This window comes from Mustela putorius, unplaced genomic scaffold, assembly GCF_011764305.1.
Source record: "Mustela putorius furo isolate JIRA1106 unplaced genomic scaffold, ASM1176430v1.1 tig00000592_pilon_pilon_pilon, whole genome shotgun sequence".
Lineage (NCBI taxonomy): Eukaryota > Metazoa > Chordata > Mammalia > Carnivora > Mustelidae > Mustela > Mustela putorius.
Window position 1 is genome coordinate 7,100,849 of NW_025421426.1, and position 576,716 is coordinate 7,677,564.

General features: G+C 47.4%; 2 protein-coding genes and 5 long non-coding RNA genes across 17 annotated transcripts; 1 reads left to right on the top strand and 6 right to left on the bottom strand.

Annotated features, from left to right (window-relative positions):
- Nucleotides 1-12,898: 12,898 nt before the first annotated feature.
- On the bottom strand, nucleotides 12,899-28,049 carry LOC106005262. Of its 2 annotated transcripts, XR_006607356.1 has the most exons (4): nucleotides 27,790-28,049; nucleotides 16,065-18,016; nucleotides 14,111-14,216; nucleotides 12,899-13,834 (listed from the first exon to the last, which is right to left on the bottom strand). It is a non-coding gene; the product is annotated as an uncharacterized LOC106005262 (long non-coding RNA). The 2 variants fall into 2 exon arrangements; XR_001178500.2 differs by having other exon boundaries at nucleotides 12,899-14,216.
- An 11,992-nt stretch (nucleotides 28,050-40,041) lies between these two features.
- On the bottom strand, nucleotides 40,042-53,334 carry LOC101688246. The gene is made up of 3 exons (XR_199027.3): nucleotides 53,245-53,334; nucleotides 47,830-47,925; nucleotides 40,042-40,421 (listed from the first exon to the last, which is right to left on the bottom strand). It is a non-coding gene; the product is annotated as an uncharacterized LOC101688246 (long non-coding RNA).
- A 175,264-nt stretch (nucleotides 53,335-228,598) lies between these two features.
- SULF2 (sulfatase 2) lies at nucleotides 228,599-341,594 on the top strand. 4 transcript variants are annotated; one of them, XM_004746246.3, is made up of 21 exons: nucleotides 228,599-228,689; nucleotides 254,973-255,247; nucleotides 273,827-274,066; nucleotides 303,252-303,403; nucleotides 313,932-314,101; nucleotides 319,064-319,214; nucleotides 320,642-320,817; nucleotides 324,135-324,263; nucleotides 325,513-325,569; nucleotides 326,064-326,193; nucleotides 327,834-328,026; nucleotides 335,076-335,304; nucleotides 335,436-335,532; nucleotides 335,881-335,975; nucleotides 336,823-336,882; nucleotides 337,282-337,451; nucleotides 337,638-337,780; nucleotides 338,829-338,952; nucleotides 339,617-339,650; nucleotides 339,854-339,907; nucleotides 340,653-341,594. In XM_004746246.3, the coding sequence occupies exons 2-21, from the start codon at nucleotides 255,073-255,075 to the stop codon at nucleotides 340,681-340,683; spliced, it is 2,610 nt and encodes an 869-aa protein (XP_004746303.2). In that variant the 5' UTR covers nucleotides 228,599-228,689; nucleotides 254,973-255,072; the 3' UTR covers nucleotides 340,684-341,594. The 4 variants fall into 4 exon arrangements, with proteins under 4 accessions (XP_004746303.2, XP_044938065.1, XP_044938064.1 ...); XM_045082130.1 differs by lacking the exon at nucleotides 228,599-228,689 and adding an exon at nucleotides 228,715-228,895; XM_045082129.1 differs by lacking the exon at nucleotides 228,599-228,689 and adding an exon at nucleotides 229,324-229,439.
- Nucleotides 264,242-273,484, bottom strand: LOC106005263. The gene is made up of 2 exons (XR_001178501.2): nucleotides 268,722-273,484; nucleotides 264,242-268,354 (listed from the first exon to the last, which is right to left on the bottom strand). It is a non-coding gene; the product is annotated as an uncharacterized LOC106005263 (long non-coding RNA).
- A 494-nt stretch (nucleotides 341,595-342,088) lies between the features above and the next one.
- On the bottom strand, nucleotides 342,089-482,349 carry NCOA3 (nuclear receptor coactivator 3). Of its 7 annotated transcripts, XM_045082124.1 has the most exons (24): nucleotides 482,172-482,349; nucleotides 413,056-413,137; nucleotides 380,879-380,945; nucleotides 375,301-375,405; nucleotides 374,250-374,422; nucleotides 373,683-373,783; nucleotides 372,395-372,569; nucleotides 371,829-372,017; nucleotides 371,457-371,558; nucleotides 367,171-367,311; nucleotides 366,753-366,900; nucleotides 365,533-365,924; nucleotides 364,487-365,355; nucleotides 363,354-363,489; nucleotides 360,925-361,119; nucleotides 360,077-360,343; nucleotides 359,853-359,979; nucleotides 358,620-358,791; nucleotides 350,378-350,671; nucleotides 349,053-349,157; nucleotides 347,514-347,763; nucleotides 346,274-346,448; nucleotides 345,788-345,929; nucleotides 342,089-345,508 (listed from the first exon to the last, which is right to left on the bottom strand). In XM_045082124.1, the coding sequence occupies exons 4-24, from the start codon at nucleotides 375,384-375,386 to the stop codon at nucleotides 345,497-345,499; spliced, it is 4,251 nt and encodes a 1,416-aa protein (XP_044938059.1). In that variant the 5' UTR covers nucleotides 375,387-375,405; nucleotides 380,879-380,945; nucleotides 413,056-413,137; nucleotides 482,172-482,349; the 3' UTR covers nucleotides 342,089-345,496. The 7 variants fall into 7 exon arrangements, with proteins under 7 accessions (XP_044938059.1, XP_044938060.1, XP_044938062.1 ...); XM_045082125.1 differs by lacking the exon at nucleotides 413,056-413,137; XM_045082127.1 differs by lacking the exon at nucleotides 380,879-380,945 and having other exon boundaries at nucleotides 347,514-347,760.
- Nucleotides 482,350-528,512: 46,163 nt separating this feature from the next.
- Nucleotides 528,513-529,742, bottom strand: LOC106005264. Its single transcript, XR_001178502.2, has 2 exons — nucleotides 529,459-529,742; nucleotides 528,513-528,891 (listed from the first exon to the last, which is right to left on the bottom strand). It is a non-coding gene; the product is annotated as an uncharacterized LOC106005264 (long non-coding RNA).
- Nucleotides 529,743-539,461: 9,719 nt separating this feature from the next.
- LOC123392631 lies at nucleotides 539,462-540,427 on the bottom strand. Its single transcript, XR_006607383.1, has 2 exons — nucleotides 540,167-540,427; nucleotides 539,462-539,795 (listed from the first exon to the last, which is right to left on the bottom strand). It is a non-coding gene; the product is annotated as an uncharacterized LOC123392631 (long non-coding RNA).
- Nucleotides 540,428-576,716: the final 36,289 nt, after the last annotated feature.

Genomic DNA, 576,716 nt, shown 5'->3' on the forward strand with positions numbered 1-576,716 from the left:
AGTAACTTCAATAGTTTTATTCTGGAGGCAGGAAGATGAAGGCAGGGCTAGAGTTCTCAGTGGTAAAGAGGCAGCCATCACTCTTGCTAGCAGAGGAGGGGAACCATGTCTGTGCCCTATTTCTGCCTAGTTTCACGCATGGTCATGGTATGGCCTTTCCTGAATATATTTATATTCTGTGAGCATTGTTCCTGCTGATTTGGGAACATCATGACCTAACTGCCAGCTGCCAGCAGGGTTGTTTATCTCTTTCCCTGATCCCTTTCTGAGTTTAGCTGCAAACAGGACAGATTTTACTTTGTCAGAGTTCATATTGTGGAGGGCCTTGACTAATAGTGTGAGGAGGTTTATATCTAACTTGAAAGATAAGAACCAGCCACCAAAGACATTGGACGTTGGAGTGATAGAGTTAGAATTATACTTGAGGGGTAGGGTGTCAGTCTTTTGGGAGAGAGAAGATTGACCAAATGTGGTGTGTCTTTGTAGAGGCAAATATTATGATTGAAGTGACAGCCAGCGCCACGTAAGTCAAGGCACCGGCAATGAGCATGAAACAAAGATGACAGAGGCATTGGAGGGGAGAAAATGAGATAGGGTGTTGGGGGTGGAAGAAGAAAGTGTGGCAGGCACTGAAGTCCCCTAACCCAGGGAACAAATTTGGCAACAAATCCCTGATTGTTTTCTAGGAAAAATGGAAGAACTGTGGTTAGTCAAAACCAATCTTACTTCTTCCAAGCACCATGCCTGATACTTCCTGATGCTCCCTGCAGTCAGGGCTGCCCTTGGCCTCATTCTGGCCAAGGAGACCTGAGAGGTGTGTATTGGAGCTCCTAGGAAAGGTCTTATAAAAAGGACAAGTGCAAAGAAGATGCTCCATGATCTGTCCTTTTATTCCTTGTTCTCAGCACAAGTAGACTGTGTGATGCCCGAAGATGCCCTCCTCAATCTTTTGCTGAATACTCTTAGTTTTCACAAATCATGGTTTATTGGCATTGCTGTTAGCTGTGGCCCAAAGCATCCTAACTGACATCTGGGAGAGCCAAAGATGACTCAAATGTCTTGAGCCTGGGCGGCTGATCCATGGCTGAACAGAAGCAGGGGAGTCGGGGGGAGAAGTGAATTGGGGGTGGGTAGAAAGATGGTAATGCTGATTGAATCTTCTAGTTTGAACTGAAAGGGAATATCAAGGTCTGAGCACTGGAACAGAGGCTAGAAATTGAGAAGGAGGCTCCCAGTGCTGCTGCCATTTCTGGGAACCTGGTCATCAGCGAAACAGCCCACGAGGCATGATGGGTTCATTGCAGAGGAGGGAAGGGGATGTACGTAAGGGGGAGCAGACCCTCAGGCAGGGGTCCCGGGGGGTGGATCAGGAAGGACAGGTCTAGGTGGGGAGTCAGAGAAGGAATGCAGGAGAGTTGGGGGGAGCCGTTGACCCCTTGATCTCTTAAAATAGCCACTCTAACCATTTAACATGGGAGAAAGCTGCCCATTTTCTACCAAGAAAGGTGAAGCTGACCCCAGAGCCAGCTCTTGGTCCACTGCTTTCTTTTCCCTTTTCATTCTCAATGAGATGAGAAATCAATGAAGAGTTTTGAGCAGAGGACTCGCACGTCACTTGGACTGCTGTGACAGGGCAAGGAGGGTGGGGTGGGGATAGAGTTAATATCGATTGTATATTTACAGCCCCTTTTTTTCGGTCTATACAATAGGAAGCTCCACAAAGGTATCATGAGGGAAAGGGTCTAAAGTGAATTTGGAAAATTAAGTCATAAAAAATTTTTTTTGAAAAAAGAAATTATGGTATTAGCTCTACCAGGTACTCTCACACATCGAATTGTAGTAAGTGAAAGTGTGAGGCTGATTGGGAAAAGAACAGCAGAGCTCCATAGAAAGTTCCGGAAAAGACTGGCATCGATGTACGACTTTGCAATGTGACAAAGTTTGCATTTCCATTATTTGGAGGAAGATTATTCAATAAATGACATTCAAACCATTTCTGAAAGTGCCTAATGATCTAAATAAAAATATTAAATCCAAACCGTATCTCATTATGTACATCCAAATACACTCTGGATGCACGGATAAATTAAATGTAGAAAACTTCCATCTTGGAAGAAATAAGTGAATGTTTACATGATTTGGGGAGAATCTGTAAACGGGACAATAAATGCAGAAAATACAAACGAAAGATTTACTGAATGGGAAATGAAAACGAGACGTTTTCTTCCGCATCTCTCAAATTCATTTGTTTCTCAGGTCTGCGAACTTGGCCAAGATATCATTTCTTTTTTGTTTTTTTTTAAGATTTTATTTATTTACTTGACAGAGAGAAATCACAAGTAGATGGAGAGGCAGGCAGAGAGAGAGAGAGAGGGAAGCAGGCTCCCTGCCAAGCAGAGAGCCCGATACGGGACTCGATCCCAGGACCCTGAGATCATGACCTGAGCCGAAGGCAGTGGCTTAACCCACTGAGCCACCCAGGCGCCCCCAAGATATCATTTCTTGCCTCCATTCATTCATTCATTCATTCAGTTGCCGGTATGAGGAGTACAGTAGTTCTTCAGAAAGGACAAACTCCTGGCCCTCCAGAGCTTACACTGCAGCAGGCAGACAGACTATAAACAGAATAAATAGGTAACATCTATACTATGTTGGGCTGTGCTCGGTTTTCTGAAGCACGATGAAGGAAACAAATTATTTTGGGGAGGAGGAATGTTAGAAGAAGCACTCAAAGGGGCTTCTCTGAGAAGTGGACGTCTGGGCGCAGAGCTCTAGGAGGAAAGAGGGTGACCGTGAGGCTAAGAGCTAGGACCCTGAGCCAGATGTGCACCTGACCATGCTTTGGACCCTCTAAGAAGCCCGTGTGGGCGGGGAAAGGATTGCAAAAATGAAGACAGAGGAAATGTCCGCCCAGGGCTGGGGGCTGATCGAGTGAGTGCTTGTGTCTCCAGGGTCAGAGAACAAAATGGTCCTAGAACCACAGCTCAAAGGCAAGCCACGCGATTGCAGGCCTCCTTACGTGCTACCTGGCACAACTCTAGTCATCCGTCTCCACCCTCCTGCTGGAGGCTTGGGTCAACATGGGGAGGTGGGGCTCGACATCCCACGGTGACTGTGGGACTTATGCCCCAAGCTAGATTCTTGCTGAGCATGAGCAGGACACCATATCGATGATTCTAGGCGCACTGGGACTTGTAATGACCCCCCCAACACACACACACAATCAGACGCCACGTGTGCACAGTCTTGTACATCAGATCGAGGAAATGTCATCGTGGGCACAGATGACCATCTGTGGGCCAGTGATCCAAAGGGCTGGAACCCCGGCTTTCTCTCTGGACCTCAGTTTGCTCATTTGTCAAATGGTGGTGGCAATGACGATCCCTGCGTTTCAGGTTTCTTGAGAGATGCAGTAAGTGACGCACGACAAGCTCCTCAGGCTGACTGGGGTGTGCACGCGCTCTGCAAGGACGGGCTTCAGGGTCCTGGGTCCAGAGCAAGTCTGGAAGGTCTGAAACTGAAGGGTGGGCGGAGTTACGCTAAGAGAGACTGTTTCCTCAACTTTTCCACCTTCCTGAGGCCATCAGCCTCCAAGGAAGCCTGGTGGCCTCTTTTCTTCAAAGTCAGCAATATCAAGCTGTGTCCTCCTCCAGCCGCCATCTCTCTGGCTCCCCCTCTTCTCTCTCTTGTGTCTACTTAAAGGGACCCTTGTGATGATGACACTGGGCCCTCCCAGATAACCCTGTAGCTTCTCCCTCTTTTAGGGCCAGCTGATTAACAACTTAATTCCATCAGCAACTTCAATTTTCCTCTGCTGTGTAACCTAGCATATTCCGTTTGCAAGGATTAGGACACAGACATCGGGCAGGAGAACCATTATTCTTCCTATGACGGGGGTAACAAAAACTAAATTTCCTCCTCCCATTCCACAGAGGGGAGCACTGAGGCCCCAGGAGAGGCAGTGAACTGTCCAAGGCACTACCGCCAGTCAGTGCAGTGAGCAGACGCCTTCTGAATGTCCCCACTCCCAGGCCAGGGCTTCCCCGCGTAGAGAAAATTCCATGCGACACAATCTGCAACCAGGGTATTTGGGAAAAGATTTATGCACCACCACCGTGGGAAACACCTGCTGTGCCTCCTAAGCGGCCCAGCCTGGGGTCTTTCCTCTTGGTGACAGGAGGTGAAAGCAAACCCAGGGACAGTCAGTGACTTTCTCTGCTTCTGGAAGTCACTTCAAGTTCAACAGTAATAATTGTAGAAGCGCCCTTTCCAAATCGCAGATTCATTACAGAAAATATTTCAAAATAAATGTCCATTTTCCGCCCCTCGAATAGAAAATCGATACTGCCGTCGTGCTCAGGGCAGATGGCTGAGGCAGGAGTCGGTTTAGTCACACTCCCTCATCTCAAAGGTCACTCGGGAACCTTCATCACGAGAACACCCCCTCTCGCACCCGGGCTGGGGAGGGAGGAGGAGGCGGGTAATTTATACACGTAATTATCCTCATGGAGCGAACAGATGGGAGACTTTCTCCAGGGGACACAGTGTACAACGTCCCATTTCTCACCGGGGCAGCAGGGACAGTTCCAATTAACCAACTTCCCATGAACCGGCCCCCAGCAGAACTCAGGGGAGGGGAGAAGGAGAAAAATGTGCAATGTTTGCTTTCGCGTCTGGCGCAGCCTGGTGCCCACTTGAAAGCTCAATGGTCTCCCCACAGTTAGGAGCCACGTTCTCGAGTTCCTGCCCTCAGAGGCTCCCACAGGGGTCCCTCCTCTCCTCTGCCAGGAGGCCAGGGTCTCCAGAGGCACTGCTCCTGACCTGAGGGGCAGTGGGCGCTGTTGGGGGGAAGGGGATCAGACAGGCTGACAGGAGGGCCCTGGGACCCAGGCAGTGGGAGACAGCGTGCACCTGCACCGGAAACACACTGGGTTCCCATCCCTGCCAAGTGCCCTACCTAGCTTGGGCCCCTCATCACTACCCTCTAAGCCTCAGTTTCCCTGACCAACAAAGACATGCCATCCACATCGCCTGAGAGAGCTTGGGGGACTGGCCAAGAAGACACCCCTCGGGTATTTCATCCTATCCTTTTTCCTCTTCTTTTTCACTTTAGTGTCTCTGAATGGGGGTTGGGGGGGCAGCCCACTGACTTGGGGTAAGGAGGGAGGGATTTACAGTGGGGGTGCACGCTGAGCTGAGCTTGGAGAAAAGGCCGCAGCAGACACTGCTGGTTGCCTTCGAAATGTCCCCTGGTCCCTCCCACTCGTCAGTGCCCAGGGACTGCACCCAGCTGAGATACTCACTTTCCCAGACCTCTTTGCGGCTCTGGGGCCACGTGACCCCATTCTGGCCAATGAAACGTAAACAGAGTCTGCGTTCTCAGGACTGGCCTCTGGCTTCAGGAACTTGGGAGCCTTTGCAGCTCCTCCTCGCTCCTTCCTGCCTGGAGGAGAAGCCGCCCCTTGGGACTCCGAAGGCGATGAGCTGGTGGATGACAGCCAGCGCGCCGAGGTCACAAAGTGGAGAGACAGAGGCTGGCCCCTGGGCCGCGAGTGACTGATACACACTGGCTCTGCCCTGCCTGCCTCGGGGCTTCCTGGGCTGCGAGAAAAACGAACCCGTCTTCGTTTAAGTCCCTCTTGGTTGGGCTTCATGTGACTTGCAACTGAAACGAGTCCTAAATGATACAGATGGTTCATCAGGGTGGAAGTGAGGGATGCGACGGGCATTCGTGCCAGAGGAACAGCAGGAGCAAGGGAAGGGAAGCAGGGGAGCACGGCCTGTGCGGCGGCCACGGCTGCTGCTGCTTCTCCACCACCTGCGCCGCTCCAGGTGACCAGTCAGGGCGGCCTGATGGGAATCCTTCTGGAAGATTCCAGAGAATGATTTCAGAACTCTAACAAAACACCCGGGCATGGTCACCCTCTCCTGTCTCCCCTTTCAGACAGTCTTCACATCTGCAACTCTGGACAGCCAGCTCGTTGTCAAGAGGGGAGTCGGTCTGTGGACCAGGCTGACGTCCCCGAGATCCCAGAACAGAAAGTGGGAAAGACCCGATTCCTTCAGGCCGTCCCTGAGCCACCGTATTATGCATGTTTCGACGACCTGAACTCCCGTGTGAATAATAATTATCACTGAAGTCACCCTTGCTGAAGACAAGTGGAGTTGGGTCAACCAAAATCCTCTAAACTGATGCTCTGTGTTTGAAGGAAAAAAGATGCATCGATCAGCGTCCCTTAACGAGGCTGATAGCATCTGGTGGTTCTAAGTTACTGCAAGCACCACTTGCCATAGTAATCTAGAGTAGATCATAGCACTTGCTTCTGGGCAAGACTTTGCAGTCTTTGCTGGAGTCTGTGTCACTTGTCAGGCATCCAGCTTGATGCTAAGAACGTGGACCGTGGGCCAAACGGTCCAAGTTTGAATCCTGCTTCTGCCAACTTCTTGCTTTATGACCGTGAATGAGCCGTTCAAACTCTCCTTGCCTCACTCACCTTAACAGCGAGGTAACACTCCCAAACCCCTCAGGGGGTGGCCCTAAGGCTTACAGAACAGAAGTCACGAGAAGAACGGTCTCTGGCCCGTGGCAAGGGCTGCGTCAGAGTCAGCTGTCACTGTACTGACACACAGGCAAACAGCAGTGTTGATCCCAAATGCTTTTCTGCTGTTCCAGCGATAATAGTCCCATATCACAGATAAGGAAACCGAGGCACAGAGAACTAAAGGTATTTGCCAGGGGTTCGCACAAGTGGTAAATGGAGAAGCTGGGATTTGAGCCCAGGCCATGGGACCCCTGGGCCTGATCTCTGAACCACCGTGTTACTTTGGATCCTTTCCAAGGCGGTCAGACAGAAGGACGCAGAGAGCTGACCAGGTGGCTGTGATGCAGGCTGGGACCGTGAGTGTAGTCCAGCACCAGCAACAACGCCAGGCTTCTTCTCTGCCAAGCTCCTCACGGCTTTCCAGCTCCTGTCATTTCAGAGCATGGTTATAATTTCTCTGTTGCATTTTGAAGCCACTGGAAGGGTCAGCGGGCTCCCAGAGATGGAGGGAATCTAGCCAAATTACCACCATCTGGCACCTCCCAGGAAACAGCATATGCTGTGGGCCTCTGCATGAAGCATCCCTCCAAATGCCTGCAGAGGAGATCCTAAACGCCCCCCAGCCAAGCGCAGGTGGTCCCTGAGCCCCTGTAGAGGAGCACCAGCCCCCCACAGCTGACAGGCTCCCCCATGCCCTGGGTCTTCTGGAGCCTTCCCCAGCCAACAGCCCAAAGGGGACCAAGCTTGGAAGAAAGCACTCATTTTCTTCATCTGGCTGGAGCAGTGCTCCTCGGGCAGGAGGTATGGAAAAATAACTGACATGAGACCAGACTCACAAGCGTGGGGCAGGAATGTGGGGCCCAGCACGTCCAGGCACTGCACACGGGGCCAAGAACACAAAGGTAAATAAACCCTCATTCATGCCCTTAAGATGTTCACAGGGTAGAGAGAGAGTCAGCGAACAACGGAAAGGAGCTCTTGACCGAGTCCTCGCCGCAGGCCAGACACCTATTTTAAACATAAAGACATTGGGTCTCCACATCTGCTCCTCGAAGTGGGTCCTTTTATCATTGTCATTTCTCCCAGGAAACTGAGGCATACACAGAGAAGTTAGGTCACTTGCTCAAGGTCACACAGCTTATCAGTGGCTGGAGCCAAGTATGAGCCCAAGACATCTCAGAAGAAGCTTGAGATGTGCTCCAGATAGAGTTGGATGAGGGCGTCCTGGGGCCGCGAATGGGAAGCAATGAATTCTTCCTGCTGGGGAGGGGCTGCTCGAAGGGAGGAGGAATCATGAGAGGTGGACAGACGGACTTCCAGATGAGGGTAATGATGATGAGAATAATAGTAGCCAACACTTACTGGGTGCTTACTAAGCAACTCTGCTGGGTTTACTCAGTGGCTCCACACAACACACTTAAGAGGGTCACCAACCTTAGGCAAGGTTATAGATGTGACAGTCGAGGCACAGAGAGGCTGGATGACTTGCCTCATCTCAGGTGAATGGGGAGAGGCAGAGCCAGGATTTGAACCCAGGGAACTTGGCCTCAGTACCTGCGACCTCACCACTAGACCAAAGCGACAGGGGAGATGGTCGAGGGACAGGAAGCTCTCCGGGCAAAGGAGGGGAGGTAGGATGGTGCTTGGCCTGGTTAGGGAATGGGTCACTGTGCCCGGCATAGTGAGGGGGCAGACTGTGTGTGAAGGGACACGAGGGGAAAGGGGGTGTTAAGAAGGCCCTGAACTTGCTCTTAGAAGGGATGAGGTCTCAGCTGAACTTGGCTGAGCTATGTCAACAGTTTCTCTGCATCGGGGTCACGTCGAGCATTCGGTGGGGATTGAGTGCCAGTTGTGGCTGTGGCAAACATGTGACCCTGTCACTGAGACTCAGCGTTCTCTTCTGTGAAATGGGCACATCACAGCTTATAGTAACATAAAAACTCCAGTGCACAGAATAGTGTAAGGGAGTGAGAAGCGAGGAATCCATGCTGGTATAGCCTTGGAGCACAAAGGGTGAGATGGGGCACCAGACATGAAGCTGTAGAGGGACGTGGGGGGCAGGATGTGCAGGGAAACAATGAGAACCATACAGATGGGAGAGTGCTGTGCTTGCCATCAGGCAGCCTTCTTAACTGCAACCGACAAACCCCACTGTGGTTTATGCAAAACTAAAACTAAAACTGATTAAAAGATAGCAGGCAGCATAGAGACTTTTCCGAAGAATCAGAAAATCAAGATCAGAAAATACACAGCCAACAAGCTGTATCTGACTTCCGGGCACAGGAAACCAGAAAGTGCTCCGTGCTTCTCCAGAAGGACCAGACGCCTCCACGGCCTTGTTTAACAAAATCTCCATTCTCTTCCCTTCCAGATCACCTTCTCAAACGAGAGGATCTGATTGGAGAAATCAAAGTCACGTGACTGCCCCTGCAGCAAGGGAGGCTGGGAGGATCCATCTGGAGAGGTGGGAACTGCATTATGGGAAACTCTCCAAACACAGGGTAGGCATTCAGAAGGTGATGGGCATCCTCAAAAATTCTCAAATGCCCTTCTGTGGTCTTGTAGTGAGATTTCTCCTGAAGGAGCCTCAAGGTCAGGATTTTAGAAGGACAGGACTGGAGACCTGGGAGATCCCTGGGAATCAGCAAGAAGGAACAGGGACATAATTGTGGGCAGTGGTGGCCATGATGCCGAAAAAGGACAGACCTAAGAAATATTTAAGAGGGAGAATCCGTGGGACTTGAAAACAAAGAGTTATAACCATCAGGGGAGGGGGATGCCTGGGTGGCTCAGTTGTTAAGAATTGGCCTACTGCACAGGTCATGATCCCAGGGTCCTGGGATAGAGTCCTGCACTAGGTTCCCTGCTTGGCGGGAACCCTGCTTCTCCCTCTCCCCTTCCCCCTGCTTGTCCTCTCTGTGTCAAATAAATGAATAAAATCTGTAAATAAATAGATAGATAGATAGATATCAGGGGGACACAAATGGAGCTTAAGGGATCACCAACCCTTGAGGGCATTGCAAAAACCTCTGCAGGGAAGGATACAAAGTGTCAGGGTGGCTGACTTCAGGCCAGGAAGTTGGGGTGAGAAGCAGGCGGGGTGCAGGGGAGGGCTCTAACGGTTCTACTCGCTGTGCATCGGTCTCTTTGAACCCTCTGCAACAGGGTTGTGCTCCTCAGCCATCATTCTTTTACCCGCTCAGATATTGCTTTTCCAGGAAATACTAGCACAGACGCTCAGCAGGGATGGGCACCAAGATCCTCGAGGGAGCCAAGATCGGTGGTTCGTTCACCCTTTAATCCCAGGGTCCTGGTATAAGGGCAGACCCACCCCGGGCACTCAGTGACCATTCGTCATGGAATGACCATGTCTCTTGGAGCTTGGACTCCAAGAAGGTCACTTCTATTGGAAAGAAATAAGAAACAAGAAAAAAGTTCTATATTCCCAGCCCTCCTTTTAGGCAACACTGTTCCTGAAAGAAGGAGCAACCTTCTCTATATTCATCAGTGATGTTTTATTACGTCTTCCCAGTGAATTGGCCTCAGGATCGGGGGTGAGGTAGAGCCACAGACAAGGCCCTATCTTCACTAGCTTTGACCACATTTTCAACCCACTGAAATATTTAAGATTTGGCAGTAAAAAGAAAGTGCACAAGGGGAGGGAGAGAGAAAAGCGTTCATAGTCTGGCTCCATTCTTTACCGGCGGTGGGACCCAAGGCAAGTTTCTTTCACAGCTGGGTCCTGGTTCCATGCTTTGGAAAACAAAAGAGGGGATCCCCGAAGCAATGTCTGGCCTGGGGGTTAAGTGAGGTGATCCACTTGCACACTTAGCAGAGACCCTAACACAGTAAGCACACTATGTTAACACTTGTTAGTGCAAACTTTTCATTACCTGGGCCAAGTTGGTCATGCCTCTCGGATTTCGTGCCTACTGTTCCCCTTCACCTGAAAAGTGAAGAGTCCTTGTGACCCTTCCAGGTGTGTAGCTCCTTCTCAACACAGGTTTTGGCTCCAATGTCACCTGCTCCGACCACACAAACTAAAATACCACCCCCCCCCTCCAATGGAGTGTCTGTCTAATTTCTTCCAAGGACTTACCACCCTCAGAAAATACCATCTTTACTTTCATCACTTATTTATCATCTATCTTCCCACAGGAGGGCTGTCATGGCATGAGGGGAGGGGCTGTGACGGGTGGTCCCACTGCGTGATCCCAAGCTGGGGACAGTGCCTGGCCCAGAGTGCGCAAACCATTCGCATCTGGGGAAGGATGGGCACAGTCTAGACTCGATTCTTTCCTGCCCTGTGCTGCCTGGGGTCTGGTCTTCACTTCATTCTCCTGAAGGGCATTGGTGCAGTGGAGGGGACGTCTCTGGGTTCTTCTTTCTACTCATCCCATTTTAGCTACTGTAGATGTTTACCTGCAGAGACTGGAAACAAGACTAAACACAGGAAAAGTTGATTTCTCTCTCTCTCTCTCACCTGTGTAACAGGGAAGCTCCCTGCTGCAAAGCGGTCAGGACCCAGGCTCCTTTGTCTCCTGGTTCCCCCACCCATAGGGCATCAGCCTCACCCACATGGCCCCAATGGCCCCCTGTCCCATCTGGACTCCACACAAGGAAGGAACACATCAAAAGGCTCCAGAAGGAAATTATACCCACCACTTCTGCTCAGTCTGGTTGGCCAGAGACTGGTCCCCGGGACACACTGACACCAAGGAAGCTGGGAAAGGGAGTCCCCACTCTGCACAGCCAGGAAGCCAGTGAGAAGGAGGGACCGCTGTCACTGTGGTGCAGAAGGGGACGAGAGAGGATGGCCACCCTCTCTGACCCATGTCCCCCCCCTTCCCTGGGGCATCTGTCAAATCAATGCCCTGTGAGAGAGGAAAGGCAAGAATGGGCTGAGGAGGGGCGGCCAGGGGTCTGCCCCACTTGGGAGGAGTGGGGGTGGTTCGAGCTGCCCCTTTGGGCCTCTCCCTGCCCTCTCTTGCTCTCGCTGAGAGGGCTGTACGGGAGTTTCTTCTATTGATAGGGTCGAAGTAGAACTCATCGCCCTTCACCCAAGTCTGCCAAAGGCCCTTGCATGCCCCAGCCCCGGCCGTCTGGCTCTGCTTCTCCATCCCTGATGCTTCTCCACTCTTCTGGGTCCCGCCCCCTGGCACGGACAGACCCTCAGCAGCTCTCTGCAGCCAGCTCTGGGCTGTTCTGCCAGACGCCAACCTCTCGGCCAGAGAGAGGACAAGGCAGCCCCTCAGGCTCCCTGGGACGGAGTGGGCTGTTGGTCAGCGTGCGTGTGGACAGGCAACCATGTCATAGTGTATCTGAGGACAGCTTCTGGGGGCAGGGCCACGTTGCAGAGGGATCTGTCCATGGGTGTTCTGCCCCCTCAGCCTTCAGCTGCACATTCTGTCTGAGCCCAGGCACTTGTTGTCAATGGGTCAATGGGCCAATGGGTCTGAGGAGGAAGGAGACCATGGAACAGGCGTGGATATCTTTCCCCGCCCCGCATGCACCCTCCATTTGTGGGAGTGGCAGTCAGCTTCTCCCCTGGAGAACCACCCACCATTCCCCCATTCTTAGCCCCTGTAGTTGGCATTGGGCTGACCCCCACCCCTGACTCCACAGGCAAACACAAGACCAAGGTATGCCCAGTCAGAGAGTTCCATTCTCCTGGACATGCTGTGAATTAAAGCCAGTCACAGGGACCAGGTCAGACCAATGAGAGTTTGGGCTGAGAGGTTTGCCAGAAGCCTTCAAGCTTCCTCTTATTTTTCTGGGGTTGCTGACCTGTAAGATGTAACCTGAGGTTGCGGAGGCCATTTCTGCCATTAGGAAAGAAAAGGCTTCCTACAAACTGAGCCAAAAAAGATGAAAGAAGGGCAGAAAGAGGGAATGCAAAAGGCAGACTCCCCAGTCCAGCCGTACCTGAACTCCACCTATCCTTAGATGCTTTCATCACAAGACTCTTTGTTGTCTTACACCACTTAGAAATAGATTCTTGTCACCTGAAACTGAGAGCTTTCTGCTTATGGCTTTTCTTCCTGGATCCGTAGAGTAACCCAGAGGATGTGGGGCGAAGCTGGGGTTCCCATCAGTGTGGACGTCTGCTGTGGGTTCCACCTAGTGGGTCACCTGCCCTTTTATACCCCCTCCCCCCCAGCACTGCCCGCCCTCTTTCCCTCAGCCCCTGCTCAGCTCCTTCCAGCCTGTTTCTCACTCCCTTTCTTCCCCTTTGTGCACCTGAGCCTAAGACCCCTTCCCAACACCACGACAATTCCACAGCTGCCAAAGACAAGTATTGTGATACGTGACAGAGCACCAATTTCTTAAAGCTTTCTCTCTTTCTCTCAAGCCAAAACATTTTTCAATTCTAATTAAATTTTAAATCGTGGTAAAATATACATAACATAAAATTTACTATTGAACTATTTTTAAGCATACGGTTCAAAGGCATTAAGTACATTCACACTGTTATGGAAACATAACCCCTGTCCACCTGCAGAACACTCTTCATCTTGCAAAGAGGAAACTCTATTCCCATTAAACAACAACTCCCCATTCTCCCCTCCCAGACCCATGGCAACCATCGAGCCATTTTCTGTCCGTATGAGTTTGACGGCTCTGGGTACCTCATACAATATTTGTCCTATTGTGACTGGCTTATTTCACTTAACATCCTGTCCTCAAGGTTCATCTGCATGGTAGCTTGGGTCAGAATTTCCCTCCTTTTTAAGGCATAATTACAGTCCATTACATGGATAGACCACAGCTTGTTTATCCATTCATCTCCTGATGGTCACTTGTTGCCTCCACCTTTCGGCCATCTTGACCAGAGCTGCTATGAACATGGGCGTAAAAGTACCTTTTCCTGTCCCTGCTTTCCATTCTTCAGGGTTATAGCACCAGACGTGGGGTTATCGAGTCACGTAACAATTCTATTTTAATTTTTTGAAGAACCTCCATTCTGTCTTCCACAGTGGCTGCACCATTGTACTTTCCCACCAGTAACACGCACAGGTTCCAGTTTCTCCACAGCCCCGTCAACACTTGTTCTTTTCTGGGTTTTGTTTTTTGTTTTAATAGTGGCCATCTTGGTAGGTGTGCAGTGGTATCTCATGGTGGTCTTGATTAGCATTTCCCTAATGAGTGATGCTGAATCATTTCATGGGCATATTGGCCATTTGGAGATGTGTGTACTTAAGCCTTGGAGCCTCCCTTTCTCATTTCATTCATCCTTTAGTCATCCATCCATCAAATATTTCTTGGGCATCTACTACATGCCAGGTATTGTTCTATGTGTTATAGATACAACAACGACCAAGACAAAGCAAAAACAAAGTGAACAAAATAAAATAAAATAAAATTGAAAGCTGTTAATCTCTTTGTAACATAATTCTTATTTCAGAGGGCTTGTCTCCAGCATGAAATAAAATAATGTCTAAGGCCCCCATCAGAGGTGGGTCACCACGCAGCCCCTCCTGCACCTCTCCTCTCTCTCCCTGTGCCTTCACACTCCCTCCATCCCTTCTACCATCTTCTCCCACCTGGCACCATCCAGCCTCCCCTACCTCTTCCCTTCTCCGTGTGCATTTCAGGACCGGGGGAGTCTCAGAGCTGGAGCTACCTGCCTGTGGAGTCCTGCTGGGGATTTCCATCCCTCCTTCAGCTTTGCTCCTGCAATATAAGAAAACATCTTGAAAACACTCATCAAACATTACTTGTTAGCCCTGCCGTGGAGCTAAGCCCATGGAGAACATCCACGAAGAAATGCCGTCTTCTCGCAATAAAGTCCTTTGTCTGATACATTTATTGTCAATTTTCTGTGACCCAGCATATGGTGAGGCTGGGACAGACAATTCAAATATCTACAATGAAGACAGACGGATGGGAAAGCAGACACTACTGTTTCAGACTCATGCTGAGGAAGAGGCGACTTGGAGGTGGGAGATGTCTGGCTAATGAGTTCGGGGTTGACCCAAGCCTGGAGCAATGGGTGGAATTTAAACTGGAGATGAGTGGACAGGGAGTAAGAACTGGGGAATAAGGCTTATCAGTTGGCCTTCCCTTCTGATAACGAATGATGACTTCCTCCCTGCTATCTGTCACGTACCCTCTGAAGGGCTTTATCTAGATTAACTCGTTTGATCCTCGCAACGACTATTCTAGAAGGTGTTATTAGACCCGTTTTCTAAAGCATGAAACTGACATAACAGGAATCAAGTCATTTTCCCAAAGTCATCATACTGTTGAGTGAATGATGCCAAGTTCAAATCCAGGCCTGGTCTGACTCCATGAGCTAAAACAGTCCCCACTCAACTGAGTCCTCCATACTCAAGGGCAGACACACATACCACCTGTTGGATTCCTAGCCAGGCCTGTCTGGCATGCAGTCACTGTTCAATAAGCACGTGTTGTGTGTTAATAAACATTTGCAAGGAACTTTTCAGTTTATAAAACATTTCACCTCTGTTAGTTCATGTGTCCTCCCTGGAACCCTGGGAGGGAAAAATCAATATTCCATAGAGTAAGAAAATGAGGCATGTCACCAACCAACAAAGTAGCAGAATTGGAGCTTGAACCTCTGTTCAAGAAACTCTGACAATTCCTGATTTGGGGTTGTTGTCTCTACAGGCCAAAGCGTTAGCAGCCTTCTAGGCCAGAGTAGCCACAGCCCTCAGGTAAGAATACAATAAATTGAAAAGGAGACTAATGTTGGGAGAGAAGTTTATCAGGTTCTAGTGCCCAGTGAAAAAAATAAAGCAGAGAGGGAACTTAGAAAGGAAAATGACAGACATCCCCTTAAAGATCTGGGGGGGGAAATCTATCAAGGCAGCAAAAGTCACATGTGCAAAGGTCCTGAGGCAGGAATGAATAAATAAAGCAGAGAGGGAACTTAGAAAGGAAAATGGCAGACAACCCCTTAAAGATCTGGGGGGGGGGGGATCTATCCAAGGCAGCAAAAGTCACATGTGCAAAGGTCCTGAGGCAGGAATGAACTTGATGTGTTCAAGGGTCAGAGAGCATCCCAATTCATCCGGAGTGTTGCAAGCATTTTATGGGGTCCAGGAATATAGAGTTAATGCTAAGGAAGGAGGAGGAATTTTATTCTAGATGCAGTAACCCCTCTGGAGTTCTGATGAGTCTTTTTAAATCTTCCCTCTTGCAATATAGGGAGGATTCACAGGAGAGTACAAAATGGAAGCAACAAGGCTGAGGGACTCAGAGGTCCAGGTTAAAAAATGGTGATGGTTGGGACCAGCATGGACCTGATGGAGACTAAGAGAAGAGAACAATGCAGGACCTATTATGGAGGTAGAGCCATGGGATTTGCTGATGCCTTGGAAGGTGTCAGGAGGAAGGAATGGGAGCAGTCAGGCCTTGACCTTGCATCACGGTCAGCTGGCTAAAACACAGCTTCTGGAAGCTTCTGTCAGTGGAATGGGACGTTGTCTCAGTAGGAGCTGAACACAAGTTGTCTTGTGTCCTTAGGAAGAGATGAACAGGACCCTGATAAATGCCTACCTTCTTCTCCAAGCTTCTCCCTGGGGTTCATTCCATGCGTCATAGGAGGGCATGGGCCTCAGGAGCTGCCAGGTTTTCCACCTCTCTGGACGGGGGCATTCTGCCCTGTCTGCTGCTCTGGACAGAGAAAGGCGGGACAGGGAAAACATGCACAGCTGCCAGCCCCAGCACTTCGTCCATCGGCGGTCTGCTCAGGCCTGTGTGTTCTGGAGCCAAGCAGCCCGTACAGATGGGCTCTGTTAGCTCCAGGCACAGAGGCCCTGATACTGGATCCCTCACCAGCTGGTGATGGACGGTGATCGGAGGTGGGACTCTGCCAGCCTGAAGACTTAGAGGTTTCAGATGCAGCCAGGGGCAGGCATGAGTCCCCGCAGTGCACCTTTCTACTGGCACAGAAACATCTAGAAGGGTCTGGACATTTCTCTACAAGAATTGGGCAGGGGGCTGACCTTGGCTTCAGATACCCCTATCACTCTTCTCTGGGTGTCCACCTGCCAGGATTCCTATAGTCTAGCAGCCCACGCCCCCGTCCCCCACTTTCCTGGGGAGCCAGGCTTTCCCTCTTCATCTAGGCTCCTCACCCCAGCAGGGAAGTGTCCTGTGTCCCTCCCCTAAAATCTTCTGCGTTCTATTTTATCTCATCTCTGACGACACTGTTCTTAGAACTTAGCTAATCTGATAAGAGGATGTGCACGGAAGTGTTAAAAGCTGCATTGGCTGTGTCATCAGTGACTCGGATTCCTGTCCCAGCATCACCCCTAATTAGCTTGGGGAGATTAGAAAGCCCTGGAGAGACGGTAAGGCGTGCTCAGCACCCAACCAAACTCTCTCCTTGGCTCATGCAGAGGGCGGGGAAGAGAGAGGAAAGACCGCTGCTCCCCACCGTGGGATCCACCATGGTTCCGACTCTGTCCCTGTGCTCTGCAACAGTGGATGAAAGAGCATTCTGTGACCTGCCTGGGCAGGGGGATGGCCCTGGATGGGACGCTGGGCACGAGGCGTCCACACAAAGCTGTATGTAGTACAGCATCACAATCACAGCGTTCATCATCGTGGCTGCTGCTGCTGTGGATTACTGACAGGGGCACGGACTCTGGCTGAACACATCCTCTGTTTTCCCTGCAAAGCAGGTGTGTTTCTGACCCTCGATTCCCACGGGAGCACTTTTAGCCACTCTGCAAACTCAAGTGCCCGTTTGAAGCAGGGCCGTCCACACCCATCGTGATAACCATCTCTACCATTCACTGAACACCAGCCGTGGGTCACCCTCTGTGCTGGGCGCTTTAACGTGTATGTCCTGATTTCATCCTCTTTACAGATGGTTGACATTGGTATTTGTCCTTTATCAGGCAGGAAACTTGGGGGCTCGGGTGCTGACCTGAGCCTGCACAGTGGGAAGAGGCCCACGCGGGCAGGACCGCCTCACAGCGCCCTTGACCCCCGCATCAGCATTCTCTCTGTGACCCTTGCTCCTCCTGCTTTGTAGCAAGAATATAGGCCCCAGGAGGCCCAGATTGATTATCTTAAGTTTACAACCCTTCCCTTTAGGTTCTTTTGACTCCTGCTTTGCTGTGTTTGTAAAGGGCTTTTCTCTTGACTGTTTGCAGAGGCTGGAATTGTGGTGTCTCCGCCTCTCACTTCGCGGCCTGGCATGCCCTCCCTTCTCCTCTCCTTTGCTCTCTGTCCTCTCTTCTCTGACCGTCCAAATGATACTCTAAAATCTCCTTTATTCAAGCCACAAAACCTCCAATGCAAAGTGGCTGATGCGGGAAGGCGGCACACTGGCTTCTGTAACCGAGCCTGGCAGTGGAGAAGCCAGTTTCAGGAACAGCTTGACTATGGCGTTCAAAGGATGCGGTCGGGACCTGGTGTTTCTATCTCGTAGCCCTGCTCTCAGATCAATTTCCCCTTGTGGCTGCGGCATATTTCATCTGTTCTCAGATGCAAGGCTTCTGGAAAAAGAAAGAGCATCTCAGTGCCAACACAAGTGTATTCACTCAGCAGTATTTGGAAGCATCGCTTTGCTGCACGTGGTTTTCTAGGTGCGGAGGACACCTGAGAGAATGCAGAGGGACATCCCTGCCCTTCGGGAGCTCACCGGGCAGGCGGGGGACCGACAATACATGGATTTGCAAATAAGTACATGGAAGATGTCAGGGAGTGACTCATGTAATGAAGAAAAGCAGCACAAGGCCAGGAGGTGGAGGAATGGTGGGGTGGTTGCCAACTTAGAGCGGTCGGGAAGACCCCTGGAAGTCACTCTTCAGAGAGGCCTCCATGAAACAAGCTTTGTGTGTCTTGGAGAGAAGAATGTTCCAGGGAGAGGGAGCAACAAGGCAGAGTCCCAGCGAGGGACTGCTGGGTGTGTCCATGCAAGAACCGGAGGTAGAGATGCTGGAGACAAGGGGAAAGGGGGAGGGCTGTGGAGGGGGTAGGAGCCGCATCAGGATGTGGGAGGAGCTTGACTCTCCGTCTGCTGTGAACAGGCAGCCAGTAGAGGCCACAGAGCAGCGGGAGGAGCTCTGATCTGCACCCAAAGAACCCTCTGGCAGCAGGGAGACTCCCGGACTTGGCGGGCCGCATGCTCATTTGGGGATGAGACCCCGGAGCGCCGTGGTGTGAGCTGAGCAGGGGTCGGAAATAGTCCTCCAGAGAATCATCGCACCCTGCCAGCAGGAGGCAGACAAGTCCACTCCAGGCAGTAGAATCGCGTGGTGGGAGGAGCTCTGTGGAGCACGGAACCAACCCGGCGGCCCTCCCCTCTACAGCCCAGAAACATTCCCGGTGCCGGTCCTCCACGGGGTCTCTGAGGCGCACGCTTGGGGCCTATACAAGGGACATGAGGCTGTTCGTGTCCTCCGTGCACACGTCTATGCCTTGTCTTCTCTGATGGATCAGGGGTTGGTGCACAAGTTCCCTGGGCCAAATACAGCCCACACGACCTATTTTTATCCAGCTCTTGAACTATGTTTTTTTTACATTACACACACACACACACACACACACACACGATAAAGACCACACTTGGCCTGCAAAGCCTAAGAGAGTCACTACCGGGCCCCTAGGGAGGACCTTCTGTTCCCTTCATCCCTGCCTGTCTTTCTGGATTGGTTCCAATGGCAACATCTGATTGCATCGCGATGTAATCAGTCCTCTGTGATTATCAGTAAATGCACGATGTTTCAGAGCACTCAGAGAATCTAATCTTGCCATCCACATTTTCATATACAAGAGTCAGAGTAGACGGCTGGTACTGACAATTATGTGGGACATCTGCTGTCTGTCCCCTCACTGCATCTGCTCTGCTTCTTTGAACCACAGCCCCACTGTTTTCATTTGGGGACACCCCCCAACTCTTCTTAGTGCTTGAGTTTGCTGAGGCAACAGCCCAGGTTCCAGAAGGGAGTTTTAAACCCGCACTGGGCCAATAAGCTGAAAATCTGTGATTGCCTTTTAGAAACTTGGCAGAGTAGGGGGTGAGGGGTTGAGAAGATGCCTCTTCCCATTGCCCTTGGAAGGGGGAGGATCTCACCAGACCACTGGGGTGGTTGGGGTGAGCCCAAACAGAGGAAGGTGGAAATGAGAGATAGAGAGAGAGAGAGACTGGGTCTGCTGATGTCAACTGACCCCATTAATGACTATTTGTGTCCCAGCTTCTCTTCTTCCCAGCTCTATGACCTTGGTAGGATAACCATCAGGCCATTTCTGAGAATAAATGGGAATGCTCATAATTATTCTGGGGGTGTCTCAGGCAAGCCAGCATATATGGTCACTCTGGACCGGAGCAAATTTCTTTAGGTCTCATGGTCTCAGGTTCTCCATTGAGGAATATCCGTCCCCAAAGTGATGCTGTGAGGATTAGATTATGTGATATGCATCTTTATAAGACTGCCAGGCCCACCACCAATTACCCAGATGGGCTTGCTACTCTTGCTGTTATTGTTTTCTCATTAATTGTCTGTCCCCGAGCACCTTGAAATTACCTCCCATACTTAGAGAACTTCCTTGCTGGGCCAGTGGTGCTCACTGTGGTGCTGCTCTGCTCTGCAGCCAGAGGTCACTCCCGGTTTTGGAGCTACCAAACCCGATTCTTTTCTCTTCTCTGAGATTGTGTGAGCCATGTGATAGACTTTGATAAGTCCTTTTACACTTACACAAGCTAGATGGATTTTTCCTGTATATAACTAATTCATAACCAGTAAAAGCCCCTAGATCCAACCATGCTTATAATCCTCCCCCACACAGAATTTTCAGTTAAACAAGATAATCATCCTTCAAATTCCATTTAATTTGGATCCTTATCACTCACAGCCAAAGCCTACTAATTAATACACATACATACTTGCTATCAAAATTAGGGCAGGGGGGAGGAAATGTGGAAAAGTAAAAACCACAGTTCTTATATAAAACCTTTAAACTACAATTCCTTAAACATTTGCCTAGCTAGGAAAATGCAAACAAAGCTTCTGGTGTGTTGTGGTCCCTCTTGGCAGGGCTGCAGGAGTAAGCTGAATCCTTCCATGTGTTTTGAGAGGTGATTGTCTCTAGAAAAGACCATCTTTCTTCCCACTGTGAACTTGTGATTCTCCAAAATCTAGAGTACCTTGTGGCCATATAAAAAGGAAAAGAAAACCGCACATTCGGATTACTGTACAACACCCCCGACCCAACTCCCTATAAAAAAGTGAAACCCAAGAAGGTCAGGTTTTCTGAATACAGACCTTTGTGAAAACCCTTGAAAATTTATCTTCTTATCAACACCCTCAAATAATTTATTTGGATATGAATGAGGGTTTCAACCCAAGAGAAAAAAATTATAAACAGCTCTGGAAATAAAATTTCCATTCATGCTCCAAGTTCACGTTTCTGACATTATTTCTATATGCCTGTCAGGGCTGGGAGAAGGAAGAGGGGAAAAAATCTGAGCACTAAGACCAGGACTTTGCTTGTGCTATATTTCTATGGGTAGGCACAGCCACTGATGTCACCTCAGAAGGAGGGGTTCCTGGCACCTGGGATTTGGTTCTGGAATGTCAGCCCAAACCTGGATGAGAGTGGGACCTAGAGGAGTGTCTTGTTTTTAAGAGAAATCTAACTAATGCATTCAAAGACATCGGTTATGTGGGCATGATTTTAAATATCATTTTAAAACATTATACAGTAGAATTTAACTTCAGTGTACATTTCTGTGAATTTTAATGTATCTATGTGTTGCGTAACCACCTCTTGGTAATCAAGATAGAGAGCAGTTCTATCAGCTTTCCCCCACAAAAAAATCCAGCCTCCTGCTATTCCATTATAGTCGCTCCCCTCCCCCACCCCATACATAACTCCTGGCAGCCCCTGTCCTGTTCTCTATCAATATGGTTTTTCTGCTTTTTCAGGAAGTCATATAAATGGAAATGTACAGTATGTAGTTTTTGAGACTGCTTTCTTTCACTCAACATAATGCCTTCCAGATTCAAAGAAGGTGCCACGGATCTCTATAGTTCATTCTCTTATTGTTGAGTTGCCTCCATCACATGGATGAACCCCAGACGAGTCCACCATTTGCCCTCTAAAGGTCACTTCCATTGCTCTCGTGTTTTTGCAATCATGGATGGAGCTGTTATGAACATGTGTGTCCAGGTTTTGGTGTGAATATAAGTTTCCTTTCCTCTAGGGTGAATACCCAGCAATGCGAGCCTAGGGCCATCTGGTAAGAAACTGAAAAATAGTTTTCCAGAGTGACCATACCGTGTGGTGTTCCTAAAAGTCACGTGTGAGCTCTCATTCTGCCTCACACTCTCCTGCGCTGCTGCTGTCCAGGCTCTGTTACAGCCTTTCTTGGACATTTGCGACACTGTCTCACTGTCCCGTTGTGGTTGTCCTTGGCATTTCCCTGATGCCTAAAGACAGAGAAAAATCTCATCACGTGGGCATTTGCCTCCCCTAGATCCTCTTTACAAAGAGTCTGTTCAAGTCTTCGCTGATTCCTTAATTGGGCTTTTTGTTTTCTTACTGAGTTTCAAGAATCTGTTACATATTCTGGATAAGTGATTTGCAAATATATATTCTGATCTGCAATTTGCATATATTTTCTCCCAATAACAGATCCAATTTAGCAGTCTTTCCACAGCCTTTTAACTTTTAATTTTTATAGAGTCAATTTTATTCATCTTTTTCTTTTATGGGTTATGCTGTTGGTATCAAGTCTAGAAACTTTTCCCAACCTCAGGTCACAAAACTATTTTCCTATTCTTGGCTTTGATTCCATTTTTCCGTTTGTTTCATGTGTGTCCATGATTGTGTATTGGGGGATTTTTTTTATCATGGCTACTTTAAGGCCTTTGTCTGAAAATTTTAGTATCTGTGTTACTTCCTGTTGGTGTCTATGAACTGTCTCTTCCACAAGTGGTGACATTTCCCTGGCTCTTTATAGATCAAGCAATTTTAGATTTTATCCTGGACACTTTGTCTATTACGTCATGAGACTCAGAGTCTTGTTCAAATCCTGAGCACCACAATGTTGCTTAAGAGTTTGGGTATGAGAGGGGTGCCTGGGTGGCTCAGTCTGTTAAGGGTCTCTGTTCAGCTCAGGTCATGATCCAAAAATCCTGGGATCGAGTCCCTCATCAGACTTCTTGTTCAGCGGGGATCCTGCTTCTCTCTCTGCCTGCTGTTCCCCCTGCTTATGCTACCTTTCTCCTTTTCTCTCTGTCTGACAAATAAATAAATAAAATCTTAAAAAAAAAAAAAGTTTGGGTATGAAAGACTTGAGAAAAGAAGGCGAGGGGGATGGAGACATTCACACTCTCTCAGAGTGTTGGCATGTCCCTTTAGAGAACAAGGCTAGGAGGCTCCTCTGGGCTCCTCCTCTGGGCTCCTCTGGGCTCTCTCCAACTCTGTCCTAGCACCTGTGTCTGGGTTTGGGGATCGGGCCACTTGATACCAGAAGTGGAAATCTGCTCACCACCAGTTTGGAGACTTCAAATTCCAGTCTTCCCCAATCTATCTACAATGATTTCCTCGTCAGAGTCCTTCATTCACGGCTCTGTGCAATCTTCCCAGTCTCTATAGATTTATTCAGTGGGAAAGACAAAGAAAACTGCTTCTCTTACCTAGAGCCAGTAGGGCCAACATCATTTTTTTAAGACTGACCTACTGGGGCACCTGGGTGGCTCAGTCGGTTAAGCACTGACTCTTGACCTCAGCTCAGGTCTCGATCTCACGGTCAAGAGTTCAAGCCCCGTGTTGGGCTCCACACTGGGTGTGGAGTCTACTTTGAAAAAAAAGATGAAGAGCGATCCATCCATTCATTCCACATGTTTATTACAATTGTCCTTGTGTCACGGTCCCGTATATACTTGCCCCTGGTACCACGGATGTGAGCTTCTCCAGCTCCGGTTTCTGGTTTCATTCATCCCTGAGTCTGGCTTGGTTGTGGTTTGGTTTGGCTTGGGCTGGTGCCTTGACAGAAAAGGGCAGAGGGAGCATGCTTCATAGCAAGTCTAATACAGGATCTTAAGTGACTCCATTTCTCTGTTCGTCCGTGCTTCCTGTAACGTTGGCTTCATCTCTGGACGGCACCTTTTACCCATTCTGGCCTCTCATCTTGAGGACTACGGAATAGTTCCCAGGTGTCTAGGACACAGGTCTTCTTTAATTGTGAAGCACAAACTAGGGAGAGAGCAGGGGTCTCATAGTATCTCCTGTGTCTGCCTTAAGTTTTTTCTTTTCGCTAGCCCATATTGGGCTATATGTCTATTCCTAAGCCATCATCAAAGCCAGAATGGGGAGAGTGTGAAGCTTGACAGAAGCTTCCATGAGCTCCCCTATGTATCTGAGCGTGGAATCAGTCCCGCCCAATACTTGTGCCTGGGAATACAGGAGGCGTGATTTTCCCAAAGGAAAATCAGAGTGTAAACAATGGGGGAAAGGCCAGGTGGGTAGATAGATGCAATGGAGCTAAAACATGTAAATTAATTTTGAATGCAAACATCAGAAGTGGTAACTCATCCTTACATAATTATTTCAAATGGCTTGTTGTTCATGTAAGCAATTATGTCCAGAGGTTCAAACATCAGGAGTGGCTTGATTACGATCCCTCTACATTTATCTTTCATTTTCTGCGAGGCACCCTTCTCCTCCTCCTCCTCAGCCTCACTTCCCAAGATGGCCCAGCCATTCCAGGATTCAAATTACCAACGCCTCCACCTCCAGAGGACGGTTCCAAGGAAAACATGAGTTCCGCACTGAGTGGGCCAAGCCGTATCTAGGAAAACATTGCACATTGATGGGCTTACACCTGGTTTTTCAGAAACAATCGTGTGGCCCAAAAGATGGAATTACTTTGGTTTTCTTAGGATATTCAGGGCCTACCGCTGTAGTTGGGCATGAGGTCCGTTTTTCTGAGAGACATGAGGTAACTAGAAGGAGGGAGCGCGTCCCCTGAGGGCACTGCCGGAAGGAACATGGGCAGTTAGAGCCTGGATGGGCATGAAAAATACCTACACATACCAGGGCACCTGGGTGGCTCAGTAGGTTAAACACCTGACTCTTGATTTTGGCTCTGGTCATGGTGTCAGGGTCGTGGGATCGAGCCCCATGTCGGGCTCCCCACTCAGCTCTGAGTCTGCTTGAGATCCTCCCTCTCCCTCTCCCTCTACCCCTTACCCTGGCTCGTATGTACACAGTCTCTTTCTGTCTCTCTGAAATAAATAAATAAAACTTTAAAAAAAATGCTGAGAAAAACTACCAGACATAGAATCATGTCCTTTTAAAGCAGAGAATGGGTCTCCTTCATTTTGAATTTCCACAATATTCAGTCAATGGCACTGAGTAGGTACTCTTGATCAATTTCAGAGGACTGGACTAATGAGTTTAAACCACCAGGCTCTAGGAAATAAAATTCTAATCACATTTAAAAATAGGATTCACAGCCCTAGGGCTAATTCCCATTGTAGGCACTATAATGGAGAGACACGCTTTGTTATAGCTGTGTCTCTGAAAACCTGTCAAAATATTTTGAAGTTAGGTAATAATTTGGTATCTATTAAGATTCTATCTTCAAAAGTCTTTTTTCAGTGAACACAGAGCATTGAGGACAAGGCAAAACCAATGTCAAAACATTCATTTTATATCGTTTTATCTTGGCTTCTAGGCTAAAAGCTGTAATAAATTGACACATGTCACAAAACTCAAAACTCAGACAGTTCTTAGGAAGGGAACCATGATCACTGAACACCCAGGCATGGTGAGTAATTCTGAAAGTCAATCCTGGAGGAGCTCTAGGAAGATAAAAACTCTCCCACACTCCTGGGCAAGGTGAGATTTGGACAGAGTCCTGGGGGTCACTAAGCGGTTCCTAAAAGTCAGGGACGGTGTTGCGGGGCAGAGGGGGAAAGTGAAGCAACCACTGCAAAGGTTTAGAGCCAAGAAAAGGGAGGGGATGCCGTGCTAGGGGTCCCTGAGACCCCCTCCCCCGTCTTCTGGGAGGATCTACGGGACTCAGCATATGGTTGTGTTCATGGCTCTGATTTATTCCAACATAAAGAAACAAAACAAATCATTAGGGAGAAGGCACCTGGTTTTCCAGAGGAAACCAGAGCCACTTTCCAAGGGTCTCTCTCCCTGGAGTCACACAAGACTCCCTTCATTCCTCCAGCAACGAGTTGTGACAACACATGTGAAACATTATCCACCAGGGAAGCTCATCAGAGAGCTGGGGCCTGAAATTTTTACCGGTGGCTCGTCATGGGACAGCCTCTGCCTGGCACCTGCCAAGATGCCAGGCTCCCAGAAGGAGAGCAGGTGTTCAGCAGAAACTATATTGTTTTGTATAAACAGTTTAGGCTCAGGGAGCCTCTCTTATGAGTCAGGGTGTTGGGAACCCTCCACAGATCCCAGTTCCCAGATACCAGCCAAGGGCCAACACTCTCAGCCCAGCCTTTCAAACCCCCCCCCCCCACCTCAGGCCTGCTACGCTGACTCCCTTCTGCACAGACATTCCAAAACTCACCCTTCAGGTCAAGGCTCTTCACGCCTCTAATTGCGGGGACTTAGCATAATAATAAATGACAGCTGAGCGCCCCCCCCCCCCCAACCCTGTGCCAATGATTGGGTGAGCTCTTGCCTCAGTTTCTTTTTTCTGAAAAGTGGCTGATCTAAGTAACTCTGGCCAGAGGTGAGAACACCTGCTCCCCTCAGGGGAGATGATGAGTATCCCCTCCCTGCACCCCCCTCCTCCACAGCCTCTGATGGAATGCAGTGGGGGAGGGAGGCAGGGGAGCCTGTACAGGCACGGACAGGATTCCTCTCCACTCACCCCACCCCATTCTGGCCTCACAGAGCCTCAGGCCACTGAACAGAGCGGGAGAAATGGGCCAGGTAACAGGTGGATTTACACCCTGCCTTTCAAACACTTTGAGAATGAGCACCTGCATGACTTCATTTCTTTCATGAAGATCAGGAGACAGCCCAGACGCACAGGGATACAGGAGTCGCTCTAGAACCATGCTCGGTACCCAGGGTGACCGGAAAGCGTTTGCAGAAGAAACAAGTGCATCAGTAAGTGAATGCCAGGATGAATGAAACTTGATGGTGAGTGGAGAAATGTTTTGAAAATGACTTCCCTTGGGTTTAGCAGAGCAGAATTTACTAACTCAGTCAGTTGTCAGCTGTGGCCAGCTCAACTCTGTGGTTACAAGAAGCTCTTACTCCTGCACTCATGGGCCCACAGGGCCACAGCCCCATGGCTGATCTGGACTGGACTCCACCAGACTTGACGCCATCTGGGACTCATGTCGCCTCCACGCTTATCCTTCCCAGTGTGATCAGAAAGGGGCCACTCTTCCCGTGGCCGATCCCTGAGAACCAGAGCAGGATGAATTGTGGGAGCACATCGATGTCTTTGCTCTTGTCACTTCCACTGATGTGAAATTGATCATAGCAAATCACAGAGCCAAATCCCTGTCAAAGGGGTGTGAAGCCCTGTCCGTCCGCCCACAAAGAGAAGGAAAGAGGGTGACTATCTGCTGAACCATAATCCTAGCTTCCCATGAGCCACAGCCTTACACTTACTGATAAATATGTATACACACACACATAAATGCTAGAATCAAAACACCCTCCTGAAGGGAAAAATTAGAGTGGCCACTAATGCAAGCACAGTCCACTGCCACGTGCCAGCGATCTCAAATTCCAGAAGCACCAAGGATAACAGACAATGGCCCTCAGGGAGCTTCTCGCCAATTTTTGGGGTGGGGGAGGGGAGACCATCGCTCCTTTAACAGGTGGATCCAGCCCACACCTTAACCCCAATTCCAACTTACAGGACAGCTGCCGTCCTGGCCTGGGGACCCCGGATCTCTTTACATGTTATCATAGATCTGTTGCCTGCCACCACACTAAAGAACTCTCCATGGGTTGTCTGGAATTCCTAAATCAGCCCCGCAGAGAGCTTGGCAGATACACCGGGCAGGCTCCCCATTGGGGATGATTGATGCCAGACTCAAGGCAATCATAGGGTCCTGGCTTTGTGAATCTAGGTCCCACCATGTACATCAGCTCAAGAGAGACATCCGCTTCCCCCCAACAGGTGAGGCCAGTGGTGGATGTGTTTGGGCTGCAGCAAAGGATGGAAGGTGCTGGAAACACATCGGATTCTCCTGTATCACATGGCATTCATGAAAAAGCACCCGCCAGCCTTCTTTAATATCTATTTGGCCCCCAACCGTGTCCTTACCTTTCTAGAGTGGAGAGGACAGAGATGGACAGCCAGGTGCTAGATGGGCCTACATCCCATTGGGGTACCCAGACCCCTGGGGGACGGACGTGAAGATTTTCTAAGGTTTCATAAGCAGGGACACGATAAGAGCATCCATTTCCAGACCCTCCTCTGACATGTGACCTGTTTGGCATTTCCTCCTTCACACTCCTTCTTCCACTGTATAAAAAATGGGCTTCTCAGTCAAGGTACCAACATAAAACGGACAGCACGCTCAGAGTGCGTAACCCCAGGAGAGTTTAAGAGAGGAAATGTTTATAAAGGGGTGGGTGGGGCACAGGAAACAGCAAAGGGTAATGCAGCCTCTCTGGGCTCATGAGGGCTGAGCAGGGTGAGGGGACGGAGAAGTTTCTAGAACCTGACAGGGGAAGCTGTGTAAAATGGGAAGGAGCTACAGCCTTCTGGAGCAGGTACAGCCACCATGAGTCCCCCAGTCCCCCTCCATCCCACAGATGAGTCCTGGGAACACGTGCCCAGCATTACCCTCCTCTCTTCCCTGCCACCCCCAGCCAGGACCTCCCACAGGCCAAATCCAACCTGAAGCCATCCATAAGGAGAAGGGTGAACAACAAAAGCCGTCCCCCCTGAACAGGGATCCCCCATCCTGAACTTAGAAAGGTGCCCTCCCCTGCCGCTGAGAGTGCTTCAGGGCACCAAACAAAGGCATATTTGGAAATCTCACCTCAGCGATCAGAACACAAATGTGGCTGATAACTGGGTACTGCACCTGGTTTAGAACCAGGAACCATCCCCTTGCACGAGGCAGCGTGTGTTCAAGTCTCCATTGTCACTGAGGTGGAAGACGAGCCCAGTACCAATGTCAGCTTGTGAATTACCAAAAAGCGCTGTGTTGTTTCTGGCATAGAACTTGAAAGGAGCCCAAGCCATGGAACTGCACAGAGCAGAAGCCTTCCTTCCATTCCCATCTGTTTGTTTACAGACACAGTGTCTCAACGCTGACGCCCACAAAAACAAAATGGTGTGAACACGATTCCTGCTGACACCTGCCTCTTTCAAATCCCAAGACTTATTCATAAATGCAGTCACGGGGAAAAACAGTCCCGCCTAGCACAGTAAGTGAAGTATCTCTCAGAGTGTCTTACCTTTTTAGGATTAATCATTCTTTATCACGAGCTATGACGTATTTATACCGTTCTGATCAATGGCATTCTACAAAGACCCGTAATGATAATTGAATTAAAAATAACTTGTTTTAAAATTTAAAGACTTGTAGTCAACGAAAATGTTTAAAATTTAAATTTCAAATCACGAAACTTTTTGTCACAGTCAGTGATGTATAATAGTCATTAATAAAGCACTTCTACGAATAAAAATATGATACATTAAGACCAGATTTCTGCCAGGGAAGTAAACTTCAGCAAAAAAAAAAAAAGAACAACACGGAATTTCTCACAATGGAAGTGAAGCTTGTACATGATTTTCTTTCAAATCCACAATGACAGATAGCAAACACAATGGTTTTGGGCTTCAATGGCACATACTTTGAAAGTGGTATAACAGCTCCTTTTTAAAATATCAATATTTACAGCATGCCACAAATTATATCCCTATATTAATTTTACTTATTTATTATATTTATTCATATGTACAACATATAAAATGTATGTAAAATAAATACATATTCTATTTCAATAATGTATAATACATACTTATATATTAACATAAGATATAATTTCTATAATTATATCCAAATACATGTTGAAACCTATGATAAAACATTTAGCCAAGAGCTTAAAGAATTGCGAGTGCAGACATGATTTTCAAAGCCGGAGGAGACACAAGGATGTGAATCCGCAGAATACAGCAGGGGTCAGACATCTTGCAGGGGACTGGTCTACCCAATGTAATCTGGGAAACAAAGAGGGAAATGAGTTAAATCCCTACATGATGTCATGGGGCAGCTACATCCAGGACCCTACAACAAGGTGACAGTGAGGAAGACAGGTTGCTGTGGACCAAGATGATTACAGCAGCTGTTCCAGAGGAGCAGAGACTAACCCAGGCTTTGAGGGAGGGTTCAGGTTCACCTAGGTACATGGAGGAGACACATGGAAGTTTGGAAAAAGGCAATTGGTAGGCTTATGGCCCCGGATCTTCTCATCTGCGATCAGATCAACCTGTTGACACCAACCCCTCTCCACCATAACCACCCCACTGCAACAGCAGCAACAACAGTATTACTTGTGTATTTGTTGAACACTATTTCTAGGTACTGTCTGAGATACGAAGACACAGGGACATACGTGGTAGGATTCTGGCACCTGTTCTTAGCCACAATCCCATGCTGCTTCTCTTCTGTCTGTCTGGGTATGATTCACACAGCCATTCCTTCGTTTATTTCATTCAGCACCTAACTGTTGCGAGTGAACTGTGTGCTGTGTACTCTACATCTATGTGTCAAGATACCTGAACCGTGGGTAAGCTCTCCCTGCACTGATTGCCTTGGAGAATCTCACTCTGGTGTGGTTCAGTTCTCTGATGGAAGGACAACACCCCTTTCCAAGCCTTGGAGGAGAACCCTGCTTTCTCTGCTCTCCTTCCCCTGATTCCCCAGCCTCGGTGTCCAGTTTGAAATCCCACCTGTCCCAGCCAGTCTCTGAGGGCCCATCTCTCTCTGAACCCCAACGTTTCATACAGCCCATCCCACCACCTGCCCCACAGCCCACAGAGCTTCACATCATGCTTCCGATCAGAGCATACACTAGGCCACCCCCGACCCTCTGACTCTGTCCAAGACTTCTGGATCAGTGGCCCTGCTAAGATGAGAGTTGAGATTTCATCCAGCTATGCATTTCTCCCCAATGGACAGTACCTGAAACAAGAGAAAAATGTTTTTCTCATATAGATATGGATGATCTAGGGCCAGCACAGTAGCTCTGAGGACATCAAGGCCCCAGGGCCCTCTGTTGTGCTCCTCAGCCTACATCTTCTCACTCGTGAACCCAGGTCCTGCTCTGGGCTGGACCTCCAAGTCCCAGCAGAAGCAGGGCAGAGGGACGGAGGGAGGGAATGCTCTCTCTCTTTAAGATCATTCTCAGAACTGGAACACAGCACTGAGGCTTTTATTCCACGAACTAGAACTTCATGGCCACACCTCCCAGCAAGCCTGAATGGGAAATCTAGTTCTTATTCCCCATGATCATGTGCCAGGCAGAACATCTGGGCTTCCAAAAATAAAGGAAGCACAGATAGTGGAGAAGAGCCACCAAAGAGCCATAGCCTCTTTGCCTGACCTTGACCCATTTCTCCAGCCCAGCCTCCACCCTCCGGTCCCACAGATCTCAAGGACCAGGGCACAGTTTCTCTGTCTGTAACCTACCCCTCCTCCCACCCCCCACCCCAGGAAAATTTTTATTATTAAGTAATATCAATTATCATTTCCCAGGGACATGTTCCTCTGACTCATAATGTTTAGCATTTGGGAACACATGTTCATAGATGGCTTTCCATTGATTTACAATACAATTCTCCCATTTTGAAGCAAGAAATGTTTTCTGCTTATAGCCAACAATACTGAATGACACGCTTAAACATTTGTTAGGAGCATAGGTCTCATGTTCCATGTTCTTCCAGCAAAGAAAAAGGGAGACATGAAAACTTTGGTGGGGGGGGTTCTGTTTATTACCTCAACCCCAAGGTTGAGATGGTTTCACAGATTTGCTTTCCTATGTTCAGCCACATCAAATTGTACACATTAAGTATATGCATTTGTTTGTATATCAATGGCACCTCGACAAAGCTGCTTAATGATAAATAAATGAGAATCTTTTCCTGCTGGTTAGTTTGTTGGCCATCTGTGGAAGTGAGCAGGAGCCCCTGGGGAGTGGTTACACGGCAGCCAAGGGCTGTGCAGACATGGACAGGGTGTGCCCTTCCAATGGACCAGCACGTCTTCCGGGGCTCTCATTTCCTAGCACTGGAATCCCCTCCAGCTCTTTAACTGGAAAAGGAATTTGGTAAAGGGTATCGGGAGCCCACAGACCCTCTGGGAGGAGCACAGATCAGGCATCAGGTGCCATCCCATGGCGAAACGACAATTCCCCTAAAGGCAGAAAAGCAATGCCTTGGAGGCAACCAAAGAAATGTTGAATTTAAAGAAAAAACTATTTAAAGGAAATAAAAGGAGTCCAGTGGGTGGCCTCTGAGTTAGCTCAAATGTCACTCCTGGAGTCCATTTGGGGGTGCCAGGAAGCTCAAGGTATCCATGATCCCAAATGTTTAGTTAAAGAAATAGCTTCAGTATCCAAACTGCCCGACTGTTAGGTCAACCATGCTTTTATTCTGATCACAAGTTCCTTCCAACTTTCTAAAGCTTGTTAAGCTGATCTGTAAGAAGGAGCCAAGAAATTATCATGACCTGGGGTTAGTATATTCCTTCAAGTCACCACATATCTTGTTTACTCTTAGCTTATGTACATTTTGCCTTCCAAGGAAAACTAACATGGGTTCCTTGGGGGCATTTTTTTTTTCCCTTTTCTCGACTGTGTTTAAATAAACTATTGATTTAGTTTTCAACGTAATTTAAGGGGTGATACAGCTCCGATTTGATAACTACCACCTTAATACATTCAGAGTAAACAAATTTTAGGGTTTCAATAGTTATTTTTGTCATCCGAATCGACTCCATGATGACTGGCCCCCAGGAGAGGACTGTGGAGGCTGTACGGTTATGAAGCTGAGGTGACATTAATGACTCAGAGACCAATGACCCAGAGAAAAATTGGTATCAAAGGCTGGAAAGGCTCTTTCCGGAGACGTGTGTTCTTCAAGTGTAAATTAACACTGAATTTGTTGGGGGCAAAGCCAAATGGGAATACGATTTTGAGAATGCAAAGGAATTGATTCTAATTAGGTCAAAAGTGTCTGTCAAGTGTCTTTGCAGAGTGGAGAGCGTTCATTGCAAAGAAAAGTAACACTCATCTTCAAAGAGGCACATTCTATCTCTAGGAGACATTGAGTTGCAAGTGACAGAAAACCACATCTATGTGATTTGCGCAAAGGGAAGGAAAGAAATTAGTGGCTCAAGCCAAGATAAGGCCAGTGATGAGCTGGCTCTGGGCATACTAAAACCAGGGACTTTGACTCTCTTTAGCTGTCCGCGCTGGCATGGTTTCATTTGACTTGATAGTCAGGGAGATTCCCTCCCGGTGAGGAACCTCCAGTCTTTTGACTTTTACCTCCTTCTGTCCCAGGACCGTCTGCATTGGCCTCCCACGCAGGCCCAGGGTGAGCTCTGATTGGCTGTCACTGCAGTCACATGCTATTCCTCAGCCAATCGCCGTGGTGAGAAGTGCGCCATGCCTGGTTGGCCAGCCTGGGGTCCCATGGCCACCCCTGGAGCTGGCCCTACCCTGGCAGAGCCTCGGTCCCCCCAGCGAGCTCCCGCACGGAGACAGCTACCCCCCCTCATGTCCACCAGATAGTTTGTCCTCCAGAGTCAGCCCAGAGCCCTCGTGCTCCTGGGCCTGTCTCGGTCATTGGTCCCCGGACCTCAATCCTCAGGACCTCTGCCCCCCACCACGGCCACCTGCCTCCTGCCCGAGCCTCTGCTTCCAGAACGCAGCTTCGGCCCAGACGCCTCCCTTTCTCCGCTCTTCCTCCGCTCCTGCCCCCCCAGGAGTGTCCCGCGGGCCCTCTTACCACCCCCACTCGCCCTCCTTTGTCCGTCCGTCCCTTGCGTCTGGGTCCCCCCGGCTCCTCGTGCACGTGTCCCCCCCGACGTCAGACGCCACAGGACAGCGGGCGGCTGGGCCAGAACCGCGCGTGCAGCACAGCCTCGTCTCCTGCTCTGGGGAGGAAATGCCAAGCTGGCCCCCGCTCCATAAATCACGCTGCCGCCTCGGGCGGAAAGCAGTAAAGCTCTGACCCAATCAAAGACTTTATGGGAATGGAACAAAATGGTGACTCACATATATTGATGTATTGTGTATGTGTAATTACGGAATAAAATGGAAGGTTACTGTTTCAGCCGGCTCACAGATTTCTACCAGCGCTGAAAGGATCATCCCATGATGCTACTTAACGTGAAACCGACACAGCACACACAAATAAGGCTTTATATTTTCTAAGGGTAAATGACATCATCGTCATTATAGCTAACATTTTTTTGTTTACTGTCACATTTAATTCTCTTAACAATGCGGTGAGCAAAGCAGGGTGTCTGGGTTTGTCTCACAAACCAGGAAACGGAGATGAGGTGAAATTGACTGACTTGCCCACAGTCACAGGAAGTCAGTGGTGAAGTCAGGCATCCGGGAGAACTGAAGTTAGGGACAGTCACTTGGCTGACTCTGGCCAGAGACCTGGGAGAAGCATCGGTGTCACCTTGGGGTTGATGCCCAAAAGATCCAGGGCTGCTTTCTCTGGTTTTCTTCCCTTTTCTGAATTCTAGGCTGTAGAAGAACTACCATGATAGGCATGTAAGTGAGAGCACTGTGAGGTGGAGCCCTCCAACACCTTGAGATGGGCCCGGATTTGAGCAAGAAGTAAATGTGTTGCTGTAAAGCCACAGAGATTTGGGCTAGTAAACTAAGGCATTAACCCAAACAAACAAACTAAGGCTTTTTAGATATCTGTGTGTTCTTAATGGCTAGTGGCTAAGGGTTAAGACTTTATTTTACATCTAAAGAAATTTGGTTGCAAATCATTGTTTGAAAGGGTATACAGATTGATGATCATGGTTCTAATCTTTTAATTCTTGTGGTACTTTTTTAAGACAAAATACACAGCCATGACTCCGTAGATAGAAGTAGTTACTATAAGTTAATTTCTTGGTTGTTCATTTCAAAAATAGTATTCTTTTATTATCAAAGGCTCTTATAGTACTTACTCTGTGCCAAGCCCTATTCTAATATTAGCTCCCTTAAACTTGACAGTAGCCCTCTGACTAAAGTAATACTATTTTCCCTGAAGTTTCCCATAGCTCATAAGTAGGGGAGCTGGATTGACCTCAGGTGGTCTGGTTCCAGACATGGACCTTTGACATCTGTGTTCTTAGTTCTGTCCCTACTGCGGGGACCTAGAGCAGGGTGTGGCACAACAGACCTTCAGTAAACTTGTTGACTGTATGAGTGACCGATGAATGCACAAATGAGTTCCACTTCACAGACTCCCATTATTTATATTATTTCATTTGAAAACCACAGCAATCCATCACCAGATTAGTTTCTCCATGTCACAGGAAGGAAACAGCCTGGCAAAGTGAAGGTCAAGGTTACCCAGGCAGGAGATGCAGCAATGCTGTTCCACGCTTCAAAACGAAGAAAACAAAGAGAAGCTTCCTTTCCTCTCCTTCCGAGGGACAGGTGATTCTCCTCCTTCGTCTCCGGTGGCATCATCTTGGAGGTTTGCATTTTGAGCGTGCGTGGCCCTCTCTCCTGTCTTGGGGACTGCTCTCTGCTCTCCCTGCCACGTGAGAGATCACAGGGAGGCCTTGAACTGCCCCTTCCAGGGACCCTGCCTGCTTCAGAAACAGAATGTTCCTTCCAGAATAGCATCCTTGTCTTGGTCTGTTTGAGGCTGCCATCCCAGAAAATCCCAGACTAGGGGGCTTGAACAAAGGATAATTATTTTCTCTCAGTCCTGGAGGCTGAAGTCCAAAAGCAGGGTGTCAGCAGGGTGGGTTTCTTGTGACACCTCTCTTCTTGGTTTGTAGACAGCCAGTTCTTCTCTGTGCCCTCACGTGGTCTGTCTTCTGCGTGCACATTCCTGGTGTCCCCTCCTCTTCTTAGAAGGACATCAGTCCTATTGGATTATGCCCCCACACTTAGCACCTCATTGAAGCTTAATTACCTTCTAAAAGCCCTATCTTAAACACAGTCCCAGGGGTTAGGACTTCAACATATGAATTTGAGGGAGGACAGACTCCAGGCCATGATGAACTTCTTGAGCTGGAAGCCAGGGCTCAGCAGAGCCCTCAGCCCTTGCTGAGGAAGACCTTGACTCTTGTGACACAGAGGGACCAGAGAGGGCATGACTTTTGCTGCTGGCTTCCTGAGCAGAATTTATATCTGACTGTGCGTGCACTTGTGCCCTTCTGCAGTGGGGCATGGGTGGGGGAGGGGAGCTTCCTTCCTTTGTTATTCATCCCTCCCTCCCCCCCTCCGTCCATCCCTCCATTCCTATTGCCTCTTCTTTTTCTCTTCCTCCAAACTTCCAGTTCTTTCAAGCCTCTGCGTTTCTACTACAAACACTGGTTTAAGCACAAGGGGTTGCAATGCTAAACAGAGGCAGCCCATGTACCCACGAGGGAGACGGAACATAAAAAGTGAACAAATAAATAAGACAATATCAGATGGTGTCAAGTGCTTTGAAAGATATGGCAGTGAGTGTGACTGGGCAGAGCAGGAGCTATTTCAGGGAGCATTCTAGAGCAAGTGCGAGAGAACCAAGTACTGAGAAAGAGAGCCAGGCCAGAGAGAAGAACATTCCAGGCCGGTGGGGGGGGGGGTACTGCTGTGCAAAGGCCCTGAGGTAGGAGTGATTGCACATGTGCAGTCATTGGCTAGGCAGCACATGACCTGTGAAGAATGGGGGAGGAGACAGAGGCAGGAGGGGGTGCGGCACGGTCTTGCTGTGGGTGCCCCATCCTGGGGGGCTTCTTCTCCACCCTTCCTCTTACCTTCTCTCCCTCTTTGGGGGTTTCTTTGTGCCTCTCCTGTCTCTGTGACCTCCCCATCTCTTCTTGCACCTCTCTATGACTCTCTTCCTTGGTCTTCATCTGTCCACTTCCCTCTGGTCCTTTGAGCAGCACATATGAACACTCATGCAGGCTAGCACTCAGGAAGTGCCTAAGATGCTCACAGAAATGACCAAAGTCAACCCAGGCATCCCCTCGCACACAGACATCGGAGAAGTTCCCAGAGTGGCCAGTCCCTAGGAATGCACAGCCAGTCTGTCTTCTCAGGGAGCCCACAGCCTATTGGGGAGATTAATGTGCAAATAGAAATTATAGAGCCATGTGACCTGTGCCCAAACACAGGAATAAGGGATTCCTGGGAAGCCCCTGAGAAGGTCCTGAACTCTGTCAGAGATGTCAACAGGCAGGTGGTGACATCTGACCTGGAGTGGAGAGTGACACTAGGAGTGGGGGCTCAGGAGTGAGGCAGCCTCATCCAAAAGGGGGCCTAGAGGTGTCACTGGTGAGTTCATCTCTCTGTGCCTCAGTTTTCTCTGTGCATCACCTCTAAAATGGGAAGATTCTAACTCTGGTGCCCACCTATCAAAAAAGAGTTGCTATAAAAGTTGTCTTATGGAGGGCACCTGGGTGATTCAGTGGGTTAAAACCTCTGCCTTTGGCTCAGGTCATGTTCCCAGGGTCCTGGGATTGAGCATCGCATCAGCTCTCTGCTCAGTTGGGAGCCTGCTTTCTCCTCTCTCTCTGCTTACCTCTCTGCCTACTTGTGATGTCTGTCTGTCAAATAAATAAATAAAATCTTTAAAAAAAAAAGTTGTCTTATGTATAGAAGAATGAAACTTAACCACTCTCTTGCACCATACACAAAAATACACTCAAAATGGATAGAAGACCTCAACGTGAGGCAGGAATCTATCAAAATCCTAGAGGAGAACATAGCAATAACCTCTTCAACATCTACCACAGCAACTTCTTTCAAGACATGTCTCCAAAGGCAAAGGAAACAAAAGCAAAACTGAACTTTTGGGATTTCATCAAAATCAAAAGCTTCTGTACAGCAAAGGAAACAGTCAGCAAAACAAACAGGCAACCCATGGAATGGGATATATTTGCAAATGACACTACAGACAAAGGGCTGCTATCCAAGATCTATAAAGAACTCCTCAAACTCAACACTCAAAAAACAGATAATCATGTCAAGAAATGGGCAGAAGACATGAACAGACACTTCTCCAAAGAAGACATACAAATGGCTAACAGACACATGAAAAAATGTTCATCATCATTAGCCAGCCATCAGGGAGATTCAAATCAAAGCCACATTGAGATAGACCTTACACCAGTTAGAATGGCCAAAATTAACAAGACAGTAAGCAAAAGTGTTGGAGAGGCTGTGGAGAAAGGGGAACCCTCTTATACTGTTGGTGGAATGCAAGTTGGTGTAGCCACTTTGGAGAACAGTGTGGAGATTCCTTAAGAAATTAAAAATAGAGCTTCCCTATGACCCTGCAATTGCACTACTGGGTATTTACCACAAAGATACAGATGTAGTGAAATGAAGGGCCATCTGTACCCCAACGTTCATAGCAGCAATGGTCACAATCGCCAAACTGTGGAAAGAGCCAAGATGCCTTCAATGGACGAATGGATAAAAAAGATATGGCCCATAGATACTATAGAATATTATGCCTCCTTTAGAAAAGACGAATACCCAACTTTTGTATCAACGTGGATGGGACTGGAGGAGATTATGCTGAGTGAAATAAGTCAAGCAGAAAGAGTCAATTATCATATGGTTTCACTTACTTGTGGAGCATAAGGAATAACATGGAGGACTTTAGGAGAAGGAAAGGAAAAGTGAATTTGGGGAAATCAGAGGGGGGAGATGAACCATAAGACACTGTGGACTCCGAGAAACTAACTGAGGGTTTTAGGACAGTAGGGGAATGGGTGAGCCTGGTGGTGGATATTAAGGAGGGCTCGGATTGCATGGAGCACTGGGTGTGGTGCATAAACAGTGAATCTTGGAACACGGAAAATATAAAATAAATTTTTTTTAAAAAAGATGTCCTATGAACTAAATGCTTATATTCCCCTGAAATTCCTGCATTGAAGCCCTGCCCCCCAAAGTGATGGCAGGTGCAGTGGGACCTTTGGGAGGTGCTCGGTCTCAAAGGCAGAGCCCTGTGAATGAGCTCAGCACCCATACAAGAGACCCCAGGGAGCTTCCTAACCCCTTCCACTGAGTAAGGACCCAACAATCTAGGAAGGGGGACCTCCCTAGACACCCAATCTGCCTGCACCATCTTCTTGGCCTTCCCTGGCCCCCAAATGGTGAGAAATAAACATGGTGTTTATAAGCCCTCCGGTTCCGTGTTTCCTTCTAGTGGCCCAACAGACTAAGTCAGTTGCTTGAGGTAACACACATAAAAAACTTCCAGCAGTGCCTGACACACAGGAAGTCCTCGATAAATTTTGCTCAGGGGAGAATAAATAAATAAAAGAATAAAAATATAGTACAAAATGTCTTCAAGCGAGGGGATAAAACTAGACTGAGACAAAACTCAGATATCTTTCCTTCAACAACCTCCATATAGAGATCATTCCGTCTGACAAATTCCAGCCCCCCCTCCGGGGGTAAATGACGAATCCCAGCCTCTGGCATCACCCAAAGTGTTTTATTTCACTTTCTTCCGGCCCCAGGCTGCAGAGTTACGTGTGCGGCCTCCAGATCCTTATACCTGGGTTTGAAATTATAGACACTGGCTCTGCCACTAACTCTATAACCTGGGGCCAAATACTTCATTTCCCTGCCTCAGTTTCCTCACTGTGAAATGAGGACAGTCTTGCCCTGAGGCTTGAAGTAAAAAACCATAAGGTATTTAGACTGTGCCCGGAATATCCGTCCAATGGAATGTAATGGAATTGATTTCATATTTTAAAGGGCCTTGCAAAATGTAGGATCCCGTGCACAGGCGTGTTGTTGCTACTTTTTGTACCCGGTGCATGCGAGCTTGTGCAGGCGGGATGGTCAAAACCAAGCCACTCTTCCTGGCTGGTTTCCAGGTATTTGCACACAGTTATATTTGTGTAATCCAGGTTTCCCCATGAGATGACCCGCCAGACCCTTGCTTCTTCCTACTTCCCTAATGGGAAGTTCAATCTCTTCTGGGTTCCTAACTCCAGTTCATTTCCAGGTGCTTCCCTCTGTGCTGCGCGCCCCCACCTGCCCGTGGCTGCACAGCACGCATGCGCCTTCACGCCCTGGAGCTGCCCGCAGAGACAGGGCCGGGAGTGCCTCCTCCATCCTCCCAGGGCGGTTCTCTGCAAAACACCATGTCCACGCGGAGCGCTGGTACAGCGGTAGAGGCGTTACAAAGCCCTCATTTATACACTCGGCCCATCATGGATTCGTTAATTCCTTCAGCAAATATCTATGATGCCAGTTATGTGCCAGGCACCGTTCTAGGTGCGAGGTCATGGGGCCTGCCCTACGTAAGAGAAAAAGGAAAAAAAAAAATTGCTTGTTTCTTTTGGAAAATGTTTATTTTGTATCATGAGGAGCATCTGTGGCTCCAAAATTTTGTTCACAGGAGGGTCTTAGAAGCAGCGATTTTTTTGTGGAAGGGGGAACAATGGAAACCTTGATGGTTTCTGCAGGTCCTGATCGCCCCTCCTTAGGAAAGGGCAGAAAGCGGCTTCTTCCTGTCCCCTCGAAGCTCAGTGGTGCCGGGGGAGGCACTCTAGACAATTGCTGTGCACGGAAGAGGCATCACGGGTCACATCACAGAAGCATTTCCCCCAAGTGCAGCCACATTAGGGCTCTCTGTCCTGCACGGTGATGGTGACAGCGGGTGCTGTGAGGTCTGCCCCGCCGGATGGGAGCCGCCTGGACAGCTGAGCCTAGGACTCCACCCTCGAGGTCACCTCCATTCTACATGAGAAAGAAAAATAAATCCTGGTATGTTCAACAATGGCCATTTGGGGGTTATTCTACTGAAGCACATCCCAGCCGTTCCTGACTAATGCGCAGCTAGGGGCGAGAGGAGAGGAAGCTTGGGATACTGGCTCGAGGCCGTTGGCAGAGCCTCACACCGGCTGCCTGGAGCGTGTGTCCTGCATAAATCCTAGTAAAATGCTTCCTAGAGACCTTACTTGACTTCGTGTATATTCTTCTTAGCATTATATTACGTGGGATGGCATTGAGCGCACACTGATGGATATTACCAGATGATTCCTTTCCAAACCATTCCCTGGAACCACGATTAATTAAAAAATAATAAATAATAATAGAATAATGAAACACTTTCCCCTTTAAATGAAAGAATATTAAATATTAATTAATGGACTCAGGAATGCAAGTGTTTAAGGGTTTCTCAAGGGCTAACTCTTATTGCGACTTAATTAAGGAGCTGGGCTGAGAAGCGCCGGGCTATTTAACAGAGGTTGACAGGGCCTGGGTGACTCTGGCTGCACAGAGACGCGGCCTGTATTAGTCTTCCTCGCTTCTATGAAAGCAAAGTAGGTTTGTGTTCCACGTGGGGACAAATCCATTTGTCACTGTGAAACCTCTAAGGACAGGGATGTCCATTTCAAACCTAATTTGCAGCCATCTCTTCATGGTGGTGGTCTGGGACTGGAATTCATCGGCCCGGCCCAGGCTTTGTTCGGTTCCTCTATGCAAATATGTAGTGTCTGCAGTGAAATTTCCATAACACGCTAACAATTTGTTTTCCCTGAGATCTCCTCTATTTGTCACAGGCTTGGACCCAGGCCCATAAAGATATGTCACTCTTGCCCCTTTTATAATGGTTTTATGCAAATAATATCCAAGCCTTGGTTCTATGGTGATGATTTGCAGGAGAAAGAATCCTGGAGGACAGAAGACAACAGAGGAGAGAGACGGGGAGGAGTAGGGGGTGGGAGGGTGGGGGGTGCTAGGGTTGGGGAGGGGAGTGATGGAGAGATGGGGTCTTAGAGGGCATGGAGGGAGAATGGAAGGGAAGTGTGAGGCCTCCATGAGCAAACAAAAATTTATCTAATACTCCACCCCATGGCGGGATGGTGACGGAGATGTTGCTGCTGAGTACCTCCCAGCGTCGTTGTGAAGGACAAAGGACATCATGAAAAATACCGTGGAAAGAGCCCAGGGTTCCCTCCCCAATATTCGCTATTCCTGTATGAGCTCAGAGAGAGAAGCCAGGCCAGCTAGTGAGGGAACAGAGGATTTTTAAATTGAAGCCAGCTTACTCCTGGGGGCACATTTCCCAAGAGGACATGGGCACAGAAAGTCAGACTCGGTAGGCTAGTGTTCCCACTACTGACCTACTTGAGAACAGGCAGGATCTTCCCCCATCCAGAGCCTTCCCACAGTGCCTTGCTTGGAGCTCTGCAAACCTCCTACACGTGAAAAAAGGGGGCAGCTTCCCATACTGGGGTCTGGGACAAGTGCCCTCTAATTAAGACTCCCTGATTCCCTCCACCCACGTCCCTATGATATGCATTCCGTGGAAAATGTTGTTGGATGTCTCGTAATTATTTATCCAAATTTACTATAGGTTTATGTTGTTCTCATCAGGTGGGTGTTACTAATCATTCCAATAAGAACTCAATCCAGGTGGAATGTTGAACATGCTTAATTTATAAGTAAGGCAATTGATAGGAAAAGAATATATTGAAATAAAGTATTGGGGCAAGTGGAAGAGATAGTTCCAAGGAGAAACAGGGGATGATACACATTATTAATGGTTAAGAAAACTCAATATATTTTTTTAAAGGACAGTGGATATTACAGAGAGATCATATTTAGCCTTTACTGGACTTAAAAGAATGGTGCAACACTTTTATTGCAAAATATCAACATTTACACTACTCTGTCATTTACACAACTTTGTCATGTTCGTCCTTTGCATTTGACTCAATTTTTTCCCCAGAAGAGCTGTTTGCTGAGAACACAATTCCTTTAAACCTCTCCTCTTGTGCCTTCCTTCCATGACTGGCTTTTCCTTTCAGGGCTCATTTTTCACAAAGAATATGCATTTGTATTAATTCATGAGAATGAGACCATGTGGATGAGAGTGAAGCCTGGGTCTTTGTGGGAGTCAAGATCCCGGGTGGAGAATGGGCTGGCCTCTCCCAGGAGCTAGGAGGCCCTCGCCCACCAGCAGCTCTGCCGAACGAGAGAGGGATTATGGCCTCACAAGCTGCAACATCACTGCCCCTCCTGGGATGTGGTGGTTTTGAGGGCTGATCTCCGAATATCTCCTGTTTCCACCCAGACTCTTCCCCGCCTCCTTGGAAGGTGGGTACAGTCGTGTGACTAACTTCTACCCTGACATGGGGGAGGAAGTGACTGCGTCCCGCTTTGGGCAAATCTTTTCTAAGCCACTCTCCCTTAAGCCATGGGATCTTCTTCCTCCGTGAGCCCGGGTCCCAGTGTTCGCAAGTCCTAGCTGGCCCTGAGGCAGAAATGCAGCCTTTGCCAGAATGAACTACCTCCTCTTGGGAACCACTGAGATCTGGGTCATGTTTGTTACCGCAGTGGAACTTCCCTGTCCTGGTTGCACTCAAGAGTCGTCTCGCAAAATTAGAAACTCCAGATGTGAAGTCTGGGAAGCACCCTTGTTTTCTCTCCAGCTCATGTCTATAACGGCTTCTTTTTCATCTCCAAAACCCGCAGGCTTTGATCAAGTCAAATCTGTGTACCTGGGTTTTTTTGGAATAAATGTTACAAACTGGAAAAAAAAAATTGCATTTCTCCTCTGCCTTGCCTTCAGCAAGGACCCAGAAATTCATTACTGTGATGGTTCATTTTATGGGGCAACTTGACTAGTCAGGGAGTGTCCAGATATTTAATTAAATGTTATTTCTGAGTGTGCCTTTGAGTGTTTCCGGATGAGATTAGCATTTGAATCAGTGGATGGAGGAAAGCAGATTGATTGCAAATGTGGATGGACATCGTCTAACCCCAGGGAGGGCCTGAGTAGAACAAAAAGGTGGAAGAAGGGAGAGTTTGTTGTTTGTGCCTGTTTGAGCTTGGACATCAGTCTTCTCCTGCCCCTGGACTGGGACTTGCACCATTGGCCCCCCTGGTTCTCAGGCTTTTGGACTCAGACTAGACTTTCACCACCAGCTTTCCTGGGCCTCCAGCTTGCTGACAGCAGATCATGGGACTTCTCAGTCTCCATAACCATGTGGGTCAATTCCTTACAATAAATTGTACACACACGCACGCATGCTGCCATCTCCCACTAGTTCTGTGTATCTGGAGAGCCCTGACCAATGCAACACCCCCGCGGGCTCTTGCTGCTTCTCGTGGATATTTCAATATTGCGTCGGCAATGACTTCTTTATTCCTGCCTTCTCTGACCTTTGTGACATTGCTTGAAAATCCCATTTCCTGCTCTGACCCAGGGTCAGGGGGTCTCATCAATAAGCAGGCCTGGTGTCCATCAAAGCTCTCTATTAAATAAGAATGTAAACATGAAGGTCATTCCAACAGAAACACTATGTGCAGCTAATGGAGACCAGAGAAAGTGATTCATTAGCCCAGAAAACTCGGGGAAACTGATTAGTGAGTTCAAAAGGACATGACCCGTTATTCCACGAAAGCACACACAGACTCAGACGCCGGCCTGGATGCGCTGGTTCACTTGATGAATGGCCAGCCCTGAAGGCTGGTGGGAACCTTTGCTCCTTTAAGTCAACCGAACAGCCCATTTACACATCTTTTTGAAATCTCCATTTTAGACAATGAGTTTCTGGCTCAATGGTGGTAAACTAACTGAAAATCTCACTTTGGGACTAGAAAGCTATCTTCCTACCATCATATAAATGTTTCCCCATCTATCTGGGGTCTTGACCGATCAGGAACCCAACATTAAAAAAGTTGAGGGAAACCAGACCACCTGATCCAGCATCAAATTCCTGAATGATGTCAGTGCCACTGCGGGGACCCTTTGGCCATGCATCATCACATTCCGAAGGTTCTAGTTTTAAGTCATTCTCATTTTCTCCACTGTTGGACTAATTAAAGCTATCCTAAGCTATGCGCATGCTGTCTTAAAGGGACAGGACACCTTCTGGCAGAGTGAAGGGAGACCATGATAGCTTGATGACTTCTCACAGAACCAGCTAAATCTGGAGACTGATATTAACCAGCTAACCTGTGTAACATCTGAGACCTTCCACAAATCGTCACCTTCCTCCCCAACAGCCATGTATCTGTAATCCTACCTGACTGCTCCTTCCAGGCTGAGACACTAAATACTCTTTTTTAAATTCAAACATCATATAACTCAAAGATTTTATCAGTCAGGACTCCTAGTTGCGCACAATAACAACAAAGAACCTCAATTAAATAGCTTTGAATTAAAGGAATCTATACGATCAGGTAACTACGAAGCACAAGGAGTACTTAGTCTTGGGCACAACTGGATCCCGCAGTTCAGATGACGTCACCAGGTCCCAACTAGTGTCCCCTGGTCTCTGGGCTCCTCCTTCCCCTCTCAGGTTCACCCCTAGAATCTCCGGTCCTTGACTGCAGGACAGACAAGAGTCTGCCATGCCCCCGGAAGCCACTACAGCCGCCTCATGGCATCTCATTGGTCCCGAGTGCGTCACATGCCGATCCCTGCACCAATCACAGTTGCCAGGAAAGGAAACCCAGATGAGCCTGTTCCACGCTACATCGAGGGCTGGTCAAACCATGTAGGCAAGAGCATGGGCGTGGGGGGTGGGGGGGGTAGGGGGAGTGTTCCCAGGGGTTTGGTTACCAAAAGTACAATGGATTCTGATTAGCCCAAAAAATTAATATATATTACAAAAACCATATTCATTAACTAAACACACAAGAAACTAAACGCACAGAAACAAGATTTTACTATCCTTCTGTCTGAAGGTGAACCCCATGGACATCTTCACAGAGTTGACTTCTCAGATTAGGTACCTGTGACCTTGGAAAGAGAAATCCCCTACTGTTGGGACACGGAACAGGAAAGTTTGGACTATAAAAAGGAAGAAAAAGGTCTCAAGATACAGTCCTGACCGAGACAGCACGGCGCTAAGCAATGGTGGCGACCAGCAAGAAAGGAAGGAGAGGTTTAGACAGGGATCATCACTATCAATTACAATGTAATGGCAAGGAGAACTACCACTGGCAAAGGGCTTCTTCTGTGCCACCAGTGCAGTCACTCGACAGATATTACCACATTCACATCTCACGATTCTCTGAGGGTCTGCTATTTTTACCTCCATGTTATAGGGAAGACAACGGAGACACAGGGGGCTTAAGTAAATTACCCAAAGTCACAGCAACTAGCGATGACATTGAGACTTGAAACTAGGCCCTCTGCACCAAGTTCACATACTCGAAAAAAAACACATAGTGAAGAATAGCCCAGAACCAGAGAAACAGAACAGCGCTGCTTGGAAGAGGATGCTGAACTCCTTAGATCAAATCCTCTTACTCTAGATGGGGAAACGGAGGCCTCCATACTTTGGCTGCTCTACTACCCTGGAGTGTTCCGGAGATCTCTTCTCTCTATAGTAGTGTGTGGCAGGAAATGCAAACCAAACTTGTTTCAGCAAGAAGAGAGTTTGTTAGCTTCCCAAACTAAACATCGAAGTGTTGTGCTGGTTTCAGGCATGGCTAGATTCTGGACTCAAGGACAACAAGGCTCGGTTTCCCTGGTGCTTTGGCGCTCTCGGCCGCTGTGTTTGCTTCCTTCTCAGGTTCTGGGTGGCGAGGGTTGTGCGGCCCCTCCTGCCCCTTCCTCTGAGTTCAACTCAGCAGAAAAGAGCTAGGAGTACCCAGGTAAAGTCCTGAGACTCATTCCGATTGGGTCACCTTAGGTCACGTGCTCACCCTTGATGAAACACTGTGGCCAGGGCGCACCACGCAATGATTGGCTTAGCTCTAGAAATGCTGTGTGTTGATTGGCTTAGCCCTGACAAAAAAACGCTACACGCGATTGGCTTAGTTCTCGGTCTTGGGCTTCTCGGACTTCCCAGATCAAATGGATTAAAGGAGCTGGAGGGAACAGTCTCCAAAGGAAAGTGGAAGGGAGGGGTGCAGGGTGGGTGGTATAAGAAGGTTCTGTTTTCCAAAACACTGAGAGAGAGAGATGCAGGAGTTTAAAAACAGCTATTCACAATGCCCAGTCTCCTATGTAAGAAAAGTTCGATTCTTTTCTAATATTATTTGGAAGCAATCAAAATACATATGACCCACAGTGACCTCCTCCAGAAAGTCATCTGTATCTTTCAGACTCATCTGTTTGTGTTTGGAAAAAATGGATTTGAAATCACTGACCTATTGTTTATGGGGGTCTGTTGAGGCAGCAGTGACCGGTGAGTTCACGTGTTGGCATGCATTTATGAAACACCTTTTCTGCCTTAGAAGATGGGACTGTTCCTTCTCCTCAGTCCCTGGGACATGCCGGAACACAGAATAATCCTTCAATGGAAACTGAGTGTGGTACAAGACCTCTGCAGAAGAAGGAATTGAGACACGCCCTAGATAGACCTTGCCTTCCCCAGGGAAAATGTCCACATAAGGGAGCTTTCTCAGTGTGATGATCTGTGATCCCTCATGAGAATTCAGTTCAAGCTTTTATAGGGGCCCCTCCAAGGGTGAAGAATACATCTTCCATGTCAACACAGTGCCTAGTTCAACACCCATGCTGGATAAATGGGAGTTGATGGCTGGGAATGAATTTTCCTACTTTGGGATTAGCTACCTAACAAAGGGGTCATGCCCAACCCCCTCTTCAAGATCGAATTGTTCAAGGTAGGGCTGGGTACACGGTGGGAGGAAGACACCCTCCACCTTTGGTATATTCCCCGGATGGCTGTATCAGTCAGGGATCTTTGGCTGCGGCCCACAGACACTGGGTCCAGCCAGCTTAAGCAAAGAAAGGAGTTCCTGGAAGGAAGTGGGTTAGCTCAAAAAAGGAAGCTAAAAGGCGAGCATTGAGTCATGTCTGAGGTTCCACAAAGAGGAAACAAAGATGATTTTTTCAGAACAGCACAGCGAGTCTAGTCATTTTCAGACTGCATTTTCCCCTTCAGATTCTATCACCTATCACCTGACCCAGCTAGGATCATATCCCCACTCTGGCTTGTGGGGACAGGAAGGCCATCTTCATCAAATAGTCCCACCAGGGCTACACCTAATGGGGAAGGGTCTCTCTCCAAAAGAAAATCCAGAGGTTTTACCAAAAGTGGGGATGGCCCAAAAGGTCAAACACGATGGCCTGCCTGTCCTCTGGGTCCCTACCTCCATTCTACCTCTTCCTTTATTTGCCCAGAAAAGCAAGTTCCTTTCTCTCCCCGATAAATACCTGAGTGAGTCTTGGGCAAATGCCCAGGGACCAGCTGTTCATTGCAGCTTTGTCTGTGATAGTGAAACACATAGCGTCTGCTTGACTATCCATCGACTGAAGACAACAGCACAGGGACAGAGATGAAAATAAACGAGAAAAAATAGGTATCAACAAGAGTCCAGCTCAAAAGACATTATAGTAAATAAAACTAAGTAGATTGCAGAATACAAATAATAATAGCATTTATGCCAAGTAACATACATAACATTTGGGAGTATAAACAAATTATTAAAAGTATAAATCCCATGGATTTCCCTCCCTCTCCCCAAGAAGTAGCCACTCCCCTAATTTTGTTAGTAATAGGAAGGTTCAAGTGCAGTCAGATTTCTGATCATAGAGCAGTGAGTACCCAGAGGCTTTGTGACCTAACAATTTTCCAGATGTATAAAATAATGCTTTTAAAAAACCTCAGGCTGCAAGTGTACAACCCCTGGCTAGGGCATTGTCTGCTTTGCTCTGAGATGATTTCTGTCCCCTGCGTCTGCGTGTCTTTCTTAGATACCCCTGACTGTGAACAGCTTCGCTCATTCCACCAGCAGCCGACTCACCCCTGCTCCCCTTCTCAGGATCCCTGTGGTTATTTGTGCTGTGCTGCTGGGGACTGAAGATGCCCTCCCCGCCACAGCCCTGGGTTGCATTGTAATTTGTCTATTGATCGTCAGTCAGAATTCAGGAAGGAGCTGCAGGCACGGCCGTCTCCCCACGGGGACCTGGACATCATCCAGCCACACAGAACAAGAGATCAATGGCCAGATCCCGTCTGTGCTGGGATCTGCGAAGGGCCCCCAGGTCTGTGCAGGAGGACACAGGAGCTCTGATGCTCACAGAGAGAACTGCATTAGGACCCAGTGTCCCTGCCCTATCTCTATCTCGGGGCCAGAGTGGCAGAACCCTGAGTTCCCCTCACTCCTACAGGCTGAGGGTTCCATTCACAGATTTCTGCCCTCGAGGCTCTCTCCCAGCTGGGATGGCTGAGCCTGCCCCGTAGCAGGGGCTTCTCTGGACAGCCATGTGGGTCTGTCTCTGGGGGTGCAGCAGAGCTCAGAATTGGGGAACCGGGAAGGAAGAGAAAGGCTAGTAGACACCACACAAGCTCCCATCCTCCCCGCGTCTCCTGGAGCCATACACGGATCTATACTAAGAGGAGAGAGAAGGGGAGAGAGAATGAATGCCACCTCCTATCACGGAGCATTCCTGGTTGTGTTGGGGCTGGCCTGACCAATAAAAGATTCTGAAGACTTTTAAGTCTAGAATGGCTGTTAATAACCAGAAGCTCCTGCAGTACTTAACAGAACAAAGACACCTACCCCCAGGCAGAAGTGGAAGATCAATTGCAATGTTGGGAAAGGTTTATACAGCCTCTGAGTCAACAAGAAAAACTCCAGTGAAAATCAAAGTGTCAATATATGTGTTGAATATTCCCTTGGAGCTCTGCTCTATATTAGATGAATCTGAAGTGAGAAAATATATTCACTCAACTGTGCTTGGATATCAGTAACCACATATCTGATTAACACAAACTTAAAGAAGCATATTTATTGTCCCCTGTGACAGAAGTGATGATTGATTTAGCTTAACTACATTTGTCTTTTTGCTCTGCCCCGCCGGCAGGCTTGGCTTGGTTCTTAAGCACATCTCCTCATGATCGCAGAATGGCTCCTTCTGTGCTAGCCATCTTGTCCTCAACCAATTCTTTTCAAAGCCAGGAAATAAAAGAGTTTCTTCTTGTGCGTCCATTTTATTGAAGATGAAAACCTTCCTAGAAGGTTCTTCAGACCCCAGAATAAATGAACTCTCCTGTTACATTAGTCAGACTTGTGTCCCATGGACACCGTTGGCGACAGTGGAGGCTGGACAAGATGTTCCTGGCCTGCAGTTCGCTAAAGTGGGAGGAGCGCCATGCTCCTCCCAACAGGGAAACTGAGGCTAAAGCTGGGTAGGTGATGCTTCACTCCCACCCCTGAAAGGCAGGGAAGACCTATAGTTCCATCTCCTTTCACAAGGGCTGTGTGGATATTTGGGCAGGACAATTCTTTACTACGAGGGTTTGTCTCTTCCATGGAAAGTCATACGGTAGCGTTCTGATCCCACACACTAAATGGGAGAAAGGACATCAGCCATCAATCATTGTGACACTCCAGAACTCCCCTAGAAACATCCAAATGCTCTCTGATGCACTCTGCCCTCAGTCTGTACCAAGGATTCTTAAAATGTGTGAACTGTGTCTCCAGGATTCAGAGACAATGGCCAGGGTGGGTGCGGGGGCAGGACTCACCCCCAGGGAACTCTTGTTTCTGGTTTATTTCACAAATTGAGTTTTTATAATGGGTTTTTCTTTGATGAAAATGTTTACACCTAGAAATAGTTGTGAAGGACTACATGAATCTAGAGCAGAGTCATGTGACCAGTGAATTCGAAACTGCCTTTTACAAAGTAAGAAGAATTGGTCAACATGGTTATTTTACTGAGCAAATATTCTGATTAAATTTGTGATGGTTGGTGGAATAAATTTGGGCTGGTTGATAGGCTGCATTTTCTTTTATTTGCCACTTTTAGGAGGCCTCCGTCTCCCAGATTCATCCCTCATTCACACCAGAGATGGGTCTTAGAAACCTGTGTGTGCTGACCTCAACGTTATAGAAAACTGAAACATTTCAGGCAAAGGAATTCTGGCTGCCTAGCCAAATTGGTTTTGTTTTGGGGTTTGTGTTTGTTTGTTTGTTTGTTTGTTTTCTTTCCTTCTTCTTCCTTTAATTCCTAAATTTATGGAATGCTGTAGAGAGTGGAGAGCTCAGGGTTGCACTGTTTCTTTCTTCCTTGAAAATAGGAAAAATAAAACTTGGCTAGAGTTGAGTGCCTCTTAATCCCCAATAGAAATCTGACATTTTCATTTCGCTTTTTCTGCCTCTCGAATCTTCACGTAGCCTGAGGTGGGGGTGGGGTCCACGCAGCAGAGTATTACAGTAATCCCACCAGATAATAACCAAGGCATGCCTGAGGGTTTCGGGGAGACTGAAAGGTCCCAAGCCCATCCCTTTTCCAAAGTGATGAAAAGTTGATCTGGGCAGGGTACCAAGTGTCACTTATCAGATTCCAAGTGGCATTGTCCTTGGCGCCTGGCCCTGGGGGGGGGGGGGGGGGGGGGGGGGGGGGGGGGGGCTTTGTAGAGGGTAGGCTCCATCACCCAAGCAGGAGGGGTGACCCAGCACCAGGCTCTGGGGGATTTAGGATCCCTGGCGCAGTTCCTGGCTGGGATTGCTATTTGGTTCTGGCAAGGACCAGGGCTCCATGGAGATGAGGAAACAGACAAAATGACTCATCTTGGCTCCGAGCCCAGAATATGTATGCTAATGCCTTCGTGCAGACAAAAATAAGATTATAGAGATAGTGAGTGCACAAAAATGCCCAACCTCAAATAATACCTCCCTTTAGTCCATCAACACGGAGACGCAACAATTTGCTGAGATCCAGAGTCAAAGAGAAAATCATCACATGAGTAAAGTTGTCTATGAAGTCAGTTTTCCCCTCCGCACACCCCACACTCCTCTGGACCGACGTTGCCAGGGCTCACCAATATCCCCGCCTCCCCACTTCTTCTCCACCCACTGGAGGCTCCGACTCCCAGACCCGCCTCGGGACACGTGACCGCTCCCGGCCAATGAAATCCTAGAGAAAGTGACAAGCGCCTTGTCCCAGCAGAATCTGGAAGAGCAGGATTGTGATTTGCTCTGCTCCCTTCTTGTGCCACAGGGGCGCTCACGGGGCTGTGTATGAGATGGCGCAGCCTCCATCCGACTGAGCTACTGAGTGACTGAGATCAGAGCCCCCCAAAGAGCCCACCTTAAACGCACCGTGGGAGTGAGAAGACTTGTGTTGTGTTAAGCCAATGGAGAGTTCAGTGTTGTTGCTGCAACATCTCCTCGCCCAGCCTGATTACTACGCCCAGTATCTTCCCCCACCATCCCCTATAGATGGATACATTGAAAGTCCATGAATCCCTCTAAACTTCGGTTCAAAAGATGATTGCTGTTCAACTTTCCTCCAGGCAAAAAAAAAAAAAAAAAAAAAAAATTAGAAGTGTCACAGAGGTGATAACTGCTGACTTGGGCAAATCAGTAGTACTTCCCCAATATTGAATCTGATGCACAGGAAAGAAGCATTTAGAAGTGCTGGCATCAGGGATGGACACTTTAATGGCTGTGTCAAAAGAGAGCTAAATTGGGTCACCTAGGTGGCTCAGTTGTTAAGTGTCTGCCTTTGGCTCAGGTCATGATCCCAGGGCCCCGGGATGGGAAGCCTGCTTCTCCTCCCACTCCCCCAGCTTGTGTTCCCTCTCCCACTGTGTCTCTCTTTCTGTCAAATAAATAAAATAAAATCTTTTAAAAGAGAGAAAGAGACCTAAATTTAGCAATAGTGTCTAGTGACAGGTAGGAATGAACCAGTGAGGCTTGGATGCATGGCGCCATGTGGGGGATTATCTGAGCTCCATAGCTGTCACCCACGCTGCAACTGTATTTCATCTTAAATCCATTAAGAAGCGGGAGGAGAAAACATAGAGAAAACATGTTCTACATGGAGGCTGGTCAACATGTTTTAACCACAACTGTAGAAATCAAAAGAACTCCCATTGCTTTTGTTCTCATAACGAATGAGCTATAAAGAGATGTGAGAGTTGGTGAACTGTAAGGATAAACCACCCAAACTGACTTTATTCTATTAAAAAACAACAACACCAACACTTGGCTCAGTGTAGAAGACGTGTTGATTTTGCTCCCTCCCAACCACACGCACTCACACTATTTTTAGTAACAAAACATTCCCCATATATTTTCCAGTCGCAAGTCACAACAAGTGAAAACACATGTCCGTGCAAACATGTGGACATCAGTGTTCATGGGGTTATTCATATGAATCAAGCAGTGGGAAAGATCCCAATAGGAGTGGGGGGGTTACAGAAACACACCCAAATTGCCATGTGTCCATATCATGGAATACTATTCAGCAATTAAAAGGGGGGGGGGCTGTTGATGCATACTTTGGAGGGATCTCACAGAATTCTGCTAAGGAAGAAGAGTTTGGCTTAAAAAGTCACATGCACGATTCACAGACCTGTACCCCCGGGGCTAATAATACAATATATGTTTATAAAAGAATCTTAAAAATTTAATTTAAAAAAAATGAAAAAAAAGTCACATGACATAGAATGCCATTTATAGGACATTCTTGTGATGGAAGCTCCAGAGTTTGGAGATCAGACCTATGGTTGCCAGCAGCTGGGGGGATGGAAGAAGGGTGGACAACAAAGGGGCCACACAAAGAGATTTCCAGGCTGATGAACCCGTATTGTATCCTGAGGATGGCAAGGATACTCACTTTACTTCCTGATGTGATAGCGTGTACATTTCTTCTTTTGCAAAGTGGCTCCTCCTTTGAACTGAAATGACAGATATTTTCTGCTCCTTTTCCATCTGCACAGAAAACATCATATTATAATGCATTGTTTTCATTTTGCCATAATAACAAATCTTTCTTTGAATCAATAACAAGAAAGCTCATCTCAGGAGTAATTTCCTGATCATCAAATTTTTGAATCTATATATTTTTAATTTGCCAACCCCTGCTGGCACGCCAGGTGGCGGGTATGCTAATCCCCGGAGATTTCACTGTGACTCTTCTAAGACTGATGCAAGTCGAACTTCAGATAACCTTCAATCGCATGCACTTGTTAAGAAGCATCATAGAATCCGGAAGTCAAAGAACTGGAGGGAATTTTAAGAATAATTAGAGTTGAGATACTGCTTAAATCACAGGGTAAAAGTTTAGAGGCTTTGTTAACAAAGTAAGCTGTTGGCAATGCAAAGCTTCACTCAGTCCTATGAAAAACTCCAGCTCTTCTAGAACTCATCCAGGAGAGTGAGCTTCCTGTCCCTCTCCCCAGCTATCTTTGATCTGGCACCTCTGATGTCCTCACTCCCCAATTATTTAGTTTGGATCAGGCATGGGTCTGAATTGCAAACAGCAGAATCCACTCCAGCTAACATGGGGGAAGCAAAACTTCCTTCTACCCTCTTTAGATTCTGTGGCCGGGCCTGAGAATTAAGCTGACCTAAGACCGATTAGCAAGGGAGAGCTTACACATTTTATTTAATATTTTTACGTGCACATGGGAGTCTTCAAAAAAAAATAATAATTACAGTCAAGACTCTAAGACGCCACTGGGCCCCATAGCTTATACCCCTTTTTAAACAAAGAATGATAAATAGTAAGGATGTGACAAGACAAAGTGGCTTGGACTAGGGGCAATGAATTGTGGGACAGTGACTAGGAGGTATATCGGGAAAACTAATGGAAGATGTAGGCTATGTTAGTAGGTTTGTTTGGACAGATCAATTTCGGCATTGACTCCCAGTCTCTGGCGATAAGAACGCTCTTCTCCCTGCAGGGAGGCCCATCTTTCTCATGGGAAATTTTATGACCTGCTTTTAGGCAGAAATGGGCAGTCGGAGAGCCCTTCCTGTCTCTGTGCTTTCTCAAATGCCTTCAGCTCAGAATCCTCAATAGGTCAAAGTGATGTATTAAGAGACGGCGTATTTCGAACCCCTTTCCTTGTTTAGGCCAGAAAGGAATTTATTTAGTGGCTGCCAGGATCTCCCCAAAGCCAGAGAATCAAACTCGGAGGAAGTAACCAGGAACAAGGCACGCTCCTTGACCTTGGCGTTGGGCATGGAGCCTGCGGTTCATGTCATTGGCGCTAAGGATGGGGTACAAGGGGGCAGCCTTCTGCCTCCTGGGTAGCTTCTGAGAACCCCAGATCTCTCGGCCACCCTCTCTGGAATGCACTCTGCCCACTGCCACCCCTCACCCGCTTCTCTCCTTGGCACTCAAGTCTTTGTCTTCAACTCATCGGTGGGATCCCCATCACACGTCCGCTTTCCGGCCGTGGGGGAGACTGGGAAGGTGGGTTCCTGGCTTCTCCTTTCAGGATGTGCAGACACAGAAATATCCCCCCCGAATGGAGAAGGGCTTTCTAAAGGTTCTGGAAGATCACACAGCATGGCAAATGTCCCCTCCCCGGCTACTCTCTGAGCCCAGCGTCCCAGCTCTGCTCTTGACCACAGCTACAACACTTTCAAAAATTGGCACAGGGGGGATGACAAATGCAGTGTTAAATTCCCAACTCCCTGCTGCCGAGATCGGGAGGCCAGAGCTAATGTTTGGTCGAGGAAAGTCACAGTATAAATTCCAGATGTTATTCCAGGAAAAGGTGTTTCTTGCATGAATGTGTGATTTTCATGTAATGAAAGCCGTTCTGTTTTAGAAGAGAAAGAGTCTAGTTTCCCCAGGGGAAAAAGAGAGAGAGAGAGAGAGAGATTGAGAGAGAGAGAATGTGTATGTGTGTGCACGTGCATGTGTCAAAGTCTAATCCTCAAAATGTTAAAAACATCATTTTGATGAATTGTATTATGTGATGATCATTTGTCAAATCTATTTAACGTCTCAGTGACATTATTACTGGGATGGCATAGCTGATTCGCAGTGGGATCTGCAAGCAAGTGTTCTGGGCAGGGACACAGGGATGGTGCAGTGCAACGTTAAGTGAGATACAACTACTGCAGGTTTTCCCGGGGCTACTACCACTATGGGGTTACCTTTAGTACTGTCGGGAAAGAAAAGGACATTTTGTATGTTACCATTTTTCTGTCTGTTATTCTCTACCTCTCCAGTATTGTGAAACATCGGGGCTGTGTCAATAGTCATGGGAAACCGAAAGTCCCATTTCGTTAGTGTCAGGTATCCTTTGCCATGGGCATGCGACAGTGCCCTCAACCCTGACATGAAAAGATCTCACAATCATCTTTACGCCTTATTCTCGAGTTTGGAATATTTTTTTCGGAACACCTGTGAAATTTTCTCCCGTCCCTCAAAGATAAGTATGTTGGTCTGACGGGAGCTTTCTCCCCTCGAATAGAGGCATCTAATCATTCATCTGTTCAACAAACACGTATTGGGCTCCATTCTGTATCCAGAACTCAGCTGGCCACTGAAGAAACAGAAATAAATGAGACCCGATTCCAACTCAGAGGGAGAAGCAAGTTGGGCACAGTCAACACTTTCTGAAGACCTACCAAGTGCCAGGCACATCCAAGGCTGCGAGGATCTCTAGACGGGTAATGTAGAAATTGGCTGGAGGGAGGGGGGGTTTGCTGCTGACGGCTGGCCAGCCTCAGTTTCCCACTCTTCCACCCGGGACCTCAATTTTCCCTTAAGGTTTCCACACACATTCTGCTGTTGCTCTGGCCAGAGGGTGGACGTGAGGCCGAAGCTTAAATTTCCCTCCCGTGAAATTGTATCTTGGGATGACTGACCCAAGAAATAAGAATGACTTGGGGTCATCACCCCAAAACACAAGCCCAAAAGAAATTACCCAGGAGTTCCGGACCCCTGTGCCCCAGGACCGACCCAGTTCTTGTCCTGCAGAGCCCATCCTCCAGTCCTTCCTGTTCTTTCCAAAGCCACCCACATCCTTCCATAGGTTGTTTTGATACCGCTGGCCAAAGCCTGCTTCTGTTGCTTGCAACCACAAGACCCTGACTGATGGATACAACTGTTCACGGATTGTGCCAAGGACAGGTGTGTGTGTGTGGGGGGGGGTACAGCAGATCCAATTCACCTTCTCAGCTACAAGGTCACATTTTCCAGCCCCTTCTGGGTGCCAGGCACTGTGCAAGGAATAGAGTGATGTCATCCCTGCCCTCGAAGAGCTTCTAGTAAGCAGTTCAGCTGAACTCCCAGGAGGAACCAGAGTTCATTATTAGCTCAAACGAGAAAATCCTCCAGCGTGTGCGGTTCACAGGGAAGGCTATGAGACACCAGCTTCCTGGGAGTTCTTTCCTGCCCCGCAACCTAATTTGACCAGAAGAGGGACCATCCTCCTGTAAACAGCGCTTGTAAACATCACTGGGGTTGCTGTAAACACGGCCGGGGAGAGTCCAGTGCTTGAGATGTGGGTAGGGGCTGTGCCATCGGTGTCTGAGAGAACCACGTGGGCCACGGGTCAGCGGTTTCAAATGTTTTTCCCACACCGAAGGATGATTACCGTGGGGAAGGTCACTGTGTTTACCTTTATTTCAAGGCCGCTTCATGGGGCATTTGTTGCAATGGAGTGTTTCATATTTTATACAAGAGGCTGCATTGAGAGGACTTGCAATTTGTCTTCTCGGTGTTTATTCATTCAATAGCTATTTAAAGAACTTCTACTATAAATGAGTACTATTCTAGACGTTCAAAGTAGAACACTGAACAAAATGAACAGAAATCCCTGTCTCAAAAGGGCCCCTATTCTGTTGGGGGCAGTTTATAACAACAACTTGATTTTCACTTAGAAGACTCTTCCCCGCAGTCAATATCCAGTCGATGTGGTGTGCAGGAAAGGGCACCCCAGTCTTGGGAGGTGGGGCCAATGAGCCAGGTTAAACCGAACAGCACCAGCGTTGCCCTGGCAACAGGAATTCATTACGGGATGGGCACGTGAGCTAAGCTGATCCAATCAATTTCATCTTGGGCTTTTGTGAAAGCTACTAGAAAACGGGCCCACCGTATTCCATTGTTTCAAACCAACCCCCCCCCCACCAAAAAAGAAAGGTCCCCAGGACCATTCTACCTCACCTGGTCCTGAAGAGTGAAGCCAAGACCTGTATTTCCTGATGACCATTGAATTTGATGTCTAAACGCAGTGGTACCCGATAAGCATCTAAGCTGACCACATAATGTACTGTCCATGGGACACATGTGAGAGCAAAAGGGTCACTCTGGACAATGACACCAGAACAAGTAGGCATAAACAGGGACCATACTGGGCAAACCTGACTTAGACCCCAACCCCCTACTTGTGAATGACTTTTTCATCACCCGAGGCAAGACATTACCTCTTGATAAAGGCACTCCATATCCTTACAGCGAATGCCTTCTGCTTAATTTAGCAAGAGGGCAGTTCTGAGGCAGAATAATTGGCGGAATTGGAAGGAAATGAGCAGGCACACTCTGGGACCTCCCCATTCAGACCAGACCACCAGCTCGCCCCAAGTCCTGAGTGTCCGAGGAGCCCAGCTCTGCTCTGGGCATGGAGAACTCCAGGATGAATAAGGCACTAGGGCACGGGTTCCTTCCTCCAGGCACTCACTGTCTTCGTAGGAGACATAAACACCTAAAACCAAATTCAGCACAAGACACCGAAGCGCACCCACTCCGCGGCCTCTCGGAATTGTGCTCACATTCGGGGTTTGCCTTTGTTCAGTTAACACTTAGGGATGATGGTCTGCGGAGCCAGCGGACTTGACCTCTTCCCTCCTCTGGCATCGACTGAAAAATTCCAGCCCTTCAAGTAAAAATGACAGGCCAGCCGTGGTTTAATATTTGAGCTACTTTCTGTCCCTCTACTATTAGAATTTCAGCCCAGGAGCCTTGGAGTTGGAAACCCCTCATCTTCTTGTCAGGGAGACACCGCGGATAGAACAAAGAGCTCTGTCCCCTGCCCTCTGCCCACTGCAGGCTTCTCTGAGGGAGGGAGGAGGCTCTGGTAGCATCCACTTTTGATAAGACATGTTCCCGATGTGCACTGGATCGCCAGGTGCATCCTTAACAAAGTCGTATCTGAAATGAACACAGCAGCAGCATTTTGCAAAGAGAAGAAAGACAGGTAGCAAAGGCACCATTTCGTCTGCCAGGAAACATCTCATAGTCATGGGAGGAAGTCGTGTGCGCCAGAGCCCAGCGTGGTGGTGTTGACTTAGCCATCTGTCTTTTGTACTTGGAAAAACCCAGAACGTTGTGCCGACGTCTTGCCTATACCGAATGGCCACACGCCCCGTGGTCAGCCCGCCAAGCTGGCCCCTTTTCCCTAATGTGCTGTGAGGAAAAGCTATCATTCCTCTGTCTTCCTGAGTGGGGGAAGCCATGTGTCAAGTTCATGAGTGGATCTGATGAAGTGTAAGACAGCTCACCATCCAACCGCCAGTGGCCATGTTGCCTTTCCCTCGGATAATATTGGATTTTGAAGCAATAACATCAATGAGAGAAAGGCACGTAGCTAACAGCTAATTTCTGAAGAACATATGTTTCTGCTCAATTTTTGTACCTTTATTGCTCCGTGTGACGTTGTGATACTTTGGGCTGCATAACAGACCTGATTCAACTCATCTGTCTTCCATCTAATTCAAGTCAAAACCAGTAAAGCAAGCTAATTCCTGGTCTGTTTGTAGCTCTTCCCTGAATTATTGTCACTGATTGTCTTGTACTGCAATTTTTTCAGGAACCAAGAGGTGGGGGAAAAAGGGGAACAGCTCCTGATGAAGTTGAAGGCAATCTCATTTTCTTTTCTATACTGTTTTCCTGAAAGATGAAAACGGCTGTTTGGGACCCTAATGACACACGTTCCATCTGCATAGATAACATATTGCTATTTTTATGAAGAAATCGCAAAGCAGGAGAAAATGTCTGCCTTGAGTTCCACGAGCACAAAACTAACCCTTTGGAAACCTGTAGACTTCTTGATAAATTCGATAAGCTGTCATAGATTAAAATTTGAGTTTTTCAGACCACATTAGCTTGGAGCCATCCCCAAAACCCGTATCAGGCTTCTATTTTTCTTAATCAATCCATTTTACAAAAATATCCAATCCATTCCATAACCTCTACAGCAAATCTTTGGCCATTTCTGTCACCCCATGCCTACAGCCTTGGTCAAAGCCACTGTTACATGTCTCCTCCCTCACGGACCTCTTGGATCTGCCCTGGCCCCCTGCCCCGGGCCTTCCACCAGTTTGCTCTTAACACGATGGTCAGAGTGACCCTGTAATTTATAAGTCAAATTGCTCACTCTGTAACAGGAAGCTTCTAAGATGGCCCCAAATTCCTGCCTCCCTGGTGTGTAATCCCTTCCCCCAGAGTGTGACAGAAACTGGGAAGATGTGGGGTATCACCCTTACGATTAGGTGACTAATCCATTGACTTCGAATTAATCAAAATGGTGAGAATTCGGGTGGGCCTCACTTAATCAGGTGAGCCCTTTAAAGGAGCTAGGATCTCCCTGAAGAAGACATGAGCTATGATGGAGGAGGGACAGGGGACCGGGACCTGAGGTTGATCTCCAAGAGCTCGTGTCTGGCTAACACTTAGCAAGACAATAGGGACCCCAGTCCTTCAACCATGAGGAAATTAATTCTGTCAACCATCTGAGGGAGTTTAGAAGCAGACCTTTTCCTAGTGCAGGCTCTAGATGAGGTTGTAACCAGCTGACATTCGGACTTTATCTTTGTGAAACCCTTTTATCTTTGTGAGCAGAGGATCAGGCTGAAAGTGTTTGACTCCCAGGCCACAGAAACTGAGAAAATGAATTTGTGTTGTTTTAAGCCACTAAATATGTGTTCATTTGCTATAAAGTAATGAATTACACAATAATAGCAAACTAATACACTCTCCTCTGTTCAAAGTCCTCCTCACTCAGAAAAAATCCAAATCCTCACGATGTCCTACAATGCCTGCTGTGGTCTGGTTTACCCACCCTTCTGGCTTTTTCTGTGTGCCTGCCTCCCTCCTTCTCTCTGTTGCAGCCACTGTTCAGTCTCTGCTGCTCAGACATGCCAGACAGTCTCCTGCCCCAGGGCCTTTGCACTTGCTGTTCCCACTGCCCAGAATTCACTCTCTTCCCAGACATTAATTAGCCTGTCTTCTTCCTTCCCAGCTTGCAGGTCTCTGTTCCATGTCAGCTTCCTCTAAGGAGCCCCCACTGGTACCCCAGTCCCACCATTCCCTGCTACACTTTCCTTCTTAGCACCAGCCACCTCCTGATTTGTACTAGATACATGTCATCTTTTTACTGATGGTCTTTGACAAGAAGGTGAGCTCCAGAGTGCCAAGACTTTCATCAATCTTCCACTTTATACAATAAGCCTAGAACAGTGACTGAAACCTAACAGATGGTCACAACTCAATCTTGAATGAATGAATGATTCAGGGTTTAATTGGGAAACCAGGCATAACAGAACCATCATGGGAGCCTCAGAAGCCAAGTGAAATGTGCCACATGAACTTTGGAGAAGAGCCAAACCACAGAGTTCCATGAAAACTTTTTTTTAAGTTTCTCCCAACTTTATGTTTTTTGAAGAAACCAAGTAAATCTAGAGTTTTAGCCCTGACTTTTCTTTTTTTTTTTTTTGTAAGTTTTTCTTTGCCTGCCCCGCAGCCATTAAAAAGAGCTCCTGGGCCCCCCACACACCCATCTGGTCATGGAGTCATTTGCACTTTGAAGAAAATGAGGCCGACGTGAGAAATCACTAGCTGTGTCAGTCAAGGCCAAGATACACAGCAGCAAATGTCAGCCGAAGACGGGGCCCCAGTAACAAGGGGCTGCCGTGCCTGATCATTTTGCATAATTGGAAGGCGAGGTTAACAGCAACAAGGAAAATTAACATGGGCGTCCAACGGTTTATGAAGCAGATGCTGGAAAATAAATAGAGCAGAGGGCGTCCAGCTACCCAGCGCGACTCTGTTCTTTATTTTTTTAGAGTGACGGAATTACGTCTGGGCGGGGGCAGGAGGGAAGCACATTCGGGGAGTCACGGCTGTGGAGTTGGGTCCAGGACTCAGCCTGGCATCCAGCTGCCGGCACCCCATCTGTGTGGCCCTTGGCGGGGACCCCATCTGCCCTCTCCCTGGGTTGAAGAAGGGAAACAACACTGATGAGAATTCTTTCTACTTTAGGGGCCATTGTGGGGGGTGTCAATAACACACAGGAGACAAAACGACTTGGGCGTTTTCTTGACAAACCTTCTATGGTATGTCCCCTCTTGCCAGCCTGCTTCTCAGAAGTATCTCGCTGAAGCCACTTATCAGGCCCATGGGGTAGATACTATTATTCTCCTACTTTGCAGACAAGGGCCTGCGGCATCTGGGGGGAGGGTGGGTTCTCTTGTCCCAGCTCCCATAGCGAAGCAGCAGAATCTGGATTCAAACCCAAGATGCCTGTCCCCATAGTCACAAGCTCCATAGCCTGACGTCTCAGTAGTACGTCTGCTTCTATGTGCTCTGTCCCCTGATTGTTGGCTTACTGTATCAATGACTCAGATCTGGGACATTTAACAACAGCAGGACCCCAAGCCCTAAATCTGGGGGGTCTGAAAGATTGATGCCATGGCAGCTTGGAGGGACTTGGATACCAGGTATCCTGTGAGAGTCCCAGCCCAGAGCCAGGCAGGAGGGAACCATCTGCCAAGGTCCCAGGATCAGGCAGGACACGGCCGCCATCGCTCAAGGGAGGACATAGCTAGCAGTCATCATCCGAGCCTGATGTGCAACAGATGACATGAGGCAGTGGAAAAGGAATTCTTTGCAGGTCCTGAGATGGGGGCTCTTCTCCAGAGCCCAAATGCCATGGAGGCAGGGGGCTGGGCCGGGGGCAAAGCACTTGATTTCTTTTAAAAAGAAGAAGAAAGAGGAGGTAGCTGGGTGGCTCAGTCTGTGAAGCAGCCAACTCCTGATTTCTGCTCAGGTCCTGATCTCAGGGTTGTGAGATCCAGTCCCATGTTGGGTCCCGCACTGTTGGGGGGTCCCTGCTTGAGGTTTTCCTTCTCTCTCTGCCCCTCCCCCCACATGTATCTTTTCTCTCTCTCTCAAATAAATAAATTTTTCTTAAAAATTAAAAACAAAAGAGGAAGAAAGAGGATGATCACATTTATATTAGTTGTCTCCTGAGGGTTAATGAAATTGTAGAAACTCTAATCAGCAAGCTTCTCTTCAAAGGATCCCAGAACTTAACAGAAATATTGAGGGTGTGAATCGTCTCACATTTCTAAATCAGCCTCTTCTTTAACTTTTAACACTTAGCTGAGTTCATTTTTATCTGTTCAAAATATTTCAAAATTAAAAAAACACTTTTAAAATGACGGCTGGGGCATACATAATCCTTCTAACTGGGTGTCATCACCCCGCTGGTCTGTGCTTTTTAGTCATGAGCTTTGACACCTCCCCTAGCTTTGCCCCATACTTGGAGGGCCCACTCTGACATCACAGCTGTGGAAAGCCACTTCTAACCCGAGAGGTGGCTCCCTCCAATGCCCTTGGTGCTGGGCAGGTCCTGGGTAGAGAGAAGCCAGGTGGGCTAGGGGCGAGGGGCTGAGCACAGGAGACACAGGCCCTATCTGCTTTGGCAGCTGTCCCTCCAGCAGCCAGGGTGCCACACAGGACCCAGACTCCATGCGCCCAGATGCCGCCCCTGGGATTCAGGGACGTTATTCAGAATCAAGGAGAAGGTGCATCGGCTCACCGGCAACCCCACCCCGTGTGAAATAAGAAAAAAAAAGAAGAAGAAGAAGAAGAAGAAGGGGGGTAGATGGAGAGGGACTGAGGGTGATGAAATTAGGTAGCGTTCCATTGTGCCCCCTTTTTATCTCCAAGCCCAAGGAGATCTGAGGCAGCTGCGGCCCTAAGGTGTTTCCTCCCAGGATCAGGGCGGGGGGGGGGGGGGGGGGGGGGAACTCCCCGTTACAACGCCAGGCTCAGCCGTTCCTAGGTGAGGCCCACAAGGGTTCTCAGGATATCACCTTTGTGCAGAGTCTCAGCTGCGTCTACCTGTGCAAACACAAGAAGCTCACAGAATGTTCCTGGCCAGGGCAGTGGATCCTTGGGCAAATGCACTTGCATTCAGAGAGTCTAGACTGACAGTAGCTGAGTTTACAGACAAGGTGGTTTGTCCCAGAGAGGTCAATGTTCTCGACCTGAACTTTATTCCAGTTATCCACTTTTATCATGCTTTTAGATATGCTAATAATAATTATCAATAATGTTAGTAATGCAATTGGATGATTAAGGATAGCAGTCATCTATTATTATTAACACTTAGATTCCAATGTATTACTTAATAATAAAATAATGCCTGCAGTGCTTTATACAAAATTGTGCAAAATGCTTTCATATGTGACATCTAGTTCGATCCTTGAAAGAGGACAGGGAAGGGCAATGGAACATGCTGGAGAACTCTGACCACCTTATCTTATTTCATAGGTGAAAAAATAAACTGGGGCACAGAGAGGACAACCACTTGCCCAAGGACACAGAGCAAGAAAGTGGCTGGGACGAGTCTTGACACTCCTGCCCCAGGCTGGGGCTTTGGGTGCTGGGTGCAGCCCTAGGATAGGAGTCAGGGTCTCTGTGTTCTCCGTGGGCTCAGAAAAATCAAGTTAAAATTAATTCTTATTTAAATAAGAAATACTAAACTTGTTCTCCTTTTTAGAAAATAAAAACCTTATAAATACGGGCAGCTTCCCTCCCTACCCTGGGCTTGGCCCCTTCTCCTTAGAGGTGGTCACTGTGCTGCTCTCACTGGGCTAGTCCCAGAACAGATTCCCAGGTACCACAGATATGACTCTCTATAGAGACAAGATGGTATTTTTGTGGGTACATGTTTATAGAGACCTTCCTTCCCGTCACATGAGTTCCTGCCCCTTGATTTCTCTCCCTCGGGTACATGCATTAAAGGTCTATCCACCTGGTGGCATGTAGGTCCCTCCCCCCCATGTCTGCTGAATGGTACACACGGTGCAGAAAAACCCCACGTCACCCTGCCTCCTCAGAGGGATGCACATGTAGGTTGTGAGATGGCCACGCCTTTGTTTCAGATGGTTTCCAGCCTCCTGCTCTAGGCAGCTGGCGCCACTGCCCTTGTCAGCGCTGTTCTGCAGGCAGTCATGGTCACCTGACTTACTCTGACCAATGAAATGTGAGCACAAGCCCCACATCTCACTTCAAGGCCAATGCTAAAAACCTGCCTGATTCGCCACCCTCAGTTGGTCCCTGAGGGAGATGACATAAAACAGAGCTCCTCCCTGATGTGGAGGAGGCATGTGGAGTATGAGTGAGAATCGACCATCACTGTTGAAGGCCCCGGGGTTTGAGAGCTGTTTGGTACTGGGGCGGCATCTTGTCTGTCTTAGTCGATGCAGATTCTTCTGTGGCCAGCTGAGTTAACATCCCCCCGAAGCTGTCCACACCTGAACCCCCATACGCTACCTTACATGGCAAAAGGGCCTTTGTACCTGTGATTAACTCAAAGGTCTTGAGATAGGAAGAGTAACCTGGAAGGTTCAGGTGGGCCCAGTGTCATCGCAAAGGTCCTCATAAGAGCTAGGGGGAGTCAGAGTCCGGACAAGGGGATGTGACCTCAGCAGTGCAGAGAAACGGGAAGATGCTGCTGGGCGTCAGCATGGGGGACGGGCCACCAGCCACGGAACGCAGGCAGTTTCTGGAAACCAGAAAAGGGAGGGAAATGGATTCTCCCCGAGAGCAGCCCTGCCAGCCCACTTCAGACTTCTGACCTCCACAACTGTGGGAGAATAAATTTGTGTTTTAAGACACCAACTTCACGGTAATCTGTTACACATACGGGAATAAGAAACCGGCACCTGACATTTGTTGTAAAACAAACATTGTTCGATGAACATCTTCATGCCTCTTTGACGTATGTGGGTGTTTCTCAAATTGAGATTTTTTGCTTTGTTCTGCTTTGGATTTTTTTTTTTTGGTGGGGGGGACAAAGGGAGCAGAAGAGAGAGGGTCTTACGTAGGCTCCACAACTATCATGGAGCCTGACACAGGGCTTGATCTCACAACCCTTAGATCACCACCTGAGCTGAAAGTCAGAGCCTTCACCGACCTGGGCACTCCTCAAATTTAGATTTTTCAACAAGGGATACTTTCCACAAAATTGTGCTTTCATTTTAAAGCATGAAAACGAACATTCTGCTAAACAAAAGTTCATCTAAATTACCCAATATGCCTGAGGTTAAATATACCACTTATTAATCCATTCCTCTTGGTTTAATATAAAGTTCCAGAAACTGCTGTCCACTCTCCCTATGACATTGCTGTTGAATCAGTCACAGTTAGTGGCTGGCCTGGGGAAGAGAACTCCTCAGACCTGGCCTGAAGGAGCTCACAGACATGGGACCTCTCACGGAGAAGAGATGAGCTAAGAGGGCCCTTCCCCGGTTCCTGCCACCACACACGTGCTCCTCTGTTGCGCTGAGCTCTGTAGCGGCGGGAGACAGTGGGACAGGCACCTGGCATCATGTTCCCTGGTCTCCGAGCCCCAATGTCACTTTGCATTTTGAGCCCTTGTATTTAACCCAGGAGGGGGTTAGGGAAAGTCACAGATCACCAGTGCAATAAACAGTCCTCAATACCGCCAACCTTTGTCCAGCCGGATTGCACGGCCCCTGCATTTACAGCTAAACCTCCTTCCTTTTCATTTTTCTCCCCAGGAATCCCGAGGTATAGCAGGCCTGGGAATGAGGCAGGATTCTAAAGGGCTACTTGGATGGCTCCGGTCTGAGCCGTTCTCTCAATTTTATCACAAAGATTACCGAGCTCCAGAAACAATCAAAGGATCCCTAACATATGCGGCATGTTTTCACCTCCTTTCAGACCACAGAACATTTTATAAACAGACTGCCAAGTCATTTTAAAGCTGTGGACATTCAAATTGCTTGTGTCACTGAGCCCATGCTAGAACACACCAATTTCGAGCATTCGTGCAGCTCTGACTCTTCAAAAGCTGCTAATAGGCAGGGAGGGAGAATAAGGCAACATTGGATGTCTTCCATTTAGGACACCAAAAATAGAACTTCTGATAGAAGATGGAAGATGTCATTAACCTTCACACTGACACCTACCTCTCCAGAGGCCCCGCGGTGGCACAGGCTGGAAGTGAGGTCTTTAAAGATATTTGTGGCTATAATGGGCACTCAACTTGGCCAAAAGTGACACTGAATTCGCTCCTGACAAAGGGACATTTGGCACAGGTGTGAGAGGGTGAGAACAAGGGAAATACAGAGGAAAAGGAAAAGAGCTCATTAACAAGTCTTTCCACGGTTCACTCCGAGAGGATGACAGAGTGGAGAGGGAGTGGGGAAACTCACCAGAAACTCACTCTCAAAAATTGACAGTATTCTCAACAGTGATTATTATCTCTTCGTGCAGCTTCTCTCCTGTTTGCAATTTCCAGCACAAGTCCCCCCTCCACCTTCCGGTAACCCACCCCGATAGTCACTCTCCCACTCTCCACTCAGCCCACTCACCGAGCTCAGGATGAGCTGCTGGGTTTTAGGGTGGTCATGTGACCTGGCCTGGCCAATCCGCTGGCGAATCCCCCAGATCGGGAAGTGGTTCTGGATGCACCCATGACAAGAGTCCAAGCAGAGTGAATCCCATCTCTGGAGCAGGTGTGGCTGGGAGAGATGATTCCCGGGGGCAGGTGCTGCTGGATGTCGACCCAACAGCGTCCTGCCCCTTGTTGCTGCCAGCACAGCACAGCCCCCAGTCTAGAGGGAGCCATTTACTTGCTTTCCCATCGTCCTTTGCAGTGAGTCATGGGCACGTGACTAGCTCTAGCCAATGGAATCTGAGGGAGCACCTGTTGGTGCACGGGAGGGGGAGGTGGTCCTAGGAAAGATTGGCCAGAGCTGGTGAAAGGGAGGTGTGCTGTGGGAGAGGTTTCCTTGCCCGCTTCATTGTGGGCTGTGTACGACCGCAACGCTCTTAGAGATGCAGCAGTCATGGGAGGGCTACCCCTGAGAGGCTGACGGAATTACATATATATCCCGACGAACCTCACATTTTGTGTTACTCTCAAAGCTAACCACCTTTAGCTTGCTTGTTATGTGTTGGGGGAGGGGAGAGCAGGAGAAAACATGTATTTAAACTACCTTCCAGACAGAGGTTTCATTATTCTAGTGAAAAAAAAATTTTTTTTTAAGTGGACAAGAAATGTATCTGGCTTGGGAACTTCTGGAAGCCCCTTTATCACTCCAAAGAGCCCCAAAATGACACTATCATGAACAGAGCTCAAGTAACAGGATCCTGAATACACTGTTTGAACCCCTGAATCCATCAGGACCTGGAGACTGACCTCTAACTTTTTCAGTTATATGAACTGCTCAGATCGGTTCAAGGTGAGTTTCTCTGACAGTATACTGCATTAAACTTTAAAACTTCTGCATGTCAAAGGATGCCATTAAATCTTTAAAAATATATGCCCAAAGATGTTTTCTATGATAATATTAATAACAGCAAAACCGAATGAATGAATGAATGAATGAATGAATGAATACACAAATAATTGGAAAATATCCATGTATCTACAACACAATGATTAATTGTCCATCCCTACTACACATTACTACGTCATCACTTAAAGGAACAAGGTGAGCCAGTATGTGTTTATGGAGAATTACAACCAAAGCATCTATTTTGTGGAGAATAAGAATAATTATATGTATGCATATCTTACACGTGTGTATTGGCATGCTCACATTTCTAGAGGTATGTGCATGCAAAATAGGCTAGAAGAATTCATATTGAAATAATAATAGCATTCAATATGAGAAAGGCAATGGAATTGTAGAAGACAGGGGTATTTTTACCCTATATACTTCCAAGCTATTTCCATTTTAATAAAATATATTTTTATATTACTTGTGAAATTAAAGTTGAAACCTGAAAAAAGCCTAAAATACCCATATTGCTCTAAGTAGGCTCTAATCATTATATAATATTCCCTAAGAAAGAACGAAAACCAGACAAAAAGCATCCTGGCCCCCTGGGCATGCCTCATGAAAGCTGAAAAGCCCTACTGGGCTTTCTGTCCTCTGTCCTCAGTCTCCGTGACAGAAGCATGGAACCAACTAGCAATACTGCTCCAGCCGGCCTGTCAGGAGCTCTCTACCTTGTCCTCAGGCCTGGATCTGGTCCTATACAGGTGGGACCCTGTCCCTGCTCCTGGCCAGCTGAGCTCCAAGTGTGTAGAACAGGGCTCTGTGCCCTCCAGTGTGGATAAGCATTGCTTCGAAGACCCTCTTGGCCTCATGATAGCTCCTCCAGTCTGGACTGTCACCCCAGAGGCTATCTTTAAGGCAATCAAGTCCACTTCTGTTCCACCTTCCCGGTGACCATGGGGAGGGAGCTTCCAACATTTTGTGTTTCCATCACACTTGGGAGACAAGTGTGTAATGCTACGACTTGAAACAGTATAATCATTAAGTCAAAACACGAAATGAGCCAGAAATAGCCCTAATACACCCACTATTCTAGAATAATGATGTTTGCAGTGATCACAAGAGGGATCTCCCCACGCCCTTGGTCACTGTTTAAGGAAAAGAATGTTCTGTTGTAGCTGTTTTGGGTTGAAGAGGAAAGCTTCTCTCGTGTTCCAGTCAACAAACTCTCTCTCTCTGTCTCTCTTTGGTGCTGACCCAGCATCACACTCCAAGACAGAAAACATGGAGGAAAGAGTAAGATCCTACGGGCCTTTGAGGATCCTTGCATGTTGGTCAGTTGGAGGTGTTCCAGAAAGCACTGTAGATGGCGCGGCTTCTCAACGTCAGAAATGTATTGCTCACAGCTCCAGAGGCTGGAAATCTGAGATTGTGGTGCGGCATGGGAGGGTTCCAGGCCTCTCCCAGCGGCCAAACTGTAGACGTGGCGGGTGGGAGAGAAGAGGAGCAAGCTCTCTTGTGACTCTCTTGTGACTCTTACAAGGGCATGAATCGCATTCATGAGGGCTGCACCCTCATGACCCAGTCCCCTCCCAAGGGCCCCTTCTCCTCATACCATCATGTTGAGGGGGTAGGCTTTCAACATATGAGTTCGGGCGTGGGGGGCACAGACATTCAGCTCATAGCCCCCTCTAGTGTCACTAGTTTTTACTCTACTGGCCACCTTGAGCTGAGGGGTGGCAGCTGTGACTCACCTATGGGTTGACCCCTCAGGGGCCCTGTAGGGAGCAGATAGTCTGGAAGAAGCAGGCAGAGGCCAAAAGATGCCTGAGGAGGAGTGTCTGCTGCCAGACGAGGGTTGGGAGGACAGAGAGAGAGGAAGGAGGGTTGTCTCTGGTTCAGAGGCTTCTGGACAGAGCTGCTGGAGGGAGGGGGCAGAGAAGCCCTGAGAAGGGGGCCAGGCGGTCACTCAGGCCTGTGATCCCACAGCTGTGCTTTCTCTCGCCATGACCTTCCTTGTCTGTCCCCTAATCACCTCTTCGCACGTCTCTTTCCCAGCCTTGGGTTCTCAAAGACAGGGCCTGTGCCCTCTGTCACCATGTGGCCGGTGTCACAGCTAGGGCCTGGAAAATAGAGCAATCAGTCAGAGTTTGTGGAAGAAATAAATAGAGGGTACAGAGAGGTTGAGGAGACATATGGTGGAAGCAGCCAACCGTAGAATTTTCAGTAAAAGAAGAAAAAAGAAAAGAAAATCTAGGTTGATTCAGATAGATTTTTTTTTTTTAACATGTTCTGTTATTTTGGCTCTTTAGGCAAGTGCTTGGGAACTTGGCATTATCCATGACACCTCTGATCCAGCATGGATGGTTATAAGAATTGAACTTGGGGAAAACACAAACACCGACATGTTCGCTGAGGGCTTGTCCGTAAGAGGGAACACTCGGGAAGATCCCAAATGTCTATCAGGTGAATGGAGCAAGAACAGTGGCGGTGATGTCACAAAGGAATACGGGACAGTGAACAAAAGAAAGTTTGGGCTGCGTGCGTCATGTGAGATCCAAAACCATATCCTGGAGGAAGAAAAGCAGTTAGGACCATGACACGACCCATTTTTATTTATATGTAAAATCTACACCCCAAAATACCTATTCTTTTTAATTTAATTTAATTAAAATTTTTATCAAAGTCGAAGAGGATTATTGGATTACAAGGCTGAGAGTAAAAATCTACAGGCCCTGGTCTTGCCCCTTGCTACTGATTTCTGTTCTCCAGAAACGACCATTTTCAGCAATTTCAATGTTTCCAGGAGTATCCACTTCTGTATTCCTGAGTAATATGTTTACATAGGTGCCTGTTTATTTTGCTAGTTCGTTACCTCCTGCCTTCCTGCTGTGAAACAGAATTATGAGGATTTAGTCCACAGAGAAGCCCCACTCACACCTTCGCCCTCCCCCTGGCATCCTGCCAATCCAATCGAGACTCTATGGTACCTGAGGGACATGCACTGTTCATGTGACCATTGTCCAGCCCACAGATGAGCTGTGTGATGTGGAATTTATTGTCCCCTTTACAAATTTGTGTTTTGTTTTGTTTCTCTAAAATGAGCAATGACCTTGACTTTCTCCTACGTCCTGTGTTTTCTACATTGCTGTCCCTAATGCTTCCCTGTGTTCTCTGCCCTGCATGGTACCCTCCCCTCAGCAAGCTCACACAGTCGGGGAAGGAGGCAAGGTGATGGTGTTTTTGACATCTCCCTCCAAGGAAGGGCTGCTCTCCAGATCTAATTCAGAGCAATGATCCGATTGCCGCCCTGGTGCTCTGATTCGTCCTGGAGACTCTGCCTCTCTCGCTGGGGAAGGATCTTCCCATGTCCCTGTCTGGGACCCACGGGGGCTACTTTCTTGACCCACTCCTTGCTGGCACAGCCCTTCCTCCTCCCATGGCTCCCTGAGAAAGGGCACAAAGGAGATGATTCTCTGTGATCAGTGTCTTTATTCTGACCTTGCCCTTGATCTGTAACATGGCTGTGGTTCACACTCTACACTGGAAGTGAATTTCCCAAGAAGTCTAAAGGCACTGTTCTCTTCCAGCCCCAGGGTTGCATTCTGAGTCCTGGTCTTGAATTTGAGAGCAATTCCTTCCGTCCAGAGACTTCTAGAGTTTTTTCTTCCCCCCAGATTTTTGTGAATTCATGATTAAGTCTCCAGTGCTGGGTCTTCTAAAATTAATCTCTCTGAGCACTATCAGGGGCCATAGAAATTAATGTTAAAGTCTGAAAAAGACAAAAGAGCCTTTGGGAGACAGTTTGGTGGTTGCTTACAACACTAAACATGCTCTCACCATATGACCCAGCAATTGTGCTTTTTGCATCCACGTAATGGAACTGAAGACTTGAGTCCAGACAAAGCCCTGGACACAGATGTTTACAGCAGCTCTGTTCATAATTGCCAAACCTTGAAATAAACCAAAGATATCCCTCAATAGGTAAATGGATAAGAAACAGTGATATATCCAGACAATGGAATATTATCAAACCATGAGAAGATGTGGAGAAAATGTAAATGTACATTGCTAAATAAAAGAACCCAATCTGAAAAGGCTACAGATTGTATGATTCCAACTATATGACATTCTGGAAGAGGGAAAACTATGGCAACTGTAGATCAGGGAATCTGTGGTTGCTGAGGGTTCTGGGGGAGGGGGGCGATGAATAGGAAGAGCTTGGAGGATTTTTAGGGCAATGAAGCTCTTCTGTAAGACACTGCAGTGGGGGGCCATGACCCTCATACATTTGTCAGAGCCCGTAGAATCAACAACACAAAGAGTGAACCCTGGTTTAAACTATGATGTAGTTAGTAATCGTGCAGTAATATTGGTCATCAATTGCAACAAATGCTCCCTGTTAACACAAGGCGTTAATAATAAGAGAAAAGAGGGGAGGTAGGCGATTGAGGGGGTGTTTGAGAACTCTGTATATTTTGCTCCATTTTTTTTCCTATGAACCTAAATCTGCTCAGGGGTGAAGGGTCTTGCCAAACAGGTGAAGGGTAGAGGGAGATACAGGCCTCCAGTTATGGAATGAATATGTCACAGAAGAAAAGGCATAGCATAGGGAATAGTCAATGGTACTGTCCTAGTGCTGTATGGGACAGACGGCAGCTACACTCCTAGTGAGCACAGCATCATGTATGAACTTGTCCAATCATGATATACATCTGAAACTAATGTAACACTGTTGAACAGTGTTTAAAAAAATGGTATTGAAATGGGAAAAAAAACTAAAACTGCAGAAAAGGAGAAAAACTTTATCAGTGTAAAACTGAAAAGAAACAAAGGAGAAAGTCACTCATATTCTACCCACTTTTTCTTTCCTTTCTTGCTTTTTTTATTTTAGTAGAATTAGGCAAATTAACGTGGTCAGATTCACTGCCACTGATACCTCCCTGGTCAGACTTAGGACGTTGGGCCGTGGTGCCTAGAATTCTGGAGCTGCCCCTCCAAACCCAGCATGCTTGCCAGGAGAAACTCACAGCTGTGGACATGTGCCCTGGGCAGCCTGAGGCAGGACAGGACTTCCCCCCATGTCCCACATGGCTTCTGCCTCAATGGACCACTTTCAGGTCGAGTTTTGTGGATCCGGAAGCCCAGCCTGCATGTCGGGGCAGTCATGGAATGAACTTCCCAACCCGTCAGGGCTGGTGTGACCCCTCCTGCCCTAGGATGAAATCCCTATTTCACCTTCACTTGCCAAGGACTGGGACCCTGGGGGAGACCAGGAGCCAGTGACCAGGCCAGTTGCTATTGGCCTTGACCCTCCCTATCTGGGTTCTGTCCCCAGTAGGACCTTGGCCAGGTGCACAGATGGCCTCAGGGGAGCCGGTGTCCTGAATGAGATGGAGCCAGGTGTCCCCATGGTGTCAGGTGCCTTCTCCAGCCCTGGGTTAACTTCCTGTGCTTGAGCTCCCTCAGTCAATAGGCGAGTACAGGGATGGGTCCCTGCCCACTTTGGATTCTGATCACAGCTGCTCTGTGCCCAGTGGTCAAGACCTGAGCAGGCGAGATGGCGGAAGATCTTGGACTCTGGGTCATTTGCATAAGGACAAAGGTCCCTCGCTGAAGACGGTTCTTTTATGATTTCCTGCATTTACTTATGTGCTTGCATTATCCCTTTGCTAAACTCTAAGCTCAGCAAGATCTAACTACGTGCATTCGATTTATCCTCATTCCTGTCCCCTCTCATTCCCTCAAAGACAGGTCTGTGCTTATCCTAAATACAGCTTCTCAAGTCCCACCCAAAATATTGAACTTGGGCCTGGAGGGCAGTGGCGGTGGGGTGGGGGGTCCCACATATCCATTAGCTCCTCAAGTGACGCACAAGCACATCAACCTTTGAAACACTACAGTGGGTAGAGAAAAAGATCCATGTTTCTCTACAGATGAAAAAACAAGACAAACCTTTCAGCCTTCTGTTTACATTTAATGTAATCATTCCTATGATTTAAGTCTATTTTCTTACTCTTTGTTTTCTGTGTGTATCACCTTTTTCTCCTTTCCTGCCCTGTTTTCTATGGTCAATTATTTTTATTATTTTATTTTGTAAACATCAATTAAACTGTTTGTTTTGATGGCTTTGTTATTATTTTAACACATGCACTGGGATTACCCCCCCACTGGTTAGAGTCGGCTCTAACCTAACCACTCCCTGAACAACCAAGAGCCATAGGACACTGACCCAACACTTAGCATCCTTCTGGATGTTTCTATTGTCATAATTTAATTCCACATGGATTATAAACCCAGAAGGACATTATCATTATTAATACTGTTTTGTGAACCCATGAAACATGCCCATATTTTACCCATACTATGACTTTTCATTCTTCCATGTGTTTCTGAATTTTCATCTGAAATCATTGCCCCTCTACCTCAATACCTCCCTAATTGTTTATTTGAGTGCCGACCTGCTGGCAATAAATTATCTAACAAGTGCCCTATTTCATCTTCAAAGTATATTTCTGATGTTCATTAAAGTGTGAATTGCCAGGTTTTTCTTCTTTCAGCTGCATTCCATTATCCCCCTCACTCCATTACCCTCATTGAGAAGTCAGCTGTTTATCATCATTTCTCCTTCCAAGACGATGTGCGTTTCTCAATTCAGCTGAGTTCAAGATTTCCTCTTCATCTTCATTGCTGGCAATGCCACTATAATGTAATCGAGTGTGTATTTCCTGGTTTTTATCATCGTAGGAGTTATTCAGTCTGCAACTTCATCATCAGCTTTGGGAAAAGCCTCAAAATCTCTTTAAGTTGTGCTTCTGCAACATAGTCCTTCTTTTTTTTTTTTTTTTAAACTTTCAATTACACATATCTTAGAACTTTTCACAATATTTTCCAGGTTTTTTATTTTCCAGGTTTTTTATTCCATGCTCCAGTGTGGATATGTTCAACAAACTTACTTTCTTCTTTGACTAAACTGTTGATGTATTGATCTTTTGTGATTTTTTAAATCTTATTTTATTTTTCAGTTTCAGACTGTTCATCTGACTTTGTGTATAAATTGTCTTTCTCTGATAAAATGTTCCCACTGTTGACACATGGATAGTAATTATTTCAAAGTTCTTCTCTGGTATATTCCAACACCTGTCATTCCAACACACGAGTCCTTAGGTCTTTTCCTGTCTTCTGTTTTTTCACAGCTTGGTTTTGGTCATTGGCCCCTGCTTGTGTTATGTTTGGTTACTTTTTATGAATTCTCGATGCCTCATTTGAAAAATTTAGTGTCCCTTAATGATGTTGTCTTCCCCTAGAGAGAGAAGTCTTCCACCAACCACAATAGTAGGGGCAGAAATCCCTAATCAAATCTGGTTGACAGCCTTTACAAGGTCTAATTTACCTTAGTTGAACTTGCTTCTAGAGAAAATCCTTCTAGGGTCTCAACTGTAAGACTTGCACATTTCTCAGGATTCCTGTTTTTCAAGTTTTGAACCCTAATATGTGTTCTTAGGGTCATGTGGTATCAGTGAACATGAAGCTAAGTTTCTCAGCTTCTCTGATACCCACTTTTGGCTTGATTTCCTAGGCATCTTGTTCTATAAGCTTAGAAATCAGCAAATACCTTCTTGAAAGTGCTACAGAAGGTCAGACATACCGTTGAGGGGCCCATTTTCCCTGATGTCTTGGGACCCCAGTGCTGAATTTCTTGGCAGCCTTGAATGCTAACTCTTATCTCAACAGATCTGTAAACTTAGCATAGAGCTCACTGCTGCCACGTTCTGCTCTCAGGATCCCTCTGCACTTACAAATGGACAACTAGTGTGAGAAGAGAAAGGGTGAAGAAGGTGGGGCTCACTGTGTGTATGTCACTTCTCTCTGGAGTTGTAGACCCTCAAGTCCTAACTGCCTGGCTTGCTTTCTGATGCCTTCAAGCACTTTTTTCCTTCCCTTTTTTTCTTTTGGTTTACTAAGCTTTGCTAGGTACTCCCTTTGTCTTCTCTATATTATTCCATCATACCTAAATAGAGAGGGGTCCCTTCTTGTATATTAAACATTAGACATAAATACCTAGAAAGCTAGGACTGAAGAGTATCTGCATATCCCTTAACTAGATAAATGGTAAATGGGTTTTGTTACTATTTTCTCATGAAACCAAACTTTCCAACAATAGGCAAAGACAAAGAGAGCATTGAGCTCAGAGGTAACAAACACAAATGACTACCAGCACCAGGTGGGTAAGACAAAGAGTATAGCAATCCAAGCACCATTAAAAGGGAAAATCCAGTAAGCAAAAGATACTCAGCTATGGTGATAGGAGGCTTGGGACTGGCGGTTTGGCAGACTCAGAGAAGAATGTTCCATCCTAAGGGGATGTTGGTTATAGCAAGGAGGAAATCCAGACTGAGTGTTGAAAGAGCTCCATTATTTTAACATATAAGCTATGTTACTTGCTTTTTGTGTTTTTCTAAAGATTTATTTACTTATTTATTTTAGAGAGAGAGCATGGGGGGAGGGACAGAAGAAGAGGGAAAGAAAGAATATTTAAGCAGATTCCCCACTGAGCATGGAGCCTCACATGAGATTTCAATCCCAAGACCCTGAGATCATGACCTGAGTGGAAATCAAGAGTCAGACACTTAACTAACAGAGCCACACAAGTGCCCCTATAAAATACATACTATTAAATTATGAAAATTATTTTTGCCAGTGTGCTTCCAAAAATGATAATTCTAAAAACAACAGTTTCATCCAGACATATAATGTTTGTAGCACTGGCTCTGAAGGTCAGACAGTCTGGGTTCAAATCCTGCCTTTCCTCCTGCCCCACAGGTGACCCAGGGAAAGTCGTTTAAGCCATCTAGACCAGCATTTCCCTATTAGTAAAGTGGGAATAATTGTGTCTATCTCATGGGTGGGAGATTAGACAAGGTAACATACACAAAACACACAGAACCTGAGATCGCAAGTCTGGGAAAGTTCTCATCCATCAACAAAACAGTGTGCAGGACAGATTCCCTCCTTAAGCTGATTTCAGCCCACACGCCACCACTTGTAAGCATCTGCCCTGGTCCAGCCTCCTTTCTCTACAGACAGGACATGTGTGAGTCACAGACAGGGGAAGGGAACTGCTCAGGCAAACAGATAGCTCGTTAGCCCTAAGACGGCGTCCAGGACTGGAATTTCCTTTTGATGCATTTTGTCAATTAAATCTGTGTGTCCTGGAAGCCAAGCAGCTCATTTCTGTGGAAGGCAGAGGGGTCGAATCTTCCTCAAACTATAGATAATTCTCTAATTGCCACGGCTGCCCCGAATTCATTGCAATCATTAGCAGAGCCCCTTGTGCTCCGGCTGAGAGAGGAGAGGGAGGTCCAGACATATCATTGCTCATCTAAATTTTTAATAATGCTCCAATCTTCAGATCATCGGGGTAATCAAACCCAAATTAGCCTGGTACTCAAAGAGCAGAATGACAAGGAGAGTGGAAGGGATAATGTTTCTTTAATGAAAATTTCATCAGTGCAGATTTCTCATTGAATATTAAGGGACTTGGCCTGAAGCCAACATCAGAGCTGAAAGCTATGATCTTGACCTTTGTCCCACAGAGTCTGGCAGGCTTTGACACAGGTGGCTATGTGGACAGGTCGAAGGAAGGAAGCTCTGGAGCCTGGGGCAAGTGGGCTCAGGCCCCATCCTCTCCAGAAGACATCTCTGGGTGGCTCCATACCAGCCTCCTGTCCCCGCATCTCAGCCCCTCCCTGCCCCGCCTGCTGCTCCCGAGACCCCACCCCTGACTCCCTAGCTCCTCGGTTCTCCGGCTGCTCAGCCCGAGTCCTTAGGTCATCCTTAGCTCTTACTGCCTCTGCCCCTCGGGCAGCAGATGCACCAGCCCGACCTTCCCATGTGGGGCCCGGGCTGGTCCCTGGGGACCCTGCCCTGGACATGACTGCCCCATCCCTCGAGCTCCTCAGGGGCCCCAAAGACTGTCCGCTCACAGGTCCCAGGGTCCTTGTGACACACTCTCTATGGCTCAGATCTTCCCGGTGGCTTCTGTGAGGCTCAGGGAAAGCCAGCATCTTCTCAGTGGCCGACGGGATCATCCAGGGGACTGGTCCCAGCATCTCTCTGTCTTCGACCCTCTCCCCTTTCCCATGTCCCTGCAGCCCCTCTGGCTCTCACTGCTCTGCACCCACACCCAGGCCTAGCACCACGGTGCCCTCTGCCTAGGCAGCTCCCAGCACTCACATGGCAGGCTCCTGCCTTCCAGGCCCTGGCTCCCTGTCACCATGGCCACCAGACCCTGCCCGAAGGGCCTATGGGGCCTGCGTTGCAGCTGTCGCTCCCTTACTGTGCCTGCCGCGCCTGCCTCTGGTTGACCATCACCAACTGGGGTCATAGCCCCGCTCCTTTTCCTGTCCTTTGTCTCCCAGCCAGTAGGGGACCCCTCAGGGCAGGGACCGCTCTGCTCGTCCCCTCGCTGCCTGCCAGAGTGCCGTGTGCAAGCAGGTGTCCAGCGCGGCTGGCTGGACGGAGCTCACCTGAGGAGCGAGGCCCGGCAGGACCCTCAGAACCAGTTCACCGGGGTGACTGAGCCCCTCTGACGGGTCAGGAGGCCCGACACACCCCAGAGAATACGAGAGAAAGAGTCCTTGTCCTCCTGGCTGGCCTGGGAGGCGAGGGGCGGACGCCCCCTCGGAGCCGCCAGAGGAACCCGCTCACCGACCCCATAATTCCAGACTCGGGGCCTCCCGAACCGCAAGAGGACAAGTTTGCCTGATTTCAAGCCCCCGGTCTGCGGGGCTTTGTGAAGGCCCTGGAAGCCGAGAGAGAAGCCGGCAGAAGCCGACTGACCTTCTGAAGGACCTTCTGGCCGGGCCGAGTGGTCAGCGGTGCCTCAGTCCGTGAGGTAAATTCTCCAGGGATGGGCCTCCCCCGTCCTTGCCGAAGACCCTCGCATGGGGTGACCATCAGACTCGGGGTTCACCTCCTCTTCGAGCCACTCGGCCTCCTCATGCTCGGGGAGCCTTCCCGGGCCACCGTCCACCCACCAGCAGCTCCGTCTCCCCCGAACCCCCTGCTTTCAGTCCCTCAGCCTCCGTGTGTCTGTGCCTTCTGTCCCTGCTTCCCTCAGCCACACGTCCAGGGGAGAAGCAGCCCGACAGCCGCTCATCACCCGACACACAGCAGGTCCCTGTCCTGACCGAGCGGCAGCCCAGGGGCCGCAGGTGTGGAGACTCGGTTTACCCAGTTGCCAAACGAATGGGCGTGATTACATGCTTCCCGAGGGCTCCTTCTGACTCAAATATTCTATGATTTAAGTATTTTTGAATTCTTAAGATTCCATTCTATTGTTCTTCTCACGCCTTCAGTTCCTCAACAAATGCAGATCAAGAACGGACTCTGCCTTGGTCCTGTTCCCAGAGCAGGAATCCAACAGCCAAAAGACAGGGTTCCCACTCTCACGTGGTCGCCATTCCTGTGGGCACAAAAGACAATAGAAGGCCATAAAATGGGTAAATCCATTTCAGATGGTGACAGAATCTCTGCAGGAAATGGGGACAAGACATAATGTACAGGTGGTCAGGGCTGCTCTCTGAGGAGGTGACACCTGAGTAGCAAATGGATGGATGGGCTTGAGAAAGCAGGTCTTGGGGAAAGGGGGGATGGCATGTGCAAAGGCCCTGAGGTGGGAAGACTTGGGGTTTGCAGGAAGCAGGAGGCTGGTTGACTGTGATGGAGGGAGTGAGAGGCAGGTGGTGGGAGGTGATTTGGGGGAACCTGTGGGAATGGTGCTGGGCCTCGTGGGAGCCATGAGGAGGTAGGCCCGCTTTCTCCACTGACACACTGATTCAGGGTGACAGGCCTCACTTATGTAACGGAGCTCGCTCTCGCTCTGGGGCTGTGTGGAGTGTCGATCCGGGCGTGGGGCCAGGAGGGCAGCAGGAGGACCTGTCAGGGGCCGAGGCAGTGACCAGTGAGGACGTGTGTAACCGCAGGGGGATGGAACCAGCAGGGAGACAGAGGCTAGTTTGGGTTTTGCAGACCGGACATCTGCTGGAAGAAGAGGGAGGCCCACAGGGTGACACAGGGTGACACTGGGTGACGGGCATGTGGTGGCACCACTTGCCAAGGAAGGGAACATGGGGTCTTCCACAGCTCTGTTGAAAACTCGCCATCTGAAAGCAGGAGCGGCTCTGCCTTCAGAGCAGCTGGGATGCCTGCCTCAGGGCCCAGAGGACCCGGAGGCCGTGAACATCAGGGACCCGCGTGCGGTCACCATGCACCAGGCCTCGGCCTGAGGACCGACCCGGATCTGGACATGGGAGCAGCACAGAGCCCCATGTTGGGAGGCTGCCTGGGCAGAGCCAAGCCCCAGATTCATGGGGGAAACTGAGGGGCCGGCGATCCTTCCAGGAGCCCCTCCACCCCCCCCCACTATCCTCCGTGACGCCCGAACCGCTGGGGGTGGGGTCCTCCGACGGCGGCTTTGCCCTGAACGCCTCCCGCCCCCGCCGCCGCCGTGGACGCACCTGGCTGCTCTCTCGGCCCCGCCGCGGACACGGGGGATAACTTTACTGCAGAAAACTGTCAGCATCTCAGCGACTCGTCTTAATCAAGGACACATTCTCCCTTAGACAGGCTGCTCTGCTTCCCCGAGAACCCTGGCCTTTTTTAGCCACTGAGGCACTTTGAGGCGCAGGTGAACAAATAGCAGGAAGAGGAAGAAAAGGAGGGAAAGAGAGCGGACAGAGGAGGAAGCGGAGTCCCGGCATCCACACGAGAAACTAGGGTGTCGGGTCGGTTCCGACGGGCCGTGAACGGGCCCCAGCCAGCCAGCTTTGCTTGTTTAAGTTTTTGAGACATTAGTCCTGCTTGATGTTGGATGTGGGGCCAGCATCCTCCAGAGAAACAGAGCCCTTGCCTACACTTCGCCTTGGGGGACGAGGGTAACTTCTCAAATCGGCACCGGAAACCCCCGCTCTGGCTGCAAGGCTTACCTGCACAGTAATGGCTCAGACCGGGAGCCCCACTGTGCCCCCGACGGAAATGCTCGGCCGCATCTGCCAAGGTAGGCCCCAGGAGCCTGGGAAGGGAAGAACTGGGGACAGTGGCCCAGGGAGCAGGGATGGGAACCCAAGACCTCCCATCCGTCAGGCCCTCTCCCTTCCGGAAAGCAGCCTGAGCGGCAGGTATTCTGCATTCTGGGCAAATAGATGGCTTGCTCCTGGCTGAACTTGGTCTTCAGGGGACATAACTAGGGGGTTCACGGGAGGGCAGGACCAGCTTTCTGTTGCAAGTCCAACTTCTGCATGGAGCGAGAGCAGGGACCTGGCCCTGCAGGTGAGGTCACCGCCCCCCCCACTCCCCCACCCCACCCCACCCCACCCCCGGCTGCAGCCACCTGCCCTGCCACCTCCTGGGCAGAGAGGAGCAGAGGACGGGCTCTGCCTGCAGTGGGGCCTCCCTTATCACCCGTCCCAAGTCAAGAGCCCCTCCACGTGCCTCGGGACAGCATCTGGGAACGAAAGGCAGCCCTCATGGGAAGAGCTCGGGCCTCCCAGCTGTGGAGTCATTGAACATTTTCCCCGGGGCAGAAAGGAAGGAAAACCAAGCAGGTGCCCAGGGACCCTCGCAGGAGGGCTTCTTATCACACACAGTAAGCGGCACAAAGGGGGAGTCATTGTTATTCAGGTTAAGGAAAGTTGCAGGTTCAGTGAAGAAGTGATTTTACATTCTTGGCCAAGGCTCTGCCTTATCTTTCTCTCAAGACAATCCTGGTCCCTGTGGCTTCAGCTTCTGAAAACCACTGCTTAGAAAGATATGAATGTTTGAAGGTCTTTTTTTCCCCTAAGATACACACGTTGTGATAGGTATTGCAAAGATTCATTTGTGTGCCTCTGGATAAAAGCAGATTTTGTACACTAATAACAGATATATCAACCGCTGGAAAATACTTACTTAGGGGCCATTGGGGAAGCAGATACGAATTATTCTTTCTTTTTAAACAAATTTTTGTGTCGCAGCAGCAAGCTATGAGGCAAATAAGGAAAGGCATGAACATAACTCTAAGACAGAAGGAAAATCACTGTTTTTTAAAGAAATATGTAAACACCAAGTGCGAGAATGCATACCAGAATGTGTTTATGGATTCTGAATCTTGCCAAAGCAAAACAGGTTTTGAGAAATATTTAAAACATCATCAGTAACCTTGAATGTGTCGTATTAAAATGCCTTCAGTAGACAATAGGGCCACCCGGGAAAGAAAAACAGTATTTCAGAAGGAATAAAAAGTTAAACAAGAGAGAACATTTTGAGCTCATAACGAGAGGAGAAAATGTGGACCCAGAAAAGGTCCAGATCAAATAACATCCATTTGAAATTTCTAAAAAGTTAAATGCCTTAATTTCAATTATATATCTTTCTCTGCCAAACATTAACAATTACGCACACTGTATTTCTTTGTCTTTCAGGGAAAGATACATGATAAAGAGGCAATGAATTTCAGGCAATGAATTTTGTTTGGTTCATTCAGTAAATTTTTATGGAGTGCCTCGTACAAGCCAGGCACTTACCTGGGAGCCAAAGATAACGTGTGGAGCAAAGTGACAAACATTATTGTCCTTGTGGAGTCTATATTCTAATTAGGGGAAGAAAGCGGTAACCCAAATAAAGATTGTTGGAGGGCATTAGGTGCCATGGGGATAAATAAAGCCAGAAGGAGAGAGACATGCCAAGCGGATGCAATTTAGCAAGGACGGGCAGGAAAAGCCTCCCTTAGAAGGCAGTCTTTGTGCAAAGATCTGATGGCATGAAAGATCTAGTTGTGAATTATCTAGAGAAAATGTCCAGGTGGAGTATGAGATAAATATAAACAGCACTAGTTCGGAGATGAGAGTCTGTAGCTAAACGTTCCCCACCCTCAGAGTCTGCAGACAGCTAGAAGGCACACTCTGCATGGTTCCAGAGAAGGTCTCCAGTGGGATGGAACCCACTTACCCACCTGCATGTCCCAGTTATCTACTGCTGTGTAGCCAATCCCTCCAAAACCGAGGGGCATAAAGCAATAGCTGGTGTGTTATGCTCCTTGGTGCTGTGGATCAGGAATTCGGGCGGGACACAGCCCCTGATGTCTGAAGGTCTCCGCAAGGAAGAGCTGCAGCCTCGGGGTGGGGAGGGTGACTCAGACCCTTGGGGAACCAAATCAAATGGATGCTTCTTCCTTCCCATGTTTGATTTCTGCCTGGGAAGACTCAAAGATGAATCTCAGCTGGAACTGTCCACGAGTGGGCCAGCAGCATGACAGCCTCGGGGGAGGGGGACTGCTTGCCTTGCATGGGGGCTTGTGATTCCAACAGCGAGGGTTCTAGCAAACAGGTAGAAGATGAATGACCTTTTCCAATCTAGTGTTGGGGGGTTCTCATAGCATAGCTTCCGCTGCTGGGAGAGTCACAAGCCGGGAGAGGGGACACAGATCCCACCTCTTGATGGGAAGAGTGTCAAAATTGTGTGGCCGTATTGTAAAACCAGCACACACAGTAACTAACTCAAGTTACTGGGCTGGCTTCTCTTCCTTCTCTGTGTTACTCTCCCCAGCACCTCTGCTTCAGTTCCTGGAACCACTGCCCTCTTGTACCTGACTCCAGCCCTCGTCCCCAGCTCTGCTCTGGGAGCATCCGAGAGAAGACACTGTTCAGAGTTTCAACCTTTCAAAAAAAAAAAAAAAAAATTTTTGGAGACCCTCCAGGCTCATTGGATGGGATTGGGTAGAGGTAGAAATGAACTCTGAATTGAGCCCACTTCAAATGAAATTTGTGATGGTCTCTGGGACCAAAGGAAACTCACCCGAGGATATAGTCTGACATCATTACACACTCTGCTTTCTTTCATAGGACCTCTCCGGTCTTCTAGTTTTATTTCTCTTTCTCTTCATGGCTATCAGCTTTTCCTAGACAGCATAATACATGGGAGAGCTTTAGAATAGCCCTCAAATTCTCTATTTCATGAAGAGAAAGAATAATGATACATGCTTGAGTATTAACAACGGCGAAAACAGCCCCCTCTTTTGATTTGGTTTCCCCAACCCCGTGACAGCATGGCAGGATGTGGATTAACTCAAATTATACCACATCTGAGTGGCCCCATTTAAAAAAAAAAAAAAAATATTCTGGGAAATTATATTTTTCTCTCTGATGGCGATTCACTTTTCTCTCATCCACTTTGAACATACAAAATTCAGGACTATGTCAACCATAGCACCAATTCATTTCAAAGAATTCACCATTAACAAGGGCTATTTCTGGGCCTCCATGTCTCTGCCCTTTATAAGTAGCCCACAGTATTTTCATAGCAACAAGCAGTTAGCCTGCTCTAAATCTTCACTGGTTTAGAAATTGTTTCCAAGAAATACACCAGTTGATTTGTGACTGGTATTTTTTTTTTCCCCATTTGCACTCTGCTTTACCAAAGCATTTTCCTGCAGATTCCAATTCATGTGGAATAGTTGCTGATACAGACTGCGGCTGAAATGATGATGATGAAGATGACGGTGATGACGGAGGTGCTGCTGGTGGTGCTGGGGGTGGTCGTGATCGTTCCCCGTGTGCTGGGGAGCACTGGTTGGAGATAGAAGGTATTAGCTGTACATGGTTTCCCAACACATAATAGTCCATTCACATTCTAATTCCCCAGTGTGCCTGGTTATAATTTTAACTTCACTGAGGTCTTCACAGGTAATCACTTAAGAAGCTAATTTGAGGAACTTAACCAGCCAGAAACACCAGAACCCAGATGAGTCTTGCCAACCCAACATGGAGGTCACATTACTGGGCCGGGGTCTCCCTGAATGTTCTCTCGGACCATGGAGGTCTCTAGGGGGAGCATTGCCATAGCATTGCCATTGCCTTTTAAGGAATCATTAGGGATTCCCGAGTTGTGTCAACTGTGGAGCTTTTAGAGAATGAAGTCCTTGCCTAAAGACACAGAATCCCCTTCTTTAAAAATGAGTCTTTCTTTATCTGCTCTCAGAGGGGACCCTAGGGAGCCCTAGGGAGCCCACCGCATCACAAATAGACATCAGTTTTCACAAAACCATCTCATGATGGGCTCACCAGGTACAGGTTTGCTCTTGGCCTCCGTGGGAAGGGCCACAGCCCCTCTTGGACTGTCGGGCTTTCATCTAAGGTAGAGCGGCCAAGTTCACAAGCCATCGCCAAGAGCCGGACCAGTAGGCAGTGACCTGGTTCCACATGGATGACCAGGAGGAGAACAGATGAAGAGCCAGTTCGGCTGGGGACAACTGCACCCCATTTTCCTTTTCTTTTCTTCCAAAATAAATAAAGAACTCATGCAACATTTTCCCGCATCATCTAAAGCGGGAACGAGATGGGAATAGAAATAAATGCATTGATCAAGCTCCACCTGCTCACTTCTTTTATTGGAGACGATAATGTAGGGGCTGTGGTTTTCAAAGTCAGTGTAGGATAGAAGCATGTCAGCTGGTATCAAATAGATCCCCGAAATAACCTTGCTGGAAATGGATCATTTGATAAAATATTCCTAAAGAGTTTCAAGATACATAATGAGTTTTTTTTTTTTATAACAAACTTGGCAGAATTTTCCTCCAGTTTCCAGTTTTCCAAGTCTGATTATTTTATTCCAAAATGCTTTTAAGTTTGCAAAATGAGCTCACTGCTTACCTTCCCCCTATGCTGAATAGTCTCTTTTACATTTTGCAGTTAATTTTAAACCTGAGATTGATGACTTCTTGAGTGCTGAGTCACTAGAACAAGAATGGCTAGATTTTCAATTACATGTGGGCAAAATGGGAAGTCTTGAACTAGTATACAGGCAACATTCGGCATTTCCTTTAAGGGACTAGAAATGGCAAACATTGCTGACTAGAAGAATGTCTGATGCTCCAGAGGAAGGGTCTTCCTCTTGTGGTTTTTCCTGGCAGCGGGAAAAGAACATTGGGGTATTTTTTTAATAAAATATTTTCATCTCTCCAGCTGAACCAAATGTGCTGTACATTCAATGTCTCATTCTTAAGATCTTAGCACCATCCATTATTCCTTGAACCTGAAAGCAAGGAGTCCTAAGTAAATTCTTGCTGACAGCTTGATTAATGACTCTGAGAATCAGGAGATGACAGATCTGAGTGTGGGCTTGGAGAGCTGAAAAAGAAAGAAGAGCCTTGCTTTCGTGAAAAATAGCCTTGGTGGGCTGGATCACATCCCCCCGAAATGTGTATGTTGAAGTCCTAATCTCTAGTATTTTGGAACACGGCTCTATTTGGATACAGAGACTTTGGAGAGGTAACTGAGGTTAAATGAGGTCATTAGGGTGGGCTCTACTCCAGTGGGACTGTTGTCCTTATAAGACATGCCCAGAGGAAAGACCGTGTGAAGACGCACGGAGAAGACGACCATCTACTTCTACTGGGAGAAGAAACACCCCCGCTGACCTCTTGACCGTGGGCCTCCAGCCCCCAGAACTGTGAAAAAATAAATGTCTGATGTTTCTAGTCGTTGGTACGAGGCTCTCTGCTACAGCAGCCGGAGCGGATGAGTACAGGGTGATCTCGCCTTTAGCTGGGGCTCCGTGCTCTGAAAGCGGGCACTGCTCACAGGTGTGCGGCTCAAGTGGGTGACCTCCTGGCCCACTGCCCAGGGCGGCACCTGCAAGTGCTAGGATGTGGTGTTACATCAAAGTCAAGGACGAGGGACATTTGAACTTGAACTTGAGCAATTCAATTTGCAGCTGATCAGACAGAGCTTCCGTGAAATGTGTTGTCCCCAAAGAGTTCCAGATGATTTATAATCTCCGAGTGAAAAACTAAGTGACCTTCTGGTACTACTATTTGATATACCTCTACTCCCGCTCCCACCAAAAACGCAAAAGGCACCTGGATCGAATCTCAAACACTAAGTGATCTGAGCAGAAGTCTTAAGGCCCAAGGGATCCTCTGTGACCCTGCATATCTATGAGGCAGTGTTCCCACAGGAGCCGGGAACTGCCCGCTCCCCTCCTGCCGTATAAACCCACAAGGAGAGACTGGAAGCAGACCACAGACTCTGACCCACGAGAAGCAGACTAGTAGCAGGACAGCCCGTGTCGAGTCCCCACGGACCCCGGTGCCTCCGTGACACCCCAGCTCTCTGCATTCCTCTCCCCAAAACTCTGTCCGCCAACCCCCAGATCTCCTCCAGGCTCCTTCTCGGACCCCCACCCACTTACTTAGCTCCCCGAAGTGAGCCACAGAGCAGGGGTGAGGGCTGCGGGCTGGGGCTTCCATTCCATGACCCCAGGGATATCACCACCCTCTAAGGACTCAGTCTCCTCCTCTGTCACATGGATGTCATGCTGGGCAGAGGGAGACTTCTCTGGGCTGCTCCAGGCCCAGTGCTCCATTCTGGGCCTGTGTCAGGACCAGCTCAGTCAACCCGAGCACTGGTCACTTCCTCCAGGCTCCCCTGCCGGGCTTTCCTCATTCCCAGTGCGGTGGCTCCTGCATATCTGCGGACTCGGCCCCACTCCGTCACCACTGCCATCACCCTCCTAGTTTGGGCGACCGCCTCCCCCCACCAAGTGACCACCAGCCCCTCTGGATCACCCTGGCCCTGGGCACATGCTCCCACCCACCCCCCCCATACAGTGGACACGGCTGCTGCACCGTATCCCTGCTAAAGCTCACCCCACTGCTCCGGAGGACCCTCTGTGCTCCCAGTGTGACCCCCAGACCCCACATTCTCCCCCCTCCAGCGCCTCTCCAGCCCCTTTGCCTGCCCTCTGCCCTCAGCATCCCCATGCGTTGCCATGGCCGCGACGCACTGCTTTCTGTCCTGAACCCGCCGCACCCCTGCGGCCTGCAGCCTTCCCGGCCTCTGCCCCTGCTGCAGCGGCTCCCCTGCTCTTTCCAGCAGGCGGGAGCCTCGCTGTCCCACCAAGCCCCGGGGCGGCTGCCCCTCTCCCTGGAAGCCCTTCTGGGGTGATGGTCTCCTCCCTCCTGTCCCCCACACACTGACCACCCCCGACGTGGCCCTGCTGGCCACTCCCTTTGTTCCCACAAGCAAAGGACGGCGACCTCCTGGCCTGCTGCCCAGGGCAGCGCCTGGCACGTGCTGGGGGCTCAGCAAGTGTCTGTTGACTGAACGAAGACGCTATTTCCCACATCTCCTCTCCCCAGCTGGATCGTGGCTTCCGGGAAGAGAGCCGGGACTCCCGCTCTCTGGGTCCCCCGCGTCCCCCGGCTCGCGGGTCCCACACAGCTGTCGGGGGATTGATCAGCTCAGCCCGCGGTGTCCGCAGTGACCGTTTCCTGCTACTTGTGCGGCCGGCAAACCCCCGGGGGTGGCACCAGGACCAGGATGGAAGAGAAATGCACGAGGGGCGCAGGGGGCCCACAGCGGAGTGGATGTGAGCATAGCCTTGGCGACTCCTGTCTGAGTTAGTAGACATGATTAACAGGCCGGGGGCCTCTGCGCAAAAGTGGGAACCTGTGGCTGTCTCTCACTCCAGAAAGGGCGACAGGCCGTCCTTCTGAGGTGGGGCCTGCCAGTGAAGCCCGACAGACAGAAACAGGCTCGGGGCCTCTCTACACCTTTTGGGTCTTGACTGGGTCACCCAGAGATGACTGTGCCGTGAGAAGCTCAGGAGAGGCCCAGACGTCAGCCGAGTCCTCAGCTGCTCACAAATTACTGGGCTCTTCAGTCCTGGAGACCGTGGTGTTCTTTTCTCCTCTGGCTGATGCTCCGCAACATGGGGTTCTAACTCCCTGAGCATTAACAGCCGTCGTCTTTAGTGACTAGTGTGCCTCTGACTGCTCCATAGACCTGCTGAATCTGGGCCTGGGGTCCTCCTCAGCCTGTCAGGGGTCCTCCCCATAGATGGGGCAGGGATTAGTCCAGTGGCCAAGCAGCCATGGAAGCCACCAATGACTGCAGGTGTCCTGGTGATCAGTACATCCCCATGGCTGCCCGTCTCCCTGGCCTGGAGGAAGGGGCTCCGGGGTCAGCACCTGCAGTTTAGTCCCCACTTCTCCCTCCTGCTCTGCTTGGGGTCAGCTCAAGCCTTCCCCTTTGTAGCTCAGTCTTCCCATCAGCCAAATGGGTAGATTCGTTATGGCCGAGAGGATGGAGACACGAGAACCCAGCAGTGGGATCCGTCCGTGGTGGAGGGTCGTGAGGAAGAAATGAAGGGCCCCGCCCCAGGGCCCCGGCTGAATCCTACAGCACTGTGTGGTGAGATTGCTTTTATTCACTCAAAAATTAAGCTCATTTATCATAGTAAATTGTTGAAGGAGCCACTGTTGTTTCTGCCTGTCCATCCTCCAGCCACCGCTTTCTCCCTATAACATTCCAATTTTTTCCTTGGGGAATTGTCTCTCCCTATTCCCAAACATCGTGGTACTTCCCAGGGTTGATTCCTCTCCCAGCGGGCATGTGGTCCGGGTCTGGCCCATTAAGGCCAGACTATAGCCACTAGCTTAGGATGGAGTGTGACGCAGCCTGGTCTGTTGACTGTCATGCTTCAGAGCAGCTGGGAAGAAGACCCTCTTTCTTGCAGGGCGATGACGCTGATAGGAGATAATTCTGGCCTTCCACTTACTATTAGCACACAACAACTTACTCCAAAATGGAAAGGCTTAAAATAACCATTTCATTACCGCATAGATTCTGTCGGTCAGGAAGGCAGATAACGCAGAGCAGGATGCTTTGCCTGTGTACCCCAACATCTGATGCCTCAGCTAGGAGGTATCCACAACTGGAGATGTCTTGACAGCTAGGGGCTGGAACTATTCAGAATTAGCTTCCTTCAGTCTCAACCTCGTGCTTGCTGCTGGCTATCGGCTGGGACCCAGATGAGGCTGTGGCCTCGAGCAGGGCAGCCACAGGACAGCAGGAATTCTTACTAGCTCAGAGCTCCAGAGGAAAGTGTCCCTGAGAACAAAGAAATAGCTGCACACTCTTTTCCGACCTGGTCTCTGAAGCCACAGGACTGCCCAGATTCGTGGAGAGCAGATCTAGAGCCACCTCTCAGTGGCAGGAATGTCAAGGTCATAGTACAGATGAGCATGGGAAATAGGAATATGGTTGTGGCCTTCAATGGGATATATAGTGCCACAGTTGTGCTTGCAGAAGGAAAGAGCCTTCCTACCCATGAAGCCAGCAGAGGGGAAAGCAGAACCAAGAGATGAAGAGCAAGACTTGATCCTAATAATATCATGCCAGCACCTGGATCCATCCATGCCTGAAGCCAGATACTCTTGGATATTTAAGTTACACAAGCCAACAAATTCCCTATTTATCTTAAGAACCAGATTCCAGTCACCTGCAATGAAGGAATCCTGATGGCAGAAAGGCAATACAGCTAACGCTTACCAACATATGTGCTTTGGAGCCAGAAGACCCCACTGGATTTTTTTGCTTCCTCTTCAAGCTATTTAAACTTGGGGACAGATTCTCAGTGAGTTGCTTTGGCTGCCTAATTAACAGAAACTATCAAACGGCACCCAAGGGAGGGCAAAGATTTCTTAATCTCACAGTAAAAGAAAAGATGGATAAACCAAGCTTCAGTACAATTCACAACTCCCATTCATCAAAAACACCATTAACAGAGAGAAAGGAAGTGACAAGACAAGTCTCAGGCCATAAGAAGACATTTGCAATATGTATACCCGGCAATGGGCTATATCCAAAATATATAGAAAATTCCTACAAATCAGTAAGGAAAAGCTAACAGATTAAGTAATAGACCAGGGATTTGAACAGACTTTAACAAAAGAAAAGATCCAAATACCCAACAAACATGTAAAAATCATCTTCACATCATGATCATAAAGGAGGTGTGAATTAAAGCCAAGAAAGACCACCACACAACCACCAAATAACTAAAATTTTTAAAGACAGACACCAAGTGGGGAATCTGGGTGGCTCTGTCATTAAGCATCTGCCTTCAGCTCAGGTCATGATCCCAGGGTCTTGGGATGGAGCCCCACATCAGGATCCTTGGGGACAAGGAGTGGGGAGCCTGCTTCTCCCTCTCCCTTGCTTGTGTTCCCTCTCTCGCTGTATCTCTCTCTGTCAAATAAATAAATAAAATCTTTAAAAAAAAAAAAAAAAAGACAGATACCAAGTGTCAGCCAAGATGTGGGACAACTAGAATTCTTCTATGCTGTTGATGGGAGAGAAAATTGCTACAACCACTTTGGAAAATGTCTGGCGACATCTGAGCTGAACTTCCACCTCCCCTATACCAGTCCTCCTACCTGGGAAATCTGCCCCAGCGGAAGGAGCATGCGCATCCACCAATGGACACATACGTGCGTGTTCATAGCCGTTGTATCCCTACATGGAAAAAAAAAAAGGCACTTTAAAACCAATGTCCATTCGCAGTAGAATGGGGCCTATTCATACATACAGTGGGATGCTATGTGTGAAAAACAAGATGCAATCAGGGGGCCTAGGTGGCGCGGTCAGTTAGGAATCCAACTCTTGGTTTCAGCTCAGCTGGTGATCTCAGCAGCCTGGCATTGAGCCCCACGTAGGGGGTTCCCACTCAGCAGGGAGTCTGCTTATGTTTCTTTCTCCCTCTGTCCCTCCTGCCAAATAAAATAAATAAACCTTAAAAAAAAAAGAAGGAACCGCCACTACAGGAATAGCATGGACACGTTTACAGGTGTATTGAGGAGAAAAGAAAAAAAGAGAGAGAAGATTGAATATAGTAGGACCTCCTTTATATGAAATTCAAGAGAAAGCAAAACTAATTTCAAAATTAATTTATGATAACAGAAATCAGAATGGTAGTTAATTCTGGATGGGTGTCAAATCAGAAGGCATTTGGGGGAGCCTCCTGTTTGTTGGAAATGGTCTATATCTTTGCTTGAAACTGTCACATAGGTACGTGTATACATGAAAAATAGAGCTGTGTTTACACATAAGAATAGTTCATAGCCCTGAATGTAGGTGATAATTCAATCAAACAGAAGACCCCCCACAGTGGGGGCATACCTGCTCTGAGAATCCTGGGATGGAGGCTGCTGGGCAGGTGAAAACCACAGAGGGCCCTGACTCACACCCAGCCCCACGAGGCACCACAGCTCCTGACAAGACCAACACTGTCACCCTCATTCACTACATGAAAAAGAGTTGAAACCTTACATCCACACAAAAATCTGCAAATGGGGGCGCCTGGGTGGCTCAGTGGGTTAAAGCCTCTGCCTTCGGCTCAGGTCATGATCCCAGGGTCCTAGGATCGAGCCCCACATCAGACTCTCTGCTCAGGAGGGAGCCTGCTTCCTCCCTTCTCTCTCTCTGCCTGCCTCTCTGCCTACTTGTGATCTGTCAAATAAATAAGTAAAATCTTTAAAAAGAAAAGAAAAATCTGCAGATGGATGTTTATAGCAGTTTTATTTAAAATGCCAAAACTTGGAAGCAACCAAGATGTCCTTCCGTAGGTAAGTGGATAAATGAATTATGATACATTGAGACAGAGGAATATTACTCAGTATACTAAAAAGATGAGTTATCGGTCCATAAAAACACATGGAGGAAACCTCAGTGCTAAGTTACTAAGTGAAAGAAGCCAATCTGAAAAGGCAGCAAACTACATAGATCCAATCATATGACATTCCAGAAAAAGCAAAACTCCGAAGGCAGGGCAAAGACCAGTGGTTGCCACGGATCGGGGAAGGAGGGAAGAATAGGCAGAGTGCAGAGGATTCGGGGGGCAGTGAAAATCCGCTGTATGATGGATACATGTTCCTATATATATACCCAAACCTACAGAACGTGCGACTCTAAGAGGGAACCCTGATGCACACTAGGTAGGGATTCTGGGGGATCATCATGTGTCAATGCAAGTTCATCAATAGCAACAATGCCCCACCATGCTGGCGGATGTGGATAGTGGGGAAGGCTGTGCATGGCACCGGACTGATCGCTGAACCTTCCGCCCATGCTGTGAAAGAAAATTCTCCCAAAACCTGAAGTCTGTTAAAAAAAAAAAAAAAAAAGTCCTATCTTTACTCTGATTGGCCCAACATGGTCACGTGCTCAATTCTGACCCAACTGGAGTAGGTGGGGGAATGCCAACCGTTCATTGGCTTAGCCCTGTGTTACTGATGCACCCTAGCCAATCAGAGTGGTGAGCGGAAGGTGATCCTCCTGTGGATCCTGCTACATCTCCTAAATTACGAAAGGTTTTCATTGATGAAATATTTATTCTTTTCTCAGCTGGTTTGGGAGCTAATAGAACTCAAGGAGGACATGGGTGCAGAGGGCAGAGGACTGGACCCCAGGATCTTCGTGTTAATGCAGGAGGCAAAATGCACACATACACACCCATGCGTACACAGGCGCGCGCGCGCGCGCGCACACACACACACACACACACACACACACAGCAGGACACAAACGCACTTGCATACACACAATGAAATACACACGTGCAAACACACATAATCCCTGTACACACGCCCACATGAGCACACACACACCTGAATGAGGGGGCTCTGGGTAATACTCCTCCACTTCCGGGAAACTCCAGCCCCACTGTCCACCCACCAACCACACCTTGTAGTGGCTCTGCCTCTGGTTCAGCTAGCCTGTGGATTAGTCCACTTCTGCAAACGAAAATGTTTTAAAGAAGGTGGGATTTCTAAACTGTCAGACAAAAACTGGAGGTTGACATGGTGCCCAGTGAGAATGTCATCTACAAAAGAAGATTCTCTGGCACGACAGGGCCCAGAGGTCTGTGAAATGCACAGTAACTCCCCATTCTGATGGCAGGGGATGAGGCCTACTGCTGAGAGCTTTGGCCCCACCCAACGTCCAGCCTCCTTGCACAATCTCACGCCGCTGTGCCCTACCCCAACTACAGAGTCATTTCCAGGTCCTTCTCAGCTGGGTTTCGGCACTAACTATGGGGATTTTCTCTCCTGGAGCCTGCAGAAAGTATTGTGTTCCTTCTCCACTCTGCCCTCCCAGTTTTATTTTTGTTTTTGTGTTGTTGTTGAGTAAATATTAGTATGGAATGAGAAAAAAATACTTTCAAAAGTTCATGACCCAAGGGTGCCTGGGTGGCTCAATGGGTTAAGCATCCGACTCTTGATTTCCGCTCAGGTCATGATCTCAGGGTTGTGAGACTGAGCCCAATGTCTGTGCTGAGCATGGAGCTTGCTTAAGATTCTCTCTCCCAGAGGTGCGTGGGTGGCTCAGTGGGTTCAAGCCTCTGCCTTGGACTTAGGTCATGATCCCAGTGTCCTGGGATCAAGCCCCGCATCGGGCTCTCTGCTCAGCAGGGAGCCTGCTTCCTCCTCTCTCTCTGCCTGCATCTCTGCCTACTTGTGATCTCTGTCAAATAAAAAATAAATAAAATATTTTTTAAAAAAAAAAGATTCTCTTTCCCACTCTCCCTCTGCCCATCCCCACTCCACTCATGCACACTCTCTATCTCAAAAAAAAAAAAATGGGGGGCCCATATATCACTAAAATCACCTTGTCTCTAAATTCGAGACTTCCCTTTACAAAGAAAGTGACTAAGCTCACTCATTAACAGCTTTCCAAGCCCCAGATTAACTCACCCTTGCAGAGCCAGCCGCCCGTGAACTTGAGGATGGCTTTAGAGTATGGCTAATACCTGGCACAGAACGAGACAGTGACAAACACTTGTCCATGCTGACCGAGCTCTCTGGTGCAGAGGTGAGCCTCCTGAAAGGGAGTTTGCCCGTGATATGGGCATGACCTTCAGTCTCACATTCAAAAACCGTTCTTGAGTTTGTGTTGCCCGCGTGAAGTCATAGCTGATACTGCTCTATGGGTCCTCTCCCTCCTCACCCAGAAGTGATGTAGGTGTATTTGCACTCTCAGGAAAGGCGGCCCCTGGCAAAGCATCTCAGCTCCAGGAACCAAGCTGTCCCACACTTGATTCACTCTGAGAATCACCGCAGCCTCTAGCATGAACAGCACCCACAGAGCACCAGCGCTGAACATGCCTGCAACTCTCCCGGCCCTCAACTGCCCTCCTCCAGAGAGCAGTGATTCTTCCAGCATTTTCACCTTGCAAGCAGCAGAGCCAACAGCTGGTTCTAACCCAGGTGCAGTAGACCTCAGTGTGGACCACACAGAGCCACTAACCTCTGACCCCTTCAGAGAGAGTCTCACGGGCTGACCCCTCTTCCTACAATTGCATATTTCAATGGTACTGAAATGCATTCATCGTCTTAACACCACTCATGTCAACATGATACTTCAATAAGATTATTGAGGCAAAGGTACCCTTTTTGGAGAACATGTCCAGGGTAGAACTACTCCCTGGCCTCTCTTCCCCCTGCCTCCCAGCTCTATTTCCCGTCTAGACTGGTCACAGCCCTTAGTGGAGCCTGGTGAAAAACCCAAGGATCTCACCACTGATGAATCCCAAAGGGTCACTTAGAAGCAAGAGAGGATGGAAGTCAAGAGGACAATTGTCTCATCCTCTAAGGGCTGAAGACAATTTTCCTCCTTGTCCCACAACACATTTGTAGCTAACAGATAGAGTTGCCGATTGTCGGAAAATAAGCGGCCCCCTTGGGACGGGCTCTCAGCACTTGCCGAGCTCAGCGTTATTCATCATGTCCTGTTTTGTCTCCCAGGGATGTCACATCCACGCTAGCTTCTCGGCTTACTGCTCCTCGGTTATCTCCCTGAAACAAATTTCCTTAAATTGATTCTGCAGAATCCCATTCTAGAACTCGCCATCATTTCTAATGAATATAAATTTCCATAAGAATTTTTTAAATTGGCCCCCAGCATTAGTTTCCCAGCATCCATATTATAAATTTCACAGGTTTCCAAACCTGCATATATCAAAACCGAATAGACCAGAGCTTCAAATGAGAAGTACTGAATCATTGGGCTCTCCGATGCTTCGGGGAAAGCTTTTAATTGGAGTAATCAACACATAGTAATAAAAGCATTTTTATAGTCATTTATGATATTCACTTGTAAGGACACTCAGTTGAAAACCTATTGATTGACCATTTAACCATTTGACAACTATTTTCAAACAACTCGTCTGTGCCGGGCACTGTTAGGTGTGATGAACTGTACGAAGCAATGTATTACAGTTCCATCAAATGAGGCAAATGACAAGTTCCCGCCATGCACCGAGGACTCTGCTAGATGCTGAGACACAGCAGTGAACAGCACACAGATCTGCCCACAGCAGGGATGACAGAATAGACTGGGATGTCCAGCGGGCACCTCTAATGTCCTAGAGGCTCCATGCTAATAGGACCCGAGCTAGCGTCAGATACAGGCAGAGGTGGACCGTGCCTCCACTTCTGCCAAGTGCTCGCATGGAGCACTGGCCCAGGATGCAGGCCCCTCGGGACAAAGCAGGCTCTGCCCCACTCACTCAGAACATGCGCAGGACATTGAAACGCCCTGTGCCTCAGTTGCCCAATCACTGATAATGAGGCCTGTGTACCCATTCATTGTAAATGAGACAGCACATAGACAGAGCTGCCGTGAGCTGTGCCTAGAGATGGAGGGGGACAGGGTTGACTGTCCCTGCGGCAAGGCGGCAGGAGGTTCAGGTTTCCACTGCCGTGCACCACAGGCAGCAAGGGGGGCCCGAGTAGGTAAGGCCCATCCTGGGTCAGGAACCTGCAGGTGTGGAACCAAACTGGGAGCTCCTGGGCTAGCAGTGGCTTCAAAGCCACCAAACCAAAACAGGACTACAGTGTCCCCTCTTCTCTGAGCCTTCGCCACATGGCATGGGGGTGGTCCTACATGCGGAGTTGGGGTCAGAGTGGGGCCCTCCTCGCTGGCCACAGTGTGTTTGTTAAGGCAATAAGGAGACACAAAAAGTTAAATAAATGTGACAACAGACCTAAATGCCGCAGTGGGAAATCTGAGTGACTCGGCCCAGACACGGCAGAGGCTCTCAGCCAGGGACGATTTTGTACACACACACACCCCCAAACAGGGGCCACTGGGCAATGTCCAGAGATATTCCAGGTTGTCACAGGCCGGGCAGGGGCTGCTGCCGGTATCTGCCGGGAACGGACCAGGGAGGCAGCTAAGCACCAACCAGCACCTGGGTCTCCCTTCCACAGACTCTGAACGAATGAGTCTGCCGTCCAGCTTGTGCGTCAGGAATGTTCACACCTTCCCAGGAGTTACACTAACGTGCAGCCCAGGTGGGGAGCCACGGCCAGACCCAATTCTGCAAACAAGAAACCTAGCTCCCACCATCGTCAGGGACTCAGCCCCCTGCAGGATCCAAGGGCTCCCACTGCAGATGTGCGGACCTCCAGCCACCCTCTGCCCCCCGGCCACCTGCCCTAGGCATCGGGAACATGACCTCTCTCTGTCCTTCAGGAATCTTCTCCCTTCCTTGCTCTCTCTGCCCTGCTCCGACCCACCCTAAACTCTCAGTGAGCTGAGTCCTTCCCAGACTGGAAAGGCTGTTGTCCCCAAGTAGCTCCCACCTCTGCCCTGGGAAAGTACCTGTGACAAGGTAGCCACAGCTGGTTCCGTCCTGGGGACAGACAGACAGGGGGGACATAGGCAGAGAGACACATGCACCCCAGTCTCCAAGGTGACCCTGCCTCCACAAAGCACCAGACACGGGACCAGCACTCAGCAACTGGGAGCCACGGTGATGAGTCTGGGGATCCTGAGAAGGTCTGAGAAGCAAAGGCCACCCAGCCCAGAGAACTGCTTCCCACCATGGAAACCCTAAAGGAGATTTCCAGAACATGCTCGGGGCCAGGCCCCTATGTGAACATTTTCCTGCGAAGCTCCTTCTGACTGTGACCCTCAGCCCTTCTGGCATTTCCCTACCTAATTTCTGTGGTTTCTCAGGTGAAGGTCAAAGCCGGGAGTCCAGTACTCCTCACTGTTCTCAACCCCCTGCCAGCACCAGGACCAGCCAGCGGGCTACTAATAATTCTGCTGCCCTGGGCCCACATCAGAAGTTCCAGATCAGCGGGGCTGGACTGGACGTGATATCCAGCATTTCTAACAAGGCTCTAGGGGACACTACTGCTGCTAACCTTGGAATGACACCCCAAGAGCCACTCGATTCAAGCCTGTCTACCCAAAGACAGTGACCACTGGGTCATGGGCCACCTACCTCCTGTGTTGCTCTGTGCCCTTCCCTGGACTGCTGGGTCCTGTGGTGTGGCAAACGGGATGCCCCAACTCCACCAACCTCCGCTGTCCTTCACACGGCTCCAGCTGCTCTGGCCTCCTAACGACTCTTCACCAACGATCACCAAGGGCTGTCCTGCCTCAGGGCCTTTGCACCTGCTCTTCCCTCTGCTTACTGTGCTCTTCCCATGACCGGCTCACCTCCTTGCATACAGGACCCTCCCTGACCATGTATGGAACCTCCTCCAGCAGCTCTGTTGGCCCTTCTACCAATTATCACCTCCCTACAAGTCATAAAATGATTGGTTCAATAGCTATTTCTTATCCTCAGACTAGAAGGTAGTGTCTGTGAGAGTAGAGACTTTGTTTTGTTCCCTGCCCCTGTCCCAGCATCCAGAGCAGTGTCCCCAGTAACACCTGTTAGTGAATGACTCAGAAGCAAGAACTTCTCCCTCTAATCTCATGGATCCATCTTTCTTCTGCTGATTTTGGATGCCTTTCAGACATCATGCCCTCTCTTTATTGATCATAGAGCCTCAGAGCACCCTGGTGACCAGCACCCGTTTTCAAACAGGAAACTGGAAGTTGACTTCACCTTGTGTTGGCTCAGACAGGAAAGTCTCCCTGCCCCCTGAGAAGGGCCCCTGGTCCTGCAGGTGCATGGGATTGGGCTCCACACGGGGACCCTGCATGCCGGCTGTCATTCACGGAGTCCTGTCTCCTCGGCCGGCTCTCAGCAAGCCAACAGCTCTCTCCTGGCTTCCGCGTCCATCCATCGAAGCAGCAGAAAAACTAAAAACAAATGAAACGCACTTAAGAGAATGCCTTCAGGAGTTAGTAGGCCGCCCTGGTGAAGTGAATGGGCTCCTTTTGGGGTCTTTGTGACATTCAATTATTTATGGAGCCCTAATTATGTTCCTGGCGCCACCAAGACAGAAAGGAGACAGGGTCCCTGCCCTGGGAGCTTCCCGGGGGGAGAAAGGAGAGTTTGTGAAGCTGAAAAAGTGTTCCAGCTGAGAAGACAGTGGCGTGTCATGGCTGGGGGCCTCTCGGTGCCTTTTACTGTAGTTCGCTTTTAATGATGTTCATTTATTTTTCTGATCTGAAAGGTAGAGCACAATTTATGAAATATTCCTACAGAAGGGAGAAAAAATAAAATCCAACTCCAGGATTTTACTGCACATATAAAAAGTCTCCTTAGTTTATAAAATAAGGTTCAGTCGAAATATGTTCTCGTCAGATCCTGCCTGGATTTGTACCTCACATCGTGTCACAGACATGCGTGCGGCCACAGATGACAGAAGCGTGACTGTGAACCGCTGGGAACACCCCACACCCCTTTGAATGACTCTACAATGGTTTCTCTATTTTTTGTTGTTGCTTGTTAAACAAACAAACAAACACCCTCAGTTAGGAATCTGGAATAATTCTTGTGATGTTTGAAGTTCCTGATGAAAAAGAGGGGAAACCAAAGCCTAATTTGGAAGTAAATCCCACACTCTCCCAGGGTTCTGTTTGCAGAGGTGAAAGTGGGCAGGCAGTGTGCGTGGAGCCGGAGAAGCTACCGAGAGGCCACACTTGTGCACCACGAGCTGTCACCCGGAGGGGCCTGCCCCCCAGGAGGGCAAACCCAGGGCAGGCGCGCGCACCTGCTCCCTCCGGGGGCTCTAAGCACCTCCAAGAACAGAGGCTCCGCTGAGGCAGAGACCGGTCCTTGCATCTCTGCCGTGAGTGGGGGGAGGAGCCGCGGGGCGTCCTCGGGGTTGCCTGGCAGGAAGCCATCACACCCAGGTCATGCCTCTCGTGTGCTTTCCCGAAGCAGACAGAAGATTTGTGGGAAATTGGACACCTCCAGTCTAAAACTGGCCTTTCGCCAAGGCTCTCTCTGCTAAGAAACCAGCTCACGTATTCCTAAACTCATTTCACTTCATATAAAAGCTCAAAATTTCAGCCTGAGCGCTTACTACTCAACTGTCCTTTCACAGAATTACCCGTGGATGATTGTCCACACGTGTCTCTTCCTAGTACAACCAGCCGCTCTGGCCCTGGGTCTGCCTCTAAGGGGACAAACGCACTGTCACTCTTGCCTTCTTCCAGAAGAAAAGCCTCTGTATGGCTTCACGGTCTTTACACCCCTTGTCATGGATCCTAAGGGGATGAGCCATTTTAATTGGACATGACACCCTTTTCGTTAATCCACGACTCCTGACAATTCAGGTGAGGAATTGCATGTACTAGGAAGACAACTCAACCTAGATTTCAGGGGGAAAAAAAAAAAATGAAAAGAAATGCGTTGGTTTCATGAGCAGAGAACTCCAGGAGGAGTGTGGGTTGCAGGCATGGGTGGATCCAGGACCCACACTCTCTCCATCACTGGCTCTGACTTCACGGGTTTGGGCTTCTTTCTTAGATGTTTTCACGTTGTGGCAGAATGGCTGCTGGCAGCTCTAGGGTCTCACCCTCACAGCTCCGGATCCAAAACAAAGAGCGATTCATCCCTGCTGCTGATCTCCAGAAGTGCCCCTACCTTTCCTGAACCTGAGGCTTTTCTTTATTCCTCCTGAAAGCCTATATTTATACTTAAAACGAGGCAATACTAAAATGACTACATAATTGCCCAGTGCTCCAGTGTGCAGACAAGTGTTTTTATACAGAGATGATTCTAGAAACTCCTTGAACTATAGCTTGATTTTACTGAGCAACCACAGAGCTGTAGAGCTGCAGGATTTTCTCAGAATTTTTACAATTATCAACAATCTCACAACAACTGTCTTCAGGCTTCTCGCCCATTCACGCTCCCCTTCTCAGACGGTTTGGAGGAACATTTCTTTTCTCCCTCCAGAAATTTCCACACATGTAGCACAGGGATAACATGTCACATCAAATTATATCACACACGTTTATTTAAAGTTAATACAAGCAAAGTCCAGAAGAGTGCTCTGAGCCGGGCCGGGCACAGTGCGGGCAGAAGCCAGCGTTAGTTATGAGCACTCCTGTTAATAATGCCCGACTTGTACACATTCCCTAGAGTGTCTCATTGGAGTGTCACTCCCCCGACAATTTACACTTTCTTGTCTTTTACTGTGAGGACAGCGAATGGTCATGGGGCAGAAGATCTTGTCTGAGGAACGGAGAGCAGAGAAGTTAGGGCTGGAGTCCCAGGCCTGCTACCTACCTAACTCCTACGGGACCGCCAGCAAGTCACAGGCTCCCTCCTCATCTGCAGAATGGGTAGAATCCCAGTGTCCTGCCTGTGATTTAGTCCCAGTGTCGGGACTAAATGGGCTGATGTCGCCAAGTGCTCAGCACGGTCTGACCCAGGAGGGGCTGGGAGAGAGAGCACTGAGGCAGGAGTCAGGAGCTGGGACCTCAGCCTTGGTCCTGCCACCCCATACCTGGGGGTCCCGGGACATCCCTGTGCCCCCTGGGCCTCGCCGGTCCCCTATGCCCAGGTGGTGGCTGCAGCTCTCAGGCCACCAAGGTCTCTGCAGCTCTCTGGGCCTGTGGTCTGCACACATGTCCCCATACCCTTTGCCTGCCAGGCTCCCCCACAGCCCAGGTGCCCTGTTAGCTCAGGGCGGGGAATGCATTTCTGCCACCAAGACTGTGCTTCACAGACAAGATTTCCAAGCGTTTTCTCTCTTCCTTGCAGGCTTCTCTCCCTCAACCTGCGGGCGATTATTTACACGTGTCCCGCCTGCAGGGGCCTCTCAGAGAACAAACAGGAGCTCATCTTCCGCTGAGACACGGAGCTATTCTCCCGCTCTTGCCTGGCCTGGGGCAGACCTCCCCTGCGTGATGTCCCCCACAAACCCCCCATCCTGGGGGGAGTCAGGAGGCAGCCAGGAGCTGGACCGGCTCATCCCAGGCAGGTGATGGGTTCCTGGCCACCCCAGGTCTCTGTCCCTGTCCCCGCAGCAAGGTTAGTTTCCACAAAACTCCTGTTCCCAGATCTCACCATTCCATGGTGGGAAAACCACAAACAATAAACATCACTACTGATCACACAAGTGAGGCTCATAAGATCGTGGCGTAACCAAGTGTGACTTTTAAAAAGTCTGTGCTGGGACATGTGGACCATAGTGAATCTCGCCCCCCTGCTTGGGGTTCAGAACCCTGAGAAACAGGTTCAGGGGCCCCAGGGGCGGTGGACGAACCTCACTCTGCTACTCATGAGGCTGCTCGGCAGCAAGCAGCTCGGCCTGGGGCCACAAACCAACCTCATGCTGCGACCCCCAGGGCCGAATTCCCTCCTCAAAACCCAGCAGAGAGGGACTGGAAGGTCCTTTGCTGACCCACGGGCCTGATGAGCTCTGACTGGTCTGCAGAGAGGACAGCAGTGTCCCAACCTCAAACCCTGGAGCCCAGAAGGAAAGGATGTCAGACCTGGGGTCCCCTGGACGGCTCACGGCTCACCCGCCTGCCAGCCGGGTCCTGGGACGCGTCACCGCACACCAGGCCCTGAGCGGTCCCCGTGGACGTGATGGCCGGGAAGCAGCAGGAGTGTCTGGGTCAGTGCGGGCCCAGGTGGGGGCAGCTCCTGCCGAGACTCCTGCTAATGCAGACCCTGTGAGTCGCTTATCCCGGCTCAGACGGACAGGGGACGTGCGGCTCCCAGAATTATCGTGGGGACAAAGGCATGGCATTACATGAAGTGCGCAGCCACCACCTCGCCCCCTGACGCCTCCCTCTAGAACCCGAGACACTGAGGTGACCCCCATTCTAAAAGGGCCATCAAATCCTGCTCTGAGCACAGAACTGCGGAGGGAGAACGACAAACTCACGACCACCACGCAGGCGACCCCCAGACGCGGCCTGAGCTCCGAGCGCCTCTCTGCGCATGCGCCGCGCTGCGGGTCTCTGGGCGCTCCAGCCGCGCGGAGCAGTCGGGCTCAGCCACCAGGGTGAGCGGCCTGCGACGCCAGAGGGTCCCCAAGGTGGATTCCCGCCCGGGTCAGCGGCCCCCCGGGAACCGTTTCTGGGACCGACCAGTGAGGTGGGAAGGCGGGTGTGGGGGCCTGGGAGGCAGGTCTGGGAAGGGCGAATGGAACAAACATCCTGGATCCTCCATAAGCCGCCCTGTGACATTCTGTCACTTCTGCCTCCCCCGCCACAGACCGCTCTGCTGGCGGAGATGCAGTCACGAGCCTCAGGGAACTGGCCTGTCTGGCCAGTGTCAAGGGCACAGACCTGGCGGCTCTGGCCCGGAAAGCCTGCATGTCCGGGGCTGCTGGCTGCTCCATCCCGTCGCCACCGGTGGGGACAGACCTGCTCTGAAACCCGGGACAGTCACCATGTTGTTGTACCTCCCTCCTGCCCCCTCTGGTAGGAATTCCAGGAAACGTTAGACCCACCGCTGTGACTTGGGTTTCCTCTTAGAGAGTGACACATCCTGGCCACCGGATTGTCTGTGGTCCCCGTGTCCACTGCAGCTTCGGTCCCTGTTCCCCACAGACGGAATCACGGACATCGATGCTGAAACACAGGCGGTGACAGGTCCCCAGTGCCCCATTCCAATAACAGCTTTAGAATCCCCAGATTATGTTTTACCGGGATTTGCCCATGAGCCCATCAGGGAGAGGCAGAGTCAGCTCTGGGGCATCCGTGATGTCAGTTTGTAGGGAGTCAGAGGAGGCAGCGATCCCCCCAGCAGGAGCACTGAGTCCAGGCAGACGTGACCCGGGATGGACCCTGAGCCTGCCGCTATGCATGAGCCCGGGTTTTGTCCCTCACTTCACCAAGACGGTAGATTACACACCTCAGCCAGTTCCACCCAGCGGGGCTGCCGGCAGCTGCACTCGGCCAAGTTCAAGCTCCACTGGGCCGGTCATCCATCAGCTGCAAGGCTGCTCAGAGCTGCACATATAGGCTCCACCCAAGCCTAAAAGCAGTAGTTCCAGCCAGGGATGACTTTGTACCCAGGACATATCAGGCAATGTCTGGGGACATTTTGGTTGTCACAACGGTGGAGGAATGCAACTGGCATCTAGTGGGCGAAGGCCAGAGATCCTGCTACACATCCCCGGATGCACGGCACGCCCCACAACAAAGGCTGATCCAGCCCAGAATGTCAAGAGAACCAAAAGTGAAAGCCCTGGTGTAAAGCCACAGGCAAACTTTCACACCATCGTCTGGATGTTGCTGGGAATGATACGTAGCAGGAGGTCTAGCTCCTCCTCTGGGTATCCCTGGGTTCATGCACAACCAAACTGTGCATAAATCAGTTCTGTTTGCTCTCTGGCTTTTTCCTCTGATCACCCTCTCTTTCCCACTTTTATTTCTTCTTACTGGAGAAATGGTGAAAAAATAAAAAAGCCTGAAGAGTTGAGAAAAAAATTTGTTTTCCTCAGTAAAAAAGAAGTAAATTGGAAACAATTTCATGGGAACCTAAAATTAGTGAAGAAAGAAGACACAGGGCTCATCAAACAGAGCATCATCCCAGAGAGGAGCACGGAAAAGTCTCCAGGAGCGTTGGTCAGTCACAGGAGTCACCACACCTGAGTGCGGCGGGGACAGGAGCTTCAGGAGGACCCAGGGGAAGCAGGGGCGTGTGAGGCTAGTCCGAGCCCCCCAAAATGCAGAAGTGACGTGAATTTATTTAAGAAAACTGGAAGCTGGTTTGGCATAAAGGAAACATTAAATAAGATAATGGCACGGGTGTTAGATGGTTGGTTAATGATGCCGAAGGTGATGCTCGCGTGACCAAAGCTGGGGAACTCTGCCCGACAGGGCCTGTCTTCCGTTCCGTGGCTCCGTGGACAGTCGGTCCCTTGCATCCACGTCCACTTGGGAAAGGTGACATGAGGGACATAGGAGAGGCAAAGCAACCAGGGTCGGGGTCAGAGGCGCAGACTTCCTCTCAGGAAAGTGCAAACAAACAAGGATCCGGGAAACTCGGAGGCCTCTGCAGCCGGTCACCCTCCCATCTGCACTGGGGGCCTCACCACTGAGGCCCCCAGGTGCCTGGCTGGCCCCCGGCTCCCTGACTCACAGCCCTGATTATCTGCCACATTATGTAGCTCCGGATTTCAGCGCCCTCGTTGCCGGGCCGTGGCCTGACCTCCAAAGGTCACTCTCTGAGTTTGTTCACTAAGGCCTGGGTTACTGACCCTGCAGCTCAAGCCCCTAATCTCCCCTCTTCTCCTCCCCCATCCTCCAGGAGCGTGCACACAAAAGGCCTCATTGTCCCATAGCCTCAGACCCAGACGTACACTGGCCTTCCATTTCCACAAACGTCCACTGCCTGCCTTGGGTCAGAGGTCACCCCCAGCACCCACGGCCTCTGGCGTGGCTGGTGTGCTCACGGCAATCCTGAATTCTGTGTGGCACCAGCTGGCCAGTCGGGAGCCTGGGCTTTGCAGAAGCAGAGTCCTGGGTGGAAGCGATGGAACAGAGCCCATGGGATGGTCACATCGACATCTCAGGACAGTGGGGACGATGAGATGGCCCCTTTTTTGAATAATGTTCTCTTTCCCCACTCTTGAGGGAACACACATATCTTTACTATGTCTGACATTTTCTGGGGAGCAGAGGGGATCTTCCCAAGAGATAGCAATGTGACCTTCACGTTGGCTCGAGATTTGAAATTCCCTTAATATACCTCCTCAGATCTGCGTATGCCGAAGTGTGTTAGAGCCAGCCATCCCCGTGACCTCGGCAAGTTCCTTAACTTGTGTCTCCTCTCCTGAAAAGTGGGGACGCTGATTGCACCAAGCTGGTGTGCTCGTCAGAACCGAAGGGGACCGGGCAGGAAAACCCACCGGCACAAGAGGGCCCAAGTGTGGAGCCACGCGGACACTGGCATGGGTGCCCGGGGAGGAGAGGTTCTAGTCAGGGAGGAAGGGCAAGCCCGTCGGAGCCTGAAGAAGAACACAGACCGGACCCCCACGTCCTGCCAGAAATGGGCACGAGGGAGATTATGGAGACTCTGCGGACAAGGGTAGAGCCCACCACCCTCTGCCCAGTCACGCACTGGCCCCGCCTCGGCCACCCCTCGTCACTGGCCAAAGCCCATCTGCTGAGCGGCCGAACCACCATCCAAAGAAGCCCGGTCACGGGCATTAATGTGCTGAAAGGCCAATTTGCTTAAAACACTCCGACAAATGCCTGATGTGGGGTCTGGAAGGATTCCGGGAAGGTGACGACGGTCAGAACAGCTGGGACAGGGACGAGGCAGGCCCAGCCACACACGGGGAAAGGCAGGAGGCTGCCTGGATCCCGCATTCTCAAACTCGTTTTTAAGGCACAGGCATGTTCGCCCTGTACCAGCCGTCTCTGTCCTCTGCACCCTGGGACGGTCTCCAGGGCGGTCGGCCCCTCGCCCAGCCCGCACCTGAGCAAGACCTCAGTGAGGCCAGGACGTCAGGAGCCCTGTGGCCGCTGGGGTGCCCCCGGTTCTGGTTTGTGTAAAGTAACACATCTCAGCTGTACTCGGTGAAGAGTACACCTCAGGCTTCTCTGTGGACAGACATAGGTTCTGTTGTAAAAGTCACATCCCCACCTCCTTTGTGCCTTGTGGACACCTAGAGGTGTTTTCAGTCTACCTCCATGAGTTCTGGAACTCATGAGTATCGAGTATCAAGAACTGAGTATCGAGTATTGAGAACTTAGAAAATGTTTTTTTCCCATTTTCTGAGATTCTGTTTGTGAAGTCAGGCAGCTTGTCAGCATGCTGCCGCTTAAGCTATTTCAAAAGGAAGGTTCCAGAGGGCGCTGTGTTGTTCCTCTGTCCCTTTGTCACAAGAAGCCTGGGACTCAGCAGGACCTGAGTGCTCCCTGAAGGGTCAGCTGGAACCTGAGAGTTCTGGGGTTTGGTCAGCAGCTTGGGTGAGCTGATGGACAGAGGGAGGAAAGAGGTTCTCAGGGGACTTCCTGGTGCCCCAAACCTCCCAGGGGCAGAGGCACAAGCCTGTTCTGCCTTTCCCTGGGGCTCGTCCAAAGCCCTCCTTGAAGTTCCTCTACTGGGTGAGTCCAGGGAGCAGGGGCAGTCTGCTGAGCTCGGCATGGACGAGATCCTAGAAGCCTGGCCTGCATCCCCCATCCAGGTCCCCATTCACCCAAACACAGAGACTAGAAGGGGCATCCAGTCGCTCTGCTCATCTCCGCAGCCCTGCAAGGGGTGGTTTCCATGGTTCCCTGTCTGCGAGGGGCTCCCAGGAAACTGGTCCCAGGAGCCCCGGGGCGCAGGGTGACAGAAGCTGCCCCGGATCCCGTGTGCGATGCACAGTGTGACATTAATGGATGAAATTAACAGTCTCAGCAGCATTAACGAATTTCCTTGTGGAGACTGTGACGTTTGTTTGGCAAAAGGGATCATTAGATGTGTGCAAACATTCCACGTGCCGTGGAAGGGCCTCGGGCGCTGACAAATGATAAATGAGGAAATTAGGGGCTTCAGGAAAATGTAAATATCATCCTTTGTAAGCCTGTCCCTTGGCAGGAAAAACGTTTCCCCGAAGTTCCAAGCCACTCCTCCCACGATCTCCCCACGTGGAAAACACCTGTGATTGGCGTCCACAGCGCGGTCCATCCTGAGGGGTCCTCTGCTGTGGAAAAGGCTGCGGGTCCCTCTGGGTTTCCTTTGATTCTGTTCTCAACCTTCGTTTCATTATCGTCCCCTATGGAGCCATTTTCGAGTTTTTTTTTTTTCTGGATTGGTCCTCGTGAAATTTTAATACCACAGAAGTGCCGCTCAGTCTTTATGTGCTAAACGTCCATTTGTGTTCTTATATAAAAAGAGCAGGATCTCTTCACCCAGCAATCGCCGCCACCACCCCCCCGGAAAGCAGTGTCACCCTGCCGAGATGCATGTTCTCATTCATGAGTACATGTACTCACACACGCAGCCAGTATGCAGCTGGTGCCAACTCTGGGCACTGGTGATGCAGCTGTGAGCATGGCAAGGGACCCTCGTCCTCATGGGGCTGACATTGTACAGGGACAACAAAGAGCGACAGAGCGGAGTGATGACAGGCACCCCAGCCAGTGCAGACGGATGGCTGCTGGAGGCGGCCAGGAAGGGGGTTCCAGGGTGACCAGGAGTCTCATTTATGGGGTGAAGCTGGAAGGAGGGACGGGTCGGGACCCAACCTGTTGCAGGCAGAGGGAACAGTGAAGGCGATGTCATGAGAAGGGGGGAGAAGCTTGAGTTTGCCGAGCAGCGAGGAGGCCAGTGTGGTCGGAGCCAAGTCGGGGAAGGAGAGCATGGCGGGGACGTAAGGCCAGAGAGATGACAGGTGATGACAGATCTTCTCAGTCTTGTGGACCCCTGAGAGGACTTCGGCTTTTACTCCAAGGGAAGCGAGAGCCGCTGGGACAAGATCTGGTTCCCATGTGAGCAGGATCAGCCGGCAGGTGCGGGTGCAGGTGGGGTGTGGGGCCCGGGCTGGAGCAGGGAGACCCGGGAGACCAGCAGGAGGGGAAGGTGGCCTGAGCCGGCCGGTCACGGTGCCGGAGGTGAGAGGGAGTCAGGCCGAGCTGGCAGGACGGGCTGCTGGGGCGAAGCGGAGCGTGGAAAGGAGGGAGGACGGGGCCCAGGGGTTGGCCGCAGGGTTGCGAGCGCTGCCACGAATGGAGAAGGGCAAGGTCGTGGGGTGACCTGAGCTTTCAGAGCTCCTCCGGCCGGCTGGGAAACACGGGCGAGAGGATCAGGGTGAGCCCGGCTGACATCCAGGAGATTTATTACAGGTTTCCAGGCAGCTCCAACTACAGAATTTGTGGAGCCCGAGCAAAATGAAAATGTGGTCAAAAGCAGGAACAAAATGCTATTAGAAGCTCGAAAATAAGAAAGCTTTTTCTTTTCTTCTGTGGTCTCTTTTGTTATTCACTATTTAATGGGTATGGAGGCATTCACAGGGCAGCCAGACACTCACAGATCAAGCCTCCAAGTGGATCAGAGTGGAGAAGCAATCCCTGGGCAAGTTTATCCTCCTGAGCAAATTCTCCAAAATGACACCTTATCACTAGTTCTTTTTTAAAAAACATGTTGGCGTGACCGTGAAGACTCTAATGAAAACTGTTAGCAGAAGCAGTGAGAAATGTGGGACTGAAGCATCAGCAGAGTTAATGTGAGGCACTTGGAAAGGATTCTAGAGTAACAGACTTTGTGTGGGCTTCGACCTTCACCAACCTACAGCAAGGCCCCTCCCCTGCCATGGCCCCGCCCAGGATCTGGCCCCGCCCCCAGCTTGTCCCCACTCCGGGGCTGGCCCCCCCCCCAGGTTAGCCCCACCCCTTCCCCCAGCCGCACCTCTTCAGCCGGCCCCTCCTTCCAGCCTGGCCCCACCTGTCCTGATGCCGCCCAGGGGACTGGGCTCATGCCCTGCTCCTTCAGCATCCTGATGCATATATGTATGTACTTTAAAACCCCACAATACAGGGCGCCTGGGTGGCTCAGTGGGTTAAAGCCTCTGCCTTTGGCTCAGGTCATGATACCAGGGTCTTGAGATCATGATACCAGGGTCCTGGGATTGAGTCCCGCATCAGTCTCTCTGCTCAGCAGGGAGCCTGCTTCCTCCTCTCTCTCTCTCTACCTGCCTCTCTGCCTACTTGTGATCTCTGTCTGTCAAATAAATAAATTAAATCTTTTAAAAAAAAAAATCCACAATACAAACAGCCGCATGGGAAAAGCCCAAGCAAGGGCTTGTCATCCCACCTCACCGGTCCCGGTAGGTCATATGTGGGCAGGGAGCATCCAGGTGAGGTCAACAGAGACTGGAGCTCATCTCTCATGTTTTGGTTTTCTTACAGGGGGGAAAATCCTTATGTGCTGTTTGCGTAATGAAAATTAATCTCAGTTAAGAAATCAATTTCATGCAATATCGATTTTACAATAAAGAAACAGAATTTTCAGTGTCCCTGATTGAGATATCTGACACCAAGTACTCCGTCATCCTGAAAGAACCAGGTTCACAGTAAACAATCAAATTTTGGTTGCATTAATAATAATAACAGTATTAACCACAGCATCTGCTCCTGCTAACCGTTATTCAAGGATTTGCTGATTCCAAAGCACCTGCCTCTTCCTTTGATTCTTATGACAATGTTGCCAGGTTGGAGGAGATGTTTATGATTATCCACGTTATCATAGTCCTTGTTCCAGTTTTGCCAAAGAAGAAAATCCAGTGATGTTCTCTATGCCATGGGGACCTATTGGAAGATCATAGGCAACTGTTTGCCACCCCCTTTCTCACGTAACTCTGAAACTCCTAGCCCAGTAGCCTAGTGGGCCTGGCCAGCCCCAGCTCCAAGAGCACGTGGGCCATGACTGTCCTCACCAGTCAGCTCTTCCCACCCCTTGGGATGTGAGATATGAACCTCCATTGGTTCAGGGATGGGCACCTGGCCCAGGTGGGCACTGAGATATAAGGAGACTTTTGCCTGGGCTCCCCGGCACTTCTGAGGTTTTCTCTGGAGAAGGTGGCTGTGGATGCCGTTCTTAAACACTAGAGCCTTTTCTTGTTGCTCTGAGAGAAGATACCCAAAATCAGCACTGACCCTTGAAAGAGAGAGGCACCAAGAGAAGTTCAGGGGAACTGAATCATTGCTTGATCAAATCATTCCTGAAGCTTTTTATCTCCAGGAATTTTTCAGGCTTGAGCGCATCAATCTCCTATTGTTCAAACCCGTTTGCTTTGAGTTCTCTGTTCCTCATGACCACAGCCAGGGTCACATAAGAGTAAGAGGCAGATGAGTAAAGCAAAGCCTTCCCTTTGCTGATCCCTTGTGTGTGATACATGCCTTCTCAAAAACAGCCTGAATCTCAAAATCTACACGTTGGAGTTAGATAAGAAGCTCTCTAGGTCACCATGCTCAGCCTCATGGACAAAATGAGGCCGTCAAGACCAGACAGGTCCCTATCCCAGAGGACAGGGCAGGGCTGGCCATTCTGTGGCGGGCGGCTCCTATTTCTAGGTTCACCCAGAGCAAGAGTCCAATTGGGACAAAACAATCAGGGCTTCATCCATGGATGTAGAGTTCACGTCCACACACCCAAAATCAAGCAGCAAATGTGTGCTGTCATAGACCGTGCAGCGAGAAAATCCCTTCTGCTCCAGAAACCTGAACGGTCCCAATTATAAAATGGGGAGGAATTCTGGCATTGTGTCTATGTGGAATTTTGCTTTTCTCTGCTTAATCAGATGACAATTTTTTTTACTTGATACTGCTGCTTGGGTATAAACCTGAGGTGTGTTTCTAAGTACATGTTCCCATTCAAAAAAAAAAAAAAATCTTAAAGGGGATATACATGCAGAATACATTATTAACATATATTTTATCCTGTCCCACTACTTTGGACTCTCCTATTTGAGGATTTTGCTTGCATCACTCTTGTCTGTTTGTTGGTTGGTCTCTTCTCACCCACTTTTCTCCTAAGACAAGGAGATAAGGAATGATGTACTCCCAGCCCCGCCCCCTGGTTACCTAAAGCAGGGCCCTGAGAGGCGGACCCTGAATGGGATTTGGCCCACCATGGGCACAGTGGAGTACTCGGGAGCAACGAAGCAGGGAACCAGATGGGAGACTGTAGCTTTGTCAAGGTTAGCGTCCCGATGAGAATTCTCCCTCTCCGGGCTTCACCCGGTTGAAAATATTCATCAAGGTAACAGCAGCCTCTTCAAGTCTGACCGTTCTCACAGTAGAGATTCTGTGTTGAAACGTTACAGTGAAAGCGGCTGCAAATTTCAGTCCTTGTAAAATGCCGTTGGTTTCTGCGGAGCTACTGACAGGGAGAGCTTAGTGACAGGGTTTCGGCGTGTGTCCTCCTTCCGAGGTGACTCGCACATTCACTCACTTCTCCCAGTCTGATAAGAGCGCTTTAACATGAGAGCAATTTTCGTAGTGCGGTGACTTTGAGGAGAAGTCATCTTATAACTTTTAATTAGTAGAACCATCATGCAAGACAGATTTTAAGGAAAAATTATAGGGAAATCACCCATGTAACTGCAGTTACGGGTGTGTGTAGGTTAAGACGGGGGCTTTGGGATTGAGGAGATCCATATTCAAATCCTGACTCCATTGTATACCTGCCACATGACCCCAGGGAAGACACTAACCCAAAGATATTACTTACCAGACAATGTCACTTCCCTAAGGAGCCCACTTACCTTGAGAGCTCACTTACCTGAGGAGCCCACTTACCTGGGTGTTACCAACCTGAGAGGACATTTACCTGAGAAGATCATCTACCTGAGATGTCACTTACCTAAGGAGCTCACTTACCTAAGAAGTCATTTACCTGAGGACATCCTGTACCCGAAAGTTCACTTACCTGATGAGTCACCTACCTGAGAGGGCACTTACCTGAGGAGATCACTTACCTGTGGAGATCACTTACGGAAGGAGGTCACCTACCTAAGAGATCAATTACCTGAGGAGGTCATCTACCTGAGAGGTCACCTACCTGAGGAGGTCACCTCTCTTCTCTGAACCAGTTTCTCTCAGTTCAAGGATGGTCATGAAGGTTCAAAGTCAAAACATAAGACCTTGCTTCTCAAAGTGTGGTCCACAGCCCAGCAACATCTTCCTTGCCTAGAAGCGTCCAGAAAATGCAGAATGTCAGGTCCTATCCAGGTCCCACTGAAGGGACACAAGCTTTGGCCAGAACCCCAGGTGGCTCGAGTGCGCACTGGAGGCAAAGCACTGTCTCACGGCACTGAGCAGGCCACCAGGTGCGCCGCCAGGACCCCGGACGGGCTGGGCATTGACGCAGCTGCCTCAGGGTTTGACTGATCTCTCGATTAACAAACTGCTGGTTCACGTCACTTCACAGTTACGTGTGGCCCACTGAGTGGCTGCCCCAGGCCCCTTGCCCTGTCCCCCCATCCCAACTGTTGCCCACATCGTGCCATCAGGAGAAAGCCCTCGGGGAGGACCCTTCTCTGTAGACCTTCCCTTCAGGGAAGATAAAACCCAAACTACCTCAAACAGGAAAGAGAAAGAAGGAAGAAGAGAAAGGTGTGTGTCTGTTCCTTCAGAGCCAGGGAGTACTGGAAGTCCGCGGGGGAAGGCAGCAAGCCATCCCCGGGCTGTGTCTCCTGGGCAGTCTGGGGACGCGGGGACAAGCCCCACCGAGTGAACAGAGTGACCAGGGCGCAGGACGCAGCAGGGGTGGCAGCCACACCCTCAGGGCACTGGGGCCTTGTCACCAGCTCAGACCTCGAGGCAGCCTGGTCTCAGCGGCTCGGGGACCAAATCCAGGACAACACAGATTCCTGCAGCTCGTGTCTCACAGCCCCTGTGACAGGGCTGAGGCCACAATTACCCTCCCTTCAGGTGTGGAGCCCTGTCGGGGCTCCTGGAGCTGATAACAGTTGTGTGGTCACAGACAACCTGACCGCAGGGAACCCTGGTGTCCGGTGACTTCCTTGCTCCCTCAGAGCAGGAGCCTGTCCCATGGCCTGTCCAGAAGCAACGGGCCAGTGGTGCTCCAGGCCGTGACTCCTGTGTCCCCTCACTTACCCTGTTCCGGGCCAGCAGGGACATGCAGAGCTCAGGGGACACAGAGCCCCAGTCCGACCCCAGCAGACAGCCTCACCCCACGCGGCCCTTCCACGTGGGCCTCCGGCCGCTCTGAACCCCGTTTGTAAACTGGGCTTGGGGGGCTAGTCCCTCTCCTAGAGCTGCTGGTGGCTTTTCATGAGATAAAAATCTCTGGACAAACGCTCTGACTGCAAGAGCTTACGTTCTAGAACTCAGCCAGGTAGAGGAGCAGGACATTGGGTGTGTGCAAGGTGGATGTGCTCTGGGAAGGAGAAAGGGGCTCTGGGAGAATGGGGGGTCCCACCTGGGGAGGCTCGCCTAGGGAGCAGGGAGGACCAGGATCCCGGGTGGCCTTCACCGACCGAGTTGAACAGGACGCAGGGGAAACCGAACCAGCCTGGTGGTCTGCGGGGAGGTGATGGCAGAGCGGCTGTGAGCGGACAGGGAGGGAGCTGGGAGTCGTGTCAGGGACTTCTTCCCTCCTGCCTACACGGAGGAAACGTGCTCTACAGAATATTCTGTGCCGTTGCTGCCTCCGTGGAGTCTGAGGAACACGGGGCTGCCTGATGGGTCAAAGCATCTGCTGTGAGTTTCCCCTATACTCAGCAGAGGGAGAACCTGGGGCCAGCTCCTTTTGGAACATTCCATCCAGAGGCCGTTGCCAGTGAAGTCTCAGCTCACAGGAGACAGCATCACTCAGAGCTCCCCGAAAGGCCATCGATTAAGCGCCACCGAGGGCAGCGGCGACACAGTCTGCAGGAGGCAGCTTGGCCAGCGTGATTGATGGCCCCTGCTTTTACAAACACCCCACCGCCTCGGCTCCCTGCCCTTGGGCAAGTCACTCTGGAGTTTAAGAGTAATTAAGAGAAATGATTCCTTTTTATAGCTAGTTCCCCCTTTCTCTCAGGTGCAGAGGTGATTGTGGAATAAAAACATGATGAAAGTCACCGTGAGGCCACTCAGACAAAGCAGCAGGTGTATCTGCTCCAGAGGAGGGAGGCGTGAGTGAAGCAGGAAGAAAAGGCCGCCTCCATCAGGCTTGAAACGAAGGGAAGGAAGGTAAAGAAAATACTTCCCGGGCCCTGATGTGTTCTCCTTCTGTCCAGGGCCACTCAGAGCCCTTATCAGTGTCCCTTTAACATAATTAAGGCTGAGGACATGCCCTCAGGAAGCCGGGGGCAAGGAAGATCCTTGGATAGAGAGGCAAAAACAAACCAAGCATTTCCTTACATCCCTATGGAATTTAATGAAGACATCAAACAGCCAAGGGTCCAGATGGCCCTTGAGGGACAGAGAACAGACCTCCCAGCTCCCACAGGGCAGGAAAGGTCCTGTCCTTTGTAACGTGGCCTGCAGCTCCAGTGACCAGATGAAAAGTGGAGACTGTGTACAGATGCTCTTTCCACTAAAGCCCCCAGGGCGCTGATTTCCTGTTCCCCGGGAAGGACGGCAGTCTGGCCAAACAGCTCACATTTCTGCAGGTGGGACGAGCTCTTGCCTTTTCTTTCTTTTATCCATAACAATATGACTTCTTGGGAAGATCATTTATATTTACCTTAGATTTTATTCATTCATTCAGACCGGTTTCCATCACTGATTCACCATTTTCTGAGCAAATACTTAGGAATTCCCTTCTCTGACCTATGAATGGGCCTACCCGCCTAGGCCTCAGAGGGTGAATCTTTTAGTCAAGGAGACACAATGAATGACCACAGGAAAAAACAAGGTTGATAAAGAGGACAGAACCGTCTACAGAAAGTAAGCAGAGAGTTGAAAAAAGCAGGGAATTAAGACAGGAAGGTCAGGGACAGTCTCTGTGCAGCTGAGATGAACAGAGACGTGTCCAGCCAGATCAGAGGCTGTCAGGAGAGAATTCCGGGCAAAGGGCAGAGCACGTGCAAAGGCCTGGAGGCAGGTCTGGGCCGGACAAGGAACAGAGAGGAGGCCCAAGACTAGGGCGGCAGGGGATAGTGAGGTTCAGGAAGGCAGGGAGTGGGGGCTGGGCCTCTGGGACCAAGGCAAGACCCTGGGGTTCACAAGAAGAACAGTGGGAAGCAACCAGAGGGGTTTATACAGGGCAGGATGCATCAGAGCTGACTAGCCCAGCTGGAGTGCTGGGGAGGCAACCCACCGTGGGGCCCTCTTGGAAACAGGGTCAGGTCTACGAGATGAGTGACCTTGAGCGAACTGATCTTCCCTGAGCCTCAGTCCTCACCCGCAGAATGAAGAAACAGAGAGGACACCAAATGAGGTCGTAACACTTGGGAGCAAACGCCGACTTCGCTAGCCAGCAATAACCCGGGAAATGTTGGAAGGACACTTTCCGCAGCGACTGCCCGAGGCTGGCTCCGGGGAGCTCCGGCGCCCCAGGCTGGGCTGATCGGAGACCACGGCCTTTGCCAAGGCTGCTCTGCGGCCTCCCCTTCGCCTTCCAGGTGCAGGAATTGTAAGGTGACACCGAGGGGCAGCAGACCAACAGGCCCAGACTGCAGGGCCCCTCAGGGCCACCGATCCTGCGAATTCCGCACGGCAGCGACACGAGCTACAGCAGAAACGGGGGAGCCGATCACGTTCCACCGAGAGTCTGTAGAGACTTAACCAGATGCCGGGCGGCTCTTGTCTGAGTCCTGACCCTGGGTAAGCAACGAGAGAGAAACGTGTGTGAGCAGAGAAATCCGCCCAGGATCAGCGATAAGGACATTGCAGTTATGTTAATAAAAACCCACGTGCAGTCTGGGATTTGCTTTAAAATACTGTGGCGGAAAGAGGGGAGGCAGCTGGAGGGAGTGGGGCGAATCCCGGTCACTGCGGAGTCTGGGTGACGCGCGCATGGCACATCTGCAGCCATGTTCTGGGGGAACATCGCAGTAATAATTGTTTAAATGTGCTCAGGGGACGCCTGGGTGGCTCAGTGGGTTAAGCAGCTGCCTTCAGCTCAGGTCATGATCCCAGCGCCCTGGGATCGAGTCCCACATCGGGCTCCTTGCTCAGCAGGGAGCCTGCTTCTCCCTCTGCCTCTGCCTGCCTCTCTGTCTGCCTGTGCTCGCTCTCTCCCCCTCTCTCTCTCTGATAAATAAATAAAATCTTTAAAAAAAAATAAAAAAAAATAAATGTGCTCAGTTTATTTTTTTGAGATTGCTGTTTACTTGAGGAGGTATCGCAAAAAGCAGACCAGCGATTGCCACTCGGTCGTTCTGGCTCATCCCCACATTAAGCCGGCGACAACAGGGCGTTTCACTGGCCCGCGCCTGTGACCGTGCATATTCCTGTGTCTTCTGCAGACAAGGCTCTGAAACGTCTGCCAGGCCCCGCGTGCACGGGAAGGGTTTATTTACCCCGGTCGGAAGCTACCAGCTGGCTCATTCTAGAAGTCAAGCGGCTGATGGCGATTTTATGCAGAGCTGAGCACAACAGCCGGGGCCTGTCACCCCTGCTCTCTAGTGAAGATCCAGGGGTATTTTCGAGCAGAAATAATGGGCCGCTGTGGCTTTTTAAAGAGGTATGATTTATCTCTGGGACCGCATCCAGGCTGGAGCTGTTGGAGGACGATCCCAGGCTCCCTGGCCGTCAAGGAGGTTCTCGTACCTCGCCGGCTGGTCTGCAGATGGAGGACAGCTGAGCCTTCGTGTGCACAGGCGACCAGGGCTTGGGCTGATCCGTTCCGGGCACCGAGAGGCAGCCGACCCAGGCCGCTGCAGAGCGCCTGCCTGCGCAGCCCCAGGAGGCAGCCCCTCTGGGGACGGCTGTTGGATCTGAGCCACATGATGGTTCGCTGGGGCAGCTCGGGGCCCGCTGGAATATTTGCAGGCAGAACCATGCAGTCTGGTCGCCTTCATTACTCAAAAGCAGGAATTTGTGTCTGTGAAGATGTGAATTATGTACCTCTGATTGAGAACAGCTGCGCGTGTCCTCTGCACACAAACGCAATCCTTTGAGCCAGTTCTTTGGACGGTGACGCGCACTGCCAGGTGTCCACCCAGGGCAGGGCCTTCCTTCTCGCTCACGGGACCCAACGCTCATGAGTGCCCTAAACCTTATCCAGCCCCCACCGCAGTGCCCCTGGGACACTGTCTGGCCCTGAGGGGCAGCAGGCGGCTGCTGGGGGTCCTGGGAAAGCACTGTTTCCCGCTTCCAGCCTCACTCTCCTCTTCCCCCTCCCCCTCCCCCTCCTCCATCCTGGTGGGAAGGAGCAGCAGCATCTGCAGCCATGAAAGAGGCCAGAGGGAGGGCCCAAGCAGAGAACGGAGGGCCACAGGGCAGAAGGAGTGGCCCCTGGGGACATCTTGCGGCCCCCCCACACCGGCCCAGGACCTGTTCACCAGGAACAAGGCCAAAGCCCCATGGCGGGGCTCCCCGAGCTGGTTTCCGTGGCTCAGAGCCAAGCACGGTCCTGGCTGGGAGGGGCGAGCACGACGGGTCCCCAGTGACCTCGGGGCCACCTCCCCTCCCTGTGGGCTGGTGTCACAGAAGGTGGGGTCCCCAAACTCCCTTGGTCTCTGATGCAGACAGAATGTCACCGTCACCTACATTCAGGGACCATGCTCACAGTTATCAGTTCCCGGGGGGCTGGAGCGTTCGAGACTGACTCCGGAATTTGTGGATTTCTGTGCACCATTCCTCGGATGGCCTCAAGGGGCTCCGGTGGTGTGGTGCGTGACCCTACACGTTCCCTTCCCAATGGCCTCTGCTTCCCCTTCTGCTGCAAACAGAACCTGAGCGGCATTTGAGAATTCACCTTCCTAGGTCAATCCATGTGTTTGGGGTAAGCTGACCCCAAACCCTAGTCCACGGGGTGGGGGGGCAGGGGACCACACCATCCACTGCTGCCTAGCAACTGGTTCCATGACAGGAGGGTCCTGAGCTGGCTCATCCATGACTCTGGGGCTCCCATGGCATCATGCTCTTGTCCCTGGACTTGGACCTTAGCGAGTGTGGGGCTGGAGCTGGAACCGTGGGTCAGCCTTGCTCAGGGCACCCACAGCTGTCCGGCCCTGAGTAGAGCCTGCAGGAGACTCAGCACCATAGGGGCCAGAGGTGGGGGCAAGGGAGACCAGCTGAACCCGGGTATGGCATCAGAGCACCCGGACCCAGCCCTGCCTGAAGACCAGGCACGAGGCATGAGCCACCTGCAGGAGGCCCGGCGTCCGTTCCCCGGAGAATCAGGAGGACAGGGTTCAGCCTGGGGCACACCCCCACGGCCCCTTGGGAAACCTCCAGCCTGCCCAGAAATCAAGCAAGCATGAAACCTGCTCAGTTGTTTCTTGTGATTACGCCGTGTGGGCCTTGCCCCCGGCCCTGTGGGGTCACTGTCTTTGGTTGAATTCATCGACCTGTCAGGAACTGTGATGGAGGTTGGTTTCCTCACTTCTGGCAGGAGAACACATTTTGTTCGGTCTGTGCTAAAGCCTAAATGACATCGTGGTGCCCCCATATGCCGAAATGGAAAGTTCTGGTTGCAGAGGGAACTGGGGCACCTTTTTTCCCGAGGTCTTGTTCCAGGAACACAACCCTGCAGGACATGCCTTGCCGGACGTCACGCTCAACTGTCCGGGCGGCTCCGGGTTCCCTTCCTGCCTCCCGGCGTCCAGGTCCACGCGGTGGGGGCCCTGTCCCTGTCCAGCCTCCGGCCCTCCCTGTGCCCTTGGAGGGGCCACGGCACCCCGTCCCAAGCTCTGGCCTCCCACGAGCTTTGTCCCCAGAATGAAGATGACAGTGATGGCCTCAGGGCTCTGTGCAGGGAGCTCCCAGGAGCAGGGCTCACTGGGCCTCTGCTGAACAGGAACCAGTGGTCTCCTGGGCAGGGCAGGGAACCCAAAAGCCCAGGCGCTGAGGGGGAGGGAGGCTAAGGTTTCTGGAGCTGGAAACAAGAGCAGCCCCCACCCGGCAAGGGTCGGATCAAGACCCAGGCACTGACAGCCTCTCTGATGTATCCTCAGAAAAATCTCCGCGTACAACAGGGACCACTGCTGCATTTCACGTCTCTCTGGTTTCTGGGGATCCCGGTGCACGCCCAGACCCTAGGGTTGGGGGCACATACTAAATCCCAGATCTCAGGGATGTCCTGGCCCCAGGTCCTCCCCGCCTTTCAAGTGATGGGTCCTGGAATATCTCACTCCTGCCCTTTCCAGAGTCTGACATCACCCCCGGCCTATAATCTCAGGTTGCGCAGAGATGATCTGTTTCCCTAAACCAAGCCCCGGCCTCCCCCTGCAGACACTGAGTCCCGAGGATGCGACCCCACCCTGATATTTGCTGTTTTCTGGAATTGTCTTGCTTGCTGATTTATTCACCGCCTTCTCTCTTGTCTGCCTCCCCGGACTAGACCATAAGCTCCCCGAAGTCAGGGGCTGCGTCTGCCTAATTCTCTTTTGTCTCCCTGGGGCCATCCCAATGGTCAGTCCCTGGAAGGAGCTCGATAGATGTGACATGGATTTTGAGAGTGAAGAAAGGACCGAGTGAATGAGGCAGCGAGGACCTTCTGGTCAAAGCTCCCTTTTTGTCTCATTTCCTTCCTGCCTGGTGCCTCCTTCTACCCAATGACTCCTTAGAGTCTTGTCTGTCGGCCAGTGCCGTCCAAGAGAACGTTCTAGGATGATGAAACAGTTCTGCGTCTGTATTGCCCCGGATGGTAACCGTCCACTCCGTCCAGTCCAGGGCCCCCGACATGGGGCTGGTGTGACTCCGGGAAGGGACACAGGAACCCCTAGACTCCTCGGGGTCTCTCCGGCCACGAGCTGCGGGCTGGTCACCCCGTGGAGCAGGGACTGTGGCTGGTTGGAGGACAGGCCGGGAGCGGGGCCTTTCAACCCTGGGGCCAGTGACAGAGGAGGTCGTGTGGGAGGAGGGAGAGATGAGCCTCAACTGCTGATGGATGGACACGGTACAGAAACCAAACGACACAGGAAAGCATGACTTAAGCTAAGGTCTAATGAGAGAGTTAGGGCACCGCCCTCAGAAGGACCTGGGCCAGGGGTGCCCGCACTCTTGGGAGTCGGAGCGCCAGCCCCTGTGGTGAGGCCTCTATCTTCATGAGTCAGGATGCTGCGCCAGCAGGAGCTCCTTTCTCTCTCTGGAACCATCGGAGGGGGCAGCCCAGCCTGGCGCGGCAGCTCAAGGTCCAGGCTCCTTCTGTCTTGTCCATTCACCACCCCCGGGGCTCGCTGTCCTCTCCGCGGTCCGTCGTGTCTCGGCGCCTTGCTTGGACCCAGCCAGCAGGACGTGGGTAAAAAGGAGGAAGAGGAGAGAGACCGTCCCCTGGAAGGGCGTCACCTGCACGGATTGCTGTTCTTTAGGATCTCCTGGAAGGGCCGAGCCACGCGGCCACCCCGGAGCCACGCCTCGCTGCAAGGGAGGCTGGGAAATGTCGGCTTTCTTCTGGGGGGCGCCATGCCCGCTTCCAAAAGTCAGAATCCATTCCTCCTAAGGATTGGGGGTGGATATTAGGGAACAGTCAGCAGTTGTTGGAACAGAAGCTCCTGGTTGGTTGAACCATCATTCTCATGCAGAATATCAATCTGGAACATTCTGTGCCTCATGTTAAATATGTGGTGAAATCTTTTTGAACACACCCTTACTCGTTGCAAACTCAAAAGATTTCCCTTGGAGAACTTACAAAAACCGCTGCTACAGAGAATTCACGGCGTCCCAGAGACCCCGGGGCCTCTGCGGGCAGACACAACGATGGAGTGCGTTCCCCTCTGCCTGGGTTTTCCTAGGGCTGCTCTGCCCATAGTCCTGCGGGGGGTCGGGGCAGGGGTGGCCGTGACAGTGACGGGACCGCTCCTGTCTCCTCGGCTCCGGGTGGGCAGAGCTCCGATGTCAGTCATCTCTGTCCCTGTGCTTCCCAGCAGTCGTGTGAGACGAGTGTTCCGGTATCAGCTCTGCTTCTCAGAGGAGGAAGCCTGTTCCCAGACAGCAGGTGTCCCTGCCCCAGAGTCAGGGGGTCAGTGAACAGCCTGCGGGACCTGAGCCCAGGATTCCGATGTCAGGCTCAGCCACCGAGCCGTCCCCTGGCCATGTACTGGGCAGCGTCTCTGGGCCAGACGCCGCTGTAGATGCCGGGTACATGGGGCTTCACGGGACAGGCGGGTCCCTGAGTCCTTGGAGCTCACACTTAAGAAGGGAGGCGAGGGAGAGGACGCCAGGGAAACGTGCCCCTGGGGTCACTTCTGATGGTGGTGAGTGGTACCCAGAAGAGAAAACCGGGCGGCGCGCTGGGAAGGGCCTGGGTGGAGGGGCTGACTGTGGGCAGGTGGTCGGGAGCCCTCTGTGGACGTGACACCTGGCAGAGCCCTGGAAGGTGAGCAGGGGCAGCTATGGGGGGGGGGGGGGGGGGGCGGTGTCAGCCTGGAGGAGGACGCACGGCCCAGAAAAGGGCCCTGGGTTGGGACACCCCAGGCACGCATGTGGCACAGAAGGAAGGTCCGTGAGTCCAGGGGAAGGGGGAAGAGGGAGAGGAGTGCCCAGGCCTCCACGTGCCCCCAGGGCCTGTGAGTCAGGGAACATTTCTGAGTCTTCAAGCATGTTCTCAGGGCAGAGAGAGCCCCCACTCTGGGCAGGCAGTGTGGGCTCGGGGGTGGGAGGCGTGGGAGGCAAGCCCCTGCCATCCGGGCTAGAAGCCTGGGGGGGCTCAGCCAGCAGCCTCAGCCCAGCCTGTTTCCTTCCTCATTAGGGCCTCTGCCATCTGGCTGGGGCACGTCTGAACGAGGAGCGGGAAGTATGACTGTACAGGTGAACACCTGCTTCCCAATTTCCAGACACAGGTAGCATCCTGCGACAGGCTTCCCTGTGCCCTTGAGGTGACCCTGATGGCAGGGGGTGTGAAGGGAGGCTGTCCCTCCATTGTAATTCCCTTCCGGTTCTGCCCAGGGGACATCAGCCTGCCTGAGCCCCTTTTTCTTTCTGTTTGGGTTTCAGATTCTCCAAACAAGATGTAAAGGCAGAACATATGCAGAACACATAATTATCACACTCGGGTTTGTTTAACTTTATCCCTGCAATTTCTCAAGTGTTGTTGCAATTAAGGAACCCTATTGTATAATAACACGTGCTTTGGGGAAAATGATCTAACTACCACTGACAGGAATAGAAGGCAGTTTTAACCCAGCTCTCCATGTGTGCCTGTGTGTGCACCTGAGGGTCCTGTCGTGTCTCTGTCTGGAGATGCATTAATCATGCCTTTATTTGGGGGGGTTCTGATGCTTTGACATCCCAACCTTGCTGCTCTGCAGGATTCCCCCTCCCAGAGTTAGCCAGTTTTGAGAGATTTCAAACCACTCACCTTGGAGTGCTTTCCCCCGCCTTTTTAAAAGATTTTATTTATTTGACAGAGAGAGAGCACAGGTGCACGCGCAAGCACAAACGGGGGGGAAAGGAGGTGGCAGACAGAGGAAGAGGGAGCAGCAGCCCCCTCTCTCCTCCCCCACCCCAAGCAGGGTCCCTGAGACGGGGCTGCATCCCAGGACCTAGACCGTGGCCTGAGCCAAAGGCAGCCCCTTAATGGCTGAGCCGCCCAGGTGTCCCTGGAGTGCTGCTCTTTTCAAACACAAACCAGTCCAGAGGTCACACCACCCAGCCACTTCCGTTTCCAGGTTCTCACACTCCCAGCCTCTATCTGCCTGTTTTCATCATTCCCGTACCAGGTCCCGGGCAGCTTTGGACAAAACGGGTACCAAGATTCCCCTGCAATCCTTCAAACTAGCCAATCGGAAGGCTTCTCCCCGTGCCTTACCTGCTGCCCCTGCCCAGGAAAGCCTCTTGCTCACAACTCCCCAGCTTTCCCTCTACCTCCTGGTAGACCCCAGTGCTTTTCCCCTTGGCCTTGTGTGGCATATGCCACGCCTCCCGTTCTTATAGGTCTAGAAGTCTAATAAACTCCCTCCATGACTGTCATTTCTATGTCTACATGTCTTACTGTACACATAGGGGAAAAAAGTCCTCACTACCTGATTAAAACCGTGTGTCTGTGAGTCCCATTTTGTGGGCGTGCACAGGACAAGGACACCCAGATTCCGGGGTCCCCCCAGTGTGTTTAGACAACTCAGAACTTTGCATCACAAAAGCACCGGTGATGTCAGAGGCTCCATGAATCATAATGACGGCTCCAAGGTCCCGGTATCCAGGAGACCTCAACTTGCCACTGAGTCACTGGCCCCCCGCTGTGAGAACCGGGTGGCTTTATTGGAGCCTGGAGCAGAAGGGAACCAAATTACATCCAGTATGACCCATATTGTGGCACGGCTAATGACCCAGTTAACCTCCGGATCATTTTCTGCTTCTTGGTGTCCTGGGAACGGGTGGTGTTTACTCCGCTTGGGACAAACTTTTATTAATGTGCATTAATGTGCCCGGGGATTTGCAGCTCTGGGCCTAGAGTTTTCAGAGAGAGCGGCCCCGTGGGCCAGGGCCCCAGGAGCTGCTGCATGCAAATGAGGCTCTTTTCTTTACCCTCTGCTCGCCCTGATTTGCATGACTAAGCGTTTCTGCCTTTTTAAAAAATGTGTTTGTTTGTTTCTTGATTGTTGTTGTGTCTCCTATGGAGGAAAGCAATCACTTGCTCACTGGACAGAGACCTAAATCTGGCAAAAGCCCAGGTCTGCTGGCCTGGCAAAGGGGAGCCAGCCAGCCACACTCCATTGGTAGGGACCATTCCAGAACACACAGCCCTGAGGAGGTGGGGTAAAAATCACTCACGTCTTCCGCAGACTCCCTAATAGTGCAACAAAGGAGAATTAGATTGGACCAAAAGGCAGAAAGGACTCTGTCCTTGTAAAATCCAGCTCAAGCTCACAAGGAGCTCTAAAGGCGGCTGTGGGTCCCCTGAGGAAAGAGAAGACGTTGCTAATTCTGTTCAGACTTTTAGTTCTCAACTCTTACCAGAGCCAATGCCTGGTTTTTAAAGCAAAGATTTTATGACTTCTCTTCAACTGAAATGAAATTCCTCGTCAGTGTAACTTACCTCCATACCTATTTTTTAATCAATGTCCTATCCTGAGTATAAGATAAAGGGGAAAGGAAAGGAATTTATAATAAAATAAAACACTTTCAACGTGCCAGAACTCTGGCACAGCTCAATGGGAGGCTACCCATCACCTGATGCCCACACTTGGAGGGAGAATTCCAGGGAATGAAGCTACAGGCGCAGACCAGCGACAGCTGTGTCATGGGGGGTCCCCTCAGACGCCACGAGAGGCTTTGCCATTGGTCATACAAGTTTTCAACCTGGCGAACAGACCTCGGGAAAGTCCTGAACAAATCAGAGTATGATCTTCCCTCAGCTGATGCCATAGTTTTGTCCCTGAAGACCTGGTATACTTTAAAACAATGAAAAAAAAAATTGTGTTTGTGTCTATGTGAAACGGAATTCGGTTCTGGGCTCAGGTCATCTTAAACAGTTTTTTAATCTGTGGGAATGACCAGAAGGTCATTCGAAATTAGTGCCGATGCATGACGAACACAGAGGAGCTGTGGGCTGGGAGACCAGGCCCAGAATCGGGCCTGAGGGCAGGGGTCAGGCCCCATTCACAGACAGGAAATGAATCCAGAGAGAAGAAGCAGTTCACCCAAGGTCACAGACAGAGAGCATGGTAAGTTTGGGGCTTAAACAGGACGCTGTTGGAACAAAGGGTTTAAATCCAACTCCATCGTGACTTCCTCCCCTTTTCGGCCACCTACAGGAGCCCAGTGACCTTGTGGTCCCCACAGAAGATGCATGGATTCCGTCTCTGATTTTCTCCTGAACCAGAAGAGGGCCACCGGGTCCCCCCATCTATCATCAGAATGTTGGGAAGCGATGGTGGTGGGGTTAGTGTCCTGCCTGAACCCCCTTTCCTGACCTCGTGACCCAGCTGCTTTGAGTCACAGCTGAGAGGTCCACAGGTGTTCCCTCCCCAGAGGGAGAACAGCCTTAAGGCCAAATGAGGAGGCCATCATCCCCACGCACGCCCCGGAGCAGCCGATGGCCAGTGACGGAGTGACATGGAGATAAAATCGCCAGCCCCCTTGCCTCAAGGTGGGACCTGCTCTGGGATACAGTTCACGCTCCAGGACTCTCCATGGGCCTGGGCTGACCGTGCTTGCTTAGCATTTTGCCCCATTCTGCGCCTCACTCCCTTCTCTTAGGAGCACCGCTTCCATAGATCACGTGCGTAAGGAGCTCCGTCACAGGCTCTGCTTCAAAAACGGACCTGATCTAGGGTCAAAATCAAGAGACCAGTGAGGCGACCGTGGCAATAATCAGGTGAGAGATGACGGTGGCTTGGACCAGGATGGCAACAGGGGTGGGTGGAGAGGCGAGCCGGTGAATATTTGGAACGTTGAGTCTTCATTAGGTGCTACCGCACTCTGGCTCCAGCGAGGTAACCCTGGGGCCAGCAAACCACCTCCCACAAAGAGATCTGAACCCCAGCCTTGGGAAGGGGCCCCCTTCCAAGTCTATCCTTCCTGGGGGACTGTCCCTTCCCTCTAGGAAACCAGCTAGTCTTTTCTTACATCGCATGGTGACTCTTATCAGAGCTGAATAATTCTTTATATAACATATCCCGTTTAAATCACCCCATGGCTCTGCCTCTCTTTGGGGCCCAGGCTGCTGCAATCCGCAGAGGCGGGACCCAGCGAAAAGCCGCCTGGTAAAGGCCAAAGAGACTCGGTAGAGCCCCGGGATTACGGAAGAGTCTGGAAGGGTGGGTTGGAGGCTGAGAAACCAGCTTGGTAACCAGCGCGCTGTCATTCCCTGCCTTAACATTCCGTCACTCCCGATATTTCTAGTCATCCTCAAAAGGGCCTACGGGAAGAGCACTTACTTGGGAATCAGAGAGTAGACATTCTAGTCTCCTGTCAACGACTCGCTCGCTGGATAACCCTTCTCCAGCCTTGGTTGACTCACCTGCCAAAGGAAGCGGTCATCCCAGGTGCTCTAAGACCCTCCTCATTGTCCTGCTGTGTGGTGAGCTGTGTGGTGTCCTGCTGCTGTGACTAAGTGAGAGAGACACCTGCAGCCGTGGTCTTCGAACTCTAAGTGCCCTGTGATGGTAATGGATTCTCCGTCCCATGTTGCCCGGAGGCTGACACCTCCCTTTCTCACGCCCTCCCCCACCCAAACCGTCAGTATTTCCCGACAGCTTGACCCCCCCACCCCAAGTAGATTCCGAATCCATGCATTTCCCTCCCCATTTACCCAGGACGGATGAACAGTCGTTCATTCTTAGCACCAGCTTCCCTTCTGCCTCTCTGAACCTGAGCTAGATAGAGGGTGCCCCCAGCAAAAGCCCTGGTCTACTGAGCTTCCTGGTAGACAACACACACGTGTTGCGTCCCCCCCCCCCAACCCCCACCGCTCCCTATCACCTGCACAGGCTCACATGCCATTTCTATACTGCAAGTCACACCATGTCACTCCTTTGCATGAATCTCTCCAATGATTTCCCATCAAATACAATCCAGACTCCCTACGGTGACCCAGGAAGCCCTGCACGATCTGCTCCCTGAGCCCTTCTGTCACAGGCCACGTCCTTTCCTGCTCGGAGACATATTGCTGCTCACCACCCCGCACCCAGAACCCGTGTTCCCGAACATTCAGTCTGGCTGGCTCCTTCTTATCCATAAATTCACCCGTCCAAGAACAAGTCCCTGCCGGCCTTGTAGAAAGCAGACCTCCATGGTCGTCACCTTCCATCTGGTCATCCTGCATGAGCCTTTCTTGCACGATTTCAATGTATCTCATTTATTCATGGGTTGATTACCTCTTGCTGTCTCCCCAGTCAGAATGGAAGCCCCAGGACGCCAGGGACTTTGTCTGCCCTGTTCAGTATTGTACTCCCAGCAGCAAGCACAGTGCCTGGTAGAGTCAGTACTTAATAAATATTTATGAATGACTAAATAAGAGAACGTTAAGTGGGATCGGCTGTAGACAGCCCGTGGGTGTTTACCCGCTTCCTGTTTCTAGGAGTCTGGCAAAGTGCTTACACGCACCTTCCTCATTCGCCACCCACTTCTCTGGCTCCGAGCGCTCGCCCCATGTGTGAGTCAGAGCAGTTCGCTGAAAACAACAGAACTCATACCAGTCAATTTAAGCAGAAAAGGAATTTACAACAACATAGTGGGGGGCTGGGTGATTTCCCAGAGGGACCAGATAATCACACCTAAAGGCCACATAGCTAAGAACTTGGTCCGCAATCGTCGCACAGAGCTATGCCCAGGAAGATGCCTCCAGTAGCCTTGGACACAGACCCTGAGGCCCCCACTGCTCAAAGCGTTGACGCGTCGCCCCTCTCACTCGCTGGCCGTCCCCAGAACGCATTTCATGAGGTTCCTCTTTCTCCACATGACAAGACTCCCATTCGAAGTTTACGTACGGGGGTGCCGTGAGGAACACAACCAGAGTCCCCCGCCCTTGGCCTAGCCCTCGCTGCAAGGGAGACTGGCGTGCAGAGCCGCTGGACCACTTATACTGTGTCAAGTTTGCCCAGTTTGCTGCGCACAGGAAAGGAGATCGGAGTTTCTGTGCCGCTCAATGAAGTCCCGATGCCCCCTCCACATCCCAGGCGGGTGGCCACAGAAGAGCCGTTTTCTCGTTAAGCCACCGGCTCTTCCCACACCAGAAGGCTGCCATAAATCATCCCCCAGTTACATCGCTCCTCAGGGGTGACACACAGCGCCGGAACCGCTTCCCCAAAGGCCTCTCTGCCTCTCCAGCCGCTTTGCTTCAAGGCAAGGAAGAGACGGTTGAGCTGCTGTCAAAGTAGCTCGAGTCATTACTTATTCTCCCTCAGCATGGAGTCAACCTCAAGATCAATGCGGTTGCTCCTGATAGATTTTTATATGCTAAACCTCGGATGTCGACACGGCCTGCGAGATGATGGAGCCAGCCCGGCCGGGATTTACACATAGGACACAGGGAAAACGGGCAGAGAGAAGGCTGCCCACCCCCCCACCACCGTCTACCCCAAACATTCTCTCTCTTTCTTCTCTCTTGCCTTAGTAAATATGTATTGGCTGTCTGCTGTATGCCCAGCGGTGTGCTAGAAGCAGTACAGACGCTGCTAAATAAAAAAGGAAGACACGGCCCCTGCCTTCCTGGATGGTTGGTTTGGGGTAGAGGGCAGAAGCTAACCAACCGTTCAGAGCAACGTCATACGCAGACTAAGACAAGCCCATCCTTTCAAAGCCAGCGCAGTCCTATTCCTCGCCTGCCCGGAAGCCTCTGGCTTCTTCCCCCCACCCAGAGTGAAGTCTACACCCTACCCAGCCCACGGATGTGACTTGTCGCTGCCTCCCTGACGGCCTCCTGATTCTCTTCCCAGACTTCCTGGGCCCAGACACATGAGCCTTTCCTCTGTTTCTTCTACTTTATTTAGACCACTGTCATTCTGAGTCTTCGCTACACTCGATCAAGCCAGCCCCAACCAAAATAGCACACTGGGGAGTTGTCTATTTTTAGGGCAAGGTGAAGCCATGGAAGTATTTAGAAAACTGGGTGATGTGGGCTTGGTGTATCCAGTAATCAGTCTGGTTGCTTCGAGGAGACTGGGTGGGTATTGGGTGAGGAGGAGGTGGGTGAGCCCTTCTGTCCTCCCACTGCGTAGGGGACCCTGAGACAGAGGCAGGGGAGAGATTATGTCGAGACAAGCCAAGACCTGGAAGATCTTGGTCCCTAAGTGGATCCCCTGGGCAACTGCAAGGTTTGAGGTAGGTTAAGTTTCTGGACCCCAACTTTGCTATCTGCTACCCCACGCAAACCCACTTGTCTTGTCAGAAATGAACAGAAGAGGGAAGCCTGGGTGGCTCAGTCAGGTAAGTGTCTATCTTCAGCTCAGGTGATGATCTTGGGGTCCTGCGATCGAGCCCCGCACTGGGCTCCTCAGTGGGGAGTCTGCTTCTCCCCCTGCCTGTCCCTCCCCCTGCTTGTGCACACTCTTGTTCTCTCTCTCTCTCTGACAAATAAATCTTAACCAAAAAAAAAAAAAAAAAGGAAAGAAACAAACAGAAAAGGAGGCAGAGTCTGTGGCCTCTGCAATCATGGTAACAGAAGGAGACAGTGCGTGAGCACGAAGTCGCCAAACACAGATCCAGGGGAGGACAATCCAACCGACACTTAGGACCCCGAGTGCACCTAGAGCTCATTTAATCCCAATAAAGATCCAAAGGAGGAAGAGTGATTGTTGGCCCATTTGCCAGAGGAGGAAAGCAAGGTACAAGGAGGTGAAGCCCCCAGCCCAGGATCACCCCCTCGCTCAGGACAGGAGCTGTCCCCGGGGAGCGGGGTTCAGGCCGCCTGCACGACAGAGTCGGGGGGACGACGAACAGCAGTAAGCACGGCTGAGTTCCCCCAGCACCCACCCCGCATCGGGCTCCCATCGAAACCTCACAGGGACGAACCCGCCTAGCCCTCACACCAACGCTCTGAGTGGGGGCTGACTGTCACCGTGGGACAGAGGAGGATACTGAGGCACAGAGGGTGTAAGCAACATTCCCAAGGTTGTTCCTAGATTCAAGCCCAGGCTCTCTGACTCCAGACACGCCGCTCCTAACGGCCACACACAGGCACCCATGCACGCGCACACACACGCACACACACGTGCACACAGACACCAGACGACATTTACCGGAAGCATGTGAACCCCTCCATGGAGTGTCATGGGCAGTTCCGGGGGCTGTTTTCCACAAATCGGGAGCGCCTGAGTGGCAGCCCAGCCATGTGGTACATGAGCGTGTATTAGGAGGGGCTGGGGAGGGGCATCTGGCTGGCTCAGTCGGTTCAGCGTCTGCCTTCAGCTTAGGTCAGGATCCCAGAATCCTGGGATCAAGCCCCACGTCGAGCCCCACATCAGGCTCTCTGCTCAGCAGGAAGCCTGCTTCTCCCTCTCCCACTCCCCCTGCGTGTGTTCCCTCTCTCTTGCTGTGCCTCTCCCTGTCTAATAAATAAAATCTTCTTTAAAAAAAAAAAAAGGGGGCGGGGGGAGGCTGGGGAGCACGGAATCCTGATTTCTTCCACCAGCGCTGGGCTTGTCAAATACAGCATGTGCCGTTAAACCCAGGGTCCCTCTCTCACTAGCTGTGGGACAAGTAGAGCAAGCCCTTCACCATCCTGGGTCTCAGTTTCCCTCCTACCCTGAGACACAACGCGGCTAACACCAGTGCCCTTCTCCAAGGGCCACTGTCAGGATTCAATGAGCACCTGTGCATGCTTAGAACATACCCAGCATACTGTAAATGCTCCATAAATGTTGGCCAATACACTTAAGCCTGTAGCTAAGCGGTCCGCTCTCAGGCTCCCCAGAGCAGGACAGCCCCCGTGAGCCTCAGGGGATGAGAGCCTCCGCACGGTGTCATAGTTTCAAAACGTCCTTGTGTCAAGAGCCCGGTGAACTGTCCCACACCAGCCGGAGACTCATCCAGCCTTCGTCTTCCTGGGCTGGGCCAATAGGATCCCACGCTGCAGGGTCGTATTTTCTTTTTATCTCTGCCTGTTTCTTTTCTCTGTGGCTCAACCAGAAAGATAACAGCTGTGCTTGGTTTTTGTGGTTTATTAATTGTAGTAATGCCCAGGAAATTGGGTGGCTTAGGGACTCGGCACCAGAGGGGAGCTGTCACTGTGTGGACAGATCGGGGGGCAGGGGAAGAGGGAAAGTCAAGGGCAGGGAAGACGAGGACTCTCAGGGAGCGCAAGAGAATAGCTTGACAGGCGTCTACGGCCCAAATTAAATTAAATTAAATGTCGTGAGGTCTTCCCCTATGTCAGAAGTCCCAGGAAGAGAGACAAGGGCAACTGCAGGCAGCTTCTGTCCCTTGTCCTCCCACGGAGACTAGACCCGTCCCCTCACTGGGGCTATGGCGCTGACCCCCTGCCCTGCCCACCTCACCCACCTCGACTCTGTGCTCCCCACCCCCCGCGGCCACACTGGCCCTGCTGTTCCCCGAAACTCACCCCGCACGGTCCCACCACCTCGCAGCCTCCGTTACTTACCCCTTCCAGCATCTTCATTTACTGCCTCCTCCTCCGCCCTCGGGCCTTGGCGCTCAGGGCGATGAGAAGGGCTTTCTCCTGGACCCTGGAGCTGAGGGGGGACCCCTGCTCCCCACTCGCACCCCCGCTCATAACCCTGTGGCATTTCCTTCATAGCACTGCCGCCGTCTGGAAGGGTCTTATTCACTCATCTGTTTATGCTCCGTTGGGATGAATTTTCGGCACGAGCTTCAGAAACACGGGATCTCCTCTTTCCTGTTTGCCTCTGTCTCCCGAACACCTCAGATGTGCCAAGTACACAAGCCAAGTGCCAAGAAATAGTTGTGAACAAATGAATCAATGAATGACTTGGCCATTATCTAATGAGTTTTGCTACTCTAGCCTTACCAAGTGAATCAGGCACAAATCCACATTGTGTGCTCAGGGATCATCTAATGATGCCTTGAACACGAATCCGATCTGTCACTCTCGCTTCTCTTTACATGCCTGCCGCCTGCCTGCTTAGACAGAGCTCCAAGAGGACAGGGAACGTGCTTTGTGCATCTCTCCAGCCTCCACCATGCCCTGCACTTGGACAACTCTCAAAAGATAACTCAGGATTAGACTGGATTGGGCCATAAGAAGTAGAGTTGTCATTTAGAAAATTTGGCCACATTCTTCGGTCAGCAGCCACTCTTTGGCCTCTGTTCCTTTGCGTACACTGTTCCCTCTGCCTAAATGCCTTTCCCTCCATCCCACTTCTCTAGGTGAACTCCTGCTCATCCTTCTGCATGTCACCTCTTCTGTGAAGCCTTCCCTGATTTCTCCCTGGTTGCTCTGCTGCCATCCTTAGTCCGAAATTTGACCCCACCATCTCTGCTCCAGTCCATGCCTCCCATCGCTGCTGTTGTGTTGGTCCTATGTGCCTCATGACTTCTCTGCTCAGCACACTGTGAGTCCTTTAAAGTTAATTTTGATAATTTATTCACTTTTCAGATCGCCCATGCCTGGCTCAGTCTCTGCCAAAGGGTAAGCCCTTCCTCCACAAAAAGAAAAAAAAATGTTTTTTGAACAAATGATCAGGGTAACTATACGATGAGGTACAGGGGCATCTAAGAACGGGACAGAGTTACCAGTAACAGGTTTATGCCCATTTTCCGCTGTGGGAATGGCAGCACTGTGAGTCAGGGATTCTGTTGTCTTCCCCTGGTGGGAAGCCCCCCTAGCAAAGCTGAAAGCTCACACCCAGAGGCTCAAAAAGCATGTCAGATGCAAGAATATAATGAGGCCATTGAGCAAAGAGGCACTGACTCTCACAGGCACCCCAAAAGGCTCAAGAGGGAGGTGAGTCTAAATGGGTGCTTTGAGGAATGGTGGAGGCACATTCGTTCAGCAAATACTGGTTGAGGACCTACGATGCGCCAAGGTTGGCCTGAGGCGCTGGACGAAACTAAGTCCCTGCTCTCTGGGACCTGCTTTTTCTTAATGGAAAGAATGACAATGACCAATTTAAAAAAAAAAAAAATGTGTGCAGGGCACCTGGGTGGCGCAGTCAGTTGAGCATCTGACTCTTGGTTTCTGCTTAGGTCAGGATCTCAAGGTCGTGAGATCGAGTCCCTCATCAGGCTCCACACTCTGCATGGAGTCTGCTTAAGAGTCTTTTCCTCTCCCTCTGCCCCTCCGCACACCTTCACGCTCTCTCTCCCATTCTCTCTCCCTCACATAAACAATTAAAATATTTTTTAAAAAATAGAAACACACACACACAAAAACTGAAACACAACATAACGTCCAGAAGTGAAAAGCGTTGCGGAAGAAATAAGGTGCAAAATGAGGGGGAGAAGATGAAGGCATTATTTTAGATGGATGGCCAGGGATGGTGTCACGAGGGAGAAGATGTTAGAGAAGTGGGCAGGGGCTCACATGGGGTGAACGAGGCAGGATGAAGAGAGGTGCAACCTACGCAGCATATGGGAGCTGACGCGTTACTCATACGCTGTCGTGCATGTGAATTACACTTTGGCGAATTTTGTAGTATTTGAGTATTTGACAGCAGTTACTATGATAGTATCATCAAATTCCTCAGAAAAGCACTTTAAGCAGACCCTCTTCTCTATATTAGTAATATGTCCCATCTTGACTGGGGTATAAGGATTTTAAGAAAGAAATCTCCTCCTCCCCACCCTGACCTCCTGATCTGTTGGCACGACCCTAATTTGTCAGGATGATCACTTTAAACAGCAGGGCACAGAAATGGTCAAGCCCCTTCCATGTTCTGCGGCAAGCCTTTGGTGATGATTTCTGTCCCTCGCTCTTAAAAGGACTGGGGTTATGAAAATGAGCCCTGACCCCAGAGATCAAAGCATGGTCCCTTCCATTCCATGCAGCCAGACCAGAATATCTGGAAAATGGGAACCCCTCCCTACCCCCCTGTCACCCAGATGGAAGGAACCGGGATTACAAAGGAACCCACAGAATCTCACCACTACGACTCTGCCCTTTTCTGCTTCATAAGCTTATTTCGTCAAGCCCTGGTGGGTTTGGTTTTGTTGGAGGTTTAACAGGATTTCAGACTTGGGGGGTGGTCTCTGCGGATTTTCTCTTCCATTTTCCTTTTGATGCTTAAAAAATAGCCCCATGACACCAAAGAAACAACCGTGGCTGAGAAGATTAGAATTACACAGGGTGTAATTCCCTTTCGAGTAAGTGCCGGAGGGTGGTGGGTCATCTCAAGTTGTGATCTTCCTTAGACAGGGGCCAGAAAGCTGAGGATTTGGGTTAAATCAAAATAGCTATGAACAAAGTGTGAGCTCCAGGACTTCACCCTGAGGTGGTGCCTCCAAACCCTAAGAACCCAAAGAGGAACATTCGTAAAGCAGAAGCCGTAGAGTATTTTATTATAGGTAGGTTCACACATCACGTGACCACAGGGTAGCAATCAGAGAATACGTTAGGCTTCCCTAGGTTTGGCGTGTGTGTGTGTGTGTGTGTGTGTGTGTGTGTGTGTCTGTGCAGTCACTCAATGTGTACGCTATTATCCTATGGGGAGTCTGAAAAGCTGAGGGGTTAATTTGGGGTTGCAAAAATATGGGGATTGTTAAAGTATAATTTTTTTTAAAAAAAGGTAAAATCACCATGGTGAGTGCTGTGAAGTGTGTAAACCTGGCGATTCACAGACCTGTGCCCTGGGGATAAAAATACATTTTATGTTTATAAAAAAATAAAAAATTTAATAAATAAAGGAAAGAAAAAAAATAAATAAAAGTAAAAAAGGTAAAATCATGACTGTCAAACATTCAAAGACTGAGTCAAAGGTTATATTTAACTCAGAAATGAAAGAAGGATCCAGAGAAGTTTTAAAAACAAGTCAAAGAGGGGTGCCTGGGTGGCCCAGTGGGTTAAAGCCTCTGCCTTCGGCCCAGATCATGATCTCAGGGTCCTGGGATCGAGCCCAGCATCAGGCTCTGTTCAGCGGGGAGTCGGCTTCCCCCTTTCTCCATTTCAAATAAATAAATAAAATCTTTAAAAAAAAAAAAAAAACAAGTCAAAGAAAAAACCAAAGGGCAAATACATTTACAGGCCACTGGGAATGTTGAAATGAATTTCATTAATACATATAAAACTGGCTTCTTCCATAACAGGGCAAGAAAGTCAGTTAAGCCCTCCCAGGACATCACATGGTTTTCTATGGACAGGAATTATTTGCAATCCTGTCAGTTTGCTACAAATTAACTTTTGTCCTTCTAGAATTGAAGATAGCCTAGTCAAAGACAAGGAAAGGGGAAGATCACCTAGGTTGATGAGCTAGTTAAGACACCCACTAAATCTCAAAATCTTCCCTAAGCTTTCCTTACAGGGGATACTAACATTTCGTGGACAGGAGCCCAGGGATGCTACAACTCCTACCACAGGCGAGATAGCCCTCCTCTGTCCCCCCGTGGCTTTTAAATGTCTTTCTGGATCTTCTCGTAATAGCCTTGTTTATAATTAACAGCCTCAAATCTAGGAACACAAAGGATTTGCACCTGTTAATACACATAAGCTAGGTTTTACTATACTGTACGCTCCACATCTGTTCTTTCATTTCGAATATTTCTTGTACAGGCTGGCTTCTGATTGTCTTGCTGCCTTTTTAGGGGGTGGCACCGTGAGGGGTGCAGTGGAGGGACAGAGAGAGAGAGAATCTTAAGGAGGCTCCACGTCCAGCACAGAGCCCAACCCAGGGCTCAACCCTGAGATCATGACCTGTGCTGAAATCAAGAGTTGGGCACTTAACATCTCACAGATTCTTTAAATCTTGGAGTAGAGCGGCTCCTGAGTGCGTACTTATTATCTATCAATTTTGTATAGCTCTACTGTTCTATTATTTTTATTATAAGCTATATTCTACAAGTTAGGTTCCTTTCATTTCTCCTTGATATTATGGCTAGGGCAATATTCAATTTTTTTTAAATTATGTGTAGGGTAGGTCATATTATCCGTGAATTTCATTTCAGGAGTAGGGACAGAATTATACAATGTTTGTATAAAGGCAGGTGTTGAGTTAGTCAGGAGGATTGACTGTTTCCATGGAATATGGCCATCAGATTTTTCTCCTTCTCCAATAACAGCCTTCCAGTTCTTTGTGGGGAACAAACTTTTCACCATCGGATCCAGGCTGGGATACCTGCCAATCAAGGTACCCGGTCCCCTCAAGGGGTGGGCACTGACCCAAGCCTGGACAATCTGTTCTCTCTCTCAGAAGCTGTGTCTTAAAGCCACATCTTAAGCAGGGTGACCAAAACTTCAAAAACACTTGAAGCATGTCTATTCTGACAACCGGAGTAGGTTCCTGCTGCTTGAAGAGTTCTAGCCCCAAAACAAAAGAAAAAAAAAAGTCAACTGACAACAAACAGAAAACCATAAAACATTATCCATGTCTGGGATGCCTGGGTGGCTCAGGCAGTTAAGCGTTTGCCTTCGGCTCAGGTCATGATCCCAGGGTTCTGGGATCGAGTCCCGGTATTAGGGCCCCTGCTCAGCAGGGAGCCTGCTTCTCCCCTGCCCCTCCCCTCCACCAGTTATGCTCGCTCTTGTGCTCGCTTTCTCTCTCTCTCTCTCCCCCCACTTCATAAAAGTAAATAAATAAATAAACTTTTTTTAAAAAGACATTACCCAAGTCTTACTGGAGTATCTACCTCAAATATTAATAATATAGCCCTTGAAGACCAGATGGAAGGAAGCTAATTTGGGACAAAGAAACCTTTCATTCCCCCTTTCCCCCAAGAAGCATCTCCTGGATGCCTAACACGGGGCAGGTGTGACACTACGCAGTGGGGACCCATCCCCCCTGGAGAGTGAGCACAGGCAGGGTGGGCAGGACCCAGACAAGGGGCCAGCTAACAACTGCAGACAGGTCTGAGAATACTTACAGGAAGAGATCTCCAAATAGAATTTCTATAAAACAAATCACATTCCAAGTTCTGCTTCTTTGAACATGATAAATACTTATGCAATGTGAGGGGCAAACCTCTAATTTTTTTTTTGTCTCTTATTTTTTAAGTTCTGGATTCACTGTCCAGAGCATTCCAGAAGCAGGGATCCCTGGTTCAACAAATGTTGTTTTCATTTGTATTTTGAATTCCTCCAGAGGCTGCACTGCCAATCAGCATGAGAGACTATTTTCTCAGAGAATCTTTAATTTACGTAAAACAGCAGACCTTCCTTTACTCAACTTTTCTAGTTCATTTACGGGCTCCTGGCTGGGGCTCTGTCGGGGCTGGTGATGGCATCCCTCAGGGGCACACATGACCTGTGGGTGTAAGGGCTTCCCCTTCAAGGCCATTCTCATATGAGATACCCCCACCTTGTTCTCCCCACCTGGGGAATGAGCCACCTCTGCTGAACCACACCCAGGCCAGAGCCACCGAGTCCTGGTCCCTGAGATGATTAATTTCCTTGGCTTTGGACTGAGTTGCACAGTTCTATGTATTTGATCTCTCTTGTCTCCAAATTGGACTCTAACTACCCAAGCTGAACTTGAATGAGTGGGGATTCTAGTTATTTACCCGAAGTATTAACAGGGGGGTCCATGGGCAGAGAGAAGAAACAGGCCCTTTAAGTTTTATTGAATTAAACACTACCTGATTTTTCAAATTACTGAGAGTACAGAGCTAGGCTGAGACTCTGGTATCTGTCTTTGGTCTCTGCCTCCTGACCTTCAGTCCACATTCAGAATCAACCCTTTTTGGTGGCTTCTGAACTTGGATATTTCTGAAAGCAACACACTTAACCAGTGATAACCTTTACCTCTGCAGCAGCATGCCTCAGAAGTGGGTCTCTTTTCACTGCTGAGTTGCCTTCCACTGTATGGATAGTAATGCTGCATGTTTATTAATTTATTAATTATCCTGTTGATGGACGCTTGGGTTATTTGCAGTTAGGGCCGTGATGGATAGAGCTGCTGTGAACACTCTTGTTCCTATCTCCCTGTGGATGTGTTTTCCTCTTGCTTACACACCCAGGGGTGGAGTTACTGGGTCAGGGAACGGATGTACATTTTAATTTTCTAAAACCGCCAAACAGTTTTTCGAAGGGGTGGTACTATTTTACACCCCACCACCAATGTAGGGGAGATGCATTTGTTCCGCATCTACTTCCAACAGTTTGAGACATCGGTTGCCGTAACGTATGACAATTCAGGCCTCAGTTTCCGAGCAGGGTACCTGTTGCCTCCCACCACAGAGGAGGGACAAGGCCACAAGAGCAGCTGCACAGAATTGAAGCTCGGCTCTGCCACTCACCGGCTGTGGGGACTTGGATGAGTTATTGCCTTTCTCTGTGTCTGTATTTCCACACCTGTGAGATTACGTTTGAGTCTCAGGCACCAACCCTTAGGGAAGAAGGGGTATTTGGAGAGGTTCTCCCTGGTTTGTCCTAATACTTGGCCTTTGGTCTTGTTTCTGACACAGAGCTCCTAAATCCCTTGGAGTTTCCTGGGTGATAGACGTGGCTTGTGTTCTAATGAGGTGGCTCTTGGTGGCTTCCTGGATGGCAGCTGGCCACCAGGAAGACCAAGCCGAGATTAGAAGTCTGGAACTTTCAGGCTGAGCTAATAATGGATCCCGCCTGCGTGATAAAAATCCCTAACCAAGGGGGTTTGAAGAGCATCAGGGCTAGTGAACCCATCCACATGCTAGGGGGTGGTGTCCCCCAGGTCCGCAGTGACAGAAGACTTAGGACCTTCCAAACCACTCCCTATGTGTCTCTTCATCTCGCTGTCCATCTATAGTATCCTTTACTATGTCCTTTATAATAAACCAGTAAGCAAAAGGAAGGATTCTCCCAAGTTCTGTGAGCCATTCTAGCAAATTCTCAAATTCAAGGAGAAGGTCGTGGGAACCCCAAACTATAGCCTCTCAGCCAGAAGTACAGGTGACAGCCTGGGACTTGTGATTGACATCTGAAGTGGGCGTGGTCTTGTGAGACTGAGCCCTTACCCTAGGGGGTCTGATGCTGACTCCAGGTAGACAGACCTGAATTGAATGACAGGACATCAAGCTGGTGTCACAAAATTGGTGGGGATTTCTCGGGAACCTTCTACTCCCCTCGCATCCCATGGGACTCAGAGGAGTGGACCACACCCCACCCCAACAAGAGCGCTGGTCTGAGGGTAACCCCATCCATTTGCTTTGGCAGTGATTTGGCCAAGAGCACACAAACGATGCAGCTGGGGCCAAGGAGATTCCAGAAAGGGTTTGCTGGACTTTTCTAGAAAACTTCCCGCTTGCTCCTCTGAGAAAGCTTCCAAAGCTTTCTTTGCCTTGTTCTTTCTTCCAAACCCAGTGACCTTCCATACAGGAGGGTCTCCAGCCTCAGGCAGGAGCCCACCCAGAAGACCACAGCTCGAGATGGAAAGGATACGGTCCTTGGAACCCTCTTTGGATTGCAGACTCACCTGCTGAGTGATGGGAAACAACATACTTTGTAACTGTTGAAGCCAATATCAGTACGAGTCTGCTACAGCGTGTGTGGGAGGGCTGGGAGCCAATTCTTAGCACTATCTCAACTTTTCCATGAGACCGTTCAAAGTTCACACCGTATCTGGGAGGTGCCAACCACCTGCCAACAGCAAGGAGGCCATACAAGGAAGACTGCATGTGAAAGGGAAGTGATTTGTTAATGATTGATATTGGATTGTGTTTAGAAAATACAACCTCCCAAAAGTTAATCAATGAAACAGTCAAAAGTGCTTCCAAAGCTGCCAAAATGACTCAGATTTTCTCCTGAGACAATTGTTTTCTCCGGTTATTGGAGTAACTGAATCCTGGAGCCTGCTGGCGGAGTTCAAGAAAAACCCCTTCATCGGGCGCCAAGCTCAGTTCAGCCCACCTAACCGCGACAAGGTCAGAATGTGACCAGCAATAATCTCGTGTGTGTTCGGTCGCTGTGTAAAAGCACCTGGATGAACCCAAGCCAGGAAGAAACTCGGGAAAACCCCTCCTCCCATTGACTGTTTCCCGAGGCTTCTCTTTTCTATTCCACCACTCCAAGTCAAGTCCCCAGACCGTTGAGTGGTGTGACAGGGACGTCACCATCAATCGCTCCAGACCCAAAACTCAGACTCAGAATTCCTGGTTGCCCCTGGAGATATTTTAAGGTTTAACGTTTTTAACCATACTCCTATTTTATATACATTTTCCCAACAATTTCCCACAAATGTAATCCATATGGATGGAGTTTTTCCCAAAAGAGAAAATAGGATTTTGGTGAGAATGCTAGTCTCACGACGTGTCCCCCCCCCCCCCCACCCAGGCCACTCCACTCATGGGCTAGCCTCACGCCCACGGAAGGAGGCTGCATTCAATATAAATGCAAAACGCTCCAGACACCCGGGATTATCTGTGCTTTGTATGAATAGCGACAGCAGCTTGCAAGTGGGCAGGACTTGGCGGGGAGGCCCCTGTCGCAAATCCGCCGCCACACCGCCACGCTCCCGCAAAGTGCCTGTGAAATCCGCCTCAGTCACTAATTTCACACTCCGGGGACAGAGCTGTGACAAGCCCAGAGCGCAGCATTCCCATTTTCCTAGCTGTTTCCTGAACCTGTAGACACCCTTCTACGGCATTTTCTCCACCTTTAAAAAAAATTAAAACGATAGATTCTGTTAAGGTTAAATCCCAGGTTTGTTTTTGCTTAATCACCTCATTACTGCCTTGACTTTGCAAACAGCAGAGATCTTATTTTGTCTTTAGATCTTTTGTGAGGCTTTTCCCTGGCTCCGTTGCATTCTGTAAAAAACAAAATGGATCGTTCGCATATTCCACACTTATTATTCGCTCTCCTGTGGCTTTCTAGATGATGGAGGCACTTGGATGCTTCTGTGATGAGCCTGGAGTACGTTTGAAATGCGCTGTTAAAATACGCTTTTCATCTCCCTTCAGATCATAAAATGAGTTTTCTTCTCTGGGGTTCCGCAGACCCGAGAAATACGCCTCATTTCACTCAGGGAGGGTCCTTTGGGACAGACGGAGTGACGATCCTGAGTTGACTGCAAGAATTTTGGTGGCTGGACTTAGAAACCCTAACTGCTTTGCCATCTAGATTAGGGTTTCATTGTTTTGATTGTTCCTGTTGTCAGCTGACTTGCCTGGTCATTTCTATCAATGAATGACTCAAACATCATATCCATTGGGATCATAAAATACTGTGAAAATCTGATTCAGCTGTTTCAGGGGGAAAAAAAAAGTCACGATTTGTTTCTGATATAAATTGGCTGGTTAGGGCTTTTATTTATGTAATAAGTCGTGGGTCTCATCGTGAGAGTTACAAATAGGATTACTTTAGTCAACCAGGAAGTTAGAGGTATACATCTCAAATTTTAATTCCTAAAAGAACAATAAATTCTGTCTTTATTTTTAAATTTGATATTTTGTTTATTGCAGATTTTTACATTCATTTTGATTTTTAAAATATTGCATTAATATCATATTTATCTTGATTACTAAGATTTGGGGGCACCCCCTAAATTTTTGTGCCCCAGGCGAGTGCCTGACCTGCCTCAATGTAGTCCCGGTCCTGAATTTACTTCAAGATCAAGGAAGTGCTGAAACTTGGGGGTCCCCAGCCAAGGACAGGAGCCTGAGGACCCTCGACCTTTCCCTCATCAGAGATCAGAGATGGCATGAATTTGGGCCTTCCTGGAAGAAAGAAAAACTTAAAATTCTGAAGTGGGTCCCAGATTCTCAGCTCTCCTCCATCTTCCCAAAGCCCAGGAATGAGCTCCTGCCTCAATGTCCTGGCTCTCACTTTCCCTTCTCACTCTTGGGTTCTCTGGACCAAAGACAAGACCAGTGTCACACCTCCAGCATCATCTCAAGTGAGAACAATGGAGTGCCAGAACATTCCTTAGGGGACAGTCTCTCAGATGAAACATCAAAGCGCCAGGAACCCCACATCATTGTTGTGTACACATCGGGATCCCCATGGGTCCTGGGGAAAAGGGCCAGGATTTCCAAGGAAGAGTTACAAGGCGGCTGTGACCAGGGCAGCCGTCCGACCCCCAGCCCAGCACTGCACTGAGACAGACGTGAAAGTCAGCTTTGTAACTCACAGTGTTCTCAGATCTGCTCTAGCTACGGAAATTAACAACCAAAAGTCTTGGATGTTTGGCCTCGAATATGTCAACTGTTTAGAAATTGGAAATATCTACTTGAGTCAGTGATGTTTTCCCCTGGTTTTTTTTTTGTACAGATGATGGAAGCCCTCCTGCCCCACCCCCATATGTGTTTGGGACTGGTTATTGTAGTGGCTAAATGTTGTTTTAATCACCGCACAGACATGACCCTGTTTTCACAGTAACTGCAGGGAGCAAACGCACTGCGACAACCTGGGAGGTCTTGCGTGGACCTACAGCTTGGAACTACAGCTTGTCTGAGTTTTGGCAAAATGTCTATGATCCTTCTGGAACACAAGATAATGGCAGGTTGAAAGGAGGGCCCCCACCTCTGTCTCCCTGGGAGGTGGTCATGAGACAATTTCTCATTACCAACCAGGTGAGTTCAGGGGCTCTCTGTCTCACCCCGAAAGCTATAGATGCAGACCATGAAACCGCTTAGCTGCAGTCAGAATTGACTTTTTGGTAGCAGGGCATCTGGTCCCTTGCAGCAGCCGTCCAGAGCCTCTTCCTTAGGTGCCGTCCCACATCGTCAAGGTAACGTTTCCCCTTGGAGACAAGCATGGAAACTCAACTCAAACAGATATAAGCCAGAAAGGACATTTATAGACTTACCTAACTGTGGACAGTCTAAGGTAGTGATTCTTAATGGAGGGAAATTTACATACACGCCCCCCAGGGCTATTTGGCAATGTCTGGAGACATCTGGGTTTGTCGCTTGGGGGGGGGGCAGGAGAGTGAGTGAGGGAGAATGTGCAGCACACTGTCTGGTGGGTAGAGGCCGAAGATGATGTTAAATGTCTTACAATGTACAGGACAACCCCCCACAGAAAGAAAGATGCAATCGGGAACTGTAAAATCATTCTGAGGCTGAGAAAAAACCTGCTCAGGGGTAACGGCTTCAGGCATGGCTGGATCCAGGGGTGCTAATAATGTTTACAAGGCTCCATTTCTCTCCAATTCTTGGCTGCTTTCCTCTGCATTGACCTCACACACAAACAGCACCTTTCTGTTCTTTGGCCTGGCTCACCGCCTCACAGAAACAAGTCCGGAGAAAAGAGAGCAATTCTATCCAATAAATCAAACTGAGTCTGGCATGGAGTTCCATTCGCCACCCAGGAACCACTTTGACCTAAGAGAGTGTGAGTGGAGGCGGAGAGAGAGAACTTTCTGATTGTCGAGGCCTGGGGCACCGGGCCAAATCTAGAACTGGAGGCTAGTGGATTCAAGAGGGGAGGGATCGTTTGCCCAAAATAAAATCAGAGCACAGCTGCCAGAAGGAGAAGGAGTGGATGCTGGGTGGACAAAAATCACAGATGCCCCCGCCACATGCTCATGAATGAAAGGGGTGGGAGCGTGAGTTTGTAGTGTTAGATATACACTACGGAGAAAGGAAGGGATGAAACGGGAGATGAGGAAAAAATGCAAAAGTGAGTCATTGTGCTTACTAGAAAGTATGTACAACTGAGGATTTGCAGGCATTTTCCCTGTTTTTTATTTGATCTGGAAAAGAATGATAAATATGTGCGACATGTAACCACCTTTCACACATTTCAATGAGCACAGATGAACTTGTGCATCAGAAAGTATTTTTGCAAAGTCTAACCCTTGATGCAAACAAAAGGGAGTGTGGAAATATTGCCCCAAAGGCCGGAACTGTGAAACATGTTATTTCCCTCGGGGTCCTCTTTTGGTAGAGAGATCAAGTTTTATTTACCTGTTTTTGAAGATTGAAGTCTTGTGTCTAATTCCTTAACAAAGGGAAAGCAGGCGTATCTTAGGGTAACGATGATCAGCAGCTCCTTTTGATTCGAAGCTCTCTATTCCTCCATCTGCCTGGGGCCGGGTTGATAATGTTTTAATGCGCCTGCAAGAGCCTTTGATAAACGGAGAATGGGTAGCAGCCCGCAGAGGCAACCTGCGGCCTCTGATGGAGATTTAGGGCGGAAGGTTAGGGCTCTTTATGAGCTAAAATGATGGGAAGGTCCTCCCAGTCTCTGAGCAGAGGGCTGGATGCAAAAACCCTCTGTCACCAGAGTAGGAATGATACCCCTATTCCCTCTGTTTCTACCCCACTTGATGCTTTGCGAAGTCTTCCCACGTCCTCATCTCCAACCAGTCTTATCCTGTATGCCTCATGCACACCGGCCTCATTCCTGGTCCTTTAATTCTCAGGCCTTTTCCCCCTCTGGGCCTTTGCAGTTGCTGTTCCCTCCACCTGGCACACTGTTCCCTCTGATCTCCCACGGCAGCCCCTTCTCATCCTTCAGGACTCAGCCTGCATGGCATGTCCTCAGAAAGGCCCTCCAGGCCACCCAGGATGAGACAGTGGCCCCAACCCCATTATCGTCTCATCCCCTGTTCTGTTTCCTGTCCTGCCTTTTTCACAATCTGAAATGTTCTGTGTCTTTATTTGTTTAGCTGCATACTGTCTAGCCTCGTGAACCGGAGCTTCACGGGAACACATGGATCCCATCACTGCTCACTGCTGTGTCCTGGAAACCAGAGGGGGGTTACGAGCAAAGGGACACGGCCAGTACTTGCTAAACGAGTGAGCAGACCCGGAAGGAGATGATTGTGTTGATAGTTTTCACATGGGGGATGTGCTGCTTTGCATTTGGTTTGTTCCATTTTCCCGGGGTACTAGGGATCTTACCAGGGCGTCCTGGTGCTCAGACTCTACGAAGAACTTTCGCGTACTCAGATGGGACAGAAAAATAATAAATAGCTCTTCTCTACCCCCATTATACTAGACCTTCGAGTATAAATCGCTATGCCTCACATGGGCCTAGGAATCTTGAAATACATTTTTTAAACAAATTGGTTATGGAGACGGAGACCCTGGGGGGAGAACCGTGTGTGTGTGTGTATGTGTGTGCGTGTGTGCATGTGTGTGCATGCGCACGCGTCAACGCATTTACCTATGCCCCCACACACTCTCGGTGTGACCCCACAGTCAGTCGGATGAGGTCTGGAGCTGAGATGACCCCTCACAGCTGCCCTGAAGTGAGTCAAGGGGGCTGAGTCTTTATAACCCTGTACTTACCAGTCTGGGGAAAGGGAGGGAGAGTGACCCCGGGCAAAGCAGCTCCCCTAGGCCAGGGCCATTCCCTGGGGAGGGACTCCCCAGGATCTCTCAGCACCAGCTCGCTCGGTAGCCAGGAGCACATCTCTGGTTCCGAAGGCAAATCAGGGAACATATTTCAGCCTCTGGCCCAGGCCTCCAGCCTCTCAGCCCGGCTACTGCAAAAGCCCCCCAGAGGGTCTCCATTCTTCCACTCTTTTCCCAGACAGAGGATCCCCACCCCCATACCCTGGCAGCCCAAACGCTTGTGAAAACCTGAGTCAGAGCCTGTTCCTCCTCTGCTCAGAAGCCCCCAGGTTCCCACTGACTCAGGTTAAAAACCCCAGGTCCTTGCCACGGCCTCTGGGACTTCATGTCCCACAGCTGTCCCCCTCGCCACCCAGCCGAGCTGCACGGGCCTCTCTGGGGTTGTTGGACCGTGCCGGGCACACACCCGCTGCAGGCTTTGAGCTCACTCTTCTGCTGAAGGTGCCGCCCCCATGGCCTCCATTCCTTCACATCGGCCCAGCAGCATCTTCCCCCACCACCCTCTGGAGTCCGCTGAGTAAAGCACACACGCGCCCCCGCCCCCATAAATGTCCACATCCTCATCCCCAGACCCTGCGCATTTCTACCTCCCGGGACAAAAGGGACTTTGCAGGTGCGGTAAGTGAAGGATCTTGAGATAGGAAGATTATTCTGATTCTCCGCCTGGGCCCAGGTAACCACACAGGTCTTCAGAAGGTCCTTACCAGAGGGAGCCAGGGGGCTCAGAGTCCGAAAGTATGAGGTCAGAAGCAGGGGCGGGGGTGGAGGAGGGGCGCCCTGAAGGTGGCAAGAGGAGCCGCGAGAAAGGGAAAGCAAGAACACGGGATACTAGAAGCCAAAGGCAAGGGACCGGATTCTCCCCTCTGCCCCCAGAGAGACCCAGCCTTGTTGACACCTTGACTTTAGCCCAGTGAAACTGATGGTAGACTCTGGCCTCCAGAACATTACGAGAAGAAAATCTATGCTGTTTTAATCAGCCAAGTCTGTGATCATTTGTTACAGCAGACCTAGGAAACGAGTCACCCCCCTACCCGACTCCCTGCACGCCTGGAGCTCCCTGTCCCCGCGCCGGCATCTATCACTGTTACTGGAGATTTGTCTCTCTCCGTCTCTTGATCCTGAGACTTCTAGAACCTCAGCCCCAAGACTGCTAACGTTCCGTCCAACCCAGGATACACAGAAGCCAAGCATGGCGGGGAAGCACCAAGATCTAAATTCAGTCTGCACAGGGTCAAGTCCCTGCCGGACACTGACATTGGGCAAGTCACTTTACTCCCCGGGGACTCTATTTGATTATCTAGGCTGGGGTCGCCTCTCTCGTGGAATGAGGATAGAATTGAAGGAGTTTGGCACATAAAAGGCTCACAAGGGTATCGGCATGTCGTATGCCTCCTAGATACATTCCGATTATTATTCCTAGTCGTTCACCAAATGTCAACTGACCCCTGTTTGAGGTACACAGGTTACAGTTGTGAATAAGGCACAGTCCCTATCCTCACAGAGTTGGCATTTCATTGGGGTGACAGACAGACATGACAATTACAGGCAATTATCTGCGCTATGAAAAGGATAAAATAGGACAGTGTGATACACAGTGAAGAGGGGATAGAGACCTCTGCAAATAAGGTAATCCTGGAAGGCCTCATAGAGGAGGTGTCTTATCAGCTGAGCCCCAAAGGATGAGTAAGAGCTGGAAGTGCCCAGAAGCAAGCAAGGAGCATCTCGAATGGGGTCAATGCAGCAAATACAAAAGCCCTGAGTGGCTAAGGGACCTGGGTGTTCAAGAAAGAGCAAGGCCTTTGTGACCTGAGGAGAGTAAGTTTACAGAGGCAGGGAGAGATCTGAGTGAACAATTTTAGCGTACACGTGATGGGAGCCATTGAAGGGATCTGAGCAGCAGAGAAACATGGACTGATTTTCTCTCTTCCAAGGTCCCCCTGACTGCTATGTGGGGCTAGAGTAGAAGGTGGGAAACTACTAGGGAAGCAAGGCAAGGGTGACTGGTGCTTGGGAGAGGCAGGGAGATGGACCCGACAGACCCGGGCAAGGTGCCTTCTGGAAGAAGATCCATGGAGACAGCTGTGCTGATGGGCTGGTGATGGGGAGAGAACGGGTCCAGGAAGACCCAGGGCATTTGCCTGAGCCCCTGGGCCCCCAGTGCCTGCAGGACAGACATCTGGGGAGGAGCAGATGGTCCCACTCCCAGAGACCCAGGACAGTGATTAGAAAGGCGTGCCAGGGTGTGACTACAGACGATTTACCCAAGAGCATGGACCCCTCTCATTGTGGTAAATAGAGCATGCAGTGCCTTCCATCAACGGAGGACCCGGGGAGCCTGGATCTGTCAGGACTCACCACTCTCACAACCTAACCTGGCTGTCCAGGGCCAGGCGGTTCTCTGAAATGTGCCCACCAGTTGTCCCAGGAATGGCCTCCTCTAGTATAACGCTTACTGACTAATATTTGCAAAGATGGAAAGCCCATGGGGCGAAACGGACATTCCCATCACCCTATTTCCCATCTCAGTCCGATCCTGGCAAAGCAACTAGATAGGGGACGTCACTGGCATTTTGTGCAAGACAATTCATTACAAGGGACGGTCCCAGGCATGGAAGGACATTTATCTTTACCCCAATCACTGTGACAACTGAAAACACCCCGCTCATTTCCAGGCTCTAGGTTTGCATGTAAATCTAAATCTTAAAATGCCTCAGTGCGGGGAGCACCCCTCCCTCATGCACCGCTGCCTGGGCAAAACTCTTTACAAGCTGCCAGACTGGTTAGTTCTGAGCTCTGGTGCCTCCAAGTATGCCATTACGGACCGGCCACATCTCCAAAGTAGACACTCCTTGGTTGAGCTTCTAACCCTGCAAAAATAGTTATGACAAAATGCGAGAGAATAGTAAAAAAAGTCCCTCTGCCCTGAGCCGTCCTGGGGCTGGACGTTTACAGAGCACGCACAGGAGGGACAGTGCCCAGTGTCAGCCTCCAAGGAAAGATAAAGATGTTTTCCCACAGAGCAAAGAGCTCCCAGTGGGTCAAGGAGATAAACAGAATTGTTACACGCTGTGGCAAAAGCAATGAGGGAACATTCTTATGCAAGATGGGTTTTTAAATGCAGGTGCTGAGTGATCTCCTTGTGGGTTCAACTTATCACATCTTGAAGAGTATTTTTATGTTGGAATAGGAAAGGACAGGATGGGTAGCAGAGATACAAGGAATGAAATGGAAAGGAATAGAATAGACCAGAGTATATCCCCGCTGCTAAAAGTTAAGTATTGTGTTTCTGTTTACATAAAGGGGCATATTGTCTAGTGATGTAAAATGCATTTTTAAATTTGGTTCACGTTCCAAAAAGCTTGTGGCACACAGTGTTTATACTACGATGTTCTGAATGAGCTTGTAGAGCAGAGAAAAGATACTCGTGAAAACTAGTGAAATCTGAACAAAGTGAGGTTAGTGAAAAGAATGTTCTGGTGTGGACTACCTTTGGTCCACCTATAGCAAAGCTACCTTTGCTCTATGGGATCGAAGACTTGACATCGGACTTGTGGAATAATGCACGGGTGGAGAGCAGCTCCACACTCTGCAAGCGTGTCCTGGTGTCCCTCCGTTCAGGGAATTCCCCAACAACCCCAGCAACTGTTCTTCTCGTTGCAAAGATGAGGAAAGTGGAGACTGAGCAAGGTCCAAAGACCCTCCAGAGACACCACACACACACCCACCCCCGCACTGAGAGAGCTGAGCACTGGGTCTGGGTCCCGCAGGTGTCCCCCCCAGACTCTGACCCGGGAGGTCCTGCTGCCCCTGCTGCCCCAGAATGAGGCTTCCCCACGGCCCACCGTCTCCAGGCGGCTCTGCAAGGAGAGCCACAGGTAGTTGAGAAAACTCAGCTTGGGTGTTTGGAAGAGACTCCCCGACCAAGACTGCACGGGCACAGACTCCCTCGCTCCTCTCTTGCCAGAAAATCTTGCTGCTGGAACTGCCCACGCTTTTCTCTAGCGCCGTCGACTCTCAGCTCCCAAGGATGCTGCCTGGTTTGGGCTCAGGATGTGGCAAGGGAAGCGAGTCTTCCGGGGGTTTACGCCACTGCCTCCTGGGCCCACCGCCCCTCAGAGCAAAAGAGCCAGAAAAAGAGGGAGGAAGAGGACGGAGAAGATGAAGAGAGAAGTGTCAGGATTTCTTCCAGAAGAGAAGAGCCAAATGAAACAGGGAAGGATGGAGACCCCGTCCTGGCTGGGGATGGGCGAGCATCCCCCCACCCCCGGTCTATGTTCCACCCCCCCACCATGCAGGGGTGTGTAGGAGGGGGTCTTTCCCACAAGACCCCTCCCCCTCTGTGTCCCATGGTCTGTGGCTTTGGGGGACCCTCACGGAGTGGGTTCTGGAGGCTGAGCGGAGACAGGGACAGGTGGCTTCCCCCTTGCTGGAAGGTCAACGACACCTGTCAGGTGTGTCCATGGCGTGTGCCTGTGTGGCTGTGCAGCCGCATGGTCAGGGCCCTGACTGGGAGGGCTCCCCCGTGCCCCATTTCCTCTGTCGAGAGAGCAGGTTGGATGAGACAATGCTATGTTGGATGGGGCGATGAGAACCGGCACATGGTACTCATCCAACAGGCATCCTTGAGCACCTGCTCTAGGCCAGGCCCAGCTCCAGGCTCTGAGGGTGCAGCCGTGATCCCAGTCCTGCTCCCACAGACCTGGCACTCCTGGCAGGAGACAGACAATGAGCAGCACAGCACGGCCGACAATTTCAGAGACTGAAACGTGCAAAGAAGGAATTGAACCAGGCTGAGGCTCTGGAGGGACGGGCAGGCGGACTTGGATGGGGACTCAGGGAGTGAGGAAGGGACATGTGACCTCTGTCCTAAAGAAGGAGAAGGAGCCGATCTTGGGAGGAGTCAGGAAGGGGGCTCTGGGCACAGACCAAAGCAGAGTGGAATCCGAGTTACAGCCAACCCCGCCCTTCCCAATGGGCTCCATGGGACCCATGAAGAAGCATTGTTCTTCACGCCCCCATACTAAAAATTTCTTGAAATTGCATAAGAGTATTCAGAGCCCCTCTAATGAATGGTTAAGAACATAGACTCTGGTTCCAGGCTACCTTGATCAAATCCAAGCTCTACTGCTCACCAGCTGATGATCTTGGGCAAGTTAATTAACTTCTCTGTGCCTATTTCTTCATCTCTAGAATGGAAATAACAATGGCATCCACTTCATAGGGCTCTTATGAGATGAAACAAGATATTGCAGTTATCACAGTGCCTGACCTTTGCTGTTGGGGTGGAAACGCCCAGCGTGTTGCAAGGGACTCCAAAAAAAAAAAAAAAAAAAAAAAAAGCGATGTGAGTAGACCAGATGTCCAGACTGATGTGCAAAGGGTATCCTTAAAAGACAGGCATGGTTGGCAGTGGAACATCAGTTTTCCCAGAGCCTGTGCCTATACTTTTATATAGACCAGGCATTGAACAGCAGCCTGGAACTCTTTAAGAAAAATTAACACCCCTGCTGCCTGCCTCTCCCTACACTCCGTGTTTAACCTGCTCCCCGCCCCCACTCACCCACCCACTAGAGATTTCCTGGAGTTGACGATTCCACACATGTAGGGGAGGGATGTCACGTGGGGGCCTCCAACCATGAGACACGGGAGTCCCTGGGCCTCGGCAGGGAAGCTCTGAGACAGGAGCCCATGGGAGACGGGGAAGCAGGAGAGACAAATACCCCCACAAGGTGCTTTCTGCAGGAGGGAGAATGCAGCCCTGGGAGCAAGCCTGGGCTGTCGCTGCTGCGCAGACACCAAGCACGTGGGGCAGGGCACCGGGAGAGGGCTGTGAGCAGGAGACACCGACAGGCCACCAGCAGGGCCTAGAGCCTCCATCCTTGCAAGAAACAAAGGGACACAAAGTGACACAGACTGGTGCATTCCCGGGCGTGGGTCCTGTCTGGCGAGATGTCCGCGGACAGGGGGCTTGGCATGCAGGATGTCCAGGGCTGGCTCCACGTAGCCACTTCGTGACGTGTAGTCTCAGCAGTCTGCCACTGGGCTGCCCCAGACTACGAGTCTCAGGGCCTGCACGAGGGCTCTGGCCTCCCCTGCTCTCTGACTCCTGTGACTGGGGTGAGCACCAGGTCTCCATCTGGGCTTCTGGCCCCCTGCCCACAACCCGTGCCTGGTGACCGGACACCCTTCATCCATACCCCGCAGCACTGCCCGCCTCGTGTCCGTGCCCAGCCTCAGACGGGCGTCCCTCAGGACAGGGAGGGCCCGGGACACACCTGGGGCCCCCTCCCAGCGGAAGCTGTCCCTCCTGACACCCCGTCTCCTGGTGATGCGCCAGAGGGGGTTTGGCGCCAGGCCTCCTGGCCATAACCACCTTCTCCCAAGGCGATGGGAAGGAGCAGAGAAGGCACCTGGCTGATCAGGGCGGCTACAGTTTCCACAGCATCCCCCGCCCACGGATGAGCAGCTTGCCCTCAGATGTGTCCAGGCGGCTGAACACCAGCAGATTACAGACGCCCGTGAACTTGCGCGGTCCTGCCCGGATTTCAGCCTTAAGAAGTAATTTGCAAGAAATAATTTGCCGGATTGAGCGGTTGCCAGGAATCTTGGCTGGTTGGCGTTTTCTCCTGGAGGCTGTTCTCAGGCTCGGGAGCCAGGTCGGGACTAGGGGCTGCATGGCCTCCGCGGCCCCTGGCCGGCTGCGGAGAGCCACGGGGCGCACAGGCAGGTTTAATGGACGTTACGGAGCCCTGTGGGAGGCTGTCGCTGAGCACGCTCCCTGCTCATTAAACGACAGCGGCCAGTTGTTCCCCATCAGAGCTTACAAAGGATGATTGCTTTGCTCCCAGGGAGCAAACAGGCGACGTCAGAGGCCGAAATCTGGGGCCCGCCACCTGCCATTCTCCGGAAGTGACCCTTTAGGAAGGGAGGGCCGTCGTGAGGGAGACAGTTATTGTGGGGCCTCCATCGGGCTCTGGAGGGGTCCCTCTGCCCACGCGGCACCGGGAGGACAGTGTCCAGGCCGGCCTCTGCCCTGGCCCAGCAGGATTCAGGGCTCAGCATGGGCGAGGAGGGGAGCTCTATAGATGCAAGTGGCTGCAGGCGTGGGGGACAAGGGCCTCGTGCAGGGGTGGGGGGGTAGGGGTATTGGCTCACAGGACCAGCCCTGTCTCCAGCCAATGGAGGCCACAAAACTGGGGTCTTTTGCTTCCTGACCTTTCAGCAGCCAGGGCAAGCCCGGGAAAGTAGGGGTCACTGTCCACTCTGGGACCGTGAGCTTGTCGGGACAGCTCCCGTCACATCCCTGTAACTGTGTCCTAACCCCACACCGCCCAGCGCACCCTTGATGATCACAACGTTTCTCCCCACGGTCCAGAGGTCACGCTGGCCCAATAGCAGCTGCAGACGAGTCTGGTCTGTCCCCCTTTGTGTTTCTGAGAAACGTGAATCCGGTGTCAGTGTGTGGAACCTGGAGATTTCCCCTCGAGCCTCCGACAGCTTGATTCTCCTGAGGTCGCGGGAGAAGGGGTGGCCCTGGGCCCACACCGCCTTGGGTGGTGATCGGTGGGTGAGTCCCGCTGTCCCTGTGGACAGGCCTGTGCCCACAGTGTGGACGGTCTCCACCGCACCCCATCGTCTCCCAGCACGAGGCCCAGGACCTGCCCCCAGACTCCTGTGCAGAGTCGTCCATGGGCCCTGGCTGGCCGTGTGACCTGGGCGGGCCCATCGGCCTCCCTGGGTGCCGCCCCTTCGTGACCACAGCAGTGACGGGACCCACTACTCAGGCTGGGGACGGGCCAAGTCTGTATCCACACCAGTCGGGCCCGGGCCTGGCAGGCGGGAATCCCCCGGAAGGTGCTGGCTGCTGGGGTGGGGTCCTGCCTCCTTTTACCACTTGCCAAGCCCGTCAGGGCCTTGGGGTCTGAGACCCTGCTGGAGATGGAGGGTCTTTCTCTCCAGCCCTTCCTGCCTCCACCTTTTACCCCAGACCCCCATGCACCAGGCCCCATACCCCGAGGGGGGCCGTGCAGAGTCTGGAGTCCTGCCATGTGGGGCCCTGGGGTTTCCACAGTCCTCGTCACCCCCGGTCCCTAGGCACACCCTAGACAGACACATTCAGATTTTCTCCCACATTTCGTGCCCCGATGCCAACCCCCCAGCGTTCCCACAGCGATTCCAGGACTGCGTGGGGGGTGGGATGGAACTTGCCAGGTTCTCACTGCTCCCCGCACCCCACTTCACCAGGGAGACCCTTCAGAACCCACCAGACCTGATGGATTCTTTGGGATTAATACACACGCCATACCGTGCACTTGGAAAGCAATCGGCAGCTGTACCCCAATGACTATTGGTGTATTTTTCATGCTGATCGGAGCCCAACCCCGTCCTAACTGCAGGCCACAGACACCCCCCACACAGAGCAGACCCAGGTTTGTGCCTCGCTGCCCCACATCACCGTGGGGGCCCCGCATAGCGAGCAGCAGACGTGCACAGGCAAACAGGCGAGATCAGTCAGCCCCGGAGCTTTCACACGGACAGGCCGGTACGAGGCCGGGTTGCCATGGAGAGCAAGTGGCCCGGCACCAGGGCTCACCCGCGGGACACTGGGCTCTGGTCCGCAGGGCCACACGGGGCCAAGCCTGGCATTCTAATGACATGGGACGTGCTACGTCTGAGTGCCCAAGTGTGTGTGGCTGTGAGGCATGTGTGCACATGTACAGGTGTGTGCGCGTGTGTATGTGTGTCAGTCTGCACACACACAGGTCCGGGCCCCACCTGTCTGGCCTGGAAACTGGCCCCAGAGACCTGACGGACACATCTCATGTCCTCGCAGAGCTCGTCAGCTCTGAGGGGCCAGCGAGGGACCCTCGTGTCTCCCAGTCGTCAGGCGGCTCCTGCGCCCCCAACCCCAGGAACATCCACATCATCCCCTCCCTCCCTCTCCCATGGCCCGTCCCTCCCTCTCCTCCTTCCCCTGCCCCTCCCTCGCCTGCCCTCCCCCTCCCCTTCCCTCTGCTGCCCTTTGCACAGCTTCTGTCCTGCACTACCGCCCCGCGAGGGAGATGCGATGAGAGGACCGCAGCCTCCCCGCCTCGCACAGAGGTGCCTCGACACAGGCGTGTAGCCATGTCTCAGTCTTGCAAATCCCCCCACTCAGGGAAAACCCGTATGTCACGCGTGCACACGCACACACACACCTCCATCACGTGTGCAGAATGTAAACCCAGATCTCCACTCCGCGTCTTGGTGTGGGTTTCCCCGGAAGCAGGCCCTCACCCCCGGAACCTGAGGTGAGGTTTCAAGATCCAGCCGTTCATCTGGGAGGTGAGCCCAGACCACACTGGTCAAGGGGTTGGGGCAAGGAGACTGGGAAGGGGTGGAGCCAGTCAGCAAGCATTCTGCCTGTTTCTCTGGGAAACAACCAGGTATCCTCTGGAAGACTCCAATCCCGACCCCAGGGCACCTCTCAGAAGATGGGCCTGAGGGGTGCCTGGGTGGCTCAGTGGGTTAAGCCGCTGCCTTCGGCTCAGGTCATGATCTCAGGGTCCTGAGATCGAGTCCCACATCGGGCTCTCTGCTCAGTAGGAGGCCTGCTTCCCTTCCTCTCTCTCTGCCTACTTCTCTGCCTACTTGTAATCTCGATCCGTCAAATAAATAAATAAAATCTTTAAAAAAAAAAGAAGATGGGCCTGAGGCTCCTGGGAAGGGTTGTGTCCTCTCTAGCAAGTTCCTGGACGAATGGAGCTTCGCCCTTTTGCCCCCAGCTCTCTGGAGCATTAGTTTCACAGCTCTGTAAGGAGGGGCAGCAGGGGCTTGGAGTAGGGAGAGAATGACACCGGACGGCGATGGAGGACAGTTCCCCAGACTCACGGCTCTGCCAGTCTTGGGGCTGGCTCTCTGTGACCCACCCTTCCGCTCTGTCTCGCTTTTATTTCCCGGGGTGTCTCCCCCAGATCAACAGAGTCCACATCTGCTGGGTGCCCCGACTGACCTCCCAGCTGGGCCATGTGACATGAAACTTGTTAGACAGTTTTTCAAACTTTTTAAATTCAACACACACACACACACGTCTATTTATAGAAGAACGAAGCAGAGTCTTCCCCAAACACTGCCTACCCTCAGCACCTGCCATGTACTCATCTAGTCTCTTCTGTCTTAAACGTCGGGCTCGGCCCTCTCCATTGATTGCAACACCCACTAATGACCACAATCTGTAATTCGGTAAACCGCACGAGTAAACAGCGGGTGTAAACAGTGTTTGACCAGACATCATTCATTCTGCTGTCGTTGGGGGTGGGGGGTAACCCACTTTCTCCTTCAGTCAGGGAGGGGCAGGATGAGGGCTATGCCCACCAGACTCTGAGAGGTCATGACTCCCAGGGTTTGCCCAGCAGCCTGCAAAGCAGGGTGTTGGGGCTGGAGGCACAGGCCAGGTGACAGAACCCTGGCCTACAGCCACTCAGTCCTGGGGTGTCCCCTGGGGCAAGTGTGGGGGCTGGGCCCCCAGTGGAGCAGCTGGCTCAATCTGGACCCAGCCCCCTTCCCAAGGGCCCTAGAACCAACCCCTGAGCCGCCCTCGGGAGCGAGTTCTCAGGGAATTGCAGACAACCCCAACCCCCGGGTCCAGAAGAAACATTTCATATGCTAACATTAATTATTATAATTGATATTATAAATAAATATAGTATTTTGTATTTTAATATTTTATTTTGTATTGACTATTTATAATAACGAAAATTATAATATTATACATAAAATACAATAAATAAAAGATGCATAGTAAATCCTGTTCATCTGCTAGCGGGAGTTACTCCTTCTGTCCCCGGGGGCTGCCAAAAGCGTCCGGGAGTGGGGCCAGCAACCCACGTCCGCCGCGTACTACCTCACTTGATGCTTACGCTGGCCCCAGAGGCAGACCAATGGCTTAGGTCACAGTGTTCATGGTGGCGGCACCAGTTAGGAGGACCGTAAGCAGTGACACAACCCCCTCTCCGTTCGCGGACCACCCACCTCACCACCCCTCGGCGCTGAATCCCCGGGGGAGGGGGTCCTTGTCCCCCTCGCAGACCAGCTCTGCAGGCTGATGCTGCTGCCGTGCTCCTTCCGTCGTCCACAACGTCCTCCTCGCCATGTTCGTCTTTCATCAGACACTGTTTCTCTGGTCTCCTTCATGTACATGCCGCTGACGGGGACAGCCTTCCCGGCCATCCTTGTGACATGGCCTTGTGCATTCTGATAGGCTAATCTGCAACCAGATCTCACCTGATTTCCCATACAAAGGTAGGTTTTCCTTCCCAGTCCTTCTTGGAGCAGGGGTAACAGGTCTCATGGTGTTCATGAGGCCACAGAGCCAGGCTATTGGCTGGGGGACCCAAGGGGACTGATGGAGGGGGACAAAACAGCAAAGGACACAACCCTCACTCCAAGCAGAAGGGGTAGGGCAGAGCCGGTCCCATCCCCAAGTCCCCCAGGGATGCTTCAGCCACCACAGTCCTGCCACCTGAGCCCGGTGTGCACAGCACCAAGAATGGGGCTCCAGAACTCCACACGTTAGACCTCCAAGTCTTGCTCTATCCTCCTGCTTCCCAGAGAAATCTCTGTTCTCCCAAGACGGACATTCTTAATCCCGCTTTGAGGCCCCGGACATGGCAGAGCTGAGTGGGGAACAGCGTGGGTTCTGGAGTCATCTCCCTGCTCAACTCCAGCTCTGCCACTTCCTGCTGGGTGACCTTGTGCAAACTGCTTCAGCTCTCTGTGCCCATTTCCTCATCCAAAGGACATCTTGGGGGTCAGGGCGCAGGACAGCAGTCTCTGCTGCCCACCTCCCCCACCGGGCACTGAGGTTTGAGACGTCGTTCCTCTTATAAAAATTCTTAAGAGAGATCCATCTTCGCATAGTTTTCTAATGATTTCCCTGGGAAAAATTCCCGTCCATGGAATTTGGAGCCTGAAGTTATGCACCCTTCATCACAGCTGCTCTGGGTTGCCAAATTGCCCTCCAGAAAGGTTGTAGCAATAAACTCTCCCAAGAGGTGTGGTTTTATTCACTGAAACCTTCCTCCCCCCACATTTCCTTTAATCTACCCATTGCCTTTATTAGGCTTATACCGCTCTTCAGAATCCTTGCTTCCTCGTACATAATCTCAGAATTTAATACCCCTTCTCCTTTTGGGTCATTATTAATATAAAATCTACCAGGCTGTGCGAGAGCGCCGCCAGATCCATGGGAAGGAGATGCTCCATTCAGAGCTGCAAAGAATAAAAAGTCCTAATCCTCAGAGATTTTTGAAACTGAGAGTGGTTGGGGCGGGGTGGGGGAGCGGTTGGGGAGGAAGAAGTCCTCTCCAGGCTCCAGCCTCACTGGAGGGGCTCCTCTGACCCAGGACCCAGTCGTGGGGCTGCCTGCTCCCAGCACCCCCAAACCTTCCCCTGAGCTAGGAACTAACTGAAAACCCTCCTCCAGGAGACCAATGTTCTCCGCAATCCTGACATTTCCCAGCCACCCCAGATGCCTTCTTCTGCCACATTCAGCCCCACTGACCTCCCCACGGGCCTCAAACAGCCTGGCCCAGGTTGGCCTCTGCGCCTCAGCACTGCTGTTCCCTCTGTCTGGAAACCTCTTGTCCCTGAAGATTCCCAGGCCTACTCCTTCCCTCCCTGTCCCTGCTGAGTGTCACCAGAGCAGCCCCCGACCACTTATGTAAAACTGAGTGTCCCCTCCTTCTCCAGCCCCTTGTCTTCCTTTAAGGTCTTCACATTCACCGCCAATCACCAACTGACATCAGAGCAAACATTCGTGTTGTTTATCCGTTTACGGTCTCCCCCGCCGCGAGAACGGGGATCCCATGAGGCCAGAACCTCATCTGTCTGTTCACAGTGGGTCTCCAGTGCCTGGCACGGGGTCTGCTCAGGAAACACAGTGCGTGCTGGGTGAATAAGTAACCCATTCCTGGTGTCTGCAGCGGCCCATCTCCCCACATGCGACTGGCCACCTGCTTACCAACCCCATTCACTCTTCCTGGATACACAGGACCATGATTTCCCAGCCTCCCTGCCGTGACTCTGGGGACATGTACCTGAGTTCTAACCAAGGAACATAAGACAAGGCCAGACAGAGCCCTAAACCCTCTGAGCCTCTTGTCTTCCATCCCCTGACACGGTGACCTTGAACACCCAAGTTGAGCATGGTGACGTCATGAGATGGAAGGACCCTGAATCCCTGAGCTGTGGCTTGGAGGAGATCTTGCCAGAAGAGCTTCTCCACCCCGGGAGACTGAGACTAGAGCCCTGTGCATGTCCGCCTCGAGGCTTGGAGGCACCTGTTACAGCCGCTGCGGACACTCATCCCGACTAAGGCACAGACACTGCGTGCGGCAATGTCGCCTAGAAACGTCGTCCAAGCTCCGCGAGGCGCGGCCAAGAGCGCACTCAGGCTCCTTTCTCTTCTTGTCCTGGGGCCACCGAGCGGGGCCCATTGTCTGAGATGGACCCCACACCTGCACACCTGCCGCGCCAGAGCAAGTGCCGAACCCCACACACTGTGAATCTGAGGATGAACCTCATTCCTGCCCTCTCCGAAGTTATTGGCCCAAGCGTGGTCCCTCCAGCACGGTCTGGGCTCCCGTGGGCGGAGCCGGTGGCAGGGCTGATACCCCTGGCCTACTCCCCACCCCCCAACCCGGGAGCCGCTTCCTGCGCGCGGGGCTGACAGTCCCAGCCTCCAAGACACCCCGAGGCCTCCCCGGCTACTTGGTAATCAGACCAGGTACCTGCAAGGAGGCGTGGCTCTCATTTGACTTAATTGAAAATCAAAGAGAGCATCCAGGCTCGGTGGCCCTTTCTTCCCGCGCCAGTGACCATTAACCTTTAAAAAGATGCTTTATGAGCCATTTGCTGAGCCTCATTCTCTGTGCCAAGGTGTAATGAGGCTCCTAAACGGGCCAGGCTCAGGAGGCAGTGAACGTGAGAAATGCCGCAAATGAGAGGCCTGGGCAGAGCAGGCCCTGGGCCACCCAGCCACGCAGGTGCCGGGAGCGGATGTGTCAGCAGCCACGGGACCCGGAGCCGGCCGAGGCCAAGTCCTGTTCAAGAAGTGAGTTCACCCAAACCAACTGTGGAATGAGTTCCTGTTGCTCATCTGATCAGAACCCACTACTGCTCCCATCTGACTCAGAGTAGAAGCCAAGTTCTTACCATGACCTGGAGGCCTACCTGACTCAGCCCCTCCTCATTGCTCTGATTCCCCCTGGCCCCTGTTCCTCTCTCCCTCCACTCTGGTTTCCCTGCCCTCCTGGTCACACCTGGAAATACCAGGTGTAGGCCTACCCCAGGGCCTTTGCATGGCCATTCTCTCTGCTAGGAAAGCCTCCCCCAGAGAGTCTCAGGGTTGCTCCCTCTCCATCACTTTCTATGGGAAAGCTCCAAGAGAATTATATCCCCTCACCACATCCTGCACACTCACTGCCCCTTTCCTGCTTTATTTCCCACCGAAGCACTGGCCAGGACCTACAGACCCTTCCTTCCGATAATTTACATTCATGGCAGAGTTCGTCTTTCTTCATCAGGACCTACGCCCCACAAGGGCAGGGATCTTTCTGTTCGTGCGTCTGGTTTTCTCACTGCTTTGTGCCCAGTACCCGGAACGGTGTCTGACACGTAGTAGACACTTCCTAAATCTTCGTGGAATGCATGAGTGAATGCATCCAGGCATAAAATTACACTGATGGGCAAACCCCTGCGATGTGGAAGGACTTGTTCCTTCTAAAATAAAGCAGGCGGAGTGGTAGAATCTGTGTTGCTCCATTTGCTGGAGGGAAAGACTGAGAAATGCAGATTACCCGGTGGAACATCCTCAGGCCGGGGGCAAGTTGGCAGCGAACTGGCCGCTGCAGCCTGTGTTCGAAGATGCAGAGACAGGAGAGGGTAAGAGGACCATCGAGAGGGCGCTGCTCCCCCAGAAGCGACACGTGATGAACATGATGAACACAGAGTTTATGCGCGCGCCTTGCTGGTCGTGTACACTCTGCCCGGAGTCCTCCCCCCGCACACCTCCCCAGGGCAGCTCCTCCCATCCCCCGGGTCTCAGCTCCCAGGCCCCCTCCTCGGGGCACTCCCGATCTAACGGGATCTAACAGGACACCCCCCCCATCACGCCCCCCTGTCACTTTCCTCGATGCACCGGTGACCCTGAACATCTCCGGGTTCCACGTCTGTGTACCTGCTTCTTGTCTGTCAGCCCCCCATGTGGACAGCAGCTCCCCACCTGTCTCGTCCTCGGAACCCCCGCCCCCACTCCGGGTCCCACACACACTGGGTGCTCCGTGAACACCTGTGGCATGCATGGTCACATGTACCTACGTACCCTCCGGGGACTTGTAAAGTCACACTGGACAATTTCCAGTTCTGAAAAGACCTGCAAGCAGAATTTGCTGTTGTCTCAGGGCGTGAGGCGGTGCCTGATTCGAAACAGGAGCACGATCTCTCCGGCTCTGCCAGATCCCACAGCTGAACAGACTGTTCCCATGCCGTAAATCCGTTCACACGCACCGATCATCCGAGCTTCTCTTTTCTCCTCCTGACCCCTCCCCACTCTGTCGTTAGTGCACATGCAGTTTCCCAAGAAAACCACCTCACCCAAGCCTCAGCCCCGGTGGTTTCAGGGGGCCGACCTCCCTCCCAGCCCCTGGCATGTGACCCAGGCCGAGCCAATCGGCACACCGCACCCATGGCCCACAGTGGTTTGTGTGGGGGGCCAGCTCATGGTCCACGGTAGTCCAGCGCTCGTCCCTCGGCTTTCTCTCCGCTCTCTCTGCTCGACAGTGAATGCCAACTGTGGCGTCTCTTTGCTGTGCTGTGTGGCCTCAGTTACTCTGCAAGGAGCATTCTCGTGGAGCTCCCAGCTTGGGAGCCAGGGCAATTTTTGTGCAGAAAAGTTATCCGGATGCTGGAGTTCAATGCAATGGGAAGCCAGCTGTGACCTTCCTGAAAGCAGGGGCTGGAGCCTCCGGCAGGAGCCCCTGATGGGCATCCGGGGCTCTCTCCCCACGCCTGTGTTGGGATGACTGTCCCCACCCTGTGGCTTTCTCCTCCATCAAGTCCACGAACCGGTGATGGGCAGTGAGGACACGGGACACTTGGAGTTGGGTCCATCTGAGTTTGGGTCCTATCAGGGCCACGCACGAGCCACACAGGCTGACACAGATCGCTTAGCCCATCCACGCTTCTGTATCCTCATTTGTAAACTCAACCTCAAAACACCCACCTCGCGAAGGAAGCGGCAGTGTGGTCTCAAGAGCACCCATCTGGGAGTAAGACAGACCTGGACTCTGGACGCTGGTTCTGCCATTCACTAAAGGTCTGAAGCTGTGTGAGCAGTTACCCTCTCTGATCCTCACTGGCTTATAAAGTGAAGACAAAAATACTGACTTCACTGGGGTTTTGTGAGTAGTAAGGGAGCCATATCTGTCAAGCTCCTCATACGGTTTCGGGGTCCTTACGAGAAGGCAGAAGATGCTCAGCACCTCAGATGCCCTGAAGAGACGTGTCCCAGACTCAGCAGCCCCGACCCCCTGATTTTCAGGATCGCTCACATTATCCGACAAACTAACAGAGGCTTTCCTTAGGTGGATGCCAGTATATTAGAACCAGAAGTTTCCACACATACAGCCACCAAGACTAATACCCAGACCACATGGAGAATCCCCTCAGGAAAAAGAAAGTCGAAAATGCCAATGATCCTGTAGAAAATGGGCAGAGTTTTGAGCCAGCTCTCCGCACAAGGGGAAACATATGAGAATGGCCAAGAAAAACACAAAAACATTCCTAACCTCCACGGCACTCAGGAAAGGCAAATTAAAACATAATGAGACACCACGTCACACCCACCAGATTGGCGAACATCTCACAACCCCACCAAGTCAGGCGCTGGGGATCACAGAGCAGGAAACCTCTCACCCGCTGCGGGTGAGAGAGAAGTTGTTACAACCGATTTCAGACACACTTCTGGTTTTTTCTAGTTACTATGGTGCCGTGGGCACGTGACGATCTAGCACTCCTACTCCCAGGAATATAAGCAAGGGCACGGCTTCTGTCAGCGACTCTACAAAACACCAGCATTTTTTAAGTAAATAAAACGGATCCAAGCACTGTCACTCATTACAAGGATAGGAATAGGCCGTGATATCTCTTTGTTGTACATGCATATGAAAGAGTGTGTGTGTGTGTGTGTGTGTGTGTGTGTGTGTGTGTTTGGGTTATGATGCAAATCACGTTTCTTATCTAGGGTGAAATCAAAAAATGAAAAGCCACTGGCGAGAAGAACCTTGCATTCACGCACGGGAGAAATGGGTAAAGACGTCCAAGTGTTCATCAGAGGGAGAATGGATGCGTGTCTCCTGTCCCCATCATACATTGAAAAGCCAGGGGCGCCTGGGTGGCTCAGTGGGTTAAGCCTCTGCCTTCAGCTCAGGTCTTGATCTCAGAGTCCTGGGATCGAGCCCCACATCGGGCTCTCTGCTCAGCAGGGAGCCTGCTTCCCCCTCTCTCTCTGCCTGCCTCTCTGCCTACTTGTGATCTGTCTGTCAAATAAATAAATAAAATCTTTAAAAAAAAAAAGAAAAGAAAAGCCAAGCAGCTGTGACAAATGAACAAAATCAGATGATGACTAGGTCAACATGGAAAAGGATGGTTCACAAAAAAGAGGCACCTCGTAAATGCCCACAGCGAGCAGACACACAGAAACCCCCACATGGTAGAGTCCGAACATCAAAGCTCTCTAACTGCACTTGCCTTCGGTCTGTTTGGGCCGCTGTAGCAAACCGCCATACACCGCGGGGCTTAAGCCACAAACATTTGTTTCGCACAGTTCTAGAGGCGGGAGGGGTCCAAGCCAAGGCACCGGCAGACTCTGTCTGGTGAGAGCTCGCTTGCCGGCTCGTTCCCCGCCGTCCTGTCCCTGTGTCCCCACAGGGCAGGAAGAACAAGAGAGCTCTCCCGTGTCTCTTCCTATAAAGGCACTAATCCCACTCACGAGGGCCTCACCCTCATGCCTGAGTCACCCAAAAGCCCCCAACTCCTAATACCGTTTTGGGGGTTAGGATTCAACCCTAAGTTTGGGGGGGACACAAACTTTCGGTCTATAACAGCTGTATTATACATATCTGCAATGCACACACACATGGATGGAACTATGGAGAAAAGCACATGAATAATAAAGACCAAATCAGGAAAGTGGGTCCCTCTATGGGGGGAGGGGAGGGGCTGGGATTTCTGAGGGGCCCCCCCAGGAACATCAGAAGTTCTATTTCTTCAGTCTCTGTTTTAAACTCGGGAGAGGGTCACGTGTGTTCATTGCATCCGTGTTCTCTACATCTTACCCACATTGTATAAATGCTCTTTTAACTATTTAATATTTAGTAAAGCAATTACAAATAAAATACAGGAAATGGCAGGAACGTGGATGAACATCAGGGGGACCATGGATGCTCTTCCTGCTCAAGGGACTGTCCCCTTCTCAAGGCACAGGTGTTTGTCAGGGAGCAGACCTCCCCCTAACCAGGCAGAGGCGGGACTAGCTGGGGTGCAGTGGGGTACAGCCGTGACACCTGCTGTGACACCCGTCATATCACCAGGCTGGGCCACCAAGGCTCATGGGAAATTGCCTGCCTGCCCCCACGTCCTGCCCCACTGTAGTAAGGTACATGCTAAATTCCAAACTTCCCTGAGAACAGAAGTTCTCAAATCAATCTCTGCTCTTCCTTTCTTTTCCATGAGACAACTTCCTCAAGTTTGGCTTGGGTCTGTTTTTTCTATATATCTTGTATTTTAATATCAGAGTGAAAAGATAATCACAATTATATATAATTTTGTCTCTGCCAGTCCTCATAATCATGGCTTCATTCCTCTTATTATTATTATCTAGGTTTTTTAAGCTCTGCAATTCCTGGGGATATTAATCAGGATCTTTGGTTTCTGAATCATAAGACGGAAACGGAATGTGAACTATGGAAGTGAAGAAAGAATGCACTGGCCACCACAGCTGAGAAGTCCATGTCTTCTTCTTGCTCGAGGTATAGCTGTATCCAGAGCTTCGAGTGGTTCCTGTGGGTGCCCCCAATTACCCTCTCTCTCTCCCTCTCTCTTAACTGTGACTTCCTCTGTGTTTACTTCATTCTCAAGACGGCTCTTCAGATAAAGCAGAGAACAATGGTACCAGTGGCTTTACAACTTGGCCTTCCAAAGCTCCGGGACTCCCACAGAAAGGAAAGCCTTTTCTCCACATCTTCAGCGAAGTCCCAGTTATCTCTCCCACTGTCCCACCTTGAGTCATAGGCCCATCTCTGGGGCTATCACAGTGGCCAGGGAAATCGGAATATGGAGCCCCTTGGCCCAAGCATGAAGGCATGGTGGTTCCTGAGATGGGGATCTCAGGAGACATGGACTGGAAGAAACGATAGGGGACCATGATTCTGGGGAACAGAAAATGGACATCCTACCCCTGTTCGACATTCAGAAACCAGAAGGTTGAAAATCCAAACCCATGCATGGTGGTCAATTTTGTGCCAACATGGCTTGGCCACAGTGACCAGATATGTGCTTAGACGTTATTCCGGATGCTTCCATGAGGGTGTTTTGGGATGAGGACCTCATTTATTTATTTTATTTAGGATTTTATTTATTTATTTATTTATTTGAGAGAGACAGAGAGAGAGTGTGTGTGTGTGTGTGTATGTGTGAGCTGGGGGAGGGACAGAGGGAGAGGAGAGGAACAAGCAGACTCTGCATTGAACTTGGGGCCCAAGAAGACGCCAGGGTCAAGGAGGAGGCATTGGGCTGGAGACAGGTCCCGGAGTGGACATTGGTGCTGGCGCCCTGCCACCTCTGGTGGGTGAGGGCCCATCGGTTCTCCCTGGAAGGTTTAGTTCACCCTGAACCCCACCCCTCTGCCCTGACAGCGAACTTCCCGTGCGCTCCTGCTGCGCACACCCCAAGGACGCCCTGGTCCCCACCCTCCAAGCCAGGTGCCCTGCTCCCCCATGTCCTTCGGGTCACGTCCTTTCGTCCTTGCTTCAGAGCTCAGTGTAGATCCTGCCGCCTGCAGCCCCAGAGCCCCGATGGTGCGGCCACCGCCTTTGTTCCCCGGGACAAGCTTTCAGAGTTTGCGGTCTCAGGAGGGTCCCTCCTGGCATGTGGTGGGAGGACGGGGCTTCTGCAAGGACCTGTGGGACCTCGAGGCCCCAGGGAGCACCGAGAGCTGCAGGAGGGAGCCCCTGCTGGGAGCCACCACGGAGACCTACAGGGACCTGGGGACAGCCCAGCAAGGGCATCAAGCAGGCCTCCGCATGTCCCTGCAGACCGTGGCTTGTGTCACCCCTCCCTGAAACCAAGCTCCTGCTCCCCCACTCATGCCCTGTTTTGAGGGCCCTGCTTTGAGGGCTGGCCATGATGTCCCCATGGGTCTCCACCAAGAACAGCCAGGCCGGCGGGAAGGGAGGGGTGGTGGGTGTGCACAGAAACACAGGCGTGAATAAGGTCAGGCGCCTGATGTCCTCTGGGGCTAACAACTGCCCCAGGAACGATGTCCCTGTTAAATTCAGTTAAACATTTCCCAGATGCATTTGCACGGGAACGGCTGTCTTCAGGGGCACCTGGATTCCCATCATTGGCAGGTATCCCCGCCTCCACGGCCTGATGTGAGTGAGACACACTCTGCTGCCCTCCCCGTCCGAGCCTCCTTCACGGTGACCAGATGTCCCCTAGGGCCCAGCGATGCCACCTCTGTTGGGGCCCAATGCAGAGTGTGATGGGGTTGGGGTGATTTTAATCAGAATGGCGAATTGCCAGCGGTCCGGGCACCGGGCTGTGCTGGGACCGCTGCTGAGCGAGTCCCTCGGGAATGAAACCATTACTAGATGTCACAGGGAAGTCCTTCTCATCTTCCTTTTGAATGAGCCGTGAAATAGGCTCTGGGACCAGCCTCCGGGATGAAGTGGTTGCCGGGCCTGGTATCCAGATCGTCAGGGGAGATGTCAGAAGACAGGGCGCCGGCAGGACACGGAGCGTGGGGACACCCTCTCACGATGTATCGTAGATGAGCCTGTGTCCCCAGGGTCCCCGAACCAGAGAGGCTGGAAGGAACGGGTCTGGAGCATCTACATCTACAGGGTGCCCAAGAACTCCACATTAACAGGGCGGCCCCACTGGGGGGACCAAGGACCAGAGCCTGGTTCCCAGGCCTCCCACTGGGGAGCGGGTGTGGATTCTGGTACAGAACAGTCCTGTCTACACTCTGGGCTACTGACGGTTCTTCTCCAGGTGAGGGGGGGGGGGTCCTTGTCAGATGGGCTGCCAGGGCCCAGATGACCCTCAAGCATCTGGGGACTCAGTTCTTCTTGGCTTGAAGCTGGGTTTCAGTCCCCCTGACAGGGAAAGTAGAACCAGGCCTAGCCAATCAATCAACCAGGCAACAAATTCTCAGCAAATTAAAGGAACAAAGCACATCAAATCAGATTGGCACAAACACTCTTCAACACATACTACTCTGTGCCTGAGAGGACATGGTGACAGGGACACAGAACGCCCACAGTGCAGGTTTCAGGGGGAGTGCCACTTCCCAGCACAGGGTCAGAGAGACTAAGCCAGAGAGCTTTGCTATGGGATGACAGACGTGCCCCTTCCTGACCCGCTCCTCTGTGGTTTCCAAGAACCTCCACAAACAGACACAGAATGCCTACTGGTGGGGATGTCAGTCCCGGTGTTTCCAAAAGCAATTTGGTGGCCCCTGTCAAGAGCTTCGGAAAAAAAGTACTAATTCCCAATGCAGCCATTGTACACAGAAGACTTTATCTTGAGCAGTTATTCATAAATATGAACTGAAGTTATGTAGGGAGATATCCATTGCAACATAATTTTTAACAGCAAAAATTGAAAACAAATGTCCAACAACCATAGGAAGGGAGAAGATTGCATAAATTGTTCAGAGCACATTGAAGGATAATTTTATAATAGGTTTACATGAAGTTTTTAATGGTGTGGAAAGTGTTCACAATATCATGTGAAGTGAGAAAAAAACAGTAGATACAATGTGTGCACTGTGCTCTCATCAGACCTACAACCATATTCAGGAAAAATCCTCAAGAGATAAACCAACACGCCCCCAGTGTAGTGTATGAGTAGTATACTCAGAATTGGCTTCCATTTTCGGCAGTATTTTTCCAAATTTTCGAGAAGGAACAAATCTTTTTAAATCAGAAGAAAAAAAGTTACTTAGAGTTGCCGACACTTACCAGGTAAACAGCTCAATATTCTCGGATAATTTCTGCAAAATATAGACCCTTTCGTAAAATATACAGGCCTTTTAATAATTAGTAGTTAATGTTCAATTAAAATTCCGATATCGGGGCGCCTGGGTGGCTCAGTGGGTTGGAGCCTCTGCCTTCAGCTCAGGCCATGGTCTCAGGATCCTGGGATCAAGCCCCGCATTGGGCTCTCTGCTCAGCAAGCAGCCTGCTTCCTCTCTCTCTCTCTCTCTCTCTCTCTCTCTCTCTCTCTCTGCCTGACTCTCTGCCTACTTGTGATCTGTCTGTCAAATGGATAAATAAAATCTTAAAAAAAAAATTCCAATATCAAAGCTTATAAGATAATTCGAGGAAAGAAGTGTTCAGAGCATTCATTAATATTCCTTGCTTGCATTGGACAGAGAAACGCAGGAGTCAGGTTACTTTGGAGAGTATAAAAAGTGGTGATTTGGTTTTAAATAGATATCTTTAACATTTTTGTGCCCAGCGAGTAAACTTTTCTGCTCTGGTGATCTTTTTTTCTTTTAAGTTTATTTAAGTAAGCTCCACACCCAATGTGGGGCTTGAACTCATGACCCCAAGATCAACAGTCACATGCTCTTCCAACAGAGCCAGCCAGAACCCCCTCTGCTCTGTCAATCTTAAAACACATAACTATCAAAAATGAACTATTGGGATTTCATCAAGATAAAAAGCTTTTGCACAGCAAAGGAAACAGTCGACAAAAACCAAAAGACAACTGACAGAATGGGAAAAGATATTTGCAAATGTCTTATCAGATAAAGGGCTAGTATCCCAAATCTATAAAGAACTTAACAAACTCAACACCCAACGAACAAAGAATCCAATCAAGAAATGGGCAGAAGACATAACAGACATTTCTCCCAAGAAAACATACAAATGGCCAACAGACACATGAAAAAGTGCTCCTTATCACTCAGCATCAGGGAAATACAAATCAAAGCCACAATGAGATACCACCTCACACCAGTCAGAACGGCTAAAATTAACAAGTCAGGAAACGACAGATGCTGGTGAGGATGCGGAGAAAGGGGAACCCTCCTGCACTGTTGGTAGGAATGCAAGCTGGTGCAACCACTCTGGAAAACAGCATGGAGGGTCCTCAAAAAATTGACAAAAGAGCTACCCTATGACCTAGCAATCACACTACTGGGTATTTACCCTAAAGATAAAAACACAGTGATCCGAAGGGGCACGTGCACCTGAATGTTTATAGCAGCAATGTCCACAATAACCAAACTATGGAAAGAACCTAGATGTCCATCAGCAGATGAATGGATACAGAAGACATGGTATATAGATACAATGGAATATTATGCAGCCATCAGGGGGGAAAAAACCCTGAAATCTTGGTATTTACAATGACATGGATGGGACTAGAGGGTATTATGCTAAGCGAATTAAGTCAGTCGGAGAAAGACAATTATCAAATGATTTCACTCATATGTGGAATTTAAGAAACACAGAGGATCAGGGACGCCTGGGTGGCTCAGTTGGTTAAGCGGCTGCCTTCAGCTCAGGTCATGATCCCAGCGTCCTGGGATCGAGTGCCACATCGGGCTCCTTGCTCAGCAGGAAGCCTGCTTCTCCCTCTGCCTCTGCCTGCCACTCTGTGTGCCTGTGCTCACTCTCTCAAAAAAAAAAAAAAAAAAAAATAAAAAAAAAAAGAAACACAGAGGATCATAGGGAAGGGAGGAAAAAATAAAACAAGATGAAATCAGAGAGGGAGACAAACCGTAAAATACTCTTAATCATAGGAAACGATCTGAGGGAGGCTGGGGGATACTGGGAGATAGGGTAATGGGGTAAATGGGTGATGGACATTAAGGAGAGCATGTGATGAAATGAGCATTGGGTGTTATGTAAGACTGATGAATCATTGACCTCTGAAACTAGTAATACCCTAATGTTAATAAATTGAATTTAAAATTTAAAAATACAGAACTGTCATGAATTTAAAAAATAAATCTATCATTCTGGATAATCTTTTAAAAAATCAGTGTTGAGTACCTTCTATATGATTTTATCACAGTTATAATACCTGTACCCTTTGTCTCTATACATACAAGTATCTTCTTAACATACAAACTATGACTCTATTGAGATTCCCAGAATATGCAGTGTCCCCAAATGTTATTCCCATCCCTAAAATCTTTTAAAACCTTCCCATTGCCGTAGGACATCCTGACTTGCCCCCGCCTACCGTGCCCAGGCCTGCCAAGTTCTGCCCACTGGCCTTATCACAGTTCCTCAAATAGAACGGACTCAGTCCAGTTCAGAACTTTGCACTCACTGTACTTTGCAGAGCTCCCTACTTAGGAGTCCCAGTTAATGCAATAAAACAAGAAAGTAAAATAAGTGTACAGATTTTTAAAAGGAAATAAAATTGTCAGGGCACCTGAGTGACTCCGTCGGTTAAGGGTCTGCCTTCAGTTCAGGTCATGGTCCCGGGGTCCTGGGATCGAGCCCCACATGGGGCTCCTTATTCAGCAGAGGGTCTGCTTCTCCTTCTCCCTCTGTCCCCTCCCCTGCTTGTGGTCTCTCTCTCTTGCTTGCTTTCTTGCTCTCGCTCTCTCTCAAGTAAATGAATAAAATCTTAAGATAAAAAAGGAAGAAAGAAAAAAACTGTCTTTATTGACAAATGACATGATTGTCTATGCAGATAATCTGAAAGAATCCACAACAACAATAAAAAAATACCATCTTGGAACTAATAAACAATCATAGCAAGGTTTTAGGATATGAGACTGATATTAAAAAGTCAGTCGTGGGGGACACCTGGGTGGCTCAGTGGGTTAAGCCACTGCCTTCAGCTCAGGTCATGATCTCAGAAGTTCTGGGATTGAGCCCCACATCAGGCTCTCTGCTCAGTAGGGAGCCTGCTTCCCTTCCTCTCTGCCTGCTGCTCTGCCTATCTGTGATATCTCTCTCTCTCTCTCTCTCTCTCTCTGTCAAATAAATAAAAATCTTTTTTAAAGTATTTTTTAAAAAAGTCAGTCATGGGCCACCTGGGTGGCTCAGTCAGTTAAGCATCCAATTCCTGATTTGGGCTCAGGTTATGATCTCAAGGTTGTGAGATGGAACCCCTCATCGGACCTCACGCTCAGCAGTGAACTGCCCCTCCCCCAGTCACAACTCTGGCGCTCTCACATTAATAAATAAACAAATCTTTTTTTACAAAGTCAATTGTGTTTCTACAGATCCGCCATAAACAAGCAGGATTTAAAATTAAACGTTCAATTTCATTTACCTCTGCACCCCAAAAAATGAAATAATTAGGTATAAATCTTACAAAAGATCTCTAAGTCTATATGAGGAAAAACTACCATCCTGATGGACGAAATCAAAGAAATAATGGCTGGAGAGAGAGTCCATGTTCATGGAGGGGAAGACTCAATATTGTCAAGATGTCAGTTCTTTTCTAACCTGACCTACGGAGTCCAGGCAAACCCAATCAAAATCCCAGCAAGTTCGCTTGTAAATATCAACCAACTGATTCCAAAGTTCTTACGGGGAGGTACCTAGACCCGGCCTAGCCAGTACAGCACTGAAGGAGAAGAACACACGGAAGGGCTGCCCTTACCCAACATTAAGCTGGGTTTTAAGTTGATTTAAAGCTACTATAATCAACATAGTGTGGGACTGGCAGAAGAAACAAAGAGACCAATGGAAGAGAGCGCCTCATTCTTCCTCACCCCACTCACCTCCAGCCTGCGGGATGGTCCTTTGTTCCAGGAACCCATGGTATCGTCCTCACCTCCAGGTTTTGGCACATGCTGTTCCCTTTGCCTGGACAGCTCTTCCCCTCCCCCCACCTGCAGTCGTGGTCTAATGCTACTTTCCCTTGGTGTTTTTCCTTCCATACACTTTCCCTCCATTCCCCACCCCTAAGCCCTAGGCCTTGTCCCCTGACCCCAGGAAAAGTGCTAGACTTTCCCAGACCCCAATATTCCCCTCAAGGCCTTTTGCATACTCTCGGGTTATTGTATGATCATTCATTTTTATTCTTTGAACAGATGTCTCCCCTTCTAGAATAGAATCTCCATGAAGGCCAGGAATGAACACATGCCTGTTCCCCAGGATGTTGTCTGTTAACAAATACTGGTTGACTGACAAATGGATTTGCAAACAATTTTGGGCTCCATGTCCCTGTGCTGGAATCCATCTGTGCAGGTAGGTTAAGCCACGTGACCTGAGCTCATTTTCCTTTGTCAAAGTGCCTGCAGGTTTAGTTCATAGACGGTCCCTGTGGAGGCCCGAGATGCCTCTAGCCGCCTTTCACTGCTGAGAAGAACAACAAATTCACCTGAAAATACCATCACAAGCCCTCGGCAGCCTGCAGTTAGTGAGTCATGAACGCTGCAGAGAATTATATGGGTTCAAGGGATCCTGCACACCAAACCTCCATTACCTTTCTCCATAGCACTTCAAACCCTCTAAGGTACTAAATAATGTACATAGACATTTGGCTTCTGCTTGCCTGTCTTGATGGAAAATATACGCTTCATGTGAGCAGGCGTTGTGTCTTCTCCATGGCTGTATCCTGAGGACAGGCCAAGAACAGTGCCTGCCATTCCCGTGCTTGGTAAATATTTATTCAATGAATGAATGATAAATTAATGAAGGTTTTGTACCACACAAAGTGCGAGCATTTGCTTACCACTACACATCAGTCATCACTGACATGAAAAAGGCAAAGACTCTTTCTTCTGTACCATGCCTCCACATTCCTGTTGCTATCCCAAACTGGGAGGCACTGGAGGGAGCAGAGGAGTTGGGAGGGTGAAGAAGGAACAGCTGGTGCCCTCCCCACAAAGGGACCCCAAACATTAATGAGACCTGAGTCGGGGGAAAGGAGTAGACTTGAGATATGCAGAGCAACTGAGTCCTGGTGACTTTTTTTTTAAGCACCTGGATACAGCCATACCTGAAGTCAGAATGTTTCTTGCATTTGTTTTCTATTGCTATGTCAGATTACTACACACTCTATACCACACAACACCTGTTTTTTAGGTCACAATTCTGCAGGTCAGAAGTTCAGCTCAGCATGAGTAATCTCTCAGCTCAGGACACCACAAGACTGAAAGCAAGGTGCTACGTTCTTCCCTGGAGGCTCTAAGGAAAAAATATGCCTCTAACCCAGTTCATGTGGTTGGCATAATTCAGTTCCATGTGTCCCTCAGCCTCAGCTGTCCCATTCTTGCTGGAAGTCCACCTGGGCCATCCACAGCTCCTAGAGGACTCCCACCATCTCTGTCACCTGGGTCCCTCCTTCCTCAAGCCAAAAACAGCACTTTGAATCCCTCACACACTCTGAATCTCCACCATCCTCTGTCTCTGATCTCTAGACCTGGATCAAAAGGGCTAGGGTCATTCAGCCGTAGGCACCTGCATGATCTCTCTTTTGATTAACTCAACTAAATAATGATCAGAGCTAGGTTTGCACCATCCTTTTTGTCACATAACATCACATAACCACAGGATTAATATCTCATCATATTTACAGACTGTACCCCATAAGAAGAAGAGATTACACGAGGGTCGTTGGGGATCCCCTCAGAATCCTGCTCATCGCACCTCTGGAATCTTCCGTGATATGAGATCTTCCATTGCTTTCTTTGTTTGCTTGCTTGTTTGCTGAAATTTGAATTGTTCTACACATAAAACTATTGCATGGACTACTATGCAGCCATAAAAACAAAAGACGCATGCCCCCATGTGGATAAATCTTGAAAACATTAGGTTAAGTGAAAAAAGCCAGGCACAAGTGATGCCACTTATAAGAAATGCCCAGAATAGGCACATCCATAGAAACAGAAAATAGATTCTGTGATCACCTAAGACGGTTGTGGAAAGTGGTTGTTCATGACTGTGGGGTCTTTTTGAAGGGATGAAAATGTTCTGGCATTACTAGTGATGATCACACGAGCTTGTGGATAGTAAAAACCATTGAATTGTACCCTTTAAAGGGGCAAGCATCATGGTATGCAATTTATATTTCAACACAATAAAACCAAAAAAAAAAAAAGTCCTGATTAAAAAGAAGACCAACTAAATCAAAGCTCGGCACGGCCAGGGAAGGCCGGCTTGTCACGCGCTGTCTGTGGACATGGAGCCTTCGCACACGGATCACCTTCCTTGACGCTTTCCCACACATTATAGCTCACCAGGGAGGAGAGATGGAGGGAGATAATCTAATTATTTTTGAGACTTCACATATTATTGACGGTTAGCCAGACACGCTGCTTATGAAAACTCTTGCTCAAAACCGCCTATAATTTGATAGGCTTGCGAAATAGAAATTCTTCTGGAGTTCATCCCACAGAAGTAAAATTAATGGTTTATGATGAGTGTTACAAATCAGTCCTTATCTCAAAGGGAAACCGACTTGGGCTGTAAGAACCAGAGATCATCTTTCTCCCTGGAGCATTTTCCAAAGAGGCCATTTATTAAAAAGTAATTTGTAGATCCCTCTGATAGGTGGGCGGGTTAATCCATTCTGACACTTGGCGAGGGAGGTGTGTGTTGATGACCTGCACAGTGTCGCTGAGACAGACACCGTCCCCAGGGCTCCGAGGTGGACAAGCTTTGTGGCCCGTATTTACCTGTGGTCCTTCTCCCATGCCAGCCCCATACACATGCCCAGGTGGCCTCCAGCAGCCACGTTTGACCTGACTGTGGCCCGTAAGAATGTGCCAAATATCACTGAACTAAGGAGACGTACACAGAGTGAGTAGGGGACCACCATTTCCAGCCATGTCATCAGAGAGGCAGGAAGACGAGAGAGAGAGAGAGAGAGAGAGAGAGAGAGAGAATGAATGGCCGAGGAGGACAGGAGGCCTCAGGGAAAGGGGCAGAACAGCTGCCTGGTATGGGGACAGCCTATCCTTGCAAGTCTGGGCCCCACCTCCTGCTCGCCACTTCCTGCTCATGTCCTGCATCCGCCTGCCTGTCCTGGGTGGGGTCCAGCTGTCTCCCCGGGTGTCTTACATGACCAGAACATTCCTTACACAGACCCTGTTTTTCTCACCTGAGACAACATCTCTAAGTTCCAGAACAGCTAAGAGCTGGCCCCAGAAGTTACTGTGTCCTCGGGCAGCAGGAGGGCGGGTGCTGAACTATGTCCTACCCTAGACCGCCAAGCCAGCCATGGCACAGTCAAGGTCTTGGCCGCGAGTAATGGACACCCACCTGGGTGATGGGAGCACCATGGACTTTCTCTGCAGCATCTCAGACCCCACACACTGGAGGAACTGGGGAACCAGGTGGGAACCACAGGAGCCGTTGGGCCCAGAGACGGCATCTCACACCCGGAACCAGCTGACCCCGATGCTGCCCCGGGACGTGCAACCTCCCTGTGCTCAACCTTCTTTCCTTCACTTGCTCAAAACCAAGTCCCAGGAAAGGGCATGTGACAGGCCAGCCTTAGACCAGCGCCCACTGCCAGGAAAGCGGGCTGGGAGGGGGAGGGTCTCGCCCCTCAGCTTTCACGTGGAAGGGGAAGGGGAGGACCCTGCAATACCCCCCCACAGGACCAGAGGTTCCCAAAAGGAGGGCAGGTAGTCCCAGGGAAGGGGCGTGGCTTGTGGGAAGCCAGAAATGCCCCTGTCCCCTGCGTGTCCCATGGGATGGACCACCGCGAGCCTTGAATGCCAGACTAATGACTCTCAGCTTCTCCCCACAGGCAGGCGGGCTCAGGAGACACAGGACGGCTCTTTACGGAAAAGGCACCGCTTCTTTTCCAGCATTTCCAGCAGAAAGACTGCGGGTCTGTGCTCATGGGATTATTTATTTTTACAATGAGTATTTACAACTTTAATAATAAAGATGATTTTTCACGTAGGGGAAACAAAGCCGCAGTTTCTGGCAGTCGCACACCAGAAGCTGAGGCTCATGGGTACGAACGGCTCCGGTCAGGTCATCTGCACACTCTCTGTCCCCTGGGTACTGTCCCCAGTTGGGGTGGACAGGAGGTATGATGCCTCCATCGGCCTCCAAGGAAGGATTTGCTGCCCAGGGTACAGAGTGTGCTCAGCAAACAACACGCTGCTTCTTTAACACAACTCCCAGAGCGCACCGAAGGACGAAGGACGGGTAACCACATACTTACCTCGTGACAGTTTCAGGCTGTGTGTCCTTGTTCCTGCTGTAAAACTCTGGCCTGGGGTTGCTGGCAGAAACGGGATGTGCCCGGGATGTGCCCCTATCAAAGGTAGCAGCTGGGAAAGCCTCTCCGCAAGGGGAGGGAATTGGCTGGGAGTAGAAGGGACAGGGAGAGGAGCAAGGGGGAGCCAGACCTCCCCATCCCCCTGTCCTCTCCACCTCCACCCTGGAGGCAAGACATGGAGGAGGTGGGAGGCGGCAGCTGGGGAACACCTGCAGGTTCCGCCTCCACATCCGCGTCAAGAACCACAATGTCGTCCTTTCCCAGCCAAGCTGGCTTTTAGACGGACATGGTGTGTGCGTTTGTTCATTCCTTACATAGCTGTTGAAGGCTTAACTGTGTGCTAGACACTCTTGCAAGTGCTTGGGATATAACAGGAGGAAAAATCTAATTTCTTCCCTGGGGAGCTGATTTTTTGGAGGAGTGAAGTGGGGACATAAACAAATAGGGGGTAAGGGACACCTGTCAGACGAAGAGTGCACACCCCGTCTGATTTTTGTCAGCCCCACCAGTCTTCCAGTCCAGAAACTGACTCGCTGCAGGACCACAGAAGCCACTGTGCTCTGCCCGCCACCTACGCCCCCCATCGGTGAGCGAGGGATCTCCCGCCCCAAACAGGACCTTCAGGTAAGTTGAGGGTTTGCTGTTGCATCAGAGGCTGTGATTCCTGCACAATTTGCCACTTCAAGGCGTCATTCTCCCCAGGACACGCCTCAGGATGTCCTCAGACCGAGACTCTCTCCTGGGAGCCCCAGCAGAAGCAGGTTCTCCTCCATCTCTCAGGCTGCTGGATCCTGCCCTGGGCACCTCCAAGCAGTGTCGGAGGGAGGGAGCAGTGGACCAAGGAGGGAGGGCGGCCGGCCCAGCTCTCCCGCGGTGGCAGAGCTGGGACCCCGACACCTGCCTTCGGCTCAAGGAATCTCCGAGATGCTTTGACACATCCTCTAGATGTTGGCACAAGTATTCAGGCTCATTGACAAGCCACAGGATGCACAACCTGCAGCCGAATCCACAAGCTGCTCCTGGACGACAGTGATGCTGCTAATGAAAATCTTTTCCACGCACGTTACCTGGGACGTCAGCCCCGCTTTCCCTTCCTCAGCCTGTGCTGGTTCTCCCGAGTACTTGCTCGTGAATTCACACTGGCGTCTCGGCTCCTGTTTCTTTCTTCCCCCTGCTGGGAGGAGAGTGGACCAGGGGACATAGAATAACCTGTGTCCACTCCCTGCTCCTATGATACTAATGTGACTACACTGTGGACGAGGGGACATAGAATAACCTGTTTCCACTCTCTGCTCCCATGATACTAATTTGCCTACACTGGGTCTTTCAGGCTTCGCCGTTACAAAGACGCAATTTCATCCATGAATGAGTCAATGTCGAGTGGGAGGAGGAGGAAGGAGCGAGGCTACGTTTTCCTGACTCCACTCAAATGCCTTCTTGTTTCATATTGATACAGATCAGGGGCTGTGAATTACGCTGACGAGCTCATAAAGTATCTGCTTCTCTCCAACGGTGTCAAGGTCTTGTTTTCCTGATGAGTCGGTGATGCTGATTGCGGAGGACGTCCCTGAACTTGAAATGGTGTTGTTTCCCCACCAGGGACCTTGAACTTGAGCCTTTCCTACCACACACAGAGGTACAGAGGACACGCATGGTGTGCATGTTAACGCGGGACACCAAGTACAGCTGTTAGACTGAGTCGTAGGAGAGGGAAGGACACGTCGCCAATTGGAGCACATTACAGGCTTCCGAGAAGCTGACACGGTGTCAACAGCGACACCCCCCACACACACATGACAGGCAGAGATGACCGTATTTGGAGCCAGAGGTCATTAACCCGGGCAACTGACAGGCTCTATGACTCAGAGAGGCAGGGACATGCACTCCGCCGTGCCACAGTATGTAAACATGGACTCGTCTTCTTTCTCACCAGCCATCGTCGTCCGACGATGACATCAGGGATCCTTTAAGGGGAGAATGGATGGCCAGAGCGAGAACTTGTAGCATTTCCCCCTCACAATGGGACAGGGAACCACCGACAAGCCAGCTCTGCTGAGCAGAAAAAGAGCATTTTTCAGAGGAAACACTGCAAAGTTCACAACAATGGGAGCCGAGGGAAACACAAACACATCTCGCCTTCCTGACAAATAAGATTTAATTAGAAGATTCCTCACGCTGCAGAACAATGGCTAGCCCGTGCCAGGCAGGGAGAAGCGACAGGCCGAGCCCGTGTCTCATTGAAATACAGCCGTGTGTTGGTCCCTTAATTATTCATAAATGTCCCTATGACGGACTTTACTGCTCCCCCGACTTTTAGTTAATTCTCTATATTTTACCCCAAATGCCTCTTGTGTTATTTAATGAAGTCATGCATTCACTATGCAATGAGCATAGACGAGCCAGAGAGGCCCGGTGTACCCCCTGGAGGAACACTATTAATTTTCATGTCTCACAGGGGTATAAACTGTGAGCACGGAGGGTGTTTGCAGAGATGAACCTGTGTCTCCCGGGGCCCCGCACACACAGCTGCGCAGGTGTGATCTGAACTCCCGGCTACAGTGCTTGCCGGTCGATGCCCCCAAGGCTGGTCCTTCCATTCGGAGCCCGTCCCCACTGTGACTCTCGACCTGTCCCGAGGCTTCTGCGCAAAGCCCTGCATCCAACTTGGCACCAGAACAAGACACCATTGCTGACTGACTCCAGACCCTGCTGCCCATGCCAGAGTTCCCTGCTCAGGATCCCTGGCCCTCGGCACTGATTTTCTCTGAGATGCAACCAAGGCCATAAAGCAGAGCTCCACCATCCCTCCCAGGCCCATCACTGTGAAACAGGCTATGCCGGGGCATGCAGAGGAAAACAAGACCCCAAACCAGGAAAGCATCCCAGTATAACTGGGAACATACAAAGAAGCTAATCTGATCCCAGTCATACCCCTGCTTCAAGCCTTCCAGACGGCCCTCAGCCCTTGAGACGGAGCCCAAACTCCCCCAGGTCCCTGCCCCTCACCAGACCCACTGCCCAACACTCACAGTGTCTACGGGGTCTCGGCCATGCTGGTCTCCACTCTGGCCTTGGACACAACTAGCACCTCAGGGCCTTTGCACATGCTGTTCTCTCCTCTTGGAGTATCTACCCCACCCCTGATCCCTCACCTACTTACCTGCAGCCCACCTGTCAGGTCTCAGCTGAAAACGTCACCTCCTTGGGGGAGAACTCTCCTGTGTCTCTTATCAACCCATACCCCGGCCCAGAGCCCAGGTCTGGTCCCCAAAGTCCCTCTCATGATGCCACCTGCCTCTCCTTCCCAGCAAGGACCATGCATGTTGACATGAGGTCTTTATTACATGAGGATGATCCAAACAGGTAAAACAGCTATTTTAGGCAAGTCCAGTTAATTTGGGGACTGAAGTTTCACAGCAAATATTTGTGATGTATTTAACCAACATTTACCTGGGATTAACTTCAAGCCAGTACAGTTCTCAGCACTCTATGTACAGTAAAGCCTTCGGTCCTCCACACCAGATACTGTTATTATCATCCCATTTCACAGATGAGGACACTGAGGCACAGGAAGCTAGTAACTGGCAGGGGAGTTCCTATTCTCGACCATCTCTTCTGAACAAAGGCTTTATCTAGAAAAACAAAACTAAATTTGATGGAAAAATAAGTTTGTATCTCCTATTTAACAACTTCTAGGGGGTAGTAGCACATGGGTCCTAATTCTCAGACTAATCAAAAAGAATCAAGCATTCATGTTTTGCATAATCTTTCTGGTAGAATTGTAGCACATTCACGACCTTCCCTCCAGGTTTGGCTTCCACAGGCTGATGGCAGGAGAGTCCTTCCCAAACAGTCTCAGGGTCCTGGAGCCTCCCCGGGTCCTCTCCAAGCCCCTTAGGGTGGGTTCTCTCCCGGAGAGCCTGCCCGGCCTCTGCCCGCGGGTTTCTCTCCTCCACTGTTAACTGGCCTGGAATGTTCCAGACCCTCTTCCTCAGGGACTCTGAGGGGGAGGATCACTTGCTGTTTTGTGTTGAGTGTACAAGCCCACCACGGCCCCATGGTGCCCCCCATCTGACATCTGCCGGGAGACCCCCCCCCCGAGGGGCCCCGCCTGGTCCCTTGCAGCCACCGCGTGCAGAGGACAGCAGCTCTGAGAGCCGACTGAGAGCGGAATGTTCAGGAAGTTCACTCCCAGGCTGGGCATCGGCCTGGCAGGAGGATTTACCCCACAGAAACCAGCAATGGCTACAAATCAGGGCCGTTTGCTCCTACAGCACCAGGTGACCGACTCACCCCCTTGGTCACAGCTCCAGCACAGGCATGACTTCTGGGTGGAAACCCTGTGACCAGATTTGGGCTCCGCCCCAAGGGTCCAGACCCCACTTCCCTGGATGGGGCTCATGAACCCCGAACTGACTGTGCCGAGACCACTTCTCTCCTTGGCACCTTCCAGAAGGAGTGACAGCAAGCGGTCGGGGAAGGGCCGCCAGCTTTCGACCTTGGAGGGAGCATCATTTCAGATGCTTCATCAAGATATCTTCACTTAACTTGTTCATCAAAGATATTTTTCCTTCCTGCGATGTTGATTTGGTTCCTTTTTTAGTCTCTTTGTCCACGTGGGAAGCAAAGAGGCAACAGCCGGAATGTGGAAGGTGGTGGGCGGAGCTGCCCTAATTGGCTAATTGGCTTCTGTCTCTACCCAGCCTGGTCAGAAAGTGTCTTAGCAAAGTGTCCTTCCCTTCCCGGGCTGCAGGGCATGGGAGGGGGCAGCCTGGGCAGAGGGGATAGACCCACCCATTCACCCTAAATCAAATATCCTGATTTTCCCACCCCCTCCCCCGCGTCATGGGGCAAAAGGCAGAAGCCTGCCTGCCTCGGGAGCTCTTCAAATGGAGGAGGAAGCCCCTGGTGTCTGCCCGCAGAGCTGACACTCCCACGGATCGCAGGCCAGGGGTCCCGAGGCTGCACCCTGACCCGCCCCACCGCCCCCTCACGGCTCACCCCCAGGCCACGTCCCCTGGGGCCTCCCTCCCTGCTGTGAAGACAGGGCTGGGCCACCTGCTGGGGAAGGGGCACTGGGGCTTCCTGGGAACAGGTACCAGGCAGAGGGGGGTCCTACCTGCTCTCCCAGACTCTCCTTCTGAGCCAAGGTGCCACTGAGGGGAGAGTCCAGGTGGCTTTTCCAGGTTCAGCCAGAAGGACACAGCCTCTCCTGCTACAAAGCCCTCTCTAAAGAACGGGTGAGCCACGGTCAGGGCAGTGTCTCTCCAGAATGGATGAGGGCCCCAAATATGGGGAAGGACCGGGGTGCAGAGTTTGCCTGAGGCGGGGATAGCCACTTCCTGAACACGGTACAAGGGAGCAGTGGGCAGGACAGCGAAGCAGAGACCGTCTGCCCCGAGGTGGAGCCTGAGCGCTGTATGTCAAGGGGCAAGATGGGGAGGTATGGGGACATTCGGAACTTTCTCTTTTCTGATAACTCTGCCTGGTTGTTAAGTAGCCCGTGGGTCATTTCCAGCCTATGGATATTCTGAGACGGGTCCCCCAGTGGGCCCGTCTAGATTCTGGGCAGGGGGTGGCCGTGGGGCCCTTCTACCCTCCCTCCGTCCCACCGGCCGCTTCAGAGTGGCCTCTACAGTCGGGCTACGGGCCATCTCTGGGTGCAGGGAGCTCTGGCCTCTCTCGGTCTAATGGATTTAATGCTATTTCTCCCCTGGACATTATTATCCGAGATGACCAGCTTGTCTGTTACATCCACGAGACGGGTTTTTGACTCCTCTAAACCGCAATTTTCTTGTCTCTTAAAGGTTATTGTTAGAAATAGATGAAGAATGTACAAAAAGAATGTGTCTCTAACACAGCGTCTGGCTCAGACGTCCCGAGCCTTCGCGCCTTCCTCCATTCATCCTCCTGTGTTTCCTTAGTATCTTTCTCCTGAATGACAGAGAGACAATGGCTCTTCAAATCTGTCTAGAGTTAACCTTTCGTTGCTAAAAGCAAACGGTGTGTAGATTCCTCCTGTCACACGGAGACAGCAGGGACGGGAGCTCTTTTACAGGGCAGGCAAAGGGCGGGAGGCTGGTCTCTGTCCGCAATTCCTGTTCTGTCTGATTTATTTGGTTTTATTTTGTTTCCCCGAACTGACTATTTTGAAAAATGTCAAAGCTCCCGGAACGTTTTAAAGCATAGTACGGTGAGCAGCCCCGGACCACAACCCCTTTATCTCCATCCACAGCTGCTAACACCGTGCCATGCCTGCTTCTGTCTCTGTGTGCATTATTTATGAAATGGGTCTGGATTCCCCCCCCCCTTTTTTTTTTACCAAATCACTTGAGACAATGATGCAAACATCGTATTCTCTGCCTAAACCCTTCAGAGTATCCGTCATTAAACAATGATCTCCTGCACCGTGTCCAAACCCTTTCATAACATTTAATGTGGACACAGAAATACAGTTTAATGTACAGTCCAAATTTAGAGCCTTTTTTCCTTAATTCTAAATGATCGTGTATTGTCTTTGGTTGACTCGGCTCCTGCAACCATGTACCTTCCTTTTTCTCTTTCATGGTTTTGTTTTTGTTTTGTTTTGTTTTGTTTTAAGATTTTTATCTTGAACCAGAAAGCCAAGAAATGCTCCAAGGATGGTGGGACAAATCCAGGAAACAGAAACTGGAATAAAGGGGCTCCCACTGCGAAATCTAGTAATATTTGCACATAAAATAATTATGGTAATGAATGTGAACACATCCACGTCGGGAACAGTCATGCTCATCCCAACTGTAGAATGTCCTACAGGCCAGCAGGCTGTCCCTCTGTCCTCACCTGAGTGCTGGGTCAGAGACACCCCTTGTCTTGAGCTCTACCTCATGTCCAGCCGGCCCTTTACTGGTATCAGAGAAGCAGAGAAGGAACCTTGGCCTTCAAGCATGAAGGCAGAGCTCAGGAGTCTGTGTCTTTGGGGTCTTGGGCGTTTGGACCACCCCCAAATGATTTCCAGATGATTACAACTTCTCCACCAAAGGGAGAAAAGAGAAATATGTGTATTTGTTGTTTTCTTCTCCTGAACAACTCAGGTGGTCTTCTCTCAAAAAAACAATCTCTCCTTAAAGAGGTGCATTCAGGAGCCATCTGTGGGCTCCTGGCCATCCCACCAGCAGGGACGGTCATGGTCACAGGGATGGTCACTGCCGTGGCTGCCATTAGGCTCCATGGCTGTGACCACACCCAAGGGCATCTCTTTGGGAGCATCGGCCCAGCACCGAGGGACAAGGAGGATCAGCAGTTCCGTCGGAGCCCTGCTAACCCTGAGACCCAGCCAGGTGGCCACAGCACAGCCGCTTCCGATCCAGCAGGACAGCAGCGGCCATCTGCGGGTAGGGGAGTCAGAGCATTTGGTGCAGGGTCCTGGCCAGCAGCCCCAGAGGGGTGTCTCTAAGGCTTTGTTCATTCCTTCCGCTCACATCTCCGGAGGGCCAGGCACATGCCAGGCACAGCAGAGGCCCCTGGGGATGCAGTGGAGACCTGGCTCCGGGAGCTCCCAGTCTGCAGAGAGAGATGCATGACAAGCAGTGACAGCCTAGGACAGGGAGCGCAGCCCACCGCCAGGGCCACTTGTCCCCACTTTCCTTGCACTTTCCCCTCGCTGGCTTCTTTCTGCCCCTGAGGCTTTCCCTTGGAGGGATTCTTCCTTGGAGGCCGCTGGGGGCAGGAGCCCACGTGGCTGGGGGCTAACATCCTGGAAAGCAGCCCTCCTCAAGGGCCAGACGGGAACGGGGACATCTCCGCCTGAGGCCTGTCCCACACCATCTCCCATAGGAACCTAAAGGGACTGAGCCCTGCGTCCCACCGTGGCCACCTGCTCACCACCCTCCAGGGCTGATGGGCTAGCCCTTCTCCTTCCCGTCTCCCTTCCCCCCCCCCTCCTGGAAAGCTCCCTGCGTCTCCTCCAGATGCTCTGCTCTTCTCACACCCAGTCTCGGGGTCGGCTTCTGGAAGATTCCAGCGTAAGGCCCTATGTCAGGCACAAAGTCATCACAAGGTAGTGAGTGGCCTGAGAAAGGTGGTGGCAGGCAGGGGGTGGGGTGGGGGGTCGTGGAGGGAGAGGACAGTCAGAAGGAGCCCATGGAGAAGGGGACATCGGAGCAGGTGCCCCAGAGGTGAGGGAGCAGCGGTGGACATCTGGGCGGAGAACGGAGAAGAACAAAGCAAAGGTGAAGATCTGAGGCAGGGAGAGCTGGTCCTTTCCCGGGAAGAGCTAGTGTGACAGGAGTGAGGGGAGCCCCAAGAATAGACTAGGGGGCAGAAGAGCCTAGAGGAAACAGGTCCCTACCACCATGTAAAGCGTTCTGCACAGAGCAAGGTTGGGGAATGGCAGTCTCTGGGCATTTGTTTAAGCTGTTCCTTTCAGCTAGGATGCCCGTCCTGCATCTCTGCACGTCCAACTCCAACTTACCCTTCAGGGACCATTCAGCCTGCTCTCGCCACCCCAAAAAGCCCTCATCACCACTTCCTCATGAGCTTTCCCAACTGTACAAGAATCTCCCTTCTTGGGACAACCAGATCATTTCACCGAAATTTCTCATAGATTATAGCCGCTGACAGAAAAAAGTCCTCATTGACATAATCTTTTGGAACTGAATCCCCAGAGTTACCATGAAGTTGTAAAGAGTAACGAGATCATCACAGTCCAAAAGCGTCCGCTTATTAACGGACCACCGATAAAATTAATCTCCAAAATCAAGTTCCCGCCAGCACCTGGCCCCCTCTATCAACCACCCCATAGCCTCACAGACTGTCCCCTGCAGGGGACACAAGGCATCTGCCCACGTAATGCAAGTAAATGAAAACCAATTGCAAAGTGAGAAAGCACATTTTGCAACAGCTTCAGCCTTTAATTAATTTCCTTAAAGCTCACAAAGCCAGTCGACCCCCGAAGACAGGCAGTTAGGCCAGTGAACGGGAGACTGGCTTTTAAAGAGAAACTATTTGTGTATGAAAGAATGAAGAATCCCTTGGGGAAATCGATGAGCCCCGAGGTATTTTGCAGTCACAAAAATTCCTTTGTTCGAACTATGAACAATTTTGTGTCAGGTGCAGGAGGGTTACAGGAAAACAACACCCCCAAATCAATATTTTCTTTGTTCTCGGTTCTAAGTATCAAGGTATGGTTGTAATGAGGGCATGACTTTTGTTAAATATAAGATAACACACTTCCCTTGGAACTTTTCACTTGACTTTTGAAGTTAGAGCCACAAACACTTTTCCACCAGACCTTGTCCCCTTTGTTTGGAGCATTGGTGTCCCTGTCTTCGGTATATCTGCTTGAAGGACCTCTTTCCCCTGATTGACAAGGACCTCTGGTGTTTTCTTTTTTGTTTGGTTGGGGTTTTTTCCTTACTTTAAAAATTACTTTTATTAATGTTTTCCCAGATTTTTACTTAAATTCTAGTTAGCTAACATAGAGTGTAATATTGGTTTCAGGAGTAGAATTCAGTGATTCATCAGGGACACAGGACTGCCATCACATCACGTGCCTTCCTTAATGCCTATTCCCAGTTACCCCGCCTCCCCATGCCCCCTCCAACTCCCCTCAGTTTTTTCTCTATCATTAAGTCTCCACTGGTTTCCCTCTCCCTTTCTCCTTTCTCTTTTCCCGCCCCACAAGTTCATCTGTTTTGTTTCCTGAATTCCAAAAATGACTGAAACCCCATGATATTTGTCTTTCTCGGACTGACTTATTTCACTTCGCATAATACCCTCTAGCTCCTTCCACGTCACTGCAAATGGCAAGACTTCATTCTTTTTGGAATAATACTGCTTCCGTGCTTGTCTTGCATCTCCTATTTGACCCAAAGAAAAACAGGGAATAAAGAATGGACATTCTTCTTCAGCCTAGAACATAACAGATGCCAACTAACATTAAGCGAACAGATGACCAAACCAAGAAGGGACTCCCCAGTTTGACCCGTGTGCTCAAGCTCGTTAAAGAGAAAAGAAAAGTTCGCACCCAAGATTTACCATCTTGTGCACAAAGCTGAATTCAGGGCACTGCAAGGCCTGGCTTTCCTGGCAGAGCCCCCAAGAAACCACTGAGTAATGTAAGATAAAAGGCTGGTTCGATATACTTGGTCGAGAATGAGCTGTTCAACACAACATGCCAATGCAAATGGTTTCCCCTTTGCAGGAAAATTAGAGTTAAAATAGAACCCATCCCATGCCTTATGTAAAATTAAATTTTAGTGCCTTATTAAGACTTAATTATAAAAAATAAAATAAAAAGCTTACAAGAAAATCTAGGGTAATTCAAACATAATACAGTAGTAGTTGGAGAGAGCTTGCAAATCAAGGATGGGAATTCTAAGAAATCAGAGAAAAAATAGACATATTTGAAAATTACAATTTTGCATGTCATAAGATTACATAAATAAAATCTACATGTAAACCACAAATCTGTAGAATTATTTTAAAGCAAATCATAAACAAAGGGCTAATTCTAAAGTATATAGGGCGCTCTTACAAAGTAACCAGGAAAAGGAGCAAAAGTTCTAAAGAGACCACTCCCAAAAGAGCAAATCCCAATATTAGAATAAGGAAAGGAACAGAAGAAAGGAAGAAAAACATCCAAGAGAGGGGGAAGAAGTAAAGAAAAGATGTTTGAATTCACCAGGAGTCAGAAAATTTCATACTCAACTCTTGAGTTGTGACTATCCTTGTAAGACTGACAAAAATTTAAAAGGACCATAAATCCTACCTGGGCAAGTGACCCCTGCTATCCTCTAGTAGAAATGGGGACCAGTACAGTCTTCTCTGAACATAATCTGACAACATTTAATAAAATTTAAGAAGTGCAAACACCTTGGGTTTACATCCGGCTCTTGAGCTGCTGGGAAATCCATCCTATTTGCACCAGTGTGGACATCCAGCAGCATTCTTCGAACGGCACAGAACCAGAAGCAACACAAATTCCCGTTTCTGGAGAAGCAGCTAAGAACTTCGCAAAGTTATCCAATACGTGGTGTATTGCACCGTCCCATAAAGAAAGAACTTAAATGTAGAGGTATACAAGGTGACTCGCAAGTGTTTCTACAAGGTATTGAGTGAGAACATCAAGATGCAGATAAAAGTCTATTATGTAAGACCATATTCATAAAACAATGACTTTCCTTCCCCACAAAAAAAAAAAAAAAGTGCCCTATACTTGTATGCGTGCTTGTGTGTGTGACGCACTTTGTAGGATTATGGGATTATACGAGTAGAAAGAAAAACATGGAAGGACACACACTGGTTGTGTTTTGTCTTGTTATTGGGTGCAGGCTATCTGTGCTGATGGAGATGGCAAATGTGAAGGGGAGAGAGAAGAAGAGACGAAAATATCCACAGTAGACAAGCATGTATCCTATGACCCATTCCAGTAAATGGGACCAAGACCAAACTATCTGGACTCAGAGAGAGGAAGGTGAACCCAAACCTTTATTTCCCCGAGCCCTTAAGAAGGTTGTGAATGAGAAGGGAATCTGAGCCAGGTCTCCAAGGTCTCCAAGGATAAAGAAGACTTCGACAAACAAAGATGGCAGCAGGAGGGAAAGATGGAAAGAATTCTCAGCAAAGAAATCCTTTTAAAGAAAGAGTGTATGTAGTAGGCAAAATTCCAAGATGGCACCAGAGATTTCTGCCCCCTACCCCCACCCCAGGGTGTACGCATATCTTAGTGTATACTTAGTGTATACTGTCCTCCCCCTTGAGTGTTGGTAGGACTTGTGATTACTGTGGGATTTCACTCCCATGATTACATTATGTTATACAGAAAAGATAAAGGAATTTTCCAAATATCATCAAAGTCCCTAATCATTTGAGTCTGAGTTAATCAAAAGGGAGATTATCCTACCTGCGCCTGACCTAATCCAGGGAGACATTTAAAAGAGAGCCCTGGACCTCCCTGAAGGGAGAAATTCAAAGCCAGAGATGCTCTCCTGTTGATGTTGAAGAAGTAAGCTTCCATGAATTTTGCAACTACAAGGAAATTGACTCTGCCAATAACTACTTGAGCTTAGAAGACCATGTGCCTCAGATGACCAATACTTTGCAACCTTTTGAGACTCCAAGCAGAGGGTCTCAAAGTTGGCATCTCTGTTTTCTTTTTACATGCTTTTTAAATATATGTGTTTCTTTTCACGATTGCCTGCTCTTCTGACAAGTAACACTGATTTTCCATGAACAGTAATGATATAAAGTTGCTTTTAAAAGTCAGCTTTAGGGATGCCTGAATGGCTCAGTTGGTTAAGCCTTCGGCTCGGGTCATGATCCCGGCTTCCTGGGATTGAGTCCCACATCAGACTCTTTGCTTGGCAGGGAGTCTGCTCCTCCCTCTGCCTCTGCCTGTGTTTGCTCTCTCTCCCTCTCTCTCTCTCTGACAAATGAATAAAAAATCTTAAAAAAAAAAAAAAAAAAAGAGTCAGCTTTAAGGACGCCTGGGTGGTGCAGTCAGTTAAACACCTAACTCTTGGTTTCAGCTCGTGTTGTGATCTCAGGGTCATGAGATCAAGCCCGGCATCAGCTCGATGCTAAGCACAGAGTCTACTTAAGATGATCTCTCCCTCTCTTTCTGTCCCTCCACCTCCATTCTCATGAGCTTTCTCTGTCTCTCTCTCTCTCTCTCAAATAAATAAATAAATCTTAAAATAAAGTAAAAATCCATTTTATTGAGATAGAATTTGCATATGTGAAAGTCACCAATTTTAAGTGAACAATTTGATGAGTTTCGACAAGCAAATACAGTCATGTAACCATCACATCAGTCATGATAAAGAACTTCATATTACCCCACAAAGCTCCCCCCATCTCTTTCCAGTCCATTTCCCAATCCCCCCCCCCCCACTATCAGCCCCTGGCAACCATTACTTTTTGTCTCCTGAGTTTTGAATTTTATGGAACTGCATGTAAATGGAATCATTCAGTACCTGGTTTTGTGTCTGGTTTCTTCACTTAAGCATGTGTTGACCAGCATTTGCCTTGTTTCAGTTTGGAGCTATTATGAATAAAGCTGCTATAAACATCTGAGTGCTGGTCATTAATAGAACAGAGGTTTTCATCTCTTTGGGATAAATACTGAGGAGTGAGATCATTAGGTCCAATGGTAAGTGTATGTTTAGCTTTATAAGAAACTGTAAAACTACTTTAACAAAGCAGCTGTATTATTTGAATGATTACCAGCAACAGAGGAGTGCTTCACTATTCCAAATACTTGCCAACACTTGGTCTTGTCAACCTTTCTAATTTTAGTAGTACTGTTGGGTTTATTGCAGTATCACTTGGTGAGGTTGTGTCACATCAACAAAGACGTCTTTTCATGTGCTTAGTTGCCATTCATATACCTTTTTGGTGAAATGTCTGTTGCTCTTTTGTGCCAAGTTATTGATCATCTCAATATTGGATTGGACCCCAGAATTTTCACCATCTGATGTGACTTCCATGATCACATCCCACTGCATGGAAAAGGGCCTTCAGCATTATAGTTAAGATTACTAACCAGGGATGCCTGGGTGGCTCAGTGGGTTAAAGCCTTTGCCTTCAGCTCAGGTCATGGTCCCAGGGTCCTGGGATGAAGCTCTGCATCGGGCTCTCTGCTCAGCAGAGAGCCTGCTTCCCTCTCTCTCTCTGCCTGCCTCTCTGCCTACTTGTGATCTCCGTCTGTCAAATAAATAAATAAAATCTTTAAAAAAAAAAAAAGAAAAGATTACTAACCAGTTGACATTATAATAGGGAGATAGTCCCAGATTATCCAGGTAACCCGCCCCCATGATTATGAGCCTTGACAAGTAGAAGACTAAGACATAGAGATTCAAAGAGGATTTGACCACCATTGTCTTTGAAGATGCCAAAGTCTCCATGGAATGCACAAAAAGGAAAGGAGCTCTACCAACAACCAGCAAACTTGAAGGAGAACCCTAAGTGACCTACGAGAACCACAGGCCCCGCAGATACCTAGATTTTCGCTGGTACGACTCTTCATAGAGAACCCCACAACATCATGCCAGACTTCTGACTTACAGAACTGTGAGATAATAAATGGATATTGTTTTAAGCTACTTAATTAGTGGCGATTTGTTATGCTGCAGTAGAAAGTAATTTACCATCTCTGTATTAAAAGCAAAAAAAAAAAAAAAAAGTGTTAATTTAAGAGATCCATATGGTTCGGGAAAAACGTGAATGCACTTTTTTGTGTGAGTGGAACTGAAGTACGTTTGCATGTATTTACTGTGCAAACAAATGCGCTGGTGTGAAAAAAACACAGCCCACCCGCCACCCCCACACATACCCTCCCACCTGGCCCTGGAGGTACGTGAATTTTCGTCCCCAGTTTCCAGAGCTTCTGGACACTATCTGAATTGTCCTCTTCACGACTCCCCAAATGGGACCGGGAACCTGGCAGCTCTTCATTCCGGGGGATGGTCTCCGCTCACATTTTCCAGACGACGTCATCCCTGAGGGAGCCAAGTCTCTATTGAGAGATGTTTTCTCCCTTTCTTTGTTGTCGTTGTTTATTTTCCTCCTTGGACCCAGGAAGCAGCCCGAGCCACGTTTGCTTCCCCAACGCGTTAACGCGAACAGCCCACCCAGCAAACCAGAGAGAGGCACGTGCTACCTTAATTACCCGGTTGCTACTGCAACACCCGAGTGACAGACAAAACCCTCCATTTGGGAGGGAAATTAGTCGTACACAAACAAGAACACATTTCAACTGGAATTAAAATCTCCGACACTCCCTCGGCAGGGAACTCTCTGGCAGGTTCTCTTCCTTTCTTTGCTGTGTTACCTCCTTTCCTCCACGGGAGATTTTCTTGGCAAAGGGCCAGGCTTTGAGGCCCAGAGGCCTCTCCTGTAATCCCCCTTCTGGTTCATTCTCTGGCTTTGCTTGAGACCCCGGCGGCTCCAGCCCACCTTGAGTCCACACCCTCCCCCCCAGCCCCGGCCCTTCCTGCGCGGTTTCTGTCCTCCAGCCCCGAGCAGGAAAAGATGGCAAGTCAGGGAGGCGCTGCCCAACTCACCCCCTTCATCCGACACCCCCATCCGGGCCAGGGTTCCCCGAAGGTGAAGGAGCGATTGGACGAGTGATTGGACGTGATGAATAACACTCAGCAAAGACACAATGCAGAGAAAGTGCTCACTTTAGCCGAAACTCTCAGATTTATTGCCGAGTGCCACAAATAATGAAATCATCAGTCTTCCACCGACTTAAAAAGGGAATCCGCGGTGGCAAGTTTAAACTGGGCAGTGGGGAAAAGCCCAGTGATGAGGGCTCTGGGATCTCCCCCAAACCCCACACCACGTCTCACACCCTGGGGAGTGTGCCCAGTGAATACACAAGCCTCAGGGTCTGCCCTGGAGTGGGGGTGGGGGTCACCAACACCATGACTCCCCCGGCGCAGGGAACTGGTTGGTCCCTGATCCCTAAACTCAATAACTCACTTATGGGAGGGAAGCATCCTGAGTCCCTGGAACGCAGGAACCTTGAGTATCTGTGATAAAGCCAAGTCAAGCAGGAGCGCTCCGTCTGCCTTGGCTCTGAGAATGGGCCTTCATGACTGACCACACAGGACTAGGTAAAAATCACAGCCCACAAAATACGCCCAGACCCAAACCCCTCTCTCCACCTCCATGAACGCTCTCTGGTTCGGGCCAGCATTAGCTTCCCAGACTCCCTTCCTGCGCCTTTGACCCTACAGTCTATCCTACCCACTGCTTCAGGAGGGATCCCGCCAGGACCTCGGTCAGATCACAAACCCCCTACCCCTTTATCCAAACTCCCAGGGCTCCCAACTCCCTCAGAGGAAAAGCCCTCCCCATGCAGCCCCCTCCCCAGCCTGCCCCCACCTCATCATTCCCCCAGCTCCCCCTCACTCACCTGTTCCAGCTACTCTGGACTCGGTTTATTTGCTTTTCTTCAAACAAAGAACTCTTGTTCCACAGAACAAACACGCAGTCTGCCTGAGCCTCCTGTGAGAAAAATACTGGGTTATGATACAGGGTTTACATCCCTCCAGAGACAATTTGGATCCTTCTCAGATGAATGTTGCTTATTTCCACAGCAAAGAGTATCTGATGTGTCAGACCAAAATAAAACTAGCCAGACACTTTTGAATAAAAAGTTCAACAGATTTTTTTAAAAAGTAATAATAAGAGAGAGAGTATAATGTAAATGATAATGGTCATGAAGGTAGCTCCAGGATGCCTGAAGGGAGGGAGACTCTGTTACAGTAGGAAAATCCTAAGTTTGGCTGTCCATGGGCTTGGAGCACACCCATCCTCTGCCACTTTGCTAATCTGTGACCTTGGTCTCCGGATCCTCAGGTGTGGTGACATCGTGAGGTTGCAATGGCTCCGAATGGCTCTGTGGTTCTGTGTCCTTCAAGTTCAAAGACAGGTTGTGTCGTGGATTCCAGAGGCAGTGCCTAGACCAGACCGCCCCACAGTTCCTGCTGCTGAGACCTCCTGCGTGGCCCCGGAAGTGTCCTTTCCGTGCTCGGTCCCTGCCCTCCCTGAGCCCAGGAATGCCCCGCAGGGCTGCCTCCTACGTGTCTGCGTTGAGTTACGCTGCTGTCACTGCAGCCAAGGGGCCCTAATGGTGCTAGACCCTCAAGTCTTCCTGGACCTTTGTCCAAGATCCTCTCCCTCAATTTCCTGCCTTCCCCGCCCGGCCCAGCTTACCTGTCAGCTCCCCTCAAGCCACACCGTGGGCTCTCTTCTCTCTGCTTCGTGACACCTGCTCCCCTGGACGGGCTCACCTGAGCCACTCTGCTCAACCTGGCCTGCTTCCCCATGGAACCTACCACTACCATAATGGTGGTCTGGATGCTGTCTTTGCACCCGGCACCAGCTGGTGGGACCCAGGACCCCTCCTCCTATTGTTTATCTGGGGTTACATACCCACCGTGGTTCACTCAGCCCGGTGCTCTCCACCTTCCTGTATTAACATCCTGTTTCTCCCGATGACACAGACAGTCTTCAGGTTTGCAGCAGATAGCTTGGCCACTTTCCAGTATACCAGTAGCCCTGGGACAGCTTTAATGATACCCGTTGGATATTAACACATGCATGTTATGTGTCAAGGGGTGAGTATCAGAGCTCGCCCATTGCTGAGCCTTATTTTCCACCATTTGTACGTTCTAAAGAATACCTGGCCACGTACAGTATCCACCAATTGGCTCTTAATCATAGTTAATAAATTCTAACATTCTGAGCACACCTCCTGAACACACAGGATCTGAGCACACAAAGTCTATATAACATGACCTTGGATTTGTGCTTGACTCCTCTCCCTTTCACACCATTTTCAATTAATCAACAAAGTCAATTGGCTCTCCTTTCAAAATACATCCTCAACCTGACCACTTCTCCCACTTCCACGGTCCAGCCCTGGACCCCAAGCCATCCTGTCTCCCCTGGATTCTGTGGACCCTCCTCCCTGGTCCTCTGTCTCCATCTCGCCCCCTACAGGCCACTTGACACATGACAGCCACAGGCATCTGTTCAAACCTCTGGACCATGTCCTTCCTCCGCTCAGAATCTCCAGTGGCTCCAGCCACACCTGAGACAAACCCAAGCTCCTCCCCATAGCCCCCAAGGCCCTTCATCCGATTCAGAATCTTCCTAACTTTCAACTTTATCCCTGGCCTTGCTTCTCACACTCACTCTGGCCAAGAGCGCCTGCTCCCGTGTGACTGTCCCCTGTCCACACTCACACCCACTCAGGTGACCTCTTGAGACACTCCCTAGATGTCCCTGTTACCTGTGTCTTCACTTGGCTGTGACTTCACAGAGTGGCTTTTTCTGATTGCCCTCCCGGGGTGTCCCCTCTCTCATTCACTTTCATCCCACAGGCGGATCCCGTTTTTGCTTCACCACACCTGTTCTCCACTCTTCTCCATTTGCTCTGTGCCCCAGGAGGCTGATTCCCAGAGACTGTCTCACCCAGAGCCCCCGCCTTCAGCTCCTGGATTCTGCTGCGTGAGCCCTGGCCAGAGACTGCGGACAGGGTCAGAGATAGTCAGGATGTGGATATCTCGCCTCCTCTGTGCCGGACCGTGGCCATCCTCACCACCCACCGCTCCTGCCGGCCCCTCCCCTGGCTGAAGTTCATCCCTGCTCCAGGTACACGGTACACGGCCGCCTCCCCTCTTGCCCCGAAAGCCACAGACACCCAGGACTCATCCCTGTGGACGGCACAGCCCTCCCCTGGTTCCCACCCCCCAGCCCCACTGTGAATGGTCATTTGATGTCCCCTTCCTAAAACTCATCTTCTTAACAAGACATTCGTGCCCTTCCCTGGAGAGGAGAAAATAAACCGTCAAATATACTCTGATGTAGCATCGACTTACATGTGTCAATTTCAGAGATGTTAAAGATGTGGAAAAAATGTACATCTCATGAAACATATTGTGTATTTGTTTATATCTTGTCCGCCTCTCTGCTCAAATGCAAACCCCCTTGAGGCAGAGACCTGGTCTGCTCTGTTTCCTGTTGAAACTCCAGAGACCACAGTGCTGCTTGGCTCCTGGCAGGGGCTTCACAAATTCTTCCCGAATAAAAGGGAGACATCCAGCCTGTGGTTACTGGCCTCCCCTGGTCTCCGCTCCTGGCACTCTGCTGTCCCCTCCCATATTTGGGGTGTTTGACCGGCAACACACAGCAGAAGAGATGGCATGTCGCTTCCAACATTAGGTTATTAAAGGCAGCATCTTCTCTCTCCATCTCTGTCTCCCTGTCTGTCTCCGTCTCTCCACCTGTCTCTCTCTGAAGTCATGTGGCAGAGAAGCCCACATGGTGATGGTGTAAGCCCATGTCCGTGAGTCCTCTCCAGCTCCTCCTCCAGAACCTGCAGCTCCAGGGAACAACATCACTGTAACCTCCCAGAGATACTGAGCCACAAACACCAGCTGGCTGTTCCCAGAAATCTGACCCTCAAGGGAGGGAATAAATGGGTATTGTTTGAAGCCACTACATTTGGGATGTGGGGAAAGGGGCTATTTGTTCCGCAGCAGTAGGTGACCAATACACGGCCCTAACTTAGTTCTCATTCCTGTATCTCCAAGCACAACCCTTGCGCTAAGCATGCTGAGCCTGTGGTCGAGCATGTTGCCCCAGCTGCAACAATCTAGAAATGTCCAGCCCTCTCCCCCACTGAGCCTTTCAAGACAGATTCCATCTTCTTTCTCAGACTTGCCCCAGGCCTGACCGAGGTAAGGGGCTTTTCAGAGATGGATCCCAAGGTCACTTGGAGCACCTCCCTTCCCCTGTCCTAGTGCTGCTGGTGGTTTATTTTCCTGTGGACTTGGATACACAGGGGCCAAAGACTCAGGGAAACAAAACAGACATTCACATGAGACAGTCTCTAGAGGTTTGAGGAGCAAAATGACCCACCATATGGAATTCTTTATACAGAATTTTGTCATCACTTTGATGTGAACAAACACCTTTCTTTATTTGAATTTTCCAGACTGCTAAGGGGATGTGTGTACTTCTCTCCAGCATCGCACGTAATCTGGGGTCATTGGAAGAAATGAAAGGTCCCTTTCTTCCTCATTTGTTTCTGCAAAGAAAGTGGTTGAGTATCATTATTTCAAAGGCATAGGTCAAGCCCACCATTCCTTGCCGCCTGCCGGTCCCATGCCGCCACATGTAAACCATCAGGCAATGACTTTCAGTAAAAACATAGTAGTGATCATCATCATTTCAGTTTGTTTTTTCTAAACAAGGATGACTAGGTGGAATGTTTAGGCAGAGCAGAAAACATGGGCATCCAATGAGCAAAGACGTGCAGAGAGAACGGAAGATAAGGCAAGAGATTCGGGAAGTTGGAAGCCAGAACAGGGCCAAGGACAGGGTCAGGGAGGAGATGAAGCCTGGGAGACGGGGGCCGAGGCCAAGGAAACGTAGAAATGCCAACAGATCGGAGATTGCCGGTGCAGGGAGACACACGCAGCCTTTTTCCAGGATGTGAATAATGAGAGATCATTAAGCCAAGTTACCAGGGGTTCCAAGAGACAGTGGGAGTAATTCAATGAGAGAGGCCCCGACATTGCAAAACTCCAAATGAATTCTTTGCTCAGCTGTTCACAGGGGAGGAAGAGAAAGCAGAAACCATAATGTATTTCCTTATTGAGGCAAAATACAGAGAAAGGGCGGGGTGGGGGGGAGCAGGGAGAAGCTGAGACAAGACGACATGGACCTTATTTGTTCTTGGTGTCGCGGTGAGAGTTTCTCTGACAGGTTAACTGTAGAACCAGCTCAGACCTGCTCCTGGAGCCCTCAGGACACCTCCCCATGAGTCCTAGCTGGTTCAGGGCTTCCAAGAAGCAGCTCCCAGGCCTCGGATGCCGTGCGGGGACATGCGTGTCCTTCATTCCCACTGTTGGCGGACGGGTGGGCTGAGCTCCTGCCTCCACTGGCCAACTTCCTGGGTGGATTTCTTCTGGCAGTTAAAACAAGCACATCCATCTCTTCCAGATTTCTGGCCCCACATTCTGTGATCTGGAGAATCGGTTGTCCAGCAAGATAGAATCGGGATGAAGTTAAAACCTGAAAACCCAGGAAGTCTGGGACGTAAAATGGCACTTGGGACACTCAAGTAGAACGGCGGGGCGGACGGAAGCTCCCTCGGGCGGAGGAGGAAGTTGTGCCCCTCAGAGAGTGTATGCAGATGACCTCTCTTAACTGGCAGTGCCACTTCCTCCCCTCCAGGGGCGGGGGTGCACAGGTGCACGGTCCTCGCTTTGCACTGATTCATCATGTTTGCATTTGTAACCTGGACACTCTTCTGATGGAGGTTATACTCCAGTGTATTTTCACTCCTGGCGGGATTTTGACCGAGGAAGAAAAAGACATTTTTAAAGGTGGGCCACCACCTGCCAAGGGTGTTTGGGCCCATCACCCAGGAACCACTCTTGGTCCTTTCTCTAGGGGATTTGCTCTGGCCTGTGCTGCTCCAAGTTCCCATTCTGGGTTCACCTCCTGCCTTCCCCGTGTCCCCATGAGGGCAGCTGGACAAGCAGGGTCTTCCCAGGACCTGACGGGGCTGGCCCCTGCTGTGCCCCATTTCGCCGGGAACCCTCCCTGTCCTTGCTCCTTCCCCTGCTGGGGAATCCAGACAGGCTGGCCCCATCCACTCCAGCCAGGGTACCCGTTCATCCCAGACCGCACCAGACCTCCAGTGTCTTTGGTTATGATGCAACTTTAAGCAGATGTATCTACCCTCTTGAAGTTTACATCTCTGGCCTGTGACACCCAGAAGCCGGGCAGACCTAGCGTCCCAACCCTCTAGAACGGTTTGGAAGAGTTGAGGAAATGCTCAGGGTCTGGGAGGAGGAGGAGAGAGGGGCCATGCAAGCCCTCTGCTTCAGCCTCTGGCTGCCCTGCCTCTAGCTGCTCTCCAGCCTGAGCTCAGGGCCATTCTCCTGGGTCCAGCTCCCCGAATGCCACTCTCCTGCCTAAGAACCTTCCAGCTCCTAAAACAGAAAACTACCTTTCCCAGCCTGCATTCTTACTTCCCCAGCTCCTCTGAAATTTCTAGATGTGACCACACGCATATTCCATTTGAGCCCTTATCCTTATCCGTTCCTTTTCCCCACTTTATCTTGGTTGATTTTGTTTCTTTTTCTCCCCCCCCCCCCCATTTTATTAAGAATTTTTTTTTTTTTTTTTTTTAAGAAAACTGCCTATACCATTGCTCCTTCCTCTGGAATAGCACAGGCTTTCAAGACACACATTTTCTTCCATATCCAGCTTAGCCACACCCCCGGTTTAGATGTGAACTCTTCTCCCTTTCACTGTTTTCTAGACTTACCGCTTTAGTCTTGATTTCTGCTTTGATCAGGAGTTATTTAGGAGAGGACGACTTCCAGCAGAACGCACCCGTTTTAAGTGGTCAAGTCAGTGAGCTTTGACCAATGGGTCCACCAGGCTAAGCCTGGCCACAATCAAGACCCAGAATCTTTCCAGCGTGGATATCTTTTTATTATTTGTTTGAATGTCATTTGGTTATGATCAGCGTGTAGCCTGCACAAGTCGTAATGTTTTAAATTTTGCCAAGGTTTCCTTTGTACCTAAAGAAACAACAGCAAAGAAACAAGGGGTGATTTTTGTTTGTTTGTTTTTAATTTTATTTTATTTAAATTCAATTAATGAACATGCAACTATTATTCGTTTCCGCGGTGCAGCTCAGTGATTCGTCAGTGGATAGAACACCAGTGCACCTTACATCACACGCCCTCCTTAACCGCCCATCACCCACTTAACCCACCCTCTACCCCCCTCCCTTCTAGCAGCCCTCCAGCAAACCCCAGTTTGTTCCCTAGAGTTAAGCATCTCTTATGGTGTGTCTCCCTCTCAGATTTTGTCTTATTTCATTTTTCCTTCCCTTCCCCTATGATCCTCTGTTTTGTTTCTTAAATTCCATGTATGAGTGAGATCATATAATCGTCTTTCTCTGATGGACTTATTTCACTTTGCATGATCCCCTCTAGTTCCATCCACGTCACTGCAAATGGCAAGATTTCATTTGTTTTTTGTTTTGTTTTGTTTTTTAATTTGTTAAAGATTTTATTTATTTATTTGACAGACAGCACAAGTAGGCAGAGAGGCAGGCAGAGAAAGAGGAGGAAACAGGCTCCTGGCTGAGCAGAGAGCCCAATGCAGGACTCCATCCCAGGACCCTGGGATCATGACCTGAGCCGAAGGCAGAGGCTTTAACCCAACTGAGCCACCCAGGCGCCCCAAGATTTCATTTGTTTTTGATGGCTGAGTCCCCAGATGTCCATCGACCGATGAATGGACAAGGAGTGATTTGTGACAAATACTTAAACATCAGATATCCTTTCTGTGGTGCCCGTTCCCCAGCTCGCTTCAACTCTGCTCCTAACATGATCTAGTTCTCTTTCTGTGAAGCCGCAACTGTGCTGCAGGGCTGGCCGGCCTTTCTGGGCCCACCCTAGCCCCTGTCCCTAGACTGTCGGCTCCCGGAAGGTCAGGGCCACGTCGTTATCCAAATGACTCCACACGGTGAAGATGCTCCCTCAGTGCTCACTGCCCACATCTGAAGCCAGGACCCCCCTCCTGCGCCACGTGGGTGAGCAGGTGGTTTAGAGACCCAGTCCTCTGCCTCGGGCCTCATCTCTATGGGGGCTCAATTCATGTTAAGGTATTTCCATTGTTCTTTTGAGAGCCTGAATGATGAAGGGAAATCATTTCTAACACAGGCCTATTGACTTCTCTGCCAGGACCGTGTGGCTTGAAATGAGTAAATCATTGAGACGATCCCATGTTTCAAGTTTCAGGGAAGGCGCTGAGAGACAGGGAGTCAATGGATTCGATCAGGCAGCAGCAGGTCAGCGGAGAAGGTCCCTGGCCCAGGCAGCAGGGTGGACCTCAGGGCCGGCAGGGCTGCAGAAATCCAATCTAGGGCCTGTCACCGAGGACAGGCGGGCTGTGGTTGCTGACTGTCATTGAGACCCTTTCCCTGCTGTCCCAGGGGTCGCTGCAGAGAGCCTGACAGGTGCGTTCAACAAATGGAGATTCAAAGTCTCCATTCATGCCTCAAGCTCCGCCTCAGAGAGATGCACTGGGCACCTGCTGGGCAGGGTGTCTGGGAGTCCCGAGGGAAGGGCAGGGGACAAACCAGGGGTGGCCCACGGGTCTGATGCTGTCTCATCCTTTTCCTCCCTCAAGGCCGCCTGGACTCCAACAGCACTTATCTGGGCCCCCTACTGCTGGCTTTGCCGCTCTCCCAAGGCTTCCTATTGCCACCCGAGGAAGCCCTGACCATGGCCCCAGGCCCCTCTTCTGTGCTCTCTCGCCGCTGCCTTCTCTCTGCTCATTTGGCCTCCTCTCTTCTCAGGCCGGGGCCATGCTGCAACCCCCGCCAACCAGAAGGCTCTTCTCCCACCTCACCCCCGGCCTCTCCGCCCTGCCAAGTCCTCCCAGACAGCAAACTTGAGGGGGTTTGGCAGAGCAGGTGGCTGTGGCGTCCAGTGACACTGAATCTTAGACCGATTCTTCTCCACTTCCCATGACCACAAAGACAGCATCTTGATCCACTGCTAATACGCTTTTAGCCCCTCCCTGAGCCTTGCTTGTCATCCTTTGGAACTAAGAGAGAAGAGGCCCCCCTCTCGGAGCAGAAGGCAGCCCCCCTCTGTTCAGATTTGCTGTTTTTATTCCTATGGTTACCATCCTCTTCCAGCAAGATGCGCCGCATTTCCGTCAACTTTGCTGACATAGTTCTCTTCCAAATGAAAGTTTTTTAGTGAAAACAAGAGTGTGTTTAAAGAGAAAATATTCAATAAAGGATCACCCTGGTGATGGGCGAATGGGGGAAAACAGAGACAAAAGCAGGCAGCGAGTGGTAAAAAAATCAGATAAACAGTGTTGGGGGCAGGGGGTGAAATGGGTGAAGGGAGTTGAAAGGTACAAACTCGCAGTTATGGGAAAAATAAGTCGGAGGGGTGAAATGTACAGCATGGTGACCATAGTTAACGATACAGTATCGTATTTTGGAAAGTTGCTAACAGAGTAGATCTTAAAAATTCTCATCACAAGAAGAAAACATTTTTGGTAACTATGTGTGCTGACGGACATTAAGGAAACTTCTTGTGCTGATTGTTTCACAATGTGCACATGTATCAAATCATTATGTTGGAACCCAAAGCTAATGCAATATTGTATTTCAATTACATCTTAAGAAAACAGAAAACAGTGAGCAGCATGGAGGGGCTTTGGTCCCGGGGATGAGACAGCACCCCACAAACCCCAACCCTGCCCCCATCGAGCCCCTTCTCCAGCCTCAGCCTCAGCTTCCTCATCCCTAAAATGGGGAAACAGGCTCCCCTCCTGCAGGAAAGTGAGCTCCTGCGGGAAAGGCACAGGCCCGATGCTAGTGGCACGCAGACAGGAGTGGCCCCAATCATTGCTAGGAGGGCAGTGGGGAGGGAACACACCTTTCACCAGCTGGGAGGTGAACGGCTCAGAGGAGAAGAACTTTCCGAGTGCAGAAAGTGATCGAGAAAAGCCACTTCGTGGGGACAGCATGGTCCCGAGGCTGGAGGAAGACCACAGAGCAGTAGCTGGGAAGCTATAGTCCGGTGATAGCAGCTGTTGAGGAGGAGCTGGTAGAAGAGACTTTGGGCGTCACTAAGAAGCACCCCCTGATGCTGAAGCTGGCAGACAAGGCCGGGAGGGGGGTGTCCAGAAAATCACCCACATCGCCAGCCTCTGTGCTGCTGCAGAGTCCCCAGTGAAACGTGCCCATGGCAGCTGCCCCTGCCACGGAACCTGGGGTAGGAGGGACCAGGAGGAGGAGGAGCCGAGTGCGCATGCGGGGCTCCCCAAGAGCCTGACAGGTGCAGAGAGGAGTCAGGCTGCAGAGGCGGGAAGTGGGGGCGGAGGGGCCACACAGACGTCACCCCCGAATCGCGGAGACCTTGCGCATAGACACAGTACTCGAGCAGCCTCCAGCCCCCGGCCCCGCTTGCTTCCCGCTGCTGTGGGCCTCGCAAGCCAGCACCGTGTGCTCCCAACAACCTTTCTGGGAGAACAACAGGCGCGGGTCTGTGGTGCCGGCCGGCCCCAAGACAGACGGACAGACGGACAGGGAGCGTTTCCTGCATTCCGTGAGTGTCCGCAGCCAGGACGCTCTGACCGCGCGGGGCATACCCCCACCAATCCCCGGTGTTCCTTGAGCTTTGCCGAGGGGGAGCCTGTCCCTCGCAGGGACATCACCGGTGGGACCACCTGCGCCCACCGCAAAACCCAGAGACGACTATTTGGAGCCCTGGATGCGGTAAATGTTGAAGAATTCCTCCCTTCGGTTCTCACTTCTTCCTAAATCAGTGCCTGAGGCAGCTCTTTCTGGAAACTTCCACTAGCCTGAGCCAATAAATTCCTTTTTGCCCTGGCCTGTGGGGGGGTTGTCCTTTGGCAGCTGAGAACATTCCTGATTTATAGATTTGTGACTTATAGAACCCAGCGGAGGCAGGCACAACTAGGGAAACTGAGGTTCCTTCTGCCACATGACCCTGCCCTCCTGTTCTGTCCCAGCCATTGGAAAGGGGATGTGTTCGCCTCCCATGGGCCACCTTCTGGTCACAAGAGAAACGTAGCCTTTACTCCAGGCACCCAGCTTCCCCATTACTATAAGACTTGGAGAGGGATCATCTCTGCCTCAGCTCAGCAACCCTGTCCTTTTCCCCAGCAGAGCAGCCGTGGGCGGGGGACAGGGGACCTGCGAGCCTGACACCGATGAGACAGCATGTTCATCACCCCAGCCTGGCCAGGCCATCCCCCTATGAGCACACTTACCTCCGGGCAAACAGCCCGACCAGGAGGAGGAAGGCATGAGCGGTGATGGGGACAAAACCCTCCCAGGCCCCTGCTGCCTTCCTGGGACTCCTGGGGAACCCCAGGGCCTCCCCGGGTGCAGCTGGCTCCTTCCCACCCCAAACAGCCGAGACAGACGCCGAGGTGAGGGGACCCCCAAGGCAGTCACCCTGCATTGGGTCGGAAACTTCACCCTTTGAGAAAAAGGCTAATTATAGCGCCCGTGTGTGTGTGTGTGTGTGTGTGTGTGTGTGTGTGCGCGCGCGTGCAGTCTGTCACCTGCTAAAAATGGGCCTCCTTGTGTTCTCGCCTCCGCAGGTGCAGCTGTGTTTGGGGAAATAATGCCATTTTTAACGCTGGTGCCAGTAGGAGATGACTGATGTCAAGCCTCTTGGGAACTAGGTCTGTATACACAGGAACCTGTTTGTAGGACGCGGCCCATGGGCAGCAGACCAGTCAGAGGTTCTGCAAGTCCATGCGCTCCACAGGGAGGGAGCTCCTGGAGGAGGAGAGTCTTCCTGGATCAGCCTTGCACTTGGAGGAGGCTGGAAGAGCTGGAGGGATCCGTGCTTGGCTGCCCAGAGCGTGAAGCCTCCTCGGTTCCCAAGACTGAGAGACATTTGTCACCCAGGCAGGGTCTCAAGGTAGGGTTTCAAGGGAGTGCTCAGGCAGGCCCCAAATCTCCCAGGAGAGGCCAGAAAAAGGAAGGGAGGAATGTGAAGACCTTGGAGAAGGCAGGTGTGGAGTGGGGAGGGACTGAGAGACCTGATTCATTCATCCACTCTTTCATTCATTCAGTACATATTTATTGAGTCCTACTGCAGGTCAGGCCCTCTGCTAGGTGCCAAGTTCAAAGGGACACCCAATGGCTACCTTCATTTATTTATTAATTGAATATTTCAACAAACACTTACTGAGCCAGCCACTGAAACAAACAAAATCTTTTTTTGTTTTTAGCAAAAATTCTAATGGGGCGAGGAGAGGATTCAATATGCTTTTTCTTAAAAGCAGACAAGGAAAGAAGTCATAATCCATGGGAGCCACGAGGACATTGAGGCCCTTGGTTCAGGCTTCCTGTGTCCAGTAAATGCAAGTCTTTCCTTGTCCCATTCCCCTCTGTGGGTCCCCTGATGTGCCCCCTCACTCCAGGGGGCAACACCACAACAGTCCAAATGAGGCAGACCTCCGGGGAGGCCCCAACCTCACTCTGTCTCCCAGAGAAGCAGAGCCACCCAGCGGAGCCAAGTTCACGTGCAAAACCCAAGCTGCAAGGGATTCTGGGACATGTCATTCTTCACGCCCATCCTCAAGTTATTCATCACCCATCACACCCTTCTACACACCGTGAACTTCCCAGCAGCTATACTGGCTCTAGCACATCCCTGCCCGGCACGATCCCATGATCCTCCACAAGGGAAAACACCCTCCTTCCCAGGAAGATGGGAGCCTACCAGCCATTAAGAAAGGGAGTGGGTTGGGACACCTGAGTGGCTTAGTTGGTTGAATGTCTGACTCTTGATCTTGGCTCAGGTCTTGATTTCAGGGTCATGAGTTCAAGTCCTATACCGGGCTCCATGCTGGACATGGACCCTACTTTAAAAAAGAAGAAAAGAAAGGAAGTGGGGTTTGTAAGAACAGGTGTGGCCTTTGCAAGAACACATCCTCCTGATCCCCAGGGGACCCCACTGTTGGCTGCAGCCAAGGAGGCACCCATGGCTCCAGGGCCCCCCCATGCCCCTCAGACGAGCCCCTCCCAGCATCTAAAGACATGCCCCCAATTAAGGACATCACCCCTGCCCCCAGCCCACCCTGCCCCTGTGTGCAAGGACCCTACAGACTGTCACATGTTAATAAGACCAAGTCCAGGAGAATTGACCTAAGCTTCTGAGGATCTGACCTAGGATATAGGAAATCACGAATGGGGGACAAGAGGCACCCAAAGTTATAAATTCCTCAGATCATCAAGGAGGACCCAGCTCTCCTGCAAGCTCAGTCTGGGGGTGCCACTGCTGGGCTCCATGTGGGCAGCAGGGTTTGCCATGCTGTGTAGACATACCGTGTAGACACCGCACCAGCAGCCCTCAGTGTCCAAACAGCAGGATTCTGTTCAGCAAAGAACAGCAAACTGCAGCCTTCGCGCGGTGTGAGGACTCACTCCCCCGATCCCTGGAAATCGTGTTTCCATCTTTATGACTCATGGATTGAATCACCGCCAAGCTCCTCGGGTCACTGGCATGCATTTCTGGAGAGCGGGTCAGGGACAACCCTGGATGGCTGTTCCAGCCCAGCTGCGGGCAGATCTGGCTCCACGGAGCAGAACGTCTGGCTCACGTTCAGCTACAGTCTGGCCCCCTGGGAAAGGCCATCTTTGCTATAATCTCGGGTTTATGGTCTCATGTGAGAGAGGAGAAATCTCTCCATCCAGGAATTATGGCTCAAAGCCTCTCATTTTCCCGCTGCAGGTGGATTCCCTTGTGTAACATGAACTTGACCAGAGTCCATCTCGGGGTGTGAGGCTACAGATTCTGCTCTTTCTCACCTGCACCCCGACACCTGCAGATTCTCTGGCCCTTCTTCTCCAGCTCTTGGGAAATGGGGCTTTGTCGGTCTTAGCAGGGATGGTGGCTCCGAGTCTGGAGCGGAGACTGGGAGGTCACCGGGGAAGGATGGAGTCTGGAAAAGAGGAAACACCTGGAGCAAATACTTTCATTTTGCATTTTTGGAAGCCGGATGTCGGAATGCTAGAAATCTCACCTAAGAAGGTCACAGAGGGAAACCATTCGTACGTGGTTACCTATGCAGGTAGACAGGACATCCTGTTAGCTGCCGGAGACACAGCCCTGGAGACAGATTCCCCAGGCTCAAATCCCAGCCCACAGCTGTGTGCCATCGGCAATCTATTTACCCTGTCCCTGCCTCAGTTTCCTCATCCGTAAAACAAGGATAATGACAGTCCCTGGTGCATAGGACTGCTGGACAGGTGAAAGCAGAAAGTATCAGAAAAGCACTCAGCGGCGTCTTCCCACAGGGTGTGTGAGTTTGAAATGTCACCATCATCATCACCATCACAGGAATGCATGTGACGACACTCTGGTGACCTTCACGTCTGGCCTTGTCCACTCCATGTGTTTTTATGCTGGGATCAGTTTCGTCAGGTCAGATCTTCTCTGCAGAGACCAGCCTGAGGAGGATGCTCTGAGGTCATCCGCCTCGTCCCAACAGCAGCCTGAGATGTTACCGAGCCCACGGCCGGTGCCAGCCCACATCCTTCAGATGGGCGGCCCTCTACAGATTGCAGAGCACATGCTGCCTCCCCAGCACCGGCTGAGCTGGACACTGGCCCGGCCTCGTCCTGACCTCCCTGCCCCCTCCTGCCTGTGAGCAACGCTTCCAGGACCTGTCACAGCACCTCTCTGCGGAAAACCGTCTAGTGCCCCTCTCATGGGGAAGGATGGGTCACACCCTGCTCCTCTCATGCTCCTTCTCTGCCCAAGCAGCCCATCATGTCGGCTACCCTGCCCAACGCTGCTGTGTCCCATGTCCCTCAAGCTTGTCCTCCTCCAGGTGCCTCCACCAGGAGTGACCTTCCCTAAATATGCCTGCCCTCGGCTGCCTCCTCTGCATCAAATGCTCCCTCCTCAAAAAGCCTCCCAGCTCCCCAGCCCAAAGGCCACCCCCCTCACGTGCATCATAATCAGCAGTTCCACAACAAAGGGAGAAAGCTTTCTGCAGACCACTAGGACTTCTTGCCATGGCTCTTTACTGACTATTTCGCTTTGGGGGAATTCTTGGGACCCTTTTTTTCACATCTATAAAATAAAATCCAAACTTAAGAGATCTAGCCTGCATTGCCTCCTGTCTGTCCTTCCAACCACAGCTATTTCCACTCCCCAACTGACGACTCACGTTGTTTCTAAAACGCTAGACCTTTTTCTGTTTCTCAAATGTGTCAATCTTACTCCTACCACAGGGCCTTTGCACTTGCTGCTCCCTAAGCCTGGAACTGTCTTCAGATCATTTTTTTTTATTCAGATCATTTTTTTAAATTACAGAAAAATAAACATAACTTAAATTTATCATCTGAAACACCTCTAGGTGTACAATTCAGTAGCATTAGCATTTTCACACTATCATGCTACCTTCATCACCAGTCATCAGCAGGATACTTCCTGTCTCGTAAAACCAAACCTCTGTCTCCATTGAACAACAACTGCTCATTCCCCTTCCCCCCAGCCCCTAACAACCACCATTCTACTTTCTGTCTCTATGAATTTGACTCCTTTGGGTACCCCCACATAGATGGAATGATCCAGTATTTGTTCTTTTATGATGGGATTATTTCACTTACATAATAAGATTCATCCATGTTATGGCATATATCAGATTTTCCTTCCTTTTTAAAACTGAGTAATATTCTGTCGCAGGGATATACCACATTTTTGTTTATGTATCCACTCCTCTTCCGCTAGTTTTTGTTTGGTGTGTTCCTTCATTCAGGTCTCAAATATCATCTCCTTATAGACAGCCATCCCTAATGGAAGCCAGACCCCGCCCCATCCCTCACTATAACATCAACATGCTTTATTTTACACTACTCAGTATGTTCTGAAATGACATCCTTTATTGGTTTCATTACCCATTTCCCCGCCTCCTAGATATGGTCTCCATGTGTACAGGGACCTTGTCCTTGTATACCAGGGCCTGAGATGAAGTCCAGTGCACAGAAATTCCATGATGTTCATTGACTAAATCCGTTAAAGATGGGACTAAGGAGCTGAACCGCTCAGGCCCCTTCCAGACATGCTTCTTTCTCTCTAGAACTCTCTTCTCTGCTTGTCTAGGAAAGACCTTCATCCAAACAGCTTGGTTCCATGCTGTCTTCTGTAAGCGTTCAAAGTAGCTGGAGTTGGTCATCTTAGAGGGGATGCGTTCTAGGGGCCCAGGATCGGGATGCGAAGGAGCATGCCTTCATCACTGGGGACGTGCTTCCTAACAGCCCCCACAGTATTTCAAACCTCCTTTACAACCACCAAGGAATTAAGCCTCCATCGCCCCAAAAGAGAAAGATAAACACTAGCTAAAAAGAGAGGGAGGAAAGAGGAAGGAAATTTGAGAATGAGCGAGGGCTGTGTTTTCCAGCACTGAGAGCAGGCATTTCTCCCTGGTCTCAAGATCAAAGAAGAGGAATCCTCAGAGAAGAGAAACACTTGAGAAGACTATGTTTTTTCTGAAAGCTTAGCCCACAGCAGAATGTCAAGGAATTCACAGTAACGGAGGCTTCGGGATTTTTTTTTTTTCTTTTCAATTAAGAAGCAGAAGTAGAAAAAGCAGCGGGCCCTGAGCGTAGAGCTTTGGAGCGTCTGTACATGTCTGGCCACCTGACAGCAGCCGGCACAGTGGACACATCTCAGGGAGTGAGGCCACGGCTTCTCCCCATGGCCCTTCTACTCTCGGTTTAAGGACAGTCAGCTTTGTCCCTTGAGGTCTATTGGAAGCAATGTTGCCATTACAGGCTAAATCTCACAGCGTTCCCACAGAAATCTCTCTTCTCAGCCCAAAGCCCTGATGCCAGGACAGTCTCTTGACTCAATCTGTCTGTGACCCCGACTGGCAACCCGCCGAGGACAATGGGCTGACACAGGGCCCTGCTCGCGTGCGGGGACGGGGTCCTGAGTGCGCCCGTGCATTACCGCGCTCACCCCTCCCCTGAATGCTGTCACTCAGCCCCATCAGGAGTCACATGTCCTAGAAGAGCAGACTCAGGTGGGGTGGGGTCCACACTCCCGGGCCGGTGACCACAGGACTGCAGAGCCCAGAGTCCAGGCCGCACCACAGACCGCTGGCCGCACGCGGACTGTGCCCTCGCTGGAGGAAGAGGAGCCTCGGTGACAGCCTCAGGCACCAATATTGCTCTTTCCAGAGACGAGTCCCACCCTTCTGAGGCAGGGAATCCAGGGCAATGGGACTGACCAAGGCTTTTCTAAGGGACTTGGGATTTTAGCTGAAGTCCTGAAGCTGGAGGTGTTGGACTCGAGTCATTCCAAAGAGAGTTCTGGAAACACCCACAAACCAGCAAGCACCACCCCCTCTTGAGAGGAGCGGGACGTCTGGAAGGAGAATCTGGGGGGAATTCATAATAGGAAACATTCGGCTTGGTTGTGAGAGTGGGTGTTGCTATATCCTGGAGCTCATCTCCTTCCTGAATGATTCACCTGTTCTTCAAGCTGAGTGGGTCCGAGTGCCTGCAAGATGCACCTATGTTGTCAGCCAGGGGAGGGAAGAACAGAGGGAGGGGCCAGGCAGTCCCAGTCAGGTCAAGCTGTTGGAGCAAGTTCTTTTCTCACAGTTCTGGAGGCTGGGAAGTCCAAGATCAAAGTGCTAGCCCATTCAGCTCCTGGCGAAAACACGCTTCCTGGCTTGCAAGCAACTGCCCCCTCACTGCAGAGTAGAGAGAGCAGAAGCACACTCTCCTCGCCTAGGGGTCTCTTCTTAGAAGGGCGCTAATCCCATCATAAGGGTTCCACCCTCATAAGTTAGTTGCTTCCCAAAGCCTCATCCACAAACACCGTCAGGCTGAGACTAGGACTTGGACATCTGAGTTGGGGAGACATAAACCTGCAGTCCCCTAAAACACGCACAGCTAAAGCCATCAAAAGAAGGCACTCAGTTTCCTGATCACTTCTGCTTCAAGACAACAACCTGGAGTCCTCCAGATTCAGTCCTAATAGCCTTAAAGCCTTCAGGGTAGAGAGACTGATGAAATCCCAAGCTAGCAGGATTCTGTTGTGTTCTGAGTTATAACTGGCTTATTCCGTGTGTAGCCAGAGTACAGTGTCCAGGACCCAGGCAGCTCAGGGGGCAGGAAGAAAGCAAGCCTGGAATGATGTCAGGTAGGTCAGGACTCATGTCCACCCTATCCCTTGACACCCTGTCTGTGGGATCCTCAGCACATTATTCTCCCTCTTGGGACCTCTGTTTATCCCATCTCTGAAGTGGGAAGCATGGGGTGCCGGGATGTCTCAGTTGGTTGAACGTCAGACTCTTGATCTCAGCTCAGGTCTTAATCTCAAGGTTGTGAGTTCAAGCTCCATGTTGGGCTCCACATTGGGTGTGGCGCCTACTTAAAAAATAAGATAAAATAAAATAGGAATCATCATACTTGTCTTAACCTCCGAGAGCTGCTCTAAAACCCAGGAGGACCCACCAGCAGTGAGTCCATTAATGAAAGTACACTGGGTAAATTGAGGAATAAAAAATTGCAGTCATGGGGCGCCTGGGTGGCTCAGTGGGTTAAAGCCTCTGCCTTAGGCTCAAATCATGAACCCAGGGTCCTGGGATTGAGCCCCACATCGGGCTCTCTGCTCAGCAGGGAGCCTGTTTCCCTTCCTCTCTCTCTTTCTCTGCCTACCTCTCTGCCTACTTGTGATCTCTATCTGTCAAATAAATAAATAAAATCTTTTTTAAAAATTGCAGTCACATCCCTACACAGGTCAACAAAAAACACATAAGTGCCCATTAATTGGTGAAGATTTTTATGACAGAGCCAAGACTTCTTTTTAATGTGAGTCTGCTATTGAAGTCTCTTATTGTCTCCTTCCTTTCCTATAATTATACAATGTTCAGTTTAAATTTATTTCACATGGAATGAGGAGTTACAAAGCTATCTGAATACAGAATCCTTCCAGACCAGCACTGCCCAATAGAAATGTAATGTGAACCATGCATGTCATTTTGAAGTTTTTAGTACTTATGTGAAAAAGAAACAGATAATATTTAAATGATATATCTCATTTCACTAAACATATCTGAGATATCATTTCAACATACAATAAATATGAAAATTAAGATAGTCAGGGCACCTGGGTGGCTCAGTGGGTTAATGCCTCTGCTTTCAGCTCAGGTCATGATCTTAGGGTCCTGAGATCGAGGCCCGCATCGGGCTCTCTGCTCAGCAGGGAGCCTGCTTCCCCCTCTCTCTCTGCCTGCCTCTCTGCCTCATTGTGATTTGTCTGTCAAATAAATAAATAAAATCTTTAAAAAAAATTAAGATAGTCTACATTTTTTTCATATAAACCTTCAAGATCTGGTGTACATTATACACTCACAATGCATCTCTACGTTTATCAGAAACATTTGATCTTCTTTAGAGTTCAAGAAATTTACGGTTAAAAGTAGATTCATATAAACAACTTGCCCCAAATATGTTTCTAAGTTTTCCAGTAACTGAATCACGTATTTGCCTTTAATAATTTAAATTAATTAACACTAAGAGAAATCAAACACTCAGTCATTCAGTCACATCAGCCACTTTGCAAGCACCCGAGAGCCACACAGAGTGAGCAGCTAATACTGCATGAGTCAGTACATTTTTGGATATTTTCCTAGTCTCTTTAAGTTCTTTGCTCTTATCAGACCTTTCTCTCTTTTTAGAATTTCTTTATTTATTTGAGAGAGAGAGAAAGCGGGGAGAGGGGCAGAGGGGGAAGGATAGAGAGAATCCAAAGCCAGCTCCCCACTCAGTTGGAGCCCGACGTGCGGGAGTCCCAGGTCCCTGAGATCACCGCCTGAGCCGAAAATCAAAAGTCAGACACGTAACTGACTGAGCCACCCAGACGCCCCTCAACTCTTCTTAATAATTCATCAAAGCAGCAGCTTGCTCTCTTTTTTGTGTTCTTAGTTATCCATTGGCTACATTTCTTAAACTTCTGTAATTACAATATCAAGTACATGTATCGAGATGTATCAAGTTTAGCTGCAGTAAAGAGTTTGGGGAACAAAACCACTGACTTTCAGGGATGCCTGGGGGAGCTTAGTCAGCATCTGCCTTCAGCTCAGGTCATGATCCTAGGGTCCTGGGATTGAGTCCCACATGGGGTTCCTTGCTCAGCGGGGAGCCTGCTTCTCCCTCTGCCTGCCACTCCCCTGCTTGTGCTCTCTTTCATTCTCTCTTGCAAATAAATAAATAAAATCTAAAAACAAAACAAAACACTAACATTCAGTAAATAGACATTTAGGAGGAACCAACTCCAAGCTGTAGGTTTCTCTGTCCATGTGTTTACAGAGCGATGGAGAGCTGCAGGTAAGCAGGTGAGTCAAATAAGGGGCTTTGAACAGGAGAGATCTTACTCTGCATTGAAAGCCCTAAGTGCAACAAACGGATTGTAAAAAGCACTCATTAATATTAAATTCTGGTGGTGGTATTGTTTTCTTTGCTAGTCTTAAAGCCCACCAACCCACCAGTGCCCTGCCCAGATGGCTAACCAAATCCTTTCCCACATCCCTCTTTCCAGACAGAAGCTTGACTTCACCCTGCTGGCCAGCCATGTGCCACACAGCCCCTAGTCTCGGGGGGCGCTGTCCTGAGCCTCAGCTCCCTGGTCATCCTGACCAGTCAATCGTTACTACTGGACAGCCACCCGTGGGCATCATTAGTGGTCGGGAGTGGGCTCTGGGCTAAGATGCTCAATTGTATAGGAGATGGTACATCCCCCACTTGAAGGTTTCTCTCCCAGCACCACCTGGACCGGGAGATATGGGGCACAGTTGCTGCTGGCAGCTATGTTGTGACCAAGAGGGGACCTGACAACAGCAGATGGCAAACAGAGAGGCTGGCATAGGGCCACTGAGTCAGCCCACCCTGGAGTCCACCTCACCCCTGGACTCTGTCATGGGAAATAACCTTAGAGCATAAGCCACATTCATTAGGAGTTTCAGTTACACGCCCGCAAACACAAGCTAACAGACACACCATCCCCTCCAGAAAGCCTTCTCTTTTCCCCCAGCGCCCAGCAACCCCACCCTTCTCTGAACCTTAGGACCTTTCTCACTGTGCTAACCCACACTGGACCTTGTGTGCGAATTTATGTCCCTGTTCACGTCCCCCATCAGCCACGCGTCGGAGAACAAGATCTGACCCATCTCTCTCCTCCTTAGCCCAGGGCCCTGCCCTTAGTAGGTGCTTTGTAGATTTCATGGCACCACTAAATAGATATATTTTCATTTTAGCTGTTCTAGAAAGCCAACTAGACGGGTGAAAGCACTGTTTTGTCTTTTGTTTTTAAGAGACTCATCACTGAGATGTAAACTGCTCTGTTAGACAACACCGCAGCACTTTGAGGCCAGTGAAGACAGGTTTTAAGATGTTTTATTTTATTGGGACAAACTACACGTCCATAAAAGCCCTATCTGTCTCTTTCCAAGTTGATGGTATTTGAAGACTCAAGGTAATTTCCTTCCCGCAATTGATATCCCTCTTTAACATTCAAAATCCCTTTAACAGATGTGGCACTCTCTGACAAACCCATCTGGGCCAGAGTCAGCCGTGCTAAATCTCCTCTGTGTGCCCGGGGGCACTCTGTGTGCCGATGGAATGTTCATCCATTCATTCTTTAACTGCGGGACTACCCTTCCTTAGGGGCAGTGAACCCCAGCTAGCAGAATAAAATACAGGCTGGGTTGTTAAAAGAGAAAGTCAAAACTGCCCTGGAAACTTCAGAGATGGGATTTCAGGGAGGAAGAGCTGGTTCTTGATTAAATCAATTGGTGTTGGCTTTACCCATAACCATGGCCACCTCCACCATGAATGGTCCAAGCACCCACCATCTCCCATTGGACGATTGCTGCTGCTTCCTCACTGGTCTCTGGCACTGACTCTTGCCACCGCACAGTTCATCCTCCCCAGGGAACCAGAGGAATCCTTTCAAATATCAAGTCAAAATCTATAAAGTCCTCTGGGAAAGTCTCAAATCACAGGCCATCTCCCTCAGAATGTGACCCAGATGTCTTTGTCATGGCCTGAAAAGCCTTACCTAATAACTCTGGCTACTCTCCCGCTCACCCACTCCACTCTGATCTTCCTAGAACATGCTGGGTATGCTCCCACCACAGGGCCTTTGCATATGCTATTTCATCTCTCTGGAACATTCTTCCTCCAGATATGCACATGCAAGACACCTTTAATTCCCTCAGGTCTGGGCTCAAAGGGCACACCTCAGAGGACTTTCAATCCCCTCAAACTAAAGTAGCACCCCAGAAGTCTCTATCTCAATACTTTGCCTGATTTGTATAGCATCTATTACTACCTAGAATACACACAGTAATATGTATATGTATGTTGTGTATGAGCATACATGCATTTATATGTCACTGTGCACACATACAAGTATGTATATCTATGTGATTGTACTCGGGAGGTGTGCCTTGATGTTCACTGCCCCCTCCCCCTCTGCTGGAAGGCCAGCTTCCTGAGGACCGGGCCTCAGGCTACAGCTGTAGCCTCAGTGCCTACAACGGTGCCTGGCACAGAGGAGTTGTTCTGTAGAGAACTGCTGAATGAATGCATTGAATGAGTAAATGATTCTGTTCTGAGCCTGCTGCCTCAAAGGAGAACAGAAGCTGGCCCAGAGTGCCCAAACCTAGGGGCTGGACACCTTGTCCAGTGTTCCCAGGACGACCCTCTACAAGCCCAAGTTCCACTAGGCTTGGTGTCTCTCAGCACAAAGGCCACAGGGGTCACCGCAGAGCCAGAGCCAGGCTTGGTCCCGAGTGCACTTTCCTAGAACAAGGCTGAGACTCTCGGCTGTGCCATCTCCAGTGGCCCAGTTCCTGGCTGGTCGGCACAGGCAGCCCCGGTGTCCATCAAGACAGAACCAGACGGTCAGAGACACACGGAGCTTGATGAGTCTGGGAGCTCATCCCAGGCCACCCACGCTCCAGGTGGGGAAATGCAGGGGACGAGGGGACTTGCACCACCACAGGCACTCGGGGCACTGGAGCAGAGCTGGCCAAGACCAGCTTCCTCCCAGGCCAGGGTGACTCCATGATGGAAGTTTCTGGGAGCCTTGGCCCTGATCCCTTTCTCTCACCACACCTTGTGAGTCAGTAGGGCAGGATTACTAGAGCCCGACTTGGCAAATGAGGAAACTGAGGCACATCCAAGGTAAGTGACTCACCCTTTTTCAAAGGGCTCATTACTATGGGCCCATAGCCAAGGTGGTTACAGTGTGGGCCTGAGCCTGCAGGCTGGGCTGGGTCCTGGCTCAGCCACTTTCAAGCTGAGAAATTGCTAACCCTTGTGTGCCCCTGTTTTTCCATCTGTAAAATGGGTAATGTGCATAATTGACCCTCCGCCTTTTATCAGTGTGATGAAACCCGGGCATCGTGGGGAGGAGCCTGACTCTGGAACCTGATGGCTGGTCACCCCACCAGCCCTCCCCTCTGCTCCCTCCAGGACGGTGGGCCCACCTGCAATTGCAAGCAAGGACAGTGCCTCCCCACGAGGTTCTTGTGGGGATTGGAGAGTTTCATGCTTAAAGGCTTTATTTAGTTGTTTTTGTGTTTGCAAACAATGAGAGAACAAGCTGCAGAGAGCAAGCCCAAGTATTTGTGAAATAAAAGTACTAACCTAAAATGCATATAAAGGGCTCAGACCACTCTCTGGTGCCTGGGAGTACTTGGTGAATTTTGGCTGCCGTAGTATTTACTGATAAAATAAAACCAGGACTGGTTGTCCTAACCCATCTGAGGCCCTCCTGTTCGCCTCAGCCCCCCTCGGGCCCTACTCTCAGGCTCAGAGGCCCGCGGGCATATCTTCCCTCCTCTTGAGAGCACTGCGCCCGGTGTTCCAATCTCCCCGCCAGCCTCCCCCAGACTATCTGCCTGTCCATCTCTTTCTCTCTCATGCTCTCTCTATCTCATGCACACACACAGACACACACTGGCACGTGTACACACTTGGTCTCATCACATACACGCGTGCACACACACAGCCTCTGCTCTGGCAGGGAGGGTCGGCAGGCTCTGCCGCCGCCCCCCTCCAGACCCACCCTGCCCACGTGCTCAGCTTGGAGCCACCCAGGGAACCTCCTGGGCCTCTCTCCTCTGCTGGAAGGACAAAAGGGGCTGGACGGGGCCACACCGTGCAGCCTGAGAAGGGGAGGTCTGAGCTGCGCGGGCAGGCCTTGGTCCCGCCCTGGTTATCCTTCCCTTGGCTGCGCGTCCTGGTTGTCCAATCACCCAAGGAGGTTGCAGGGATACCCAGGGAGGAGCCATGGTCCCTCCTTCTCTCGTACAACCCCTGGGTTCAAAGGGAGATGATCAGAACTTTAGAAAGGAGGTAGGCCCTTATTAGCACCAACTGAGACTTTCCTCTTTAAGGGAAAGGAAAATTCAAATGGACAGGCTTTCAAACCGCATGTCTCTATGTTCTGTCCTGAGGGTCGAGTCACTTAATGAGCGTCATTTGTCATCCACCACCACCACCCCCACTGGGGAGCAGGCACTGGCCGTGTCCTCCACAGAGTCCTGGGAGCCTCCGATGGAACTGCCAATATCTGCTACTCTTTGCCCGAGGGCTTTTGACCAAGCAGACCGCTTGGCCTGCACGAGGCAGGCAGAAAGTGCCAGAGAATTAACGCCGCCTGTAGCAGCCCCCCAAGAGTGACTTGTCAGGGTTGGTGTCCCTGGCTCCTGAGGCAATTCATCCACATTTGACTGGCTGCGCCGCCCAGACTTTCTCCGTCGGGGTGAACTCCAGCTGTCCTCCCAACCAGCAGGCTTTGTAACACGCCCCGAACTGCTTTCCTGCCTTCCCGCTCTCGCCCCCTGCTCCCGGCCAGTGTTTCCTGGAATCACCTCCCCTAGTAAACCACTTGCTCTCAAACTCATGTCTCCGAGTCTACACCCGGGACATCCCAATTGAAGACACTGATCATCGGGTACATTTGTCCCACCCGCAGCCTCCGGTGTCACCCCAAAATCTGAGAGGCTCGGTCAGCTGGCTCATGTAATAGATGTGAAATCAACTCAGGAGAGCCTGCATGGCCACCGCCTCTGGGAGGGGCTGGATTCTTCTGTGAAATCTTTTCATATGGCATTGATTACTGCGAGGGAGCTCAAATGGAATCAATCAGATCCGTAGTTGGAAAAACTCACTCTGGCTCATGCCCTGAAGCGTGGGTCTGGGTGGAGACACGACATGCCCAGGGCGCCCCATCAGGCCCCGCTGCTGTCCTCAGAGGCGATACTGGAGGAGACTGGACGGGATGGAGGCCCTTGGCTGGTATTCAAGAAGGGTGATGACCGGGAATTTACAACAGATTCGGATAAGGGAGGAGGCTGAAGAAGAGGCTGACTTCTGACTTAGAATGGAAGTGTCAGGCACCCCAAAGGCAAACACAGCAAGAAGAACAGGTTTGGGGAGGGAGGTCATGAGTTCAGGCTTAGGTGCCTTGAACTTTGATCTGCCTTCAAAAGATCCAGGTGGCAATGTCAAGAAGCTGCTGGGATGTATGGGACCAGAACTCAGAGCGGAGGCAAGAGTTATAGAGACCATCTGGGGGCAGCTGTAAGTAAGGAAAGAGATGTGGGTTTTAAGAGGTGTGTGTGTGTGTGTGTGTCTTGTTTGGTTTTGTTATCCTTGTTTTTTATTATGGTAAAACACACATACAATTTACCATCTTAGCCATCCATCATCAGTAGACGCTTGGATGGCTTTCACCGTTAGACCGTTACAAATAATGCTTCTCTGAGCGTGGGTGTACATAGATCTCTTTGAGAACCCGTTTTCAATTCTTTTGTGCATAGACCCAGAAGCAGAATGGCTGGATCCTACACTGGCCGTAATTCTATTTTTAATTTTTCGAGGAACTGCCATGCCATTATCTGTGGCGGCTACACCATTTTACGCACCCCACCCCCCCAACCAGGGCACAAGGGTTCCAATGTCTCCACATCTTCACCAACACTTGTTATTTCCTGGAGTTTTTGCTACTAGCCTTTCTATCAGACGTGAGGTAGTTAAGCAGTTCTAAATCACCCATGCGGAAAGGGTACAGAGGAAGAAAAAGACCTTTATGACATTATAATAAGGTCGGGATACATTAATGTCAGTATTTGGCTCATTGTCACTCCCATGAGCCTGGGTCTGTGGGGACACTCTGGTAGCAACGCTGTGAAGGCATTTACTATTTTCTTAATACAAGGTCCCCGAGTGTTCGGGCGGTCATGGCTCTTTTCTGTTGTCCTCAGCCCTTCAGTGACACCGCTGCGTCCTGGCCATATGATGTTTCTTTCCAACCAGCACCAGGCAGGTGTGCGCCCAAGTCCATGTCCAGAGCAGCTGGAAGGGGCCCCAGAGGCCGAACCTCCACCTTCTAAGAAGAAAATGATTTCCCCAAAGCCCCCAGCAGATACCCGCTCACATCTCACAGGAAGAACTGGCCATGTGCCCACACATACGACTGGGGGGGGGGGGCAGAGAGCAGGGGGAAATTTAGGCAGATTGCCGGCCCCGCCCTCAGAATCGGGATCAGCTGGTATGGGGTGGACCCGAGAGTCTGCATTTCTAACAAGTTCCCAGGTGAGGCCAATACTGCTGGTCCAATGTCCACCCTCTGAGAAACCCTGGCTCAAAAGGTCAAGCCACCCCTTCAATGGGGTACATTGTCCCCCAAGAAAATCCAGTTTCTGTTGGCAAAGGAAAGGAAGTAGCAGATATTGGTAAGAACAAAGGTATCGGCCACAGACCCTCTGTTGAGCCCGATCAAGGTATCTTTTTCTCCTACTACACTCTACGCCTCTGGAAGCAGGGTCATCACAGTCACCTTTGCGGCCCAAGGCTCTGAGGCTGAGCTACTGAGACTTGGTCCCAACTTTAAACAGATCTGTCAAATGAATGAATAACTGAGCATCTCACCCCAGATGTGCAAGGCTGCTGGGATCACTGATTACCCTTCCACAGGCACCTTCCACAGCAGCTCCAAGGCCAGGCCAGCCCGCCCTAGTGGGCTCCCCAAAAGCAGTCCATGGGGCTTCCCTCTCCATGTCTTCCCCCAAGGGAGGCCTGGCTTCCTGCTCTGAAACGCCTGCAGGACCAGCACTCTGCCTGTGGATAATTCAAGAGCTGTGCTGGTTTGGAGGGTCTCTGCTGCTGCCCGGACCCAGGCGGACACAGACAGACTGTGGCCATCCGTCCCTAGTACTGTCTGTTAATGGCCCTTGGGGTGTGGTCCCATTCAAGGCAAAGAAACAAGCTCTCAATCCACGTCTTATCTAAGCAAACAACAGGGAGAGCTCTTACAGGCCCACTCATGGTTTCTCATGAAGCTGAGAGAGGGCACCTGTCAACAGGCATTCACCTTTATCCACAGGGGAACCTTTTAGGTTGCTGGTGGGGACTAAGGTCAATGAAGAAGAGAGCCATCCCGCGGCTGACCCTCTCATTCTGCACTCACATTCACATTTGATCCAAAGGGCAGTTCTGGAGTGAGGGATATGGGGTAAGATTTATGTGCCCATTTTACAGATGAGGCTCAGAGAGTGAACGAGGCCCAAAGCCAAGCAATAGGAAGCTGCACCAGAGCCCTAGCCCTCTGACCACGAGCGCATGATGAATTTTATAAGGTCCGGCTGTGAATGGATGGATGAACCATACGTGGTTTCCTGCTTTAATCAAAGGATTAAGTGAGCAAGAGATCAGAGCCCATCCTGTGACTGCACATGCCACATAAAATGGCTCACCTGTGGTTGGGGCCCCAGGCCGGCATTGGGGCGTCCAGATGGCTGGCGATCTGGGACATTTTCCATCAAGCCCTGAGTTTGGTAGTTTGATGAAGGTTCTGGAGTCTGAGCTCCCCGCAACCTGCGACTCGCCACTTCCCCTTGCTGATCGTTGGTTCCCTAACTATAAGGATGAAGGTAACAATGAGAGACGTGGGGTGCCCGGCCCGCCCTCCAGCAGGCTGCTAGTGGAGCCACTGTTTTTCCTTTGTGTGTCTGTGGCCACCCAGCTCCCTCTCTACACGTTGTCAAGGAGCCCTGTCCTCCCAAGCCAATTCCAGAAACTGGAATCCCCGTGCTTCTTTGCAGCCGGGATGCAATCATGTGGCCCAGGTTCTGCCAGTCTGACACACCCACGTGCACCTGAGATTCAGAGTGGAGCTTTGTGTGGTGGTGGCTGTGTCCAAGGATCCGACCTTCTGGAAAACACTGTGGCAAACTTTTTGGTTCTTCCTGGGGCTCAGCCAGACCAGTTTCATCAGGAGAGACCCAGTGGCAGCCCTGTGTGGCCAGAACGGCCCCCGTGGTGTAGTTGAAGTCTTTCCTGGCTGCCCAGGTTCACAGCCTGCATTCTGACCCTCCCACAGAGCGGAGGCTACTTAAGATCTAACAAATCCCTTTCTTGCCTTAACCGGCCGAAGCGTGTCTTCAGTTGCGACCACGTTCCCATAGGACATAGGCAGTTGGCATTCGCTATGAAGGTAGGTGTTCTAGTCCTAAGTCCTCTCTCCAAGGTGAAGGGGACAGACCGGGATAAATCCAGCTCGCAGCAGAGGCTTCTGCTGCAGTCTTGGTCGGCAGCCCGGCTCTCATGGGCACAGCACCTGCCGGAGCCACAGACGACCAGATACAAGCACAAATGGATGAGTCACCAGGAACAACCACAGGACGATGATAAGCCTGGGTGCCAAGTAACAGAGAAGTTGCCACGCGAGGCAGGGGACGGCACTGTGACCTATGAAGGGAGGCACTTCATAGGACAGAATGGTGGGGCGAGGCAAGGTCTCACCAGAAGGAAGGTAATTGGACACTTTGGGCTGCAAGAAGGGGCCATCCCTGGACGCTGGGCAGGACAGAGCTGACCGATGGGCAGCCGCCATCCCTATCTCCACCCACCTCACCCTTCCCATCCTCCCCATAACCACTGCCCCTATGGGGCTTGATGGACGTTCTTTCAAATGACCTACACTCACTCAGTGTCAGCGGGGGACCTCAGCACCGTCCGGGCAAACTTATGCCACTATCCTGTCTTTCCTGAGGCCCCCACCCCCGAGCAGGGCTCTCAGCCCAGCTGCAGGCTAGAATCACCTCAGGAGCTTTAAAATGATCCATGCCCATGAGGGACCTTAAGGTGGGGGGGGGGGTTATGAGAAAGTTCTAGAACGGAATTATGGTGATGGTTGCACAACTTGAAAATTTTAAAAATCAATCCGTGGTACCCTTAAAGTGGGTGGATTTTATGGTATGTAAATTACACCTCAATAACACTGGTTTTAAGAAAATACTCACATCTAGAATCATCACTTACCACATTAAATCAGAATCTCTGGTTTGGGCCCTGGGCTGAGACCCGAACCCTGGTGTTACAGTAACAGGCCTTTCATTCCACCACCACCATCATTCCCACACTCACCCAAGGGAGGAGGAATCACCCCCGTTCATCTTCTGGGGCTGCCGTAACAACCAGCACCAAACCAGGCGGCTCCCAATGACAGAAATGGATTCCGTCCTGGAGTTCTGACACTCCAAGTCTGAAATCAAGGTGTCCAAAGGGTCACGCTCCCTCCTGAGGTTCCAGGGAGGATCCTTCTCTGCATCTCCCAGCTTCTGGCGGTTGCCCATGGTCCTCGGTGTCCCTGGGCTCCCAGCTGTAGCCCCTCCCCACCCCATGCCTGCCTTCCTCTTCATGGGGCCTCCTTCTCTGTGCCTGTGTTGCTGTGTGCTCTTCTTCCAGATACCAGTCATTGGACTGTGCCCACCCTTACCCAGTATGACCTCATCTTAACTATTTCCAGCTGCAAAGACCCTTTCTCCAAATAAGGTCACATTCTGAGGTTCTGGACGGACATGAGTCCAGAGGGACACTATTCAAGTACAGTGGGAAGGGGAGCCCAGCAAAACTCCTTAGGACCAGATGACCCAGGGACAAGTGTGGCCCCCTTCTGCTTCACTTCCTCTAGTAACTGTGTCTCCATCATGACCCCAGGCCACCTCTAAGAAACAGGGACTGAGCAGGTGTGACACAGTGGGGTCTACATCTCTGGATGTTCCCCAGGGGCTCCTGGGCCTGGGGAGATGGGAAGGAGGAAGGAGAGGAGAAAGAAAGACCAAGACGGTACACGCCCCACAAAGCCTAAACTCTTTCCTCTGCGCTTTTACATGAAAAGGCCACCAGCTCTGGCCCTCAACCCTGTTGCCTCCCACACCCTCCATAGCTACTAGGAGAGGATCAAAAAACACACAGAGGTTGCCGACAGAAATCTATATCCTCGGGGTCAGGGTGTAAGATCCGCATGAAGTGTCGGCAAATCACACAAGCACGGAGCTCCCAACTCAGGTCCATGACCCAGACTGGGCCAATCGCAGAGCCACGCGTCATGTCCCCAGGCTTAACGACTGATTCAGGCAGAAGTGTGGGAAATAAGCCAGGTCAGTGGGAGGGAGTCCTGGGATTCTGCTAAAAAGCCGGCTTGAGAGATAAAGAGGAGGAGGGAAGGATTTATGGGCTCCCGTAATTGAAAGTTCCAGGGTTATCATTCCAGCTTCAGGCACAGCTTGACCCAGGCTTTCGCACATGTACTTGTTTCCTGCTGCCGCAGGGCAAATTACCACAAACTTGGCAGCTTAAGCTAATCTGGATTTATTATTGTGCAGTTCCCATGGGTTGGCAATCTGGCCATGGGTTAACTGGGCCTTCTGCTCAGGGTCACAGCATACTGAGATCAGAGTCTGACTTCAGTAAACTTAGCTGTGATGTCATTTCACGCTTGGGGTCCTCTTCCACACCCCATGGCCATGGGAGAATTCAGTTCAACTTTCAGTTATAGGACAATGATCCCCGTGTTTTTGCTGTCATGCAAAAGCCACGCCCTGCCAAGTGTTCCTCTCCATAGGATGGCATTTTGCCCTTTCAAGGCCTTCTGGAGTATCTCTGATTCCAGGAAAGGCTCGGTCCCTTTTAAGCATTTACACCTGATCGGGTCAGACTCACCCAAGATGTCCCCCCCTTTTTGATTCATTCCAGTTCAACTGAATGACGTCTTCCCCCTAACCTAACCATCAGTATGAAATCCATCAGGTCTGCTGTCCTGCCCACACACAAGGGGAGGGAATTCTACAGGGGCTGTAGAAGGAACCAAAGAGGCAGGAATGTTGGGTGCTGCCTTAAAATCACAGTGCAACTCATCAACCTCATGACTATGCTTCAGATTCAGTTCCAGGCCCGCATGTGACATCTGGTGATTTCTTAATGATCACCCAGTTCAAGCCCAGGAGTAAGAAAGCCCCGTCACTCAATAGAGTGAACGAAAATAGGCCATTGATTCCCAATGGCTCCAAATGGATCATGTGTCCATGTCTGAACCACTCATTAGTCACAGCATGGAATACACAGATTGGCCAGGTCTGAGTCTGCTGCCCAAGTCTGGAGCATGGGGCCAAAGACCATCCACCAGAGGCTTGGGGATGGAAAATAGAATAGGAACCAGTTTCCCCAAAGGAAAGTAGAGTTCCTGTTCTAAAAACTGGACAAGTGGACCCTGGAAGAACCCCCTTCCTCCCCCACAAAGGTGAATATCTATGTATTCCATTCGCACTCTCCTGGATAAACAGCCTTACTTTGATCTCTGGTTAGATGCAATTTTTATTGTTCCAATTTCCAACACTTTCCTGGATTCCTAACTCATACGTTATCGCAACGTTATCGCAACTTTAGCTTAAAAACTTGTATTTCTCGGGCGCCTGGGTGGCTCAGTGGGTTGGGCCGCTGCCTTCGGCTCAGGTCATGATCTCAGGGTCCTGGGATCGAGTCCCGCATGGGGCTCTCTGCTCAGCAGGGATCCTGCTTCCTTCTCTCTCTCTCTCTCTGCCTGCCTCTCAGTGTACTTGTAATTTCTCTCTGTCAAATAAATAAATAAAATCTAAAAAAAAAACTTGTATTTCTCTACACGCCCCTGAATAGGGACATCCACATTAAATACCCTTTTTTTTTTTTTTTAAGATTTTACTTATTTATTTGTCAGAGTGAGCACAGGCAGACAGAGTGGCAGGCAGAGGCAAACGGAGAAGCAGGCTCCCGCCGAGCAAGGAGCCCGATGCGGAACTCGATCCCAGGACGCTGGGATCATGACCTGAGCCGAAGGCATCGGCCTAACCAACTAAGCCACCCAGGCGTCCCTGAATGTCCTTTTAAAAAAATTCACAGGCCAGTAACAAGGTAAAATTCCTAACAGTCTACCTACCGAGGGCAGGGGGAGGGGGCCTGCTGAGTCAAAGCCCATGGCACTGGGTTCACTCTCCTCTACCGGGGACAGGAGGCTCCTTTGTCTCCATCTTCCCAGGTTCCCAGGCCTTGGCTCCTAGGTGAGCCTCCAAGGGCTGGTCTCAGGCATGTGAGTCAAAACATTCAGCAAAGGGCCCTGACCTATCAGCTCACATGTCTGCTGTAAACAAACAGAGCCTTCTCCCGGCCTGACTGGCCTCTCACAGGGCAGCGTGGGGCCAACAGTGTGGCCACATCAGCACTTCCAAGAAGTTTTCCCCAGGGCATTATGCTTGGAGACCATTTCTGTGGGAACCTGTGAGTGGCCAATGGTGCTTAAAATCACAGGGCTCTGGCTAGCGGACTCAACAGTAATCATAAGTGCACAAGGAAGGCGGGTTGCCGTATGCCAGGCCCTATTCTAAGCACTTCGTATATAATCCATCACAAACTCACAACCACCCCAGGAAGTAGAGACGATGGTCATTCTTCCCATTTGGCAGAGTCCCTGAAGGGACGGAGGCCCATGGTGACCCACAACAGGTGAGCAGTAGCTCTGGGATGGAGCCTCCATGGCTTTGCCGCTGGGCGCTGGAGTCCCGATCTCTCCATCTCACCACTTCGGTTTGAAAACATCACACATAAGTATGTCCATTCATTCTTCTCCATCTCTAAATACCTATGGAGTCCCGACTGTGTGCCGAACACTGTAATGGGCACGGAGCCTACAACAACAAGCAAACCAGACGTAGCCCCAGTCTCCTGCAGCTGGTGTGGGGCGCAGGTGGGGCGGCGGCGGTGGGGGACGGCGCGGTGAGCTGTTAAATGGACTGTGGTCACAGACCCAGAATAAAAACAGAATTGTCTCTACCGTGGCAGACTCCAGGAAGGCAATAAAACAAAGAGGGGGGATAGAGCGTGAAGGAGACCAGGAAACGTCTTTAGGTAAAACAGACAGCAGAGGACTCTCAGGGACGTGACATCTGAACTGAGATCTGAATGACGACAAGGAGCAAACGCAGAGAGAGGGCACTGCAAGAGCAAAGGCCCTGAGGCAGGAAAAAGCTTGAGGAATAAAGAGAAAGACTTCTTTGTGGTTCTGTTAATGAAAGCAAGCTGGGGAATGATTATGGAATCACTGGTCATTTCCTTAGGGGTGATGATAAAGGGGCAGTCACCTGGGAGGCCAGCTTATCCTCAAGAGATGCACACTGAGGTCGCAAGGCTGATGGGCCGTTAGGGCCGCGACTTTTTTTTTCAAACAGCGCAGCCACGTCTAAGGCACACATGGCAAGATATTAACAACTGTTGATTCCAGGTGGAAGGAACAGCCTACCCACTGTACTATTCCTTCCACTCCTTGGTTTGAGATTTTTAGAGTAAAAACAGAAGACAGAGCTCTACCTTGTCCACAGATTTGCAGCTGTGCTGCCCGGGGCCACGTTACTCATTTTAATACTCAATTACCTGTGCACTAATGCTTGTGTGCCCCGTTTCAGCACACCACAAATTACACAAAATTCACGTATTCAATCCTTTTTTGCCTACTTATCCCGACAGAAACGAGTGGTGTATTGTTAAGCGACTAGACAAATTGTCACTGTTATCTCTTTACTGGAGGCAGCGCAACTGTCTTTCATGGGTAAGAATTCAGAATAAACATCATGGCTCTTTGAGATCACTCGTAAGCAGCCCCCAGGAGACTGCAATTACGCCCATTTATAATTCTCCTACCTCCCAATCTAACCCTTGATTCATGAATGTGCACTTTTAGGCGTCGGGCGTTGGAATAAATTAGACTATACAATTACGTGTAATTAAGGGGGGGACGTGGGTACCATGCTGCAAAAGATTAGCCGTGTTTTGCTGAAGTAAAGTACGTCTGTGTCAGCGAGCCAGCCAGGGAGGCAGCATGAAATACAATTAATGTTCTTCTGATTTAATGCGGGTTTATGATGCTGTTTTTCATTATCACAGTATCGCAAGAAATGTAAACAGTTTCTCTCTAATGCAACTGCATTTCTACTGACGGGACAGCTTGGGTCTTAAGCGCAAACTCAGCAGAATTAGCCACAAATGTGTAACATTATGGATGGATACTAGGGTTTGTATTTTAAAACCTGTGCAAAACTGTCCCCACTCTGGATCAGAGAAGTTGGATCCCAAACCCCTAGGGGTGACCCAGCGACCTCTCCTGCTTTGTGCCAAGCCGGTGCGGCTTATTAAAGCCACCTGTGCCCCAGTGCGGTGACGTGCTCGCATTCCCAGGCCTCCCGTCTGCGGCCACGCTTCTACTTTTAACGTTTCTCCTTCACACGCCAATTTGTTTGAGACATGTTAAAAGCTTGACTTTTACAACCTCATAAAATCCCATCTACTCCAACCCAAATACAGTCAGAAGTGCTCGGACAATCAGGTTGAGTTTCAGCCTCTTGACTGTGAAAACACACAGCAGGAGTGATTCTCGCTCGCTCGCTCTCTTTTTTTAATTATTGTATAGGAGTTCTGGAAATAAAACAGCATTCTGGCTTTGCAAGGGGGATAGAAGGAGCCAGGCGCTTCGCACAGAGGGCCGCCAAGGAACTCACAGAAGGATGAAATGAGGCGTGGGGGTGTCCACAGAAAGGTCCCTTCGAGGTTAAACCAGCAAGGGGGTGGGGAGTCAGGACCGGCATGAGGAACCTGAAAAGCCCGATCATCCAGCCAGGACGCTCAGGGACAGAGGTGCCATCAGGGTGACGAGGGACAGGAGGGGAGAAAGGCTATCCCAGGTGGGGGTGGTTGGAGACGGGCAGGAGCTGGAGTGTCGAGGCCAGGGGACACCAGGAATCACACTGGGGTCCCACCCAGGCCCCTGGCTCCATGGCTGAGTGACTCCCCAGACTGAGGGGACATCGGAGCCCCTGAGTCCCTTCAAGTCTCCCAGGCAGACCCTGAGCTCCCGGATGGGGCCAGGAGCCCCTCCCATGAGGAGGGAAGCTGGAAAAGTCAGGCTGAGGCCTCAGACCCAGAGGACCAGGGAGTCTGCTGTGAACTATGGGACGGAGACAGAGACGGGGCCAGAGGGCGCTTTGCAGCCCCTTTGACTCCCTGAGCCCCTGAGCTGGTGAGTGAAGTCCTCGCCTGAAACCAGATCCACAGTGCCTACTCACAGTGAGCACACACACGTGTGCCTGCACACGCATGTGCACACAATGCAAACACACACATGTACACACAGAGGCGTGCATGCATACACACAGGTGCACAGACACAAAGAGGCACTTACACACAAGCTCTGCCTCCTTCCTCAGGAAGGATAAAAAGAAAAACACAGATGTTCAGTCTTCTAACCACAGCCATGGAAAAAATAAATATCTAAAAATGATAATCGGATGACATCACCTCAGCCCTGCCTACAGCCCCACGTAGGGAACTTCCACTACTGGGGGTCCCTTATGAGGAGGGCAGGATGGAGAAATTTGTGGGCACAGCCCATTTAAAAGGAGAGCTATGTTCATGAACTTGTGACCTAAAGGAAGGCAGTGTATTTTTTTAATTTTTCTGCAAATTAATTTTTCTCTCCCCACCTCTGAAATATTCTCCAACATAAAAACAAAACAAAAAACAAAAAAAAAAAAAAAAAAAAAACAGGCAAAAGACAGATCTCACCTTCCTCTCCACCCCAAGCCCAGGAGTCACCCTGTGGGGCTCTGAGGACCCAGGAAGAAAAACACTGTCCCAGGAGATAGATGTCCCAAAGCCAGACACAGTCTCAAATAGGTTAAAATCCCAATTGCCAACCCCTTTGTAAGCATAAGTTTTCTTGAAAAATGGTCACAAAGATTACACAAGATAACCTGGACCACAGAACCTACTAGAAATGTACTTTCTGTCTTCTATGGTAATCTCAGCCCCACACAGCCAGTTCGAATGGTTAGACATTGTAAGTGTAAAATACACATCGGATTCCAAAGACTCCCTAAGAAAAAAAGAATGTAAAATATCTCATTAATAATGTTTACATTGATTGCGTGTTGGAGTGATATTTTGAATAGACTAGGTTAAATATATTATTAAATTTAATTTCCCCTGTGTGTTTTTTTGTGGGGGTTTGTTTTATTTTGTTTTGACTTTTTCATGCAGCTACTAAAAAATTTTAAATTACAACCAGGGCGTGCTTGATAATCTACAGGGACAGCGTTGGCCTAGAAGCCTTGCAGTCTCCCACAGAGATGAAGCAGAAAGGAAGGGAGTCTCCATTATTTTTTGGTCCGTGGTGGTAAAGAAGCAAGCCTGACGTTTTGTTCTAAGGCAAAAGAAGGGCAGAAGATCAGCAACCTCGGTGGTGCCAAAAGCGAGGCCAGAATCTGATTTAGGAAAAGAAGTTCCAGGTTTTCCTGATTCATTTAGACTACAGATTGATCTGGCCCGGCTAAGAGGAGAGAACAAAGTGGGGGACTCGAGCGCCTCCAACTGGGTTAGGACATCCCATTTGAATTTCAAATAAACAAAGAATGTTTTAGTACACCTCCAGACCCCCTGTATTTTTATTTGCTAAATACGACACCCCTAGCTGGCATGAAGGAGAGAAAGGAGATGATGGACTAAAAAGTAAATGGCCTGGGACTTAGCAGAACTCTGGACCCAAACTCCTCAGGTTCAAATCCTGGGTCCATCATTGAACAAGTGTCTGACCTACGTACGGGGCAGTTTCTTAACCTCTCTGTGACTTGGTGTCCCTATCTGTATTACGGGCATAATAATACTTTCCTTGTGCGACACTAAGTCACGGTCGCCTACAAGAGCACTTCTCTACAGCACGGTCTGTCCGCCCTTAGCAACCCAGCGCCGTTTCTCCTGCTGCTGGTTGGTTGTCTGCCCGCTCACCCTGTCAGCCTCGTCCCCCTCCGGCCTCCGCTGTGGCACTGGGGACAGTGGAAACCGCGGTGGACAGCACCACCTTGAGTCGAATTCCTCCCGTTTCGGAGGAGGAAGCCGGCTTCTTTCTTTCCTATTCCCGGACCATTTCTAAGAAACGGCAGCTCTTTTCACTTGAGCTCAAGTTAGTATCTCGGGAAGGTTCCCCGGGCGCGTGGGCAGTCCACCCCACGATCTAGCTGGGGGCTCCGGCTCCAGCCGGCCGCCCCAAAGGCAGATGTGCGTGGTTAGAGGCGAGCGCCGGGCTTTCAGCAAAGGCGGTCGGGTGTTTGCAGACCGGGGCGAGCTCTTGTGAAAGCAGATAAAAGAAAACATTTATTAACGTGTCATTACGAGGGGAGCGCCCGGCCGCGGCTGTCACACGCCCCGCGGAACACTGGCTCCTTCCAGCTCCGAGGAAGGAGAGAAAGCGGAAAAGAGGCAAGGATTCTCTTCGTTTCCAGCCAAGTGGACCTGATCAATGGTCCTCCTCACTTTATTGCAGTATTTGATTTATTAGCGATGCCCCCCCCCGTTTGTGTGTTACACACACACACACACACACACACACACACTCACAGCTCTGGCTCGCGTCCCTCCCTCATTTCCAGCTCCTGGGCGAATCCCACAGCTGTTTCAACTCTCCGCCGAGGGCGAGCGGGAGCGAGTGTGTGTCGGGTGAGTGTGCGTCTGTGTCCCGGCGAGGGTGCGCGCTCGGCGCCGGGAGCGCGGCCAGCCGGGTCCCGAGGCATCGGGAGGCCGAGAGCTGCCCGGACCCCCGCTCTCCGCTGCTGCCCCGTCCGGGGCCGCACTTCGGAGCCAAGGCCGTGCGCGGGGGGTCAGCAGGACCGGGCCGGCCGGGCCACGCGTCCATCGAGCCAGAGGTAAAGCGCTGGCGCGCGGGGGGCGCGGGGAGGGCGCCGCGTGGGGTCCCCCGGCCCCGGGCCCCCGGCCGCCCGCGTCTCCCGGTCCGGCGCCCCCGCCCCGGCGCACGCTCGCCTTCCCCGCGCACGGAGGCCGGCCGGCGGGCGGGCTGGCGGGCGGAGAGCCGGGCCGCGCCGTGCCAAGGGGCTGGTTCGGGCAGCGCGGCCGGCCGGGCTGGGGCGATGTAAGAACCGCCCGGGCGGGGCGCGGAGCCGGACTTTGGCGAGGGCGGTGCGGCGGGGCGGGGGCCGGGGGGGGGGGGGGCGGCGGCGGCGGCGGCGGCGGCGGCGGCGGCGGGGCCGGGGGGGCGGAGAGGCGGGAGGAGGCGGAGGGAGGGGAGGCGGAGGGAGGGGAGGCGGAGCGGCGGCGGCACTCGCCGGGGATGCGGCGGCGGCGGCGGCGGTAGCAGCGGCGCGGAGTCCCCTGCGCCCCGCGGCCCGGCCGGGCTGCGGCAAAGGCGGCGGCGCCCCGCGCGGGGTGAGGCCGCCGGGGCCGTGCGCGCGGGTGAGTGGGGCGCGCGGGGCCCAGGTGGGCGGGGCGGGGGCGCCCAGCGGCCGCAGCGCCGCCCAGGTGAGCGGGGGCCGGTCCCGACCGCCCCGCTCCGGCCCCAGCGCGGCGCGCGGAGGTGGGACCCGGCGGGCGGGCGGGAGGCTCCGGCGCCGGCGGGCGGCGGGGGGATGACCCGTTTGACCCCGCCGGCGGGCCGGGCGAGCCGGGGAAGACTTCCCATCGCGCCCCTGACCCGCGGAAGCCACGCGGAGCCCTAGAGGACCGCGGGGGAAGCGCGCCCGCGCCCGCCGGCCGCGGGGGGTGGCCTCCTTGACCCCTTTGAGTTTAGACCCAGCGGACCGGCTAGAAGCCAGGCCACGTGGGGCTTGTCCAGGCAGGACACGGGAAAGCGGTGGACCGGATCTTCAGGGTGACTGGGAACTCGCAGATACCGAAAGGGCAAATAGGATTGAAAAGACAAACTTCCTCCAGGCCAGGTCAGAACCAGTTCTCATCGCCTGTGGAGAGATGCTCCCCTCCGCGGGCTCCCGAGGGGCTCAGAAGTGTGCCAGTGAGGCGATTTCTAGGAGTGCACTTTTCTTTCTTTTGTGTGTGTGTGTTTTAATTTAATTCTTTCTAGTAGTTCATTCATTCGTTCTACGAGTATCTGTGGAGCATGTCCTCGTACCCGGTACCGCGTTAGTTCCAGGGAACCGCGACGATCAGTATCTTCCTGAGCCAGAGGCTCACTCGGTTCGCTTTCAGAGCAGCCTCATGAAGAGATACGGTCTTTGATACGGAGAGTGTAAAGAGACACCCGCAAATCCTAGTTTTGCACAGTGACCTCTGTCCGCGGTTTCCTACCTGCCTTAAGACTGAAGACCACGTTCCTTGCACGCAGTAGAGCAATCTTCCTCCTTCCTGAAAGTTCAGCTTCCTTCCCTGCCCCCTCTCCTCTCTTTCCGGCAGCTTATTTTAATCACTTTTTGAGTTAAAAGTCAATATTTAATTAACCAAGTAATTACATTCAGCTTACCTTTGAATCTGGGTATTTGCACATCTGTGCCTGCCAGGATGCTTACCCCGGCCTCTCCACCTGCCCCTGCCTCTGTCCCACAGCGACACCCTCCCTTCCTTCTGGGCAGAGAAGGGGAGGCTGCTCTAGAGCCCGTTCTCTGGGGACAGGGAAGAGGGTAGGATGGGCTTTCCCTGGAGGACAGCAGTGTCTCTCCCCAGAGCAGTAAGAGCCGTTCTCATCTCGTAGTTAATAGTGAAGGGGATTTCTTCTCTGCGCTTCCCAATACAGAGCCACTGGAGGGTTTTAATTAAATTAAAGCCATTCATACATGGGACCGACTGGAGACCACTCACCCTGTAAGAGAGGGTCTCCCAGCTTTCCTTGTCCTACATCATGGAGGGGAGAACACACATCAAAACAGTTGGTCTGGGGTGTGATTTAGCGCTCTAATAAGCAGCTTGAAGGGCGATGCGACAGGCTTGGCTGGTGGCTGCTTGGACTTTTGCTCATGAAGGATCTGCTTCCCTCGGGCCAAGTGTATATACATAAATGCCCAGTGTTGACATAACGGCCATGGCTGAGAGTCAGTGTGGGTTTGGTGTTTGGGCTTTGCGTACAGTTTTGGGGGGTTTTTTAATTTGAATTTATGGCTTTTTAAAAACCCTAATAACATGTTAAGTTTTCAAACTTAAGGGTTGAATAACGAGTTAATTGTAAAAAGCCTGGGCTTGGAGGAGGACTGTGTGGCTGTGTGGGAGAGTGAGTGTGTGTGTGTGTGTACACGCGCGTGTGTGCCTGAGCTCACGTGTGTTCATGAACACACATCCCCTGCCTGACAGCTGTGTTCAGTCGCCATCCGGAGGACCTAGTTGTAGTGTAGTTGCATACTCTGACACGTGTGCCTGTTGATTTAGGAATGACATTTCCCTCTTCCTTTCCCTGGATAGGTTTAATTAATCTGTTTGGACATGCCTCAAGGGGACAGCTTCTGGTCTCCAAAGTTAGCCAGACTTGGAATATCACCCAGCGCAGCCAAGTCTGTTCTTTGATTGAGTCCCCCAGGGAAAAAAAAAAAAAGAATATCAGAATTCCTGACCAGCTTGCCGTTTGAGGAAAGAGCTTTATCTAGACTTATGATGATGGTGTTTTATGAGCAAAACACTGATCTAACCCTGTGTACGTACTAACTTGTTTAATCCATCCCAAAACCCTGTGAGATAGATCTTGTGATTTTCATCATGTTAAAGATGAGGAAAGTGGAGGTGCAAAGGGGATCGTAACTTACTGAAAATTGGTCAGTGGTAGAGCCTGGATGCGAGAGGCCATGAGGGTCCGGGGTCCACTCTGACCCACTGCACTCTCCTCCCTCCATGACTTTGGTCTTTCTTCCAAGCACAGAGGAAGTACTTGCTCAATGGAAGAAAACACAGTAGACAATAAAGGTTAGAAAGACAGAAGCCCATCAATAATCCCCCAAATCTCCACGATTGGGGGGAGTCTCAGATTTGTTTTTGGTTTGCAGAAGGGGTGTTGCCCTAAGGAGAATGTGCAGTTGCCTCGCCACGTTTCCGACTCCCTCCCCCAACCCTCCACAAGTAGGCACACACTTTCCCTTCTCAGAATGCAAAGGCACCGACCAAATGTGGCTGATAGAGAAAAGCATGACATCGGAGGTGAAGGTCCAGGCCCACGGAAAGCACAAACGGTGGAAGGGTTTAAATTCGCCTACAGGTGAGGCCCTCTTGTGGTTGGTGATGGAGTCACATGGGCCTCTCCCTGGTGGCCCTGAGGTTCCCAGCTTTGTATCAGGCTTGGGCCCTGCATGGCTGGGGGACATGGAAGGTAGGGCTCCTCAGGCTTCCTTGTGATGACCGGGGTTTGGGGAGTCTGCAATGCCCCTGATCGGATCCAAGGCGCTACCTAGTTGGAAGATCATTAGGATCATTATAATTAATTGGCATCCCGATAAATGGTGTGATTGCCTAATTGGGATGGTTGCTAGGGAACTAGGCCTCACTTGGAGCTGAAAGGGGAAGTGGCAACTGGCCGCAGTGGGTGTTAGGGTTACACACCCAGCAGTGAAGGGGGGTGGGGAGGGCAGAAGAGCAGTCTCCGCTCGCATCTGGTGCTGTTTACTGAGCAGCTGCTGTGTGCAAGTCGCAAATGGAGTATGGGGGGTATTTTCATAAAAGGGTTGTAAAGTAATCAGGATCGTTTCTCTTGGAAGCAACAGAAAGAGAGGGAGAAAAATCTCAAAGCAGCAGAAGGAGAAAAGAAGGGACATGTTTGGCTTTTATAACCAAAAGCGCTCCGGTAACTCTAGCTTCAGGCCCGGCTACGCTCAGGGCTCAGATGCTGTCCGGAGGATCCGTCCCCCTGCATCTCTGCTCTTCCTTCCATTGGTTTCCCTCCAGCTCCAGGGGGTGGGCAGGCTCTGGCTCCGTGGTTAGGGGAACCAGACTGCCTGGCTGTCTGCGCAGCTGTGTGATCTGGGGAGCATTAGCTAACCTCTCTGAGCCGCGGTGTTGTCATCCAGTAAATGACGATGATCGTAGCACTTATCGCCTGGTTTGTGGTAAAGGGTGAAATGAGCTCGTCAATGTCAAGTGCTTAGCACGGCGCCTGAGCTCGGCAGGCCCTCAGTGAACACTGGCTGTTATCATAATTGAGGTGTCCGGGTTGGCCGCTGAAGAGTGGTCCTCTTGCCATCTCTGGTTCAAGCCCAACAGGAAAGAACATGGCTCTTTTCTGGAAACGCCTACCATCGCCCCAGGCATCCCTCTAATGGGACTGCTCTAAGTCATGCACTCACTTCAAACCAACGCTGGCCAAGGAAATGAATCGGCCAGGCCCTCAGGCCCCACCCTGGAGCTGGGGACAGAGCCACTGAGCCCCCGAAGCCCTGGAGAACATAAATTCAGAGGATCCCAGTGAAAGAAGCCTCATTGCTGGGGAGGCAAACAGCCAACACATGTGATGTGGTGGGGGGGACACTAATATGGTCCGAGGGGCCTGACCTTTTAGTCAAGGTGGACACCATGAAAACAGCTGTTGGGTGAGCAGCGTCCTCTCCCTCTCCACTGGGGTCAGCAGGCCTCGGAGGCCGTTTCTCTGTCTTAATGTCTGAAAGATACAGCCCGGCCTTGTTTCTGTTTTCTGGCAGCCGGGGCCACATGTTCTAGTTACATGAGAATCACCTGGAGATATTTGTTTTAAAAATGCCAAGTCCAGACCCAGCTGAGTCAAATTCCCACGGAGGGCCCTGGGAGCTGGGGAGTGAACCAGAGTACCACGTGTGTGTCCTACCTCGGCAGGGAGGCTGGGCAGAGGGAGCCCTTGGAGTATGCCTGTTTTGTCTTCCTGCCTGATGTAGGGGAAATGCTCTACGTGAGATTAGAGTATGAAGGTTTTAGGAAACTGCTATACAGAGCAAGAGAGCATTCCGGCTGCTTGTCAGGGCCCACGTGTTTATTGAGCAGCTACTGTGTGCCAGACACTGGTTACGCATTGGGATGAGCAAGAGAGAACCCTGTGCTTAGACAGCCTGTGGGGGTAGAGGGGACGATCCAGAATCAGTCATGGCAGTGTTGGGTTTGAGATGACCTGGGGTTCTGAGCGCTCAGGGGCTGCTGGATACACAAGTCTGGAGCTGGTTGGGGCTGGCTGCCTAAATCTGGGAGTCACCAGAGCACCGATGTTATTTGAGGCCATAGGACTGGACACGATCGTCTAGGGAAAATGTACTTTGTTCTCTGATATGTTCCCCTCCTCCCATCGTGCCTGTCCTGCATCTATTTGATGAATATTTTTAGCACACCCTACACGCTCCCCTCTTTATGACGCTTCTGAGAAATTCCCAAATTTCTGAGCCTCTGAGAAATTCCCAAAAAGCTGAGCCTCTGCTTGTCCAACTCCTCCTTGCTCAGTGATGAGCAAACAGAACTAAATATTCATCACGCTACAACAGATGCCCTTGGGAATTTAACATCAGGTAGCGTGATGCCTCCTTGGTAGAAGACCACCTGTGGACGTGGTCTTCAGAGCTTCTCCTCCAGCCCAGACCCACACTAAATAGAATTCTCTCTCACCAGAGACCACCACCATCTTGAATTCCACACAGTCTCTTAATAGGATACCAAAACATTAATTGTCCAGTGGTCCTGGCTTCTGACATGTAGCCTTGTCTTATAAAGGCCCATCCCACTGCTTTGCACACCTGGGCCCTACTTGAAATGTAGGTAAATTCGACACCAAACTCAGAGTTGTGAGTAGGTTTTGTATGAGTTGATGGACAGGGTCATTCCCTGGGACCATGAGCAAGATGTGTTTGGCCAGGTGGAAGCCAGATGTGTTAGGTGAAGAATGTTGCCAATAGACTTTCTTCTTGGCTCCTAGGCAGGCCCCAGTGGGTGACTTGACCCACCTCAGTGGCCAGAAGAGAGGAGCTTTTTGAAAGGAGAATGAAAAACAAGTTCAGGATATGTTCATGCTCTGTGGACAATCAGATCATCCAAAAGCTGCATTTCTTGCCTGTTCTAGAGACAGACACTTTCCATCTTTTTCTGGATGTCTCAGAGAAGAGGGAATCCTACTTCAGTTCCTAGTGACTTTGTGTCCTAATCCTTTGAATGTGAATCAAGATGTATTCACTGCAGGTAATGGAATTCCTGTCTGGGAGTGGTTTATGCAGTAGAAAGGTTAGTTCTCACTTAACAAGAGTCTGAGGCAGAGGATCCCTGGAGCCAGTTTGTTTGTAAAATAATGTCTTCAAAGACTCAGGATCTTCCTGTTCTCTGATCATCTGTCCTCCTCATGTCTTTGGTCTTGCTGCTTCGTTGTCTCAAGATGGCTGCTGCAGCTCCAGACATCACATCTTCATACAAAGTGGAAATAAAGAGCAGGACTCCATGCTGTTTTTCTTTTAATCAGAGAGCAAAATCCTTACCCCAGCAGACTTTGTGTCCTGTCTCATTGGTCCAGGGTTGGCTTTTGTACTCATGCCTAAGCCAATGACTGGCAAAGGGAAATGGGCTTTTCATTTGAATTAGCTCAGTGGGTCCCAAGATTAGCAGATCAGACACCCTCTTCTTAGAGCAAATATTTTTGCCAAGTTTTACCTGAAATAAATTCACAGATAAAAATAACTCATCTGTACATTTCTTAATTGATCAAATACCCTGACTATAATGTAAAGGAAAACCAAGAGGAAAGTGAGGTATAGATAAACATAGGTATGGCAGTATCTTAGACACGGCTACACTGGAAGACATAACGAAGCAGTCAGACGCCCGCACTAGTGTGGGGTCACTAAATCTGTTACTGACCCAGTGGGGTATGAACACGTGGTTTGGACAGCTCAAATACCGCAAGTGCTATGGCCATAAACAATGTGATTTTCCCAGATAGTGAACAATTACCCCAAATTTCTAAACAAAACAAACTACAGTCTTCCCTCAGTTTACTTAGTGGTTACATTTCCAGAAAATTCAGGGCAGAGGAGAACCAGGCAAAACATCTTTTGTGTTTGTATGTGAAATGGGGTTCATTTCTGAGATCAGGTAACCAGCTGTAAGAGCTGCTTCCCCCACTGTTTCCAGTGTGGGACACTGGAAAGTCATGCTAGAAATGGGGCTGTTCTTCACTGTGTGGAATGTGCAATTTATTCAGCATCCCTGCCCACTCCCCTCCCGCCCCGACCCAGGTGCCAGAAACATTTCCCAGTCACTGTGACAACCAAAAAGTCCTCACAGGTTCCTGCAGACACCCTTAAGGGCTGATTTCACCCTTCTGAGGACCATGCTGGTTTATTGCCAAGACGAGCATCTACCTCCTTAACAAAGTTGGGGTCCTGTAAACTGAGGAAGGACCTTGGGCGGGGGGCACCCACAGCTTCTGCCTCAGAGCTGTCCCAAAGCTCCTTTTCCTGTTCATCACCGTCCTTGGGTGCCTCTGGGTATCAGTGGCTTCCACTAGGGCAGGAGATGAAGAGGGTATAGAAGACTAGTCATAAAACACATCTCTGAGGATCAGTGTGTCCCAGGATTAAGAGGATGCATTCTAGAACCAGACCTCCTGATTCACACACCGGCTGTGTCCCTCTGAGCCTCAGATCCCTCCTCTGTAAAGTGGGGATAATCCTACTTAGCATTCTTGCAGCCCCCACCTCTGGCACGCACAGTGAGACATTAGTACCACGAATGGACACATGGAAATTCCTTCTAAAAGTCATTGCTTGTGCTTGTAGATCCTTTTTAGCTTCTTTTAATTCATTGAGACATAATTGACCCATAGGCACATATTGGTTTTAGGTGTGCAGCATAAAGATTTGATCCGCGGATATTTTGCAAAATGGTTGTCACAGGGAGTTTAGTTAATAGCCATCATCACCCAGTTAAATGTTTTTCTGTGTCTTGTGCTGAGAATTTTTAAGATCTGTTCTCTTAACCACTTGCAAATACATAGCATCATGAACTGTGGTCACCACGCTATATATTGTCCCTGCTCGTAACTGGCAGTTTGCACCTGTGGGCCACCTTGACCCATTTTGCTCACCCCTCGCCCCCCACCTCTGGCAGCCACCAGTCTTCTCTGTCGGAGTTCCGTGTTTTGTTTCGTTTTAAGATGCCACATCTAATTGAGCTCCTACAGTCTTTGTCTTTTTCTGTTCGACTTATTTCACGAAGCATAATGCCCTCCAGGTCCACCCACGTGGTCCCAAAGGGCGGGGTCTCCTTTCTCGCAGCTGAGCCACATTCCGTGGTGTGTGTCTACACACCACCTCGTCTCTGTGCACTCATCCATCCCTCAGCGGACACCAACGCTCCTTCCATGTCTGGGCCGTCGTGAGTAAGTCTCCAGCGGACATGGGGGTGCAGGTATCTTTTCCAGATAATGAGTTCATTTCCTTCTTACAAATACCAGAAGTGAAATTGCTAGATGCTAGGGTAGTTCTGCTGCTAATTTGGGGGGGAAACCACCCACTGCTTTCCACACTGCTTTCTTTTTAGCTTCTCGAAGGGGTTCTATACCACTCCTCTCAACCGCCCTACCTGTAAGGAAGGCTGTGGATTGCCCCCTCCCATCACCCCATGTCCCCCTCCCCACCCTGACCCCACCCAGCCCACTTTTAGACCTCAGGCCAGCTCAGGAAGGGAGCAGACCTTGGGGACCAACCTGTAGGGCTCCGAGCCCTATCTTGGGAGCCCAAGGTGGGCTTCTCACCACGGACTCAGGAGGTGCTCGTAAGCAGAACAGGGCAGCTTGTACAAATCCCAGTACCCAGGCCACACCCAGACCAATTAAATCAGTGCCCTGGAGGTGGGGCTGGGGCTGGGGCATCAGGATACTTGGGAGCTCGGGGAGGGGGGGGGCTCCAGTATACAGCTGAAATTTAATGCTGCTAATGCAGGAAGAGAAAGTGCTGGATGGGGTGGGTGTCTCCTGCTAGGCAGTTCTGCAAATAGGTTGTGGCAGCTCCTGTAATGAAACCCTCCTTCCAGTGGCCAATTGTACTTACAGTAAAGTCCAGACTCCCTGCTGGAGGCTACCCTGCCCTGCACTGCCTGGCCTCCGCCCCCACCTCACCCCACTCCTCCAAGCTTATTACACTGTCACACTGGCCACATCAAAGCTTGTTCCAGCCTCAGGGCCTTTGCACTTGCTCTCCGCTCTGCCTAGACCTCACAAGTCTGGCTCCTTCTGATCTGTCAGGTCTCAGCTCAAACATCACATCCTTAGATAATACTTAGAATGACACACCTGTTTTATAACACCTCCTACTCTCTGGAATTCTCTCAAGGTGCTTATTTGTTTATTTGTCCTTTGTCCTCTCTCCTCACTAAAATATAAGCCCCTGTGGCTACAGGAAGCAGGTCTGTCTCATTCCCTTCTGTATCCCCAACCCCCAGAACGATGTACGGCTGAGTCTGAATCTAGGGTTTGGGGATCCTTGCTCAAAGGCGATGCTCAAGGTAAAGGTGTCAAAACCAGTTTGTCGTTTGCAAAAAGCAAAGGTGGGAGTGGGAAGGGTTGCTTTTGCACTCACAGGTCCCTGAACCAGAGCTGGGGTTCATGCTGTCCTCACGCACAGAGGGGTGGCCATCACCCCCAGGCCACAGCAAGGACATGAGGCCCTGCCGAAGGCTCCACTTGGGATGTGAGTGTTAATGCGTGAGATCAGTGGCGTGACATTTCTGCAGGTGCCCTGAGAAAGTCTCCTCTCCCCACTTCTCCCCCTTAATGGCCCCTCCTGAAAAGAGCTATCACAGCTCAGGAGACCTGCCTCTCACCTCCTCTCCTGAACTCACGCTCCTGAAAGCTCACATTTCTACACACCAGGCAGCATTCTAAGTGCCCACTCAGGTGAACGCGTGACAAGTCCGTGATGCTGGTTGGCTTGTCTGCTCAGGCTGCTGTAGCAGAAGACCAGACACTAGAAGGCTGTTAAGCAACAGAAATTTCTCGTCAAGGTCAAGGTGCCAGCAGATTCAGAGTCTGGCGAGAGACCACCTCCTCAGTCACTGAGGACACTGTCTGGTGTCCTCATATGGCAGACGGGCAAGGGAGATCTATGGGGTCTATTTTAGAAGGACACTAATCCCATTCTTGAGAACTCTACCCTCCCCAAGACCCCACCTCCTAATCCTGTCCCACTGGGGATTAGGTTTCAACATACGATTTTGGGGAGACACACACATACCATCTATAGCCAGAGACCTCCTAATCCCCATTTTACAGACCAGGAAAGTGGGGCACAAAGAAGTCTCTCCTTGTTCTGTCCTATTAGAGTAGGACGTCACAGGCTGGCAAAGCGGGGCCTGTATTCAGCTCACAGAAATGTTTAACCTGCACACTGTTTTGAACATTTTCTTAAAGTCGTCAGATCTTTAAGAATTGTGAGATTTTACCTTTTAGAAATTTAGAGTTTCCAGGTTGTGGGGAAAAAAAGGGAGACGCGGGCCATATCTGGGCCTGAATTCCCATCCCCAGCGATCTCCACTCTGCCACAGTACCCCCCCATTCCCTATTGTCTGAGGCTGAAGTCAGGTTCACTTGCCATTGGCCATTGCACTTGCCCTGCTGTCCTCATCGTGGAGCAGTATTTCTTTGTACTTAGCCTCCACCGGAAGTGTAGAATGAGAGCTGGAGAGAAGGGAGCGTGTGGGCTTTTCTTACCCTGGGCCCCCTTCACTCATTCATGCCCCCCCCCGTGGTCCTTGGATTCATCCGCCTGCCCCCCCCCCCGCTATTTCTGAAGACCACGCATCCCAAGTTTGTTTATAACAACAGAAGTCTAATGTCTGTCGGGTGCTGGGTTGCCAAGCATTGCCACATCACAACACTTTCGATCAAGGCCTATTATCATTCCCATTTTGTAATCGAGGGAACTGAGGCACCACGTGCGGTGCCCCCACTGGAAACGGGCTCCTTACCATTGCTCGTCTTGGTACCCTCAGTGCTCAGCTAGCTGGCTGTTTGAAACAATGCTTGAGAGAATGAATGAATGAATGAGTTCTCCTCCCCGCCTTCACCCGATTCAAGCCATTGGCCGCTGGAGACCAAACATCTTGATTCATCGTCGGTCATTTGTGACAGTTCAGTCGGAGGAATGGGCTCGAATCAGGGTCATTCAAGGCTGTTTGGTTGTGTTTCTGCTTTGTAACCACAGATCAGCCCCAGCTTGAAGCAACAGTGAATTTGTAAAAAATTCTGTGGGTTGCTGGGTGGTTTCCTGCTTTTCCTGCTTCCTGTGATATCAGCTGGAAGATCCAAAATGCCTCCACTCGAATGGCCTGCAGCTCACTGGGACCATCAGCTGAATCCTCCGTGCTCTGCCCCACGGCCTTTTCCCACAGCTGGGAGCGTTTCCTCACAGTATTGTGGTCTCGAAGTAGCCCGACTCCTAGGAACACAAAAAGGACAGCCGCCAGGACTTCTAAGGATTTAGCCTAGGAAGCCCTAGGGCCCCCAGAGCAAGAGTTGCAGGAGGAGGGGTTCCAATGGGGACAAATGCACCCCAGATTTTTCCTTCTCTTGACATTCCTTTTAAGAGTCAGAAGCCTCATGAGAGGGTGTGATGGACTGACTTGGGTCACATGATCACCCCTGGGTCACACGGCAGGAGAGGGTGACACATCTTGGCAAAGGAGAGAAAATCCTCAGAAGGAAATTGGGTTTCCAGGATCAGAAAAAGGGGACCAGATGCTGGACGAGGTTAGGAACCACTACTCGGCCCCTGAATAAGTAACTCCCCCGGGGTCAGCAGTTAACATTTTTGAATGAATGGCTAGAAGATGGATGGATGGATGGATGGATGGATGAATGCATTTTCTAAAAATCTAGTATAAATAGAAAGCCCAAAGGGCACCTTGGGTGGCTCACTCAGTTAAGCGTCCAACACTTGATTTTGCTCGGGTCATGATCGCAGGGTGATGAGATTGAGCCCCACATCAGGCTCCATGCTGGGTACGGAGCCTGCTTAAGATTCTCTCTCCCCTCTCCCTCAACCCCTCCTCTCTCCCCCCAAAAAAGAGTAGAATGCCCAAATCTATGTAGCATCTCTTCCAGGTCAGGGGCCCTGTAACCCAGGCATTGCTGGGGGCCCGAGAGCCCTCTTTATGGGGCCAAATCAGCTCCCACAATTGCTGTCATGTCTCAGCATCCTAACCCCAAAGATGGGGCTCATTTGAGCTGGCTCCTGGAAGGGAGAGCATGTGCCGTAATGAGGAACCACCAGCACAGGAAGTGTGCTCCCACCTCCCTAGACCCCACGCCACCTGGACACTGGCAGCCAGCCCTCACGCCCTCTCCAGCCACAGTACACTAAGCACACCTGCTGATACCCAGTGAGGTCCCGCCCTGCGGCCCACAGTGAGACCCGCAGCAGGAGAAGTTGATCCGAGCCCAAGGAGCACCTCTAACCTGTGGCTTTGCTCCCTTGGCAGTCTATTTCCAGCTGCTGATTAGACTGCACAGCATGCCAGGGTTGGAGATGGACCTGTCATGCAAAATTCTCTCCACTTGCGTCTCTAAATTTAGTGAGTTACTTGGTAAAAGTTGCTTCAGACTCCTTCCCCCACCAAGGAGTACAAAGCTTCTCAAATAATTGTAAGTGCCAGGCTGTTACCAAGGTGAGCTAATGAGAAGCTCATCTGCTAATAGCAGGGGCGTGATGGGTGAGGATGGCGCTCACGGCGGTGGATTGGGTGGAAGGGGAAGAAATAATTGGATTATTAATATGGGGCCGCCAAAATAGGCCTTTATCCCTTTATGTTCCTCTCGAAGGGAACTGTGGTCTCTGGAACCATAAATACGTGTCCTGTGGGGGTAAACTCTGGGGTTAAAAAATAGAGGGGATTGGAATCCTCAGTCCCAGCCGAGGCAGTCTACACTGAGAGCCAGCCCACAATTCGGGGTGAATAATGACTCTGTTCAGGTCCAGCTTATTGCTTTTGGCCAAAGGCCTTTTGCAGAAATAACTTTGTAACTAGCTGCCAGGGAAGCTTTTGTCCACAGCTGAGACAAAAGAACAAAGAACAGAGGTGGGAATTTGTGTCTGATTCCCATTTCCCCTAAACACCTAGCAAGAACAACAGGTGTGGCCTACCTGGAAGGTGTGGGCTGGGGGAAGGTAATGTCCAACCTCCTCTGTGGCAGGCTGCCACTCCTGCTCCTGCCATACTGGTCTTTATTCTGTTCTTTAAACCAACCAAACTCATTCCTACCTCAGGGCCTTTGCACTTGCTTTTTCCTTTGGTTAGGAAGCATTTCCCCTACAAGTGACTTCTCACTACCTTCTAGTCTCAGCTCAAACATCACCCCTTCCTCGGGGCCTCCCCCGATTTACTCTTCATCCCGTTTCCTTAACAGTTTTCTTCAAAGCTCTTAAAACGACCTGAAATTTATCTTCCTTTATCATCTGTCTCCCGCACTGGGATGTTAGTTCCTTGAGGGCAGAGGCCTGACCTGCTCCATGTTCATGGCTGCTTCCAGCATCCTACATAGTACCTCGCACATAGTAGGTGCTCAGGAAAGCTCACATAGCTTTGAAGGGTTGCAAATAGGCCTCCAGGCAAGCTCCAGAGGAGCTTTGTTTGGTGTGCTCAGTGTCTAAAATGTATTGAATGTTTTCATTTTAGAAACGATGTCTCCATTGTGGTCCAGTCCTCACCCCCCAACCCGGGCCCCTAAATCCAGACCAGGTCACTCATTTCTCTTGCCAGACCCCTGCAGGCATTTGAGTTTGAGGCCCCACTTTAGACAAAGGCCACTGCATGCAGGTTTCTCTCTTCAGAGGTAACCAAACAACATCCAAGCTTCTGAGCCTAGGCCGAGGACCAGCCCGCTGGACTCCAGCCAACCCAGTCCCGTTGACTGGATGAAGGCATGGTTTCCGTAGGCAGGGCGCAGTGGTCCTCCTCTTAGGGGCCATAAATGACATGAATTTCACTGTGTGAACCTTCTGAGCCTTCTGAGTCATCAAGGAAGGAGTCCCTATAACTCCTCCTTAGTGGTCTTCAAGGAGTCCCACTCCCCTTGTTAGAAAAGTGCCCTTGGCAAGCAAGAATCCAAGAGCAATGTCATTACATTTGTTTCTTTATGCTGCTGTCCATTGATGGCAGGGGTTCTCCCATGGGGGCGATTTCATCCCCCAGGGGACATGAGGCAGTGTCTAGAGACACTTTTGCTCCCCACAGTTGGGGCAGGTGCTTCTCACATGGCACAGGGAGAGAGGCCAGGGAGGCTATCGACATCCTACAGTGCACCCCCCAATCCAAGGATGACCCAGCACCCACCCCCGACAAGCCAGCCAGCTGCCCAATGACACGGCACGGCGGCCTCCTCTCCTGGATGGCTTCCATGGGCCCGGTGGCGGGGGGCCCGGAAGATCAATGAGCCCGCCTCAGGAGTGTCATTCCCACGTTAGCAGGAGGGAAGTGAGGACAGTTAGGGGCCAGTTCCCCAAAACCAGGTCACACACTTCACTTGGGGTTTCTGGGTTTTTTAGTGGTTTCCTTTCTACTTAAAAATGAGGAGGCAGAAGTGTTTTTTTTTTTAAGGGGGAATTAATGGTTTCCATGCCACCAAAACAGGAGAAGCTTCATTCTCTGAAGTGTGTGGTGGGGTGGGGGGTGGGGTGCCTGCTTTCCACATCCAGGGAAAGCTTTTCTCTTTGCCTCTTCTGCTCCCTTCAGAACCTTCGGGACCTGACACCACTGACTGAACCCCTTTGGGTCATAGGAGATGGAGGTGTGGGGTCTGGGGAGCCTTTGGGTCACCCAGGGCTTCCTGAGGCTCAGGGATCTTTAAGCTGGGCATGGCCACAGACTCCAAAGCTTGCCAGATGCAGACACGGCATCTGACTTGGTTTAAGTTTCACTTCCTAGAAAGGGTGCTGCTTGCTGGGGAGAGGCCCCCGTGGCTCTATCTGCCGTGGTGCCCTGGCCTCTGGGACTTGGCAGGTGCCCCTGTGTTTTCACAAGCCACATGATAGCCAGCGTGCTAGTCTACACCGTGACCTTGACACTCCTCCATGGAAAGGTGGAGTGCTGTCCCCTCCTTTTGAATCTGGCCAGTCTTGTGAAACCAATAGAGAAACCAATAGAAGGTGGGGCGGAGGGGTGACGCTCGGGGAACAGCAGAGAGAAGACCGAGTTCAGTAGGAAAAACTGAGGCGGCACCGCCCATCGCTGGGACATGCACCTTCCGAGCCGGAAGCTGCCACTTAAGAAATCAGAGCCCACCCCTGAAGCCACCATACAGGGAGGAAGGAGAGGGCCCCTAGGTCCTAGCCAAGTGCCCGTAACAGCCACCCGATGAATCAAGTCCCCAGTCCTTCGGTCATTTCAGCTGTGGCCTCAGCCATTCCAAAACAGAGACCAGCCAGCCATGCATTTAAAAAAAAACGACTTTATTCTGCTGAAGTCAAAGATCACTTGTTATACAGAAATCATCATTGGAGCACTTGGCCTGTGCCCGTCTGTCCCCCATTCATTCATTCATTGGTTCATGCAACCATATCCAGAATCTCCCATCTCGCGCCCTCGCTGCCCCTGCCCTGGTCCAGGCACCGTCTAGGCAGCTTTCTCTCCGGCCCTCCCGCACCCACCCTCGTGCCCCTCATTCCGTTCTCCGCACGCCACCAGAAGGATCCTGTTAAGACCTACATCCAATCTCAACACTCCCAGGCTGGAACCTTCCAGATCCTCCGCTCACTCCAACTAGTACCCTTCCGATCACTCAACCCCACGCGAGCCATACGAGCCCCCGCTACGTGCCGCAGACTCCGAGGCACACTCCTCCCCCAGCATACCTGCACGTGTCTTTCCCCTAGACCTGGAACACCGTTCCCCTAAGTATCTGCAAGGCACATTCCTTCCTCTCCTTCAGGACTCTGCCCGACTGACAACCCCCACATTTAAAGATGCAATCCCCCCCCCCCGGCCAGCGCTTGTGACCTCCCTCTCCTGCCTCACCCCCTGAGGACTCATCACCTCATGCCTGTGATTTATTTTGGTGTCTGATTCATGAGAGACTATGTATTTCTGGATCCTCAGCACATAGACGAGCGCCTGCGCAGAGTAGGTGCCCAGGAAATATTTGTTGACTAATTACAAGAATTAGCAGCCAGGCTGTGCCGGGGGCTGGAACTCTTTAGAGAAGAGACAGCCCAGGGCGCCTGGGTGGCTCAGTTGGTTGAGGGTTCAGCTCGTGGTTTTGGCTCAGATCATGGTCTCGTGGCCTCAGGGTCCTAAGGTCGAGGCCTGCACCAGGCTCCCCACTCAGCTCAGTGTCTGCTTGAGGATTCTCTCTCTCTCCCCTCCCTCTGCCTGCTCGCTCGCTCTCAAATAAATAAATCTTTTTTTTTTTTTTTAATCTAAAAGTGTGGGGGGCGGGGGAAGAAAAGGAAAGAAAAGAAAAAGAAGAGACGAGACGAGACAGCCTTACCCCTGTGTAACTTCCAGTGAGAAAACAACCCCCACAAAATAAAGACCAGAAGAGGAGAGTGCCTGAAGGATCACATGTGTGATGAGTGTTCTGAAGAGAACTAACTTTCGATGAGGCCAAGCGTAACAGGGAGGCTTGCTCCCAAGAGGGCGGTCGGGGAAGGCCTTCTCTCCACCTGTCAGGCTCCACCCATCCCAAGCTTCAGGGCTGTGCCCAGGGAACAGTCTGTTTGGCTTGGCAGATGAAGAAACGGAGACCAAAGTGGGACAAGAATTCATGACTCCCACACCCACGCTCCGTCTGCTTTTCTACACCACCTTTTTCTTATCGGTTGACAAATAACGATGAGGAAAGTTTGCCTCCAGTAAAGCAGAGAGTTGGGCCTGGGCCCAGGCTGAGGGCTAGCAAGCCGCGTGGTCAGGCCCGTCTACACAGAGGCCAGAGGCGACTGGGAAGCCACCTGAGTCAACACTCTGTCTCCAGCTCGCTTTACCCTTTGGGCTCCTTCGGTGGCAAGTGACAGAGAAAGCAACTTGGAGCGACCTAAGAAATAATTCATGGTCCTAAGGAGTCAACATGTGAGAAAGTTGACCTAGGAAGAAAGGAAGACAACAACCCAAGCTATTTGTCGAAGGAGAAAAAGGAATCTCTTGGTGCCTGAAACAATCCAGGGTAAATCTTCTTCCTTCAGGTTTAGCTGGATCCAAGTCCCAAATGTTTCCAAACCCAAGTATGTTCCATTTCTCAGCTCTGTTTTCTTCTGTGTGTTGGCTTCAGTCCACCTCTACATGAGGCAAGATGGTGTCAGTCTTCCCTCACCTTCATGGTGGAAGGACATGGAACCAGCTAGCCAGTTGGAAAGGGTAGGCATCTCCTCCTAGTCAGGCCAAGGTGCCCGGATTACTCTGATTGGCCAATCACTGAGGAAGAGGGATTGGAAGGCCCTGATTGGCTCAGGTCTGGATTGCTTGGTCTAGCCAGGGAGCTCTGCCGTGGTGGCCTAATTTGAACCTTATGGACCAAGGATCAGGGAGAAGGTCCCCAAATGAAAACTGGATGCTGTTATAGAAATTACATTGGCCCAAACCCAGCAAATAACGCTAAGCAATATGTATTGGGCACTTAGTGTATACAGTCCCCTTCTAAAGGCTTCACAGGCATTAAGCCATTTCCTCCTCACAACTCTTTAAAAAGTGCTCTTATTGGCCCCACTTTACAGTTGAAGACACTGAGGCCACAAGAGGGTAAGTTACTTGCCCAACAACTAGTCCATAGTGGAACCAAGATTTGAACGCCGGCTGTCTGGCTGCAGACCCCATCTCCACCCCTTCTCCGCCTGTTCCCTGCTGCATTTTAGCACATATCTCTCTGCTTGGCTTCCTCCAATCTCTCTATCAGCTCCATGAGATTAGAAATTTGTGTCTTTTTTTTTTTCCACTGATCGTGAAACAGTACCTGACCGCAGATGCACAGATATTCGGGCATGTGAATTACATGGCCTCCCAAACACCCACTCACTTTACATACAAAACCTTGTGATGTTCATCTCTCTGGTACCTTAAATATATCGCTTCTAAACTTTCTTTGAGCTTTAACTATACTCCATGGTCCTGTCCTAAAGGCTCACTGTGGTTTGCCAGTACTTTGATTCCTGACACTTTTCACTTTTAGCTGGAGGTGTTCAGCTCTGGCTTTTGACCTCTTGACTCCTAAGAATGTCAGCTCCCTGAGGGCAGGGACTTTTTTTTCCCACTGCTTTATCTGCAGTGCCAAGAACTGTGCCTGACATGCAGTAGGTCTTTGAGGATTTCTTGTTGAATCAATAGTTCTGCAACTAATGGGGTTCCTAAACAAACCTTTCTCTTTATGTCCTAATTTCCTTTCCAGATCCTGAGCTCTTGTCTTGAAACCTGATCTTTGCCTCCTCCCTTTGAAAAACTCTTCTCTTGTCCCACGTCCTGCTTTGAGAGCTGGCTTGGTTCCCTGCCTCCAGCTGGAATTCCAGGCCCATGCACAGAAAGCCCCCAGATGCCCTGGCCCTAGGTAGGGAAGACAGGGAAGGTCTGTGCCCATAGGTTGCAGGAGTTCCTGTCCTTTCCTTGACAGCCCTGGAGAGGAAGAGAGAAGGCTGGAAAAAGTCTGTGACCAGGAAGAAGGGGAGACACCAGGGGAGTATAAGACTTAACAGATGTGCTTGTGTCATCCCCTGTCTAGACAACTGGGCTTGTAAGGTTCGGGACCACACATTTCTATCCCTCCCACTCTGCCTGCTATTTGCTCAGGCCATTTCCCGTGCCAGAAGCACCCTGTCCTCTACCCTCTCCTTCAGAAAAATCATGTGGATTCTGCAGAACTTTGTTCCTGTTAGGCTTCTTAAATTTTATAAGGCCTCCTCCAGGCAGCCCTCTCTGACTGCCCCCCAGGCCAGCAGTTCCCCCCTTCTTCTTCCTGTTTGTTCAGTACACTTAACCACAGCTTCTTGTATCATTCGTCAGTTTCCCAGTGAGCATAGGAGTCAGGATGGGCCTCTGAGGTCAGGACGTCTGGGTGCAAATCTCGACTGTGAGGTCTGCTTGCTTTACCCACCCAGGGCCCTGCGGGAAACAGAGGGTGTCCTCCAACAAAGGTGTGAGCAGAGTGTAAGAAAATGAGTCCTACAGATCCCTGGGGCTGGGGACAGTGGGGAACATTTGCTGGAACCAGAAGCGGGCCACCCACAGGAGATGTGGCCCCGAGCACAGCAAGAGAGGGATGTGCTCAGTTCCCAGCACCCGGGCAGGGGGGACGCCTGGCAAGTACCCAGGCCCCTCCTCACACGGTCCCGTCCCCTGGTGGTGTCCCCCTTGGCCAGACCCCACCAGGAGCAAGAGAGCACGGAGCCCATTGATGTGGTCCAACCACATGAACCTCCCAGGGTCCAGGGAAGCACAGAGAGAGGACGGGGAGGAAGCAGGCCAAGGGACAATATTCTGCGGTTCCTCCAAACTGCATGACCTTGGGCAAGTTCTCGAAACTCTCCATGCCTCAGCTTCCTCGCCTGCAAGTAGAACATCCAGCTTCATAAGTGTGTTGTAAGGGTGATGCGACCTAACAGGAGGAGGGCTGAGAAAGGGGCGGGGCCTGTGATAAGTACCCCATAAATATCAATTATTCTTCATCACTGTTCTGTAAGGGGGTTTACTGTGTTGATCCTGGTGCTTCCTGTTGCGAAAGACAGCTCCAGCTCAGATTAACTGAAGCGGCAAAGGCTACTTGTCTGAGCCTGTGACCAGGCACAAGGCTCAGCCCGGTGTCACCAGCACCCCTCTGAGCTTCCCCCTTGCTGGCGGGCATGGCGCTCCCGCTCCCTGCACCCAGCCACCAACCCCCTGCCCCAGTTTCTTCCCGCTGTCTGCCATTGGCTAAGCCCAGGTCACATGCCTGCCTCTGGGTCAATCTCTGGAGTTAGTGAGTCGGAACATGTTGATTGGCTCTACCTGGGTCACGTGTTCTGCTCTCCAGTCAGGCTGCCCCTACCTAGTGCAGTCAGGGGGCGGTAGGGACCCCAACCACAGCTGGGGGTTGTTGTCACGGGGAAGAAATTTCTCTCCTAAGACAGTAAATAGCTTAGGTACCTGCTACGTGCCAAGCACTGTTTCGGACATTGGGGATGCAGATATGAAACAAAGCTGACAAAAATCCATGCCCTCAGGGAGCGGACACTCTAGTGGGGGGTGGGCTGGAAGGGGGGACCCATAAAGAAAGAAGTAAAAGATGTAGTTTGTCAGAGGTGGTTGGTGCTAGTGGGAAGAGAAGAGATTTCTGCTAACCTACAAAGACAAAATGTAAGCAAAGAGCTAAAGGAGGGGAGGAAAAGGCCTTGAAGATATCTGGATGAGGACTCCAAAGCAGGTAAGTGCAAAGGCCCTGGGGTGGGGACATGCCTGGCATGTGCAAAGTACAGCACAGAGGCCAAGTGGCCAGAGCTGGGTGGGCAAGAGGAAAAATGGAAGGTGATGAGGTCAGAGAGGGGATGGGCAGACCATGTAGGATCTCGTTGGCCCTTTGGAATGTCTGGGGTTTTGTTCACCAGGAAGTAGAAGCCCTTGAAGGCTTTTCAGTGCAGGAAGACAGCCTCTTTGGTTTTAACAGGATCCTCTGGCTACTTGATAGAAGGAGGAGGAGGTAGAAGCAGGGAAACCAGTTAGAAGGCTGTTAGGTTCTGGGCGGGAATATCTTACCACCTAACACTGTGCCTCGCACATAGTAGGTCCTAAGTAAAAATTTGTAAAGTAAATGAAGGAGGACTAAGTGGTCGGGCTGTCTGGACCACCTGGCCCCAGCACATGGAGCATCTCGCCACAGCCTACAGTCCCCTTTCTTCCCTTCTTCCTGCGTTTTCTTCCATCTGGTAAGTGCCTTGCTCTGCCTCTAGCCACATCCTCCTCCCCCACCCCCTCAGCTGCTCCGTCATTCCCAGATTCTGCTTGGCTAATCTTGTTGGCAATTTGAGGATCCTCAGAGGAAGACTACCATCTGGGTTGTTCTGGGAAGGCCTGGGTGAGGTCCTGGGAGCTTCCCCAAAGCTGTGGTCTGTGGAGTGGGGAGGTCATTGGTCCCCCAGAGACATGTTCCACTCTGCAGGTTAATTTATCTTCTAGATAAATCTAGAAGCAGGAGTGATGTTTCTGAACACTTGGGATACTAGACATTTCTAGAGCTGTCTTCCTAGACTGGCAAGCCTTTGCCAAGACTTGTAGAAGATACAGGACAAAGAGAAGGACCCAGATGGACCTTGGAGCGAGCTGGTGGGAATGAGACGAGGTGTCCAGGGTATAGTGGGGACATCAGGCCACTGGTGCTGTACGGAGTCACCGCATACTCTCTGTTTAACCACTTTGAATTTTTTCCAAAAAGGAGAAAAAATGGAGGCAGAATCCCATGTGTCATTTTTAATTGATTTCTTTAGCATCCAGAGAGAGGCTGGCACAAGGCCAGGGGAAGTCAGAGCTGGGGGAATTCATCAAAAATCGACCTACCGATGACTTGATCTGATGAAATAATTAGCCCCTGTTATTCTCCAGTCTCCAGTCACAGAGCTTTGACTTCCATCCAGATGGGGAGCGTCCTGGCTGGTGGGGTGTAGTTGCCAGGGAGCAGGGACTGAAAGGGACTGTGGTTGTTGCGGGGAAGGAAGGGGACATGAGAAAACTAGCGTGGGTGCTAGGAACAGAATCCAGCTGACCACATCTCCCAGCTCTACCCACCATCTGGCCCAGAGCTTTCAGTACAGACTGCACCTCCCAGCTCCATAGCCCCTTCTACATCACAGGTACAGACCAAAGACCCTCAGGGGACACCTGGCCACCTGCTGCTCCATTTGGCAAATGAGGAGGGAAACTGAGGCTGGGAGCCTCAGGAACTTGCCCAGCAGGCTGCTTCCAGAGGCTTCTGTTTGAGCCAGAACTGGCTTTGAACCTGCCACTTAATCGCGTGATCATGGAAAAAGCACTTTTAACACTGTGTGCCTCTGCTTCCTCATCCGCAAGATGAGTATAATATGGATGAGTGGAAATGCGGATTAAACGTAAAATGTCGAGAGCAGGGGCTGGAGTATGGTACGCTCTCCACAAGCATTCGCTGTTACTGTTCCTGGCAGAAGAGAGTCGTGGGGCACCCCTTGGATAGTCTCTCAATGTTAGTGTTTGTTGTCTCTCTGAAGGCATGTGACTGTGCGTTTCACACATGAAGGCGGGCTGGTGGGCACATCAGTTCAAATGCAAAGCACAGAGCATCCTAGTGTGTTTCCAGGAACAGGTGGACACAGCCTGATAAACAACATGATTTGAGGACCACCCCCACCCCAGGGTTTGGGTTAATTCAGGGACCGATTTGATGGTGGAACATGTGTACTTTTCAACCCTCTTCCAGCCTCCCCCTCCCTCCAGCAGAAAGTCTGGGATGGTGCTAATGCATTTTGACTCCTTTCCACACTTAAAAAGAGAGCGTGTACAGGTGGGAAAGGAGGCGGGCATAGAGCTCAGCTTAGAGCCTTAGGAAGAAACGAGAAGCTCTGAGACTGAGTAGCAGTGTCCGCTTTCCTTCATTTCGTGTGAGTTCGTTTGGTGGCAAGGGGAATGCCAGTTTTCCCCTTTACCCTTGGATAGAAAGTTTGCTTTTTAAAAACACGGATTTGTGTTTTTGTTTTTAAATGAAGCCATGTCACAGCAGAAGGGCTGTGGAGATAGAGCGGCAACGGGGGGCTGTGGTGTCTGAATGGGGGAGGCTGGGAACGGTGCGTTTAGGGGAGGGGACCCGCAGGGGAGCAGAGGTCAGACCTTCTCTGCCGTTTCCTCCCCGGGGTGAGCTCCGGACCACGACTGAGCCGCCATGTCCTCCCCTGTAAAATGGGAACAGCGCTCGTGCCTGTGTGGGAGGTGGTTGGGAGTGGGGGAGACTCTGCAGGCAGAGTGCCCCTCACAGCCCACCCACGACTACAGCGACCATGATCTACCAATGGTTTACTCTGTGAATGACGTGTTCTGGGTCATTCCATGTGCCGGCCTGTGGTCTCAGCACTCTGTATGAACCTGGTTCATCCTCCACACCTGTTTTATAAATAAGGAAACTGAGGCACAGAGGTGTTGAGTTATTTGCCTTGGGTCAGCCAGCAAGTGACTCCAAAGTATGTGTCTTAACCATCCACAGTGTGGCACAGCAGGAGCTCAGGACACACTTGGTGCGGTGGCTCTGGCTGCTGAGAGGCCACAGGATGGAAGCCAGTGCTTGCCCTTGGAGCCTGTGAAAGTCATGGTTCCCAGGTCAGCTCCGCTTCGAATGTGGTCCCCATCTCCATCTCCCCTCCCTGCACAGCTGTCCTATTGGCGGTCCTTGGGGAGGGAGACAGAGCAAGAAGCCTGCTCCATCTCCTAGCCTGCCCCGGGGAGTGTCAGTTGAAGGCATGACTTCCAGAGGCATTTTGGGTTAAGGGAGCAAAGAAGGAATCTTACAACCCCTGGAGGGAACTGGCACGGGAGGGGAGTCATCACTCCCCATAGGCTTGAAGGGGCAAGAGGAGGCTGAGAGTGCCGCCAGGACTAAAGGAAAGCTAGAACCATGGCCAGCCTAGAGAGACAAAGGCCCTGGGTGCCTGGGATGCAAGAGAGGGAGCAGAGCTGGAGAAACTGATTTCCTGCTGATTTCCTGCTGATCTCCTGCCTCCACCTGCCCAGCAGAACTCCCAATGGCAGAACTAGCAGGAAGCCGGGGACTGCAGGTGCCACCTGTAGAGGCGAGACTGGCTTCCTGGGGCACAGAGGAGGGACAAAGAGCAGCCCGCCCCATGGACCCTTCCTGCGGGGGGATGACAGGGGATGGGGGTTGGTGATGCCTCGGAGCCTCCATACGGAGGTCATGACATGGCCCTGCCGAGCCCCGTGGCCCTCAGTCTGCAGAACTCAGAGGACCTTAACCAAATCTCCATTCCTTTAGCTTTCAGAATATGTATTGGGCTCCTACTACTACTACTACATGACAGGCATAGTACTAAGAGCTGGGGACCCAGCTGTGATTAACATAGGCCCACTTACTACCCTTGTGGGGCTGAGCCTTTAGTGGGGAGAACTGGACAACTAAGATAATTGCAGGTTGTAGTAGGGATTGTGGAGAATAAACACAGTTATAAAATACAGAGAGCGCCTCACGTGGAGGGCACCACCTTAGATAGGGGAGCAGCCCTTTCTGAGGAGGTGACGTTTGTGCCAAGACTTGACAGAGGAGAGTGAGCCCTGTATAGAAAATAAATCTGAGGGGTGCTTGGGTGGCTCAGTGGGTTAAGCCTCTGCCTTCGGCTCAGGTCATGATCTCAGGGTCCTGGGATGGAGCCCTGCATCAGGCTCTCTGCTCAGCAGGGAGCCTGCTTCCCCCCACCCCCCGCCTACTTGTGATCTTTCTCTCTGTCAAATAAATAAATAAAATCTTCCCAAAAAATTTAATTTAATTAAAAAAAAAAAGAAATCTGGGAAAAGAATCTTCTAGGTTTAAGGAAGAACATGTGCAAAGGCCCTGGGGCAGAAACACACTTGATTTGTTAACAGAAAGAAGCCTGTGGGGCTGGGGAGCAACTGGGAGGAAGGAGAAGAGGTAGGAAGGAGCTAGATCTGTTGAATCACATGGTGGGGAGTGTGCATTGTATTCCTTGGGCTGGGGAAGCCAAGGCAGGGGTCTGAGCAGGTGAGGGACAGGACTGGGGCTAAAGTGAGGTGAGCACCCCACGCTGGTGCCATCTGGGGTGAGTCCCTTCTATCTTATGCCCTGAATACCTTGCTGGTCTCAGGCTGGGCCAGGCCCACGGAGTGATCCTATGGGATTTACCTTTTAGGAAGATATTCCCGGTGCCCTGGAGAGGATGGAGAGTGAGGGCACAGTCGGGGGAAGTGGGGGACCTTTTAGGGGGCTGTTGCAGTGGCACATCTCCTCCCATGGACCAGAGCCCTTGATAAGTTCCCTGAGCTGCAACTTTAGTGAGGGGAGGTGGGCAGAGTCCTTCAAGGTCAAGCCGCCCCACCTCCAACAAACCTGGTTTCCTCCTGGCACGTCTGCTTGCTCACTGTCTCTCATTTTAAATAAATGAGACCTAAAGTCTATATCTGGAAAGACTTGAAGGCTCATTTCCTCAAGAAATAGAAAAATGACCACAGAGAGCAAAGAGCAGAACAAGATCAGACCTGCCCAAGCCAAGATGCGCCATCCTGCTGTCCCTCCCACCTTTGCTGGTGACCGCCTCAGACCTGGGGGGCCCAGGGGTGACCGAGGTCGCAACAGACTGTGACAGCTCTTCTCCTGTAGCTTTTTAGCCCTCAATTTTCTCTTGTGTCCTTTTGTTGATTCTACAAACTTAAAACTCACGTGAATAACTTGCCCAGCTATGGGGTCTGTCTGCAGGGCGCCTTCACACACATCCCGCTGGCTTGCGCTCCCTTAACACCGTGTCTCCCCATTTTATTCGCGGGAAAGCTGAGGTTCCCTGCTGGCTTGCTGGGGAGGATACCCGGCTGGCGAGCGACACAGCTGGGACTGGGACGCATACAGGGTCGCTCAGCCCTGCACATCCACACCGGGCCTCAGCCTCACGCTGCACTGCCCTAGAGCGGGGACTGTCCTGCTCACCTCTGCCTCTCTGCCCCACCACACCCCATCTCTCTCACCTCTGGGGAGGGTGGGGGGAGAAGGGAGACCCAGAAATCTCTCTTCCCATAGGCTGGGCTCCTTCTTTTTCCTTGCTCTGGGGCTGGTCTGTCTGTTGAATGGGTTGGCGGATTCAGAGACAGGCTGGTTATCTGACTTGGGCCCAGGGCTGCACCCAGCACATTCAGAAGACTGCTGGTCCGGGAGAGAAATCTGTCTGCAGAAGCAGTCACAGAAAGCTTTCCTGCCACTGTGTCGCGGGAGCACATTGCAAGTTCCTTCCTTCCCACTTTCTCACTGCTCTAGCTCCCCCTGATCAAAGGAACCCTCGGTGTCCATGCCAGAAATCATTATGCAAGCCCAAGCCGTCAGGCGGCCTTTACGTAAAGACTGACCTGATTCTTTTCCTCCTACTTTAGATCTGTGAGTAAAGTGGGAAGAAGCGACAAGAGACACAGCCACAACAGGCGACTTCAGACTCCTGGGTCCCGCAGGACGCCCAGATCGGCGGCCCGTAAAATGGCCCCGCCCAGCCTCCTGCTTTGCTTGCTGTCCGCCACCGTGTGCTCTCTGCTGGGGGGAAGTTCGGCGTTCCTGTCCCACCACCGCCTGAAAGGCAGGTTTCAGAGGGACCGCAGAAACATCCGGCCCAACATCATCCTCGTGCTGACGGATGACCAGGACGTGGAGCTGGGTAAGCAGCTGGCCCTCAGGGCGCACCTCCCTGGCCAGGGCCACCGTGCTGGGGCCGAGGCTCCTGACGCAGGGCGGCTGGAGGAGACCCCGGGGAGCTCGCTTGGGTTTCAACCAAGTCACACGGGTTGTCCCACACACGTGCCTTTGCAGCTGGGTCCACAAGGCCAGGGGTCTCCAACTCGTTCCTAAAGCAGAACCCTTTCTCGATTGCTCCAAAAGTCAAAAGAGATGTTTGGACCAATTTGTTATTTTCATGCAGTTTCTATCGAGTACATGCTATGTGCCAGTGTCGTAGGGCCTGGAACTTCAGTAATGAGTGAGAAAGGCCTAGACCTTACTGTCACAAAGTGAGGGACACAGGTAATAGCAGGGTCACAGGGACGATCATTGCAAGAAGGGAGAAAGGGGCTGTGCCAGATGGGGCCATCTCAGAGGGGGAGCCACTTCGGATTGGTAATCAGGGAGGGCCTCTCAGAGGGGGTGATGTTTGAGCTGACACTGAAACTGTGTGTGTGTGTGCGTGTACATGTACCTGTGTGTACACACATGCACGTGTGGGCCCTTCCTCTCCAATCACCACTTCAGGTGACCTCCTCCTTGGTGGCATCCAGGGACAGGGAGGGCGGACACAATTTCTAGTAATCTGACCCTGTTCACAAAGATGGTGCCTCAGGACGATAAGCGTGGCCGCCTCCTATCCAGAGCTTCCTCCACTTGTGGTGCTTTGGCTCTGGGGAAAGCGGGTGAGGACAGGGACTCTCGCCAGGGTTTAGCTCGCTGGTTCGGATGACAGACGTGTCAGGGACTTCTCCAGCTCGCAGTCTCAGTGCCTTCTTTACCCATGCACGCCACCCCGGCCGCCACCTCCTTAACCCAGCAAGAGGCCATCCTGGCTCACCCCTGGCTCCGCCCCTGCATTCCCACGCAAGACCACAAGGCCCTGCCCCAGCCGTGGGTGCTATACCTGCCAGAGGCTTTTCTCCCCACTTGTCCCCTTGCATGAGGACAAGCTGCCACACATGAGGCCACCAAGAGCAAGCCCTCCAGAGTCCATCTCAGCTGCACCTTCTGGTGCTCAGCTGTACCTTCTGGGGGCTGAGCTCCACTGGTAGTTCCAGCTCACCGTTGGGGTGGGGGGTCTCCCTCAGGAAACCTTCTTTCTCCCTAGCTTGTATCCGTTCCCCTGCCCCCACCTTGAAGTCACTGAGTTTACCAGTTCTCTTTCTCAACAGGACCCCATACACAGAACTGCCCTATAGGAATATAACGGGCGCCATAAATGCAAATGACATAAGCAATTTTAAATTTTCCAGTGGCTACATTTTTTAATGCTTAAAAAAACAGGTGAAATTAATAATGTATTTTTGTTTAACCCCATGTGTTCAGATGATTATCATCTCAACATGTAATCAATATAAAAAGTCCTTCAGGAGATAGTTTACATTTTTTATATTGTTTTTGAAATCTGGCCTGTAGTTTACACTTAGAACATAGTTCATTTAGGACTAGCCACCTTGCAGGTGCTTGGTAGTCACTTATGGCTACTGTATTGGACAGCAAACAGCCTTGTGTGGTTTTCCTCCTGCACATTTTCCCTTCTAATCACTAGTGTCACTGTGTACTGTGAAGATCTGAGAAAAGCCTTTTAAGCAAGGGGAAGTAGCATGTGCAAAGGCCCTGAGGCAGAAGCAAGGAAAGGGATTGGGCTGGAGCCTGGGAAAGGGGGCTGGAATAGGAGACTGGAAAGAGAGGATGGAGCCCTATCTTGGAGGCTTTCATGGGTAGAGAGTGCCAATAGTTGACTAGGTGAGGGGTGGGCTTTTAGCCTCTATCCACTGTCAAAGGACAATTGAATATTATAGATGGCAACAAATGTAAATATTTCCTGGCTAAGCCTTTGCTACCAAACCTGAGATTGTGGTGAAGATCCAACTTCAAGTCTACACTCTTTTTGCATCCATTATTAAAAGCATGCATCACTCTTTTTAATTACAAAAAAAAAAAAAAAAAGTGACTTATATACATCCCAGTTGCTCTTTATAATGATTTGTATTAATGATCACAAGTATAGATTTTTCTCCGGGAGCTCATCAAGTGCAAGAAGTCTTTGTAGGCAGGAAGCAATCAGAGCCCAGAACCTTTATTGACAGTTGAACACACAGAATACCTATCTGTCCAGCAGCATCTAGCTTGAACCGTGTTTGATGAACATGGGGAGTCTACAGTCATGGCCATAGGGACGCAAATTTTGTTTCTGGTAGACTTTTGCAGAGAGTACTTGCATGAGGCACCCGGATCTCTGAGCACAGGGGTCCTGCTTCACAGGGTCCCTCAACGGTGGTCATGCCTGAGAGTTCAAGGCTGCCCAGACACCCCCTCGTGCATTCAGCAGGTCTGTATTAAGCATCCAACCCTGTGCAGCACACTGTGCTGGGAGTTAGAGGATGAGGAAGGAGCATTCTGGGTCAAGAGAATGGCAAGGCAAAGACACTATGTTAGTTAGCAATGAACTTGGTGGGTCAGGACAGAAGGAAGGCTGTGGGCTGGAGAGAGATGAGACAGGAATGAACTGGGGCCAGGTCGTGAGGGGCCTTGTGGTCCTGATGAGGGTTTTGAGTTTTAGTAAAATGGACATAGGTTAGGGGGCCTTTAGCAGGGGCTATGAGGTGACTTGGGTTCCAGCAGGATCCCTCTGGCTGTTATGTTCAATTTGGGATCGCCAAGAGCAAGAGCAGAGACGGGGAGCCCCATTCAGAGGCTGCGGAAGTTGGGCAGGGGTTGACGGAGGCTTGGACCTGGGGCAGGAGCAGTCATAGGTGAGGCACCGACCAGTGGTTGGATGAGGGGGTTAAGGAAAAGAGGAAGATCTAGGGCAACTCCTAGACTTTTGGCCCAAACCAAGGTGAATGGTGGAACAGCCACCCCCAGGAACAACACATTTTTGCTGCAGCAACGTGATCCAGCTAAGCCTGGTGCCAGAATGTGATCACACGTTTACATCTGTGACTCTCGAATAAAACCAAAGAATGTGCAAATATAGAAAAAGGATCTATGGACGTGATAAGGACACAGGAGGGAAGAGAGCAGGGAGAACCACGGCTAACTTAAAATACAGAAATTCAGTCTCTTTGTTTTAAAAGAGGGAGAGATTAAGTCACAGGAAAATGAAGTTTCTTGTCCAAGGTCACACCCACATGGCCAGACCGTGGCCAAGCAAGACTGAAAACCAGATCCTGTGGTCTTAAACTCTGTTCTACTTAACCAGTCTCCTGGAGTAGCTGTTGAGTCGTTTCTAGAGTGTTCGTGTGTGTGTGAGTTGGTGTTCACGGTCACAAATACCATTGCCGGGAATGTCTTTATACATGCTTCTCAGCGTACACGAGCAAGTGCCGCAAAGGGAGAAATTCCAGGCAGTGAATTCGGCGCGTGGAGAGCCCTCGCGTTCTGGGGCGTCTGTCAGCTCCCACAGCGCAGCACCCCCTTGCATAGACACGCCAGTGCCTGCGAACCTTCCCTTCCACGCTCAAGCCGCCCCCTCCCCAGCAGAACTGGCTTTTGAAGGAGGTTGTGTAGCTTTCAGGAGGTGAGGGATGGCAAGGTGGTAGTTGGGGGTGGGGGGTGGGCTTTTTATAAACCACTAGACAGACCCAGATCAATAATGCATGTTCCAAAAAAGGCCAGCCCATTATCTCACAGTCTGCTACAACCGGCACACAGAGGGTGGTCCTAAAAAATTTATCATCTGCTATTTTCTGCTCATTCGTGCGGCAGTTCTGATGGTTCTCAGGGCTGAAGGCTTCTCGACTGAGCTAATTCCAGGCTTCCTTCCAGTCCCGGGTGGAGAACAGCCGTCCATCCTAATTAGGGTCTGGTTGAGAGAACGCGGATGGGACACACAGAGGGGCTCGTCCTGCGTCTTCATTGCGAGGTTGGGGCAGGGGGAGGAGGGCCACAGACTCGTGTGCTCTTTGCTCGCGTGCATCTGGCATCCTGCCCTGAGTTGCCACTCCCAAGTGTCACGTGCCCAGGGGAACTGGTTCCAGGGCACAGGGGTCAGTAAACAGCCTCCATTATCAATACATTGTCAAGGTGATTGGGAAAATCCCTGCTTTTCAGTGATCCTTGGAGACCGCCAGGGGCTTGGCTCACCACCTTTACCAGAAGGATAAGAGAAGGAGAAGCACACAGAGGCTGGCGTCTTGTTTGCATCTGATGACCTTGAGTCAGAGAGGCTGTGTCACTGGGGAGCTCTGCTGGGGTTTACTGGTTGGATTCGATCCGGCCAAACCTTTGGTGAGCCTCAGCGGCTCAGACAGGCTCGGAGACACTAAGAGGAGTTAGACACAGTCCTCGTGGAGTGTTGGCAGCATCCCAGGGCCATCTGTTCCATTATTTGAGATTTTATTGTACTGGACTTACTTTTTGAAGCTTACATCGTATTTGAGAAGGAAGTCTTAAATGATAACTGTAAATGAAAAACCAGTCTCCACTGCCTTTCGTAAAAGGTCACGGCAAAACCAAGTACAATGAGAGCAGCGGTGTTTTTGCATTCGGGCAAGAGGTTGTCTCCCACAAGGCTGGCGTGTCTTTGTTATACAGGCTGAGGGCAGCAGCACCTCCCTGGGACTTTCTCCTTGACCCGTTCAGCAGGATGGAAGCTGGGGAAAGGTTGGGAGCCATGGGCTTTTTGTATTGGAGCCCCACTAATACGGGGGCTCTTGTGTCTGAAGGTTAAGGACACAGATTCCCCAAACCCCAGAATATCAGGGCTTATCTCCTAAGGGTCCACATGGGGTAGAAACAAGCTGCCTTTTTGAGGCACCCTCAGATTGCCAGGTTCAGGTGTGCCCCCCAAGAGAGTCATGCCACTGTGGGCGATAAAAGGTCCCCCCAGCAGTGTTGGCAGGGGGACCACAGAAATGCCATAGAAACAAAGCATTGTTTCCATTCATTGGATATAAGAACCCATGTTTCACAAACTTTCTGTCAGTCTGAATTCTCTCAGTGACAAGTGACAGAAACCCAACTCAAACCAGACCAACATACACCAAAAAATGAGTTTATTCAACTCAGGTGAACAAAAAGTCCAAGTGTTTAAAAAAAAAAAAAAAAAAGTCCACGTGTATTCTGAGCTTCAGGTGTGGCTGGATCCAGGAGTTCTGTCTGGCTCTCATCTGTCTCTCCATCTCCCTATTCTCAGTTCTCCTCCAAAGCGGCTTCACCCTCAACCCAGCTTCCCACCTGGCATCACCAGACCCGTGTTGATGGTACAGTGAGCCATCCTTGTGGAAAGAGTATCTCTCTCCCATGCATACCAATAAATGGCCCCAAATGAAGTATCTTAGATCTGGTCCTCCCCGGGACAGCTGGTCAATCATGAACCATTCAGGGGAAGGGAATACAAGGATCAGCTGGCCTGGTCATATGCACAGCCCTGGAGTCAGGAATGGGGCCGACCTCACAGGAGCTGTGAGGACTCAGAAAGGGAGTAGGTGTGTTCCCTAAAGGGAAATTCAAGAGCTGGTGCCAGAAGAAGGCAGGTGCCAGGTGTGCAGTCAAGTCCAGGAGATGCTCAGGGCATGCTCACAGGGCTCTCTCCAAAGCAGGGTGCTCATGGGACAAATAATTCATTCAACGAGTATGTGCCAGAGGGGGTCCAGCAGCAAAAGAAATAGGCAAAATCTCTATTCTTACGGAGCTTACATACTAATGCAAGAGTTAATAAAAAATATTTATAAAGTATGTGGTGCCTACAGTAGTAAAAGGGGACAAGGAGGATAAAGCAAGGAAGGGAAGTCAGCAAGGAGAGGGAAAGGGAGAGCGATGCTATTATGGAGACATCTGGGCAAAGAAAGTAAAGGAGCCAGTCAAGGGAGTTCCCCTAGGAAGAGCAACCAGGCAGAGAGAACAGTAGGTGCAAAGGCCCTGAGGCAGAAAGCAGTCCTACCAGGCTCACAGAGCAGCAGAGAAGTTAGGACAGCAGAGCAGTATGAGCAAGGACAAGGTCTGAGAGGTAATGGATTGGTGCTGGAAGGGTAGATCATACAGGGTCTTTGGACCAGAGAGAGGATTTTGGCTTTCTGGGTGATACAGACACCAGTAGAGGACGCTGAGCTGAGGAAGAACATTATCTGACTTGTGTGTTAATACGGTCCCTCTGGCGATGCTATGGAGAATAAACTGGAGGGACGTAATAAGAGCAGGGAGCCCAGGAAGGGGTCTCCTGCTGGAGTCCAAGCACGAGATGATGGTGGCTCAGACCAGAGTTAGGGGGAAGCAGAGACTGCCCCTGGTCATCAGGTAGAGCTGATAAGATGCGCTGATGGACCTGATGTGGAGTAGGGGGGGAGAGGAGTCAGGAGTAACTCCCAGGTTTGGGCATGAATGACTACAAGGAGGGATTCTCTATTCACAGAGACGGGGAGAGCTCTGCTCAGGAGCTCCGTGCGGTTTCTGGACCTGGTCAGATGCGGGGGCTGGAAAAATCAGGAGGAGCTGTCCAAGGCTGTCAGCTCGGAGAGTCACAAGTTCAGGGAAGAGGTCCAGGCCTGGATGGGCTGGGACTGAGGGGAAGGGCCAGAGAAGGGGCAAGAAGTATATGCAGATTGTGTGCCTGTCTGCGCTTTACTGGGTCTAAGGACCTTCACCACATTCCCAGAGGGGTCTCTGACCTTGAAAGTTCCAGGCCCCCAGCCCAGAGGGCTGCCTCGTGGGAGAGGCTGGCTTTTTAGAAAAAGCCTGGGGAGGGCTCCTGGCCAGACGCTTGTTTTCTCCTTTCCGTCTGTGAACGCAAGGAAACCACACCCCGTGCCGCAGACTGATCTCCAGAAATCAGTTCTAAGTTTCAGGCTCGGGTACTCTGTAGGGGCCAAATGGCTGGAAGCCCAGGACAGCTTGCCCAGATTCCGGACACCAGATCAGTGTAACTTCCAACTCGGCCTCTCTAAGATACCAACTCCTGACATTCCTGCCATTTCTCACTGGAGTCACAAAAACATGTGGGGGCAGGTTATCTCAGGAGGAAGAAAGGCTCATCTAGACCCACCCTGGCGTTCAACTTCCAAGCACATTCCTGCAAGACTTTTTTTTTTTCTTTTCATTCAGCAACACTTGGGAGATCACTTAAATTCTGGAAGCTAAGTATATCGGGATTCAGTTTGGCTGCATATAAAAGAAAATATTAAATAACACTGGCTTAAGGTAGAATTTTGCTTCTCACTCACATAAAAATATCTGAAAATTGGCATTCCGGGGCTGGCATGGAGTCTTCAAGGTTATCAAGCACACGAGCTCCTCTGCCTTTCTGTTCTCCCACACTTGTTGTGTGGCTTCTCTCATTAAGGTCATCTCATGGTTCAGAATGGCTGCTGGAGCTCCAGCTATCAGAGCCACATTCCAGGCATCACAGAAGGAGGAAGCAAAAGGGTAAAAAGAATGGACTTCAAGTTAAGTCCGCTCCCTTTAAGGACCTCATTCCAGACATCACGTACAACACAGACAGAGCTTACTTAATTAGCCACACGATCTCAGCAAGAAATGTGGGGCACACTCAAATTTGGATTATTCAAGGACAGTTTAACTATATTTTGCCAAAGTGTGAGCAAGCAAGGGTGGGGAAATCTATTTAGTAACATTAGAGCCATTCCTACCCCAAGACCAAGGGGATGAGGGGAGCAAATGGTTACTGGGAGACCACGGGCCACGCAGTAGGAGCTGTCCCCCTCTGTTGATACCACAGGGAGAGAAAAGGAGGATTGCATACCCCAACGTCCTTTTTCTCTTCTACTGATCTCCCAGGACTTCCAGTGGCCAATTCCAGTCGAAAGCCAGAGAGTAAAGAGAGTTGTGGATACAGCCCATCTAGGTCAGCTCCCTGGGCTGGATCATTGGACAGAGAACAGATCTAGAAGGACACAGGGAGGACCACTTGCACATTTAGCTGCAAGGCAGTCTGGGAAATGGATTTCCTAGCTAAGTGCATTAAAGATTAAAATCAGGGCCTGTTAGGAAGGGGAACATGCACTGGCGGACATCCTGGGTCTCTCCCCACACCAGAGATCAGGAGCAAGGGTCCCAGTGAGAGGCAGCACCTCTGGAGGGGAATGGCGGGGGTGTTGTACGAAGGGCACTGGTGACACCTGCACCATGAGAAGGAGAGAGTCACATGGGAATTTGGGGGAGGACCATCCCAGGCACCAGGATAAGTGCAGGAGCCACGTGGCAGGAATGGGCTTGCCAGGAACTTTGAGGGGGACAGCAGGACCCGGGGAGTGAGGGGGACAATGATGGGGGGAAGGTCTGGATTTTATTCCAAAACCCGTGGAAAGTCACTGAGCTGCTCTAAGCAGGTCAATATTCATGATCCGTGTTTTCAGCGGCTCAGTCTGGCTGCAGGCACGAAATCAGAGTCAGGGAGACCGGGGGGGGGGGGGGGGGCCTCGAGGTGGGAGCCCAGGGGTGCTCTGCAGAGGTAGTGAGGGGACAGAGCCGGTTCTGTTTGGAAGGTCAGCAGGCAGGGCTTGTGGCTGGATTGCAAGGGGGAGGGAAGGAGAATCGAGAATCACTCGGAGTTTCAGCTGAGCGGATGGCAGATGGCAGTGGTGTTTACAGGGAAAGGGACATGGGGAGGAGGAGGAACAAGTTTTCAGGCTCTGGTCAGACATCCCCCTGCTTTGTACTCATCGCCACCAGGCCAGTGGCTAGGTGACTGGCCCTATGTAGCCCATGAGGACAGGTTGGCAGAACTCCCCTGGAGGCCTTGCCTCATCGAAGACACAGCCTCTGGCAAGGAGCAGGATGTGGGTGGAGCTCCTCAGAGAGGCAGTGACCGGTGACTGCCGAGCGCCATTGATGATTCCCACAGCCTGCCCTTTCCCAGGGCCTCTGGGCCACTTCCCTTCCATTCAGAAGTGCTGTAGCACAATTTGCTCCCAGAAGCTTCATGGCCAGAGCTAGCAGGAGGCAGAGGAGGAAAAATTAACTTGAGGATCTCTCTGACAGTCCAGTGTTTATTAATGAAATGCCAACACGCCTTTCCGACACCTGCTTCCTTGATACCGGGTTGACGCACCGATTTCGAGCCTCGGCTTCTTGGAGCTGAAACCAGCAACAGCATTTGCTTGTATTTGGTGACATCCCTGCCTCAGGAGCGGCTCCCCCTTTGCCCCACTGTGAGGACGAGTGGTCCGAGCAGAGGGTCCCCGGCATCCGTTGTGTTTCTTCTGGGTCGAGCTGGAGGCATGGTAGTCACCAACTGACAGCAGTGAGCCCATTCTGGTGCGAGGAGGGGCATCAGATTCCGGGAGACAATGGAGTCCCTCTGTCCAGGTGTGGCCTCTGTTTCTGATGCTCACCCCCAGCCCCTCCCCCACCCTGCTGGGCACAGAGCTGTTCCGGGCAGGGGGACGGAGGGGGCCCAGCCTCCCGCGGTTGTTAAACAGTCCGCGGGGGGCAGGCCACTCACAAGCTGATCCGGTACATTGCAGGCATTCCAGGGACACTCGAGGACCCTATGAGGACGGCCACAGGAATTCCAGCCTGGCCGGCAGTCACCAGTGGCAGGAGGACAGCACGGGACACAGGTGCTTTGCCACCTGTGGCCTGAGTGAATGGCCCTTCCCCCTCCCCCGACCTGCCAGTCTAGGTCAAGATTCTGTTCTAGCCTAGAGGCAGACCCACAGCTCTCCTCCTCCTCTTAAAGCCTGTTCTCTTGTGGGGCTCTGGGTCACAGTAAGTGTTACTTTGGAGGTTTACTTAGCTGGTCCCTTCAGCTGAAGTAGAAGCAGTACAGGTTGTAAACTCAGGGCCTCCAAGGGCCCGGCAGGTCCAGTAAATGTGGAGAGTGGGGAGCAGGAAGAAGCAGAGTGGACCTTCTAAACTGGGCCCTTGCTACTCCGGTCCACTCACCTTTGGACCCACCAAGGCCAGATCTCTGTCTTTTTCAAGCAAAGCCAGACAGCTGGATTGATATGAAATCTCCCTATTTAAAAAAAAAAAAGTTCTCAATTAATTTTTCAAACACCTTTTAAGCCCAACTAAGTCGAACACACAGGCCAGATTCTGTCCAGAGGCACTCTGTGAACTGTGTTACCCAGGACTTGGGAGCTATGATAACTAAAATTTGTAACAGCTAGCATGTATTAAATGCTTTTGGTATGCCTCGTACTGCAGTAAAGGTATTTTCCTTGGTTAAATTTTGGAACATCCCATGGGGAAGAGGCAGACAAGGACACTGAAGTATATGAGAGTTGAGTCATTTGCACAAGGTATGGGGTTCATAGGATGTGGCAAAGTCTGGATTCGAACTCGGGCCAGGTACCTTCTAGAGCCCTTCCCAGCATACTGCATAAGGTGACAGAGAGTAGTCTAGAATTGTCCTTGAATTTCACAGTCAAAAGAAATCTTCTACCTAAAGCTATTCATGTGCTGTATTTTTACAGATGGGAAATGAAGGCCCAGAGAAAGTCGGTGGTTTCATCAGACAGCTCACACTTTGTTTTGTGGGCTCTTTGATAGCCAGAGTGTACAGACAAGGGAGGGCCCCGTGTTCCATCCAGAACAGAAGCACACATGTGTGCGTTACACCCACAAACACATTCAGCGGTGGAACCTGTTTAACATACAGAGCTAAACAGGTGACAAAAGAATCATTCAGAGAAGGATGGTGCCTGGAGAGGACACAGGTCATGTCCCCTTCACCCTTCGCCGGTCCCCATGCCATGTGGCCCTTCAGCTCCTCATTTTCAACCCAGAGAGTAGGAGAGAGAACACAGCCGGGACTGTGAGCCACTCTAGCAAACTAAAGAACTAAGGAGGAGGTCATTGGAACCACTGATCTGTGGCCTTGGGGGTGGAGGGAGGCATACAACACCCCACATTGGAATTGGGTCTGTGAACCTGAAAAGAGTTGGGATGAGTAGAAATTTTTTAAATTTTTCACAGGGGAAGAGACCCGTGAAAACAAAAATGCCAAGAGCCCACAAAGCTCATTTAAAAAGCTATAGCATTCTTGATACACTGAAAAAAGTGTAACCAAGCATTTCTGTGGACAGGTCATGCCTCTGGCCTTCTGACTGTGGCCTCTTGTTTAGTATTCAGAGTTACTGTGGTCTCTACAGATATGAGGGGTCCTTGCCAAAAGACCTCTTCTAGAACATTCCAGGCTAGATTATTTTTTTCTCCAAATGAAAGGCACAGGTGGGAATGCAACGCATATCCTGGAGTATTCATAGAGTAGCCTGTTTCCAGTCAGTTCTCTTCTCCCTCCCACACCTCCAGGGTATTTCAAATTACATGACTGACACAGTCTCACGTTAAAATACTCAAGTAATTCAAAGCAAAGCTTCCCCATCCACCATTCACAGTGCTCATCTCAGAGGCAACCATTATCTACAGTTTATAAATCGGCTAAGAACATTTTCTCAAGGACCAGGAAGGAGGATGGATTCAGCACAGCACAGGGAAAACCTCCCGAGGAGGCAGTATTAGCAAAGACCTGGATGACACCTGGTGCTGGGCGGAGGGGAGGGGGGGCATCTAGGTTGCAAGAGCAGCAAGTGCAAAGGCCCTGAGGCAGGAGCATGTTTGGTGCCTTGGTGTATTCTAGTAGCAGTGAGGTCAGCACGACCAGAGGAGAGGGAGAGTGGGGGACAGAGGTACAAGTTGTAGCTGGGGAGAATCAGTATCCAAGTCACATGGGGTCTCCTGGGCCAAAGGGGGAGCTTTGGCTTTTATTCAGTGCAAGATGGTCCATTGGTGGAAAAGACTGAGCAGAGGAACACGTGCTATGGCTTCACCTTTCAAAGAAGCCCTCTGGCCACCAGTAGTTCAGGTGAGAGACAGGAAATGCTGATTTAAGTCAAGATTCTGGGTTTACTGAAGGGCTATCTTTCTTCCCTGTATCCCGTTTCCCTGCCAGGCTTTCCCAAGGAGGGATGACGTCACAGACTCTAATTATTTACCTATACCTTTAAGAAAACAAATGTCAGAAGGTATCATTTCCTTAGTTATCCATCATGATCAGTGACTCCCATGCCGCCCACTTGGGGGGCCTCCGGAGTCTGTCACAGAGGGGTGTGGGGGGCATCTGCTCCCGGCTGGCAGGGGCCCCCAGGCCAGAAAGTGGCTGGGAAACGCCTAAGCCCTGTGGGTGGCAAAAATTGGGTCATGGTTCGAATCTTGAAATTCCCCAGCACCTGCTTGTTCCCTCGAGGTAGTGGTTGCACTGACCCAGACCTTTAGAAGAACATGTTCGTTCAGTGTTTCCTGAAATGACTTTCTACGACAGGTAAGGCACAGGTATCTCATGCGATAGCTCAGCAAACCTCGATTTAACTGCTTACAAACTTACTTTGACGTTCATCCAAAAAAAAAAAAAAAAAAATCAGTGTATCAGGCACCGAAGTTCACATAGTTACTTGGGCTGAGACTAAGGTGTACTGTTTAAAGTCACTTTAAGAAAAGATATCAGATAATGAAAATAGCACAGTCCGAGTGCTGAGGAGGCCCCAAAAAGTGATCAGAAAGGGGTGGGCAGGGGAGTGTCACGGGGAGGGGGGGTTATGCCACATAGTCGGTGGGGGTGGGACCTTGAGAGGCGCAGAGACCTGTCGGGGGACCTGAGCCCTGGCCCGGCAAGGCAAGGCTGGAGGGTTCGATCATGGAAGGAAGCCGGCCTGGTTTTGTTTGCATGTCCCCAGGTTTATGTTGGACAATGCAGGTTTGGGTTGGCCGCTGGCATCACTTAAAATAATAAAAACTGGCCTTTCTGTCTGTGTGGCCACATCTTCCGGGTTCTCCCCTCCCATCAGAGCCATCTGTCCGTCCACATCAGAGCTGGGCAGGGCGAGCAGATCAGATCCTGTGGTTGGGTGTTCCACATGTGGATTTGTAGAGCCTTGTCGCTGTGGCCGTTTTAATACAGCAGGTTACTGTCCCACGGGGACGCTTCGCTTCTCGTGCTGTTTCTGCACGGGAGCCACCGTCCTTTTGGGGCTTTGGTAAGTCGTACTCGAGCAGCAGCGGACTGACACAGCTCTCCTGCAGCCGGCTGCTTGGGGCAGGGGTGAGTGCAGGGGGTGGCGAGAGCGGCCCATCAGCTCACCTCCTAGGGAGATGAGGAGGAGAGAGACGGAAGTGCTTTGAGACCCTGGTTCTGAGCCTGTTAAAAATACGCAAGGGAGGGAGCACCTGGGTGGCTCAGTGGGTTAAAGCCTCTGCCTTTGGCTCAGGTCATGATCTCGGGGTCCTGGGATCAAACCCCGCATCAGGCTCTCTGCTCAGCAGGGAGCCTGCTTCCCTTCCTCTCTCTCTGCCTGCCTCTCTGCCTACTTGTGATCTCTCTCTCTGTGTGTCAAATAAATAAATAAAATCTTTTTTAAAAAAAAGAAAAAAGAAAAAGAAACCGTTCCGCTGGCCGTTTGCGTTTTGCCAGCGTGACGTTCGGGGCGGCAGACTGCAGGTGAATTACTCACCAGGTGGCGGCCTCCTGCTTTCCAGAAGGGTCTGGCAGGCTGCGTGGGGAGCCAGCTTTGTCCTTCCTGCAGTCCCCGGAGACGCAGAAAGGTTGAGTTCTCATTACCAGCCGCTCCATCCTTTCTCCTCCTAGTGTGTCAGGAGCATGCAAAACGTTGGTTCTGCCTGGGATGCCCTAGATGCATTCCTATGAGTATTTACCGAGCACCTGCCCTGTGCCAGGCACCGCCCTGGGCCTCAGGGCTGGGAGGCACCGTGGGTTGTCCCAGCCCTCCCGCGCTGACACCAGGCTGCGGGCAGTCGACAAGCGGGATAAATATGTAAATATGGAGATGTCAGAAACTTACGGAAGGAGTCTGAACTGTCAGGGGCTGGGAGCAGAGACGAGAAGGGCGTGAGGGCACAGGCCATCGGGATGCTGCAGGAAGGGCATTCCAAACAAAAGGAACAGAGAGGCAAAGGCTTGGAGGTGGAAGCAGGCCTGGCAAGTCCAAGGGCAGAGACAAGGGCCCTGTGGCTGCAGCGAGTGGGCAGCGAAGGGGTCTGGATCCAGCAGGGCCTGTGGGTGACCCCAGGGACTCTGTTCTCTGCTGAGTGGGAGCCACAGAGGCTGCTTAGGAGAGAAGGCACTCTGCCTGCTCCTTGCAGAAGAAATGGTCAGGGTCCGTCCGGTCAGGAAGCAAAGCAGTTGACCTAGCTCGGAGGAGAGAGGATAACCAGGTGCCCCGGGAAGAGGCAACCAGACTGCAGGATGGATATACTTTGGAGGAGGAGCAACAGGCCTTGCTGCTCATTTGGATGTGGGACCGGAAAGGTGGAAGCAAGGCGTAGCAAGATTATTATCTAAGTCACTGGAGGGAAGCCGAGGAGGCAGGAGGGGGCCGGTGACCGCAGGAGCTCAGTTGAGGGTGTGTGGCTCTAAAGCTGTCCGCAACATGGTCCCATAACCTCACCGCGGGGGCCGCACTAGGTTCTACAAAGCCCGTGTGTGCCACACGCCAGCCAGGCCTTCCCCTTTCCAGAATTTTCTCACCTATGTGCTGCTTGTACTAGGATTGACCTCTTTTAATCAGCCGTGATTGTTCTGTTTTAAAGAACGAGAGTCCACTACCCTAACTGAGAGAAGGCAGGATCACTTGCCCTAAGTAGAGGACACTAAACCACGTGACTCGGCATAAGCCAATGATGTTGCCGGCTGAGAGCTCTGAGCAGGTGTCTGGCTCCCTCCCGGTGGAAACAGGAGTCGTGTGGGTATGAAGGACACGATGGCACCGGCTGACATTTTCTCCTGGAGCTCATCGGTAGTAAAGGGAGTCGCTTTCCCACCACTGGCATCCCCAATATTTGGCGAAGTGGTTCTGTGCTGCTCCCACAGCTGACGTGCCAGCTAAAGCCACCTCTGGGACGACGAGGGGACCCAACATCCAGCCCAGGACCCTTCTGAGCCTCCCTGAAACCAAGGATTGACCAAGTGCATAGGGAGCCCTGTGCATTCCCTGGGTGAATTATCACTACCTCAAGTGTGGTGTGAACCATACATTTCTGGAACATTTCTGAGACCGTACATTTCTGCAACATGATACCCAGCACCTACTGTTCCTGTCAGTCGGGCTTGGGTTTGAGTCTGCATATCCTACTTCCCAAGCTCTGTAGCTCTGACCGGTCATTTAATTCCCTGTCCTCAAAAGGGCTGTTGGGGGATTAAGTAAAATGATGCTTGACACATGCCCAGCGTGGTGCATACCACAAGCATGCAGCCAGCCAGACTCACTGCTCTCAATAATTATGATGATTATTATTGGCGTAGAACACTGCCCTCTGCCCCAGGAAAAGTTTGGACCTGTCTCATCAGCTAAATTATATTAGGAGGTTGCCAAGCTCCAAGGCCTTCAGGGACCTGGCTGGTAATACGAATGGGTGGAATGGGTGTAGACTGCAGGGCATGGTGGGGAGTGTGGCAAACTGGAGAACACGGGATCTCTCGGATGCTATTTCAAGTCAGATTTTTTTCAGATCCACCGCACAAAAGGCACATCTCTATGAATACAAACCAGCTGGGGCTCTCAAGGTCCATAGAAGCCCAAAGAAGAAGGTCCTATGTTTCTGAATTTAGCAGATATTTACTGAGCACCTGCTGTGTGCCAGGCACTGTGCTAGGTTTGGGAACATAACGGTAAATAGAGCCAGCCCAGATCCCTGCTGCCATGTGGCTGGACCAGGAGGGGCAACGGGCAGTGTGCAAACAGGGGAGCTAGAAGTGGGGTCCGAGGGCAAGAGGTGCTGTGGGGAAAAGTACAAGGGGAGGGGCCACGGTGAGTGCCAGAAGCAAGGGCAGCGGCATCCATTCCGGGCTCGGGAAGTCCCCTCAGATATTTGATGTTTGCTCCATCACCTGAGGGAGGCTGGAGGGAGCCCTGCAGGCAGAGGGCACAGCTCAGGCAAAGGCCATGAGGTCAGAATGTAGCCAGTGTGCAAGCTGGGGGCCAAGGGGCATGACCTTGCTATCTCAATTGGCAGTAAAAATTCCATGTAGGGAGAACGGATGGGCAAGCAGAAGGCCTGTCTGGATTCCTGCCCCTTCCCCAGGCAGGGCACCAGGCCTGGGAGGGGGGCATCCCACGGTTCTGCCTGACCCTGAGGCGGTGGCCTGCTCCCTCTGCAGACTCCAACGTGTGAGCACCAGATGGTCAGGCAGGCCTCGGAAAGCCCCCCTCATCCATCCCCTCCAGAGGGAAGTGTCACACCTGGTAGAAACCCTGTAATTGCCTCCAGTTACAGCTGTGTCCCCTGGGGCTTCTTGGGAGGGCGTGTGACCTTGAGAAAAGACGCTCACAGTCCCGAGGCCTGATGACTCCTGTTCAGTTCGTAACCCAAGAGCCAGTTCTCTGCTTGCAGCCTTGCTTTCCTCCACCCACCGCTGGGAGCCTTGGCCCAGAGGCTCAGGGAGCACACCTGGTTCTGGGAGGGTGTCCCTTTTAAAACCACATCAAGTGCTGGGCTGGAAAGGGCAGGCTTTGCTGTGTGTCCTTCCATCTCCCGGTGAGTTTTTATAGAGCACCGATTATATATTCCCCCAGGGGGGAATTGGCGGGGGAGTGGAGAGCGCCCTGAGTCACCCAGAACCCTCAGTCCAGGGAAAGTAGACCACAAACAAATGACCCAATAAAGGAAACCATTTCAGAAGGTGATAAATGTCAAGAAGAAATATACGGCTGGTGACATAGGGAGTAAACAGTGGGTGCTCCTTCAGATGGGGAGGCCAGCCGGGCTTCACTGAGGGGGTGACCTCGGGCTGAGTTCTCAATAACAGAACAAGCCAGCAAGGCCAAGTCTCCAGAAGAGCCCCACACAGAAGCAACAGCAAGTGCAAAGGTCCTGGGGCAAGGATGAGATTGGAGCATTTGAGAAGCCCTCAGGAGGCCAGTGTAGCCAGGTGAGCAAAGAGGAGGGGAGAGATGAGCTCAAAGGAACACAGGAGGTGGGTTGGCAGCAGGGGCAAGTCTAGAAGAGTCTTGGGCCATGGAAAGGAATTCAGTTTTTCTTCCGAGTGCCATGGGAAGCTATCCAGTAATTTTAAACAGTGAGGAGATATGATCTATGTTTGCCTCAGGGAAACTCTTAACTCTATTTCCATCCCTATTTGGCAGAAAGATGGGATTAAAAGAGCCATATAAATCTCCTTTTCATTCTTCCCGGTAGGAACAGAGGGCTGAGGTGGGTCTGATTAGTTGTCCTTGAGTCTCTGAAGGGCTGTTGGTGACTGGGATCGGCAGCTATCCCGCAGAAACTTCAGATGCCTATAGACCCCGTCACGGTCCTCATGTGACCATCCCCTCCGTGTCTGTGTGTCTGCTCCGTTCTCTCTTACGAAACACCTGTCACTGGATTTAGGGCCCACCCAGGTAATCCAGAACAAGATCACCCCTAGATCCTTAACTATATCTGCAAAGACCCTTTTTCCAAGTAAGATCACGTTCCCAGGTTCTGAGGGTTATGATGTGGACATGTCGGGGAGGGGAAGTGTTTGTACCCCTCAAGCCACAACAGACCCTGAGAACTTTAAGGAAAAGGAAAGCGCCTGAAGGTGGCCACAGAAAGGAAGAAGAAAATGACTTCCATTGACTATTTCCCTAAACCTGCTAAATATTCAGATACCAGCCGTAGTATTACTCATCTACTCTGCAAACATTTATTGAGTGCCTGCTGTGTACCACACACCATGGGGGCATTGAGGATTGAGCACTGAGCAAGGCACATAGCCTTTGCCCTCATGGGGCCCTCAGCAGGGCGGTGACCATGAAGACACCTGTGCACAGTACGGCTTCTAGAACACGGTAGTTTCCTTTCCTTCCTAAGCGCCTTTCGCTGCTGCGGCTTCATTGAGAAGCAAGAAAAGGCATGAATGAAGCCACACTACCTGGTGGTGTATAATTAAGTCCCAATAACACAGGCTGTGTGCATAATAAGGGCTCAAGGGAATCAAAAGCCAGAGTGAGCACTAGAAGAGGTGTGCCCTGGCTGGTGGGTCGAATCTGGGGAGAGAGGGGAAAGTGGATTCCAAAATAGGACCATGTGGACAAAGGAGCAGAGCACTTGGCCGAGGAGTGTGCGGGGAGGTGGTGAGCCCAGCAGGCTGGCATGACCGGATTTCAGTAAAAGTGAACAGTTCTTGGGAAAGTTCCAAACAAAACAAAGTATAATCTTCCCTGGGTTTACATAGTGGTTGCTTTCCAAAAAATAAAAAAAGGAATGCATTGCACATTAATAGCCTGCAAAAAAAAAAAAAAAAATATGTTCTGTTTCTACGTAAAACAAAGTTCCATTTTAGGCTTGGATCCTTGACAAACAGCTGTTCACCCGCTCCCCGCGGCCACCCAGTGGGGCTGCAGACCCAGGACATTTCTCGCCCAGAGGTCCCTTGCTGGCCCCAGCCCACACGTGACCGTGGCGCCTGCCCCCATCCGTCCCCAGAAATTTCCAAAATGTACCCCCTTCCCCAGGGATGGGAGAGCCGCCCTGTTGAGAACCACTCATGCCTTGTGGCCCCGCGGGGGCACTGGTTAGGAGCTGGCCGGCCGCACCTCACCTTGGCTCCTGTTTGCAGGGTCCATGCAGGTGATGAACAAGACGCGGCGCATCATGGGGCAGGGCGGGGCGCACTTCGTCAACGCCTTCGTGACCACGCCCATGTGCTGCCCCTCGCGCTCCTCCATCCTCACCGGCAAGTACGTCCACAACCACAACACCTACACCAACAACGAGAACTGCTCCTCGCCCTCCTGGCAGACGCAGCACGAGAGCCGCACCTTCGCCGTGTACCTCAACAGCACGGGCTACCGGACAGGTAAGGGGAGGCTGGAGGCCGTGGGCGGGCCGGCGGGCAGGGAGCATTGGAAGTGGTGCCGAGGGCCTTGACCTCGCGCCAGTTTGGGGTCCCGATCCTGCCGGGATTTTAGATGATTTGGGGTAGCCCACGGACAACTTCATTTTAACTTAAAAGTTGTGCATTTTGCATTTAAAAAGTGCAAAACGATTTGCCTATAGTAGGGAAAAACTGATTTTTCCAAAGGAATTTGAATTTTTTTATGAGTCCATTTAAAATATGAAATATAATACAGAGAGAGGCTAGAAGTACTCATGCATGATTTGCGTTCACCGTGGGTTATGTTGGGGACTGATTTGTTGACTTCGGACTGTCAGTATGGAAGAAGGTTCCAGAAGAACATTGGGGTGGGGATGAAAATGGGTGTGGAAAATGGAGAGGAGCATATGTGGGACTGTATGGCCACCCCGCAGACTGGCCCAGGTTGACAGGGATGGTTTGTCTACATGTGCTGTCTACACTACCCAGTAGGCTCCCATCTCTCCGGTGGTCAGTACTGCTGGATGCTATCCTGGCGTTTGGGGGGGTGTGGATACAGACAGAGCAAGTGGGGTTTCCTGTCTATCTTGAGGGAGGTGCCTTGATCGGTTCCCAAGGCTCACCTGCCAGGCCTGGGGCAAAGACATAATGAAAACCCTTCTCTCCAGCCCCACTGCAAAATCTTCCAAACTCAATTCGATTGAATTATTAAGAAGTGAATTCTCCACACCTTGGGTAAGGAACCAACGCAATCGTGAAATCAGACATCGTGCCTGAGATATTGCTACCCCAGGAAAGTTGTATCCAAGGGACAAGAGGCTTGTGTGATGGGAGTGACAGGAGGGAAGGATGGATGCCTCCCTCAACTCAGTTCAGAAATGAAGCAGCCTTCCAAGCTGGGGGTTGCTGGGGCGGGGGGTGGGGGGGCTTTCCCTCCGATACGCATGTGGCTGGTGGTGCACATTGGGGGTGGGGAGCAAGAGGAAGGTGTGTCTCCTTGCAGATCGATTCTCCTGCAACAGTCACCCAGACAGTGGCTGCTCCGGAGAGAACTAGGAAGGCCTCTATCCTATACACATAAGCCTCCTGGTTCCTGGGTCTCTGCAGAAAGCCACAGGTGTCAGAGTTAACCACGGGCACCCTCCCCCCCAGGTGGTTGTAGGAACCTGCAGGTAAATAAAAGAACCAAGATAGTGGTCCCACAGCAGACCAGAGGGCTCCTGCTGGAAGGGGCATCTGCCTCTCAGGTCCAGATAATTATGGCCATATGTGCTCGCAGGTAACCAACCTTCAAATATTTGTAACCTGAATTTTTAGCTGAAATCTGCTGATATTAAAAAAAAATAATAATAAAAGTTGCCAAACTCAATTTCTTTTTTTAAAAGAAAAAGAACATTGCCTTCTGTCTGAAGGCAGAGCATAGCTCATACTCCACCTTTAGAACATCTGATTACAAGATCTATGTAGAAAACTTTAGGTCTGATGTTGGAGGACAGGATTTCAGGGGGGTTTTGCTGCTGAGTGTGATGTCAGCTGTGGGTTTGTCTCATAGGGCCTCTGTTACGTTGAAGTACATTCCCTCTGTAACCACTTTGTTGAGAGGTTTTATCATAAACAGATGTTGGATTTTGCCAATATTTTTTCTGTGTCTATTGAGAGGATCGTATGGTTTTGAACCTTCACTGTGCTCACGTGGTGCATCACATAGACTAACTCGCAGATGTAAACCCATTCTTACATCCATGAGTCAGTCCCACCTGACCCTGGGGTGTAATCCTCTTCCTGTATTGTTGACTTCAGTTTGCTCATATGTTGTCAAGGGTTTTTTCATCTCTATTCATCAGGGATATTGGCCTATAATCTCCTTTTCTTGTGGTTTCCTTGTCTGGTTATGGTATCAGGGTAACGCTGGCCTCATAGAATGAGCCTAACAGTGTTTTCTCCTCTTTTTTGTAGGAACTTGAGAAGGGTGGATATTCTTTTTTTTTTTTTTTACTATTTTATTTATTTTTTTAAATATTTATTTATTTGACAGACAGAGACCACAAGTAGGCAAAGAGGTGAGCAGAGAGAGAGGAGGAAGCAGGCTCCCTGCCGAGCAGAGAGCCCAATGCAGGGCTCGATCCCAGGACTCTGGGATCACGACCTGAGCCGAAGGCAGAGGCTTAACTCACTGAGCCACCCAGGCACCCCTCGTTTATTTATTTAAGAGAGAGAGCACGGTCGGGGGGAGTGGCAGGCAGAGGGAGAGGGAGAAGCAGACTCCCTAATGATCAAGGAGCCCGATGCAGGACTCGATTCCAAGGCCCTGAGATCAAACCCAAGCCAAAGGCAGATGCTTAACCAACTGAGCCACCCAGGCACCCTTAATTCTTCTGTAAATGTTTGTACCAGTGAAGCCCTCTGGTCCTGGACTTTTGTTTTTTGAGAGGTTTTAGATTACTGGTTCAGTCTCCTTACTAGTAAATGGTCTATTTGTTTCCTAGTTGCTCCTGATTCAGTCTTGGTAGTTGTATGTTTCTAGGAATTTATCCATTTCTTCCATGCTGTCCAATTTGTGGATACATAATTCCTCATAGTAGCCTCATGATCCTTTGTTTGTAACAAAGGATTTGTTTTAGTTTCTTTGTAACACCTCTCATTTCTGGGTTTTTGGTTTTTTTGTTTTTGTTTTTGTTTTTTGTTTTTTTTTTTTTGAGTCCTCCCTATTTTTCTAAGTAAGTTAGCTAAAGATTTGTCAATTTGGCAGTTCTTTTCAAAGAACCAGCTCTTAGCTTCTTTGATCTTTCCTTTTTTTTTTAAGATTTTATTTATATTATTTATTTGAGAGAGAGACAGTGAGAGAGAGCATGAGCGAGGAGAAGGTCAGAGGGAGAAGCAGACTCCCCATGGAGCTGGGAGCCTGATGTGGGACTCGGTCCCGGGACTCCAGGATCATGACTTGAGCTGAAGGCAGTCGTCCAACCAACTGAGCCATCCAGGCACCCCTCTTTGATCTTTTCTATTGTTTTAGTCTCTATTTCATTTATTTTCATTATAATCTTTGTTATTTTCTCCCTTCTACTAACTTCTGGCTTTGTTCTTCTTTTCCTTGAGGTGTAAAGTTAGGTAGTGTATTTGAGATTTTTCTTGTCTCTTGATGCAGGCGTTTATCTCTATGAACTTCCCTCTTAGAACTGCTTTTGCTGCATCCTGTATGCTTTGGGATATATCCTTTCCATTTTCATTTGTCTCAGGGTATTTTTTTTTTAATATCTCTAGATTTCTTGTTTGGCCCAGTGCTTATTCAATAGCATGTTGTCGACTCTCCCCCATATTTGTGAATTTTCCAGTTTTCTTCTTGTGATTGATTTCTAGTTTCATACATTGTGGTTGGAAAATATGCTTGATATGATTTCGGTTTTCTTAAATGTATTAAGACTTGTTTTGTGGTCCCACATATGATCTGTCCTGGAGAATATTCCACATGCACTTGGGAAGAATGTGCGTTCTGTTGCTTGGGGATGGAATGTTCTGTAAATGTTAAGTCCATCTGGTTTACCATGTCATTTAAGGCCATCTGCCTAGATGATCTATCTGTTGATGAAAGTGGGGTATTAAAGTCCCCTGCTATCATTGTATTATTGTCTGTCTCTCCCTTTAGGTCTGTTAGTATATGCTTTATATATTTAGGTGTTCCAATTGATGAGAGATTCAGCCGCTTTCCATTTCTCCTTGTACTTCATTGATGAGAAATGAGTCACGGCAGAGGAACCTAAGAATGGAGTCTCCATTCTGGATGACCATTTTTCCAGCTAGAAATTCCTTTCTGTAGGAGAAGACAACAGATATTGAGGGAAGATTATCAAACTCTAGTAATGGTTCACAGCCACTTGTGTGTGTGACCCCCTCTTGAGTACAAGAGATCATCCTGAAATATATAAGACTGGAACCAGAAAAACATTCCTTAAGTGGACCAACGGTGGACCAGCATTTCATGTAAATAGTGCTTTTAGTGCATTTAGTTGGGCCTTTTATCTTGGGGAGAAAAAAAAAGGAAACTACAAAATTTTGAAAATAACCTTATTTGATGTCGTATCTCATGGCAACAAATGTTATGTTGCGATGGTGACTAATGGGTTCATTCTTTAACCTAATGGGTTGGTGAAGGGACAGTTAGAGGTGGGGTGTGACTTGTCCAACACATTGAAGCGACGGCCCAATGTGATGTCTTTTACTGAACGTGCAGTTCACACAGCAAAACCGTAACAGGTCATTTTTGCAGAAGCATTAGGGATTTGCTCCATCTCCCCAAGGGCCTCTCTGACTCCTCTGACTCCTGAATCTCCCCCCACCCCCGCCATGTAGTACTTACTACCTCCTCATCCTTTCCAGCGGCCTCTTTAGTTACCTCACAGAGCAGAATAGTGTTTGTCAATGGATTTGCATGTGCCTCGAGCTCTCCTTCAGCATCCCTTTAATTAATTTCCCCAAGCCTGGCATCTTTTACAAGATCTGCGTTTTCCTTTGGCAAACATCTTACTTTCTGCTACTCCGTGCTTGCAGTAGACACAGACAAAGGACGAAGTGTGAGATGTGACGTTGAAGAAATTCTGTTCTTGGGTATCTCTGTATGTTGGCTTCCTCTGTCTCTGGGGGCTGGGATCTCAATTCTAAACACCCTGAAAGGGATGAATTGTACCCTCAGGTTTTACAAAAGGTACCTTAAACGGTGCTCAGTCAACTCTTAGCACCTGTCAGCTGCCTGAGTGTGCTCACTCGCATTGCACACCCGCGGCGCAAAGTTCTGTAGTGTTCTGGCAGTGAGACTCCTTCCAGCTCTTTGTGTTCTCTGCCTGGGTTCAAATCCTGATGCTGCCACTTTCTAACTGAGTGGATTTGGACAAGTTATTTAAACTCTTCGTCTTGATTACCTCGAGGAGGGATAAGAATGTTGCTTAGCTGATACAGTTTTGTGGGGATGAAATGTTAGAACAGTGACACACCGTAAGCACTTACGCAATGTTCGCCCTGGTGTTGGTGACAATTTTCACAAGGGGCAGCACGTCGGACCACCCACCCCAGAGCAGTGTTCCCAGGAATGTCATGAGAGATCAGCTTGGATGGTGGAAATAAATTGTGCACACGGGTTAAAATTGGCAGCACATGCCCAACCTCTCTGGTCATCAGCAGAGCACAAATGAAGGCACCAGTGGCCACAGCAAATATTCAGAGGCGCCGTCACACCAAAGTTTGGAGGGGATGTGGGGAAGCAGGGAGTCCCACACATCAGCAGCGGGAACGCATGTGGGCACCTCTGTTGCCCGTGAGCGCTTTGGCGATTTCCGGCAAAGCGGAAATCAAGGACTGTGGGAATGAGAAGGAAGGAAAACACACCCAGATTTCTGGTACAATGCTTTGGTGGGGAGGGGGGGACACCTTTTCTGGCGCTTGCTGGTGAATTAGACAGAAGTGCCCATTGTCTTCTCGTTGGGGTCACACTTTTCTTGTTCCCCGCGACCCTCTGAATCTGGCAGTTCTGAGGTGGTTTCCGTACCCAGCTTCTGCCATCTGGTACAGATTTCTGTAGGGATGTGGGCACTGGTGGTGAGCTTTCAGCCCCTCCCTCATCGTCTTCTAGAATGTGCCAGAGGAGCCCCAGGGGTGAGGGGGTGGGGGCCTCTTATCACAAGCTCAGACTACCTCAGGGCCCCTGGTTGGAGCTGTTTAGGAATTTGGCCTTGAGCCCCCCCGATCACTTTCATTTTTCTGCTCCCACAAAGCTGCGGGGGAAGGTCAGCCGAGGATGGCCACCACTTGGCCGTCAACCTTGGGTGGCCGCCCTTGCTTGGGAGACAGGCTCCGGGCCATGACGCCGGCCCTGGCAGGGCCCATGAGGCATCGGTGGAGCCTGCTGCCTCTCGCACAAGAGGCCAGGAAGGCGGCCTCAGGCATCCCTGACCAGACTCACCGCCAGCGTGTGTGTGTGTGTGTGTGTGTGTGTGTGAAGGACTGCACAGACATGAGGACTGGTGCTCAGGTGACTTTCTCTGTGTTTCTGTGAAAGAATCCTCACCCCTCCCTCTTTTCACCACTCTGTTTGATCTGCCTTTAGCCTCTTGCCCTGAACACCACACTGGACCTGAACCCCAGCCTCCAGCCGCCTACTTAACATCTTCCCTTGGACGTGCGCCTGGCATTTCAAACCTGACGCATGCAGAACGGCCTCCTGATGGCATTCCCCACCTCCCCGAACATGTCCCACCATCTCCCCTGGCAGCTCCCAGATTCCAGAACCTTCGTGTCATCCCTGCTTTTCTTCCCTCCTGTCACTCCACATGTAGTCATCAGCAAACCCCGCCAGCTCTCTCTCCAGGATATTCCAGAGCCCACTGTGCACCTTCCTGGAGCTGCCGCCACGTCTCTCCGGGACAGCACAGCCCTCCCCTCCCTGTGCGCTACTCCCGTTCCCACTCGCTGCGCCCTGTTCACGCCTCAGCAGCTGGAGGGGTCCTGTCTCTCCTCTGCCTGCAGCCCCCCACGGTCACCTCGGGGTCCTGATGATCTGCCCTTCGCCCCTCGCCCCCGACCACCTTACCTCCTGTTGTCCCCCTCCGTTACGCTACTCCTTCCTGCTTCTCAGGCGGTTCACCTGGCACCCCTTCAAGGGACTTGGCTTACTCTTTCCTTTTCTAGAAACGTTTTCCCTACGCATCTACATGGCCCGTTCACTGACATCCCCCAGATCTTTGTTTAATGATCACCTCCTCAGAGAAGCCTTCCTCGACAAGCGCATCTGAAAGCGGGTTCCTGCCCCCTCTTCACCCCCGCGCCCTGCTTTACTTTCCTTCAGAGCTCTCATCACCACGTAACATATAGCTGCGTATTTATTGTCCAGCCCCCCAAGTTAAAGGATGTCCCCGTCCCCTGCTTCGGGACTCCCTAGGCTGCCTCCTGCTCTGTCCATCTCTCTGGCCCTCGCCAGCACTAACATGGGCTCTGCCACTGGTCGCCTCCCTTCTGACCCATCTGCTCCATGGAATCGGGGACGGCCTGGGCTGTGCCCTCGGCATCCCCGTGCCTGCAAGAGGGCGCTCCCCGTCTCAGGTGCAAGAGGACGCTCCCCATCTCAGGTGCTTAGGGAGTCACGGCAGGATGAACAGAGGAGTCTGCGTGTCCCATCCAGAGCCCGCTCCCCCGCCATCCCCCCCCCATTTTTCTATACCCCTCTCTCCTCCCCACCCCCACTCTCAGCCCCTCTTCCTTTCTTCTAGGCCCTTCTGCACACACACAGAAGAAAGGACTTGGATTCTTCCTGTGGGCGCCTCCTCGGGGGGCCCCGGGTGCAGCTGTCCTGCCTTCACAATGGCAGCCTTTTCTGTGCTTGGCCTCTCTCCTGTTTGTGCCCCCCGCTCCCTTCCTCTCCCTTCAGATGAGCACACACACGCATGCACACACAGCTCCGTTCTTCCCTGGGCCAGCTGCCCCCTCTCTCCGGCCTGGGGGTGTGACCACAGAGCATTTTCACCCGCCCTGCAAAGTAGACCCACCCTGAGAATGCTGACAGGAGTCAGGCAGCCCTCCAGGGCCCAGGCTGGCCCAGGGGGACACGTGGGTCACGTCCATGTGGGTTCATCTTCAAGCTGAATTTCTTTCAATTCTGATTTCATGGGCACTCCCCTTCTCCAAGATCTTGACATTTCAAAACAAGTAAAACCTTGGTGCAGGCGTCTAGAGAACTTGGTTCTGCTTCTGACTCTGTAATCATGAGCTGAGACCTGGCCCCCTCTGGCCTCAGTTTCCCCATCTGTGCCTCAGTTTCCAGTCTGTGTATAGGGGAGTTACAACATAGGTGAGTAAGTTACCCAGTGCCTTGGCTATGACTCCACCCTTGAGGGTCATGTGACCAGTGCCCACACATCAGGGCGAGGGGCTCCCTGGGGCTGGAAATGAAGGGGACCACTTGGAAAGACAGGAAGCTTGTGGTCGCACTTCCCAACTTTTCAGAAGCTGGGTGTCGGGCTAACGGGTGGACATTCCTCTTTGCTCCCAGGTGACACTTGAGCCCAGTCTTTCTGTCCCAGCCCAGTAGCTGGTAGCAGGTGTGTGGGTCTCCTGTAGCCGCTGGAACAAAGACCCCACACTGGGTAGCTTCAAACAGCACAACTATAATCCCCTGCAGTCCTTGTGTCCTCCAGCTTCTGGGGGCTGCTGGAAACCTCTGGTGTTCCTTGCCTTGCGGCTGCACTGCTCCCAGTTCCACCTCTCCAAGGGTCGCTCTCTCTCTCTCTGCACATGGCCTTCTCCTGTGGGTGTCCGTGTCCAAATTCCCCTCTTCTTCTAAGGACACCAGCCACCGCATGAGGCCCTGCCCTAATCCAGTATGACCTCTTCTTAACTTGACGACATCTAGAAAGACCCTATTTCCAAATAAAGTCACGTTTACATGACCTGGAATTAGAACTTGAACGTATATTTTGGGAGAGGAAATTCAACCCACCTCAGCGGGGTTCTTTCATGCGGACCACCCAATTTAATCCCCTCAGTGACACATTAACCTCCATTAAAAGCTGCAGAATCTTGTGTTAAACGAGAAGAACCTGCAGATACTCAGGGTCTCTCAGAAAAACCCGCTGCCTCTCCCTTCGCCATCCACTGTGGTCCTAAGAGTGGCTGCCCAGCCTGTGGGGAACTTGCTTTGGTTCCGTTCACAGGGTCTCTAACTTTTATTTTACTCAGGGAGCGTCTCACTTCAGTGGGCATTAAAATAATGGTGGAAGTCAAATGCAAGTGAGAAGCAGGAAGCTGTGTCGCGCGGATGCGTAAAGCCTGCCTGTGAACCCCCAAGGGTTTGAAGGGAGTTTTCAGGCTAAATGTGACCTTTCACAGTCTCTCCCTGGCATGAGCTGCAACTCCCTTGAACATTCTAGAAGGGTCTACACTGGAGCTGCTGGGCCCAACATGGTAGCTTCTGGCCACTGGGAACTATCTAACTTTAATTAAAAATTAGTCAAATTAAAAGTTCGGTTTTTTAGTCACCTTAAGCACGCTTCGAGTGCTCACTAGGCACAAGTGCGTGCCGGAGCATATGGTTCACATGTAGAATGTTTTCTATTGTCACAAAAAGTCCTCTCGGTCAGCCTTGGCGGAGAGCATAATTGAAGCAAAATTTTGGAGGGGGCACACAGAGCTTTCAGAAGATGAAAAGAATGCCAACAATTATTTTAGAATTACAAGTTGTTCCTATGGAGCCTGTATCGTGCCAGGCACTTTCCATGGTTCCTGTTCCTCAATCCTTAATGTGAGGTGGGCGCCTCCCCTCTTTCCGCTCAGGCCCAAGCTCCGTGAACTGGTTCCTTTGCCTCTCCAGGCCTTCTTGAGGCTAGACCACGGGTCAGGGCTTCAGGAGTACAGGGCAGCTACGGGGGGGGGGGGGGGGGCTCCAGCCTGGGGCCTGTAGGTCCCACCTGTCCACAGCCAGGTCCTCCTCTGAGCACCTGGCACGCACGCGTATGTGCATGCACACACACACACACACACACACCCCACACACCCCCACCTGTGGCCAGCAGGTCACTTCCAGCAGAATGGCATCTGTGCCATCATAGGGAGAGGGCTCTCAGCAAAGAAAGGGAAACCGGGTGCCCCTCTGTATCAGCCCGCCCAAGGCCACCTAGGGGTCCACTGTCTGCTGTGCCTGCGTGAGCCCCTTCCTCCCCAGAGAAACCAAACCCCAGCGCCCAGAGGGGCCAGGCGGGGAAGGGGGCAGCACCCTACAGCCCAGGCCGAGGTGCCCATTGGATGATAGATGGGCCCAGAGGTGCCAGATCTCCTCATCTGTCGGAAGTGTGACACCCAGACTTCCATGTCAGATTGTCCAGATTTCGAATGCGGCCTGTTTGCTCTGCTTTTAAAAAAGTAAATAAAAACACCAGGCCAACCCAAAGCAAACACACCTGTGGGATGGATTCAGCCCACAGACCACTGGGCAGCAAACTTTTTTCTAACCCGTGGTTCCCAAGGGAACATACTGCCCCCTAGGGGCCAAAATCTATGGAAGTGTTCCTGGTGGTTGTCCAGGTTGGGGATGCGGCTGGCGTCTGAGGGTAAGGAACCACAGACCTTCTGTGGCCTGTTGTGCGCAGCGGCTCCCCAGTTCTTTTGTTCCACGCAGCTTCCGAGTCTTCCACCAGATCATTATTTGAATGGATTCTTTGACATGTATTGTGATCTGAGCCTTGACCCTAAGTCCATTTTAAGCATAACCACCACGGGCATTCTGCACGGTGTTAGGACCCTCTGAACTTTCCAGGACTGTAAGTGATCATTAAGTGGAAGGAATATCATACTTGAGTGCCAAGTTTTGCCAGGAGTTATCCCACATTCCTGAAAGTCTCCGAGCTGAGGGCAGGGCCACTAGAAGCTCTTGGCTTGCGAGCACCGCCGGCCCCCCCAGCCGTGTCTAGGTGCCACCTGACTACTCCATCGTGTCTCCTTAATGGATGGGCTTGGAAGTTCATACGGAAATTTTTCTTTGTTATAAATTGCCTTCCTTTTCTTCTTCTTGTAGGCTGTAATTAGGGCATTGTATTGATTTCTTGGAGGAAAAAATGTGCCTAGGTAGTTTTCGTTACTCGCAGTTTTCTTTTAGGAAAATAAAGGAGCTTTACAAAATATTTGTCACAGAAATGGACATGGAAATGAGAGTTGCCCTTCAAAGGATCAGCTTAGTGTCGCCTTCCTCCAAGGTGATAATTAAATATCCAGTGACGACCGTCTCCCCAGGCCTTGTTCCAAGAGTCTGTTGTGGGTTTTCTCTTCACTCTCCCCAGCCCTCCCACCCATTCCATCCTTCTGAACAAAACCATGCTTAAAAGGAGACAGAAAGATTCTCAAATACCGCCCTTGCTGATGTTGACTCAGCAGGTGATAAAACTTGTCACTAGCGCTGGGAGAGCCTGCCATGCCCAGCGAGTCAAGTTTTCGGACATGGATGGGCCCCAGCTTCATTTACTGGAGATGCATGACCCTCCCAAGGAGTCGGGGACCAAGGGCAGCATGTAATTTGAGGCCCAAGCAGCCCGCCCTCCATACCTCCGACCGCTCAGCCTTCCTCGAGGGCAGTGAGCTTGCCACAAACAGGTAAGAGCAGTCCTAGGCCTTCACTCTGGTTATTTGCTCATCTTTGCTTCTCCCCGTGGTTAGCCATTCCTCTCCTCCACTGGGCACCAAGAGGAAGCTTTGAAAAATGCCATTCTAATCATGTCACTCCCGGCACGAGACCCTCTATCAGCTGCCTGATGCCCTATAAGCTCAGCTTCTTGCTAAAACTGCCAAGGCTTTGCTCAGCTCCCCTCTCTGTGCCCTTTTCCTACCTCTCTTCCTTTCTAACAGCACTCAGACTGCCTGGCCTCTTTGCTGTTCTTCAAATATCCCAAGCTCACACTTGCCCCAGGACCTTTGCACTTGTGGTTGCATCTGCTTAGAGCGCTATTCACATAGCTTGTTTTTTGTTATCATTCACCATCTGTCTCTAACATCCCCACTGCTTCCCTGACCTCCCTGCATGAATTAGCCTCCCCAACCAACGCTGTCACTCTCTACCACAATACCCTGCTCTATGTCCTTTGGTAGGATTTATCATCCCCTTGAAATTGTCTCAGGTGTTTTGAATTTATTTCTTACCTATTGTGATCACTGTTGTGTCCTCCTGTCTAAGAACAGTGCCAGGCAGGTATTGGGTGCCCGAAAAAGATCTGAATGAACAGAGGACTCTTTGGCCTTAGGCTTGAAGTAAGCAGAAAATGAGAACAAGGTGAAATTTGGATTACTGTCTCCCTTTTCCAGCACTGAGAAATATAATTGCAATTAGTTCAGGCAAATTTAGCTGAGTCCCAGTAGTCACACACTGTCACCACAACCCGTCATTCTGCTTCTTGGATTTTCTCTCATTTGGGTTAGCTTTATTCTCAGGAAGGTTCTGCCTTGTGATGTCAAGATGGCCCTCCCAGGTCCCCCCCCCCCCACCAGTGTAGTGACCCTGGTGGAAAGAGAGAGCCTCTTCCCTGTGCTCCAGCAAAAGTGTCAGGGGAGGCTTTCATTGGCTCAGTGAGGGTCATATGCCCCTGTCTTACCCAATCACAGAGGCCGGGGGAGGGGCAACACCCTGATTGGCCAACCTTAGTGGCCAGGGGAAGGAGGACACCGTGATTGGCCAACCCCAGATCACGTGCCTAGCCCAGGAGCTGGGAGCCAGAAACAGTCTCACTTGAATAGGTACTTCAGAAGGCAGTTACCAAAAACAGGAGCGTGGATGCTGGGCAGAAAAATAAAACAGATGTCTGCTATAGAAACCCAAATCCAGCTTCCCCCCCCCCCTCCGGGGGCAAGTGGGAGGAGGGCCTTTCTCCCAGCTTTCTCTGCTTCCAGCACGAGATGCCTCCTTCGTGTGTCATTATGCCCCCCACCTTCCTCATCTGCTTTCCCACAGTTCTCCGTTCAGCAAGATCCCATCTCCGCATCCAGAACTTTCACGGCATCGATTTGTCCCTCTGTGCAGCCATTTGCGTTTGGTGTCTTTTCAAAAGCAGAAGAAAGAGACTCATGTGGTAACCTTGCAAGCAGCCCAAAGTTAAAAGGATCCAGTTACAGAATATTAGAAATGCCCCAGCCCTAAGAGCTTTGGGGCTCGGGGTTTATTTAATGCCTTTCTTCCCGGCCCTGCTTCCTCAGCCAGTTTGTCTGCCAAAAATACAAAGACTTCAGTCCTGTGGCATTTTGCATCTAATATTTATAGTGTTCTGGAGTTTGCAAAAGCATTTCCTTCTCATTTATCACTTGTACCTCAAGAGACCTCAGCTCCACCCCCAGAAAATTAGCGGGATTGTTTTCCCCTGCCCGGATCAAGAGCCCCAAAAGCCAAAGGATGGATGGTGAAGGTCTCACAACCCAGGGCCCTCCTGTAGGCAGCGGGGGTGAGATTGTACCTTGGCCGGGACCAACTCAGCTTCTGTTCTGCACCCTTTGGGACCTCATGTGGGTCTTGAAAACTAGCAGCCAGCAGCCCAAGTTCACACTTCAACCCCACATGTGTTCTGCTTGACTTATAAGGTGTTTTTTAAAATCTGGAAACATCACCAAAAAGTTCAGTTTCCAAACTTTGTTTTAAAAAAAGGGGGAGGTGGGTGTCGCCTGGGTGGCTCAATCAGTTAAGCCTCTGACTCTTGATTTCATCTCAGGTAATGATCTCAGGGTCATGAGATCGAGCACGGAGTTGGGCTCTTCTCCCTCCCTCACTCTCTGCCCCTCCACCACACATTCGTGTGCTCGTGGACACTCTCTCTCAAAAAAAAAAAAAAAAAAAACAAGACAAAAACTGATCTTGCCAAATATTAGAAACATTTCTAGACAGTAGGGGTCAGGAGACTGCAGCCTACAGACATTTGTTATCTGTTTTTATAAATAAAGTTTTATTTATAAAATAAATAACGCCACATTTTCATTCATGTATTTCCTGCAGCTGCTTATGTTCTATTGTGGTGGAGCTGAATAATTGCAATAGAGACCATGTGGCTCAAAGGGAAGCGACTTATAGTCTGACCCTTGACAGAAAAATTTGCTGTCTCCTACTAGATGGCAGCCACCATCTGGATATGTGTCACAGCTCCCCCACCCCAGCCCCCAGTGTTTGCTAGAATATAGGTACAGTGAAGGGCACTTCTGTCCCCAAAGAACAGTGGTTTAGAGATGAAAGGTGCTTATTTTTCTCTCATTTGACAGTTTGGGCACTAACGGCCCAGGGCTGACCTGGCACGCCTGGTGTTGATGTCCAGGCTCCTTCTGTGGCATTACTGTGCCATCCTGGGCTACTGCCCTTGTCCAGAATGGCTCAGCATGTGCAGAGCCAGCCAGCGGGAAGTTGAAGATACAGGGGAGGCGCATCCGCTTTCTGTAGGCCCATTACCAGAACTCCCACCACAGCCACCCACATCTCCAAAAGTCGGTCATGGCCACTTCTGGCAGTGAGGGAGGCTGAGAAGGTCACCTCCGTTCTGCTAGCCTTGGACCTGGCTAGAAACCCTGCCTCTGGGGAGCAGCAGTGCCCGGGCACTGGGGCGACACAGCAGATTCTGTGAGACTTCCCAGGCATGGCTAGAATTGCCACTCCCCGCCCCGCACACCTCTCCTTCTTTTAGCCTTGGACCGTTCCATTCCTTGAAAAGAGCGCCTGGATCTCCTTGGAGTTTGTGCGCCTGGTTGTAAGTTGTGTACGCGGGAGGAAGGAAACTGCTGTGCCCCGGAGCAGAGGGAAGGTCGCAGGCATGGAGTCACACCACATGGGCCCCTTCTTACGCAGACGCGTGACTGGGAAATAACCCAGCTGAGTACAGTTGAATATGCTCCCAGCTTTAGTGCTCAAAGTGTTGGGCCGGGCAGAAGCTGAGCGGCACTTTGGAAGCTATCATGCCGGGAGGGGATTGCGGTCAGTAAGCTGGCTCATCCTGGGGAAAGACCCACCATCGTCCTCAGCAGCCGGAGCTGAGCTGATCCCACCAGACTCTTGGAAATGCTTCCTTTACCCGCCGCCCTGCTTGGTCCTCCTCTTCCCCCACCCGCAGTGCCTTTCCACCTGCTGGGCTGGTGTCCCATCTCCCTGACCCCTTCCTCGGGGGTCCAGGGCCTTCTTCTCTAGCAATACCCATTCCCTCCCTGGGGGATTTTACCCCTTGGAGAGCCACGTGTCCCCCTTGGCATCTGTGCGCATCCTTTTCAGAGTGGGTTCAAAATAAGTGCAAAGAAGGAAACACACAGGATTGCAAAAGAAGCCAGTGATACCAAAATACTTTATAAACTGTGCTGTGTGTGCTTCTTCACACGTTAAAGAACATGATGTCGTGGTTATGTAGGGGCTAACGGACGGGTCTGAGAACACGCGTGATTCCGTGGTGGTGCTGGCTTCAGTGCTACCTCGAGATGTCTGGTTAACGGACACATGATGTGGAAACATCCGTGACTTCTGTTGGCGACAGAGGCAGAGGTGTTGTTGCCTTCTTCCCTGACGGAAGGAGATACTAGTTAGGGGGTCATGAAAATCAATAAAGATGGAGCTTTCCCATCTCCGTTCAGGACCCACAGACTGAGAACCCGTTCCCTTGGTGATCTCATCCAGTTCCACAGATCTAAATGCCATCGAAATGCTGATGACTCCCACATTCCCCTCCCCCGCCCCCCCCCCCGCCGGCCCGCACCTCGCCCTTGACCCCGAACGCCTATCTCCAGGCTGCCCACTCTGCTTCCACCTTAACTACCCAGCTAACAGGAACCTCAAGGTTAACGTGTGTGACCTCGTGCTCTTTGTCATCGCACCACAGAACCTGCCCCTCCCACGGTGCCCCCTTGATGATGGGAGGGTGTCCTTGTCGCTCAGGACAGAAACCTCGGAATCATCCTTGAGTCCTGTCAGTTCTTCCCCGCACCGCGTCTAATCCATCCGCAAACCATGGCGCTTCCAACTCCAAAAATAGCCTGAAACCAACCCCGGCCCTTCTGCCCCCCCCTGCTTAGAACCATTCCAGCCTCTCTCCTGAATTACGGGGACAGCCTCCAGGGGTCCTGTGTTCCCCGCTTCAGGCTGTCCTCAGTCCTGGCACGTAATTCAACAAGGGTGCAGTTTTCATTGTTTGTTAATTTATTCTATTTTGTTCGGTGATGTCCCTAGGACCGGGCCTGGCACCTAAGCAGTAGTCTTCTAACTATTTACTGAGTGAGTGAATGCACACATGCCTGAATGAATGAATACGTGACATCTTGATTAATAATGTTATAACACAAACAGCGACCAGCATATTGGGGGCACTTGCCCTGTGTTTCCTCATCGAACTCTCCCAACACCTTTGTCAGGCAGACGTACGTTATCCCCATTTTACAGTTGGGAAAACTGAGCCAGTAGGTGGGAACAGCTGGATTCAAACCTGCGCTGTCAGCCCCAGAGCCCGCGCTCGACCTCACACCCGACGGCCTCCCAAGACGAAAACATCCCTTAAACCCCACCTGCACATCTGGAAGGAGTGACCAAGGTGCTGTCTGGCTCCTGCCTTGCTCCCGCCCTGGCTCTCTAGAAAGGCGAGGGGCTCAGGCTCTGGGATGGCCTTCCAGATAAACCTTGGAGGATGGAGCGTGCGGAATGACCTCGGTGTGGGATCTCTGTTCCTCCTGGAACTCCAGCAGGAGGTACGCTGGAGGGTAGTCGGACCCCATGGAGAAGGAGGGCCCGTGGGATCACAGGGTCCATCTGTCTTTGCCCCTGCCGCTAGCTATTGAGCAACCCACTTGCTGTTTCCTTTCTCCCTCACGAGTGTCCCCACCCTCCCCACCACAGCGGATGGCGCTCCCATCTGCAGGGACGGGGGGTGCCATCCTGCCGGGAGGCAGAGCAGGGAAGCGAGCGGAGATGGTCCCCCAAGTTCAAGTCTCAGCTCTGCCACTTACCAGCCACTGTGGGACGCTGGGCACAGAGGGACTTCACTTCTCTATGCCTCAGTTCCTCCAACTGTAAAATGGGGGGAAAAGGCGTGTCTGTCTCTTTGGGCTGTTGGGAAACATCATTCCCCTAGCGGTTCTCAAAGCCGGCCCCGGGAGCCCTGGGCCCAGCACTCTTCTCACGCTAATACTGAGACAGAATTTACCCTTTGCCTTTATTTGCATCAAGGGTGGAGTGTTTTCTGAGGGTGTATCATGCACCCCCAGTTATCTCAAAATTTTATGTTAAATACTCTTTTAAATACTCCTTGCCTCTCTGTTTGCGTATCTACAGAAGGCTGGATTTTTCTTGAAACATAACCAGAACAACGTATCTCACCAGGCTGAACACAGGAGTGGAGTCGTGAATCTAGCCGCCTTCTATTCAGCTGGACATTAGCGAGATTGCAAACATGGGGGACAGTACAGCTCTTCTCAACTGATTTTATTCTGCTTGAGGAAAATCTATCATTTTTTAAAAATACACCCTAGCAAGTAGGTTTATTGTTACTATTTTTAAATGAATTCATGTGTTTAAATTTCTCCATTTTCTTTTCTGACATGGTAGCTATCACTAGATAAAACCGACATAAACAAATCTATCTGGGGTCCTTAAGAATTGTTAAGAGTCTTGGAGCGCCTGGGTAGCTCAGTGGGTTAAGCTTCTGCCTTCAGCTCAGGTCGTGATCTCAGGGTCCTGGGATCGAGCCCCGCATCCCTGCTCAGCGGGGGACATACTCCCCCCACCCTGCCACTGCCTGCCTCTCTGACTACTTGTAATCTCTGTCTGTCAAATAAATAAATAAAATCTTTAAAAAAAAAAAAAAAGAATTTTTAAGACTCTAAAGGGACTTTGGTAGCAGAACGTTTTGGCGACACTGGCCTTGGGCCCCTCTTCAGTTTTGCAGAGCCCCCCGCGGTGAAGTCACTCCCCATGGGGATTAAGTAGATCCTGATTCAGTCAAACAGATGCCATGAAATCAAACAGAAAGACAAAAATGTAACGATTCTCCCTGCTTCACTCAAAGCTGAGGTACCCCGTGTCATGGGCAAAAGGAATGTGCTCTTCTCTCAGTGGGACCTGATTCCCCCCAGACCCCCCAGGACCTGGGTGTTCAGTGGGTCAGCCCTTTGCTCATCCACACCCCAAGTGTCTGTTGAGGCCTTACTGCTTCCCAACCTCTGTTCTAAATATAGGGACACGGGCAGAAACAAGGAACACAGAAAGCTCTGACCTCGAGGAGCTGACGTTCGCGTGCGGTAGGCAGATGATAAAACCCAAAAGATGAATGCATTAGATGGTGAGAAATACGGTGGAGAAACAAAATGAGAAGAGGGAGCGCCGGGGTAGGGAGAGCTCATTGTAACAGGCTGGTTAGGGGTATAACCCCGTAAGGTAGTAGCAAATGCCTGGAAAAGGTGAGGAAGTGAGCCATGCAGGGACCTGAGGAAGACCTTCCTTCAGAGGAAACAGCAAGAGCAAAGGCCCTGAGGCAGAGATGAGCTTCAGGTCTGGGAAGACGGGAGGAGGCTACTGGAACAGAACGGACCAAGACAAAGTGACAGAGTTGAGGTCAGGGAGGGGCTCGGCCATGCCGAGGACTCTGCATCTGACTCGGAGTGTGATGCGGAACCATCGAAGGGTTTTGAGCAGAACTGTGGACTTCCTCAGATCTGTGATGGAGTAGATTGCTTCTGGCTGCTGTAGGGAAAGACCAGGGAGGAGGCTCCAAAAAGGCCCAGGTGAGAGGAGGTTGTGGCTGGGACCCAGCCAGCCACAGGGACACGTGGGAAGCACTCAGTCCTGAGTCCCTTCTGAAGACAGAGTCACCATGACAAACGGTCGGTGGGTGTGAGTGGGGACAGAGGAGCTGAAGGCGCTCCCAGGTGTGTGGCCTGAGCAACCAGGATGGACCAGAGTGATGGGAGAGAAGCCGGTTTAGGGGACCGAGCGAGAGTCCAGCTCGAGACGCCTGCTTGGCACCAAACGAACTGACCTGAGGGAAAACAGGAAGTCTGTGCCCGTGCAAACAATACCTAAAAATGACAAAATGCTGGAAAGAGGCCCACAGACAACGGGAATTTAGAAGGTGTCACGAAGAGCGAAGACCCTTTTTTGTTTTCCCGAACTCCTGGCATGTGAAATGGAGTGGTTTCTTCCAGGAAAAGATGGACTTTCCAGAAGGTTCTGTTTCATTTTTCACTGACCTTTCCGAGTCGCTCTGGGAAGCGTTGTTTATTGTCATTGGCTCGGCTTGGCACTCAGGCTGTCATTGCTCACAGACGTGTGTCGCGCCCAGCTGATCCCTCTGCCGGATCGGTATCCTTCCCCAGGCTCATCACCGGAGTCTCAGAGGAGCCTTGTGATTTGCCAAGACGGTGTCACAGCTGGTTTCTGGAGCCCGTTTTCATTTCTCTGGAGACCTGCGTTTTCACATACACCCCCACCCCGAAAAAGGAAGCGAGTTATATTTTGAGAACTCCCACCGCTCCTTTTTTGGGAGTGCTTACTCTGGGCCAGACATGATCTCATGTGTTGCTGTTCCCATTTTATAGATGGAATCACCGAGGCTTAGGGAGGGGCACTCACTCACCCGAGGAGACAAGGCTCCAAGCCTGGCCCTCTGAGTCCGGAAACCAAGCCTTCAGAGCCACACTGCACCCCCTCTGCGTTGCTGGGATTCCCAGCCCAGGCACTACTGCCGCTGTGAAGTTGAACCCTCCTCTGTCATGGAAGCTGCCCTGTGCCCTGTAGGGTGGCTAGCACATCCCCAATCTCCATCCCCGAGAGGCCAGCAGCACTCTCTTCACTAGTTGGGACAACCAGAAATGCCTCCAGGCATGGCCCCCAATGTTCCCTGGAGATCACTCACCCCCATTGGCCTGATACGTGTGGGGCATACACTTCACGGGCTCTGGGGTGACCTCGGCCACCTGCACTGACCCCCTTCCCAACACCCAGCATTCTCATCTGCAGAAGCTGTAATAGAAATCCCTCTTTAAAAAAAAAAAAAGATTTAATTTTTTGACAGAGAGACAGACAGTAAGAAAGGGAACACAAGCAGGGGGAGTAGGAGAGGGAGAAGCAGGCTTCCCAGCAAGCAGGGAGCCCAGTGTGGGGCTCAACTCCAAGACCCCGGGATCATGACTGGAGCTGAAGGCAGCTGCTTAACGACTGAGCTGCTCAGGCGCTCCTAGAAATCCCTCTTAATAAAACATTTAGTTGCTGCCTCTCCAGTTCTCTTACCCTCCTAAGGGTGGGGGAGGCTTAAAACGCTGGTGAGGGGCAGCTTTGCCCTGTGCGGCCTGTGTGTCTCACCCAAAACCATCAACCCGGTCACCCTGTCAGAGCTATGACTGTGCCCGCCTCAGACCAGGTCCTGGGCAGGCACCACAGCACCCAGAAGAGGTCCCTGCGTGAGGAGATGATGACAAACAAGAAAGCAAACACTTCTGCAGATGATTTCAGAGGGTGCTGGGGCCACAGAGAAGAGAGACAGCCCGGTGCAGAGGGCCAAGGACCCTGAAATAGGGCAATCACGGACAGCTCCGAGGAGGAGGCACCATCTGACCTGAGACATCACAGTAAGAAGGAGCCAGTGCCAGTCTGTGTGAGAGGGGAGAGGGCCCATGTGTGAGGTAGAGAGAACAGGTGCAAATGCCCTGAGGTAGCAGTGACTGTGGTGTGTTTTAAGGAACAAGAGGCCTGGAATGGCTAGGAGAGAGTGGGGGGGGGGGCGGTGAGCTGAGGTAGCAGGACAGGTGGACAGGTCACCAAAGGGGGATGGCAAGAATGATCCTGGGTTCAGATCCTCCTGGCCATTTGGGGATAACTAGGCTATGGGAAGGCTAAAGGGGGGTCAGCCAGAACGGGGGAAGGTCATTTCCACTGCGAGCAAGGAAATGAGGATGAAGAAGCAAGACACATTCCTGTGACTTTGGGGACTTTAAACACCCTGATGGTCTTGCCTCTTTCATTTGGATTCCCAAATCCAAATGGGTCTGAGGATTCAGGATACAGCATTTTTTTTCACAATTTTCTTGAAGATTTATTTATTTTAGAGAGAGAGAGAATGAGCATGCGTGAGGGGAGGAGCAGAGGGAGAGAATCTTCAAGCAGATTCCCTGAGAGTGCAGAGCCCGACGCAGGGTCAGTCTCATGACCCATGAGCTCGTGACCTGAGCCGAAACCAAGAGCTGGATGCTTGATTGACTGAGCCACTGAGGCGCCCCCAGTTTCCAGCTTCTGAGCAGCTGTCTCCTCAGGGGAGTCTTACAAAACCCCAACCATTTTTCTGCCTCTGAGTCTCCTAGCTCGGATTCAAAGTCCCAGAGTAGAGTCTGATTGGCCAAGCTCAGCCATACACCCACCCCTTAGGGCACCTTGATTGACAGTTGGGACCTTTGTATTTGGAAAGAATGGGGGTGAGTGGTTGTGGCTTCCCAGGGGTTACCTGCAGGAAAGTGTGTGTGTGTGTGTTCGTGCATGAGTGGCTATATTGGTTCCAAAATATGGAGGAAACTGCCAAATCAAAGTGAATAAATATTTAGTGAACTATTTCTTTTTGAACATAAATACCAAAATGTAGCCTGATTCAACTAGTCAACCCCGGGATATGTTGGCTCTTAGTTATTTATCCATTATCGCTAATGCAGGATGTGGGTGGAGATGGGGGAGGGGGTTAATGCGTGTTGAGAGATGCCAGTGTCCTTAAAACAGCCCTACTGGTAGTTCCATCCAGATGGCCCTTGATGGGAGGGAGAAGGCTGCCCACTGGCCCTGGGTGCTGTGCACCCCACCGGGTGCCACTTGCTAGGCACTTAGGACGTGCCAGGTCCAGTTTCACGCTCCTTACCCATGCCAGTTCCTTCCCTCCACGTGACAGCAAGCAGTGGCTTACTCCCACGGCTGCCCACCAAGGCACAGGGGGGTGAAGTCACTCTCCATTCCGTGACCAGGATGTGACGCACCAGGAGAGTCTAGCTGCAGAGACACACTCTTCACTGTTTTCCCACATCGCCTCCGGTGTCACCCAGAGAAGTAACTCATGGCTGCCCCGATGTTCAGGACAACACGGTCACCCATCCCAGTCAGATCTGCTCTCCAGCATGGAGACATGGCCCCAGGATTCCAGTTTGTTTCCAGTTGCGCAAACCCTCCATCTCCCGGGGACCCAAGATGATGCCTCCATCTGCCCTCCTCTGCCAGGTTTACCGCCGGCTAATCTGAGTCACCAGTCACTGCAAGACCCAGCTTTCAGAGACCACAAATGCGATTAGTATAAGGCAATTTCAGTTAGATTCAGGGCTCGGAGAGATAACAGAAGGGCCTGCTTCTCCCATCAGACTCCGAATGGCTCCCCAGCAGCGCTTAACTTAGACAAATGGAGGAAGCAGCCAGGAGGGGGACAGGCGCACGGAGCTTTCTGCAAAGGGCTGCCTGCCAGCAGGACCAGGAGGGAAGGTTTCAAAAGGCCTTGGGTGTTAACAGCCCCCCAGAGTAGGAGGTGGGAGGAGGTGGATTGACATCCGTCTCTGTGGGTACTTTATTAAATAAGGTATGAGCAGAGCAAGAAGTGGCTAGGAAGGGGGACCCATTGGTCATAATGAACCAACACTTAGCGGGCATCATTGCTGGGCCAGGTCTAAGAACAGGCACATCCCAAAGATGTCGTAGGTTCCATTCCAGGCCGCCACAGCAAAGCAAATATCACAATAAAGCACGTCAAATGAATTTTTTTTTTTTTGCTTTCCCAGTGCATATAAAAGTTATGTTTACATAATACTGTGGTCCATTAAGTGTGAGATAGCATTATGTCTTTTAAAAAAAATGCACATACCTTAATTTTAAAATACTTAATTGCGGGACGCCTGGGTGGCTCAGTTGGTTAAGCAGCTGCCTTCGGCTCAGGTCATGATCCCAGCGTCCTGGGATCGAGTCCCACATCAGGCTCCTTGCTCGGCGGGGAGTCTGCTTCTCCCTCTGCCTCTGCCTGCCATTCTGTCTGCCTGTGCTCGCTCTCTCCCCCTCTCTCTCTCTCTGATAAATAAATAAAATCTTTTAAAAATTAAATTAAATTAAAATAAAATACTTAATTGTTTAAAAATGCTATTTTATTTTATGGCCAACCATCATCTGAGCCTCCAGTGCGTTGTAATCACAGATCATCGTAACAAATATAATAATAATGAAAAAGTTTGAAATATGGCAAGAATGTGGCACAGAGATGCAATATGGCAAATACGGCAAACGGTGACACAGAGGGAGCAAATGCTGTTGGAAAAAGAGCGCCAGGAGGCTTGCTGGGCACTGGGTCCCATAAACCTTCAGTTCGTAAGCCACACCGTGTCTGTGAAGCTCAGGAAAGTGACAGGGCGATAAGATAGGGTGTGCCCGTGTATGTCTATCTGTTCTTACAGCAGCCCACGAGGTAGACACTGTCATCATCCCCATGTTGTAAGCAGAGAAACGGAGGCATCAGGAGATTCAACTCACTGCCCAAGGACACACAGTGTTCAGCGTGGCAACCTAGCTCCTGGAGCCCCTTTAATGTGGAGTGGTTTTGCCAGCGTCACCTGCTTTGTCACATGTTGATCCTTTCTGTCATCATCACGTTTCCTCATTTATATCCACATCTGAGCCGTTGCGCTGCAAATCGAGAGCTTCCCGCACTGTGCGTCTCTTCTCCAAATCCTTCTACCTGTCCCTCGCCTTTCCATGCCAGCTAGCTTTTCGTTTCTTGGTTGCACTTTAATATCTCTTGGCCAGTTTTCCCCTTCCCCAGTCCACTTTCGTAACATGTCTCGGAGAGTAATCATCAGGAGACAAGGAGACAGCCCAGCCACCCGCTTTGGTGTCTGTGCATTAACTGAGTCATGGATGCACGGGGACAGGTTTCCCATAGGCTGTGCCAGCAGCCACGTGCTGGGCCACTGGTCCTGATGTGCATCTGTTATTCACACAGTGGTTGCTTTACTGGAGAGCCAGTAGCACGGTCTGTGCTCAGTGCAAAATTACAGGCCACATACCAGGTGAGCTAAGCCGGAAGCATTCAGTTCAACCGTGGAAACCAACAATTGTGCATATGAGGACCCTGCAAAGCAAAGATGGCCTGTGATCGACTGCTCTATTCTTGTCCGTGCTGTGCCAGCATCGGGTCATTCCTTTGCACTGTAGACCCCCCTCGCTGCCGTGACCCATTTCAGAGTCCACTTCTGCATAACCAGCACCACTTCCTGTGGGTTCAACCCAGCCCTGCTTCAAATCCTTGCGGGATCCCTCACCCCACACAAGGAATTTTGTTCATAACTCCGAGAGTTGGAAAAGTCTTCCTGCAACGGGCCAGATAGTAATATTTTGGATGTATAGCCACATGGTCTCTGTTGCAGTCTCTCCACCCTGCACTGTGTAATTTACATATTTCATAACAATATGTAAATGAATGGGTGTGGCTTCGTCCCAGTGAAAGTTGTCACAAACGCAGGTGGCAGCCCGGATTTGGTTTGCCAAACCCCACTCTCCACTAAGCATCTCATCTTCTTTTCCTTGGGCCTTTTCATGGCAAGTGAAAGAGCTCAACTCAGACCGAATTAAGCAAATAACAACAACCGAAAGTGGCGTGATGGGATTTATTGGTTGACGTAACCCAGGCTTTCTCAACTTGGCACTGCTGACATTTGGAGACAGATAATTCTTTGTCCTGGGGGGGCTGTCCTGTGCACTATAGCATGTTTACCAGTATTCCTGGCGTCTATCCACTAGATGCCATTAGTACCTCCCCACTCAGCTGTGACAACCAAAAATGTCCCCGGTGCCCCCATGTCCCCGGATTAGGAATCACTAATAGTACAGAAAATGCTAGCATGAAGGTTGGCTTCAGGTAAGAGTAGACCCAGGGACTCAAAGTAGTGTCTTTCTCTAGTCATCTCTCTCTCCTTCCTCCCTCCCCACCCCCTTCACTGCTGCTCTCTTCCATGCTACTTCACGTTCATATAGACTGTCCCCTCTTGGTGACAAGATGGCTGCCAGCAGCTTCCAGTTTCTATCCCTTCAGCTTTGAGCCCATTGGAAGAACTTCTCTTTTCCAGTACCTCCCTAAAAATCCCAGGGCTCACTCTCATTGGCCCAACAGAGCCAGGGGAATGTAGTGGTCTGATTGGTCCAGCTGAGATTATGCGTGCATCCCCAGGTCTGAAGGTCAGCGCATGTGTACTTAAGTCAGGAAGTGGTGGCACCCACTGGACCACATTCGGGACCGAGCAGGCGAAACACAAGTCTCCACTGCCAGGTGGAAATCTCCACCCTGTGCCTGGCACACGGGCGGCAGTGAATACTCCGTCCTTTTAGTTGATGCCAGCCTGCTCCCTAGGGGCAGCACCAGCCAGCACATTATCAGTGGCCTTTCCTGGCCTGGCATTTAATTCCTCTTAATCTGCCTGCCAAGTTGTTCCTCCCCCGCACCAGCCCTCGGGTTGCTGCTCTCACTTTTGCGGCGTCCCAGACACGGAAGCTCAGTGACTCCGGGCTCCAGCCACGACATGGCTGTATTTTTAATCTTGATTTTAATTCCAGCTCATTCTCCTGGCTGTATCTCCCAGCCCTAGAGCCCCCGGGGCCCACGCTAATTTGCTGCCTCCCACCTCAACTGGTGCCGAAATAACCATTTTAAAAACTGCTTGGGGAAATCTAATCAAATGAGAGCAAAATCTAATTTGGCACTAAAAGCCTTTGACTGAAGCCCTGTGTTCTGGGGTCTTGTGGAGCCTGAATAATCAACTCTTTAGGGATTTTTTTTTAAGGGTTGGGGGTTGGAGAGAGGAGAGAAATGTGAAAGGGGGGACTCCAGCAGAGGAAATCGCCACAGACACTTTGATGCCCGTGGCATTGGGTGATAATGGGCAGGGGTGGGCTTCCCGAGGTGCCCCACTTGTCACCCCCCCAAAAAAGAATTATCCCACCAGCTGCAGCCAAGACTGAAACTCTGTAGCATTCTGAGTTGCACATTCTTCGGGAAGACCGTGGTCCAGATCTTTGGTGACAAACTATAGACTCACCAGCCAGATTTGAGAGACCCGGGAGAGAATCCAGTTTTCCCAGTAGGACATTCAGAGTGCCTTTTCTCCTGGGCTTTCTTTCATTCATGTTTCTGAAATTACTTGTGGTCTTGGGTTCCTTTCAGAATGTGTCCCAATTCCAGGAAAATACAAACTCTGATGCATAATATTTCAGGGGACTTGAGGATTCTTTTACATTTCCCTGCCATGCCCCCTGTTGTTTCTTCTCATGATCTCATCCCTCTACCCTATAACATCATCTTCTCTCTCCCTCACTGGCCTCCCTGTGATCCTCAAATGCCCCCAAGCTTGTTCCTGCCTCAGGACCTTTGCACTTGACATCCCCTCTGTCTGGAGCAGTTTCCCTTGTACTCCTGTTCCCCTGACTCATTCTCATCACTCCTCAGCAGCCTTCCGTGACCACTCAACCCAGCAGTGCCTCCAGGGGCCCAGCACTGGCCCCTTGCTTGCAACAGCATCCTTTTTTTCTTTCAACGCTGTTTTTACCAACAGCACCACCCTTTTTTGTCACAGTCCCCCACTTGGATCTCCACCCCAGGAGAGCAGGGACCCTGGTGGCCTCATTCACTGTTGCTATTGCCTGGGACTGCTCCTGGCATACCATTGGGGTTTAATAGTTGTTGATATATGAATGATACATGCCCAGGCAGTATTACCCCCAAATTAAGCAGTTTCCTCCTGCTGCCATCCTGATTTTTACCATGGATGGGCACACTGATTTATTATTTCCTTAATATCCTCACCACCACCACCACCAGTCGTTTTACTCATCAGGCCCTCCATCTGTTTTTGTAAATAAAGTTTTATTGGCACAGAGCCACGCCCACTTGTTTATGTATTGTCTGTGACTGTTTTCTACAACTATTGAATAGTTGCACTAGAAACCATCTGGCCCACAAAGCCTCCAACATTTACTATCTGGGCCTTCACAGGAAATGTTTGCTGACCCCTGCTGTTTGTCATTCTTCCCCAAGGAGGAGGAACAGGAGAGAGGAGGGAGACCAGAAGTGTTACCAGAGTGGAGCTCCTTACATACAGAAAGACACATCAAATGTGAGGAGTAAGGTCATTGAGGCTTAGTAAGTCTTATTTCCTGGACTGGACTTGATCTCTAGGGGCTTCTCTAGCCCTCCCTACATGGTTCTTCTGCGGAAGAGAGGGGCGTACAGGTGGCAGGGTTTCTCACCGGCAGACTGTTGATCTTCTACACGGGATGGTGATGCTCTGCGGTGGGCCATCCTGACCACTGTGGCGTGTTGAGCGGCATCCCTGGCCCTCCTACCCCCTGGACGCCTGCAGCATGTCCCACCCCAACCTGTCAAAACCAGAAATGTCTGCAGACATTGCCATGTGTCCCCTAAGGGGCGAAACCGCTCCCGGCTGAGCCCCACTACTTTCAGAGGATGAGCGCAGCAGTTTGAATCCGCAGTGTTCCCGAGAGGGGAGCCAGGCCTTCCGCCGGCCCTGTGCTGGGATGCTGCTGCCCCTTTCTCCAGCTTCATCTCAGTCCTCACGCCCCGACACCCAGCCAGGCACCCGCCGCCTGGATAGTGGACGTTCCCCGAGACTCAGCCGGGCGGCCAGTTTCCCTGCCCCTCACCCTCAGAATGCCAGGGTCCTCTCTGGCCTGGCTTTGCTCTCCCACACAAAGGGATGCCCCACCCTGGGCCTTAACTGAAGCTGCTCAGGACTCTCCCTTCCTATTTTCACCTCCTCTGGCACCTAGATCCTTCCAGGAGGTGTTTCCTCCGCTTCCAACTTCCCTCCTGGCCCTGCGTGCCAGGGGAGAATTGGATGCCTGTGCTGCCCTCTGCCCTGTGCTATGGAGATTCGGACGTGGCTGCTTGGGTCCTAAAGGGGCTTCCCACTCCCAGGCGGTGCCAGGTACCTGCCGGGCCTCCAGGAAAACCCCCATGGAGGGCTCCCACTCCATCCCCACCCTCTCCGCCCAGACCCCAAGGCAGCTCTCTATGCTTTCTCGAAGGTTCCAGGTAGAGGGAACCGTCTCATCCTCTGCTGGCATCAGAGCCCAGCCCCAGTCCACTCCTCCCTCTACGGATGTTCACCTCCCCTGTCTGTCTCTTCACATCTTGGGCTCTGAACTGGCGCCCACTGAACACTCCCAGTTTGCCAGGCGCGGCGCTGAGCGCTCTGCTGGCACCGTCTCTTTCGCTCCTTCAGCAGTCTGGAACTCTCCCATTCTCGAGCTCTCAGCACCGTCTCCCGCACGTCTCCGAGCCCCAGCATCCTCATCCAAAGGAGAGCGCTGGCGCAGGGCCTCTGTCTCTGGAAAAACTCTCACAGATTTTTCCATTTCTTCAAAATAGCTTTATAGGTTATAATTATTAAAAATCATCCTTGCTCATTGAGAAGCAAAAAGAACAAGAAAGTACCATAAAGAAGATCTAGTGTGTTACCTCCTCAGGGCCTGCAGAGTTTGGGGGTACATCCCCTTCGAGGGGAACCCGGGTGATTTTCCTTACGTATGCCCTGTCGCTGGTGTGAAAGGCGAATGTGGAAACGCACGGATGTCCAGCCCAGTGGGGTTTCGGCAGGAGACAGAATGAGCCTGTCCCCCAAGCAGCACCCCCATGCCCAGCGAGAACCCCTACTTTGTTCTTCAACACTATAGATCGGGTTTTGGCTCTCTAGGAACATCCTATGAATGAGATCGTACAGCATTCTTTTATCTCTGGTTTATTTCTCTTAACGCAATTAGCCTCTGCTTCCGGGCGTGGCAGCGGTTGGTCCTGTCTCCTTCTGGAGCGGTATTCATTCCCCTCTGCACCTAGCCAGCGGGGTCTTCAACCATGCTTTTGCTGATGGGCGTCTGCCTTGTTTCTGGTTACTGGCTCTCATGACCAGTGCTGCACACGACTTCGGGAATGAAGGAATGCCTTCCGGCTGAGTCAATGCCCAGGATTCGAATCACTGGGTCAGAAGGTAGGAGTGAGTTCAAGGTTAGCGGAGTCTGCCGGTCAGGGCCTCCCTGGAGATGGTCCAGTCTGCACATCCCCTGGCAGGTGTATCGGGGGCCAGTTGCTCCAAGCCCCAGCAACAGGAGTTCATGGTCTATACTAGCCATTCTGCTCACCGTGCCGTAAACGGACTTCAGGGAGCCCGTCAGCTTGAGTGGGAAAGAATCGCATCCTTATTTTTAGGAACCTACACCGTCGCTTAGCGTTGGCTTCCATTAGGAAGGTAGGACATGAACCACATAGCACAGGAGTCTGCAATTTTGTCATCCGGAGCAATCAATGATATGATAATATTCCACAGCGGGGGTGGCAGAGATCACAAAATAAATTCTTTTCAGTTATCGCTACTTTGAAATTACTACTCTTTGCAAGCTAACATCTTTTTTGAAAGGGCGTTACTATACGGCAGATTCTCTTAACAGTTAGATAACTGTATTTCAGAATAACTTATTTTCTCTATCATCCTATATATTTTATCTTATACCTCTAAAAGCATTTGAGAAGGAGGCTCAGAGGGTAGCACTGTTTTCGTACCCTGGGGACACAGCGGTCGGGGACGGAGGAGACGTTCGCTCTCTGCTTTCTCACGTGGCCTCCTGATCCTTCTCCCCCTCCAGCTTTCTTCGGGAAGTATCTTAATGAGTACAACGGCTCCTACGTGCCACCGGGCTGGAAGGAGTGGGTCGGCCTTCTTAAAAACTCCCGTTTTTATAACTACACGCTCTGCCGGAACGGGGTGAAGGAGAAGCATGGCTTTGACTACTCCAAGGTAAGTCCTGCCTGTCCCTGGCTGGGGGACAGTCAGGAGCGTGACACGGGAGCTTAACTGCCTGGCTTCGGGGGCTGGTGACCTTTACTTCCGTGAGGGACCTCGAGCAGCCGCTGTTTCTCCCTATGTGCATCTCTCAAATAATAGTCTGTGTCGGAGAGAATTGGTCACAGGATGACCAAGCAGGGTGTTCCTACGGAAAGTGTGTGTACAGACAGTCCAGCCTGATAGGCACACGTCAGCAGCGCACAGGGAGGACAAGAAGCCGACTGTCACCGCCAGCTCCAGAAGTCCCCGCCCATAACTCCTCCCACGGGGACAGCCTCGGCTCCGACAGGCAGCAGCACACTGGGTCCGGCTCCTGTGGCTTCCCCCCACGTTGAGACCCATCCCTGCTGTGCCTGGTGGTGTAGAACCTTCGCTGTCATCGTGTAACATTCCGCTGTGTGGTTGTACCTCAGTGTCTTTGTTTGTTCTCCATGTCATAGTTTTTCAAGTCCTACTGATTTGTCTCATGTGAGACAGAGGATGTGGACAGCTCAGGGACTGCTCACGCCTGGGTGCACCATCCGGGTCAAGATATAAAGCATTTCCGGCCCCCAGAGGCTCCCTTACACCTTCCCAGTCAAAAGTCCCGCCCCCAAGGTAACCTCTGTTCCATCTTCCATCACCATGGCCTGGATTTGCCTGTTCTAGAACCTCATATCCATGGAATCACGTGGTATCGGCTCTTTGCGGTGGGACACCTGTGACAGTCCTCCCGCACCTGCACACCATCAGCGGTGCGTCCCCTCGTTGCCACGCACGTAGCGATGTTGTGCGGGTGGCAGGTGTGAGTCAGCGCAGCTCCTGATGGACAGGGTGGGCCTGTTACGAACGAGGCTGTGGTGAACACACGGCTTTGCACGGACGTAGGTAGTCTTCTCCTCTGGTTACACACCTGCGAGGCGAATCGCTGAGACGCAGGATGGGTTCCGGGGTTGAACCAGCCAACAGCCCCAGCCAGGAATGTTACAAGGGTTCCAGTTCCTCCACATTCGTCAGTAGCACTGGTACGGTCTTCTTCGTTATTCTCTTGCCCTGGGTATAGTGGCAATTCATTGTAGTCTTATCAGAAAGGTTGTCGAGCATCACCTAAGTTAATACACGCAGAGTATCCGAGAGCCCCTGCCATACAGTGATACTCACTACAAAGTAGCTCAGATCAGGACAGCAAACTATCTCTGTAGAGGACCGTATACTAAATATGTTACAGTTTACAAGCCTTACAGTCTCTGTTGCAAGTACTTCAGTCTCCCACTGTAGTGTAAAAGCCACCACAGGTAATATGTGGACAAGTAAGCATGGCTCGTGCCAATAAAACTTTATTTATAAAAATAGACAGTGGCCCTGGTTTGGCCCATGGGGTATAGTTTGCTGATTCTTGGTTTAAATGAGGAGGGGGGAGGGAGGAGGAGGAGGAGGAAAAGAGACTGACTGTGATGTATCATCTGAACTTCCCATTTCAAAAAAAAAAATCTTTAAAAAAAAAAAATCTGGAGATCAGTGAATATTCCTGTCCCAACTAAATCTTCAAAGCCAACTCATGCATCCGCCTGCAGCTTTCTTGATCCATTCTTTCTCCGCAACATTCTTCCCTTCCCTCCCCCTTCCCCACTGCCACTGCCACTAGCCCTGGGCCTGGCTGACTGTCATAAACAGAGCTCTCTGGGTTAGGGGGACGATTCCTCAGGGCTGCCCTCCTTAGTTCCTCTCCCTCTGAATCACTACACAAGGTCCCCCCCCCACCCCAGGCAGAAATGACCAGGAGACAGGCAGTCACACACACAGGACAGCAAGTGAGAAGTAGGGGAGACAGTAGGGAATGGTAGGGACTGTGGAGAAATGTATCTGTCTAAGAGGGGAAAGCCAACTCAGATCAGACTTGTCAGTCCCACATAGAAAGGTGAGCCCAAGATGGCCAGGTTTTCTGATTTTTCAGCAGAAGCTACAAATGTGTGCATTTTTCCCTGTGAACGCTCCTGATTTTGAAATACTGGCAAGGCACTCAGACTTTCCTAACATCCTGAGTGAATCAAGTTTGCCTGAGGGCCAGACCTGACCCCTGGATGGGCCACACTGTGCTGCTCTTCTGCCCGCTGCCACCCCCAACCCCCAGGACTGTGCAGTGAGCTTCTCTTCTTGGAGGCAGCGGACTGGGGAGTTCAGAGCCCCACTTCCACACATTATGTTTCCTTCTTGGTTATGCTCCCTACTCCTAAGAGGCTCAATTCCCCAGTCTGGAAAATGGGCACACCCCTGCATGAGTAATAATGTGCACATCTACTTACTGAGCCCCTATGGTGGCCCAGCCGTGCTACATGTTTTGTGCGTCGCGTTTCTGACCTTCCCAGCCATTATACGTGTGAGTAGACTAGTTGGATTTGGTTGTGTTACTCAATAACTATTTGTTGAGAGCCTGCTCTGTGCCAGACACTGTGTCAGGTGCTGGGTGTTCAAGGATGAGCAGAGACAGACCCAGGCGCTCACAGTCTGGGATGTGGAATGTGTCGTTACCTGGGGAGTGATGCGCATGTGTTAAAGCCAGAACACAGCACCGGGTAAAAGCACAGGTATGCACACATGCGCATATGCGCACACGCACACACACGCCAGCCCTGTCCCCTGTTTCAGCACCCCCCGGTAGGAGCCAGTTCAAGCAGACCAGCCTTGTCAGTTATTACAACCATCTCCAAATCTTTACTAGTGCTCTCGTGCCCTGAATTTATCCAAGTGTTCTCCATCTTCTCGTCCATGAATCCTTCCCCAAGAGCCCTAAACGACAGGGTTTATTCTTTCTTGAATCAGACTGGCCTCTCTCAGTCGCTTGGGAACAGAAACAACTCAGAATGGTTCACCTGAAGAGGAAACGGACCTGCCGATTTAACTGGTCCAGCAGTAATGGCATCAGATATAGCTGGATCCAGGAGCTCAAAATCAAAATCTTTAGGTGGTGGTTTCTCCTCTAAGCTCTGTTTTCTTCCCTCCAGCGCCATTTACAGCCACTCCCCTGCCTCCCTCCCCTCCCTTCCTGTCCATCCCCCTCACCCTTTCCCTGCCCCGGTAGCAACATGGCTCTCCCTCTGTCTTCTCACCGACCTGCCCAGCTAAGAGTAAGGGAGTCTCCTTCCCAGGATTCCAAGCAAGTTTCATTGCATCTCATTGGCTCTGGATGAGTCACATGTCTGCCCCTGAACCAATCAGTGTGCCCAGGGAGGGAAGCAGTGTTTCAAAGGGCTGTAATCACATGGCTCCACTCCTGTGCGGGAGATAGGCAGGTCGGGAGCCCTGCCGGGCAGCCAGACCCTGGAACATCAGCTGAGAATAGACCCATATGAAAATGAAAAGCTTCCACAGAAGAAAGCTGAACAGATGCTCCGTGGCCTAAAAACACCCTATCCCACTCCCCTTCTGGAAACACGAGCACATTTGGGGGATCCCTCCCCCCTTTGACAGGGGATCACTACTGATGTGTCCCCTCACTGAGTCTGGTCAGTTCAGGCCCTGGTGGCAGAAACCACATGTGACATCACCTGGACAGCGCCCCCTCCCGTTCTGTGTCTCACTCTGCACAGGGCAGATCTCCATGTCCTCCCAGGTGAATTAATTCCAAAGTGCTGGTGAGGGGATTTATAAGCTACAAATACAAATTGTAGTGTCTTGGGGCTGAACCCGCTGCTTCCCTCCTCCTAGACTCAGCACAGGCAGATCCTCCAAAACCTAGAAAAATCCACCCCGTGCTTGTTAAAATTCCTCACCACGTCCATGCCTGGTCTCAGAGCAGCCCTGTAATCAAGTTATCCAGGGACACTCAGAGTCCCTTTGGGGCTGATGACGGGACACACAGCGGCTGTTTTTCCACCCCGTTTCCTGCCACAGACACATCTCCCCTGTGAATGAGAGGAGCCCTGTGGGAGGATTCCTTGGCCCCCTGTTAGCGGAGGCCTGGGAACAGAGGGGATGGGGGCCCTTTGGAGTCAGAGCTGGCGCAGGTCCAGGGTTAAGACCTGAGACAGGCAACAGGCAGTGGGGGCCAGAGCGTCGGGAGGGAGCCAGAGGGAGCTGGGGGTTTCAGCAGAGGCCGAGCTGGGGAGCCCATGCTCCAGCAGCCTGAGGAGTGAGATAGATGTCTCTACTGGGGTTCAGTGTAGGCCTCAGTGGCTTCATTAGGTGGCCCAGCTGGGGAAGAAGTGACAGTCCTTCCCTCATTCCTTCATAAGGCCCTTTGAGGACTCAGTCCTGAGTCACTATTCCCAGGACCAGATGCCCTACAAAGGGTCCTGATGGCAAGGTGGACAGCGAGGCAGCGACAATGAGAGAGGAATTATACAGCACACGCACTGAGAGCCCGAGAGGGCTGGAGAAGGTGGGGCTGGCAGTGAAAAGAATGACTAGGGTCAGATTGCAGAAGAGGATCTGGAGGAGCTCCAGGTAGGGAATAGACAGGGCCCAGGTGGCACAAAGGCCCTGAGGGATGGTGTTCTCCGTAAACTTGTAGAGACCACCCTTTGATCCCGAATTTGTGCTTCTCTATTCCGGAGAAGCCTCCCTCATATGCAGGAGGGGAGCAGGTTGAGTTGCTACTTGCAGCTTTGTTTGTTATTGAAAGAAGTCACTGTAGGCCACCAATGTGGGAAGCGATGAAGTGACCATGAAGGAAGCCTACACTGGAGGATTCTAGAAAAAGACAAGGGAGATCTGTGTGTAAAGCCATCAGAAGGGCTTTGGACCTAGGGCTGAAGGCAAGAGCATGCTGCAGAGAGAGCTCCTCCAGATCCCTGTTCAGATGTCACCTACCTAGACCACTGTGTGTCATGGGCACTCCCCCAGCTGATCACCACTGACCCACCACACCTGTGCGGAGCACTGGTCCACTTATGTCTGTCTCCTTGCATTAGAATACAAGACCCTGGAAGGCAGGCATGTGGATTCGTTGTGTTCCCTGCTGTGTTTGTTGAATGACTAAATGAATACGCACAGTGTGATCTGATCAGACTGAACAAGATGCCTAAAGCAGTGCTATAAGGCATGTAACAACACATCTGAAAAAGTGCTTCCTGGTAATGGACAAAAGGGGTCAAGATCATAAGCAGGGGTGAGGAGTGGACTGTTTTCAGCTTCGTGTGGAAAACACAGGCATGTGATTCCTGAGGAAGAATGAGTAGCGCTTAGACGTAACATGGAGCGGATCTGGTGAAATCACTGTGCATGATACAGAACCGACCCATGTGTTTCTCGCCATAGCCTACACTGCATATGCCGTTACTCTTCAAAACCAGCACGAAAGGAAACTGAGGCATAGAGAGGCTAAGAAACGAGGCCACCCGGCTTGTAAGTAGTAGAGCTCAGGATTCAAACCCGGGGCCATCTGGCTTCCAAATCTGTTCTCTGAACTAAGGCCCGTGGGCCAAGTCCTGCCCACCAAGTGTTTTTGTCGAAACTTTGAGCTTAGAATGGTTTTTCTATTTCTAACTCATTGAAAAAAAAAAAAATCCAAAAAAGAGCAGCTTTCATGACACGTGAAAACGACATGAAATTTACAATTCACCAGGCCTCTTGTTTTACTGGAGCGCAGACATGCCCGTTCATTTACTGGTGGCTGCTTTCCTGCTGCAGGGACTAGTGAGACATCTGGCCTGCAAAGCCTCACACATTTCCTAGCCGACCCTTTACAGAAAAGCGTTGTTGATGCTTAGTGTAAACCACCATATACTCATTAATAACTTTGTGGGGGGAAAGCAATGGAACAGATAAAAAAATACAAAGGCCTGAGGTCTTGCTCTGAGTACATTGCTTGTTTGTTTCATGACCTTGGTTTCCCCATCTGTCAAATGGGCACGAAGTCCACTTCTCAGAGTTGCCGTGAAGGTCAGTTGAACAAACATGTGACAACAATCAGAGCCCGTGTTCATCGTGGGTTTTCTTAGTGCCGGGCTCCTTGCTGAGTGCTTATATGCATTTGTCCCGTGCTCACACCACCATCTGGAGAAGGGACTGTTATTGGGCCCATTTTTTAGATGCAGAGACTGAGCTGCAGCAAGGTAGTGGTTGGCCCACAGATAGCAGGTGAAAACAGCTGGGGAGCAAGCCCAGAGTTTCTGACTCCAGAACCCTCGGCTTCATGAAATACGATTGCTCCTTAAAGCGATGGGACTCTCTTCTGAACACAAACTGCTGTAGAAGCTTCCCCAGGGGCAGGATCGGCTCTAAGATTCAGAATAAAAGTTTGACCTGCTGCCCGGGGAGCCAGCGGCTCAGAAGAGGAGACCCTCTGTTACAGGTTGACTTGCCAAGTGAGAGAATACCCAGAGGTAGGCTGGAGGGCTGCCCCCTGGGCCACCATGACCCTCCAACCAGGTCTCAGGAGCAAAGCCATCATTCTCAAGGCACAACCCTAGAGCAGCTCATATGGGCTGCCCAATCAGACAAGTTAACTAGCCCTCAGAGCCAGGAGACTCCAGTTTGGGGGGGATAGCCTGAGAAATTTGGGGTGAACTGGCTTATCTCACCCAAGTTTAGACAAGAGGTAGAACCCCAGGCTTCCGCGGGATGAAGTATGTGGATCTCCCAGAGGGCACCCATGGGACACGTTTCTCTCAACACCCAGGTCCAGGCAAGAAGAGGAGCTTCCCATCATGCCAGCTGTGGTCCCTCGCTTGTCCTTACAGTCTCTGTCCCCCGTCCCCAGCAGCCAGAGATAATCCTAAGCAAGTGAAAACTTCCTATCCCTTCCAGATCCTCTGCCTTCTTGCTGCTAATGAGAATGCTTTTCCTCACCCTGCACAGGACTGTGATCACCATGGGGACGGAGACCCATGACTATGTCCCAAGCCCTTAACAGGAAGCCCAGCACCCTGGGAACAGGCACCCAACAAGTATTTGTTAAGTGAGCACATAAATGAGAAACAGCAGCAAAGGCCAAGCCTGCAGAATGAGGCAGGGCGTGAGACGGGCCAGCCCGGCCTGTCACCAAGCTCCCCAGGAGTGCGCCCCACACCCCACAGGCTCCCTTGGCTAAATGACCATTTGGGGGAAATGGATGCTTTTGCCCAGAGCTGCAGGCTAGCAATCTCCACAGATGCACTGGGTTCCTCTTGGTTTACTGATCAGAGTCGGTCGGAGGTCATGATGGAGAGGGAAGCGGGACACTGCTGTGGCTGCTAAGCTCCAGTTAGGAGCAAAGTCCCCAGAAGCTGGCATCACCGCCCACCTGCACGGGCATGGCCGGGAGGGCATCGGGGGAAGTTTAGCTCCTCACCTAGGAGAGCCGGAATGGGCCTGGCACAAGGCTACAGAGAGGGGAGTTCCTCATAATCTATCAGCTGATCTCCAGGTTCTAGAAAATCCCCTCCCCCGTCTCACCCTTCCTGTTAACAACCCACATCCTTGACTCCTTCCTGGCTGACCCAGCACCCAGTGCAGCTTGTCCAGAACTTAGCACCCCTGCCTTCGCCCTGACATTTTCTTTCTCCTGGACCCTGCCACCCCATCTCTATACCCTTCACCCAAACCAGAAACCAGGTGGCAGGGCGTGAGGTGGGGGAGGGGGGTGTGACTGCCCCTCTCCACATGCAGCCAATGGACACAACCTGTCTACTGAATCTGCTCCCAGCCGTGACGGGACAATGCCACTGTCCCCCTGGCCCAGGTCCCCGATCCCTCCTCACTCTGATGTCTGGATGCTCTGTATTGTGGCCAGAGACCTGGCGTGTCCTCGTGGGCCCACCTGTGGCTCACCGCCCACCCCTGGAATAAAGGCAAGTGTCCCCTCCAATCCACATGGACAGCCAGATGCTGTAGCCAGCGGAGGTCGGCAGAGCTTTAGCTGGCGTCCAAGTGGCTTGGAAGAGGACCCCAGAGGGTGGGTGCTCTCAGATACGCGGGAAATCGGCCACACCACCAAGACGGCCAGTGTGAGCCCGCTTGCCAGAGCTGGCTCCATGCAGGGCGCTGTGTCAAGGGCTTTTCATCTCCCAGCACTTGAGCCCCTCCTGGCAGCCTGGAGAGGCCGAGCCGCTCATGTCAGCACACGTTTCTAAACATGTGATATCACAAGCCATAGGAGTCCCCATGTTACCCTCCCCGGGAGGTAAACAGCCCCCTGCTAAGGGCCATGGATGCCTTTGTTCTATTGCCTGTGCAGATATCCCAAACAATACGTAACATTTGGTGAGGTTTTCGCCTGCACACAAATGGTGGTGGATCGTGCATGTCCCTCCACAGCCTGCTTTCCTCACCCAGCACCAGGCCGGTAAGGTCTGTCCGTGTCTGTCCAGGTGGCTCAAGTTTGTGCTTTCTGGGGGCTGGGTCATTGCACTGCGGGTCTCTCCTGGGAAGGGATATTCGTGGTGGCTTTTCAGAAAACACGTTTAATCACAGCCAACTAGGCATGTCATTCCAAAAGCAAGCACTGAGGGTGGACTTATTACAGAGAGCGGCGGCGGCCCTCCCCGTGGCTCCCCACCGGCCCGAGGCAGCAGGTTTCAGTTGCTGGTCCCCACTGTGCTCATGGCCACGTCCATGGGTCCCTCTGTCCTTTTAAGAACTTTCCCAGCCCCTCCAGGTCATTCTCCACAATGTAGCAGGAGCTCTTTGACTTAGGTGACCTGTAATGTTATTTTTATGTGATAGGTTCTACAGAATCCTCATAGAAAACATTTGTCATTCCCCAAAAGTAGTCATAAAAAGGACTCCAGGAAAAGTATACAAAGTAGCAAGTAAATTTCTCCCCCAACTCTCCCTCTATCCTAGACCCCAGTTAGCACACTGATATCTGTGCTTCTAGATTCTTCTTTGGTGCTCAAAAGCAGATGGAGTTAGGGGTTTGGCTTCTCCTCTATACCCTGCCACCCTCTGTCCCCACAGAAAGATGGGATTTTCCTGGCTTGAGAGTAACTCACTCTTTCCCTCAAAAGTATGATCTCAGACAGCCTTCCATCGCAGTAACTACGGACTTGCTTCCATGCAATGTCTGTCCAGTGCTGCATTGTATGAAAGCAGCATGAACTCATTAATCACTTCCCTATTGCTGGTCACTGCAATACATTTCTGCTTTATGAACACAGCTGCAGGGGCCGTCCTTATGCATCGGTGCAGTGTCAAGTGTCCCAGAGGGCGTGTCTTGGAAGCCCAGGCACACCCGTGGGTGTCCGACCTACGGTTCACTTCAGACTAGAAGCTGTAGCCACTTCTTGACATTTTCGTCTGTAAAATATTACCTCATTTTGAAAGTGATCATTTCGGACAGAGCTGCTCCCCAGGGAGCATCAGGTAAATTTCAGGAACTTGTTACCTTCTTGGGAGATTAGCAGCTAAAGATTTTTTTACCAAGTTCAAGATGAGGTTAGGCAAAGCTCAGCTTCGTAGCTGAGCTTTTAAGGCCCTCAGTTTCTGCGTGTCCCTCTTCCTCCCGTTCCTCTCTCATCCTGCCCGGTGTCTAATCAGGTCGCACCTCTCAGGCACACACACACACACACCCTGCTTTCCTCCGTTTGTGCTGCTCCTTCCTGCTGACATTCCCAAACACACAGCGTGCTCATTTTCTGCCTCAGAGTCCCTGCATCTGTCGTTCCTTCTGCCTGGAACACTTCCTCTGGATCAGTGATTCTCAGCCCTGGCTGCACACTGGAACCCCTAGGAGCTTTTAAAAAGCCCAGTTCCTGGGGAAAACCACAGACTAATTAAGCCAGCATCTCTGGCAGTAGGCTCACACCTCAGCCATGCTCCCCCAAGGGTTCCGGAAGGCAGTTGACGGTCAACCCCAATGACAAAGATCTTCCCGTGCCCAGCTCATCACTCAGGACTCAGCCCCAATGTCACCTTCTCGGAGAGGCCCTCCCTGACTGCCCCAGCTAAAGTATGCCCCCACTCCAGCTCCTTGGTCACAGTTTATTTCCATCATCTCTCACACATTTGTCACTGTCTTGGTTCTGGGTTTACATGGTCGGCTGCTCCTGCCCCCAGCACAGCACTCCGGGAATACAGGGATGTCCCCACCCTGTTCAGCAGTATTTCTGGAACTTCCAAAAGACTTCAGGTTTAGGAAACAAGACTCAGGAGGCCTGAGCTGTGTGACATTAGGCAATTCACTTAACTTCCCTATGCCTTAATCTCTCGTTCCGGAAAACAAGAATTCACATCACCCCTACTTCCTGCAGTTGTACAAGAATTAAATGAACTGATACAAATAAACACAGAGCTACTCCTGGCATTCTGTGAGCACTCAAAAGTGTGAGCTAGTATTATTTTTATATCCATGACAAATGGACAACAGATCGCAACTTCTCCCCATCCTCCTAAGCCCTTCTGCTTCTTTTTCTCCATTAGCGCCATCTCCTTGCTCACTGATTGGCTTTCTGCCCCTGGACGATCAGCAACCCACCTCCCCCCAACCCCCACCCAGGGATGGGGCAGGGATTGTCTGTCTAAATGAGTACAGTGGCCCGGCTCCTCACACGTTTTCCTATCTCTCCCCGCCCCCCCCGCCCAGGACTACCTGACAGACCTCATCACCAACGACAGTGTGAGCTTCTTCCGCACATCCAAGAAGATGTACCCACACCGGCCCGTCCTGATGGTCATCAGCCACGCGGCTCCCCACGGCCCCGAAGACTCTGCTCCCCAGTACTCGAGCCTCTTCCCCAATGCGTCCCAGCACATGTAAGCTCCAGCACCCTGCCCGCAGAGCCGCTGGGTGGCGTGTGGATGGGAGGGTCAGGCTTCAAGATGCTAATGGCAAGACGGTGACAGAGCCTTGCCTTGTCTCAAATCCTCCTGGTACAAAGACCCCAAGAACACATTGCTCACTTGCAGTGACACTGGTCGCAAATCAGCCGGACTGGCCAATGGGCCAAAGCCGGCAACAGGTGTTAAGTCAGGACCCTCGTCCTCCCCTGACCCCAGGAGGTCTGTGCGTGCATTGTGATATAGTGGGTGTCCTTTGTGATCCTGTATTTTATGCATTTCAAATTGTTTTTTTGAGAAGGGGTCCGTAGCCTCATGAGACTGTGGGTAATTTCCACAGCCTTTCCTGAGCCATTGGCCACGTGACAGGCTCCATGCTGAGTCTTTACACAGCACTGAACCCCTGAAGAGTCACGACGACCCTCGAAGTATGATTTATCCATTCCTGTGTAACAATTATCCCGACACTGAGCAGCTAAAACCGCAAACGTGTATTGGGTCACAGTGTGTGAGTCCACCTGGGGGCGGCCTGTACGGAAGGCTCTAGCGCCAGGCCTCCTGCGGTCCTAATCCAGGTGTCAGCCCAGGCTGCAGCCACCTGCGGCGCGCCCCCACGGCAGCCCCTCGGCACCAGCACCTCTCCGGAGGGTTGTTTGGGTGTCCTCACCGCATGGCAACCAGCAGTCTTCCTCCAGAGCAAATGATCTAAGATGGAGGAATGGACTCAGAGGCCTGGGGTAGGCAGAGAGAGGTCGAAATGGAAGCCAGAGTCTTTTGGACTCTTTGCCGTTTTCTCGTGGTCGCACAGACCTGTGCTGCCAGTGTGGGAGGGGGGACACAGGGTGTGGATGCCAGGAAGTGGGGGCCATCGAGAGCTACCGTGGAGGCTGCCTACCACACCTGGCATTCCCAGTTCACAGATGAGAAGACCGAGGCACAGAGAGGCGAGGTAACTCGGGGCCGGGAAACCACTGAGCCAGATTCGGGTCCTGCCCCCAGCCCCACCTCCTATCTCCCTACCCACCCTTCCCTCCTCCTCCCTCCAGCTGGCTAGTAAATCTCTCTGGAAAGTTCTCTCGCTCCCTGCCTCCAGCCACCTCCCGATTAGCAGTGAGTGATACCCAGCAGCCCTTGCTGTGACATTGGGGCGACAAGGACAGGGCAATTTGGAATCCGCCTGAATATTCCGGGTGTTTAATTGTCATTATAATCAGACTGCGTTGCCCTCCTCTGTCCCCTCACTGTAATTACTTTCGCCCAGAGTGGCTCTGAGAGGAGGAGGCAGTGTGCTCACCTCCCGATCCCCAGGTCTTCGGGGAAGAGATCGGACAGATGGCGAACAGCGTTCCAGGAGCCGTGGCAGCCCCGCCGGCAGCCCCGCCTCTCTGCACATCTGAGTTGCCCGCCGGCACCCCCAGCCCACTCCGAGGGGTGTGGGCAGCTCAGTCCCACCTAGGGAGGCGCCAGGGGTGGGGAGCGGGGGGGGGGGGGGGGGCAGGTCGGCTCTGCTTCTGCGGCTTCTCCTTTAAAAGAGGTGCAGGCATCCCTCCTCCCCTGCAGTCCTCGAGTTTCATGAGATTGTTTGACATTGCCTGCTCATTTATTTTCCCTTTGAAATGAAAATTATAGAAATTGAACATGAGGAACGCCTGCTCTTACTTACCCAGAGAATCCCTGCTGCCTTGTGAAGGAGGGGTATGTTTGGAGGGCTCTCCTGTCTCTGGGGTATAATCATTTGCAAAACAAAACCAAAAACCAGAAACTTCTGCAGCTGGGATATTTAATTATGACAGTCAAGGAGGGGGGTGAGGAGGAGACAGGGCCCTGCTGGTGGGTCAGAGTTCTAGATCTTTCTGTCCAGAGGCTCCTGTCCAACTGCTGCCCAGTCAAGCTTGGTGTCCCCTTGACGTGGACCTCGTGGGCTCTCCCAGATGCTGCCTGATGCGGGGTCCCACACCACCTGCCTGGGGCCCCATCCCACTTCCACACATCTGGGCACACACACAAGTTTCAGACAGAGACACGCAGACTCAAACGAACACATACATGCCCGTGCAAACATACAAAGATACACATAGATACACACATAGATACCCAGACACACACAAAGATACCCAAATGCACTCACAAACATGAACACTGTACCCATGGACACAGATACCCTCACAGATGCACACATACGCACAGGCACAGATACACAGACACAAGGATACAGACAGATACACAAAGACATAAACACAAGCACAGGTACACACAGATGACATAGACCCAGACACACAGGCGTGTAAACACAGATCCACACACAGACACACAACGCAGACAGGTGCACACAGAAGCACACAGAGACATCCCAACCCCCACCAGCGCCCAGAGCTCCTTTTGAGGTGTAGCATCCGGGGTCCAGGCCACGAGGACAGCCGGGAGACAGTGGGTGTTAGGCAGGCTCCAGGGGCGCAGTGAGGGGCGGAGGCGTGTCCTCCTCCCCAGCAGAGGGGAGCGGTGCCGCCTTCAGGCCTGTGGCGAACACACCACGCATTCCTAGGATGCTTGAGGAGGTGAGGCTTTGTTCGGCCAGCAGCTGGGTTCCTGTGAAAATGCCACCTCCTCCCTGGAGGAGCCTGGCCTCCTGCCGGAGACCAGCAAGCTGGCCGGGGCCTCAGGGGGTCCCCAGGCCCTGCGGGCTCCCGGCTCTGAGATCCTGAAGAGGGCTCGGAGAAAGGGCTTCAGCAATCCTTCCAGGGCGGGCCCGACACTCACCCCTCACTGTTCTCAAGGGCAGACACCAGCCTAATAGAATCTAATAGATTCAGGGATGATTGTTCAAAATTACATCCTGGAATCCGGCCCCTTGGGCCTCCAGGAACAATTTTCCCATACCGCAGAACAGCTCCAAGGGCGTGTCTACGCAGTCCCTGCCCCCAGCAGCTCCCTTCCAGCGCCTCCATGGGGGAGGGGAGCTTGTTCCTGGGAATGTTCTACACGAGGGTCAAGCCCTCAGCTGGCCCACAGGAGAGCCAGGCCTTGCCCTTGATCAAAAGAGGCGGCTTATGGGGGGGGCTGGATTTAGCGGTGGGAGATCAACCAGGCACTTGAAGCAAAGTCCAGAAGGAATCTCCAGGCTTGTGACTCACCCCCACGCTACCCAGCAGCGGTCTCCATCACTGTCAGCAGCACCGTGCCCTCTCCCCAAGCACCCTGAGGCTCTGACACCCTAGGGCTGCGGACTGTCCTGGTGGGGCACATGAGGCACTGGGAGCTTTCTGCCCCATCTGCAAGGCCCGCTCGCCTGCCCTCGCTCCCCACTCGCCACCCCTTGCCCCCTCTTGCTGTTTTGAAAAACCTTTGTCTTCAGTGGAAATGCAACTTTACTTTCAGCTCTGACTGGGGAGGGGGTCAGATCTGAGGGGAGCTAGACCAGCGCAACGGATGCCACATTCTGTGGGGTGAAGAGGGCACTTCCCATCAGCGGGGCACCCCACCCAGGATACTCGGCACATTGGTGGGGTGTGCCCAGGGCTCAGATCCCAGGGCCTGGTATGAGCTGAGGCAGCCAGAGGTGCTTCTGCTTTGGGACGGAGCCCTAGATGACTAGAGTCACCTGGAAAGTGCCAAAGCCATGAACCACATTGACCTCTTTTGGCTAAGGAGGGCCTTGGCCAAAGTCACGGCTGAGCCCTGATGTACAGGAGGGTGTCAGGGAGGCAATTATATTACGGAGGCAGTGGGCAACCATTGACCATAGCGGCTCCTGGAGTTCCAAGCCCAGCTCTGCCTCTGGCAAGTTAGTCCCCCTGCCGGGCCTCCATGTGGTCCCTGGGGCAGGAAACAGGCACCTGCTCCAGGGGCGGTGAGTGGTGAGGAGAGGGTAGAGGTGAACCCTCCGAGCTGTGCCCCATACGCGGAATGTGGGAGGTGGTCTGTAGACCCCAGAGGTTCTGGTGATTTGTTCAGTATGACGGGTCATCACAGCAGACCCCGCGACAGAAGTGCTCCCCCGCCCCCACCTGCCCCAGCTGCACCGCCTGCTTTTGAGACTGTGGGCAGGTCCCCCAAGCTTCTCTGACCCTCTGTTTCCTCTTCAGTAACTGGGAGATGAGAACAAACGGGAAGAGGAATCGTGACAAACATACTTTCAGGCGCCCCCTCACGTTTTGGGCCGTACCTCCATGACTACTATTGACTTGATTTTTTAGATTTTCTTTTTTTTTTTTTTTTTTTAAGTAATCTATTGCAAAAGGAAGCTCTGTAGTCATGTCTTCCCCCAGTAACCCTCCCTTGCCCAAGGCAACTGAAGGATCACGGCTAGGCTAGGGAATTTGAGTGGGGGGCCCGTGCCTGCTGGAGGCTCTGGGCCTGACCCTCTCCCCATCTTAAGAAAGAGCGGAGTGAATTGCAGGAAGGTGTTAGGGGTCTCACACCAGACTGACTGGGGCCTGACGCAGCAGGCGGGCTGGCAGAGCTGCGCCAGGAAGTACTGATGTTCTCACTGTGCGGCTCCTGGTCACTTAAGGCTCGGTGACCCCTGGTCCCCCCACGTGCACACCCTGCGCTGGGGAAACGCTGGTGTAAGGCTTAGCAGAGCCCCTGATGCGCCACCGCAGCTTCCCCAGATGGGCGCTTACGCCGTGCAGGATGCTGTCACCCTGAGACATGGGGGCCTGGGGACTTGGGGACTGGGGATCTGGGGACCTGCAGGGCTGGGGACTTGGAAGACTGCAGACCTGGGGGGGTTAGGGGACTGGGAATCTGGGGGGCTGGAGGGCTGGGGACCTGGGGGCTAGGGGACTACAGATCTGGGGGACTGGAGACCTGCAGGGCTGGGGACTTGGAGGGCTGGAGACCTGGGAAGCTGGGGGACTGCAGATTTGGGGGGCGGGGGGCCTGGGGATTCGGGGCAGCCCCACACCCGGCCTGACCCGGGTGCGTGTTTGCCCGCAGCACGCCGAGCTACAACTACGCGCCCAACCCTGACAAGCACTGGATCATGCGTTACACGGGGCCCATGAAGCCCATCCACATGGAGTTCACCAACATGCTGCAGCGGAAGCGTCTGCAGACCCTCATGTCCGTGGACGACTCCATGGAGACGGTAGGCTGCCCCGAGCTCGCAGCCCTCCCCACCCTCACCCTGGCCCGAGGGCCACCAGCTGCAGAGGAAGGGAAACAGAGGCAGAATGAGCCAGCAGAGTGACAGCCCCGGGGAAGTGGCCACGAGCGGTCCCAGCACAGCCTCTGCCCTCGTGGCGCAGACGAGCTCGGCCAGTTCCATTTGGTACATTTGAGGCAGCTTTACTGAGATGGAATCCACATGCTGTGTCGTTCCTCAAGTGCAGAGCCCGGTGGTTTGACTGTGTCGCAGACTGTGTGACCAGCACAGTCAACTTTAGACACGCTCATTACCCCACACGGGAGCCCCGCGGCCCTCAACCATCACCCCCGGACTGCCTCACCCCGGCTCCCCAGGCAGCCGCTAACCTGCTTCGTGTCTCTGCAGACTCGCGTCTTCTGGGCACTTCCTAGAAGTGGAACCCCATGACATGTGATCTTTCGTGTCTGGCCACCTTCACTCAGCATCACGTTTCCGAGACTCATCCATGTGCTAGGTCACATCTTTCTTTTCATGGCTGAATAGTAGTCCATCATATGGATACACAATTTTTTTTAAATTTTATTTATTTATTTATGATAGAACGAGAGTAAGAGAAAGATAGCACAAGGATGGGGAGCAGTAGGCAGAGGGAGAAGCAGACTCCCTGCTGAACAGGGAGCCCGATGCGGGGCTCGATCCCAGGACCCTGGGATCCTGACCTGAGCCGAAGGCAGGCACTTAACCACTGAGTCACCCAGGTGCCCCTTAAATTTTTTATTTATCCACAGTATCTGCACCCAGCGTAGAGCCCAACACGGGCTTGAACTCATGACCCCGAGATCAGGAGTCGGACACTTAACCCACCAGTCACTCTGTGGCTATGCAGCTATTTAAAATCCATGGGGCACCTGGGTGTCTGCCTTTGGCTCAGGTCATGATCTCCCGGTCCTGGGATCGAGCCCTGCAGCGGGCTCCTTGCTCAGCGGGGAGCCTGCTTCTCTCCCTCGCCCGCCTTCCCCTAGCCCTCATTCTCTCTCTCTCAAATAAAATCTAAATAAATAAATAAATCATGTTCATTCATTCATTCATTCATTCATCCTGCCAGCAGCATTGGCGGAGTGCCAGGGCCGTGGGAATGCAGCAGAGAACATGGTGACAGACGCTCCCGCCCGCGTGGGACCCCCCCCCATTCTAATCCGGAGGCCTGGGGAGCCCCACTCACACCAAAGAGATAAAGGGGAGCCGCGCTGCCAAGAAGGGGGGGCGGGACGCGACGGCAGGCCGGGAGGCTGCAGTCATTCCAGTTACGAACACATCAGTCTCCGCAGCGAGGTGCCGCGAACACCCGAAGCCGGGAAGGGTCGGGCCCCAGGGCGCTCGGTGCCCTCAGCCCTGCCCTGCGTCCTCACCGCCTCACCGCCTTTCAGCTCTACAACATGCTGGTGGAGACGGGCGAGCTGGACAACACCTACATCGTGTACACCGCCGACCACGGCTACCACATCGGCCAGTTTGGCCTGGTGAAGGGCAAGTCCATGCCGTACGAGTTCGACATCAGGGTCCCGTTCTATGTGCGGGGCCCCAACGTGGAGGCCGGCTCGCTGTAAGTGCCTCACCCACCCCCTACCCAGGGCCCCGCCTTTCCACGGAGGCCTCCAGGCTCCACCAGCCCCCAGGAGGCTGAGAAGCAGGTGGCTCCAGCGTGTGGCCCCAAGCCACTCCCTTGGGCAACACGTGATGTGGGCAGGTGAGCCTTGGTGCCAAGTGAAACACTGATTATGTCACCTAGGTGGGTTCTGACACACTTTATAGCCCTCCGCTGGGGAAGGAGAGACCGGGGGCCGGGGGCCATTAGCACCTGTGAAAACAGACTGTGTGTGCTGGGGCGGCGGGCCAGCGAGTCGGGGAGCTGGCCTGTGTGTGCGTCGCCGCCAGCGTGTGGGAAGGCCGCCTTGACTTCTGTCTGGCCTGGGGGACCCCTGGGGCGGCTGCCGGGGAGGAACCCTGCCGCCTTAGTGCGGGGGCCATGCAGCTGGGGCAGCTCAGGCCACGGCTCAGAGGGCAATAGTCTCCCTTCCATCCAACGTCTGGGACCCTGCCAGCCCTCAGCCATCCTTCTCCTTGGGCTAAGCGTGAGCTGCCATATTGTGGCCGCAGAAATGCCACACCTGTGGCAGGGGTAGGGTAGGAAGGCAAGTGATGGCGCAGCGGCTTCCTCAGATCAACTGCACGTTGCAGAGACCAACCCAAATGGCTTTTTGAAATGCAGATAAATTGCTTTTAAGACACTTAACTTGACCTGACTTGCATCCCTTGGAAAGAATGCTTGGTGACAATTCCAGAAGGTGGGTTGTGTGGGTTCAAGGCTGGGCTGATTGCCCTCTGCCGGCCGATCTCAACAGATCCCTCCCCGCTCGGATCTCAGGGACCCATGGAAAGAGAGCAGTGATAATAGGTATACTTGTCTAGCTCCCCAGCCTGGGTCTGAGCCCTTTACAGCCACCACGTAAGCCATGAGGGCATCCCAGCAACCGTGTTGCTAACACAGATGCCACCATGACCCTGCTGGTGGGGCACAGAGAAGTAAGCCTGCCTGAGGCCATGTGGTATGTCAGGGATGGAGCTGAGCTTTTAAGCTAGGCAGCCTCTACTCCTGCCGCTCGGAACCCTTGAGCCACCACTATAAATCAAAGGAATGTGACTCACTAAAGACTGCACAGGCATTGACATCTTCGGTTTGATCAGCCTCAGAGTCTCCAATCTGGTTCATAGGACCCAAAACCATACCCCACATGGACAAGAGAAGGAAAGTGCTAATGTCAGGCTTGGGGCTCAAGGCTAGGGTTCCTTCGGTTGCAAACATAAGGCCCCCTTCCCCCACCAAAAAAAAAAGATAAAAGGAACATAGGAACTAAAGTAACTGGAAAGTCCAAGGCCACTATGGCTTCAGGCATGGCTGGATCCAGCAGTCTCACAATAACAACAGGAAGCTTCCATTTTCCATCTCTCAGCCCAGCTTCCTCTGAATCATCTTCATTCTCAGGCAGGCTTCTCTCTTCTGGTGGTAGACTCACCCTGACTTGCAGCCATCCAGTTTAGGAAACCAGACAGTGGTTCGGACAGAAGCCTCGAGGCTGACTCTCACCAGCCTGACTTGGGTCACGTGTCCATCCATCCCTGAACCAATCACAGTAGCCAGGGTGATAGAAGACCTTGAGTGAGAGACCTAATCCATGAGGCAGTGGAATCTGAGTGGGGCAGGGCAGTGTTCCCGCCAAGCAGGGTGTGGAGGCTGGGTGGGGAAAGATCTTGTCCATCCCACCTAGTTCTGGGGAGCAGGGCTGCTGGATGCCCTCAAGTCTGCTCAGCTGCCGGTTGCCAACATTCCATCTGGCGTCTGCTCCAGCTCCCTCCGCCGGACAGATTATACTGTCAGACCTTCAGGCCCCTCCACAACGCAGCCTCACCCCCTGTACCCCTCCCAGCATGCCTGGCTACCCGTCCTGTGTTCTCAAGGTGCTGGGCTGGGGGGTCGGGGTGGTCAAAGACAACTGAAATGCTAGGACCCAGGCCCTGCCCCTCAGCCCAGGGCATGGGGTCAGGGACTCCAAGCTGCCTTGATGGAGAGGGTTTCCGTGTGGCCATCGTGCACTCAGCAGGGGCCGACCTCCGCACTGGGCACTTCCCTCCAGCCCCTTACCACCACACTGGGGACACCGCCAGGCAGAAACAGGAGATGAGATGTGACAGGCATCTGGTAGAAATAAATAACAAAAGTCACTAAGCTAGCACTTATTGAGCACCTACTGTATATTCTAAGTATAAAAGTGCTAGACGAGAGCATCTGCCTTGCAGCGTGCACGGTAAACCAGAGCTAGCACTGCAGGATGTAGCAAGTGGGGGTGATGAGGCCTCAGGGCAGGGGCAGGAGCACGATGGGGGTCCACGGGAAGGGCCTTGTGGTAGCAATCTGTGCTGCATCACAAGTCGTTGCAAACTGGGGCCCAGCTTAGCCTGGCCCTCTGCTTCCGCTGCACGCAGGACTCAGCAGGGCTGGGGAGGGACCGACTTCCCCGCTCCCAAGGTTGTTCAGGTGCAAGCAGGGGACCTGAAGTCACACAGCCTGCCTCCCAGAATAGTCACCACCCATCTTCACCGGTGGTGGTGACCTAGGGCAGCTCGCTCCTTCTCCCCAACCAGGGGAGCAAGTAGACAAAGGGACAGCAGGCGAGACGAAGCATAGCCACCGTGTATCACCATCGCCTTCCCCAGATCCTGCGGGCTTGGCCCACCCTTGAGGGGAGGGACCTCACAGAGGTGTGCACACTGGAGAGCAGGGATCAAGGGGCCCCGGGCGTCCTTGGTAGTTGTTGAGCAGAGAACTCAGAGGGTAGGGGAGAGTGCTGCTCTGGCATCGAGAAAGAACATTCCAGCAGAGGGAAGAGCAAGGGCAAAGGTCCTGAGGCCAGACACCGGCCTGGCCAAGAACAGCCAGGGGCCAGCATTTGCATCAGAGGTTCAGAGACAGATGTGGGGGCCGGTCCAGGGTCGAGAGTGGCTCTTAAAGGGGGGGGGGGTGTCCTGTGATCAGACAGTTGGAGGCAGGGAGGGGCATCCCTAGCGGAAGCAACAGGTAAGTAGAGGCCCATAAATCCCGGTGCCCTGTGGTATGTGTGGAGTGCACAGCAGGTGAGGGGTGGGGAGGGCCGGGGACTCAGCTGAACGGCGGGGGGGGGAGGGGGTAGCAGGTAGGGGGGCTGCCGAAGGGAGCCTTGAGGGCTGGGATGTAGGAGAGGGACAAGCTCACAGCTTCTCTACGTTCCGGGCGTGAGTCCCTGGAGATCCAGCTGCCCTTTCTCCCCAGCAAGGCTGGGGCACCCCTGCCCAGGTGGCCGAGCCCTTCTCTGCCCCCTCCCTCAGGAATCCCCACATCGTCCTCAACATCGACCTGGCCCCCACCATCCTGGACATTGCCGGTCTGGACATCCCCTCGGACATGGATGGGAAGTCCATCCTCAAGCTGCTGGATACGGAGCGGCCAGCGAATCGGTGAGCAGGGGAGCAGGCCGGTGCTGGGGGCAAAGGGGTGCCAGGCTCCCCAAAGTGTGAACTCATGGCCGCATGGTGTGGGTCTGAGAAGGGGGTGTGTCTCCAAGAGTCTGGAGCTGGGGCTCCAGGGTCCCTGATCCCAACTCCTTCCCTGCCGTGGGAAAGAAGGAAGTTCTCGCTCTAAGTCCTCCGATCTGGATTGTCACTGAGGTGACCAGTTGAGGACACTCTCTGTGCTAAAACTGTATAAAACTGCAAATAATCACAACCACAGCAGCGAGCGCTCATTAAGCACTTCCTTGTTCTGAGTACTCCGCAGAGGACTTCCCGTGTTGATCATCACGGTGACCCCGTCGGGGAGGCATTACAGGGTCCCTTCTTACCAGGGTGAATCCGAATCCCAGGGAGGTCGAGCGACTTGCTGGGCGTCTCTCAGCAAGTGTGGAGCTGACTCCTCGGCGTTCAGACTCCAGGCTCGGCCCGCACCCCAGTCACCATGTTCTCAGGCTTTGATGCCGGCTGGTGTGATGGGCCCATATTCCTGGGTGTCCTGGAAGCAGAAAGGGGAGTGGTGACATGAACAAAAGCTAGGCAGGTAGGAAGGTGAGCGGAGTCTGGTAGGGACAGGCACACGGCAGCAACATCTGGAGGCCAGCACAGGGACTGCCCACCGGGTTCACTGCCCCAAAGTGCTGACTGTTAGGAGCTCCTGCTTGCCCCTCCTACAGCTCCGAGGTCCCCCCTATAGGGGGACCACCTCCAAGGAGCCTCCTACCTTTGACTACGAGGTTTCCTGAGCTGTACAGCTGTAAAATGGCATATTTGGGGCAGCAAAGGAGCTGGGTTGGGAGCCAGGACCCCTGGGAGCCGGGTGGAGGATGCCCGAGCTCCTATCTGGGAAACAGCAGTCAAGTGAAACTGTATGAAGTGCACACTCAGATTACTCAAACCCAACTGCAAAGGATCAAAGACGAAAATCCCCCCCAAACCTTTGACCTGAGCCATTTCTGCCCTATGGGCCTCCCAACCCCCATCTCTGGGGAAGGTGCAGCTCTGCTCCGTGGGGTGGGCGCACCCAAGCCTTCCCGGCACCCCACTGGGCCCACTCTCCCTCCCCTAAGCTGCCCCCTAGAGCCCTGGGTCTGTGCTGATTATGAACCAAGGTACATTCCTGCCTCTTGCAGAATGGCGGGGGGGATGCGTGAGGCCCCCACATTGATGAGATGTTAGAAATGTGCTGCTTTTCCAGGTTTCACTTGAAAAAGAAGATGAGGGTCTGGCGGGACTCCTTCCTGGTGGAGAGAGGGTGAGTGCCGTGCTGGAGGGGGCCCCCACTTGCCCGCCCCAGGAAGCTCCAGGCAGCCCTGCCTGTACCCGTGGTGCGGACGATCTCACTGGTGGGGACAGGAGGGAGACAGCCCCTGAGGTCCCTCACAACAGCGACTCGCTCGGATTTGTGCCCACAGCCTCCCCCCGCCCCCTGCACGAAGCCCGCTCGCTGTTCCCATGGCTGACGGAGAACTTGTGCCTGGAGACCACATGTCCCTTCAGACATGTTTTCCTGCCTACACAATGTCTTAAATGTTTCCTAATTTATTGCTAACTCATGCAGTTTGGGAGATTTCTCATAAAATTCCCATTTCCTAAGCCTCTTAACAATCAGAAGATGTGGCCGGCGGGACCCAGGTCCTCCGGCGATGGTGCCCGGGGCAGCACAGGGCTGCTCCGTAGTAGGGGGTGGGGAGGGGCCCTCCTCCAGAGCCTGGAGGACAGCAGTCTGTCCCCCTCCCCGCCCCACAGCAAACTGTTGCACAAGAGGGACAATGACAAGGTGGACGCTCAGGAGGAAAACTTCCTGCCCAAATACCAGCGGGTGAAGGACCTGTGCCAGCGCGCCGAGTACCAGACGGCCTGTGAGCAGCTGGGACAGGTGAGGAAGTGTGGCCGCTGCCCGGCGGCCTCCTGTCCTCCCTCCCCTCCCCGGGCTGTCCCCTCCCCGCGGCTGCCCCTCGGCCTGGCAGTCTGCAGACCCAGCCGGCCAGGGAACTCCGATGGTGGGGGCCAGCCGGCCAGGGCACGCGGGGTGACACTGGACGAGGCTCAGAAAGGGATTCCTTCCTCAGCTCCCTTTCAATCATGATCCCATCAGAGAAGCGCCCTGGGGGTGAGGGGGGCACATGGGGCTTCAGCCCCTCTGTAGCCCCCCCAACCCCCTTCCCCGGGGAGGTGGTAGCCCCCATGCGGTGTTCGCAGCCTCAGATACCCCGGTAGTTCCATTGAATTCACTTTAAGGAGCCTCTTCATGCTGGCTTTCCAGTCAGAGGAGAAATAGGAAGCTGCCTTTTTAAATAAAAAAGGATTTTAAAAAGTGAGCTGATTTCGAGAGAAGTGTTAAGAAAATTACAGCCGCGTAGTATTTGGAGAGAGCAGGTGGAGTCTGCCTTGGCTTCTCTGAGGTGGGCTCTGGGGAGGGGGTCTGGGGAGGGCAAGGCAGGGCCAAAGAGCCAGGAAAGCAGGCAGGGGGGCCCCGTCCACGGGGTGCCCGCAGGCATCCCCCTGAAGTAACTCGGGCCTCACCCCTACGTGTGAGTAAAGCCAGGCCTTCCTGTCCCGCTTCTCACTACAAGCCCGTGGCTTCCCAGGCCCAGGCGCGGGATGGATGGGTTTCTCGCCGGTTCCCTGCGAGCAGCTCCGTCCTGTCACCAGACTCAGCATTAGGACCGGCCCATCGGCGGGACCGGGTCCTCACCCCCATTTGTTCATAAGCTCCCAGCCCCCAGACCATAAGACCCCCTCCCGCTGCGTGGAGGACTTCATGTTGGGGAAGAAGCCGGTCTGTGCCTGTGGACAAGAGCTTTGGGTTACACTGCTCGCTTCCTTGCAGAGCCCGGTTCCTGGCCCTGGAGCTATGTCCCTGAATGTCCCCAACAGAAAGCCTTGCCCTCCTGGGGCTGCATGCTGGGGCGATCGGGGGGAGTGGTGCTGATTTCAGTTCCGAGCTACCGAGAGTGAGCTGCTGGGCCAGGGGCCTTTGTCCCCCTAGATTGTTCCGATCCCCCTGTTGGCACCTTTCTCCCCACCCAGACCGGGGCTCAGGCAGGCCCCAGGGTAGCCCAAGGGCAGACATCAGCATCTTCAAAACATTATCAGAGTCTGTTCTGCACCCCAAAAGAAAAGAGTCCTAGAGGTAGAGATCGGGCTGACCCGCTGGGGAGGCATCAGTCTCTAGCCCCTCAGCTATAGCTCTGGCGCCTCCAGGACTCCAGTCCCAATGGTCACCCAGGGGCAGGGCACAGTCATGGCTCTGCCGACCAAGCCACCCGTCCCCCTCATCCCCCTCATCCCCCCCAGGCCGTACCCCTCAGGGTATGAGGGATGCTGTGAGCCCCGCCCCCACTCCGAGCCCCGCCCCCCACCCGCCCTTCTGTGCTCCTCCCACCGCGGACGTGCATCCGTCTGTCCGAGAGCCGGTGTCCACCCTGTGAGGGCCAGGAGGAGGGGGCCGGCTCAGGCCGGGATGGGGACAGAGAGGGGAGGCCCGGGAGCCTGAGGGCCGGCTGTGTCTTGCAGAAGTGGCAGTGTGTGGAGGACGCGTCCGGGAAGCTGAAGCTGCACAAGTGCAAGGGCCCCGCGCGGCTGGGGGGCGGGGCGCTCTCCAACCTGGTGCCCAAGTACTACGCGCCGGGCGGCGAGGCGTGTGCCTGCGACGTTAGTGACTACAAGCTCAGCCTGGCCGGTCGCCGGAAGAAGCTCTTCAAGAAGAGTGAGTGCGGGGGCTTGGGCAGGATGGGGCAGGAGGGGCACGGTCCTCCGTAGCCCCCCAGACGTGCGTCGCTGGCGTCAGGTGATGTTCTGGGAGCGGGGACACAGCCACGGGCCCCAGGCAGCCATGAAGCGGGAAGAGAATGTGCGAGGGCACTGAGCGCTGCACCCGGCAGCAGCTAAAGAGGCCAAGGAGAGGGGTCGGGGTCCACCACGCAGGGGCCTCACAGAGCACCCCACGGCCCCTTACTCTGAGATGAGAAGTCAATGGACAGTTTTGAGCAGAGAAGCCAAGGACAGATTGGTGTTTTCAGGGGATCCTCCAGCAGTCACTTGGCTGGACTGTGAGGGGCAGGAACAGAAGCAGGAGGCCTGTGGGGAGGCCAACTGGGTGGCCTCCAGGAGACCTGGTGAAGAGCCTTGGTGCTTGGCCCAGGCAGGCACGTGCAAGAAGAGGTCGGGCTCTAGAAGGGCCTGGAAGGGAAAACCATCTGATGGTCGCTTCTCATTATTTGCCGATTGTCTTCCTAGCAGCGATTGACCTGTAGCCCCCAAATCAGTAGTCAAGGTGCTTTCTCGGTCATTCAAGGTACGTGCGGAGTGGCAGAAATTTCTGACTCAGGCAACACGCTCGCTCCCAGCTGAGCTCGGACGAGGCAGCGTCTGACGTGCTTTCCAGCTGCAGCTCTAGTACTGTGTGAGAGCATCTTTTGTGCTTTTGCCCAATGAGGTCACTGCTCGGCCTGGTACTGAGGTGTTATGTGGTGTCCCCAAACACAGGAAGGCTGAGATGTGCCCTACGGAGGAGGCACGTGGGTTAGATAGGCTTTCCGCAGGCATGAGACTCAGTGCTGTCGGCCAGGAGCTCGGTGTTAAAGGATCAACGGTATCTATTAAATGAGGTGTTTTCAAACAGAAACACACAGAGAACACGTTTCTGTATTGATAGTTGACAAACATGCTATGACCAGAGGCTCACAGGAACTGAGCCCCACATTTCCCCTAGGAGCAGTGGTACAGTGTCAGCTAACCCAGTGTTCAGGGGACTTTATAGAACATAATGACCTCAAATAACGAGAATCAGCCGTACTTTGGATAAGTGGGACCGAGCCTCCATCCCAGTGAGGAGCCGTCCAAGACGTCATGGCTCACTCCCCACAGGGGCTGAGGAAGGACAGACAGACAGCCAGCGGACAGGGAAAGCAGACTTAAAGTCCCCTAGATCTGACCGCAAAACTCCTGTCACCCTGGGGAAGTCCTGGCCCCATTCCAAGGTTCAGCTCCACCTGGAAAGAATGTACCTGTGCCTGGAACATGCTTAGAGACCCCTGGGGGCCAGGCCTCTGTCCCAGTGAGACCCAGTCTGCGAGCCAGAAGCCTCCCCTCCAGACCCGGGCAGTTGCCCATGCTGTCCACGTGTCAGGCCCCCGGACCCAAGGACAACCAAAGCCTACTTAGAGACTTTAGCCCCAGGTGTTTTCATTCTTAATAGTGGTAAAATAGACGTAACATAAAGTTTACTATTCTAACTACTTTTTTAAATTTTTTAAAAATATTTTATTCATTTGAGCCCCAGAGTGAGAGGAACAAGCAGAAGGTTAGAGGGAGGGGGAGAAGCAGCACAACGTGGGGGCTCAATCCCAGGACGCTGAGATCATGGCCCAAGCTGAAGGCAGATGCTTAACCGTCCAAGCCATCCAGGTGCCCCTAATTTTTTTTTTTTTAAGATTTATTTATTTGAGAGAGAGAGAGAAAGAGAGCCTGAGTGGGGCCGAGGGAGAGGGAGAGGGTCTCAAGCAGACTCCGGGCTGACCACAGAGCCCAGTGTGGGGCCCAGGCCCACAACCCTAAGATCACAACCTGAGCTGAAACCAAGAGTCAGACACTGAACCGACCATGCCGCCCCGGGCACCCCTCTAACTATTTTCAAGTGCAAGGTCAGGGGCATTAAGCATCTTCAAGTGGTTGCACGGCCATCACCGCCATCCATCCCCAGAACTCTCCTCATCTTGCAAAACTGAAACTGTCCCCATCCCCTTCCTCCCCCGGCCCCGGCCACCAGCCTTGTATTGCCGTCTCCGGGCATCTGAGTGCTGTGTGGACCCGAGTAAGTGTGCAGTGCGTGTCCTCGTGGGGCGGGCTTACCTCACTCAGCATGACATCCTCAAGGGTCATCTGTGGTGTGGCCCAGGTCAGAGTCCCCTCCGCAGCACCCCGGCTCCTGCTGCCTCTGATAGTGCTTCCGAGGGCGTCCCCCATTATATGGCCTCACGAGCCCATTAGTCACCGCCAAGCTCATCTTCTTTAGCCAGCTCAGAGCCGGGCTTCCAGATTGAATCCCACAGCTGACATCTTGCTTTAGCACACGGCGCGGTGCCTGATCTTTGAATGGCACCAGAAGCTGTGACTCGGTTAAGATCCCCGCCCCCCACTAATACTCAGAGGAGAGAAAAAGCACCAACATAACCAGGACCCCAGTGCGCCCAAGCACCCATGGGAGTTCAGTGTAACCAAGGTCCCGTCTTAGACACACCTCGCGGCAACACGGGAACTAAGGCGGGGGACCCTCCTTAGGACGCACAGGAAAGCCCAGTTACACAGCGGAACTGGGGGCCCAGGCCCCATCCGCTGGCCCCGCGTTCATCCCCCTGCAAGTGCCTCCCGCCCCTTTCTGAGCAGCTGGCCCCAAGCAGGGCTTCTCAGCCCCTCCACAGCGCCCCCACCCCGCACCCAGGGGACGCTTGGCCCTGTGGAGCCATCTCTCCCTGTCACAGCCGTGTGATGGGGGCTGCTCCTGGCCTTGGGTGGGATAGGGCCGGGGGTACTTGCAAACATCCCACAAGGCACAAGACAATCTCCCACAACAAAGGATTGTTGGGCCCCCAAATGTCACCAATTTGGAGGTTGAGAAGCCTCAGTTCAGAGCAACTCAGACCCCAGCCCGCCATGATCCAGCTGGGGCACGAGCTGTGGCAGGAGGAAGCCAGGCAGGGCCGGCCAGCCCAGCATGGGGCGACGGGTGCCCCCAGCCACCGTATACTCACTTGGGCTCCCAACAAACCCGCAGCCCTACTGGGCACCAAATGCTGAGGTTCCAAAGTTGAACGAGAGAGATGCAGATCAGGCCCCATGGGTGAGACAAGGTGTAAGCAAGTTAACGGAGTGGCAAGATGCCAGAAGAGGGGACACAGAGGCCCTGGGGGTCCCAGCCCCAGAGAGCGGGCTTCAGGACCCAGGGTTTTCCAGGCCTGGGGGATAGATGGGCCCCACTGGGGACCTCGGACAAGGCTGTCCCAGCTGCCGAGTGCCCTCCAACCACAGGGTGGCTGCTTGATACCAGCTTCCAGGGGCTACAGAAGTTACCAGCTCTGTTCATGTTGTCCTGCAAAGAGCCCTGCAGGGCAGGGACCGTCGTGAGGACACAGCTGCTCGAGTTAACCAAATTGTCCGGGGTCACACGTTTGCTCAGGATTTGCATCCGAGCAGTCAGATTCCAGAGCCCACGCTCTTGGCCACGGGGTTATGAAGCCCTTCCATTCCCAGGACGCAGGTTGGTGGGGGCGCCTCTGGGACCCCAGAAACAAAGCCCACAAAGGTGACCAGGAGAGCGAGGAGTGTGGCTTCACGTCCAGGCAAAGGTTCACGTGGGAGCCAGCAGCCTCATCTGTAAAGGAGCAGAGAGTAAATCTTTGAGGCTTTGCAGGCTGAACAGTCTCTCGACTTCTCCATATTGTCACTGGAGCGAGGAAAGAGCCGTGGCCTCAGTAGCTTCCTTACAAAACCAGACAGAGGCCTAGACTCGGCCGTTAGGCTAGAGCTTGGGGACCTCTGGGTGCATGGCTGGAGCGTGGAGGTGGGAAAATCGAAGCCACCAACTCCTGAGCAAGCAAGACAACAGGGGCAGCAGGAACCTGGCGGGTCTACTTCACGGCCCTCGTGGGCATGTATGACCCAGAGGTTCACACTGTGTGTATCAGGGGCCCGGGGACTGGACTCAGGAAGGAAAAAGCCAAGGGGAGAGCTGGCCCAAGGTTTTGCTAAGAGATGCCTCTCCTGGGCCTTGGCCCCCAGATTCTTTGGCCTGTGTGACTCTGATAGAAGGAATCTGGGAACTGAAAGATACAAACATCTGCCCCAGAAGTAGGGGCATCTAGAGCAGATTCTGCTGCCCAGGGACATTCTGCAACCCCCTCCCCCCCACCCTCGGGGAGTCCTATCCATGGGCCTCGGGCGCCATCTGGTGGCCACTGGGAGCCCAGCAGAAAGGTGGGCCGACGGGGGCTCTAGGCCCTTCTCCAGAAAGATGCACCAGACCAGCAGGGTTACAGACTTGTTGCACAGCAGGGCCAGACCTGAGTGAAGGGGGCAGAGCTTTAAGACAGAAGGGAGGGCTGGGGACTGTGGCCAAGAGGAGAACGGACCACCTGTCTAAAGGAGTGGGGTCAGCCCCTGCCCAGGCGTGGCAGGTGCCTCTTTGGTTCTGTCCTCCGAAGCTGGAAATCTGCTACATGACCACCTATTCCCACCTTTCCCAAATGTTACCAACTTGATCCAAGTTGGTTTTTAATATATAGAAGATCTGCAAGAAATGTGGGCTCTGACTTTAGCCTGCGTGCCCTTGGCTTTCAGTAGTGGACATAGAGCCTGGAAAAAAATGCCTCTGAGCCCTGTCTCCCAGGGGCCCAGCCCCGGGGAGAACATCCAGCTCCGGGCTGGCCAATCAGATGGAGAAGCTCAAAGACCCTCCAGCAAGCCGCTCCCTTTCCTTTCCAGGAGAATGTGCTACCCAGCTTTGTTCCTTTCCAGTTTAAATTAATGTGGGTTTTTGGTGACTTTGTTTCTTATTGAGGTGTAACGGACATGTTAGTCTTGGGTGTGCAACATAGTGTTATAATACTTGCAGACTTTGCAAAATGATCACAGTGGGTAGTTAAGATCCATCTCCATGCAGTGACAAAAATGCATTTATTGTAAAAATGTTAAAAGGTCTCTCTTAGAAATGTTCAAATACACAGTACGGTCCTACCAACTAGAGTCACCGTCCCATACACGGCATCCCCAGGACTTGGTCATTCTATAACTAGAAGTACCTTTTGAGCCCCTTCACTCATTTCGCCCATTCCTGCCCCCAGAACCTCTGGCAGCCACCAGTCTGTTCTCTGTATCTATGAGCTTGGTGGGGGGGGGGTTATTTTTAGATTCCACGTGTAAGTAAAATCAGATGGTGTTTTTCTCTGTCTGACTTGTTTCACTTCGCATTATATATCCGCTGGTCCATCCATGTTGGTCTTTTGGGTTTTGGTTTTTAAGATTTTATTTACATAGTTATTTAAGAGAGAGAGAGAGCGCACAAGCAGGACAAGAGGGACAAGCAGACTCCCAGCTGAGCAGGGAGCCCAACCAGGGGCTCAATCCCAGGACCCTGAGACCATGACCTGAGCCAAAGGCAGAGGCTTAACCCATTGAGCCACCCAGGCGCCCCTTCTTATTGTCCCTTTGATGACAATCATTCTAACAGGTGTGAGGCGGTAGCTCACGGAGGTTTTGCTGCACGTTTCCCGGGTGATGAGCAGTGCCGACCACCTTTTCTTTTTTCTTTTTTTTTAAGATTTTATTTATTTATTTGAGAGAGACAGTGAGAGAGAACATGAGCGAGGAAGTCAGCAGGAGAAGCAGACTCCCCATGGAGCTGGGAGCCCGATGTGGGACTCGATCCCGGGACTCCAGGACCATGACCTGAGCTGAAGGCAGTCGTCCAACCAACTGAGCCACCCAGGCGCCCCCGACCACCATTTCATGTACCTTTTGGCCATCTGGATATCTTCTTTAGAAAAATGTCTATTCAGAGTCTCTGCCCATTTTTAAATCAGATTGTTTGGGTTTTTGCTGTTGAGTTGTGTGAGTTTTTATCTGTTTTGGATATTAACCTCATCCTGATCGGTTTTTTATCATCAATGGGTGCTGAATTTTGTCTGCTTGTCCTGCATCCACTGAGATGATCCCACGATTTTTATCCCTCGTTTTGTTAAACGTGGTGTATCACACGGCTTGACTGGCAGACGGCGGGCCATCCTCTTCAGTCCTGGAATAAATCCCACTTTATTGTGCTGTTTGATCCTTTTACTGTATTACTGAATTCGGTTTGCTGATACTTTTACTGAGGGGTGTTGCCGTTACATTCATGAGGGAAACTGGCCTATAATCTTCTTTTCTGGTGGCGTCCTTGTCTGGTTTTGATATCACAGTCATGCTGACCTATGAAATGAGTTTGGAAATGTTGTTTCTTAGAAGAGTTTGAGAAGGACTGGTATTAATTCTTCTTTAAACGTTTGGTAGAATTCACCAGTGAAACCATCTGGTCCTGGACTTCGGTTTATTGGGAAGTTTCTGATTACCGATTTAATCTCCTTACTTAATGATTTTATATCCACGTTCCGTTTTTTTCGCTTTTTCTTTTTTTATTGATGTGAAATTCAGGCACCATAAAATTTACCATTTCTATCATTTTAAAGTCTACGATTCAGAAGTATGTATTACATTCACAGTGTAGTGCACCTACCACCTCTACTTCCAGAACCTTCCATCACCCCAAAAGGGAACCCCATCACTGTCTCTCCATCCCATGGCAACCATGTTTTTGGTTTCTTTACCTCCTCTGGACGTTCTGAACAAATAGACCCGTACAGCACGGGATCTCTGGTGTCTGGCTGCGTTCACAGAGCATCACGAGGTGGACACCCACCCACATGGTAGCGTGCATCATGGCCTCGGTCCTCTGTGGCTGGACATTCCATCACATGGATGGACCACGTGTGTCCACGCGTAGCTCTTTCCAGGGATCATCTCAAGCCACTCTCTCCTTAGCTCTGCACCTTGCGTTTTCCCAATTGAATCACTGTGTGGCCCTTCCCACTGGGGTCCATCCGGGTCCTGCTTCCCGGGGGGGTAGGTCTCATGAGCCCTCGAGTCTCGGGATCAGTAGTCCGCTGCCCGGAGAGCCCAGCCGGCCCGGCCAGCCCCACTAACCCAGCCACCCGCCGATGCCCACAGAGTACAAGACCAGCTATGCCCGGAACCGCTCCATCCGCTCGGTGGCCGTAGAGGAGGATGGTGGGGCGCACCGCACAGGCCTGGACGACACATCCCAGCCCCGCAACCTTAGCAAGCGGCACTGGCCAGGGGCCCCTGAGGACCCAGATGACAAAGATGGCGGAGACTTCAGTGGCACTGGAGGCCTTCCGGACTACTCAGCCCCCAACCCCATTAAAGTGACACACCGGTGAGCATCCCGGAGGAGGGCAGGCGTGTAGGGGGCAGCTGGGGCCTTGCGGGGGGAGCACTCACATCTCGGGCCCCCGGCTGGGCTCCATCAGCCCCTCGGAGGCACATGTGGCCCCTTTTCCCGAGCAGGTGCTACATCCTCGAGAATGACACGGTCCAGTGCGACCTGGACCTGTACAAGTCCCTGCAGGCCTGGAAAGATCACAAGCTGCACATCGACCACGAGGTGAGGGGTTCTGGGCCGGGAGCACCCCCACACACACCCCGAGTTCGGCAGGGCCACCAGCCTTACTAGGAGGGCAGCGAGGCCTCCCCGGAATCCTCGGACCTCAGACAGGCCGCTTCCAGGCCACGGGGGAGGACAGTGTGGTCCGGGACTGACCCTGGGGGAGACGAGACCTCGGTGGGCTCAGCTGGTCCTCAGGAGCCTGGCCACTTCGCCAGGGGGAACCCAGGGCCCCTCAGCAGCCGCAGATACAGGCAAGGGCCAGGCCCCCAGCCCCCAGCCATCCCTTCTTCCCCACACTCCCCACTCCCAGAGTTTCATAGCCGCCTCGCCTGTTCTCTGCCTCAGATCGAAACTCTGCAGAACAAAATTAAGAACCTGCGGGAAGTCCGAGGTCACCTGAAGAAAAAGCGTCCTGAGGAATGTGATTGTCCCAAAATCAGGTGAGGAGGCAGCAAGGACCAGCCAGGACAGCCCGGAAAGGCCCCTGGTGCTCCTGCGGGACACCGCTAGGGACACAACCTCTGCTCCGGGACTCCTTTCATTATCTGTACAGCCCTAGCTTCTCGCTCAGAGGGAGACCAGAAACCCATAGGAACTCACATGCCCGTTGTCTGTGCTGGGCACAGACCGCCGCCCCCCAGGAACCAGCCAGATGCCCCACTTCTGCACTGCGCATGGGGGCAGGCTCTAGCCATGGGGGGGCTGGTTCCCAGGCGGGGAGGGTCCCTTGCTCCCTGCCCTTCCAGGAACAGCCCACGTGGCCCAAGGTCCATGTCACCAGCTCAGCGAACTGTGGCCTGGGGCTCACCATCCAGCCAAATTTCTGTGATGCCGGCACTGGGTCAGGTCTATGCCATCCAGCACGGCAGCCAGCAACCCCACGTGGCTCTCATGCTCTTGAAATGCGGCTGGGGTGACGGGGGAACTGAACTTGTGGTTTGATGTAAATGGAAACAGCCACAGGTGGCCCCTGGGTGGCCATGGGTCCTTCTCAGAAGGGGCTGGCCCCGAGCCCGCATGCGGTGGCCAGGGCTCTGGCGGCCCCCAACACGGAGGTGCCCGCCCACCTTCCAGTCCTACTGACTTAACCCCACCCAGGAGCCCCCAGCTCACCTCCAGAGGACGCAGCCAGCCAGCCAGGGAGCTGCCTTCCTGGGGATGGTTTCCACCCCAGCACTGCCCCAGAGAGCGAGCCGGGGGTCCCAGGGAACCGTAGTTAGCACGACCCCCCTCCCCAAGAGCTGCCCGGTAAGCAGCTTCTGATCCGCGAGGCGGGCTCTGTTACAGTTACCACACCCAGCACAAAGGCCGCCTCAAGCACAAGGGCTCCAGCCTGCACCCTTTCAGGTAAGGGCAGTTGAAGGCTCAGGGGACCTAAGGCAAACACGAGAAGGAAAGAGGTCTGGACCCTTCCCTGGGAGGTAGGCCTTGAAAGGGTGGGACTCCCTGAGCGGCTCTCCGGCGCCCCCCCGTGGCTGGAGGGGTTGCTGCTGCCCCACCAAGCAGGGCGGGGCTGAGTCTGGCCGCTGGGGGGAGTCGGCTGCGGGGGCAGCAGACTGGACCTGGCCGTCCCCCTCCCCCCCACCCCCCCAGCCCCCTGGCGTCAGACCAGCAGTGGGTCTTGGCCAGCGGTCCTTCGCCTGGGGGACCTCCCACGGCAGGGCGCCCGGCGACAGGCAGGACCCCGAGGAGGCTGCAGGTGGGGACCGGGGGAGGTGTGAGGGGTGTGGCCGTGTGTGCCCCTAGGAAAGGCCTACAGGAGAAGGACAAGGTGTGGCTGCTGCGGGAGCAGAAGCGGAAGAAGAAACTTCGCAAGCTGCTCAAGCGCCTGCAGAACAACGACACGTGCAGCATGCCGGGCCTCACGTGCTTCACCCACGACAACCAGCACTGGCAGACGGCGCCCCTCTGGACACGTGAGCCAGCGGGCAGGCGCGGTCTGGAGGGCTGCTCCGGGGCTGCACGGGACCCCCCTCCCCCACCGCTGGGCCCCCAGCTCAGGGCCGCAGGGTTCCCAAGCCCTGGGGGGCAGAAGGGGGCTCAGGGCCCCAGACGGGAACCCCCGTGGGCCACTCACAGGGCGCACCCCCTTCCCTTGGCAGTGGGGCCCTTCTGCGCCTGCACCAGCGCCAACAACAACACCTACTGGTGCATGAGGACCATCAACGAGACCCACAACTTCCTCTTCTGCGAATTTGCCACGGGCTTCCTGGAGTACTTTGATCTCAACACGGACCCCTACCAGGTACACGCAAGCAACCCAGGCTGGAGAAGTGGGGACGGGGCCCCGTGAGCAAGTGACAGCACAACTTCCAAGCCCAGGCTTCCTCCTGAGCCCCTAAGGCAGGAGGGACCCGTGCGCCCTCGGCCCCCCTGTGCCGCCATCCTCCAGCACCTGGAGTCTGGATCTCACACCACCTGTCCCTCTAACTTAGGCACCCACAGGCTTTAAAGCTAAGTGTGGAGGCTTCTAGAACTGGAGGGCTTTGGGGGTCCCTAGGATCAGACCAAACCCTGCACACTCCAGGGTCTACGGGGAGATGCCAGCCATAGGCAGTAGTCATGACATGCCGAGCACTAGCCCAGGTGTGTGCGAGGACAACCATCGGAACAAACACCTGCCCAGGGGCCCAGAACGTGTAAGACAGACAGGAGCCCCAGTCTCTAGTGAGCGGCCTGCATGTGTCCCTTCTGAAACGGCCGGTCCCCACGGAGCTCTTCACGCTGGAGCTTCCCAGCACCCTGGCCTTGGTTCCGTCCGACTTCTGGGTCTCGAGAAAAGCCTGCAGTCGTTTTGTAGGAAACCTGGTTTTTAAATGCCAGCGGCTCCCCAGTCTTGGTCTTCAGCTGCCACATAGGCTGCCTTAGGCCATCCTCATCCTTTACACCAGGGGGTGGCAGAGCACACAGCTTTGTCACCAGCAGCTCCCAGAGGAGGCAAGAACCCGGGTCCCTGAGCCGCCCCTTCCCCGAGTGGCAGCTTTGTGGTCAGGAGGTGCCGAGGGGCTCTGGGGGACGGTCCAGAGCTGCAGGGCAGAGCGGCCGCCGAGGCGCTGGAGCCACTGGACGGGAAAGGGAGGCATCTGGGTCCAGTCTGTCCTGCAGGAGAGAACGTGGCGGGGCTCACGGGCACGACACAGTCCGGACTATCCCCAGCTCCAGCTCCAGCAGAGTAAAGATCACTGCCCCCCCAGCACCCCTGCTCCCAGCCTGCCTGGAGAAAGTCTGGTTGGGGGAAGCTGGTGGCCCACCCCCCCTGCACACGCCTTGCTGACAACCTTTGTCCCGCCCAGCTGATGAACGCGGTGAACACGCTGGACAGGGACGTCCTCAACCAGCTCCATGTGCAGCTCATGGAGCTGAGGAGCTGCAAGGGTTACAAGCAGTGCAACCCCCGGACGCGGAACATGGAGCTGGGTGAGTCGGCGCTGCGGCGTGGGGCCACGGGGGGCAGGGCCCCGTAGGAAGGAATTTAGAAGGTCGGTCTCGTCTGAAGTGGGGGCTGCGGTCCCCCCTCCCTAATGTGCACCAAGTTCATGGAAGTCCTGACACGCTGTGTCGGTCTCGGTGCTACATGTCTCCCAGTCTGTGTCTCATCACCCGTGACAACCCCCGGGGCGAATCTGCTCCTCCGGGTTTACGGGCGGTCACGTGACTGGGGGTTGATTCTGAAGCCCACACGCTGGTGACGCGGCCGATCCTCCAGGAAGCTTGCTGAGAGCCACACACACATGTCCCCACCGCCCCGCTCTCGGGGCCCATGGCTTCCAGTCCTCTGTCGTATAGCTATCCCTGCCCGTATGTGCCTCCCCACCATGACCATGACCCAGGTCACTGCCGGGCAGATACATCAGGGTCCTACAGCTGGTGACACGCAGTACGGGCAACCTCCAGGCTACCTAGGGAGTCTCGGGAACACTCACGTCCTGATTCAGCCACTCCATCTGCCCTGGGGGACACGGTCAACGTCATGAAATGAAACGGGAAAAAAAAAAAAAAGGCAGTTACAAAGCAGGTATCATTGTTTGTGGCATTGTTGCCCTTAAACTGTTTTCTCTTTGTTCATTTGTGTCTCATTTAGGACTTAAAGATGGAGGAAGCTACGAGCAATACAGGTATCCATCCGGTTCTGTTGTTAGAGCCTGAGCCCGTCCCCTGTGCTGGCCCATCCGGGGTCCAGCCTCTGAGGTGGCACGCGTCGGGTGGAGGCCCTGCCCTTTCTCTGGTCTGACAGGGGCCTGGACTACCCACCCCGGGGGGCGGCTCTTTGTCTTTCTGGGTGAAGCTAACAGACTCTTTTTCATACCCCCAAACTTAGGCAGTTTCAGCGTCGAAAGTGGCCAGAAATGAAGAGACCTTCTTCCAAATCGCTGTGAGTTGAGGTGCCATGAGTTGAGGCCTGTAGCGTAACCGAGGCCTGGTAGCCCAGCGTAGTCCTTAGAAGTTGAGAAGCGTGTGAACCGTACACTTGCCAGACATCTCAAAGGCTGCAGAAAGGCTAGCCTGTCTGTCCATGGCAGCAGCAGGGCGACCTTCTGAAATGGCTCCCAAAATATCCCTGCCCCCAAGTCTCCCTCCAACGCCAGAGCGTCTGCCAAAGGGCTGAGATTGGGGTGACCTGGGTGACCTCTAGGCTAAAGGGACTGACCAGTGGGATGGGGCTCGAATCCTCGAACTCACTGAGCAAATCCAAACACACAGACGTGGGGGGGGGGGTATAGCTCAGGGCAAGAGCATTTGACTGCAGATCGGTGTGAGGGTTTTCCACTCACACTGGCCATTCCTCTGACATTCAGTTACCACCCAAACAGACCCCCTCGGTGCCCTGCCCTGTGCGGCCTCCGGTCTCTGCCCTCCCTTCTTTACGTGCACAGAAACCACCTGTGGCTTTGCAGCCGGCCAGGCGGTCTTTGGCGCTCCCAGAATTGAAGTGCATCACCTCCCGGGTCACATCCCCAGTGCCACCTTTGCCGGCCAGAGTGTGCAAGCCACAGACGAGGTCGGGGTGGCTGGCTGGGAGCGGGCCCTTCCTCCGGGACCCTGCCGTACTCCCTCCCGGCAGCCACACCCCGGGGCTGCTTCCCGGGACCCTGAGAGGAGTCTGCTTTGCTCCGCAGGGGACAGCTGTGGGAAGGCTGGGAAGGTTAGGAAGCGCACGGCGGGCCTCCAGACCAGAAGCGCCCTCTGACCGTCCCGACCAGGAAGACTGTGCACGATTTCAGACGGGCCCGCGCTCCTAGCTGGGGGCCTGAGTACCGGGACCTGCTTTCCGTCAACATGGCACGCTCTGGAAGACGACCGTCGGGAGTGGTGGGACTTCGGGAAGTCCATTTTTGCCCCTGCTTTTGCTTTGGACGATACCTCACCAGCTGCACAAAATGCATTTTCATATCAAACAGTCACCACTAACCCTCTCTGAGAGGCTTACAAAGGGAAGATTTTCTTGGCAATTTCCCCCAACGGTGTAAGGCACTGGAACTTTTTTCAAAATCCTAGGGGAAGAGCACCCCCGTTTCAGACCCTTCTTTCAGTTCGTCATAAAGAAGGAACTCGGACAGCGGCGGCAGCGACGCGACCTGCTGCTGCCTGGAGGCGGCGCCGGGCCCGGCCGTGAGTTGGCAGCGTGGGGGCACCTGCCCCGGCGCCGTGAGGCGGGCTGTCTCTGAAGAGCCGGACTCCGCTGTACATAGGAGACTCCGCGCGTAACGGCGTGGGAACTCGGAGGGGAATCGAACCAGAAACCCGGTTTGCAGGAGTGGTGGGGTCAATAAACGCGCTGTGGCCAGTGTAAAGAAAACCCCTTGCACTTGTGGACATTTCTGTTCCAGCCCAGACGCCGTTCCCGCCCGTATTCCTTTGTCATCTGTCCCAGAACTGATGTTTTTTAAAGTACTGAGAAAAATGAAGTTGATGTATGTCTGTCCCAGGTTTTAACAAAATTGTATTTGTAAAGAAATTTTGTAGTCTAAGTATTGTCATACGACGTTCGAAGTCCCAGCCAACGACAGGCAGTTGGTATGAGGTAACCTTTAACATTTTGTAAAAGGCCGTTCTTGGGAGTTCTTTGGTGTGCTTGGTTTTTTTAAAAAAGCAGTCAACACCTTTTTGGAAGGAGACACTTAGGGGGGAATAGAAGAGTATAAATTAATGAGGAAAACTCACCCCACTTCAGCAACCTCGCAGGTAAGTCTCCTGTTCCCCCCGCTTCAGGACCCTGCTTTTTAAAAATGTTAATTGACTGCAGAGCAATTCACCCTATTAGCCGGCCCCTCTCCGCACCCGCTAGCCCAGCCTGGCCAGCACAGCGGTCAGAGGCCAGGAGGGAGGAGCAGGAGGGCCCACCCCGGCCACCACCCAACCTGCCGCGCTTCTCAACGAGCAGACGGTGGAGAGGACCCCCAAAGTGCTCGCCTTCGAGCATAACAGCTCTGTGCTTTTCCACTCTTAGGATTATTTGAACAGGATCCCTTAACCACCTCTTTATCCTTAATCCAATTAGGATTTATTTTTTTTTTTTTAAAGGAAAAGAAGGAAACAAGCAAGCTCTTAGGCATCAATGTTAAATAGAAACCTTTATTTACAATGACATCCAAAATGATCCGCAACGCAGTCAGAGCTTACCACTCAACCATCTCCTAAGTTATCCCATGTGGTCTGGGTTCTTTGCAGTGTAAAGAATGATTTAGATTTTTAGAAGAAACATTGAATGTAAACTTGATTGAAAGTGAATTCATTCTCAATACTATAAGTCAGTTCCTGAGAATTTTAAATATTGCTCTCAGAATGACATTTCCATCATCGAAATTCCACACATTGGAAAGACAGAGAAAGAAGGAAAGAAAAAACACCTTGCTCATTAAACAGTTGGCCTTCGAGCTGAAAAGCAGCTCTTGCTCCTCCGAAGCAGGGGGTTTTGTCTGTCCTACAGGCTTTACTCCTAGGATGCCCCCGCTTGTGAACAAAACTCATGGAACCGGAGAGGCATGAGGACAACTTACGTGGCAGTCCTTTCAAGGACCTCAAGCCAAGTATCTTCTATGCTCCCCTCCCCATACCCCCAACTCGCCTAGATATTAAATACCAACTAACTAAGCAGTCCTGGTGGTTGATATTTACACCTTTTCCATCAAGATGCACAATTTAGAAAAGTGGCATCATAATACGAACATTAACAATGAATTTCTATTTGCTTTTTAAAGGAAGAAATGTATCTCCTCTATTATCATTTTGATCTTTATAAAATATATATATTTATATTTATATATCTTTGGATTCAGCAAAAAAGTAGGTACTGGAAATATCACACATTCTAAAAGCAGATGAAATACCAAGGTTTAAAAAAGTGGGGGTTGGGGAGTAGGGAGAGGTAGGCAGCAGGAGTACAAAGAGAAGTATCCAAAAAAGATAAAAGGGCAATAAAGGTAAAAACAAATTATCTCAAAAGACGGCATCTATTAAAAGAAAATCAAATTCTTAAGTTTGCACCAATAAAATGAACAAGTAGAAAATATAAAAACTTATAATAAAGTTTCTCCTTTTTTTCCCATATAAAAGGGGGTGCTGCCTTCCAGTTAGCCTGGAGTTGGGACTGAGGAAAAGAATCACAAAACTTTGTGTTTTTTGTTTGTAATTTTTAAAAGTCAAGAAAGGTAAGAGCACCATTCTCTTTCTCCCCACGCACACATGACTTAAACAGGAAAGGTTCAGATACACGTGACACAACTGTGTCTAAAAAGACAAGAGACTGACTCAGCTACGTCTCTGCTCCAGACAGGAGGATGTTATCTGAAAAGTACAGGCCACTGTGATGGAAGTCGATGGATTTACAATCTCAGATTTATTTTTAACCAGGCAGTGGGGGAAAGGGTGTCAAATCCAAATCTATTCCAGAGGTGGTTCTGGAAATACGGGTTTCACTTATGTATAAGTCAAAGAAATTACGTGATCTTACCTTCATAAACACCTAGAAAAATTGGCTAAATACGTATGAAATAAAACAAAAATTAACTGGTTCTCGGTTATTGCTAGGAAATTGATACCAAAGCTAGCCAGAGACCTTTGAAATTCACGGATATCTGAAAACCCAATTTCATTCAACTATTTGAAGCTAATAAAGTAAGCCAGGTAAAAGGAATTAAATTTTTTCTCTATTCCCAACGGACCAGAAAGAGTGTCCAAGCCCGGCAAGAGCAGAAAGGGGCAGTGGCATGGAGCGCAAAGGCACGCGCTCAGCCAGACCACAGCTGGGAAGCTGCACACCCGGCCGCCCTGGGGGCTGAGCTCCCTGAGAAACCCCCTGACGCCACTCCGGCTCTCAGGGACCAGAAGCGCACCGCTTCCAAGTGACAAGACAGCCGAGCAGACACTAGACGCCACACATCAAGGGGTCTACTCCCGAGATCTCAATGTGGGATTTGGGTCCTAGCAACCAAAACCTTAGAGCACTCCTACAGCGGATGAAGAGGCAACATATTCGATTAAAAAACAGAATATCGTGAACTATTGTTTAATTTATGGACCGCTTAAAATCCAAGATTCCTTTTAAATCAAATTGATCTTTTAAAATTCTTGATATCTTTTTTTAAAAGTTTATTTCTCCATATCTATTCTTTCCCCTAAAATTAACAAAGTGCTTAGTTCTGGTAAAGGAATTTAAAAGACAAATTTAAAATGCCTACATCTAAACAAATGATCTTTTTTAAAAAAAAAAGCATTTAAGAGATCAAAAAGAGGGAGGCATCTAACACTGAAGCATGGGGGTGGGGTGCGCCTGCAGACCACCATCCCCTCCCCCAGGCCACAAAATTCAGGGGGTGTCTCTTCTGTGTGTAGCCTCACCGCACTGAGCTTACTGAAGTCAACAATGTTAAATATTTAGCTTCACAAACTCTGTAAAAATGAGTTGTTGTGACCTGCAAAAAAGGTATATACATATTTTACATAATACAATATCTTAAAGGTCGTATTTACAAAAGAAAATCTATTCACAGAAACACTGCGAAATTCTGATTCAGAATGCAGTACCTGGCCTTGGGTTTTCTGCAATTTATTTTCAAAAAGCATTATTGCTCTACCATATAGGCAAAGGGTGACACCAGTACTTCAAACAACAAAAAAAACCATAGTCCTTGCCCAACAGATCAGTTCAGACAAAAACCGGGAATGTGGTTCACCATTCCTCAAGACCTCAGGCATATTGCATTTATCCATTACTTTTTAAATAAAGTGCACTCGGCCGCACATTAGCATGGGAAAAACTGCTACTGCTGCAACTAAATACTGTCATCTCACTGTCCCTTCCACAAAGCCATGTGACATCAAGGACATCTCCTGGAGGTAAAATATTATAGGACATTAAAGACAGAGGAAGTTCTTACTCAGGGAAAGGTCCAGGACAACCAAGAATAGGGCTGGAGCAACTCAACACCATCATTAAAAGACAAGAATTGAGAAAGGCCAACTTCTCAGGACAGAGTCCGGTGAGAACACAAAACCATCTGGTCACAACAGGAACACATCAAGTTCGGCAACTGTGTTCTCCGTCAGGTACTGCCACGAGAGAAACTAGACCTCCTCCCCTCTCTGGACTTCTCCGAGGTCCTCCAGCCCGCCCCCACGGATGCGAAACACCCGGACAAGCAGGGAGAAAGAAGGGGTACGGGCAGAGTATCGGGATCAGTCACACTCCGTCCCTCCAGAATCCCATCCCCAAGAGGCAGAATGCCAAAAGTAAGTGTTGTGAACTCCACGATACACAGGAGGAAGGAAATACAGGTAGACATCGCATATCTGCTTCAGATCCAGTCCTGCTCAAATGACATCGCTCGGAATACCCTTCCCGGAGACCGAAGCCGGGTCTTTCCTCAGAGCTGAGTGTGCAGGTGAGGATTCTTCACTCCCGAGAATCATAGTGCAGTGTCATTTGTACAGTGATTTCCTTGGAGGTCCTGGTGTAGGGGTGTCAGCAGTATTTCTGTTAACAACCAGAAGACACGTGAGGAAAACACAGGCTGTGCACAACACAGAAGAATCCACGGCGCCAGCAACGGGCCACTGGCTGACGGATTCAGATTCCTTAGATGTCATATTACCAAAGGTACCAGATGGCCCAATGCCTTAGACTCTAGCTTTGGGTCACCCACCCCAAGTTGAAAACGTGCTGAGGACCTTTAGATTACAGATGAGGCTTTGGCTCTCTCAAGAGAGAAGGAAAAATTTTCTGACAAAAGGAAGGGACAGACCGACCCCATACCTGATCAGGACCCATGGGCATGCCGGCCATGGGCATGGAGTTCATGTTCATCTGTCCCATGGGACCACCGCTGCCGTTCATGTGCACCATACTGTACGCCGCAGGGTTCCCCTGGTGGGCGAACTGCTGCTGGGGAAACGAGCTGTAAACCAAGTGGGAAATTACAAGCTGGGTCATTCCAGTCACACCGGACATGCACAGAGAGACCACCACAGTTCTGTCAAGTATCGCTGTGCTTCAGCAGAGAACACGAGGGAGAAGAGGGCCCCCTGCCTGCCTTGCCTTCTCTGTTCCACAGCTGCCTGTGGATACGTGTGGGGCAGGAAGGAGTCTCAAAATGGAGAGGCCAAATAGTACACTTCCTAACAGGAACCCAGGCCTTTCGCGCTCTCAGTCCACACAGGCTTGACTGAAGCATGCAGAGGTTACGCTCTTACACTTTTGGGCCCCAGAACCTGAATGCCTTTTCAAGTCCCTGTTCCTCACCTGTTCCTGGCCAGGTTTCCTGATGGCCAGCCCTTTATCTCCGACGACTGATACAGGGGCGCGGTCTGAGCGTGCGGCATCATGGGGTTCTGGGAAGGACCCATTCTCGAGGGCATCATTGCATTGGGAGGACTAGACACTCGACCGAAGGCTGGGTCTGGTTGCTGTCCCATTCCTTTAAAGAAGAAGGAAGAACAAGAAACTGCAGTATCCATTTCCTACAGAAACTTCATGGTCTCTTCTAAGGGCAGGGGAGACAGAAAGAGCCACACGATGCCGCCTGCCCTCTCCTCTTGCTTCTCACTGAGACGCCAACTGGGGGAATGGGCTTACCGCTGGCCGCAGACCTTCCAGCCCACCGAAGAGCTGCTACTTCGTGGAGGTTTTTGTGTAAGAGGGACTCCACCTCACGCTACTGGCATCACTCTGTCCCTCTGTCCCCAGATGGCAGGAGAATACCTAAAATGGAATCTCCCCAAAAGACACCTGGCCCCCCACTCCCACCATGTTCCTGGAATCTCTCCAAGACTGGACCTGAAGGGGTAATATGCATTACTGTAATTAATACACAGCCAAGTCACCAAGGAAAGGAACCCAAAAGCCCACTGGCATTCCTCTGACATGAGCTACACTGGGACATACTTTGTCTGGGGTGGGGAGGGGGACCTGGTGGTCTTTCTTCCAAATTAGGGTGTGGGGAGCTAAAAAAACAAGACCGGGGGGAGAAAAAAATGCTCAACTCTGATAGCATATCTACTATGCTACTGCACTCCCATAAACATTTTTGGGTTTTGGGTTTTTTTTTTTAGACCAATCAGTTTTTCTCCATTCTGACAATGAGCATCGTCTCTTGATCAAAGTACTCTGAGTTGTCTTCCACCTTCCCTGCCTTTCTTCCACCCTCCCTGCTTTTCTCCCAAAGCAGGTGCCTGTGAGCAGGCCTCAGGCGACCTTGCCTCAGTGCAAATCTAAACACATCTATGAACACACAGTGACACCAAAACTCTTGAGCAAGACTTCTAGGGTTTGTCTGGTCTGGCCTGGTCTGGCCTCTTACTGCACCTTGTCAGTCTCAAAAGTCACCATTCCTTATTCTGCTGTTTTTAATTAATTTCATCTTTCTAGTGAATAACAAAAGGGAGTGAGTAAATACTACTTTGTATTTAATATGCAACGTATCTCCGAATCTTAGATCCTTAGTAATCTTACTCTGGGGAAGCCATTTCGCCATCAAATTTACCGTAATTTGGTGGATATGGAAACTGCTGGGGAGGAGCCTGTGGCATCACCGGCCCTGCCAAAACCCCATCCATGCTGGGGGAGGCGGTCACGTTCGGGGGTGGGCTGAAGGCCTGCGGCTGCGGCTGCGGCTGCTGCTGTTGCTGCTGCTGCTGCTGCTGCATCATGACGGCCACCCGCTGCTGGCGGAAGTGATGACTGAGCAGCTCCCTGCTGCGCTGAGCTACCATCTGGGCGTTCAGAAAACCCTGCTAATACCCAAGAGAGAATGCAGTTACACACACGGAGCAGCAACCGGCCAGTCCATACACACGGGACCACCACCATACAGGAGACAGGAGAGAAAACCACCCAATGCCTTTCTTCCTACAAGAGGAAAAATGCACCATTCTCAGTCTGGTAAATTCTCAGTATGGCATCGTGGCTGGGTGGGGACGACAGGGTACAGAACAGGGACCTGGAAACCGTTTGGGCGAGTTGTCAAGCCTTCACACGGAAAACACTCCTTAAAGTGAGAGAACATTTAAGGGTAGACTATGTAGATAAATTTTTCAGAAACTATGAAATGAAACCAAAAGAAGGAAAAGGACAGCAGTAAGAGTGTGGGAGGAGGGGAGGGAGGAGGGGAGGCACGAGGGAGCATTCCCCCAAAAGAATGGGGTTATACTCAAATAGGAGTCTACCCCCAGAGGTAGACTGTAGAGTCTCTTAAAGCTTTTGAAACAAGAGACGGAGAGTTAGGAGCAGCTGTCTGCAAGTTCAGGAAGTAACATGGTCAAAGCACAGAACCAAAACACTGACTTGGGCCCTATCAGCTGGGAGAAAACACCTGCGAAAAAGCAACTTTTATCTTTCTGGAAGGCATCCTAGCTCAGCTTATTCAAGACGTCGGATTATCAAAGTACTTCCACACAGGCCTAAGACAGCCAACACTGGGCCTGTCACAGTCGGTTGTTTTTGTCTGTTGCTTTTTACAATCATTAGCAACAGTCTTTCCAACCACAGTAAAGGACTTCTGTGTGGTCATCTGCTTCGCACGCATCAAGAAAATACCTTAGTACAGTCTCCAACTTGTGCTGGAGGTACAGAGAACTCAGGCATCATCCTTCCCACTATGGAAAACAAGTCATCTCAGAGATGGTCCTTGAGAGTTGCATTATGTATCATTTACTTTTTTCTTCTTATAATCTCGTATTTTACCCAATGAGCGTATGGTTTCATAACCAAGAAACAAAGAAAAGTTTACAGATTTATTATTTTTAAATCCTGAAAAAGTGTCAGCTATTTTCACCACATATAATCACAAAGGAAATTAAAAAAACACGAATCCGTGGTTTTAATGAAAGCACCTCCCCTCCTGAGTCCTCATCAGCAACAAGAGAGAAGAATGGAGGAGGAAGTGTGATGAGGGCACGACTGGTTTCTTACACAAGAAACTGGGAGCTGGTGGGTTTCAACATACATTTACTGAGGGCCACGTACAGACCAGGCCCTGCACGGGGCCCACGGCAGTGGCCGTGGACAGACTCACTTTCCTCACCTGGGAGGTGACCTGCGGCTGCATCATGGGCCTCATGACGGCAGCACTCCCAGCAGCAGGGCTGTCCATTTTCATCTCCAGCGCCTGACGGCTCTGATTCAAAAACTGGAGAGAGACAGGTTGGTTAGGATGCACGTGGAGCACACGAGTGAACCCTGAACAGCTTTCCAGCACCACCCAGGAAGGTCCTGATGTTACTTCCAACACGTTAACCTGGTTAAGTCACATCTACACTAAACCAGTACACTTCCACACTTCGCGGGAGCATGCAGCTCTTGATCTAAAGGCTGTGAGTTCAAATCCCAAGATGGGTACAGAAGTTACTTTAAAAAAAAAAAAAAGTAACTAAGTGGAATCTTAAAAAAAAAAAAGTTCAGGCTGAAAAGGCCTTGGCAAACATATGAAGCTTTATTGTTTGGCATCACAGGAGGAAAAGTTAAAATACAAATCTGCAGCTTACAGAGTATCTTCAACAGAAACTCAAAGGATTCATAAAGTCAGATTTTCTCTGGGATTATTTAGGCCACTAGGGAAATAGCTTTAACTTGCTCAGACCAACACTAAATAAACCACCTCCTCAGTTAGCTTTTCCTAAGTGACTTCAGTGGAAAGAAGTGGTAAAAAGTAAAATGACACCATGAATATGGTAACACAGCTTTCCAGAGCACCAACAATGACTTTTCATCATATTAATACCCGAGAAGTCTCTGGCTCACTCGACCTGACGCTCACTCACTCATCAGCTTACACGGTTCAGTTCCGCCACATTTAATAACTCAGCATACCCAAGACATAAATAATATAAAAATAGTTAAATTTTAAAAGATATGTTAGGGATTAAGGAAATAAAAAAGAGAGCTCTTAGTTTAGAATATTAAGAGAGCTCAAGCTTTTTAAAACATCTAGAAAGCAGAGGTTCCATAAAAAGAATGTTCAAGTCAATAAGGTTTAAGTATCTGGTATTAATATTAAGGACTTTTTTAAAAATAGAAACCATCTACCTCTAAGCCATCAAGAAATAATTTCCTCCCCCAAGGGCCATCTCCTCGGACACTGTTCACTTTCTAATCTGAACGACAGAATAATCTTATCAAAAGGTAAGGAGGACCTGACCAATTCCAGCAGGACCACTCCCTCAGAAGGAAGCACCTGTACCAACAAAAGGTTACACAAACGTCCCAACAAGAGTGTGAGCTGACAAGGGCTAGAGAGCCAGTGGCAAGAGCCCTGAAGAGCAAAGCCTGACCACGCGGCTGGGGCGCAGCCGGAGGGGGGTCGCGGCCGCAGGGAGGGCGCATCTGGCTGAAGCAGCTCGAGCTGCTCACCTGCTGGCCTTGCAGCCGCTGCTGAAGCTGCATTCGGAGCTGCTTGGGGGTGCTGGTCCGGGGCCTCATGATGTTGGCCCTCGGGTGCATTCCTTGGAGAGGAAAATTGCCTTGCTGGTTCATCGGATTCATCATGGAGCTAAAAGATGGTGACTGTCCCTGAAGATTAAAGCTTCCTTGCACTGGAGGCCCCTGGGCCGGGTACGTCTGCCCATATAATGCCGCCTTCTGATCCATCATTACTGCCGCTTCCTGGCCCTGGAAAGCATCCTGTTTGGACTCCAAAGCTTGTCCCTTCAACATCAAACACATAAATGAACAGTCAAGTACATGTAGAAAGCAACAGAAATCAAATGCTTCAAGAAAGGTAAAAAATAAAGGCAATATATGTAAACAAGGGTGTCGCAGAATTCCAAAAGCAAAATCAAGTTTACGGTCTGAAGTTCCATGAGAGCACAGACCATGACCCAACGTTTTCACAAAGGTGTCCTAGTGCCTAGCACAGACAGAGTCTCGTGCAGACGAGAGTACCTGGAAAAATGCTATTTGTTCCAGACCAGATTTCTGTACCAACACAGACCTTCGAAGCCAAGTATAAAAAAGAATTAAAATTGTTATCAATTAATTTTCTTATAATTACTGTAGGAATATTCTGACGGTGACTAGACGTGATTTTGGTAGGGACTGAGGAAATCAACATAAATTCATATCTCCCAAAGCATACTACTAAGTTGCACAGACAAAACCTGAAGGTGGCCATCCACTACTATTTGTATGGCTGGAGAGACTGGTTAAGAAACCCATTCATCACAAGTATTTATCGGGTGCCTGCTGTGTGCCTGCCATCACTTGTCTACGTGTGAAGTGTACGTACACAATAAAGTCCAAGAAGTGACAGAACAACAGCGAGAACAAAGATTCTGAGGAAGAGAAGAGCCTGCCACACTGAGACAAGAAAGGCCTGCCGGCTACTGCGCTCACCTTCACCTTCCGACCCACGGGCAGGGAGTGTGGACTGCCAATATGCAGGCCACAGTCTCATCCCAATACACACTTCACCTCACTTTGACAGTGACCCCGCTCTCGATTTCCTCACCTCTCTGACCTCTCCCTCAGAGGCATAATAACAAGCGTTCACTAGGGTTCAGTTCTAGGCTGCCTTCTTCTCTCTCACGACATTTTCTACTCTGGTCTTCTCATCTACTAGCAACAGCGGCCGAACTCGTCTCCAGCTCAAGTGTCTCAGAATTCTGACTCTGCTTACGCCAACGCCTGCTTAACAACTTCACCTGGACGTCCCCGGCCTCTCAGACTTCATGTGTAGAAAACACAAGTCGTGATTCCAACAGCCCCTCCCCCCAAAACACTCTGATTCTCCTCCAATCCTCCCTCCTGGCAACATGGCAACACCATGTGCCCAGAACTAAAGCCAGCAATCTGGATTCCTCACATTCTCTCTTTCCAAGCACGCGTGCATGTGCGTGTGCACACATGCACACATGGTCCACTGAGTCCTGTCAGTTTTTCTTCCATATGACATATAGCACAGCCTTCCCTTCTTCCATTCCACTGCTGTGACCCTCTCCAAGACACTTTCTTGGATTCTTATAATAACTGGTTCTATGCATCTGTTCTGTCCCATCATTTCAATTCACTTCTCCTGACAGGAATCTGAAATCTCTCTCTATAAAGAAAAACATACTGTAAGTTAAACATGGATTAATCATACAGGTTTACCTCCTTTCTCTTGCTAACTCGACTAAAATAATAGCAAAAATTTAAAAGGTAGTATCCATCCACAAAACAATGAGAATAAGAAAGGCAACAAGGTATTTTCTTTAAAAGATTTTATTTATTTGACAGAGACAGAGAGACAGACGGACAGAAAGTATAAGCAAGGGGAATGCAGGAGAGAGAAGCAGGCTCCCCACTGAGCAGGGAGCCCAATGCAGAGCTCAATCCCAGGGCCCTGGGATCATGACCTGAGCCAAAAGCAGTCCCTTAACCAACTGAGCCACCCAGGTGCCCACAACAAGATATTTCAACGAGCATTTGCAAGACAGAAAAAGAGAGGAATAACCAATTCAAGAACGTAGAGAAGCTGAGACCCATGTGCCTGTAGAGGAAAACACACCTAAGACCTGAGCAAGTGTCTCCCACGGACCCAATGACAGATTCCACTGGGGAGGCAGAGGGTCTGGCAAAGTGCTTAAATGCAGCTGGTTAGGAATCGGAGCAGAATGCAGGGGAGAAGCTACTTCCCAGTCCCTAACTTGCTCCCCAACTCCACACGCCATGTAGCTATCCCTTCTACCTACTCCCTCAGCTCCCTCAATTCTGGGACACCAAGCAGAGCAGAGGATAAGCGCAGGGAGAAGCTGAAAACAGGACATCTTATTTATAATTCCTAGTAAAATTCTTGTACTTTATAATTTTATATCTTAACACTATAGGATCAACTTGCCTGCCCAGTGCCACTCCCATTATGCAGCCAGGCAATTAAAAGTTCCCAGGCAAGGAAAACAGTTAGTAGAAGAGGAGGTGGTTAACAGCTCTACATGCTGCAATTTGAGGAGTCCTGAAGTAAAAAGGCCAGCCCCCCCCACCAAACCCTTTCAGTGAAGACTGACTCTTTCTAATACAACACACTTAAACATAAAAAGATAGTCAAGAATGGCAAGATACGTGATGGTGAAAGCTTCCAACATGAAAGGGACACAAACAAATAAAAAGTAACTTAGAAATAAGGAAAATAGATATTAAAAAACACAGACTCAGTTTAATACCCAACATGTCAATAGACACCCCAAAGAGATAAGAAAATACATGAGATAAAATGATTAGAGAAATGATACCAAATGACATGTCTGATAAGCTTTAGAAATATTCAACCCTAAAAAATTGTTTTAAAAAGAAAAAATATTCAGTTCTATTACCAATAAATGCAATTAAAACTCACTAATTAAAAAGAAAAGAGGGACGCCATGGTGGCTCAGTCAATTAAGCAGCTGCCTTTAGCTCAGGTCATGATCCTAGGGTCCTGGGATCAAGTCCCACATTGGGCTCCTCATTCAGCAGGAAGCCTATTTCTCCCTCTACCTGCTCTGCCTGCTATTCCCCCTGCTTGTACTCTCTCTCTCTCTGTTAAATAAATACATAAAATCTTTAGAAAACTTTATTATGCTAAGCAAAATAAGTCAATCAGAGAAAGACAAGTATCATATGATCTTACTGATATGAGGAATCTGAGAAAGAAGAGAGAGGACCATAGGGGAAGGGAGGGAAAAATAAAACAAGATGAAACCAGAGAGGAAGACAAACCATAAGAGACTCTTCATCTAAGGAAACAAACTGTGAGTTCCTGGAGGGGGTGGGGGGTGGCGTGTGGAGATGAACACTGGGGAGGGCATGTGCTATGGTGAGTGCTATGAATTGTGTAAGACTGATGAACCCCTGGAGCAAATAATACCTTCTATGTTAATTTTTTTAAAAAGAGAGAGAGAAGACACAGGATACACTAAAATTGCCCCCAAACCAAGAGGAGTCTCTGTGCATCTGACATACAGCAGAATGGGAGAGACAAGACCCACACCAAGATGCCGATTTATGCAACTTCAGAGAGAAAAAGGTCCCAAATAATTCCAGAGACGATCAATGGGTCTCACACAAGGAAGAGCAGGACTCAGACTGGAACAGGAAGGAGTACACGGCAACACTGGGCACCAAAAAGCTGTGGAACAATTCTTCCAAAATTCTAAGAGGAAATTATTTTCAACCCAAAATTTAATACAAAGCTAGACACACTGGGGGTGGAATAAAGATATTTTCAGACATGCAAGGGCCCAATACACTTAATGTCAGGCAGTAAGGACAGAGAAGTTAACAAAAACTGTGTTTGAACAAAACAAAGGAATAAAGCAAGACGGAAAGCCACTTCGGACCAGGGAGCTGGGATATGCGAAAGAGACGAGGGTCTAGACCTGCCTCTCAGGGCAGAATGATGAAGAGTAACAGAGAACCACAGAGGGAAGGTAGGAACTGAGGAATTACCTAATGTGTCTGCATGTGGGAAGAAAAACTGAAGAGGGGACGCCTGTGTGGCTCAGTTGGTTAAGCAGCTGCCTTCGGCTCAGGTCATGATCCCAGCGTCCTGGGATCGAGTCCCACATTGGGCTCCTTGCTCTGCAGGGAGCCTGCTTCTCCCTCTGACTCTGCCTTCCACTCTGTCTGCCTATGCTCGCTCTCGCTCGTTCTCTCTCTGACAAATAAATAAATAAAATCTTTTAAAAAAAAGAAAGAAAAACTGAAGAGAAATTTTATATTTCCAATGGAGCATCAGGGGAGGATTAGTATTAAATGTGTAAAAAACGAATTTTAAAAGGCAGTTAACTCCAAATCCAACAAAAACCAAAAACCCTATACAAATTATGCCTGATTCAGCAACGAGCCAAAATAATGACAACACTGACCAGCTATATAACAAAAGCCATAATTATACTGAGGTAAAGAGAGCACACGCTCTTGCGTATGTAGTGAGTATGGCTATGAGTGTACATATTGGAGGATCTGATAAATACAGATCCACAATTTTTTTTATCTGAAATTCAAAAAAACAAACAAACAAACAAAAAAGCTCTAAAAAAGGCAACACAACTTTTCATCAGCCGTGAATGCATTTAATAAGAAAACTTGACCTGAACTTTTATGAAGCAGTATCTCTACATGTCCACTCAGTGTGGCTCTCAGAGTATTAGCATGTTATATATATTTATAACATTTGGCTCTCAGAGTATTTATTTATATATTTGGCTCTCAGAGTATTAGCATGTTTGAGGATAGGCTACTGCGAAAAGCGACAGGATTGCTCAAGACTCCACCAGGGGTATCACAGAATAAATGGCATACACACACTGTTTCACTCTCCTAAATCCAAAAATTCCTGAAATGCAGAGTGTACCTGACCCCAAGGTTCTCAGACAAGGGACTACAAATGCACGGTCAGCTACTGCAGCAGGAAATCAACAGACGCAGATGGAAGCTGATGAAGAACAGCCACATACACATAGCCGTTAGAAATGTTCCCCAAACAGTCAAGTCTCACTGTCTGAATGGGGCAAATGTGTGTGATTCTTCAAAAAGTGTATTTTTGTATAATTTTACAGTTACAAACACAAGTCACTTGGCTAAAAATAAAAATTAACTATAACAAAATAGGAAAGCAAGTCTCATCACTACCCTGCTTAAAATCTTCCATGGCTTCCCAATATAGCAAAAAAACTCCAGCCTCTGTGGACGGTTTGTGGAACCAGCTTCCGTTTACTTCACCAACATCATCTCACAGAAGTCCCTCTCTGTTCTCACAGATTTTCAGTCACTTGGTAGAACCCCCACGCCCTTCCCACCTGAGGCCTTGGAGTTAGCCATACCTCTTCTGGAACATTCTTCCCCTAGCTGTTTGCCATGCTGACTCCATCTTACCCTTCAAATGTCAACTTACATGTCATCTCCCCACAAAAAGCTTCCTGACCACTCACCCCAGTCACCAGTAATTCTTTGTCTCATCCTCCTAGACTTGAAAACACAAACATTTTTAAACTAAAGAATAAGACTACAACATGCCCCCACTAAAAAGAAACTGGGGAAACTATTCAAATATATTAGACAAGTAAAGAGCCTTCAAATCTCAGCTTGGACAGAAGAAATTATTTTAAAGAAAATAATTTAGAGAATCAGAGAAAAATGCTGACACACACATACACCCCCCCAAGGAAAGGTCCTTTAATGACACAGGCCCTTCCTGTTGATCTCCACCACACAATGTCTACCTCCAGCTGGGTGGCTCTTTGCCTGATGTGTGTCTGCTTGGGGCAGTGTAAGCTTGCAAACAACAACGAACTAATTTGTTCACTATTGCCCCTCAGCTTCTAAAAAAAGACTAATTGGGATACAGAAGACAAGTATTTGTTAAATGAAAGAATCAACAAGTCAATACATCAACTTACATAAGGCACTGTTGCAGATAAACAAAAAACCCACCAGAAAACTATTTTAAAAACACACATAAATGACCGAAACACATAAAGTGTTTCGGTCATTTATGTTCAATCTTACAAATCAACAAAATACAATTTAAAACAGGCATCTCTGGGGACCTGGGCGGCTCAGTCAGTTAAGCCTCTGACTCTGGATTTCGGCTCAGGTCATGAGCTCAGGGTCGTGAGATCAAGCCCCACATTGGGCTCTGTAGGCATGAAGCCTGCTTAATATTCTCTCTCCCTCTCTTTTGCTCCTCCCACCCTCCTTCTCTCTCCGTCTTGGGGGAAAAGAAAAATACACACACACAAGCATCTCTGGACACCTGGCTGGCTCAACCAGAAGAGCACATGACTCTTCGTCTTGGGGTTTTGAGTTCAAGCCCCACACTGGGTATAAGAGATTACTTACATATAAATCATTAAAAAAATAAAAATAAAACAAGCATCTTTGTTGCCAATCAGATTGGAAAAGATTTAAAAGAATAATCATGCTCAATAATTGTTTTATCACTTGTTCATCCACACAGTATCTTTCATCTACCTGGGCCACAGAACGGTGTGTGTGAGGGTGAGGAACTCCAACCCTCAGCCTCTGCATGGCAAAGCAGGAACACTACCTGCAAAACCTCTAAAACATGCTTTTCTCTAAAACCATCAACCTTTCTCTCGGACTATAGGTAAGAAAAACTAAGGCAACAAGATGGGAATAATTCATAGAATTGTTTATAATCATTATTTAGAACCAACTTAAATTTTCATCAGTAGAGCACTGGTGGGGCACCTGGGTGGCTCAGTGGGTTAAGCCTCTGCCTTCAGCTTAGGTCATGATCTCAGGGTCCTAGGATCGAGTCCCGCATCGGGCTCTGCTCAGCAGGGAGCCTGCTTCACCCCTCTCTCTGCCTGCCTCTCTGCCTGCCCCTCTGCCTACTTGTAATCTGTCAAATAAATAAATAAATCTTTTTTTTTTTTTTTAAAGGTAGAGCACTGGTTAAATTAACTGTGTTCAATATAACAGTTACTATACACCTATTAAAATTAAAAATGTATATAGTAAATAAAAAAAAGATGACAGATGGGCACCTGGCTGGCCTAGTTGGTAGAGTCTGTGGCTCTTGATCTTGGGTTTGTGAATTGGAGCCCCATGCTGAGCACAGAGATTACTTTAAAAAATGAAAAAAAAAATTAAATAAAAATTGTAAAAAGATGACTGAGGATGACTTCCCTAAGTAAAACAGGTTACCAAAGTGTTTTTAAAGTCTGCTCCCCCCTTTTTTTAAATATACACTCAAAAGTTACTAATGATTCTTTGTGCCAAGATTACAGAAGATTTTAACTTTTTTTTAATGTTTTTTGTCATTGTCAGATTTTACATAATGACCATTAACTATTTTATCATTAGAACAGAGAAAGCTCTTTCCAGCTTAAATGTAATTATAAGGGGCAGTTCAAGCTCCTTAGTCTCTGTGTAGCCCTCACATCCATCCACCCTCAGCCAGGTGAGACGCATTCTCCAGAGCCATGGGCACAAAAATGGTATCGCTAGAGACGTACAACATCACTGCTCTACATTTCCTACCCACCCTTTCCGAACTTCTGTGACAGAGTTTGCCACAGAGGAGTATAATCCTTTGTGTAACCCCCAGAAAATCTTGCCTAATTATCACTGAGTACGCAGATCTATACACTGCCCCACACACAGTTCTTAAATGAAAACAGGCACTACAAAATGTATCTGTTTCAAAACACAGGTCTGTGAATGACAGATTTTCATAAGGCTGCACAGGTAACTGGGAATGAGAGATGCTATTGTTGAGATGTTCATATTCACTACTGTAAAGCGATTTTGTTTGACACCAAAAAAGCTTGTATCCTCAGAGTACACCGTGCTTGGCCAGGCAGTAAAAATAGTTAATTATAGAAATGAGATTCAACTAACATATGTAAAAAGCAGCATTTTTAAAACTACAAAGAAGTATTATTGGATCATTTTTATAGCTGCCTAATAATGGACAGCTTTACAAAATAGTAGGTTGCTGGCAGTATGATTTCTAAATGTAATACTGGGCTCCATGAATGCAGTGATGTAACTCAAGTAATAGGAAAGATAGACAGGCATTCATGTGTATGGCTTCATGGATATGCACACACACACGTATGTTTTAAAGTGTGCACATACACAATTCTATTTCCGTGTTAATGCCACCTACTTGATTTACAAGTTCAGGAATGCCCAGAGCTCTGTCAATTTCTTCCAAGCCTGTGGCATCTGTGTTGCTCAAGAGAGTGTGCAGCTGGTCCAACAATGCTCTTTCATCACTCTGCCCTTCTAGGTTAGAAGGTGGCCCAAGGAGATCATCCAGGGAATTCCTAAGAAGTGGCCTAAAAGAGATTTGCAATCAATGTCAATGTTGCTCTTACACACACACACAAACACACACACACACACACGTTGAACTATCAGAATACTGAGCCTGGGACCTGCCAAAATAACTTTTTGTTGTCCCTGGCCCACTGAGCTCATGTATCAAGTGTAATACAAACGCCATATACCCACAGTAAGGTCCCACAGTCCTCCAACATATTAGAAGGACATGGAACTAGATATCATTCTCCCTCAGAAAAAATTCCATAATGAGACTATCTGTTCTCCACAAAGAAGCAATCAAGCTAATAAACTCATATAGTTTTACCACTGTCTACTCAATAGATCATTTTTTTTCTTTGCTTAATCTATTATAGAATTCAAGTTAGACTTGAAATTGACAGGTGGCTTCTTTCATGCAAATGAGTTAGTGATCAAACTAAATAAAAATTAAATAGACATAATCCACACCTTTCTTTCACAGAGTGCTACAGTTTGCTTTCACCATCATCCCTGAAATGTTTTAAATAATCTTAGAAAAGAATTATCAAAATCCTTAAAAATTAATCTGCCAGAAAACTGAGGCTCACCCTCTGAACACCATTTATCTTCTCAAACTGGTGGTAATTTATCGTCACCGGTTTGACCACTCACTGGTCCTGACAGTTAAACAATAAAGCGGTGTCCTCCCTCACTGGCTTGCTGCCTCACCTCGATTTTTTTTGTTTGTTTTTTTTTAAGATTTTGTTTATTTATTTGACAGAGAGAGATCACAAGTTAGCAGAGGCAGTCGGGGGGGGGGGCAGGCTTCCCGCTGAGCAGACAGCTCGATGCAGGGCTCGATCCCAGGACCCTGGGATCATGACCTGAGCCGAAGGCAGAGGCTTTAACCCACTGAGACACTCGGGTGCCCCCTCACCTCAATTTTTACAGTCAGACAAGAAATGCCCAGATGGCAGACAAGTACCTCAATCAGTGAGTTACATTCATTCTCTTTTAGGTTTGCTCCTGTGTTCTGACCTTTTTCTAGATTATCCTATGCTAACATTTTCAACAGAGTCACATAACAAAGCCCCACCTATTTTGAGTCCCATGAGGACCCTGTTCCATGGACAACATGCCATCTGGCCAGGAACCCGGTTGGTTAGATGGTGCTGCCTGGGCATACGGACTGACCCCCATTCCCATGGGAATCTCACCAGGCCCTGGTGGAAGAAAAAGAGGGGATACATTTTCAAAGGCGGCAATAGCAAATATTACCCTAAATCATCTGGTTTTCTCTTTTATGAAGGGGATGCTTACGCATTTGAAGCATCTGCTGCTGTTGCTGCTGCTGCTGCTGCTGCTGCTGTAACCCTGGTCTCGCCCCTGGGATGCTATTGGCCCGCAGAGGCAAGGTGGGCATCGAGCCGCCCACTGCAGGTCTGGGTAAGGAAGCATTATAATCTGCTCCGGGTCTTCCCATGGAGTTTGCACTCATATGTTCCATTCTACTGGCCTTTGAGTTTGGTAGGCCCCAGTCTCCTGAGGAAGGAGTCTGATTCACAGTCACATTTCTGTTTGGTCCACCTACAACAGCAGAAATGATTATGTCTTTCCCATTATTATACTAAAATCCTTCTTATATAAGTACAGTCATTACATACAACCTTGACCAAAAAAGTGCTGTCATCCTAAGAATAGGGTTGGCCAACTATTAAGACATTCATTTTTCAAGACTTTTTTTTTTTTTAAGATTTTATTTATTTATTTATTTATTTATTTATTTGACAGAGAGAGATCACAAGTAGGCAGAGAAGCAGGGAGAGTGGGGGAAGCAGGCTTCCCGCAGAGCAGAGAGCCCAATGCGGGCCTCGATCCCAGGACCCTGGGACCATGACCTGAGCTGAAGGCAGAGGCTTCAACCCACTGAGCCACCCAGGCGCCCCTCAAGACATTTCTGATAGGCAACTATTGCCACGTATTCAAGTAGCTTCCTTGAGAGTTTAAAATAACCAAGATGTAGAATAAATTAAGGAAACTCATGACAGAAATATTATGCTACTGTTATTCAAAAACTTATTATTTAATCCCAATTACTTAAATGGCGTTAAGTGTTTTAAATTTAAAAAGAAAATTTTATCCATAAGTACTGGTTAGAAATGACATACCCATAGTTGAGCCGTAATTTTCCTGACTATCCATCATTCTTGGATTCCCACCCAACATGGGCTGCTTTGGTAACATGGGGAAAGCACCGATATTCTTTACTGGAGGACTTGATCCAACAGCAACAGGGCTATCTAGAGACACTGCTCGGTTATATGGGGGACGAATGGCCTGCACAGACTGTGGACTCCTCAAACCTGTTGAAACACAGATGCACAATACATAAAAATTCTCTGATGATTCAGTACATAAGTAATCAAGCACAACACATGAATACCAATACCAACCACAAAAGAATATCTTTCTTACTAAAATAAACAGTAAGTATAGAAGGAAAAAAAAAGGAGAAGGAAGAAAACAAAAAGCCTCAGATTCCAATATGGAATACAGTAGAAACAGAGTCCCAGTGTTGGCTGATGTACTGGGCACTGTTCCATAGCCTGATGCGGTCATTCATATTATGCTTCACTTAATATTGAAAAAGTTATCAAGGTTCAAACTCCTAGAGGTTCTTCCCTATATGTACTTACGTCAGTTGTTTAAAATTTTTAAATTAAATTTAACTAGACAAGTTGCCATCTAATCAAACAAAGAATGAAATGTGAAATCTCCCCCTAACATTTTTCTTTCTCCAACCTAGCTGACTGATTGTGGACTACCCACTTCAGTTTAGGAAACAGTGCCACTGAAAATGAGTAACTACCATTCCTGATAACTGACTTTTTCTTGTTCAATACTTGTACTACACCCTTATGAGTGAGGAAACCACACAGCTGCGGAAGAGAGGCTGGAGGACAATCAGCCAACAATAAAAGAAGAAAAGTCTCACAGCTAAATGACAAAGTTCCACAAGTGTCACAGAAAAGGTTTCAATTACAAGTTTTAGCTGCTTTTTAATTCAAGTCTCTGTGCCAAACAAAAATATATGCTCTGGTAGCTACTACTCAACTGGAGCAGCCAAAGATGAACATTTCCTAGAATGTTTCATGATTACTGGTGTATTAGTTAGAAATAGCAAATTTTAAGAACAGGAAAATGTCCAGGGAACTTTTTAGAACATATGCACTATGAATTATTTAAAAACAAACAAACAAACAAACCCTGAGAGGCACGATATGTATTTTTAAGTTAAAAATGTTAATTAGATTTCCATCTTATTACAAGAGTACAGCTGACCCTTGAACACCAAAGGTCCTAGTTAGGAGCACTGAGCTCCCAACAAAGCCAAAAATCCATATAACTACTGACCCCAAAAACCTAACTACTAATATACTCTGACCAAAATACTTATCAGTAAGTCAACTGACACATATTTTGTTTATTACATATATAATATGCTATATTCTTTTTTCCTTTAAGATTTTATTTGTCAGAGAGAGAGAGCGCACACATGTGCACAAGCAGGCAGAGCTGGAGAGAGAAGCAGGCTCCCCACAGAGCAAGGAGCCCGATGTGGAACTTTATCCCAGGACCCTGGGATCGTGACCTGAGCAAGGCAGCGGCTTAACCGACTAAGCCACCCAGGCACCCCTTATACTATATTCTTAAAATGAACTAGAGAAATCAAGAAAATCATGAGAAAGGTACCTAGGTGACCCAGCCAGTTAAGTGTCTAACTCTTGATCTCAGCTCAGGTCTTGATCTCAAGGGTTGCAAGTTCAGGCATTGCGTTTTATCTGGGCTTTGATTATGAGAAAACACATTTACAATACTGCATGTACTGAAAAGATCCGTGTGTGTAACTGAACACATGCAATCCAAACCAGTGTTGTTCAAGGGGTAACTGTATGTGCAAAGGTACAGAAACTTTTAATTTTTTTATTAACATACAATGTATTATTTGTCTCAGAGGTTCAGGTCTGTGATTCATCAGTCACACACAATGCATAGCACTCACCAGAGCACATAGCCACCCCAGTGTCCATCACCCGCCACCCCATCCCTCCCATCCCCTCCACTCCAGCAACCCCCCGTTTGTTTCCTGAGACCAAGAGTCTCTTAAGCTTTGTCTCCCTCTCTGGTTTCACCTTGTTTCATTTTTTTCCCCTCCCTTCCCCTATGATCCTCTCTGTCTTGTTTCTCAAATTCCTCAAATCAGTGAGATCATATGCTAACTGTCCCTCTTGGACTGACTGATTTTTCTTAGCATAATACCTTCTAGTTCCATCCATGTCATTGCAAATGGCAGGATTTGGGGGTGGGGGGGGTTGACAGCTGCATAATATTCCATTGTGTGTATATATAAATATATAACTATATACACACACACACACACACACACCACATCTTCTTTATCCATTCTTCTCCTGCATGTTGATGGACATCCAGGCTCTTTCCATAGTTTGGCTATTCTGGACTTTGCTGCTATAAACATTGGGGTGGTGCAGAAACTTTTAAAAGGCAGCAAGAATAAAACCTAGTTCTTTCTTACCCAGAGAATTAGTTCCTTGAAACATCTGTTGCTTGGTTCCCAGATTACTACCATTTGTGGATATGGAATTATTATAAAAGTCAGAACTAGTCAGATCACCAAGAATAGCATCTAGATTATCCAAGTCTCCAGATCCCTGGGGGGGAAAAATTAATTAACCAGTGTTAATTTTTATTTCTTTTTAATTAACATTACTAGATATACAAAGGTATAAACCTATTCATCAGAAGAACACAAATTAAGTGGAAATAAGTAAAATATAATAGTTAACCTAAAGTGATAATACCCAACTTAAAGTCTGGATTCTTAAGACCCTTACCCTAAGTTTTCATCCTTGAAATTTATACATCAGCATATTGAAATAAATTCTCTGGGTTTGGAAGTGCTTTTGAAGGGGCATTTTTAAAATCTGCACTAGAACTTTAATTCTCAAGCTGTAAAATATTTTCCAGTTAATGTTACTCAGGATCATTAGCTGACAAAGTCGTCTGCCTCTACACCTACCTTTGGAAAACAAGTGTAAGTAATAATAAAGGCAACAAGCAGATGTTCAATAAGAGATTCACAGGCATGGTTCAAAAAGGAGTCTTGGTCCACAAATTTGGAGAGCACTATGTTAAACAAAATCAAACAGATATCCTAACAGTAAGACCTCCCCAAGACTAATTTTCTCAGATGTATAATGAAGTCTCCTGGAAGAGTGTTCCTCAAGCAGAGTTTGGGAAACCCTTATACAGAATGAGATCACATACAGAAGGAAACTTGACTGTAGGCACAAATCAAAATCTGTTACTTAATACAGTTTTTTCCTGTTTCTTTCTACTACCCCTTTAAAAGACCCAATATGCTCATTCCGACAATAAAAACCTCCATGAAAATTTTCAAACTGGCTACCAACTGGTTCTAGTCAGAGTCACATTTTAAAACACACACATCTCGTATTTCCAAACTCCATCATAATACACCTTACAGATTCCCAAAATATTATAAAGAAATGACAGCTCTAGAGTAAATTCCATTACATAAACCTTAAACAGAAGACAAGATTCTGCATGTAACACATGGTCTTTCCAACACCGAAATACAGTGATGAAACACAATGACTGAGCTGGAAGAGAGAAAGAACAAGTTACCTCTTCATTTGTTTCTGTCTTAATTTTAGAGTCCTTCTCTTGACTCGAGCTCGGGATGGCGGAGCTGCTGCACTGACTCAGTTTACCGTCCACTCCTTCCACTTTAGGCTGCAGTTCTTTGGAGAGTGTGTCACTAGGATCATCCCTGTCCAGCAGGTATCTAAGAAGTGCGTTATTTTCCTTCTTCTTAGGACTCAGTTGCTCCTGCTTGACACTCCCTTCCACACAGGACGCCGTACTACTGGTGTCCTTCCCAGTGGCCTCTGCGGTGATCTTGGCCACATCCGCAGGTGAATTCCCATCCTGCAGCAACTTGTGCAGAATCCGGTGCTTCTCCTGCAGCAGGGACCCGTGCATATTCGATGTGGAGGACACTCCTCCAGAGGTTGAAGAAGAGACCCCAGAGGGGCTGGTGACATTAATGGAAGAGTCTTTACAACTTGAATCCAAGGGGGAGTTGGTCAAGGAGGAATGGCCCCGGTCATCAGAAGAACAGGTAAGTAATTGCAGTAATTTTTTATGACCTTTGCTTTCCAAAGGACCCCTCTGATTCTCTGACCCTTCGACAGTGCTCTCCTTACTGTCTTTGTCACTGAGGTGATCCCTGCTATTTGACTGACACATTGAACTCTCCACTGGATTCTGGTCACAATACAAGCCCAGGGGACTCTTAGAATCCTGACTGTTCACTTTATTTGGCTGGCTCATATTCATATTGGGAGAGTGATCCAATTTGGGGCCTGGTGAAGACAGAGTGGATAAAAGAGAAGTCCCCACTCCCTCACTGATAGCTTGCAGAGCACTCAGAGAGCTGCTAGAAAAGCTGTGGCTCCCAGTATTACCAGAAGATCCCATGGGAGAGTGCACACCTGGATTGGGAGAGAAATAAAGGAAAGAATTAGACTATTGGATGCTGTAATAAAATGCCACTGAACTCTATAAAAGTTAACCTTAAATTGAACTAGCTTCACAAGGATTGTAACAGAAGAAGAGAAGAACTACTGAGGAAGAAAAAAATAAAGAAAAGGAAATGCCAACAACAGTACCTGCAACAGGAGAAAACTGGTGTGAGGCCATCTTTGGACTCCCACGGTTACGAGGAGATATCATGATGTTCTGCTGGTTGGAACCAAGGCCAGGGCTCCCATGTGGGGGACTACTCATGTTGAGACCATAGTTGCTGTTCTGGTAGGAAGATGGTGACTGCATGCCTGCCCCAGGGTTCATTGAAGCTATGGGATTCGAGGGCCCATACCTAGCCCCACTCATTGGCCCTATGCTGCTGGGGTCAGCCAAGCCATAGGTCCTGTTGCTCAGCATCTGTAAACCTTGGTTTGGCGACATGCTCATGCTGCCTACTGAACTACTGCATCCAGCTGCTGGAGGTCTAATCCCTGGTCCGACAGGATTCGTGTTTTGCCTATACCCATTCTGTTCCCTACGAAGAAAGAAGACAAACTTTCACTAAAATATTACAGGCATGCATTAAAGCACTTTTTTTTTTTAAATGATGAAGTAAGTGCCCAGGAGCTTAACTCCTAGGCTCCATTCCAATACTCAGTGTCAGTCCCAATCTAAGTATTAATCAGTTATGAGCCCAGTAATATATTTTTTTAATATGCCACAGAATCTAAATGAGTGACCACGAGCACAAGGGCCAACAACTATGGTAGCTGGCATCACAGCAGGGTTTACTACAGTTGCCACACCTGTAGGGGCTAACCTGGAGGGGACTGCAAATTACTCAAGATATTTAATGCATGAATAGTCTGCTCTTCCATGTGCTGCTCATTTACCATTAGCAAGAGCAACATATCTTTTTTTCTTAAAGTCTTTCAAATTTCAAATTCAATCGTTAGAAGCAACATAAACGTATCATCAGAAATAAAACGTAACAGAGGTAGTCAGATTTTTTATGTTCTTTTATTCACAAGCCTTCCCATTCCCCAGCTTTCCCAGGGAGTATTTAATGAACAAATCCTCATTTTCACATAATAATATAACCTTAAAAATATGTGCTCGCTTTGGCAGCATGTATATCAAAATAGTAAAGTGTGTGTGTGTGTGTGTATGTGTGTGTGTACACACATATACATACTCTCCCAATGATCACAAGATAATAGATCATTTCACTATCCAGGAATCTAAACTCACTTCAGCAAACCCAACATCTCTGCTTTTTCTCGTTAAATCTCTGTAGATTGATAATAAAGCATCTTGAGAACACTGCTGCATTTAATGTGAGGACACAGCAAACGATCATTACCTCTGAAGAAAGTGAGTCGAAACAAAGCCATGCCGATCATTTGTGACAGGATTTCGGAAGAGTTTGCTTTTGGTTTGTGCCGACACTATGGTTCCATCAGCCAACGAGAACCGATACACTGGGGTTTCGGCATGGCCATGGATATAAGCTGTTGGGAAAAATACACCATCACTAGTGACTACAATTGGAAAAACAGATACGCGTAAGAGAGGAGGGAAAGGAAATGTACTTTAAGTGCCACATTTTCTCAATCCAGTGAAAATACTGGACCTGCACCAAAATTACAAGCATGGTAAAAGAAAAATGCTCAAGAATCACTTTCCTACCCCACACACAAAAACAACTATGAATACACTTAATGCTTTAAAGTATACAAACACAACAAAAAAGACCAAGAATCAAACTCAAAATTCTTTACCTTCTTGATAGTGACGTTTCTGAGACCACGACTGACCATCATTAAGACTAAAAAATCTCTGGATACACCTTCGGATTATATCTTCAAAGCCGGGTCTCATGGAGGATCTCAGTGAATTTGTATCTATGTTGACAACTTTTCCTATTAAACAGAAGATCGAGATTTAAATCCAACCCACGAGTATTTACTGGTTGCACACTACACGGGTTTGCACTGAAGAATAAAATAAAGACACTAAATCTTTGCTCCACCTTCTCTGCTATATCCAGAACTCTTCAAGGACATGGTCCTACAGGAAACTCTTACATTAAATGTTCTGCTGTACAAAACATAAGAGAGTATCACAAAACTCCTTTCACTTTCTGAAAGTACAGAGTATGACGTATCCAGATAACCTTGGGTTCATTTTCACTTCAAGAAGACCACCACCTACCACTGAAATTTTTCATCTGAGGATATTCTGTCTCTGCAACTATGAAAATACCTGCATACACAGCTAGCAGGAACAATTCTTTCCATCCGAGAGGTGACTGCATTTTTGGACACTTAAAATCTAAACCAGAAAGGTTAACCAAATACTCATTTCTTTAACTCTGGAAGTGTCTGACTTTTGCTTAATACCAAATACACTAGAGACAAAATTTATACAATTCAAACATGTTATAAAATTACAGGTTTCACTAAGATAGTCCTTAAAGAAAAAATGGACAACTAGGCCTTGCCACACTTTCTGAGCAGTACCAGGGCAAGATGGCAAGAATAAACACCTACAAAAAGTGTCAAAAAGGAGCAAAGAAGAGGGGACCCTGGGCGGCTCAGTCTGTTAAATGTCCAACTTGATTTTGGTTCAGGTCATGATCTCAGGGACATGAGATCAAGCCTAGCACTAGGCTTTATGCTGGGTGTGGAGCCTGCTTAAGATTCTCTCTCAATAAAACAAAATATTAATAGTAATAAACTTTACAATTTTTTAAAAAAGGAGCCAAGAAGAAATTAGTTGACCCATTGTCAAAGAAAAAAGTGGTATGAGGAGAAAGCACTAGCTATGTTCCATATAAGGAATATTCAAGAAAACAGTCATAAGAACTTTGTCAAAAGGACTAAAATGCCTCTGATGGCCTCAAGAGTTGTGCTTTTGAAGCAAGCCTTGCTGATTTGCAAAACGTTGAAGTAACATTTTAAAAATTCAAAATAATTACTGAGGATGTCCTGGGCAAAAAATGTGATCAACATTCAGGACATGGTTATCCACAACAAAATATGCTCCCTTGTCACAAAATGTCAGTCTATGATTGAAAGCTCATGTTGCTGCCAAAACTCACTGATTGTTTTTGTCTGTTCTGCACAGGACTTACTAAAAAAAAAAACACAATACCTACATCCACACGACCTCTTGTGCTCAGAACCAACAGGGTCCACCGAATCAGGAAGGTGATGAAACATCCTGACCCACCAGGCAAACAAATGACTTAAAAGAAGTAGTCAAGGGCACCTGGGTGGCTCAGTGGGTTAAGCCGCTGCCTTCGGCTCAGGTCATGATCTCAGGATCCTGGGATCGAGTCCCGCATCGGGCTCTCTGCTCAGCAGGGAGCCTGCTTCCTCCTCTCTCTCTCTCTCTCTGCCTGCCTCTCTGCCTACTTGTGATCTCTCTCTCTCTCTCTCTCTCTCTGTCAAATAAATAAATAAATAAATAAAATCTTAAAAAAAAAAAAAAAGTAGTCAATAATTTGACTGGAAAGTCTTTTCTATATCTTTCCTAATCTATTTTTTATTATGTTCAGTTAGTTTTTGATGTAGTGTTCAATGATTCATTAGTTAGTTATATCTCCTGATCTATTTATCCTCTCCACGATGTGTTTGTCAAAAAAGTAAAAATACTGAAGAAAATCAGGTTTGGGTTGGGGAAACTCATAAAGCTTCACATGGTAAAAGAGAGTTCTAAAAATGCTACTGTGGGGGCGCCTGGGTGACTCAGTGGGTTAAGCCTCTGCCTTTGGCTAAAGTCATGATCTCAGGGTCCCGGGACCGAGCCCCATGCTGGGTTCTCTGCTCGATGGGGAGCCTGCTTTCCCCTCTCTCTCTGCCTGCCTCTCTGCCTACTTGTGATCCTTGTCAAATAAATAAATAAAATCTTTAAAATAAATAAATAAAAATAGGGGGCACCTGGGTGGCTCAGTGGGTTAAAGCCTCTACTTTTGGCTCAGGTCATAATCTCAGGGTCCTGCGATCTAGGGAGTCTGCTTCCCTCTCTCTCTGCCTACTTGTGATCGATCTCTCGATCTCTCGCTCTCTTTCTCTCTCTCTCTCTCTCTGTCAAATAAATAAATAAATAAAATTTTTGAGAAATAAATAAATAAATAAATGATGAAAATGAAAATAAAAATGCTACTAGGGATGACAAAGGCCACTAATGGTGGATGAGCTGACAGACAGAGCCCCCAGTCTAAGAATCTGTTTAAAATTCAGACCTTTAATGATATTTTTGAAAAAACAAAAAAACACCTTAGCAGGGGGACCTACAAAGAAGGGGCAAATGCATTCCAGGAAGAGTAAATGCTTATGCACTGTGCCCAGAATAAGGATGTTCTGTCCTCAACCACCTCCCCTGAGCTTAGCTCCAAGAGTCAGATGACGAGCACAAAAGAGATGCTCAGAAAAAATTTACATCAGGGACAGAGAATAAAACCTCTCCAAAAAAAGTACTGTGCTGAGTGCAACAAACCTCCTACGAAAGAACAGGCAGCAAGTGAGAAATACCAGCTATGGTAAGATAGTTCTCAGATGGGACCCAGACGAAACTATTTGATTTTTCCTGGTTGGTAATTTCTAACTTTTATAATGTGTATATATATATATATTGCTTTTATAATAAAAGAAAACATTAATAAGATTAAATTTTAAAGATTCTAGTCACTAAACTACTTGAGTAAAGATGTTCTATTTAGTATTCTCTTCTTTTTTTCCCATTTAGTATTTTCTATTACAAAATGTGGAATATTACTATTTGGGGAGAAAACTTAGTCTGCCAAGTCATAACATATACAGAGAAAGAACCACTCCAGAAGGCAAAAATTCCTCTTAGTGGGTTTCCATATCTCAAGTAAATAAAGAAAAAAGTTTTTCCAATATGAAATATTTATCAGTTTAAATTTTTATTTAAATATTTTACAGATTAAATTAAGAATACAAAGACTGTTTTGCTATTGTTTCATCTGTGAAAATTAATCTCATGAAGCCTCAAGATGGGTAACTGACCCTGGCATAAAACGGTAACTACAAAAATAGCTTTTTAACAGTAAAATATTGTTATATATGTATGTGTACATAACATATATATTTATTTATTTATTTGTCTCAAAAATAGCTAGAGATATGTTAGATATTTTAAACCTACTCCATTTTATCAAATTACTTATTGCAGGTCCACATGGTGGACGTCAACATCGGGGAGACCCAGCTACAAATTCTTTATTAGCCAGGATCTTGGACAAGTAACCCAACATATCTATCACCAGGCCTAGTTCCCCATCTCTGAGACGGCACTTAGAAGACATGGCTTCACCATTCAGGATTAGATGATCACAAGAGTTACCCTGAAGGTAAACACAGAGAATACTGCCACCGCATTTAACTTTATATTGTGCCTTATCACTCATATTGGCTTTAATTCCTTATTCCCATAGCCAAAAAAGGGCAGACCAAGTTTGAAGTTTGGGGCACCTCAGTGGCTCAGTCAGTTAAGCCTCTATCTTCAGCTCAAGTCATGATCCTGGGCTCCTGGATTGAGCCCCATGTTGGGCTCCCTGCTTAGTGGGGAGCCTGCTTCTCCCTCTCCCTCCGCTGCTCCACCTGAACTCTCTCTAATAAATAAATAATTTTAAAAAAAATTTTTTAATTGAAGCTCATGCTGATATTAAGAATTACTCCCAGGAATTCTCATTAAATTACCTATATTTTTGAAAACTTATTTATGAAAAATGGGTTTCAAGTTAGAGAAAGAAATAATAACTTCTGATTTGAAATGTTATTTGGAGAGAGAGCTAGGTGCCTCTACATTTATTTCTTATTTATTTGAGGGATTTTATATCTCAAATATACCCACCACAAATGCCAGGGGTCTCAGTGAATCTCAGAGCTGCATAAGAAACATAAGGAGTAATCCATGCAAGGCATTCATTACAGGGACAGAGGAACTTACATGATAATGCAGGCTGTAGAAATAGTAAACTTTTATAAAAACTCACCAATGAACAAAATGTATACACACACATATACCAAGTGTTTACCTGAAAGATCATGTCTAGTAATAAAGCTCTCAGGGTTTGAGGGAAACGCTCTTTCTCCTGTAGTAATGCGGCGTGCTACACAGATCATACAGGATTGCAAATCTACAATAAAAATTTAACCAGGTAAGGATTATATTTATCTTTAGGACAAGTGTATTCAATCTACGGCCATACCACCCTGAACGCGCCCGATCTCGTCTGATCTCGGAAGCTAAGCAGGGTCGGGGCTGGTTAGTACTTGGATGGGAGGACAAGTGTATTCAATAGGCAAGTAAGGATGTGGAATTCAGTGAACGAATACGACAATGGAAATCACAGAACTAGAAATGTGGCCACTGTTTGACAGAATCTCAAACATGGGGTGAATCTTACCTTCCCCTTCCTCCATCATGGCTCGTGGCTGAGACAGGGCAAAGCACTGCATTGTTTCATATCTCTGGCGCATTTCAGGACCAGTGTTTATGTCTTCCAGAATATCATGAGGTGTTTTCATCAACATACGGCAATTAAACGTATGGCTTTTTTGTCTCTGGGTCTCGTTTGTCCAGGCAACTCCATTAACTATGGAAAACAAAAGGAAAAGTTTTTAAAAAGCTGGCAATTCAGTCTATGACTACCATCAAAAATTTAAGCTGTACTTTCTCACAGCTGTAATTTCTACACAGACATTTTGCAATGGCAAAATATATAATAATACTGGAATGATCTCCATTTCAACAGAAATCTCACCATTTTGTAATTTGCTGTATATCTGGCCCAATAAAATGTGTACCAAATTCCAAATTCACCAAGTCATCTTTGAAAGTTTTGTTGTTAATGACCTGCCCTTCTGCACAAGTATGATCACTCTGCCTCCCAAAATGTGGGTTCAATTTTCTAAGAAACTGTCAAGAAAATAATTTTTTAGCTTATTTAGAAAATGCACATTAAAAGGCTACCTGTAGATTTTGGTAAGTTTTTAAGGAAATCCTTTCTGTCTTCTTCATGCAAGATATTGTAGACACTTGTATTAACCAGGTCTTCTTGCTTATACTGCAGGTACTGTGTGACATTCTCTGACACAAATACAATGTTTCCATCACGATTCACCACAAACAGGAAACCATCCAATGCCTAAAGTGGGATATGTTAATATTAGCTATTATGGCCTGAACTGTATCCCCACCAAAACTCACATGTTGAAGCCCTAACCTTCATACAAACAGGGCTCTAATCCGACAGGATTGGTGTTCATATGTAACAAAAGAGACACCAGGGATGCACATACACAGAGAGATCATATGAAGATATACGGAAAAGGCAACCACCTACACACCAAGGAAAGAGGTCTCAGGAGGGATACCAAGCCTGCCAACACTTGACACTGGAGACTTCCACCCTCCAGAACTTTAAGAAATAAATTCCTGAGAGTGCCTTGGTGGCTCAGTCAGTTAAATGTCCAACTCTTGATTTCAGCTCAGGTCATGATCTCAAGGTCGTAAGATCTAGCCCCGCATCAGGATCCATACCTGCTTAAGATTGTCTCTCTCTTCCTCACCCTCTGCCTCTCCCCCACTCTCCCACTCTTAAAAAAGAAAGAAACAGCCACCCAATCTGTGATATTTTGTTATGGCAGCCTTAGCCAATTAAGACACCAGACTTAAAGTACTAAACAGAAATTTTAAAACTACTGTTGATCTAACAACCACCACAATTATCAGCGACCAGTTACCATTCCTATTAACATCAACACAAATACTATAGGGCTTTATAAAAAATAAAAAGAATTGGGGGAAAAATAACTACAGTCAACATAAAATCTGAATTTTTGAAGAATTATAATCTAATTATAATCTCATTATATTCTAATTATAATCTAATTTTTGAAGAATTATATCTTGAAAGGAGTTTCAAAAAATAAGAAAATTATCCTTAGCACATACTGTTTTTCCACTTGATACCAAGTCAAGCTTTAGGCACTATACTACTCCCAAAGAAGAACTAAGTTGATCAACTAAAGAGCAGTTGGAGTAAACTAGTTGAAACAACAAAGAAAAATTAATAGGTGCACTTTATAAAGAGCCTCCCTGTTCCCAACTCCTGCTTTGAAGTAAGAGAAACATGCTGTAGGTGCTACAGGTGAATCAACACTATTTAAGGAAACTACTTACAAAATAATTTTTAAGTACATTACAAAAGTGTATTTTTAAGTCTTAAAAATTCCTCAAAAAAGTATAATATACTTGCCTGAAGTAAAAGTGGCCCTAAGGAGTCTTTATCAATAACTCCCTGTCCTGTAGAGGATACATCAGCTTTCTGAACATCATCATCACTGGAAATAGTTTTTCCTGAAAAGATACAAGGCAGTACTACAAATAGCATATGCTTATCAGCTATAGGTCAATTTCACCTTCACACAGTGCCCAGAACAAAGACACACATTGAGCATATATATGCACATATGTAACATTTCATGATAAGAAAACAATGCTATAATTTTTAAATGTTAAAACTTAAGATTTACCCAGGAGGGCAGAAGCTACCCTCAATTTTTCTTCACTACTACATGTACTATCCACGGCTTCCTGAAAGGAAGCTAACACGTGACTAGGTGAGAACACAGGCCTCTATCTACTTCTCTATTAACTGTTTCTCGAAGAGTACAGCTGGTCAACTCATTTGTCCAGTCCCACAGGCTAGGTTCAATTAGCAGCAGTCCGTACATGAGCAACAAGGAAGCCAAAAGACAAATGTAAACACAGTTGACAAGTTTCCTTCTGAAAATACTTGAGTGTTTTTCTTACTTTGTATTACCTTGCTCTTTTATTTGACGTATCTGTCTTACTGTTTCCTTTAAAATTGCACATTTATCTGGTTTGACATTGAAATTGTCAATATCGCTAAGATTAGCAGATATCAGTTCAGCCAATTCTTCAATATATTTACTCTCCTGCTCCCGTCTCCACTTTTCACCACTGCAGGTAAGACTGAGAGAGAAAGGGGGGGGGGGGGTCATGAATACACCTATCACACAAGAGCAGTGAGCAGAACAAGTACACAGCACCACTACTTTCACATCTAAACAAACTGAATTCAGCCAATAGAAACCATCAAAACCTTGTCTTGGAGAAGTAGAATAGAGTAGAAATTCAGGCAAACCTAAATTTCAATTCAACCTTTTTGTTAGCCTGGTGGCCTTGGGCAGACTTAGTCTCAATATCTTCATCGGGAATATGAGGATACATAGTCTTTACCTCACAGAGACAGTAAAACAACAAACAATAAGGAAAACAGTGTTAGCTACTTATTAATGACAAGGTTTTATGGTTTACAGATCATTTTTTACTCTGCAACAATCACATTAAAACAAATCATATTGGCCTTGACAAATACTAAAAAGGCTAGAGTATCACTGCATAAAATGAAATACTTGATTTCCATTTTTTAAACTTCAAACTTCATTCAGGAAAAGAATGATGAAACCCCACAAATGTCAAAATACCAACTTATATTTTCTTACAGGAATCTGAAGAGTCTTACTTGGATAATATCAATTATCTATTCCTAACTCCTACCTACCTCCTCCACTGAGAAATGCTTCACGCTGTATCAAAGGTGTTAGTGTAAGATTCTTGCTTCTATCTGAATCAGCAACAAAATTTCTATTGCATCATAAGGATGTCCATCTGATCACTATGCCACACTACTTACTACAAAGCGAAATCATATAATTTAAGCAAAGACAAAAAAAGAAAAATTTAACCAGAGAATATAAATAACAGAAAGTTGAAATGCTATCTTTAAGCAAAAATATAACGGTAGGGGGAGGAGCCTTTGGTGAAGCATCAGGAAATACACTGCCTACCCTTGTCCTGGAGTATCACATGGCAATTTGCGTTTTCGTGAATCAGGGGCCAGTGGATCCAAGGAGCTTTCTCCCAATCCGCTCATCGTGACTACACATCAGCAACTAAGAAAGAATAATGAGAAGATGAAAATATTATATAATATCCGTAACTTTACAAAGCTATTGTATGCTTGAATGGCTTAATCTTATAATTCCGAATAACACCCTCTCCATGGTTAAATGATTCTTTTTTTTTTTAAAGATTTTATTTATTTCTTTGAGAGAGAGACAGAGAGACAGCAGGAGCAAGAGGAGCAGCTAAGGGAGAGAGAGAGGGACAAGCAAACTCCTGAACAGGGAGCACGCAGGGCTCAATCTCAGCACCCCGAGATCATGACCTGAGCCAAAGTCAAACACTTAACCAACTGAGGCACCCAGGCACCCCCGTGGTTAGAGAATTCTTAATACTCTTTATTATAAATTTGTATTCCGAAGACAACATCGAGTTCATATTCCAGTTTAATTATGCAGAACGTACAACTCCAAGACTAAAATGTTTCTCAAGTCCTACTAAAAATGTGTATGTTAAACACTACAAAGGATAAGGAAGGCATCTTTTCATACTTAATAACAAGAAAGAGAGACTGCCAACTCTCCAAGTGATGAAATCCCAAGGCACCCAGCTGGCTCAGTTAGTAGAGAAGGTGACTCTTGGTCTCAGAGTTTTGAGTTTTGAGCCCCAATGCTGGGTGTGGAGATTACTTAAAAATAAAAATCTTGAAAAAAAAAATCCTACATTTTATTTTTACCCAAAAAAGCACAAATTAGAGCTTATCTTGTCATCTAGTATAGAGTCTTCAAATGATAAAAGTCTAACTTTTTTTTAGGCTATTTTCAAGGTAGCACATGGCTTTCCTTCACCATTTCATTAGTATTTATTACCTACTGTATTGTTCTTCTGTGACTTCAAAATAAACCTGGAATGTGTAAATAACACATAAATACACTATGTTAGGCCTGGAGAGAAGATGTACAATAAAGAATTCATGGGAGGGGAAAAAGGGATTCTGACAAGATCCACGTAGCAACAATTATCTTAATATTAACTGATGGAAATGTAATATGTTTTGATTAAGATTTCAATGATAAAGAAAATAAAAGTAGGGTGTTTCTTGTTGAAACAAAAACAGGTTTTAACATTCAGTAGTTCATAATTTTAAGACATCTACTAAGCCTTCACTAAGAACTCTGTCCTAAACTCTTGTTCCTAAACAGGAACAATCATTTAGACAATCATTGTTCTAAAGAATTCCAAGTCCATCAAGAAGATCAAACTTTCCAAACTACTTTTTTCTTAGTATGTTAAAAATGTATCTTGCAGTTCATCTAGATTTTAGACATGCAGTGAAGGACATAAATTTCCACTAGATGGCACAATAATACCAGGAAAGCAGACAAATAAAAATCCAAAATTATACACATGATGCCAATGAAACTTAAAATACATAGCTTTTAAAATCAAAACCACATGATCATTAACCAAGAGTTCTAGATTATGACATCACCTTTACATATGCTGTAAGTATGAATTAAATACCAACAAAACTTATTCTACCTATAATTTTTGGTAGTAAAATGTAGAAGCTGAAAACAGATGTTTCCAAAGAGTTGTGGTTTTTTTTCCCCCTTACAAGTTAAAATAAAAGAGAAAAGAACTTAACATATCTTTTACTAATAGTGGCTCAATATGGGGTGCCTGGGTGGGTCAGTGGGTTGAGCAGCAAGCCCCTGATACCAGCTCAGGTCGTGATCCCCGGGTTGTGAAAGGAAATCCCCGGTTGGGTGCCACAGCGAGCAGGGAGCCTGTTCTGAGACTCTCTTGCCCACCCCCACCCCGTGCCTAAACGTGCACGCACACGCTCTCACCCTCTAAAATAAATCAATCTCAAAAAAAAAAAAAAAAGTGGCTCAATATTATGATTTTGAAGCATACCCACACCCCACAATGCCAAAAATACTATTCTTCAAAAATGACAATGTCATAAAAAACAAAATCTTTAAGTATTCCAGATTTTAAAAAGTTAAAAAGAAATGACAAATGACAAATGTGGTATTTGTTCCCATACTGGATTCTGTCCTAGACAGGGGAAGTGCTATAGAAGACATTAATGGATCAACTAGCAAAATTAGAATATGTACGGTAAGAATATTTTATCCATGTTAAATTTACTTGAGTTCTGTACATGTTTAAGAGGTTATCCCTATTCTTAATATTTACAATAAATGGGCCATTATATAGGCAGATGACCCTCCAGTGGTGGAGGGATGGGGTTTATATATATTTTAAGTGACTGGGTGAGAAAAGGAACAGAAAGAAAAGCAAAGAAGAGGAAAAGAGGAGAACAGAGGGCAGCAAAATACTGACACTGGGCGAATCTTGATAGGAGAAAATTTTTAAGTTCTTTGTACTATTCTTTTTCTTGCAACTTTAAGTTTAAAATTATTTCCAGGGGTGCCTGGGTGGCTCAGTGGGTTAAAGCCTCTGCCTTCGGCCCAGGTTATGATCCCAGGGTCCTGGGATAAGAGCCCCACATCGGGCTCTCTGCTCAACCAGGAGCCTGCTTCCCCTCCTATCTCTCTGCCTGCCTCTTTGCCTACTTGTGATCTCTAAATAAATAAATAAATAAATAAAATCATTTCCAAATAAAAATGTTTTAAAGTGTGTTTAGTTTTGATTTCCAATTTTCATATTTAAAAACAGTCCTTAAGTATAGAAAAATAATTTTAGCTATGTCAATACACACCCTGGTTTTATATGATTCATTCACAAAGTTATTTTTAAATTGAGTATCAAACCATCCAGTGAGTAGTAACATTTCTTTACTTTAAAAATATCACCTATTGCCCTCCCCCACAAAAAAATCATCTATTCCACATCCTGGATATTATTTTCTTACTTTGGTATCAAACATAAGCTGAATCCCCAAAATTGAACAGCAAACTACTTAGTGAACAAATAGCATTTCTTTACTTTGAAAGACGTGATTTATTCTATAGTCTCCGTATTTTTTTTTTAATATTTTACTTATTTATTTGACACAGAGAAGTCACAAGTAGGCAGAGAGGCAGGTGGGGGTGGGAGGGGGAGCAGGTTCCCTGCTGAGCAGAGAAGCTTGATCAATGCGCAGGGCTGGATCCCAGAACCCAGAGAGCATGACCTGAGCCAAAGGCAGAGGCTTATTAACCCACTGAGCCAGCCAGATGCCCCTCTATAGTCTCAGTATTATTATTGCACCTTACTTTGCTATTAAATATTAAGCTGAATCTTCAGTCAGTTTAAGGTGTCCAGCATTTATTAAGTAGTCAATAAATGTCTTGAATAAATACTGAATAAATGGAACATTCAACTTATTAAGTCACACTTTAGAATTCCCTTCACTCTAATTTATATAATAGTACAAATTTTTTAAATTTTTCACTTCTACACTTGACACAGTATGTCATTAAAATGAATTTTAAAGGCATAAATTACATCAGCAGAGAATGAAAACCCATGACAATCTCTTAGTATGGAAGAAATCAATAACCACAATTACCAGTCTAAACCAGAAACACATACAAATCATTCATGTTAAGTCAATTTTTATGTGCATGTAGAGAAATATAAATATGTCAAATGTGTCCATACATACAGATGTGACTCTTTCTCTTGATCTGGCATAACAAGAAGCCATAAAGTGCATGACTGTACAGTCTATATACTACCAAACTTACTCTTTTTTATAGAATCCACTGACTCTAGTAACAAAAGTAATTGTCCACAAATGTGCGAAATGCATGAACACAAAATTCTAATGTAAAACCATGAAGGTTTGTTTTGTTTTGTTTTTTAAAAAATGGGTTTGCCAATTTGTCTAGTTATTATTCAGATATGAACCTTGGTACCAGGCCATAGGTACTGCACAACACCTGAAAGATCACATGATTTCCAAGACTGAATGATAAAATACCATACAACAATGAAAAAAATCAAAATACAGCAAATGCATCTCCCAAATTTCATTAGGATAAAGAAAATGCTCAACATGAAAAATGAAAACTGTATTTCTGCCCCAAAAATGAGTTTGTGTATATAATAACTAATACAATTAATCCTGAGCACAAATGACTATGACATATAAGTTTTCTGTTTATTTGGTATTAATCTTCATTATAAATATAAAATTTGTAAATAGCATTTGTTTTATTTGCCAGGTCTGCTGCCTGCTTCTCACTGGTGGAGATGGACTCAATCTTTAATCACCTGAGAGGACATATTATCTAGTTTGGTAAATTACTCTTTTTAAGGTATGAAAGGTAAATGCCTAGCACACATCCTAAATCTAAACCATTTTCAGTCAGTAGTCAATAATTAGAGTGGGAGGGGAGAACAGATTACATATAAGGCCCATGAATAGATCATTTTTCCCCAAAATATTCTAGAAGGAACATAAATTGGTAACTGTGCTTACATTTTTACTTCTTAAAATTACATCCCATCCAGTTTAGAGGATATATGGAGTTGGTAAAATCCATATTCAAAGGGAAAATAATATAGCACAAGAGTCTCACAGTGTCTTTGAAAATTATGTCTATGAATATGAAGCCCCTTCTAAAGTCTGAGCCCCTACTATTAAAGATCACCTACACAGTAGAGAATTAAGACCACAATATATATCTGTCCCCCAAGTGATCTGCACTCTTGAAGTCACCTCATAAATCCAATGACTTACACTGATATATTTTGAAGCTGCTAACCAAGAGACATCCTCCAAGTGATTATGAAACTAGAGATACACCTCAACTACACTTCCAGGCAGAATACAATCCAATCAGTTTTGTCAAGCTCCTGACACCACCATGTAAAGACAGACTGGAGAATACCTGGGTGGCTCAGTGAGTTAAGCATCTGCCTTTGCGTCAGGTCGTGATCCCAGTGTCCTGGGATCAAGCCCTGGTCAGGCTCCTGCTCAGTCGGGAACTCCCTGCCCCTACCCTCAAGCTCGTGCTCTCTCTCTCTCTCTGAAAAAACAAATAAAATATTTTTTTTTAAGAGAAAAAGAAAAGAACTAGAGTAGAGAACTTTTCATTGAATCGGAATCCAAGAGCCCAAAATATGTTCAGTCTTTCAGGATGAACTCAGCCATCTAGATCCTTGAGCTGTTTCACAGTTTTCTCCCTTTTCTAAAATATTTCTAAGAGTTCTGTGCTACCTACTTCAATATACTGATATGACGATGCATACTTTAAGCTAAGATCACATTTAAGTAAGATATTCTATGCAATTTACTTCAAATATAGACAGGAGCAATTTAGAATAACTTTCAGTGCTATCAAAATCTAATTATTACCTACTGCTATATCATTTGGAAAAACTGGATTTAAAATGAACAAAATTTTACAGGAACTGGTTAGAATTCCTTACATAAATACTACAGGACTTCCTATATATAATAAGCTATGATACATGTTTAAGCCTAGACATGATCAGATTACTGCTAAAAAATGAACATTCCTAAACTAATTCAGGATAAAAGGAGAAAAGAATTATACTTGCCAGTTCAAAAGTCATGAAAATGTTGGTATATGACTGAACAGCATCAACTAGTTTTCATTTGGGTTATCTGCAGTTAAGACAGGAGGAAAAAAAATATTGATTGTGTGACAAATTAGCCAGATGGACAAGGATACAGGAAGTACTCCTGTCCAAAAGGAAAAGATACCAATCAACAATGGTAAGGCACATAGTTTGGGGGGGGGGGGGGGGGGGGGGGGTTGCCATGAGATGCCAAAATCCAAAATGGGGAGGAGATGGGTTACCCAGTAAATCTCAGATGGCACAAAGACCTACTAAAATATTTTACTTTTCCTAAATTAATAAGGGAAAGGGAAGGGGATAACTTTTTTGGCAGTATAGTGCTGGGCACATCACATATTCTGTGTAATTTCTCGTAATGACTCTCCAAAGTATGTATCAGTATTCCCACTTGACAGATAAGAGCTAAGCAACGTGCCACTGGATCACACCCAGATACTAGATGGCAGAGCTGGACTCAGAACTGTATAACCAACAAAATACGCACCACACTTTCCTTGGGCATTTTATCCCTCCCCCAAAATAAACCATTTATATTGTTAAATCACACCACCTCCAACCAGTTAACCAGAAAATGTCTCAACTCATCAGTAAGAACACTGAGAAGCTGTACACTCAGGGTTTAGGGGTGTGCATAGTTTATCAGGGGCAGAGGCAAGGAGCCCCTCAAACGCAGCAGCGCTAATGCTGCTATTCCCCCTCAAGCCTCTAAAAACTAAGCACTACTCTACAAATCACCTGATAAATCGCCCTTTGAGGTGGATCTAATATTAACCTGTACCCTTACTTCCACTTGATATAAGTAACAGTGGCTAACACAGCAAGAACACTACTTAAGATCAAAAATGCACAAACTATAACCTAAAGAAGTATGCCATGCCATGTCTTTTTAGTCTTGGGTTTTCTAAGATTAAATGCTGGGGCCAAAAACTTTTGACTATCCCACAAGTAATATAATTTATTTGTCAGGCTTGTTTGGCTGACTTATACAAGGTATAATTAAATAATGCTAATTAGGGAGTGTTTCTGGGTATCTCCTGAGAATCACAGTAACTTGAGGAAAATTTTCAAAGAACAACTGTGGATTTGAAATAATTTATTGAAAACCACTTAAAGCTTAATGTAAAAGCAAAAACTGCTTAATCCAATTTGAGAAAAAAATACCACTGGGAAAAATTATGAGACATTCATATATAAAAGCACTACCCAAAAATCAAGTTCCAAATTGATACTCTTACTCAAGACAATTTAGTATACAGTCACCACTAATTAGTCTAAAGCCTTAATCCTACAAAATTATATTTTCTAAAATATCAAATTGAAGGTTTTATTTCAATCTATGGTACAGCTCCAAGAAAGCCAGCACCATAGAGGAAAAGACTGAAGAACTGAGGGGAGTAAAACCTGTGTGTGTTTAAGAGACCATGGTGGGTAGCCAGGATGGGATAAATATGGAACTGCTATGAAAGCTTCCTCATCAACCAGATCCCTCTTCCAGTAATTACCTTTTGTTTTAATTCAACCCTAGCAAGAGGATAAGAGCTGAAAGAAGACAAGGACAGGAAAGAGAGAAAGTTTCAAATAAAAACTAACTGGAAATATCCTCTCCTTTTGTTGCTGATAACCTGTTATGTTTATTTAGTGGGATCAAATATAAACCACCTAATGCAATCCACTTTTCAATTTAATTCTATTTCAGCTCAAACATTTGCATGCCCAGAACCACTTTAGGTCCAGGAAGGAGAAATGAATCACACCATACACTGTTACGACTCTCAGGTTAGCAGAAGAGGAAAACATAAATAGTTATAACAACATAATTGGTAAGTGTTAAAATGAAGGCACTGCATAAAGTGTCATGGGAACACAGCTGATAGGAAACCTACCAGCCTACAGCTGTTTTTTAAAGAGAAAAAGCAGATGAGCAGTGTCTATAATAAACTACCTTGGTGCAGACATATGCCAGAAATGGTATACCTTAGGTCCTGTCTTCGTTAGTTTATAAGGCCAACAAATTCGAAAAGGGGCTAGCAGAGAACAACCGAGTAAAACATCCTATTTTTAATATATAAATTAAGTTAAAAAGCCTCCAAATGTAAATTAACAAGTTTCATTCTGTGTTCTCCCTTTGTATGTCTTGCCTTTTCATTCTCAATCAACAAATTGACCCCAAAGTCCTTTCACATTTATGTTCCAGTTTAAACCTGATGAAGCTGAATTCAAACACAAACCCCCCAGAGGCCCTGCTACCAGAATTGGGCATGCCAATTAGTCAAAGCAGGTGTTAGTTGCAACTGGAAGCTTGTTGCCAAGAGACTTCTCAACCTCTACAGAAGTAACCAAGTTCAAGTTCACAAATACACACTGTGCAGAGGGAGTTAAGCCGCTTCCATCTAAATCAAATTACTCTCTCTTGACAGTATACTAACCAGCTGGGAAATTCCTTAGTTGTTTTAAAGGTAACACTGGATCCTACAATTTAATGCACTGAATCACTTCACACCTGGGCTTCACTCTAAACATACCATCAGTCATAGTTCTTCCTCAGCATGGCCCCTATACCAACAGCAGCCTCCTTAATTACCTATGCTAAAAGAGATTCTGACAAAGGATGATCACTGAATTATTTCCTGTTTTAGGTCATTCCTTTTTAAATCTCCCTTTTATCTCTTTTCTACCTAGAATACTCCTACTCATCCTTCAAGAGATTAAGTTCAACTATCACCTCTGATGAAACCATTCAAATTCTCCCAATTATAGAAAAAGTTTTCCCTTCTTTAACCTGATACACTTTTCATAATTTACTACACTGTTTTACACACTGCCCTCTACTCCTGTTCTCTTTTCTGTCCCCACTTTCTACACTATAAGTTCTATTATTTTTATTTTTAAAAAAAAAGAACTTGTACAAGGGGGACCTGGCTAGCTCAAGCAGAGAAGCGTGCAATTCTTGGTCTTGGGGTTATGAGTTCAAGACCCATACTGGGTGTAGAGATTACTTACATAAATAAATAAATAAACAACCAAAATTTTTTCTTAATAAACTTTTTAAAAGATTGTATGAGACTCTTTCATTACAAACTCCTTCCTCCTCCTTTTTTACAGCTGCTACCCACCATTCTCCCAGTTCCTCTTCCAACTCCAGCTCTCCTTTTCTTTACCAACCCCTTAGCTGTACTTTTTGCCAACTCTATAATCTTCCTTAAAATACAGAGAAGATGCAAGAAAGGCTGGCAGGATATTAAAAACTTCGTAGAACATTTTTGCTTCTTTTTGACACATCATTTTTCACTCCAACAAATATAGGGGCTCCAACCTGCCTATCGAAATAAAACTCAAAGGTATGGATCTTTCAGGTGATTTACTATGACACAATGAGAAGACAAGGGGGGTCTGCTGGAATCAAACTCAAGAGCTAAATAGCAATTTCACTAAAACGTAAACTTTTGTCGCCTTTAAAAAGTCTTCACCACAGCACCTGGGTGGCTCAGTGGGTTCAAGCCTCTGCCTTCGGCTCAGGTCATGATCTGCTCCACAGAGGGCCTGCTTCCTCCTCTCTCTCTGCCTGCCTCTCTGCCTACGTGTGATCTCTGTTTGTCAAATAAATAAATAAAATCTTTAAAAAAAAAAAAAAGCCTATCACCTGTAAAATCTGGGAATAATCCCAACTCACATACAAGCAAGTAACTGACACAGGGAGTAAGGGGGACCCCTCAATACCAAGAACAAAGATTAAGTTCAGCAACAGTAACTTTGCTCTCTGTTGAAAGACAAATAGCTACAAATATCCCATATGGCAACAAATTAAAATGTTTCAGACCAAAAAAAAAAAAAAAAAAAAGAAAGAAAAGAAAAAAAACAAATTAGCCAGAACTGTTCAGGCTATTCTCAATTGACAGGTAGCTATGTGGAATTCAAAACATTCTCCCACTGAAATAGTGTGATGAGACAGACCTGGTAGCGAATATAACCACGAAAAGAGAACAAATTACTGTAACAATTATCTATGCTCTTAAGATTACAAGATATAAGAATAAGGCACATTTTAAAGGATTCTGAAGAGGATACCCACATACAAAGGCACTAGGCAAAAGCACACGGTGGTGGTTCTTCATGATCTCTTTTTACTTCCCGACTGGCGGGTTAATTTTTCATGGATAGATGTAAATATGTCTACATCAAAACTATACCTAAGTTTTCCCTTAGCACAGAATGAAAATATAAGCAGCAGAGAAAAAGAGAGGAACAAGAGAGAAATGAAGTTTTAGGAAAAAGAGAGAGAGAGAGAGAGAAATGAAGCTTTGAGCCCCCTCGAGGTAAGTGGTAAACACCAGATTAAGATAAACAGGCTAGAGGAGCGTGTGTGAGCGTGTGCACACAGCAGGAATAAAATCTAATACAGATTCAATAAATAAACAATAAAATGTAAAAGGGGGAATGATCACAGCATGTGCCCCATTCTCTCCTAACCTCTCCTAACTCCTCATTTCTATCTGCCTCAGAGAAGAAAAAAAGGTACGAAAAGAAACGGTAATACTTAAGACCGAATATTAGCCACCTGGTAAGGAAAGCTGCAGGAAGTTAGCAGTAAGCGCGCCATGAATGCTACAAATGATAACTGCGGGTCAAAAACAGCACTGCATTTCCGGAACTGGAGTTCGAGCACAGTGAAAAACTTCAAGTAGCAAGACAACCCCCACCTGCAGTACTGAGGTCAGCCCTGTCCACCAATATCAAAAACATTAAGTAGCTACAGAGGGTTTACCTGTGACACTAACATAAAAATTAACAATGTGGTAATGAAAAGTTGATAAAGCAACTTGAACTAATTTTTCAAAGAAAAATACTGACGGTGGAACTGAGTGAGAGAGATGTATCAAGGGTAAAACCCATCTTAGCTAGATTTCCTTCTGAAAAAGCAAAAACAGGGGTGCCTGAGTGGCTCAGTCTTTGGGCATCTGCCTTCAACTCAGATCAGGATCCTTTACGATCCTTTACCAGGATTGAGACCCACATGGGGCTCCTTGCTCAGCAGGAAGCCTGCTTCTCCCGCTCAGGCTCCCACTCCCACTTCCCCTGCTCATGTTTCCTCTCTCACTGTGTGTCTCTCTGTCAAATAAATAAAAATCTTTTTTTTTTTAATAAAATAAATAAAAGCAAAAACATAGGAGAGGCACCTGGCTGGCTCAGTCAGAGAGTGTGCGATTTGCTAATCCTGGGTTTGTGAGTTTGAGCCCCACTTTGGGTGTAGAAATTACTTCAAAGTAAATGGGTGGCTCAGTGGGTTAAAGCCTCTGCCTTCAGCTCAGGTCATGATCCCAGTGTCCTGGGATTGAGCCCCACATCGGGCTCTCTGCTCTGCAGGGAGCCTGCTTCCTCCTCTCTCTGCCTGCCTCTCTGCCTAGTTGTGGTTTCTGTCAAATAAATAAAATATTTTTTTAAAAAAAGAAAAAAGCAAAGACACTGAAGCAGATGTTCTCTAAAGCTAGTGACACAGCACAGCAGGTCTGACTCATAAGACTTCCTGAATGGGTCATCATCTTCACTGCACGTTAGTCTGTGGCTCAGTCCTTGAGTGCTGTTTCCACTGCCAGTTTTCTTTTTCTGACCTTACAGCATACGGATTATAATTCCACTCCTAGCCTAAATTACTTTAAATCCGAAAGAATCGTTTTTTAAAAACGTTTCTACTTTGTTCTTTGCCTCAGTCTCACAATTTTATGAAAGCCCTGAATATGATTATTCCCATTTTACAGGTGGAGAAACCTGAGGCATAAAGAGATGTTAAACAGACCATAAATGTTAGAGGCTGACCATGCCTTATGTCTTTAAATTCTACAAGTTTTCTTGGAAACATTTCTTACGTGCTTCAAAGATGCTACACTCCCCACTATTACTAGGCCTTTGAGATGATGTCTGCTCAAAATCTTTAACTACGGTGGCATGAGGACTCTCTTAATCTGAGAGAAATTCTATGAGGACCCACAGTGAGGCACAATGGACATAAGGGAGACTACCACGTGGCCATTCAATTCCGTGTTTTCCAAACATCATTTGAAAATAAAAATGATATGGGTGCCTATTAACATCTAGTTTCACCACAGGGCATTCTGAAGATTCTACTTGAAAACATCTTGGATGGGGCCTGGAAACTTGTATTTCTTAAGCATTTCTTTTATTAGAAGAGATTGGGGAGAACTGATTTTCTTAACTCAGGATTCTGCAAGTGGGATCAGAATAATATTTAAGTGGAAATACATGCCATTTTAATATTTCTACTATCTGCCTCTTTAATCCAAGGTGGATCCAAGCATCCCCCACCCAGTTCTCTATCAATTCTATATTGCTATTTTTATTTTAATAAAATGATCTGGCAAATAAAAAATAAGTAACACCTCCATATTCCAAGAAATTATATGTCTGATAACAGAATTTATCTCTTCATATAAATCTTCAAGTCATTATCAATTTCAGAATGACAAATATACAAATAACGAATAAGAACATATATATCAAAGTCAAAAAAGACAATAAGAAAGCACTCTTAGCATCCTTTACCTGCTGAAGGTAGGGTAACACTCGCAGAAATATTAAAAAGTATCAAAGTCTAATTGAACAATAGCTTCAACCGCCTCCCTATACCCCTGTCAAAATAAAGCTAGTATCATATACTATGTGGAGCTAAAAATCTGTCCTCTAGATCATGACTGTACCAGAAAAGAAATCTGCAGCAAGAAAGAATATAAAATACTGAAGAACAGAACAAAAAGAGCATCACTCAATTTAAATAAAACATAGCTTGATGGGTTTTTTTTCCCCCACTGCTTTTCAAAGGTCAGTTTCATGATTCATGACTTTAAAGAGCTTCTCTCTGTATTTCACAAAACCAGCCTACACATGTCTAGTAAATGAAGATGGGGGTACCTCGTTAAAGAACACTGGAGGCAAAAATTTAATTATGAACTCCTGTAAAACCAGTCATATACCTGAACTGGCTAAAACCAAAACCCACCAGCAAATATCTAAAGAGTGGTCACTGAACTCAGGATGGAACGCACAACAGGATGACTACAGCTAATGCTGCTGTGTGATGTACAGAAAAGCAGTTGAGAGAGTAGTTCCTGGGGCACCTGGGTGGCTCAGTCAGTTAAGGGCCTGCCTTTGGCTCATATCATGATCCCAGAAGTCCTAGGATCAAGCCCTTGTTGGGCTCCCTGCTCAGCAAAGAGTCTGCTTCTCCCACTCCCTCTGCCGCTCCCCTTGCTTATGCTCTGTCAAATAAATAAAATCTTTAAAAAAAAAAAAAGTAGTTTCTAAGAATTCTCATCACAAAGAGAAATTTTTCTTCTTTGCATTTATTTTATCTATAGGAGAAAATGGATGTTAGCTGAACCAAGTGTACTGATCTCAGAGTACACATAAATCAAACCATCAAGCACATCAATAAATCAAACAACCATAAACTTATACAGTGATGTATGTCAATTATTTCTCAATAAAACTAGAGGGAAGGCAATTCTTAACTGGCCATTCTTCAACACACTGAGTGTTGTCCACATACATGAACAAGGCAACTGCATTCCCTACACCATGTGCTTGGGATAAACTGCTGACCAAAACAGACAAGGTTTTTTGCCTTCAACAAGCTAATGACCTAGGGTCCACAATCAACAAACCAGTAAATATAGTATCCCAAAACGAAATGTGTGCTCTGGAAGGTCTCCACTGGAAGTTAATGGCTGACCTATTAATTCAAAAACAGGGACAACTGCATATCAGACACAGCACACGCTGTTACACAAGTGTTCAAAGTCCTAACCCACCACAGTCAATCTGGATCTCAGCACAGAAAGATGCAGGGCAAATGACAAATGCATGTCCTTGAGAACAGACAAACCTTACGAGTTAGCTCTGGCCCCTGTCCTGTTTAAGTACATCAGAACAGAGAGAGCTACAGCAGAATTTAGATGTGCTTCAAAAAACCAACATATACACGCAATGTTTAAGTCAAATGCCTCTAGAGTTCCAAACACATTCACTATATCAGTGATTCTCAACCTTTCTGAGATCAGAATTCCTTTACCCCTCAAAAACTGGAAATGCCAAAAAGCTTTTGTTATGTGTGTTATACCTATCAATATCTACCATACTGAAAATTAAAACTTAACAAATATTTGAAATATTAATTCATCTTAAAACAACCCATTATGTGTTAACAATTCTATAAACAATTTTATTCAGATGTGAATTTATTCAGAAATTTATTCAGAAAATACATTTTCTGAAACAAAACAAATAGGTGGCACTGTTTCTACATTTTTACAAATCTTAGGTCTGATTTAAAGGGGATAGCTGGATTCACTTAGCTACTTCTCCATTCAGTATATTACAATGTGTTAATTTGACAAAAACATAAGAAGAAAATCCAGCCTCAAGACATCTCATTTTTTTAAAAAGGACTATTTCAGTAGCCTTTTGTAAACAACTTTAATTTTCCTTGGCATTATGCTAAACTAAACAAGCACTACTTAAAAGTTAGTTGCAAAGTAAAATCTGAAACTACTGATCAACTTTCACTGTTACATTAAAAATATACTCCCCTAGCTTACACGCTGAGCAAATCTTTTACCCATGCATGATTTTGTATCAAACATTGTCATCTTAACAATATCAGTTCACTGGGCGCCTGGGTGGCTCAGTGGGTAGTTTAGTACACAAACCAAGCACACGAGGACTTTTCCCCAGGATAACCATCATACTTCGGTAAACAGAGTGCTTTCTGCATATTTTCCACTCTCACAAGACAGAATTTTTAAATACAGAACTCAAGGGTCAAGATTTAATGAAATGAGCCAATTTTGCTGCTTCATGCAGGACAATCCTCAGTGAGAAGTGTTGCTGGGGTTTTGTTGTTGTTGTTGTTGTTTTCCCTTTAAACTAAGTACAGGAAAGTAAAGAATGTAATGACCACTAGGACAGTCTTTGGGCCACCGCCTTGATTCAAGCTGAGGTGCCAAGTTTTCTGGATCACTGGCTCTGCACCATCAATGCAAACACCAATAGAATGAAAATGGCAAATATTGGTTATTATGAAAATAATTTTAATTGTATGGACCCTGTAGAAGTTCTCAGGGACTCCCCAAGGACCATGAATCACACTTCTGAGAACCACTATAGTAGATTAAGTTTGGGATTAAAGGTTTGAAACTGGTATGGCTTCTCCAAGATCCTGTTCACATTCATTTAATAAATATTTCAGTGTCTACTATCTCCAAACCTATATAAATAAGCCAGGTTGTGAAATCAAAAGAACAGGACTTCCTGACTACATCAAAATAAAAAGCTTCTGCACCCCCAAAGGAAATGCAGCAATCAATAAAACTAGAGAAAGCATACAGAATGGGAGAAGATACCTGCAAATGACAAATCTGACAAAGGGTTAGTATCCAAAATAGATGAAGAACTTAATTCAAAATGAAAACAAAAAACAAATAACCCAATTTAAAAATGGGCAGAAGACATGAAAAGACTTATCTCCAGAGAAAGACATAAACATGACCAAGACACACAAGAATAGGTGCTCAACATCACTCATCCTCAGGGAAAAGCAACTCAGGCCACAATGAGATATCACCTCACACCTATCAAAAAGGATAAAATCAAAACACAAGAAGCAAATGTTGGTGAGGATGTGGAAAAAAGGGAACTGTTGATGGGAATGCAAACTGGTATAGCCACTGTGGAAGAACAGTATGGAGGTTCCTCAAAAAGTTAAAAACAGAACTACTAAAATCCAGTCATGCCCAAAAGGACCATATGATTCATGAATTGCACTTTTGGGTATTTACCCAAAAAAAGACAAGAACACTAATTCACAAGATTACATGAACTTTGATGTTTATTGCAGCATTATTCACAACAGCCAAACTATGGAAGCAGCCCCAGTGTCTTATCAACAGCCGAATAAATAAAGAAGATGTGGGGTATGTATATGTGTATAATGAAATATTAGTCAGCCATAAAAAAAGAATGGACATCTTGGGGCGCCTGGGTGGCTCCGTGGGTTAGGCATTTGAACTCTCGGTTTCAGCTCAGGTGGTGATCCCAAGGTTGAAGGACGGAGCCCCACACTGGACTTCACACTCAGCACAAAGTTTGCTTGAGATTCTCTCTCTCTCTCCCTCAGACCCTCTCCCCTGCTCACTCTTGCACTCTAAAATAATTAAAAGAAATCATTAAAAAAAAAAAATAAGAATTAAATCGGGGCGCCTGGGTGGCTCAGAGGGTTAAGCCTCTGCCTTCACCTCAAGTCATGGTCTCAGGGTCCTGGGATTGAGCCCCGCATCCAGCTCTCTGCTCAGCAGGGAGCCTGCTTCTCCCTCTCTCTCTCTCTGCCAAATAAATAAATAAAATCTTTAACAAAAAAAAGAATGAAATCTTGCCGTTTGCAACAACGTGGATGGAGCTAGAGGGTATAATACTAAGCAAAATAAGTCGGAGAAAAACAAATACCAAATGATTTCACTCATATGTGGAATTTAAGAAAAAAACAAATGGACAAAGGAAAGCAAAGAGAGAGACCAAAAAACAGACTCTTAACTATAGAGAACAAACAGATGGTTACCAAAGGAGAGGTGAGTAGGGGTAGGTGAGACAGGTGATGGGGATTAAGAGTGAACTTACGATGAGCACTGACTAATGTAGAGAACAGCTGAATCACCATATTGTACACCTGCAACTAACGTTAACACTTATATTAACTATGCTGGAATTAAAATTTTAAAAATTAATAAAATTTTTTAAAAAGAACAGGACTTGGGGCGCCTGGGTGGCTCAGTGGGTTAAGCCGCTGCCTTCGGCTCAGGTCATGATCTCAGGGTCCTGGGATGGAGTCCCGCATCGGGCTCTCTGCTCAGCAGGGAGCCTGCTTCCTTCTCTCTCTCTCTGCCTGCCTCTCAGTGTACTTGTAATTTCTCTCTGTCAAATAAATAAATAAAATCTTTAAAAAAAAAAAAAAAAGAACAGGACTTCCTGATGACATCATGGATGTCATCCATTATTATTACTTTCAACCAAACACTCTTCCCCCCACTCTATATAATAATGACACGTATGTATTTTTTATTTATTTTGGAAGACAAATACATGCTCAAACAGAACAAAATGACTGTGGACCAAAACAAAGAGCAAACATACAGTAATGAATTGATGACTCCAGGAACCCACTGAATTTTAGAACCAGAAACTAGCAACTGCTTTGTCAGGAAATCCAGTCATGCCCAAAAGGACCAAAAGCAATGCTCATAAGTAAAAACCAACCCAAAAAATTGCTGAAAGGAAGGTGAAGAAAAGCTATAACCATCAATAACAAACTACTGATCACATCAAACTACAACCTGCACTGTATAACAAAGAGTCCTCATCTAATACTGCAAGAATATCTCAGACTGGAGTCCCGGACCTAACCGAAGGTAGAGTGGAAATGCGAGAAGGCAACAAAAACCGCTGGAGTACCGAGCCAGGGAGAAGGGGTCAACATGGGGAGTACCAGATGAACAAAAGGAAAACTGAATTTCCCGTTTAAGATGCAAATCATAGTGGATGGAACTAGAGGGTATTATGCTAAGCAAAATAAGTCAAAGAAGAAAGACAATTGTATGGTCTTACTAATATGAGGAATTTGAGAAACAAGACAGAGAATCACAGGGGAAAGGAGCGAAAAATGAAACAAGATGAAACTAGAAAGGGAGACAAACCATAAGAGACTCTTAATCTCAGTAAACAAACTGAAGGTTGTTGGAGTGGAAGAGGGTGGGAGGGACGGGGTGGCCGGTGATGGACATTGGGGAGGGCATGTGCTATGGTGAGTGCTATGGATTGTGTAAGGCTGATGAATCACAGACCTGTACCACTGGAACAAATAATACATTTTATGTTAATTTTTTTAAAAGATGCAAATCGTAAATGAAAATTCCCAAGTGTATTTGAACTAAGAACTAAGAACAGAACTAAGAACTAAGAAATTCATCAATATTGGAAGATGAATTCACCACCCAATAAAATGAAACCTCTCAGTAAGTTTAAAATAAATACTTATGATCCTTAGAAGATAAAAATTTGACAGCCATGAAAAAAAATAAATGAAAATAGAATAAATCATTGTGAAAAGATTAGATTACAAATCTCCATAAATTATAAAGTATAAAAAAGAGATAGTATCACCCATTATCTGAGCACCAAATATCCTAACTCTGGAGAGACTTAGATAGCAAGTGATACTTAAATCCCTATCTGGAAACTCAATAAAGAATTAATTACTAAACTAGGCACAACATGACACAACACAACACACACACACACACACACAATCAGTGGACTGGTTATGAAAACTGATTAATTCAAATCAAACACGGCACAGTGTAATAAAGGAGAAAGATTTCAGAGCTGATCTAAGCCCCAGCATGGTATCACCAAATTTAAGTCTCTGAAGCTCAATTTCCTATTTTCTAAAATGGACATACCACACTTTAAAAAAAAAAAAAAAGAAAGAGAGAGAGAGCGAGGGAGAGAGGCGCCTGGGTGGCTCAGTGGGTTAAAGCCTCTGCCTTGGCTCAGGTCATGATCCCAGGGTTCTGGGATCGAGCCCCACATCGGGCTCTAGCTCAGCAGGGAGCCTGCTTCCTCCTCTTTCTCTCTGCCTCTGCTTACTTGTGATCTCTGTCTGTCAAATAAATAATAAAATCTTAAAAAAAAAAAAAAAAAAAAGAGAGAGAGAGAGGTGTGGGAGGGCCAGAGGGAGAGACTGAATCTTAAGTAGGCTCCATGCCCCAGAAGAGAGCCCAAGGCAGGGCTCTCTATCTCACAACCCTAAAATCATGACTTGAGCCAAAATAGAGAGTCTGACACTTAACCAACTGAGCCACCAGGTGCCCCAGGACATAACACCTTCACAAGGTTGCTGAAACAATGAAAACCATAGACCAAAAAAGAAGCTTATCTGAGCACATTCAAGCCTTAACAAATGGCTCCCTGAAGAATCTCATAATTTACAGACAGAATCAAGGTTATTTAAAAAAAAAAAAAAAAAAAACACAATTTTGCCTCTGTGATTATAAAGTAACTACTTTTATAATCCATATAAATTCAGGAAATAAATTATCTGTTTTTTAATTCCCACACTGGCTGAAGAACCTCTGCCAATTGCCTAAACCTTGGTACCTAGGAGATTAAAGAGATGTCTTTTGGGAAGTATTGAATTCTCAAAGATACTAATATCTACAAATAAAGTTCTGGTAGTAGTATTAAACTGTTCTTATGCAAACATCAAGTATTTGCTTTATTTTTTTTAAAAGCTTTATTTTTAAGTGAACTCTATATTCAATGTGGGGTTCAAACTCATGATCCCGAGATCAAGAACTACAAGCTCTACCAAATGAGCCAGCTAGGCATCCCTCTCTGATATTGTGCATTTCTGTGTGAAAAGAATTTGTAGAAACAGTACCTCTTATTAGAAAGGGCACTTAGGTCACAAGTGATTAAGGATGATTTCTTTGAAAAGTCCTGTTAAAATTCATACTTGCTTTGCATTTTATTAAAATATAAAGACACTGGCAAATTTAACTAGTCTAAACTTAAAACTCTTTTTACTATTTATCACACTTAATAAAATGACTTCCTTATTAACTGTCGAAAGGAAAATGGGGAAAAAATGGAATTCAGCCTTCTTACATTTCAAATTATTTAAGTAATAAAACGTCCCCACAATTTATATGGTAGCTTCATACCACAAAACACGGTTATCAAAAGCCCAAGTAAAACCTCACATACATACAAAAAATTAAATTTCAACTTACTACCTAGGACCTACGTATCAAAGGCCTTATACTACTCAATCACGTCTGGAAATGAAAAGACAGTAGGATTACAGCTGTGCATGGCCAATTTATCTTCAGAAGTCAAAGCATGTCTCCCGTTACCTTGCAGCAAGTCAGTGTGATCTGCATATCAATATACTGAAGGGCTGCCATGTCTGAAACCCATACCAACCATTAAAAGGTGTTATTTTAACTAACAAGTTTGCCAACACATTATGAATTTTGCAGTTTCATTTTAGAATCCTTTCTAAATTATTACCACATCCTATCCTTAAAGAAATTTTTAAAGGTTAAGAACCAAGACTAAAAATCATGCAATCCCAATTCTAATTCTGTCACCTTCCAGTAAAAGAGCTCCATAAAAACCTTTTCAAACAGAAGAGCAATATACCAATAGTTGACTAGAAAAAAGTAACTTCTATAACTAATTTTCTACATCAGGGCCAAATTTTATAGTACGGTAATGAAAGAAATGCCAAATAACACATTACATAACAAGAGCGCTACCCAGCATACAAGTAGGTACATTTATACTTGTAATACTTTTAAACTATGAAAAATAAAATTCTACGAAAGTGAGGTAAATATCCTACACTGATCTTTAGATGTCTGTGTGCTCACACATCACACAGTGTAAGCTCATTAAAGACTGAAACTTGGTTTCATTGATACATGATGAAAAATATATTTAAATCTTAGGAACATATGTTGAGCATGTGTGCACATGCAAAGCTTTCAAAGTTACTTTAAAATGTGAAAATGAGTAAGGCTCCTGTTATCCTTGATAAATGTCAGCTGCCATGCACTCGTGTCCAATACACACTATTTTTCACAAAGCAGAGACCCAGAAAAGGCAATTTTGAATCCAGCAGCTGCATGTAATGGTTAAACATAGCAAATTCTACTCAAGGTCAGAAGTTTAAAGGTTTTCAATATCAACTTCAAAATAATGCAGGCTTTATATGTTAAATATTGCACAGATTCTAAAACATTCTTATTAAAACAGGTTTTGGAAACAAAGAATCATAAGAAAGTAATCTGAGAGTTTGGCATATGATAGGGCCATCTGCAACAGTGGTATAAACTGGACTATTTGTACAGCAGGTCACATTTTAGATTGATGATACTAGGTCAATTATATTTCTTAATTAAGTTACAAAATTAAGTACTACAAGAGCTATGTTATTACTGATGTGACAAATTTCTATGTCTGTATTTTCTAAATGCAGTAAAACTGCCCTTTTTATGAGCCTTGACTGTAAACAACTACTAAAACCTCATCTCCATCCATTTTCACCAAGAGCAGAAAACAGTGATTGTTCTTACAATTTTGTTTTTTAAAGATTTTATTTATTTATTTGACAGACAGAGATCACAAGTAGGCAGGGCGGGGGGTGGGGGGGGTGATTAGCAGGCTCCCCGCTGAGCATAGAGTCTGATTCGGGACTTGATCCCCGGACCCTGAGATCATGACCTGAGCCAAAGGCAAAGGCTCAACCCACTGAGCCACACAGGAGCCCCGGATCTTACAATTTTAATAATTTTCTCTACGTATTTTAAAAGTCTCATCTAAAGCAAACCAGCTTAACATTCAGTCTTTGGATTTAATAACAAAAACACAACTATTGGAGTGCCTGAATGGTTCAGTCAGTTAAACATCTGCCCTTGATTCCGGTCATGATCCCAAGGTCCTGGAATTGAGTCTCAGCCTGCCACTCCCCCTGCTTATGTTCTCTCCCTCTCGCTCTCTTTCTGACAAATACATAAATAATTAAAAAAAAAAAAAAAAAAGAATCTCTGTATAGTATAGAACCTATGCTCAAAAAAGTTGCTTTTTAAAGTTGCTGTTTGATAAACAGTAAATTTAAATGTTTAAGGTTTTATTTTTTAAAAATATTTATTTGTTTGTGTGTTTGTTTGTTTGAGAGAAAGGGAACCAGCAGGGATGGAAGGGCAGAGGGAGAGGGAGAAGCAGACTCCCTGCTGAGCAGGGAGCCTGACATGGGACTCAATCCCAGGACCCTGAGATCTGACCTGAGCAAAGGCAGATATTTAACCAACTGAGCCACACAGACACCGCTAAAATGTGTAAGTTTTTACATTATAAATGCATTAATATTCTCCTACATATCATCATATAATCTCCACAATTTAAACATAATATTCTCTCCACAGAAGGAAACTCTTAAAAGTAAAAAACCTAAAGAAAAAAAATAAGAAGGGAGTGAGGGACTACATGTGATCAGATTATCTAAAGTAAAATAACTTTTGTTTTCCCACTTACAACCACAGCACTTCATTACCCTAAAACAGTAGATCCACCAAAATTATGGCTTTCTGGGTAATTTTTTAAATGGATGTTACATGCTTAAGAGCAAATTTTCTGGATGTACTACCGCAAGATGACCATAAGCATCTCATAAACACTTAACAGACAAATAGAGTGCAGATAGGTCTGGATATGACTTTCAATTAATTTTTAAAGTCTTTGACATGGGGGCATCTGGGTGGCTCAGTCGTTAAGCATCTGCCTTCAGCTCAAGTCATGATCCCACAGTCATGGGATCGAGCCCTGCATCAGGCTCCCAGCTCAGCGGGAAGCCTACTTCTCCCTCTCCCACTCCCTCTGCTTCTGTTCCCCCTCTCCCTGACTCTCTGTCAAATAGATATATAAAATCTTTTTTTTTAAGATTTTATTTATTTATTTGACAGAGAGAGATAGCCAGAGAAGGAACACAAGCAGAGGGAGAAGCAGGCTCCCCGCTGAGCAGGGAGACCAATGCAGGTCTCTATCCCAGGATGCTGGGATCATGACCTGAGCCATAAGGCAGGTGCCTAACAATGAGCCACCCAGGCATCCCAGGTGAAGGCAGATTTTGATGACATATCCTCAGAAGCCTCTAAAATTTGCTAGTAAACAGGAAAGAAGCCAGGTTCTTTAAAAATATTTAAAAAAAAAAAAAAAAACACTGGAAACCAACTGTGGGATTTTAATTATGATTAACATACTAAGTACTCTAATGGAAAAAGTGGAAAACAAGCAAGAACAGATGACTAATATAAGCAGAGAGACGGAAACTATGAGAAAGAAGCAAATGGGAATATTAGAAATCAAAAACATTAACAGAAATGAATGCCTTTGATGGGCTCATCAGTTGACAGGACACAGCTGAGGAAGAAAAAAAAATCAGTGAGCTTAAAGATCAATATAAGTTTCTAAAACTGAAAGCCAAAGAGAAAAAAGAAAAAGAACAAAATATCCAAGGACAGTGGAACAACTATAAACAATACATTATATGCATAAGGGGAATACAATTATATGAAATTCAGAAAAGGCAAAACTAATAACTTAAAGCAGACCAGGGGCCGCCAGCTATCAGTGGAGTGGACTGATGGCACAGAAGGACAAAAGAACTTCAGGGGATGGTAAGAGTGTCTTAGGTCATGATTGAGATAATGGTTACACCTGTCAAAACTCAGCAAATTATAAATTTAAGGCTGGTGAATTTTATTGAATGTAAACTATACTTAAATTTTCTTTTAAAATCAAGTACTTAAAGTTACGTAGCAAAATGGCAGTGCTTATTGCTAATCCTGTGATAAATAATAAATGACTAGTATAAGGTAAAATAAATTTGCTAATAAAAGAGAGCTATTTCAATAAGAAAGTTTAGTTTTTCTAAAGAAGTTCTACAGGAAATGCAAATTTAGTACATTGGCAGTTAAAATCAAGTTTATATTTAAAAACTTTAGGGCAATAAAAGTAATCTTGCAACAAAACACACAAAAATGTTCTTTGAAATTTCATTCATACATCAAAAACCAGAGGACACTGTATCACCATCAATCCCAAATTTAAAAAATAAAGCCATACAAAAAAATACAATATAGTAATAGCAAAAATAAATTATACACAACATGGTTGAATATTACAAGCAATCAAGTTGTGTTTTTTTTTTTAAAAGCAAGTACATTAGAGGCACCTGGGTAGCTCAGTCAGTTGAGCAACTGAGTCTTGATTTCAGCAGGGGGTTGTGGTCTCAGAGTCATAAGATGGAGTCCCAAGTCAGACTCTAAGCTCAGGGGAAGTTGACTAGAGATTCTCTCCCTCCATCCCCCCCCTCAGCATGCACTCTCACTCTCCAAATAAATAAATCTTCAAAAAGTAAAATAAAATAAAGTATATTACACTCAATTTTTTGTAAAGCTAAAAATAAAAACTAAACATGGTTCATGAACACACACATGTAGGGGGGGTTTTGTTTGTTTTCTTAAGTTTTAAAAAGCAAGTGAATTATGGTATCTGTTACCTGGGACAGAAGCAGAAGAGCAAGCAACATGGAGACACACAGGGAGCTGGTATTCCTAATAACTTTCCAGTTCTTTTTTTTTTTTTTTGAAGATTTTATTTATTTATTTGACAGAGATTACAAGTAGGCAGAGATAGAGGAGGAAGCAGGCTCCCCACTGAGCAGAGAGCCCGATGCAGGGCTCGATCCCACAACCCTGGGATCATGACATGAGCCGAAGGCAGAAGCTTTAACCCACTGTGCCACCCAGGCGCCCCAACAACTTTCCAGTTCTTAAACAGTAGGTTCAAAGATGTTTTCTGAAGTACACTTCAAAACACATGTAACATATACTCTATTTATATAAAATACTGCGTAACTTTATGTTAAATTAAAAAACACTGTTAAGGGATGCCTGGGTAGCTCAGTTGGTTAAGCAGCTGCCTTCAGCTCAGGTCATGATCCCAGCATCCTGGGATGGAGTCCCACATCAGGCTCCTTGCTCGGCAGGGAGCCTGCTTCTCCCTCTGCCTGCCATTCTGTCTGCCTCCCATCCAAGTACTAACCAGGCCCGACCCTGCTTAGCTGCCATTCTGTCTGCCTGTGCTCGCTCTCTCTCCCTCTCTCTCTCTGACAAATAAATAAATAAAATCTTTAAAAAAAAAAAAACACTGTTAAGTTAAAAATGTTAAGTGAATATATATTTAATATTTGAGCCAGATACTGTGTTGAGGGCGTTCCATTTATTACTCTCATTTTAACCCCTATTTCCACCCTCTGATATGCAGAACAGATAAAAGTCAAGTTCAAATCTATCCCTCTTTAACATGAGAAAAGAGATATGGGAGCTAAAATAACTCAACCAAAGTCACACATCTAGTAAGTGATGGAACGATAAATTAAATCCGAGTCTTTCCAACATCAGAGTCCAAGCTCCTAACCATTTCAACCAAAAAATAAATAGTTTACTCCTTTCTTCATGAAATCTGAGTGTTACTGCACTGCCTACAGCTGTTTTAACAATTGTCTTTCAATGGCTCAGCTTAAGTTTCCAGTAAGAAGTTACTGTTTTCTGGTCACATTAACTAGAAATTCCAACTAGTCCTTTAACAAAAAGAAAACAGTTAAGAATGATGGCCCTTAGGGATGCCTGGGTAGCACAGTCAGTTGAGTGACTGACTCTTGGTTTCAGCTCAGGTCGTGATCTTGGGGTCATGAGACCGAGCCCCGCCGTGGGCTCACGATCAGCACAGCATCTGCTTCAGATTCTCTCTCCTCCCTCTGCAGCCCCTGCTTGTGTGCACACACGCTGGCACACTCTCTTTTTCTCTGTAATATAAATAAATCTTTCAAAATAAATAAATAAGTAATAGCCCTTACCAGGTCATCACCAATGACTGCAGATTCTTGACCCATCCCTATCCACCACCTTTAAAAAATAGTTTAAGCACCTTTACCTTACCAATACTTTCATCTCCTAATCTAAGCAATCAGCATGCATTTACAGTTAGAGGCCAAGAAGCAGTTAGCAGGATAACTAAAAGGCTCTGTAATGAGGAACTAGATCCATCAATCATAGAAACTTAAGCTGGAAAGAACCTGTGATGTTCTGTAAAACAAATTGATCGTAATGAGAAAAATGATGTCAAACTGAGACTACCACCACCCTAGTTCTCACGCTAAGACCACCACCACCACCACTGACAGACTGTATTTTCTAGATTTAAATTTAAGGCATGATATATCTAGGCAGGCAACTGATAAAATTAACAAATGTCAGTTTTCTATATATATAAAATATAAACCGAGAAGTAATTTCCTTAAATTGTTTGGTTCTTCAGTAATAGCTGCTTTACAAGATGTCCGTGAGCTTGATTCATTTTAATTATAAAGCATAATAAAAGCAGAACTTTTAATTAAAAGTTATCTTTAAACTTTAGTAGCTTAATTTCAAACTAAACTGAAGGACAGAGATACAGTCCTTACAATTCTGAATGCCATTCATACACCTTTTGAATATCAAATTCTCTAGAAGGCTATGATAGAACTTTTTTTTAAGATTTTATTTATTTCTTTGACAGACAGATATCACAAGTAGGCAGAAAGGCAGGCGGGGGGCGGGGGGGGCAGGCTCCCTGTTGAGCAGAGAGCCCCATGCTGGGCTCGATCCCAGGACCCTGAGATCATGACCTGAGCCGAAGGCATAGGCTTAACCCACTGAGCCACCCCAGGTATCCCTATGACAGAACATTTTAGAAACTAAAATGATGGGGCACCTGGGTGGCTCAGTCATGATCCCAGGGTCCTAAGATCAAGCCCCGCATCAAGTTCCCTGCTCAGCTTCTCCCTCTTACACTCTCCCTGCTCCCTCTCACCCTGTCTCTCTCTCTGTCAAATAAATAAATAAAATCTTTAAAAAAAAAAAAAAACAAACTAAAATGTTAATAAAATGTGATATAAAGGTACTTAATAATTATCCTGACCTTAGCAATATATTTTCATTCCTTTATCCAACTACATAATGCTCTCGTTTTAATTAAGGTAACACAAATACTGATTTAAGAAATTTTCATGAAGTAAAAGAGATTGGTAAGAGACTGTACTTCAAAGAGTTAACTTCCAACACCATGAATGATATCACAGCCTGAGAGTCCAAAAACTCATGATTTGAAAACTTCTGTGGTTAAAGATGAATTTCTGTTGAATAACCATAGACATATTTTAACTGCTGTAGAATGTCAACTAAAAGATTAGTTCTTAAGGTATTACTGACTTCAGTGATACCTAAATTCTTTCACTGAAAATCATTTTTTAAATCAAATAAGAACTTAAACATTGTAATATTGCAAAAAATTAACTAAGATCCCCTACCACTACCCCTTCTCCTATACACAGCAACATGAACATTTAACAAGATAGCAACTTATTACAGGATAAATGTTCACAAATTACAGAAAGAAAATGGTCTGAAATTTGCAGAGTCAAGACTTATATTCTAATTCAATGACACCACAAATTAGTTTCCATTAGCTTTTCTTAAGGCCCTTTCCGCCATGGGTTTTAAGAACAAGATGAGAAATACAAGCATTTTATTTTTTGATATTACTCAGATCAGAAATGACAGAAAAATGTAACTAAACCTAAAGGAAAGAAAAAACTTGCAGAAAAATGGACAGAGCCTTAAGTATATGTAAGAAGTATGAAATGATCAACAAACATGTAACTGTAGTCACAGAAATCATAATGGAGGAAAAGAATAAAATATTTGCCGTAATAAAGGCCAAAACTTCCCCAAACTTGGTGAAAACACCAAACTATACATTGAAGGAGCACAAAGAATCCCAAAGAAAACAAATACAAAGAAAATTAGACCTGAATACAGCACAAACTGCTTAAAAACTAAGAGAAAATCATGAAAGTAGCCACAGGAAAAAGGATCATACATACAAAGGAACAAGGATAAAAGTGATTTTTTTCAGAAACAACAAGAAAATGGAACAACAACATCTTCATAGTGCTGAACTACTTTCCAGTGGTGACTATCTCCTCCCTAGAACATGAGGACTTCTATCCCTGAGGAAAGAGCAGAAGCACAAGCAGCAGCACCTGGTGCAGAGCCCAAATTCCTACTTCCTGGAAGTGAAGTAAGTGCCCAGAATGCTATATGATCACCGAAATCCTCAGCCATGCACAAACAGTAGCTTTGTGTGCTGGCTATGCCACGGTCCTTTGCCAGCCAGTCTACAGGAGGAAAAGCAAGGCTTACAAAAGGATGTACCTTCAGACGGAAGCAGCACTTAAAAGCACCTGAATCAAGATGAATGGGAAACCATCCCAATAAACACATTTGGGATAGATTAGAAAAAGTGCTGAAATAAAAATTGTTAACCTATAATTTTATATCTAGTAATCCAGTCTTTCAAAAATTATATGAAATAAAGACATTCAGAGAAAAAAGTTGATACAATTAGCCACAAATACTTCAGTAAATAAAAGGTTATCTATCCCTTCAGGCCAGCTGATGAAAGGGCAGCTAATGAAAACTCCTATCTAAAGATGAATGAAAAGCATCAGAAATGTCTTTTGCCAAATGGGTGGCTCTGTTTCTTTCTGATACTTGCACTGAAGTCCAAGATTCTCACGGAAAAGACTACAGAGGGGCGCCTGGGTGGCTGAGTCGGTTAAGTGCCTGCCTCTGACTTAGGTCATGATCCCAGGGTCCTGGGATGGAGACCACATTGGGCTCCTTGCTCAATGGAGAGCCGGCTTCTCCCTCTGCCTCTTTCCCGACTTGTGCTCTCTCTCTATCAAATAAATAAATAAAATCTTAAAAAAAAAAAAAAAGACTATACAAAGTACCTTTAAATCCTTGTATTTTAGGAAATAGACTCTGGTTGATAGACTTCTACTAAGCTCCAGTAACATACAATTTTACAACTATACTAGAGACTAATTCAAACTGTGTTAGGTCTCTTTATATACCTGAAGGAGGTAACTTCTTTAGAGCAGATTACAGAAAAAGATTACACAAAACAGAATTACATAGGACTGAATAAACCAGAGAAGGGGGAAATTTAACTATTCTTTTAGAATATTATTATTTCTTTTCTGATGGGTAAATGAGGAAGCCCCTTTTTCTTTTTCATCTCTAGCCCTCAATTTAACAAATTACTCTTACTAAAAATACTTTAAATTTCAGAAGTGTGTGTATTAAAAAAATAAAACTGGGGCACCTGGGTAACTCAGTCATTAAGTGTCTGCCTTCGGTTCAGGTCATGAGCCCGGGGTACTGAGATTGAGACCCACACTGGGCTCCCTGCTCAGCAGGAAGCCTGCTTCTCCCTCTCCCATTCCCCTGCTTGTGTTTCCTCTCTCACTATGTCTCTGCCAGATAAATAAATAAAATCTTTAAAAACAAGTAAGTAAATAAAAACTTTATCTATTTCTCATGTCAATAATGTTAACAGCATAGGTTTAGTAAAAATCTGTCAATCATTTTACCAGGGTAATTGGACAACTGAGGCCGTATCTTGAAGGCCATAATTGAGAATCATTTTCAATTAATCAGGCATGAAAAGCCCACCATTAACAAACTAAGACTGCAATTTATTTAAGTTAATGCCTATGAGCCTGGTACTTATTCTTGGCTTATAGGAACCAAGGACTCAAAGGTAGAAGGAAGGTTAGGCCCAAGAGGCCACAGACTTAGTACATTTAGAGAACCTGGAAAAGAGATGACTTCACCCAAGTTTATAGGTACTCCAATGTGAAACCTGGTACAGAGAGTCCGGATTGGTTTCCTAGTCTCAAAATACAAAAACAAGTAAGAGAGTTTAAAAGATCAATCCTATATTCCTTAGGAAAAATTTTGGACAAAAATTAATCCTCTAGCCTCAAAAGTTGTTCAATAAGATATGCCCAAGGGCGCCTGGCTGGCTCGGTCAGTAGAGTATGCAACTCTTGATCTCATCAGGGTCATGCGTTCAAGTCCTACTTTGGGCCTAGACCTTACTTTTAAAAAAAAAGAAAAAAAAAGTGCTCAAGGCGCCTGGGTAGTTGAGTCAGTTGAGCATCCAACTCTTGCTTTGGCTCAGTGGTGATTTCATGGGTTGTGGTGTGGAGCCCCACATCTGGCTCCACACTCACCAGAAAATCTGTTTGAAGATTCTCTCCCTCAGCACCTTCCCCCATTCACACACTCATGTACTCTCTCTAAAATAAATCTTTTTTTTTAATGCTCAAAGAAGATTTTATGGTTAACAAACACGTATTTTGGCACCTATACTAACCTGGGTGGCTCAGTGGGTTAAGCCGCTGCCTTCGGCTCAGGTCATGATCTCGGGGTCCCGGGATCGAGTCCGGCATCGGGCTCTCTGCTCAGCAGGGAGCCTGCTTCCTCCTCTCTCTCTCTCTCTCTCTGCCTGCCTCTCTGCCTACTTGTGATCTCTCTCTCTCTGTCAAATAAATAAATAAAATATTTAAAAAATAAAAAAATAAAAGATTTTTTTAAATTGTCAATCCACCAAAACATGAGGAGAGCCTTTTTTTTTTTTTTAAATGAACTCAAGAATCAATTGTGGGACTTCTCTTTAATCCAAGAAAGTAACAAACTCTATCCTACAGTGAACAGGACAAATTATAACAACAAACTATATTCAGGTATCAGAGAACAGGAAGTGACAAACTCTGGTCCCCAAGATTAGGAAAACATTTAGGGGGCGAAGAGGCAACAACATGAATCCTACTACTAATCAGGCTTTTGGCCAAATAGCAATTTCCACAGCACAGCACAAAAATAAGGAACCCAAAAAGAGCCCAGCAACCTTGAACTGACAAGATAATGACCATAGTTTAGGATGTCCCAGAGAGCTAGATTCTGCAGGCCAGTTTCTCAGAGCAACTGAAGAACTGCAGGGACTGACAAACTGATTCTGAAATTTTTATCAAACTACAAAAGCCTCATGGGACGCCTGGGTGGCTCAGTTGGTTAAGCAGCTGCCTTCAGCTCAGGTCATGATCCCAGCGTCCTGGGATCGAGTCCCACATCGGGCTCCTTGCTCGGCAGGGAGCCTGCTTCTCCCTCTGCCTCTGCCTGCCACTCTGTCTGCCTGTGCTCCCTCCCCCCCCTCTCTGATAAATAAATAAAATCTTTAAAAAAAAAAAAAAAAAAAAACTACAAAAGCCTCAGATAAGCCAAAGCAATCATGACAAGGAAAAAAGCTGAAAAGTTCATACTACTTACTCTCAAACCTTACTATAAAAGCTTTAGTAATCAGGACAATGATGGTGGGCACAAGACTGATATATAATAAATCAATGGAACAGAAAAAAGACAAGAGATTCTGATGTACACAGTCAGTTGATTAAGTTGGCAAGACAATGCAATGGAAAAAGAAGAGTCTTGTCAACAGATAGTTCTGGAATGCAATATCCACATTTTAAAAACTGATCCTCAGGGGTGCCTGGGTGGCTTAGTGGGCTAAAGCCTCTGCCTTCAGCTCAGGTCATGATCTCAGGGTCCTGGGATCGAGCCCTGCATCAGGCTCTCTGCTCAGCAGGGAGCCTGCTTCCTCCTCTCTCTCTGCCTGCCTCTCTGTCTACTTGCGATCTCTGTCAAATAAATAAAATCTTACCAAAAAATTTAAATTTAAAAAAAAAACTGATCCTCAATCTTTTCTTTACATCATACACAAAAATTAAATCAAAATGGATCAGAGACCTAATATAAAGTCAAAGGTGTAAAACTTCTATAAGAAAACACAAGAGAAGAGCTTCATAACCTACAGATAAGCAAAAATCTCTTAGTACATAAAAAAAGCACTAACCTGGGTGGCTCAGTCACTAAGTACCTACCTTCAGCTCAGGTCATGATCCCAGGGTCCTGGGACAGAGTCCCACATTGGGCTCCCTGCTCAGCAGGAAGCCTGCTTCTCACTCTCCCACTCCCCCTGTTTGTGTTCCCTCTCTGGCTGTCTCTCTGTGTCAAATAAAAAAAAAATCTTTGGGGTACCTGGGTGGCTCACTGGCTAAGTGTCTGCCTTTGGCTCGGGTCATGGTCTCAAGGTCCTAGGATCAAGCCCCACAGCAATCTCTCTGCTCAGCGGGGAGCCTGCTTCCCCCGCTCTGCCTACTACTCTGCCTATTTGTGATCTCTCTCTCTCTGTCAAATAAATAAATAAAATGTTAAAAAAAAAAATTAAAAATAGAGCTACCCTATGACCCTACAATTGCACTACTGGGTATTTACCCCCAAATATACAGATGCAGGGAAAAGAATAGCCATACCCCAATGTTCATAGCAGCAATGGCCACAACTGCCAAACTAGGGAAAGAGCCAAGATGCCCTTCAGCAGATGAATGGCTAAAGAAGATATGGTCCATAGATACAAAGGAATATTATGCCTCCATCAAAAAGGATGAATTCCCAACTTTTGTATCAACATGGACGAGACTGGAGATTAAACCAAGTGAAATAAGTCAGGCAGAGAGAGTCAATTATCATATGGTTTCACTTACTTGTGGAGCATAAGGAATAACATGGAGGACTTTAGGAGAAGGAAAGGAAAAGTGAACAGGGGAAAATCTGAGGGGGAGATGAAGCATGAGAGACTGTGGAGTCAGAAACAAACTGAGGGTTTTGGAGGGGAGGACAGTGGCGGGAAAGGTGAGTCTGGTAGTGGGCATTAAGGAGGGCAGGTACTACATGGAGCACTGGTGTGATGCATAAACAATGACTCTTGGAACCTGAAAAAATAAATTTTAAAAAAATTAAAAAATATATCTATACTAACCAGAATTTAAATTAAAAATTGAAACAAATAAATACTAAGTTTTCTAACTAACTAGTATTTAAAAATTGAAACAAAAAAAATTTTTTTAATAAAAAGATAAGCAGGGCATCTGGGTGGCTCAGTGAGTTAAGCCCCTGCCTTCAGCCCAGGTCATGATATCAGGGTCCTGGGATCAAGCCCCACATTGGGCTCTCTGCTCAGTGGGGAGCCTGCTTCCCTCTCTCTCTCTGCCTGCCTCTCTGCCTACTTGTGATCTCTCTCTGTCAAATAAATAAATGAAATCTTTAAGAATAATAATAATAAATAATAAAATAAAAAAGATAAGCATACACCTAACATAAGACCCTGCAACTGCACTCCTGGGTATTTACTCAGGAGGGGAAAATCTACACAGTGACTTCTACCTGAATGTTCAGAGTGGCTTATTCTTCATAGTAGCCAAAAATGAGAACTAGTCACACAGTGGAATACTACTCAGCAATAAAAAGCAATTACCAACACATGCAATAATGTACATACATGTAAAAAATATACATATTATGCTGAGCTAAAAAACTTTTGCAGAATGACTGTGGTTAAACACATAGTCATTCTCATACATTGCTTGTGGGAATCCAAATTGTGTAATCCTTATGGAATGTGATTTGACAATATCTAACAAAACTGACACACACACTTACCCTTCAATACAGTAGCCTCACTTCCAGGAACTTATCCTGAAGGAACACTCCCCAAATATAAAAATATACATTCATAAGGTTATTCACTGCAGCATTATTTTAACTGCAAAATACTGGAAACAACCTAAATAATACCTATACATAAAATATCACCTTCAGTAAACTATGGTATATGCACATAATGTAAACAATGTAAAAAATCAATGAGAAAGGGGCTCAGGAATAGCAAGGCTGGTTACCATGAGAAAGGGAGGAAATGGAATGGAAAGGATAGAGAAGGGAAGTGTATCTTTTGTATAATTTGAATTTGTTTTCTACAACTTCAAAATAAAGCCAATCAGAATAAGAAGGAGCATTTAAAAAAAAAAAAAAACTGGGAGCACCTGGGTAGCTCAGTCAGTTAAGCTAATGACTCTGGATTTCAGCTCAGGTCATGATCTCAGGGTCTTGAGGTCAAGCCCCAGGCTGGGGCTCCCAACTCCCAACTCCATCATGGAGCCCACTTTTTCAAAAGTTGGGGGGAGATGCACACTGGTGGCTTAGTCAGTTAAGCATCCGACTCTTGGTTTTGGCTCAGGTCATGATCTCAGGGTTGAAAACCAAACCACACATCAAGCTCCATACTCCACGCTCAGTGAGGAGTCTGCTTGTGATTCTCTTCCTCTCCCTCTGCTCTTCCCCCCACCCCACCCACCATCCACCCCCACTTCCAGGAGCCCCTTCCCTTGCTCAAACACAAGCCTGCGCAGACGCTCTCTGAAATAAATCAATCTTTTTTAAAAAACCTGAAAAAAAAAGATGAACCTAATTTAATTTCAAATGAATACTATAACTACCTTATGCAGAAAGTTGGAGTGGGAAATGAAGAGGAATGGGAAAGCAAGAAAGGAACAACAGAAGGCTGATTCAAGTAATTTAAGAATACAATATTTATTTATTCATTCTCAGACTTGGGCAGGATGGTTGTAAAACAGTGAAGAACTACATATAAATTCTCCACTTTAATTAACTTTATTGTGGTGAAATGGGGCAAAGTGACTCTGAAATTTTTTGAGATGTATTATAAGATAGAGCAAATGAGTAAATGCACTGATAATGATGGGAGCCATGGTTTCTCACAACATAAAAAGGGACACAAAAATATGAAACAGTAAGTGCAGAGAAAGAACCCTGTAGACAGGGAGTGAAGCTGGAATACTGATATAAACTCTTGATTTCTAAACTATGTATACACATGTCGCTATAAAAGTGTTTAGGTACAAGTATGTTGGTGTATGCACATATGTGTGTTAAGCACACACATTTTACTAGCTCTGTCCACTGAAAGGGTCAACCCATGGGCAATGAGAACACCTCCCACCCCCAAAGGATTCTAGTCTCTACTATTCTTCCTCAAAAGGATAGGAACACTGATTAAGAATTCCACTTTTGGGGCACCTGGGTGGCTCAGTGGGTTAAAGCCTCGCCTTCGGCTCAGGTCATGATCTCAGGGTCCTGGGATCGAGCCCTGCATCAGGCTCTCTGCTCAGTGGGGAGCGTGCTTCCTCCCTCCTTCTCTCTGCCTGCCTCTCTACCTGCTTGTGATCTCTCCCTGTCAAATAAATAAATAAAATCTTAAAAATATATATTTTTAAAAAATAATAAATAAAAAATAAAAAAGATTAAAAAAAAAAAGAATTACACTTTCTGGGGCACCTGGGTGGTTCAGTGGGTTAAAGCCTCTGCCTTCGGCTCAGGTCATGATCTCAGGGTCCTGGGATCCAGCCCCACACTGGGCTCTCTGCTCAGCAGGGAGCCTGCTTCCCCCTCTCTGCCTGCCTCTCTGCCTACTTGTCATCTCTCTCTGTGTGTCAAATAAATAAATAAAATCTTAAAAAAAAAAAAAAAAAAACACTCCACTTTCTAGCGCTTAAAATATTTTTTTTTAAGATTTTATTTTTGTTTATTCGACAGACAGAGATCACAAGCAGGCAGAGAGACAGGCAGAGAAAGAGAGAAAGGAGGAAGCAGGCTCCCCTACTGAGCAGAGAGCCCGATGTGGGGCTTGATGCCAGGACCCTGAGACCATGACCCGAGCTGAAGGCAGAGGCTTAACCCACTGAGCCACCCAGGCGCCCCAAGCGCTTAAATATTAAAAAAAAAAAAAAGAGTTCCACTTTCTAAACATAGGACTGGAGTATCAAAATAATTAGGCAGAGTAATGAATTTATCAATTGAAAACCTAGGAATTCATGAGTCCAAACTGATAGGGCTCTTGATTACAGAATAATGTCAAGGGCTGACTTGTAGTATAAAGGGAACGCTGGAATCAAAAAATAACCATTTGGAGCCAACCCAGTGAAAAATAAAATCAGGGAGCGCCTGGGTGGCTCAGTGGATTAAGCCGCTGCCTTCAGCTCAGGTCATGATCTCAGGGTTCTGGGATCGAGCCCCACATCAGGCTCTCTGCTCAGCGGGGAGCCTGCTTCCCCCTTTCTCTCTGCCTGCCTCTCTGCCTGCTTGTGATCTCTCTCTCTGTCAAATAAATAAATAAAATCTTAAAAAAAAAAAAAAAAAGAAAAAGAAAATCAGGTAAGAATCATCAATGAGAGATGCTTGGGTGGCTCAGTTGGTTAAGCAGCTGCCTTCGGCTCAGATCATGATCCCAGCATCCTGGGATCGAGTCCTACATTGGGCTCCTTGCTCGGCCGGGAGCCTGCTTCTCCCTCTGCCTCTGCTGCCACTCTGTCTGCCTGTGCTCGCTTGCGCGCGCTCTCTCTCTCCCTCTCTCTCTGGCAAATAAATAAATAAAATCTTAAAAAAAAAAAAAGAATCATCAATGAATGTTAAGTCTAGAGCAAACTGTGATGAGAACCATGGTATCTGCATTGTCTCCCCACAAATGCTTACTGAATGGAAGGAAAATAAACTATACAGTGGAGAAATCTGGCAACATCCTGGCCAAATAATCAATATTAACATCATAAAAGGAGACAAAAGAAATCATGTGTCTCCAGAAGTTGGACATCTTTCTCAAGAGATCACATCACCTACACAGCATTCCAGCCAAGAATGCATAACCCCAAACTAATCACAGGGAAACTTCAGAGAAACCTAAAATGAAGAACATTCTATTTAAAGGGGGGATGGGCCATGTCCTTCAAAAATGTCAATGCCATAAAAGACAAAGGCTATGGAAATATTCTGGGAAAAAGGAGACTGAAGAGAAGTAAATGAAATGACCCTAGACTGGATTCTGTACAGGAAGCAAAGGAAATGCTGTTAACAGACTTTATTAGTTCAACTGACCAAACTGGAAGATAGACCATACATTTGTGTCAGAGTCCATTTATGAAGCTGATAACTGTACAACAGCTTTATAAGAGAATGACCCTATTCTTAGAGAATACATAAGTATTAGCAGAAAGCAGCTCAATATATGTAACTTGCCCTCGGTTCAGAAAAGAACTATGCATGCATCTAGACAGAGGGGGAGAGTGAGAGCACACAGGATGCAAACGATAAGCAAGTGGGTGAATCTGGCTAAAGGATATCTAGATTTTTTTATACTCTATATTTATAACTTCTATAAACGGAAATGACTCCCAATAAAGAAGTGTTTCTTTTTTTTTTTTTTTTTAATAAATAGCATGGAGATAGTTTTCTACTATGTTCAGAAGATAATGGGTATGTATATCCCACAATTAATTGAAGGATTTTATAGGGAAACAGCAAGAGCTGAAACCAAAGGTTTAAACAGATTCCCTGATAGAGGACTGCTTCAAATGTCAGAGAAGAGAATTTGTATTTTTTTCTGTAAGCCAGGGAATGGAAACACAAAGCTTAGAGCAGAACAGAGGCTTAATTAAAAGGGACATACTTAAGGAAATTTTCTAAGCAACACTTCAAGAGCTAGAAACAGTAGATAAGAGAGAATAAAGGGACATTTGAACAAATATAAGCAAGAAACTATGGAATCTTGGCCTAGGAAACTAAGGTATTAGCACAAAGTGGTACAAATACAGGAGACAGGAAAACAGAAAACCAGATAAGGACTGTTTACTAAATAACTAATTTATCAAAGGGGCAGGAAGGGGGCAGTTCAAAGATGATTTGGATTTCAAGCCGAGCTAACCAGAAGAATGACAGTACTATTAACAAAAAGAAATTCAGCTAAGCAAAGGGTAACTGTTTTCTGAGTATCAGACAACTTTTTCTATTCTCATTTCTCCTATGCTGGTGCAACAGGAGTTAGGAGAGGAGTTATTATATGAGATATTATATGCCAGCACAAGCAATCTAGGGAAACTAGTCTTCACATGGTGAAATAGAAAAAATAAATGGGATTGATTCAGATTCTGAATAAACACTGAGCCTGGGTGGCTCAGTCAGTTATGTGTCTGCCTTCGGCTCAGGTCATGATCCCAGAGTCCTGGGATCGAGCCGAGCAGGGAGCCTGCTTCTCCCTCTCCCTCTGCCTGCTGCTCCCCCTCTCTTAAATAAATAAATAAATAAATCTTTAAAAAAACAAAAAAAAGATTAAAGTATTCACACGTAAGGGAGAAGTGGGTAGGAGGGTAGTAACTCACATTAAACTGTAACATATAGTTAGTTCCCTTCTTCCCCAAAAAAGTTATGTCTGTATATATATATATACACACATATATATGAATATAGATACATATTCACTTATTTCAAGACCATTCAGTCATTCAACTAATGTTATCATTATAAAAGAGAAAAACATGAGGGTGCCTGGGTGGCTCAGTCAATTAACCATCTGACTTGGTTTCCGCTCAGGTCATGATCTCAGGGCTCTGCGCTTAGTGGGGAGTCTGCTTAAAGATTCTCTTCCTCTGCCCCGCCCACTCTCTTTCTCAAATAAACAAACAAAACTAAAAAACAAAAGAGAAAAACATGAAATACGACACAAGTTTAAGATTAAATCATAAAAGGAATGTCAGGATCTTCAGAGGGGGGAGACAGAAAATCACAAAGGATCAAGTCAAAGTAAAAGTGAATTACCTGGCTAACCAGTCAAATGATGTTCAAGTAGGAGCTTATTTTTATTGGTCTGTGATTCCACTGTTCAGCAAGGATACTAATCCTGAAAACAACAAAAAAGGGGAGGAGGGTGTTGAATTTTATTGCCCTTTCTTAATTTAAGTAGTAGTATTAGACACACACAAATTAACCTTCCCCACCGTTCCCTTCTCTGGACATACGAGATAAGCAAAAACAAAACTGCTATATCAAGTACAAGGCCTCTTCCTAGGAATGTGTGGTGATGCCTTATTTTGCCATGTAATACCGTTTCTGCTTATAAGTCAGGTATAGCATATATAATACACCCTGTCGCCATTGATAAACATGGATAATACAAAACAGCAGTTGAGGAAACCAACTCCCAAGAGTCCTGAATAGTAATCAAACAAATAAGTAATGTGAATCTGGGGTGTTCCCACCTGTCCAAAAGGAATGCTCAACAAATAACAACTAAAAACAATGTTGAGGGGCACCTGGGTGGCTCTGTCAGTTAAGCCTCTGCCTTCGGCTCAGGTCGTGATTTCAGGGTCCTGGGATGGAGCCCTGCATCAGGCTCCCTGCTCAGTGGGGAGACTACTCCCCCTCTCCCTCTGCCCCTTCCACCACCTGGTTCGCTCTCTCTCAAGTATATAAAATCTTAAAACACACACACATACACATAGAGAGAGAGAGATCGATCAATCCTGGCAGAAGCTAATGCTTAAATAGCTGAGTCCAAAAGATAAATATCTACCAGATGGGTGGATGAACGGATAAAGCAAATAAGCAAGGAAGAAAAAAGGAGGGAAAAAGCCACGGATGTTTGCTTCCCCTCTAGGAAAGACTGCACTTGGATCACCAACAAGAAATATTTCTAAGGGCGCCTGGGTGGCTCAGTTGGTTAACTGTCTGCCTTCAGCTCAGGTCGTGATCCTAAGGTCCTGGGATCGAAGCTCCATCCACATCAGGCTCCTTGCGCATCAGGGAGCCTGCTTCTCCCTCTCCATCTGCCTGCTGTTCCCCCTGCTTATGCTCTCTCTGTGTGTCAAATAAATAAATAAAATCTTTAAATAATAAAAGGAGAAAGGAAATATTTTTAAGTGGGAGAGGAAAAGGAGGGGCAGTTCTTCAGAAATAATCTACAATAATATACATGAACATATAAACAGCATTCCTGCACTTGAGGGAATGTGGAGCAGGCTCTGGTGCAGCAAAGATGGTGAGCCAATAAAACATTCACCTTCATCTTTTGAACTTCCAAGTAGAACAATAAAGCAACAATCTAATCTACCACTAATTCTAGTGGTGTTTATATATCAAGAAAACAGCCATAACTACACCCTAAAGTTCATGCTGGAACTGGCAGGTCTGTTGGAAAGGAGGAGTACAAGAAAAAATGATGTGTTTACAAGTTCCGTATCACAGCCATGGCCAATCTGCATGGAGTATTTAGTAACAACCAACCACAATCCAGCTGCATTACGTAAAGGGTCTGCTGCATTCCTGAAACCCAATTTAAAGGTGAGAAGATTGAGGGTAAGGAAACTCATCATACATGGTTCAGGAAAGGATAGGAGAAAAATCCAGGTAGTGTATAAATGCCATGCAATTAAAATCTAAAAAAGAAATACTACATCTACTAATATATCTATTTCTAATTACAATATAGTCTCTAGCTTATAAACAACATGTCAAAAGGAAGCTGATTCTTGGAATATATCTTCCAGACCAAAATAATATGACTACTTATTAGCAAGCAGTTTAAGAGCTGACACTCTGGAGTCCACCTGATCTAGACTCAACTCCCAGCTTTTATTTACTAGCTAGTACCCAACCTGAAAACTTCTTTAAGCCTTAGATTTATCAAGGCCCTTGAGAAGATCAGGTGAAAATGCTTAACTTATCATTCCCTGATACAGAAATGTTCGATAAATTAAGGGACATCTGGGTGGCTCAGTCCATTAAGCATCTGCCTTCGGCTCAGGGTGATTCCAGAGTCCTGGGATAGAGCCCCACGTCTAGCTACCTGCTCACCAGGAAACCTGTCTCTCCCTCTTCCCACACACCCCCTGCTTCATGTGCTCTCTCTCAGTATTTCTCTCTCTCTCTCTCTCAAATAAATAAAATCTTTTAAAAAATCAATTAAAACTATTATTAGTCAACCAACAACAATCTGACATCTAACTTAAGAATGTCCAAGTGTGGGGGTACCTGGGTGGCTCAGCAGGTTAAGCCACGGCCCTTGGCTCAGGTCATGATCCCAGGATCCTGGGATCGAGTCCCACATCGGGCTCCGTACTCAGCGGGGAGCCTGCTTCTCTCTTTGCCTCTCCCTGCTACTCTGCCTGCTTATGTGCTCGCTCTCTCTCTCTCTCTCTGACAAATAAATAAATAAAATCTTAAAAAAAGAACGTCCAAGTATGGGGCACCTGGGTGGCTCAGTGGGTTAAAGCCTCTGCCTTCGGCTCAGGTCATGATTCCAGGGTCCTGGGATCAAGCCCCACACTGGGCTCTCTGCTCTGCAGGGAGCTTGCTTCATCCTCTCTCTCTCTCTCTCTCTCTCTGCCTACTTGTGATCTCCATCTGCCAAATGGATAAATAAAATCTTTAAAAAAGAAAAAAAAAGCCTTTGCCTTCAGCTCAGGTCATGATCTCAGGGTCCTAAGATGGAGCCCCACATCAGGCTTTCTGCTCAGCAGGGAGCCTGTTTCCATCCCTCTCTCTGCCTGCCTCTCTGCCTACTTGTGATCGCTCTGTCAAATAAAATACTAGAAAAAAAAAGAATGTCCAAGTATCTCCAAATAAAAAATAAGAGAAATACAATCATTAGTTTTAGTGTTTAAATGAATTCAATATTTAGGGCGCCTGGGTGGCTCAGTGGGTTAAGCCTCTGCCTTTGGCTCAGGTCAGGATGTCAGGGTCCTGGGATGGAGCCCCACATCGGGCTCTCTGCTCAGCAGGGAGACTGCTTTCCACCCTCCACCCCTGCCTGCCTCTCTGCCTACTTGTGATCTCTGTCTGTCAAATAAATAAATAAAATCTTTTTGGAAGGGAGGAGTCAAGATGGTGGAGAAGTAACAGACTGAGACGACATCAGGTAGCAGGAGATCAGCTAGATAGCTTATCAAACCATTGCAAACACCTACAAATCCAACAGGAGATTGAAGAGAAGAAGAGCAACAATTCTAGAAACAGAAAATCGACCACTTTCTGAAAGCAACAGCCACAGTCGCCAAACTGAAAAGAGCCAAGATGGCTTTCAACAGATGAATGGATAAAGATGGATAAAGATATGGTCCATCTATGCAATGGAGTATTATGCCTACATCGGAAAGGATGAATATTCAACTTTTGTATCAACATGGATGGGACTGGAGGAGATTATGCTGAGTGAAATAAGTCAAGCAGAGAGAGTTAATTATCATATGGTTTCACTTACTTGTGGAGCATAAGGAATAACACAGAGGACATTGGGAGAAGGACAGGAGAAGTGAGTTGGGGAAAATTGGAGGAGGAGATAAACCATGAGACTGTGGACTCTGAAAAACAAACTGAGTGTTTTGGAGGGGAAGCGGGTAGGGGTTGGGTAAACCTGGTGGTCGGTATTAAGGAGGGCACGTATTACATGGAGCACTGAGTATGGTGCATAAACAATGAATCCTGGAACACTGAAAAAATACAATAAAGTTTAAATAAATAAATAAATAATCTGTTTTGAATAAATAAATAAATAAATTCGATGTTTCATTACTTGAACTTTTATGGTATCTAATTTAATTAGAGAAAGGTGAAGAGCGGAAAGCAGGCAGAACTTCTGTAAAGCCCAAGGTTTCCTGGCCTAGTTTTAATTCAAGTTTCATTTTAAAAATGATTCTTTTGTTGTTGCTCTTTTTTACGGGGTAAGGACAAAGGTTGCTGGGTACGGTTAGTACCTACAGAACAAGAGAGGTGGGTAGGAAAAGCTATGAGTCAGAATGTACCTAGTACCATAAGCAGGAAACAAGCACTACTGCCTAGTGTGGAAGGCTGGCAAGAGAACCCTATTAATACAAGTATTACACTGCTGATGACAGCTACCCTGAGTGCTAACCCAAGCTAACCTGTACCCCGTAACTCCCTATATCCCAAAGAAACATCATCTACAAAAATTTCCCCTCCCAGAAAGTGTGGAGCTGGACTATAGTGGTCCCGAGAAAATCATATAGACCAATGACTGGCTTGCCTACCAGAACCTTGCAAGGGGTAGATAAGCTAAAAAAAAGTATTATACACTAGGGTATCTGGTTGGCTCAGTCAGAAGACCATGTGACTCTTGATCTCCAGGTTGTGAGTTTGAGCCCCATGCTGAACATAAAGATAACTTAAAAAATAAATAAATAGAACTTTAAAAAACAAATAATTAAAAAGTACTATAAAGTATGGGACCCAGAAAACTGCAATTAACTTATCTAAAACCAAGATTCTGCAAAGCCAACAGTCCTAGCAGATTTCCTGGGACTGTATTTTTTTACCTTTAACAAAAATAAGCACATTCTTATGCCTTTTCATAATTTGGATTTCAGGCCATCACACAAACAAAAGTCACACTAAAAAAAACTAAATGACATGTCCCCAAAATATTAAATATGCAGATGGGGGAGAGGTTAATTTTTCCACTAAAATTTACGAAAAATGTGACTGGTGGGATCCACATTATCAAAGCCTGCATCAGGAAAAATCTAATGCAGAAGAAAAAAAAAAAAATCAAACTGAGCTCTGTTAATAGCTAGTCTGAGAAGATGTGCCTCAAGGCCAGAACAAAGAATCAAACTGGGGGAGGGGAGCTGACAGAGAAGAAAATCCAAACTATAAAATGCTGATGCTTGGAAACACCAACTGGGCAAAAATAGGCCACCAAATATCATGAATATGTTTTTCTTCTGCTGCTGAAAATGGAAGGTGGCAAGGACTCTACTATTAATCGCATTAAACTCATTGTTCCTGCCATGCTGCTGTGGGTAGTGTTCCCTGGGACTCTCTCCTCAGTTCCCTAAAAATTGTAGAGATGGGGAAACACCCTCTTTGGGAAAAGTCTGCTCTTTGCCCACCTACCTCCAAACCACTACAGAATAAGTTTATCCATCAATTTCAAGGTAAGGGTTTCATAATAATGGTGTAAATGAAACATTATTCTGCAGCTGAGATTATTTATCAAATATATAGTTGTTGGGTTTTTCTTTTTACCCCCAAAGCAACAGATTTTACTTGCAACACTCAACTGCAACAAATCTGTAGCTAAGCTGAAAGGGAAAAACCAAATGTAAATTAAAAATTTTATGGAAATTTAAAATTATTTCAAGAAGTGCCACTTTTTTAGAGCTGTGTAAACTTAGCTTAAAAATATTTTATTAAGAAAAAAATTTTTTACTATTATTTAGCCCATTATCATGTGCTTTAGTAAATAATAAGTAAAAATGTATTTGGTACCCAAGTGTACACTGGTAATATACTGATGACAAACTTTTTTTTTTTTTTTAAGATTTTATTTGTCAGAGAGAGAGAGGGAGAGAGAGAGAGCGAGCACAGGCAGAGTGGCAGGCAGAGGGAGAAGCAGGCTCCCTGCCAAGCAAGGAGCCCAATGTGGGACTCCATCCCGTGATGCTGGGATCATGACCTGAGCCAAAGGCAGCCGCTTAACCAACTGAACCAACCAGGTGTCCCGATGACAAACTTTTTTAAACACCATCATCTTTTTGACAAGGGAGGGCAGGAATTATTTCAAATTACAGCATATACATGTCTAGTAAAGTCAGGACAGGGTTAAAAAAAACTCACAATGTATTACTACTTATCTCATGCTATATACTAGAAAGGACTAAGCTGATTCATACTAATTTATTCTACACAGTCATTTAGTAAATTACAATAAACGTTTAGTTCCATAAAGCATCAAAATAAAAATTTAAATGATGCGATGAAAACAGAAGCCTTGCTTTCAGAAAACCTATGTTTTGGAAGTCCAGCTTCTTGAAGGAACTTTATATGAGACATTTAAATCAACTGAAGGCTTCCTGTGTACCTAGGAGAAGCCAAATGTTGCACTGGCCTCCAGAAGTATGAGCAAAATAGGGTACCTATCACTAATTAGAAAAGGAGAAGCAGGTATCAAAAGGCCAAAATGCAACTATGTTCATTCAGCAAATATGTGCTAAGCATCCATTCACTACATGGCACCAGACAACAGGGATACAATGAAGGACCAGAACTGAAGACACAGAGTCCAATGAGAATATTAAGAGAGAGCAGAGAACTACCTTGCCTTTTTCGTAGGGCTGATGCCGTCACTGTAAAGCAAGACAAACCCAAAACTATTTACTTCAGCAAAGAGAGAAAGGCAAATAATGTAATTCAAATGTACACATAATTTCTACAATTATTTTCCATGGTTATCATAACTAAAATGCCTTTCTTTATAATAAAAGACAAAGGCAAAGAAGAAAAAAACTTTTGTAAACGTAGGCCATTTGTGTAAAAATTACATGAGATATAGGAAATACTAATGGGATATAAAGGTTGCTGAAAATGGAAGCTATTTTTAACTCAAAATATCCAGGAAACTATGCCAAACACTTGGCTTACACAATACTATCCACTGATGAACAATGGCATTAATTATAACCATTTTGCATTTTTTAAATTACCTTTATATTAAGGAAAAAACTAAAAAATCCAGTTGTCAGACCAGTTTATTATCAAAGCCCATATCTTTGGCTGAGTTGTACTTAGTACTAACACAGTTACTAAAACAGTCATGTAAGGAAGTCGCTTGCTGGTGCCTGTTCGGCCTCCCTCTCCCCGCCCCCCACCACAGCCCCGCCCCCCACCGCACACCACCCGCTCTTGGAAAAACTGCATGCAGTGCTGCACGATCACACAAAATAAATACAGGAAAGGGGGTGGGCGGATTGGGTGGGGAACTGAGCGAAGCTCTGGGCTCCACCAGTGGAAGGCGTTCCACAAGAATTGCTACAGGGTCAAAAGTTTACAGTGGTTTCAATTTCACCTTTTAGCAGCCAATCAGAAAACAGAGACTGCACGCTGACAACCCCCCCCTCAGGCTGCAAACGAACATTAACTCATTGGCCACCAGGACTGCATATATTCCTTTTCTTGTTAGGCTTTCATTTTTCTATTTTTTGAGGAGAGTGGGGAGAGGCAAAGAACATTTTAAGTTCAAGGTGCCAATTTTTACATAAGACCATATATAAACAGGTATGTGAGGGAAGAAATGATCAAGTTACTATCTTTCTCCCTGAAACCAGTTTCTTTATCCTGTAATAACAAACTAATCATTAATGCGAGTATCAAATCAAGACAAAGAGTGAACTTTAGGCAGGTTAAGAAGAAAGATATATCTCCAAGAGACTGCAATTTTAAGAACAATTTTTAAAATCATGAAAGACAATACTGGCTGTGAAATCAACACTGCACTGTTAAGGAACTAGAATCTAAATAAAAAATATTTTTATAAAGAAAAAAAAAAGATGTCGGTTGTGTCTCCAGTGAATGCTTTAAAAATAACTCAGATAATGAAAACATTTAAGTATTTATATTTTATTTTTTATTTGCATCAATTCTCCCCACCTCTTCTCCAAATCATTAATATAAACATGCAACATACCTGTCCTTTTCATACTCTACATCTACCAAAATGCAGGTACAGTTCCTAAGGTTTAAGCTTCTTTTCCCATATTTCACCTTTCCAAACACTTCAGTACCAAGGAGTGATCTTTTACACAATACACTCAAGAGGGAACTCTTTGGCAATACACACAACTGCTTCCTAATTCATTCATTCATTCATTTCATGTAAATCTCCCAAGAATGCAGTAAACATCTACACTAATTCATTAAATAACTATTTCTGACATTCAAAATTTAACACTGAGCAAGGAAGGGTAAAATGAAGATCTAAAATGAAGATCTGTAACTTTACACTTTACACACTGTAATTATTCTACATTTAAGGAATGAATTTATTTGAAGCATTACATGGTAAGAGTGAAACAGCTATATTAACTGCTCTACCAAAATGATCAATTAAATCCTAAATAAGCAGATGTGTAAATCAGTACTTAACAATATGCTCATTAATACAAGGTGGTTGTTTTTTAATTTTTCTATTTTTTTATAAACATATAAATATGGGGTACAAATCTGTGAATCGCCAGGTTTACACACTTCACAGCACTCAAGGTGGCTGAGTTTTAGCAGTCTTACTGACGTACATTTAAACTTCTATTTAGAAGCTCCTGTAGGTACTACCACTGCCTAAGAAAATGGTTTCATGTAAGGTACTCATTTTCTTATCCAAATCAGCAAAATTAAGAAACTAGTTATTTCTGCCCCAAATATACAATATACAAAAGTGCCAATATACAAAAATGTATATATAACATATACAAAAGTGCATTACTTAATATATGACCGCTAAAAGACTTCAAAATAAATCCATAGTGTATAAAGTTTCCAAAGCAATTTAATGTCAGTTGTTAAGCAGTAAAGAAACGTGATGCTGAAACACAGTGTTTTTAAATCTAAAAAAAACCAATTTTCTAATAACAACTCACAAGCCTTTATGACATTTAAGCATATCTGCCAATTAAAAAGCTCTATACATTAAAAATCTAGGTTTTTTTTTTAAACATGGCTTGCAGAAGCACCTTTTATACATTAAATTAGAGGGGTCTTCTGTATATCTTCTTTTTACAAGATGGCCTCCTTTTGAAAGAAAATGGTTGCGATAAAATTTTACATCAAGTCAGCATGTTAGCAAGAAGCTTTTTTTGTGTGTTCTGAATTTGATTAATACAAGCCAAGGTCACTTCCTGAAAGATGCCTACCATTGCAGCTGCAGGCAAACTAGGCTCCCGGAGTAAGGATGGGGGGAAGGGAATGGTGATGGCATTCATTAACACTGAGATAAACTTCCATCTACACTAGCAGCTATTTAAGAAGCGGGCAACATGAAGATCCCAGAATTCCTGGCATATAAAGATTAACATATTTCCAGTCATTAATACTTAGAAACAGAAATTATATATAATGAAATTATATATAATCATTATATATAATGTTCATGTCAAAATTATGTCAAAGATATCATCAGGGTGCCTGGCTAGCTCTGTAGGTGGAGCATGCAACTCCTGATCTCGGGGTTTTAAGTTCCAGCCCCACATTGGGTATAAAGATTTACTTAAAAATAAAATCATTCCATCAATCAATCAATCAATAAAAAGATCTCATCACTACTACAATACATTGAAACACTTCAGGAAGCCCGGGTGGCTCACATGGTTAAGCATATGCCTCTGGCACAGGTCATGATCCTGGCACCCTGGGATCAAGCCCTATATCCCCAACCCTGCTCAGTGGGGAGTCCACTTCTCCCTCTCCCTTTGATCCTCCCCTGTGCTCAGGCTCATTCTTGTTCCCTCTCTCTCTCTCTTTCTCACAAATGAATAATTTTCTTTTTTTCTTATTTTTCATGAGGCATCTGAGTAGCTCAGTAGGTTAAGCATCTGCCTTCAGTTCAGGTCATGATCCCAGGGTGGTGGGATCAAGTGCCCCATCAAGCTCCCTGCTCAGTGGGGAGTCTGCTTCTTTCTCTGTCTGCCACTCCAGCTTGTGCTCTCTCCCCCTGACAAATAAATACATAAAATCTTTTTTAAGGGGGGGGGGCACCTGGGTGGCTCAGTTGGTTAAGCAACTCCCTTCAGCTCAGAGTCCTGGGATCGAGTCCTACACTGGGCTCCTAGCTCTACTGGGAGTTTGCTTCTCCCTCTGACCTTCTTCCAGTCTCATGCTCTCTCTCACTCTCAAATGAATAACTTTTTTTTTTTAATCTTTAAAAAAAAAAAAAAAGGCTGAATGATTGGACATTCACACTACCACCAATACATCAGGAAAAGCCTGTCTCTGGATACAAAAAATATATAGTCCATCCATTCATTAAGAGAAACTCCCAGGGCCTTACATTCGATTTTATTTGTTCTTATTTAAACCCAGCTTACTAGCATTGTATCTGGTTTCCCAGCTTCACAGCATATTAGAAGGGAGAGGCTCTTAGAAGCCATAAAGTACTGACAACAGCAAGAGAGTACAGAAAACTGGCTGGCAAACAAAAGTAAAATAAGAATAAAAGTTAAATAAAAAGCAAACACAGAAACTCTTAAAATTAAAGTGCTCTAGGGGCACCTGGCTGGGTCAGTTCATTAAGTGTCCAACTCTTGATATCAGCTCATGTCTTGATCTCAGGGTTGTGAGTACAGGCCCGGCACTGGGCTCCATGCTAGGTATGGAGCAAAAAAAAAAAAAAAAAAAAAAAAAGAAGTGGTCTAGACTCTACAGTCATTCCGCCTAAAGAGAAATAATCCTGTTTAATTCTGAAGGTACAAGACGTATCACCCACAGCAAAAAATAATAATGCTCCTAATGTCTTGTGTCATTAGGAGGAGATTAAATACATTTAGCACACTGCTTGAAAAGGGTAAGTGTGTAGACACTTAAGAATTTCCATTTCCGGGACGCCTGGGTGGCTCAGTTGGTTAAGCAGCTGCCTTCGGCTCAGGGCATGATCCCAGCGTCCTGGGATCGAGTCCCACATCGGGCTCCTTGCTCAGCAGGGAGCCTGCTTCTCCCTCTGCCTCTGCCTGCCATTCTGTCTGCCTGTGCTCGCTCTCCCCCCCCCTCTCTGATAAATAAATTAAAAAATCTTAAAAAAAAATTTCCATTTCCAAGGGTTAAATTTCCACAAGTGTTGGTGCCTTAATGGTTCTGTTTTTTACTATGCCAGTAACCTTACACATGTACTTTTTTCTTCTCTCCACCTTCTTCCCTCTATTCTGTCACTCCCCAAGTATGGTGCTTCCAAGCAATTGATCAGAAGGCAAGCAGCAAAGGTTAGAAAGTCATGGGACTTAGATGATTAAGAGTGGGGAGTCAGAGTTAAGGCAAGAGTTTCCCCTAAGTATAACACAAAATCCAAAAGCCTAAAGAAATCATCAATACATTAAAAATTAGCATATTTTTGTAGATGCCATGTAACAACAACAAAAACCCATAACCAAAGTTAATAATCAACTGGACAAATCTCATACAATTTGAGCACCAAGATAATAATGGTAAAGGATTATAATCTATTGAATAAGCTAAAAGTTCATAAAATCGTAATATGAAAATATACACACAAAAGAAGTGCTCTTCCTTACAGTACAAAGCCAACAATAAATATAGAAAGTAATGATGGAACTAGAAAATCATAATTTATAAAATCATATTAATTCATTCAAGAGGCAAAATCAAAAGTAGTGGGTATAAGTTTAAGAAATAGTAGGGATATTTCCATAATCACAGTCTCATAAACCTCTAAACCCCACAGGAAATTTAAATAGTATAAATACACACACACACACACACACACACATTTAATAGTATCTCCCACAGGGTGCCTGGGTGGCTCCATGCGTTAAAGCCTCTGCCTTCAGCTCAGGTCATGATCCCAGGGTCCTGGGATCAAGCCCCACATTGGGTTCTCTGCTCAGCAGGGAGCCTGCTTCCTTCCCTCCCTCTCTCTCTGCCTGCCTCTCTGCCTACTTGTGATTTCCATCAAATAAATAAATAAAATCTTAAAAAAAAAAAAAGTATCTCCCATGAAGTAACCTTAAAATGGAGAAAGTAGCAGACACCACCTCAGCCAAGTGGTTCAACTTACTGTTGTCAATAATGGGACTAAACCATGTTCCTCCTGGTTAAATGGACTGAAAATACACCACTTCTATGGTTTTCCTCCCTGCAAAAGTGCAGAACTTGAATCTAAACCTGAGGAAATACCACACAGGCACAAAATGAAGGCACTTCCACAAAGTAACTCACCTCTAGTCTTCAAAAGTATCAATTCCATGAAACACAAAGACAGATACAGGCTAAAGAAGACTCTCTTGCTATCACTTTCTTTATGAAAAAGAAAGAAAGAAAAGAAAAAGAAACACCCTAAAATGAAATACCACCACACATCTGTTAGAATGGCTAAAATCTTAAAAACAACAGTAATAAATGCTGATGAGGATACAGAACAACAGGAGCTCTCCTTCACTGCTGGGGGAAATGCTAAACGATAGGACCATTTTAAGACAGATTGTCAGTTTCTTACAAAGTTGAATACACTCTTGTCATAGAATCCAGCAATCACAGTCCTAAGTATTTACCCAATTAAGCTAAAAATATTTCCACAAAAAAGCCTACATATATTTATTAGCAGATTTATAATTTCCCAAACCTGAAAGAAACCAAAATAACCTCCAGTAAGTTAAAACAGATTAACTGTTGTATATCTGCACAATGGAATATTATTCAGCAACAAAAAGAAATGAGTGCTCAAGGCAAGCCAAGACATGGGGGAACTTTAAAATGCACATTGCTAACTGAAAGAAGCCAATGTGAAAATGTGAATGTGAAAAGGCTGCATCCTGTATGATTCCAACTACATGACATTCTGCAAAAGCCAATATAGAAACAGTAAAAAGGCCAGTGACAGACAGGGGTTCAGGGGGAGGGGAAGAGGATAAATAGGTGAAGCACATTTAACTTTTAAAGAGCTGAAACGATTCTGTATGATACTGTAATGACAGACACATGACATTACAAATTCACCAAAATCCACAGAACTATAAACACAAAAAATCTTAATGTAAACTGTGGACTTTAGTTAATAATACTGCATTCATATTGGTACACTAATTATAACAAGTGTACCAGGTACCACACCAATGCAAAATGTTAAGAGGGGAAACCAGGGGGATGGATGGGGGGTGGAATATAAGAACTCCATTATCTACTCAATTTTTCTTCAAATCTAAAACTATTCTATAAAATAAAGTCTATTAATTTTTAATGTTAAGAATTACAAAGGGGGGCGGCCTGGGTGGCTCAGTGGGTTAGGGCCTCTGCCTTTGGCTCGGGTCATGATCCTGGGATGGAGGCCCGTGTCGGGCTCTCTGCTAAGCGGGAAGCCTGCTTCCCTTCCTCTCTCTCTGCCTGCCTCTCTGCCTGCTTGTGATCTGTCTGTCAAATAAATAAATAAAAATTAAAAAAAAAAAAAAAGAATTACAAAGAGGCCACCTGGGTGACTCAGTTGTTAAGCGGCTGGCTTCAGTTAAGGTCATGATCCCAGGGTCCTGGGATCAAGCCCCCCATGGGGCTCCCTGCTCAGGGAACCTGCTTCTCCCTCTCCCTGCCTCTCCTCCTGCCTGTGCACGCTCTCTCTCTCTCTGTCAAATAAATAAATAAAGTCTTTAAAAAAAAAAAAAAAGAATTACAGAGAAATATGCTGCTTCTCAAGTGGATGCCTAAGACAAATTATCTAATCAAGTTTTGTTGTATAAAACTTCCAAAAATAAGGCTGCAGAATGTTTACAGCACACAACTCACTTTTGCAATGCCACCCAACACTTCCAAAAAGAAAACTCACATGAAAATTCTGCATCAAAGACTTCATGCAATCTCTGGGTCTTTAATCCAACCATGTTAGTTCTCAATGATAAGTTAAACTTGCTTCAATGATACACTAAAATTTATTAACTCCATATGGAAGTTTTCTTCTTTAAAATTCACATACAACTTTAAGTCTTTGCAATATCATCTGCATAAAAAAGGAAAAAACTAAGATTTTTTCCTACCAATTCAAAAACATTTATCAAATGTCTACTATGTACCAAGCTAAATATACTATAATAACAGTTTCTGCCTTGTCAAGGAAATTAATCGGACTTTCCAATATAAATCTCTTCCAATAAACTTGTTTTGAGGACTGTTAAGTAGTAGGGAAAATACAGACTTCAGATGTTGACAAAACAGAAGTAGACTGTTAGTGATTCACACAAAAACCCCAGAGCTATCTTACCAATAAGAAATTTAACTTGTAAAATTACAAAGGTTTTTGATATTTTTGGATTAAAAACAAAAAGCACAAACATGTGGCTAAATAAATTAGGGAAAGAAAATATCTTAAACCAGTTTCACAGGGAGCTTTTTACTCCCATCAATAACCCAGAGTAGCTGGGTAGATTCACAAAGAAGGAAAGCAATACGACCTTAACAATTCCTAATAATGACAAAGCCTATAAGTACCAAGTGAGCATTTAAGGTACTGCTGTTTATTACATGGATATCTTTTCAGACACATGCATAAACAGGAAACACTACTTTTGGCACAAGTCTTGAAGAATATAAAAGTTTGCACGCTGGCAGTTCTTTCAAGCACTACAGAGGGAAAAATATGTTCAGGCTTTCAAAAGAAAGACACTAATAGGGGTGCTTGTGTGGCTCAGTGGGTTAAAGCCTTTGCCTTCCAGCTCAGGTCACGATCTCCGGGTCCTGGGTCCTAGGATTCAGCCCTGCATCGCATCGGGCTCTGCTTCCCACCTCTCTCTATGCCAGCTTCTCTGCCTACTTGTGATCTGTCTGTCAAATAAATAAATAAAATCTTTAAAAAAAAAAAAAAGAAAGAAAGAAAAGGAAAAAAAGACTAATCAATCTCATATTAGAACTTAAAATTTCCGGGGCGCCAGGGTGGCTCAGTGGGTTAAGGCCTCTGCCTTCAGCTCAAGTCATGATCCTAGGGTCCTGGGATCAAGCCCCGCATTGGGCTCTCTGCTCAGCAGGGAGCCTGCTTCCCCTTCTCTCTCTGCCTGCTGCTCTGACTACTTGTGATCTCTCTCTCTGTCAAATAAATAAAATCTTAAAAAAAAAAAAAAAAAGAACTTGAAATTTCCATCACCAAGAGACTTGTAGAGCACAAGTAAAAAGTAAAGCAATACAGTACTATATAATTACATTATTATGTAATTACAGTACTATAAAAGTGTTAATTACAGTAATATATACATTAACTTATCAGGAAAGTATCTCATTTCACAGGCAAGGAAGGACTCTGAAAGCTGCGATTTGTCCACTCTGATGAAGCACACCCTCAAGTATGCTAAGATTCCATTTGTGATAAATGGGAAATCCCAACATAATAAAAATATTCTAAGCAACTTTAAGCCACTCTGCTTAAACCAATCTGCGTACATTTAACTACATTAGAGCCATTAATTAGATTTACTCAGGTAAAAGCCCAGCAAAAAATTCTTTTTCTAAGATTTTCTTTATTCATTTGAGAGAGAGACAAAGATAGTGACAGCATGAGCAGGGAGGAGAGGGAGAAACAGCTGAGAGCCTGACACAGGGAGTTCAATCCCATGACCGTGGGATCACGACCTGAGCCAAAGGCAGATGCTTAACTGACTGAGCCACCCAGGCACACCTCAGCAAAAAGTTCTTTATATTAACATGTTATATTAGGAAAATTCTTTATACTCCCATGTCTTATACTAATGTATTAAGTAGGAAAAAAAGGGGGGCCATCAAAAACCACTTTTATGGAGAACTTTCTAATCACAACATTCTTGCAAAATATAACCAATAAATGAAAAGCAACATAATATTCAAAAATAAGGCAATCTCAAATTCAAGGACATTGAACAGGTACAATGACATAGCATCTAACACACACTTCCTAACCCAGCATAGCCCAAACTGAACTTGCATCCTTCCAAATCATCTAATATTTGTTTTCCCTTATACTTAGGTTTTGATCCTTGCAATCTGCCTAAACTCTTTTCAGCAACAACACCATTTACCAAAAAGGTCAAACCATTTTTTAAACCAGAACTATTTTATTAAATTTCATCTTACAGCTCATATTCATTAAAAATTGGGGCCTATCACTTACCCAAAAAGGATTTATTCAGTGTTTCCCTAAATGCCTTAGATTGTAATCTAGATTAAGAAAATCTGGTTTGGGGGGCACCTGGGTGGCTCAGTGGGTTAAAGCCTCTGCCTTCAGCTCAGGTCATGATCCCAGGGTCCTGGGATAGAGCCCCGCATTGGGCTCTCTGCTCGGCGTGGAGCCTGCTTCCCCTCCCTCTCTCTGCCTGCCTCTCTTCCTGCTTGTGATCTCTGCCAAATAAATAAATAAAATCTTTAAGAAAAGAAAAGAAAAAACAAACTGAGGGGTGCTGGGGGGAGGGGGCTTGGGAGAAGGGGGGTGGGGTTATGGACATGGGGGGGTGTGCTTTGGTGAGTGCTGTGGGGTGTGTGGACCTGGCGATTCACAGACCTGTACCCCTGGGGATAAAAATATATGTTTATAAAAAATAAAAAATTTTTAAATAAAATTAAAAAGAAAATCTGGTTTGGTACACCTGGGTGGCTCAGTGGGTTAAGCATCCAACTCTTGATTTCAGCTCGGGTCATGGGCTGTGGATCATGAGATCCAGCCCCGCATCAGGTTCTGCACTCTGTGGGGGAGTCTGCTTGTGACTCTTTCCCTCTCCCCCTGCTCACATGCACACATGTGTGCACACACATGCTCTCTCCTTCTCTCTCAAATAAGTAATTAAATAATGGGTTAGCACCATGCATTAAGTGATCAAATTATACTATGAAAGACTGTGTCTTACATAAAATTAATCCCAAACAATTTTTACCCTTTTTGCCATTCCAATTATTTTCATTCACCATTCTGAACCTAGGAAAACAAACTGTATAAACTATTTTAAACTAGATCCTACCATAAACAGAAGGAAAGGAACAAACATTTACTAGAATCCTAAGCTGCACAGGATTTAATTATCCATGTATAAGACATCTAAAGTTTAGATAGGTTAGAATAACATGCTCAATGTCTCACAACTGAAGTAACAGAGATTAACAGAAGTCAGAATAGCAGGAATTCCAAACTTACACATTTTGTACTAAACTTCTGCCCAAATTTTAATTGTATTAATCACTGTGATTGTATAAATTCTGATTCTAAAATTACCAACAGCAACAAATTTGCAATTTGGGGGAGAGAAGGAACACACAGGTTAAAAACAGGTACCCAGAAACTACCTAAAACTATGTTTTTCCAATATGTAATCAAGGGATATTATATGTACAGTCTCGTTCCCTTTTTTTCATAATTTGGAATCTGAGGTCTAGAAAACCATTAGTGGTGACAAGATCCTACCAGAATCAAAACCCTCAACTTCCTACTCTGTGCTCAATGTACCTTCCTTATCGATAACTCCACTTGTCACAGAGCAGTAGCTATCCAACTATGATTCCCAGAGCAGCAGACAACTCAGAAATGCAAATTCTAGAACCCTATGCTAGTACCAGTAAACTCTGAAGGTGGGGTCCAAGCAATCGGTGATTTAAGCATTCAGGTGATTCTGATGTGCTCTGAAATTTTGAAAACCACTGCTTTCGAGGAAACCTGACTTTTGAGGATTGCACTAAGACAAAGGCTCCTTTAAAAAGGAGTTAACCAGGGGCGCCTGGGTGGCTCAGTGGGTTAGGCTTCTGCCTTCGGCTCAGGTCATGATCCCAGGGTCCTGGGATTGAGCCCCGCATGGGGCTCTGCTCAGCAGGGAGCCTGCTTCCCCCCCTCTCTCTGCCTGCCTCTCTGCCTACTTGTGATCTCTGTCTGTCAAGTAAACAAAATCTTTAAAAAAATAAAAAATAAAAAGAAGTTAACTATATTCCTAAAAAGAGAAAACTGTCTTGCTCCTCCTTTCCTATTGTCTAATCCAGAGCGGTTCTTCTCAAACATTAAGGAGCAGAATCTTCTGGATGGGAGGGGCTAAATTCCTGGCCCTATCCCTGAGATCAACTTTACAGGCCTGAAGTAGAGGCCTTGAATTTGCACTTATGTTGCCCAGATGAAACAAATACTGCAGGAAAGACAACACTTTTGAGTAACAGTAAACCAAAAGCAAACCCCCATATAGACCTCACAGATACCACTTTGAAGAACACTTTATTCTTCCTTTCTCATCCTTCCTGCTTGCCCACTGAACTTCTCAATCCTTCCCATGATTATTTTAGAAAGTCACAACCAATTTTGTCAATTCAATTTGTAGAAGAACAAAATTTGCCACTCCAAAATGTGTGTTTTGGCATGTGGATTGTATTAGGCCATTTCCAAGAACAAGAAGGCTCAAGAAGAACCTTTGACCTTCCCCCCTAACTGCCTAGAATTTAGACAGAACCCTTACTCCAGGAAGGGAGCTATCATCAGAGATAACTACAGTATAATATGAAGTAGGTGTGGTAGACAAGGATGAAATCAGCAGACTACTTGTTAAAATTCCACTGCTCTATGTCCTATTGTTTCTGTATGGCCCAGCAAACATTGACTCTTTCTCATCTTCCTGTGAATTGTCTTCATTCCCTTTGAAGTCCTTGACCCCACACCCTTCCCCTTTAATCTGAATGGCATATAACCTCAACTGCATGACTACCTGTCATATTCGTAAGGAGCCCCCCTTACACACATAATTAAACTGATTTTCTCCTGTTAATCTGTCTCATGTCAATTTAATTCTTGGACCAATCTACAAACACCTTGTAGAGGGGAGGTAAACAATCACCATTTTTCAAAATACACCAATGAGGTTAAGTTAGAGTTGAGATTTAATTTATTATCTTAAGAACAAAATACCAAATAAAGCCCCCGAAAATGTTGTTTATGAAAGTTTAGTATGTTTCAAGTAAATATGTTGTGTGGCCACAAGAAAAAAGTGTCCGATGAGATACCACAAAGAACACCTGAATTGAGAAGACCTGAATTCTATCAGAAGGTCTGCACATATGTAAACTTAGGAGATATTTGAGAAAACAGTTTGAAAATTTGTCTTTCAGCAACATTTTATATAGACTAATGTGAAAATTCCACCACTACATTCCCATAACAGCAATACCCAGATACCTAAAAACATGAAGAGGTACGAAAATAAGTATGTTTATAAACTCTGATCATCAACAAAATTACCTATTTCATTTACTCACTCAACAAACTTTTACTAACTGCCTACTATAAGCAAATCAGGACCTCAGAGACACAAGATGCTCTCAGGAGTCCATGTCCTGCCCTTCCAACATCCCCAGATATCATTAGTTTTTAGTATTTCCCGAATTTGTCCAGTTCATTAATCCCATTACTACTGTCCTTTAATGATTTAGGTAGTACATTTTCCCTGGATTACTCCAAAAGCCTACCTTTATTCTTCACTTAATCTTCAGATGAATCAGGGCAATCTTTCCATACCTATAAAACTTAAATTCCTCTCTCTTGCTGATTGATTTCTAAAGACTTCTCCTCGTACCTAATGGTCCACCCACATTAAAGAACTTAACATTTCCCAGAAAACACCCAACTGCACCAAGTCCTGTTGCAGAAGCCACTCTTGATCAGAATGCTATTCTATTGACCCACCCACGACCAATGTGTATCTTACAGTAACACTTTTCCTCTTGAAAGCTTAACGAGACACTTCCACTTGGTCTCTTCCAGCCTACTCCCCCAATCCCGAATTAGGCTATACACTCCTCCAATGAGCCCAATGACAATTTTAAACATCCCACTGTGCTTCCCACCTGGTAGATGCCTCTGTTTTCTTGCTCTTCCCCCTCTTGAAGACAGAGTCCGAGTCTCTGCATTATTTTAGCCACAGTGCCTACTCAGAGCAGGCATACAAAATTTAGCTTAAAAAGATGAGGGGAGTAAAGATACAGATGAATATACAGGATACTAAGAGATCTTGGCAGAATCATTCCCCAAAAAGAAGTCAAAACATCTGAAAGTTACTTACCAATATATAAGAAGGTTTTAAATCTCATAACATTTGAGAAATTCTCTGAAGAAGATATTCTACTACCATACATAAGACTACCTTTCTGGTTACAAGTACAAATGAAAATAAAGTGAAACAGTACTGAAAAACAAGAATAAGCCTGCCATCAAATCATTTGTGGAATGGATATAAATCTCTTGAACTCAAGAAGTTAAAATATAACTAAGGACTCCGTCAGTTAAGCATCCAACTCTTAAGAGTTTGGCTCAGGTCATGTATCTCCAACCAGGTGGTCATGAGATTGAGCTCCAAGCTGGGCTCCAGGCTAGGAGTGGATCCTGCTTAAAATTCTTTCTCCCTCTCCCTTTGCCCCTCCCTCTGCTCCCACTCTCTCTCCCTCTTAAAAAAAAAATAAAAATAAAAGTAAAAATATAATTAAAGATGCCAACACAGCTACTACAGTTTTCTGGAATTTATTTATTTTTTTTAAGATTTTATTTATTTATTTGACAGAGATCACAAGTAGACAGGGAGGCAGAGAGAGAGAGAGGGATACAGGCTCCCTGCTGAGCAGAGAGCCCGATGCGGGACTCGATCCCAGGATGCTGAGATCATGACCTGAGCCGAAGGCAGTGGTTTAACCCACTGAGCCATCCAGGCACCCCAGTTTTCTGGAATTTAAAACACACACACATATTTATGACCTAATGTCATGCTATAAAACACCAAATGCCTTCGGTTTTCTGTTCCAGGAATGCTGTTTGGAATTCTGCCAAATACAAAAAAAGAAAACCTAAGGCTCCTCCGTGCTTTGCAATATGTGAGGAAACCAACCTGCCCAGAAAAGATGAAATCATGTACAATACGGTAAAGAAACCAGTCATAAAAGACACATTTCAAATACGTACAACATAAGAAGACAGTAAAGATTACAAACTAGATACAGACCGTCTATCCAGCTGAGAGCCCCATCCTAAAACAGACATAAAAAATATTGGGGGTGGAGGGTGCCTGGGTGGCTCAGTTGGTTAAGCATCTGCCTTGGGCTCAAGTCATGATCTTAAGATCCTGGGATCCATCCCCACGTCAGGCTTCTTGCTCAGTAGGGAGCCTGCTCCTGCCACTACCCCCTGCTTGTGTTCTCTCCCTCACTATCTCTGTCAACTAAGTAAATAAAATGATTAAAAAAAAAAAAAAAAAAACTTGGGACACCTGGGGGGCTCAATTGGTTAAGCGACTGCCTTTGGCTCAAGTCATGGTCCTGGAGTCCTGGGATCGAGTCCCACATCAGGCTCCCAGCTCCATGGAGAGTTTGCTTCTCCCTCTGACCTCCCCTCTCATTCTCTCCCTCACTCTGTCTCTCTCTCAAATTAAATAAATAAAATGTGAAAATAAATAAAATATTTTATGGGGTTGTTGTGAGAACTGGGAGAGAATTACATAAAGCACTTGAAATACTCAGATCCGGGGTGCCTGGGTGGCTCGGTGGGTTAAAGCCTCTGCCTTCGGCTCAGGTCATGATCCCAGGGTCCTGGGATGGAGCCCCACATCGGGCTCTCTGCTTGGCGGGGAGCCTGCTTCCCCCCTCCCCCGCCTGCCTCTCTGCCTACTTGTGATCTCTGTCTGTCAAATAAATAAATAAATAAATCTTTAAAAAAAAAAAAAAAAAACTCAGATCCTAACACATGTATCAAGTGGGCAATAAGCATGAACTACTGATACTACTGCTTCATGATAGAAGAAATCTTAGAAAGAGCCTGGTAGCATATGCTGCATTCCTCTTACCGTCCCTCACTTCCTTAGCTTTTCTTTTTTTTTTTTTTTTTTTAAAGATTTTATTTATTTATTCGACAGAGAGAAATCACAAGTAGGCAGAGAGGCAGGCAGAGAGAGAGAGAGGAGGAAGCAGGCTCCCCGCCAAGCAGAGAGCCCAATACGGGACTCGATCCCAGGACCCTGAGATCATGACCTGAGCCGAAGGCAGCGGCCTAACCACTGAGCCACCCAGGTGCCCTTCCTTAGCTTTTCTAATGAATACTTACTTCTTCCAAATTCTGTCCCCAAAATGAGTTATAATTATTAGCTAAATTAAACAAGTTTGCATTTAGTACAACAAAAAACTTTGCTAACAATAGTTAGGATCTTCAAATTGCTAAATCAAAGTCATTTCAAAGGTATAAAGGACATCTAAAAATCACATGTTTAAACATGACACACAAAAAAATTCTAAAATCCTTAAAATAGGTAAGATAAAATATGACCTATGTCATGGACTGAATTGCAACCTCCAAAATTCGTATGTTGAATGAAGCCCTAACGCTCAGTATCTCAGAACGTGAATGTAACTGGCAATAGGGCCTTTGTTTGTTTGTTTGTTTAAGTAGGATACATGCCCAGCGTGGAGCCCATTGTGGAGCCTGAACTCACAACTTCAAGGATCAAGAGTTGCATGCTCTACTAACTGAGCCAAACAGGCACCTCTGGAAATAGGGTTTTTAAAGAGGCAATTAAGTTCAAATGAGGTCATTAATGTCTTATATGGCTAGTGTCCTTATAAGAGGAGGGAATCTCAACACAAACATGAAAATATACAGAGAAGGCGGCCACCATTTATAAGCCAAGGAGAGAGGCTTCAGAAAAAGACAATCCTGGAGCACCTGGATGGCTCAGCCAGTTAAGCATATGCCCTCTCGCCCCATGTTGTGCACACTCGCTCTCTCTCAAATAAGTAAATAAAACCTTACAAAAGAAGAAAAAGAAGAAACCAATCCTGCAGATACCTTGATCCTAGACTTCTGGCCTCCAGAACTATAAGAAAATAAATTTCTTTTATATAGCACCTGACCTGGGTACACTGTTAGGGCAACCCATGCAAACGAATACTACTCCTCCTAACACTGGACTTAGTTTATAGACTAGCAGTATGTTTCTGGTTGCAGTCACTGATTCCTCAAGCTAATCTCAACACCACTTAGAATCAGATACACTGCCAGAGCACCTGACTGGCTCAGCTGGTAGAGCATGAGATTCTTGAGCTTAGGGTTGTGGGTTTGAGCCCCACACTGGGAACAGAAATTACTTAATAGAAAATCTTTAAAAAGAGAAAAAGAAACACACGTACTTCCAAAGTCAAAAAATCAAATACCTAAAGCCAGAATCAGGAATTACATATCAATGCACACTTTTGGGGGGAGTGCAAAATGGTGTTTTATTAAAGCACAGGGACAAGACCGGGGGCAGAAAGAGCTGATGCTCATGTACCCTTTTTTTTTTTTAATAAAGTACATTATCTACACTATTTGGGCTATGGCTGATCTAAAGCATTATTAGTATGCATTAATCACTTTTTGAGGGAAAATATGCATATTCTGAATTTTTATGTGTACCTATTAAAGATAGTCCTCTCAATATGAGCAATATTGGAGACACTGGTTTTGGACAGGAAAAACAAACCGTGGATTCAAAAAAATGGCAATTTAAAACCCACTGGTGCCATTTACCAGTTTTGTGGCCTTGAGGAAGTTACTCACTTTTCTGACCCTCAGATCCCTCAACTGTAAATAAGGATGAAATAATATTTTACCAGATTATTAGGATTAGAGAGAGCTATATTAAGCACCTGGCACAATTCCTAACACAAAGAGGGTACTCAATAAATAGGAGCTATAATAAGATCATCATCCAAAATATGTGCATGAAAAGTAGGTGTCACTGTTAACAGGACTCTCAGCTTTCTGGAAGATAATTTTGAAATACCTATCCAAACATTAAGGATATCCCTCTGACCCAAAAAACTTAACTTAAAGAAATCTATCCTATGGAAATAGTTGCACAAGTGGATAAAAGCGGAAGAAAACAGATTTTTTTTTTTTTATTTTATTTATTCATTTGAGAGAGAGAGAACACAAGCAGGGGGAGAGGCAGAGGGAGAGGGAGAAGCAGACTCCCCGCCAAGCTGGGGCTCAATCCCAGGAGCCAGGATCATGACCTGAGCTGAAGGCAGATGCCCAACCATCGGAGCCACCCAGGCGCCCCAACAATATTTTCCGTGACACTGTTTTACCAGGCAATCAACAGAGGTCTGGTTTAATGTTAGACTACAGTGGAAGGCATATTTGTCATTTTTTTAAATAAAGTCAATCTCTGTATTTTGACTAAAACAAGGCCATGGGAGAATAAGCACAATATGGCCCAGCAAAGTAAAAACTAGGCGTTGATATATGCATGGAAGAGAGTATGAAAAGATCTAATACTAAACCACAAACAGCTTCCACTTTTTGCTCACATACTCTATAAACTGTAAACTTCTTTGAAACTCAAAATATTAATTTTTTCCCACTAAATAAAGAAACAGGGATGCGCACCATTTTTTTCAGCCTAATGCTTTCCTATGCTGTGGAATGGGATGTGTTAAGGAAGACTTCAAGGAGAAATACATCACGCATTAGCCCTCCCTCCTTGCTGAAAAAATCTAGAATCTGTATGAAGCCCATGTTCAAGGGAGTTAGTATCAATTTCTATTTGATATTTTTCAGTTTCTATTTCTACAGTCAATTCTAACTTTGTGGAGTTGGTCAAAAACATTTTAAAAACTGCTAACTATGTACCATATAACCAAGTCACACCTTCAAACCTCCCCTCCTTTCAAAATAACCTAGTTAAATACACACCTAGAACACAAAATCATTTTAATGGTAACCTAAGGAAAAATAAAATGGACAAATTAGTTGGAAAGATTAAGCATTTTAAGGGATGCCTGGGTGGCTTAGTTGGTTAAGCATCTGCCCCCAGCACAGGTCATGATCCCAGGGTCCTGGGATGGAGTCCCACACCAGGCTCCCTGGCTCAGCAGGGAGTCTGCTTCTCCCTCTCCTTCTGCTGGTCCCCCAGCTTGTACATTCTCTCTCTCTGACAATTAAAAAAAAAAAAAAAAAAAAAAAAAAAAAAAACCTTCAAAAAAAAAAAAAGATTCAGCATTTTAGATTAGTATGAACTGTAATACTTCTCTGTTTCTGATTATAATCCACCATTAATACACAGAACAGTACTGAGACTAGGATCAAGGAAAGTCACAATGAAAACGGAACCACCTTGCTTTTTACAGATGAAAATGAAGTACGAAAAGTGACTTGACCAAGCTCACACAGTAAGAAAAAATATTAATGTACGGCCCTGACTTCCCATTCTAATATTTTTTTTCTACATCATATTGCCTCACATCTTAGCTTACAGTTTTAAATAAATTCCTTTTTCCAAATAAATTAGCAAAAATAGCATCAGATAATATACTTGGTTTCATAAATATGCATAAATGAAACAAACGTTTGCTGGCATATACTACCTGGCATATTTGCAATACTATCTATAGAGCTCTGCATTCATTGAAATTTCAAGCATGTAAAATATCTTGATCAGACATCACAAAGGTGTCCGCTCTGCAGAAGCAGAGATGAAATGTTTTATGAGAACCAATTCAGCTAATTCCCCTGGAGGTAGGGCAACTAGTTAGATGCTAATTAGATGAAAAACCAAATTGTCTAGCCATATATGTTTGCATAGTAATTTCTGTTTGTTTCAATGGCACTTTCTTTTTTAGAGTAAGGTTTCTCATCTCTGATTTCAAAGTCACCTTCCAGCCTAATGGAGGCACATAGCTTTGACTCTTCTCTCCTCAGAATAAGATTCCTAAGAAAATAAATAATGCACAGAGGCATTTCTTTTAATATTTTCCTTCACTGAAACCCAGTTTGATAACAATATAGGAAAATCTTTGATGGTGAACATCTCTATTAAACCAAATTCAGAAAGGAAGACAAGGAAAACTAACAGCTATATGAGACAAAGAGTACATGAAACAGAAGCCAGATAGACAATAGATCTCTGAAATCCAGTTTGGAGGAAATAAAATGATCATCCTAAAATGAACGGAAGCTAATGGCAACTGGCAAATAAAGACACCAAGCTAAGTTGACCAAAAAGAAAAGGAATGTTAAAGGAATCTCTGTCTTTGTGTCCTATCAAAAAACGAAACACTGAGGCAGGTATGTTTAGATGTACTCAAACATAAATGCAATAAAATAAAGTTGCTGTGTTACAACAAAATCACAAATGGGATATCAAGTTATTACAACATATGGCTGTGGATAATTTCTAGATATACCATTAGCCTTCTAACTGGAAGGTTAAAATTTAATAGTCAAAGAAAATACAGTTTATTAGTACTGTCAACACAAAATACTATTTACAAGAACATTTTTGCTAGATCTGACTGAACAGCGCAATGTGAAAATTAACTTCATTTTGTCCACTGAATGTGGATAATCTTCTTTAACAAAATCCAAGTATTCCTGGCTATGAGTGATGAGTGACCTTGAGGCAGCACTTGGAAGGCAGTCACCATGGCAACACTACCACAAAAGTGCCTCATCCTCAGCAAAAGGACCAACCTGGTGCACAAAGATTTAAAAACCTAGGGACACAGCGCTTCCTTCAAGCCAAAAAAATTAGTTTAAAAAAATGTTTATATTAATCTTTTTATTTTAGCCTTCCTATTTATTGTTTGTGAAGGAAGGGCACATATGCTAACTACCTTAATGATGAAATATTAAGCCATGTGAAAATTATTTTTTTCCTTTGTTTCCTATATGGGCAATATCAATTACTAAGATATGAATTTTAATTTTTAAAAATGTTTTAAAATTTTTAACACAATCACCATTATTCCAATCTTCTTATAGTCATTGTCTAAAAAATTCATTTTAATAAGAATATTTTCCAGCCTACACTTTGATAAAGAACACACAAGGAAGAAAAGGACTGACTTAAAATTCCAAATATAAAATAAGGATTTGTAATGCTGCTTATACACCCTAAAGAGCCAGGTGCTTGCCTGCCAAGAAGGGGATGGGAGAAGAGAAGTAGTTAGTACACAAGTGTCTTTACATTTGGTGTTTTTATAAAGTTATGTCTTTTGCTTCAGACATAGATACAGTAGTTTCTCCTAGGGAATCTACCCTGTGAAAGCCAGGAACGTGACTCTTTTTTTTTTTTTTAGATTTTATTTTATTTGTCAGAGAGAGAGGAGCGAGAGTGTGCACAGGCAGACAGAGTGGCAGGCAGAGGCAGAAGCAGGCTCCCCGCCAAGCAAAGAGCCCGATGTGGGACTCCATCCCAGGATGCTGGAATCATGACCCGAGCTGAAGGCAGCTACTTAACCAACTGAGCCACCCAGGCGTCCCACGGAACGTGACTCTTTAGTCATTTTATCACCAATATAGTAAACAAAGAGCCTGACATCAACTGAGTGCCAAAGAACTTAAGATGTTCTGCTCATCAGAGCGCCTGGGTGGCTCAGTGGGTTGGGCCGCTGTCTTCAGCTCGAGTCATGATCTCGGAGTCCTGGGATCGAGCTCCAAGTCGGGCTTTCTGCTCAGCGGGGAGCCAGCTTCCTCCTCTCTCTCTGACTGCTTGTGATCTCTGTCAAATAAAAAAGATGTTTTGCTCATCAACCAAAGAACCTTGACAAACTATACATCCCAGAACATCTGTACATTGACATTTAAGTTTTTCACCAACTTAACTAGTTACAAAGCAGTTGTTTGCAAGATATTGTTAATATTTTTAATAAACTGTTACATCACTCAAGTATTCAAAGGTAACTGGATTATGATCGTTCCTAACAGTCAGAAATTTTGACTGTTCCCTTCTCCTGGAATATGAATTACCATTCCTCTTCATCCCCTGTACTTGATCATAACAGAATATTATTTTATGCCTGAAAGTATTTTATTGATCATCCAATCTCTACAACAAAAGGGTATACATAAACTGAAATAATACTGAAAGTCCATCTAATCACAAGCTCTAACTGCTGAAAACTTTTTTTTCCTGCATTATTACTACAACCATTATTAGGATGTAACTGTTCAAAATCTAAGTGTGTTTTGGTAAAATACATGTTAAAAGTACATTTTTCAGTTGCCTGGGTGGTTCAGTTGGTCAAGCGACTGCCTTCGGCTCAGGTCATGATCATGGAGTCCTGGGATCAAGTCCCACATTAGACTCCCTGCTCAGCAGGGAGTCTGCTTCTCCCCCTGGCCCTCTCCCCTCTCATGTTCTCTCTCTCTCTCACTCTCTCTCTCTCTCAAGTAAACAGATACAATCTTTAAAAAATAAATTTTTTTAAAATAAGCATTAAATCTTTTTAAAAAGTACATTTTTCATTATAAGTAAATCTGTTAAGGTACATGGACAGGGGTTCCTCTCCCTGACCCCAAGCGCCATGCCTACAGGTATCCACAATAAGTAATACTGCTAAAATGCCAGTGTTCGTTAATTTACACACTTATTTGTAAAGTTATTAATAAGACTATGCTGACCTAAGTAGATAACTAAGTGGAAGGAGTTATGTGAAAGTAATGACAATTCTTTCAATGCACTAGTTTCATGACAAAAATCTCAGTGAACTATCATTAAGAATTATTTTTTCAAGGACACCTGGGTGGCTCAGTTGGTTGGAGGACTGCCTTCAGCTCAGGTCATGATCCCGGAGTCCCAGGATCGAGTCCCGCATCGGGCTCCCGGTTCCATGGGGAGTCTGCTTCGCTCTCTGACCTTCTCCTCGCTCATGCTCTCTCTCACTGTCTCTCTCTCAAATAAATAAATAAAATCTTTAAAAAAAAAAAAAGAATTATTTTTTCATTATCTCTCAGAGAGCAATTTGATTAACTCTCCCTTCAATTTGATAAAACACACTCAGAAGCACCTGACCAACAGACCATTTGTTACAGAGTCATTCGCTTTTTAAACTCTGACACCAACATTTGTAATAGTCCATGTGTTGTTTCAAATGCCAATTTTTTTTTTAAACACCCAGTATCAAGACAACACAGTAAAAGAATTACATCCTTCTTTTGGCAGTAAAAAGAGCAACTGTGAAAGGATACTCTGCAAAGCTTTCTCAGGCAGGCCAACTTAAGGATTTAAAAGAACAAAAGCAGGGCACCTGGGTGGCTCAGTCGGTTAAAGCCTCTGCCTTCGGCTGGGGTCATGATCCCAAGTCCTGGGATCGAGCCCCGCATCAGGCCCTCTGCTCAGCAGGGAGCCTGCTTCCTCCCTCCCTCTCTGCCTATTTGTGATCTCTGTCAAATAAATAAAATCTTTAAATAAATAAATAAAAGAACAAAAGCTGGGGTGGTGCCTGGCTGGCTCAGTCCGTGGAGCATACATACAACTCTTGTTGCGATTCTAAGTTCAAAACCCACCTTGCGCACCGAGATAACTTGAAAATAAAATCTTAAAGAAAGAAGCAAACAGGGGTGCCTGGGTGGCTCAGTGGGTTAAAGCCTCTGCCTTCCACTCAAGGTCATGATCTTAGTGTCCTGGAATCAGCCCTGCATCTGGCTCTCTGCTCAGCGGGGAGCCTGCTTCCTCCTCTCTCTCTGCATGCCTCTCTGCCTACTTGTGATCTCTCTCTCTCTCTGTCAAATAAATAAATAAAGTCTTTTTAAAAAAAAAAAAAAAAGATGGTTAAAAAAACTTTAAATAAAAGAACAAAAGCTTACAAATCTGGAAAATAATTCTCTTTAAGTCATTTGTATTAGTCTGCAAATCCGACTCCCAATTTATAGAAAATACAGAGGACAGAACAATGTGTTAAATGATACCATTCAGGTGCAAAATCCAGACTACAGAAAATTTTGCACAACACAAAACCATTTTTTGCAACAAATAAACTGCAAGGTAAAAAAAGAAAAGCAGTAAGAACTTAAGAAACACAGAAGATGCAACAGCAAACTGTAGTATGTGCATCTGACTCAAACTATCAAAGCTGAGATTAAAGGAATTGAAAATTCAAACATGCCTGGATATAACATCAAGGAATTTCAAATGAGATAATGTGGGTTTTATTTTGTTTTGAATGCTGTAGTTTAAAGATACTCACTAGGAGTGCCTGGGTGGCTCAGTCAGTTGAGCATCCCACTCAGTTTCAGCACAGGTCTTGATTTCAAACCCAGCATGAGGCTCTGTGTGCAGCAAGGAGTCTACTTGAGATTCTCTCTCTTCCTCTCCCTCTGCCCCACCCCCTCCCACATGTGACCCTCTCTAAAGTAAGTGACTGAATAAATAAATATACTTACTAAAAACACGGATAAAATACAATATGTCACCAAAAAAAATACAATATGTTATCTGGAACTTGCTTCAAGATAATATGGGAAAGGGTAAATGTTCATAAAAATAAGACTGGCCCGAACTTAGTTTTTCTGAAGCCTAAGGGATAGTTTCATGAGAACTCACTATAGTATTCTCTCTAGTTTATACTTGCAATTTCATAATGAAAGTTTTTTTTTTAAAGATTTTATTTATTTTACAGACAGAGAACACAAGTAAGCAGAGAGGCAGGCAGAGAGAGAGAAAGGCAGAGGCTTTAACCCACTGAACCACCCAGGCGCCCCCATAATGAAAGATTTTTTAAACTGTGCTCATATATCCCTTAAGCAAGCCTTCACAGACCCCAAGTGAAGTCGTTTCAAGACACCATGCAAATGAACGTTAACAGCTCTGACTACAAACAGAAGTCAGGAAATCAATGTGCATAGAAGCATCTTGATGCTCTGAGTATTTATGAAAATAGTCTTTCTTCTATAAATTTTCAGAATTCTGAAGGCTAGACCTCAAAAAGAGTAACAAATACTTTCTCTAGAATATCATCATTTAACATCATCAGTGTATTAGTGTGTATTTAAAAGACAAACTCCAGTGGCGCCTGGGCTCAGTGGGTTAAAGCCTTTGCCTTCAGCTCAGGTCATGATCTCAGGGCCCTGGGATTGAGCCCCGCATCAGGCTCTCTGCTTCCCCCCTCTCTCTGCCTGCCTCTCTGCCTACTTGTGACCTCTCTCTGTGTCTAATAAATAAATAAAATCTTTAAAAAAAAAAAAAAAACCTCCAAAAATAAATAAATGGCATTATGCAATAAAACCACTACCTGCTTATTTCTATTGTAACAGGAAAATACATGTATCAACTTTCAGGTATATAAGTGTTCTAAAATTTGTGAACTTTATTTGGATTATATATTTGTATATATTTATAAAAATACATATATGTAAATTATATACATAAGTATACATATATACATAAGTACCCCCCAACATAAGGCTAGCAACCAGGACAAAAGAATTAAAAATATCACAAAAACTTATCTAAGAGGGTACAACTCTGACTTTTATTTATTCCGATTATCTTTATGCCTCATCAAATAAACTTCCACGTCTGACAGTTATATCTACCTAACACAACACCAAAACACTATAAACCTCTGACTATATACTTCTGTTCAAAATCCTACTTCCTACTACATCTTTCCTTAAGATGTAAAAGGGAGAAAACAAACTATTGTACATATTTGTGCTTTGCTAATTCACATCAACATAATGAGTTTTTTTTAAGATTTTACTTATTCGGGAGAGAGAGCAGGCAGGAGCAGGAGTGAGAGGGAAGGAGCAGAGGAGAGGGAGAAGCAGACTCCCCGCTGAGCAGGGAAGCCACATCCGGCTGGATCCCAGGACATTTGGGATCACGACCTGAGCTGAAGCCAGACGCTTAAATGACTGAGCAACCTAAGCATACCACATCAAATCAAACTTAAAGTCAAAATTTCAGAAACAGAAAAATGTATTTTATTTATAAGCAGCCAGATTTATTAAAATGCAAATCTGAAAGTTTCAAAAACTGCAATTTATAATATTTCCAACTATAATTGCAGCATGAAGAAAAACTCCCATCACTTTAAATGGTCTCCTGATTTAATAAAATGTTTAAAAAGTAAAATAGGGGAGCACCTGGGTGGCTTAGTTGCTCATCCCAGCATCCTGGGATGGAGCCTCATATTAGGCTCCCTGGGGAGCCTACTTCTCCCTCTCCAGCTCCCCTGTGTCTTGTGCTCCCTCACTCTCTCTCTCTCTCTTATCAATAATTTTTTTTTTAATATTAAAAAAGGGACACCCGGGTGGCTCAGTCGGTTAAGCAGCTGCCTTCAGCTCAGATCATGATCCCAGAGTTCTGGGATGGAGTCCCATATCTGGCTCCTTGCTCAGCAGGGAGGCTACTTCTCTCTCTCCCTCTGCCTGCCACTCTTCCTGCTTGTGCGCTCTGTCTCTGTCAAATAAATAAATAAAATCTTTAAAAAAAAAAAAAATCTTGAAAAAAAAGTAAAAAAGGTATGTGTTTCCCCTATACGAAAGTAAAGACTTCACAGACAAAATACAGAACAGGGGCCCCTAGGTGGCTCAGTCATTAACAATCTGCCTTCAGCTCAGGTTATGATCCCAGGGTCCTGGGATCAAGCCCCAAATCGGGCTCCCTGCTTGGCAGGAAGCCTACTTCTCCCTCTCACACTCCCGCTGTGTGTGTTCCCTTCCTCGCTGTTTCTCTGTCAAATAAAATCCTTTAAAAAAAAAAGAATAACTTAGAAGAGCCATCTTATACTACATGACCAAAAACCTGCTCATGTCTCTTTTAACAAGAAAACACGTTTATCTGGGCACCTGGATGGTTCAGTCATTAAGTTTCTGCCTTCTGCTCAGGTCATGATCCTGGGGTCCTGGGATTGAGCCCCACATTGGATGCCCTGCTCAGCAGGAAAACTACTTCTCCCCCTCTACTCCCCTGCTTGTGTTCCCTCTCTCGCTCTCTCTCTCCGTCAAACAAATAAATAAAATCTTTTAAAAACTTATACACCTTGGGGCGCCTGGGTGGCTCAGTGGGTTAAAGCCTCTGCCTTCGGCTCAGGTCATGATCCCAGAGTCCTGGGATCGAGCCCCACGTTGGGCTCTCTGCTCCGAGGGGAGCCTGCTTCCTCCTCTCTCTCTCTGCCTGCCTCTCTGCCTACTTGTGCTTTCTCTCTGTCAAATAAATAAAATCTTTAAAAAAAAAAAAAAACTTATACACCTTATTTTTAAAACACATTTAACCTTTTAAGGGAAACAAATCGAAAAAGGGATATATAGTAGGAGCGCCTGGGTGGCTCAGTCATTGGGCATCTGCCTTTCATGCGCAGGTCATGGTCCCAGGGTCCTGGGATCAAGCCTGGCATCCGGCTCCCTGCGCCACATGGGGCCTGCTTCTCCCTGGCCCATTCCCCCTGCCTGTGTTCGCTCACACTTGCGCTCTCTCTGTCAAATATATAAATAAATAAATAATTTTTTTAAAAGAAACAGAAAAAGGGATCTAATAGACATGCTCTGCAGTCAGGCAGCATTAAATGTAATACTGATTATAACTAAAATTACAGAAATATTTAAATCACTCAGAGCCAAAAATAATTTTTCACTTCAGTACACACTTTCATAAAATAAGAGGACTTTATCTCCTAGATTTTTTAATACAAATAAATTCCCTAAGCTTTTTCCAATTAAAAGAAAGGGGGGACTGTAGGGGTAGACATGGCTTTTTAAGGCACAACACTAACTATGCAAGTCTTGGTCTTGTTTAGTTAAGGAGGTAGTGAGAAATCTATGCTTTACATGCCTAATTAGAAACAAACTAATACCGGGCGCCTGGGTGGCTCAGTGGGTTAAGCCGCTGCCTTCGGCTCAGGTCGTGATCTCAGGGTCCTGGGATCGAGTCCCGCATCGGGCTCTTTGCTCAGCAGGGAGCCTGCTTCCTCCTCTCTCTTTCTCTGCCTGCCTCTCTGTCTACTTGTGATCTCTCTCTGTCAAATAAATAAATAAAATCTTAAAAAAAAAAAGAAACAAACTAATACCTTATCAGCAGAGGACCAACTTAAAAGATAGTAGAAATTAGAAAAGAAACTAAAATGTTGCAAGTGTAGTAGGAACTATAAAATCTGGAGCGATGTCCATCACATAAAATGAAGTAATAAGATTACAGAAGAGCATGCAAAACTCCCTTCTTTCTAATGTATGCTAAAGTCTACACAGAAAAACATAGAAAAAAGCATACAAAAATATTAATAGTTGCTATCTCTATACTTCATTTTAATAAAGAGTACTTTTTATAAAATCAGAAAAGAACAAATCACTTTTTCTTAATTATGTTAAATAAAAAGTATACATAATATACACATGCAAATGAAACTGAATATAAAGCATTTGACCTTCTTTCCAAAAAATAAGCTCCTATATTATTAAAACTATTTTAAAATAAAAATAGTAAGTTCCTTATGGTACCACACAAAAATTTTAAATGTGTATGTACAGGAGGCAAAGACACACAGTACTAATTCTTACCTAAATTAATACTGCATTAGGAAGAAGTTATGATGGAATTTCTTTCATTATACTTTTTAATAAAAGTAGATATTCAAGCACAGTCTTGAGTATGTAAAGAAAAAAACTCCCTGCAGTTGGTTGCAGGCATGTTGGTTATTCACCTAAAGCAACCTTCACTCTAATCTTTACTTATCAAAAAGGAAACCATAGTAAAAACCCATAACTGTAAAAGGTAAATCAAATTTTTTAAAGACTATTTTTAAAGATTTTATTTATGTATTTGACAGAGATCACTGTGTTAAATAAATAAAATATTTTTCTAAAATAAGTTAATTAAATAATTATAAACAAATACATACATAAATAAAAATCCTAATGGATAGGTTGAGAAGAGAAGTGGATATACAAGTCTGGAAATAGCAGAGAGGTTAATCTCACATGAATAATATAAAAACATCTAACATATGTACAGAATATATATGTCCCAAAGAAAATGTATAATCCAATGTAGAGTTTCAAAGGAAAAAACAAAGCAATGGAACAACAACGAAAAGCAAAAAACAAACCAAAAAAACTTACAGGTCAAGGGGCATCTGGGTGGCTTGGTCAGTTAAGCACCTCCTTTGGCTCAGGTCATGATCCCAGGGTCCTGGAATCAAGCCCCGCATCGGGCTCCCTGCTGGGGGGTGGGGGGCCTGCTTCTCCCTCTCTTCCCCACTTGGGCTCTCTCTTGCTATCTCTCTCTCTCTCTCTCAAATAAATAACATCTTAAAAAAAAAAAAAAAACTTACAAGTCAAGAAAACCTTCCTGATGTTGAAAGACAAAGACACAGGGGCAGGGGTTGAAATTACATAATGAAAGTACTTAGTATATATATGCCCAAGGAAAAATGAGTCAGAATGACCAACACCAATACATAAAAATACTATGAAAAAAATCTTTCGGACATTCAGGCAAAGACAAAAAGCTAAACCTGCATATAAAGAAAGCCAGATTGACATCGGACTGTAACAGTGATGCTCTCTGCCAGAAGACAATGGAATGAAATATACTCTAGGAAAGAATTTTATAATTGGCCAAACCAGCTGTCAAGTACTGAAGCTACAAACTTTTACACATAGTGGAACTCAAGGAATAAGCACTTCCTGAGAAATTTATTAGAGAATTTCAGACAACCAAAATAACTGCAAAGTCCACATCAACACTAAAAAAAAAAAAAAAAAGGTGGAAATTAAATATATATTTAAACACACACACACCCCTAGAAAACTGAATGATAGGGGCACCTGGGTGGCTCAGTGGGTTAAGCCTCTGCCTTCGGCTCAGGTCATGATCTCAGGGTCCTGGGATCGAGCCCCGTTTCGGCCTCTCTGCTCAGCAGGGAGCCTGCTTCCCTCTCTTTCTCTCTGCCTGTCCCTTCTGCCTACTTGTGATCTCTGTCAAATAAATAAATAAAATCTTAAGAAAGAAAAAAAAGAAAACTGAATGCTAGTTATAACAGACACATTATAACATACAATTACTACATGTTTGAACAACATAGCTATCAATGTACCTAACAAAAATGAGAGGAAAGTGGGGCACCTGAGTGGCTCAGTCATCAGGCATCTGCCTTCGGCTCCCAGGGTCCTGGATCAAGCCCTGAATCAGGCTCTCTGCTCAGTGGGAAGCCTGCTTCTCCCTGTCTCCCTGCTTGTGTTCCCTCTCTCCCTATGTCTCTGTCAAATAAATAAGTAAAAATCTTTTTTTTTTTTTTAATTTATTTGACAGGCAGAGATTACAAGTAGGCAGAGAGGCAGGCAGAGAGAGAGAGGAGGAAGCAGGCTCCCTGCTGAGCAGAGAGCCCGATACGAGACTCGATTCCAGGACCCCAGGATCACGACCTGAGCTGAAGCCAGAGGCTTTAACCCACTGAGCCACCCAGGCACCCCTAAATAAATAAAATCTTTAAAAAAGAGAGAGCGAGAGAGGAAAGATAAAAATTAGAACAGGGTACCTGGGTGGCTCAGTCTGTTAAGTATCTGCCTTCAGTAAAGTTCATGATTCCAGGGTCCTGGGACTGACTCCCCTGTCAGGCTCCCTGCTCAGCAGGGAGTCTGTATCTCCCTCTGCCCCTACCCCCATCCCTGCTCCTGCTCGAGCTCATTCTCTCTCTCTGTCTTACAAAAATAAATAAATATCTTTAAAAATTAGAACTTGCTGTTTGCCTTATAGTATTAATTGGAAGTAAAGAATATTAGTTTAAATCAAATACTGGGGAAGAGAAAGAAAAGGTTACGAGGTAAAATTCAATGGTACTCAAAGTGAGAAAACAATAAGCAAAAAAAAGTAACGGTTGGGGAAAGGCTAAGTGTATTACATAAAAGTTTTATTATAAAGACAGCAGCTAGAACAAAATACAACTCTCGTTATTTTTTTTTTTTAAACTAAGAACTAGAGCACTTGGCTAGCTCAGTGTTGCTCTTGATCTCATGGTCATGAGTTCAAATCCCATACTGGGGGTAGAGTTTACTTAAAAATAAAACAAAATATTATATAAAAAAACAAATATGGGGCACCTGGGTGGCTCAGTGGGTTAAAGCCTCTGCCTGCGTTCAGCTCAGGTTATGATCCCAGGGTCCTGGGATGGAGCCCTGCATCAGGCTCTCAGCTCAGCTGGGAGCCTGCTCTCCACCCCCACCCCCCACCTGCCTCTCTGCCTGCTTGTGATCTCTGTCATGTGGATAAATAAAATCTTAAAAATAAATAAATAAACAAAGACAAATCATCACACACACTCCAAACCCAAAGCAAAAAAAACTTAAAAAGAACAAAATAAAACCAAAGGCAAAAGAGAACTGTAATGAAGGAGACTGGGTCCTAGAACTGAAAAAAAAAAAAAAGACAGTAGTGGAAGATGTGGTCTTATCTGTTATTTAGCTGGCAGTACTGTATCAATGTTCACTTCTCAGTTTTGACCACTCTATGTTATGCAGCTGATCAACTTTAGGGTGACCTGAATAAAGAGGATATACAGGAACACTATAGTGTCTCTACAACATTTCTTTAAATCTAAAATTATTTCAAAGTAAAAAGAAAAATTTAAGTTTGTGACACAATGTTTTTCACCACTGGACAGTGCTACTAAACCAATCTATTTTAAAAACTAGTAAATATAAAAAGAAAGAGGCTTTTATCCGGACTTTCCTATTTGAACTATATCACACTGGTTGACTAAATAGTTGTTTAGAAGTTTCTTTATTGAAATAGTATAGCTATTAAATGAAAAGGGTATAAAAGAATTAGAATATCAGCATTTGGGATGCCTAGGTGGCTCAGCTGGTTAAGCATCTGCAACTCAGGTCATAATCCCAGGGTCCAGAGATCAGGTCTCACATCAGGCTCCCTGCTTAGTGGGAAGTTTGCTTTTCCTGCTGCATGCCATTCTGGCGCTTGTACTCTCTCCCACTCTCTCTGACAAATAAATAAATAAAAATCTTAAAAAAAAAAAAAGAATATCAGCATTTGTTACTCCTAATAAATTATCAGATAAAACACACTGATCATCAGTAGCTAACATCACAAAGAGAAAGAGAAACACCACGCATCTCCTGATAAACCACACCACCTGGGAAGTCATCACCGTGTGGTAGCCAACCTCCAAAATGGCTACTGGGATCCCCATCTCCTAGAATTCACACCCTTAAGGAGTCCTCTTCCACAAAGTATCAGGGTTGGTCTGGATGACCAAAAGAGCAGAAATTACAGAATGTCACTTCTGTAGTTACAAAAAGCATTACAGCTTTCTTCCTGTCTTCCTTCCTCTCTGATCACCTGCTCTTGCACAGTGCCTGGAGGATACCCAAGCAAGAAACTGAGACCTCTTACAACAGCCATGTAAGTGAGCCACCTTGAAAGCAGATCTTCAGGGCCCTGTCAAACCTTCGGATCACGGCAGCCCTGGATGAAAGCTTCACTGTGAAAGACCTTGAGCCACAACCACCAAGATGAGCCTAACCTTCAGAAATTATGGAAGGAGCTGGGAAAGAAAGGAAAAGAAAGAAACTGTAAGAGATAATAAATGCTGTTTTAAGCTGCTAAATTTGGGCACAATTTGTTACACAGTAAAGATAACTAATATATTTACCAAAAGTAATAACTGAGCCTTAATCTGACCAAGCCTTGACAGCCAAAGCCAACTATCAATTTATTAAATAAAAAAAGAGGGCCAACTTAAACAATACCATAAGAATATATTCAGTAAAATCTAGACAATAAGATACTACAGAGAAAAAAACATAATAAATTCAAAGGACAAAAGGAGATGGAGGAGTAACCTATATTTAAAGAAACTTAAGATACATAACAACCAAATTGTAATGTGTGAATCTCCTTTGGATTTGATTCAAACAAACAAAGGAAAGAACTAGAAGATTAAATTGTGATTGTATATTTGGTGCTACTAAGATATATTATAATTTTTGTATTTAATAAAGGTATTATGGTTATGTACTTGTTTTTTCTGAAAGACTGTCTTTATCTTTTAGAGACACTTAAGGAAATCATAAAATGCCTGATTATTTGCTTCAAAATAATATGGGGGAAGAGAGTAAATGGACATATAGATGAAACAACATTGGCCATAAACCTGAATGAGTGATGAGTAATGGGGACCAATACTATTCTACTTTTCAGGTTTGAAATTTGCCAAAATACAAGAAGAAAAAAGTAGTACAGCTGCAAGAGGATCAAGAAAACAATAACCTAAGGGGCGCATGGGTGGCTCAGTGGATTAAGCCTCTGCCTTTGGCTCAGGTTGTGATCTCGAAGGTCCTGGGCTCCAGCCCCGCATCAGGCTCTCTGCTCAGCAGGGAGCCTGCTTTCCCCTCTCTCTCTGTCCACTGCTTTGCTTACTTGTGATTTCTCTCTCTCTCTGTCAAATAAAGAAATAAAATCTTAAAAAATAATAATAACCTAAATTGGAGATAAGATCAGTAGAAAATTCTCAGACTATAAGAGACTTTTACCCAATTTTAGCTGTGTCTTTCTCAAAACCTCTCCTTCAAGCAAGGATACAGAGTTCTAGAACTCTGGGTTGAAGAGAGCTCACATGTATTCCACTAAATTTGAGAGCAGTTATTAAGTTATAAGTTGAGACAGCTACCTAAAAACAGACTAGGTCTGTCTGTGATGATGAAAAAGTTACAGAAATACAAAGATATCACTGATTTGTACACTTAAAAATAGTAAATTTTAGGGGCACCTGGGTGGCTCAGAGGGTTAAGCCTCTGCCTTCGGCTCAGGTCATAATCTCAGGGTCCTGAGATCGAGCCCCACATCGGGATCTCTGCTCAGCAGGGAGCCTGCTTCCTCCTCTCTCTCTGCCTGCCTTTCTGCCTACTTGTGATCTCTGCATGTCAAATAAATAAATAAAATCTTTAAAAAAAAAAAAAAACTGTGCTTTAAAAAAAATAGTAAATTTTAGGGCGCCTGGGTGGCTCAGTGGGTTAAGCCGCTGCCTTCAGCTCAGGTCATGATCTCAGGGTCCTGGGATCGAGTCCCGCACCGGGCTCTCTGCTGTGCAGGGAGCCTGCTTCCCTCTCTCTCTCTCTCTGCCTGCCTCTCCATCTACTTGTGATTTCTCTCTGTCAAATAAATAAATAAAATCTTAAAAAAAAATAGTAAATTTTATGTATTTACCACAATAAAAGAATTTTTAAATGATTAGATATATTACATACAAGATATATATTAAAAGGCATAACTTCATCTTGTATAAAAACATACAAGCTACAAAGAATGTAATGAAAAATACTAGAAGGGCACCTAGCTGGCTCAGTCAGAGGTACATGAGACTCTTAATCTTGGGGTTGTGAGTTCAAGCCCCATGTTGGATATAGATAAATAAATAAACCTAGAAAAAAAAAAAAAGAATACTGGGGCACCTGGGTGGCTCAGTCAGTTAGGCATCCGACTCCTGGTTTCAGCTCAAGTCATGATCTCAGGGTCATGAAATCATGCGCCACATGAGGCTCTGTGCTCTACGGGGGGAGTCTGCTTGGAATTCTTTCTCTCTGCCCCCATGCTCCTTCCCTCCTCTCCCACTAATATATTTTTTTTTTAAAGATTAAAAAAAAAATACTGGAAATGCAGGCATTAAATTCAGAAATTTTTATCAAAAAACATTATAGAAGTACTTTCACATTTTCTTTTTTTTCCCCACAGATGTTTTCAAAGGCAAATGCCTTGTGTTTAAATATGTGAAATTTGGGAGCCTGCGTGGCTCAGTTGGTTAAGCAACTGCCTTTTGCTTGGGTCATGATGCCGGAGTCCTAGGATGGAGTCCCCTGTCAAACTCCCAACTCTGCGGGGAGTCTGCTTTTCCCTCTGACCTTCCCTCTCATGCTCTCTCTTCTCATTTTCTCTTTCTCAAATACATAAATAAAATCTTTAAAATAAATGAATAAATATTATATTTATTTTGCTAAATGAAAATAATCAGTTAAAGACCAATTAAATCCCCCACCCCGAGAAAACATGGGCAAAAAATACGAAGTTTATTGAATAAAGAAAAACAAATAGGGGCGCCTGGGTGGCTCAGTGGGTTAAGCCTCTGCCTTCGGCTCAGGTCATGATCCCAGGGTCCTGGGACCGAGGCCCACGTCGCGCTCCCTGCTCAGGAGGAAGCCTCCTTCTTCCTCTCCCTGCCTCTCTGCCTACTTGTACTCTCTCTCTCTCTGTCAAATAAATAAATAAAATCTAAAAAAAGGAGGGGCTAGATATATAAATTATAAAGACACAGATAAGTTTGTAAACATACACAAAAGAAAATGCTACCAAGTGACTGCCTAACAAAGGAACTGGGAAACAGCAAAAACACAAAAAGTGGGAGGGAAACCTCACTTCACAGTCTTCTAGAGTCTGAATTTTTGTTAGCCATGTAAATGTGTAACTAATTTTTGTTAACAATATGAAAAACTGCTTTGTTTTGTTTTGAAAAAGGGGAAGAGAGACACATGAGTGGTTCAGTCAGGTAAGCATCGACTCTTGATTTTTCAGTCATGATCTCAAGGTTGTGAGACTGACCCCAGGTTGGGTCCTGCTGGTTTTGCTTTTGACTGATCCATAAAACAAGTGACGTGCTTTTCAACCCTACGTTGAGTACTGAGTGTCTGATTCAGGAATGAAGTCTTAAAACACTGCCAGTCAGTCATATCCTCCTGAAGTATGACTGACTATTATTTGTTTGCTATGCATCTTTAACTAAAAGGCCATACTGCCAAACACAGAAAACATTAGTAACATAAAGCAGATTAATGCTTGCTTCCAACCTTTAGAAGTTCATCATGGACTCTAAGAGCCACAAAAAATAACCTTCGCAATGGTTCAATAGTATGACTGTAAATGAGACAAGAGTGGCACTCAGGACACACCGGAAAGGAAGGCCCTTCTTCTTTTAATTTATTTACTGAGAGAGAACGTGTATGCACACCAAGCACTCCAAGCAGACTCCATGCTGAGCTCAGAGCCCAACATGGAACTCAATCTCACAACCCTCAGAGATCAGGACCTGAGCCAATAATCAAGAGTCAGATGCTTAACCCAGATGCTTAACCAACTGAGCCACCCAGGCACCCCATTTTTTCACCCTTCTAAAATGAGTGTTTTTCCCATCTAACTGATAGCTCATGGTTTCTTCTACTTTTCTATGGGAGGCAGTTCCTCCGCTCTCATATAGAGAGGAAAAAACTTAATGTACCAAAGTTCTTCATGTTCAACAGTCTGCAGTTCCATCTGTAACAAACACTAATACAATTTTAAAGTAAGTAAATAATCTCCCTAACTGAAACTATCTCTAAGGAATTCATTTAAATCCTTCCCTCGATTACTCCAGCCTCAAGCAATCTCTCCTTCCTCTGAACTCCAAAAGCAATTATTTGTACAATTTATTTGGCAATTAATCCTGCATTGCCTTGTTAAACCTCTTTCATTATTCTGATATGTTATTTAAATCTTCTCTAGTTATCTAACTTTCATGTTTATTTCTCATCTCCCCAAATAGACTATAAATTTCTTGAGAGGAAGAGATAAGACCTTATATATTGAAAAATATATATATATATTGAAAAACACAGAGTAGCTGGTACATGTAAATACAAAGATATTTGTGGATTTAGAAAGAAAAAATCAGTTACATTCAGAAAACATTCAAAGCCATACCAACTAAGTAAGAATCCTCAGGCCAGAGCTGATAGGCCTATGTACAATTTGGTTTCCCTAATTCCTGAAGAATGTGAGGTGGTAAAAAGGGCATGGCCTCTGCAATCAAGACCTCAGTTTGGATCCTCTGTAGCTTGAGTATTTGAACCTATAAACTTAACCTATAAACTCCAATTCCTTCATCACTAAGATAAGGACAGTATACCCACCTATAAAAGGCTTTATGATTGTTAAATAAGAGTTGATATAAAACCACAGGATTCCTTATTTCAGAGATTCTTAATTTTTCTTTTTTAAGACTGTATCTACTTGACAGAAAGAGACACACACAAGAAAGGGGAACATAAACAAGGGGAGTGCGAGAGGGAGAAGCAGGCTTCCAGTCGAGCAGGGAGCCCAATGCAGGCTCGATCCCAGGACCCTGGGATCATGACCTGAGCTGAAAGCAGATGCTTAATGACTGAGCCATCCAGGCTCCCCTCTTGAATTTTTTTCATCTGTGAAATCAGAGGATGTCCTTCTATCTTCAGTATCCCATAGCTGAACTGGCAGTTTTACCTAGCAGTACATAAAATAATGCGTTGTATAATGTGAACCTGATTAAATTTGGTAACAGCTAGCAGCATCCTCAATAAATGCTAGCTTCAACTCCCCTCTCCTTCACAGCCATTCACACACTATCATATGAACAGGAAACAATTCCTTCAGCAGCACAGATGGAAATGCCAACAAATGTATTCAAAGTGCTGAGTACTTTGGCATATAGTATATCCTCAATAAATAGGAACCATTACTACTGCTTCTCTGAATTCATTGCAGAAATATCTGAGTGCCTACTATGTACATGCCATCATTCTTGGCACTAAAGATACAGCAGTAAACAAAGTAACTCCCTGTCTTCACAGAGTTTATGTCCTATTAGTACATATACTTTCTATGGCACACAAAAGTAGTTAAAAAAAAAAATCACAAGTGAGTCAACAGATTGTCCCATATATTGAAAAGCTAAGCAGAAAGATACTAAAACACAACCAAAACTCAAAATAAAGTCCTGGAAGCAAAACAAGGCATTCAAGCATTTCTGCTCTAAGCAAAGGTTTGGGAATAAGTAGAACCAGAAGAGCTACTAAATAGGAAGGGAGGGAAGGAGGCAGGAAAGAAGGGAGGAAAATAGGGGAAGGGTAGGGGGAAAAGGAAAGAAGAAAAAGGGGGAAAAAAGGACAAGAAAGGGAAATATAACATCACCTCCAGTTTCTAAAATTAAAACATACATTAAATTCATTTGAAAGAGGAATAATAATTTGGGTTATTTGTGAAACATTAGGAGACAGCAAATTAGGTCTTTAAAAATCATCTTATAAATGTGTCAACGAGTCATTTTTCTAAAGCTTGTAAAGATTTGCAGCTAATTATAGCCGAAGATTTGAATAGCAGACTCTTAGAAAAAAGAATACTGATATAAGGCTCCAACGAAATCTCATGCAAATAAAAGCAAAGGGAAAAGGAGTTAAAAAGCATAACTGACCAACAGTTAGGACTAAGTCTGAAAAACTACTCTGAAAAGTAAGAAATCAAAGTGTAAAAGTCTAACATCATTTAATAAAGAGGCAAAGAATCCCTACGACCTTCAGAATGCCAAAGGCATTATAACAATTTGCTTTGCATTAAATCACAATACGATGTTATATTCATGAAAGACACATATTTGTGTGTTATATTATGTTGTCTGCACCAAAGCCTGAACTCCTTTCTGAGCAGGGACCTTTTCTCACTCATCTTTTTATCCCTGAGGATGCTTTACACAGTTAAGAAATTAGTATTTTTTAAAAAGTGTTGGGGCAGGCGCCTGGGTGGCTCAGTGGGTTAGGGCCTCTGCCTTCAGCTCGGGTCATGGTCCCAGGGTCCTGGGATCGAGCCCCATGTCGGGCTCTCTGCTTAGCGGGAAGCCTGCTTCCTCCTCTCTCTCTGCCTGCTTCTCTGCTTACTTGTGATCTCTGTCAGTCAAATGAATAAATAAAATCTTTGGGGGGTAAAAAAAAGAAAAGTGTTGGGGCACCTACCTGGCTCAGGCAACAGAACATCAAACTCTTGATCTTCAGGTCATGAGTACAAGCCCCATGTTTGGCAGGAGCCCACTTAAAAAAAAAAGCCAGGGCGCCTAGGTGGCTCAGTCGCTTGAGCATCCAACTCTTGGTTTCAGGCTCAGGTAGTGTGATCTCATGGATGGAGAGGTTGTGCCTGCCCAGGCCCTACTGCTAGAGGTAAGAGGATCTGTTCGAGGTGCTCTTCCCACTGCCCCTCCCCCTCCAAAGTCAATGAATAAATCTTAAAAAAAAAAAAAGTCCTCATGATGTGACAGAATTCAAGAAAATAGGTAACACTTTATGCAAATAAAAAAGCATTTAATATTTTTAGGTTCAAAATAACTGAGAGGGGCACCTGGATGGCTCAGTATGTTAAGCCTCTGCCTTCGGCTCAGGTCATGATCTCAGGGTCCTGGGATCAAGCCCCACATCAAGCCCTCTGCTCAGCAGGGAGCCTGCTTCCCCCTCTCTCTCTGCCTACTTGTGATCTCTTTGTGTCAAATGAATAAATAAAATCTTTTTAAAAAAATAAATAAATGAAGAAAATAACTATCTAAAACTTTTCATTCTCAAAAGATGACCATATGGCAAAGTAAGCTAAAGCAGACGTTTACTTTAAGGTTTTCTCATACCTCGTTCTCAAGCCTGAGAAGTGTACAATTAATCAACATTTACTGAATGGCCACTATGTTTTTAGTCCCTGAGCAGATCCATAAATTCAGCATGATCCTCTAAAAGGATGCCCACCAATATGACTCTTCACTTGGGGTACTTTGAAGCTCCACAAAGGGTGTAGAGATTACATAAATAAATAAAACTTTAAAAAAAATTTTAGGGGTGCCTGGGTGGCTCAGTGGATTGGGCCTCTGCCTTCCACTCAGGTCATGACCTCAGGATCCTGGGATCGAGCCCCGCATCTGGCTCTATGCTCAGTGAGAAGCCTGCTTCCTCTTCTGTCTCTGACTACTTTGATCTCTCTGTCAAATAAATAAATAAAATCTTTAAAATAAATAAATAAATAAAATAAAAATAAAAAATAAACTTTTTTAAATAAATAAATAAAAGGATGCTCACTACCTAGTCAGGGAGATTAACATCAGTAAAGCAATTTGTTACATATGCCATCTTGTGATGGGTACCAAGTGCCAAGGTAGGCAGAACAGACTAGAAGCTTGGTGAAAGAAATAACTACAAGTTCAGATGAACAGGAAAAACACAAAATTAAAGATAGAGCCTGAATTGAACCCTGGATAGTTTAACAAGAAAAATGAAACCAAAGCTTTCTAGTTGTTCAAGCCAAAAACTTGAGTCATCCTTAATTCTTCCCCTTCTCTACTGCCACACCCCACCCTACCCGCCATTCCCCACACTAAATCCATCACAAAATTCTGTTGCCTGTACCTTCAAAATACATAGAAAATCTGACCCACTTCTTATCACCTCCACTACCACCACCTAGGTCTAAGCCAACATTATCTCATACCTGGATTACAGTAATAGCATTCTAATAAATCTCCCTGCTTCTTGTCCTCTTAAGGCTACTTTTCATAAAGCAGCTAAAGGGATCTCTTTAAAGCCTAATTCAGTTTATTTGTTCTCTGCTAAAATACTACTGTAAAGAAGGGGTATGTGTATATGTATACAAGCACAAAGAAAAATGAGTGGAAAGACAGACGCACAAAATCTTCAATAATGGAGAATGACATTTACTAGTAATCTTTATTTGCTCTTTGGTTTATTTTCTCCTTTGTACTTTTCTGTATTTTCCACATGAACATGAATTATTTTTGTAACAAAAAATGAAATGCTTTAATTAGAAGGGGAAAAAATGGTCAGAAGATCTTTCTGGAATAACCAAAAATAAAAAACCCACAGTGGCTCTCCACCATGCTCAAAGTAAAAGATGGAAACAGTAGAGCCACCACCACTACCTCTCAGATTTCTTCTCTTACTACTTACGCCTTTATTCACTGTGCTCTAGCACACCAACCACCTTACTGCTCTTCAAATACACTAACAATGCTCCTACCAAAGGGCCTCTGCACTGGCTGTCCTTACTCCCCATTATTCACAAAGCTTATTTCCTGGACGCTCTATTCAAACCCTACTTTCGGGACGCCTGGGTGGCTCAGTTGGTTAGGCGGCTGCCTTCGGCTCAGGTCATGATCCCAGCATCCTTGGATCGAGTCCCACATCGGGCTCCTTGCTTGGCAGGGAGCCTGCTTCTCCCTCTGCCTCTGCCTGCCGCTCTGTCTGCCTGTGCTTGCTCTTGCTTCTCTCTCTATGACAAATAAATAAATAAAATCTTTAAAAAAAAAAAAAAACCTACTTTATCAGAAAAGGTTACTACCATCTAAAGTGTAAATCCCACAACATACATACACACCACTTTCCAGTCTCCTTATGAGGTTTTCTTTTTTCCATAGTCGTTCTGGTCCCTGATGTATCCCTAACATCTAGAGAACAGCCAGACACAGGGCTAGCACTCAATAAATCTCTGTAGAATAAACAAAAACATGGAAACAGAAATGAGAAGTAAAAGATTTAGGATAACTTGAGGATGTATGTATCAGGGGCTGAAGACCAAAAAAAAAAAAAAAAAAAAAAATCAATCTGATAGGAACAGAGAACACCTGGAGCAAAGAAGCCTTCCACAGGTAAAGAGACTTGGTTAACACTAAGCAACTAAAAAAAATGAGAGATCTGAAGGATGGAAAGTTGACAAAGACAAAAAAGGCTATGGGGCCAGAAGAAAATTTAGGTCAAGAGGAAAGGGATAAAATAGCTGGAAGAGAAAAGGGGCTGAGAAGAAGGGCGGCATGAAGAGGACAGAGAAGTTATAGATACAGAAGTCAAGAGGAAGGAGGAGACTGTACAAGGGGGGAGCAAGAGACCACAGAGAAGTGGAGGCTATGGTTAGATGACAACACTGTTGTTCAATTCTAAGACCTACCAATCCTGAAAAAGATATACATTATATGCCTTTAGTTCCAAAATATAAATGACTTATGAGTGCTAAAACACACAAAGATATGTATGTTTATCTGCTGTATCATGTTGAGCATTCAAATTGCTCACTGCAGAAATGCATAAGAATTTAAAAAGTTATGGGTACCTAGCTGGCTCAGTATGTAGAGCATCTGACTACTGGATCTTGCAGTTGTGAGTTCAAGCCCCACACTGGCTACAGAGATTACCTTTTTTTTTTCCCCCCCACCCCAGAGATTACTTTTAAAAACAAAATAAGTCAGTTAAGCATCTGACTTTTCATTCTGGGTCGGGTCCTGATTCAGGATCATGGATGGGATTGAGCCGCAGGTCAGGCTCCATGCTCAGCAGGGAGTCAGCTGGAGATTCTCTCTCTTCCTCTCCCTCTGCTCCTACCCCTACATAAGCACTCTCTCTCTAAAATAAATAAATCTTAATTAAAAATAGAAGAAGGTGTGCCTGAGTGGCTCAGTGGATTGGGCCTCTGCCTTCAGCTCAGGTCATGATCTCAGGGTCCAGGGATCAAGCCCCACATCAGGCTCTCTGCTCAGCAGGGAGCTGCTTCCCCTCTCTCTCTGCCTGCCTCTCTGCCTAGTTGTGATTTCTCTCTGTCAAATAAATAAATACAATCTTTAATAATAAATAGGAAGATTCTCTCCCTCCCTCTGCCACCCCTTAGCCCCCCCAAAAAAGGATTTAAAAGGTTAAATTTATATAATCAGAATATTTTAGGGACGCCTGGGTGGCTCAGTTGGTTAAGCAGCTGCCTTCGGCTCAGGTCATGATCCCAGCGTCCTGGGATCGAGTCCCACATCGGGTTCCTTGCTCTGCAGGGAGCCTGCTTCTCCCTCTGACTCTGCCTTCCACTCTGTCTGCCTGTGCTTGCTCTCACTCTCTCTCTCTCTTACAAATAAATAAATAAAATCTTTAAAAAAAAAAAAAAAAAAAAAAAAAAAAAAAAAAAAAAAAAAAAAAAAAAAAAAAAAAAAAAAAAAAAAAAAAAAAGAATATTTTAATGATTCCTTAACCACTGGTAGGCATTTGCCATGAAAGAGATGAAGCCAAGTACAAGTGGGCAATCCCAATCTTTTTTGTAATCTGCTCATTATTCCACTCTGCCAGTTTACAGAACTAGGCAACTTAGACTTCCTTCACTAGGAAAACAGTGTAATGGGATTCGCCTTCAAATTTGAGGTAGCCAAACCGCAACATAAGTATCAACTTTAATATAAAGTCTACTGACCTTCTGAAACATTAACAAGAACATGAAACAGAAGTTAAAATGTTTTTTGACTCCACATCAAATTAATACTGAGCTTATGCAAATCTTTCAAAATTTTTGTTTTAATTTTTTGAGCATTCCTCAATACAGTTTAAAACCCTACAAAATTAAGTATCTACACAGCACTAAAATAATGACTTTATGTGTCTACATTCTCAGGGGCATAATGAATCTACTAAATAAAAAAAACAAAAAAATTCATTTGACTCAAAAGATTTTTAAGTAACATTGCAAGTTCAGTGTTATGGCCACAGATGAAACAAACACACAGTACCTTAGATGGGTGAATTTATGTATTCATCATTAAAAGCTGGCTAGGTGCCATTTTATCATTGATAGAATAGCTTCAAATTCCACTCAGAGCACCACTGCAACTGCACTGAATCCGTAGTATAAGCATGCCTGCATGTTATTATGAGGAATCGTGGAAAATTTCACAGGCTGACATCCAGAATGTCTGCGGTTCTTTTTCATATTTCTTTCTTCCTGCAAAGCAGTTATTAGACCAGTAGCTGTTTTATTTTTTTAAGCTGGAAATTTCCACTGTTGTTTTTTTTTTTTTAACTAGGCTTCTTAAATATAAATTGCAAAATTTCCCAAAATTCCAACATAAAAAAATAATTCTGACAGGAAAGGATTAAAATATAGATCTTCAAATTAGGGTGAGAGGACTGGTTGTAAGCAAACTAAGGTGTCACTTTTTAAGGAGGAGTGGCGGAAAGGATCCAGGGAAATACTTAGGTGATTTAAAGTTCCAGTAATTCAATATAAATACTAAATGTGATAAATAGCATATTGTGAAGCTGGTACTTTCTCATTAGCTTGTAGGGGAGGCATTCAAAAGCTAATACAATCAGTAGAATAGTTAAGCACAGAAACCATGAAAAGAGAAGACAGTATACTATAGCTTGGTGAGGAAGGACTACACTCTACACTAACAGAGGTCAAGTCACAGAGATCAGTAAGGGTTAAAGGAAGAAAGACAAACCAGCATGACTAAGATTCAGAGCTTACAAAGGTCTCCAACACTTTTTCATTAGTATTATACCAGACTGATATATTTGATGTTTTTAATCTTAATCTGTAATAATAAATAAGGAAGTAGACAAGAATGTATTGTTGCATTTTTATTAAAGAGGTAAAATGACACATCAAGCTCCAGGCTATTTAAGATGAAAAGTGACTTTTATTTTTTTTTTTTTAAGATTTTATTTATTTATTTGACAGAGAGAGATCACAGTAGGAGAGAGGAAGGGAAGAGATCACAGAGAGAGGAAGGGAAGCAGGGTCCCCGCTAAGCAGAGAGCCCGATGCGGGACTCGATCCCAGGACCCTGAGATCACGACCTGAGCCGAAGGCAGCGGCCTAACCCACTGAGCCACCCAGGCACCCCGAAAAGTGACTTTTAATAGTTAAATACAGTAGAAAATTTACTACGTTTAAGAACTGATTTGTTCTAAGTTAATAATTTTACTTTTTCCTTCGATTTATATGAATAAAAAAATGGGATTATAATACATGTCTACATTACTGCTAACCAAGCTTTAAAGCACTTGTTATTCCCCAAAATATACATATAACCAAAAACTTAAGCATTAGTACACAGACACTGTTGATCATCAATAAAGATCTGTACCACCAAAGACTGAGAAAATATTTGCAAAACGTATCTGATAAAGAGGTATTTCCAGAATATACATTTTTTAAAAGAAACTCTTAAAAGTCGTAACAAGATGCGTCTGGGTGGCCTAGTCGTTAAGCATCTGCCTCTGGCTCAGGTCACAATCCCAGGGTCCTGGTCACAATCCCAGGGTCCTGGGATCGAGCCCCGTGTTGGGTTCCCTGCTCGGAGGGAAGCCTATTTCTCCCTCTCCAACTCCCCCTGACAGTGCTTCCTCTCTCACTGTCTCTCTCTCTCTCTCTGTCAAATAAATAAAATCTTAAAAAAAAAAAAAACCCTTAGGGCACCTGGGTGGCTCAGTGTGTTAAGCCTCTGCCTTCAGCTAGGGTCATGACCTAGGGGTCCTGGGATTGAGCCCCACATCCGGCTCTCTGCTCAGCAGGGAGCCTGCTTCCCTCTCTCTCTCTGCCTGCCTCTCTGCTTACTTGTGATCTCTCTCTCTGTCAAATAAATAAAATATTTTAAAAAATAAAATAAATAAATAACTCCTAACAAAAGGAGGGGGAATAGAAGGAAGATCTATATTGATACAAGGGAAATCATTAGACCTTAAAGTATCATCTTACTTAGTGGTGAAAGACTACTCCCTAAGACTGAGAATAAGACAAAGATGAAAGATATCCCCCCAAATTGATCAAACTGATCACAATCAAAATTCCAGGACTCTCCTGAAAGCATTAGTCATTTATAATAAAGGAAAAAGAAAAAAAAAAAAAGGGAGGAAACAAAACCATACTGATTCAAAAGGTAGAAATAAAACTATTTACAAGCAACAGGATCACTTCTGCATATAATCCTAAACAAACTACATAAAAGCTACTAAAAAATGAAATCAGCAAGATTACAAAATATACAGGATATAAAAATTAGTCATATTTCTATATATTAACAAAATTATTAGAAAGTTGAAATTTCTTAAATACTATGTACAATCACATTTTAAAATATGGAATTTAGTGATAAATTTGACAAGAAGATCTATATGCTGATAACTACAAAACACTAAGAGAAATTAAAGAAGACCTAAGTAGAGAGATCTAGAACATGTTCACAGAAGACACGTTTTTAAGAAATCAATTCTTCCCCAATTATCAACTGACCCAACACAATCACAATCAAAACCACACCAGAGATTCTGCAGAGATGAACAAGATTTTTCTAACAACTGTATGGATATGCAAAGGGCCTAAAAGAGCCAAAACAAATAGGAGGGGGAAAAGACAAAGTTGGATGATTTACCCTATCTGACTTCAAGACTGGGGTTAAGACAGAACTGACCTACATATATTTGGCTGATTTTTTTTTTAAGATTTTATTTATTTATTTGACAGACAGAGATCACAAGTAGGCAGAGAGGCAGGCAGAGAGAGAGAGGGGTAGCAGGCTCCCTGATGAGCAGAGAGCCAGATGTGGAGCTTGATCCCAGGACCCTGAAATCATGACCTGAGCCACCCAGGCACCCCTATTTGACTGATTTTCAACATAGGTACCACATCAAAGAAATGGCAAATACATAATCTTTTCAACAAATAGTGGCGGAAAAATTCAACAGCCATATACCAGACTATGAACCTCAACTCTTATCTCACATATACAAAAATTAACTCGAATGATCATAGACTCAAATTTAATAGCTAACACTATAAAACTTCTAAAAGAAAACATAAGGGAAAATCTGAATAACCTTGGGTTGGGCTATGATTTCTTAAATACAAGAAAAAAGGCATGAACTATTAAAAAAATTAATTCCAGTAACATTAAAAACTTTTGCTCTTTTTTTTGTTTTAAAATTTTTTTTATTTTTTTATTTGACAGACAGAGATCACAAGTAGGCAGAGAGGCAGACAGAGAGAGAGGAGGAAGCAGGCTCCCGCTGAGCAAAGAGCCTGATTCGGGGCTCGATCCCCAGACCCTGAGATTGTGACCCGAGCCGAAAGCAGAGGCTTAACCCGCTGAGCCACCCAGGTGGCCCAAAAACTTTTGCTCTTCTAAAAAGTTATGAAAATGTGGGGCACCTGGGTGGCTCAGTGGGTTAAAGCCTCTGCCTTCAACTCAGGTCATGATCCCAGGGTCCTGGGATAGAGCCCCACATCGGGCTCTCTGCTCTACAGGGAGCCTGCTTCCTCCTCTCTCTCTCTCTCTGCCTGCCTCTCTGCCTACTTGTGATCTCTATCTGTCAAATAAATAAATAAAATCTTTAAAAAAAAAAAAACTTAAAAATAAATAAGTAAATAAAAAGTTATGAAAATGAAACAGCTGACCACAGTTGCAAAAAAAAATTTTTTTTTTTAAAAGGGAGAACAAGCGTGCATGCAGGGGAGAGGGGAGAGGAGCAAAGAAAGAGAATCTTTTTTTTTTTTAAAGATTTTATTTATTTGACAGATCACAAGTAGGCAGAGACACGGGAGGGGTTGGGGCAGCCCTCTGCCTGCCTCTCTGCCTACTTGTGATCTGTCAAATAAATAAATAAATATTTTATTATAATAATAATAATAATAATAATAAAGCCACAATGAAATACCACTATATACCCAGAATAGCTAACACTGAAAAGACACCATACTGAGGTGCCTGGCTGGTTCAGTCAGTGGAGCCTAGACTCTTTTTTTTTTTTTTTAAATTTGACAGAGAGAGATCACAAGTAGGCAGAGAGAGAGAGACAGAGAGGAGGAAGCAGGCTCCCTGCTGAGCAGAGAGCCCGATGCGGGACTCAATCCCAGGACCCTGAGATCATGACCTGAGCCGAAGGCAGCGGCTTAACCCACTGAGCCACCCAGGCGCCCCGAGCCTAGACTCTTGATTTGGGGTTATGAGTCAGAGCCCCATGCTGGGTGTTACTCCAAAAAAAAAAAAAATAAAACAACTTTAAAGAAATAAAAGACTGTCCAATGCCATGTATTGGTAAGCATGTGGAATAACCAAAACTATCATACACTCCTGGGAGGAATTTAAGATGGTAACACCACTTTGAGACACAGGTAGCAGTTTCTTTAAAAAATAATAATAATAATAATAAGATTTTTATTTATTTTGGGCTGTGTAAAGAAAGAACTCAAGGGGCACCTGGATGGCTCAGTGGGTTAAACCTCTGCCTTCTACTCAGGCCATGATCTCAGGGTCCTGGGATCGAGCCCGGCATCGGGCTCTCTGCTCAGTAAGGAGCCTGCTTCCCCCTCTCTCTGCCTGCCTCTCTGCCTACTTGTGATTTCTCTCTCTGTGTCAAATAAATAAAATCTTTAAAAAAAAAAAAAAAAAGGAAAGAAAGAACTCAAATGTGGGGTGGGGGGGGAGCCAGAGGGAGTGGGAGAAAAAGTGTCAAACAGACTCTGCACTGAGCACAGAGCCCAACTTGGGGCTTGATCTCACAACCCTGAGGTCACCAACCTGAGCTGAAACCAACAGCCAGATGCTTAACCGACTATGCTACCCAGGTATCCTAGTTTCTTAAAATTTTTAAGTGTTGAGCATACACTTACCGTATAACCCAGACGTTCCATTATTCAACAGAAATAAAAGCATTATGTCCCCACAAATCCTTGTATATAAATGTAAAAGAAGTGGGGCACCTGGGTAGCTTAGTCCATGAAGCATCTGCCTTCAGCTCAGGTCATGATCTCAGGGTCCTGGGATTGAGCCCCACATGGGGCTCTCTGCTCAGCAGGGGGCCTGCTTCTCTCCCTCCCCCTCTGCCTGCCTCTCTGTCTACTTGCAATCTCTCTGTGTCAAATAAATTAAATCATGGGGGTGCCTGGGTGGCTCAGTGGGTTAAGCCGCTGCCTTCGGCTCAGGTCATGATCTCAGGGTCCTGGGATCAAGTCCCACATCGGGCTCTCTGATCAGCAGGGGGCCTGCTTCCCTTCCTCTCTCTCTGTGATCTCTTCCCTTCCTCTCTCCTACTGTGATCTCTCTCTGTCAAATAAATAAATAAAATCTTAAAAAAAAAAATAAATTAATTAATTAAATCATTGAAAAAATAAAAATAAAACTACTGATATGCAGGACACCTGGCTGGCTCAGTTGGTAGAGTATACAACTCCTGATCTCAGGGTTGTTAAGTTTGAGCCTTTAAGAGATTATTTAAAAGTAAAATATTTTTTTAAAAAATCTACTGACATATGCAAGAACATGGATGAGATGAATCCCAAAATGACTATACAGTAAGTAAAAGAAAGCAGCTCCCCTCAAATAAAGTACATAGTACTTTTGGTTTTCAGCTTAGAGGAAGCAAAGGTGCAACTGTCTTCAGTCATCTCAAATCCAGGTTCATCCAACTCCAGATGCCACCACCATGCTGCCTGCCTAAGTTCAAACCCAACCAGATCAAAATCATATACCTGAAGTGCACCAGTGGGGAAGTCAGTGCCATTTCTGAGCTGGCCCCCAAGATTAGCCCCCTAGATCTGTCACCAAAATAAGCTGGTGATGACATCATCAAGGCAACTGGTGATTGGAAGGTTAGAGGATTACAGTGAAACTGACCACTCAGAACAGAAAGGCCCATATTGAAATGGTACCTCCTGCCTCTGCCCTGATTATCAAAACCCTCAAGGAACCTCCAAGAGAGAAAAAGCTGCAGAAAAACAGTGAGTGATGATTTCTTGGTTAAGCACAGTGGTAATACTACTTTTGATGAGATGGTCAACAATGCCCTACAGATGAGGCACAGATCTTTACCCAGAGAACTCTGTAGAACCATTAAAGAGATCCTGGGGACTGCCCAGTCTTTGGGCTGCAATGCTGATGGCCGCCACGCTCATGACATCATAGATAAATCAACAGTGGTTCAGATGAATGCCCAGCTAGTTAAGAACTACAAAGGAAAATATTTCAATAAAGGATCATTTATTTGACAGCCAATGGGGGGAAGGGAGTACATAGCAAACAATTCCATCTACATAAAATGCTCAAAAAATTCAACTAATCTTCAGTGACATAAGGCATATCAGTAATTATGGAAGACAGGGGAGGAATAGGTTATAAAGAGCTAGGAGGGTGCTTGGGTGGCTCAAGTGGGTTAAGCCTCTGACTTTGGTTCAGGTCATGGTCTCAGAGTCTGGGAATTGAGCCCCACATCTGGCTCTCTGCTCAGCAGGGAGCCTGTGTCTCCTCCTCTCTCTCTGCCTGCCTCTCTGCCTACGTATGTTCTCTCTGTCAAATAAATAATAAAATCTTTTAAATAAATGAATAAATAAACAAAGAGTTACGAGAATGCTTCTATTAGAGTTAATAGCTATTTCCATTATTGTAATCATGGTGACAGATCCACAGGTAGAACTCAATGTCAAAACTCAAATTATACACTTTAAATATATGTAATTAACTGAACGTCAATTATACCTCAATAAAATTTTAAAAAAGAAAAAACCAAACTATAGTGACAGAAAACAACATTACAAATACCGCAAAACCCAGAAGAGGACTGAATACAAATGGGCAACACTGAACTTTCTGGGTGATGTAAATGTTCTGTATCTTGATTGTGGCAGTAGTAATACAACAGTTTACATTTGTCAAAATATATGGCACACTCAAAATGGTTCAATTTTAGGATAAGTATACCTCAAAAAAGCAGATTTCCACATATTTAAAAAAAGCCACATCCAAATGTTATATAGGTACATTTTAAATACCTTTAAACACATTAAACAGAATATATATAATCACAACATACTGTAGTTGACACTACATTAACCTATGCTACCAGTTTAACATAGTTTCTTTTTTTTTAAATATTTTATTTGTAAGTAATCTCTACACCCAACGTGGGGCTTGAACTCACAACCCCAAGATCAAGAGACATGCTCTTCCAACTGAGCCAGCCAGGCACTCCTCATTTGACATTTTTCAAAATTTTACAGTTGATTTTTTTGTGTGTTACAAAAGAAAAAGAAATCATAAAAGCACTAGAAGAAACACACTGCTGGTGGATTCATAAATTGATACAACCTCTATAAAGGGGAGCTAATTGCAATTTTCTATAAAACTTAAATTCATACTCTTTAAGACTCCAGTATTTTACTTCCAGAAATTTTTATATATTTAACAAATGGGAACAAAGAAATATGTATGAGGATATTCACTAACAGCTTTGTAGTAATATTAAACTGGATATGTTATGATATATCCACAAAGTGGAATACTGTATAATTTATAATTATTAGAAAGAATTTAGTAGTTATAAACATAGATATGAAGCCTTCCCCTACACAATCCAGAATAGGGCTCCTGAGTGCCAATTACATAAGTGAGTTTATTTGTTGAAAATGTATCTGCATACTCACGTATGCTACACTTTAATATAAAATTTACCCAAAAAGGGGTGCCTGGGTGACTCAGTGGGTTAAGCTGCTGCCTTTGGCTTAGGTCATGATTTCAGGGTCCTGGGATCGAGGCCCACATCAGGCTCTCTGCTCAGCAGGGAGCCTGCTACCCTTTCTCTCTGCCTGCCTCTCTGCCTACTTGTGATCTCTGTCAAATAAATAGATGAAATCTTTAAAAAAAAAAAAATTTACCCAAAAATGTAGGAGAAAGTCACAAAACTTGAAACCTTTTAAGCATGTGCATTTATACGTCTTGAGTTAACAACAATGACTCTATAGTTAATAATTCTGAGATGGGATAGGGAGGTGGCCAGGAGACAGCTGAGGAAGGACCCTTTGCTTTCCAGTGTATTCTCATGGTACCACTGTACTCATGGTACCTTGAATTTGTCCCATGTGCTACTGTTATATATATCAAAAAATATTTTTAAATTCAGACCATTTGCAACCATAACTCTGTATGGGTTGGGATTTTCATAATACAGAAATAAACTAGAAGCAGAGATGGATTTAGATCCATAACAGTTCTTCATAACCCAATTTCAAATTTTTATATTCATCAGAGCAATCTCATTTTCACTGCCTTTATAACCAGCAAACAGTTTAAATTTCAACTCAGAATATAAATTTTAATAAAATCACATTTTCTATTTTGAATAGGGTTTTATAGAAGACTTCATTTGAAGAAAAAAAAAAAAAGGGCTCTACAATACAAGACTGTTAAATGAGATGATATACATTAAATACCAAACACTGTCCAAGCATATAGGCTTGGATAAATGGTAGCTTTTATCTTTTATATCTAAGAATATAAATCAGAACACAGCAAAGAGAATTTTACTAGGCGAAGAGCACGGAAGACAGAACAAGGAAAACTTAACAGCAACTAGAGTATAAAATACATAGAATTAAGGAGATAATGCTGGAAATGTAGATTAGAGTCAGATTATTAAAGGCTCTGGGAACTCCAGGGGAAGTTTAATTTCATATTCTTAGACAATGAACAATAGATTTTATGCCTTCAAGCAGTCAAGTAAGAGGAAGGGATAAGTTTTTAAAAGATAAAAAGGAGGAGAGCCTGGCTGGCTCAGTTGGTAAAGCATGAGACTCTTGATCTTGGGAGTCATGAGTTCGAGTCCCACACTTGGAACAGAGACTACTTTAAAAAAAAAAAAAGAAAGAAAGAAAAGAAGTAACAAAGGAGAAATGAGACTCTCTCATAAACAACAGATGAAAGCCAGTTTAGGGGCACCTGGGTGGCTCAGTCGTTCAGCTCAGGTCACAATACCAGGGTCCTGGGATGGAGACCCACATTGGGCTCTCTGCTCAGCAGGAGGCCTGCGGCTCCCTCTTCCTCTCCCTCACCCTCTCCCCTTGCTTGTGTTCTCTCTCTGTGTCAAATATATACATAAAATCTTAAAAAAAAAAAAAAAAGCCAAAGTCTATACAACCTCTTTGGAAGAAATTAGGAAAGAACCATTTAAAGTTTTAAAGGCTTCCTTTGATTCAGAAATTTCATGTCCAAGATGTCTATACTGAGATATACTCAAGCCTACACACAGATCTACATATAGTTCACTGCAGTATCAATCAAAATAGTAAAAGATTGGAAATAGCAAGCAAAACTGGTTAAAGTTAGCTTTACAAAATCCATTTGGACAATGAAATTATTATACAGCCTTTTAAAACTGTGAAATATATAAGGCTCTCCAAATTCTTTTGTTAAATGAAGGTAGTGGCAACCTCATTTTAATTAGAAATAAAGAAGGGGGTAAAAAACAAAAAGAGGGAAAGATTAAGAAAAAAACATACTGAAAAATACTGAAGAGAGAGACATCCACAACTACATGTACAGAATATCCTCTAACTTCAGTTGCCTTTGGGAAGGGGGTAGCTATAAAGACCAAAATCCTTACTTTAAAATCCTTACTTTCTCAAGGGATACTTTTTTGTACTGCTTCAACTCTACCATGTTTATGCCTCCTTTTCAATTTAAAAAAAAAAAAAAAAAAACTTTTTTTCTTTTACTGTAACAGCACTACAGAATAAAAGATGTGGGAAAGAGAGATCAGAAGCAGCAATTAATTCCCTTTAGAACTAACCCATCTCCTCCATGAAGTTTTCCCTAACAATTTCAGTTGAAAATGACCTTTTCCTCCTCTGAACTTCTGAACCACTTACTTATGTTGCTGCAACTATATATTTTTTTCATTTATATTTATTTCTTAACTAGATTATAAGCTCCTAGATCACAAAGGGATTTTAGTATATGTGCTGCCGAAGCGAGCACGATCACAAAGGGATTTTAATGCCTACAGTGCTTAGCACAGTTCTTTGGAGACAGTGGTACTGAATAAAAACATTTGGACAACTTACAGAAGGACTATCCAGTCCTAGGCCATTTGGGAAATATGAATGTATTCTGAGATCCAGGGATGATTTAATCTGGGACAACTCTATGTGGGAGACATAGGTCCCAAGCAAATCCTTAGCACTCTAATTTTATCTCACTATCTAGATAGAAGTGGACTTGAGAGTTACCACTCTAGAAACTTTCATATCCAACCACTTGGGGGGGGGGGTGGTACTTAAAATGATATGATTGAAAAAAACAGAGGATTTCAAAAGCTTAATAAAAGAAATAGTCCCCACCTCAAAAAAAATAGACAACTGGACTGAATCTGTCCTACCAATCAATAAATACTGACTCCTATGCATGTGAGGAGACAATAAAGATTCATATCAGAAATTAAGAACTGTATTTTCAGGGCGCCTGGGTGGCTCAGTTGGTTGGACGACTGCTTTCGGCTCAGGTCATGATCCTGGAGTCCCGGGATCGAGTCCCGCATCGGGCTCCCAGCTCCATGGGGAGTCTGCTTCTCCCTCTGACCTTCTCCTTGTTCATGCTCTCTCTCACTGTCTCTCTCTCTCAAATAAATAAATAAAATCTTTCAAAAAAAAAAAAAAAAGAACTGTATTTTCAGCTGTGGTAGTCTGGAAAATTTACCTACCTGAGGTAGGATCTGAATTGGACCTTAAAGACTAGGCCTAGATAGCAAGGGAGAAGAACCAGAAAGAAGCAGTGTGACTGAAATAAGGGGCAAGAAAAATGGGAAAGATTGATTTCTTTTTTTTAAAGATTTTACTTATTTATTTGACAGAGGGAAAGAGATCACAAGTAGGCAGAGAGGCAGGCAGAGGGAGAAACAGGCTCTCTGCTGAGCAGAAAGCCCAATGTGGGGCTAGATCTCACCAGGACCCTGAGACCATGACCTGAGCCAAAGGTAGAGGCTTAACCCACTGAGCCACCCAGGTGGCCCAAAAGATTGATTTTAAAAAGACTATGATAAGAACTGAATATTAGGTTAAAGATTTGGGATTGTACTGTGCAGATTTTTAGGCAAAAACTCTAATCAAAATGCTGTTTAATAAGTAGAGAGGACTTAGGGAAAGAACAGAGACTACTTTGAAAGCTGATATATAATATAGAAATAAAAGGCCTGAATAACAGTTTTAGAAACTGCAATGAGGGGCGCCTGGGTGGTTCAGTTGGTTAAGCAACTGCCTTCAGCTTGGGTCATGATCCTGGAGTCCCAGGATAGGATCCCTAGGATCCAGCCCCACATCACACTCCCAGCTCAGCAGGGAGTCTGCTTCTCCCTCTGACCTCCCTCCTCTTGAGCTCTCTTTCAAGTTTCAAGTAAATAAAATCTTCAAAAAAAAAAAAAAAAAAAGTTGTAATGAAAATATATTTAAGAGAGACGTATCAATAGGACTCTGCAAAAACAAAACTAGTTTATCCAAATCCACTTACTTAACATTTATTGAATATTTACACACCCAGTCTTAAAATACCTTACCTCGGAGCTCTTACCAATGATTTCTCACCAACAGAAACTGCTCTCTCCATATTAAAATCTTACTCATTCTTCAAACTGATCACCTGGTCAGTAGTAGTCCCCCCCTTCCTCTTCTAAACTACTCCTTGATCTTCATAAACCAAATAGATTGCCTTGTAGTGAAGTGATGAGTAACTGACTGTGTGCACTTGGAGGTCAAAACCTTTTTAACTTTCATAGTGCCTTAAACACTACAAACTTAACAAACACTGGGTAAGTATGTATGTGTACAGGGGAGTGGGCAACCACCAAACAGTAGCAAACTGAAGATTAAAGCTTAAGACTAGAAGAACAGAGGTAGGAAAAGTCAGGTTAAAAAGCAACACATGAGGGCGCCTGAGTGGCTCAGTTAGATAAGCGGCTGCCTTCGGCTGAGATCAGGATCCCAGGGTCCTGGGATCGAACCCCACATCAGGCTCCCTGCTCAGCAGGGACCTACTTCTCCCTCTCTCTCTGCCGGCGGCTCCACCTACTTGTGCCGAGCTCTCTCTCTTTCTCTCTGTCAAATAAATAAATAAAATCTTTAAAAATAAATAAATAAAAGCAACATGTGGGAGATATTTTTTACTTTGAGGAGAGAAAAACAAAACTGGAACTTTTTGGACTTCACAATTCCAGGTTCACCTAACTTGGGATCCAACCACCGACGGTTTCCACCATTCCAGATGTGGGTTGTGCACTTTGAAGTAGTTTCCTGAATTCATTTTACTGATTCCTGATGAAATTATTGTTAACATTTAACACAGTAATAGTTTTGTCTTATTACATGAAGGAGATACTACCGGCCCTCCAATGGATGTAACATGTGTATAGTTATTCTTTTCACTGGCAAAGTTAGATTTTCCTAGATGCAGCCAAATACTTACTCTGACTGCTATGGGGCCAAACATCGTGGCCAGGGTGAAAATCTTATAAAACACAACCACTGGGGCGCCTGGGTGGCTCAGTGGGTTAAAGCCTCTGCTTTCGGCTCAGGTCATGATCCCAGGGTCCTGGGATCGAGCCCCACATCGGGCTCTCTGCTCAGCAGGGAGCCTGCTTCCTCCTCTCTCTCTGTCTGCCTCTCTGCCTACTTGTGATCTCTGTCTGTCAAATAAATAAATAAATCTTTAAAAAAAAAAAAAAGAAAAGAAAAGAAACAACCACTACCAGACAGGTAAAGAGGAAAGAGATGAATGTGGATGGAACAGAAGGTATTTAGACTAAAGACACAATTTGTTGAAGAGAATACTGGGTAATCCTTAAAACATTTTCAAATAAAGCTGCTAAATTTCAATCTGGAAACAAAATCAAGCTGATACAGCTACTCTACAGAGTGACTTAAATTCAATAATCCATTTCACTGATGACAGCTTTACTGAGAGTAAAGAAAAATATGACTTCATTTTCTTACAACAGAAGGAGGGAACGGAAAATTCTTCCCCCACCCCGCTTACACAGGCACATGTGTACAAGCACTCGCTTTGCAGCTAACAACATATACTAGGGTGAGGTCGGGAGCTCAAAGTCATTTTACTCCAAACTGATGAGTCAGCACTGAAAGGTTACTATTATCTGGTATATAAAGAGCTTAATCCGTTTAATGTTTGACCAACAAAATTTAAATATAAGGACATTCTACATATTTATACAGTACATTATTAATTTTATAAAAATTTTCCAATATAGGGGCACCTGGGTGGCTCAGTGGGTTAAAGCCTCTGCCTTCAGCTCAGGAGCACCCCCCCCCCCCCCCCCCCCCCCCCCCCCCCCCCCCCCCCGCATCGGGCTCTCTGCTCAGCGGGGAGCCTGCTTCCCTCCTGACTCTCTGCTTACCTCTGCCTACTTGTGCTCTCTGTCTGTTAAATAAATAAAATCTTTAAAAAAAAAATTTCCAATATAATGAACCTTGGAAAACCATACTCCACTTTATTTTATAAATTTTAAGTAAGATCTAGAGACTGATTTGCAGGAAGCTTACAGTACTAGCTTAGAAATTATTCTCTTCACAGGTAAATATCATTTTTAAAGTAACAAGCTAACAAATGATACTGATTAGGTAACAAAGTGGGGAAATATTCAAAGGTAAATTTTTTTTTACATAAGTGTATTTTTAGTAATCTCTGCACCCAATATGGGGCACGAACTCATGGCCTACAGATCAAGAGACACATGCTGTTCCAAGTAAGCCAAGCAGGCCCCCGAATTTTTTTTTTTTTTTAAGGAGTTTTAAAACTGAGCGTATGATCATCAGTAACAATTAACTCTCATTTATAAAAATGTAAGTGTAGGACATTTAGATTATGATAAATAAATACTTCCTCTCAAAGTAAAAGTAATTTGGTTTTAGATTTCACTTAAATAGAACAGCAAAGAATATTTACTCTGAAAGTCTCCCCCCTCACTTTTTTTTTTTTTGTTAAAACTCTTTCTTCCCCTCCCGACGCATTCTCCTCTTTTGTGCTCAAGTTCTCAAATGCATGAGATGGAGGAACAATACCACAATGCAACTGCAGGCTTCCTGCCTACTAGCCAGTCATTATTCTTAACTGGAGAACATTCAAAACACTGCTTGGGCTGCTTTGAAATTCCCTCTTTCACATTTGCCCTCCTTCATGGAACATCTATTTAAAAGAATGACTTCAAAAATGTCTTGCTACACCCAATCACAACTCTCTAAGCAAACTAAAAATGCTAGCTTTAGGTATGAAAGTGAGATGTAAATACCTTAAATTCACTGAACATCAACGTGAAAGTACAGGACAGAAAAAAAAAGTGTATTTCCGACAAGCATAATAGTATTTTTCTCATACGTTTATTAATCCTGTTACTGAAAAATTCTGTATTTATGAATTTTTTCATCGCTTTCATCACTACCATCACTTTTTTTTTTTAACACCATATAGATCTCTGTCTTGAACTACAACTGGATCAATGGAAAAGGCCTACCTTAATTACTACTGACAAAGTAAAGTGCACACCAAAATGAAGTATATTCACTTATTTTTAAAAGTTACCAAGGGCAGAAAAACATTACCAGCAGCAGTCACCTAGAAACCTGGGGAATTTCCCACTTCCTATGACCACACTTTGATGGTGGCAGTAGTACTTATAAGTTTATTTAGTTGTTGAGATAAACCAATGGTGCTATTCTAGACCAAGATACAGGGTGTAGGGAGGGGGGATAAATTATATACCCAATTAAACATGGGTTTTTTCCTTTTTTAAAAGGCAAAAGCATTGAAAGTGAACATCAAACACATTGGTACATGAGTAACAGCTAGTCAAATTGTTACAGTAAATAAAAATTTTTCCAACACCTCTAACAAAAACAAAAAGACTAATCTATTTCAAACAATATTCAAAAAAGCTCAATCCCAGTACAACCAAATAATTTAGCTAGTCCCCTGGAGTTTGTTATAATGGGATTTAACCTGTACACTCAACATTCAATTAACCATGAGGCTTATCCTAATTGAGGATTATGCTGACTTCTGCAGTCTTTTCCCATCTATCCATCTACCACTCCTACTCAGCTGCCATAGCTACCAAAAGCAAAGCCCCAGGGAGCAGTAGATTATCCATTACTATGTGGTACCCATGCCAATATTCATTCCCTTTTCATCCTTACATGGATGATGAAGAATTAAATTTAGCAATCTAATCAGCCTAGTTTCCAAAAAGTGAAACTTCGGAACCCTCACTCATAACCTGTAACCAAACAAACTAAACATTTCAGAAGAATACCTTCTTAGGTGACCAAGAGACAAGGAAAGTTACACTCAAAAAAATTAAAAAATTTTTTAAAAAGTCACACACTTTCCTAGAATGTATCGATAAAAAAATTAATAAAAAAGAAAAAAACAAGACATTCAATGAAGACTAGGAAAAATGACTAACAGAAGAGACTAGTCCACTGAAAATATTCTTTGAAATGGGACAGATAGATCAGACATCTTTCCTTTGCCTCTAGGCCACAAAAAGGCCACAAAATTTACTACAGCTAAATAAACCTTTATTACTGCCCCCCTGTAAATTGACCTACGCCGGCAGAACCTACCGAACTGAGTTAATGCTGACAAAGTTGGGAACTGGCACTATGTAGTCTAAGATTATGCAGTTTATGGATAAATCAGCCTCCTAGACAAGCACAGGTCTTCCTCCTCAACTCCTGCTGTGTATCTTCTGGCCATTTTCCTGTTCATTTAACAACTCTCCACCAAAAGGGAAAGGCGATTAAATTCAAGTCAATTCCATCATTTGTTAGGAGCTGAAAATAAGGTTAGACTCTAGATAAACCGTACCCTTAATCCAAAACAATCTCCCAGAAACCCTATCGAAAAAGCAATGGGCTAAATGAATTTACCTAGCAAACACTAACAAAATGAAAGAGTAAGACTTATTACAATAGAGCCCCTCCTCCACCTTAACTGAGAAATGCTCATTTTGTAATTCCTTCCCCCACCCCCAAAAAGCACTCAATAAAATGGAAGAAAATGCCTACATTTTACTGCAGTACTCAATCTCAATGCTATCCCTGAGGATCTAAACTAACATACAATCACCTATTTCTTTAATCTATTTAACTATGAGAAAGAGAAAAGTTAACATACATTTCCAATATTAATATTCTCTCTCAGGGTTTTAACCACTCAATAATGCAAAGAAAGAAAGAGAAATTAACTCTGTACTACGGAATATATAATAAGTTCAAACCAAACTGGGACAGGTCCTCTCTGGTTTAACCTATGAGAAACTACATGAGACACTCATCAACATGATCAACAACTCATTTTTCTAGTCTTAAGTAGCATTATAGTAACAACTGCATTGACTTGTGGTCACTTTCCAGTATAGACAGCCACTGGAGGCTATACTCGTTCTAAACTTGCAACAAATCAAGTTTTCAAAAGTAGTCTACATCCTTAGGCCAAGGCTTGAAATTATATAGTCTAAAAAAAATGCAAAAAGAAACCCTAAAGCCATTTATTTTAACACCAATTTGGCACAGGACAATAGTAGTTTGGTTTTTTATCGTACCCTACTGTCCAAACAAAAATATTTTTAAATTATTCTTTTAAAAAATTTCTCAAAAACATCGTAGTCTTTAAAAGAAACTACTCTCTGGGCGCCTGGGTGGCTCAGTGGGTTAAGCCGCTGCCTTCGGCTCGGGTCATGATCTCAGGGTCCTGGGATCGAGTCCCACATCGGGCTCTCTGCTCGGCAGGGAGTCTGCTTCCTTCTCTCTCTCTCTGCCTGCCTCTCAGTGTACTTGTAATTTCTCTGTCAAATAAATAAATAAAATCTTTAAAAAAATAAAAATAAAAGAAAAGAAACTACTCTAGAATCATATAGTTTTTAATACACAAAAGTGTAAATTAAAAAAAAAATAAAAACTTATCTTTAGTACGTCCCTGATATGGTAAGAAGTTTACTTCAAAAGACCAGTCAAGGCTTTAGGAAGTAACCACTTCGAAAACTACTTTTTAGGGACGCCTGGGTGGCTCAGTTGGTTAAGCAGCTGCCTTCGGCTCAGGTCATCCTGGGATGGAGTCCCACATCGGGCTCCTTGCTCGGCAGGGAGCCTGCTTCTCCCTCTGCCTCTGCCTGCCATTCTGTCTGCCTGTGCTCGCTATCTCCCCCCCCCCTCTGATAAATAAATAAAATCTTTAAAAAAAAAAAGAAAAAGAAAAAGAAAAAGAAAACTACTTTTTAGGGGAGCCTGGGTGGCTCAGTTGGTTAAGCAACTGCCTTCCACTCAGGTCATGATCCTGGAATCTGGGGATAGAGCCCTAAACATGCTCCTTGCTCAACAGGGAGTCTGCTTCTCCCTTTCCCTCTGCCTGCTGCTCTCCCTGCTTGCACTTTCTCTGTCAAATAAATGAAAATAAAATATTTTCAAAAAAAAAATTTTTTAACTATTTTTTTATTTCGCATCTCCTAGAAAAAGAATCCAGCGTCCAAAGGTGCACTGACTCCCTGCTGAATGAATGCCAATTTATTTGGGTGGAGGGATTTATTGAAAATAACTACTCACACAGGGATAAGAATATATCCCTGATATAAGATATCTCTTAATTTTTTTAAAGATTTTATTTATTTATTCGACACAGAGGGAGAGAGAGCCCAAGCAAAGGTAGCAGCAGCCAGAGAGAGAGGGAGAAGCAGGCTTCCTGCACAGCAGAGGGCCTGATGTATGGCTGGATCCCAAGACCCTGGAATCATGACTGGAACCGCAGCCAAAGGCAGACGCTTAACCGACTGAGCCACCCAGGTACCCCAATAAGTAACTCTTATATGGGAGGGAGGGGAGGACACTATACTCAATTTCAAAATATAATGACTTTATTTAATACAATCCCTAACAGCCTAAATTCTAGTATCACTCAATTTTTTTAACAAATTGTTAGTGTTAGTAAATTCAAAACCACAATTCTAAAACTTACAGAAATAGAAATCCTGTTAATTATGCTATGGATGTTTTGCATTTCCAAAGCTTCTGTAGGTAAGGTATATTTTATGGTAAAAAATATTTCCTACAAACTGCTCTAGAAACATTACCGCTTCCCACTTAATCCACAATCCTTGTGTCCAAAACGTCGTTCTATATAGGCCAGAAGCTGACATACACCTTTTTTTTTTTTAATACTGATTGGACAATTAACTCACTTCTATCAATACATGAAATACCACTATAAATTTAGGATCACAGGCAACCTAGATTACTGCTCATTTAAATGCAGAACCTGAAGCAACCTCCAGTGACAGGAGCTATAGTGTTCAATATCATTTTACATGTTACAGAGGCTTCATCTTACATGCAAACAATGAACCCTGGCAGCCTCCTTCATCCTAAAGCCCCACAGATTGTTACTTCTTTAAGGGTGTTAGTACATAAGGCAACATAAGCACTTAAGTTCAGAAGCCTTTTCTTAAGAGCTATCAACATTTGTTCAAGACCGTGATAAGAAAATAATATTCCCACCACATTTTCCCTTTCTTCTGTTCATTGTACTTTCCTGTTTTTTGGTACCCAACAAGAGTATGTTTCAAATAAAAATCTTAAGATAATTATTCCGAAGACCAAAGATACTCTAGAAACCCAGTAACAGTCACTGCCTCCCAGGAACCCGAATTACCTGGATTGCGGGGTTTACAGGAGAGACTCATTTTTCAATGTTTGTGTACCTTTCCAGTTGGATGTTATATCTATTCTAAATAGAGCAATAATTTAAATTTTTTTCAAGAACAAACATTTCATGAACTTCCAGATTTCGGTTTAACAGTTTATGATGGGGCATTCACAAGACCGGGGGGGGGGGGGGGGGGGGGGGGGGGGGGGGGTGATGATGGGGGGTTTTGCTGTTGGGGGGGGGGGGGGGGGGCGGCTTTTTTGTGGCTTTTTTGTGGTTGTTTTCCATCCTCCATACAACCTGCAGCAACACATACGGTAGCTGTCTTGCAGCCAGGGCTCAGTTAGGTGGATCGGAGGCCAGGCATTTAAATCAAGGAGATGCAGCAATCTCACTCAATACTACTACCACTCGCTCATCTCATTCAAATCCATTTAAACCCACTGCAGCAAGACAGCTGGTACTCGCCTTCCTCTTTCTTTACCGTACAGGCTTAATAACAAAAACAGGTTGGCTTTGAAGCGCTGCTCAAAAACTGCAAAAAAGGAAGTCTTCACATTCGGGAGGGGGGAAAAAAAAAAAAAAAGTTTCGACTTCGGGAGAATTTCATACCTTTCGTGTCATTCCATTTTGGAATCCCGAACTCCTCCTGCTTAGTGAGATTCGGAAACGATGCTTTTTCTCCCTCTCATAAATGCTCTTTTGGTTTAACTTTTCCACCCTAAGTGCCCCCCAAAGTAGAAGCAACTAAGCTTTCCAACGGCTCGTGGCTTTTTGGTTTTGGGGTTTTTTTTGGTGGGTTTTTTGTGTTTGTTTGTTTTAAAGCATGTGCAAGACAATTTAAACCCTTACAAACTGAATCAAGGTACCTAAGGTAAGATTAGAGATGCGGACGGGGGAAACAGTACTAAGAAAGACAGCCAAACCCCAAATGTGATCTACCAACTTCCCACTTGCCATTTCCCAACCTTCACACCAGAGGTAGCAAAATGCCTTTTCACTGAGAAAACTGCGGAGAACCTATCCGTGCCCAAAATAAAAATTCCGCAGATAATTCGAGTTAAAATACTAAAAATGCCCAAGTGAAGGGGGAAACACAGCAACAAAATGCAACCCGATTCCGAGCGGGATTTGGGAGGCTGGCGTGGGGGTCGGTGGGGTCCGTACGGCTTCCCCCGCCCCCTAATTCTTCAGAATAACTGCGAAGGAGCCGAGGCAGCGGCAGGAGGGGGACGCGGGAAGCGTTCTAAAGCAGCCCTAAGGGCTGGGAGAAGATTAAAAACTTTAGGGACAGGAGGGGAAAAGCGGGCCCCCGCGGTCCCCCCCAAACTCGTCGGGGTGACCCCGCCGCGAGGAGACCCCCTTGCACCCCCAAGCCGGCTGCCGCCCGACCTCGATTCCCCTTCTTCCTGCCGCGGGCCGCCCCAGGCTGCGGAGAAGCAACGCGGCCCCGACACCCCGAAACTATCTCAGCGCGCCCCCCTCTCGGCGCGCCCCTCAGCGCCTCCGCGGAGGCGCAGCCGTCGGCTCGCGGCAGCCCAGGGACTCGCCCTCTTTTCCTCCGCCTCGCACTCCACCCCCTCGCCCGCCGCCGCTCCTCCTTTATCTCCACTCACCGCCCGCCGCCATTTTCCTCGCAGCTCAGCTTTAAATCGAAAACTCGCCGCTCAGCCCGCAGCCGCCGCCACTGCCGCCGCCACCGACTCAGCCGCCGCGGCCGCCGCCGTCTCTGTGGAGGGGCTGAGGCGGCAGCGGCTGGAGCCGCGGCGCGGGGGCCTCCGGGATATGTAGTCCCTAGGCCACGCCCAGCACTACCGGTCCCAGGGGGCCTTGCGCGGCCCGGGAGCTAGGTGCCCCCGCCCGGCCCAGCTCCCGCGGCTCCAGGGCGTGGCGGTGTGGATCCTTCCGTTGCTTTCGCTCGCTCACTGCGTGGGAGCTGCAGCGGGGTCCGGAGGACTAGAATGCAACCCTAGCCCTGCCCTTAATCTTGTCATACTTGCCTTCGTCCAGTAATATCTAACATTTACTGAGCGTTTATTGTGTGCCAAGTACTGGTCCTCAAAACAAGCATCCCTTTGGGACCACTGTCATCCTCATTGTTCGGAGGAGCAAACTGAGGCACAAGGTCATAAGCCACCGGGTTGTTCATTAGATGCTAAAGCCAATGGTCGAAAGGTTGTTTGACAATAGTATATTCAGTATATATCATTCAACTATGTACCATTCCGCGGAGTAGCTTGCTTTGCAGTGGACAGAGCTGGCAGACACCTTAACCAGGAGATGTCATCACCAGCACTACCACTTAGCGTCACCAGGAATGGATCAAACTGATACTATGTGTCTCCTGATACGATGCAATGAGGATGGCATTATGCCTCCTCTGTAGTATCCCTGCCCAAATAATAGCTAACCTGAACCTAACTATGGAGAAACAATCGGGCAAACTCAGAATGTGGGATATATGCTACAAAACATCTTTCCTGAGCTCTTAAAAATACCAAAGCGGGAAAGAGGTGAGAACCAAATGCATTAGATGAGCCTCGACGGGATCGAGGTCTTTTTTTTTTTTTTCCTTAATGTAAAAAGGATTTAGGAGGGAAATTTTAGTACGGACTATTTATTAGATAATACTACTGAATCAGTATTAAGTGTGTTGAGCGCCAATAGAACAAAATAACCAAATAACTGCTTTATGCTCTACTATTACCATTTCCCACCCAGGCTGTGGCAGTAGCTTCCTCACTGGTCTCCCTACTTCCTTAACATAGCAGTAGGAGAAGTCCTGGTAGGAACCAAGTCACTGTATGTCTGTCCTCCAAATTCTTTGCAGTAACCTGCAAAGCCCCACACAACCTGTGTTTCCCATCTCAGTCATTTCTCAGTTCTTGTCCAACTCACTACTGTCCTCCAGGTCTACTGGACTCCTTGGGGCCCCTCCAACATGCTTAGCACTCACTGGCCACAGAGACCTTGCATTTGCTACTTCTACATACTTCACTGTTTCCCCTGGAAAGTTGTTTTTTTGTTTTTGGTGTTTTGTTTTGTTTTGTTTTTTAACTTACCTCCCTATTCACAACCTGAGCTGATCAGGAGTCAGAAGCTTAACCTTGACTGACTGAGCCACCCAGGTGCCCCCTCCCCCCACCCAGGTGCGCCTCCCCTGAAAAGTTTAAATCACTCCCTCCCTCACCTCCCCCATGGTCATTGTCCAAATGTCACTTCTTCAGTGAGACCTTCCCTGATTTCTCTATTTTATAAAGATTGATTGATCGATTGATTTGAGAGAGACAAAGAGCACACGTACACACTAGCTGCACAGGCGAAGTGGCAGGAGAGACTCTTTGAACCAACTCCCCACCAAGCTTTGAGCCCCACACATGGTTCAATCCCACGACCCATGAGATCATGACCTGAGCCAAGAGTCAAATGCCCAACCGACTGAGACAACTGGGTGCCCTGATTTCTCTTTTAAATGCCTGACCACTGCAGTCCCAATTTTGTCTATCCCTCTTCCCTGCTTCCTCTCTCTTCACAGCACTTTTTTTTAAGACTGACTTTTTTTTTTTTTAAGATTTTATTTATTTGACAGAGAGAGATCACAAGTAGGCAGAGAGGCAGACAGAGAGAGAGGAAGGGAAGCAGGCTCCCCGCCGAGCAGAAAGCCCAATGCGTGGCTCGATCTCAGGACCCTGGGATCATGACCTGAGCCAAAAGCAGAGGCTTCAACCCACTGAGCCGCCCAGGCACCCCTCTTCATAGCACTTTTTATCATTGGAAATACCATATATTTTTGTTTCCTTATGGCATTTAACATATCTTTTCCTCACTAGATTGAAAATTCCGTGAAGCTAGGACTTCTATCTCTTTCATTTTCTGATGTATTCTCAGTACCATCTACGTCGTTTAGCAATAGTACTCGCTCAGACTGTATATGTTACTTGGGTTCACTCCCTCATCAGACGACAGGTAATAAATACTATGTTAGATGTGGAGAACCCAGAGATGAACGCTAAGACCCCACATGAACTTTCCCTTGAACAACTGCAGCTGTCCTGCCACTCTCCTTTCTTCCCCCTTTAGTAATCCCATAAAGCACTCCCTGCACAGTAGCCAGGGGGATCTTTGAAAAAATCATATACTAAATTATGTCACTTGCAACCTGAACATGTTCCAGTGACATCCTATTGCATTTGGGATAAAACCCAGACCCTAATTGACTTGGTCTCTGCTTCCCTTTCTGATCTCAGGTAATATATCTTTTCTCATTTCCTACCCCATGCCAGACACCAACATTCCTGGTGTTTCCTGAACTTTCCAAGCATGGGCCTTTCACTTGCTGTTCCTGTTGTGGTCTGGAATTTTCATTCCTCCTGGCTTGCTCCCTATTGTCATTCAGATCTCTGCTTGCTATTGTCCTTGGGATGGGTCTTCCAAACCCTACTGTTCCAAGAGGGCATGAAATTTGTTCAGTTTACTGCAGTGTCTCGAGCACCTAGATTAGTGTCTGGCATATCTTAGGAATTTAAAAATTTGTGAAAGAAGGCATCTGGGAGCCTCACTCGTTAAACCTCTGACCCTTGGTCATGACCTCAGGGTCCTGGGATCCAGACCTGAGCTGGCTCCACGCTCAGTGGAGAACCTGCTGGAGATTGTCTCTCTCCCTCTTCGTCTGGCCCTCCCCCAACTGATATGGGGTACTCTCTCTCTAGTTCTCTCTCTCCCAAATAAATAAATCTAGGGGCACCTCGGTGGCTCAGTGGGTTAAGCCGCTGTCTTCGGCTCAGGTCATGATCTCAGAGTCATGGGATGGAGTCCCATATCGGGCTCTCTGCTCAGCAGGGAGCCTGCTTCCCTCTCTGTCTCTCTGCCTGCCTCTCTACCTACTTGTGATCTCTCTCTCTCTCTGTCAAATAAATAAATAAAATCTTTAAAATAAATAAATCTAAAAAAATAAAGATTAAAAAATAAATATTTGTGAGAGAAAGGGAGAGAAGAAGAAAGGAAAGAAGGTGAAAAGGAAATCAATCTGTCATACATATGTTCAGCTCTCTGGTCTCAGACTTAGTGTGGGGTGACAGGACGAAACACCCCAAGAAGGTCAGAATTGAGGGTAAATACGGGATCATTATGGTGCCTCCCACAGGAAAATGGTGAAGATTGACATGAACCAGCACGCCAAGCACACTGGCTCCCTCTGTGGCAAAACCTAAGATGAAAAGAGAAGCTGTGGGGCTCTGGCGTTGTGGTTCCTGCCTGAAAATGGTCGCTGGTTCTCTCCCTGGACCTCCAGCTCCGCTTCTGCCATCCTGGTAAAGGTGGCCATGGACGCCTGAAGGACTCAGGAGACCAGTAGAAGCTCCATCACTTGAGACACTGCTAACCTATAATAAATGGGTTAATTTATGTAACCAAAAGATATACATATGTAAAAATATGTATGTTCACAGAACATGGAGCTGATATGAACAATTAAAAAAACATGTTCAGGGACGCCTGGGTGGCTCAGTGGGTTAAAGCCTCTGCCTTCAGCTCAGGTCATGATCCCAGGGTCCCGGGATCGAGTCCCGCATCAGGCTCTCTGCTTGGTGGGGAGCCTGCTTTCTCCTCTCTCTGTCTGCCTCTCTGCCTCCTTGTGATTTCTGTCTGTCAAATAAATAAATAAATCTTAAAAAAAAAAAAAAACCACGTTCAGAAATAGAGAGGGACGCAAACCATAAGAGACGCTAAACTCTGGGAAACAAACTAAGGGTTGCTGGAGGGGAGGTGGGGAGTGGGAGGGGTAACTGAGTGATGGGCATTAAGGAGGGCACTTCACAGAATGAGCACTGGCTGTTACCACTGAAACCAATCACACAGAATATGTTAACTGCATTGAATTTTGATAAAGCATTTTTAAAACTGAAAAACAAACCAAAAAAATGCTTTAAAAATACGTACAAGTTGTTTGAGAACCCAAGAATAGATAGAGCTTTTAACTCAATGGGTATCAGGAAAGGCTTCCAGGAGGAAGCAACTTTTGCGCTGACTTTGGCAGGGTGTTCATGGAACCGGTACATCATCCCGTACTGAGCGACGTCTGGGAAACACTATCCTAGACTTAAATTCTAAGCCACATGAGTGACATGCTCTAGTCAGGCATCTGGGAAGATGCCTCCTATCGTTCCTTCCTGTTTGCACAAGCTACTTCTCCATCCGGAGGTAGACTTTATCTCCTCCTCTTTGAATTGGGGTTGCTCTAGAACTGTCTGATGAATGGAAACGGTGGAAATTATATGGTAGGACTTTCGGCTCATGCCTTATGATGATTGGCAACTTCCACCTTCTTCCTGCTGGAACCCAGCCACCATGTTATGGGAACCCCAAGCCACATGGAGAGGCCACATGAAAAAAAAAAGTGAGGCACTCCAATCGATAGCCCCAGCTAAGATCCCAGCTAAGTCGTAACTGCCAGCCCTATGAGTCAGCCTTTTTGCACATTCCAGTCCCTGGGGGCTCAGGGAGCTAGAGCTCCCAACAACAGAAGAACCACCCACTGAGCCAAATCAACCTATGGCATCATGAGAGATAACAAAATGGTTATGCTTTAAACCACTGCATTTTGCAGTGGTTTGTTACACAGCATTTGATAATCCAAACACTCTGCATGTGTGGGCTTTTGCTGACCTGAGGCTGAGAACCTTCAGTAGGCATGAAGAGTAGCCTCACATCCAGAAACTACCCCAATAAAATTGGCTTGGCCTACAGGGACAGAGGATGAGGATGAGATTAGAGGGTCACCTAGCTAAAGCCCTCCCAAAATGAAGAATTCTGCCCATGGCCTTTCTGATTTCACAGAGCTTCTGCCTGCATGCTCCCAGGATGTATGCTCCTTTCCTCATGGGTGGCCGTGCCGGTTAGGGCTCTCGGGTTGCCAGCCAGAATGATAGACTCTGGGAAGAAGTGAAATGATAGGGAGAAACTCACAGAATCAATGGGAAGACTAGAGGATCAGACCAGAAATGTCAGAAACCAGGGGAAAAGAAGATGCCGAATATCTTTTCTTGCACCAGCAGTAAATCTAGAGATGAATCTTCTCTCCCCCCGAACCCCTGTAGTCTCATCACCCTATTCCAAGATTCAAATTCAAAAGAGGAATTCGTACAGGATTGCCTGGCTGGCTCAGTTGGTAGAGCAAAGCAACTCGAGTACTCAGGGTTGTGAGTTTGAGCCCCACTTTGGGTGTAGAGATTATTTAAAAATCTTAAAAAAAAAAAAAAAGGAATTTGTTCAATTGGTCTAGCTTGGGTCATATGTTATATAGTCAAATAACAGCCCACCAGACCTGTAGTCCTATCAACTAGCCTACCGACGGCTTACCCTCAAATAATTCAAATGGGGGGGCGCCTGGGTGGCTCAGTGGGTTAAGCCGCTGCCTTCGGCTCAGGTCATGATCTCAGGGTCCTGGGATCGAGTCCCGCATCGGGCTCTCTGCTCGGCAGGGAGCCTGCTTCCCTCTCTCTCTCTCTATCTCTGCCTGCCTCTCCATCTACTTGTGGTTTCTCTCTGTCAAATAAATAAATAAAATCTTTAAAAAAAAAATAATAATTCAAATGGGGAAAAATACACACACACACACACACACTCAGAGAGAGAAAGTACATGTGAGCAAGTGTGGCATAATTTAACCAATTAGTAAATCTAGGGGCACCACCTGGGTGGCTCAATCAGTTAAGCGTCTGCCTTCCGCCCAGGTCATGATCCCAGGGTTCTGGAATCCAGTCCTGCATCCCTGTGGAGTCACTTGTGGAGGCCCACATCAGGCTCCCTGCTCAGCGGGGAATCTGTGTCTCCCTTTCTCTCTGCGTCTCCCCCTGACACTTGTGCTCTCTCACATACTCTCTGTCTCAGATGAATAAATTAAATCTTTAAAAATATACTTAAAAAGAATTAGTAAGTCTACATTCAGGGAGTGCTGGTGTTTATTGCATTATTGAAATTTTTCTGTAGACTTGAAATTTCCCAAACTGAAAAAGTTTGGGGGGAAAAAACTTCTGGCAGAAAAAAAGCTAATCCTAGCTAGCACTCAAAGAAACCTTGGATTTACCAGACACAAGTCAAAGTCCGTTGCATAAATATATATATATTTTTTATATATTTTTAAGACTTTATTTATTTATTTATTAAGACTTTATTTATTTATTTGACAGACAGAGATCACAAGTAGGCAGAGAGGCAGGCAGAGAAAGAGGAAGGGAAGCGGACTCCCTCCCGAGCAGGGAGAGAGCCTGATGTGGGGCTCGATCCCAGGACCCTGGGATCATGACCTGAGCTGAAGGCAGAGGCTTTACCACTTAGCCACCCAGGTGCCCCGTCCGTTGCATATATTAATTCATTTAATCCTTGTGCTAACTCGAAGCAGTGGGTCTTTTTGTTTCTCCATTTCACACATGAGTAAATGGAGGCATTGAACAAATTAGTAACTTGCCCAAGGGTATAAGCTACTAAGTGCTGGAGTGGAGAGGCTATAAACCCAGGCTCACAAGCTCAAGATCTTAACGATTATGCTTTACTGCCTCTCCATAGATGCATAAACAATAAAAACATTTAATTGTCCCATATAATATGTCTAGAAGTAGACAGATCCAGAGCGCGTTCATCAAGAACCAGGGTGAGAGGGCGCCTGGGTGGCTCAGTCTGTTGAGTGTCTGCCTTTAGCTCAGGTCATGATCTCAGAGTCTTGGGATCAGCCCACACGGGGCTCCCTGTTCTGTAGGGAGTCTGCTTCCTTCTCTCCTTCTGTCCTTCCACGCACTCATGTTCTCGTGCACACACAAGAGACTTACTCTCTCTTTCTCTCTCAAATAAATGAATAAAATCCTTTCAAAAACACACACACACAAAGGAAAGAAACAGGAAGTTACGATCCTTCCATTCCACCATCTTCAGAATATTAGCCTTCTGTCTTTATCGCCTCATGGACACAAAATGGCTGCCACAGCCGGGGAATCACAACAATTCACATTCCAGTTCAAATGCAGGAAGCAGAAAAGTGATTAGTTGTCCAGAGAGATGCTATATATCTCTCCACTTTTCTTTCAGATAGAAAACTCTTTCCTGAAATTTTCCATCTCCCCCTCACTGCCCCCTGCTGCCACAGCAAATGTCCCCTTACATCTCATTATAGTGGTGATATGGACCCTATCGGGACCCCTGGCTGCAGGGGGATCTGGGAATCCAAGCATTTACTATTTGAACTACACACTTTGAGGAGATGAATGTTTCTCAGTTGTTTGGTGTGGCCCAGAGCTTCTGCTTTTGTCCCTGCCCCCCTCAGGGTCCCCTGCATTCTTCCTTCTTTCATTGTGGGACGATATAGCCTGGTGGTTAAGAGTGTGGGCTTTGGCACCTACTGCCTGACTTGCTCAGCTGGTTCTGCTACTTACAAACCTGTGTGATAATGACTGGTTGCTTGAACTTTCTGTGCCTCCATTTCCTACAATGAGAACCAAAATAATGCTTATTTCATGTAAGGATCAACTGTTTTAGGCATAAACAGCATCAAGCACAAAGTTCACCTTCAATACATGTTAATAATGACAGCGTATGGCAGTTCCAAACTTGGGGTTTGCAGGATGAATACCCAAAGGTTAGTAGCAATGTCCTCCCTTTCCCCGCCCCCCCATTTTGCCTCCTCATATTTATTACAGTCTGAAATTGCCCTGCAAGTGAAAATAGACGGCTGGGCTGGATACCTACGCCCTGCATCTGCCTAAAACTGTTTTGAAATACGCAATCTGAAAATGAGCTGGCCTGGGGCCAGGCGCCACCCCGAGGCTATGTGTACTCTGAACCTCTCTCCACTCCTGGCCAGGACACACAGCTGAGGGGGAGTCAGACAGACAGGCAGAAGAGACTGTGATCCAATGAATGCTTTATGTGTTGTTTTGCTTAAAAGGGGAAAACACCTCGGTGAAAAATCACATCGAAAGCAACTTTTTGGTGCGTAAAGAGCCAACCGAGCCTTCTGACCTGGAGTAAACCTGTTCACACCTCTTGCTTTAAACCTGGATCAGGGGTCAGTGACCTGTGATTTTTTTTGTTCCAAAGGTGTCACATGAATCAGTTGAAATTGGCAGCTGGACTGGCTGCAGTAGGTTTGCCCCTCCCCCCACCTGCAAAGGACTCCACACACACCCCTCCCTCCCCCCTCCCCTCCACCCCCGGAAGAATCTGAAGCCCAGCTCTCTTTTTGCTTCTCCCCCCTCCCTTTCTGAGACTTACTAAATGTGTTGGCTTCGGGAAAAATTAGTTTGCGACCAAATGCTTAAAAAGTACTCATTGTGGGAGCGCTAAAATTTAAAAAAAAAAAAAAAAAAGGCATCAAGGAGTGTGAGGTGAAATTGGAACTTTCATACACTGCTGGTAGGACTGTAAAATGGTGCAGCCACGTTGGGTAACAGTTTGGCTGTTCAAATTTGTGGCGATTTCAGATTGTGAAACACAGAGTTGCCCTAACGATCCAGCCATTCCACTCCTGGGTATATTCCCAAGAGAATTTAATACGCACATCCCCGGATGGCTCAGTCGGTTAAGCACTGCTCAGGTCCTGATCTCAGAGTCCTGGGATCAAGCCCGCATCTGGCTCCCGGCTCAGCGGCATAGTTTGCTTGACATTCCCTCTCCCCCTCCCTCCGCCCCTCCTGCTTGTGCTCTCACCCTCTCTTCTTTATCTCTCTCTAAAATAAATGTTTTTTAAAATAATAATAAGGGCGCCTGGGTGGCTCAGTGGGTTAAAGCCTGCCTTCAGCTCAGGTCATGATCCCAGGGTCCTGGGATTGAGCCCCACATCGGGCTCCCTGCTCAGCGGGGAGCCTGCTTCTCCTCTTCTCTCTCTGCCTGCTTCTCTGCCTACTTGTGATCTCTGTCTGTCAAATAAATAAATAAAGCCTTTAAAAAAATAATAATAAATAAATAAAAATAAAACATAAGTCCTCTCAAAAACCTGTACAGAAATATTCATAGCATTTATTCCTAATAGGCAAAAATGGAAACAACCCCAGTGACCTTCAGCTGATGAATGGTTCAACAAAAGTAGTTCAACAAAAATATCCACTCAATGGAACATTTTCAGGCAATTAAAAGGAGTGAAGTGCTAATTCATCCTATAACATGTGTGAACCTTGAAAACATCATGCTAAGTGGAAAAAGCCAGACATATAGTACATGATTCCATTTATATGAAATGTACAGAATTGGCAGATCTAAAGAAACAAAAAGTAGGTTAGTGGTTGCTAGGGACTAGAGAATAGGGGCCTGGGGGTTGCTGGCAAAGGAAGGGTGCAACATTTCTTTCCAGGGGGGTGAAAATATTCTGAAATTAAATAGTGGTAATGACGGTGGGACACTATGGATATGCTAAAAAAAATACTGCGGCATACCGTTTAAAAGGGTGAATTTTATGGCATGTTGAATCATATCTCAATAAAGCTCTCTTTCTTTAAGTGCCCATTGTGGTTAATGCAGTTGTGAAGTTAGTAATTTTCACATCATGTTCAGAGATATGAAAAGAAAAAAATTTATTTCTATTATTAAATAGAAAATTTTTAAATTTTTCTAAATTTTTTAAATTTTTTTTACAATTTTTCAAAATTTTAATAATGGAAAATCAGGAGGTATAAAGAGGTACAGAGTGAAAATAAAGCCTCTCTCTACTCCTGGTCACCCATCTTCCTCTTCCCAGAGAGAGCACCATTACCATCTCCTTTTTTTTTCATTTTATATATATATATATTTTTTTTTTTTAAAGTAATATCTATATCCAGCATGGGGCTTGAACTCACAACCCCAAGATCAAGAGCCAACCAGGCACCCCCACCATCACAGTAGTCTTACTTGTCCTTCGAGGGATAGTTTATGCCTACACAAGCTTAAAGATGTGTTTTTTCTTACATAAACAAGAGCATAGTGTCCACAATGTTTTGCTCCTTGTCTTATCACTTAGTAATGTATTGTGGAAAGTGCCTTGTGAGGACCTTATAATGAAGTACCTAGAGAGCTGTCATGCTTATGTAGGTGTTATTAGTAGATATTCAGTTTGGTTTTTTCTTTTACCATTACGGTGGATTTCCTTGTAACTCTCTCTTAAAACCAACATTTTAGGGGCACCTGGGTGCCTCAGGGGGTTAAGCCTCTGCCTTTGGCTCAGGTCATGATCTCAGGGTCCTGGGATCAAGTTCCACATCGGGCTCTCTGTTCAGCATGGAACCTGCTTCCTCCTCTCTCTGCCTGCCTCTCTGCCTACTTGTGAACTCTGTCTGATAAATAAATAAGATCTTTAAAAAAACAGACAAACAACATTTTAACAGGTACTGGTAATCATAAAATATAAAGAAGTAGAGATCTTATCAAGGAAGCTGTTTTTTCTTAAGAGTGGAAGGGGGTTGGGAGGAACAGGGAGAGAAGAGCCTAATGAAGGGCTCGATCTCACAACCCTGAGATGAAGACCTGAGCAGAAATTGAGTCAGAGGCTCAACCAGCTGAGCCACCCAGGCGCCCTTTTAATGAAATCTTTCAAAATGAACTCAGTGATGTCAAACATAGGACCCTCCCAGCATTAGCAGAGGAATGGGACCGGGGGGCCATGAGGGGAGAGATGGAGATGTTCTCTGGAAATGGTCATGTTTTGGATCAAGGCAGCTCCAAGTTCTGAAATGGAAGAATCACCGAAGTTGGAGCTTTTTGTTTCAGAGGGGAAACGATATCTTTGAAGATGGCCACATCAGTGCCTCCAAAAGGTGGTGCCGGAGTTGACTTCATGAGATGATACGTTCTCCAGATGGTGAGTCAAAACCCATTCGTGGGTTTGGAAATCAACATCATGGGATTTGCCCACTATTTTAAAACACAGTGATGGAATTTTATGAAATATCAGAGTGGCTCTCCCACAATACTCATTGTTTCTTAATATTTTTATCTTAAGTATATATAGAAGTGTGAATACTGAATCACAGTGCGAAATATATTTATCACTGTGATTCACAGTCAAATGCTTAAAGACACAGAGCAAAGAGAGCGACTTTCTGGCCCCTATGTTCTTTTTCATAACCCCAAGCCTTTCGCCAGACTTAGTATCTAGAACTGAAAACCAAATCCCCCACTCCCTGTGGCACCGCCCCCCAGGATAAATTCAAGTGACAAGTGGGAAGGCAATGAATGGTCTGTGAGATGGTGGCCTTGAGGAACCAGATTCAACCCCACCCCTTCTTCTCCAGAGAAGGATAAATTTGAAGACTCTCCAGCAAAATCTTCCCACCTTGGCTTTAAGGCGGTTTTTTTTTTTTTTTTTTTTAACATTTTCCCTTTCACTGTCCCTTTTCTTTTTTCATTCTTTGTAAATTCCACAAACAGAGGCGCCTGGGTGGCTCAGTTGGTTAAGCGCCTGCCTTCAGCTCAGGTCATGATCCCAGAATTCTGGGATCAAGCCCCGCATCGGGTTCCTTGCTCTGTGGGAAGCCTGCTTCTCCTTCTCCCACTCCCCTTGTATTCCCTCTCTCGCTGTCTCTGTCAAATAAATAAATAAAATCTTAAATAAATACATACATAAATAAATTCCACAAACAAGGGGCACCTGGGTGCTTCAGTCAGTTAAGTGTCTGACTCTTGATTTCGGTTCAGGACATGATCTCAGGGTGGTGAGATCCAGCCTGAATCAGGGTCCATGCTGGGCATGGAGCCTGCTTAAGATTTTCCCTCTCCGGGGCACCTGGGTGGCTCAGTCGTTAAGTGTCTGCCTTCGGCTCAGGTCATGATTCCAGGGTCCTGGGATCAAGCCCTGCATCGGGCTCCCTGCTCAGCAGAGGGCCTGCTTCTCCCTCTGCCTGCTGCTCCCCCTACTTGTGTGTGTGCTCTCTCTCTCGCTCTTTCTCACTATCAAACAAATAAATAAAATGTTTAAAAAAAAAAAAAAAAAGGATTTTCCCTCTCCTTCTGCCCCTCCTCCACTCCTGCCTCTCTCTCAAAAAAATAAATAAAAGCAAATGAATAAATTAATTTAATTAATTCCACAAACAAACTGCCAGATAAAGTCCCTTGGCCACCCAACTACTCTCAGAGCCAACCGCCATTAGCAGTTCCTTCAGTATTATTTGAAAGGTAAACATACAGGGCTCCTGGTTGGTTAAGCATCTGCTTTTGGCTCAGGCCATGATCCCAGAGTCGTGGGATCCAGTCCCATGATGGGCTCTGCTCAGCCAGGAGTCTGCTTCTCCCTCTCCTTCTACCTCTGCCGTTCCCCACCCTCTCACCTCTATGCTACCTCTCTCTCTAAAATAAATAAATAAAGTCTTTTTTAAAAAAGAGAGAGGGAGATAAATACACATATATACTTTTGTAACATAAATGATGGTATACTATATGCTTTGCTTTGCCCCTAACTTTTTTCACTGCTGGTGGGTATCTGGAAGATCTTTTCACATTGGGATACGCTGAGCAGCTTCATTCTGTTTTACTGGCTGCATGGCATCCCATCAGATGGAGTCTCAAGGGCTTTTCAAGGTTGGCTGACCCCAGCCTTGGAATTGCAGTTTCTTTCTTTCTTTCTTTTCTTCTTTTTTTTTAAATGAAGTTAGGTTTTAAAGTGATGACAGTGAGCTTATTTAAAGGATAAACCTTCTTCTAATTATTTAGTAATTACAGAGTAGGAACATGGGAGGAATGGATGTGTTGGGACATGAAAACAATCTCTATGCCAGGGGTGAATGTATAAGCCAAGTGAAGATTCTAGCTTAAAAATAATTTTTTTTTTTAAATCACCCTCTGGCTATTATCAATCAACTGGATTGCAGAGTCTGTTAAGAACAGCCATTATTTAAAAAAAAAAAAAAAAAAAGGATAAGCCATTGTACATCGATTATGATGACTGCCCCCACCGATGGGTCCCTTCTAAACAAAGGGCAGAAGTCACTGTCTTTGGTACCACATAACTGGTCACTTCTGCTCACGCCACTATTGATTGGCTTGCCATTGGGCATCAGCTCCAAAAGCAGCCAATGCATGAGCTGGCTTGTGGTTTCTGAGGTGACTGGGCGCAAAAATATTGGGCCAAGCAGGAAACCGGTTGACTTGTCAGATTCCCATTTGGTGTGAATTTGAATTAGAAACTATAGAAGGGCACCTGGCTGCCTCAGTCAGAAGAGTGTGTGACTTTTGATCTTAGGGGGGGGGCTCATGAGTTTGATCCCTGTGTTGGATGTAGAGATTACTTACATAAATAAATACATACATACACTTAAAAACAAACACACAGTGGAATGAGTCAGCTAGTTAAGAAAAGGATTTGCAGCTGAAAGGGCTGGACTATGGTAGAAACTGAATATGCAGAGGTGGAAGGCAGAGAGAAGATGATGAAAAAGAGAAGTGAAGGCAGTTCTTCCCCAGCGACACAGCGGACTCAGAGAACTTGAAACCCCTTGCCCCCCACTACAGAAACATCTGACAGTTCTGGGTAAAAGATAACAAATATTCTTTCAAGCGAAAAACTGAGTTCACAAGAAAGTGGGGGAAATCCCCACATGCCAAAAAACAAAAATGGAACCAAAAACCAAACCACTTAAACACACACACTGATACAGCAGCGAGAGCCAGAAGAGGGAGGCATCCTGGGTCCCCGGTTGAAATGCAAATGTAAGGACAGGAAGTGAGGTCCTGGGCTCTTAGGGTCCCCAGTATGGCCCTCAGAAACAGTCCTTCTTGAGCTAGGACTCAGCAAACAAGTCGAGACGCAGTTAGACCCCCAACGGATAGGACGTAAGGATAAGAACCATGGAAGAGATGGGATATAATAGAATGGCCTATAAAGACAGAAAAAAAGGAACCAAAATATGAGAAGAGATCAATATATTTCCATATATATAAAGACAAGCAAGTTTGACCAAGAGCGAAGCAGTGTAGAGAGTGAGAAACTGGTAGGTGCCAGAAAGGGAAACAAGATGGCACATCGAGACCCAGAGATAGAGAAAGTAATTGAACTTGAGGAAGGGCAGAGCGTTCACTTTGCTAGAGGGCATGATGGAGGCCTGTGATCCTGCAGCCAAGGCCACCCAAACTCGGAGTGCCTGGGAGGCCTTCATTCCCTCACCTTCTGTCCAAGTACAGACTAAAGTGCTATATTTACTTCCCATGGCTGCTGTAACAAATTGCCACCAAGTGGCTTAAAGCCACACACATTTACTGTCTCACAGTTGGGAGTGTCTGAAGTCTGGAGTGGGCCATATGGGGCTAAAATTGTATTCCTTCTGGAGGCTCTAGGAGAGAACCCGTCTCCTTGCCTTTCCAGCTTCTAGAAGCTGCCCACATTCCTTGGCTCAAGGACCCCTCTATCCTCAAAGCCCGGAGTCCCATCACTGCTACCCCTGCTTCCGTTGTCACATCTTCTCTCTGAAGCTCCAGCTTCCCTCTTTCAAGGCCCCTTTGTGGTTACATTGGGCCCACTCAGATAATTCCAGATAATCTTCCCATCTCAAAATCCTTAGCTTAATCACATTGCCAAAGTCCCCTTCACCGTGTGAGGTAACCCACGTACTTATTTTAGGATGGGAAATAGCAGGGTGAACACAAAACTTGAGTTTGAGGGGGTGGAGAGCCGGTAAAGAGGGATGGCTCAACCCAGCGTGAACACAAAAGTGAGCAAAATCATCTGAGAAAGTGACCAATGCTATGACAGAAATAACGGCAGCATGACAGAACGGGACTGGGGGCTGGGGGCTGGTGAGGCCATCTTAGGATGTCAGGTCAGGCTCCTGCAAGAAGATGACATTTGAGGTCCTGCAGGGATGCTGACAGGACAGGAGCCCTCAGAATGTCTGAGGAAAGGGTGCCGCAAGCAGAGGGCACAAAGGTGGGGATTCACCAGGGACCTCCTGGGAGCAGCAAGACGGCAGCATGACCCAGTGGGTGACAGGAGATGATGCTGAGTCTGTTCCTCCGATCAGGCTTCTTTAACCTACTCTTGTTGGCTTTCAGGAAGGATCATGGAGGCAAAAAAAAAAAAAAAAAAAAAATATATATATATATATATATATATATATATATAGTGCCAGGGAGAAGATTCCTATGAGTCCTTTTTTTTTTTTTTTTAAGATTTTGTTTATTTATTGGACAGACAGAGATCACAAGTAGGTACAGAGGCAGGCAGAGAGAGAGGAGGAAGCAGGCTCCCCGCTGCTCAGCAGATGTGGGGCTCGATCCCAGGACCCTGAGATCATGACCTGAACTGAAGGCAGAGGCTTTAACCCACTGAGCCACCCGGGCGCCCCTCCTATGAGTCTTTTTACCAGAAGCTCATGCTTCCCTGAAGTAGATCCATCTATTACAGCCAAAAGTTCTAAACGAATACAGGACACAAAATATTATAAGATACCATGAAAAGGGGCGCCTGGGTGGCTCAGTGGGTTAAAGCCTCTGCCTTTGGCTCGGGTCGTGATCTGGGGGTCCTGGGATCGAGCCTCGCATCCGGCTCTCTGCTCAGCGGGGAGCCTGCTTCCTCCTCTCTCTCTCTGCCTGCCTCTCTGCCTACTTGTGATCTCTGTCAAATAAATAAATAAAATCTTTAAAAAAAAAAAAAAAAGAGATGCCATGAAAAATGGAGCAGGTCCTTTGGAAAACAATCTAGCTCCTAAAAAGTTTAAACCTACAGTTACCACACGACTCAGCGACTCTGTTCCTAGGTAAGATACCCAAAGGACCTGAAGATGTATGTCTACATAAAAACTTGCACGTGACCGTGCAGAGCAGCCCTCTTCATGAGAGTCCCAAAGTGGAAACAACCCAAATGTCCATCAACTGATGAATGGGTAAACAAAGTGTGGTGTAGCCATTAGTGGAACATTATCTGGTCACAAGAAGGAAGGGAGTGGGGGGAACCTGGGTGGCTTGGTGGGTTAAAGCTGCTGCCTTCGGCTCAGGTCATGATCTCAGGGTCCTGGGATCAAGCCCTGCATCGGGTTCTCTGCTCAGCAGGGAGCCTGCTTCCCCCTTTCTCTCTGCCTGCTTCTCTGGCAACTCGTGATCTCTTTCTCTGTCAAATAAATAAATAAAATCTTTTTAAAAAAGAAGAAGGAATGGAGTACTGATACATGCTTCATGGGTGAATCTTGAAACTTCAGGTCCGGTGAAAGATGTTACTCACCAAAGGCCACATATTGGAGGGTTCTATATTTATGAGATGTGCAGACAGGCAAAACCATAGAGTCAGAAAATAGCTTAGTGGTTACCAAGAGATGGGGGGAGCAGGGCATAAAAAGTAATTGATTGCTGATGAGTACAGGACTTTTTTGGGGGGGTGATGAAGATGTTGTAACATTGATTGTAGTGATGTAGTAGGCGGGAATCCACTAAAAACCATCATACACTTGTTAACTTTCTTAATATATTTGTATCTGAACTTCACACTTTAAGGGGGTGAATTTTTTGTTTAAGATTTTATTTGTTTATTTGACAGAGATCACAAGCAGGCAGACAGGCAGGCAGAGAGAGAGGAGGAAGTAGGCTCCCCGCTGAGCAGAGAGCCCCATGTGGGGCTCAATCCCAGGACCCTGGGATCATGACCCGAGCTGAAGGCAGAGGCTTTAACCCACTGAGCCACCCAGGTGCCCCGGGGTGAATTTTTTTTTAGATTTTATTTATTTATTTATTTAAATTTTTTGAGAGAGAGAGAGAGAGCATGAGAGGGGAGAAGGTCAGAGGGAGAAGCACCCTCCTTGCTGAGCAGGGAGCCCGATGCGGGACTTGATCCGGGGATTCCAGGATCATGACCTGAGCTGAGGCAGTCATTTAACCAATTGACCCACCCAGACACCCATGGGGGTGAACTTTTTTTTAAGATTTTATTTCTTTGAGAGAGAGAGAGCATGAGCAGGGGGAGGGCCAGAGGGAGAAAGACAATCAGACTCCGCTGAGCAGAGAGCCTGATGTGGGACTCAATCCCAGGACCCTGAGAACATGACCTGAGACAAAGTGGGACACTTAACTGACTGAGACAACGAGTGTGCCTAAGTATGTGAATTTATGGTATGAGAAGTATATTTCAATAAAAGCTGGGGTTGGGTTTTTTTGAGATTTTATTTTTAAGAAATCAATGTACCCAATGTGGGACCCCAACTCACAACGCCAAGATCAATATTCACATCCTCCACCAAGCGAGCCAGCCATGCAGCCCTTATAACATGTGTTTTAAAAATCAGAGGGCTGGGGGCACCTGGGTGGCTCAGTGGGTTAAGCCTCTGCCTTCGGCTCAGGTCATGATCTCAGGGTCCTGGGATTGAGCCCCACATGGGGCTCTCTGCTCAGCAGGGAGTCTACTTCCTCCTCTCTCTCTGCCTGCCTGTCTGCCTGCTTGAGATCTCTGTCTGTCAAATAAACAAATAAAATCATAAAAAAAAAAAAATCAGAGTGCTGGCTCAGTGGTAGAGCATGTGACTCTCTTGATCTCAGGGTAGTGAGTTGCAGGCCCAAGTTGAGACGAAAAACTTTCTACTGAAAAAGAGAAAATACTTAAGTGAGTATATAAAGAAAATAAATAAAACATGTTATGAGCTATATTCCCTACCTTCAAGGAACTGAAAATTTAGTTAAGGACAAAAATGATCAAATGTTGGGGTACCTGACCAGCTCAGTCCGTTAAGTGTCCAACTCTTTTTTTTTTTTTAAGATTTTATTTATTTATTTATTTATTTTACAGAGATCACAAGTAGGCAGAGAGGCAGGCAGAGAGAGAGGAAGGGAAGCAGGCTCCCTACTGAGCAGAGAGCCTGACATGGGGCTCGATCCCAGCACCCTGAGACCATGACCTGAGCCGAAGGCAGAGGCTTAACCCACTGAGCCACCCAGGTGCCCCAAGTGTCCAACTCTTGATATCAGCTCAGGTCTTGATCTCAAGGTCATGAGTTTAAGCTCTGCACTGGAATCCACACTGGGGTGTGAAGCCTACTAAAAAAAAAAAATTCAAATGTCAGTTGTCCCATATAGATAAGTTACACAAATGATAACTACACAAGAGATGTGATGACCATCGTGTTAAGACATGTTTCTTGAGTTTTGCTGCATTTCAGACCTTGTCCCGTGTAGCTTCCATTATCAAAGCTTATGGTCCAAAGGACTTGATAAATTCCCAAACGAGTGACCTGGAGAAAATACATTCTCATTTGGGGCCTCAGTTTCCCCATTTCTGAAATGAGATTCTTGAACTCCATATTTTCCACGGGCAGATGAGATGATTTTTATTCAAATATTGAGACAACCCTGAATAGCACTATGAGAAAATCACCCCTTTGCAGTCATCTTCCAATTCTACCTTCAGTAGGAAGTCTCGGTGTGGTGCAATTTCCTTTTTCAACAAAGGACAAGGCATCAGAAATCCTAAAGTTTCTAGTAAGTAATCTAGCCAAAATGTAATCATGTTGCTTCACTGTCTTTAACTCTACCTTCCATTTACATCAAGGGACTCAGGTTTTCTCCTTACATATTGATTGACACAATGTTTCCTTTTTATTTTTTATTTTTAAAATATTTTATTTATTTATTTGACAGTCAGAGATCACAAGAAGGCAGAGAGGCAGGCAGAGAGAGCAGGGGAAACAGGCTCCCCGCTGAGCAGAGAGCCCGATGTGGGACTCCATCCCAGGACTCCAGGATCATGACCTGAGCCGAAGGCAGAAGCTTTAACCCACTGAGCCACCTAGGAGCACCAATGCTCCCTTTCTAAAAAAAAAAAGATGTATTTATTTTAGAGACAGAGAGCGTGTGCTGTGGGGGAGGGACAGAGGGAGAAGGAGAGAATCTCAAGCAGATTCCTTAGTGAGCACAGAACCCAACATGGGACTCCATCCCACCACCCCGAGATCACAACCCAAAATCAAGAGCCAGACATTTAACTGACAGAGCCACCGAGGCACCCTGAATGTTTGCTTTTGAAATAAAATTTATATAAATTTTATACAAAAAATCAGCGAATTGATTTCAAGAATAACCAAATAACCAATGCAGGTAGTCCGAGAATATGGCAAAAATCCTAAAGATAGAAGGAGAATGTTAACCCACTGGGCCCATTTTGCAGGCAGGAAAGCTAAGACCTGACATAGCTAACATGATTCCAGTGTTACTCAATCGACTCTGACATGTTCAAGCAGCCACAGTCCCTTGGCACAGGACTTGCAGAGGACGCTCAAGCTCTCAGAGTGCTCCACAGTCCCGAGCCCCTGGAACGGAGCAGCAGGTCCGGGGTTCAGATAGGCAAGTTCCGAACCCCGAAGTGATTTTACTACACATGCCTCCCCACGTTGTCCCCCCTGTACAAGATTTACTCATTCAACAATAGTCATCAAGTTACTACCTTCCCAGGCACTCTGCTGACCCCTGGGACTATAACGCGGGGCCACAGAGAGCAAGACCTGCTCTCGGGGAGTTTGTAAACCCGGGCTGCGGGGAGGGGCAGAAAACAACAGTTAAACGCAAAAGCAAGATAATTACAGGTTGTGATCAGCGATATAAAAGAAATAGCTTATTATGATGGACAGGAGAGCAACCACAGAACTACTTATTAGTTTTGACTGTTTATTCACTTTGAATAGATACTATGTTAATGAGGTTCAGAATTAAGAAGTTACAGAGACGCCTGGGTGGTTCAGTGGGTGAAGTGGCTGTCTTAGGCTCAGGTCTCAGGGTCCTAGGATCGAGTCCCACCGCGGGGGCTCTTCGCTCAGCGGGGTCCTGCTTCTCCCTCTGCCTGCCACTCCCTGGATCAAGCGCGCTCTCTCTCTCTGTCAAATAAATAAAATCATTAAAAAAAAAAAAAAAAAAGTGTGGGGCGATGCGCCTGGGTGGCTCAGTCCTTAAGTGCCTGCCTTCTGCTCAGGTTGTGGTCCCAGGGTCCAGGGATCGAGCCCTGCGTTGGGCTCCCTGCTCAGCAGGAGGCCTGCTTCTCCCTCCCCCGCTCCCCCTGCTTGTGTTCCCTCTCTGTCTCTGTCAAATGAATAAATAAAACCTTAAAAAAACAAAGAAAGAAAGAACTAAAAAGTTACAAGGGGTTAGCGTAAAAATCTCCTTCCTTCTGCTCTCCCCGAGATGCCAAGTTTCCATCCCTAGAGGCAACCGGGGTTACCTGTTTCAGGACGGCTTGGTGTAGGCAGAACCCAGAGGCCTCGGGTGCAGCCGGAGCGGGACGGTCGAGCCAAGCAGAAGTAAATGTTAATGGCAGGCAAGGAGGCATGCAAGTTCTTGTCCGTTGTAAAAGTTTGCGATTAATTGTGACAGCAATAGCCACTGGAGGTGTTTTCTGCAGAGTGACATGATCTGACTCATGCGCCAAAGATCATGTGGGTGATTGGGGGCGGGGGGCGGGGGGTAGGAGTAGGAGAGGACCAGGTAGGAAGTGCCTCCAGTATTCAGGTGAGAGGCGACAGGTGTCTGCGCTAGGATGGCAGGAGCAAAGGACCGTGGGGGTACAGATGGAAGCTAGAACAGAGAAAACTTCAAGAAGGATTAGATGTGGGGAACAAGAGAAAGCAGAGGTTTGAGCCCCAGGGAAGAGGGGTGGTCAAGTTTTGTGGGTGTCATAATGTCTATAATTTGCTTTTTTAAAAATATTTCAGGATAGGGGAAACGGCCTGGCTCTGTAGAGCCCGCAATTCTTGATCTTGGGGTCATGAGTTCGAGCCCCATGTTGGGAATAGAGCTCACTTTAAAATTTAATTAATTAATTAATTAATTAATTGCTTTGGTATCGTTGGCTTGCTGTTATATAAATGCCAGCTTATGCCGGTGATTCTCAAAATGCAGGCGGTGAACCAGCAGCATTAACATTACCCGGAACGTGTTAGAAATGCAGACTCTCCACCCTTCCCCACAATTACTAAATCAGAAATTCTGGAGGTAGGGCCCAGCAGTTAGGATTTAACAAGCCCTCCAAATGGTTCTCTCTCTCTCTCTTTTTTTAAGACTTTATTTACTTGAGAGAGAGAGAGCACGAGGAGGGGGAAGGGCAGAGGGAGAGGGAGAAACAGACACCCAGCCAAGCAGGGAGCCCACCATGGGGCTCGATCCCAGGACCCCAGAGATCCTGACTGGAACCAAAGGCAGATTCCTAACCAACCGAGCCACCCGGGCACCCCCAGAGGTTTCTGAAACATGCTCTGTTCAAGCTTTAGAATCAAGCCAGGATTCCAGGGATGGTCAGCTAAGCAGCTATCAAGAACAGACCACAGAGGGGTAATCAATGGGCATCAGAACAGAAAACGGCCACACTATCACAAGAAAATAAAAACGAATCACAGAGAGCTGTGGAGACAGGTAAGAGACAAAGGGAATGCTCCCAGCTAAAGAAGCTTATCAGGGAAAGGAAAACAATGCTGTACGTGCCTGGAACAGCTCTTGTAGGTGTGGTTCCCTGAACCCTGGGAAAAACAGGCCTTATCTTGAAAAGAGGAAGGATTGGATGCAAAGACATTTGCAGCAAACAATAGCAGTTCAGGCCTTGTTAGAGAAAACTGAGTTGTGTGCAAAAATAATAAGTAAAAAAAAGTGTTTTGGTTTTTTTTTAGCTGAGCGCTGACCAAAAAAAAAAAAAAAAAAAAAAGCATACTATGGCAGTGGGAGACAGGGGTGGGGGCGTCCGCTTTTAAGAACACAGAAGGCTGATGAACTACATAGACACAGGGAAACAGAAACCAAAATTAGTCTGGGTTCACCAACTAAGAAGTAGATGGGACCTAGGCCAAGGTACTTCTCCTTTCAGTGATTTCAAAATTTTCTCCTCCGAAAGATTGAACTGTCACCTTATTAGAAATTTTAAAACGATTCCCCAGGAAAGGACATGCACACCATCACGTCTGTAGTATTTTGCCAAAATAGTTTTTAATCTGAACTGAAACCTGTGGAAACAATCAGACAAAGCCAAATTATGGGACATTCTGTAGAATTGTCCTAGACTCTGGAAAACAAAACAAAACAAAAATCATGGTCGCTTTTTTAAAACAAAGCAAAACATTGTCTTGAAAGAGAATTTAAAAAAAAAAAAAAGCAGCTATGAAAAACTTGATTGGGGGGCGCCTGGGTGGTTCAGTGGGTTAAAGCCTCTACCTTTGGCTCAGGTCATGATCTCAGGGTCCTGGGATCGAGCCCCGCATCGGGCTCTCTGCTCAGCGGGGAGCCTGCTTTCCTTCCTCTCTCTCTCTCTGCCTGCCTAGCTCTGCCTACTTGTGTTCTCTGTCAAATAAATAAATAAAAATCTTTAAAAATAATAAAATAAGGAAAATAAGGTATTTTTTGTTAAAAGCCACCACTTAAAAAAAAAAAAAAGCTACCAGTTAACCTTTCCTGGTCCAGGAAGGTTTCTCTGGGATCGGGTACCTACTTACCTGAAAATCTCTGGGAGACAAGTGGACAACCGACTGTGCGAATTTTCCAGTTCTCCAGAGGAGCTGTGGAAACCAGGTGACCAAGCCCTGGGCCTGAGGCTTAGGTAAATCCTGGAAAAATGCAAGAAAGTCTATGTAGAATTGTTAAATTCAAACCAGCAGGAAGTATTAGCTCTGCTCTAAGCCTTACTCTCCTGAGAAGGCAAGGGACGGGGGACACATCTTATTATCCCCTCAGCTGGCGAAGAGAAACACTGTCACTCGGCGGCTGCCTTCCCTGTTTTGAGGTCCCCTACCCTGAGTTAATGGACGGCATCATGGCATCATCGTTTGGGAGGCAAGCCCCTTAGAACCAGGCGGCCTGTGTTCGAAATCTGATTCAGCTGCGTGGCCTTCAACAATGACTTCATTTTTCTGTGCTTCAACTCCGTGGCAAAAGGAGAATAACAGGGACACCTGGGTGGCTCAGTCAGTCAGTTAAGTGTCTGCCTTCAGCTCTGGTCATGATCTCAGGGTCCTGGGATCGAGTCCCTCGATGGGCTCCTTGCTCAGTGGGGAGCCTGCTTTTCCCTCTGCCTGCTGCTCGCCCTGCCTGTGCTCTCTCTTTCTCTGTCAAATAATAAACAAAATCTTTTTTTTTTAAGATTTTATTTATTTATTTGACAGAGAGAGAGAGAGCCTGAGCAGGGGGAGAGGTAGAGAGAGAGGGAGAAGCAGAGTCCCCCACTACACAGGGAGCCCGATGTGGGGCTTGATCCCAGGACACTGGGATCATGACCTGAGCCAAAGGCAGACACTTAACCGACTGAGCCACCCAGGTGCCCCAAATAAACTAAATCTTTAAAAAAAAAGGGGGGGGGAGAATACTGATCAGAGCGACAGCATACGAATGTGGTAACAGTCAAGTAGATTAATATATGGGAAATGCTTAAAATAGAGGTTGGCAAAGTTTTCCTATAAAGGGCCACGTAATGAATATTTTATGTTGCGGGCCATCTGGTCTACGGTGCAACCATGCAAATCTGGAAAGCGGCCATAGACCATATGTAAACAATGGGCAAGACTGTGTGCCGATAAAACTTTATATTTTTCTTTAAAAAACAGGACAAGGAGGGGCGCCTTGGTGGCTCAGTGGGTTAAAGCCTCTGCCTTCGGCTCAGGTCATGATCCCAGGGTCCTGGGATCGAGCCCCACATCGGGCTCTCTGCATTGCAGGGAGCCTGCTTCCTCCTCTCACTCTCTCTCTGCCTGCCTCTCTGCCTACTTGTGATCTCTGTCTGTCAAACAAATAAATAAAATCTTTAAAAACAGGACAAGGAACCAAAGACAGGACCAGCCCAGATGTGCTTCAGCAGGTAAATAAACTGAGGCACATCCTTACCGTGGAATACTGCTCCGCCATCAAAAGGCACGAACTATTGATACACACTACAGTTTGGGTAAATCTCCAGGAAATGACGCTGAGCTGGGGGGGGGGGGGATCCATCCCCCAAGTAACATAATATATGGTTTTAATCGTATACCACTTTTGAAATGACATTTTAGAAATAGGGGATGGATTAGTGGTTGCTAAGAGTAAGGGATGAAGACTGGGTATAATCCGGGAGAGGTGGGCGTGCTTGCACTGTGAAGGACCCCGGTGGTGTTAAAACTGTTTCAGCATCTTTTATTTTTAAATATTTTATTTATTTTATTTGACGGCGAGAGATCACAAGTAGACGGAGAGGCAGGCAGAGAGAGAGAGAGGGAAGCAGGCTCCCTGCCGAGCAGAGAGCCCGATGTGGGACTCGATCCCAGGACCCTGAGATCATGACCTGAGCCGAAGGCAGTGGCTTAACCCACTGAGCCACCCAGGCGCCTCTGTTTCAGCGTCTTGATGGTGGCAATAGATGCATAACCACAGATGATAAAATTGTATAGGACTAAGGTGCCTGGGAGGCTCAGTTTATTAAGCATCTGCCTTTGGCTCAGATCATGATCTGATGGAGCCCATCCTTGGGCTCCCTGCTCCATGGGGAGTCTGCTTCTCCCTCTGCCCCTCTTCCTGCTTTCTGAGTGTATGTTCTCTCTCCCTCTCAAAAATAAACAAAATTTTGGGGGAGCCTAGGTGGCTCAGTAGGTTAAGCCTCTGCCTTCAGCTCAGGTCATGATCTCAGGGTCCTGGGATCGAGCCCCACATCAAGCCCTCTGCTCAGCAGGGAGCCTGCTTCCTCCTCTCTCTCTCTGCCTGCCTCTCTGCCTACTTGGGATCTCTGTCAAATAAATAAATAAAATCTTTAAAAAAAATAAACAAAATTTTTAAAAAATCTTTTAAAAAAATGTAAGGGCGCCTGGGTGGCTCAGATGGTGGGCTTCTGCCTTTGGCTCGGGTCATGATCCCAGGGTCCTGGGATCGAGCCCTGCATCGGGCTCCCTACTCCTTGGGGAGCCTGCTTCTCCCTCTGCCTCTGCCTCTCTCTGTATGTCTCTCTCTCTCTGTCTCTCATGAATAAATAAATAGAATTTTTTTTTAAATGTGTAGGACTAATACACCCAGACATGCACAAATGAGTATAAGGTAACAGGGAAATCTAGATAAGACTGGTGGATTGTATTAATGTCAATAGCCCGAATGTGATATCATAGTACTTGTACCGTAGACTTGTATAATGTTATCTATCACAGGGGAAACGGGCAAAGTGTACAAGAGATCACTCTGTTCCTTTTTTTTTAAGATTTTATTTATTTACTTATTTGTCAGAGAGAGAGAGAGAGAGAGAGAGAGCACACAAGCAGACAGAGTGGCAGACAGAGGTGGAGAGAGAAACAGGCTCCCTGCCAAGCAAGGAGCCCAATGCAGGACTTGATCCAGGACCCTGGGATCATGACCTGAGCCAGAGGCAGCAGCTTAACCAACTGAGCCACCCACGATTCTTTCTTTCTCTTTCTTTCTTTCTTTCTTTCTTTCTCTCTCTCCCCCCTTTCTTTCTTCCTTTTCTTTTAAGATTTTCATTTTTACGGGGCACCTGGGTGGCTCAGTGGGTTAAGGCCTCTGCCTTCAGCTCGGGTTATGATCTCAGGGTCCTGGGATTGAGTCCCGCGTCGGGCTCTCTGCTCAGCGAGGAGCCTGCTTCCCTTCCTCTCTCTCTCTCTCTGCCTGCTTCTCTACCTACTTGTGATCTCTGTCAAATAAATTAAAAATCTTAAAAAAAAAAAAAAAAGATTTTCATCTTTACATAATCTCTATACCCATCGTGGGCTCGAACTTACAAACCCAAGACCAAGAGTCACGTGCTCTTCTGATTGAGCCAGTCAGGCACCTCTCACTGTATTATTTCTTCCAATCACATGTGAATCTACAATGAACACAACAAAATTTTCAGTGAAAAAAAACCCCCACACAACAATAAAGTGGGCTGGACTTGGCCTGTGGATCGCAGTGTTAACATTCAGAAAGTCTTGAGCAAACCAGGATGAGCTGGACACCTATTTTCACTTTCTGGAAAACCCGTCAGACCCAGGAAGCTAGGATCATTGATCACCCGATATATATGTGTTGCTGTTATTACTAGTGTTATTATTTTAACAAGAACCACACATCTGCAACGTGCAAATGAATTCAGCTTTGCCAACATCTTTCCCACTAACTCCAAGAAGAGCAGTAAATCCCGACCACTTCCGCATGCAATCAGAGGCAGCAGGTTAAAACCAGGGAACAGGGACGCCTGGGTGGCTCAGTTGGTTAAGCGGCTGCCTTCAGCTCAGGTCATGATCCTGGTGTCCCGGCATCGAGTCCCACAGGAGGCTCCATGCTCAGCGGGGAGCCTGCTTCTCCCTCTGCCTCTGCCTCTGCCTGCCACTCTCTCTCTCTGTGCTCACTCTCTCTCTCTCTCTGTCTCTGACAAATAAATAAAAATAAATTTAAAAAAAAAAAAAACAGGGAACAGAAGCTGCTGTCTTTCAACAAAAGGTCTGACTGGGACTCTGAATAACTCATTTGTTTAGATTTGTCCTTCCCACACATAACAGTGACCCCATTTAATGGATCACCTGTGACATTTATAATACAGAGACCCCAATGCAAAACTCTCTACCTATCTTATCTCATTTAATCCTGGAACAACTCCACAAGCTAAGCACTAGTTATCACCCCCAGTTTGCAGCGGGGCAAAGGGAGCTTCTGATGAAGCAAATGGCCTCAGGACACACATCTAGAAAACACCACGTCCGGATTCCAAGTTAGGTCTAGAGGAGTTTCTGATCATGAATAAGAGCAGGGGTTCTCAGCAGTGGCCCTGCACTGGAAAACTTCCAATGCCCAGACACCCCGCCCCCGCCCCCCCCACCTGTCCCCAGACAGATGATTTAATTGGCTCGGGTAGGACTCGGGCATTAGTTTTTTTGTTGTTGTTGTTTTTTGTTTTTGTTTTTTGTTTTTTTTTCAAAATTCCCCAACTAGCTGATTTCATGTGTAGCCAGTACGGAGCACCACTGAGACTGGTGTCGTGACTTGGTTTTTCGTACTTCATACACTGATCCATGAATGTGTCTTGAAATCAATTTAATGTCTCTGATCCAGTCTTTTTTTGTCAAAGGGTAGGTTAGGATAAGCTAGACTAGAGTAGAAACGAGAAGAAAATACTGCATCCCGGAGACCAAAGGGAAGTGTCCTGGAGACTTACATTCCAGGAGTGTGTGTGAGTGCTTGCACCATCATGACAGAAAATGTATCTCTGACTGTGAATCAAGATAAAAAATATTTGAAAGCAAATAAATAAACAAATAAATAAAATAAATATTTTAGACTGGTCGAATCTAGAACATGGATATGTTCATTGGACCCATGCAATGTTTTGCTTTGCTTTGTTTTTTTTTTTTTTAAATCAGTTGCCAATCTTTGATTATTGGTAGATTTTATTTTATTTTTTAAAGATTTTATTTATTTATTTGACAGAGGAAGACACAGTGAGAAAGGGAACACAGGCAGGGGGAGTGGGAGAGGGAGAAGCAGGCTTCCCGCTGAGCAGAGAGCCCGATGCAGGGCTCAGTCCCAGTACCCTGGGATCATGACCTGAGCTGAAGGCAGATGCTTAATGACTGAGCCACCCAGGCGCCCCATAGTTAGTTATTGGTAGATTTTAACTAAGGATCTGAAATTCTGTCCTTTCCTGGCTTCTTTCAAAATGTGAGCATGAGGGTATGGAAAAACAGGGTCCCCTTTCCTCCATGGTCAGTATGAGAACCTGGAGAAGGGCAGGGGCTCCTCCCAGGCTCTGAGGCTGAGTGAAAGTTATCACCTATTGTCTTCCGCAGCCCAGTTCTATTCCTTGCATCCCTGGTGTGCGTTTGAGTTTGTCGCTCCTGCCCAGAAACTGAACGCCATCTGAGCTGAGATAGTTCTGTTGTTTTGGATTTGTTTTGTTTTTGTTTTAAAGATTTTATTTATTTATTTGACAGAGAGAGATCACAAGTAGGCAGAGAAGCAGGCAGAGAGAAGGAGGAAGCAGGCTCCCTGCTGAGCAGAGAGCCCGATGCGGGACTCGATCCCAAGGCCCTGAGATCATGACCTGAGCTGAAGGCAGCGGCTCAACCCACTGAGCCACCCAGGCGCCCCTGTTTTTGTTTTTGTTTTTTTTTTTTTTTTTTTTAAATTTTATTTATTTGACAGAGAGAAATCACAAGTAGGCAGAGAGGCAGCCAGAGAGAGAGAGAGGGGAGGAAACAGGCTCCCTGCTGAGCAGAAAGCCCCATGCGGGGCTCGATCCCAGGACCCTGGAATCATGACCTGAGCTGAAGGCAGAGGCTTTAACCCACTGAGCCACCCAGGCGCCCCCTGTTTTTGTTTTTGAAGTAAGCTCAAGCCCCATCATGGGACTTGCACTGATGACCGTGAGATCAAGAGTTGCCTTCTGTACTAACTGAGCCAGCCAAGCACTCCGGTTTAACTTTTTATTATAACCCGAACAGACAGCAGGATCATAGGAAATAAGCAATAAAGTTTAGAAAGAAAGGGGGATGGATAGAGAGAGAGCCAGCCTACCAAAGATTTTATTTGGTCAGAGGCAAGCCAAAGAATTAGTATGGATTCATGCATCCTTCATCTCCAGACACAGAAGATAAGGCAATGCTGTTTTCTTAAAGAAAAGAAAATGACCCCATTATTCAGCCTTAGTGATTACGTCACTGTTAACCAGATCCAGCAACCATGTTGTGGAATAAAGATTTTTTAATGGATCAAAACATGCAATCTTGTTTTATCAGTTTTCACTTTTCACGGAATTCATGCAAGTGAGACATGAATTTTGGAAGGCTGCTGGTGCAGGTAAGGGTGGCAAAAAACCAGTTTGGACTTCCCCTCTGGGGTTAGTCTGCGCTCTCTCTGCCTTGTCAGCTCCGTCTGAAATGAGCATTTGATGTGCCAAGGGTAAATGAAAAGTAAGTTCAAGGTGACACGAGCCTCAGTTCCTTGGAATTAGGTGTTCAGAACTGGAGGAGCAGGGACACGCGCGCGCACACACACACACGTACACACACGCATGGGATTTTCCATCCCCGAGCCGGGTTTCCATCAGCCTGGTCAGCAAAGGCAAACTTTCTGTAAATAAACACACTGGGATCTTTTAAGGCCTCGGATTCTGGATGCCACTCCAGGGTCTTGCGGGCGTTGCCAACTTTTATAAGTATGTTTCGCAAGACTTCAAAAGCAAGACGCCCGGCCTCTTGGTTCTTGCAAGTGCCAATTTGTGTACACAATGCTTCCTCTCCCAAAAATGAAGGTCTTGGGGGTTTTTTGCTTTTTGTTTTTTTTTGTTTTTTTCGAGATTTTATTTATTTAAAGAAAATAAGAGATCACAAGTAGGCAGAGCGGTAGGCAGAGAGAGAGAGAGAGAGAGACGGAGGAAGCAGGCTCCCTGCTGAGCCAAGAGACCCACGCGGGGCTCAATCCCAGGACCCTGGGACCACGACCTGAGCTGAAGGCAGAGGCTTAACCCACTGAGCCACCCAGGCACCCCCGAGGGTCTTGTTTTGAAAAAAACAGCCCCCCCCCAGATTTAAAGAGGCACTGGGGGCTCCCTGATGGCTGAGTCAGTTAAGCATCTGCCTTTGGCTTGGGTCTTGATTTGCAGTCCTGGGATCGAGTCCCACATCGGGCTCCCTGGTCAGCGGGGAGTCTGCTTCTCCCTCTCCCCCTGCTCACTCTATCTCTCTTTTTCAAATGAGTAAATAAAATATTTAAAATATAAAAAAAATAAAATAAAATAAATTTGGGGCACCTGGGTGGCTCAGTGGGTTAAAACCTCTGCCTTCGGGCGCCTGGGTGGCTCAGTGGGTTAAGCCGCTGCCTTCGGCTCAGGTCATGATCTCAGGGTCCTGGGATGGAGTCCCGCATCGGGCTCTCTGCTCAGCAGAGAGCCTGCTTCCTCCTCTCTCTCTCTCTGCCTACTTGTGATTTCTCTCTGTCAAATAAATAAATAAAATCTTTAAAAAAAAAAAAAAAAAAAAAACCTCTGCCTTCAGCTCAGGTCATGATTCCAGGGTCCTGGGATCGAGGCCCACATCGGGCTCTCTGCTCAGCAGGAAGCCTGCTTCCTCCTCTCTCTCTGCCTGCTTCTCTGCCTACTTGCAATCTCTGTCTGTCAAATAAATAAATAAAATCTTTAAAAATAAAATAAAACAAATTTTAAAAATAAAGAGGAAAAATAATAAATAAAGAGGGCTTGAATAAAGGCTTTCGGATTTTGAAGCTCCACACGGAGGTAGTAACAGCTGTCTGTCCTTCAAAAGATTTCTCTAGCACTAGTTCTTCTGCAAGGAATTTTAGTTCAGCTTGGTTCAGCCAAAAAAGTTCTAGAAGAGATCCTGGCTCTACCAGAGTTCCCCAAAGTTTAGTCACTCACTCACAGAAGGCCTGTGGGATTTTTGCCACAGCCACAAACCACCTCATTATTATTTACTTAATATTTTTTATTTAAATTGACTTGCCTTTTAATTTAAATTTCTTTAAAAGGGAAAGTTTATATGATCTGCTTTTCTTCCTTAACTCAATTGTGGTTTCCTCTGGAAAGCTGACATAATACACAGGAGGCCCTTGACTCCACGCTATTCAATGTGGCCCCGGTAACATAGACCCCCCAGGCCCCACTCACAGCTGCTTAATCAGACTCTGCATTTTGAAAAAATCCCCCCAGATGACTCATAGACACATTAGTCTCTGAGAAGCCCTGGCCTAAGGGACAAAGTACAGAGAACAAGTCTGAAGCACCGGGAAGAATCAATGAAGGAACCAAAGAAAGTCTGAGGAATTTTAGAATTCCGGGGCCCCCTGGCAAAGCAGGCTGGGACTGGGAGATAACCTCAGGGTCATCCAGTCTCTCCGAATATAATTTGATAGCATTCTGATTTCTTTTCCCACATTTATTTGTGTATTTGTTTGTTTGTTTCTAAGTCAGCTCTGCACCCAACATGGGGCTCGAACTCATAACCCCAAGATTAAGAGTCGCACAGTCTACCAATGGAGTCAGCCAGGTGCCCCTTTTCCCACATTCTTATTCTAGTTGGATAGGGTGATGACCTCATTTTCTGGTGCAGAGGTGGAAACAAGATTTATGATTGGCCAACGAGAATTTCCTATTCCTCCTGGATGTAGTGATTGGTTCAAGGATAGGGTTTGATCCAAGCTAAGTTACTGAGGCTCAATTCATAAATTTTTTTTTAAGGATTTTATTTATTTTGTTGTCAGAGAGAGAGAGAGAGAGCACAAAGAGGGGGAGAGGCAGGCAGAGGGAGAAGCAGGCTCCCCACCTAGCAAGGAGCCCGATGCGAGACCCAATCCCAGGACACTAGACCATCACTTGAGCCAAAAGCAGATGCTTAACCAACTGAGCCACCCAGGCTTAATTTTTTTTTTTTTTAAGATTTTAGTTATTTATTTGACAGAGAAAAAGTCAGCAAGAGAGGGAACACAAGCAAGGAGAGTGGGAGAGGGAGAAGCAGGCTTCCTGCTGAGCAGGGAACCGAATACAGGGCTAATTTCCAGGATCCTGAGATCATGACCTGAGCTGAAGGCAGACGCCCAATGCCTGAGCCACCCAGGCGGCCCCCAGGCTCAATTCTTAAAACTTTGGGGAACAGTTGCCTAAGAAATACTTATTGCTAATTAAGGAATAAAACTCTAGCTTCTGTGGTCATCATTTGCTAAGCTTCTGCCTGAGAATAAAGTCAGCACTCAAAAATCAGAGACAAGAGATGAAAAGACATGATATCGTTGCCTGGATCCAGCCAAGTCTGAAGTTAAATGTCCCTGGTCTTCTGAGATGTGCACGCTGATAAATTTCTCCCTGCCTTTTCTCCCCCCCCCCCAGCTTTCTATTTCTTGCAATAAACTGATATAACATATATATGAATATCTATGATGAGTGGTAGGATATACTGCAGACAGTATTATTGGCCTACTCAAAACAATTCTCCCTTTTTAAGTTAGAATTCTGGCTGTGATTAGGATTTCTCCCTTCCTCCCAGGGGCCATGTACTTCCAGGGAGATGGGTCCTGGTCTCAGCCTCAGCCTGAGGAACAGAATCAAGATGAAAACAGTCCAGTCATATTTACCCAGACCTTTTCCAGCAATCGGTTTGGGCACGGTTATGTGGTATCTTCTGGAGCAAAAAGACAAGAGGAAAAATCTACTGAGTGCTTCTGGGAAAGGTTTTTCTCCTTAACAGAGATACATGACGTTGTGACCTGAATGTCTGGAATTGTGGGCATTATTTTGCCACCACAAGTGCTGAAAACTGCATAGAAGAAATGCAAAAAGAACTTGGGCCCTAGGGCGCCAGGGTGGCTCAGTCTGTTAAGCGTCCAACTCTTGCTTTCAGCTCAGATCTTGACCTTAGGGTTGTGAGTTCAAGCCCTGCATTAAGTAGGCTCTCAGTGTAGCCCTTACTTTAAACACACACACACACACACACACGAACAGAAGAAAGTGTTTTCCTTTCAGGAGCCTCAGTTAATACATCTCATTGCCTTTGACTTGGTTATGTGCCTATCTGTGAACCAAAACACTGATGCTAGGGAAAAGAAAATATATCAGTTGACTTAAGCCAATCAGAACCCACCTCCAGAGCATTAGGTAAGGTATATCCTGCTCCAAAACACACGAGATGATAGTATAGGAATTGATGTTGTGTCGTCCAATAAGTAGTGCCTTGGAAAGATTACAGAAAGACACAAGTTCTTTTCCAATCCATGAAGCCATATGATTTTGGGGGAAAGAGAGAGAAAGGAAAGAAGGAAGGGAGAAAGAAAGATGGTGCTTAGCATCATGGGGGTTTAAGAAAATCTGTAGCATATGATCCCTGCTCTCAGAGAATTTACAAGTGAGATTAACTACTCCTTAACAGATCAACTTGGAAGATCTGCCCTACAGAGACTACACTGTTTATGGACTACTCCATTACAGTAACACCAGCCACTGTAACAAATAAACCCCAACATTTCAGGGTTGCCTAACAGAAGTTCATCGCCTGTTCCCACTGCCCTCCCGCACCGCATCGCCCGTGGACCGACAGGTCTCCATCGCTGTCGGCCTCCAGCGCGGGCAGAGAGAAGGGAGCAGACAAAGCCCGCGTCTCCCAACGGCCTGGCCCTGAGCTGACGCATATTGTTGTTGCTCACTGTCTAGTCGCAAGAACAAATCCTGTGGCTGGACTGAGATGTGAAGGGGGCTGAGAAATGTCCCTCGTTGGGCAGCTGCTTTGCAGTGACAGTTCTACCCTCAGGGTAACTAGCCATCTCTGCCACTCGCACTTTGCTTCTAATAATGACAAGTTTCCACAAGGGTGCGGAAATTCCTTGATCGTGGCTAAGCAACTTAAACCATATACCAGCCCTTCTCAGTCTGAGCCCACCGCTTGCGGGGGTGGGGGAGGGGCTGTCCTGGGGACTGTGGGGTTTTTAGCAGCATCTCCGGCCTCCACCCACGAGATGCCAGGCGCTGTCACTCTTTGCACCAGTGATGCCCACCAGAAATGTGTCCAGACATTGGCGCTGTCCGCTGGAGGCAACATATTTCCATCCTCCAGAAGGTTCCCTTTGTCCCTTCCCAAACCCCAGTGAAGCACTGTTCTGACCTCTGTCCCCCTCAGTTTTGCCTAGCCTTAGCCTTTACATAAATGGAACCATATGGAATGAACTTTTCTTTTTTTTCTTTTTTTTTAGATTTTTATCTATTTATTTGATGCGCGAGAGAGAGCACAAGCAGAGGGGAAAAGCAGGCAGAGGAAGAGGAAGAAGCACATTCCCCGCTGAGCAGGGAGTCCAAAGTGGGACTCGATCCCAGGACCCTGGGATTAAATGCCTGAGCCAAACGAAGACGCTTAACCCAATGAGCCACCCCGGAGTCCCCAGAATGAACTGTGCTGTATCTGGTTTCTTTCACTCAAACACCGATTTTCACATTCAGTCATTCTGGTTGTGGCAGTTCATTTGTTTTCAGCACCGAGCACTTCCCTTTTTGCCTATGCCATCCACTTTTTTGCATTGTCCTCTTGTCAATGAACACTTGCTTGTTTCGTGTGCACTATTACGGAAGAAAAAGCTGTTACGAACATTCTTGAACAAGCCTTTTTGTGGCCGTGTGCCCTCATTTCTCTTAACGCAAGTGTGGACTTACTGGGTCATAGGGTAGGCATAGGTCTAACTTTACTAGACACTATAGTTGGTCTTTTAAAAGAACTAATTAATTGTTTTCATTATTTTTGAAAGTAATACAGGGGTTGGGGCGCCTGGGTTGCTCAGTGGGTTAAAGCCTCTGCCTTTGGCTCAGGTCATGATCTCAGGGTCCTGGGATCAAGCCCCGCATCGGGCTCTCTGCTCAATGGGGAGCCTGCTTCCCTTCCTCTCTCTCTCTGTTTGCCTCTCTGCCTACTTGTGATCTCTGTCAAATAAATACACAAAATCTTTAAAAAAAAAAAATACAGGGACACCTGGGTGGCTCCGTGGGTTAAGCTTCTGCCTTCAGCTCAGGTACTGATCTCAGGGTCCTGGGATCAAGTCTGACATTAGGCTCTCTGCTCAGTGGGGAGCCTGTTTCCCCCTCTCTGTCTGCCTGCCTCTCTGCCTACTTGTGATATCTCTGTCTCTCTGTCAAATACATAAATAAAATCTTTAAGAAAAAAATAAAAGTAATACATATTCATGAAAAAAATGCCCGTGATACTCAGGATAATAATGGTTAAATTTTGTATGGCATTTTCCATGTGACAAAGCACCATTTGAAGCATGGTAAGGACTTTCGAACTCACTGAATTCTTACAGCAACCCTGTGAAGTCGGCATTCTGATCCCCCGTCTGCTCTGGAGCGGGGAGAATCCTGAATCCCAGAGCTAGGCAAACACTTTTGGCTCCTGAGTCTGTGCTCTGAATTTGGGCACAGCTTAGCTCTGTCACCTAGCCGGCCCCCTGTTAAGTGGGAAATCAAACCCTCCTCACACCCCTTTCCCTGACCCTTCCACCCAGCCCAGGCTCAATCTCCAGAGGTAATTATTATGAGCTTTTTCTGCTGTCTTTCTAGAACACTCTTTGTGTTGAGGCAGCTGGTTTATAATGGTTAAGGGATTGAAGTTCAAAGCATCCCACCCTTAGCTGTGTGAACTCGGCCACATCTCTGACTCTCCACATCTTCTGAATCCCTAAAAGTAGGGCACTGGCACAGGACCCATCCCCAAGGTGGTTGCAAACACCAAAGGAGTTACTGTGTCGTCATTATTGTTAAATATGAAGCAGTCAGTGGAGCGTCTGGCTCAAGGTGAGCATTTGAGAGATGTTAGAGATGATAGCGTCCAGTGTGTCTCCAAGCCCACAAGAGGCAAAAAGGGATTTCATTGTGCTTGTCACACTTGTATCCCTCCCCACCCAAATGACAAAGCATGAAAGCCGGGTGGCCCAGGGAGGCACTCATATTAGCAAGAGAAAGACGTGTGTGTCTCAAAAACATTCCACTCTGAGAACGTCAGAAGACTGAAGCCTCCTGCTAAGACAGTTCGAAGTGCAGTCAGAGAATTGTGAGTTCGGGGGCACCTGGGGGGCTCAGTCATTAAGCGTCTGCCTTCGGCTCGCATCATGATCCCAGGGTCCTTGGATGGAGTCCCTGCATTGGGTTCCCTGCCTGGTGAGAAGCCTGCTTCTCCCTCTCCCACGACCCCTGCTTGTGGTCTTGCTCTCCCTATCTCTCTCTGTCAAATAAATAAATAAGAACTTTAAAAAATAAATAAATAAATAAGACAGAGAGAGAGAGAGAGAGAGAGAGAGAGAGAGGAAACTGTTGAGTTCAAACCACAAACGGGGAACCCCAAAAAGGCAAGGTCCCTCCCAGCCTGTACTGGAGACAGAGAGGAGCCTTTGCGATCCCAACCCCTGCAGACCTGGTAGGGGCTGCAAAATAAATCAGTGAGGAAAACCCAGTTTGCCCCCTTCGCTGGTTGTGTATTTGCTTGGTGGCAATTAAGCTTGTGGGCCTTCTGGGAAGCGGCTGTTCCTTCCTGCTCTTCCAGGCTCTGTAAGAAGAAACAATAATGTTACAAATATGTGCTGGTAAAATACATTGTTTTTATACCAAATGGAAACAAAATGGGTAGATCTTTTTTTTTTAACTTATTTTTTTCACTTCATATTTTTGGACATCTTTTTCCAGAACAATATACCTTTTTCTTTCTAAAGTTTGCAGTATGCCATTTTCTAGGCAGACCACAATATAGTTGACGAGGCTTTCTCAAACCACAAGATGATGGTTATGAGGGTTGATCATACTCTTTTCTCTACTTTTGAATATGTTAGAAGTTTTCCCTAATAAAATAACAATAATGCAATAAAGGAAAGCTCCATGCTATAATATAATTTTTCTGTTTAAGCCTGTAGAGCTGACTTCCCCATCAAAGGCATCCTTGTTCATACCAATAGAAAACCACAGTTAAAAATCTAAATGCTGTCGATGAAATTAGAAATTGGTAAATTAAAGCTACTCTACCACGAACGGGGAAAGATTGCTTTCTCTCTTGCTCAGGGCTCATCTCAATGGCTTTCTGATTCTCTGAAGACTGTTAGGTGAAACCGAACAGCTCTCAAATGTCTACGTTGTGTCTTAAGAAAGTGACTCATTGGAAACTGAAGTCAGGCCCTATAAGTTAATCATAATAATAAAGTTTTATGTAGCAGTAACTGCATGCCAACTCCTCTTGTTAATACCTTGCACAAGTATTAACCCATTTAATTCTTTCATCAGTCTCAAGAAATAAGTGCTATTATTATACCTGTCTTATAAAAGAGGAAACAAGAGCACAGGGTTTAAATGACTTGTCCAAGGTCTCATAGCTAATGAGAGGCTGGATCAGGACTTGAACTCCATTACCAGCTGTTTCACTCATTTTTTTTTTTAAGATTTTATTTATTTATTTGACAGAGATTACAAGTAGGCAGAGAGGTGTGGGGAGGGGAGCAGGCTCCCTGCTGAACGGAGAGCCCAATGGGGGGGGGGTGCTCCATCCCAGGACCTGGATCCTGGGATCATGACTTGATTCGAGGGCAGAGGCTCTAACCCACTGAGCCACCCAGGCGCCCCCAGCTGTTTTGTTCTTGTCTGCTACTGTCTCTCCATTAATTTATGCATCTCTGGCAATTTACTTGTTATCAGAGAACAGAGAATTGGAGATAGGATGGAGGGAACAATGATCATTCTTTTTTTATAAGTAAAGCATTTTTTAAAATTTTTTAAAGATTCTTCTTTATTTATTTGACAGAGAGAGACCACAAGTAGGCAGAGAAGCAGGCAGAGAGATGGGGGGAAGCAGGCTCCCCGCTGAGCAGAGAGCCTGATGAGGGGCTCCATCCCAGGACTCTGAGATCACGACCTGAGCCGAAGGCAGAGGCTTAACCCACTGAGCCACCCAGGCGCCCCAACGATGATCATTCTGTGGAAATCTGAGGTTTCCCTAGAAATAACAGATCGTCTAGGGACACCTGACTGGCTCAGACAGAAAAGCACGCAATTTTTTATCTTGGGGTGGTACGTTTGAGCTTCACACTGGGGATAGAGTTTGCGTTAAAAAGAAAAAAAAAAGTGGGGGGCGTGTCTGGCTGGCTCAGTCAGAAGAGCATGTGACTTTTAATCTCAGGGTGATGAGTTCAAGTCCTTCTTAGGTGCAGAGAGTACTAAAAAAATTAAGTAAATTTTAAAAACTTTTTAAAAACTTAAAAAAAAAAAAAGAAAGAAAGAAACAATTCACCTATAAATAACCCTCACTTGGGAATTTCGACGTATGAGACACTGTGCTAGAAGCACCTGGGTGGCTCAGTCAGTTAAGTGCCTTTGGCTCAGGTCATGATCCCAGGGTCCTGGGATTGAACCCCGCATCCGGCTCCCTGCTGAGCGGGGAGCCTGCTTCCTCCTCTCCTCCCCCCTTTCATGCTCTCTCGCCCTATCTCTGTCTCTCTCTCAAATAAATAAATAAAAATCTTTAAAAAAAAAAGAAAGAAAGAAAGAAAGGAAGAAAGAAAGGAAGAAAGAAAGAAAAACACTGTGCTAGGAGAGAAATACACTGTGATAATCTCATTTATATCAGCTAATAGTACCAGGCTCTGTTCTGGGCACCACGGACATAGCTGTGAAAAGGTCAACATGGTTTAAACATATACAAAGCCTAACCATTAGCTTCGAACTTGCTTTGACTAATATCACAGGGTAGAAGAGACTGCGCAAGTTCTAGAGCCTAGACCTTGAAAGACCTTGCAGCTTTCACTTTCACTGCCCTGGGACTCTGACTTGAGTCTACGAGCCAGAAGCCCAAAAAGAAAGACCACAGAAGGAAGGAGACCCAGCCATCTGGTTGTCCCAGCTGACCCTGCAGCTGAATCCAGCTGAGAGAGAAAACCCAGGTGTAACTCACAGAAGGACCCCACACCAACCCAATGACTTACAAGAAAAAGGGGTTCCAAATGGCTTAGCCAGTAGAGCATGCAACACTTGATCTCAGGGTGGTGAGTTCAAGCCCCACACTACGGGTAAAGTTCACTTAAAGGGAAAAAAAAGGCTCGTAATAAATGATTGAAGTGTGTGTGTGTGTGTGTGTGTGTGTGTGTGAGATTTTATTTTTAAGTAATCTCTACAACTGATGTGGGGCTTGAATTTACAACCCCGAAATCAAGAGTCACACGCTCCCCCAACTGAACCAGCCATGTTCAATAAATGACAGGTTTAAGCAACCATGTTTTGGTGTCCTTTGTTACACAACAATCGGTAACTATTAAAATAATGAAATTTTGAAAGTACTATGCAGAAAACTACTGGATACTATAAAATCATATATTGGAAAAATCTGACCTTATCTGAGGGGTGGGGAGGACAAGACAGTGAAAAGAACATGAGCAACTAAACCAGGCAGACCTCCATTTTATTTATCTATTTATTTATTTATTTATTTATTTATTTTAAGATTTTATTTCTTTATTTGACGGAGGTACACCAAGAGAGGGAGTACAGACAGGGGGAGTAGGAGAGGGAGAAGCAGGTTTGCCACTGAGCAGGGAGCCCAATGCAGGGCTCAGGGATCATGACCTGAGCCGAAGGCTTATTGAGAGAGCCATCAGAGGCCCTGGTTTCTTTTTTATAATTAAGTAAGTAAGTAATCTCTACACTCAACATGGGGCTCAAGCTCACAACCCTGAGATCAAGAGATCAAGGGTCACTCTCCTCAGACTGAGCCCTCCAGACACCCCCAGGCAGACCTCCATTTCAGCCCAATTTGATCATTTATATGCTGTGTGACCTTAGGCAAATCATATGGCCTCTCTGAGCCTCATCTGCAAAACGAGGACCATCATGCCTGTTAAATGAAATAATATATGCAGATACGATGACACAAAATAGGCATTCGAGAAATGGTGGCTATTTCTTTTATTAAGCAAATCCCAACACTGTCATTAGGTGTGGGGTGGGGTGGCGGGGGCGGGGTTTGATTTATCTCAGCTCTGGGAGATTCAAGCAAGGACCAAAAGAATTGGGTTTTGTTTTTTGAGGGGGTTGGGGTTTGGGGGTTTTTCTGTTTGTTTTCCGTTGTTGTTGCTGTTGTTGGTGGGGTTTTTTGGTTTGTTTGTTTGTTTGTTTGTTTTATTTGCTTTTGTTAATTCACAGCTTGAGCCTCAAAAAGTTAGGAGATGAAATAGGGTTTAAAAGTTGGCTTTGTTCTTCTTAGTGCACTAAGAAAACAAAGAACAGCAACAACAACAACAAAAAACCCTGCATTTCTTCACTTGTGTGGCTTAATCAAAAAGAAACCAAGCAAGTCCCTTAACTTGTGTGTGCCCCAGTCACGTGACCTAGGGGCCCTCCTGCCCGGGGAGGACCGCTTACAGAAGAGTAGAGTCAATGCTGGAGAAGGAGCTCACCTGATCATTGTCAAAATGTTTAAACACACCATTACAATGTGCAAACAAGACTATCTCTTTGCCACTCATCAAAACTTCTGGTTTCATTCCAGTGGCTTAAGCTTCCAGAGGAATGTTGAGGGAAGGGACCGGGGAGGAGCTGAAATCTACACCTCCCGCCCACAGGGTTGGTCCTGAGCAAACAATTTCCTGGGACTGGGTCCTGATTCTGACCCTGCAAGCAAAACCTCTAACACTTCCTTGTGTCATGAAAAGCAGACTTGTACGACCAGAGATGGACCCAGGTTTACTGGGACCTGAAGTTTATATAATTAGCGGTGGGGTGGAGGTGGGTGCTTCTTTAAAAAATAAAAAACATAATTGTGAATACAAAGTTAAATATAAATGTGAGTAATGATTTAAAATATGAAAAAAGGAGGCGCCTGGGTGGCTCAGTCAGGGAAGCATCTTCCTTCTGCTCAGGTCATGATCCCAGGGTCCTGGGTCTCTCCCTCTCTGTCAAATGAATGAATGAATGAATGAATGAATGCAAAAAGAGGGGCTCTGGCTGGCTCAGTTGGTAGAGCATGCAACTCTTGGGCTCTTAGTTGTGAGTTCGAGCCCCGTGTTGGGTGTAGAGATTACACAAAAATAAAATCTTAAAGAAATAAAATAAAACAAGAAAACAGAGGCGCCTAGATAGCTCGGTCGGTAAAGCATGCAACTCCATCTCAGGGTCGTGAGTTTAAGCCCCATGTTAGGCATGGAACCTACTTTTTATTATTTATTTATTTTTTTAAAGGTGTTTTTTTTTTAAGATTTTTTATTTATTTACTTGACAGACAGAGATCACAAGTAGGCAGAGAGTCAGGCAGAGAGAAGGGGAAGCAGGCTCCCTGCTGAGCAGAGAGCCCGATGCGGGGCTCGATCCCAGGACCCTGAGATCATGACCTGAGCTGAAGGCAGAGGCTTTAACCCACTGAGCCACCCAGGCACCCCAGAGCCTACTTTTTTAAAAATTAATTTTTTAAAAAGTATTTTTTTTATTTACTTATTTTTATGTGAGAGAAAGTGTGCACAAGGGGGAGGAAGGGGCAGAGGGAGAAGCCAACTCCCCAGTGAGCAGGGATCTCAATGTGGGACTCGATCCCAGGACGCCTGGATCGTGACCTGAGCCGAAGGCAGATGCTCAACAGACTGAGCCACCCAGGCCCCCTAAAAAAATTATTAAATGAGAAAAGGAATCACAAAAAATTGTGGGCGCTTCAGTAGCCAGACTCCAAAATGGGCCCCAACGAATCTTTGCCTCCTGGCCATCACACCCTTGTGTGGCCTCCAGCCCTTCCTTGCCCGAGGGCAGTCTGCCTAACAGGAGAATTCCCCAGAAGCGATAATACATGCTGCCTTCTGAGATCAGGTTATAAAGACACTGAACCTTCTGTCTTAGCTGCTCTTTCTGTTTTAAATCACTTGTTGGTGGTGGGGTGGGGTGGGGGGTGTGTGAGCAAAGCCATGTCATAAAGAGCCAATGGAGAGGCCCATGTGGCAAGAGTTGGAAACTTCCTGCCACAACCACATGAGTAAGCTGAGAAAAATCCGCCAGCCCTAAGCGAGCCTTCAGGTGACTACAGCCGCAGTGACAGCCTGGCCTCCCGATGACAGACCGTGATGGGAACCACCTGCCCAAACCCTCCTGGATCCCTAACCCACAGAAACTGTGAGATAAAAGTTTGTTTCAAGCTGCTAACTTTTTTTTTTTTTTTTTAAGATTTTATTTACTTATTTGACAGAGATCACAAGTAGGCAGAGAGGAAGGCGGGGCAGGAAGCAGACTCCCTGCTGAGCAGAGAGCCTGATGTGGGGCTTGATCCCCATCTGAGCCAAACTGCTGAGCAGAGAGCCTGATGTGGGGCTTGATCCCCATCTGAGCCAAAGGCAGAGGCTTAACCCACTGAGCCACTCCGGCGCCCCCTAAGCTGCTAACTTTTCAAGCAATTTGTTACATAGCAATAGACAACCTAATACACTAGCCCTAAGAAAGATGCATGTTCTTTTCTTCTGAGCTTGTTTTAGGTAATTATACCACAAATGCTCACATACAAATGCTTCCTGTGTATGGCCCAGGTTCCATCCCCACCAAAACCCTCTACAGTTTTTAGCACGGCTCTGTGTCCCTACTTCCTGGAGGAGTGTGGAGCATGGAGCAGAAACCCGAACTATATTTGTTGAACAAATGGAAGCAGAAGCTCAGAGATGTTAAGTAACTAGCTTAAAATCACACAGACTGAATCTCGATTCCTTAATGCACAGCCTATAGTGTCCATTTCTTCAATGTTTTCCGTGGTCCCAAGTACATACTAAGTGTTAAGTAACTGTAGATTAACCAAGTTAATGAGGTGGCACATCTTTATCTGAATCAGGTAAACATCTCTTTAATATCGAAACAGGAACAATGAGGGCTGCCGGGAACAATGTTACCTTCTTTTGATAAAAAGAAACAGCAATGGAGCAATTCAGAATCACTGCAGAAAAATCTAAAAAATTAACAAAACCACTTCATAGTGTCCAGAGACTAAAATTCAGAATAAGGGCTCCTGGGTGGTTCAGTTGTTAAGCATCTGCCTTTGCCTCAGGTCATGATCTCAGGGTCCTGGAATCGAGCCCCATATTAGGCTCCTTGCTCAGTGGGGAGCCTGCTTCTCCCTCTCCCACTGCCTCTCCCCACTCTTGTGTTCCCTCTCACTTTCTCTGTCAAATAAATAAAATCTTTAAAAATAATAATAAGTCAAAAAATAAAACTCAGAATAAAAGAAGTTTGTATTTTGTTTCATGCATATATTATAGTAAAGAGTTGGGGGAAAAAAGAGAGAGAGCATTGGTTTTGTTGTAAAAAACTTTTTTTTAAGGCCATGTAAAAATTAATTAATTTATGGTTCTTGTCCCGCTCTTTTGAACAATTACAAAATCTCCAAATTGACGCACATGATTTGGGGTCCAGCTATTCAAGAATAACCACGGGGGGGACGCCTGGGTGGCTCAGTGGGTTAAGCCGCTGCCTTCGGCTCAGGTCATGATCCCAGCGTCCTGGGATCGAGTCCCACATCGGGCTCCTTGCTTGGCAGGGAGCCTGCTTCTCCCTCTGCCTCTGTCTGCCATTCTGTCCGCCTGTGCTCGCTCTCCCTCTCTCTCTGACAAATAAATAAATAAAATATTAAAAAAAAAAAAAGAATAACCATGGGGAACTCTCGGTGGGCACTTTCTTCTCTTTAAGTGGTCACTATAATTAGTCAAGGTCAAAAGTTAGCCATGTGTCCTGGGAGTCCTGGGGGGGTGGGTGGGGAAGTAATGGTGAGTCATGTGACTGCTCTGGCTTCCTAGGAATCCTTGAATTCTCTGAAAATGCAGTGATTGGGAAGGATTATGGATATTCTACTTAGGCCTTATGTAATTTAATTTTGGAGTGGTGAAATTCACCCGGTCTTCTAAATGTTCATTGAATAAACATTAAGTAAGCCTTTGAAAATTAATGGACTTGTCCACTGAATTATTATTCACAAAAGTCTCTTTAGCTCCAGGCATAGGATCTGGCCCATATTTGGTGCCCAATGAATTAATCAAGTTGTGACTTGAACGTGAGTTAATTAGACACCTAAAAGAGAACGCGTCCCTAAGTCTGCCCACAAGCTCCATCTCCGTTGCCACCTCATGGCCTCTTGACTTGCAGCTCAGCCTGATGATAGGACTTTATTTTCTTCTTTGCCTGAGCCAGTCACTGTCTATTGCTTTATCTTCCCAATAGCCATTTTCCTCTTCTCAGGAAAGAAACACTTATTTCTTATTTTCTTTCTAAAATTCTCTCCATCCCCACCCCCATTCCATGTGCCTTTGGAGGGCTGATTTCACTCCAGGCTCCAGAGAGGGACATGTGCCTGTGTCTAACATCAACATGCTTGGTTGGTCAGATAGACATGTGACCCAATCTGATCCAATCAGGGCCGATCCCTTTGTTTATTTATTTATTTTAAAATAGATCACATTTTTTTTTAAAGATTTTATTTATTTATTTGACAGCCAGAGATCACAAGTAGGCAGAGAGGCAGGCAGAGAGAGAGAGAAAGAGAAGCAGGCTTCCTGCTGAGTGGAGAGCCCGATGCGGGGCTCAATCCCAGGACCCTGTGTAGAGACCCTCAAGGCAGAGGCTTGAACCCACTGAGCCATGCAGGCACCCCGTACTACTGATTTTCTAAGGATATATCAGAAGTGGGGGGTCATCTGCTCTGGGACCGAGGTTACCTTAAGTAACTGAAACTGGGGAAAGTTGAACTGCAGATAAAGCGGGGGGTACTGAATCTAGTAAAAGACTATAATCCAAAACGTACAAAGAACTCTTAAAAACTCAACAGTAAGAAAACTAACAACCAGATTTAAAACAAAAACAAAAAAAACAGAAAGACAGAGGACTGGAACAGACACTTCCCCAAAGAAGATATGCAGATGGCAAATAAACATACAAAAAGATGCCTTACATCATATGTCATCAGGGAAATACAAAGTAAATCCATAAGTAAATACCACTAAACAGCTACTAGAATGGCTAAAATCGAAAATACTGACAACACCAAATGCTGTCAAGGAAGCAGAGCAACAGGAACTCTCATTCATCGCTGGCAGGAATGCAAAATGGGTAAAACCACTTCGGAAGACACTTGGCAATGTCTCACAAAACTAAGAACAACTCTTGGGGAGACTGGGTGGCTCAGTTGGTTAAGTGTCTGACTCTTGGTTTTAACTCAGGTCATGGTCTCAGGGTTGTTCCCATATGGGGCTTTTATGCTCAGCAGAATTGGCTCGGGATTCTCTTCTTCTCCATCCCACTTTGCCTCTCCCTTTACTGAACACATACTCTCTCTCTCTGAAACAAAATCTTAAAAAACCCAAACAAACTAAAAAAAAACTAAGCATGCTCTTACCATACAATCCAACAATGTATTCCTTGGTTAAGCCCAAATCAGTTGAAAATTTACCTCTACACAAAGCCCTGCACATGAGTATTTATAGCAGATTTATTCCTAATTGCCCAGACTTGGAAGGTTTCTTTCAGTACGTGAATATGGTATATCCATTCAGAGCTAAGATGAAATGACATCTCAAGCCAGGAAAAGACCTGGAGGAATCTTAAAAGCATATTACTAAGTGAAAGAAGCCAATCTGAAAAGATTGTTTGCTGCATGATTCCACCGATATGACATTCTGGAAAAGCTAAAACATTCTGGAGACAGTAAAAAAGATCAGTGGTTGCCAGAGGCTGGGGAAAAGAGGGAGGAACAGGAGGAGTACCAGGGATTTTCAGGGCAGTGAAGCAATTCTGTATGATACTATAATGGTGGATTCATGTCATTATATATTTGTCCAAACCTATAGACTCTGCAACACCGAGCGTGAACTCTAATTTTAACTATGGACTTCGGTTGATAACGATGTATCGATGAGGGTTCACTGATCATCAAATGTACCATTCTGGTGAGGGATGTTGATAGCAAGGGAAGTATGTGTGGTAGGGGAGGAAGGTTAATCCAGGAACTCTGTACTTTCCTCTCAATTTTACTCTGAATCCAAAACTGCTCTAAAAAAATGTGATCTAGGGGCATATGGGTGGCTCAGTGGATTAAAGCCTCTGCCTTCGGCTCAGGTCATCATCCCAGGGTCCTGGGATCAAGCCCTGCACCAGGCTCTTTGGTCAACAGGGAGCCTGCTTCCTCCTCTCTCTCTGCCTGTCTCTCTGCCTACTTGTGATCTCTGTCTGTCAAATGAATAAATAAAATCCTTAAAAAAAAAAAAAGTCAGTAGTAAGGGCATCTGGATGGTTCAGTTGGTTGAGCAACTGCCTTCGGCTCAGGTCATGATCCCAGAGTCCTGGGATCAAGCCCCATATCAGGCTCCTTATTCAGCAGGGAGCCTGCTTCTCCCTAGCCCTCTGCCTGCCTCTCTGCCTACTTGTGCTTTCTGTCAAATAAATAAACAAAAAAAAGTCAACAGTAGCCTTACACTACATCACAAGGGCTGCGTCATTCACCTCACTTCATCTCATCAGGTAAACATTCTGTCATCTCACATCTCCCTAGGAAGAAGTATGAGTAGAATATGATATTTTGAGAGAGACCATATTCACATAACCTCGATTATGGTGTGTTGCTATAATCACCCTTTATTATTGTTATTTTTGATCATCCCTGACTGTGTCTAATTTATAAATTAAAGTTTATCACATGGAGGTATAGGAAAAAACATGGTAAATATAGGGTTTGGTACTACTCGTGGCTTTAGGCATTCACTGGCAGTCTTGGAACGTATCCCTTGTGGATGAGGGGTGACTACTGTATGCTTTTGCAAATGGGCTCCTCCAGGCTGTGGCTTGTCTTCTTGTTCCTCTGACAACCCCAACCTCGTGCTGGATCATCCAGGAAAGTGGTGCTCTCTCTGCTGAGGCCGCTGACATGACATAGAAGCCAGGAGCGGCTGGCAGCCATCTTACAACCACAGAGAAGAGGCAGCCTGAGCCTGGAGTCAAGAAATAAATGAGAATAGACAACTCGCAGACAAAAAAAGGGGAACAAATGACTCATAACCATATAAAAATAAGATCTACTCTTAGGAGAAATGAATTCGAAGTGATAAAGTTGCATCATTTTTTATCTATCAGACTTCCAAAAGGAAAACATAATTATAACGCACTGTGTTGCTCACGGTGTAGGGAAAATGGTGGTCGATTAGACTCAGGTCTGGATGTAAGTATGAGACACGTGAGCAACTAGGGACTTAAGTGAGTTGGAGTTGATGTTTCTCATGATGTAGAAGTCTGTAGGTCAGCTCATGGGAGCCGGTATGGTGCATCCATTTTCTTCAGGGACCTGGTTTCTGTCTGTCGGCTGACTTTCTCTAGGTCGCCATTTTTACAGTCACATGACTCGCAGTACTGGCTGGAGCGCCATCTGTCCCGTCTGCAACCCAGGCAGCAGAAAGCAGGCCGACAGAGAGGAGAGCACACCTTTTCGTTTCTGGAACCGCCCCCCCCCCACTTCCACTCACATCTCATTGGCTGGAGCTCGGTCATGTGACTATACCTACTTGCAAGGGAAGCTGGGAAATTTAACTTTTATTCCAAGTGGCCGTCTCTTAGAATAGAAACTGGAGTTCTGTTAATACGAAAAAAGATGTTGGGAAGTGAGTAGGTACTCTCAACACTGTTAGCAATAGTATAAATCAATATTATCTTTATACCCTTCCCTGTTGGTTTTCAATAAATTGTTTCATTTGATTCCCAGCACATGTCATCATCAGTCCCCCCACTTTTCTTCCTGGTGAGGAAACAGAGATAACAGATGAACCAGCTCAGCCAAGGACACTGTATTAATCAGGATTCTCAACGGCTAGTGATTGGGATAGACCCCCCCCCCCCCCGCCCCACCGTCATCGTCATCAGGCTTCCTGCTTAGCGGGGATTCTGCTTCTCTTCTCCCTCTGCCCGCCCCCTCCCCCCAACTTCATGCACCTGCACTCTCAGATAAAGAAAATCTTAAAAAAAGAAAGAAAGAAAGAACGAAAGAAAGAAAGAAACCCAAATCCGATTGTGAGACCTCACAGGCTCACCTGACTGCAAAGGTCACAGGTAGCACCAAGTTCAGGTATGAATGGATCCAGACAGTGAGTCAGGACTCTCTTGTCCTTCATCTCTTGGTCTGTTTCCTGTGTGTTGGCTTCATTCTTGGAAGACAGTTAACCTCCCCACTCTATCACCAATGCTGTAGAGTTTCATTCTTTGATAGGCCTTTCCCATACAGTGGCCCTTAGCAGATACAACCCCTACATCTGGTCACATCATAGTTTTCCATTATTTCTAGTAAACATCCCAGAACCGACTCTCACTGGACGGCCTTGGGTCACATGCCCATCTGTGAGCCGATCCCCAGGGCCTGAGATGAGCCAGACTGGTGTCCGGGCAGAGCTGAGTCACTTGCTTATTCTTAGAGCCCGAGGGTGGGGGTCAGCCCTCTGGAACCAGAGAGACTGAATGGGGGAGGGGAAATCCCCCCTGGAAACCTGGGGCACAATTTCCAGAAAGAGGAGAGGTTGCTCGATAGACTAAAGTGTGAACATCTGCTGCTAGGAGCGGCATAGTTGGGGTGGGGGGGTACTGCACCAGCAGTGCGGTCCCCAAGTCCTAGCTCCCGGGGCACCACAACCACCCCAGCTCTCTCTGTTGCCTAGGAACTCGCTTTTAAGAAATCACAAAATGTAAACACAGACGAAAGGAGAAGTACTCAGGGGAGAATCACACACGAAGGGGAGAGGTTCGAAGGCCCTGGGAAAAACGTTCAGCTCTGGGGGCTTCCTTACCTTACTCACCTTGTCACAAAGTTTTAAAACCTGATGAATTACATTCCCAAGGACTGAGAGAATTTGCGGATGTGATCAAGAACATGCTGTCAGAAACCACGGAGACTGGGGATGGCTGGAAGATTGGAGCCAGGCGAAGTTATACTGTTTTTAGAAACTGCATCATAGGGGCGCCTGGGTGGCTCAGTGGTTAAGCCGCTGCCTTCGGCTCAGGTCATGATCTCAGGGTCCTGGGATCGAGTCCCACATCGGGCTCTCTGCTCAGCAGGGAGCCTGCTTCCCTCTCTCTCTCTCTCTCTCTGCCTGCCTCTCCGACTACTTGTGATCTCTCTCTGTCAAAATAAATAAATAAAATCTTTAAAAAAAAAAAAAAAAAAGAAACTGCATCATAGGGGCGCCTGAGTGGCTCAGTGGGGTAAAGCCTCTGCCTTCGACTCAGGTCATGATCTCAGGGTCCTGGGATCGAGCCCCGCTTCTGGCTCTGCTCAGCCGGGTGCCTGTTTCTGCCTCTCTGCCTACTTGTGATCTCTTTCTCTGTCAAATAAATAAATAAATAAAATATTCAAAAAACAAAAACAAAAAACCCTGCATCCTAGAGCCCAAGAAGAGAAAGGAGATTCCCTGATGAGCAGGAAGCCTAACGCAGGGCTCCTTCCCAAGATCCTGGGACAACGACTCAAGCTGAAAGCAGATGCTTAACCAGCAAAGTCACCCAGGAACCGCTCACCTGCTCCCTATTTCTACCCCCAGCCCCAGGCAACCACTAAGCTACTTTCTGTCTTTGTGGATTTGCCTTTTCTAGATATTCTGACCTTTTTTCTTAAGATAAGAATTTTTTTATTGCTTTTTAAAATATTTTGGTTCTAAAAGCAAGACATTTGTGGTAATGAGTGCAAATGACACAGAAGGGGATAAAGTAAAATGTGAACGCTTTTCTGGCAATCCTGCCTTTTAGAGATCTACTGTTAACAAAACCCTGCGTACTTATCCCTCCTGATCTTTTTGCCTCAGTCATCTTAAACACCAGTTAGATCATTTAGATCATCTCAGACATCACACTGTGCACATCTCTACTATATGTGTTATTTCATTTTATTTTATTTTGTTTATTAAGTAAACTCTGCACCCACTATGGGGCTTAAACTCACAATCCTGAGATCAAGAGCCCCATGCTCTTCACACTGAGCCAGCCACGTGCCCCGCTACTGTGCTTAGGTCGCCCTCCTCTTCTCTGGATAATATTACCCATATTTTTCCTGTGTAAACTGTCTTTCATCCACCTTCAGTCCTTATAGACCAACTCTAGGAGAGGGAATTGTGGCTCAAGCATGGCCAATTACCTCCTCACTGGCTCAGTCGGTGGAATGTGAGACTCCTGGTCTCCGGGTTGTGAGTTCAAGCTCCACCTTAGGTGTGGAAATTACTTTTAAATAAAATCTTTGGAGGTGCCTGCATGGCTCAGTGGGTTAAAGCCTCTGCCTTCAGCTCAGGTCATGATTCCAGGGTCCTAGGATCAAGCCCCGCATCGGGCTGTCTGCTCAGTGGGGAGCCTGCTTCCTCCTCTCTCTCTCTCTGCCTGCCTCTCTGCCTACTTGTGATCTCTGTCAGTCAAATAAATACATAAAATCTTTATAAATAAATAAATAAAATCTTTGGGGGCACCTGGGTGGCTCAGTGGGTTGGGCCTCTGCCTTTGGCTTGGGTCATGATCTCACAGTCCTGGGATTGAGCCCCGCATCAGGATCTCTGCTCAGCAGGGAGCCTGCTTCCCCCTCCCCCTCTGCCTGCCTTTCTGCCTACTTGTGATCTCTCTCTGTGTCAAATAAATAAATAAAATCTTTTAAAAAATAAAATATTTTTAAAATATTTTATTTACTTGACATAAAGGGAAAGATCATAAGTAGGCTGAAAGGCAGGCAGAGGGGGAGGGGGAAGCAGGCTCCCTGGGGCTGCTTAAATACGGGGCTGGATCCCAGGACCCTGAGATCATGACCTGAGTCGAAGGCAGAAGCTTAACCCACTGAGCCACCCAGGTGCCCTAAAAATAAAATCTTAAAAAAAAAAAAAAGTGGGATAGGGGCGTGTGTGTGTGCGCGCGCGCACACATGAGAGAGAGAGAGTTGTCACCGGCAGCTCTAGTTCCTGCCCAATGCTGTGCTAGTTACAACCTGTTTTTTTAAACACCATTAAAGTGGGCGCCTGCATGGCTCAGTCATTTAAGTGACTGCCTTCAGCTCAGGTCATGATCCTGGGGTCCTGGGATCAGGCCCTGCATTGGACCCCCCTGCTCACTGGGGAGCCCACCTCTCCCTCTCCCCCTGCTTGTGTTGCCTCTCTCCTGTATCTCTCTCTGTCAAATAAATAAATAAAATCTTTAAAATAAAACCAAATAAAAAATAAACAATTTCCTGGGGCCATTCTGCTTGACCATGATCCTCAAGAATATAGACCAGTGTTTTTTCACACCTCAGGCTTCAACCCATTAGTAGGTTATAAAATTAATTTCTGGGTTATGAGTAATATTTTATTTATAAGCAGACTAGACTAAACCAAAATGGAATAGAAAATAAAAGGGAGCAGGGGGACGCCTGGCTGGCTCAGTCAGTGGAGTGAGTGTGTGACTCCGGAGCTCAGGGTTGTGAGTTTGAGCCCCAGGATGGGTATAGAGATTACTTAAAGAAATAAAATCTTTAAATAAATAAATAAATACAACATATTTTTTTAAATGATGGAACAACATAGAAAGTACCAGAATGCACTAAATGACATATGTCGGGGCGCCTGGGTGGCTCAGTGGATTAAGCCGCTGCCTTCGGCTCAGGTCATGGTCTCCGTGTCCTGGGATCGAGCCCCGAATCGGGCTCTCTGCTCAGCGGGAGCCTGCTTCTCTCTCTGTCTCTCTGCCTGACTCTCCGCCTACTCTCTCTGTCAAATAAATAAATAAAATCTTTAAAAAAATAAAAATAAAAATAAAAAAATAAATGACATATATCAAAAACAATGAGTTTATTTCAGTATGTGTGTAAACACATGTATGCTGGGTCATAGTATAAAATTTCTATTTTACTGTGGATCATTGTCCAAAAGTATGGAAAAATACAGCTACTGATCGTCCTATTATAACCTAACTTTTTACATGGGCCTGTTTTCTCTCATAAACCAAGCACTGAACTTTCAAGGGATCAGGTATCCCTTTAAACTTGTTCTTTTGGTGATAAACTGCTCTGCCCACTATCAAAACAACAAAAACAGGAAGCTTTGATTCAGTTTTAGTAAAACCTAAGTGTCATTCTAGGTCATTTTGGTGTTTTGTTAACATCAAATACTTAAAATTTTCAATAAGGTAAGGGAAAGGGGCTTGGAATCCATTCTCATTCCGACGGCCTCGCCAGCTTCAAGAACAGGAAGACCCAGACAGGTGGGGCAAAGGTCTTAAATTTAAGTTTACAGAAGCCCTGTTTTTTCTAATGTTCTTTAGGAAAAAGCAAGAACATTCCTAGTTTACTTTGGAGTTTTTCATGAGCTGTTTAATTTTTAAAAGTCCTAAAAAGAGAAAAATCCTCTTGGGGGGGTTGTCTGACTGGTTCCGTCAGTAGAGCATGTGACCCTTGACCTCCAGATCATGAGTTCAAGCCCTACATTGGGTGTAGGGTTTACTTAAAAAAGAAAAAAAAAAAGTTCTGACAGGATACCCATTTAATATTAAATAGCCTCTTCTAGGTGGCACCTGGGTGGCTCAGTGGGGTAAGCCTCTGCCTTCGGCTCAGGTCATGATCCCGGAGTCCTGGGATCGAGCCCCGCATTAGGCTTTCTGCTCAGCGGGGAGCCTGCTTCTCCCTCTGCCTGCTGCTCCCTGTTCTCATGTTCACTCTCTCTCTTTGTGCCTCTCCCTCTCTCCCTCCCTCTCATAAATAAATAAACATTTTTAAAAATATCTTATCTATTTATTTGATAGAGACCCCAGGATCATGACCTGAGCTTAAGGCAGACCGACTGAGACAACCAGGTGCCCCAATAAATAAAATCTTAAAAATCGTCATCATTATCATCATCATCATTAGAACAGGAATCTAAAAACTTTACATAAAGGGCCAAATAAATATTTTAGGCTTTGTGGCGCCTCTTCCTCTGTGTCTCAGCTCTGCAACTGTAGGCCCAAAACACAAATGAATGAGCGTGGCTGACTTTCAATTCACATTATTGGCGGACACTGAAACTTGAGTTTTATGTAATTTTCATGTGTCAAAAAAGTTATTCTTTAGATTTTTTTTTTTCCCAACCATTTAAAAATTAAAGCCCGGGGCACCTGGGAGGCTCAGTGGGTTAAGCCTCTGCCTTTGGCTCAGGTCACGAGTCCCGCATCGGGCTTTCTGCTCAGCAGGGAGCCTGCTTCCCTCTCTCTCTCTCTGCCTGCCTCTCTGCCTACTTGTGATCTCTGTCTGTCAAATAAACAAATAAAATCTTATAAATAAATAAATAAATAAATAAAATTTTAAAAAAATAAAAACATAAAAATTAAAGCCCAACCTTAGCTCACTGGCTGTGCAAAAAAATATGTGTTAGTGAAAGGAATTTGTCCACTTCTCTCTTCCTTCCTTCCTTTCTTTTTATTTAATTATTTGGGGGGTTTTTTGTTTGTTTGTTTTTAAAGATTTTATTTATTTATTTGACAGACGGAGATCACAAGTAGGCAGAGAGGCAAGGCAGAGAGAGAGGAGGAAGCAGGCTCCCTGCTGATCGGGGCTCGATCCCAGGACCCCGGGATCATGACCTGAGCTGAAGGCAGAGGCTTCAACCCACTGAGCCACCCAGGCGCCCCTTAATTATTTGTTTTCAAGTAGGCTCCATGCTGGGCATGGAACCCAATATGGGATTTGAACTCATGACTGGAACTCAGATCAAGACCTGAGCCAAAATCAACAGCCAGACACTTAAATGACTGAACCACCCAGGTGCCTCAATTTTTTAATTTTTAAAATATTATTTATTTGTTTAATATATCTTCTTATAAAGTAAGCTCTACATCCAGTGTGGGGCTTGAACTCACAACCCCAAGATCAAGAGTTGTGTGCTTCACTGACTAAGCCAGCCAGGCACCCCAATATGTTCATTTTTTAAATTTAAATTTTAATTCAGTTTGCAGTATTCAAAAAGTACAAAAGAAAAAAAAAAGTCCCCAACCCATATTTATCAGACTTTTTGATCTTTATCAAAATGGCAGGTTAGGGGCACCTGGGTGGCTCAGTGGGTTAAGCCTCTGCCTTCAGCTGAGGTCATGATCTCAGGGTCCTGGGATTGAGCCCCATGTCAGGCTCTCTGCTCAGTGGGGAGCCTGCTTCCCCTTCTCTCTGCCTGCCTCTCTGCCTACTTGTGATCCCTCTCTCTGACAAATAAATAAATAAAACCTTTTATAAAAATTGGAAGGTTAGAAATGGCCTGTCGGTATAATGTTAATTTTCATTTCTCTTATGATGAGTGTGAGTTGCCTAGGACGGCAGTGACAAATGACCATAAACTTGGTGGTTTCAGACAACAGAAATTTCTTCTTTCACAGTTCTGGAAGCCAAAAGACAGAAATCACAGTGTCAGCAGGCTGTGCTCCCTTCAAAGAATGCAAGGGTGAATCTTTCTCAGCCACCATTAGCTTCTGGTTGGTGCTGGGAATCCTTGTTGTTCTGTGGCTTGTAGACGCATCCCTCCAATCTGTGTCTCCATCTTCACGTGGCCTTCTCCACTGTCTGTCTGGGCCTCTCTGTCCAAATTTCTCTCTTCTTACCAACATACCAACATACTAGTCATTTTGTATTGAGGGCACAACCTCATTCAGTATCCCCTTGTTTTAACTTGCTAACATCTGCAAACACCTTATTTCCCATAGGAAATAAGTCCCAATCTCAGGTTGCAGGTAGATATGAATTTTTGAGGGACACTATTCAACCCTTTAACATAGGAGATTTGGAATCTGTTCCTGTTTTATCTGCAAACGAACCATGGTAATCACACTCATCACTGTTTAGATACCACGCGCTCATTTGATCATTCAAAGTCTTCTTCTTTTCTTTTTTTTTTTTTAAAGATTTATTTATTTATTTGACAGAGAGAGCTCACAAGTAGGCAGAGAGGCAGGCAGAGAGAGAGAGAGGAGGAAGCAGGCTCCCTGCTGAGCAGAGAGCCCGATGCGGGACTCGATCCCAGGACCCTGAGATCACGACCCGAGCTGAAGGCAGCGGCTTAACCCACTGAGCCACCCAGGCGCCCCATTCAAAGTCTTCTTGGGCCTGCTTGCTCTCCTGGCCCAACATACAACTGGCCCAACATACACATAAAAATGGTGGCTCCAGGGGTGCCTGGGTGGCTCAGTTGGCTAAGCGACTGCCTTTGGCTCGGGTCATGATCCCAGGGTCCTGGAATCGAGTTCTGCGTCAGGCTCCCGGCTCAGCGGTGAGCCTGCTTCTACCACTCCCACTGCTTGTGCTCTCCTGCTTTCTCTATCAGATAAATAAATATTTAAAAAAAAAAAAAAAAAGGTGGCTCCAGGGGATTCAACCCCAAGCACACAATGTAGCCTGATGTTATCCACAACTGAGTTTTATCCAATGGAACACAACTTTGGGCACCTAGAAAGGACTAAGCCTATGTGTGATTGAGTTGAATTGAAATTCGAGGAAAAGAAGTATCCCTCTAAAACAATGATAGCTAAAATTATTATTACTTATTATTATAATCACATTATTATTATATGACATTTATGAGTGTTTATTAAGAGCCAAGCACTTTTCTAAGCCATTTACGTGTATTAATTCAAGTAAACTAGGAAATGGCAGGAGTAGGATTTAGACCCAGGCAGTGGGACTCCAGGCCACTTGACTAAACTTGAATGTACCTAAAAGGGAGGGAGCAAGTTTTCAATCTCTGAACTAAGTGTTATTTTGCTTTTTAACTTCTTCTGTTAGATTTTTAAATCTATTTAATGCGACATTGATAAATTAATCAATAATAAATTTAATAATTAAATAAATTAAATTATATTACATAAATTAAATTTTTAATATAACATTAATAAATTAATACAATCTATTTAATGTGACATTAAATACGATACACTAACGCAGCCTATGATTTTGAACACTTTCTTCCCATAAAGAAGACATCCCATAAATGATGCTTGCCCTGGGCTTTTATTTCTTTTCTCTTTCTCCTCTCTTTCTTTCTTTCTTTTTTCTTTTCTGTGCTCCACTTCCTCTGCACACTCTTCCTTTACCCTAAGTTGCTACTTTAGATCAGGAAGATTAAGAAGCCATAAATAACTTTTCTGTGAATTATACTACAGGAAGTTCAACCTGATCAGATCCTGCCCGGCAGTGGTAAAGCAAAAACAAAGCAATACAAAACCCAAGTCAGGGTTTCTGAGCACAGAGACCGGTGACAAAGTCAGTTCCAGTTCTTGCAACACTCCTCGAGATGGCTGTGCTGCAGAATGTTAAACACTGAGTAAAGGATCAACGCCCCTGCTTCTTTGCGTATAACACATGGCTGGAAAAAGAAGTGGGACACTTGAAGGATCCGTAGTTGAATAATATACTTATGTGTTACAGGAAAGTTGCCAGTTTCAGTGCTTGAAAATGCATCACTAATCTGTAATTATGTTTACCTTTTAAGATATAATGAACAGGAGGGCACCTGGGTGGTGCAGTCAGCTGAGGATCTGACTCTTGGTTTTTTTTTCTTTTTCTTTTTCTTTTTTTAAAGATTATTTATTTGACAAAGAGAGAGAGATCACAACTAGGCAGAGAGGCAGGCAGAGAGAGAGGGGGGAAGCAGGCTCCCTGCTGAGCAGAGAACCCAATGTGGGGTTTGATCCCAAGACCCTGAGATCATGACCTGAGCCGATGGCCACCCAGGTGCCCCATGACTCTTGGTTTCTGATCAGGTCGTGATCTTAGGGTCCTGGGATTGAGTTCCACACTGGGCTCCCCACTTGGGGGGGAGCCTGCTTCTCCCTTTCCCTCTGCCTGCTGCTCCCCCTACTTGTGCTCACTTTCTCTCTGCCAAATGAATAAAATATTTTTTTAAGATTTTATTTATTTATTTAACAGAGAGAGAGCACAAGCAGGGGGAAGAGCAGGCAGAGGGAGAAGCAGGTTCCCTGCTGAGCAAGGAGCCCAATGTGGGACTCGATCCTAGGACCCTAGGATCATGACCAGAGCTGAAGGCAGACGTTTAACTGACTGAGCCACCCAGGAGTCCCAAATGAATAAAATCTTTAAAAAAAAATTTTTTTTAATATGTATATATAAAACATGTTGGCCTGGCATATAGCAATGGCTTAATTAATGCTTATTATTAGTATATACCATATAATGATTAAAATAAGGTATATCATCATTATTAATAATTATTTTGTTATTGTAAGAGCTCTCACAACAGACCAAGGCCTTCTAACATCCCTAACTGTCCGGTATTGTTAGCAATGAGCCCTCCCAACTGAGCAATGACCTCGTCCCAACCATGATGGTTCTATGGGTCTTTCATCTGACATCCATATTTTTATCCAAAGGAAAACATTTTCTGAACAGAGGCCTTTAAGCAGTTGTGTTAATTACCTGCAGTTGAAATGTCTACATGTTTGGACTTGCTGCCTGTCAGCTGGCTGAAAGTTTGCAGACAAGCTTGTCTGTAAGGTATGTAGCTCAGGAGCAACAAAGAAAAAAGGAATTGAGGTAATGCCACCAGGTTTCACATTCTATGCATTTTTCTTCTACTCCTTCAATTACAGAAACACACATGGGGTAGGAGTGGGGGTGGGAAAGCCAGGCTCCCTCTGGGGTCAGCGGAGCCGAATGTGAAAATGAAGGTTGTGAAGCTGAATGCTTGAGACCATTTCTGGAATAAGGAGGCAGGCTGCAGTCTTAGCTCTACTTCTTACAGGCAGTGCTTCCTTCCAGAAGTCACTCAAGCCCTCTGCTGCCTTGATCTCAGTCCTGAACCTGTTCAGTCCCAGGGAACAGATTCTGGGAGGGAGGTTTGCAGGTAGACGGTTTACTGGGAAGAGTTCTTGCAAACGACACCTGTGAAGGGGTGAGGGGAGGTAGGGGTGCCGAGGGAGAAATCAAATTAGGAGGCAATTGCAGTGGAAGCCTCAGCCTACCCGCTGTGGGGCCATAAAGGGGCGATGGCCCTCAGACAATTCCAGAAGGGAGGCTGGCGGCCTGACCTTTGTATCCTTGTATCAACCAGGCATTGGACCCAGCAGTGGTCCTTAATGCAGGGAGGGTGCCGATCTGGCCCCCAGAGAGCACTCGGCCATGTCTGCAGACAGTTTGGTTGTTGCTGCTGCAGGAGGGGTGCTCCTGGGTGTTTAGTGGGGAGAGGCCAGAGATGCTGCTGAGCACCCCACCGCCCCCAGGCTGGTCCCCAGGACAAAGAAGTATTGTCTCACCTGTCAAGAGTGCTGAGGGCTCTCAAGGATAAAGGCTGCCCTTGAAGAGGACTTGTCATCTTAGAGCAGCTTCCTTTAAGCTAAGGCCAATTTCTGAAGAATTCACTAGAACTGTGAGTCATCAGCAGCCACAACTCCCGGCCTCCGCTGGGGGAATAAATGACTGGTCCTGCAGGGGTACACGGACGCCACATCATGGCATCCACGACATCCTTTTATAAAAAATCAACTTGTGGGGCACCTGGGTGGCTCAGTGGGTTAAAGCCTCTGCCTTCGGCTCAGGTCATGATCTCAGGGTCCTGGGATCCCTCCTTCTCCCTCTCTCACTCCCCCTGCTTGTGTTCCCTATCTCGCTGTCCGTCTCTCTCTCTGTGTCAAATAAATAAAATGTTTTTTAAAGATTTTATTTATTTGAGAGAGAAAGAGCATGAGAAGGGGGAGGGTCAGAGGGAGAAGCAGACGCTCTGCTGAGCAGGGAGCCAGAGGTGGGATCCAATCCTGAGACTTCAGGATCATGACCCAAGCCGAAGGCAGTCGCTAAATCAACTGAGCCATCCAGGTGCCCCAATAAATAAAATCTTAAAAAAAAAAAATCAGGATACCTGGGTGGCTCAGTGGGTTAAGGCTCTGCCTTCAGCTCAGGTCATGATCTCAGGGTCCTGAAATCAGGCCCCACATCCGGCTCTCTGCTCAGCGGGGAGCCTGCTTCCTGCTCTCTCTCTGCCTGCCTCTCTGCCTGCTTGTGATCTTTCTCTCTGTCAAATAAATAAATAAAATCTTAAAAAAAAAAAAAACAAATAAAATCAACTGTCACTATACAAGTAAAACTTGAATCCCATCTCCTTATAAAAAGTATAACATTCTGGGGGCACCTGGGTGGCTCAGTGGGTTAAAGCTTCTGCCTTCAGCTCGGGTCAGGATCTGAGGGTCCTATGATCAGCCCTGCATCAGGCTCTCTGCTCAGAGGGGAGCCTGCTTCCTCCTCTCTTTCTGCCTGCCTCTCCGCCTACTTGTAATCTCTGTCTGCCAAGTAAATAAATAAAATCTTAAAAAAAAAAAAAAAAGTATAACATTCTGGATAGACAGACCAGGGTGTCTCAACGTCCTCGGCACTACTGGCAGTTCAGGCTAGACAACTCTTCGGTTGTGAAGAAGACTCTGTGCTCCCTGTGTTTTCAGCAGGATCTCTGGCCTCCACCCACCAGATGCCAGAAGCCCTTCCCCCTCCCCCGCATTACTGCCCCCACACCCCTTGTGACAACCAAAAATATCTGGACACTTTGCTTCGTGTGGGAGGGCAGAATTGCCCGTGATTGAGGATCATTTTTCTAGGTAAAATTTAAAATAGCCCTATTTTTAAAAATAATAATAAGTAAAATAATAATAATAATAATAAAACAGCCCTTTAACTAAAATTCCTAATCTTGGGACCCTCCCCCAAAATGACCACTACTGTAAGTTTGCAGTAGATCCTTCCAGAATTCTTTGTATGTATTTACATGGATACATATGCAACTGTAGAAAATAGTGTGTGATGTTTTTCATTTTTTGTATTTTTTTTACATCAATGTAATCATTTAACCATGGAAAATAGATCGTATCTTTGTTCCATTTTCTTTGGAAAATGCTTGAATTGTCATTCTAGACACCACCCTTCCCCTGTACTACCTTATGGAAAGCTGTGGGCACCCAGCTCTAGGAACGGGCCTGTGGCATAGACCCAGGTAAATCCGTGTGAGCCATTCTCCTGGCTCTCATTCTTAGGTCAAGGATGGGCACTGGGCTCGAGTTAAGCTAGTGAGAGGCTCGATTTTCTGGGACATCTGGAAGAGGAACTCTCTCCCTCCCTGTTTGAATATAACTAAATCATAAAATAAAATCCTAACTGCTGTAGCTTTGACGGGCACTTTGGGCTCATGGAATTGGAAGCGATCTTCTGTGTTTAGCTGCTGTTGAAGGAGAAAGACCAGACAAATTGAAAGGAACCTTGTCCTTGGGGCACCTGGGTGACTCTGTTGTTAGGCGCCTGCCTTTGGCTCAGGTCGTGATCCCAAGGTTCTGGGATCGAGCCCCGCATTGGGCTCCCTGCTCCATGGGAAACCTGCTTCTCCCTCTCCCAGCACCCCCTACTTGGGTTCCCTCTCTCACTGTTTCTCTCTGTCAAGTGAATAAATAAAGTCTCTAAAAAAAAAAGAAAGAAAGAAAGAAAGAAAGACACCTTATCCTTCAGGAAAAACATCAAGCCCCTGAACCAAACCCAACCAAAAGCCCATGTTGCCAAGGATTTTTGCAAGATGAGAAACAATGGTCTCCGGCAATTCCCTCAGCCAGTCAGTATTAGATTTTCTGTTACATTCAACCTAACATGTTCTAAATGATCCCATAATCCAAAACGTGAATATACCGTAATGTACAGAACCATTCCCCTACTCAAGCATATTTCAGTTGTCTCCTATTTCTCACTGTAATAATCCACTTTTTAATTCAGATTTTTCTTTCTTTAAATGCTTTGGTTTTTTGATATTAAAGAGATCATGCATTAATTCATTCCAAAAACATATTATGAATACTTGCTGGGAACAATACCAGACCCCTGACCTCGGAGTTTTCATTCTTATAAGGTAGATAACAAACAAATAAAATACACTGTAAAACATGACAAAACAGCATGAAAAAATAACATAACACAACAATCCATTACAAGACCATGCGACTGGGAAGTCTATGGGCAAAGTGGTTGTTTGTTTGTTTGTTTTTTTAAACCAGTCCATGTTTCTTGGGGTTCAACCTCATGCAGTTTGAAGGCTCTATTTTCTAGGAGGAACTCAGTCGGGAACTCTGGGCATACGTGACAGTCGGGGTGATGTTTCGGGGTGTGACTGCAGGTTGAAAGCCCCAAGGAGGTGAGAGCTCCTTATCAAGCCATTAGTGCCTTTTAGCATTCTTCTCTTTTATGAACGTGGCCAGGGAAGGGTTTATTAGTTTCCTCTTTCATTCAGTCTGATCACCGTCATTAATTATAGCACCTGCTATGAAATAATCAGAGCATTTCTGAATCAAAGATAGATTGAAACAAGTTTAGGGCACGGCTTTCCAATCAGAATCCCGAGTGGCCCCAAATGCCCTGTTAAGAATGTGAAGAATGTTTGCCGTTGCTGCGACAGGAGAATGCCAACTCCATGACGGTGTTATTTGAAAGTGGGGAGAGCTGAGCTGGACGCTTCATGCTGTTACATTGAAAAGGAAAAGGGATCTAGGACTGTTGCTTCTTGCTTAACAATGTATTACACTGTTCACCGGTCTCTATACCTCTTGACATTAAAAAACAGTTCAGTTTCAGGGTGCCTGCTGGCTCAGTCAGTGGGGCAAGTGACCCTTGATCTCAGGACTGTGGGTTCAAGCACCAAGTTGGATGTAGGATAAGAACAAGAGGGGATGGGGCTGTCCGGAAATCACGTCACCCCGCAGCATCATTTTAACCTGATTTCTGCAGGGCCATGGAGTCGGGGTGTCCCTCCCTTCCTGCCTCTGCTCTCTCCGCCATGTGTGCCCCTGTGGCTGACAGGAAGGAAGCCAAGCTCCGCCTGTGACACCCAGCAACCGCACACAGTGCTCATTCTCTCTCGAGGGGCCGCCTTCATCAGGCACTGCCCCTGCCTCCGTCTCATCATGTGGGGGGACGTTTTAAGCCACGGTGAACTCACATTTGGGAACCCCAGCCGACGGCACCCCTGGAGCAGCCTCTCTCTGAGTGGTTAGAGAAGCTGTAGTCTGGTTTTCCGGCCCTGATTTCGGGTGGGAGCTGCTGAACTTGACGCCTGCTTTCTCCCCCAGCACGGGCCTGCTGTCAAGTCCCTACTGCATGGGGGGGACAAGTCACACATCAAGAAAGAACTGCTAGATGGCGCGCCTGGGTGGCTCCGTCATTAAGGATCTGCCTTCGGCTCAGGTCATGATCCCGGGGTCCTGGGCTCAAACCCCACATCGGGCTCCCTGCTCAGCGGGGAGCCTGCCTCTCCCTCTCCCACTCTCCCTGCTTGTGTTCTCTCTCTCTCACTTGTGTCTCTCTGTCAAATAAATAAAGAAAATAGGAAGGAAGGAAGGAAGGAAGAAACGAAGAGGGAAGGATGGGCGAGCTCCTAGCAGTGACCAGTGCAGGGACCCTTGAGGAAGGAATCTGGGAAGAAATGGGGGGGGGGGGCAGATTCTTTGACCTATCTAGATGTCTGCAGGACCAAGGGGGGAGAGTGCCAGGACCTGGATGGAAAGTCACCGAGATCTGACGAGAAAAGAGAGTCATGAATCAGAAACACCTGCCTTAGACATTTTCATGTCCAATGTGCATTACCCCCCAAAGTGGCTGAGTCCTGCTGTGAAAATCACCGAGTTCACAATCCTATGAGGACAAACTGCCTCTTTAATCTCCACGAATACGGTCATCGATAATGCTGGAGACCTTCTGTTTTTCCTAACCCTGTGTCTTTCCTTTCCTGGGGACATGAAATGACAGCCAACAAGGCTGGGCCAGGACGAAGCATTGCATGCTGCCACTTTACTGGGCCGGGACCAAGCAGGGTTTGATTTTCCCTTGTGAGGGTGGTGATTATTGCAGCGGAAATCACTACTCGGGCATTTCCTAACACTCGCCTAATATTTTGGGAGGCTATTTTACGCTTTCCCAAATATTTGCATTCATTTTCTGATTTGATCACTACTGCAATCAAGGGAAAAATCTTTGAGCTTGTGTCATAATCTCTGAGCTGAGCTCTAGGCAATAGCACTTGTCCTAGGAACCAGTGTGTTGGGTATTAAAGCAAGATTGGCCAGCACCTTATATGACTAAGAAACCCCACACTTAGGGAACCTGGGTGGCTCAGTAGGTTAAGCATCTGCCTTTGGCTCAGGTCATGATCCCGGAGTCCTAGGATCAAGTCCCTCGTTGGGCTCCCTGACAGCAGGGAGTCTGCTTTGTCCTCTGCCTCTGCTGCTCCCCCTGCTTGTGCTCTCACTCTCTCTCACTCTATGCTCTGTAAAATAAATAAATAAATAAAATCTTTAAAACAAATTTAAAAAGGGGCACCTGGGTGGCTCAGTGAGTTAAAGCCTCTGCCTTCAGCTCAGGTCATGATCCCAGGGTCCTGGAATCAAGCCCCGCATCGGGCTCTCTGTTCAGCAAGGAGCCTGCTTCCCACCCCCCTCTCTGCCTGCCTCTCTGCCTACTTGTGATCTCTCTCTGTCAAATAAATAAATAAAATCTTAAAAATAAAAAAAATCCCCACCCTCATAGAGCCCTGGTTTTACTTCAGAGGGCCCATAGTTTTGGGAAAAAGTCAATCAGCTGTCCAGATCTCAATTCCTTCCCTGACCTACAAGATCCCCCTCTCTGGCCAAAGCCTGTTCTGACTTCTTGGTGCGAACTGGCCCTGCCCTCTGACTCCTGACCTTTGGACCGCTTCAGCCTCCCCTTTGGCGGTGATGTGCCCGTGAAGGGCTTTCCAGGACAGGGAAAACATCCTGATTTGTAGCATTTGCCAGCTCCCGTGGTGGAAATATTTCTACCATAGCTGCTTTTAAGCAACCTACATTTTAACAACTGGCTCTTCAAGATTCCTGTATTTTGAGGGCCCCTGGCTGGCTCGGTCCGTGGAGCACGCAACTCTTGATCTCAGGGTTTGAGATTAAATTTGAGCCTCATGTTGAGTATAGAGATTACTTAAAAATAAAACCTTTAGGGGCACCTGCATAGCTCAGTTCACTGAGCGACCGACTCTTGGTTTCCGCTCAGGTCACAGTCTTGGGGTCTTGGGATTGAGCCCCGGAGCCCCACTCTGTGCTCAGCAGGGAGTCTGCTTCTCTCCCTCTCCTCCTGCCCCTCCCCCTACTTGTGTATGCACATGCACACTCATGCTCACTGGCTCTCTCTCTCTCTAAAATACATAAATAAATCTTTGGGAAAAAATAAAATAAAATCTTAAAAAAAAAATTCTTGAATTTTGAACAATTGGTTCTCTGGAGCAGATATAAGCCCATTCTGGTACACTATCATCTATATCTGAAGCAGGAGCAACAGGGCACCTGGGTGGCTCAGTGGGTTAAGCCTCTGCCTTCGGCCCAGGTCATGATCCCAGGGTCCTGGGATCATGCCCCACATTGGGCTCTCTGCTCAGTGGGGAGCCTGCTTTCTGCTCTCTCTCTGCCTGCCTCTCTGCCTACTTGAGATCTGTCTCTCTGTGAAATAAATAAAAAGTCTTTAAAAAAATTTTTTTTAAATAAAGCAGGAGTAAGGATATCACTATATCCCTACAGCATTATTTGTAGCAGCAAGAAGTTGGCCACAACCTAAATGATCATTAATAGGGAAGGTTCTAAGTAAGAACACAAAGGGACGTACAAACGGTCACCATAGCCATTTAAAAGATGAGGCAACTCTCTACATAGAGAACCATATCTGAGAGAGATGACTGAATGAGGAAAGCAAGGCATAGCACAGCATAGTAGTGAGCACAAACATAGTAGTGAACACAAATGGTTCATATAGGGGTCAAGAAGGTAAAGCAAATGAGTGAACCCAGCTAGCTGGAGACAATAGGGAATGGTGGGGGCTGGGGAAAAATGGAGACCATGTACTTATCTACTGGCAGCAGCATTTGGTTGCCATGTGGGAATGAAGAGCTATCATTTATTCCTGGGTGGTATTATTATTATTATTATTATTATTAATTTGACAGAGAAAGACATAGCAAGAGAGGGAACACAAGCAGGGGGAGTGAGAGAGGGAGATTGTGACCTGAGCTAAAGGCAGACGCTCAATGACTGAGCCACCCAGGCACCTCTCTGGGTCTTTTTTTTTTTTTACTTTTTTTGTTTTTTTTTAAGATTTTATTTATTTATTTGACACAGATCACAAGTAGGCAGAGAGGCCAGCAGAGAGAGAGGAAGAAGCAGGCTCCCTGCTGAGCAGAGATTCCCAATGCGGGGTTGGATCCCAGGACCCTGAGATCATGACCTGAGCCGAAGGCAGAGGCTTTAACCTACTGAGCCACCCAGGTGCCCTCTGGGTTTTATTTTTTTAAGGGAAATAGGAAATGTAGATTTTTATGTAACATTTTTCTATGGACCAAACCATGTATGTCTACAGGCTGAACCTTGCTTATAGACTACAGCCCAGAGCGAGCTCCCACTATGAAAAGAAACTAAAGAATGTTGAGTTTATACACATTTTTGTAGGCCATCTGCCCCAGCCTGTGGCAGCGGGGGATGGGGGGTGTCTTTATGTAAATTTGCAGAAGTTTCCCTCTGAAAGGCAAATTAGAAAAAATTTCCTTCTGGACCAGAGCAAAAACTGAATTTTAGCCCTCTTCAGCCCGGTGCATTTGTGCAGTGCAGCGTCTGCATAACCGTGTTGACCCTGCTTGGAGGCTGGTCTTCAGCTTGGGATGGGTGGGTATCCTCCAAGGGGGTACCTGGCTAGATCCCATCCATCCCAGGGCTTGCTCCCAGCATCTGCTGCCCAAGTATATGCTGTGAGCTGGGTTCCACCTTGGCCCAGCACTGGAGACTTCCGGAAGTTTCTGCTACAATCTCCACCCAGGCCCAGCCAAGGCTTGCCCGTACACCTCTCAGCACAGGGTCACCTCAAGCCTAGCCATCATCTACCCCATGGCAGGTAGCATGCAGGAATGTCCTGGGAGTGCTCCCCGGGCCTGCCCTCTGCCTGCCCATGCCTCTGTGCTGTCTTTCATCAGCAGCGCCCCGCGTACAGCCCACCCCCCCTCCCTCCCTTGGTCAGAATCAGGTGTGGGCTGAGGCCCTCCTCCCTAGCGTTCCCTCCGTGGCACTCTCTTCCCCCTTCGGGCCTTCAGTCTCTGATTTTCTCTTCCCCCATTGCCATATGCTAAGCCAGAAAACTGAGCCACCAGGCTCCCTCTCTCTGCTTCTTAATTGTCTTCAAGCTTTTCAGTCACTTGTTTTCTCAAGGTATTTTCTTTTTTAAAGATTTCATTTACTTATTTGAAAGAGAGAGCATGCACACGCACGTGTGCAAGCACAAGCCAGGAGGAGGGGTAGAGGGAAAGAGAAGAGGAGAAGCAGACTCTCCCCTGAGCAGGGGGAGCCCGACTGGGGCTCCATCCCAGGCCCCTGAGATCATGACCCGAGCTGAAGGCAGACCCCTAACCGACTAAGCCACTTTCAACATACTGTATAGATACTTGCACATTTTTTCCTAAATTACATTTTTGAAGTAGCTGAAAGGATGTAATGTTGGCACATCATATATATTGACATCTTAAAACAGTTTCTTCGCTCTGAAATGTTCCCCACAGAATATCAATACCATAATAGTTTGTTTTCTACCATCATCTATTTTTTAAAAGCCGTGAACAATAGAAGTTTTACCTGGTCCTCTTTGCCAATAAAATCTTCAAATACACACTTTTAAAATTTATTTACATGGGGCACCTGGGTGGCAGAGTGAGTTAAAGCCTCTGCCTTCGGCTCAGGTCATGATTCCAGGGTCCTGGGATCGAGCCCCACATCGGGCTCACTCCTCAGCAGGGATCCTGTTTCTTCCTCTCTCTCTGCCTGCCTCTCTTCCTACTTGTGATCTCTATCAAATAAATAAATAAATAAAATCTTTAAAAAAAATAAAATAAAATTTATTTACATAATCTCTACACCCAGTGTGGGGCTCAAACTCAACCCCTAGATCAAGAATCCCATGCTCTACTGACTGAGCCAGGTAGGCACCCCTAAAAACAAAATCTTTTTATTTTTTTTTTAAGATTTTATTTATTTGACAGACAAAGATCACAAGTAGGCAGAGAGGCAGGCAGAGAGAGAGAGAGGAGGAAGCAGGCTCCCTGCAGAGCAGAGAGCCCGATGTGGGGCTTGATTCCAGGACCCTGGGATCATGACCTGAGCTGAAGGCAGAGGCTTTAACCCACTGAGCCACCCAGGCGCCCCAACAAAATCTTTTTAAAAAACAAAACAAAGGGGAGAAGTGTGACTCTCGTAAATGGATAGATGGGGTACTGGGCAGAGGGCAGTGGGAAAGAAAATCTGGCAAGAAAGATATAAAAAGAAGCAGAGGAGCTATAAAGTGATTCTCTTAAACTCTCTTTAAGAGGCTCCCGAGGGGCACCAACACCCCGGTTTGAAGCCTGCTGTTCTAAATCACGTCTCCCTTTCCCACAAGGGCTCCCAACCTCATGCATGACCCTATTATCAGAGAAGGAAGGAGAAGGCTTTCTACGCTTTGCAAGGACCTCTCTTGTCTGTGTCCTTCAGGCTAGGCTTGGGATCATGGGCTATGTAGTGTCTTGTTCTAGAACAAATTATTTTAACACATGGGCTTAATATCTCCAAAGCACACAAGCATACACACACACACAGAGTTATGCTTGTACAAGCATAATATATTTCAAAAATATGTTCCCAAAACGAGAAATCAGGAATGATGAATGACTCTGGTCAGAGGGTCTAGGACTTTTTTTATTTATTTGTTTATTTGTTTATATTTTTCATCTATCCATTTTTTTAAAGATTTTCTTTTTTGTGATCTCTACATCCAACGTGGGGCTCAAACTCACAACCCTGAGATTAAAAGCCACATGCTCCACCAACTGAGGCAGTCAGCCCCCTTTTTTAATTTTAGGACTTTTTCATTTTAATTTTAGGGATTTTATTTTTAATTATACAACATTTTGTTACAGTTTGAATATTTTTCATTGATATAGATAACTTTTCCAGTGACAAAAGAAAAATAAGCTTACAGGCATATCACACAAAGAGCCTCCTTTTGTGTTTCCCTTTTGTATTATCCTGTGTGTTTCTGTGAGCGTGTTTTTAGATATGATTAACATTTAAATCAGTAGATTGAGTAAAGCAGATTGCCTCCACCATGTGGTGGGCCGCGTCTAATCAGTTGACGGTGTGGATAAAGTAAAAGATTGACTCGCTCCTGAATAAGAACGCTCCAGCCTGATAGCCTCTGAGCTAGGACATCACTCCTCCTGGGTCTACTACAGCCTGCTGGCCTTTGGACTTGAACGAGGACATTGGCTCTGTACATTTTGTGTTTGCCTACCTCCAGTACTGTGAGCCAATTCCTTATATAAAGAGATTACATACATATACTATAATATAGTAATACACACACACATCTCCTATTGATTCTGTTTCTTTGGAGAATGCTAATACACATAGATATTTTTTCTTTACATTTTTTAAAAATGTTCTTTTTTTTCCTTTTCTACCCTGCTTTCTTCGAGATGTAATTTATACACCATATAATTCATCCCATTTTAAGTGCACGATTCTATGAGTGTGGGCAGTTGTATCCAGGTGTGTAACCACCACCATCAATAAAATATTTTGTTCACATGCATATAATTTAAAAATCAAACAAAGCTATCTATCAGTCATGATTCATTTTGGCTATGAGACAGTGCAAAATAATGGAAAGATAATAACCTACAGGAAGAAGTGAACCGCTATTGAACAATTCACAGTATCTACCCTAGAGGGTCAATGTTCAAACAAAAAAAGTAATCGTTCCATTTAACTGCTCCTAAAGCTCACTGTGGCAGTTTTCTCATCTTAGGCGCTTGGATATTTAATTGGCTTAAAATATAATAGATGTTATCAGACTCTAGCGATGCCCTACAATGATCCTGAAAAGCACACTTAATGTTTGACAATGAAAGAAGTCCCACATCGTGTCTTACAAAACATTTTCTAATGTACTCATATCCTGCATTAATGCCATTTTTTGTTATAGAAAATCTTAACATTAGTTTTGTAATTCAAGTTATTAGATTACTATTCATTGAATTTGCTATGGGCCAAGCCTTCTAAGCAGTCGCCACACGTACACCACTTTGCATTTTTGCAAAGTGAGATAGTTTAACCAACATTACTTTCCATATTTAGAGGCATTTGCATGAAGAGTGAATTTCACAATTAATAATCCTACTCTAATATTATATCTTACAGTCATATTAATTTTTATTTTATGTTTTTCTTTTTGTATTTTGGAGTCAATATATTTGTCTTTTTTATTCTTAGGATCTGAAAAGTAGATAGACTCCACATACTGTGTATGTGTATTAGGAATGTATTTGGCTGGGGTGCCTGGGTGGCTCATTTGGTTAAGTGTCTGTCTTCAGCTCTGTTCATGATCCTGGAGTCCTGGAGTCAAGCCACTAGTTGGGCTCCCTCCTTCTCCCTCTCCCTCTGCTCCTGCCCCCAGCTTGTGTGCTCTCTCTCTCTCTCTCAAATAAATAAATAAAATTTTTAATTGGGGGGGAAAAAAAAGGAGGGGCACCTGGGTGGCTCAGTGGGTTAAGCCTTTGTCTTGGGCTCAGGTCATGATCCCAGGGTCCTGGGATCAAGACCCCCATTGGTCGCTCTGCTTAGCAGGGAGCCTGCTTTCCCCCTCTTTCTCTCTGCCTGCCTTTCTGCCTGCTTGTGATCTGTGTCTGTCAAATCAATAAATAAAATCTTTAAAAAAAAAAAAAAAAGCAAATGCATTTGGTGGAAAGTAATAGGCAGCCCAACATACAGTGGACTAAACAAAAGAGAGTTGTTTCTCTCCCAAGACAAGAAGTCAGGGCCACGGGGGCTGTCCAGCAGTATTTCTGCTTTCCCGCCGCACCATTTTTAGCACGACGCTCAAACGCCTGAGCCACCCAGGCGCCCCTCCTGCCGCAGGGTCTTGAGCACACCGATTTTCATCCCCTACTTTCAAGATGGCTATGCGCCTGCCGGCATCACATCCATGCTCCAGATGAGAACAACGGGGAAGGAAAAAAGGCCTCACTCATTGCATTTCTCCCCGTTTATGTTTCGGAAAGGGAATCAAATTCTCTCCAGTGTCCCCTCCAAAGGCCCCCTCTGACATGGCTTCAAAGGGAAAGGGGCTGGAAAATCCCATCTTCGGCCATCTTCTGGCCTCTAGGCAAGAGAAAAGAGTGTTGAACAGGTGCTAACGGAACGGAAGCCACAGGAGCCATAGCACGAAACAATCTGAATGATTAAGTTAGTCACCAGAAAAATGATCGCTGCTTTTGTGACTAATGCACACCTTGTTCTTCTTCAAAGCCTAAGCCTCTAGAAACAGGGTTTCTGGAACCGGGAGGGCCCAATAGCTTCCCACTGTGTGTGAATATTAGTATCTTCAGCGGGGGCTCTTCAAGCTTACCGGTTCAGCAGCATCACCTGGAAGCCTCGAGAAAACACAGATGCTGGGCACACCCGAGAGATCAAGGGTGGGGCCCGAGAATTTGCATTTCCAACAAATGCCCAGGTGCTGCAACTGAGCTTAAAAACACATTTTCAGGGGCGCCTGGGTGGCTCAGTCATTAAGCCTCTGCCTTCAGCTCAGATCATGATCCCAGGGTCCTGGGACCAAGTCCTGCACTGGGCTCCCTGCTTTGCGGGAAGCCTGCTTCTCCCTCTCCCACTTCCCCTGCTTGTGTTCCCCTCTCTCGCTGTGTCTCACTCTCTGTCAAATAAATAAATAAAATCTTCAAACACACACACACACACACACACACACACACATTTTCAGGAATGCGTGGGTGACGCAGTTGGTTAAGCATCTGCATTTGGCTCGAATCATGATCCGGGGGTCCTGGGATCGAGTCCCGTATCGGACTCCCCGGGAGCTCTGCCTGCCGCCGATCCCCTGCTTGTGCCCCCTCTCTCTCTCTGGCAAATAAATAAATTAAAATGTTTTTTTTAAATAATTTTAAGGGGGCGCCTGGGTGGCTCAGTGGGTTGAGCGTCTGCCTTCGGCTCAGGTCATGATCTCAGGTTCATGGGATCGAGTCCCGCATTGGGCTCTCTGCTCAGCAGGGATCCTGCTTACTCTTTCCCCTGCCTGCCTCTCTGCCTACTTGTGATCTCTCTCTGTGTCAAATATATAAATAAAATTTTAAAAATAAATAAATAAATAATTTTAAAATATTTTTGATATTTTAATATTTGATTTTTAATATTTTTAAACAATAAAATAAAAATAAAAACACATTTTGAAAACCACTATTCTTGCCAATCTCTTACGTTCATAGACATGTGCGCCATTTTCAGTCTTTTGTCTCTTCTACCAGAACTGTTGCGGTAAAAAATGGGGAAGGGGCGTCGCAGGCAGCAGGAACAGGTATGATGGGCCGCCGACAGCTGTTGTTTCACTTACCAGAAGACATTTTCCTTCTTCCGGTAACAGCACCTTGGTTTCCATCTGGGGAACTCCCTGACTGCCCTGCTTGAGTTCCGTGTAGGGCGGATTCTGCCCCTTTGCTGGGGGGGAGGGGAGGAGATAGGAGCCACGGGACCCAGGATTGCCTAATCAGTGCGACTGGTCCCAGTCATTGGTTTGGGGATGGTCACCCGACCTCAGCTGATTCAAGGAATGTTATCCACGCAGGCCTTTTTTTTTTTTTTTAAAGATTTTATTTATTTATTTGACAGACAGAGATCACAAGTAGGCAGAGAGGCGGGCAGAGAGAGAGAGGAGGAAGCAGGCTCCCTGCTGAGCAGAGAGCCCGATGCGGGACTCGATCCTAGGACCTTGAGATCATGACCTGAGCCGAAGGCAGCAGCTTAACCCACTGAGCCACCCAGGCACCCCCACGCAGGCCTTTTCTAGAGCAGTCCGGAGGAAGTGAGAATACTCTTTCCACTAGTGGCTAATTAGGGCACAAGATTAGAGACAAGGTCCCTTCCCATTGGGAGAGATGGAGAATGGAGATAAGACAGCAGGGACTGGGGTCCCTGCGTGGCTCAGTCAGTGAAGGGTCTGCCTCCGTCTTGGGTCATGACCCCGGAGTCCTGGAATCAAGCCCCACATTGGGCTCCCTGTTCAGCAGGGAGTCTGCTTCTCCCTCTCCCTCTCTGCTCTCTCTCTCTCTCGCTCTCTCTCTCTCTGTCATATAAATAAGTAAAAATCATTAAAAAAAAAAAAAAAAGACAGCAGAGACCAGAGGCAACCACTGGAGACTAGGGCCATCCATTTCTTGTTCCATTCTGGAACTTTTCAGGTGCACGAGCCCATGTGCTCCCTTAGAGAGAGACCAGTGTGAATTGGTTTTCTGTCTCTGGTAACTGAAAGTTTCAGACTAACCCAGGCTAAGACCCCAGTGGGCTCAGTGCAACTTTGAAGAAATCAAAGAAGGCACAGAGCCCAGCAGGAGAACGGGCAGAAGAAGAGTGGCTGAGGGCCAGGCCAGGGAGGGCCTTGCAGGCCACAGTCAACATTTTGGATTTTTAATTCAGTGAACTGGAAAGCCACCGAACGGTCTAAAACACAAGAGTTGGGGCACCTGGTGGCTCAGCCATTAAGTGTCTGCCTTTGGCTCAGGTCATGATCCCAGGGTCCTAGGATCGAGCCCTGCATCGGGCTCCATGCTCAGCGGGGAGCCTGCTTTTCCCTCTCCCTCTGCCTGCTGCTCCCCTGGCTTGTGCTCCCTCTCTCTGTTAAACAAATAAATATAATCTAAAAAAAGAAAAGAAAAAAATAAAAAAGAACAAGTACATGTACCAGGATGTTTACTGCAGAATGTTTGAAACAAAAAGAAAAAAAAAAGGCAAAAAACTTGATATGACATAAACATCCATCGTTGGTTCATTAGCGGGATGGTTGATAAATTACAGTACGTTGATAGTATGGAATTTCATGCGAATATTACATGAGCTCGTTAGAACTCTGCCTCCTTACCTGGATGAATGAATGTCTGAAGGGCTTTAAGTACCCAGAGATTTTGCAGAATAACACAAATAACATACGTTGTAGCTTTTCACAAACCTGTGAATGCCAAGTAACTTTGCAAGCCCCACCCCCACTCCCCCTGCACTTCCCGGCGCACAGTTGCTTGGCCAGGTGACTTGCTTCAGCCAGTGGAATGTTAGCAAATGTCCTGTGAACAGGGACTTTCATGTGCTTTGGGCCTCTGGAAGTCCTGTGGGTTCCTTGAGAAGAGCATGTCTCAAGAAGCCGCTGGTACAAAGAAGATAAGGGACACACAGAGCGGACTCAGCCCAGCGCCCCTGCGGCGGGAGCAGAGTCGACCCGCTGAGCCCAGCTGAGACCTGCAGACCCACGAATGTGAGAATAAATGGTATTTTTTAAAAGACGTTTTCTTTTTTTTTTTAAGGAGTACCAGATTGTTTCAGCTGGTTAAGCGTCTGCTTCTTCTCAAGTCACAATCCCAGACTCCTGGGATCGAGTCCCACATCAGGCTCCTTGCTCAGAGGAGAGCCTACTTCTTCTGCTTGCCACTCTCCCTGCCTGAGCTCTCTATTTCTCTGTCAAATCAATAAATAAAAGATTTGTTTTATTTTAAAGACAGAGGATGGGGAGGGGCCAAGGGGGTGGAGAGAGAGTCTCCGGCAGACTCCACAGTGAGCAAGGAGTCTGACCGGGGCTCGATCCCATGACACCAGGATCACAGCCTGAGCCGAAATCAAGTCGGACACTTAACGGACTGAACCACTCAGGAACCACTTTCAGATTTGATTGTTAAGTGACCTCCGCACCCAAGCTGGGGCTCAAGATCAGGAGTCACAGTCTCACCCACTGAGCCCGCCAGCTGCCCCCGATCACTTATTATTGTAAGATGTTGAGATCATTAAGGCTGTTCATGTGACATGACCTAGTATGACTGCTGGACGCCTGCTGGTTTTGTCAGTAAAGCATCTCTCCACTCTTGCCCTCCCAACATCTCTCCGACTTGTCTTTAAGGAACCGCTGATTTCTGACTCACGTCCATGTGGAAAGCGTGGGGTGCGGCTCAGGGTAGGCTCAAGCCTTGGCAGTGAGCTTGAGCTCACTCCAGCAGGCTCGGAGAGCTGGTGAGCGGAGGGGAGTTTGGTGAGCCAGGTGACATCACGTCAGTAACTCGAATTGGCTGTGGTGGGAGGGCGCACACCGCAGAAACAGGCAAAACCCGCAAATCGAAGCTTCCCGAAAAGCCTGCTGTTAGGTTTATTTATCAGCACACCCCTGTGCGTGTCTCAAGTATGGCTCATCAGAGATCCGTGGCTCCTGGACCGTGAGTGGGGCTGCGCTTGTCCCTCAACTCAGGCCATGAGCGTCAGCTCAAATATTAGAAAATAAACATTCTGTTCTACTGGGGTTCCTGGAGAGGGAGGATGAGGCCTGGGTCTGCCAGGAGCCACTGTGGGGAATAAAGCCAACACTGTGTCAGAAGAACTAAAGGCTGATGAGAAACCGGGTCCTGCTGGCCGTATCTGAGCTCCTTGACTCAGCACTGCCTGAAACCAGACTTTCCCCTGTGTTCCCAGTTCCACAAGCCAATATATGTATTCATTCGTGGCTGGCGCTCCTGGCACCCCATCCCAAATCCCCTTGACCTACCTCCAAGGTCAGCTACCACCATGGCAGACGGTCCTGGCTCTCTTTCCCCGCCCCCACATACCCGGGTCTCCCAGCACAGGCTGCAGGGCAGCCCACGAAAAGTGCCAGGGATCTGATGCCACCAGGGGCACTGATGAGATACAGGAGTCAGTACCTAAATACTGGAGCTTCTCAGTCCTTTAGAGGGAACAGTTCTGAGGAGTGTGTGTGTGTGGTTTTTGTTATTGTGGTTTTTTCCCCCATGTGCATCAAAAAAGGAATGCAGAAAATGCATTCACCATGCCCTGTCTTCTCCAGTTTAGAGCTCTTTAGACTAGATGAGGCACTCTCCCCAGATGCATACCAGGTTTTAAGGCTCAGATGTTAGTGAAGCTAAGCTTTTAAGTCCCACAAAACCCTGGTGCGTCGTGGAAGAAATGTCCAACCTGCTCTTTTTTAACAAAATATTGGGTGAGGGGCGCCAGGGTGGCTCAGTGGGTTAAAGCCTCTGTCTTCAGTTCAGGTCATGATCTCCAGGTCCTGGGATCGAGCCCCGCATCGGGCTCTCTGCTCAGTGGGGAGCCTGCTTCCCCCTCTCTCTCTTTTTTTTTTTTTTAAGATTTTATTTATTTATTTGATAGAGAGAAATCACAAGTAGATGAAGAGGCAGACAGAGAGAGAGAGGGGAAGCAGGCTCCCTGCTGAGCAGAGAGCCCGATGCGGGACTCGACCCCAGGACCCTGAGATCATGACCTGAGCCGAAGGCAGCGGCTTAACCCACTGAGCCACCCAGGTGCCCCGCCCCCTCTCTCTCTTAAAAAAAAAAAAAAAAAAAGGAATGTCCAACCTGAAGAGGATACTCTCTCTGTCCACAGTGGATATGTCCAGGAACAAATTTAGGCTAGAAATAGCAAACTAAAGTTAGCAGAGATGTTCTGCTTCGTGGCCTCCTTCAGGAACATCCTGTCCAGAGGAAAGGATATTTAAGGAGAAAGGAAGCAGCATGAGTTCAACCCGGCCAAGTAATAGAGGAAGAACGTCGCAAACACAAAGCATGGTTCTGGTCTGCGTTCCAGCGAGAGGACGAGTGGGGCAAACAGCCGTGAAATACTTATGACACGCTTGTAATGTGCTTGTCCTTCCCCTTTTTAACCTGCTCCTTATGTTTTTAATTTCCCTTTTGCTTATTTCTCTCTCCTTTTATTCTCACTTGGATGTAGGTTTTATCACCTCTCTTTCCTAAAATTAAGCCTCAGGGGCTTGAGCCATTTGGCCAAGACTGAGCAGTGGGAGGGCTGGGATTTGAACACACACCCCCTTTCCTCCGGGTGGACGGGCACGTAGAGGGTGACCAATAAATACAGTGTATAAATAAAAGAAGCCAGGTCCAGCTTACAGAAAGAGAGTTTAAAACTATGAGGATTCTTGATCGCATCTACAGCAAAAAGTATCAGTAACAAGACAGCAGCATTTCATATAGCAATAGGGAAAATCAGGTACTAAGCTTGTCCCCATTGGACAGCTGAGCAAACTGAGATTCAGAAAAAGTTAACTCCCCCGCTAGACTGCAGGCAGGGCAATATTTTATCTTGTTTGTGACTCCCCACTGAGCCTGGAGATACTAAATAACAGCTGTGTTTGCTTGATCACACGTCCCCAAGCTCACCCATAAAGTAAGTATTGGAGTTTTTGTGTTGTTGTTGTTGTTGTTGTTAAGATTTTATTCAACAGAGAGAGAACAGAGGGAGAATAAGAAACAGCAGCAGACTCCCCACTGAGTGGAGAGCCCAGAGTAGGGCTCGATCCCAGGACCTTGAGATCATGACCCCAGGGGAAGACAGACACTCAACCAACTGAGCCACCCAGGCGCCCTGTAAGAAGGGGAGATGTAACTTGAACTCAGTTATCTCTGATTCCAAAGACTGGCTCCAGGCTATCACTCACTAAGCAATAACAAAATAATGATGGAGGTGATCTAGGTAAACTGATCATATCTCAGAAGCAATTAGAGCATTTTGCCATAATGACCCGAGGTTTCTATTAGTCAGGAGTCCCATTCGTAAGCAATAGAAGCCCGACCCAAACAAGCTTAAACAGAAAGTTGGGGAGTTATGAGGGGCAACTGAAGCCAGGGGCCCACGGTTGTCAGTACCCACTCTGTTCTCCTCTTCGGTGTTTTTCTCCATGCTGGTTTCACCCTCCTGCGGCTTTCTCCACATGCTGCTTCCGGTTCCTTCGCAACCCCAATGGAAAGAGGAAATCCCTTTGACAAAAGTTCCAAGAAAACTCCCGAGAAGCACTCTCATTGGCTCGGCTCGAATCACTCGAGCCAATCACTTCGGCCTGAGAGATGATGCTTTCATTGATCAGGCTTATGTCCCACGCCCACTCCTGGATCCTGGGGATAGAAGAGTCTTCCCAAACCACAGGGACTAACCGCGCAGAAGCGCTGGCTCCCCAACAGAAAACTGGGGCTGTCATGACCAGGGAAGGGCACAGTAGAGACTGGGCCGACCAAAGGAACGAAAATTTGGCTCCTTGCCAGCTGGCTTCTCAATTATTGTTATTGGTCACCAAAAAATGGCTGTAAAGCGAAACTGTCAATGAGATCAGTGCAGAGCTACTCATTCGATTGAAAGAAGAATCAATAAACTCATTGGAAATAAGTCCTAGAGAGTCTAGAAGCTGTTTTATAGAGGAGAAAACCGAGGCCCAACATCCTCCTTAAGATACTACCTTCTCAGGACGCCTGGGTGGCTCAGTTGGTTAAGCAGCTGCCTTCGGCTCAGGTCATGATCCCGGCGTCCTGGGATCGAGTCCCACGTCGGGCTCCTTGCTCAGCAGGGAACCTGCTTCTCCCTCTGCCTCTGCCTGCCACTCTGTCTGCCTGTGCTCGCTCTCTCCCCCCTCTCTCTCTGATAAATAAATAAAATATTTAAAAAAAAAATATCACCTTCTCAGAGAAGCCTTCTCCACCACAGTATCTAAAATAGCACCGATGTGGGGAGGGTAGTGCCTGAGTGGCTCAGTTGGTTAAGCATCAGAGTCTTGCTTTTGGCTCTCAGGTTTGTGAGATCGAGCCCCTCCTCCAGCTAGGAATCTGCTTGTCCCTCTGTCCCTGCCCCCTCCCTCCTCCTCCCCGTGCTCTCTCGCTCTCAAATAAAATATTTTTATAAATAAATAAATGAAGGAACCAGTAAGATGTTAATATTGAATCAAAGGAGAATCCATAGACATATTTAGGCAGTCAGGAATGCTGAGATAAGATCACTGACAGACACGGAACAGGTCAATGTCCCCAGGGCAGAACACAGTGCTTGGAACCATCTCCCCCATAGACTGCACAGCAATTAGGTCGCCACTGGACAAAATTCGTTTGCATCTCTATGGGCAAGAATCATTTGCATTATTACCAGTTTTGTACAAATTACAGAGTTGCAAAATAACTCAAAGACAAAGCAAGGCACAGAACCCCAAGGAATCTGGTAACCTGAAAGGGCTCCGGTCCTTTGCCACAGTTCACTAGCAAGCCCTCCCTTCTCATTCCCCTTCGAGAGCCATCAACCGGACATTCAAGGAAACTGAAGGGATGCTCTGTTAGTCAGGATTCTTTGAGTTGCAAATAACAGAAACTCTGCGCAAGCTGGGTTAAAAGAGAGTTCATTGGTTTATCCTTGGTCATCCAGATTAAGGACTGAGTTTAAGGACAGCTGGATCTAGGAACTCAGACAAAATCTTCGGGAACCTGTCTTGTCCAGCCCTTGGCCTTGATTTCCTTTGTTTTGACTTCACACCAGGGAGCCTATCAGTCCCGGGGTGGGGGGTGGGAGCCTTGGATCTCCAGCTTTATATTCAGTTTGGTAACCCAAGCGCCCCTTGACCGGGGCTGTCTGGTCACATGTCCACTTGTCAAGTCAGAGAATGGGGTTAGCGCCTCCTAACTGCATGGATTGAGATATAAAAAGGGGAGTTTTCCCGGAAGAAATTTGATGCTGCTGTCTTGACGTGATGGTACTGTGGAGGGTATTTGCTCAAATTTTAGAATCAACAACCATCACAACATAATCTTTTATTAAAAAAAAATATATATATATACATATATATATATATATATATATATATATGTACACACACACACACACACACACACACGGGTGCCTGGGTGGCTCAGTGATTTAAAGCCTTTGCCTTTGGCTCAGGTCATGATCCCAGGGTCCCGGGATCGAGCCCCAAATCAGGCTCTCTGTTCAGCAGGGAGCCTGTGTCCCCCTCTCTCTCTGCCTGCCTCTCTGCCTACTTGTGATCTCTCTCTGTCAATAAATAAATAAAATCTTTTTAAAAATCTGTAATAAATAAATGAACAAAATCTAAAACAAAAAATACTGTCACACTCTGATTGGGTTGAATAGTGTCCCCCCAAAGTTAACATCTATGCAGGACCTCAGACTGTGACCTTATTTGGAAATAGGGCCTTTGCAGATATAATCCAGTTAATGGAGGGGAAGAACAATACCTTTTCCTCCCTCACCTTCAGGTTTTCAGCTGGAGCCCCCACAAAACAAAAGACAGATTAACTAGAGGAAAACGTATAGATTCATTTAATATAATTCTTACAGGACACAACAGTTTTTTACAAGGAAATGAAGACCCAAAGAAACAGTTACGCTTGGGTATTTTATACTAGCTTTGATGATAAGGGGAAAGTTGGTGGGAAAATGTGATAGGACAGAAAGGGATGTGAGCTAAGAGTAGCAAACGGGGCAACGTAGCACAGCCCGTCCGTTCGGATTCTCCTGGCTTCCCTCCGTCTTCTGAGATAAGAGTGCCCCGTTCCTCCCAGCACAGGGAGGGCACCTTTCACCAGGGGGTCTATGTATGACCTGCTGCAGGATGTCCTTCCTGCCCCTGTGCTTCTCAAAGTGCCATAGCGGGCCCAAGTCCAATGACGGGTACCCTTATTAGAGGACAGACACAGAGAAGGAGTGTGAAGACAGAGGCAGGGGATCAGAGCCCCCAAGGTCACAAAGCCAAGGAATATCATCCTTGGTGACAATCCTTTGCTGACAACCACCAGAAGCTAAGCGACAGGGAAAGAGTACATGCTCCCTCAGAGCCTCCAAAAGGAGCCACACCTGTGGACACCTTACTTGGGGACTTCTCACCTCCAGACACCTGAGGGCACAAACTTCTGTCATTTTAAGCCACCAAGTTTGTGATGGGTGTTTCTCCCCCCATCCACAAGAAACCAATGCACACCTGTTACAACTTCTAAAGAAGGAACAATGAATTGGGTCACATTTTCAAGAAAATATCAATTCAGGAGGTTTCTGGGTAGCTCAGCTGGTTGGGTGTCTGGTTCTCGGTTTCTGCTCTGGTCATGGTCTCAGGTGGTGGAGTCGAGCCTTGCGTCAGGCTCCACACTCAGCGTGGACTCTGTTTGTCTCCCCACTCACTCTCTCTCTCAATAAATCAATAAGAAACATCTTTTTTAAGAAGTTTAAAAGAGATCGATTCGGTTCATATTGATGTTGGAGCAAGGTTAGTCACATTTTTTTTCTGCCTGCCTCTTGTCTTAATGAACGACCACTGGTGCAGCTCTCTTTTCTGATCAAGTGGCATGTTTTTTGGTTTTTTTTTTAAGATTTTATTTATTTATTTATTAGAGAGAGAGACAGAGAAAGAGGCAGCAGGTTCGTATGAGCAGGGGGAGGAGCAAAGGGAGAGGAAGGGGAAAGAATCTTTTTTTTTTTTTTTAAGATTTTATTTATTTATTTGACACAGAGAGAGAGACAGCAAGAGAGGGAATATGAGTAGGAGGAGTGGGAGAGGGAGAAGCAGGCTTCCTGCTGAGCAGGGAGCCCAGTGCAGGGCTGGATCCCAGGACCCTGGGATCATGACCCCAGCTAAAGGCAGACGCCTAACAACTGAGCCACCCAGGTGTCCCAGTGGCAAGCTTTTGAGACAGAGTGCACCCCTCTCCTCTGCTGTCTTGGCTAAGGTTGGAAATATTATCTAACAAGTAGAAAATGGAAACTTCCCTACAATAACAATGACACAGGATTATGTGTTCGTTTGGGCAGGGACTGGGTGGGGACACAGGAAGATGAAAATAAAATATGCAAAAAGGAGGTGAAATGTGGATGTTGTTAAATATTAACCACTGGGGTCCATGTAGGGTTAATAACCATCATGGCCCAAGTAGGGATGAGAGCAAAGATCTCAGCTCAGACATACCCATGTTCAAATCATAGAGTCCCAACTCACCTGTGTAAATTAACTTCTCTGACCATCGGTCTCTCCCTCTATAAATGGGATTTTTTACTCTGCTTCTTGGCCTGAGGTTTAGAGGCGATGATGTGTAAGATGTGTAAGAAGCCCCCATCCTAGAACCTGGCACATAATAAATAATCGATAGATTTTGGCTTTAAATTTTTTCCATTTAATTTTGTAAAGATTTTATTCATTTATTTGAGAGAAAGAGAAAGCACAAGCCACAGGAAGGGGCGGAGGAAGATGGAGAAGCCGACTCCCTGCTGAGCAGAGGGCCTGACCCACAGGGTTCCATCCCAGGACCCCAGGATCATGACCTGAGCAAAAGACAGTCACTTGGGGCACCTGGGTGGCTCAGTCAGTTAGGCCTCTGCCTTCAGCTCATGTCATGATCCCAGGGTTTGGGGATCAAGTCCCACATCGTGCTCTCTGCTCAGTGGGGAGCCTGCTTCTCCCTCTCCTTCTGTCTACACGTCTGCCTACTTGTGCTCTCTCTCTGTGTCAAATAAATAAATAAAATCTTAAAGAAAAAGAAGAAGAAGAAGGCAGTTGCTTAACTGACTGAGCCACCCAGCTGCTCCTCTCAACATATTCACGGGCATAATATTTTAAATTAAAGAATTTAATTCTTTAATTAAAAAAAAAATCCATAAGGTTCAAAAAGCAAAGTGAGGGGCACCTGGCTGGCTCAGTTGGTAGAGCATGTGACTCTTGATCTCGGGGTTCTGGGTTCAAACCCTATGTTGGATGTAGAGATTTCTTAAAAATAAAACCTTAAAAAAAAAAAAAAGCAAAGTGATATAAAAAGCAATCCACTGAGCAAACTGACCTCCACCCATCCCTGTCCATCCATTTCCTCCCTCACCCCTACACCACTGGTAAACAGGTTTGTTAGTCTTGGGAATACTTCCTGTATTTCTTTAAGTAAATATACATATTTAGCTCCCTTATACAAAAGGTGGCCTTCTGTATATACTTCTTCTGCATTTTTTAATTTTGTCATTCAACAATCTATCCTGGAGACCATTCCGCAGCAGTAAAAGAGAACTTCCTCTTCTTTCTCTGTCTCTGTACACCATCCATGAGTCGCTACGTCATTCCCTACATATGGAAACTTCGATGGTTTCCCCTCTGGCAACGACCAGTAATTCTGCAATGAAAATCTTTTTTTTTTTTTTAAAGATTTTATTTATTTATTTGACAGAGAGATATCACAAGCAGATGGAGAGGCAGGCAGAGAGAGAGAGAGAGAGGGAAGCAGGCTCCCTGCTGAGCCCTGCAATGAAAATCTTTGTCCTCACTTTCTCTTGTATGTGTACAGGTGTATCTGTGACCCAAATATTCAAAAGCAGAATTTCTTAATCAAAGGGGGAAATTCCAGAGTGCTTTTTTTTTTTTTTAAGATTGTTTATTTATTTGGGGCGCCTGGGTGGCTCAGTGGGTTAAGCCGCTGCCTTCGGCTCAGGTCATGATCTCAGGGTCCTGGGATTGAGTCCCGCATCGGGCTCTCTGCTCAGCAGGGAGCCTGCTTCCTTCTCTCTTTCTCTCTCTGCCTGCCTCTCAGTGTACTTGTGATTTCTCTCTGTCAAATAAATAAATAAATAATCTTTAAAAAAAAAAAAAAGATTATTTATTTGACAGAGAGAGAGATCACAAGTAGGCAGAGAGGCAGGCAGAGAGAGAGGAGGAAGGAGGCTCGATGCGGGACTCGATCCCAGGACCCTGAGATCATGACCTGAGCCAAAGGCAGCCGCCCAATCCACTGAGCCACCCAGGCGCCTTTTTTTTTTTTTTTTTTTAAGTTACCTCTCCACCTAAGGTGGGGCTTGAACTTACAACCCTGAGGCCAAGGGAGACATGTTCTACCAGTTGAGCCAGCCATGTGCCCTGCAGAGTACTTTTGATACGTATTGATAAGTTGCCCCACAGAGGTTGCTGGGGGGATATATGCCAGTGTCTTTTTCCTGCAGCCTCACCAACACAACAGGCCTGAAAGCTGGATATTATTTTGGTTATTGTTGTTGTAATGTTGTTTGTGCCAAAAAAATTTTTTTTTTCTTGGGGTACCTGGGTGGCTCAGTCATTAAGCGTCTGCTTGGGCTCGGGTCATGATCCTGGAATCCTGGGATTAAGCCCCACATCAGAGTCTGCTTCTCCCTCAGACCCTCCCTTCTCTCTCTCACTCTCTCTCAAATAAATAAATAAAACCCTAGAAAAGGAAAAAATAAGGGCGCCTGGGTGGTTCAGTGGGTTAAAGCATCTGCCTTTGGCTCAGGGCATGATCCCAAGATCCTGGGATCCAGCTCTGCATGGAGCTCTCTGCTCAGCAGGAAGCCTGCTTCCCTTCCTCTCTCTGACTGCCTCTCTGCCTACTTGTGATCTCTGTCTGTCAAATAAGTAAATAAAATCTTAAAAAAAAAAAAAAAAGAAAAGAAAAGAAGTCACCTCAGGTGCACCTGGCTGGCTCAGTCGGTTAAACGTCAGACTCTTGGTTTCTGCCCTGACCATGATCTCAGGGTCGTGAGATTGAGTCCCATGCCCGGCTCTGGGGAGGAGTCTGCTTGGAATTTTCTCTGCCCCTCCCCAGCCCCCACTTGCATGTGTGCTCTCACTCTCTCTGCCCTGCCCTCAGATACATACATAAATCTTTAAAATTAAAAAAAATAATAATAATAAGGAAGGTACCTCAGAACAAGAACGGGCTATAATGAAAAAGAGAAATGATCAGACAACAGGAAAAGGTTTCTAGAGATTAATAATATGGTTATTGGGGCACCTGGGCGGCTCAGTGGGTTAAAGCCTCTGCCTTTGGCTCAGGTCAAGATCCCAGGGTCCTGGGATGGAGCCCCGCATCAGGCTCTCTGCTAGGCAGGAAGCCTGCTTCCCTCTCTCTCTCTCTCTCTGCCTGCCTCTCTGCCTACTTTTGATCTCGGTCTGTCAAATAAATAAATAACAATTAAAAATATATATATATATATATTTTTTAATATATAGTTATTGAGGGGTGCCTGGGTGGCTCAGTGGGTTAAAGCCTCTGCCTTCACCTCAGGTCATGATCCCAGGGTTCTGGGATCGAGCCCAAGGTCGGGCTCTCTGCTCAGCAGGGAGCCTGCTTCCCTTCATCTCTCTGCCGGCCTCTCTGTCTACTTGTGATCTCTGTCTATCAAATAAATAAATAAAATCTTTAAAAAAAAAACATGGTTATTGAAAAAAATATTATGCCCGTGAATATGCTGAAAAACAGTAGAAACATGGTCAAAGACCAAGTTAGTGTGTGGAAATCCCAGAGCAAGGAAATCCTTCAGAATATGGAGCTGAACTTTTTCAGCAAAAGGTGCTTGAAAAAAAAAAACAACTTTTTAAGTGCTTTAGACCTCCATTTCCATATCAAACACGCCTCACCCTTCTAACAAAAATGAATTCAAGATGTATGCCAGAAAAATGAAAATGGAAACCAAAACAAGCAAAAAGGCATGGTATGCAAGAGTCGATGGAATTAACCTAAGAATGCATGACATATGGGCAGCAGGCCCGGGCAGACAGAAGAACAAGAAATTAGAACATGAAGTCAACAGGCTCGGTGAAAAATAACATAAAGAAGAAAGTCCATTTTTTCCCAACCAAATTACATTACAAAGGACCTAGATGTCTTAAAACTAGAAGGTAAAGAAATGCATCTCTTCTATCAACGAGGATTTTAAATACTCGCTGTGGGAATTTGGTGTGGGGAATTGGTTACACGCGTTATGGAAAATCCGAGAAGCCAGCAGAGGAGGTAGCCAGGGATCAAGGACAGCAGTCGGCAGCGGCATGCCGGTAAAGGGTCAACAGTGTCTTGGAAAGAAGCCCTGATTTGTCGTGTGTTCCAGTTGGGGGGATGTTAATACTCCTTCCATGGCCAATTTCAAGCTATCAGCGTGAGGCCACAGAGCACGGAAAAGGAAAGAGAGACGTAGGATCCCTTTCTGTGAGCTGGGACAGGCCAGCTCCGGCACGCCATTGGTAGAAAGGTGCTGCCACACTGGGGGACCGCGGGAGAAGATCTGAATCGCAGTCCCAGGCTCGGGGCCACTTGGTGGAAGATGGATCCATAGACAAAGCTCTACTTTCCTTTCTGTGGGCCCAGTAACAGCTGTTCTGTAGTGGGGAATATTTACATGATCTTATTATTACAGATGCTGTGTGATCAAAATTGAGAATCAACAACCTTCCCGATGTCATCTTACTTCGCTGCCTGCTATGTGCTGGGCAGGCGGCACAATTCTAGGTCCCAGCGAGAAGGAAGTGACAAAATGAAGTCCCTAGGGCACCTGGGTGGCTCAGTGGGTTAAAGCCTCTGCCTTCGGATCGGGTCGTGATCCCAGGGTCCTGGGATCGAGCCCCGCGTCAGGCTCTCTGTTCAGCCTGCTTACTCCTCTCTCTCTGCCTGCCTCTCTGCCTACTTGTGATCTCTGTCTGTCAAAAAATAAATAAAATCTTTAAAAAAAATAATAAAAAATAAATTAAAAAAAATGAAGTCCCTATATTAACACATCATAATTTGTTAATTCACTCAGCAACTGGTGGACATTTGGGCTGTTTCCAGTCTGGGGCTAGGATGAAAAGAGACAAATTTGTAAAGGAACATGTGGAGTTCCTGGGTGGCTCACTGGGTTAAGTGTCCCACTCTTGGTTTGGGCTCAGGTCATGATCTCAGGGTTGTGAGACCAAGCCTGGCCTCTCCACCGGGGAGTCTGCTTGAAATTCTCTCTCTACCCCGCCCTGCGCCGCCCCCCCACCCAATAATAAAATAAATAAATGCTTTCCTTTGGTGATTAGTGCATGTGGTGTCCTGTCTAAAACATCTTTGCCGGGTACCTGGGTGGCTCAGTGGGTTAAGCCTCTGCCATCAGCTCATGTCATGATCTCAGGGTCCTGAGATCAAGTCCCACAGCAGGCTCTCTGCTCAGCCCCCTCTCTCTGCCTGCCTCTCTGCCTACCTGTGATCTCTCCCTCTGTCAAATAAATAAATAAAATCTTTACAAATAAAAAATAAATAAAACATCTTTGCCCATCCCACCAGGGCCCTGTATTTTCTTCTAGGAGCTTCTAATTTTGATTTTTCTGTTTAGGCCTATGATCTTTCTTGAGTATTTTTCACGTATGGTGCAAGGTGGGAGTTAAGTTAACCTTTTTCAGTGCGAATATCCAATTGTTCCAGCAACATCGGCTGAACAACAAAACTTTTTTTTTAATATTTCATTTATTTATTTGACAGAGAGAGAGATAGAGATCACAAGAAGGCAGAGAGGCAGGGAGAACAGAAAGCCCAATGCGGGGCTCGATCCCAGGACCCTGAGATCATGACCTGAGCCGAAGGCAGAGGCTTTAATCCACTGAGCCACCCAGGCGCCCCACAACAAAACTTTTTTTACCCCTCACTGAATTACCTTAATGCTCTAATTGAAAATCAGTTGGTCCTGGATGTGTTAGTCTATACCGAGTGCTCTATTCTCTTCCATTGGTCTATCCTTCCTTCTCTTACCTTTTGAAACATGCAGATTGGTCCAGGGGCCTCTATCACACAAACAAAATAGGCCTTTTCATACAACAAATATTTCCTGAGCCTAGTCTGTGCCTTTCACTGGGAATAAAATGGTGCTCGAGACCCAACATTTTCCTGTTTCCTCGTGGAGCTTGGTGCAGTCAATATCTGGTGTCGCCTGCTTATAATCCTCTCCCCTTCTTCAAGCAACAGGTTCTCAGCTCTCCACGGGGGAAGCACAGTCTGTCCACCCTCGTCCCCTGTTGTTCAGCTGAAGCTGACCTCAACAACCCCTTCCCAAGGTAGACACACAGCCCAGGCTTGGCCAGTGAGCACCAGCACAAGGACATTTTTGTAGAATCATCAGGAAGATGTAGTTTTCTTTCCTCTGTTGTTTTTGGTTTGTTTTGTTTTTTGAGAAAGAGAGAGCAAGTGTTGGGGGGAGGGGGCAGAGGGAAATAGACAATCCCGTCCAGGCTCCACACTGGGAGAGGAGCCCAACGTGGGGCCCCCTCCCTCAACCCTGAGATCACGACCTGAGCCAAAACCAAGAGTCAGATGCCCACCTAACTGAGCCACCCAGGTGCCCCTTTCCACTGCCCTTTCTGTAGTCGGGAAGCTGAAGGGAGCCACTGTTGCCTCAGATAAATGCCAATATGGAGGGCATCAGAGTTTACAGGTAGAGACTTGACAGATAAACCCCCCAGCACCTGGTCCCAGCTGTACCTGAAGCTGGTGAAACTCCTGGGCTTTCCTAGTCCATAAGTCAATGAATTCTTTATTTTATTTTATTTATTTATTTATTTATTTTTACTTAAGGCTGTTTGAGTTGAACCTACTACCCCTTACTAAACATAAAGGAATTAATACAAGCAATAGAAAAAAAGGCAAGGTCAACATGGGCATCTCAAGGAATTTCCCTCGTCAACTTTCGAGGCAATTCTTATTTAATGCCATTCATCTTGGATACATCAGTCCAGCCCCTCTGTGCAATCAATCAGCAAGTCCCTGGAGAGCAATATTTTTCACACTGAGGATTATGACCCACCAGTGAGTCATGAAATGAATGGAACGGGTTATGGCCAGCACTTTTTTTTTTTTTTAATAAAAGAGAATGGAATAAAAGGAAGAGAAAATATGAGAGGGCATTGCATGTTGTAAGGCTAAGTATTTTATAAAACTTTTCTTTCTGTTGTATGCGTGTGTATAATGTACATTAAATGTCTTTCTCCCGGGCGCCTGGGTGGCTCAGTGGGTTAAGCCGCTGCCTTAGGCTCAGGTCATGATCTCAGGGTCCTGGGATCGAGTCCCGCATCGGGCTCTCTGCTCAGCAGGGAGCCTGCTTCCTCCTCTCTCTCTGCCTGCCTCTCTGCCTACCTGTGATCTCTCTCTGTCAAATAAATAAATAAAAAATCTTTAAAAATAAATAAATAAATAAATAAATGTCTTTCTCCCTATGAGATGCAGTGAGTTTGCACCACTATAGAGCAATTTGTGGCGAACACTATCGGTTGCCTACCCAAGAGCCACTCCCTTCTATTTTTTTTTTTTTTAATTTTTTAAAAAGAGGCTCCTTTGTTAAGCGTCTGCCTTCAGCTCAGGTCATGATCCCTTGGTCCTGGGATTGAGCCCTACATCGGGCTCTCTGCTCAGCAGGGAGCCTGCTTCCCCCTCTCTCTCTGCCTGCCTCTCTGCCAACCTGTGATCTGTCAAATGTGTGTGTGTGTGTGTGTGTGTATAATATAAACCAAAGTTCTTTGGGACACTGTAGTATTTAAGAGTTTGAAAACCACAGACTTCCACCAGTCATTGGTTGTCTCCTACACTTTGCCAGTGATTTTATCAGGAATATGGTACGATTCTAGAAAATGGAACTTAAAATCTGTGCACTTCTGAGAAAGTTTTCCTTCTAGGGAAAAATAGAAGAGCTGCAAGGGAGGAAACAGTCCCTGTTCTTTTACTAGGCTAATGTGCCTGCAGTGTGATGCCTGGAGCTGTGGCAGCCACCCTGCAGCTATGAGGTTACAAGGCTGAGGACAAAGTATGCACGCTGAGGACAGCAGAATGAAGAGATGGAAAGAGTATGTGTTCTTAAAAACGGTGTTGAACCTCTGTCTGTATCCACCAGCACAAGACCACCTATCTCTGGATTTCTTGTTCTGTGAGATAATAAGTCTCTCCCCCACTAGATTGTAAGATCCATGACAGCAGAGTTTTTGACTTGAATTTGGGTTTTTGACTGTTTTAATCATGCCTTATCACCAATACCTAGACAGAGCCAGGAACATAGTAGGTGATAGGTGAATGTTTGTTGAATAAATGGATGACTCTATTGAATTATCCATGAATAAAAAGTCTTTGTTGCATTTTGATGTTGTTACTTATAGCTAAAGAATCCTACTCATGGGGATCAAGTAGGGGATCCTCTTCAGTAACCTTCGTTTTCAGGGATCCTCTTCAGTAACTTTTCATCAGTCAGCATCCCAGCCTATGCGGGGCATAACCTAATTTATAGCCCCACAACACTAGATTATCCCTCTTTCAGCACTTCTTCTACACACATTTTTTAACTGCCTCCACCAGAGGTAGAGGTCAGAGACTTATTAGTTTGGGTACAATATTCTGGCTGCTATAACAAAGAGACCTTAAGTTATTGGCTCAAACAAAATCAAGTTTCTTGGGGCACCTGGGTGGCTCAGTGGGTTAAAGCCTCTGCCTTTGGCTCAGGTCATGATCTCAGGGTCCTGGGATCGAGCCCCGCATTGGGCTCTCTGCTCAGCGGGGAGCCTGCTTCCTCCTCTCTCTCAGCTTGCCTCTCTACCTACTTGTGATCTCTCTCTCTCTCTCTGTCAAATAAATAAAATCTTAAAAAAAAAAAAAAGAGAGAGAGAGAGAAAGAGAAAAAAAAATCAACTTTCTTTTTCTCTCACTTACCAATGCAGACTTAGGTGGGTCTAAGGTAGCATTGACCAACTCAACACACAACTTCAATCTCCATGTCCATGGTAGCCACACTAGCTCCTGCCATCACATCTGCATCCCAGCCAGTGGTAAAGGACAGGAGAAATGGCTAAAAGAAAACACATCTATTCCTCTCAATGTCATGACCTGAAACGAGCTTGCATCATTTCTGCTCACATCTCATAAACTCCATGAACATCTCAGAACTTGGTTATATGAACACTTGGATCCCCAAAAAAGGTCAGAAATGTGGGCATCAACTGGACAATCCTGTGCCAGCTAAAACTCAGGCGTTCTTTTTTTTTTTTTTTTAAGATTTTATTTATTTATTTGACAGACAGAGATTACAAATAGGCAGAGAGAGGAAGGGAAGCAGGCACCCCACTGAGCAGAGAGCTGGATGCGTAGCTCAATCCCAGGACCCTGGGATCATGACCTGAGCCGAAGGCAGAGGCTTTAACCCACTGAGCCACCCAGGTGCCCCTCATGAGTTCTTTTATTAAAGAAAGAAGGAGAAAAGAGGGTATTAGTGTTCAAGCAGCTGTCTTTGCTGTGTTCGGTTTGGTTTGATTTGTATTCATACCCTCAGAGCCTCAAACAAGGCTTGACACACGGCAAATGTTGAAGACATGTTTAAAGAGGGGTGCCTGGGTGGCTCAGTCGTTAAGCATCTACCTTTGGCTCAGGTCATGATCCATGTTCCAGGATCGAGCCCCACGTCAGGCTCCCTGCTTGGTGGGAAACCTGCTTCTCCCTCTCCCCCTGCTTGTGTTCCCATTCTCACTGTGTCTCTGTCTGTCAAATAAATAAATAGATCTTAAACAAAAAGGAAGGAAGGAACGGAGGGAGAGAATCCTCCGATGGCTCCAGCTCGGGTCCCGTGTCCAGCCCTGAACCAGTCACAGTGGCCGGATGAATAGTGTCCTCTGAGTCAGTACCCTGTCCCCATGTTCACAGCAGGAGTTAAACCCAGATGTAGCTGTAGAGGAACCCAATGGAATGACAATGAAGGTGGGAAGTTTCCCTTAAGGGATGCTCACCTGGGGAAATAGGCTTCAGCACCATAGCTCCCCCTTTGTCTCCTAGTTCATTCTCTGCATCATAAAAGTCCGAAGAAGCCAATGGCCAAAGCCAATCTCCTTTGAAGGCCTCAGCTACCCAGCAGGTGAAGACGAAATACTCTTTCCTGTGGGGGCGGGGATGCAGTAAGCAACTTATATTAATTATTTAATCCCATAAATTAAAATGGAAGATTCTGGATAAATTTGGGGAAAATTCTGAATAATTCATACTTGAATCATAATACATACATATTATAACGCCAGATAAGGGGGAAATTATACACCAGAAACACTGTTCATGCAAATATGGAGCTTTACCTTCTGCCCAAAGAAGCCATCACGGATTAATTGGTAATGAGGAAGCCAATGCAACAGTAATTCTAATTCTGTATTTAGTTTCGTATAATTGATTATAATGCATTAAAAATAAGTTTATGATTTAAAGTTTTTATACATGTATGGATTTATACACGTAGGATTATAAGCATGACCATATCATATATATTGAGGGGTTTTCCTTTTATAATGAAATCATTCTGGTTTTCTTCTTCCTTCTTCTGGCTGTTTTCTTCCTCTTTTCTCTGTTTTCTCTCCCCTCCTCACCTCTAGTTCATACACTCCCATCTTTTTCTCCATGTGATTTTATGCAAAGACATGTCCGCAGATATATTTGGATACATATAGATATACAAATGTGCATATATACACACACATATTTAAACTGGATACACAGGAATTCATATAAATAAGATCAGGTTATTCTCACTTTTCTGCACCCCGTTTTTCCCATTTAACAGTATCACATGAGAATTCCTCCAGGTCACCTGGCAGAGAGCATTTCAGTGATGGCATCGGGGCTCCAACCCAGGACCTGGGATCATGACCTGAGCCAAAGGCAGACGCTTAAAGTCTGAGCCACCCAGGTGTCCCTTAATTTTTTTTTTTTTTAAGTGAGCTCTATACCCAATGTGGGGCTTGAACTCATGACCCTGAGATGAAGAGTTGCATGTTCTACCAACTGAGCCAGCCAGGTGCCCACTTTGTTTGCCATTTTTGCCACTGTGAGCAGTACTGCCTAAATCTTCTTTCACGTATATCCTTACATTGGTTCTTAAGAATGGAACATATTTCATAGAAATGTTAAAATCCAGGGCGCCTGGGTTGCTCAGTGGGTTAAGCCTCTGCCTTCTGCTCGCGTCACGATCTAGGGGTCCTGGGATCGAGCCCCGCGTCGGGCTCTCTGCTTTGTGGGGAGCCTGCTTCCCCCTGCCTCTCTGCCTACTTGTGATCTCTCTCTGTCAGATAAATAAATAAAATCTTTACCAAAAAAAAAAAAAAAGAATGTTAAAAGATACCAGGGCGCCTATTCGGCTCAGTCGGTGGAGCATGCGACTCTTGATCCCAGGGACTGTGAGTTCGAGACCCACATTAGGTACAAAGATTATTTACATAAATAAATACAACTTTCAAAAAAAAAAGTTAAAAGTTACTACCCACAGGCTGTAAACAAGATATAGCAATAACTCTTACGGTTCTTCCTTTTCCTTTCCTCCCCGCACCCCTGCCCCGCCCCTCCCCGCCTCTGCCCCTCCTCTTCCCACCCCTCCCCAACCCTCCCCTGTTGAAAATTAAGGGGAATTTTCCATGACGTAAAAGTAACCATCGGTGGTATTTAGCACAATAACAGCGTTGTACCTCCAACACCTAGGGCATCACAGAAGTCTAGAATATTTCCATCACCCTAAGAGGAAGCCCCATACTTGTTAGTGTCCCCTCGGATGCCCCTCTCCTTCCCAGCCCCTGATCACCATTCTTCTGTTTTCCGTCTCTGGGCATTTGCGTATTCTGGGCACTTCACGTGAAAGGCAATGAGGTGTGGGACTTTTTTCCCTCAGAGTGTGTTCAAGGGGCCGGAACACCGTAGCATGTACGGGTGCTTCATTCCTTCCTGTGACTGGGTGTGACCTTCCAGTCCCCACAGAACACCTGCTGTTCAGCCGTTCATCCGCTGATGGACCTACCTGTGGGTCATCTCTCCTTTTTCTGGCTTTTGTGAATAGCAGCGCCATGAACATTTGTTTGTCCAAGTGTTTGTCTGAATACCAGCTTTCACTTCTCTCGGGTATATCCCTAGGAGTGGAATTGGTCATGAGTTAATTTTATGGTTAACTTTTTGAGGAAGTGCCAAGCTGGTTTCCACGCCAGCGGCGCCACTTTGCATTCCCATAAACAGGGGGCGAAGGTGAAGGTCTGTTTTCTCTCTGTATAAAGATTCCAGTCATTGGATTAGAACCCACCCTAATCCAGTATGACCTCATTTTAATTTAATTACATTTAATTGAATTACCCTACTTCCAAATAAGGTCACGTTTACAAGTAGGAGGATTAGGACTTGAACCTATCTTTTTGGACCACACAGTTCAACCCACAATAGGGTCTAATACCTTTTTTTTTTTTTTTTTTTTTTTTTTTTTTTTTTTAAAGATTTTATTTATTTATTTGTAAGAGAGAGAGAGTGAGAGCGAGCACAGGCAGACAGAGTGGAAGGCAGAGTCAGAGGGAGAAGCAGGCTCCCTGTGAAGCAAGGAGCCCGATGTGGGACTCGATCCCAGGACGCTGGGATCATGACCTGAGCCGAAGGCAGCTGCTTAACCAACTGAGCCACCCAGGCGTCCCTCTAATACCTTTTTGTACACAGGAAATAGAAGCAGCTATGGAGAACCATAACTAATTCAAGATAACACCAATAACAAAGTGTCTTTTCCTCAAATTGTAGGAATCTCAGCTATTTATGCCAAGGCAAGGCCATCAAGCACGGAGTGGCAGCCAGATGGTCTTGGCAGAACACCGGTGTGGATAAGTTGGCTAATTTTAGTTCATGAATACTGCATTTTAATAGCCTTTAATAACTCACGTAGTGAATTACTATTAAGTCTCCCGTGGATGTACACAGACATGAAAAATTATTTCAGTGTCCACCATTCGGGTGCAAGAAGCAAAGGAAGGACAAGAGATTTCAATATTCCAAACACTGTGGATTTTCTGACTTTTCTTGCGGCCGATCTAACCAATGGGCTGAGCCAGCAACTGCTTGCAACCTTTGACTCTTCTTCCTCCTATTTTAGGAGCCGGAAAGCTCCTCCGCAGCTGTGGTTGCCAATTATGCGGTTGGATTTCCAGGAATATGTTCATTTTCCCGATAGAAGGGGCAGATGAAACTGGCTCCAGGCCTTCCCCTACCTTTTCCTACCATGAACACTGACGCGATGCCTGGTGCGGCTGCAGCCAGATTGCTGCACCATGAGGGCAAGGCCAACACGATCACAGAGTGCCCGGCTCTGGTACCGTTCACCCAGCAACAGCAGCTACCTACTTCTAGGTTCCTTGTTTTGGGAGAAACTGTAAGCCACTCTTCATCAAGCTGTCTTCTGTTGATAGCCCCCCCTCCATCTAAGTGATTCGTTTATGCTACTTAGACACAATGGTACAATGACATAATTTTATTTGTGATTTCATTTTGCTTGGCAATCCAAAAGCCAATTCCCCAAAGCCAAATCTTAATGGGCTCCTTGAGAGTTGGTGCCCCCAGGATTTCTTTTTTAATGAATTGGAAATTTGGAGCTTAAAAATAGAGACAAAAACAAATCAGATGTTCCTCCTTTCCCAGCATCACAGAGGCTGATCTTTCAAAGGCACCACGCAAGGGCCATGGGGGGCCAATTACAACTGTATTACCCAAGTGGCTTTTTTCTCTTCTTATCCAGGACTATAAAGGGATCCCTGAATTCTGTAGGGACTCAGACAGCCCACTGACAACAGTCAGGTGCTTTTCATCTCTTCTGCAGTGCGGCAGAGCGCACATAGAAGCTTCCGTGACAAGCTCAGAATCTTATCCTTCATGCTCTTTTGGTACCTCTGGGGCAACAGAAATTCTTCCGGACTGCTGTTGGAAGTGTAGACTGAAACAATCTTTTGGAAAGAAATTTAGCAAGGTTTCTCAAAATTACAAATAAGGAGACTCTCTCTCCACCACTTGGCCACACAGGCACATGACCTGGGTGATCAGACGTTCCCATCCAGGAGTTTCAGTTCTCCAGCCAGTGATGCTAAGAGAAGTGTAGGAACAATTTGGGTTTACCCCGCGTGTGATACCCCAGGCAGGAACAGTAGCCAGCTATAGAAGTGGTGGCAGCAACACTCACCTGGGCAGAGTCTCCACACTTAGCCTCCCTCCATTCCCGATGGTTTTTATCCTTCCTACTGATTCTGGAAGCACCTGCCCTTCCCCAGTGGCGTAACCTTCCCATAGATCCCTCCGCACTTAAGTTGGCCCGCATAGGTCTCTGCTGCTTGCAGTCAAGTGTCGTGGCTGATAGA

Bases quoted from the DNA above. Each gene is read 5' to 3' on its own strand.
- SULF2 (XM_004746246.3), top strand. From the start codon at position 255,073: ATGGCCCCGCCCAGCCTCCTGCTTTGCTTGCTGTCCGCCACCGTGTGC. The intron at 335,533-335,880 runs GTGAGGGGTTCT...TCTCTGCCTCAG, and splicing joins AGCTGCACATCGACCACGAG to ATCGAAACTCTGCAGAACAA. The intron at 339,651-339,853 runs GTATCCATCCGG...CCCCAAACTTAG, and splicing joins GGAAGCTACGAGCAATACAG to GCAGTTTCAGCGTCGAAAGT.
- NCOA3 (XM_045082126.1), bottom strand. From the start codon at position 375,386: ATGAGCGGATTGGGAGAAAGCTCCTTGGATCCACTGGCCCCTGATTCA. The intron at 365,356-365,532 runs GTACTGTTGTTG...CTCCCAATCCAG, and splicing joins CCAGTTTTCTCCTGTTGCAG to GTGTGCACTCTCCCATGGGA. The intron at 360,344-360,924 runs GTATGTCATTTC...CTGCTGTTGTAG, and splicing joins AAATTACGGCTCAACTATGG to GTGGACCAAACAGAAATGTG.